The 576,716-nt window shown below is 47.4% G+C and overlaps 3 protein-coding genes across 4 annotated transcripts; 1 reads left to right on the top strand and 2 right to left on the bottom strand.

Annotated features, from left to right (window-relative positions):
- The first annotated feature begins 97,030 nt into the window (after positions 1-97,030).
- On the top strand, positions 97,031-343,133 carry SHISA6 (shisa family member 6). Of its 2 annotated transcripts, XR_008819829.1 has the most exons (8): positions 97,031-97,267; positions 97,353-98,280; positions 112,955-113,115; positions 155,865-155,960; positions 317,425-317,487; positions 329,601-329,753; positions 336,894-340,137; positions 342,473-343,133. XR_008819829.1 is itself a non-coding variant. In XM_056326475.1 (7 exons), the coding sequence occupies exons 2-7, from the start codon at positions 97,604-97,606 to the stop codon at positions 337,442-337,444; spliced, it is 1,701 nt and encodes a 566-aa protein (XP_056182450.1). In that variant the 5' UTR covers positions 97,031-97,267; positions 97,353-97,603; the 3' UTR covers positions 337,445-343,133. The 2 variants fall into 2 exon arrangements, 1 of the variants encoding a protein (XP_056182450.1); XM_056326475.1 differs by having other exon boundaries at positions 336,894-343,133.
- Positions 343,134-366,929: 23,796 nt separating this feature from the next.
- DNAH9 (dynein axonemal heavy chain 9) lies at positions 366,930-553,221 on the bottom strand. The gene is made up of 69 exons (XM_056342836.1): positions 553,038-553,221; positions 549,169-549,365; positions 546,710-546,868; positions 545,834-545,964; positions 544,704-544,915; positions 544,279-544,512; positions 543,082-543,249; positions 540,888-541,004; positions 539,889-540,039; positions 538,765-538,879; positions 536,836-536,904; positions 535,505-535,631; positions 533,934-534,189; positions 532,477-532,718; positions 529,886-530,021; positions 528,631-528,827; positions 528,111-528,535; positions 526,247-526,469; positions 523,812-523,978; positions 522,564-523,434; positions 520,545-520,675; positions 519,333-519,459; positions 516,340-516,492; positions 515,225-515,350; positions 514,307-514,546; positions 513,086-513,246; positions 511,845-512,001; positions 510,912-511,016; positions 507,680-507,837; positions 507,224-507,362; positions 505,234-505,521; positions 504,553-504,763; positions 502,124-502,251; positions 501,520-501,628; positions 500,693-500,840; positions 498,902-499,076; positions 494,514-494,687; positions 493,597-493,804; positions 489,127-489,292; positions 487,653-487,755; positions 485,941-486,180; positions 477,849-478,010; positions 476,817-477,013; positions 474,110-474,272; positions 471,978-472,101; positions 469,805-469,947; positions 468,642-468,803; positions 467,462-467,695; positions 461,528-461,788; positions 456,957-457,382; positions 453,917-454,036; positions 443,674-443,862; positions 442,122-442,357; positions 439,880-440,002; positions 437,661-437,865; positions 432,442-432,606; positions 429,930-430,070; positions 427,458-427,628; positions 425,457-425,579; positions 410,628-410,821; positions 407,044-407,192; positions 403,439-403,566; positions 390,023-390,250; positions 386,166-386,357; positions 385,478-385,669; positions 384,520-384,690; positions 381,829-382,011; positions 373,427-373,816; positions 366,930-367,844 (listed from the first exon to the last, which is right to left on the bottom strand). The coding sequence occupies exons 2-69, from the start codon at positions 549,258-549,260 to the stop codon at positions 367,617-367,619; spliced, it is 12,939 nt and encodes a 4,312-aa protein (XP_056198811.1). The 5' UTR covers positions 549,261-549,365; positions 553,038-553,221; the 3' UTR covers positions 366,930-367,616.
- A 459-nt stretch (positions 553,222-553,680) lies between these two features.
- ELAC2 (elaC ribonuclease Z 2) lies at positions 553,681-567,858 on the bottom strand. Its single transcript, XM_056342852.1, has 24 exons — positions 567,541-567,858; positions 567,412-567,462; positions 567,267-567,337; positions 566,502-566,566; positions 565,787-565,844; positions 565,208-565,276; positions 564,531-564,689; positions 563,968-564,026; positions 563,223-563,281; positions 563,062-563,134; positions 561,911-562,023; positions 561,156-561,254; positions 560,818-560,956; positions 560,654-560,739; positions 559,481-559,590; positions 558,423-558,519; positions 557,854-557,992; positions 557,130-557,168; positions 556,861-556,970; positions 556,309-556,408; positions 556,107-556,227; positions 555,838-555,916; positions 554,947-555,091; positions 553,681-554,242 (listed from the first exon to the last, which is right to left on the bottom strand). The coding sequence occupies exons 1-24, from the start codon at positions 567,837-567,839 to the stop codon at positions 554,000-554,002; spliced, it is 2,583 nt and encodes an 860-aa protein (XP_056198827.1). The 5' UTR covers positions 567,840-567,858; the 3' UTR covers positions 553,681-553,999.
- Positions 567,859-576,716: the final 8,858 nt, after the last annotated feature.

Here is a 576,716-nt window from a genome sequence, read left to right as displayed (position 1 = left end):
GCTGCTGAACCATCCTGGTGCTGGACTGAAACTTGCCCTCAGAGTGAGATGCAACGGATGCTCACATGCCTGCTGGTCCTTCTAGAGACTGTTCCCCTTGGAAGGGATGCTGTGGTTGACTCACATCCCCACAGATACTCACACGCCTGCTGGCCCTTCTAGAGACTGTCCCCTTGGGAGAGATGCTGCTATCGACTCACATCCCCACCAAGTCCATCACACAAAGAAGGGTGTGCAGACCCACCACGCGCTGCGGGACAGCCAGCTGTGGGCAGGGGGTGACTGGAGCAGAGAGGGGGGTGATCGCACTCCTGTTGGCAAAGCCTCCCCAGAGTGAGGGAGTAAAGCCCTGCTTACCCTCAGAAGGGAAAATGAACCTTTAAAATGGGGGTGTGGGGAAGGACCACCCCGCTGGGCAGTCTCCCTTTAACCTGAGTTTGTGGAGCATTGTTAACCGCAGTACGGGAAGATGCAAGTGATTCTCACACCCCCCTCATACACCTGGCACTAAACCTGCCTGCAAAACCTAATTTCGGTCTCAACGAAGGGCTGTAAGGAGCCTTGTGATGAATGTTGAAACACTCCAGCCTATCGTTAGCCACTGCTGCTCTTGCAACAGAGAAATAATTGATAAGCAGAAGGCAAGGCGGGAGGGAAGCAATCTTGCACTCTTTGCTGGCATCTTTAACTCCTTCAGAAGTGCTGGGAAACAGGATCAGTCTTTCCTGCTGCCCACATGGAAGAAGGAACAACATGGAAGAAGGAACAACAGCTGCTAAAATGGGTCCTTTTTCACGTATCTAAACCTTAGCAGCACCCAGGGAACCAGCCCCTGGCGCTGCCCTGCTTTGGTGTGAAGAAGGCTCTCCGTGTTTGGAGCAGCTCCACACTGAAAGGCACTGAGGACAGATAGACCTGGGATCTCACGGTGGCATTTTTTATAAACACCTGTCTCAGCGATGCCACACTGTTTAGGGAGATAAGATAGGAACAAAAAGAGTCAGGACACATTGCAGATGAAAGTGAGCAGAATTAGAAAAGATGGATGAAAATACTTATGCAAATGAAGCTTTCAGCCCTGTCAGGAAACTCACCATGACTCTCATTTATTACTTTATTAAGACAGCAGATGGCAAACTGCTAATGAATGTGAAAGACATAAATTTTTTTTTATAAACAAACAGCAAGATGCTAGAGGAAGCTAGAAGGCAAGAACAGCTGGGTTTGGCCACAAAGCCATGCAGGCTCTCAGGTAAACCCGCTGTGGCAGGCAGGAATAGCAGCAGGGCTGCAAAAGCTCAAACCGGGAGTCACCTGCAGACGTTTGGTGGTGGTAGTTCCAGGAAAAGGCAGCCAGGGTTATGTGGTCAGTGCCCAGACTTGGTCTCCTGGATGTGAAGTAGAGCAGGGCTGGGGAGGTGGCTGAGGTCATGTTCAGTCCTGCTAGGGAGAGTGAGGCAAACCAGACCACGGAGGAAAAAGGGGACTTGAACCAACAAGTTTTCTCAAACCACATGAAGCCCTTTAAAGGTTGTGAACCATAGAAAGAGTTTGATTGCAGCTGAAATCCTTAAGCAACTCTGCACTGCAGCCCATCCAGGCAGAGGCTGAGCAGTGAAGCAGACCCAGGTGGCATGAGAGGTGTCCCCAGAGCCACCTGAGGGCAGTGCCAGAGCCAGTGGGACATGCTCTGCTGGCTCCCATCTCTGGGGTGTCCCCTCCAGTCAGGTCCCCCCTGCAGCACCCCCAGTCCCGGCCAGCTGCAGGGCCAGGATTGCTCCTCAGGGTGGCCGCTCGGTGTAGTTTTGCAGATGCAATCACCTAAAGTAACAGGCTTCTTAAGCAGCACTTCTATAGAAGGAAAGTTCTAAAAACCTCTGAGGATCCTCAAGTCCCAACCTACAATGCAGATTTCTTGTTTGACCAGCTGGTGAGCTGGTTTAATACCAGCTTTTATGACCAGTTTATGCAGAGGGGCATGATGGACGTCATGCAGGCTAAGCAGCACTATAACTCTGCATGGAAATCTGCCATAGAGCTCCTGCCTGGAGAAGATGGTCTGTAAAATCTTCAGAAAAATGAGTCCTCTCCTTTTCAACTGCTGCTAAAATCAGAAGTGCAGACAGGTCATTGAAGCCAAAAGAAACTTCCCTGTTCAGAGGACAGCCCCAGGGGAAGCTGGATGACTTTATAGCTAATGAAATTTGGGCTCTATAATAAGTGTAACAGGTCTCAAAATACTGATCTGAAGGAAAGAAGCATTTCACACATTTCAATACATGCCCTTTCCCTGTAACAGTGCATCTTTAAGCCACCCGTGACAGCTGCAATGCTCAGGAATGCCAGGGGGAGTTTATATGATTTTTCTTTAATTCTTCCTAAGACACCACGTGGTGTCATGAGACAGATGAAGACAGAGGACTTTTTTGTTATAGTACCAGCAACACTGTATTACATGAGATGCAAGTAAGAGAAAGATCAGAATTAGCAAGACTGTGAGCCAAAAGGCACAAGTGCAGAAACTGCAAGATTAAAGGAAGATGGAGATTATGTTGAGATTAACTGAATCCTTTAGTTTAAGAGAAAAACCACTACAGAGAGTTGGCAATTCTAAACCACCCCAAACCTCCTGAGGCATAGCTCCAATCAGGAAAGGAGAGATCTGCAGCACATCAGCAACATTAACCACATCCCATGGGAATGCCACAAAATGCAGATTTGCTGGAGAAATGTGAGTCATCATGGTGAGAAAGGTAACTGAGGAACTCGCCACCACCAGATATTGTTGATTCTAATCCTGTAAAGAGCATAGACCTTAGGGAGTAAAAGGGATTGAAATTATTCTTCCCTTCTAAGATGTTTGGTGTGTCGTTGCTTTTCACTGCAATTTTTTGCCTCTTTTGCTCTGTAGTGCCTGATCACAGCCATGGCAGAGGAAAGCTGTCAGACAGGAGAGAGATCACAGTGGCTGTAAGCACTCAAGCACACACGTATGTGGCAGATGTCAACAATGGATCTGATTGCCAAGGCTTTCTCCCCGGTTCCTGGAGACACACAGGCACATTCAGGGCATGAAAAGAGCCTGCTCACAGGAGGTTGAAAAGGAGCCTGGAGCAGCTCATGCACGTGTTGCTGATGCTCAGGGAGGAACCTTGGCCAGGAGGGACCATGTATGGCAGCTCAGGAACTGCTGTAGCAAAGCTGGGAGAGAATTGCAGGGAGCTAGCTCAAGAACCTGCACATGCTTTCCAGTCCCCCATGCAAATTAGAAAATAAAAAGTAATTTCATAACCAGCCATTGAGTAACTGAGGAATACAGGAAGGCAAGCAGGTTGAGAAAGCAGGCCTTTCATGCACTATAATAAGCTGATCTGACGTCTCGTTGCTTGAGTTGACACTTATTACTGGAAATCTCAGCTTGTTGCTTTTTGTTTTTTTTTACCATCAGCAAGTCCTTTCTCATAATTTTCTCAGATTTCTTCCTGTCAGGTCACTTCAGTATTTCTTTGAAATAAAGACAGCCTTGTAAATAAACGATAGCCAAGATGCTTCCCAGTGAGATAAGACAAGCCCTGTCAGGAGAAGAAATGAGGATTTGGTGCAGAGTCAACAAGAGGCACGTCTTTTGTTGCAGTTGCTAACTAAGTGTAATTAACTTCCTGATGAGGTGCAGGATCTTAAGAACTGATTGGAGTTATAGACTAATAATTATTCATGAGAAATTAAAAGACACTACTTACAGGGAACTGAATGCATTGAAAAAAAATGTAAAAGCTCACTGAAGCAAATACATCCATGATCCAAGGCTATAAATGAACTGCCAGATTGATTGCTTCTGGGCAGGGCACTGGTCGGGAGTGGGGTTGGGGGGAGACCAGCTCCCCTGCTTTGCATTGCTGAGGGGGGCAGCTGGCCTCTGGGACCCGCTGGGCTCTAGAGGGAGAGGGGTGCAGCTCACCCCCTGCCAGAATTGTCCTATGAAACTGCTGCTCAGCAAGGGGGATGTTATAGAGGTTAGGAGGTGGATTCCTGTTTCAGGGAAACCACTGGACTTTGGTAGGGTAATTCCTGCCCCTCCGTGAGGTACCCCATCCATGCCACTATGCACAAAGATGGGGGTGAAGGGGTGGAGGCAACAGCCAACACATCTTTGCTGGGAGCATTAGCCGCATGCTCCAGACACAAAAAAGGGAATTCCCTACATTTGGCCTTAATTACAACATTGCAAATTAAAGGCTTAACAGCAGCAGCATGCCAAAGTCTCCAGGACTCCTGCAGCTCTGAACAGATCCAGGTGCATCTGAACTGTCTGTGCTTGCTCCTTGCGGAAGGGTCTGCCGGATTATTATTTAGCTGTTGCCAGCGAGAGGCGAGCCAACGGCAGCCTTTTGGGCAGGAGGCGAAGCGGAGCACTGCGAGTGCGGTGGTTGGATTCCCTGGCAGCATTGTGGCACATGCTGTGTGTGCGCTGCTCTGCGCCTCTGTCAGTTTGACAAGCCCTCTGGCAGCTCCAGGTGTTCATGTAAAGTGTCAGATGTAAAAAGAAAACATTAATTTGGAAGGTACTGACCTAACAATGCAGTCAGGGCATTGCTGGTACTCATGCCACTCACCCAGGGAAATGAGTCAGCAGAGGAGAAGAAATCACTTATATGCATCAGACCAGAACTTGGTCTCTTAAGGATGAGCTGGTCCAATAGATACCCAGCTGCATCCACTACACATCTCTGACACATCACATCCTTATTTTATAAATGGACACCTGGCAGAGAGAAGGAAGGTGAGTTTGTCTGGCTCTTCCAGTCCTGGATCAATTCACTGGAAATACTGCTAAATAGGAGGGTTTGTTTAAACAGGCTCTTAGTCATGTCAAGCAGAAAGTGTGTCAGTCTAAATCAGTGCAACCCACTTCTGGATATGTGGGCAAGGCTCTGGTCTGTGCTAGATGGCTCCTTTCAGACTTGAACATGCTAATATCACTGCACAAGGAAACACGTAAGAGATGTGATGAAGTAATTGTGTCAGTCAACTGTAAGGATCTTTTGGTCCATTTTTTCCGTGCCAGGGATGTCTGTTTAATGCTCCCTGCTCTGCTTACCAATCAAGAGAAGACAGCTGGGGAGGGAAGGATAATCAAAAGCGACTGTCAGCACTTTTCTCCCTGTTCAGTCTTTTCTTCCTAGAACAGCCACCCTCAGACTCAGCAGGAGCTGGGGCCTTTCATTAGGAGCCATGGGCAATCAAGAAAACCCAGTGGTGCAAGACACACCTGGAAGGATCAACCATATCCCCAGAGACACTCGGTGCTGCGACGTAAAGAGAACCAAGTGTTTTTATCATCCTTCCTTGTTCTCTCCATGACAGCCCTTCACTATGGGGGCTGGCAGCTGGAGCTGTGGCAAGGTGCACATCACCCTCCAGCATCAGTCCCTACACTTCACATCCACCTCTCTCAAGTCAGTGGCAACAGGTCCTCGCAGCTGCCGCCACGCAATGAGTCATGACAGTCCTGCTCCAGTGCATGCATGAACTAGGTGTGATGGCAGGGGCAAGCCCAAACCCAGAGGTGAGAATGATCCTGGAGCCTGTCCTCCCTGAGGTGCCTTACTCCCAGTCCCTGCTGGTTTCCCCAGTGCCAGGCTATTCTGCTTCCCAGCATCATGTAAATCTTCTTGCTCCTCCCACCACCTCCTTCTCCTCTCTTTCCTGCCACATTTATTGTCTCTAAGGTGAACAGAGATAACTGTGCTGGTAAGAAAACACAGTCCCTGTCCTTCCATGGCATCTCCTCTTAGAGGCGTCCCTAACGTTGCAGATTGTGTTGTCTGAAAACCACACTAAGTACTGTCAGAAATCCCCTCTGGTTACTACGGCCAGCTCTTTGCTGTGACACCTCCCGTCCTGCCAACAGTAACTCTGGTGCTGGCAGCGCTCACAGCAGCCTGCAGTGCTGCATGCTGCATTCCCTGCTCATTCCCTCCCAGTGCAGGTGAAAATGTTGAATTCCTGCCCCAGAACCCGTCTGCCCAGCCGAAGTTCAGGGGAGGGAGCCCAGAAGGGGCTGGGTCTACCTGGGAAATAACCCATAGAGTATTATTGTTCTCCGTTTGGAAGGAGGAAGATAAATGGAGATATGGTGACACTGAATGTAATGTAGCAACAGTAAATGTGGTTACTTTTGCCAGATCGTTTGATAACAAAGTGCTAATAAAAACCCAAACAAACAGGAAATTCAATTCCAGTCCCATCATATTCTGCAGAGATGTACTGAACTGGCACTTTTATAAACTGAAAGACAGCTCTGTTACCAGAAAAGTAAGTCTATATAACTAGAATGAAATTCTGGAAATGTGGAATTTATGAAAAACAGAATGAAAAAATAAGGAAGCTAGTGTGCATTTTTTTCTTTCCTGAGCCATTTCAAAGAGCACGGTGGGCAGATCCCCCAGAGCCAGAGGGGCGGTGAGATCGGTTGTGGGCAAGGTATATGACTGCTCTGCTGGTTGGCAGCGTTAAGGTAAAACCTACTTAGAACAATTTATTTATGACCCAGTTTATTTATGGGCCCAGACAGGAGTGTCAGCAAGTTCCTTGTTTGGAGAACACAGGATCAAAGGCTCTAAGGCAGAAGCATACACATTCCTGACATTCTTCCCCGTCTAGCTGCTCCAAACAAGCATTCACCGTCTCCTTGCAGGTCCAGGCTCAGATCCCACAGGCTGAGTGAAGGGCAGGAGATGGCTTGGAGACCAGCATATCTCACCCATCTTTCTGAAGCAGGCAGATGTGACACTGGGGGTTAGCCAAGCCACACGTTCCTCTGCGGCAGCAGCTGGAGCCAGGCAGCACTGGGGTACTTCAGAGGCACCTAAATTCCACACTTGTCCTTTCCCTGCTTCTGAGTGACCTTGTGCTGAGCTGCCCCAACTGGGGACACATGAAGGGACCACAATGTTAGTGGAGGATGCCCAGGCTTCTGAGGGACGATTATCCTCTATGATCCTTGTCATCCATGGTTGCCATTTCTGTACCCAAGCAGTCTTTGTGCCAGACAGCTCCTCTGAGTGGCAGCGCTGCTAGAGTCTGAAAACCCATCACACTTTACTTACCAGCTGGAAAGTGGGCAGTGAAAAGTCCATGGTGTGTGGGGTAATGCAAATACTCTGCAACACTGGCAGCTGTGGGTGCTGCAGGGCCATTCTTGAAAACTAAGGTGCTTGAAATCCACCGCTGAAGATCTAAACCCTTCCTGAGGGGGCCAATCACATCCCACTAGAGAAGGCAGGTAAACAGGTGTGTTGCAAATAAAGCTTCCCTCCCCCTCCCAGCCATCTCCTCTTTTAGCTTGCTGCTTGGTTCTAAACAGGCTCAGATCTGCTCCTCTTCATGCCCACTGAATTCCATTGCTCCACTGAGAAAGGTAGGTAGGTACCTCAGGTGTAGGTGGTATTTGGCACGCACACCCTGCATCATGACTGATACAACAGGACAGAAAACGGTAGACAATGACGTTTAGCCAAGAGACTGTCTCTGCAATGCAAGCGAAGAAAGGGCTTTCAGATTTCTGCAGGACCTCGGGAGGTCGTCAGCACCTGAGTGTGTGAGCCTCATCCCAGAACTGCTTGCACCACACACAGAAAAAAAAAAGGGTGAACTAAACAGCCTAAATTTCCTTCAGCCAGTTTGACCTGCCTCAGTCTTGACCTTGAAGACCAACAGTGAATTAGTGACTGAGGTACAACGAAATTTGAGGAGTCTTAGACACGGTTTCATGTGGTCCTTGTTGGATTCTGTTTCCATTTCCTTCTGCTTCATCTTGACACACTAGCTGAAACAACTGTGCGAACTGCTTGGCACCAGGGAAAGATTTCATGTCCTGCCCAGTCATTAAGGTAAGGCTGGAGATGAAACTTAACAGCTAAATTAAATCCAGTCTTGATGATAGAAACAAACAGCATCTAATGAGTACCTCAGCAGTCCTGTCACACAGTCACATCCCTTGGATTTGCATTGACAAAGGCTGCTGATGTCAGTGGCAGAAACCTGAGAAAAATCATTCAGACATGAGTTCAGTGTATAAACAAAATTGTCTTTCCCCTTCACAGACTAATTCCTTTAGAGCTCATACATATGGGTATAAAGTTCAATTTGAATTAACAGAGCATTATGGGAATAGTGACAAGAGGTCTGGTCCTCTGCAAAGAATACATAAACCAGATCCATCACTCAGTGGATTCTGCCTTGGGGGTCTCCGCATATTCTTTTCATTTTTGTCCAGCATCCCTTCTTTTAGAGAGGAGAGATGTCTTTCCAAAATGCACTATTAATTAACAGATACATCCCAAAGCACTTTCTGTGGGCCCACAAGCTTTAAATCAATGCAGCATCAAGAACTGCACTGTTCATCATGGGTCTTCTAGGCAATATAGGTAAAAGGTGCATAAAGGAGCATCTGTTTTTCTAGCTCTTGTAAATATCTGGGTGGGCTAATGGCATGGCCCGGCAATGTTTTAACTATTCAGCATCACAATTCTTTAACTCACGTAGGAGTCCAGAAGGGCTGAGACCCCAAAGCCTCTAGGTGAGATCTATTCTATTTGAAAACCAAGCCTGCTTTGAAGTCTGCATAGAACAACTTGTAGCCCACAATGCTACGGCTGCAGCCTCGTACATTCAAGTGGTCAGACAGCTCCAAGACAGCTCTGCCACATCTGCTTGAGGCAGTCTCATCTCAGAGTGAACTGCAACAGCTGAAAATCTAGCAAAGTCACCCAAAACAGGCAAGAACAGCACGACCTCTGCAAGGAGAAGTGTGGGAGATCCCTCTTTTTCATGCCCAGGTGAATGCAGCATTCACAATGACTGGCTTTGCTTGGAGGGGAAAGAAAAAGGTTAGTGGATGAAATAAATGAAAGAAACATGAACATTTTGCTACAGGCAAGATGAGACGAAGACCTAATATTTCCAGAAAAAAACAGCAAAACAGATCCCAGTGAAAAGCACAAAAGATGGGTTCAGATACAGAGACGTTCATTCCAGGAGAGGATGGGAACATGAACAAAGTCTGCTTTGCTTTTGTACGTGCCAGAGCTGCGTTCGGATTTGTACCCAATATCTTTTGCCTGTGGACCACCAACCTGTCGCGACGGAGGGAAGACACAGTCACTCAATATGAGTGATCAGCAGACTTCCCTCTGTCGCGACACCAACCCTCTGCCTTCACTTCACTGGAGTCATCCTGCATAAGGTGGGTGGTAGGACTGCTGAAGCTCATCTGGGTGACAGACACCTCTGGGAGTGCCACCCTGTTGCAGTGATAGGTAGGAAAGAAGCAAACAACTTGGACCACATTTTGTCACCAGTTTTTTTTTCACAGTTTGCATTAGTCTATAGAACAAGCATGGTATTTTGAGTGGTACTGCTCCTTTTTCATCTAAACCAGCTACTACCCCTGAAGATAATTCAGGAAGTCAATACTCTGTTCAGAAACCTCATTGAGGTCTGTGCCCTGTACCTCTAATACAGAGCACTCACCTTGCTCAAATAACTACTCCCACGTTCATCCAACAGGTCAAATCTCACTCATTGAGTAATGAACTATAGTAGTGAACAGCACTACTGACCGATGTCCCTCTGCAGCCCTGCCTCGATCTTCTGCAATTGCAGAGCAGTGCTGGGACCTTGGCTGTCTGTCCTGGACCCAGTGGGACAGGCAATCTTGCTGACCAACACACCTGATAGGTGGTACCATCAGCTGTGTTGTCAGTGGGGTCTCACGCTTGCAGAATCTTGTGTGCAAAGGAGCCTTGCTGCATGGTGCCCTCCCTAAGAGAGCTCTCCAAGCTGGGATTTAAGTTCTGCTCCAGCCTCTTTTTCTGTAGGATTGATGCAAGTTCCTTGTTTACCCTCACAGAGATCACCTTCTTGTGCTTCAAGACCCTTTTGGCTTTGATAACTCGCTACTAACAGTGACAGCCTATTCCACTTTGGGGGACTGGATAAAACCACCCTTAAAGCAGGGTATAAATCAATAGGATGGGATAGGGCAAAGGCAGAAACAAAAGTAATTGGACAGTCATAAGGCTGGAAGTGAGACAGGCAGATTTCCCAGAGGAGCTAGCCAAGAGTAATACATGTGTAGGTTTACAAAAGAGCTCCTGTAAATGGAGATAACAGATGCGGTGCTGAATATAGCCTTTGTCAGCGCAGAATAATTGGGATGTTCAATGGCTTCATGAAAATACGTGAACTCCTAATTGCTATAGCACCTGCATTCCTTGGCTAACACAAAGCTCCAAACCTTCAAGGAGATCAAAAAAAGGCTGAAAGTTTCCTGGCTTGCAGGCAGCTGCTTTTTTCAGCTCCCTCAGTAAATTGTGCAGTGACAGCCTGGACCCATCCCAGCAAGTCCACTTGGCAACTACTCACCATTTTGCTGTGGGAAGCAAGCAGGACATCACACTGGGTCCTGCAAAATGAGCAGAAAAGATGATTTTTTTTCTTCTTCCAGCTGGTCAAGGTGGCAGTTCCTGAGGCAGGACTCTCCATGCAGAGAATGAAGTGAAATGACCTCACTCAGCCTGGATTGCCTGCGTCTCCATGGGCTGCTTTGGGCAGCGGGAGTTGAGTGCTCCTTCTGCATTGCCCCTTTGCTGCTGCAGCAGTTCCACGGCTCTTGCAATCACTCTGCATAGGGCAGGTGTAGTTTAGAGAGAGCTCCTAGTACGTGCCAGCCTGTCCCACGTGCCTTGTGTCAGTCAGGCCATGGTCCTTGTGATTCCTAAACCCAGCAGTGCTCTGGAAGTTGTGCTCCAACATATAAGGCTTCACAGTGAGTCCCACTGAGAACTCATGGTTCCAACCAAGTGTCAGTTTGGGGCGAGAAGACCTTATTAACCACATTGTCCATCAGCTGTGCTCAGGCTGGCATGCTGCTGATATGTGTCATTGAGGTCCTTGTGCCCCCTCACACTGCTGCCAACCCTGCTGGCACCACGTGGCCAGGTGTGTGGCACAGATGTCCCCACTGCTCAGCTGTCACTCCCCAGGGCTGAGCGATATGGTGCCTTTCTCAAGAGGATGTCTTGAAACCCCAGTTCCCAAAGTACCAGCTCAATTCTTCCTGTTTTCTCTGACACGACAGGCGAGACCCCTGGGGTACTTTCCGGACTGTAATCCCTGTTTTATCTTTCTGTTTCTCCCTTGGCCTTATTTCCAGCAAAGGCTTAAAGACCCTTATGGCAGAGAACTTTCCAAGGGGAGCTTTCACTTCCCAATATCTGTGGCTCTCTACCTCAGCCATATCTTCTTTTTTTTTTTTTTTTTTTTTTTAATTCCTTTGCGGACTGTCCTCTGCTGACCTTCCCACTCACTGTATTCTCCGGCCATCAGCGAGACTCATTATTTCTGGATGGAAAAATATGAAAGAAGAGAAAAGCTCTTTCAAGTTGCACAGGCTGGGCTATCTTGGCACTAATGGGGGGGGGTGGGGGGGGGGGTGGGGCGCGGTTGGAGGCAGCAACCACCAAAGCCTCCCCGAGCGGTTTGAAAGGGACAGGACTCCTGTGATGCTGGCAATACCATGCAGCTCCACAGGGAAACACAGCTACCTGCAGCAGAGGTTTTAGAGGTGCAAGCTGCAAAAAGAAATGATCCTCCTCTAATGAGTTACCTTAATTTCCTTAAATTTTACTTGCTATAATCCCCTCTAATGAGTTACTTCTCCTCAACAGAATGAGGGCTACAGATAGTACTTCAGCTCTTGGTTTATCCCATAAGTGAAGTAAAATCTATGACCTTAAAGGTACGTACGATGTGGCCCTGCTTCTGAAAAGCAGACTTTCTGGCTTACTAGAGCTACTCCCCTTGTGAGTGTCAATCCCACCAGCTCACTGCAGTGACCCTTAGGAGATCCCAGGAGGAAAAAGACCCTGGAGCTCTGCCTATCTATTCACCCTGCTACACTGGTACTTCTTCAAGGTCATTGATGGGGATGCGGCAGAGGATGTTGCTGCAGATGTGACCGTGAAGCACTGCAGTGGAAGCACCAACCAGCCAGTGTGTGCTTCGAGGCAAGGCGAAGCACACGTGCCTGGGTGACTTCTGCTGCCACAAGCCCCTGAGGTGACACCCGGGAACACGCTGTAGGCAAGGGATTGCCACAGAACTGCTCCTGCACCCTAGGCCAGCTGGGCTACCAGCCTCAAAGACTTAAAACCACAAAAGTGTGCCTCCAGACTGGAGAACTATCAGGGCTAAACCTTACTTTCAGCCTTCAAAGCATACAAATATATTAGATGGATTCTGGATTCAGCACCCCATGCATGTCCATTAAGTCTTTGAGGCTCTTTATAAGCCTTTTCTCTTATAACTGCTTTTAGGATCCAAAGTATCTGGCAAGCATCTTGTGCTCAACCCCCTCTGCACACCCACACATAGACTAGCTTTTCATTTCAAGCTATGCTAATCCATAGCTCTTCCTGCAGTCGTGCAGTGTTCAGTAATATTTTATTTATCATAGGATTTAACTTCAAAATTTAACCTTTTTGGAGCTTGAAAGGTGTCTTCTTGAGAAGGTGATGCTTCTTTATTGCCACACAGACATGGTTGCCTTTAGGCTCTACAGATATATTCGTCCAGATAATAAGCCTTTCCCTCTTCTATCAGCTTCCATTTCTTGGTATTCCGTGTGTCAGGTCATTAAGTTAGAGCTGGTGGATTCTTCTTTTTGTTTTAATTAATTGCAATCTATAGAGGATGTTTCTTAGAGTTACACACTGGCTTTGGATGGGGGTTTATGTCTCTGTTTGGATCAGGTGAACCCAAGGAGATATAAAACCAAATCTATTCTGGGCAAGGCTATTAAACATTTTTTTCTCTCTATTAGATTAAGCTTTTTCTATAGATAGGCTCTTCTGAGATAGCTCCATGGATGCAATGTCCAGACCAGTGCTCAGATGGGCCTTGGGCTATCCCAAATTTATCCTGCAAGTGACTGCCACACCACCCTGACCACTGCAGTCACCCAGCATGGGCAGCGCAGGTCCCACAGCCTAGGGAACACAGGTTTGGGGATAACAGGGAACACAGATGGAATGGAAATGACCCGGCAGGAGTTAGTTTAGGGCCAAGGCACAGGGCACCAGGTGCTCACGCTTGTTGCTCAGAAATGACCCCAGCTTTGAAGCCGCCTGCCTGCCCAGCTGTGCCAAGAATGTCAGAGAAGCCAAATCTGGCTCCTACCTGGTAAATGCAGTGGGATGGGGCAGCATCTGAGAGCAGCCCCATAGCCTCATGGCTTCCTGGAGACCTGCTTGTGAGGGAAGGGAAAAGGTCACTATTTGAAGCAGCCTGAAGCCATGACACCTTCCAATGAGCAGCCAGCCCGTGGTCCTCAAGCCTCTCCCCCTCCTTGGCATCCGTGGGAAATCAGACTTACAGCTCAGATGTTCGTGGATGCTGGGCACGGGGATTGTATTTGTGCTTCTTATCCATGGCTCAAGCCTCAGAGGGGTTAATGCCCCACTTCAGTCCAGGAAGACACTTTTAAAAAGCATACTTTTTAAATTGGTTTCATTTCTCTGATAGTATCAGGTGCCCATGGCACCTGCATAACTTATAAAACTCCTCCCTGCCTGCTGGGGTTTTGCCACCCTCCCTCTCTCAGCTCCTGTGAAAGAAGCCAAGACACCTTGATATACACCTTTGTGTTTTGATCTTGAATGACACTCCAATGTCAAGGAAGAGCACGTGTGCTTCCAGAAACAGCTTTTGTCTGGTCTCACTTCTCCATTGCCCTTTGCAGAGCTTTCTGGGCTGGGGTAGAGTGGTAGGAGGTTCCTCCTGCAGGTACTGCTTTACTTCTCAAACATTTTAAAGCAGAGCAACCTTTCCCCCACCCCCCGCCTTCTTTTTCTTTCCGTCCCTTTGTGAAGGAGAATAGTTTGTACGAATAGCAAAGCTGAGGGCTGCCTTGGCACAGGGAGTCTCCCCATGTCTGTCCAGCATGTGTTCCTGCTCCCTCGCGGTGAGGCAGGGGGAAGGGGGAGCCCGGAGGACCCTTTCTCCCTGTGCTGTTGGCTCTCTGGGCTTCAGTGGGGTAAACCCCAGGAACAACAGCCCATCTGGGGGAACTTGAGCCACTATCCAGACGAAGAAGCTCAGTGAAGCCAGGCAATGGAAGCAGCATGCTTCGTGGCACAGTTTGGAGATGTGCTGACCAGGACTCTCCCAGGCAGTGCTCAGGGATGGCTCGGAGGCTAGCGTGGAGATTTTTGGATTCAGCTACTCCTTTCTGTGGAGTTCAGTGGTATGGCTACAAGTCATGTTACACCAAAGTCAGGGATGGAAACAGTCCTGGGTATGTTTAATTTCCCAAACGGTCACATCGTGGTTATCCATTAGGTTTTGCAGTTCCAAAAGTGCAATGGTCAGTCGTTCAGCAGTCGTGTGTCATCCCTCCCAGATAAGTCATGTATATAGGGGCCTAAGAAATCCACCTATTGTAAGTACACAGGAATGGGATATTTTAACATCAGACCTTTCTCATTCCTAACCCATTCACACTGCCAAACAAGCAGGGTGTTTACAGTGCAATGCAGAGCAAAGCCAAGGGAGAAGTTGTTTCATAGCTGCACACAACATGCTCCATGTATTTTCACTGCTGTTGATATGGTATTTAAAGTCCATAAACTAAATATTTTTAAAATATTGAACTGTAGAGTACTATTTCTCAGTTTTCAGCACTCATTATAAACAAATACTAGACTAGACACACCACACCCCTGCCCCTGACACATACACATTCATCAAAATGCGAATACGTGGATATTCATGTGCCACCCTTGGCTTACGGTGGTTTGGGGATAGTAATTAGAGCTTGCCAGGCATGTTTCAGTACAACTGGGCAGCTCAGGAAAGTTTCCAGCAAAAGGTGGAAGGACAGAAATAATTTGGGTGGTTGGTAGAAGAGGGTCCTACATGGACAAGGACCTCTGAAGGGCTGCACGGGGGAGCAGCAGTGTCAGCGAGTGCAGGAACCTGCCCCAAACTGCGGAGTGAGCAGAGACCAGGGGATTCCCCTTGGTTTCCTTTGGACTTGGCTGCTAGAAATGCTTTTTTTTTTTTTTTTAATGTAGTCAGGCACGTAAATATGCAAATGAGCACCCAGCAGGATTTTTAAAAGCACATAATCCCTGGTAACCTTGTGGGAGGAGGGTGCCTGAATACAGATAAGAATCTGGCTTCAGGTTCCTAGGCATTTACAGATTAAATCCCAATAGATGCCTACCTACTCTATTAGATACCTACATATATTTTTCTTCCCTGGAACCAGTTTAAACACGAGCCTCTGCTAGTCCGCAGAGATGCTGTTTGGGTTTCTCAAGGACTCCTGGCAGGCGGCAGCAGCACTGGGAGGGAAACCTTGAAGTTTCTGTAAAGCAGCTCTCCCTGTGATTGCTGTGAGGAGTGTGTCTGCTGAAGGCATACCAGCTGACTGGTACAGGAACAGCTGAAAGGTCTGGCATTGTAATAATCAAATTATATGCAAAATGCATGCATAGTCATTACTTATTAATTAATCTAAATAATTGACTATTTCAGAAGTACGTCTGATCTGCCTGTTCTGCAGCTGCTTTGTTGGCTGATCTATTGTTCTGTGGACACTTATTAAAAATATTTGTGAAATGCACAAAATATTTAGCATTTGAGCATTGCATAAGTAAATATACTTTTTATCCAAATACTCCAGAAGCAATTAATTAACACCATAGCCTCAAACAAGAGAGCTGTTTGTAAATCATTGTCACTAAACCAACCTGTTCTGGTTGCTGGAACAAAATAGTTAGTAGTCTTATTTGCACTGCCATAGATAAGTTTTCTAGCCCTCTGTATGATCAAAGAAAGAGCTTAATAAATATCTTCCTTGAGAAACAAAACAGAACTTTCCAGGCAGTTTACATTCTAACAAGACTTGGAGTGCATATTTTTAATGCTAACAAAGCAAAAATCTTCATCCTGAGTGAGATTCAGTCTACAACATATGGTTTGTGAGTGTCCCACTCTCCTTAAGAGCAAAGGGCTGGCTCTGTAGGCACGTGTGCGAGGTTTAATCCTGCCAACAGCCCCACCAAGTGCCTTCTGTTGTAGTATGTTTTTCTCTCTGATCTATGAGACGTGTCTTCCATTTGTATTTTGGTAATCTAAATCTCTGAGAGGACTTCAAACAATAACAACAAGTTAATTAGGCTAAGCCATGCACAGCTTAGCTAGGTGAGAAGACCCCAGTGCTTGGTCCGTTTTGCACAGGGTGAGGGGCTGTGCAGCCCAGCCGGGTCCCCCGGCTGTTGTTCACAGCTGAGCCAAGGCCAGACCTGAGCCCTCCACCCCCGCCAGCCTGCCCCAGGCCCCCGGCCCACGCTGGTGCGCTCTGAGAAGATGCCTATACCTGACAGTATACAACAGTGGGAAAGGCACTTTCTGGGCTGGTGGAGTAGGCGTGATTCATTAGGGGGTTCATGAGAATGGAGCAGTGACCGTGGCCTCGATGACTCTGTGCTGATAATGTCGTAGGGAATGTGTGTCACCACGGCTTTGAGCCCTGGGACCAACACCGTGCACCCACTTTGCTCAGGGCTCCAGCACCTCTCACACAGGGGAACAAGGGCTTTCCACCCCTTGGTGTCTCCTGCAGACAAGGAGCACACAACGGCATTTTCCCTCCAGGCAGAGCTGAAATAACAACTCTAATCTAAGAAGTTTTTTTCCTTTTCTTTTTGCTGTCCTATGTCTGGTGGGAGGGACAAGAGATGCCAACGGCTTTCCAGATGACCTAACATCCCGTATAGGATCTGCAGGGTTGCTCACTGCCAAGCAGGTGCACATCACCTCCCTTCCACACAGCATTTTGAGCCAGCCCTTCTTTGTGATGCAAAAAATGCAGGTAACTTCGTGCCTTCCCAGAGATCAGCTCCCTTTCTTCCTTCATCTGTGATTTTGCAGATGCTTTACTGTTGCCCCAGCACTGAAGGAACTTTAGCACCGATGTTTTCCTCCAGAAAGAGTTTTAGCGCAGATTTGGGCAGAAGTGTCCTCTAGGCAATAAGTTCATGGGGCAGCAAAGGTGGAAAGCTGTGCACCAACTCAGCAGACATCTGAGGAACTACAAGCTCCTTCCAGGCTCAGCTTTATCACCTGGACCTTTCCTAAGCCCTGTAATGGAAGGGGAGGGTTGGTACTTGAGCAGGGGAGTGGGGCTTTGAGCAGCGCAGGGGTGTTCCCCTACCTTAACTTAGATCTAGAACTGGTGTCACAAGCTTCCTTCTCCTCTTTTCTTCAGAACCGCCAAAGGACTTTGGGATTTTGGCACTTTCACTTTCAATCCTGATTTCTCCTGACCACATCTGTGCTCTTAGCCAGGCCTCTGTCAGGGTCTTCTCCACTGTGGGGGGTTTGTTTAGAGCGAGGGAACTACAGGGCCCGGTTCACAGGCAGTGTTTTCAGAACGACACTGACTTGGAGGAAGGAGGAAAGTTAAATGGTTATGATTAAGCATATCATATTATAATTTTGTTTTTCTAACTTCATTTTTATCATTCCAGCCACTATGTGATTTTATGATTTTCACCCCTGCTTTGCAGTTGCAGGGAAGTGGTAGTTTGGATATGATTTATGGGAGAGTGGACCTATTAGAGTGTGTTACCTGGTAACACCAGAACCCTTTTTGATTGCAGAAAAAAATCAGGCTATTGTAAATGCAATGATCCCTAGCACAGCCCTTCCAAATATAATGGGCAGGGACATCAAGCAAGGAAACGATCACAGGTCCAACGCAGTCTGTGGTGGGAAGAGGTTACCAATTGTGGTCATCAAAACAACAACAAAAAAAGTGTATCTTCTTCCAAGCAAATAACTCCCTGCAAAGGAAGATAGCGCAATTTCTGAAGAGCTTCAATGTGTATTTTAAAATCCGATTTGGGAATCCAGCCATCTGTCCAAATATTGAAATTCATCAGCCGTTTCAAGTGGGAGTTCATCACGCAAAAAAGCAAAAACATCCGAGGGAGCTCCCATGCCTGCTGTGTTACTGGGCTTGGGCTACAGCCAAACACCATTGACACAGTTTTCTTGCTCTTGCATCTTAAGATTTTTTTTTTGGCTGCAAATCATCTCTGAGTGTGAGCAAAACATCGCTGTCAGTTCGGCATGATCACGTGTCATGTGAAAAATGACAGGTGATAAAGGATTGTCTATGTGTAGATGGAGACAGAAGAAGAAAAGCTCCCAGTTTCCCAGTTGACACGAGGCTCATTGGTCCCTTACGTATCCCTCAATGAAGAGCTGAAGAAGCTCAGAAGTACTGTGAGTCCTGCAAGGCTCACCAAAATACCTGCTCTGCACCACTTTATTGTGCTTTTTTTCATACCTTCACTAGCAAAACCTTTTTTTTTTTTTTTCTTTTTCTTTTTCCTTTTACAAGTATTGCTGTTATTTCAAGGTAAGGAAAATAATTAAACTAGGCTAGGGAGGAAAGTCAGCACAGACGCCTTTGTGAGAGGGCTCAGCAGTGTAGAGAACAAAATGCTTTCAGCGGCTATGCCCTACCATCAGCTTTCAGAAAGCATAGTTCTGCTCCAGAAAGGTCACTTCCCTCTCAGCTGGATCCAAGTTTTCAAAACCAGAGCTATCGTTGGTGCTGATCACCACAGGCTTTGACCCAGAAACTGGGCAATTATTTTTACAGACTGGTCCAAATATGCAGCTTTCAAGGGCTGCAGGAGATAGAATAGCCCAGGCTGGAGGGAGAATGGGTGAAGATGTTCATAGCACCAGTCAGCCCAGTTTAAGGAGAGCTGGCTGAGTCCCTAAGGTGTCAAACTGCAGCTCTAGAAAGGGGCATGCATCCTGCAGCCTTTGATACTGGATGTTAATTAAAAATGTTTGATTTAGAAGAGAGGGTGGAGAAAGTTTTTTGCAGGAATTTCCATGGATCTTTCTGCAATTTTAGCAGCAGATGCAGGGGTCCTGGCACAGGGTGGGCTGGGGCACCCACCCCATCCTGGGCGCTGCAAGCTCTCTGCAGCACTGCAGGGAATGTCAGGTGAATGCTGACACAGCAGCTTGCATGAGGCTCCTTCAGAAGTGCCTCTGTGCTAAGCAGTGCTGCCTTTAGTAAACTGATACTGTGCTGAAATCTATGGAAAGCTACTTAAACAGTATCATTTGGACCACAGTGCATATTGCTTACTGACAGCCCAGATATGCGATGCTCCCCTGCTCCTGGGAGACGTCCCAGTTTGTCACTTCTTCTCGGGGATCGACAGATCTCACTGGAGTTTCTTAAAGGATTATGCTAAAAATAAGTTGCACTTTGTGATAGTGATGGATAGTCAAATGTAGTATCAGGAATCCAGAACCAGCATTTCTAACCTAGCACCGTCCTTAACTGGAAGTACGTGGAGTCTCAGATGAGTTTCAATCATTTTCCCCTTTTAAATACTCAGCTTGGAAATGCAAGGTGTCCATTTGTGCTAGCCGTGCGGGCACCTGTTGCTGATAGCACCAGCTCTTTGAAGCTGTACGGGGCTCAGCAGGCAGCTGAGGAGTCTGGCAAGGAAAGGAAGGGATGAACTAGAAAATGAAGATATTGATGAGTCCAAGGGGATGGCTGTCAAGCAGAAGACAGCTCCAGAAATACCTGGATGGTATGCAGCCATCAGGGCCAGGGAAAGTGAGGTTCAGACAGAAGTCAGCTCCCTGGCTCTCTGTCATGTCTGATTAACGCCTTCATTTCAGTCTTTCTTTTTGTATGAATTAGACCTGGAATCAGCAGGGCGTGGGAGGGTGCCACCAAAAGGGCAATTAATCTGCTCCAAAACGTAGTTTGGATGTTCCCGGGGAAACACCCACAGTCCTTGCGGCTGTATGTGTAATTAAGCCAAGCTTCTGGAACTCGGTTTTACACCTAAAAGAAGAAAGAAAGAAAAAAGGGAAAAAAGAGGGGGGAAAAAAGTTTGGTTTTTTGAGAAATGCCTTTGCCAGCATGTTAAAACATGAGACTACAACACAGTCGGGAGTAAACATGGAGTTGCTGGGCCATGTTAGACCCCAAGTGTCTGTCTTTCTAAATTTGTTAAAGCAAGATATCAGGCTTATTCATCCCTTCTGCCCTGTGGGAGAGACAGACGAGGCCTTCAAGTCACAAGCTGAACCACATGAGCAGAAAAAAAAAAAAAGATGCTGCAGTTAATATAACTGTCCCATAGGTCTGAATCACAGTTACATGGGAGGCCATAAAATGTTTTATAAATATTCATTTCAGGATAGGTGTTTATGTAAATGAATCTTACTCTATGGAGTTTCATTAAACCTTGAAAATAGAGTCCTTGTTACTCATTCTTCATTATTTTCCCATTAAAAGAGATTCCTTAGCCTGATGCATCCCATCTAGTCTCTCCCCAGGAACTACAGCAGAGGAGGAAAGCCCATCACACCCACCTGCACGCCGTGCCTGACAGTGGCTCCCCACTGGTCCCGCCTCTGTTTTTTCCTTTGTTTGCCTTGGTCTGCTGAATAAACACAGGGAGCAGCTGCTGTTTAGAAAATGAAATGAGCCTGGCAGTAACTTTGGTTATCCTGGTGCTGCCCGTTTCCCATCCCTGCACACAAATCTGCTCTCCCTTTTGATGGAGCAAGCATGCTCTGCAGGCTGGGAGCCAGGGGGGCATTTCCCTGATGCAGCGGGGCAGAGGCACACTGAAGCCGGGTAGCAGATGGGGGGTGGGGTGGGAAGGAACTCTGCTGCCAGATCTCTTTGGAAACCTTCTGGGGCCCAGGACAAGCAGCTTCTCCTATTCCTGCTCTGGCAACGTCTCATGAAGAGAGCTGGGTCAGGATGAGCTACATCTCAGGCTTTTGAGAGCTTTGCTTGTCAAGCAGGACCGGCTCTAAACACATCCCAGAAAGCCAGAGGCAGAGAATGCAGCTCCAAGTGCAGCACTGCCACCCACTCCTGCAGAAACATGCTGCTCCCGTGCTGGAGCTTCCCATCGTCTCCTCCTGGAGCTCCTTGGGGAGAAGACCAGTACTAACTCTGACAGGGTCAGGGAAGATGACCTGTGAAGATAGGCTTGGCCTCCAAAATGCCCACACCGGTGCTCTGGATGAAGAAGGACGTCACACAAGGTTGGGACAAACCCTGCAAACCCTCCTGAGCTTTGCATTTGCTGTGAGCTTTTAGATAACCCCAAACACTCCGTTGCCCGCTCCTGGCTGTACTAGCAGGCTGTCAATTGTGCTCGGCAGCACAAATGTTAAACAGGGTGGGGGTAGGGGTGAGGTGCTCACCAGCCCTGAACAGATCCAGTGAGCAAGTATGTTAATTTAAAAAATAATGCAAGCACTGTGCGGTAAAGATTTGTGGAGCTCATTAGTGTTTGAAAACAGCTTCGACATCTGTGCTTTGTTCAGATGAGACTTTACCATTCAGTGCCTGGCAAAGAAAATGCATTAAGGAAAAGGCTTTCAGCTGTTCCCAGAGAGCCTGTGCTTGGGAGCAGGACCAGTCCTGCATTTTTTTACAGACCCTAGAACTTCCTTCTGCAACTTTTACAAATACCTCTAGATATGGTAGCTAACAGCATGTCCTCGTAGTGTGAAACTGCCTGTTATGTTACTGAGTCTCTCTTAGGGTAATTACTTTCAATACAATGTGTCTGATTCAGATTTTATGACAAAAATATAGGTTTTGAGACAGAAATATTGGCTTAATTACTCCAAACTCACATAGGTGTTGCTATTCATGTTTGTACGAGCCTACACTACTCACTCCAGGAAAGCACAGTTTTACTATGGTCTGAGTTACACCAAAGCTCTCCAAGGATTCAAAAAAGCAAAATATTTTTATTTGAGTTGAACCTACAGAAAACAAGCCTCACAATTGGCTTTAAAAAAAAAAAAACAACGCCAAATATACTTTGGCCCACGGAAAAATTTCCTTCCCTCAACACTGTGGGAAATGGATGCCAAACTGCCCAAAGTTATTGCTGGGGACAACGCTAGAGGAGTTTTGTTTGTGATGGATGTTAATGTCGGGATGTCGTGTGTTAGATATGTGCAGAAATGCTGCAGGGATGAGAAAGTTCCCAGCACCAGGACAGAAGGCAGGGAAAACCTGTTACTGGGGGTAGAAGCAAGCGCAGGGTGCAGCTGAGTGATACCCCTGGTTCATCAAAGCTTTATTTTCAGGGTTTCATCAGTGGGAGCTGTCACACTTCCCCACACTATTTCAAGTGAAGCTCATGTTTATGGAATATTTCTGGTGGAGAAGAGGGGGGCTCTCCCCTGTACCTTCATTCGTGTCACTGCGTGAAGGAAAATCTCACAGTGTAAGAGGAAAGCAGGGCAAATGATGTGTGAGAAAATCTATTTCCACACAAGAGAGATTTCCCTGTAAATAAGATCTTGCTAAGCAACGCAGGCCCTGCAGAATATGTCAGCTTGTGCATTGGGAGGTGCTAATAGTTTCTTGTGTAGCAGGGAGAGCTTCTGGCTTCTGCTGATGGGGGGCTGAGTAAGTTTGGCAAAGATTTTCCTTGGCCGTGGGGGCCCTGCAGAGTGGGAATTGACAGACTTCAAGTCACAACACGGTAGAGAGCAGAGAGACTGTCTGTAGCCCGTGCAGCAGGGCTGTGCTGTGGGACTCCCTCACCTGGCATCCATCCATCCACCAAACATGAACAGAACAAACCCTAAGTCCACAGTAAATTCCACTATCCAGGGGGCTGGCTTTGTCCCCAGGGTTTGGAGGCAACTTCTGTTATATTTCAGGTGTCTTTTACTTCCCACATCACTATCTTTGGCCTCTGGCTTTAGAGTTCTGGTGTCCCTAGCACTCACCTCTGCTCTCTGATAACCACAGCTCTCACCATACCCTTGTTGCCTTGCTCTTTTTTGTCCAAGTCTACAAAGAGGCAGCCAGAAGATCCCTGTTTCCACAGAGCATCATCCCATACTCCCACACTGGGTCAGGTTTTGCCAAGAAGCAGCTCTGCCGGCTGTTTCCTGCTGTTCCTTGATGGTGGCACATTTCGTCTGCAGCTTTAACTTGGCTTTTCAGGCCAAACCTGCGCACAAGTCAAAGGCATTAGTAGCACTGGGAGAGCTGGATTTGCCCTTTCTGCTTCCCTGTACTGCTGAATTCTTTAGAGACACTCTTTCTGGTTCAGTAACTGCTTCTAGAAATTATTCATCTCTAAGACAGGTGCCTAAGGCAGGATGAAGGGTTCTTTCCATTGACTAAAGAACCAAATTACTTTAGGATAGGTCACCTTTTTGGACACCTATCTTTAGGAAGAGATGCTGGAAAACAATGCTTGTCCATCCTTCAGCCCAAAGAAGCACTTCAGCATGCCTGCATCGGCAGGGAAGCCTCGCTGGCTTTGCAGGCTGAAGATAAAGGTATCACTGTCCCCTGCCCAAAGAGCTCCAGAGGCAGCAACAGCCAAGCGTGCTGCCAGTGGGACCTGGTACACGCAGCTGCTGCCCCCAGCGAGACCCACGGTGGGGCTGACCCACAGCAAGACCCTGCCTCACCCCCTCTGCTGCCTGACGGACTGGCTGGACGGTCCCACCGCCGGCTGCAGGCAGCCCTTGCTGGAACCCTTTCAGTATCGCCTCCTGCAAGCACGTTCCTGCCAGCCTGTTGCCTTGTGCTGTTGGCTGTCAGTAACGGCAGCCGAAACCAGGCAGCTCCGGGTAGCGCCAGGTGCTCCGGGCACTGCCAGGGTAAAGGGCACCCAGGAAGGGGTCGTATCATCTCACATCATAGATGTCTTCAGCTGAGCAGCTGTCCTGGAGGCCCTTTGCAGGTGGTCGAGGGACAGCCAGCCTCCTGAGGAGCGATTCATTTGCCTCAAAGGAATCACACCCCTGGGGGAGAGGGTGGCTCCCTGCTAACTTTAAGGCCACTTAATAAAAAATACTGAATTTTACTTCTGCTTGCAAACAATATTGATTCTTGGATTGAGTTGTTTTCTGCTGCCAGGTTTTGTGGTGCAGGTTTTATGTCGTTGTTCCAAAAGGGGGAGAATTTGCAGCCTGTGTTGCTCTCTGGTCAGCATTGAGCGTGAGGATGACTATGTGCGAGGTGCAGATGCTGCGGTCTCTGTGAGCAGACTTGCCTGCAGGCTGTGTGACCTTTACCACAGTCTCAAGCATTCGTGTAAAGAAAACAAGCTTTGCTTGAACCAAAACATAAAAAAAGAAAAAAAAGACTGTGACAGAGGGGACTTAACAAAACGCTCCTTTCAGATGTGATCTATCAACTAAATATGCCCACACCATCACCAGTGCTACACGTATTCCTGGATATCATCCAACTGCTGGGACATGTGTAAAAACAGCTCCCTGCTTCATAATGAATCAAGCTCCCAACTTTCCGTTGCAAAACTGATGGAACATCAGGTTTGGTTTTTAATAACCACATCCCTGTCCCAGCAGGTAAAAGATGCTCAGAGCTCAGCTCTGCCATCCGCATCCAAGCAGGTGCGAGATTGACCCGTGGTCCGTGCCCAGGATGGGGTCGGGAGGGAGGAGGCAGGGCTGTGCGAGCCAGGAGCGCTGGTAACTGCAGCCTCTTTGCCAAGGAAAAGAAGTTTTGGAGACAGGAACTGCGGGTGCATTGCTCTTAGGCAGGCCAGGAGCTGTTCAGTGTATGTTAGCCTCTGGTCTGAGTAACAGAAATAATAAAAATGAATAATTGAATGCTTGAATTATCGATAGCAATAATTAATAATTGAATAATTGAATTTTAGGCACTACTGTAGAGGCTCCTGTCAGAGAAACTGCAAGTATTTCGCAAACATTAATGAATTAATGTCAGGATCTTTTGCCAAAGGCAAAAATGAAATAAAATTAAATCCCTCAGGCTACTCCACCCTCATACAAACATTGTGCACCTTTCCCTGAGACAGATCTAGGCAGGAAAACCTCCAGGTTACGGTGGTGCCAACCTCTCAGGCAGACCTTGCTCCTCCTGTACCAGCATGGGACCTCGTGCATGTGTGTGGGCTGCCAGCCAGCGCATGGGCGGCAGCAGGCTGGCTATGGGCAGCAAGGCAGCCCCTGCGAAGCAGAGCCAGGGCTGGGCTGGGACCCTCTCATCCCACCTACCCTCTCCTCAGAGGAAGAGGTGGCACAGATGGCAGGACCCAGGGCAGTTTACCTTTGCAGGGGTGGTGGCATCAGAGGTGGGCTCTGCTGAGGAAGTTACCCTCATGTTGTCCCACTTTGGGACAAACTGGGGGCCACAAGCCGAGTAAAGAATACCAGGCTTAAAAATGATCTTCCGGTCTCTTCCTCTTTCTCCACACCATCCTTAATTTCACTCACCTCTGATTTCTTTTTTTGGTCAAATAATTTCTTTCCAAGACACATGATCCTCACTCACTTCAGGTTGGGAAGAGAAGAAGAATTTGCCACATCAGGATGCTTCTGGCCACTTTTTTCTTTGCTTGTCCATGGGACAACACAGCTGGGGAACCAGTCTGGTGGGAAGGTGTGAAGATCCTCAGACCTGTTCTTTAGCAGGTGTGAGATCATCAGATGCCTGCTCCTGTTTTGGGTGCCTCTTACAAGTTAAGCATAACCTTGAACAAGGTCAAGGCCCATCCTCTTCATCTAAGACTTTGACGCTAACACTTTCCCTTTAAAACAGTAGGTCCAAATATTACCTTTCAGACCCCTGCCCTTCCTCCATCCCTGTCAGCATCCTTTGGGTCAAGCCAGAAGAGAATCTCCTAGGTAGTGCCCTTCTTGTGCTGTTCCAGTTATGATCATTTCCACTTTCTCAGCAGAAACTGCCTCAGCTCCAAAGCATCTCAAAGAGTCTCTCTGCCATCTGTAATTGCTTGCTGTTCCTCTCATTTCTGCAATGGTCATATGTCTCTTTCCAAGTAAGGCTTTGACTGCTTCTTTTGTGATTCCCAAGGATTATAAATGAGGACATTTATTTTACACCACAGACAAGCTTCTGTTTTGAGTAGTAACAATCATAAGGGTAGGCAGTGGCTGTTAAAGCCATTTTATTTTCTTTCTGAATAGCAGAAGGTTCTCATTCACCTCCATTTTTGACATTCTGGAAATATGCTCCTTTTCAGAACTAAATTTGTGTTACCAGAAAATAATCAGAGGGCTAAAGGAGGGATTTCCAGCTACTAGTGAAAATACATTTCACTGCTCCACATCAGAATAAAGGACTTAGAAAATATTACAGACAATTCTTTCTATAGTACACAGATTAGTATTGCCCCTGGTCAGTCGTCACTGTCTCTCCCCAAGCACTGAAGGAGGATTTGCTCCATTACCTTCCCAAAGACCGAGGTGAGGCTGAAGGACCTGTTTCAGGTTCCCTAATTGCTCTTTTTCACCATTCCTGGAGATAGGTAAGATGTTTGCTTTTTCCTAGCTATAAGGAACCTCTGCTAATTGCAATTACCTTTCCAAGATGTGAAAAAGCTTCAGGGTGACAACAACCTGACCCATTAACACCTTTGGATGCATCCTATGTGGCTCAAAGGACTTACACCTGTCTTAAGTGCTCTCTGACCCTATATATCCCTTCACAGTGGGTAACACTTCACTCCCACAGGCTCTGCTAGCAGGTAGGGGAAACATGTGGGGCTATGCTGGGTAAGGGGGCATGTGCCTAATAGCTTGACTGGGATATGACTGTGCTGCCCGATGTTCTCTCAAATGCTACAGGCTTTTTCTAACCATAAGAAAACCCTGTCTGCACCTCACCTTTGTGACCTAACTCAAACACATCCCAGCTTTTTTGGAAGCCACCAAATGTCACCAGAATTCTGGAAGCTGAGTCCCTGCTGTTGTGTCCAAATGGGAGATGTGGCAGTTAAGAAAGGGAAGGCTGTGGGAGCGACTGGGTGAAGGCAACCGTTGCAGCTGGGCTGGATAACACAGCTTCTGCTGATTCTAACCCCTGGTGCACAACTGTGCAGATGCTGATGCCAACTTCAACCAGAGCAAAGACATGGGATGCTTTAAAATTAGTCTGCATCTAGGTCAAAGGCATGAAATGAGCTTGGGTGAGTCTGTTTGATTAGTAAGAAAAATTACTTTAGAAATGTTTCCCACTATTTGCATCTCTCTTTTTTTCCTCCTCTATTTTGGCTCATTACAAAACCTGGAAATAATCTGTTGCCAGAACAACAGACGTTTTGCCAGCTGCTGACTAGGACTGCTGTGCCCTGTCAGCAGCAGGCAGGGGCGTTGGGAGACCTGAAATGCTATTTGGGCTGAAGGCTGCCTCTGGCTTAAACCAGAGCTGTAACCCAGACTGTCTTTCCTTAGCCTGGAGTCTGGTGTTGCTCTGAAACATGCTGTCCTTAATGTGATACACAACTTTGCATCTTTATCCATCGGTCTAGTGCCTCCAGGAATTCTCCGGAACTATCTGGGGAGGGAAAACTGAGAAGGGTGTGTAGGAAGGGACTCCCACCTGGAATAGGGTTATTGCTGGATGTTGCTGGATCTAGTCACCTGGGCTTTGTCTAACTGAGTCTTGAAAACCTCCGGAGATAAATCCCACAGCCTCTTTGGGTGACCTTTTGCAGCTCTGCTTGATGCTACTGAGCAAATGATTTTCCTAATGTCCATGCTGCATCCCCCCAGCTATAATTTGTGTATTGCACCTTTCCATGATGTCCGCCACTGCCAAGAGGTTTGGATTCATTGTCTTTGTAAACAACCCTTCAAGCAGTTGCAGGCTGCTGTTAGACCACCCTCCCAGCTGCAAAGGCTGAAGGCCCCTTCTTCAAAAGCAATTCGCCTAACAGCCTTTGAGTACCCAAGCCCATTCATGGGCTCCAGCCTCAAATCAAAGGCAGTTTCCCCTGAGGTGCCTCAGAGGGAATGTCTCTGTGCATGTGAGCTCTGCATACTTGGGGTGCTGGAGTGGGAAAGCACACCCACTGCCTGCCTGCCACCTGGCCCAGCCTCCAGTGCAGTGGAGAAGAGATATTTTTTTTTTAACCTAACTTCTGCTCAGACTTTTTTTTTTCTGGTGCTATATTGACTTGAAGCAAGGAGTGTCTCTCACCAAATCAATACCGACACTGTGAACTCCCTTCACACGCATGCATACGTACACACATCCCACTTGTCTGATCTTGACGCCCCCTGCATTTCCAGCTCTTTGGTGGGGGAGATCATCCTGCCCATCTCTGCCAGGACAGAAACATGTCCTTTTCAGTCATTGCTCAAAAAAAGGCATAGATAGATGCTTAGAGTCATCCAGGGGATCTGCAGCAAAGCAAATACATGAACCCCAGTCACCATGCTCATGACTGACATCTTAACAGCCCAATAGAACCAAGGTGACCTGGCCTCCCAGCAGGCTGAACTGATCCTTCTGACTCCTATTACGGCTTCATGCCCTGTGCTCACACTGGAAACACTTAATACTCTGGCCTTAATGAGCTCCTGTCATTGGAAACAGCCGTTCCCTCTGCCTTTCATCTTTAGGCTCATTGACCTCATTAACACCTTGTCCACTTCACCTGGCAAGCAGCAAACTGGGGACTGTTCCCAGGGCAAACCTACCTGCTCAGCAGATTTATTCTGAAATGTATCTGACTTCAAAGAGCCTCCTGGTAGCATTCCTTCACCATCTGCAGGAAGGATATTAAATCACACTGTTACAGTCAAAATGTTATTGTGAGCAAAAGGGAACACATCTTATATATGGAGGAAAGAATTTATTGCTAATTTAAGTAATATTTTAGTAGTCCAAATTATTTAATACAGGAAAACCTCCTAAATAAAATGGTTAAACTTGTTATACAAAAAAAAAACTCCCTAGTACCAATGCCTGTTTTCTGGGGCTATGTTCACACTTTGCGTGATCTCCAGGGTCCTCAGAGGAGTCCTGGAGGAGTTTATAACAATTTGCCATCATCTAGAATCTTCCACCAAGAGGAGTACAATGCTCATGGTGAGGATTTCTTCCTCCTTGGCCTTAGGTCTACTTGAGTCTATTTTTACATGTTTTCACATCACAGTTTGCTCTCTTTTCGCTGACTTCCAGCTAAATCCTCAGTAGTTTCCCTAAGTCCCCTGAAGAAAAAGGGGCTGCTCTTCACTGTGCAAGCAAGAGAGGGTTAGTTAGGGCTTTGCCCCAAAGTGGAGCTGACCCAGGGTAGATGATATTCACAGCATTGTTATCACAGACAGAACAACCTCAGACCGGACAAATCCCGACCGGACCTGAGACCCTGTAGTGCCAGGTCATTACTGCACTGCAACAGCTGTGGGGAAACCTCGGCACTGAAGTGATGGCTTTTTGAGCGAAGCATGCCAGGAGGATTTCAAGGTTGTCTCAGGACTGTTGTGCTGTACTGAACACCTTTCATCACCCAAACACAGACATTTCCAAAGTCCTTCTGCTATTAGCAAGGAGAACTACCAGAAGGGTCGGTGAGGGAGTGACAGCACTGGTCTCATGGGAAGCTGATGCCACATAAATCTCAAGATGAATGAAATTCATCTGGAGAAGCTTTAGCAGGCAAAAATTCAGGTTTTCCTAGGACCAAACAGTGACTCAGGTTTGCTCTGTAGGCTTTGGAGAACGCTACAGTTGGACAGTGCTCAGCAACCCTTTTTGACATTTCTCTGAGGACTGTCACAACTCTGGGAGCAGCTCAGAGCAAAATCTGCTTCCTCAGGGCTGGAAAGAGATAGGGCTGAAGCTGCCAGAGACCACACAGGGCAGCCCGTGGCGTTCAGTGATGCCCATACCCTGCTCAGCTGAAGCTGTGGGTGCACCCTGAGAGAGCTGGTCCATCTCCAGGGCAGTGACCAGCTCTTCATGCCTGGGGTGGGCTTATGCTGCGCCCTCCACCCCCCCCACCCGCAGTCCACGCATCTTCTGTGGTGCAGGGGGTTGGTCACACCAGCAAGCACGACCCAGGCCAACTCTGAAGATGCAATTCTTGGACTCTGTTCTCTGCAAAATGTCACCTCTGAGTTTTGTTTTGCCCTTGGCAAACCAGGTTTACACGTGCACAGAGCAGGCCAACCAGCCCCTTGCTGTGTCAGAGAAATTTGGGTATTCTCAGATCAGACCAAATGCAGTCCCCCCGATTCGAGCTCCTGAATCTGATAATGACAGGCAGCCAGTGTGTTCTGCTCCTTCCAAAACGTGTGCTTCTTCCATATTTTCTGTCTTGCTTCTGGATGCAGCCTGACCTGTTAATATCTGAGGAGATGAAATAAAAGCTCTGAAAGGTGCAGGGAGAAGAAGGATTTTCACAAAGCTTTTTCCCACTGTGTAACTCCTGTTCTGCTCACACATTGCTTGTGGGCAGATTATTATGTTCTCACATTTATGAAATCACTCAGTGTAGAGTTTCTGTGAATAATTTCCCAGCTGCAGTTGCTGAGCAGCCTGTTAGAGGAGAACATCCCTTGTTCAAAACCCAAATTGTTCTGGCTGGGTGCTGGTCACATGTCATGTTCTTGTATCTCGAGAGGATCGGTTAAAGCACATTGTCTGCTTCCTGGCTGCACATGCAGTAATGAATGATGGATCACCCCTGGCAGATATCCTTCAAAAATATTTTGCAGAATGTTCCCATCAGGAATCCCTTCCTCCAGTCTGTTGCTGGAAAGCAGGAGGGATCGCACCTGAGGGTGTCTTGGTCTGCATGTGATCCGGCTTCTCCCACAGAGGGGTTGCACCCACCACTTGCCCAAAACTAAATGCCACAGGCACAGTGATGAATTACAGAGGCAGCTGACACGCTGCTGACAATATGCTGCCGTGAGCCCTTTCCTCACAGCAGGCACAGAGGACTGCAGGGGCCAGATCCTGCACCCCAGTGTGGATGCAGCTGTGCAGCTCCCAGGTGAACTGTGCAGGAGCTTCTGCTGGTTTTCACATGAAGACCGTGGTGCCAGGGAGACACCGAAACATGCAACAGGGCCCGAGTTCACAAGTAAGCTCAGCCTCTGCTTACAAGTTATAAGGGGAATTAACAGCTGTTGTATCTGTGGGACTTGAGAACACTGCCAGCTTGCTTTAGTGCCATGTCAAGTGCCGAAAAAAACTGAAAAAAAGAAGGGACTAATCCCTTTGAAAAGAGTTATAAAGCTATTAAACACTTTTAAGCTCTTGTTCTTGAGTGACTAGGTCTCTCATAATCTTCACACCCATAAGAAGTGTTATTGCCACAGCTGAACAAGAGTGCAGGAGTTAATATCATAAACACACACAGGGCACAGCACTGCGTGCTGCTCTGTGGGTGGTAATGAGACAAGGATTTCCTTGAGTCACCAGAGAGGTTTCCTGAAAGAAACTCAAAACCAACAGGAGGAGGGAGGGCAACAGTGATTTATCTGATATTAATCCTGATGAAAACCCGTGTCCCAGCCTCAGCATCAAAGCAGTGACAGATGTAGCACCAAAACCTACTTGGCTTTGGCAACGCTCAGTCAAGGGTAGAAGCTGGTTTTGTAGTTTCTTTAAATTACTTTTTGACTTGGGGGCTCATTCTAGCCATTTCTGCTTTGAAGAGGATGCTCTAGCTAACATAAATGCGTGCTGCTCCCGGAGCATCTCATCCTGCAGCTCATCTTGGTGAGCACAGTGAAGGAGCCTGGGTGAATGCTGGGGCTGCAGCAGCTTCAAATCCCAGTGACTCTCCAGAGAAGTAAGACGACTCGGATCGGTGGTCTGTGTTTTGAGAATGTCCTCAGGTACCCGAACCTCAGTGACTGAGGAAATATTGGTCTTTTCCCAGCCCTGATAAGCCTTTCTCTGTCTTTCTTATAAACCCCTTTTATATATTGAAAGGCCACAACAAGGTCTCCTCAAAGCCTGCTCTTTTCTAGGCTGAACAACCCCAAGTCTCTCAGCCTTTCTTCATAGGAGAGATGTCCCAGGGTGCTGTCATCCCTGGGGCTCCAGCCCTTACCAGCTGCAAGGGCATGGCTTTGACCTCTGCTCAGGACATTTCAAGCCTTTCACTGTGCTAGAAAGGTGCCTCCAGGCAGACTGTTTGCTGTCAGCAGGAGCCCATACATACATGTGTACAGAAACAACACGAGCTGCACCCCCACAGCCCCTCTAGTAAGGGCAGAACCAAACAGAAGACCTTGCCCTGAGGTAACAGCAGGACAGACACTCAGACTGGGGCTCTGAGCCCCTCTGTCCTGCAGGACAAAGCCACTGAAGTCTGGGTGGACAGTAGGCTGTAGGTCTTTGTCCAGAACTCTGACCACTGGTGAGTGAAGGTGTTTTGCATCCCACAAACTTTCAGTGACCCTCAGGAAGCAATTTGGTTTCTCTCTGCTCAGGGCTGTCTACGTGCACAGGGAACTTCCATTGCCACCAGGTACCTTTCTGCTTGCAGCTCACAGGGTCTTCCCTCTGTCTCGCCTTGCTGGACGGCGGTGCCTGCTTCTAGAATTCCCTCCCACGCAGTGTGCTTGGCTTCTACCATTGGAGAACAGATGAAGTCCCCTTTGGAAGCCTTTGGCCTTCTGACATTTGGCTTTTCCAGAATTAGTCTCCAAAGTGCTATGGTATTTTTGCAATCTATCTGTAGACAATTAGTAAACAGGAAAGAAAGGTGAAATTCATCAAATAAATTAGTCATTGTTAAAACAACAACAACAAAACAACAATAAAAAATAAATAAATCCCCCCAACAGCTGGTGCAAGTAATTAAAAGTCTGGATTGCTTCAGCGGGGTGGAGTTTTGGAGGTGTGCTGGCCTGTTTTGACACATCCCCTGTGTGTCTTGGGGGACTCTGCACAGGTTCCAAAGAAGAGGGATAATCTGCCCTGAATTCTTCCAGAACTGCAGTCTGCTACAGAGCTTCATCCATTATCTGGGAGAGCAGAAGTGGAAGCCCTGAATGACATCTCTAATGGGTCCTGTTGTTAGTGTCTCATTTCTGGCTTCAAGAAAGGCAATTGGATTCTGGAGTCTCTTGCAGTGATGGATAAATGACAAGCAATTTCATGAGCTAGAACTGAATTGATGTGCAAGTGAGAAGCTAATTGGATTATATGCTTGTCAGGAGTCTTTTTTCCTGCACTGTCAGGATTGTTCAGGGATACGGACTGCTTTGCATAGAGGCAAGTCAGCTGCAGAGAAACCAGCTTTGTTTTTCCTTTCCCAGTGACAGTATCTCATGCTTCCTCAGGTGTCTACACCCCAGCTTCAGTAAAACAGCTCCAGACCACCACCAGAACAAGGAAAGGCATTCAGTTCCCAGGTCTTCAGAACAACGTTTCTTGAAATCTGCCCTCACCTCCACGGGACACTTTGCCTCCCTCCTGAACCCGGGGGATACTGTTGGGAACAGCAGATCAAGAAGACAGAGGAAAGTCTTTCACAGCAGTACCTGGTGGGAGAAGGAGAAACTACAGGTATGAACTAAGATGAGATATTCAGACAGATTATAACAAAAACTTTAGGGGCAATAAATCCATGAAAATGTTGCGAATGAGTCTGCCCTGCTCCTACCGTTAGAGAATGGTGACTCTTAGCAGTGTCACATCAAATTTACCCCAGCGTAACCAGATGAATTCAGCACCAGCCTGGTTATCACTGACTAACCCTGTGATGTGGAAATGGAATACGCCTGGCACCAGAATAACTGCTTTGTCTGTAACTGACATCATCTCATTTTGTCAGACACTGGGAATTCAGTCCTTGCTGTTTACTGAAAAATGAAAAATAAAATCTCCGCTACATCAAATGGAGCCTCAGCACTTTGTCCCAGGTAGATCTGGGCAGGGGGTCTCTTATCTGCATTTCTACACTCAAACCCTCTGCACTTTTAAAGGAATGTCTGTTGGAGCTGCATCTGAATGGCAGTGTCAGACAGGTCTGTTGATCTATCAGACACTGTCCCCCACCCAAGATGGTCAGTGACAGGTCCCGTTCCTGAAGACATGGAGAGCAGAGACCTGGTGGGAATCATTGCACCAGATGTCCTTTCAGCCTGGCCTGCCAGAGACAAGCTGTTCAGCTCTAAGGCTTTGCTAGGAGAGGAAGATAAGAAAAATCAAATCCGTGTGTTGAAGAGAGAATAGTGACCTCCTTGTTCACCTGGAGCTTGGCCTGGTCTGTCCAAAGGAAGAGCGCATCATGCAAAAGCAGCTGCCAGAGGATGGCAGCAGAACCAGCGGAGTGAAGGAGAAGCTCTGAGTCCACTGATGTCCACAAAGCTGCTCCCTGCGCTGACATTCACTGAGAGAGACTGAACGGCTCTCCAAACCTTCCTGAAACCATGAACCCTGCAGGGCTCGAAAGTTCAGGGTGCTGCAGTGTCAGCCTGGAGAGCAGATGGTCCCCAGTGCGTCCCAGCGCCCAGGAAAGCAGGACAACTCTGCCTGGAGGGTCACACTGACAGCAGTCTGGCAGAGCTGTTTCACCCAGAAGCAGCCTCAGAGCTGCTTTGTGACACAGGTGACATGCTGGGACACAGCAGGACCTGAGTCCTTCTTGGGGACACTATGATCAATGGGGTGTTGCTGCCCAGCAGTAACTCGGGGCCACCTCACAGCTTCTGCTGCATGACTGATGTGCAGGGTTTCCACTCAAGGCACACAAAATGCTCACACTGGAAGGTGGCAGCGGAGGCTTCATTCAGCGAGGGGGAGGCCAGGTGAAACCCTTGGTGAAGGTATCAAAACTCTTTGCCTGCAGGTGGAGCAAATATTTTCTGTCCTCCAAATTTGCAGGTGAACATCAGATGAAAGGGCTCCAGGAAGCTGATGTTTTGCAAACTGATTCAGTCAAACTGAAAACGTTTTGCTGCCATGGGTCGGACGGGTCATAGACACGAGGAGATATTGGTGGACTGAGGGCATTTGGTTACATCTGGCTGTTAAATCTGCTGCATCAGCTCTTTTTTTCTTTGCCCGTATGTTTACAGGGGCATTCAGAGGAAGGACTGGGCTGATGTCAGAAAGGAGGAAGAGTATTCTATCAGTGTGAAGTTCTGTATTGATTGAAGGGTTTAATCTTGACTTTTTAGATGTTTATTTTTGCCTGTTGTAATAAATTTTAATTAAAATCTCTTTGTGGATTTTTCATCAGGTGCGTCTGTCATTTGGGTTTCAGAATGCTTTGTATTTTCTGATATTTAATCAGTTCTGTTCACAGGCATTTTTTCCCTTTAAGATTACCTTCACAATGGGCTGTGCTGTTCAGAAAAATACAAGTTTATTAAACAAACAGGGATCTCAGGAGACCAAAGAAACACTGCATCTGCTGGCTATCATTTTCAAAGTGTACATTACCCAGAGCAGTTCATTGAAAATGCAGTGCGGGGTGAAACTCATCACTACCACTTACGAAGTGCAATGTGCAGCAAGGAAACTGAAGCTGTTGGTGCAGACAGGCTCAGCAGAAATGGGGGGCTGATGCCCACGCATAGCTGGAGCTGTCCTCTGGCTCACAGGTCTGGTTTCCAGCCCTGCCTCTGCTGCGGGATGTGGTAGAGCACTGGCTGAAAACCTCAGCGCCTGCACAGTGTTTGTGCTGGGGACATGTGCAGAAAGGAAGATCGAGAATGGAAATGAACTTTGCAGAAGATACTGGACCTCAGCTGATGGCAGAGCCAGGGAGAGTTGACCGTGCTGTGGTGCTGTGCTTGGATGTCAGCCCACAGGCTGTGAGCCTGGACTGAGCAGCAGGCTCTGTGCAGGGGACACGGTGAGTGCTTTCTCAATTCTCACAACCCTGTTAAAAGACAGAATTTGGCTGTGGTTCTGCTCTTGAGACCAGTTTGACCCATCCCCAATATGATACCACTTCAACAGCACATTGCCATGGTGTAGATCCTGCTCTCCAGCAAGGATCCTGCTTCTTTTCTTTGTCACAAGCAACTGAAATAAATGTTTATTCACCCTGGCTTGGCACAGTCAATGTAGCTGTACAACAGCAGCTTTGAGGGATCTATGGGAAAGGGTTAAACACTGAGCAGATGACACAGCATCTACAGAAAACCAGAAGGGAGCGGGGAGATGGGGAAGCTCAAGCAATGAGGGCAATGCCAGAGGACAAGTCCCTGCACTGGAGCGTTTTTCTTTTTTTTTTTTTTTTTTTTTTTTCTGTTCAGCTACACCCCAAGCACGAAGCAGCCAGGCAGTGAGAGGGAGAAATGGCTTCAGCTTGTGATCCTGGGGGTGCAATGAGCTCAGCAGCAGGCTCGGGGTGGGTGACAGCAAAGCGGGCCCCTCTGGGTGGCAGGGACTGATTCAGCCTGCAGTGCAGATGTGCTTAGCAAATCCCATAGGGTCCATTCCTCAGCTACATCAAAAATTCTCCATTCCCCACAAGAATGAGGTTCCCCCTGTCTGTGGGCTTTCACTGTGACACCTCCAGTTTACTTTCAGACAGTGCTGCATATTCTCCTGGCAGTTTAGGAGCGGGTCTGGAGAATGCTCAGACCTCCCTCCATGGAGCATGTGTGGGGTCGAGCCCTGTGGACTGTGCCTTTCCCCAAGCCTTTCCCCATGCTCAAGCAGCACAGAAATGCTCTGGGGGCTTCTATCACTGGTCCCCTGTTTTTGGAGGTGAAGGGAGGCTCTGAGCTCTGCTAAGGTGACTGATGTTATGCACCTTCAGGTGTATTACAGTGCAAGCCCTGACCTTGTTTGTTTGCATTTTTCCTTTTAGTGCCATTACAGAGTAAAAGCAGATTGTTCGGTTTCATTTTAGCTCACTTCTTACCCGGCAGCTCGACATAACCATTGATTACACGTTTGCATTTTTTTAACAGGATGAAAACCTTTTCTATTCGTAAACCATATGGGTTTTGTTTGGCTTTGTTTAACAAAGCTTAAATCTCAAGCTGCAGACTACCCAGTGCCTTCTCACAGCATACGCAGGCAGCACATGTCCCTTGGTGACAGCTCAAGCAGATCAGATATTATTTGCCAAGAGATTATTCATCCAATATGCCCATTATTCACAGAACAATCTTCCTATTATTCATCAAATTCTACTAGCCTACCAGCTGAATCCCAGCCCTAGCAACTCTTGCTGCTTTCCACTGTCAAAGCAAACTAGCCCATCTCCACATCTCACCCATGGTCCAGGAAAGGACGTGTCTGAACTCCACTAGCATCTCTGGAGACCTACGTGGCAGGTCCCAGAGGACCAGGCCTATTGTAACAGCTCTGCCCCAAGCCGCATCCTCAGCTCTTTGTGATGAAGAAGCTTCTCAGTGATGAAGAAGATGGTGCTGTTGATAGAGTCCAGTTCAAAAGCGCTGCTGCTGCAAGTGCCATAAGATGCCCTGCACTGTAGGCCATCGCACCTGCTGTTCCGGGCCCAGGTTCAGCTTGTGGTCCAACTGCTACAGAAGAATCCTTAGTGTTGGGACCCTGGGGGACATGGGGGCAGAAGTTTTTCACAGCTTGTCTTAGAAGCAGGCAGTCACATTCCAGATGCTTCATGTAATTTCTTTCAGTAAACATTACTGGATATTAAGACTAACCTGATCTCCTGGGTTAAAGCACTTTTCTGTCAGTGGTTATTTTATTAACTTTTTATTTTTTTACGTCTTAATTCTTAGATTTATTTCTTGATTCATTTAGGAGCACAATTGTCATGCAGTTAATGAAATAAGTAATATTTTCTCATTCCAAGAAATCTCATTAAGCTAATTAGCATGCTCCACTGGCAGATGAGTTTGATTATACTCTATTAAATGTGTATGTTATTTATTTCTTTGCTTGCTAGGCCCTGTCTCCTCCCTCCCTATCTGAGGGTGAAGCAAGAATAAAGCAAGGCTCTGTGCCCTCCTTGGAGAGGTGTCACTACTACCTGGTGTAAAGGGCAGGGTGGCCGATGTCCACCTAGGTCAAGGGGAAAGCTTCTCCTGCATCAGTGGGTGAGCATCCGTATTCTTGTGAGAGGCCACGGCTGCAGTCTGTTCCAGAAGCTCCCCCTATTTAATGTCAGAGACTGAAGAGACACAGTTCTGTGTCACCTGCCCAGGAGCTGGCTGTCTCTGTCTCTCCAGCTGCCCGTCCTGGTGCCAGAGGTCCACAGCAGGTTCTGCTTTTGGCAAGGTGCTCATTCTCTAGGATATTTGCAATGTGAGGACATTGGGTCCAATGTCACTGCCGATGGAAAGAACTATTTGTGCCTGTCCTTCCTTGTGGTTCCATGCATAAACCAGCACCAAATTAAGTGGAAGTATGTTGTTAAACTATGCAAAACTCTGTCTAGACACACTTATTTTTGTTTGATTATAATTCAGCTGAGATCAGTTACTGACAGAGTGACATTAAATCAAACAGAAAAAAATACCTGGATGCTGCTTCCTCCATCCGTAAATCGAAGCCAGTAAATCAATTCTGACAACCACTGATGGAGGGCTCAGAAATCCTGAAATTTCATTTTGAGCTTCAGGTGCCCCCAAGGACCAGTTTGCAAAGGGAGATGCAGGACCCAGGCCCATTGGTTTCAAGTAAACTCATACAACATTGTTTTGGGGAGGCTGATAACCTGCCTTCCCCTTTCCCCGTGCCCACCAGCCTGACTGTGGCTCCTGCTCATCAGCCATAGGGTTCCTCTGGTCCTGTACAGCACAGAGCATGGCACGTCCGAGGTGAGGGGGTCTTTTTCCAAACCCACTCCACAGGAGGAGACAGGGATTTGGTACAGAGCAGCTCCTGTCGGACAGCAAGCAGCAGAGAAACGCTGTTTGACAGGATTCTGAACTAATTTGATACAAAGCATTTCAGTCTGAATAAAGAAATAAAATAATCTGATACAGGTCGGATAGGCTACCCACAACCCTAGGGAAAACTGAACGTCTTTTCAGAAAAAAAGAAAACAGGTATTGGAATCACATCTCCCAGTGGAAAAGCATTTGACAGAAAATTCCTAAGTAGGTCCTGGAAAAGGCTTCGTGGACTCCAGCCAAGGAAATGCCAGAGAGAGAGCAAGCTCGTCTATGCACACGTTTGTTAATGGCACTGCCCTGCCTGACTCTGACACGCGCTTCACTGCTGCCCATTCCCACAGAAAGCCTTGCCAACACAATATGTTGGCATATTATATATATATATATATAATACGCAGCTTGCATAAAGGAGTATGGCGGGCTTCGTGCTTCCTTACGAGGAAAAAATGGGATGATGCAAAGAACCTTGAATCACGTGCTACAGAGGAGTGAGGTGTGGGTGCCCCATGGAGCCTCTGGTGGGTACGCTGGGCGGGGTGGGAGGGTGAGGGACCCTTTGCTCTGCATTAGGAAAAATGGATGCTTACCGGCGGGCTTCATAATTACCTTGTTTCTCAGCACAGCCAGTGAACGCGCTGCGCAACGCACTCGTGAGGCCAGATGGAAACCACATGTGATTTGCTCCCAAGCAGAACACGTTCCTCCCTTTGGGTTTCATTAAAAGGTGAGTGATGTTCCTGCAGGCAGTCAGTGAGGAGAGGAATGAGGCCCAAAGGAAGACATTTCCTGCAGGGTTGTTTTTTTGGTGTGTTTGGGTTTTGGGTTTTTTTTAAGCTGAAGCTCAAGATTTTCCATTTATCATGGAACTAAAAAGAGCTCTGGATTCCTGGTGACAACTTTAACAGGGTTGCTGGTGTGGAAGCACTGAGCCCTGGGCAAGATGTCTCAAAGGGAAAAGATTGTCCAGGCAGGTGCAGCAAGGAACCGGTGCTGGAGAGTTCTTCCAGGGGACATACTAATGCTAGCACCTTATTTCTGGTTCTGATTTGCTTGTGTCTTACATTCAGCTCCTGGTTCTTGTCACGCTTGTGCATGCTGGAGAGAAAGGTTTGTCATGACCTTTCATTGAAAAGGGGAGTTCTAGTCACCGGAGCAGTGTCCCGGTGAGCCCTTGAGGACTGGGGTCTGAGACTTCTGGTCAGGAGCTGAATGATAATGTGCGTTGGGACTGCCCAAAGCTGGAGACTTGACTGAAAAAAGGAAACAAAACTAGACACTGTTACAAAAGGTAGCAGTGGAATCCTGTCCTTCCAAGAAAACTGCATCTATTCCTTACTGGTCAGTGAGGAGGGGTGTTTCAAACACATCCTATCCACCTAGGGAGGCAGGACCCCCGCCAGATTCCTTCAAAGGTACCTATCCCTGTCATGGTGATATAGGAAACTAAGTACCTGAATAGGGAGGGATGGGTTATTGGGTCCTCAAGACAAGGTCACAGCAGTTGGGTTAAAACACACAGAAAAGTCAAGGACAGACTTACCACCCCACGCTAAAACATACATAGGGCACTTGCCCTCTTGAACGTGCAGACACAAAAAGTCCTTCCAGGGTGAATGCCTTGCTAGCACTGATCATGGGAATATATGCATTCTTCAGAGAAACATATTAGAAGTCTCTTCTGACCCAATGATTTTTTGCCAACAGAGGTTCTTCTCTATCCTCTATAAATGTTTTATTATATTGGCTACGCAGGGGGTAACATTGAGGAGGGAGCGTGCCCATCTTACGATGTAGGAGATTGAGGCACTGCTTGTTACGATGCTGACCATGGTGAGTCCTTGCAGTGCTGAGGCAGAAGCTGTGTTTACTCTGATACACACTCCATCATCATCTGTCACTAATTAATCTACCATTACTGTAAAATGTTAGTGATCCTTGCCCTGCCAAAATACATTTCTCCCTCAGCTACTCTTTAGCCAGTGTAAGCAGAATCATATTGGCATGGTGATTAAGGATTATGAAGAGGAGACATTATCATCTCTGAATAATTTAATGAATGCACACTTAACATGAATTGTAGCTGTAAAATCAGGCTGGCTGCATGTCGGGAAAGAATTCTTTGTTATCACTTTTATGGCTTCTTTACTGCTTCATGATAGCTCCAGGTAGGGCTATCATAAAGATTTAAAAATATTATCATAATTCACCACCAAAATGTGTCGTTAATGCAGATTTAGTGACACTTCTCCTGTGATGCTTTCTACCTATTCAGATACAGATTTCTGAAAAAAGAATTAATGCACCCAAGACCCCTGCCTCACAGACCTCCCTGCTCCTGGGACAGGGCTGCAACTGGAGCTGCGGGCTGGCCGTGATGCAAAAAATGGCCAACTAGAGCTCTGCAAAGCATTCGTTTTATGGTTTATTCCCAGTCTGGCCAAAGCAAGAGAAAACCAAACAAATTTTTCTACACAAGAGATGAAAAAAATAAAAGAAAAATCTCTGTAGCTCAGCCGATGTTTTTTGTCTCTTCCAGAATGAAACTGCATTTCAGGTTTCCTTTTAAAATCTTGAACCTGAGTCTGTTGTGCAGACTGGATTAGCTCAAGATGCCAGTGTCTTTTTATTGCCAGGGGCATCTGTAGGCAACAAGGTAAAACATGGTCTGGGGAGAGGTGTTAGGATGTATGCCGATGGCCTGGAGCATCCTCTTGTGCTCTGGTGTTTTGTGCAGACTGGTGATACTGGGCAAGCTTCTGCTGCCAGTAACCAGCCTCAAAGAGCACCCTTGCCCCAGGTAGGGCATTTTCTGAGACTCTCACTCCTGTCTTAGTGCCGTGTCCCAGCCTGACCCCTCTCATGCACAAAGCGGGCTGTGAAGCCTGTCAATCAACTCTAGACAACCTCTCTAAGCTTTTCATTGAAGGAGATATCTCCTTTGACCATCAGAATCTGCTGTGGGCAACAAATTCTTGAAATCCAACTCTGGTTACATCCATGCATACCTCAAACTGCTCTCAAATGACATGGCACACTGTGTGTCCTGCTATATGTATCATCCCTCCTAACACCTGAACTCCAACACTCCCTGGTACACCAGACCAGCCTCCTGACATGCCACATGGTGTCACACAGCAGAAAGTGAGACCAGAACTCAGATTCTAAGCAGGAGTGTGTATCTTCATTTAGCCATGTCCATGACAGTTCCCAAAGCTAAATTCATACAGCTAATTCCACTCATCCCTCTTATCAGTCCTGCCCCACTTTAGAGACCACTCATACAGCTGTCTTTCCTGAAAGTTTTCCCAAACTGCTTATGTTTTAGATCTGCATATTTCTAGCTTTATATACACCAACAACTGTTTTCATCCTCCTCATCAAAGCAAAATCCCAAATGCAAGGCTTATCTCCTTCCAAACTTTCTCTCCATGGATGGCCCCAGATGGTGCCTGACAATGAGCAGCAACTTTCCTCCATCCTTATTGCACATGCGAATCCCTGAAGATGACTGGGAAAATCAGGAGCTGCTGCCAGCAGGCACTTCCCAGGCATAACAAAGCGCAGGCAGGTAGGAGGCTTTTCTGTAACCATTGTCACAGAGTCCTCGGCGCCACTCGCTCATGTGCAGCAGGCAGGAAAGCTGACAGCTCAGTGGCTCTGGAAACATTTTTCTTGGTTAGCAATGCAGGCAGTATTTATTGCTGGGCTGTGTCTAGCACAATATGTCAGTGAGAACACATGGGGTTCTTGTTAGCGCAAGGAAGTCACCTGCCACATGGATCGACTTTGTAAGCTGTTTAGAGGGAATGCGCCGTCAGCTTTCTTGCCACTAAAAGGGGTTGAGACCTGGGTGGTCCAGCCCACAGGCACAGCTGCAGCAGTTCAGCCTCTGTACTCAGTTCTGAGGCAACACCAGGGCTCTCATCAGGCAGCAGCCAACCAACTACTGTGTGCCTAGTCCTGGAGGGAAACCATCCCTCTTGCATCCTACTCTGAAATAAAGCTCCAGCACTGCTTTTCTTTGTCTCAGGAAGCATCCCACTGAGGAAGGAGCATGCTGGAAAAGTGTGGGAGAAGCTGCTTCCTCTGCTCTACAGCTTTGGAAATTTCCTGCTGGATCTAAGCAGAAAGTAAGAAACCTCTCCAAAACGTCTGGGGAGTCTTCAGCACAGACAGCAGGGACCTTTTGAGCAGTGGGGCCAAAGATAGCAGCTGGATTCTTGACTTGCAGAAGTGTAAAGCTTCCTGCAGGTCAGGAACAGTACCTGGGGGCTCTGCTTTGGCCCTTCTGTTGTCTCTAGGCAGGATATTTAGCAAATATCTTGCCTTAGAAGACTTAAAGCAAATAAAGATGTAAGAAGGAAAGATTTAAAAGCCTTTGCCTTCTCATGTGCATTTCCTTGGCATGACTGCTCATTCTGCAGTTAAAGACCATCACCAGCTGGGTTTGGGGGTTTGGACTGCAGCTTCTCCACTTTGTCAGTTTGCTGCATGGCTTCCAGCATCCTCACTATACACTGTTCATGTTCACTGTGTGGTCGCCCCACAGAAGATGACAGCGCTACCCTGTCCAGTTGGTCTGCATGGCTGGGGGACCTAGTGACTGCCAGCTCACCTGGATGTGCCACTGCTCACACAGGAAAACGAATGAACTCAAGAGGAAAATTAGCAATTACCCCGTGATGTCTTCCTTATGTCCCTGCTTCATGTGACACACTGCTTGCTAGCTTCACTGGGAGTAAGCGTCTTGTCTTAGTGCTCCAGCCAACTGTTGCAGCAATGCAAACACATGCACAGGCACCAGCACTCTGAAAAATCCCACCAGGACCCCATAGAAAGCGGCAGTGGGCACAATAATGCCAGGTTTGTACAGCCCTGGAAGAGCTGGATTTGCTTCTTCCCTGACATCTCACTTTATTGAAGTCTCTATTCAATAAAGCCTGTAGCAAGTTGCTCTATATTAAGCACGAACAAAGGGACAGGTCTGCAGCGACTGCAGTAAATGCAGTTTTGTCACGATGTGAAACCCTGTGGCTTTCAAACCACGTTGTCGCAGCCTCCATGTCCAACCTCCCACCCCCCTGCAAATAGACAGGCTGGGGAAAAGTCTCATGGGAGGGACCCCCAGGCAACATGATGAGCAGCCTTCACTAGCCCAGATACAGAGCTGGATGAACCCATTTGGACATCAATGTCACTGAGGCTACCTATATGAGGAGTCTTTTCTTGAAAGTCTCGATTAAAGGTCTGAAAACATTCAAAGGCTTGTTGCTTCTAATTCTTCCTTTTATCCGGGCAATTAATCAGGACTGTCCAAATCTGCCAGCCAACTTAGCCAGATCCATGTGTGTCAGGTGCAGTTCAAGGCTTGGGAACCTTCTGCTCCTTATATCAAGCCATAGGATGATAAAGACACTTTGTGGAGTTCCTATGTCATGGACAGAGTGGAAATACGGAAAAACCTATGAGATAGCCATAGTCCCCACCATTAATTGACACTTCTGGGAAATCTGGGAGGACCAAGTTTGGGCCAGCAGATGACCAAGAGCCAAGGTCAGATGGAAACCCGGCTTTGCATTTTGCACACATTTAAGGAACCTGAGACTACGACTTTTATCTGGATTTTTTCCAAGTATTTACTGGAATGAGAAAACCTTTAGAGATTCTTCCATCACTAATAGGTTTTCAAGTGAATTAACATGAACTCAAGGAGCAAAGATACCATATTCATAAAATTTAATAGCCCTTGTAATTAAAAATACAAAAAAATAAAAAAAAAGGAAAAGAAAAGAAAAAAGAGAATAAGAACCCCATATAAGTGAAAACGTTGCTCTAAACTGTTAGTCTCATTCAGACACTGATGATCAGCAGTTCGGCTCCACTGGCCTCAGCACACTTACTGAGTGTGCAGTATCTAAGAGTCAGCTCTGCTTTGCCCTGAGGTGGACCACAAAGCAGCAGCAGGATCTCAGTAATGGCCAGAGAGATGCAGACTAAACCTGGCTGCACCCTCTGCAGCCTGCAGCGCTCTGGGCCACGCTGGCCACCTGCCCTTTTGAAGCACGCTGTGATAAACACAAACAGCAAGATTGCCCAGCCACTTGACCACCGAGACCTTCAAATCCCGCAGGCAACGTGGTGGGAGCTCAGCACAGCTACGCAGCGGCTGCACCTTCCCCTGCTCCCCCCCACCTTACTTTAGTGAGCGGGGATATTTTTTTTTTATCTAATATACATTGTAATTACAGTTTATCATTATCATTTATCAACAACTTTCCTCCATAAATCATCTTTGCAAAATCATCTTTACATCCTCTGAAGCCTGAGAAGTTATGCAACTTCTGTGAGCCTCTGACAGGTAATTATACATTGCTTTCAGATTTATTTCAATAGTAAAGAAACAATCAGAACTGCCTTCCTTGAGGATTTTGTAAAGAAAGGCACAGCTCAGGACAGAGCTAATTCTCACACAGGTCCTGGTTGCTTAGAAATCCCTGTAGCACAGAGCAGCTGTGCTGTTTTCTCCAGTACTGAGCCTCTGATCAAACAGAAACCTCTTGTGATGTTTCCATCCCTCTTTGCAGAAGGGCGATGCTTTGGCAGCCAGCGGTACAACCTCGGTACCAATCCGTGTCTACCCAAAGGTCTCAGATCCAGGGAGATTCATCCCTCTGCCCACACTTCCACACCCATGGTGGATAGGAAGTCTTTGTACGAGGCAGAGGTGTGCGATGTCTCATCTGAAAAGATGTCTGGACCACTGGGCTCTGCCTGGAGGCCAGTTATACTTGGGGTTCCCTAGAGGTCTTCCTCTTCCTGTATCCATATCATTATTATTATCACAATACCATTATATCAATATTTGTATTAAGTATATAATTATATTATATTATTATATTAATAATATCATTATTAACAGTTCAGAGGAAGAGATCCTCACCACGTCTGCAGATGACACCAGCCACGAGGGAGCAGTTGACACGCTCAGCAGCAGGGTCGCTGTTTAGAGGGACCTGGACAGCTCAGAACGGGAATGGGCCAACGAGAACTTCATGGAACAAAGACAAAGGTGACCCCCTGCACTGGTACGGGCTGGGGGCTGACTGGATGGATAGAGGGGCTGCTAACTAGGAGCTGGGAGTGTGGTGCATGGTAGGATAAAAACGAGTCAGAGGTGTGTCCTGGCGGCATTGGAGCTAAAGCACCCTGGGCTCTCTTCGCAGCAGTAGAGGCAGTAAAGCCAAATATATTATTTACCCCCTTTTATTTAGTATTCATTACTTTGTTTTAAAATGTCGTGCCTAGTTTTGGGCTCCCCAGACACTGATCAACCAGAACAACTGCAGCGGAGGCCTCAAGATGGTCAAGGGGCTTGATCCTGTATGATATGAAAAGAAGTGAAGTGAACATCCCTGTTCAACTGGGAGAAGAGAAGACTTCAGGGACCTCCCAGTGCCTGTGGGGATGTTACCAGGAAGATGGGATCCAGGCTTCTTATGGAGATGCATGTCAGGAGAACAAAGTATAATGGTCATAAATTTTAGAAGAGGTGTTTCTGACCAGATAAAGAAAAAATGATTCCCCATGAGGACTGTAAAGCATTGGAACAGGGGACAGCTTCTGTCTTTGTTGGTTTTCAAGACCTGCCCAGGGCAGGCAAACACAACCTGGTCTGAATTGGAGCAGATGATGGACTAGAAACCTCCTGAGGCCCCTTCCCACCTGCGCGATTTTATCCTTTTATGACCATTACGATTTGCAAAAAGCCCCATGTCCACAAAGAGAACCCCTTCTCCCCTCTTCGGAAAGAAGACTGTCTGGGAATTTTTTCCCCATCTCTCCAGGGATTAGTTAGGGAGTGTCAACTGGTGGTTTGGAATAGATGCTGGAGATAGGGCCCTGGCCTCACACTGTCACCCAGGACCAAAGCATCGTCACTCTGTGGCAAGATACAGGCCAGGTGATGTTACATCTCTGAGCTGCATGCAGACCCCCTGCAGGGCAGGGTATTTGTCGTGGTCTCCTGACTGTAACAGATGATGACTCTCATGGATACTCTGCCACATCCCATTTCCATCTACCTGTAGAGTGAAGCCGCGTGTGGTGTGTAACACCCTGAGACTGTCCCCACTCCACGTTGCCACCTTCACTCCCTGGTGCTGCTGACACTCTTGTCACACCTTCCCCTGCCGTCCTTGCCCCCCTAACCCCTCATCCACAAATACACTTGAGAGGTGGCAAATCTTCCCTGCCACGGCTGCGGGAAGAGCTGAAGCCCCGGGCAGGTCAGAGGCAGGCTGGCTGCAGCGTAACAACACCAGCTCTGAGATACCAGCGTATGGCTGTCGGTAGCTACAGCCACACACATCTACCCTTGACAGCCCCGACATACTCAGCTCCCTGCGGCCCCTGCAGCCCTGAAGCGTTTGCCAGCCGTGTGTATGCACCACCCATCTGCTCTGTCTTTACTTCTGGGCCATCCACACATGCCTTTGGAGCTGTGATCTGGGTGCGGGCTCCGCTGCCGCTGCCATTTGATGAAAGCCCAATATCAGCGACAGCAGAGGCAGTGCACACAGGGACCTCCAGGGTTTGTACAGGTTCTTCTGTGGTCTTGCTTTGCTGTCACTAGTAGAGCCAGTCACAACGGTTTTGGTAGCATGAGGTTCCATCACAGACTCATGGTGGGAATATTTGTGGTAACATTCCCATGGCATTTGACAGGGAAAGGGAGAAACGACTTTCTGATGTCACATCAATACTGACAAAACATTCCTTTTTTCATTTATTGGAGGCATTCTGCTTAAATATGGGTGTATACCACCTTACCCTATATCTGAATGCTGTCAAAAGAAAATGTTTGCATCTTGATGCAGGAACAAGTTTCATTTAGAACTGGTGGGAACATTTGACAAAACACATTTCCATAAAAACATACTGCTTAGTTGAAAGCCTGAATATTCGGTGGATACATACTGGCTTTAGCAGAGTTTGGCAGAGGATTTCTGAATGCCAAGGTTCCCTTAGTGAGGAAATTCATAATGAAATCCCCTTTTTTCATGTTGCAAATGAATATTCGAGCAATTTGGATCAGCAAGAAAATGTCCAGAGGTTTGGAGATTTTTTTTTCTCCTTTCATTATGATGTAAACAAAAATTCTGAGGCACAGAACATTGTCACAGAGTGTTGTTACCCACTGGCTATGTTTAATTTGTCGCTATTGAAACAAAGCAATTTGACTGCTTTTCTCAGTGCAACCTTAAAGGCCAGCAGACAGAAGCAGCATTGTCACCAGACCGTTCCTGATGTGCCAGGAGAGCCAGGAGTACAGCTGCTGGGCTAACTCACTGGGCTGGGAGTCCCAGTCATTCCTGGTTTTGCACTGATGTGTTACTGGTCAGTGGGAAGCTGCTTTCATTTTGTGTATTGTGGGTCCCTGCCCATAAAACACCACAGCGCGGAACAGAGGACAGGCACTTAGGAGGGGCAGACTGACTCAGGTCATCTTCAGGGAAGCAGCTTAATGGGAACAGCCACAGCACAGAGACCCACTGGGATGCATCCCACAAAACCTGCAATACAGACCAGACTTTGCAGCACTTTCAGGATACTGGGAAGCATGAGTCACATTCCCCAAACCATGCGGTCAGAAAACCACTCATGCTTCCAAAAATATTAACAGTGCCTTGACACTACCAGGCAAACTCTGCTTGCCTTGCTTCTTGCCAGTGCCAGGGAACTGCTGATTTTCCCAGGACTGCCAAAACTGCCTCCTCCTCCTCTTCTCCACCACACCTCTGAGACTAAAAGGAGGGCGAAATGAAATGGGTGGGGAAAACCGAGAATGTCACTGTTGTTTGAAAGGTTTCTGTGAGATCTTCGCATGTCAGGATGGCATCACCAAACCCTGGACAGAGCTGGAGAAAGGGGGCCCTTAGCCAAGCTCCTGCAATTCTAGGATATTTGTAGCCTTTAATAAAGAATAATAAATTAAATCTCTCTTTCACAAAAAGTCTTCCATCACTATAAGTGCTCTGCACAATTTTGATTAACTTCAGCAGCATAGAAACTACCCGTAAATTACAAAACATGCATCACCGTCCTAATAGTTTTATTACCATTGACCAGATTAGGCTGAATCCCACCTTAAGACACCTACATTTATATGTTTACATGTAGATACCTATATGTTAGCAGGGTGCCAAACTGATTAGACTTAAATCCAGGTTAGGTACCAAACAGTAGGTATCCGGAGGGTGTGTGAGACACCTGGACAGGGCCAGGAGACAGGGCACCTGTGAGAGATCTGTGCTCATCTGGAGTTGGGCTGGAGGCTGCTGGGGGACGTCTGAGAGCTTTACAACAGCACTGCTCAAGGTATTTGTTGATCACAGCAAGAGTGCAACGCTTAGTGCACACGTAGATTCAGGACTTCGATCTCCAACTGAATCACCCAGAGTGCTTTGAAAAGCTGATCTTGTCAGACCAAGCGGTTCCTTTAGCCTCTGGAGGGACTGGTATATTCTGGATCAGCTACAGGATGCACACCCCAAAACGGTGATAACCAAGACTACAAAGGCTCTCTGCACCTGGCCCTAGGCACTGTGGCAGCCCCCAGAGCATTAGAGCAAACATTAGCCCATGGGTAACACCCTGGCATGGCATGAAAGTAACCCAGGGCATGGACAACGTAAGGGACCGCGGGAAGCTAGGAAGAGAAGAAACAGCTCTTGTCTTCAAGTTCTAATTAAATTTCTGATTCAAAATGATCATCTTCAAAGCTGTTCTGTAGTAGTGACTGTAATATACTCAAGTTCAGTATCTTTGTAGGAGGAAAGAAGCCAGCAAAGTCTACTGCAATGTAAACATTGTATCTCAAAAGGGGAGCTACATGAAAATAATGAAATTTGTTTAGAAGAAACAAAAAGGAACAGCTCAAGGGTAAGTAATATCTATTGGTAGCATGAAAATTGTTTGAAGACAGTGTGCGGAAGGCTCAGAGGAAACGTATAGCACTTAACAGGTAGACAAAAATCAGCAAAATAGCCCGTGTTGAGGTTTTCAAAGTCTAGGAAGCAGTAGATCTCTGGCAAGAGCCAAAAAGAGACTTTGAGGAACAACTTGCTAAAGGCATCATAAACTACTAATATATGCCTTTTAAATTCATGAAGAACAGAACACCACTAGAAAATGTAGCACCAATACCGGACCAAGGTATAAAAGGGAAGAGGAGGGCACATTAAGGCTAAATGAAGGTGCTCAGGAATGTGCCCACCCATCTTGATGGCAGATGGAATAGAGGAACTGTGTCAGACTTAGAAGTCGGTAGAAGAGGCTTTTGAACAACTCAGTAAGATGAACAGTAACAGATCAGCAGAGAAGGACGAATTTACCTAAGAAACTGCTGAATTACTAACCATGGAGCAGAGCATCCTGCAAAAAAAATTCCTTGGTACAAGTGAGAAAGTCAGTAATAAGCGCTAATTAATTTCTTTTAAAATTGTATAGCCCAGATGTGAGAAACTGCAGATCAGTACACTTGATCTCCACTGCAGGCAATCAGTAGGGATGATAATGAAGAACAAAATTAGCAGAGGAGTGATAAACATGATACAATGGTGGAGAGATTCAAGGCAGAGAAGTCCGCTGGAGGATTCTGGAGGAATCAATGAATAATCGAATAAGAACTGGGATTTTCAAGAAACTTTTAACAAGCTGCTTCAGTGAAGCAGTGGGATAAGCGGGAAATCCCTTGCATGGCCTAAAAAACTCATTAGAAGAGGAAGCAATGGGCTGGAATAAATGAAAGGAGGTCCCATGGCTCTGTGCAGTGACTTGGACTGTTCAGCATATTCATATCGGATCTGGAGAAGGGACTGTATAATGAAGAGCCGTAGCCTGTGGATACTTCATTATTCATGGGAGTAGAAAAGAAAATTTACTGAAGGCAGTTGTAGAAGGGTCTAATTGTACTGAATGACTGTGCAATAAAGTAGCATGTGTAATTCAAATAACTACAAAGAAAGTCATGCCCTGGTGCAAAAGCAGGCGTCACTTGGCTCGCACAGCGGTGGCCTTTGAACCACCTCTCAGCACTAAGGCAAGACAGCTGGGAGGCAGAGTTTAATGGCTCAGGACTCTACAGGGGGGCAAAAAAGTCCACTGAAGGTGAGGAATTATCTGTAAAGGAAGAGAGAAAGAAACACAAACCACTGTTTGGCCACTAGGTAAATCCAGAGTGCTCCCACATTTCAGTGCGCGCTTCTGACTGCCTGGTCACAAAAAGGCATGGCAGAACTAGGAATGGTTCAGAAAAGGATTAGCAGAATGGATCCATATTAGTAGGTTAGGTCAAACAGACAAAGATTAAAGTCTTAAAAAGAAAAACAGACTAAGACTAAAATCCTAAGAAGAGATGACTGAGGGGGAATGTGATAGAGGTTAATAAATTGAATAGTCAAGTAGCAGGTTCAAAACAATTATGAAAATGTGATTCTTCATATAATGTGCAATTAACTGTGGAACTCCATGCTGCATGATGTCATTGATGCTAACCTATAGCCCATAAATACTTAACCCATGTGAACCTTTAACCCATGTTCGGAGCACAAAATTGTTACCCCAGAGCGGGCATGCCAGCCAGCCCAGCAGCTCACACCTTTCCCTGAGCTGCCTGAGGAGCCACAGTGGCCTCTGGAAAGCAGACACATGTGGTTAGGAGGTTCCAGAGTCCAAAATACTTGTGGGGCACATGGTCCAGCGTGGATGCCCAAGAGATGCCCAGACGCAACACCTGGGAAAAGCTGCCTGGCCTTAGTGCCTATTTCTCCAGCTGGTAAACATCTGGTGAAGGGCTCAGCGTTGGGTTTTGGGTACGTGTAGGTTTCATACAGAGCTCCTAGCTCGGAACGTGCCTTCTTTCTGGGCTGTCCATGCTTGTGTGCGTTTGGGAAGACAGGCGATCTGTTAGAAACAGACCCCAGCATTTCTGGTGGAGTGCAGGGGAGATCTGATTCAGCAGAGATGCTCTTAAATTAGTGGGCATTGGAACCAGTTCAGTGCCCCATCTATCTCATTTATCTGGGAAGGCTCTCTTCCTCTTAATAGGGCATTCGCCCATTTTAGCAAGAAAAGTATCAAATTTATGCAGTGGGTGTTGGTTCTTCTGGATGACCGCCACACTTCAGTAAGAATGTCAGTAAATCACATTTCCATTTCATTGGGCAAGGCAACTTTTTGGATATGATAATCACCTTGTTCCTCCCACACAGTGTGGTCCGAAGGATGCGAAGCGCGCTGAGGAGGCACAGCAGTGTAACCTTGAGGCATTCTGTGCAGCCAACGCACAGCGCTGCTGGCTGAATGCATTGGTACCCACAGCTGGCTGTTTCACCTGCCTGAGAGGAGGCAAAGATCCCATGCAGGGTTTCTGTGGAGCAGCATCTTGCCACGTGACAGCATCAAAAAGCAGGATGAAATTTGGAAACTGCAAGCTATGTCCTGACAGAGTCACTCTAGAAACAAGGTCTAATGAGGCTAATTAAGTCTTGGCTTAGGCAGGCAAAAAAAACCCCTACCACTTGAAACTCTTTAAAACCAAGATGGTAAATAACCTAAGACAGTTTCTTCATTCAGCTTCAAACACAGGGGCCACAAGGCCAGGATAATGAAATGAGGTCTGGAGTGCAATCACCTTTGTATTTCCAGGCTTGTTTTCCCAATGACAGTGCGTTACCAGGAGAAAATTGTTCCTTCCTTGGTGCCTCAATTTTCAAAATAACTGAGGATCCAGAAGCCCTTGGAGTGCTGTGTGTAACAGACAAGTAGCAAAGCAACGAGCAAGTGAATCTCACCTACCGGCTGACAAAGCCACAGCCCGGAGATGTGTGGATCAACCCTGTCCTTTGTCTGAAAAGTAACAAGGGAACAGTGCTGTGGATCTGAACAACTTCAATAACTATGTGTTTGCAGCATTTTATTTCAGAAATCCCACATTAGCTCCCTAGACAGCACCCTGGCATGGAGTAATGAGATGTTTGTGTATGGAAATGGGGGCAAGGGAGCAGAGAGGGCATTTCCCCTCCCTTTAGAGCAGCAGCCGTGCTGGCTGTGCCGCTCTCAATCTGATCTGGCACTTGCACTTCAGGAAGCTGAACACAGAAAGGGTGGATAAAGGGTTGTAAAAGGATGTGACTACCAGAGAAAAAGTGCTAGTGTGATGTAAAGTGCTCAGTCTATCTTCCTTTTAGAAAACAGATTGAAAGCTGTCTTGACAAGGATAAAGTTACCTTATAGAGAGAAAACACTGAGTGCTATTGGGCTTTTTTTGTCTTGAAATGAAAGACTAAACCTGAATCCATTCCTGTAAGCTAATGCCAGGCATATTCTCACTGGAATGCAGGCAGGAAGAGATATCTTGGAATCAGCAAGAGAGGCATGGAATGAACTACAGACAGAATGTGATATTGTCACTGAGATTTTTGCCACTAGGTTTCTGGGAAGACACAGGTTGTCCGACATGATGGGATGAGGCCCATGGATAAGAGCACTGTGCTGTGAGCCAGGTGCTCAGTGCTGGGAGGAGAGAGGATTTTTCGCTCTGGCCAAGGCAGCAATGTCATCTGGCAAACACAGATAGGTGTGTGTTTGGTACTGATATCCCCCACCCCTCTGTCTGCTCTCTGCCACTGTCATGAGCAATGCCTTCTCGTCATTCACAGAGACACTGGACTGGACATTGTTAGTCTTAAGGAAATGTTTCCAGCTGATTCCTCTTCCCGTTTGGGAACTGGCCACTGGTGTCCCTGCATTAGCATCTCCATGCCAGTCTGTAGGAATAGCTACAGGAAGGCTTCCACTAGCCCATCTATTACAGCACAACATTTTACTGTTCACTCTCACTGCAAAGGTATCCCTAAATGCTCATCTTCTTGCTGTCCTCTCCCAGCTCAACAGAGACTGCATTTTATTTTTTTCCCCATGTTTAACCAAGTAACACCATGAGGACCAGTCGTCACTCGTGCTTGTTAGGGGGACGGGAAACCATCCTTCCATCCTGCAGCAAGACCATGTGCATTAATGATTCCCTAGCTAGTTCTGGGCACATTCTGCATAATGAAATCAAGTTGCTGGGATGCTCGGCATACACATGTACACACAGTTTCATCAACTGTCAGGCATAAAAAGGCAACACACCCTCAAAAATACAAAATGTGGAATATTGAAAAGAATACTGAAAAGAAGGAATCTTTCCAGTCCACATTAAGAAATCCCCAGACATTTGGATTGTGCTTCCTTGCTGTTCATGGCAAAGGGATGCATTGCAACCTATCTTCCGCAGCCTCTGGCCCTTGGGATCTCTCTGGGGCCCTAGAGAAATCCTCCTCGTTTCTGGAACCAGCAGTAACCAGTAGGTCTGGGCTGAGCACGGTTGTTTGCCTGGGGTTTCAGGTGCCTTTTGAAAGCTTGCTGTGGGAGAAGAGGGAAAGAGGGGTGAGCTGAGGTGCCAAGAACTCCAGCATGTTGGTACAGGATTTCCACAGACTGTCCTCAGGTACCACGCATGTTGTCTCCCGCAAATATCCCCTTCATGAGAGTTAAATGCCAGAGGTTTGTCCAAACTCTGGGGGTCCAGATGGCTGGCACAGCAGTCAGTGTGCTGCTCAAGGCCCTGAATGAGCCCCCATCTCCCCTCCCAGGGGTCTGCCTGCCGTCCTCAAGGTCGGCTCTGACCTGTGGTGCAGCTACATGAACTCGAACCAAGCTGCTGGGACAACAGCTGTGTGAAAAATCTCTTCCCCACTTTGGGAGCTGCATTTAAGCTCAGTCCCTTTGCCCGTGGCTCTCACCTAGGCTGTGCTTCTGGGTGCTCCACCGATGCCCAACCTGCTCACCTGGCTTCCAGGCTTTACCCCAGACCTGCTTTGCCACGATGCACTGGTCTGGCAATTACTGGGCTGAGCCCAGTTCCTGTCACCAGGTTTGCTCTCTTGCCTGGTGTGGGCACCGTGGGACCGCATCCTCCTTGGCAAGAAGATGGTCACGCCTGCCCAGCTGGCACCCTCCGCATCCCTTCCCGGGGAGCAGCCAGCTCTGTTGCCCCTCACAAGTGCCCACTGCTCACAGGTGGCAGCACGGAGGAAAAGGATGCTGTGTGCTTGCTCTCAGCTGGCGGGGTGGGAGGGATGCAGCTTTTCCACAGCTTTGCCCCAGATTGTAGGTTACCCCAGTTCAGGCAGCTTCAAGGGAGACTGGGAAGAAATGTGCCCCCTCCCATCTGCCCGGGGAAACCTCGCAGCCACCGCAGTGGGTGTTTTTTGCAGATGGACTGTGCCGTCCTTGCCAGCACCAGCCTGGAAGCAGTCCTCTGCACAGATTTCTTGTAGGAAAGCCTCCCGCGTGCCAAATGAGGCAGGGTCCTGGGGAAAAACGGGTACAGCAGTGATCTGAAATACCACAGAGACCCTTGCCAGGCTGCACACCCACAGCAGCGCGCAGCCTGACATAGCCCTGTGTTTTGCTGGTCTGTGAGAGGTGACTTTGCAGCCATCTTTGACTTTTAATACAACTTTCTCTGTGCATAGTAACAAATAACATGAGTGAGGCAAACATTAACTTGGTTACAGTATTTATGACCATTATTTACAGCAGCTCTGCACAGCCACAAGGAGACAGCATGTGTGACAGATGCGTGGTGCTTTCTGCTGTGCTTTGTCAACAGTAAACTTACTTTTGAATTATGTGTTCTTCCTGCAAGAGAGCAAGTGATTCATATTCATTTTAGTCCACGTTAACCTTCGGTGACCTCTGCCCAAAATGCACGTGGGAGGCTGCAGCTGGCATTCATGTCCTTTTCCTGCAGTGAAGCTGTGGTTAATTAGTCCAAAGTTACTTCCCTGCCCTACTTTGGAAGTGACATTTACTCCTCGTGTCTCTTTGGCTGCTGATCTTTAGCTCTAATTAATTTCCTTGCTGCTCACCATGGCTGATGCTCCATGCAGTGGCTGCTGCCTTCCATCGCTGGGGGGGACTTTGCCACCTGCTGAGCCCCTCCTGCACGGCGAAGATGCAGTGACCCTCTCTCCTTCCAATAACAAATGTGTTATTAATTGGCCTGGCTCCTTCTGCCCCTTCCAGAATATGCTTCTTCACCACCTGCAAAGCTTGCAGCAATGGCAAATGTTCGTGTACGATTGATGAATCAATGGGAGTTTCCTCCATGAAACTACTGGCTAGCAGAGCTAGGCAGCGGCCGTCCAGCGCTGGTCACTTGCTTACACTTCCTGATCTGCTAGAGAAATGCCTAAAAAATCATCAGTCACAAATACTTCTAATTGCTGAATATATCAGAGTGAAGTGGTCGTGACCACTTTGCTGCTACACATCTCAGGAGGTAGGAGAACCAAGGGGCTGACAAGAAAAATCCCTCGTAGTACAGGGCAGACCCTGGAGAGGATCCCAGACCTTCAGAAGTTGAATCAAGTGATTAATCCAGGAGCGTGTGCTGCCTGCCTTTAAAGCTCTCTGCAGTGTTTGGTGCTGTTATCATGTCCTGAAGATAAAAAGCAGGGAAATCAAATTTCCAACAAAGGGAAATGAATGTTCCTCCTCTAAGAGAGCCTGAGCTCCCTGCATCAAAGCCATCAGGACTTATTTTGCTGTCTGTGGATGTGGTCTCTGCCATGCGCACTTGGCTTTCTATTTGGTTGTCTTGCAGGTGTGTTAGTTTACATTTTATAGGTGGTTGGAGGTATTTTATGGGGAGGGAGAGGGAATCTCCCACAAATTTTGAGCAGTGGATGAATGAAAGCATGCACTAAATCATCTGTGAAGCAGGAGGGAAGTGTGCAGCAAACACTCTCACAAATCTGTGGGGCTGTCACGCTCCACTACGGTGAACACGTCATGTATTTACTTAAGTAACTGTTATGCCTTTGTTTCTGTAGGCTGCATCTTTAAATCTTGACCGCCTCTCCTAGAAACTCCTGGATTTCCAGCTGCCTGGTGCCTGCAGAGCTGTAAAGCCAGGGAGGAGTGAGCCTGGAAACCTCTGGCTGGAGAAACCCCTGTTTCTTCTCTCCTGCTGGCCGTGGCTGACGGCTCTTGCATGCCTGAGCCTTAATTACCTCCCAGACATCAGAGCCCTACTTAGGGGGCAGTTGTGCAACTGGTTTAGGGAGCATGCACAGGTGACAGGAGTAGGGAGTCCACTCCTCCATCACAGCCTGCCTGGGCTAAGCTTCCCCATGTTTTGGGATGGTCTCTGGAGGTGTCAGGAGCAGCATCATATCCTGAGCTACCAACTGGATATCAAGGATGGACAGCAGTACCTCCCCTAGGAGAAACCCCTTTGAGCAAAGGGATGAAATGAAAGGTGGGAGCTCCTTGCAGCCTCTCCTGTTCCCACTTCTCATGTACTGTCTCCAGCCCCACTGCAAACCAGCTCACTCCAGTGGTGTGAGACCTGTCCACCACAGGTAGCTGCATCACCGTGCTGGGATGCAGGGCTGGAACAGGGGGCCAAGCCACCTGGTAGAGTGAAGCTGAAGTTCCCCAAGTGTGGCAGGCATGTGGGTTTCTCCCTCTGCACATTCCTGCAGCCAGGAGGAGCCGGGCAGGCTCCATTGTGCTGACTCCCGCACCACTGAGCCAGCCTGCAGCCATTCTTTTTATTGCTGATGCTGCTTCCTATGGAAACAATTTAGTGCTAATAAGCTCCATTTATAATAGTAAGAAATGGTTCGGTGGAATAATTGTCACTAAATGCCATTCATGGCTTTGTTGCTTTTCCTGCGTGTTGCTAATTATTCTGCATCTGAAATAGCACCCAGAGAAACCACTGAATACCAGTGAATAGGGTTCTCAGCACTCAAAGAGGCTGAGGCAGGGTATGATTAGAAATATCAAGGCCCTAATCCACTAGACAATGCTTTCCTTACTGTATGTGTTTCAAAAAATCATAGCCTTTGCAAATGCTGGGGAAATGCAGCATCCTCCACTGAACCTCAGGGTCCCAGCAACAATTTTTGAGCAAGCTCCTGTCAAAGGGGCAGTGCTGCACGATGGAAGATGATTGTGTGGACAAACTGACCCTCCAACAAAAGCTAGAGCTGGGCGAGTGGGAATGAGGAGGGAGGGTCTTACAGGAAGGGATGGCTTGGCTCAGGTGCCTTAATCCTGCAAAGGTTCATGGTGAAGAGTCCCAGGTAGGAACAGATCCTCAGTCCTTGGTGCCACATGGTTGCTCTGAACTGATGTTCTTTTCCAAAATCTGCCTGTCAGCACAGTAGTGTGCTCTGCAAGATATACGAGCACTGACTCTCTGAGTCAGAGACAGCAGGCTAAAGTCAGCTCCCTGTTGCTTAGAAAGCGTGGGGTGAGGATCCAGGCATGCTTTCCTAACCCTCCTTCCTGCAGAAAGGCAGCCTTACCTGCTGGGAAATCAGATCCATTACTGCTCCATTAGCAGTGGCTTGACCTCAGAGAATTCACTCGCAACATCAGGTCTGCAGCTAGACTTTAATCACATTCTACCTTGGAATCTGAAATTTCCATGCAGTGGGTGAGAGGTTGCCATCAAATAGGAAGCAGCACACTTTGCCCTACTTAACTTCATCATGCAATGCCATTCTGTGGCACAAAATACTGATTTGGTTTGGCTGACCTACCTACCAGTGAGCCGATCCAAGCAAAGATGGGCAGATACAGTGCAAGTTCAGGCTGGCAGCTTAGATCTGACAGCGAGAAATACACCCACCAGTTGTGGTATTCTTGAAGCTCCTGGCGGTGGTGGGACCAGCTAGCAGTGCAAGACAAAAAAAAAAAAAAAAAAGGAGGGGGGTTTGGGGAACAGAATATTGATGTGTCTTATATCCAGACTCTGTAGCTCTGTTGGTCCTAAAATCTCACGGTAAATGTGTGATTGCCTTATGATTGATACAGCATCATGCCCTGTACCTCAAGCTGAACGCCCCTGTTAGAAGCATGCCACTCGTTTCTGGACTTTTAATTTCCTTTCCATGTAGCAGTCTGGAATGTCTTTCCATTGTCCACCCCAGAACTAAGGGCAAAGAGTCAATCCCTCTCCCCATGTAACAACTGAGCTACAAATAAGAAGTTTGTACCGAAGGAAACCAAGCTGTCGTAACACACCTTTTTACGCAGCAGCCACACCAAGCTCCAGCTAAATATTTTCAACCCACTCTATTGAACTGTTTCCTTCAATTACTCTAAGTGCTTTGGAAAGCTCTGACAAGCCTGTGTGAAGACTTGCAGGGCTTTGCCTGGATAAAGCATCATGAGCTAAGGAGTGCCCGACCATTGACAACCACTGGTAAAGAGCTCCAGAAAGCCCCAGCACCATCACCCAAAACTGAAAACAGCCAGAGCACCTTGCACAACCCAAGCACCCTGAATCCCTCCGTTTCAGCAGCAGCACTCTGTGCTAGCAGAGCAGATTTGGAAAGCCTCCTGGGGGATGCTGCTGCTGGGTCCAGCAACGATAGTCCTGAAATTCCCAGTCCAGCTGCTGCTCTGTGCCTCTCTGAGCCTGACCTGCGTGCAGGTGGGAAGAGGTCCAGATAAACACCGAGTAGCAAAGTCTGCTCACTCCCAGTAAGGGCCATGCAAGGTCCCTACTGTCACTGCCCATGAGCAGGTACAGTTTCTCCCACTGCCTGAAAATCAAGGAAAAAGGTGATTACCCAAGATCTGAACTGTGAGCATGTCATTACTCCAACACTTTACTACTTAAGTACATGCAATATATATATATTTTTTTTAATTTAGCAGTTGGACACAAGCAGAGGTGGTGTGGCCTCTGAGAGTGCTTTGGCTTTCCGCTGGGGACTTGCTTCAAAATAGGATTAGGCAACAGAGATTTATGTAATTACCACAGAGCAGATGCATACCTTATTAGGGGCCATGAGAAGTGAAAAAGAAGATCACTGTGCATTTCCCTATGCTGGCATTTTTAACAGAAGTGTTTGTACAGAGGCAATTATAAATTGCAAGTAAGCTGTGTGAAGTTGCTGTAAACTTTTCAATTATAACCTTTAAAAAGAAGATAAAATTACTTCCTTTTGAATTAAAACTGGTGTTCCACTTTGCTTAATGCATTTATCAATAGGTCACAATCAGTAGCTGTGTCAAATGTTTTACATGAAGGTATCGCTTCATTTTCTCCCCAGGTGAGTTTTTTTGCAAACACACCACTTTTTAATCTTTAGTTTGCTGCATGGGGATGCTGGGCACTGAGTAATGGCACGACAGCAAGGGGCAAAGGGCAGGTACCACAGCACACTTCATTTGCCTGACAGCATGCAGAAAATAAGAGATTTTTAAAGTGACATTTACCATCTGGGTTTCACTCCAGAGCAACTGCAGTTGCTAAGTCTTCTCATTGCATCTGTGGCCACCTAATTATGGAACTTTCCCTCAGGAAACAGAAGCTGCTGCTTTAAAAACAGGGACTTAATGGGGACCTGTCTTCTCCCTGAAGTCAAGACAAGAGCAGTGTGAGCTTGGCAGCGATGTTTTGCCAGGGTTTGAAACAACATCATCTTTACAAACTGCCCACATGGATGTTTTCCCATTCTCCCTGGCTGTGCTCTGCACTCCAGGCTGAAACAAATCCAAGATCTCTAAAAGACTGACAAAACTGGCAGCGCTGTGATCATGGGACTCTGAACCTTAAGTGGTTTCAAGACCTGGTTACTGTTTATCCTTTCAGTAGTGCCCGGTTGAAAAAGCAGCCAAGTCAGCAGTGGAAAATACCTTGCTGCAAGCACAGGGCACGTCCAGCTCCCGCTGGCACTTGGGCATGGCTGGCATAAGCCCTGGTTTGGGTGCAGTGTCCAGGGCACAGGAAGGTGGAGGACAGGCTGAAGCCCAGACGGTCTCAGGCCCCAAAGGTGCATCCAGGACCCCAGCTGGATGTGCCCGGGGCAGCTGTTTGAGAATCTTTGACCTCTTTGAGAAAAAGCTGACCAGATGGGCCACAAAACCTCGGCAAGGTCCCTCTCTCCTTGCGTGAGCTGCTTTCAAGCCGAGGCCCTCACGACCCCAGCCTGGCTAGTCCAAGTTTGACTCAGACTCTCCTTGTCACCATGGACCTGCCTGGTGAGCACCGGAGCGTGGCCGATGCTGGAAACGCTTTCCAAACCTGATCCTGATCCCAACTTGCTAACTCGACTTCCCGGCTTGTCCTTATACCCTGCTCATCCCTATGATCTTTTCTGGCAATCTGGCCTCTTGGCTGAACCCGACTGCGGTAGAGGAATGAAGCTGGGTTAATTAACATTGATAACATACAGCTGTGGGCTGGCTTCAGGGGCGGTGGGTTGGCTGATGTGGATAAGGTGCAGCTGTGGCTGGTTCCTGAGAGTAGTTAAATAGCTCTAAGGGGGATAGGAGAGGAGCAGCTAACTAAGAGAGACCTGGAAGAAGCAGAGGGAGGAGAGAGTGTGCCCTGTATGTAGGAGAGACAAGGAGAAGGATGCAGCAGAGGTGAGAAGCAGAGGGACTGGCCCGAAGGGTATGAAGAAACAGCACAAACAGTAGATGAACTGTTGAAGCCTTGTGGGGGATTGATGGTTGTGCTGGGGCAAGGTGCAGGAACTGCTTACTGAAGTTAACCTGGTATGGGATGGTAAAAGCCTTGTTGCAGCCAGCTAGTTTTGAGGGTGCTGAGACAGGCTGCTCTCATTTTTTGGTTGCTTTTTGCTCAGTACTGTAGGAAAGATCCCTGTGCTGGTGAAACCACTGTTCCTGCCAGCTCTGTGCAGCTCCTGCCTCTCCTTCCCCTGCGGAGCAGCCTGCCCTGCTGCTTCCTGGCCAACGGGGTCTTTAAACCCTGGTCAACACACAGCTTGAGCTGCGGATTTACTGTGATCTGTAAAATTCATCAAGAGATGCTGACCTGTCAAAAGACCAGCACCTGGGCTGAGCTGTTAGGCAGGACTCTACTGAGCAGTGGTAGAAAGAGGTGGGGGGGGAAGAAATTGATTCAGAGTTGGGATTTTCCTGCCCACAACAAGGAAGCCTGGGCGGGGGGAAGCTCTTTTCTGGGCTGTTACACATGAGCAGAATAAACCCGCCCTATAGATCATCCACGCTTTGCCAGTGAAAGCACTGGGTGACCAGCACTGACCGTTGCAGGAGGTCTAGTGCCAGCCTGCAGACTGTGCCACACACCTGGGACCTTCACAGCCCACATCCTACAAGCCAGGGAGTAGGATGCAGCTCAACACACCCCAGCCTGTCCCTTCGTGGTGAAATGTCCCTCACGGGGTGCTCACTTCTGGGGCTGCACAGCTACCATGGACCTCGGGTGCTGGAAATGGGAATGTGTGCCCTGCACACCCCACCCCTGGTCAGAGGGGACAGCCCATCAGTCCCTCGGGCACAGGGGAATTGAGCGGAGTGTAAGGTTTAAGACTCACCTAAGCTGCCAAAACCATTTTCCTTTTGACTTGCGGGCTGTTACCAGTTTGAGCAGAGAAACCAGGTCCTGGCTCAGCTTTGGAGTGCGCTTACCGGGAAGGAAATGGATCACTTCGAAGTTGTAACCATGTATCGCTATGGTAACCTTATAATTGATATTTCTGGGGTATTATACAGTCTGAAAGTCATAAACTTAATGAAAGTATGTTTTTATTGCACTTCAGCTTCATCTCTGATTAAATCAAATTTGCATAATGGAAAGTTATTACATTTCCATGTTTCAAATTTCCCTTCCCCCCCTCAACCTTTTACTTCTTTTGCCAAGTGTGTCTAAGGTTTTATTTGTAGTGAAAGCTGCTGAAGGTCGCCTAAGCCATGCTTTGCTGAAAAATGTTTTTAATAATTTGTATCAGAGCACAGGAAGTGAACCCCTGAGAACTGGCTATATTGTGGTTCTTTGAAATGTCTCTCTTTCTTCCCAGTAATGAAAGAACTGCGGCACCCGTATGTTATTAAGTGGTTGTTGTCAGAAAGAGGTGCTTGGAGCATTGTGAAAGGTAATTTATCAAGGAGAGATGAAGCGTGCTGCTCTTCCCCAGCCTTGCCCTCGTGCCACCTTTGCAAAGCATTTTAAGCAGTGTGTATGTTTTATTTTCAATAAACAAAAGCTCACATCTCTGCTAGCAAGTAAATGATAACATGTTCCTTGCTGGATTGAGTGACGACTGTTCCTAAATGCAGGTTAAGCAGAACGGCCCTGGGAGGTTTGTTTTCCTTGTCTTCTCCAGGACAGTGGAACAAGCTGTTCTCCAGGCAGAGCAGCTGCTGCGCAGCCCCCCCGTGTCAGAGCGCCAAGTTCACTGGGGGGCTTGATTTTGTTTGGTGTCACGTTGGGTCCCCCCCATTATTACAAGACATGAGGTTGATCCGTGTGGGCTACAAGAGTTTGAGGGCACCACTTTGGATCTGGGTTCTCCAAGTGAAGTTGCAGAGTTTGCGTGGGTGAACGCAGGGAGCCCCCAGCTCCATCCCAGCTCTGACTGGGGACCATGACCCACCATCGGTGGCTGATGCAGCCCTATGCGACGGGGAGCAGGTGGCTTCTTGTGTAGCTAGGTCTCCTCCAGTGTGCAGCCCCTTGAAGTGGCTGGCTGGCTCCCAAATCATGCCTCAAGCACTGCTGAACGCCGTCTCTGAGCTGCAAGGAGTACCCCCAAACCAGCACTGCTCCCCAAGGAAGGACTGGTGGTGAAGAACAGCTCCCAGCTCCAGGTAAGGCATTGCTTACTGGTCTGTTAATGACCCCGAACTATGCAGTGCACCAGCCGACAGAGCTCTGGCCTGGGACTTAGGGACAAGACATCCTGCTCCCAGCCAGCACACTCCCATCACTGGCGTGCCCCATCGCATTTTCTGTTATTAGCACAGTGATGCTCTGAAGTCTGCCTTCTGTTCTGCACTGCGTTTCAACAGGACACGAGGAAGTGGGAGAATGGCACTTGGACTTTCCAGGACCTCGTACTCAAGTCATGCTTATTCTTCCCAACCTCCAGCACCCTGTTTCAAGGGGGAGGAAAAAGCACCATGAATAGGTGAGTTTGAAGGGACACATCAAGGTACCAAGTGGCCAACCATCATCTGCTCCTCAGTTCTCACTAGGGTCTTACACACAGGAGAGCCCTGCCCCAAGGTTTATCTGAAGGGTTGTGAACTATTGTCTTGGAGCTTGGCCCACACCATGCAGGGCTCCACCTCATTGCCACCTTCTTGTCCTTCTGGGGCAATTTGGCTTTGCTGCCTGGACTTGCTGTGCAACACAGAGCAGTCAGTCAATGCGTTCACTGCAACATGTCCCCACTGCTGCTGTGGCACAACTGCTCACAATTTTTTTCTTTGGAAACCTTCACCTCTAGAGAACATAACTGAGCGGTTTGCTTTAGGGTGAAATGCAATTAGCAGGTCAAATGCCTGGGAGGTAGCCAGAAACGCAAGTCTGGAGCCATCGAAGCCAATGAATTGCTCTCAGTAGGTGTCCCTTGGTCCTCAGTGATGCCAGAGCAGCTAAGCTGAGGTCTTCTGCTCTGAACATGTGGCCAGGCAAATGATGCCATTCCTGCCACAGTCAAATGCCTCCTGATAGGTCTTTATTTGCTGTCACCAGAGGTGAGGCCCTTTTAACGGCCTCTTGCAGAGAGCTGCTCTCACTGAAGAAGAAAGCTGCAGGAGGTCCCCTGGGTCTCCCAGAACTTGTCACTTTGCTCCTGTTTCATTAACTCAGGGCACACTGGTTTCCATGCATATGCAAATAAAATTGGGCTTTGTGCAGGCGTCTGGGAGCCTGATGTCTTTCAAGCTAAGCCAAGCGCTCATCATACCTGCCTCCGCTCCTGTGCAGGTGCCTTCCCGAGCATGTGTGGCTACTACAGGGTGGCTGGTCCTGCGTGTCCTGGATTGGTGATGTTTGGTGCCTTTCCCGAGGACCACACGGCAGGTTCACAACCTGTTCCTGCAGATCCTTCCTCTGCATAAGGACAAGGAAAAGGCAAGAACAATGCTGCCAATCACCCCCGACAGTTCTTGGGGTGGGGGGGAGGAACTGACGCTGTCTCCTGTGTGGGGACAGAGGTGTCTCACCGTGGCCACCTCCCGCAGGTTTTGCTGCCGGACCTGCCAGCGAACTGGGGGAGCGTGAGGGTTTTCTGGCTGCCTTCTCTGCTCTGGGGCTAACAGCTGCAAACTGTGTTTACTACCCAAATTTCCTACCCCACATACCCTCCCTTGTCCTTGTGCTGCTCTCCCCCTCATTTGTCCTCTGCAAATACTGAAATATGCTTTCACTGGGAGCAGTCTTTATGATTGCTGCCATCTTCCTGCAAAATACCTCCCTATAGGTGGTATTTGTTCATCAGAGAGTTGTGGGATGAGCAGCTCGGGGCAAGGTCTCAGCCCTCGGACATGTTAGTTTTTCAGTCCTTCACTCCAGTGGAAACTACAGACATTTCGGGCTTGACAGTTTAGCTGGAATCCAGCAACGTACTTTTATATTGCTCAGATGTATTTTTGTATTGCTCAGTGAAAAGAAAGCTTCTTTAAGTTTTCTTTATATTTCTTTTCCTCAGAAAACAGACAGTATCCGTTAAAAAAATGCAGCTGAAAATCCAATTTTCTTTTCCTGATGGAATAATTTTGACAGCCCTCATCATGCAGCAATAAAAGTAGCTCTCCAGGGATTATGGGTAGTGGGGCTAGCACCACTAATGAAAATAAACAGGCATTTCCAGCAAGCTTTAGCTAAAGACCTGTCCTGGAGGGAGGGAGAAAGAAAACCTCATCACAGAAACGGGGAGGTAAAAGACTGCTTAATCATTTGGCAGACCAGCCTTGAGGAACAATGACAGAATGTAGAGTATGAAAGCTTGTCAGTCCAGCATGGGGACAAAATGATGCTGTTCACATCAAGGACCTGGTTTGAAACAGATTTCATCCCTCTGGTGTGAGCCAGAGACTTCTGCTAGGAAGTTTTTTTTCCACGGAATAAGAGAGCCTGAGGTGCGGGATGTGGTGTAGCACGTGGCACTGCTGCATCTCCTGGCATGGTGGCATCCATCCTCTGCAGAAAGCCAAGACTCCCCAGGACCTTTGAGGAAGAATCACGCAGCTCTGCCCCAGGCTCCTGGGTATGAAATCCAGGGGACCTGTGAGCAGTTCTCTACCAGATATCCAAGAAGAAATCTTATGTTGTTCCTGTGCATTTAAGGGACATAAAAGCTGTAGCCAGTTACTGGCCATTTTACCTAAAGGCAGCTCCAGACCCTGCCATGTCCACCACATGGCTTGCATAGGCATTAGGAGGTTTGCACCTCGCCAGAGCTGTGCGTGCACAACTGCTTTTTCACTATTCTCCCTTCAGAGGTGGGTCCACAAAGCCTTGGTGTGTGCATCTGTCTGGGCATGTCCCAGGCCTGTCCTTTACAGCCCCGCAGTGGGTCCCCACCATCCCTCCAAGTGCAGCCCTGTGCTCCCCAGTTCGTTGTGAATCGCTCAAACCCCGGAGCCTGTGCCCACGGTGCTGTTAAATCCAGGCCAGCACAGCATTGCTGGCTCCACTTTGCTTCCCATCTTCTTCCTGCTGCATCCCACTGGCTCAGTTTGGTCCCCAGGCTGAGGTCCTCTCCCAAGTTGTGATTTTGGAACCGTGGTCTCAGACTCATTCAACTCCTCCTGCAGCTGCCCCACAGTGTCCCATCTCCTTATTCCCCAGAGCTGGTGTCTGAACCTCTCCTGCCTCCCACTGCACTTGTCCCCTTGCTTATCTGTTTTGATTAAAAATAATGCATCTGGTCTCCTTCCCATCAGGGCTAGAGGAACATGCTTTATTTTTTCCTCTTCTAGGCACCTGTGCATTTGAAGAACAGCGATACTATTGCAGTGAACATAAAAGAAGGTAGAAAACAGCTCTCTTCACCTGTCTGGTAGAAGACGGCTTCATCAATCACAGTCAGGCTTGCAAGGCAGACAGCAGCTGGACCTCAGCAACCCAAGCAGCATCCCCATTTCTGTGCACGCTGGACACGATTTCACCTTTCTCCTGAGTTGACTTCTGCACACGTGCCTCTCCTGTCTAAGAAGAAGGTAAAAAAAGTGAAAAGGGCTTGTACAGTCCTTTGCTGCATAAAGTGGGATAGAGAGGGGCTGTAACACGCTTCCCCAGATGTCACTCCGGCAGCTCCCTGAAAGGTGGGCAGCAGGAGTGGCTACTGGTGGCCACACGTACACTTTGCATTGCATCCGTGAGTGTGCGTGGCAGGAACGTTATGCTGCGTGAATGTAGCGAAAAGGAGTGGAATGGGAATATTCTGGGCACTACCAGAGATGTGCCTGTTTGCCCTCAGGCAGAGACGGTCCAAAAGCACCAACTCCTTGGAGAGAAACCAAGTCAATGCTCTTTTCTCACAGGAAAAATGAAACAAAAATGTTTCAGCTTTCTGAGAAATTTCCAGTCCCTCTTCCAAAGCACAGAAGGGCTGGAATTATTCAAAGAATAAGTCTCCAGTGTTTCTTATCTTAACAAAATGAGGCTTTTTCTCTTCAGCTCGGTCTCAAAAATAGCTAAGTTGCATGCATAAAACACAGCAGAATGGTTCAGCCTGTGCCAGAACCCCGACATGGAAAACTTCAGGCCCAAAGTCTCAAGTCTGGCAGAGGAGCAAGGAGCTGAATGTAAGGTTGTATAATAGAAAGCACTGGCAGCCCTTAAATTTCCAGTCTTACTGGTCCCCCTTGTAATTTTGACATGCCTGCAGTTCAGTGTGTGCTGGAGCGCTTTGCTGGGTGGGGGCCATCCCTGAGTGATGCTTTTGTGATGGATGGAGGACAAATTCAAGCTGCCCATGCCAGACTCTGAACCCTGGATCCCCTGAACAGCTTTGCTGTCAGCATCATGGCATTGCTTTATGATGACCCCATGGGGACAAATCCCCTTTCTCTGTGAGCCAGGGCAGAGTCCCGGTGGGGTGGGGGGGGCAGAAAGCCACAAGGGAAACAGCCTGAGCTCACTGGTGAACAGGGCTGAGTGATGACACTCGGGGCCAGATGCAGGTTCATGTTTTAGCAGAAGGAAGACTCACAAGTGGTTCACCCTGAGCACCGTCTTGGAGAGCTGCCCTGGGCAAGCCCATGGCCTCCTGCTGGCTTTGCACCCCCCCACCCATGGACCACCACAGCTGGTGGTGCTAGGCAACTCCTGTCACCAGCCTGTTTCACCTGCAGGTAACCGGAGACAGGAGGAGATGGCCTCAAGCTACACCAGGAGGAGATTAGATTGGATATTAGGAACAATTTTTTCACTGAAAGGGTGGTCAGGCATTGGAACTGGCTGTGCATGGATGTAGTGGAATCACCATCCCTGGAAGTATTTAAAAAGCACATAGATGTGGTGCTTAGGGACATGGTTTAGTGGTGGACTTGGCAGTGCTGGGTTAACGGTTGGACTTGATGATCTAAAAGGTCTTTTCCAACCTAAATGATTCTGTGATTCTACGATTCTATCCAGTGGAGCAGACAGGCATGGTGTCTCCTGAGGACAATGTTCCTCATCCCACCCTTGCTCCAGCTTAACTAGGAGCTGAGACCCATGAAGCGGCAGTAAGCGAAGAGCCGTAGGGGCCGTGTCAGCAGGGCAGGCTGCTGCTTGCTTACAGTAGAGCGTGACAGCAATTGCTTCAGACATAAAAATGAAAATCGATAAAACTGGAGCACTAAGAAACTGAGGCTCATGCCTGGCAGAGCAGGGAAAATTAGGCACTGGATTAACATCCCACAGGGGAGAGGGCAGCATTACTGGGAAGGCTTTAATAGTCCATGTGGAGCCTGGCAGAGGTCTGGAACCAGGGCAAACCCTTGCCAAGCACTGGTGTCCCTTACGTGGGGAGGTAAGACCAGCACCAGCACCAGTGTCAGCAAGGGGTCAGCCCACACAGCACCCCCAGGGCACTGCCACGCTTGTACCACATTCCCCATGATGAGGCTGGATTCTCTGTCCTGCAGCAGGGAGGACTGGTCTCTGTGGAAGGACCTGGACACCCCCCGCTGCCCCAGAGCATTTGGTCTGCAGCATCCCGTCCATCCCAGGCTTTGCTCCAGCATGGGGCCCCGAGACAGTGCTGGGAGCGGGAACAGGGCTGGCCGCGCTGCCAGCGCTGCTGCACAGACCATTTTTCAGCCCGTCCCACTGAGGAGCTGGCCACCACTCACTAACGGAGTAGAAATTCTGAATCTGAAATGAAAAGCGGAGGGGAAATGATATTTCTTCCTCCATTGTGTGTTGCTAATAGGTGGAGAGATGTCCCATTTATAACTGAGAAGCCAAACAGTAATTGCCTTGCTTTGCCCAGCCCATTTCTAATACTCCTGGGCAGCTGACTGCTATTCCTTACAGACTTTTCTAACAATAATGATAAAAGAGCTAAAAACTATCTGGCACAAAGCACCTGCCACTCCCATCAGTGCCAGTCTTAGGTGGAGGATTGAGAGGAGGATCAAGAGTCTTTGGTGAAATCTTTGTTGCCATCCAGTTCTACCGAGGATGCCCTGGCCACTGTGAATGTGGCAGCTGCACCTGACTTGGAGCAAGTAAGTGCCTGGGACCAGGGGACAGGAGTGTGACACTGCTGACACAGCACCTTGCAAAAGCCACTGGAGCAGCACTTGGCAAACTTCAAGCTCCACAATTTATCAGGAGCATGACATGAAAATATAAGGCCAGAAGGACTGAAATACCGAAACAGAGCAGGCTCGTGCGCCTGAGATGCTGTGGAGTACTGCCTGCGGCTGTGCCAGGAGGGTATGGACCCCCCTGCAGGTGCCATCTCATATCCAACAGCCCTGTGTACAGATCCTTGGACACCCAGGGTATCTCAAACAGTGCCAGGCACCTGTTTGGGTGACAGAATCCAGCCCTAGGTGTCGGCATTTTGGTTTCCCTGCTGTTACTGAAGGGTTTTACAGGCTCACCATCTCCCACAGAGCCTCTTACTAATGTGTCACGGGAAGAAGAGACCAGCCCAGAGCTGCCAAATGTTAAGGCACCCCATGCTGCTTCCCAGAGGAGAAAACTTGCTCCTGTAGCCCACGCAAGGCTAAGTGTCGCTGGGTCTATAGTGCTATAACACTTCTTGTGTCAGTGACCTGAAAATCACCTCTTACACCATACACATAGATTTTAGGATAAAGGATGAAGAAAAGACGTACCTTTTGTGCTCCAAGTCTTAGGAAAGAAGTGAGGCGATTCAGGCACTGATTTACACAGATGAAAGACAGTTGTGCTTATATTTTCTAATATCACAGATCAGTGCCCAGAATTTTCTTTCTCTTCCATCCATCTAGCTGTCAGGATGCTTACACAGCCCAGTGGCTGGAATCCAGTGCTTGCACTGAACTTTCCTTTCTGGTGCTGCTTTCATTGATGACGATGGTGATTTGGACACATACGTCTCTGTGTATCTCATCTTTTCCTAGGACTCTGCTCTGATTCATGTCCTGTGGCTATGGAGGAGCCAGGCATCCGGACTTTTTGTTCTTCCTAAGGAGCAGTTGAATTCCCCCAGCTGTCTTTAGATACACCGATGCCCATGGGTAAGCAAGAGTTCTCTCCTGTCTAAGATAGTAAACAGAAGCTGGTAGAAAGACTCCTGCTGCTTAACTACAAACACATCAGTGATACATGGGAGGGAAGCATTTGGTCTCAGGTAGGTGGAGGTGTATATAGGAACAGTGCTTAATAAGCACGTGCAAGTGATAAGCGTGAAAGATATCTGACCAGTCTGGGGGTGATGGCAAGTTTGGATGACTCACAGTCATCTTGGGGTACCAGGGAAGGGTCACAACCCACAACTGGTCTTCTAGGAGCAGTCAGCTCTCCACATCTGAAGGAACAGAAGCTGGTGCTTTGCTCCCCATGATTGGATCCTCTTTGCTGTGAAATAGCTTAGCTGTGCTCACATGATCACTTAGCACATCTTAAGAAGGAGACCCAGTGTCTGGGCAAAGAGCAACAACATCTTGGACCACTCTGGCTGTGCTCAGCATAGATCGTGACAATCCCTGACCTTGCAGAGTAGGTCACTTTGGCACATGTGTGCTCAAATGTTGATGGTGCCCCTCCAGCACTGAGGGTGGTGCTACCCCTCCCTCCAGAACCTTGAGAAGTGGCCCTGTAACTCCATCTAAAATACCCACTATGTCTCCTCCACTATGAGGATGACAGTTCTTTGGGAAGAACTCTTTGTTATGTAGAAGCCTGGACAAGGGAGAGAAGATGCAGCTGGATCAATGAGCCTTGCTGTAGGACAGCAGCACTGCCTCATGCAGTGACCCTGCTACCTCCGAGCTCCCTGGGATGCAAACACAGGCAGGAACTGTGCGGAAAGAAAGTGAAGTTGGGCCTGTGGGAAGGAAGGTGGCCTTTGCTCCAGGCAGTTCCCTTCACATGTTTGTCAGCATGAGCAGTGGTCGGAAAATATCTGTCACATTTCTGACTGACCAGAATTGAGGCAATGCATGAAATTGGTCTCAGTTTGCTGGAAATGCATTTGGTGAAGTGGAAATGCTCTGCCTGGCTCTATGGGGAGGGATTCAGTCACCCACATGTGATGATAGATGTGGTTGAGACATCTGCACAGGGCAAGCAGATGTGACACAGCATCAGCAGGAAGACCAATGCCCTTCTGAAATGATGCCTGAAGGATCTCTGCTATTGCTGAATACCCACAGGGCCTAAAATGACAGTAGTCATCCCCATCTGGTTAAAGTATGACACAAGCTTCAGAAAAGTGGCACTGAAACTGAAGAAGGGAAAAAAGGAAAAATCCAGGAAAGCTAGAATTTTAAAAAGCAGTCATTTTCTTCATGGATTATTCTTAAATAGATGCTTCTTAATTCCAACATAACACAAACAAGCTTCTGATATCCTTCCATGTACAAGATCTATGTCCTTCTCTGCCCTCCAGCCCAGTGAAGTCCTGCCCACCATCATGCTCGGTGCCTGGTAAAGCCAGGAAAAAGGGGTGAATGTCCAGGTGGACACTGGTGGATCCTGGGCAGCCACTGCTGGCCATCCCAACGAGGAACAGGTTAAATTCCGCGCAGCTGGTGGAATTCACATTAAAACCTTTTTGTTACCAAAGAAGCTCTTTCAAATCCAGACTTCTTTCATGTAATGTTAAATGATCCTTTAAGAGTTAAACAAAAGAGTGACTAGTGCCTTTTAAATAAAGGTGACCTTTATCATGATTCTCTTTCCAAGGTAACTGCTAGTGTATTTTAATGTCATTTTTTTGTCTTTATTGTTTGGAAAGTGAGTATTTGGAGTGTGGGGTTCTAAAATATCTAGTGAGCTGAAATCTGATATTGACCAGAGGATGGATTACCAGTGGGGCTGGGATTCATAGAATCATTTAGGTTGGAAAAGACCTTTGAGATCATCAACTCCAATGTTAACTCAGGACTTCCACTAAACCATGCTGCCAGCACCACATCTATGCGTATTTTAAGCACCTCCAGGGATGGTGATTCCACCACCTCCCTGGGCAGCCTGTTCCAATGCTTCACCGCCCTTTCAGTGAAAATATTTTGCCTTACTTCCCTGAGATCTATCATTTCACAAGAACTCCATCATTTCATGATTCACTGGTCCTTCCCTGTTCGTAAACAGCAGGCTCCCCCACATGGAACCAGGCTCTGCTCTCCCCTCTATTGCTCGGGTGAGCCCACACAGGCCAATTCCATGGGCTTCTGCTTGTTGTAAAAGTGGCTGATCCTTACCGGAGTCCTCCTCTCCTCACTGAGGGTGCTGAGACCTTCTCAGTATCAGCTCTCTGTCAGGAGGTGACAGCTAGACACGCATGTGTCATGCATGACCCAGAGGAGTGGTTAATGAACATGGGTGAGTGATAAGCATGTAATAAGGGGTGGTTTCAATTGGTTTCAGTGCTCAGTATTTGCAGGACTGCATACTCATGGAGCATCTTCTGGTTCTGCAGGGCTGTGGGATTTCACCTCCACAGCCGCTTGCTGCTTAATGTACAGCCACACAGATGAAATGTTACAGTCCGTCTTGGCCAACAACCTCAGTCTTTTTTGCCCAATTGACACAAGTAATTACTGTTTATAAAATATTTATACAATCCAGTTTACTGTTTCATCTATTTCAGATTAGATAACTTTTCTGTTATAAATCATGTGTGGGTTGTGTCTGATTGCAACCTGCACAGGTTGTACAGGTCCATGCACGCAGGCTGTGACTAGCTGGTCACTTCGCTGTGCCCTGCACTGTCATCAGCCCAGGCATGACTCGGGATTTTCTAAGCAAGCTGAGGACATTTGCTGGGTGACAGCCTGTCTCCCTGCAGCTGCCTTAAGAACGGCATCGTGCCAATGGTACATGCATGGCACATCCTGCCCAAATGACACCAGCAGGGAGCCCTCGGTCCCTGGTCTTCAGCTGCAGGGCGCTGGGCCACCCTGTGCTGCTGGTGCTTTGCTTTTGCCTCAGACTGCAGCTCTCTTGTTTAGTAAAAGCTCTGCTTCTGCTTGCATGCCCTGGTTTCAGATGGGCAATGTGAAGGAAGTCAAGCTGTTGAGGCAGTCACCAAGCCCTCCTCACCTCTTCCCAGTTGTGAATGAGTCACGACAAACCACCAGCTCTGCCTTTCTGCTTGGGAAACAGGGCCTGGCAGCAGCTCGGTGGGATGGGAGTCCCACGGGAGAAGTTCAGGTTCAGGGCTGGCTGTTCTGGAGGCCAGCTGCGTTTGCCACCATGGTTCAGAGACACTTCAGGCTCAGGATTTCTTAGGAACCTGAAGCCTTGGCCCTTTGGTCAGTGTGTCCCTGAGCAGCAGGCTGCAGGCACAGCCTTGGAAAGGACATCTTAACACATTGGCTCAGCGACCTCATACACCAAAGGGTCTTTTTGCTCTAGTTGCAGTACCTTGAGAGCAAAGTTTTGAAAGGACTTTCCTACAACATGCAACACAAAGCTTCCTCCACCTGCTGCCGTGTCTCCATGGTCATTTCCCACAGCTGGTTGCCCACTAGTGCAGCAAAATCACAGCATCAGCCATAGGCAAAAGAACAATATGAGGAGACATGGTACACAGCTGCTCATCGGGGGAAATGGGGATTTCAAAGGACAGCGGTCACTTTCCTGGATGGGGAGGTGTTTGCCTGTATGGGTGCAGCAAACAGACAGGGCTGTCCTAAGCAGCTAAGGAAACCCTTGCTGTGGTGGGACTGGTGCCCAATGTCAGCTGTTCCCATCCTGCTATCCTGCTGAGACTGGAGCTGGTCCAAGGTACCTGGTTCATGCTGCCACCAGGAGATGAAAGGCGGAGAGTGTGTGAAGCACTAGATAGGAGGGATGGAGAGGGCCCAAACACTAGCGAGCTGTAGCAGGAAGGGAAGAAGTAATCCCTTGGCTGCTTGACAGGTACCTGCCAATTTTGCAGCGAGCAACGTTTCCAGCCTGCAGGCATGGATAGTATTGTCCTAAATAACTAGGTTTCCATTAGAAAATTCCCATTTCTCTGCCTTTTGGCAAGAACATGAGCCTGGACACCTCTTGCTGAGGAAGAGCTGTTGCCTCCTCCTTAAAGGAGCATTGCCCAGGGATGCAAGCTGTAGGGTAGAGCAGATGCCCTTATAGAAGAAACTATTTGTGTATCTGCAGTGGAAAATCCCCAGCAGTACACTGTGCCTGGGCATGCTCTGGGGTGCAGGAAGATGATGGAATTGGGGTTGAACACCCTCAAAATGGCTAAAGATCCCATTGTGGGGAGGGGGTCCCACTGTCTCTGTCAGCTTTGGATACCAGTAGGACTTGTTAGCAAAAACCTTACAGAGCAGGGAAGTCAAGTCCTTGACACATCAAAGCTATTTGCACGAGGGACTATTTCATCACGAGCAGCTCAGAGGAGAGCATGGGGGGGAGCTGGTCACCCCGAGGTGTGCCAGCACGGCTGGGGCAGCTGGCACCCTGTGGCCGTGGCTGCCTCATGGCTACTGCCAGATGCCTGAGCGGGGACATCCCCGTTCCCCAGCATTTGCGGTGTGCCGGGAATGCGCAGCCCTGCAGAGGCTTTAAGGACATGTCTGAGCGTGCCTCAGTTTCCCCACTGGTTTCTTAGAAGGCGTCTGGAGGACTGTGGCTAGACGAGGCCATCGGTCCCGGTGCCGAGGCTCCTGCCGTGCTGAGGGTTCAGGGGGAGAAGGCGGCTCGGGAGAGCAGCTGAGCGAGCGCAGGGACAGCGGGGCTGAGCTGCAGCTGCTGCTCGGGGCCACCCTCCGCAGTGCCCTGTCCTCAGCGGCCCCGCACCCGCTGGCCGTGCCGTGCCGTGCCGGGCTGTGCTGTGCCGTGCCGGGCTGTGCAGCGCCGTGCCGTTCCGTGCCAGGCCGTGTCGGACTGTCCTGTGCCGGACCGTGCTGTGCCGTGCCATGCCGTGCCGTGCCGGGCTGTGCCGTGCCGGGCTGTGCCGTGCCGTGCCGCTCCGTGCAGGTCCGTGCCGGGCTCGGCGCCGCCCGGGCGGTGTGTCCCTGCCCTCTAGCGGTGCCGCCGCCTCCTGCTCCGGGCGCTGCTCCGGGTCCGCCCCGCCGCCGCCGCCGCCGCCCCGCCATCCCTCCATCCCGCCCCGCCATCCCACCATCCCACCATCCCACCATCCCTCCATCCCGCCCCGCCATCCCACCATCCCACCATCCCTCCATCCCGCCCCGCCATCCCTCCATCCCACCATCCCTCCATCCCGCCCCGCCATCCCACCATCCCACCATCCCTCCACCCCGCCCTGCCATCCCTCCATCCCACCATCCCTCCATCCCACCATCCCTCCACCCCGCCCCGCCATCCCGCCATCCCTCCATCCCGCCCCGCCATCCCGCCATCCCACCATCCCGCCCCGCCATCCCTCTCTCTCGCCCGCTCCTGCCTGCTCCCACCGCGCTCCCGTCCTGCTCGCAGCCTTTCCCAGCCCACTCCCACCCAGCTCCTGCCCCACTCCCATCCTGCTCCGTGCCTGCTCCTGTCCCGCTCCCAGCCCAGACGGCCCCGCTGTCCCCATGGTCCCAGCTGAGGGTAGTGCCAGTGACCCCATGACTGCTGCTTCCAGCCCTCCCGCAGAGCCCCCTCCCAGCAGCCTGAAGGAAGCCCCCCACCCTGACCCCCAGTTACTGCAGGGGTCCAGCTGGGGCTGAGCAAGGCAGTGGGTGCCAGGGCCTGTGGGCAGCGAGGATGTCCCTTCTGGTCCTTGCTCCACCGTGGTGGGTGTCGGGGTATGCTGCCTGCGGACCCTCTGCGGGCCATGCCACAGCCTCTTGCTGTGGCGTCTGGGGCTCTTCAGCACGAGCAGCAAAAGTGAGGCAGAAAGCTGCTGGGTGTCCCGGGGGTGGTTTAATTTCTTCAGCTCCTGGGCTTGACAGAAGAAAGGACTTGCAGAGGAGAAAGGAAGCCCAGTTCCAGGTGTCATACACGGAGCAGAACTGCTTTTTGGCTCCAGCTGCACCAAAATTTGTCCATGTCACCATCTTTCCCCTGATTGAAATAGGAAATTAGACAAATGCACCATTGGGCTAGTCCTGCCACTGAGAGTGACAGCAAAAGCAATAGTACCACGCGCCTGGGAGCGGGGCTGTCACGCATGGACAAGACTGAAAGAGGGGCTCTGGGAAATGATGGCTGAGCCCAGTTTTCAAATGGGACATACCTCGGCAATTCAGACTGTGGTTTTCCTCCTCAAACCTGTCTGCTGAAAGAGATGGGAATGGGTCCGGACAATAAGTTTCATTCAGGAACAAGTGCTTCCTGGGCTGAATATATTATGCATATGGAGAGTGTGCTGCCAGCATCTGCATGTGCCACAAAGCCTAGCTGCGAGGGGCTTGGGAGTGAAAGTAGCGTGAACATAGCGATGCTGTATACGGTCTTCCTGTAAGGAGAGGCACTTTAAGAGATAAATGAATCTGCTGTGTTAAAATATACAGAGAAATCAAAGAGAAACCAGAAGGAGGCAGAAAATAGATCATAGAGATATGGAGGAACAGCTGGAGTAAATTAAGTTAGGTAATTGGAGCAGGATAAGGTAGGTGAGCAGCAAAGCTGGAAGGAGCTATTCTTAGCACAAGCATTTACTCACCAACAAATGTAATCCCCCTTTTTGCTGGTGGGCGGCCTCTGAATGGTTTGCCATTTGGCTGAATCTGCTCATTATTCCAGAGCCTGCGGTGACACTTGTATGGAGTGTGTGGGGCCATGTCTGGGGGGCCCGTGGGAGCGTGCTGGGGAAGCCGTGCATTGCAGGGTGCCCGGGCGTGCCAAGGGGACAGTGCAGCTCTCCTGGCACTGTGCTCAGGGGGAGGCAACAGCCCCGTTGCTGTGGTCTAGACGGCTGGTTTAGCTTTGCTTCAGAGCCCAGAGGGTAGGGGAGTGATCTTTTTTCCCTTTGTGTAGTTTAGCTTCTGTTACATTTTCCAGGAACTGTTGAGGACTCCTGGACTGTGATTCAACATGATCACCCAGGGACAGTATCCTTGTCATAGCTGCTGAGAGCCAGGACAGAGCTGCCGTCCCCCAACAAGGCTGGCTGCCGCTCGGAGGGATGGTGCCCCACGAGTGCCAGGACCCCGTGCAGGCAGAGCTGACAGGGGAGCTGGCCTGGTGGGGAGCTGGAGGGAAAGCTCCAGAGACAAGGCAGACATCATCACCCCTCCTTCCAGGGGCTCTGGGTGCCCCCCGTGGGTGGGGGCTCTGGTCTTCAGGGGTGAGGAGGGTGCAGGTCATGCTGAGGAAGCAGCACGGGCTGTTTCTGCAGGTACATCGAACACCACTGCAGCCGTGGCACATTGGCTTGAGCTCCACGAAGGGCAGAGCTGTCCCATGGCTGCCACCAGCTGCACGTGCATAAAACCAGTGCCATTTCCAGCTGGCACCCACCTCTACATGTGGTGACATCAACTTTTCCAAATGTTTCCCAGTGCTGTGAATGACACCTGGGCTGGACTATGCCAAAGAGCTCTTGGGAATTTACCCTGCCCTGTGGAGCCTTGGCAGGTGAGCAACGGCTACTGTGCATCGCTCTTGTGCCTGTTGTTGCTGTGGCTGCACATGAGGATTTGTTACGTGAGCACAAAGCATCCCCATCAGTTTCTGAAACAAGATCCATCAGCTTCAGTCCTCCAAGAAAAGCCACTGGCTCAGATGTAACAACCATTTAGGCCAGTTAAGTCTCCTCCATTTGATATAAAATATCAATTAATATAAAACATGGGACTGAAATAGCGTGCTCCAGCCTCTTCTTATCCCTGAACTGTAGAAGAAAATCCCAGCAAACAATTTAGAGTAAATACCTTCATTAAACACTTAAGTGAAGCAGGATTACAACACGTCTGTAAACAGGGGAACAAACACGTCGATATAATCTCATAACAGAACAAAGCAAGTGCCGAGGGGACAAACCTATGTGTGTATAAAAGGGAGCTCTCTAATAAAGAGCTGATAAGTAAATAATATCAGGAAGGGCTAATTAATATATAGATATTGAGGCCTTCAGACTGTGCTCTGATGATGTGGGTGGGGAGAGTGTGGGGAGCTGCTGGAGACAGAGCCCCGAGAGGCCACCACACATGGGGATGGGGGACCAGAGAGGCAGTGACCGCCCCCAGCCAGCACAGCAGTGGCTGTCCCCCCACGCAGGGGCTGCTCCCTGGGAGCACTCTCAGAGCGCTCGGCCCGGTGGGGGCATCCTGACCAGTGGCACTGACTTAAACATTCAGTGTCCCAGAGAGGAAGGAGCGTGGGACCGCCTGGCAGCGTGGGGAAGGTCGAAGTAGCCGTGGCTGGGAGCCATGAGCCCTGCAGGAAATCGCTCATGGAGTGGGATCTCAATAGGGAGTAAGTACCACGAGTCAGATACTCCTGAACTACACCACATGAGCTTTGGCTCTGCAACTTAAAAGACCAGAAGTGAGAGCAGTCACCTCTCCCTCCCACCGCCCTTGCTGCTCAGGGTCTCCCCTGCCCGGCATTGCTTGGGCAGCGCCAAGCAGAAGCTTGTGCTAACAGGCCAGGTCCTCCCCCAGGCTGGTGGTAGATGCACAGCTTGATGCAGTTCTTGTGAGATGAAAGTGGTTTGTGCTGTGCTCAAGCAGAGCTGGAGACACTAAACTGTGTGTCTCCAGATCCCTGCTCCAGGATCCAGGTATTACCCAGCTGCTGAGCCTGTGCATGCTGGTGCTGCCGCAGCAATGTTCTTGCATTCCTTGAGCACGCTGCTATTTTTCAGGCTGTCCCAGTGACACTCCCTTCTTCTGGGAGTAGGCAGCACAGCTGCCTGTGGCAGGACTCTGAGCTCTCAGCTTGCCACCTCCAGGAGCTGTCGGCAGGAGCCCCGGGTACTTTGGGCATGGGGATGAGGGTCTTCAAGTGACAGGTCTGGTTTTAGCTTAGCTGAATTTTGCCCGGTCACAAACTGAGGCAACCCCATCAGAGCTGCATCATTATGAATTTAGCCTTGATCAGCACTAGCATCAAAATGTGGGCAACATTTCTGTGGAGCCTTGGATGGAGGCTTCCCCAGCAAAATTTTGACTGCTATAGTTGTGCTGTAAGGCAAGCAAGAGACATCTCCTGATGGGAGAAGAGGAGTCTTTTCCTCAGCATTGTCTCCCCTGGGGTAGGGAGGCTCCTCTTGCACACTGTGTGCTCTTCTTCTCTGCCCAAACCTGCCTCTGATCCAGTAGCGGAGCTTAAACCTGGATCTTTGCTGCTGAATACACTGGGGAAACTGGGCAGTGGTGCATGTGCATGGCTCACAACTGCCCCTCTCCACGCATTCCTTAGCCCACTCCTCCAGCTCCAGCTGGATGGCAGTTGTGACATGTGGAGATGGGGACAAGCTGCTGGCATGCAACTTTGAGCAAATGAGTTTCATAAATCAAATTACTACCTCTCCTGTTCACTGAAGAATCCCTGAAAAATTAATGCATCTCCTCAAAACATAAGTAGAGAAATAAATGCATGCAGACAGACAGTGAACTGGTGTGAGGCTGAGGCTTGTGGATAAAGGACAGAGGAGACAAATATCCTGGGACTTTAAAACCGAACTTTATACATGTATATTTCTTTGTTTGCTTTGCTGGATAAAAAGAGACCATCATTATCCTGAAGTTAGTAAAACTAGAAAAGACCTATTGGTTGTGCATCATGAAAAATATGGCTGGTTACTTTTGGGGGTGGGAAGGGAGATTCATGCTTGCTCTTCCGACAAAAAAAGAAACACATCGCCTGTGCTGATAGCATTTTGTCCCTGGAACTCATCCCACAGTTGATCACTCCATCATGGTTAAGATTTACTCCAATAGCTTTTGTGTTTTATAACATTTACTGACAGTCTTGCTCTGCTTGTTAAAAACACAGGGAGTGGGCAGTGTCTTTCAACACATCCCATCACCCTTTTGTCTGAGTAAAGTTTTACTATTTTTCCAGAAAAAGTATTTGTCAGCAGAGGTCATAGGCTTTATTACTGCAGCTGATAGACTGGAACCCAATGGCCAAGCCTTCAGATGAACCACACTTTTAGCTGATCTGTCCTGTGACACGTGGTTTGTCCAGCCTGGGAGAGAAGAGCACTGAGATCTGAGGGGTGAAGGTGCGCTCGCCTGCACTGCGGCCAGGATTTGTCACAGAACATCATGGCTAATGGCCTGCTCTCCCCATCCCCTTGCCTGGTCTCCTTGAGAAGAACTAACAGCCTAAGGAAATTCTCATCCAAAGAACTCAATTGAGGTGGTGTTAGTGTTGTGGGCACCTAGAAATCATTTGCTTTATGCAAGTCTGGCTTTCAATTAACAGAAGCTGTGAGAGGTGGGCACAGGGATACTGGAGAGCGCAGGAGGAGCACAGAAGCAGAAGGCTTCGCTTTGGGACAGCAAAGTCACTGTACTGGAACCACAGACAGGTGGAAAGGGCTGGGGGACACCTGAGGGACACCAGGGCAAAGACCTCCCGCTCTCTGTGGGATGGAACCCCAACACAGTCTCAGGTAGTTCCTGCCCCTTTCAAAACATGTGCCTGAATGTCCTTTCATGTCACAGAGAAGACTCACCCTGCAGAAAGTCTGCAAGCCCTCTAAACGCGCTCAGCCTGCCTCCTGAGTCTGATATCCCCTGGCAGTAGGGAGGACTGGCACATTAGAGAACCGTGGTCCCCGCAAACAAGCCTGGGATGTGTCTAGATAATGGCCAGCTGTGGTTCTTAGGGAAAGAGAAGAAAAGCAGCAATACACAGTTCCTTGCATGCCTCCAGGCTCCAGGCAGGCTGAACTTCAGAGATCTCCTCAGACAGGAACTGCATTAGTGTGTCTAATAGCCCCGGGGGTATTATTCTGCCATGGATTTGTCTGACAGTCTTTTAAACCCATCTATATTTCTTGTGGCAACGAGTTCCCCATCAACACAATGTTCAATATAAACTCCTATTTGGAGCCTGCCATGCTTAGGTGATTGTTTTTCCTGCTGGCTTTGCATTCAGAGCAAACCTCAGGGCACGTCAGAAAATTTCAGTGCAAATCACCCACTTTTTTCCTAATAGAAAAGTTGGTTGGTCCTGGCTGGCTGAATCACCACGGGGGGGGCAAGCGGGACAAGAATGCCTGTGTGCTGCCACTGGGCGGGTCAGGGGTGGTATTTCTCCCATCACCGACACAGGTCCCATCCAGAACATCAGCTGGAGCCTCGGCAGGTCCAATGCATCCACATCAGTGCGCTCCAAATTACAAGTCATGACATATTGAGTCTTTCCAATTAGAAATGGAAAATACTAGCAGGATGCCCAGAGCCTTGTCCCACAGGCTGGTGAAGGGCTCCACGCTTCAGGGGATTGTTCAGTGGTGGGAAATGTCTGCTACAAAGACCTTTCCTCCAAGCCCCTCAGGAAGCTCCACCAATGTCTGTACCAGGGCTCACCAGTGACCACAGCACCTCACAGCCAGGACCCGCTGCCCTGGCTCAGCCCTGCCTGCTGCTGCCCATTCCCCCCCATCCCCACTCAGTGCCACTTGCATGCTGCCCCTCCTGGACACATCGATGGGTCTTTCATCTTCTTCCTTAGCTGTGGTCACACTCCTGCCATGGGCTGTTGCACTAAAGGTACCCAAAAGTCTTTTCCCCGTTTCTACTAATTTCTGCTATCTTTTTGACTACCCTTTCCCATGATTTTTAACTATCGTCAACCCTGTAAAGACTCAGCAAAGCTCCTCTAACTTACACACGGCTCTTCTGGTTTACACCAGCTTCCACACAGCTGTGTTCTCAGCCCCAGATTTTCCCACCTCTACTCACAGAGGAACGTTTCTGGGAGAAATCTGGAGCGCGCTACCACGTGGGGTGACACTGGTGAGACAGGCAAAGCTCCCATAAAACCCCGACACCCAGCTCCTCCCACTTTGTTTAGGAAACATCAAAATGCCTTGGAAATTTTCTGAAGCTGCTAAGAACTTAGATTTTTCTACCACAGGCAGAAAAGGGTTTCTTTGTTATTGTTTAAAAAACAGGAGGTCGGAGAAGACATCTTGACCCCTTTTCTGAGAAACTGAGTTGTAGAATATAGCTCTGAAACCCTGCAAAGGAGAACAGGATTTTCTTTTGTGATTCCATACTCCGGTTTCACCAGATTCCGACAAGTAGCGGTGTTAAACCTGGAGTCTTGGCCAGGCTCCAGAACAGGTAATTACAATCCTGCCAACCTAAATTTCTCCCCGCCCCATCAATTGAATGTGTTACTCTTTTTTGCTTCCTGCCCTCAGTGAAGTGAGTGTCCTAAGCAGAGTGTGCTCTGTATCACATCTTGCTCTCCTTCCCAGAGCCAGACACAGCTGTTGAGACACAAAATGATCTCCACTGATCCCAGGGCTGTGATGCTGTGCTCCGTGGTCCTCCAACAGAAAGCTGCTACAGAAGTACAAAGGATAATTATAGGATGAAGGCTGCGGAGCTGTAACCCACCCTCATGTTCCCCAAGATAAAATCCAGGCACACCTACCTGGAAACATCATCCCAAACACACAGGACACCTTTATAAGTCAGAAAGCAAGCAGCCAAAAATCCTCAGTATGGATTTTTGTTTCTGTGCTCCATGACACTTACTGGCAGTAATGGGAAGGAAAAAGATGTTGCTGGAGGGGAAAAAGAAAAAAGGAGAGGAGAAGAGCTGAATTTCTGGCAGGTTCTGCCACCACATCCCAGCAATGAAGCAGCCCGTGTAAAGCAGGATTTAGGGTCTCTGTTCAGGTGCCAGCTTGCTGTGCCTGACTCACAGTGAATATTCCCATTCCTGGCACCAGTGGTCCTTGCCAGAGACACAGAGAGAACAGGGACGGGCTGGGGAGTGGATATGCCTGTGCATCTGTCCCAGGGACATATCCATGCCCCAAGTCCACAGACACACAGTCCCCACTAGACCTGAGCAGCTTTTCTTCTCCCTTCATTCTCCAGGGAAAAAAATGTCCCAGGACATCCAGAACACAATTGACCTAATCCCAAAACAAGTGATTTCTGGAGGCTTCTCTTTTTCTGTAGTGACAAAAAGAGATACTCGCTTTCAGCACAAACCTGTAGGTGCCCGAGCTGGCTCCAGCGAGCCAGGTCCTGTGGAAATGGCTGTGCTGGGAGATGTGCCGCTCTCTGCAGCTGCCTCCACCTCACCTGCATCACAAGTGTTCCTCGTTTGTGGGTGCATTCCCGGAGACCACCTGGGAAGACACAAGGCATTGCTTTTCCCTTTGATGTGCTTAAGGAGTCATGGCAGTTTGCTATCAGCCCGTCAAAGGGTCTATGCAGAAGCCCTTGGTGCAAATAGCTCCCCTCACCATCCCTGGCACAGGCTTGCAAAGTGAATAATCCCAGTTTATGAAGCTGCTGCAGTGGACAGGGCATGGGGGCTGATGTTTAAGGTGTGTACACTCTTAATGCCATGTTAATGATTCACAGCTTTGCTTGTGAAAACCAGACCATACCTCTAGCCCAAGCACGGCTGAAAATGTTTCTAACAAAACTTCCACCAGTTTGTGACACCTGCAAAGTAGGAGCCCCAGACTTGGCTTCTGTATTTTGATGCAGTTCAAAGCATTCCAGTGAGGCGAGAACATGCAGAGTGTTCCTTTGGGGGATGCAGAGAGGGGACAGAGAGTTCACCTAAAAGCAAATTCCCCCAGCTCCACTGCCTGGATGCTGCCTGGACAGGCAAAGGGCAGAGCAGAGTTACCTGCGTAACATCTTATAGGTGGTGCAGTGTAGAGAAGAAGCCATTTCTCCCAAATGCTTTTCTTATAGTTGCAGTCTCTGTCCTACTGAGGCTGCTGACACCCTATTAAAATAAACAGCCATGAAGAGACAGGCAAGCTACTGGTTTCCAGGTGGCTTCCAGTCACCCCGCACCCACTCCCCCATATGTCACAGAAGAACCTGAAAGCAGCATCTCCATGCACCCAAGACAGGAGCTAAAACAATCAGAATGAAGGACTGTGGATTCTCTCCTCAAATGAAGCCACTGGAAGAACATGCAGGGACTGTGCAGACTGCCAGGCTCTGCAAAGAGCCACCCTGGGCCAGAGCTGGAGGAGTGCAGCATCTGTGGCATCGGCTGCCTCGCTGAAGCTTTTGCATTTTTAAAGGCTTCCTCCCCCCGCAGGGGGAGTGAATTCCCAGCCCCTGGCCAGCTCTGGAGCCAGGCCTGCATTCCCTCTGCCTGGTGGGGATGCTCAGGGCCCCCGTGCAGGCAAGCTCCACACCCCACAGAGCGATCAGGGATGCAGCCCCTGGAGCAAGGGCTTGAAGCTGCTTCTAGTTCTCAGTCCCCCATGTGCTACCCATCAGTAACTAACCGCCGCGCGGCTCAGGGGGGCAGCGCTCAGGTACTGCCCAGGTGGGACTCTGGGACCACTGGCTCATCACGTGGGGTCACACTCTGGGTGGCCTGTGGTTGTCCAGTGCTGAGAGCAATGTGGGGACCGAGCACAGCCAGCACAACTGCTGCACAGCACAGCAAGGAGATGGAAGAAAGAGCATCTCTCTGCCTTGTCCGGCTGTCCTGTGCCTCATGCTGAGACCAATGCACCCCCAGCCAGCGGCAGCTGAGGGTCCCCCACCTTCTCAGCTACCACCCTGCTCCCTTCATCTCTGGCTACCAGCCTCCACCTGCTCCTACACCCTGGGGATAGCAGAGACCTCCTTGGGCTGGACATTGCTGAGGAAAGCATCATACCCTCCACAGCCTAAAAATACCCTTTCCTGGACAATCTTTTAGGAAGTGCTATTTTGCTGTTGTATTCCATCAGTGCTGCTTTACACTAAGTGCATTGCTGGCTCTCATCAGCTGCAGTAAATTCAAGATTTTCTCAATCCCCACCTGCAATGTCCTACATTTCTGTGCAGAGGCCACCCTTCATGCTCTCCCCTTCACTCCCCATGGGCCAAGAGGTGCTGTTCGATCAAGGGAGCAGCCTTGCTCTTCGCTGTTGTTTATTAAGTGTCTCCTTTGCTCACTGCTTTATTGTGCATGTGAGCCAAGAGCAGGAAGGTCACAGGCTTGTAGATTTGCAGTGAACATGATTTGTGTCAGTGCAGGGGTCACTGGCATTTGAGAGATACCGTCTCCTCTTTCCTCCCTTGTCAAGAGTTGGAGCAGTGTCACTGAATGTGTGCATGCCCTGAATCTCATCCTGCTCCACGTGGGTAAGCGCTGGGGCTCCATGCTCTTCCTAAGGAACCCAGTTCTTCCTTCCATCTGGAAAGTGCCTATAGGTTTCATTTCTTCCCTTTACTGTCACTTGTAGGCAGTCAAAAGCCAACGCCATGTGAGTGGCAGCCCAGAGTCCCACTCTGTCACTGTGACATCTGACTTCATAGCATCTGGTGTAATATAAAGTGGTGTAAATAAAGGAGCTCACTGTCTGCCTTTACAGCCCTGTCAGAACCACAGGGGGATGGAGCAGGGACCAGGCTCCAAATCCATCTGAGCCTCACATCTGGGATAACTCAAAGCTATTGCCTGGGAGAAAAAATGCGCCAGGGACCTTCTGTTCAGAGGCAACTCCCCTTTTGCTACCGGCCTGAGAAATTCGGTCAAGCTCCGCGCTACTTCTGTGCACTCAGCAGCAGGTGTAGGGAGGAGGACAGGCAGCCAGCAGGCACCAGCTCCTCCTGCCCATCTGCAGGTAAGGGAAGCGGGGCGCTCACTTTCCACGTGCATTTAGGCTACAGCCAAGGGATATTTCAGTGTTCAGGAGCTGTTCTGAATTGAAGATTTTCTTTCTGCCTTTTCTGTAATTGTAGAAATGAAAAAAAAAAATGTAAATAGGAATTTTAATAAAAGTATAACAGTAACCAGATCTAATCTCTAACCTTTTGAAATATAAAGAAGCTGCTTTATCTGCTAGGAAGCACAATCTCTCCCCAGCAGTGATGGGGATTTGTGGGAGTTAATTTAACTGAGGCAGTGCTCCCCTCTTGCTTGTTGAATGCAAGTGAAACATATTGAGGTTTATTGCAAAGGAAGAATTAATAAAAATTGAGTGGGAAAGTTTCAAAGTCCAAGCAAGTTTGCTAACTGTTTCCCACGCCCAGGCACACATATACGGCGAGCAGCCGGTGTGTCACACCAGCTGGCTCTCCCTGCTGCCACGGAGAAAGGGAGAAGCAGCCTGCAGACCCCACAGAGCGCTTTGCACTCTGACCACGGGAGCTGTTGGAGTGGTTATTGCTTGGCATCTCAGGGTGATTGCATCTACAGACAACTCTGCAAAAAGAAAAGCTTTCCAGAGCTTGGATTTCTTGGCCCTCTAGCCCTGAATGTGTGGATGTCACCTGGTCTCCCAGCTGCTTCTCCTTTGCGCATTATGGTCTGTTTATTGTGCTGCAAAGGTGGGACGTGCCCATTGATTCATCAGTGCTTCAGAGTATCGGCTTTTGGCAAATAAGATGCAAACAGGGCTTGGCATCCTGGTGATGGCCCTCTGCTGAAGGGCTCCTGGACTTGCATGGCTTCTGTAAACCAAGCTAGAACAAAACCACTGCAGGTAAGGGCAGATCAGGTCCAGGTCAGCTGTAGCTGGGGAGTTAGGCAGGGGAGAGTGTCTTTAATGTAAGAGCCAGTTACAAATGCTAAATAAATGGCAGGGCGAGGGGACAAGGTGTTGTTTGTATCCTGGGAGAGCAGCAGGGGCAGGGCAAGACCAGTAACACTGGCTGCTAACCCAGGGTGACCATCTTGTCTGCACAGTCAGGCCCATGACTGCAGAGTACCAAACAGAGCAGAGCAGAGCTTTTTATCGAACACCCAGATTATTCCTGTGGTGTCAGTGCCAGTATGACCAGTTCCACCAGTCAGCAGCCTCATATCAAAGCTAGGACTCCTCTTGTTTCCATGGGATCCCAGATTACCTCTTGTTACTGTGCTGAATTCCTCTGTGCTGTTGGGCACATTGTTCATGAATCCTTTGCCTTTCCATTTTGGTTATCTATTACTACAGGGTCTACTTTCTTGCCATCAGGTTTCTCTCTCTCAGCCCTTTCTTCTAACAGCTGGCCAGGTGGGTTCAGAGGACTAAACTGTCACCCAGGCTTACACTGTCTGTAATGGTACAGCTCTGAAAGATGCTCACGGAATCAGCATATGGGTGAGTGGTCACAGCTGCACAGTCACTTTCAAGTGGAATACAGCTTGGCAAAAAATGCCCTCGAACCATGTAGGTATTCCTGCAAACACCACCACAGCTTAGTGGTGTTGCAGGTTTTGGTTTTGTGCTCACTTCTACATGCACACATCCTGCAAAGTGTGCAGGGAGTGAAAGGGAATTTCAAATACAGACCTGATACACATGCATTGTACATTCCACCCAGAGCAATACAGCAAATGCAGCTTTCCTTTCACTCCCAGTCCTTTCCAGACACTATTTCTGGTGTAATTAACCCAGTTTTCTGAAGCATTTTGATGTCCACAGGACCAGAAGTCCCGACAGAGTATGCTCCTTCCCGTGCATCTCTGCCCAGCTCCGCTGCGCTGCTGCACAGCTGGGGACGATGCCTGCCCTCTCCTGGACTACGCTCAGCAGCAGCACTTGGACTCCTAGCATGTGCTTTTGGCTGGTTAAACAAGAAAAGTGGCAGCAGCACAAAGGTTTAAGGAAAATTGCTCCCAGTAACCCCAGGGGATGTAGTAAAGGCATGCTGCCTAAGCAGCACTGCACGCCTTCAGTGCACCAGACTGTTCCTCCCACTGCTCCCTGCTCAGTATTTTGGAATTGCTCATGTACATGGCAGAGATTACCTAGCCCTGCCATGCAAGCAGTGCTCCCACCCTCATTCTTTTCTGAATTTTGTAAGCCTGGGGTTCAGCTTTCTTTGGTCTCCCTCTCAGCCTTGGAAAATATTCTAATTTCAGAGTGCTCTGAGTTCTGTTCAAAGGACCTTTGAGTCCTCCCATTTTCCAGTCATTCACCTGGCCCATGAGTAACTGGGAAAAACTGGCCTGTCCCTGGGGATTTTATAAAAGGTGTAAAATTCAGCTGTGAAGAGAAAGAGAGGGACTTACAGAAACAGACAGCAGCATGTGTCATACTGTTTGAAAGCACTGTCGTGCTTTTTATGCAGAAACCTGCCCTACTGACATACCGGCTGCAAAGAGCGGGATCGAACATGGGCAGACTGTTCTGCTGAATAGCCCCTCTGTCTTTTTTCAGGTCACTGTGTGAGCCATGAACTTGCTCTTGTGCTGCTAAAATCTTACGCAAAATATGTAGGCAGTGTCCCTTTTGACCAGCTCTTCCGTGCTCTTTATCACTGCAACATCTCAATGTGCCCCACAATACTTCCTCGCCCGAGCTGCTTCACCCACTGCGAGGAAGAGGAAGGCTTGTTGTCATGTTCCTCTTTGCTTCTAGGTTCATGCTGGCCTGGTTCTCTGAGAGCAGGGTACAAGGGGAAGCTGTTGTGGCCGGGACCCTGGGTGACAGTGCCTCCCCAGAGATGTGATGGCATGGATACCTCTTAGGCTGACCAGCTGGGTAGGAAGATGACCATGGATCATGCTTCCAATCTAGATTAGAGACTGAAAGTCACGGAAATATGAAGATAATGGACTGAAAGTCATAGAAATGACCCTTTACAAAGGACACAGTTACTGTTGGGTCAGGAAAAGCCTCTGTAGATCCTTAGATTTGGAGACATCTCAGCCTCTGTTCCTCATTACGCTTACCCCCTTTAGAGGCTGTGATGAGAAGATGCCGGGTGAAGCCCTTCCAGGGAAGGTACAATATTCCTGCTCGTAAGGAAGCTGGGTCACACCATGCCAGCAGCAGAGTGTGGGGCACAGGGAAACACCCCAGGGCAGAGTATTTATTAATGGTGAGGAACTCAGCAGTGACTAGGATGCTGCGCAGCTGTTTCAAGCAGGCAGCAAAAGAAGATGGTCGATGCAGACACCTAGAGCAGACTCCAGGTCCTTCAGCCTTCCCAGTGCAAGTTGCAGGCTCCAGAGAGGTTCTAGTGGCTTGGGGACAGTTGCTTCTCCTTGACGCCAAACTTCAGCTCCCCACCTGTGAGCTGCACAGCAGGAATTGCCTCCAGCTATAGCACAGGGAAAGAGAGAAGATCCTCCAGCATGAGTCCCACTGCTGCAGCCACACAACTGAGGGAGTCTGGGCCAATATTCCTGCCCCTTCTCATCCTGCGGGCTCTGACTCAGCCACAGGACTCAGCAGGATGGGAACAGCCCCAGCAGCTGCCATCCATGTGATACCTACTGTAACTGCAGCAGACTTTGTTTTTCCCAGGACTTTAGTTTCTCCTTAAAAAGCTCTTGCAAATCCATGCAGCACAGCCTCCCCCTGTCTTTGTGTACTGACTACAAAGCAAGCCTGATAGTCTAGGCATAAAATACAGGAGTCCTATTGTTTTAACAAGCTGCAGACTCCATTTTAGCATCCTTCTAGTCCCCCAGTACCTACAGCCTGGCCTATTTCTGCTGAACAGTTCCCTTTTCTATCCTATCCTATCCTATCCTATCCTATCCTATCCTATCCTATCCTATCCTATCCTATCCTATCCTATCCTATCCTATCCTATCCTTTCCCTGTAGGATCTCACAGTCTGCCCATCACTATAGCTTCTCTGCATCCTCCAGAGGTACGGTAAGCAACATGTCTGTACCCCCTTCAGGAAACACTCGTACAATTAAGCATTTTATTTGGTACGTTCTGCTTTGCCTTCTGTGTTTACGTTAATAAGAACACTGGAGCAGCAGCAGAGGGGCAACGTTCTTCAACCACTGGTAGGTCATTCTGGGTACCCGACCACCCATGTAATTGGGCAAGAGGAAGAGAGATTCATTACTGATCAGAAGTAACAAGAGGTCTGAACTATGACCACTGCAACAGAGCAACTAAAGTGAGCAGAGAATGCAATGGCAATCCACACCTACAGAAGGTGCACGCTGGTTGTGCATGTGACCTTTCCTCCAAGCAGGCAACACTCAACTGCTTCCTTCTGCTTAGCATCAGCTCTGCCTTGCTCAAGTTCAGCTGAACCACCTCTTCATTCCTAAGAGGCTGTTGAATGGTTTAGAAAAGCAAGAGAAATTCCTTCCCTGGAAGAAACCCTGGTTTTATCTGTGAAGTGTTCAGGTAATGTTTAAGACATTAGTGCCTGGGGTCTGATTTTACCTTTTTTGAGTTGATGTGTTTCCTAGGTTTCTACTGAAGTGCAGGAATGCAGAGAAGCTGTTGAAAGGTGACCTGAAAAGGCCCTCCCAGACAGGGTGATATTGTCAGTGGAGGAGGTAGGTAGTTCTCTCCAGGACTGAAATCCAGTTCCACAGTGGGAGGTGGGCACCCAGAGCTGTGGGCTTGAGTCATAACATGACAAAGGTTTCAAAAGTGCAAGGGACAGCAGAAGAAAAGGCTGATAGAGAAATGCTCTTGGTCTGTAGTGTAGCCACAGAGGCAGCTGCAAGTGCTTCATTGTGTTCAGCTTGCATGTCCCAACTGATACTGAATGACCCTCATACTCTTGGCTTCCATCCTCTTTGCTCTTTCAGCATAGGTATCAGAAAACCAAGGATACTGACACGTGCTGCTTAGGTCCTGAGGACAAGCACTTGAACCTAATCACTCAAGCTGATGACTTGCTGTTCTGTGACTGCAGGAGTATGGGTTGAATTTTCTGCAGCCCGGGAGTCTTCAGATTTGCAATAAAAGAAAGGGTTCTTGTTTATGTGATAGTAGCTGGGAGTACCATAACCACAGCTTTCCTGAGATTGCTGTCAGCCCAAGAAGTCTGGGTTGTTCCCAGTCTTAAGAGAGGGTCTGGAGCCTTCCTGCAAGGATAAGACAGGTGTGTGGGACAGGTAGCAATGAACTGTTACAGTCCTGGGTGGTCTGTGAGCAGATGAGGTCTGGGATCCACAATCTTCCCAGCTACAGCAGGCTGCAAACTTACCCTTCTGTGGCATTTCAGTGCCTGGTTTCTACTGCTAAATTAATACATCCACATAAAACTGTCATAACTGAAGAACCACTCTTGGATGAGATGTTTGGAAAAAAAGAAAAATGCCTCTTCATAGTCTGAGCCTATTTCATCCTTGGTAGCCTGGGTGAAGTGGGTATGGGCACAGGGCTGGTGGAGTTACAGAGCCAGGAGGCCATCTCAGCGGAGGAAGCTATCCGAGCGCCTCATCACACTGCTGGGCTTGGAGACATGCCTGTGATCATCACCACCAATGTTAATATCTCTCATTTTGTGTTATCATCTGCATCCAGCCTGTGGGTAGGTAATGACTCTGCAAGGTGTTGGATGCATGCAATCTGGTTCCTTCCATCTGCTTCTCTGCTGACTTGGACAGTTTCTCCTGGCTCAGACTGGTTGGTGATAAAGTGCCTTGAGCTGTAGGACAATCTGAATGGAAGAGTGACTGCTGGATTTGCCAGGTCCTATGAGAAGGTTGGGTCTGTTGGACAGTGATGGAGTGGTTCCTGGCTAAGTGCCGTGAAGAGAAGAAGTCTGCCCTTGTGTTCATGAGACAGGTTGGTGCCATCATGGTAATGGAAATAATAACATGACAGTAATGATATGTAAAAGAAAAACTCACCAGTTTCCCTCCTGTGCCCATACAGCAAGATAAAGGAAACTGACCACCGATCTCCAGTATGGGGGCAAGATACCTGCATCAGTCACATGCTACAATTAACTGGCATATTAACTTCAGGGTGTGAGAAAGACCCAGTCTGTAGCAAAGTCCTAGTTTGCAGTGACAAATGTAGAAAGCCAAAGCAGTTTAAAATATCTTCCCCAAACTGGTGGGCAGGCCTGGAGGAACCGTTGTACAGTAGATACCAGTAAAGGAGAAGCAGCCCATACTGAGGTCTCTGTATTCCCCTCTCTCTGCCTGGATCCCCAGGGGTTGTCACATATTGCAGTGAATAGTTGGAGGGTTTCCCTTGTGCTAGAACTTCAGTTACTATCAAGAAGGCACCACAAAATTTCACAAAGTGCAGACATGCTACCAGGTGAATTTTTTGGGGGTGAACCGAGTTTCTATCAGGTAAGAAGGGACCACAAGATGACCTTAGAGCTGGCTTTCTGCAAGCAGATCTTCTTCCATGCACGGAGGAAGGAGCAAAATGCCTCTGGTACCCCCACACCAGTGTTTGCTGTGAAAGTGTATTTTAGAGTAGTTCAAAGCAGAATGAAAAGGAAAAACAGCAGAAAACAATTATGTGAGCTGTGTGGGCATCAGCACTGTCCCCCTACACAGCACAGAGCATTACTGGTGGAACTCTGTGGGTCTGGCCAGTTAGTTTTGTGCCTGAGCTTCTTCCACCAGGAGAAGGCACTGAGCCTGCGTCCATCCACCTGACCACAGGGACCTCGAGGTTTGCAGAGGTGCCATGGTAAAAGTACTTTCTGAAGCCTTTTCTGTAAGAAGACCTGGATAAATAATGAGGAATCAATCATTTGCTGGAGAAGTTTCTTTGTCTTCTGTTTACAGATGGCCCACATGGACATTTCAAGTAAGTGCATTGATGAACTGCCTGGCCAAAGCTCTTGCTGGTGAGACGCCAGTGACCTCACTGAATTTCTCCCTGGATGCTGGGCTGCCCAGTCTATGGCACCTCCTGCTGCTGACATTGCTGCAGGCAGCAGCATCTTCATCCCCCAAGTTGCACAGGTGGGTGAGCTGCAAAACCTCATGCACCGCTGTCAAGGGCCTGGTGGTCTCCTCCCCCTCACTGAGGCAGAAAACCGAGGCTTAAACGCTGAGAATACCCCAAAGACAGACACATACGTCACGGCTGTAGGACATCATAAGCCTGTGGCTTTCTCTGCCACAGTGGCTGGCTGGATAGGGAAAATGAGAAAAAACAAGAAGTTCCCATGGGTAGAGATAATCACAGTTCCTCAAACACCACAAAACCGTATAAAGCACAGAATTCTCTCAGGTACCAGAGAATAAACAAACACTAAAAGCTGATGAAATGTCCCTTTTCTTAGCTAGTTTCTTGTCCCTTCCTTTGAAGTAGCTGCTGAGGAAACTGCGTAAGAAGCCGGTCACATCTGGCACTGCCCACGCTGCTGTGCGTGAGAGCCCTGCGCCTCTGTGTCTGCTGCCACTGCACTTGCTCCCCTCACATTTCCCTGTCTGGTTTCCATTCACTGCCTGCCTTGTATCTGGGAGTAAGCAGCTTTCTGCTTGTAACAAACCTGGGATACACCCTGCACCTTCCCTACATTCATGAAGCAAACCCAAATCTAGTCAAGCAAGAAAGAATTCAGCTTCATGGATATAATCCTCCGAACTCCTATTATTAGCTTCTTGTAGCTACATTAATTTTAGAAGAAAAATTAGGTCCAAAGTGCTGGGCTCATTTTAATAAAGATTCACAGTCACAATTGAATCCCTTGACGAGGAAGAATCAGCTTTTGAGCACATCAGACTCATTACTAACTCCTCACAAAGTCATCAGAGTCCGACAAGTGGCAGCAGGGAAAAGGGGCTAAAGGTGAATGATTCTGTGTAGGAAATTAAGCAGAAGTTACTGAACTTGCGCTTCCCTTCACCACCAGCAGCCGCGGCATCTCCAGGAGAGAGATGAAAGCAACCAGCAAAGAAGATAAACAAGAAAACAGCTCTGAAACAGGCATGCTGATAAAAACAACCTGGAGAGGATGGGACTTGAGATAAAAGAGAAAGTGCTGGAGATTTTGTAGTGGCTTCGAGGTGGGGATGTAGTTAGGGAGCGGAGCTGCTGTCGGGGTGATCTTCCCAGAGTGTGGCTAGGTGGGGAGCAGAGTAATTTTCTCCCACAAGTGTCCTGGCTGTTGTCCTTCCCTTCTGCAGCCAGCAATGCAGCTGCAAGCCCCAGGAAAGTCCCAGAACCTGACACTGCTCCTTAGTTCCCTTCTTTCCATATTTGCTTTAGCTCCTTCCATCCCATTATTTTGGTGCTGGGTGCAAGGCAATGGAATTATACAGGAAATCCATGGAGACTTTGTCCTTCTTTAGCATGTTTATCGATGATGATAAATAGAGCAGTAGGCGGGAGAGGCATCTGGATGTTTGATCATTACCTTGATCTGATACAGCCATAGCAGTATCACAGGAGCATGAGGAGTCCAAATTTCAGCCAGTGCTGGAGGCTGTGCAGACACGCTAAAAACAGACAGGTCTCAGACTCCAAATATTCTGTGGGGCAGAATACTTAACAGTGCTGTTCTCCAGGGAGCTATTGTTTTGTTAGACATGTTCTGTGCCCTTGTAACATTTAGTGTAAGGACAGAGGAGCATCAACAGTTTATGTCTCGAGAGCTGCAGATCTTGTCCCTGAGGACTGCCTTCAGCAGGTGGCCTTGCCCACATGGAGAGGATGCTGGGTTTTCTCTAGAGTGATAGCTCCTCTCCCAGCGCAGTGCCTCTGCAGAGACCTCAGCTCCTGCGTAAGTGTGCAGAGAACAACCAGATGAGGGGGAGATGCAGATTATTACATCCTGATGCTTCCTACACTTTGCAAAGCACCTACCTTGGAGAAGTAGGGGGAGAATTTCACAGCAGCTGAGGGCTGAAAATGCCTGTCATGGTGATTTTGATGGAGACATGCTGGGGAGCTGGAGGGCTTATGATGTTTGGAGATGGCCTCCCAGCATCAGCTAAATCTGCTTTACACCCTTTGCCATAAGGTTTTGGAGGACACCTATAATGGGATCATAATCCCCAAAGGGAGGACAGATGAGCTGGGCTCACAGTATTCGAGGTTCAGAAGGGTACATGCGTTAAAGCAGCTTAAACTCCCACCCGGCGGTCCCATGCCATGCTGGCCTTTGGCTGCCCTCTTCTGCCTCACTTTTGGGGTTGGGGTCAGGCACTGCTGAGGCCGGGGGACCCTGTGGGGTTGATTTACCGGTGAGACCTGGTACTCCTGGGGCCACTGCAGTGTGTCTTCTTGAGGAATGAAGCAGTTGTCTGATTCCCCCATGTGTCCCCAGCATCAGAGCAGCTTTAGATGGCAGAGCTAAAGCTTTCTTAGCCACCCTCACAGTCCGTGGGGTCTCCCGAGTCATAACACAGCCCCAGCCATGACCTGTGGGCATTCAAAGCTGGGTAGCTTGAGGAAATGATGCACAGGGCAGGTGATTTTTCAGCGGAGGTTTCCCCCTTCTCTCCACTGCTCTCTTCCCCTTACACCACCCTCCCTGCTCTCCTGAAAACTGCTCGCCTACAGCTACAGGGCATCCCTTCAGTTCCCGTCTTCATGTGCTTCTCTTTGCTGTGATTCCTCTCTGTCCTCTGTGTGTCCTTACAGCTGGCAATGTCTTGTATGTCTTCAGGAAATGTTTGTAAAGGCTTTAGTATAGTTTGCAATGGGACATGGGGGAAGCACCAGGACTTTGAGGAAATTCAACATGGGGGCCCAGCGGCTCGCAGCAGTGAAACTGGCAGGAAGCTTGCCAAAACTGCCTTAAAAACGTGGTGCCTGTGCCCGGGTCCCTGGGTATGGCTAGCCCAGGGCACTGCTACCCATCCCTCCTGCACCCCAGAGCTGCCCTGGAGGGGAACCAGTTTGAAGAAGTGGGGGGTGTTTCAGACAGGCTGGGGTGGGGGATGCCGCCTTCCCCACCCCGAGTGCAATAGCTGAGCCCTTGCAGCAGGGAACTGGGATTCAACCGGTCTCAGCGCACCTTCCCCTGCAGGTGCCAACAGCCCCAGGCTGGCGCAGCAATCCCTGTGAAGCCTGGGAGGCATGTCTCTGTGCAGGGGGTGGCAGGGCAGTGGGGACGGCGTGGCCCTGGTGGGCAACACGGCCTGACAGCCCGGGGACCAACATCTGCCCAGCACCAGGCTGTGCTGCAGGCACTGCCCTGGGAGGGGAACCTCCTGGAGAGAGGAGGGAGCTCTGCCCCCCAGCTGCCTGGGGCAGACCTGCTTGGGCATCCAGGCTCCATTAATCCCGGGAGCCCGCATGTGGACCTGACCCAAACAACCTGTGTGCATATATAGGGCCTGCTCATACACATCCATAAGGATCAAACCTCCCACACATGCAGTGACAGGGAACGTATCACTGTGTACATCCAGAGGGTCCCTAACACTCCTCCAAACCTCTGGGGTCTACATAGCCCTCAAATATCCATAGGGACCATATTCCCTGCACACATTGATCCATAAACTCATGCACACACCAAACACATGTTATAGGAACAACACCCAGGACACAGACTACTAGGGACCATACAGATCACAGATCTCCAGCCATCACAGCCCCCGCATGCCCCTGTGGGCACTGCTGTCCCATGCACAGCTGTAGGGGCTGCACAGACAGCTGACCCAGTGGGACCACGTGCCATGTCCATCCCCATAAGGACCGCATCCCCATGGACACCACCTCCTCACCTACCCCTGTAAGGACCACATCCCCACGGACACTGCATCCCCACAGACACCACATCCTCACCTCCTTAAGGACCACATCCCCACGGACACTGCATCCCCACGGACACCACCTCCTCACCTACCCCTGTAAGGACCACATCCCCACGGACACTGCATCCCCATGAACACCACACATCGCCGGACACCGCATCCTCACCCCCCACCCCGGACAGGTACAGGGGCCATACATCACGCACCCCACCAGGGACCACGCCCCCCGCACGCGCCCGTGGGGCCCCTTCCCACGCGCGGCCGGGGCCGGCGTCAGCACCCCGAGCGCTGCGGGCAGCCGGGGCCGGGACGCGCTGTCCCGGGCGGGCCGGGGGGCGGCGGGGGGCGCCGGCCCGGCGCGCTGGCGGAGCAGCGGCCCCGCGTGTGCTGACGCCGGCCCGGAGTGATGTCAGGAGCGGCCCGGCAGCGGTGGGCGGGCCTACCCCGGAGCGCCCGGCGCGGCGCGGCTCGGCTCGGCGCCCGCCCCTCTCCGTGCCCGGCTCCGCGCCGCTCCGCCCCCGCCCCCGCGAGGAGCGCGGGCAGCCCGCCGGCTCCGCGGCCCCGCTGCAGTCCCGCTCCGGCATGGTAAGGCCGTGGGCGGGGGGCGGGCGGGGGCGGGCCGGGGTGCCCGGGGCGCGGCACGCTCTGACCCTCTCCCCGTCTCTCGCAGCCCCTCGCCGGAGCAGCACCGGCCGGCTCGGGACCCCGCCGCCTCGAGCCCCGCGCCGCCGGGCTCCGCCGCTCGCTGCGCGCCGGCATGAAGCGCCCGGCGCCGGGCAGCCGCCGCTGAGGAGCCGCGCGGCAGCAGCGGGACCCCCCGCGCCCCCCCATGGGGCAGCGCCGCGGCCGCTGAGCCCCCCCGCCGCCCGCCCGCCGCCCCCCACCCCGCGCCGCGCCCCGCGGCCCCCGCCTGGCCCCGCCATGGGGCCGCGGCACCTGCTGCTGCCGCTGCTCCTGCTCTCCCTGCAGCTCCTGGCCCTGCTGCTGGCCGCGCAGGCGGCCGGCCCCCCCCGCGCCAAGGGCAACCGGACCCAGGGGGCGGCGGCGCCGCGGCGGACCCCCAAGCCGGGCAAGGAGCTCCTCAACCAGACGCTGGCGGGCCCGGGGGCTGCCGCCCCCACGGCGCTGCCCGGGCGCGGCAAGGGCGCGGGGGGCGGCAGGACGCCCCCCGGCGGCGGGGGCGGCGGCGGGGGCTCGGCCCCGGCGCACGAGACGTGCTGGGGGTACTACGACGTGAGCGGGCAGTGGGACAAGGAGTTCGAGTGCAACAACAGCCTCACGGGCTTCCGCTACTGCTGCGGCACCTGCTTCTACCGCTTCTGCTGCAACAAGCGCGCCGAGAAGCTCAACCAGAGCCTGTGCCGCAACTACAAGAGCCCCGAGTGGGCCCACCCCACCACCGCCAGCGGCGCGCTGCCCGCCGACGGCAGCAACGGCGCCGACGGGGACGCCAACAAGTACGACCCGGACAAGGACAGCACCAACGCCACCGTCTACATCTCGTGCGGGGCCATCGCCTTCGTGCTCATCGCCGGTGTCTTCGCCAAGGTGGCCTACGACAAGGCGCGGCGCCCGCCCCGGGAGATGAACATACACAGGTGCGGTCCTCCCCCTGCTTCCAACATCCCTTCTGTCTAGGGACACCCTCCTCTCCGAAGGTTCCTCTTTTGCACTGCCTCTCCCAGTCTTTCCCCTTTGCATCGTCTGTCCAAGGGTGTCCCCATTGCGTTACCCACCTAAGGGGTCCTCCTTTCAACCACCCATCCAAGCGTTTCCCATTTGCGCAATGTCCAAGCATTTCCCCATTGCATGACCCCTGCAAGAATTCCACGTTTGAACTGGCTGTCCCAAGTGTCCCCTTTTGCACCACTGTCTGACGGTTCCCCACTGCCCAGCCTGTCCAAGGAGTCCCCCTTGAAGTACCTATTTGAGTCCTTATCCTCTGCGCTGGCTGACTATGAGTTTCCCCCCTTGCATCTCCAAGTATTTCACCTTTACGATGGCTGTCTAAGGGCTCCCCTTTTGCGCCACCTGTGCAGCTGATCTTCCATTGTGCTGTCATTTCGAGGGGTCCCCCCTTGAACGCCTCGCCCGAGGGTTTTCTCCATTGCGAGGGCTGTCCGAGATTTCCCTCTTTGCACCACCTTTCCAAGGCTTTTCCCTTCCCACCCTCCAGCCAGGAGTTCCTCCCTTGCACGGGCCCTCCAGGGACAACCCCACCGCTCGGAGCGTCCCTCCCGCCCCGCCACCCGTCTAGGGACCCGCTCAGCCCTCCCACCCTGGGGGCAGCACCGCGGGACCTCTCCCCTTACTCCTCGCAGCACCCCTCCGCGGCGCGGCCCCGTCTTCAGCACCGGCGCGGGGGACAGCTCCGCGCTGCCCGCCCTGCGCGCCCTGCCCGCGCTGCCCGCGCTGCCCGCGCTGCCCGCGCTGCCCTCCCTGCCCGCGCTGCCCGCGTTCCCGCTCCTGCCCGCGCCCCACGCCGGGGCTCCCGGACTCCCCGGTCTGCCCTAGACCCCCCGGCCCGGCCCGGCCCGCCCCGCCCACGCAGAAGTTTAGACTGAAGTGCCAAAGACATTGCTCTGCTGGCTCCTGGCGGGCGCCTTTGCCCTGGGCTCGCCAGAGGTGTTCGGGAGAGAGGCGGTGCCAGGCCGTGCTCTTTTTCTTTCCTTTTCTATTTCTTTTCCCCTCTAAATCCAGATAACTCAGGCTAGAAAGCTGTCCTTCCTAGGTGGCTGCTAGGGATGTAGTTTGGTATCCTTTTCACGGTGGTTTTACACATTGCTTAATAAGAGAGAACACTCTCGACATGTCAGAGAAAATCCCATTTAAAGGCAGAAGCTCAGGCTTCCGTAATGATTCTCCCCTCAGACAAATGCACGTACTCTCTCAGTTCGTATTTATTTTCTGGTGAAAAAGTCCCCCTAGATAGTGTGTGTACCTCTGTGAGGTTCCTATGCTTGAACATAAAAACTGGTGAGGAGCTTCTTTATAAGAACATTTGTGAGCATGAGTGGGGAAAGCCCATATCTCTAGCAGATAATGCTTAATGAAAATTATTTTGATAAATAAATTTTAATCAAAATAATTAAAATAACTGACCACATTTTTAAGGCTGAACTTCAATCGCAGGCAATAGAGTGTGATGGGAGAAATTTTAGCTTTTTACAAAGAAAAAGAGATGAGTGACGCAGTTTTTATTTGTTTGGGAAGATGTTTTTTATTTAGACTCCTGCCTTCGTAAGATGGCACACACAGGGGTGCTGGCTGGTGTGGACTACTGGGTCTTCAATGAGGACAAGTAACGCTGGCTTACACCCGCTGAGGGTCTGGCCCACATATTCAATCACAAACCCACCTGCCCCTTGTCTCTCCTTTTGCAAAAAAATAACTCCAGAGTGTTAAAAACATTGTAATATCTTTTAGGTCACTTGTGTCTGTACAGTAAAGGGTCCTGAAGGCAGCTTAGTCAGAAACTAGGTTCTTTGCGGTCTTTTCTTAACTAAGGGCTAGTTCCCCAACTGTACGGCTCTTTTGGCATCAAGGCAACTTTGTCTGGGCCTTATCTTCACACTAAATTTGAAAATCTGACTTGGATAACTGTATGTCACTTTTGCTCTAGCTCCAGTGGGCTACAGGGTTGGATCCTACACCCTTTGAAATCAGAGGCAGTGTTGGCAGACTTGTCTGTATTATTCTTGATGTTTTCATTCCTATGATGCTTGCGTTCCTTTATTTAGATAAGGTCTGGTAAAATGATTCACCTGTGTGTAGAAGTATGAATGGCAGATTGAGTGCTTGGAAAGCTTGACTTTCAGAACATTTTAAGGAAATGATTGACTTCTATAATGTGGTAGCTGGTAAAAGATTATACCTTTCAGAGCTATGTTACCTGAACTTGATCAAAATTGCACGATGGTTTAAATATTATGAAGTGCACCTCCAGCAGACAGGGTCTGCATCGGTCTGAGGAATAATGCTGCCAGCACTCCAGGCAGAATGTAAATTGGAGGAGTGGAATGGTTTGTCTTTGTCTCTGAGAACTGCTGCTGAGTAACAGGGAGGGAGAAAATCAGAATGTAGTCAGATATTTCTATCTGTTTGTGGTTGTGTCAATTGGAGTTAAGTGTAACATCCAGAATAATGCGCTGTAGTGATGACAAGTGCATTAGATCTCAGCATGTATCCCAGCAAAACCTCTGGGAAGAGCAAAACAGCAGTATAAACAGAAATTATTACACTGGGCTAGAAACAGCCCCTCGTGAACAGCATCCCCCATCCAGGGGAGATTAAGCAAGTCGTCCTTGAACTTCACCATAAGCAAAATCACACTTTACATTTTATTTCATCGTAAATGGTCGGTTAGCAGTACTGTGTATAGATGTTGTTTCTCTGCTAAGTTCTCACCCAGCTTTTACAGAAAACCCTCATTAACTCAGTTAGAACATTTTGATGGAGACAGGGCTCATTTGATGTCTTTTGATAAAAAGGAGGGTTTACAAATTCACAGGAGAATCGTCACTCTCATGTGAAATGAAAGGCTGTCTGTGCACTGAGATATGCATGTGCATTTAAGAGCTGGAAATCTGGTCTTGTTTTCAGATGCTGTTTTCAGGCACTACCACGTACCTTTAAAGAAGAGCCACTGCTGTGATTCTGGGCTGAGCAGTGACAGTAACTGATACTTAAGTTCGTTTCTAAGAGCAGTAAGTGGAAGTGCTTTGAAAAACATTAGCTAAAATATTCATATTTTACGGAAGCACTTGTAATGCTTTAAACTTAGCTGATTTTTTAATGATTATAGGATCTTTCAGCCTGACCATATATGACTGCCTCTTGTCTTGATCTTGCTTTGGAGTTACATAGCCAGAACTAATGCACGCTGGGCTCCAGGTAGAAACTGGGGCTGATTTCTGAGAGCTGTACCCTGCAAGGTTTTATCTGCTATTGCTCACTGACTGCATTTGTGAGGATCGTTTATTTTCATCAGTTTGTCAGGTTTTTTGGTTTGTTTTTTTTTTCCTCGAGCATTTCTTAAATGGGCAGAGTATTTGCTCTACTTTCAGTATGGCAATGAGTTAGGGAATCTTTGACAGTGAACAAGGAGTGTCAGCTGTTTGTTTTCAAAGCTGGGTATGTTTTTCTGTAGCAAGGAGTAGTGACCCAGAATATTCTCTTCCCCTGGCCATGACCCTAAATCCCCGCGCTACAGTAAGTAAATAATTCACTGCAGTTAGTATCACTCTATGACCCCCATTTAGCCCTCAGCAACAGTAACCATTGCACTCTCTGCCGAGTTAGGAATGCACAAATTGGAAACTGCTTATAGTTTGCAGCTAGGGTTTGAAACGTTACCAATTGCTTGCTGCATGGGCAGCCGAAGCCATTACTTGCAAGCCAGAGGGAGACAGTGGTACTGATGGCCCTGGGGCAGTGATGGAAGCCCAGCTGTTCTCATGTAGCTGCTGAGAAGCAGCACTGGGATTTTCCTCGGCAAACTAGCTCCATATCCTGCTAAAAGGCCATCTTCTGTATCTGTCCTTGCACGGAGCATGTCTGGTCAGTGTTTTGGCTTTTGAAAGGGAGAAGGGAAATCAGCACCTTCTGTTCCTAGTGCTTCTCATTGCCCTATTCTGAGGGCATCTTTGTTGCTACAAAGAGGAAAGATTTTTGTGTTACTGTTTTCTTTGGTCTCTGCTTTTGCATCCTCTGCTCTGTGAATAACAACAGAGACTGTTTTTATAAATGAACATCCTTTTCCCATGCAGAGTCCACAGTTAACTTGATCAATTTCTTGCCATTTTTACTCCGTGGCTCTGAATTTCAACAGGACTCAGAGGCAATGGTCGGTTTCTCCACAGATCCGGGAAGGCTGCATGCAGTTTTACATGATGCTAACTTAAAATGCAGGATGTTTTCTCTTCCTGCAGGCTGCATCTCACCACAGCTCTTGGGCCCTACGGTCGCTAGAGAGGTCTCTGGAGGGTAGCTAGTTTCAGCCCTCTTCGCTAAGGCTGGAGCCTGTGAAAACTACCTCTCTAGACTTAGTTTTTAAAAATGTGATCACAGCTGGCTCATTCAGCTCCGCTCTTCGCTGGTACGTGTTGCTTCAGCCAAACAGTCAAACTTCATATCTCCCCCAGAACAGAGAAAGCGCTACGAACACATGCCTGGTCATAGCGACTATACAGAAGATTTTCTTTCTTGGGTGCTGTCACTGCTTTCTTTCTCTTTGCACTGATTTGGGTTTATGCTGTGCTTCTTTTTACTCCACTCAGTCTCATTCATCGCACTCGTGCCTTTCATCTAGTCTTTGCCTTGCTTTGTAGTGTTTATTCCTGAGAGTTTCTGAGCCTCTACGGTGCCCTGTCCCTCTCACAGGCACAGAACACAGGTCCACAAACACGTGTCAGACTCGACTCAGGTAAAACAGAAAAAGGCACAATTGTGTGACCGCAGAGAAGTCACTGATGGGTAGTTCTGCTGTTTCAAACCAATACTGCACCTTAGTGTATTTGAGGTAACTCCTGTGCTGGGAGAAGATCTGAATCCTGTCCTGTTTGCATTGATGAATTGCCTATTCCCAGCTGGCCAGATCAAGGCAGAATTTATATTGGTATGCATGTACCTGTACAAAATATTTTCCCTTTTGCTTCACTTTACATGTACTGGGGAAGCTTCAGTCTGAAGCTCTGGTCACAGTTTGCACAGTTTGGTAACTGTTTTTTCCCCATGCTTTCCTCTCTGACTGTTTTATGAAGAGCCTGGGGCTTTGGGAAGAGCAGAGGCTGCCTGGCTGCAGACTTCCACTGGCTGCTTCTGAGTCTTCTCCTTTCTTTTTGAACTTCTCCCAGCAAGAGAGGCTAGTCTCAGAAACCGCGCTGCCTTACCAAATCATTTCAGTGTCTCTAATTCCCATTTATTTGGTATTTTTCTGCTTTTTGATTAACTTTTTCTATTGGTAACCCTCCATCATAAGGTGTCGAGGGAATCCAGGCTAGCTCTGAACTTCTGTATTTTTTAGCTTTGCAATCTTATATCCTTAACTAGCAGTTGATCTGTGGGTCTTTGGAGAGCAGATGCCTTTTAAAACTTTGTTTCACATAAGAAGATCTGAACCTTATCAGGAAAGTGAGATCATGGTGCTTTTTTGCTTGCCTTTGCCCCTACTCGCAGAGGCAATCTGTATTTCCTTAGATGTGTGCACTGTGTCGCATGGAGGTCTCAAATGTCTCATTACCCAGGCAGATAAGCCTGGGATTCTTTCACAATAAATACTTTGCTGTAGTTCAGCTCCTGCCTGAATCGCCTTTGTTGCAAGGACAGGGCTTGTCAGAGAAAGTACAGTTTTAGTCAATAAGTTTAAAGTCCCTTAATTTTGCTTACAACATAGGATTTGGTGCAAAAATAGGTATCTTGTGGATGAAACTTCTTTATGCTCTCATGAGCTTTTTGAAGTGCTGCATATCCACCAAGAGCTTAGTGCACGCAGATACGCAAGCACAAACAATAACAGACTAAAAAACTTACCAGCTGAGTTCTTAGCACAACTCCTACAGACTTTCATGCCTGTAAAATACCTAGCAAGACCTGCTATTTTTATTTTATCTCCTTCCCCGGATCACCGCCAGCGCTCAGTTCCTTCTCTGTACAGTACCACTGCCTCTGGTTCTCCCCAGCACTCCTGCCTTCTTTTCTGGGTGCATCTCTTTGGCAGCGTGTCCTTTTTGCTCTCTCAAGCAGAGAGGCATGCAGCCAGGTGGGCTCTGGGGCCCGAGCCTGAGAGGGAAGGTGGGTGCTGGAGGAGCAGTCCCGGTGGCACAGCCGGTGGCAGCCCACCGTCTGCCTTGCCACGAGCTCTGAGCCCGCAGCGATGCTGGGGGACGGGACTTCTGGGGGCAGCGGCTTCTTCGTGCCGCTCGCTGTCCCTAGGTAGCTCAATAATGGTTTAGAGGTAGATCCTGACCCTTGGTGCCCTGGCCACTTTCTGCTCAGTGTAACAGCTCTCTGCGAAGAAACATCCGTTGGAAAGATTTATTTTAACTTTTTAATCACAAAATCTTTACGTAACAGTATCTTTCTCTTTGGACCTGCTGTATCACTGTTCAAAGGAACTGGTATCACCTGTTGTGAGTTTAGTGACTATAGTAAATTTCTTGCCCACATCACATCAGTAGTAGGACACTTACTTGATTTGTACTTGTGCAAGATGTGCCGTCTAAGCACTGCTAGTATTTACTGCCCTTGATATATAGCCTAAAGAACCTGTCCCAAAGACAAGAGCTTTACTTCCCAGTTGCTGATTCTGCCGCATGTTATGAAGACAGGAGAGATGATGACTCACTGCAACAGTTGTTTTCTTGTCAATTTAACAGTGCAACACCTATACTACTTCTATTTCAGCTGAAACGTATTTTCCACATACATGCCTCCATACAGTGGGTGTGTGTCTGTGATGTAATTATGTCACCCATGTGTCAGTTTTGAGTTCACCAAGGAAAGTGAATCAGGAAAACTGCCAGCCTCATTCTGCTGTCATGATCTGGGGTAACGATATGGTCCTCAGTACATTCGTAACCAGGCTTTCATTTAAATTTGTCGTTAAAGCTGGACTAAATTCCAGGAGCTTCACGTATAATTCTTGTATTTAGCACAAAGATTTTTCAGAAGACATCTGACTTTTCCTTGTAGTACTTATTTTTAAGAAAGAATATTTCCTCACTTATGCTGGGTGCAGGTGCACAAATGCTTCACTCATGGAAGTTCTTACTCCATGGGTGCATTCACCTGTTCTTGTGTGTACATACATGCATCCACCACATGCCCGCTCAGGTTGCTGTGACAAACCACTTCCAGTGTTCCTCCCCAGAAGCCCTGCTCTGAAGCACCAGATGCTCTTGTTTCTGTCAGCTGCAGAGACCAGTTGTCCCTTTTGCTGACCTGGGACTGGTACATCTCCAGTACACCGCTGAGCCCTTGCACTTTCAGATACAAGAGCTACTTTGGCAGAGTCACTTCCATGTGAAGGAATCTGCCTCCCAGAAGGGTTTGCTGGCAGCAGCATCCCCGTGTTTCCCTCCGCGTACCAGTTTGCAGCGGTGTTTGTGTAACCAATTAAATCCCCATCCTTCTGGTAGTAAGATCAGAGCACCCTCAGAATGTGGCCAGACCCGTGCCCTGAGGGTGATGCCGAGGAGGCAGCAGAGATGGGGAGAGCCGATGACAGGCAGTGTACCCTTGCCTTCTCATCTGCTGTTTCACAGCTAGCACAGGGGAATAACACGGGCAAGCAGTGCACAGCCTGCGGAAACTACAGCGTGGGAGCCCATCTCGTAGGGCAGCACAGACCCAGCTCAGTGGAAGGCAGCATGTAGCTCAGTGTGGCCAGCGTTGGAAACTTCACAAGGCACGCAGCAGGTCTGGGGACAGGCACTGAAGAAACCATGAATAATGCAGGGCTGTGCTCTGCGCGACTTGCTGGTGACTGAAATCTTCTCCCTTGGAGAGACTTGTCCCTTATAGGTGAGCTGGCTACATGGCTGGGGGAACCACCTCTCTCCGACGGCCTCTTTCTTTCCGGGTTAGTAAGAAAGCATAGGGGGATCTTTAACCTCTTTTTTTAAGGACTTGCCTTGAAATCCTGGCTGTGCTGAAGTTGGTTGGAGTTCTGCCACGAACTCTATCACAGCTATGCTTTTAGCAGGCTTTTAACTCAGCCAGACACTGCTCTTCTGACTGTACTCTGCCAGATCCATTTGGTCATTCCTTTTCCATTCTTCCCCAAATTCATAGGGACATTGAACAGGCAATTCTGTTTTCTATCACCCTGTGTGTGAAGTCTGCAAGACAGGGGATTTTCAGAAGGCAACTCAGTGAAGTTTTGCATGTGTACAACCTGTGCTACTGGAAGTAGTCAGCTCTTCCCATCGTTTTTTCATATCCAGCATCCTTAGACTTCTCTACTCCAGTCTTATTTCCCACAGGCCATATCCTGGCCTGCTGGGGCTGTCACCAAAGCTGCCCTTGTCTTCAGTAGAAGGAACACCTGTGCCCACACTTGTTACGAGCAATTAGTGTTGAAAATCTGTGGGTATCAGGAAAGCAGGACACTGCTTTCAAAAAAGACTGTGGTAAGGGATAACACTCCTCCAGCCTGCCATTACCTTGTTGGTAATTAAGACAGCAGGTTAAGTTTCTCAGCTGGGTTGGTAAGTGGGCAGGGTGTGCTGAAGCAAGCTGGTCCTTCACAACCCCTGCAACCTCATGCCTCAGAGCTCACGGCAGAGGCAAACACCGATGTGTCACAAACTCTCTTCTTAAACCAGACATTCCTCCCTGTTTCAGCTGCTCTTTGTCTTCCCAGGATCTGTGTTTTTTCTCTCCAGCCCAAGAGAGGAGGCTCATGTGTGGACTGGAGCTATCCCCATCAAATACAGTCCAGAAAGTCCTTGCCACCCCTGGGGCACTGACATGAATTCTACATTTCCACAGATAGGTCCTGAAAAAAACTGACAAATTACCAGGGATGGCTGGGATGCATTCCTTCAGGTGGATCTTCCTTGGCCAGTGAAGGGGGCACTAGACAGGGAAACTGGGCTCTGGTCCCAGCCCTGCCTCAAGCTCTCTCAGTGATATCAAGCAAATCCTTCCTCCTTCAGCCCACAAAGCACTGAAAAACAACAAATTTCTCCCCATGGGTGCAGGAGACAAGCAAATTACCGCACTGGAATGACTGAGGTCAGGAAGCTAAGGCACTGGAGGTGGCGATGGAGGTGTTTCACAGTGTGAAAGTTACTGTAGGAAAAGCCACTTACAAAAGTGGACCTGGAGCCCTCTCAGCCTGGGTCTGCTGTCAGTGGCATGGCCTAGCCTGAAGAAAGCCCACTGGAGTCATTCCTTTAGTCTGGATCTAGGACTGGGATCAGCTCCCTGGTGGGGGTTCTCTCTGCTGGTTTTTGAGGCCATTTCTTTATCGTGCTTGGGGCTGGACCCTCCAGTGGGACAGCCTGGTTTGGCTACACGAAGTCTACAAAATCACAGAATTACTAAGGCTGGAGGCACCTCTGATCATCAACCAGTCCAGACTCCAGGCAGGGTCAGCTAGAGCAGGTTGCCCAGGACTGTGACCAGTTGGGGTTTAAATGTCACCAACGATGGAGACTCTCTGACCTGCTGATGCAGTGTTTCAGTGTTTGAACACTCTCAGTGTGGAAGAGCTTATTATTGTGCTTAAGTGGCATTTCCTGTATTTTAATTTGTGCCCATCGCCTTTTGTGCTGTCACTGAACACCACTGAGGAGGGCCTGGCTCCAGCAGCTTTACAGCCAGTTATCGATACACATCGATAAGATCCCCCTGAGCTTTTTGTTCTCTAGGCTGAGCAGTCCCAGCTGTCTCAGCCTCTCCCCCATATATGAGATGCTCCAAGCCCTTAAGCACTTTTGTGACCCTTCATCGAACCCAGTCCATGATGTGCACGAGGAGCCCAGCACTGGACACAGAACCCCAGATGTGTCTCACCAGGGCTACGTAGCCAGGAAGGATCATCTCCCTCAATCCTGGAGAATCACTACTGATGATTTACTTCCCCGTTGCACAAAGAAGTTCCCCTCTCCGCTCCCACAGCTCTGTGCTAGGACTGAGATGGATCCCCTCCACATACCTGCTGAACTTCATACTCTGCCTGGTCTTTACTGTGGTTTCTTCCTGTTTCCTCCATTTTATATCACTCCGCTCACTTTCTCCTTGTTCTCTTCTGGTTTTCTGCCACCCCCTGCCATTGCCTCTCTCACAGTTTGCTTTGTCTTCATTCTCTTTTCTCTTTAGCCAAGTCTGTTCATTTCATCTTTCAACACCAGGGCCCCAGCTGATGCCCAGCCTTGCTACCCTACTGCTTACATCCATCCCTTTTGGCCCTTTTGTATTTCCAACAAGACCTGGTTTGTTTGGTTGTTGGTTTTTTGGGTTTTTTTTTTCCCTTTTGAAAGCAGCCACAACTCCCTCTTTGAATCAGGGTCCTTGTGTTCATCCCACGGTGTTTCCTCCCAAAGTACTCACTTACTCCAGAGTGGCACGAGAGCCTTCCCTGCTGCCGTTCCTGAGAGCAGGACCTGACCTGCTCTGCCTTGGGAGGTCCTGCCATGTCAGACATCAGAAGGTTTTTCTCCCATGCTGCTAGTCCAGCACTGGTCTGGAACAACACCCCTGATGTCACCATGTCTATTCTAGGTGTACATGGAAAGAAGCTTTAGTGTTCTTACGTAAATGACATTAATGAAAAAGCTGTCATAAAGCATTATCTCAGGAGACGATTGTACAGTTACACAACTCTGGCTACTCCATCCGCTGCCACAGGTAACACGTTCCAGGGAGTGAGGTTTGTTTTCCTGAGATAAGAGATATGTCGTCACAGAAAGATTTCTGAAGTGTCTCAAAGCCTTGTGCAGGTGATTAGGATGCTGTTGACATCAGTGGGACTCATTGTACCCAGATGGCTGCACATGGAAGACCCAAATATTTCAAGTGCCTCTGTTACCCTGTTATTGAAGCTTTTGCAGTGGACACCTAGACAGCTGTACCCAAGAGTCTTATGCCGACCAAATCCTTCCTCACTTAAGTGACCGACCTTCCACCATCGTGGGACTCAGCCCGCTGTGCTTTATGGAAATAAACTGGATCACACACAACAATGTGATTGAATTGGCAAGGAACTAACCAGTTTGATCCAAGTTTGACTTGCTCCTCCACCTATAATGTTTTGTTCTGCTGGTGCTGAACCATCTTTTTTCTCTCTGTAGACATTAAAGAAGAGGTCAAAGAGTGAGCACTCAGGACACACAGTTTGGTTGGTTTAGGAGATCACACCTTCAGCATTACTGAGGTCACATTATTTCAGTCCTATACACTTAGGAGCTAGGTCTGCTTTTGCTAGTTATGTTCAGTTTAACTTGTGTGTAGTCTGACACGGCAGACATCACTTTCCTGAGTACCACCTGTGATTCCTTCATTTCATCTGAGTAACAGTCTCCTCCCTCCCAGGTGGCTGGCACCCCACTAGAAATCATTTCTTCACTCTGTTGTGACCAACTACCCACCTGCAGCAGCTCTTATTAAGATTCCTTCAAGATGAAAGACAAAGAAGGGGTTAAATTTGTTCTTATCACCTGAGTTGTATGGTTTTGTGTGGTAAGGATCAGTGAGTTCAGGTCCTGGCTGTAACCAAGGAACTACCAAGCACAGTTTTATAAGAAACTGTTCACGAACTGAAATATTGTTCTGGACACATGGTTTTGTCCTTAAGGAGGGTGGCAGGCTTGGAGTTCGGCTCTCAGGTAGATAATGACTGAGAGAATGAGGAACTTCTTACCACCTCCAGTCTTTCCAGAGTATATTCACTGACATTGCCTCACTTATTTTTAGTGAATTGAGGTAAACTGTCCATCCAGGAGGTAGGGAAACTATGTTCTTAGGACTGTACCAAACCCCATTCAAATGGTAATAATAGTAGGAGAAAGGACGACAGTATCAAGAGAAACAAGCTGACCTGCAGGGTAAGGTGGTTCTAGACTCAGAACTGTAGCAGAATTTGGGTTGGAAGGGACCTCTGGAGGTCCCTTGTCCTGCCACCTGCTTGAAGCAAGGCCAGCTTCAATGGTAGAGGAGGTTGTTCAGGGCCTTAGCCAGCTGAATTTGAAGACCTCCAAGGATGGAGATCCCTCAGCCTCTCTGGGTCCCTCTTTCAGTGTTTTGCTATCCCACTGTGACTTTTTTTTTCTTTTATAACCAAGTGGATTTTCCCTCATTGCAAGATGTGCCAATTGCCTCATCTTCTTTGCTTTGCACTCTGTCTCCTTTGCAGCTCCCCGTTAGCGGGATGTAGGTCCTCTCTTAGCCTCTCTTTGTCAGGTTAAACACATTCAGCTTTGGGAGAACTTGTTGGTACTCCTCCACTTCCATCCCGCCAGCACCCGCCAGCCATACTTCCCCATCTCCGCATTTCTTGTACTGCTGCTGTGTACCTCACCGCACACAGCCCCTTCTGAGCACACACTGGTCCCTGACCCGACCCTTCCTGACCAGCTGGCTCTGTTATATTAAGCTAAGTGGTCTACAGTGTTCTAGTGTTATCCATGCTGTCATCTTCCTCTGCACTCTGAGTGATTGCACTCTTGACACTAAGAGTGTCTTTGACAAGTGTTCAAAACGAGCCCAAGCCACCATGGGCTAGTAAATAATGGTCCTAATACAATCTCTGTGATTGAAAAATGACTCTCAGCATTTCTGTACTGCAGATACTATTAAATGGTCATCTGATGTTTAATATATCTTGGAGATATGTACTAAGGGCTCAGTTCTGCCAACCTGCTGTCTTTAGAAAATGTGTTGTCTTCAACAGGATGTACTGAGTGCTAGTGCCAAATAGACAGACCTCATTAGCTTCCCACATCCTCCCCCATCAGCAAGATCTGTAAGGCAGTGGGGAGGTATTTGCCTAGAAAAGCCATCACAGTTACTGGTGGTTGAATGAATCCTCTCCTCAGGAGGGAACCGTGCAGTATCCATAGGGCCTGGACCTCAGGCCCCAGCTGCAGGTTCTTGTCCTGCCACTCATCTTCTCTACAACCTCGGGCAAGAGGCCAAAATTTCAAACATGTCCTGCAAGTTGGTGGCCAGTTTGAGATAACTCAGGCATGATTGTGAAAGATGGCGAGCACCCACAGATCTGTGTCAATCAATGGGAATTCAGCGTTTTTTGGAGAACACCAAATAGCAGTTCCTCTTATTCAGCGAGGACTAACCACAGGAGTAAACAAAAGGACTTGGAATAGGACTAAGTATCTCTCTCTTATTGCTGCCACTTTCACCTCTCCTAGCACAAAAAAAAAAAAAAAAAAAAAAAAAATCTGTACTCACATGTCGCTGCATGTGACAACCCCTTTACTCCATTTGTGTCACTATGTGTGCACATACACATATCATAAGATGTTATTGCTTCTATGCCTGCCCTCTCTATAAACTATAATCAAATGAGGTTAAAAGTATTCTTATTCTGTGCAGGGTTGTTGTGAACTAATGTAATCCTCTTCTGGAGACCCTGAGATCTTCCCAGAGTTTCTTCTGTAGAGCACATTAGTGTTGCAATTCTTTATGCACAAGGATAGCAGTCTGTAGAGGAAATGATTTGGAAAATGCAATGGACTCAGGCCCCAAAGTATTTCTTATGTGAAAGACCAGAAATATGGCATTTAAGGAACACTAGTAGATATGAGCAACACCAGCATCTCTTTCGTCAATACACAGGGAAGGAATTTCTCCTCCTCACATCTTTTTCTTGGTACCCGAGGTGACATTAGGCATATTCCCTCTGCCAAAAGAAAAGAACCTTTCAAACTCTATCATCTTTAGAACGCCACTGTCCTTTATAAACCATGCAAGCCATCCCCTTCCTCCTTTTCCTATGGCTCAAGAGATAGCTTGTGGCTGCACTAAGAAAATCAGGGCATTTCACGCTATAATTGTTCCACTGTGTTCATGATACTCACAGAGGAAAAAAAGTCTTTGAGTATCCACTCGTCCAGGGAGAAAACATTGGATGCAGATTGAACTGTGTGACATTTCTTTTTCTTGGAGAATAGCAGAGAGACCTCAGTACCTTTAAATAAATCCCTAATGGACAAAAAAGTAAAGGCAGGCTAATAGCTGTGTTGACATTAGCCCATGAAAACTGTTCAATCCTTTTCTTCTGGACTGCTGGTTCTCCTTTGAGAAACCCACTCCCACCACTGCTGCTTATTGAGCTTCTTGCAGAAAAAACAAGGATTTAAGGAGCGTGGGGACCAGACCCCTAATGTGATTTTATCTTGAAGAGGTTTGGCTTGGGCAGGGCAGTTTTGGTGTAACCTTTAGAAGATCACAGCACCTGAGTCTCAGGGCTCTGGTGACTCTTTGTGCTATGGAGAACAGTTCATCTGCACTGTCATTGACAGCAGGGAAAGTGATGGAGAAAGAACATAACCCTGGGGTGAAGTGAATTAGTGGAAGCATATGAACAGCTAAACAATAGCCAGGCAAGCCTGTAAATACACGCAGCAGATGCACATAAAGAAGCTAAGCTTTTAAGCCATATATTTCCTTTTTGTTATCGTTGCTTTTTTCTGTTTACGGTAGAAATCCAACTACTGCTGGATGCACACAGTGACTGTGAAAGTGAAAACACTGCACGCCATTCCTACTGTGTGAAAATACGTTTTTTCCCTATTTCTCTCTCCCCAGGGCTCTGGCTGACATCTTAAGGCAGCAGGGACCAATCCCAATAGCACACTGTGAAAGAGAGACTATCTCGGCCATAGATACCTCCCCCAAAGAAAACACCCCAGTCAGGACATCTTCCAAAAACCATTACACCCCCGTGCGCACCTCCAAAAGTAACCCAGGTAAGTGCTGCTTTCCTGTGCTCTTCAGGGGTGGCTGTGCCAGTCCTACGTTACAAGTCAGCAGAACATCACGCTTTACAATAGTGGATTTTGTGAACCTGAAATTATGATAATAGACGTCTTTAACAGGCAACCAGAGCAAAGGAGTGCAAGGATCAGTGGTGAGGTTTTTGCTGAACAGAGAGGCTGTTCTCTCTAGGCGTTTTAAAAATTCAGAATCAGTGAGGTATAAATTCAGCTTATACCGAAATGCTGGTGTTAAGCTTCGAACACTGTGTATTTCCAACAAAACACATACACTATAAAGCATAATCGGGCTCTCTGCACACAGCAGTTGAGAAGAAAGAAATCCACATAACTGGGGCCACCTTATTTATTCAGGTGAACTATAGGCTTGTGCTGAGAGGGGAGTGTGGAAGGTGGCCTAAAGGGCATCCTGGGAGCTTAAAGACACTGGCCGGAGGTCCACCAGAAGCATTGGCCTGGGAACGGGGACACACCTTTTTTTTCTGGTTTCTCCTGGCTGGGTGAATTTGGTTAAACCATTTGGCTCTATTCTGCCTTGATTTCCCCAGTGGCACAAGGATGCCAGCCTTTAGGGAAAGATATTGTTCTGATTTATTTAATGCTTCATATATTGATAATTGTCAAAACAATGTCTTGATGGTTGCAGACCCCCTTTGTTAAGTGGGCTACGGTAGACTTGCCATCACTTGCCATCTCTCAGGTGCCACTGGACATGTGCCTCAAAGACGTGCCCTCATTCAGTCACAAGATATTCAGCTTCATGTAGAAGTTTCTGGGTGGCACTTCCTGACCTGTGTCACCCAGCTCGTAGAGGAGGTTTTGCTAATGGTCCCTACCGGGGAAGCTTCTGAAGGAAGCTGGCAGGAGCTCAGACTGCTCCACAACCTGCAGGGCTTGATGTGCTCTGCTCTTTGTGGAAAGGGCCCATGGCTGAGGGCACTGATGGTTTGGTTTCCATTGCCTTGTTGCCGTGACCTTTAGAAAGGTTTTGCTGCAACGTGCATCACCCTATGGAGACAGGAACAGGTGACCATATTCTCTGGAAGCCTCCCCTGCTGCTGGGAACAAAATAATTTCTCTGAGAAATAAGGATTTCTTTGCTCTTGCTCTCCAATTTTCACTCAAAGGCCAGTGAACCCTGTGTTTATTTATATATATATATATATATATATTTTTTATGCCAGGGAGTTGTACCTCTGAAATAAAATGCTGGGCTGGAGAACAGTACAGGAGGTGAGCTGTCTGGAAGAAGGTGCTTTTGCATATCTAGGGCTTGAGAGTGGCCCTTGACAGGATATGTGATTTTGTCCCAGGATAGAAACACAAGAAATAAGGGTTTATGGCCAGTAAACAGGTATGGACACCATCAGAGAACAACTCTGACATAAACTTTACGATGAGATGATTCCCTTTTTGAAGGCATCCTGTCTCTTCCCCTTGGCTCCTGTTGGTCAGTTAAAGCAGGCAAATCCTGAACAAGGATGTTGAATAAATTCTTTGATTGCAGCAGAAGAAACTAGCTGGATAGTGGAAGCTGAATTAGGTGTCATTTTTAGGCACTGTCAAGTGTGAGAAAAGGCAAATGGGAAGGCTTGCAAGAGGAATTGCTAATTACAGAATTCTCTGGCATCTGTTGGTAGCTGATGACTCCAATGCACGTTTTTAAGACTTACTACTACCTTAGTGGAGGCACACAAGGATGCAAGGACCAGAGCACAGGTATCGTGATGGGGTGCTAGTACAAATGGACAGCACCCAGTAAGGAGTCTGCTTGGTCCTTGCTGACTACTGGGGCATGAGATGAGCTAGGCAAAATGGTTGGGAAGGAGAAGACATGCTGTTGAAGATGGCAGTCTGTTCAGTCGACCTCTGCTTGTCTGTACATTTGCCCATACTGTGTGAAGGAGAAAAGCCATCACAGCTCAGTCAGGGCTGAAACAGGCAAGACACAGGCAACAGGAGGTCACTAAAAGAAGATACTCCCAAACCCAGCTACAAAGGCAGCTTCCACAGCCCTTGGCAGCTGCAGGGGTAATGGATCACCTCGGCCTCGGGGCAGCCAGTTGGACCGAAAGTCACAGCGAGCCCCTGCCAAAGCTGGGGGGGGACAGGGGGACTTGCTCTTGTAGCTTGCCCAAAAGAACTTGTTCCTGGCTCAGCCGTGTCCGTTATTAACGTGTCCCCATATATCAGATGAGACAGAAAGCTGATCACTTACAAAAGGTCATGCTCTCATAAAACAACTATACAGCTGATGTTTTTTTATAGTGTTTCTTTGCAGAATAGGGCAATGCTCCATTGTGACTATACTCTGTTACCCACATAATCTTCACATTATTGCAGTAATCAGGAAATTGTGTAAGTGAATGCTAAAATTTTTTAGGTTGGGAAGGAAGTAAAAGTTGGAAAACATGACTGGGTTATAGCATGTTGAACTAGAGTAAAGCTGGTAAGCCCTGGTATGGAAGTAGAAGAGGAGTCACCATCAATACTTGCTTTAGGTGGAGAAGAAGAAGAAAAGAAGTGAAAAAGGAGTGAAAAAGAGGGGAATGTGGGACAGCTTGGGGAAAAAAATAGAGGCAGTAATATGTAGTAGCAGGATCCAGGCAAAGCACTGCTCACTGGTGCTGCAAATTGGCTTGAGACCACCACAGGTGTGGGGTTTTGCAGCAGGATCTGAAAAGCATCAGGTCTGCTGGCTGTGGTTTGTCTCAGGTCTCTGAAGTATGAGAGGTTAAGCAACCAGAAAGGACTAGAGTTATTACATACCAGCTGAGACTGAGTTTTGTATTTGTTTTACTTGGAACTTCTGTTTTCAAATTTGTAACTAGAAGGGTGCCCTGAAGTCTTGCTAAACAAACCAGCTTCATTTTTCCATTAGGCTTGTTTGGTGTCAGTGAACAAAATGATTGTGGGTGAGAATGACAAATCGAGGTGGCCTGTGTCTGAGGCAGCAGAGTCCAAACAAAGCAGCGTGTGCAGGTGCTGCTGAGGGCATGCCTGCAGCCATCAACTTGCTGGGTGGTGCCTGGTGTTTCCTGATGTGAGGATGAAGAGGAGTCCAACTCCCATGTGCCAGCTGCTACCCTTCCTGCCTCAGTACTCAGGTACTCAGGCAGCCCTCAAATGGTCACAGCAGGAGATGGCAGAACGGGAACGTACGATGTCCTCTGGTAGTCGCCAAGCCATGGGCACCATCTCCGGCTGTCGCAGATGCCTGAAGGAGAGTTCAAGATCAAGGCCAAGTCCGCAGTGTATTTGCCCAGGCACTTCACGGCAGGTGGTTTCAGAACTCCGTGAGCTCTGCAGTGGGACAGAGGGCCCGGGGTTAGCTTTACTCTGTACTTCGCTGTTGAGCTTTGAGATAGAAGAACCCAGGTCTAATTAATGCTTGTTTAAGGGAAAAAGAGCAGTAGATCTCTCCGTCATACACATGGAGACAACTGCCATTCTTCAGACAAGGCAGCTGGTTTTGGGAAGGCTTCGGCCTCCTTTACAGTGGCCACCTTCCCCAGGTGACGGGGGAGCCGGTTATTTATTGGAAGCTGAATACATTTCTCACGCTGGGTTCTGCTGAGCTTGAGTGTCCCAAGTGCCCAAAGAGCATCGCTCCAGAGATGACTGCCACTTTTGCTTTCCTGTGAGAATCTGGCTTATGTCTTTTTGGGATGCCAGGGGACAGTTCACATCCCCCTCCACCCACTCCACCTCGCCCCCACTTCTACTGAGATTTCTGTTCATTACTATTATGCAGTGCTGCTATTCTGGTGGGGGTAGGCTCTTTGCAGATAAGAAAACCTGAAAGCTGTGCCTACAGATTGCTTGGGTCAAAGCACACCTCTCCAGCTGTGCACCACCTAATTGGTATGAGCTACAGCACACTCCGTACACAGGACTGCTCCTCCAGCCCACACAGACCTCTTGTTAGTTCAGTGTTTGCTATTGTGAGTAACAGGTAAAATATGATGAACCTGAGATTACAGGAAATCCATCTCATTAGCTATCTATTGGCATTTTTAGTGCCTCTGTCGCGGTAGCACCTTTAGGGGTGTGGGAAGGAAAACCCTAGCAACATTTCCCCCGTCTTTTCTCCTTGGCCCTGTTACCTATCTTGACATCTGCCATGAAGGTCAGTGCCATTCATTTGTTCAGTGGATGGCCAGCAAATATCGGCAAGGATGAGGATAGATGGGAGAAAGGTCAATAGTTCCTGCGGGCTTGGAAAGCATCGTACACAAACAGCAATATGCTCCCATGGAGGAAGGTGCTGCATTTGGCACAAAAGACAGAGTCTGAGCCACAGGCAATCCTCCTGCAATGTCCACAGTCAACTGACGTGTCAGAAAAGATGAGGCCAGTCCCTGTGACAGTGATACTGATAGACATTAGCATTAGCGGAAAAATTAAGACTAGATTCTCAGCTCAGATGACTACCTCCAATACCATCCTTGGATATCTGAAGGGCTTCTGAAAGTCAGGTGCAAGGGCTTGGTTTGCTTTTCCCAAAATGTGGCCAACAAAGCACCCACAAGATTCAATCCCTGCAGAAATTGTCAGACGGGGGGTTTCTGACTGCCTTGGTGATAGAGGGGTAGCCAGCTCAGGACTAACAGTCATGCAGGGAGCCGTCTTATTACTGTATTCCAAACCCAGACCCAAACACAAGAGACTCCAAGTAAGAATTTGAACCAGATCTTTGGCTGGTGTGAATCAGTGCTGTACTATCATAGTGATGGGGCAAGGGCTTGGTTTATGTAAATCCTTGTGGTACAAATCTGTGATGCTCCAGGACAGCACATGGTCTGAATTGATCCTTTATTCTCTCAGTCTCATTCTGGCTCTTCCACACTGGCTCTTTTTCATGCAATTCACCTTGATACTCTTGCCAGCCTGTGAGAGAGGGGATACTCAGGACCATTAGACTCGTGTGGGAAGCTATGTGGGAGGAGAACCTCTCCAAATATGTTCAGGACAAGGATGTCCTTGCTGCCATTGTGCAATGCTTTCAGCAGTGAAAGGTCCCCAGATGTCACCTACTTGGGCATGAGACAGGTAGGTAAAACCTGTGCCTGGAATTATGCTGCATCTGACTAGCTCCAGGATCAGGAGGCTGTAAGAGCAATGACAAGACTTTTTTTTTTTTACTTTCTGGAGAAAAGGATCTGGCCTAGTTTTATATTCTTTTGGCCTCTTAATTCTCAGAATATCAAATTGCATCACCAACAGACTATGCTGGTCTGAAACCAGCTCCAGATGTGCCAGGGAAGAGCTGACTGCAGGGGGAAATTGAGATGATTTTCCAGTGTGAAAAATCTTCTGCTCTTCACCTGTGTTAGGGACAGGGTACTTGCAGGTGTGAAGAACAGCTTATTGACAGGATTACCACTTTGAATGCAACAAACAACACAGGCTAGCACTCTGATTAACCTGACGTATCTGGGGAAGGCTTTTAATAAGCCATTTGAGTCAGGATGTTCCAGAGACGTACGTATTCAAAGTGCTGTTTTCAGCAGTGCCTTCCACCCAGAGGCATATTCTGAGCTTGTTCTGAACGTGAACAAATGCAGGAGAGGCCTTTAATCTTTATGGAAATTGTAGCTAGCATCTCTAGCCAAACATAGGCGGAGCAGCATGGGGAGTGCTTCCATCCTGATCATCGCACAGGGGAGGGCATCACCGCCTTGGTCCCCCTCTCCCCTGGCTATGGGCTCAGTGCAGGCTCCAGCCCTTCCCTAACGCGCAGGGTGAGCCAGGGCAGCCAGCTGCTCACATCTCCTCCAGGTCACACATCCATTATCCCTGTCCATCCTTCTCCCTTTCCCCTCTCTCCCTTCCCCCAAGTCCCCAGCTGGTCTCTGCTTCAAATTGCTTCCTTTATTCATTCATTGAATTCTCTAACTTCTCCCCAAAATCCCCAGCAACTATTTGAATTAATTTACCGAGGATCAGTGTAGAAATATATGTTGAAGGCGTTCAAATTCCCTGCTGCTTCACAGTTTGTGTTGTCATTTACAGCTGTTCAGGGGAATACAAAGCAGGTGTAAAATGATCCCCCAGTCCCCACAGTAGCATTTTACAGCCCCTGTGCTCTGTTGTGAGAAACTAGTTAAGGTGCAGGTGGGTGAAGAATTAGGGAAACCACTTGGAAAACACCCAGAGAGTTCCAGGAACAGGGTTTTTCTTTTCTCTGTACTGTTGCCATTCACTGACGTTTGAAAAGAAAGAAATGGGACCAGCTTTGAAACCTCTAGGATCTGCAGAAGACAAGGCAATTCAGTGCTACTCCATCTGCTTTTTCCTCCAGGCACACCCCTGTTACAGTAAGCCCCAATGCTTCCCACAGCTTTCCCTCCCAGGAAGAACCCAAAGGGGTTAATACATTTCCTGAGCCACCAGAAAATGACAGATTTTTCTGTCTCGGAACATTTCAAGAGTAAGAGTTACTCAGTGTCCTGGCATCCAAAATACCGTTGCCCAAAGTCCAGCAGTGTGGGGAGAGGTGGATGCTCTGGAATTGCAACTAAGATAGGACACTAGCTGCTATCTTCGTTGATGTCATCTAGGTTTCTCACTTATGTAGGACCTAAGTTAGCATATTCAGTGTTAGATACCATAGGTATTCACTCACCTCTAGTACCAGAGCGTGTGATGCCCTCCTACACTCTGTGGCATTACTGGTCTCCATTTTGCAATGGGGAAAAGGGGCACAGAGGGGCAAGGGCCTTTCTTTGAAAAGTATTGGGGTTACCATCTTCCCTTGAGTTCACAGTAAATACCTACAGCTTTGTAAATACCTGTCCCTGAGTAGTCTGTGCACTTTGCCCAGGTGTGGGAGAGCAGTTTTGCCCTGGGACCCCCACTTTCCCTTCGGGTCAGCAGCCTCCGAGGGGGCGCGTGCTGCAGGGTGTTCTGCAGTCCTCCGAGTGCGCAGGGATGCTCCATCCTGCATCTTCACATGAGCACAGACCTGACCTCCCATCCTGTGCCTGAACAGCAAGCGCGAGCTTTTACACTTGCATTGAAAAGCAAAGACTTTGTCCCAAAGTACAGGCAATCCAGGAAGCACAGGAGAAGGGATGGGATGGAAAGTCAGGGGAATGAACTGCAATGCAATGAGCTTAATCGCCCTGATTCCAAATGGATCTTTTAAACTGTTAAATATTTCTTCGCTTATCCTTTCTTAATCTTACTCGTTTGGACATTCATCCTCCCTCTTCTGTTGCTACCAGAGATCAGGACCTAGTGCTGTGGGGATATTCCCCCACTGAGGGGGGCTGGGGCTGCACCTACTCCTGCCTCTAGTCATTGATTTGTTCTGGTCTCCTGAGTGTTTCACTGAGCTGTAAAGTTTTAGGGTAATGTATGAAAAGGAACCTTTGGGAAAACTGTGGCCTGCTAACAAGACACATGAGACAACAAAATATCCCCACCATGAATATATTTACCCATGAACTTACTAGAGAATAAAAAGCAACAACATTTGCAACCACTTCTTGTGTCTCATATCCAAATATCTCCCATGACTGATGTCAGGGTTTCATGCGTCAAAACAGCTAACGACTGACAAATTTGAAAAAAATTAAAGAAACAAATGTCTAACTAACTGTTGCGGGGGAAAAAATGAGTAGGTGGAGTGTGTGTGTATATACACACATATGAACTCTTGATACTCCCACGAACCACAGAGCCATGACAGAGTAGCAACATCCAGAGCTACGGGATAAATATTAGGTGCCTGCTGAAAGTGTTTTGGTGGAATTTAACATTCGTTCAACAGAGTGCAGTCCCAGAGCCACAAAGCCAGGCATGGCAGCACTTATCATCTACAGCGATATCTAGAAACTGTAGGTTACTATGGTAACAGCATTTTTTTTTAAGAAAGACTAATGCAAGTTGTGAGCAGGAGAGAGGATTAAGCATATAGATTTACTTTGAAACAAAGCCTCACAGCGAAACGCAACCTGCTGAAAACACTACAACAAAACACATGGAGAATGTGGAAATTAATTGAAGGGGGCTTTTCTGGCACAGTGCTCTGGTGGAGGAGAGGCATTAATGTGGAAAAAGTCTGGGAGTCTAATGCAGGTGTGTGGCCAGCCAGGGACCTGCATGCTGCAGGGGACAGAGTGGCTGTGGGCATGTGCTGCAACACGCTGAGTGATGCCCTGGATCGCACCATGTGGCAGCATCAGCTCCTCGTGCCCTGTGCTGCCTGCTCGCTGCACACACAGCGGGAGTGGGAGCGCATGGGCCTCCTTCCCAGAACCAGGCTTTGATATTTGTAACAGTTGCTGGGTTTAAAACCAAATCCCAGGGCTGGTGGGACTGGGGAGGTACCAGGAATGGGACTGATAGGTGAAGGAGAGGCACAGGAATGGTGGCCAGGAGCAGTGAGAAGGAGCTACGGAGGACAGAGGCTCTGTGTGTGTAGGAGGTCCAACCTGATGCATTTGGCTGCTTTACCAGTTCCTGAATCTGTACAGCTGGACCAGGAATAGCAAAGTGATACTGTTCTCAAAACATACAAAAGCAGAGATGGAAACAGTTTTGGAGCACAGCACCTAAGGGGGAGGCCACTTCATGCCCTCATCCCATGGTGCTCACACTGCAAAGTCTGCGTTTTGGGTGACAGAAAAGAAAGTTGTTTATGCCAGGTGGTTCCCCTCAACCTGCGCTCTGTCCTCCCCCTCCAGGTCTGGGAAAGGCAGAGGGCCACTGGGGCAGGTATCTGGCATGGGGGTACTGGAGAATTTGAGGTGCCGTGAGAAGGGGCAGGACTGGGAGATACTCCTTTCCCTGGGGAGCACTGGGTGTCTGGGCTGAAGCTGTTGCTATGCCATGCCATGCCACCTCAGCACTCACCAGCTGCCCAGGATCAGGATCAGGATCAGGATCAGGATCAGGATCGGGATCAGGATCAGGATCAGGATCAGGATCAGGTCTGCTAGGAGCACCTGGGAAACAGGAGCAGAGGGTTGTCAGAGGAGGAGCGGGGGCAACACAAAGCTCAGCCCCAGCCCCAGCAGTGGGAGGGCAGTGGATCCAGTGGGGCTGGAGGATGCGGTAGGCAAGGGGAGTCATGCTCCCGGAGAGGTTTTGATTTGAGCCCTGGCCTATGTCTTGATTTGAATCTGCAGCTTGCCCGTTCTTCCTCTCCAGCTCCAGTTTCACAGGCAGTTGGCTCACCCTAATGGCTCTTGTGCCTTTGACACAGAGTTCTCAGTCCTCTTCTGACATCCTCTGCCATGGCCGTGCCCTCTGCGTTGACCCTGGTTCCATCAGCTGGCTTAACTCATTAACCAGCAAAATCAGCTCAGGAGGAGGTAATATGATGAAACGTAGGGGTGCAATCAGGAGCAGGGCTGGTAGGAATTACCCTGTTTAGGCAGTGCTGAATTTGTAACCACTGAGCTGTGCCCTGTGTCACACAGCCTCGAGCAGGATTTTTAGAGGCTGCCTGTGAGCAAGCATGCAGGACAGCCTGTGCTTAGGTGCTTGGGAAACTTGGTGTCCAACCAGGACTGGCTACCAGCACTTTCAAGGCCACATGCACTTTAAGATGAAGCGGGCTGAGGTCCCAGGCCAGCAGGTCTGGGATTTTCCAGGGCTCAAATTTAACACCATGGTGGCAATTTACAGCCAAACCAATTCTGCCTGCAGTTAAGGTATTTTAGTTTTAAGCTGCTCAGGAGTTTCCTTGGGGAAAACAGCTAAGCCCACCGTCTAACCAGCTGTTCTGTCCTGTACCATTCTGCAGCTCTACCAGGTGCTGTTGAAGGGCAAAATCGTTCCTGTAGCAGGTTTGCTTCTCCCTGTTTGCTTCTCTGTGTCTTGCTAGATCAATTATTGTTTGTAAAATGCATTAGATCTTCAGAAGAAAGGCAGAAACACAATGTTTTCTTCCATTAATCAGAGCAGTTTACAGAAAACATCAATTTAAAATGTTAAAGCCAATTTGCAACTGGTATTGACAACAATTAAATTGGCCTCCAGAAAGTAATGTAACTAGTTGCTTTTGACACCATGAAGAATGAAATCTTTATAAGGACATTCTACATGTTGAGCTTCTCCCATTTCATGATTGCTGATCCTATCACACTCTGTACAAGTGTAAACAGAGGTGAGGAGCTGGAAGCCGTACTCCATTAAGAATGTGCCATAATCAGTAAACTTTCCTTCCCATCTTCTTGGACCCCTGCCCAAATATTGCAACTCAGTCTATGCTCTGCTTTCATCACTATCAGCTTCCTTTCTTTGCTTCCCAGTTGACTTTCCTGACCTTAAAATTAGGCAAAAATATACTGAAACAAAGGTTCACTGGTTTATTCCTAGTATTTATGACCAGGAACAGTAAACGCCACCGGTGACCACTGGCCACAGCCTCCATGAAATGCCATGGGACACAGGCTTTGCAAAGCTAAAAGTCACTCTTGCAATCTTGTCGTGGAAAACTACCAGCTCAGCTTACAGACACTTGAGAATAAAGGTGATACTGGAGAAGTCATGGTTAACTTCTCCTGGATCAGTCCCTGAGCATGTAATGGATAGCTCAGCTGACATCCAGATGTGCAGCTTTCAGAGACCTTGCAAGACCCTGGCTGGGGAAAGTGGGAGCAGTTAGCAGCAGAAGATACTGCTCAAGTCTCTGAAAACCTAGTTGATTAATGTTCTGGTTTAGGCATCTAAATCCTGAAAGGGTTAGCTGGTCACCTTTTATTGTCTTGTCTCAAGCTCTGCTCAGTCAGGGTCGAGGAATACTCTGCAGGTCTGCCTTCCCATTTCTTTCAGCAGTGTTTTTCTGCATGAGCCGGCGCAGCTTCCCCTTCACAACATTCTTATCCGCAGGGTATTCCCCCCTTCTGGGGTATGCCGGGGGTGTTTGCTGGTGGCTTTCAGCAAGAGATTTTTTCTAGATTGAAAGGCAGCAGGAAGGTTTGGCTCATGTTGAAGATCTGAAGACAGCTTTTACTGTTGGCTGCAAACAACCTTCATCATTGGTGCAGTCCCTGTTCCTTCTGGCACGTCAGCCGTGTGTGTGCGCAGCTTGGGAATTCAGTGGGTCTTGCCTCAGTTCCTCTTCTCTGAAGCTTTATTACCCTCACACCATCTTACTTGTTGCAGGTACCTAAAAAGACTCCCATGTGGCTATTTATATGAGCACACCTAAGAAGGAATGATGCCCTCCTCCATAAAAGGACAATTCTAACTGCTCTTTCTGTTTGATTTAAAATATTTGAGGAGGAAGGAAAAGGGAGTACATCTGTCACAATCTCACTTACAATCAGAAAAGTTAATGGAAAGATTCCTTCTGACTCTCCAGGGCTTTGGACAAGGCTCTGTACTGCGACATTAGCAAATAATGAAGTTCACATCTCATCAAATCATTCTCAGGAAAATAATTCTAATATATGTGGATGGCCTTTCGCAGCTCTCTCCCCGAATCTGTCCCTGCTTTGTCAGTTGTGCCAACACCTCTATCTTCTAGTGTTAAATCACCTCTGTGTATAACTGTTGCTCTCTAAACCAACCCTATGCAAGATCTTTGTTGCCTGTCACGGAGCAGTGCCCCAATGCTCGGAATGACCCCTCTGAAAAGGGAGTAAGATAAATATTAATTCTCAAATCTGTAGCTTTCTACCCAATGGCTCCCAACTGCAGTAATGCCACCTCTGTGGCACTTCAGTTCACTTTTCCCCTCCTTGGATCCACAGCTTTTCCTGAGAAGGATTCCTCAGCAAGCTCCGCCGGCTGGGTGCAGTTATGCTGCCAGCACCATGCCTGCCAGAGGGACCTGAAGCCCTGCTCATTCCTGGGGCCGTGTGCCACATCCCTGTATTGTTCCCGTAGGCAGCCTGAACTCAAGATTCAGGTACCTATACATCCCACCTTTCCTGCAGCAAGCAGTGCTATGGCCCTTATAGGAAGGATCTTTGGGGAACCCTGCAAGGAATTAGCCTTTGTGATGGCTGGAGGATGCAAGAAAGGTGTGGAGATGTGTCCCTGCTGTAGGTTAAGTGCAGCGTTAAGTAAACCGAACTGCTGCAGGCTGCCCGAGATGGTGAGTATGGCATCCAGGTTGTACAGCTCAGCAGAAAAAGGTTTTTTATTGAATCCTACTTAAATATTAATATATTCAGTGATCAGGAAGCAGGGCGGGGGAAGGGAAGTTGGAAGGGCCCTTGATGCACAGGCTACAGTCAGGTAGCTCTGATTACCTCCATCTCTGAAGCATCCTACTGCTGCCTTGGGGTTGGTCAATGTGGATGTCAGAGGTTCTCATCTCAAGCTTCCAGGTTTCTGACTGCCCTGATTGCATCACTTCAGTGCCTGGCACTGGCAGAACCGTGCAGCAGAGTTAGCTGGTGTCCTCTTGCTTCTGAGGCTACTTGCTGTGTGTGGGTTGTCCTTCCTGATGAGCATTTAAGAGGTACAAGAATGACCCCAAAGGACTTCAGGTGTGACATGGCTGGAGGAGCTAAGGTGGAAGAGGAGCCTTCCTGTCACACCTACCTTACTGTCCTTTCTTTTTTGTCCTCAATCCCTCTGCTATGGCAGAGGGCAACACTAGGACCTGGACTAATGATTCCACTTACCTCTCCACTTGTCTCCTTTCTCCACTGGCCTAACATGGTTCTGAATGGGCTTGTCCATCAAATGATTCAGGTAGATAAGCATGGGTTCTAATCAGGACTTGCTGTTCTCATGACTCATGGGTGGAAGAGTAGTAATGAGGGGTTGGACAAGTCACCATGAGTTGTTGTGAGGCATTCTGACAAGCGAGAGAGGGATTGTATAGCTTATGGCTGTCACTTGACATCTTTGAGGTCACAGAGGTGGCCCTGTCCTGGAGGACACTGTCAGTAACCAAAGGCAGAGCCTTGTGCCAGCCCTAAAGAGGCAGCACCAGCTCCCATATCCTCCAAGACAGCCTGGGGACCCTGCGAGGCTTTGCCATGGGTAGCTGGCAGGTGCTGAAGCTGGATTGTACCCATCTGAGCTGGGCAATAAGTTCTTGACTGACAAAAGAGGAGAACAGCCCTGTCTACCTGTGGCTGGAGGAGGCAAATGGTTGCCCCCAGACTACATCCTGCAGCTCTGTAGCCCCTGGCATGGCTGGGGGGCTGGTCTGTGTGGAGTCAGCCTGTGAAATGCCCCACTGCAGCTGTCTGGAGATACAGGGCAAGGCAGCAGCAGAACATCGCCTGGAGTCTTCTACAAATGTAGTTGCAGCTTCCCAATCAAAGCACAGTTGCTTCTCCAAGGATCCTGGACTTTTTTTTTATGAGGCAAAGAGTCACACATCTAAAATAGGGACAAACCTTGATTTTGGACAGTATCATGGGATGTTTGTCACAGCCAAGACCTTCAGTTTGGTTTGGTTTGATAGTCTTAGTCTCAAGATTTGAGGCAATTCTATGTTTCCCAGCATTCAAATTCTGAGCCCTTTGGACCATTTGTGTCCAAGACTGTCTCCTTAGTTTAATCTTTGTTTTTGTCTTCTGCAGTCAAGTTACACCTGAATTCTTGCTGCAGTCTCTTTAGAAGGCCTGCATTCTGCAACCCAGCTCCAGTCCCAGGCAGCATGAGCCCTAGGCCTCCCGACTGATGGAGGAATGCGTCAGCTGTTACATGCAGAAATAACTGGGCTTTCCTACTAGCAGTGGTATTATTTCTTTGGTCTGGAGGTGGGAGTTAAACTCTTCCACAATGACGCACTTTCTCAGTGGTATATGACTGAGAATATCACAATGATTTCTGTAGAAACCTGTGCCTCGCTGTGCAGGTTTGCAGAAAGCTTCAGGTCCTGTGGTAGCCTTCTTTCTAACACCTCCGTAACTATTTCACCCATGGATTTTGAGCAGAATTTCCCCCCCTTAAATCCAGGCTAGCATTTTTTATTGATTTGCTTTTGCTCTATCCAAGTTGTCAAACTGAATGTTCCCTCCCCACCTGGCACTCTGTGCCACTTACAGCCTTCTCGCTGCCTGTGCTGAGGAGCACACAGCTTTTTGTGCCTCATTTCCCAGCGGTGTGGCTGCTGCAGACTCCCTGGTACCCCTGCAGGGTCCGGTTGCACAACCTCTACCACGGTTCAGGTTCTGCTTTCTTTTACCCAAGGGTCCGGGCAAAACCATTTCTGTCAGTTACTCCTGACTATACCCCATGGCTTTTCAGCCCTGGCACACTTCTAATAGCTCGTATCTAATAAAGATTCTATTTTTGATATATAGTTTATATAAAATATATAATATATTAAATATATATATTATTTTGATTTATATTCTATTCCTAAAGATTCATGTGGACATGCCTCTGCATCCTCCTTTTGTGCATTCTACATTTCACTGCTTTTCCTCATGTGCTATTTGTGTCAGCTCCTCTGTCTGCCTCGGTTTCTCTAAATTAATTTTGGATGGGTGCAAAATGGAAAAAATCAACATTTTGTGCAATGTCCCCAGAATCTTCAGCCAGAACCTCGTGGGGGTGAGCACCACAACGAGCACCTGACAGATTTAGGGTCAATATGACTGGAAAGCAAGGAACACAGGTGCCTGAGGCAGAGCAAGTGATGAACACCAGCAGCAGTATAGTTGACCTAGAGGAGTGAGCAACTGAGAAAACGATCAGGGCCCTCCTCCTCTCAAGTTATGCAATTTAATAGACAGAAGAGCAAGGGTTCTGCACTGCAGATCTAGTTCCTCCTCTGCAGGAGAACCCAATGGTCTTGAGACATTCGGTCCTTCCATGCTTGGCCGCCTTTAGTGTTCACGAGTTCAATGTGCAGAGTTGCTTTCCTGCCCTTGGCAGATCCTGTGGCAGCTTGGGGAGTGCCGGTTTCTTCACAGAAGTACAAATGTTGCTTTTTGAACTCCTCACCTTTCTGCTGTCATGCCGTGCCCCCATGGCCACATGTGTCCAGGCTCACAGGTGTGCATGCTCCTTCAGGAGCTGACAGCCCCAACTGACCGGTCGCTCAGGTAGGGATTTAGCTCTGCTCAGGCAGACGTGGTCCCAGCGTTGTATTAAGTTGCAGGGTGACACCTGTGAACATCAGTTTAACATAATTGTCAGAATGATACTTGGTGGAGCTAATGAAATATTTACCTTTGAGCAGCTGTAAGATCATTAATGTTTCACTGTCTTGCTGCCAGCCAGCCCTTTCCTGATTTACATTCTTGAATTGTTTATGAGGCTAATTGCACTGCCCTTCATAAATCAGGGACTCAGGCTTTTCTGGGGCACTTTCAATTAGCGATAACTCCTTTGCCCTGCTGGTGAGTGTATCCATGGCAAGAAACCAGGAGACGGAGGCTGGCACAAGCACTAACCTCCCAGATTCCTCCCGTCCCACCTGCCCCGGCATGTACTGGGGTCTTTAAGGACACCCTGCTGCATGAAGGGGTCCCAGAGCGCTGTGGCACTGGCATGATGCTATGGCCTTTTGCACTTCCCATGCAGCTTGGAGGCACTGCCTGCATTCAAAGGGTGACTCCTTTCATCCTGGCATTGACATCCTGGCACCTTTAGCATTGGCACGTAAGTGCCCAACTGAGGGATGTTGGCTTAGATCAGGGGTAGGCAGGAGACATGGGGCAAAGTCCAGATATTACCATGGCTTTGGAGAAGGTGAATCCTCTCCAAAACAAGGACAAATTGGGAAGGGAGGTTGGATCTTCCTCTCAAGGGAATGTCCATGTGCTTTCCAGCAACTCATTAAAGACCACAGCTAACTTCAGTCAGGGCTGGCATGCAGTCTTCTCCTTTCCCAGGAGGAAGCATGTGCAATGAAATATCTGGCTTTGATAGGTTTTGGGATTCTTTTTGCTTTTGATCTTGGTTTTCTGTTGGTGATTTATGCCAATTCCTTTATTATAGCTAAAGAAATAGATTTACATAAAAATTTTCCTTCCTACTATCAGAGTTGCAGAGGCTTAAATCCAGAATTGCCCTCAGTTTTGGGGATGGGAATTTCCCCTGTGCTAAATGAAAGGAGATTTTGCAACAGAAAAATGTTATCTTTTTTTCTTGTGCAATGTCATGTCTTGATATAAAGGAGGGAAATTTTTTAGCAGAGATTGCCAGGAAATTGTGACAATGTGCATCCTCAAAATATGAAGGTACTTAAAACCACTGACATTTTAACCTTTGCACCATTAACCTCTGTAGCAGGGGAGGACAGGAGATTCCCACATGCAGTGTAGGGGCTGTTTTTGATGATCTCCCTAAAACTGCAGAATCAGTGAAGTTTTGTATAAAATAAATGGAATGGTAAAAAATAATCTGGACTAGACAACATTCACTCCAGGGACTTTAAAGGAGAGCTGCTGAGTTACCCTGAAGTTCAGTCTGACTATTTAATCAGCCTTTGTGCAGGGTGAGTGGTCGGTGGCAATGCTTGTCTTTAGAAAGGCTTTAGAGATGATGCTGGGAGTGTGAAAGACGGGCTGGTAGAGCAGGTGCAGAGAGGGATTACAATAAAATGAAATAGAAGAGTCAAGATGGCTTTTGTGAAAGGAGAGCACGCATTATGAGTCTGCTAGCTCTCCATGAAGGAATCGACTGACATGTGGATGGAAGTGATTCTGTCAAGGCAATGTAGTCATTTCTTTTTGGAAATTGTCAGTGAGGTCTTTCATCAACAGTGCTTGAGAATACCATGGGATAAGCGGGGAGGTCTTCTCAAGAATTAATAACAGATTAAATGACAGAAAGCAATGGATGAGAACAAACACTCAGATTTTGCGCTGGGTACATGATTAGAGTCCTAGAAGATCTGCTTTGGGACACGTGCTACTCAGTGTATCTTTGAATAATCTAGAGAAGATGTAGAGTGAGGTAACAAAAAGGTTGTATGTGATGTGGAATTATTCTGAAATCTCAAATCTGAGGCTGACACAGGAACTTAACAGTATGAAGATTATAATCTAGTGAAAAGATTTCCAACATCAGCAAGAGGGAAGCCAGCAAGCTGTCCATTGGGCAGGGAGCTAGCTGGGGATGCTGAACACCTAGCTGGGGTTTTAAGTCTCAGTAGTGCCTGCTACATCTTTGTATTTAGTTGTTTAAAATATGAAGTTTTTGAGAAAATCTATTCTGTGCTTGCAATGTTTTAGACTACCCAAATCCCTATCTGATCTCACCCTTCCAAGAATCCAGGACTGTTTCTATCAACCAGGTTTCCTCTAAGACCTCTGGGTACCAAAGCTGATGGTCAGATCTATTCAGAGACTAAGGGCATCTCCTTAAAAGCCATGTGCTCCTGGAAGACTGAGCAACAAGGAGTGCTGCCTGAATCGGGTCTGTGCTACACAAAGTCCTCCTAGGAGATGTGTGTTTTAGCACCACCAGTGCATAGAACACCCAAAAGGGCAGTCTTGGTTGGACTGTTTGCACTTCAAACATGCCTTGGACTGCAGCCCGGTCCCTCTGGGGCATCCCCAATGTTCCTTCGAGGCAGCCAGCTCTGCAGATGCTCAGGGAAGTGGCTCCTGCTTATAAGGCACATTGCTCTCCTTGACCTATTTGCTCATTACCTCCACAAATGTGATTTTGATTAAGGAATTTTCCTAAGTAATTACTATGGCATTAGCAATTCAGCCAAACAGAAAATAGTCCAAAAAGCAACGTGGCATGTTATCTGCCTTGAAGGCCAGCTCGCTGACTGCCAGCGGACTATCAGGGAGGGAGAGCGAACACCAGCACCACAAGGCAGAGGGACAAGGCTTTGTCCTGCCCTGGGGGCACAGGGTCCTCCAGGTCATGTACCAGGGCTGTGTGTGTCTTCTGCTACTCATCATCGTCTTACCCTGGAGTCAGGGAGGAGTTCTGACACCAGCTGCAGATTCACGGGTTAAAACCACTCTTGCTTGTTAAAATTAAGATGCCTGCTGAGCTCTTGTTTTGAGCAGTGGGAGAGAAAGTTAATACACCTCTTATGAAGAACAGGCTAAAATCAAGAGGGTGGTTCAACGGTGGTAGTCGTGCATCCCAGCCTGGTTCTCCGGGGACAGACTCACGCTGGTCACATCCCTGCTGATACACCTGGCTCAGGGGCAGGGTGCATCGCACAGACCGAGCTGCTGGACGGAGCCTGACTCGGAGACCTGCTACAGTAGCCCCCACTTTACCAGCCGACCTTGGCATCCTTCCACATGGCATTGCGATGATTTTACTGAGCTAGCGCATACTTTCTTGTTAAGAGTTTGCGGTCAAGGAAATGTGACAGAGTTCTTCCTGACTGAAGGCAACCAAGATCATGTGCAAATCTGGCCCAGGACTAGAAAAAGAAAGGCTGAGTGACTCAGCCCAACAAAATCGTTGTCCCCAAGCAAAACTGCTTGAAAAAGGGGCCAAAGCAGAGCTCACTTTCACTCAAGAAAGGCAGAAAAATAATGGTGTCACCTTTAAGATCAAAGTGACTGGCTGAATTCCCCCCTGTGAGAGTAACTACCTAGTAAACAAAGCCAGCACTCACTTTCTGCAAGCATCTGCCTTAGCCTTCAGCAGCTTTCTAATGCAGTTCTGGGGGAGTGCTGCCAAACAAAAAGGGACTCATTCCAAGGCTTCGGCAGTGAACGTATAAATATCCCTCCTGTTAATTTTGGGTGCCATAATCCATCAGTGGCTGTCTTGTGCAATTTAGCTCCATGACATCTCCTGACAGCATGGGCAGTAAAGTATTCCCATGCTAATGTAAAACAGGCAGGTGCTGGGGCATTTTTTCAGCTGCCCATTAAGCTGAACAGAAGGATGCAGGGGTGGTGGGATGCTCTGGGTGTGTGGAGCACAGCTGTGTAGGAGACAGATGTTACCTGGTGCAGTCACCACTGTGGCTGGTGGTGTGTGGTCAGAGGTGCAGGCACTGAAAGGCACAGCACATGAAGAGCTACAGGGCATGCACAGCTCTGGACAGCATGTCCTGATGGCTGGGCACAGTGGTCCAGAAAAGTGTTGGTCATAAAAATGGAGCCTGACTTACACTGTACAGCTGTGCCACATGTTCTCCTCCAGTAAATCCCGCCGAAGGTTCATTTAACACTGCCCTAAGTGGTTTTTAATTGTGATGCCACTCTCATGGAGTTTGGTATCACGTGGGGCAGACTGGCATATCCTGCAGCACCGCAAAGGGAGGAGATCCCCAACGGCCAGAGAGAAAGGGACTCCTCTGTACGGAGAGAGAGCTTGCAGCGGAGAGCTCGCTTGCTTGAACCAAAGGCAAAGCTGTGCCGTTGCTCACAGCAGCTCATGATCTTCGGCTTATGACAGCGTAGGTATAGAACAACAACTCCCCTGGACCTGCAGGGATCTCAGAGAAGAAATCTAGTGCTGAAATCCCATGTTTCAACTTGACTTAATGGATGTGAGCCCTTCTGTGTCCATACTCTAGGGCTGCACTTTGGAAGGACAAGAGAGAGGCAAAGATATAATAGCTGTGCCGTGTTACTCCTCCAAAAAGAGATTTTAGGTGTCTGGAGGAAGAGCACCTATGGTACCTCAAGGTAAGCCAGGAGCTGTAGGACCTGTCCTCCAACAATTTGCAGACAGTAATACCTGTTCTTGGCATTGGCAGTATAAGGCTCAGCACACCGGCCCTTCACAGCCAGGACATCTCCCAGACACTTTGCCTCCCTTAAACACCCCTGGAGTGCTAGACTCCTCCAGTTGTCTACACATACTGATTTACTAGTATTTTGTTATTTTAGTAGAAGACGCTCATCTGTCAGGTCTCTCCAGCCTCTTCATTCAGTACCAGCATACATGAAAACACCTCCAGGAAGCTTTCCCAGTTCTTTCTCTTCTTCTCATTAACCTTTTAACTTACTCTTCTTTTCCTCTTATTCACTAAAATTTTATTTAGAACATTACCCTTGTCTTTTAGGCTTGGTTGTAGACCTTTGTTCCCTTTGTTTCTGTTCAGCCATTTCCAGCCCAGTCTGGACTTCTCTACTTACAACCCCAAACCCTCTTGGAACAAATAAAGTCAAGCACAAAGTGCACACGAGACATAGATGTGACATTCAGCCTGTTAGACTTGAGATCTTAAGTGTGTTACCAGCTCTCCACTGGGACACATGCTGCACATTCACATTAGCAATTAAAATACGCAACAGGCCTGGCAGCAAGTTGCTTTGTGAAAACCACCTCCCACTCTTGTGGAGCTGGGGATTCCTTAGGGATGTCTACTTCGGGATCCTGGTGGGGATCCCACTGCTAGAAAGCACCTCAGCTACTGCAGCACACACAGTGTGTGCCGATGCAAGGTTCTGCCATGATCACCCATTGCTCGGTAGCACGAGGTGTCACAGTAAAGGATGGAGCCATCTTCAGGGGCCAGCTGCAGAGCAGTCCAGGTCTAGGAATTCAGGGAAGCATGAAATTACAATCAGTTCATAATCAATAAAAGACTCTCTGATCATCATGCAGGACCAGCATCCCTGTTGTTCCAAAGCCATTTTTAAAGCAGGATTTTCCTTCCCTCCAGAGCAACCCTCCCTTGCTTTGAAGTGATACTTTTAGTGTGTTTCTGAGTCTTTAATGGTGGAGAGAATCAACATCCACAATTCATGGGGAAAGTGATTTAGAAGGAGTTATGAAGCATTTTCCCAAAGTCAGCTAGCCATCATGGAGTCAAGCCAGAAGTACTAGACAGGTCTTCTGAGCCCTGTTGTCCATCTCTGCCTTCTAGGAAGTTCTAGGTGTTCAGAAGCAGCACGCTTACTCTGCTTAGATCCAGGGCTTGCATTATGTCTGGGTTATTGCAGGTGGGTGAATGAGCAAACAAGATACTGAAAACACTGCTCAGGTCAACTCCCTTCAAAGAAGAGTTAGTCTTCTCATCTCTATGAAACTGCAATAGCTTTGGTAGAAGTAGTGAGGGGTGCCATGGAAGGGCCGTCACTGGATTCAGAGTTTAGGCAATAATAGCAGGAGGCATTGATGCCCAGGGAGCTCCACCATTACATGAGCACTGGGTTTATTAGAAATGTGTACTAGCAGTTTACAGCTGAGCTGGAGACAAGGACAAGGTCAAGGACAACTGCTTATTAGGGAAAAGGGGGATATGAGGATGCAAAAAGACAATTCCCAGAAGGTCCCCAAAGGTAATCTACTATGGATGTCACAGGAAAGTAAGTGGGTGATAAGATCCCAAATACTTTTGAGTGTCTGAGCATGATGTCCTCTCTCAAATTGATTTAAGAAAGGATCTAGACACTTCAGCACTTCTATAAACTTCAACAGGCACCTATCTACATCTTTAGGCACATGAAGTACCTACAGGAGTTTTTCCCAGTCTTTCCTAATGTCAGCAGGATTTGCCTCCTAAGTACTGACTTTTCTTTCTTAATTGGGGCTCAGTTTGAGATGTGAGTTTTTGAAGTAGTTGTTCCCAACCTCTTTGCTTCCAAATGAATGCAGAAACCAGAAATGACTATATTTGTGTGAAATAGAACAACTTGCATCCTTAGACTGTCAATTCCATATACCCATTTATTTACTTACAATTATAAACAGAGCACTTCATAAATATTTATAAGGATGCTCCCAAAGCCCAGCTGAGAAAATAAGTATTATCACCATTTACCAGTTGTCAAACTGAAGCACAGGCGGATATATGACTTGTCCAAAGAGACCAAGCAGTCTAACATCACAACCAAGTCCAGGCTGTCAGCTTTCCTTGCATCACTGCTGCAACTCCTTCCATCATACTCCTACATTTGGCAGTGCCTCCACCCACCATGCTCACATACATAAAAAGTTAAACATTTTCTTCATACCACTGACTTTAAACTTCCTCCTTGTAGGAGAAGTCTGAAGTATCCTGGATTTGATGGCAAACCAGGATGGGGAGCATTTCAGTTATGTTTGTTATAGCCAGCTGAGGAGAGTTAAATAAGCAAAGTCTTCCTAACCAGGTCTTGGAGCAACTGACAGCCATCACATCCCCATGGTGCTTGGGCCATTAGACAAGGGTTGAGAGCTGCCTCTCCCACCTCAAGAGACAGTCACATCCAAGAATCTCCTCTCTGACAGACAAATTCAGAGGTCTAGGTCTGAGCAGGTCACAAGGGCTCCTGTTGAAGGGAAACCTTTGAGACAGTTTCATCTGAGCTACCTTGGAATGAAGATGTTAATTTCTTTTCCACTGGATGCAGAAAGGAGCAGCCAGGTGAAGGCTTAGATATCTTGAGGGAAAACTGAGGGCAAATGAATGCCTTCTGTACCAGGTGAACCTTGTTTATCTGACAGTAAATATAATGGGAGATTTAATTCTTCAGCTGACAGTGCCTCTGTGTCCCCTCCTGTGCCAGGCACACCGAGCCATTGCGTAGCTCAGCCTGCAGCCAGCTCCAGGTTGGATGGCATAACTGCTTTTGCACCACTCTTTCAGGAGTTAAACCATGCCCTGAAACTATCCCAGCCTCTTGCCCTCCAAACTATTCCTATTTAACCCAACCAGAATCTTGTTTCCAGCTCAGAAGAACAAAAGGCTTCTCTCGCGAGGTCTCCCCACTTGGTACCTTCCCCCAGTTCACCACTGGTGCTTGGCAGAGCAGGTGCTGCTGTGGCATGTGGCAACAGGGAAAATCCCTGAGCCCAAACAGCCCTGGCACAGGCAGGGAGTCGGGCAATGGAGTGGGGCTTCCTTCCCCAGCGGGATGTGCAAGGAGGGCTTTCCACCCAGGCACATCTGGAGTTTCTCGTAGCAAATTTGATTCACCAGAGGCACCCTCAGCAGCTGGCGTCTGTCAAGATATGGCGTTCATTTGGAAATGATAAATCGTTCCTGCTCTCCTTGAGGGCTAGATCTTCAGCATACAGATGTCTGGTCAGAGGGCTCACTTGCCTCACGTATAGTCCCTTCAGAGCTGGATTAGATCACTCATCACGGAAGGTGACATTAGACTGCAGAGGCAAGACCTGAGCAGGGTGTTACAGTTTGCCTTCTCTTAATGCTTGAGCTACAGGGTGAGCATCACTTCAGGAATGTAATGGAAACTGTGACTCCCTTCATGATGACATTTTGGGATCCTTTGGAAATTGTCAGGTGTCCTTCTGGACTTCCAGAGAGAGTTGAGTTGAATTTTGAGCAGCTTGAATGATAGCACAGAAGATCCAGAGGCAGACAGTGTGACTCAGTGTCCCCATTATCACAGGTGTGAGGCACCTGTGGGCTTCCCTGTGCCAGCTTCATATTGGTCTGAAAGAAATCAACACTGCAAACAGAGCTGACTGCTTGCGAAACTGAGAGAAACGTGTGCCAGGACGAATTGCTAGAAGAAACTGCCAGCATCCTGTTAAAAAGTCTGTTGTTTCCTAAAGACAGAAGGAAAAAGGATCACTGTGTCTGAGGTGGAATAGTTTGGCTCCAAACACCTGTCCCACATGCAAAGCGGTGCAGGCTGCCATGGGCTTTGAAAAAGCTCGGTAAGTTACACATGGACGTTGAATTGCTTGACTCCTGGAGAAATACCTGCTTTCATCTTGCTCCTACCAGCATAAAAAAAGAAATCTCTGACAGCCTGATCTTCTGACCAACCCAAACCACTCCCACAGGCACAAAGCTCAGGATAAGGATGGGAAAAGTTTGTGTTTGGGTGTGTGACACTTTCCGTAACCTGTCATCTTTGCCCAATTCTGTTGATGCACCTTTCACATCTGTGAGCTGTAAGATTTCCATTTCCCATGCCCTGTTCTCTTCAGCACCTGCCTGGGGCAGTCTGTACCCTGGTATGAGTGGATAGAGGTGATCCTGTTAAGGGGTTTTAGTTAAATTACACTGATCTCTTCCTCTTCCTTGCTGTCATCTCTTCTTCACCTTTTTTCTTTCTCAGGTCTCTCCGATGTCTCTCCATGCTCTCCATTCTGTCTTTCCTGCTGCTTCATAGCTATGTGCTAGGAAAGGGAGGAGAGAATCATCCAGATCTGCTGTTTGATCTGATGAGATCAAGTCTGAAAAGTCAGTCTTACTGACATTTTGTACGGTCCAGGTTTGAACGTGAGGAAAGGGGGAAGGGAGGAGTTGGGAGAGAACAGGAGAGGAGCCCTGAGGCTCAGCACAGGCCACCACACTGCCAACCCCCGTTGGACTGAGCCCAGGAACAATGGCACTGGGGCAAACCAGCACGGGTAATTCGCCTCCCCAGCTCCATCCAGCTTTCCTTGTTGGGTCCGTGTTGTTCCGTGTTCATTGCATGTCTTGAAATTAACTGATTCCTGGAAGCAGAGTGCCCGAGAAGTGCAAGAAGCTTTGTCCCTGGGAAGGGAACGTTGTTTTCATTAGTGTATCTGAACAGCACACTTTGTTACTGGCTGATTTTCATTAAAGGACTAAAGCTCCCGAAGGACTCATTTGCTTCCTCCTGCAGCAGCAGGGGTGGAGAGCATGGGGGGGGGGGGGGGGGGGGGGGGGGGGGGCGGCTCATCGCTGCGCAGCGTGTTGCAGGGGCTGCAGCGGTGCAGGGAAGGAAGCAGCCCACAGTCCTCAGCTACTTCTTTGCTTTTAAGACACAGTTGTGATCATGATGCCATATCTACAGCTCTAATTATTTCATTTTGAGAGGCTAATCAATGGCTTGCACCAACAGCCTATCAGTATCACAGGGTCTGATCCCACAAAGCTTTGTGATGTGTGTAAGCCAGGCTCTGTCCCTGCTATCTTGTCACTTACAGCTGAGCAGCGTTTGCATATTAAGGCCTGGATTGCCCACTTCCATGCCTTTCCTCTCCTTCAAGTAACATACAGAAATCAAGAGACACAAATTTAAACAGTTCAGCAACACCAAAAACTCCCACTGGGAAGTGTGGGGGATAGAGGATCTCCTGCAGCGTCCTATTTGTGATGCCCATTAGCAATATATTGCCTTGGATTTAGAGCAGTGCAGCCCTTTAGAGCCAGCACAAGAGGCAGTCGTCCTCTGTGAAGAGTCTATAACTCTGTGACAGAATCTGTAGACTGTGGAAGAGTCTATGACAGAGCTACAGATCAATTTAGGTTTCCCTGTCTGTACTCCCAAAGCACGAGGGGACCGTTGGCACCTCCAGCCTACTCAGATCTGCTCTCCCAGCTCGTGTTTGGCTCTGGCAATGGCCAGCTTCTTCACAGGAAGATGTAAAGCCAACCAGTCACAGATGGATGATAATCTGTCCTCTTAGGAAGATTATCTCCCTGTCCCATAGTTAAATTTTATAAAACACTAGTTCTTCTATACTTCTAAAATCTTTGGTTAATGTCCAGTATTACCAGGATCCTCTGGGACACCAAGGGCAGTTTTCCTTATCATTTTAGGCTTGTTGCACTCCCCAAATCCCAGCTGTGGAGCACTGTGACATGTCTATGCTGGCTTCTGCCTTTCAGGTTGGACCAGAAGATGACAATCCCTGTAAGGCTGCAGACAGTTTGGTTCTATTTTTCAGTGTGTATTTTTCCTTGAGTTTCTTTTTCAACACACTGATGCATTTAATGTTGACTTTCTCCCAACAAAAAAAGACAAGATTTCCTGCTCTTAATCAAGCTGTAACTTCAACAAGCTCTCACCTAAAAATAGTATAAAAATAATAGAAGTCCAGAGTGAAGTGTTTGATTGGCCTGATAGATTCTCTTATTTTTTGTCTAATGATCAGACAATTTATTCTTGTGCAATTCCAGCCCCAGTTTCCAGCCAGCTTTGCCTGAGATCTCCCAAGCTAGAAGCCTGTGCTGAATTAAAGTCTTCTTGATGTCTTCTGGTTCGTTTTAACTTGTGGGTCAGGCACAGAGAGGTAAATCTCACACATTTAGCAGCTGAATGTTACTTAAATCCATAATAGATGCAGAAACATTAGTCTCCGGATACCTTGTGTTTTATTTTGTTCATGCTGCCAGTTCTCTGAGCATGGAGAGGATGTTGATCTGGGATGATGTGGTGTGGGTGCTGTTGCACAGTACCCTGCACTCAGGTTTATCTTTGTCCCTGGTCCTAGTTATGGAGGAAGGCTGCCAGACAGGGCTGTGGTACCTTCTGAGAAGGCTGCCTGGCTGTATACCATGTCTCTCCTGCTTTGGGAGTCCTAGTTCCAGATGCAGACAACTACAAAATAGGAGGAATTGCATTTGGTGTGTGGGCTGCAGGAGCACAGAAAAGTCACAGTACTGCACTGGGTAGAAAAAAAAAAAAAAAAGCCCTAAGAACCAGTGACAGTACACAACTTACCATAAGCCACCTAAGAAATCTTTGTTTTCCTCCTAAAACATGCCATAACACTAGTGAAAAAATTTCCCAAACCAAACTGGAATCTATATTGCTTTCCCTTCCAAAGCTTGTTCCTGTTTCACTTCATACTATCACTCACCTTTTTAAAAGCTATTTAGCAAAAAAGGCCAGCATGCCGATGTACTGCTTAATCACAAGAGACCATTGCTGGTCATTATCATCACCACTGTCAGGGTTGTGTCAGAATTGTCATGTTGTTGAGGTCAACAGCCATAAAACTGTAAAATGAACAAAACAAACAAAAACTGGGAAGCAGCAAAACAAATGTATAGCTCAGACTAGACAGTTTAACGTAGCATTAGCAACCTACCAAATCTAGCTTTTTAAATTAGTGCATGATTTCTTTCATTTCTGAATCCACTCAGTGCTTTTTCTTCTCAGGCTTCCCACTTTGCCACATTCTCTCCACTTCACACCTCCCTCCCTGGATAGCAAGTTCATTACATTAAAATCTTGTGCACACATCTAAAACCCTTTCAAATACTGGAAAGGGCCAAACTGGTACATGCTGCAGGGTAAAATCAGAGAAGCCATTGAACTAGGCTTTGAGTACAGAGTGAAAAATAGCATAGGATGCATTCTGCTAGCAGGGAATTGGTGCCTGACACTGTCCTTCTGGGACCTGAGACCCAGCGGTGTCAGAAGACTTTGCAAAGCTGTGTCTTACTTATTTCTGGTTTCTCATTGTGACACTCACATGCAAACCCAGCTCTTCGAGAGCATTTCATTTTGCTCTTGAGCTCAGGAAGGACTCACTCACACCATCCTCCAAGCTGGCAGCACCAGGCTCTGCAGCAGCCAAACCTCCCAGTCCAAAGTGCTCAGCGTCTCGAGCAGCACCAGCACCAGCAGCTCGGTGCGTCAGGAGGCAGGAGCATCCCAGGCACATCCGCCTGTGCAGGCTGTCTGGGAGCCACCAGCTGGCTGCAAACAGAGATAGTGGGTGAGTTGTGAAGCATCTCATATGCGTGGCTGTTTTCATAGCAGCTTCTAACCCTCTCTCATACAAATCTGGGAGCGTTTACTGCAGGCTCTCGTGGACTATGTGGCTGTGCTTAATGAGGCTGTGCTCAGCAGGTGGGGTAGCTTTGACCCCTCTGCTGGCTGAGATGATATGTGTGTGGGAGCGTACAGCCCTGGACTTGTCTACTTCTCAGCTCAGAGGTAGGATAGCAGGTCCTCTTACTGTGTCCAGCTGGTTGGAATAAGAGCAGCAGTACAGCTGCAGCAGCATGATACTCCTGAAGGCTTGTGGGAGTCGAGAGAGATAGTTTATTGATAAATCACAGGTGGTTTTGGGAGACAGTCTTCTGTTTTACAATAGGATGGGCGCTGAGTCACCCCCATCAGCTTCTCAATCAGACAAACGATATCGCTGACAGTCAGGGACAGTCTGACAAGACTGATATTTGTGAGACATTGCTCAGGCAGGAACGCGTTTGCTGCACACCACAGAAGTGCTAATGTTCTGCTCAGGGGTCCTCACTCAGCAGGGAAGTCCTTTTTCTCTGTCACTGCCCTAAGGTGCTCATTAGCATAGGGACTTTTCTTAAGCAGCTACTGCTAATCACTAAACAGACAGGGACTGGGTGCTCCACCATGGCAGGTCTCAAAGTATTAGATGTAGTCTCATGAGCTTCCTTGTCATTGTCCCTGGAGCTGGTGCCTCCTCTGGCACCAGAGCTGGGAGCAAAAGCAGCTTCTGCACTGCTTCCCCTGACCCCTTGCTGCCCAACTCCCAAGTGAGGATGCGTGTTTCCTAAGTAGAACAAGACTTGTGTATCGGGTCTGAAAAAAATCTTTCCTCATATCTGACAGGCTGCTAAGTACTAGTGCTTTAACCAGCTTGTTTAAAGCAAAATAGTTTGACAGCATTTTCTTCCATTTCCATTTATTTTAGGACTTGCCTGAATGCTGCCATTAGGGTAAGAATATACAGCCCAGGAGATCTCCTCCAGGAAGATCCCTGTACATGCACCCCTTCCTGCACCCCTGATGTGCCTTCACGGGAGGGTCCTGCCTGCCTGGGAGCAGAGGCACCTTCTGTGTCACCTTCCTGACACTGACCTGCCTTTAAAGTCACTCACTTGGCCTGTTCCTGGGCCAGCGCAGAGCCCCAGGAGGCTGCAGCCACCCTTGCCCTGGGAAACCCTCCCTCACTGATGGGGGTTATTACTTTGGGTGTCTTTGGCTTCCTGGACACCTTGGATCCCAGATCGCCTCTCCCCACCGTTTCAGAACCCAGCTCCTTATAGGAGGGGCTGGCACATGATGCCTGAACATCAGCGCTATTCAAGTACCTTAAAATGCAGGCTGTGCCTGGGGAGGTCCGCACTTGGTGCCTTTTACAGCCTGGTGGTCACTCAGCACTGAATGCCTTCAGCCGTGTGACTGTAAGCAGTTTATAGGAGTCGAACCAAACAGCTTCTTGTGATCAGGCATACTTACTTGCCCCGGTTCTTCCTCTCCCCTCTTTTCTTCACTTTGCTATTTCATTCCTTAGCCACCCTTTCATGTAATTCCATGACTTTTCTCTGAATAAGAGTTATTCTTATGGCATGAACTAGAGATTGGCATGGCTGTGGTGACCAGGCACAGGTGGAACTGTGCAATTTTGCAGATTTTCTGTAGAAGTTAGGCTTAAGAGCCCCTACTTCTGGATCCCTCTGCATTTAGCATCTTGGGTAACTCGGTTCTCCCACTGAGAACTGGGAAATGTGGTCTAGGGCCTCCCAGGCTCTGGGACAAGCTGGCCCTGGCAGAGATCAGAGCAAGCACCTTTGTGTTCAGCTCCTTGGCAGATCCTTCTCTTGCGGCCTGATCTCCCTGTTAGGGAAGCACACAGCTCCCAAGGGGATTAAAGAGCATCAGAATCGAGATCTGCTGCACAAGGCCAAGGGTGATGCACAGACCTAATTTCACTGCAATGGTATCTAAGACAGATCTGAACAGCTCTAGCAATACGCATCTGACCCTTGCAAAGGCATTCAGATATCAAAGAATGTTTATCTCTAACCTTAAAGTTCCTACTGGAGACAATCACTCCTCAGAATTCTCCCTCCAGCTGAGAAGAAGCGGCCTCTACCTTCCCTTCTGCTAATACCCTTGAAGCATGTGTGTGGTGTGATCAGCCCTCCCTTTGCCCTTAATCACTTTCTCCCAGCCTATATAATTAAATTCCATCAGGTATTGCATCTAATTTTTGAGGAGCTCCCAAAGAACAAAAGCCAGTTCAGTCACAGGCGAACAGAACAAATTAATTAGAAGGGGAATATTAGGCCCTCTCTAAATTAGATCAGCAAATCTCTTGCAGAAGAAGCATAGCTTGACTGGCTATGATGCTGTTCGCTTCCTGAGCAGCTGCTCAGTTCCAGAGACTGCATACAGCGTTCAGAGACACAGCGTCGCTAGAAAGTGGATTAGGCTTGGAGCAAGCCATGCTAAAAGGCACTCCAGGGCACAATTTCAAAGCACAACACAGGGAATCGGTGGCCTTGTGTCTGTCATTAATGATGGTACAAGTTGTGCCATCGGATGCTTCACTGTACTTTGGGAATGTCTCCTTGTCATATTCCTGCATATCTAACCCAAATAAAAGTGGATGCTACTCAAGTGGAGAGCTTGAGCATAGTGCTATTTACCAACATTCCTCCTAGCTATGGAGATCTTTATGAGTAAGTGTTGGATTTATCATATTAAACCAGATAAAATACCCAGAAGCCACTCTTCATAAGCATTTAAACAAGTAAACAGGCAGCACCAGTGCAACTTACAGCTACCTCTAGGAATGTGCAGCCTTGGGGAGCTGTGCGCATAGCCTCCCGGGACGCAGTGCCAGGAGCACGCAGATCGTGCTGGGAGCTATGGAACGGCACTCCACGCAGAGCTGTCCGTGCCCTCTGCCCATGATCCAGCGTGGAGGGCACCAGCATGGGCTCCATTCTCAAGCAACACACTGTTACTTGTATATATGTAGATATATATGCTTATAATACACCGTTACATGTGCTGCAGGACCAAACAGAGGTAACGGAAGCCCGACAGAGATAATGAGGAGCTTGCAGGGGGAGGTGGGGGTGGATACAGACTGCTGAAACAATTCTTCTTAATTCAGTACAAAGAAGAGGTTTTAAAAATGAAACCAGTCTCATCTATCCCTCCCTCGCTTGTGGCAGAAGTGTCTGGTTGTTAATGCACCTGCAACTCTACCAGGTGCTCGCTTCTCCCCAGTTTCCCGGCTGGAAGGCACCTGCTGAGCTTATGAGGTTTCTACATGTCTGCACAGGGCAGCCCTGGATGCACTGTGGGATGCTCAGGACCTGTCCAGATGGCCCCCTCCTGTGCAGCTGGACGCAGCCGTGGTCCTGCAGCTTCAGTGCAACACTGCTGATGACAGGAGCACAGCAGGAGGGGTGACAGCCAGCAGCGGCAAGATTAATAAACAGACAACTACTAATGATTCTGTATTGGATCCTGTGGCTCATTCTCCTTCTGCTCTAAAGAAAGCAGCAATGGAACAGTTTAATGACAGAGCCATATTAGACCAGGAGTCTATAGGAACTTGCTGTCCTCATCGCACGTAATGTACCGTACCATTTGCCATTCTCCTTTTACCCAGGATGTTTTTCTCTATAGCTTTAAAAGTATGATTGCATTTAGAAAAGATCCAGGACAAATAGTTGATCTCTCTATAGCCATACCCTGAATGGACAGGAGCAGACTAAGGGCCGTTCTTGCGTTAGTGAGGACTGCTTAATAACAGTGAGAAAATCAGTTCTGGGGCTGCACATAAAAAGATAGGATAGGGCTTGGAAAGCAGAACATCTTTGAGGGGTAGTCTACATGCACATTTACACCTGAGGCAGACGTATCCCCTAGCACTCGGGAGCAGGAACATTCACAGCCTGCTGTGAATTCACGGGCTCAGCACATAGGCAGGGACTGCCTGAAGCCATTTTCCTTTTCTTGTACACCTGGGAAAAGCGGAGTGCTCCATCACTCATGCCACGTGGCCAACCATTTTGTCTCCCCTCATAAATTCTCCTTGTTTCAATTTCCGATAAGGTTCCTTAGTAAGTTGTATGCTATTGCATCTTTCAAATGAAGCTTTTCTCCTGCCTTAAGCAGAAGCAGCCCCAAACTGTAATATCAAAATCTCATTCTTCAATGTCAAATCTGTGGTCTGCCCTTTCTGTTCTTAGTGATAGGACCAGGTCCTGCAGAAGATGATTAGGACATACATACAGTTATTTCCTCTCCTTTTAGCCCTGGTCTCCGAAAGATGTCCTGAGATCATGTACTTTAAGGATTCAAAGTTAGCTGGGAGAGCAGCAGGTACATTCCCTTTTACTGCCTTACTCAGAAGGAAAACTTAGTCATCATCATCCTTTTCCCCTGAAAGTCATTGCACAACTTGCAGGCTGCAGTGTTAATGCACATGTGAGCCAAGTATTTCTAAAAATTCTGTTTGTGGAGAAATAACTTCATAAGCCAAATGCATTTGGGGACCGTATCTGAAGTTTTGTAGCTTCTTCATTCAAGAAGATAATTGTAAATGCAGATATTTTAAACATTTCTGAAATTACTGTCTTCATATGAAATTAAAACTGCTGTTTTCAAGTCAGTTAAGCTTGCAAGCATAAACCAGTTTCTCTTAGTTATCTCAAGAGATGTTATTACTTCGAAATGAAGGGCTGAAGTTGCAGGAACCCATGCAACACAAAATCCCAACACAAGGCTAAAAGGTCTTGCAGTTTGATTCAAAGATTGTGCCGTTCTCTTGTCCTCTGGAGACTTCCCATTTCCAGTGTAATTTTGTAACAACATATTCATCTCCTTTGCAGAAGTGGGTTTCTCTAGTGTATAGGTTCTTGACATCATTTTCTGAGCACCTGTTGTAACAGAGCAGCAACTCTGCTTCCTTCTGCTTCCACTTGCTAAATCAGATTACAGAGAATTGGAAAGGCACTCGACATTTCCCTCAGGTTACTTTTCCATGTAGGTAATTGCTGCTGTTCCAGTAGGAAGGCTGTGAAAGTGTGGTTCAAGAAAGGGGGCTGTAGGAAATACAGCAAACAGGAGAAGCCTTGGCTGCAGAACAGTGGCTGGAAGTGGAGGTGCCCACTGTAATCTGCAAGTTAAAATAAAAGCTAAATGTCCAGCTGTGTCTTGTCCGTACCCTGGCCACTGAAACCCTCTGGAGAATAAAAGTGAAAGGCAAATTATATAAATAATTATGTAACTTATAGAATAATAACGCAGGAGCAGTGGGCCCAGGTCAGAATCGGACCCTGAATCAGGAGGACACCTATGTGCAAGGTCTTCTTCGAGCCCTTGCTTATTCACCAAGGCAGGTGTTGCCATCAGTCCTCCATTATTTCAAATTTCTACATGAGCTGCCAGTGCACATGGGTTGTCCTCAGGAAGCAGGGATTCATCCCTTTCTCTTAACACAGCAAAATGTCCAAGCCACAAGTACCTCCAGCATCCAGGTCACCTGAGATACCTGGAGTTACCTGAGGTCACCTGGGGTTAACTGCAGCAGCTCTGCCACCTCTGCTGGTCACCTCAATTAAAAGCAGAGAAGCAGAGCACAAGATACATTCTTTGAAGCTATGACTTCTTAATAACACCAATTTATTGTGAGAAGCTTAAAGGTATGATAACTTCAGCGCTTGGTGCTGCACCGACAGGCTAAAATCCAATGTAGCTTTGACCAGGAACTGGGCAAGAGACAGCCAGTTTCCTACAGAGAGGAGGAGGAGGAGTACTAAACTTGTCACAGACAGCGAAGCTTTTAGCTCTGACAGCAATTAAGAAATGCAGCTTGTGCATAAGAAAATGGGCACGCTTTGCCCCTGTGCTGCATTGCCTACGACACTCAGCAACGAGGGGCAGTGGGAGCAAACAGCAAAGTACAAGCAAGTGGTGAAGCCCGGTGCTGTGCTACCAGCAGGACGTTCTGTGGGGCTGAGGTTCATGGAACCAGCCTTCACCTGCCCCACGCTGCTGGGGAGAGCTCATGTGCCATGGAATTTAACACTGTTACAGGGAAAGCAGCCAAGATATTTATGAGATACTTAATTAAGATGGTTTCTCTAAATGTGTCAACCAAAAGACTTTATGTGCATCTAAGCAGGCATTTTCTCTGGCTGGAAACTTTTGAATTTCTTCCATACTGATCTGGGTATTAGTACTGGGAGAAGGGAGAAGATTTATGACCACACTTCATGGATACAGCGTTACACTCAAAATCCTACATAGCCAAAGGGAGCTCACTTCCTATGCGGAGCTGAAAGTGTATTGTTAGTTATTTAACATTTGAACACTAATCAAAACGCAAGAAACAGTTACAACAGAACTAGTGCTCATAATTCAAATGAATACAGGCCCATTTATTCTGCCCTTAAAATGGATACATAAAACTTATCTACAGGGACCTGGCTTTGTCAGGCTGTTGCCGCAGGCTGGTCCCAGCGCAGGGCCAGCCCGGGGTGGGTGACAGACACCGTGTTGCTCTCACAGCTCAAACGAGCCCAAGGCAGCTGGGGGCCGGCCAGCCCAGCCCTGGGACCCCCGCGCTGCCGGGGCAGCACAAACCCCAGGGACTTTCACTGGTAACAGCAAGTCATAGCTACTGGGCTGCAACCACCACAGCACGCAGACAGCGAAGGGCAAATGCCTGGCAGTCAGCAGAGCCACAGCATTTGCACCAGCCGCCACCAGGTCCATGATGCTAAAGAAAGGCCTTGGAGACAGTGGCTGGTGTGATGATGCATCTCCCACCGTCTGTTCCTTCACCCCACTGCAACTGTCCCTGGAGAGTTCTGCCAGGGAAGCGCTGTTTTTCCTCTTTTTTTTTTTTTTTCTTTTTTAATTTTCCTTTTTCTTTTTTACTGTTGTTAAGGAGGTGGAAACAGGGGGGATTGGCAAAGTCTAGCCATCTCCCAACAGACTAACAGAGATTCGTGCGCTGAAGCCTGGAGATACTCAGTCCTCCCTCAGGTGGGACTGGGGTTACGTACAAAGGAATACTTCTGGATAGCACCAAATTCCCCTGGTTCACAGACCTGCCAGCGTGGAGGGATCTGGGGACACAGCACTCAGTTGTTGGTGCAATGTGGATAAAGGATGGACTGTAAGTCCCACCTGGAACAGATCAGAAAAGCCATAGCCTTGCGTTGAGGTGCTTGCCAGAAGGGAATAAGCATGGCCTGGAGGGCTTCTTGGCAGGGAGAGAAATTAAAGCTGCTGCTTCTGAGAGCTGGGTGAGCAGGCTAAGCACTAAGCTAGATAAAGCTGTATACACATTACTGTGAAAACCTACAGCGTTTAATCATGACTCATATTCTCTGTATGGAGTAGTTTAAATCAACCTGCGGTAATTGTTTCCTCGCTACAGAATTCAGCAGGATGATAAAACAGTCCTCAGTCTCTCTCATGTTTCCCTGGGAGCATGAATGTGTGAGTACTAGGAGAAGTGAACTGAATCGTGGCCTGGTAAAAAAAAAAAACGAAAAAACAGAAAAACCCAGAAGGAAACTTTTTCTCCTTCCCCTGAGTCATACAAAAACTTGAGCTCCTTCTCACTGGCTGTACAATTATAGGGTGTGCTTAAGGATGCAGAAGAAAGATGAAGGGCTGACTTGCCATTAATGTTTGACAGCCTGAGCTGCAAGGATCCCCTTGACACACGGCTGCCCTAGAGCACCTCTTTGGAAGCCGGTCGTGCCTCCTGCTCTGCTCAGGTCTGACCTGGCACCAGCCCTGCGTGGGGCTGGAGCTGTAACCTCACCGCTGCGAGTGCCGCGGTGCAGCAGCACGGCTCTTCCTCATCCTGGTGGGAACAACCGATGTGCAGTCACGCCAGGCTTTTCAGTATCTGAGACGCCTCTGAAGAGGAGCCCCAAGCCTGTTTGGTTTCTTAAAGGTTTAGTCGTGGCTTTCTCGTACTCACTGGGTAAGGACTGTGACTGGGTGAGATTTTTATAGAGACTGTCTTGATTTGCTTGTGCTTTCACTGTATTTTACGTGATGGCATTGCTGTAAATTGCACACGTGATGAAAAGGGGTCCTTATGTCCTCAAGGGAAAAGAATCAGAGTCTCTCTTCCTTCCTTCTTTTCTTCCATGCAGAGAAGGACAGCTTCAGCAGAGGGAATGGGGGGTACAGTTATCCAGGAAGCCTGTTTGTGTGAGCCCCTCGTCCCTGATTGCATAAAGGGCAACATCTGTGGGGTCTCTACCCTCTGCTGTACTGCTGAGGAAGGGAGTGTCCTTTCTTGGCTTTGGGGGGCTTAAATGTTTGCTCTTTGTGGGGCTTCAGAGCATGCTTGAGGACATGTGTATGTAACCTGGCACAGCCGTGTGTTGATGAGAAGCAGACCGTGAGGGCAGAGCTGGTTCCTGCACAGGTACTTCAGTAGGTTTTCTGCTCACCAGCATGTGCATTTAGAGCCCTGGAGAGGTGCTGTATTTTATTTTCCTATCAATTTAATCCTCTTTCTTTGACAGTGTTTTTATTTATACATCTCAATAGAATATGATATCATCACTGTTTTTGTCATCCCTGTTGCATGTTGCCAGCGAGACCCTCTAGCACTGCAGTCATGTATCTTACTTTCACATAATCTTTTTTTTTTTTTTTTTTTATAAGTTAACAGAACCTAAAAATGATGTTTCATGAAGCCTCTTTCAGGTTGTTACACCTTGCAGGGGAGCTGCAATATCAAAGACAACTGCTGTAGTTAACAGAGTAAATGATTAACAACAGGAGGTGTTCTCTTGGTCACTGCCGAGGAAAGCCAGCACAGCTTTTAGCTTCACTTTCTACATCTTTTCCAATGCCAGAAAGATACATGAGCACGACCTGGACCCATGCAGCTCCCTGCACTGATTTGGCTTGGTCTGCTGTGCAGTAAGTGGGCATATTTTTGGCAGGGTTGCTAGTTTGGACTGATCCAAACCCCATGCCAGGGAACGGTTCCCCATTCTTGTGATGTTGTGGGAAATCTTCCAGTATGCATCATTTTCCATAAAGCCCCATTCCTGGCCAATAATTTTACTTGAGAGCTCCAGCATTCAGTTGTGAGTAGTAAGCTTTTACCCCTCCTGGTTGTAAAGAAGGCTGGAAGCTGTGATGCAAATGTGCTCTGAAAGCTGATAGTGCAGAAGTCACAACGAAATAAATCAAAAGGAAAAATACAGGTCTCGCAAGTTTCAGTTGGAATGATCCTCTTCTCTTTTGACCCCAAAGTCCCCCCTTGGCTTGGGAGTGATCCCATGTTTTCTGATGTATGGGCAGTCCGTTACACAAGAGCCATGTCCTTGCTGGATGGAGCCCAGGGCAGCTGGTTGAGCAGCCCCAGAGACGGGACCACCTGGCTCATAGTGGGTGAGACTTGGCTCTGTCTGCTCAGGTTCACTTTCAGAAACATCACAAAAGCCTTGGGGACCTTGGGGATCACAGAAACCCTGACCTAGAAAACCATTCCTGCTGTGCCATGGACAGGGAGCCAGGTGAGAAAATGGACAAGACCATCCCCTGTTTAGCACAGTCTGTGGCCAGATGGTCCCGTGGGGGCTGGTTTGAGGAGGGTCTCTGTGGTCAGCAGTCATGTGCGATGGAGAGGAAGAGGGATGAAGCAGGAAAGATCTGACAAAGGCTTAGCATGAGGAAAAGGAGGTAAAGAAAGAAGAGGCAGTTATTTTGAAAGAGGATGAAATTATGGATAGGTTGTCATGTTATTAGGACAGACTGAGTGGAACTCAGCTCTCAGACCACCCGTGTAATTTAAAGCAAGGAATATCTGTAGGGCATAGAAAACCCTATTATTCCCTGCATTGATTTGGACTACATCTTGTCCATATCTGGCTGCCCAATGCTGACAGCTCACCTTAAGTACCACTGAACTCTTTCCAGCTGTTGGTTGTTGGGTTTTTTTGTATGTCTGTTTACATGTTCAGGATAGACAGTGATTCCAGAACTACAGAATTAAACCAGAAAACACATGGTGGTGGTCATTGCTGTGCCTTTATTCAGACAAGTGTCAGAAGACTTCTGTTTGTTTGGGGTTTTTTTTTTTAGAAAAAGAAAATGGTATTGTTTCAGTGACATCCCTTGGGTGCCCCTTCTTGTGATTGTAATTTCTGTTAATCTGCAGCCCATGCTGTGGTACGATACTGAGGAGCCCAGCTGCCTGCACATGGTGTAGCCCCCAGCCATGTCCCATACCTGCCAATTTCTGCAATTAGACTTTTCTCAAATTGAGATGGCTTGTGTGCTTGCTGGCTGCCCTGCGCAGCTCTGGACGCAGGAATTCCTCGTTTCGGGTCTGGAGCCGTGCCTCCCCTAGCACTAGTTTGTATTTGATTGACAGGATAGACGGAGCGATGCAGAGCAGTCTGCCATGTGCTCAGCAAACACTTTACAGTCATTTTGGCAGCTCATGCCCTGTGTCTTGGTCTGTTGATATGTGTAAAATGGCTCCAAAAGAATCACTCCAGCAGAAATGAGCAGCATCAGAGGCAAGCAGGTTGTAGGGGTTCTCTTCCTTCCCAAAATGTTTGTGGGGTTTTTTTTCCCACAGAGATCTGTCTGAGAATAATGCTTGCGCTTACGAGTTTGGATGTGGGGACTCCTCTCTGGGTGTAGGTTTTTTTCCAACAAATTTTGTGACAAGGATAAGGTCAGAATCCCACAGTGTATCATGCAAAAGGCTGTCCACAACAGTCCCTGTCTGCCCTTCTCAGGGTGATGTAATCTGCACTCAGTAATAATGTTTCCAAGAGGTGGATAACAGCGTTTTAGTTCAGCTCTAATAATTCTGTTAAATCAGAGCTGGGGTTGTAATTGCTGTTTGTGACTGAGTTTGTTCCATATGTGTGTTATGCAGGATGCCATTGTAATGAAATGTTCCCTCTTTGAGCTGTATGCCCTGAAGAATATGCCTTTATTCCGTGGCAGGCAAAATGCTCATCTGCTCTTTGCCTTTGCTGTGCCTTATAACTGAAGGAGAGGGGGGGGGGGAAAGTCATGTTTCGCCTTGTTTCAATTTCTTCTGGAAATTTTAAGTTGTGTAAGTGTTAATCTTCATTTGCTTTAGTAACACACAGCCTTGCTGGAGTCCTGTTCATTTCTTTTAATGAAAAAGCCTGAGAGCTTGTGTGCATCTGAGGGCTTACATGCATTAGAGCACACGGATATGAGTGTGAGCGAGAGCAGGGAGTGAGGGATCAGCAGAAGCCTCTTCCAGGGAGTCAGACACAGTGCTCTGAAGCAGCATTTTAAATTTTACCCTAACCACGAGAAACAGACCTTAGAGATGCAAAATCTCTAGAGGAACACTGTATTAAAAGATTGCATGTTCCGTGCCATGAGATCAGGTATGTGGGTGGTTGCTTTGCTTTGGAAGTAGTGCGTGTTGTGAGACTCCATCGTAATCAAATCTGGCTTCTGCACGGCGTGTTTCATTCACAGACCGCCAGTGCTGTGCAGGCTCCCGTTGCAGACAGGGACACAGCTCCCGTTTTTATGGGGACACAGGGGCACGTGGAGGGGACGGAGCCACGCTGCTGGCTTGCTCGGTGGCTGCTCAAAGGATGACACTGGTTGTGATCTCATGCAGCTACCAGCAAGACCCAGAGAGAATTAACATGTCCTAGCTGGGTAGGACACCTGGATACGGAAAACTAGCAGACGGCAGCTAATTTGACCCAAAGCGGGAGCTGTAAAAGAGGGAAAGTACATGCTGGGAGCCCGAGGACATGAGTGCTGGGCTGGGCTGCCTTGCCTTGCTCGCAACGCTGGCCTGCTGCTCTTGCTCCATTTGACTTCTTTGAGGTCTTGGGTGCTGCCTCTGGGTCCTGGATTTCAGGTCCCTGGTGGCTGCAGCCCATGGAATGTCTCGTGTGTGCTCCCAGGGAAGCACAGCGCCAAAAGGCACCTTTGCTCCGAGGGAGAGCGATGTGTGTAATGCCTGCAGGCAGCAGGTACAAGGGAGCCACCAAACTGCCCCACCTTGTTCACAGGGCAGATTTAGCTCGGAGATGTCCATCTTACGGTGTGCTTGTGCTGCAGCCCCATGGCTCTATGCTGGCCGCACTGGGCAGCCCCAGGAGCTCGCAGCCCACTGGCTGGTGCAACCGAGGTGGTCTCAGGGCAACCCTGCGGGGTGGCAAAGAGATGCCCCTCTGCCTGGGATGGCAGGGTTTGTTAGCTGGGGGTTGATGGGCAGTAAAAATCCCCGAAGTCAAACGAAATGAAAATCAGTCTGTTTTTCTTTCTTTCTTTTTTTTTTTATTATTATTTTTAATTACACTGTTTTTTCAAGGAATTAGGCCATTTTTAGCTTCCTCGCCGTAGGGCAGAGGGAAACACCCAGCTTCAGCCTGCTAAAAGCCAACACCTTGGGTCAGTGCCAGGGGCTCCTTAGCCCATGAGACAGGCATGGACATCAGCAGCTCGGCTCAGCGGGGGCTGAAGCCCCTTTCGGCAGAGCCAGTCCCTCCCCACCAGCGGTGGAAGGACCCCTGGCAGCTGGGTGAAGGACGCCGCTGAAGGGCAGCAGGAGAAGAGCCCCATGGCACAGGGAGGTTTTGTGGTCCGGCATGGCCCTGCCTGCGCTCCCATCGCTCGGCAGCCTTGTCTGCTCACTCTTGCCTTTATTTAGATCTGCTGTGGCTACTGGGCAGATGCATCTTGGTAAGGTGCAAGGGAGCATTCATTTCTCGGGTGAAACATCTCAGTCAAGCAGTGCTTACGGCAGCCCCCAAGGCGCTTCTAAAAGTAAAAGCTGCGTACCCTCATTTTTACACTGTGAAGCCAAAAGAAATGATCACAAGTGAGCAGGAATAAAAAAAAACCCAAAAACATATAAAACAAATGTAACATCCTATAATGTATCCATAAAAAGGGAAAACTCGGGCTACTTGAAGTCTACAAATTCAAGTTTCTCATGGGAAAACATAACTCCTGTTCAAATGCTAATACATTGTTATCACAGGGATGTTTTAATTTAACTGCTGCCTACTCTAAGAAGGGGCAGAGCAAGGTTCAGAGAGCAAATGGCTGATGAATGATCTTCAATCTGCCAGTAAATGTTTACTTTTTTTTATATATATATATACTTCCCCTTCTTGATCTCTGTCTTAAACAGAATCTCCAAGGGGACATATAAAAGAGCTGATTTCAGCTAGAGGTGATAGCACTTATTTGTGTGTTTCTTTTATTCTTGTTTAAAACGGTAAATTTATGGCACTGATAGAGCATCAAGTCACCAGAGTAGCTAGCCCTGAGAGCATAGAAATTGATGGCACATGAGCAAAAATTGGCTTACTGGAAAGAAAATAATGCAGCACATTTCAGAAAAGTGATAGAGAAAAAGAAAGCAAATTGGGTATTGTAGCCACAAACCATCTCTGCAGGCTTCTCAGGACAAGAACAAACATCTCATGAAGCACAAATCTCTTCCAGGGACTCAGAGGCAAAGGTCTGCCACCCTTTTCCAGGAACACCACAGCCAGAGCTTGCAGGAGCTAGGTAGGAAGAAGAGAGAATGAGCCCATGATCTTTGCTGTGGAAGCAGAAAATCCTTCTTTCTTTCTTTTCTTTTCTTTTTTTTTTTTTTTTCCTGGAAACTCTTGGCCAATGTATGGGTTTTTTTAAGGTTTTTACTACCACTTTGCGTTACTATAACTGTAAAAAGAAAACTGTCTAACACTCCCAAACCTGTAGAAACACCTTATAAGTGTTTTGAGAAGTGTACAGGGAACATTTGACTGACCTTGACCGGAAAAAATGTGAGAGGAAAGGGAGTGGGATGCTTTTTCTGTTCGATAGGAATAAATATTTCTCAGAAGTCTCAGCATCTTCTGCCTGCTGTACATAAGCCTCCTCTGAGAACCCTCAAGATGCTCATGTGATGGCAAAAGTTGTGCTGGGCTGTCCTGGCTGGGCAGAATCTGGTGTCCTCCCTGAATGGGGAGTGGGCTTCAGAGCCGCTGGGATCCATTGCAGGGCAGAACAGCTGCACATTTTGGGACAATTCACACCCTGCGGCGGTGCTCACCCTCAGCCCACTCATATGCAGGGTGACAGCAGTAATGGCCTGCAAAACCACTAGTAGCTGCTGGGATACTGGGGCAGGAATGACTGACTAAAATGGAAAGAACAAAACTTTGCAGACTGATGAGATTTTAAAGTCTCTGTTCTTAGTAGTTTTCACAGTGTTGCCAGAGAGCCTGGAAATGGATGAGGACAAACGGCATTTGGTCTCAGTGTTTGAAAAATAGTAAAGGGCTGTAACATCTGTCAGGAGCAATGTGAGCCAGCCAGAATATAGCCCCAGGCTGCATTTCCACCTGGATCCCTGATGCCCATTTGTCGTGCCCCACCCCCCCACCCCCCCCAGTTTCCTGATTCAGCTGTCCTGCCCGGGTGCCCTGCACTGGACCATCTGCCGTGCTGGACTTGCAGCCACCACAGCTCAGGAGAACAGTGATGCATCACGGGCTCGTGCAGAAAGGCATGGAGAAGATGGAGACTTAACAGGGAGGGAGCTGCACTCCCAGCCCCTGAGGCTGGCTGCCTTCCCTCCCCCCACACCTATCTTATCTTTGCCTCTTTCAAAAATAAAAGGAACAGAAAAAATTAACAACATGAAAAAGGGAGGAGAAGATAAAGAGTATCTGAAAAATTATCTATGTCCTCATTTCAGAGCTTTGCATGGAAACAGGGAGGCAGAAGGCCTTTTTCTTTATTAATATATTAAAATATTAAAAAGCTGGGTGTCTCCTGAACCTGCTCTGTTGTCACGGACTGAGAAAAATCCTAGGAAGCGTTCTGCAAAAGACAAGTTGCACTTGAGAAACTATCCAGGGATGCCATTCAGGACCAGAGCAAATCAAGGCTAAAAGGCAAAGTTTGCGATCATACCGTTAACGGGGACCTGGTCCAGCCTGGACAAGAGTGGTACTCGCACCTTTGCTTTTGTGCTGAGATAAAACCTCTACCAACAGGACGTGGTGGTGTCAGGGGCCTGGCTGGAATCGGGAGGAATCAAAGCCACATCTCTTCTGCTTTCCTTTAGCTCCTTAGTCTTGTAGGTCTGAGCAGGACCAATTCCTCCGGCGCACTGCTCCCGGCAGCGATGATCAAGTTTCCCGGAGACTGAGGTGCCTGGTTTGGCATGTTGGTTGGTTCGCCTATCAGAATCTGTTTGTTCCTTGGCAGTTACCAAAATATGCAATTGTTCTTCTTCCTATCTTTGCCAATAAGGCAATAAGACTTTGACGCTCTTCTATCTGTTCTGCTCTGTTATAGCCTCTGCTTGCCATTAGTAATGTAACCATGTGGTGGGACCTTGGTGCTCATATATGAGGGTGACAGCTGGACTGTATAGCTTATATGTGTGTATATACATACACACTTACACACTGAGTAAAGGTTTCTTTGTTTTATTTTCCTCGGCAGGTCACTACGGAAAGGATGTTTATCGAAGTGGAGGGCCAGATCTCCATAATTTCATCTCCTCCGGGTTTGTCACATTAGGAAGAGGACACACGAAGGGTACAGTGGAAACAATTTTTTGCTAAATAAAAAGATTGTTTTAAATAAACAAGCTATAACTCAGAAGCTGGGTTCTAAGTGCTATGAGATAACAGTATTGGACTGCAGTCAGTAGATTTAGTCTAGCGAATATCGCTGCAGGTAAAATACTGTGCTCCTGGCAGAAGCTTTTAAATCCTAGCAAGGGAGACAGTGGGAGAGTGTCGAGTCAGACAGCCAGGCTCCAGACTCCACTCTGACTTTACAGGTCAACAATTTATACTGCTTTGTGTTTTCTTGGGTGCATGGTTGCAAACCACCATTGTGCTGCTGTACTTACAAAGGGAAGGGGAGGGAGTGCGATGCTGTCTCAGGGCAGGCAGCTGACACTTCACGAGCGCGTTTCTGGATTTCTTTTGTTTGACTACTGGGCTTTTTTTTGGAGGGGGGAGGTATTATGAATATTTTATAAAATTATTTCTTTTTAGGTCCTAAAACGTATATTTTATGTGTTCATATAATCTGTGATATAATGTACAAACATGAAAACACAAAAATATACATATACTGCTCTGTGTATGTTCTGTGTATATGTACTGTATATAAAATATATGTTGAGAGACAGTTGTAGCTATATTAGATAAGTAACCATATATCCCAGGAGTTGTGGTGACACAAAAGCTGTGAGATCTGACTCAAAGTAGCTGGTCACCAGAACCCCAGATGAATGTTCATTTTATGACGTTGTTGCGTATTTGGTGAGTTTTTATAGTGTACAGTGAGCCTATGTTTGGAGCATCTTTCTGTTCACACCCGCACCCTGACCGAGTCACACTGGTGCACTGGCAGTGGGTTGCGACACTGGGAGTGCAAGCATGTGCCATGCCAGTACTCGTCTGGTTTTGTGTCCTGCTGACTTCTGAGACTGTTGTACATTTATATAGACACAATGTATATGGAGATACCTATATAGACACAATGTACTGTATGTGGAGATGTGTCCATGTGCTCGCCTGGTTGAATGCACCTGTGTTGTTTCTGTGGATGACCATGACTCTCAAATTATTAAAAGACCTTTATTTTTTTCCTACATTTCCTGCACTTTTTCAAAATCTCCACGAGTGTCATCCAAAGCAGTGTTGGTCCTGTAGAACTGTCAGAGAAGAAACAAATATATGTATATTGTCTGTGTATGTCTGTGTGTGCTTAAATAAAGTTTACTGAGGCTGAGGCAGCACCCGTGGGACTTGTAATACAATAACCTGCAATTCCAGCCTGGCCCGGCGCTGGTGGGAGGAAAGCAGAGAAAACCACCATGAACCTTCAGGCGGGCTGGGAACTGAAGTGGTTCAAGGAAAAACTCGTGGATGGCATGTCACACAAGGTCACCCTTTCTCCTCTCCATCCAAAAGGCGTTTGACAGTCATATCACATCAGGCCTGACAGTATATTTAGGGTGAGATAGGAAGCGTACCCCCGTAGAGGTGCGGTGTGTCCTGATAGCCTTCATCAAGCACATGGATAACCCCGGGCAGGGCCATAAATCCTGCCTCTGTTGTAGACATTTGAACTATTTTCAAGTAGTTTTCTGTACGATATACTTTCCCGGTTCCTTCCAAACTAATATAAAACCTGCTTTCCTTCTGTAACTGAAAATTCTCGGTGGCTCTGATCTTCTGTAGACGGGCCAGTGGTTTTTCCCCACCTTTCCCGCTGGCTTTGCTGGAAGCCCCACAGAGCACATCTCCTATCCCTGGGAAGGTGGGAGAATGGGCGGTGGGAATCCAGACTGTTTGCGTGCCACCTCTACCAACAGCCTCCAGATAGGGTGGTGCTTTCCAAAGTGAATAAAAAGCTTTTATTATCAGAAGAAATGAAACTATATGTTGGCTGTTTATGGACATAAAAGTGTGGATTGGCCTGGCTTTTGAATTGACTTTTCAGCTACCTGTAAATTCGCACTTTATTTTAATAGTACTTTAATGTTAATTTCTAACTTCTCAGTCGTGACTCTCATGACTGGTGCAAGGGAATAACATCTCCATGCATTCTGCAGGCAAACTGTCTTGTTTGCGTGTGCAAATGCAAATGTGTAGATTTGTCTTTGTCTGCGATATGATTTGATTGCCTACTTGTGCTGTGAAAGCAGGGCCTGTGGATATAACAAATGACTGACTTAGGGGCTCTGTCATAAGGATTGTGCCCTACATCATTTGTTGATGATTATTGGAAACGTTACATGATAGATTTCCTGTGTTTACTGTGCACTGGCCACACAGCTGTATACGTAGGTGGGAGAGATGGCAGCAAGGGCTGCAGCCCTGAGCTTCAGCTGAGCAGCTTCATGCTCAGATTTTGTCCTATTTCAGTTCCAGTGCATGTGTTAAAATCTCCGCCTCAACTACCATTAGCCAAATAACCTCGCCCTGCCTTGTTGTTACACCGCCATGGAAAACAGTTCTGCTTTCAGACTGAACAAAGCCAATGAAGTTTATTTCTTTGCACTGGAAGACACATTTTTGGTGTTTTCTCAACTGTCTTCTGTGCTGTGGCAGAACTCCAAGCGCTGAGTAATGTTTAAGAGCTAATCTATTTGGGGCAGAAGACAAAGATGTGAGACATGCCAAACTACCATGGATACGAAATCAGCATATTCACATGTCTGACATCCACAAGCTCCTGCAAGATTGTGATTTATGATTCTCATATGACACTCCATTGGGCAATGCATCACTGCCTGGCATTTAAGTCTATAAAATCACTACAGAGTACGTTCTTCAAACCATGGTAAAAGACTTCACTGTCAGTCTGTCATGATGATCTTAGGAATGAATCCAAAGTCTTTAGGTCGTAGAAAGTCTCCATGGTGAGAAACATGGCAGGGCTAATCTCATCTAATATTAGGCAGGTAGAAGTTAGACATTTTATTCTGAGGTAGCAGCCTGCAATTCCATGTAGAGACACCTGGGAGACACCAGCACATCTAAAGGAGCGTTCACTGGTGTCACGAGACACTTCTTTCCCCCTCTAGCAAGAGAGAAGCCCTGGTCTTAGGTCTTTTAGCCACCAGGAAGGCAGATGAGTCCTGCCTGCCCTGGCTTGTGTAGGAGTAGCTACTATTGCTCCAGTTGCTGTGGTAGTTGCTATGAGAGTGCAGTGCTCCAGTGAAACAAGTAGGAGCGTTGGAGACAGGAGCTATCACATCCCTCTGTGCATCCCTCTTTTTAACCTGACTTAAAAAGCTGCTTCTTCAACCTGTTCTCTCTCCGAGCATCTTGCTACTCTCAGATGTTCCAGGTGGAGACTACCCTGACATGGGCTGTACTCGCTGTCCTGCCAGGGCTCTGTGGAGCTCTGCTCAGCCACACAGGCGGGTGTAGGAACTTACACAGCTGCAAGACAACATGGAGCAAGCACCCACATGGATATTCAACCACAGCGGGTGAACAAGTCTAAAAGAGCAGTAAATTAACTCCACATTGACTACTGCAGATCATGATTGTTGAGTTTTCAGGTAACAATGATTTTTATTTTGGTGTGGTTTCTTTTACTACCAGCCTCAGAGCTTGCAAACAGTTTCTGAATGGAGCTGGGCTCCTTGTATTTCACCAGTCTGTGACAAGAGTAGAAATTCTTTAGAGCAGATGATAAGCTTGCTTCGTCAATAAACAACTTCTTTGTTTTCCTGGTAACTCTGCAACAGTATTAAAAACAGTGAGGTTTTTGCTGGGAAAGCATAATTTCCCAGAAGAATGGAGTGCCAGGGGTCAGGGAACAGTGAGGCAGGAGGAACGTGGGATTTTAGATCCTGTACTGCGGGGTCATCTTAAAGGGAAAACCAGGACTTTTCCTACCATCTGCTAGATTCTTGTAAGTCTAGGCCAGATCCTTGAGAAGGTGCAGAGGCAGGGCAACAACTTGAAAAGCATGTCTGGAAAACTCAGGGAGAGTCAAGTGTCCCCACAGCCTGCCCAGTAACACCTTCAGAAATGGAACCTCTCACTTGTGGTTCAAGGCTGCAAATCTTCGCTGTTCCTGGGTTCACTGGGAGACGTGCTCTGTCAGAGCACATGCAGGAGTCTCTTCAAGCATCCTGCTAAAATTGACACCTAGGATGTTCTCCAGCAGCACCAGTAGGCAGGGGAGGAAAAATGAACCATGCGTCTAAGTCAGTGTGATGTGGCTGTTCAAGCCCAACTACGTTGCTGCTGGTATCTCTGGGGGGCTGCACCAGCGTCCTGCGGTGTGGGCAATGTAAAAAATGATGTTGGTGCAGAGAAGCCAGCCTGGGGAGTAAGCAATAAAAGCTACCCGCAGTCCCATTTTATCTTGTGCTATTGGGTATGGATATGGCAAGATTTACAGCCTACATGTGGGATTTGTCTGTCTGGGCCTCTGTTCTCACTGTCCTGCAGCATGGTTGTATCTCATGCATCTGCAAAGTGGGTCAGGAGACTATTTCGATGGTACAATGCTTCATGTAAGGCACAGCTGTCCAGTCTGAGCTAGTTTTGTGCCTGGTGTGTGTGGGAACATAGTATGTGTCCTTCAGCCTGACCTCACACCCAACTAGACATCACACGCCCCAGATACAGCCTCACCCATTGCTGACTGATAAATATTCCTCCCCCTGTTACCCAAACTGATGCACAGCATCCAAATACAAGCAGAGGGGAAAGCGAGAGGTCAGCTGGTGCTGACTCTTGCTTTTTCACAGATATTTGGCAAAATCTCCCTCAAATCAGCTTTTTTGGTGCGTATTCAAAAGAAGCAAATTGTTTTTGATCTAGTCCCACCTTAGTAAATGATCACCTTCCCCGCCCAGACCATGTGCATGAGTTGTTCTGAGGACAGACAGACCATGCATCCCATGGTGCCAGAGCAGTGGGAGACGGCAACCACATGGGTTTGAGGTTTGGAAGCTGCAGGGGTTTGTAAGAGTGAGAGGAGACAAAGTAATGTCAGGATGGGAGGGAAAGCTGACAAGCTTCAGGTGGCAGCTAAGTCTTATGGCCCCTCCTCACCTGCTTGTCATCTCACCACTGGGCTGGCACCTTGTGCTGCTGGTTCACGGACAGACCCTCACCCACCAGTAGCACCCCGCAGCCTCCTGGAGACTCAGCCCACTCCGGGGAGTGCACGGTGCTCCCACAGGCGGGAGCTGGGGGCTGGGGTCAGCAGGGTCACTCAGGCTTATTGCAGGACAAGTTTCAAGAGTAAAGCAACAGCTTGCTTTATCTGACAGTTTCACATTTGTGTTTGTTTACAAGAGAACCTCCTACAAAGGCAAACATGGAAGAGGACAAACGCAGCTTTAGATTGTACTTAGCAACCAAGATCTTCCTGAGCTGCTTCAGTGTCTCAGCAGCTGAGGTGGGCGGCAGCTCCATGTTCTCCTCTTCTTCTCCCCTGGGAGTTCCAGAGCTTTCCCAGCACCACGTCTCTCCTGCTCCCACGGCAAGGTGATGCGTTCCTTCTGCACAGAGAGAGGAAGTGCAGAGTAAATTACTCATGACTAAGTCTATGTTTGCTAAAGACATCATTGCCAAGTTCGTGTTTGTGTGACTCTTGCCGATGATGATTGGGCTGTGGGACATCCTGTGTCAATACGAGGATCAGGTTTCCTTCCTGAAATGTCTTGATCTGCCCATCCATTGTGTTCCCTCATTTGCACATTCTTCCCACCTGCACTGGTTTTTCTGCAAGCTGAAGGATGTCTGTGACAAGCTCTGTATTTCATAAATGACATATCTGTATGCAAACTAATCTCTGTGCAGACACCTCAGTGGATTTATAATATTCAGCATGCTGCAGGCTTTGCATACAGACTAAACGTGATACGACATGATAAAATGGGACCAGGTGTTCATACTGGATGACACCACCTCCTCCTCTTGTACACACATTGTACCCATTCCGCTTTTACACACACAGATGTTCCTTTTGGAGACCCCAAACTGAGCCTCTTTTACAAGCATCATCTCAGGAACCAGCAGTTTTACTGGTCTTTTGGCATGTAAATATGATTCAGAGATGAATAGGAGGAAAGAGATTCATTAATGTTATCATCATTAGCAGTTTGAGGATTCTGATTCCTCTCTCCAACACTGCCCTGGTTCCCTGCTGCCGTGGATGGTTCCCTGTTGCTTGGTTGGCAGCCTTGTGTCCCAGTTCCTTTCCCAAAGTGCTGCTTCATACCCTTAATTTGTTATTTTGGGGTCTTGGATTACATCTGTTGCAACCAGCATTGGGCCAATGCAGCTACAAAACATGCAATGAATCAGCTCCAAGATGGAATTTACTACCTCCCCCCCTCATTAGTAATCTGAACTTGCAGTAGACTCATTAATACAGGGAAAGAGAGAAGTTTAAGGGTCATTTTTTTTCCTACCTGCATCTATAACACTCCACGAATAGATTACGAAGAAACCGAGGGTTAGGTATGTTGAGTCCTTTTGCTCATTAAACACTTGTTAAACATTTTGCATCAATGGAGAGATGTCAAGCCAGAGCCTGCTGCATCCCAATGAATCATTTTATGTTCATCCTGGATAATATCTAATGATCTTGATGGTGTCTTGCAGCGTGTGTGATAAAGATCACTTGCATTCTGATTCCAGATTAATTTCAACTATTGCATATTACGACACTTAATTGTATTGACTTGAAAATAGGATCATTGGGATGTGGAAACTGCTTCACAGCTTTGCAGATAGATTCCATTACACAATAGGGCATTTCAATCCGCTCTGAATTATTTAATCAACTTCAGACGCGACCGTCCATTTCTCAGCAGAGTCTGGACAGCTCTTTTTTTTTATAGCCCTCTGAATAGCTGGGTGGGAGGAGAGCTGGGTGGGAGGTCATGGGAACCATACTGATGCCTGCAGCGGTTGTGCAGCATGCCGGTGTTGTAGGCAAGGAATGGGGTGAACGTGACCAAAACCATATCAACCCCTGGGCTCACCTTCTGCAAAGTATGTTAAAATAACTAAGGTGATGGGTTCGTACCTTTCTGTCTTCAGACAAACTGGCCACAAACCTGGCTTAAAGCACAACCTGGAGAGGCTGTTTTGGAACGTGGCTTTCCGAGCTAGTGTGCCCTGTGCCATGAGCAATGAGCAGGAGGAGGATTGGCAGCTAATCTCAGACCGAGCCTTCCTCAAGCTTATTAAAGAAACAGCAGAAAAATTACCCCAAGCAGGGCATGAAGCACATCTATCGTTGCTAAACCTGGAGATTGAGCTTCTCGTGGCAAGAAGCCCACGGCTGCTCCGTAGTCAGCCAGCCAGTGGTGCCTGCTGCTTGTGGAGAGGAAGCGAGCTGGCCCCATGGGCAGCCTGGCTGGTGCGTGGGCAGAGATCCTCGTGGTCGCTTGGGATCTTATTGTCCCTGGTCAATGGCATTTGTAACTCAACCTGATCCAACATGCTTCCTGGCAGACACAGGCAGCACTGACGTGGGAAGAGAAGATGCCAGTCAGGTTGGGTTGCCTCTTCTACCCACTGAGGGATGGGTAAACCCCAAATCTCACGTCCAAGCCAGGGAAAGGCCACCCTGTGCCCTTCTGCACGCACACAGGCAGGCAGGGTTTAGCCATGTGTTTTGGCAGCTAGCACTGAAACTTGCGGTATTGGAGCTAAACTTGCACCTGACACTTTCCAAAAGGCCATGAGGCACCTCTGGCTTTCGACTTCAGCATGTGGCCCCCTTTACAGACCCAGGCATGCACAGGAGTTTGGGATTAGCCTTCACCACTGCCACTGCTGAGGACCTTATGTTTCCATGCCGATGTAAATCACGGAAGTTAGCACTCAGCTTGTTCTCCATCTGTGGTCACTGAATTATTTTGCTGCCCACTTCCTTGTCCTACAAACTCCATTGCATCCAGCACTCTGCTGAGTTCCTGTGGATGGTTTTCAGTAATCTATATTCTAGAATGGATTCCTTTTCTTTCTGCTGTGTGTTAACAGTATATCAAAATAAATTACAATAGCTGAGAGGAGAAGAAAAAAGCCCTGCCTATTATCGGATGCCCTTTCACAGAAAGTCTGTCAACTCTCCATGATGCTTTGGCAGGTGCCTTTGAAAACTGAGCTGAAGGCTGGTGAAAAGCTGGCAGTTGCAGCCCAGCTATCTATGAAACAGAAAGCTTCAGGTGCATGCCACAAAGTTCCCTTTGAAGAGTGTCTTTTTCTATATTTGTTATCAAGAACTGATGTATAAAAAGCCTTATGATTTCCTTCTAGTGTCACTGAGCATCTCAGACTGGTTACCTTCCCAAAGAGGGATTTAAACTGACATTAAGAATCACCCTTAGAGTTGGCATACTGTTTCTTCAGCAGGTCAACACTCAGTCCTAATGATCTTTGCAGACTGTAAATAAGAAATTCATATATTATGAAAAATTGGAGATTCCTGGGTGCAGGTAGGGGACTTTGCAGAGGGATCTGTAATTCTTTAAGCACCAGTGATCTCACCAGAATGACTGAATCCCGTGGTCAGAGTTTGACAGATGAAGAGCTTGGGCATGCCCAAAAATCTACTGCTATAGCAAAACCACTGTGTTATATAGGGTTTATCTTCTACGCTTCCTTGGGAGAAACATGGGCTCATCATCAGAGAAGTGTCTTTGGAGACACAGGTCCCACATTTGCTTTCCAGATTTATTTTCTAGATACGGTACTTACTCGTATGGAAATTATTTGGTCTTAGGAGCTTCAGTTTGTGCTTTAATAGACCGTGTAAATCTGTGGACAGTTGCAGAGGGTTTATACAACAGATGCCACATTGCAAACAGTCCTTGAGAGACAGACTTGAACTTACTGATTGCCTTTTTCTACTCTTTTGAAACAGATTCACCTTCATCTCTTGACAGCATGTGGGCCCCTGGCTGTGACCAGTTTATGTTGTGCTAGTGGCTAAAGGCCACAGGTTGAAGATGGGAACCATGATTCCTAGATGGGGACAAACCAGAGGGAGACATGCCCCAGATGTCTCATTCCTTCTTGTCCTGGCTTTATAGGTGCGCAACAATCTCTCTTGAGGCTGGAACCTTAACTTTCACAGTGTACAACACCACTTTGCTGTCCCAGATCTGCTGTTACACAGCTATGGTTCTGTAGTCATGTAGTTGCTGTTCTGTTCCTCAGCTGGAGGAATTCTTCCTCATATTATCAAAAGTCCGTTTTGTTTAATTCTGTCGTGACTTTGCCGCAGGTCTGGTGTCCGTGCTCCAAGAGGCATACAGCAAAGCAGCCAAATGAGGGCTTTCCTACCGCAGTTGTTTTGCAGTCAAAAGGATAATAAAATCTTCTTCGCCTAAGCACAAAATCTCTGACTTTTAGTGTCTTGGGCCCTTAATCTAGCTTTGGCTGAAATAACAGAAGCTGAACTGTAATCTGCTGGTGTGTAAGACCTGCTGCTGTTCGTGTTGCTCTGTTGGTTCAGAGGCAGCAGGTGTAGATGGTTTTGCCCTTTCCTGCAGCTGCCGTTGCATTCAGGCAGGGCAGGTTTCCTCTTCCAGGACAGGGCAGATCCCACAGGCCAAGAACCTCTTTCCGTTTAGACTGTCTCGTAGTGACTAATGCTGGTGACATTTGTCAGTGAGCCATTAATCTTCCATCCATGGGCTGCAAGGACACTTTAGAGGGCTGTAGTGAAGCTAGACAGTTCCTACCCTCTCTGGCTTAAAGTCAGGCTTGTACTTTCAGCTAGGCACCAAAATCCTCAGTGGAGAGAGCCTGCACCTGTCATCCAGCCTGATGCCACAGGCTGAGGTCACCAGCAGGACTAGGACGACTGTTGCCCTGCCAGGATGCAATGTGGACTGCTGGCAGCCTTGGGCTTGTGGGAGACAGGGTCCTTACAAGGGTAAGACCTCTGCTTCCACAGGCTGGCACAGCAGATGCTGGAGGAAGTGCTGAGAAGTTTGCACAGTTACACCCAGGTCTTAGAAAGCAGAAACTTCTTTTTTGCTCCAGAGAAGGAGCAGTTTCCCTCTGGCATGTATGTGAAAGGTCTTGCTTTAGCTGGAAGAAAATTCTGGCTGTTGAGTTTGTCTTTGTGTGCTCAGGGAGAGACGGAGCTCAGCAATTCCCCACCTGCTCGAATGGCATTGCTGGGACTGAGTTCGGGTCATGAAATCAGGCTGTGGCACACCTTTGTCACAGGTGAGGGAAGTCCGTGCAGTGCAAAATTTGCTCATGCTTTCCATGAACAAAAAGCACAGGGCTCCCAAGGAGCAGGGAGGAGATAAGGGGAGCAACTGCACTACCTTGTCCTTTGTCACTGCCTTGAGGCTGAGATGAATTCACAGTCCCCTGAGGCTGGAATTGCTCCTGCTGCCACAGCAGTGGGTGGGCGGTCGAGTCAAGGTGCCACCGTCCTCTCAGGGCTTGAGGAGAAGGAATGGGTAGCCCTCATCTGTCATTTTGCTGCAGATGGAGGTGACTTGCTACCTAGAGGTTCTCAGGATGCTGTAGAGCCAGGAGGTTCCAAGAAACCCTAACAGAAGAGCAGATCACATTGGGAAGCGAGAGAGTGCTATGGACTGAAAAGGATGATCACGGTATTTTCTCCTTGCTTGAGCTTCCCAAAGCAAACCTTGCACTCTTCTGCTACCTCTCTTTTAGGGCATCAGCAAGTGCCCTAAAGGTTATAATCTGTTGGGAAGAAGCGCTCATGGTCCCACACTGGGTGGGAGAGGCGGGATTGCACTGAATCCCCCAGCAGCTGTCCCAGAAAGCACCGCTTTTAGAGGGCTGAGCCCCTTCCCACTGCTCGGCTCCTGACTGTTCCTGAGACAGCTGTTTCCCTTCTGACAGCACCTCCAGTTCTCCTCAGAACTGGAGCAAACCCATTCTGTCATCCACAGCCCTCAGGTAGTGGCTTTAAAACTTCTCAGGGTCCTGAAATCCCTCATACAGGGGCCATCGCATCCTGAAAACAGATGCCCACAATCACTTATTGCAGCAGTGTGCCCTTATTTCCTTATATAAAGGCAGTCGTGATGATTTCTACAAAGGTTTTCCTGCATGAGGCATCATTTCCATGCTGCTGGTACTCTCGTGCATTTGGGCTGCTGCTGGTACTCTCATGGAGTAAAGCTGCCACAACCCAGGTCTGTGGCAGTTTCTGGGACTGGTGGTTAGACTGAAGACATGATTTTTTTCTCTGACAGGTGAAAAGCAAGGTTCACCTCTTTTTCACTGACACTCCTAATTTAGTGGCTGCAGAACAGAGAGCAGTGCTTCAGCTGGAGGCAAATGATGGGACAATGCCCATAGCCAGAAGACACACGGAGCAAGAAGCCTTCACCCAGTAGCAGATCTCTTCATGACCTGTTTTCTGACTCTTGGATAGTCCTAGCATCCAATGAATCAACAGAGAAACTGGGGGTTTTGCCAGTAATTCGTATAGCTGACATACAGTTCCTGGATGACAGCCTAGTTCCTCAACTAAAGAGCTGATTCCAAGCCCACTTTCTGCCAATGACTGGTATTTTTTAATTGATTTCAATGGCCTGCTGCAGAAAATAAGCTTATGTATGCTAGTGCAGACCATAGCATGCTGCTGTTGCACACCTGCCCCTTAAGAAAAGGGCGGGTTTGTTCCCAGTGTGCATTTCCCCTTCTGAACAAGAAAGGAATTAAAGAGATGTTACAGCCCTTAAAAAAATAAAATAAAATAAATTGATGTTCCTGGAATAAATATGCCTATAATATGAACAAAAAGGAGTTTGCTGGTCAGGCTGAAAATTGATCCCTGACTCTAGGAGTCAAACTGGATTTTGCTGTGGGAGTTTGTTCAAATGTTGTGATCAATGCGTGAGACAGATTGAGCTCACCCGCTTGTCTTCCTGACTATGACACGAGAAATGTTAGTGCAGGCAGCAAGATGCAGATCTGCTGAGTGAAAAGCCTCATCCTGCACCATCATATTTCTGAGTAGATCGCCTCTGTGTGAGGCCATATCTGTGCACACAACTCAGATTTCTCTTTGGAAACACAGCCCTTCACATCTTTATTAAGGTACTGTACTCATCTGTTCTTGTTATGTCATCACCCTGCCTCAATTGTTTAAAGTATAGCACAAGTTTTATTCCAAAGTATACGTTGCTGTTATTAATTTAAGATATACTCAGATACCAAGAGTGTACCAGTCTATAAAAGGCATGTCCTCATATTCATTTTAAACCAGGAAACTAAAAATAGAGCCAGTACAAATATAGGTGATGAGAATAACCTGAGGTTCATATTAGGAGATATAATATGAATAAAGACTTTAGAAGTGCCTGGCAAAGTGTCTATGCTTGGAGGGAGCTGCAGATAAAAGTCTGCAGAGTAGATTTGGGTCAGAGAAGGTAGTTTGGCAACTACTACTGATACCGTCTGTATGGCAACTGAAAGGCATTGAATTAAAAATGCTGAGTTCAGAACGGACAGCAAGAAATACTTTTTGACTCAGTGTGAGCTTTAGCCTGTGGTCTCACTGTCACAAGGTGCTATTGAGATCAAGCGTGTGCAGGACACAGAACACAGATCATGATACTTCTGCGGTTAGTGAGATAGGCAAAGCTACTGCAGGCGTTAAAAGATGGAAATAAGAATGTTCAGGTCTGAGGCTTAACTGCTCAAACTATTGGGACTGGAGAAAACCTCCTCGAGTTCATGCTGTCCCGTAAGTGTCCAGGGCAGGGGTTCATCTTGTAACACAGTTAATGCTGTGTACCCACAGAGTACCAGAAATACCTTCCATTCGTTCCAGTTTGGTATGACCCGAATGGAAAATAGGACACTCCAACTAAGGGGAGCAAGAACTGATCAGCCCCTGCATGGAAAGAGGTTGGCTCACAGCTGAAAAGTCAACTCGCTGTGGCATGCCTGTAGATGGCATGAGGTGGGGGGGCCACAGCTGACCCTCACTGCTTCGTAGTGGTCTTGGGACGCAGGCAAGGGGACACAGCTTTGGTGCTGTGCTTGGTGACACCTCAACCTTTTTTTTTCTTAGGGTTCCTCAGCCTGCTCGGACCTCAGGCTCCTGGCTCAGGACCACCCAGCCTGTGGGGTGTCCAGCTTTGTCCTGTTCCCCAGACGAAGCCTCCTGAGCTCTTCTGGCTGCTGCATGGAAACAGAGCACAAGCAAAACACAGATCTCATGTGGTGGTTGAGCTGACCCCAGTTTAAGCCCTTGGTGGGTCGTTGATAGTCCCAGGGGGTGGCAGGGAGGTGTTTTGCCTCCTGCAGGCTCCAAATCACCAAGAGCGAGCTTCATCAGCTGTAGCTCTGTCTAGGCAAGTGCAGGGCTGGCACAAGTCAGCAAACGATTGAATCTAAGCAGTGCAGAGGAAAGATGAGTGGGAAAAGATAAATGTGTGACCTACCCTCCAGTGCCACCACACCAGAGTGCAGCCCAAAAGGACACATGGCATTGAAGCCCACAAAACCACAGCACTTTGTTCGCATCACCCACTGTTTATCTCTGTCTCGCACATTCAAGCTCAGTGAAGGCTCTGACCCCTGCCTACTGGAAATGAAATATCTTACTGGGGGCGCAGTACCCACAGCGTGCCAAGCTGCTCTCTTCCCATCCCTGCCCTCCAAAAGCAAAGCAGAGAGAGAGACAGGTCCTGTCAGCAGCTTGGCAGTTTCCAGCCCCATTCTGTGCCCTGTGGCACTTCCTGACACAGGCTCTGCCACGTAAGCACACACACAGCCCAGCGACTCCCTATCTCGCTGATGCTGAAGCATCCTCCCCTGGCTCATCAGGGCAACACCTGATGCCAGTATGGTCAGCTCTGACCTGTATGTTGGTGAGTGAAAGGAAGAGGCTGTGCAAAATGCTCCACATTCTGGTGGCTTTTCCCACCTCTGGTGAGGTCTCTGGGCTCCCCTGCAGCGTCTTTCATGTGCAGAGCTGGCAGATGTATGGTGACACTTTGTCACCCATGCACAGAATTGCATGTTCGAGTGCACTGCGTGAAGACCTGACTTTCCCTGACCTGATCCTGAGATTCAGGTCTTATTTTTCAGGATCCCTGAAGCGCCTTGCGGTCCTTTGAAATTCTTCAAGTAAGCAGCAGCGAGGCAGAGCCCGACAGCACGTGAGGGATGCAGGCAGCCACAGCCGGCACGTGGCAGGAGGCCGCTGGGACAGCGTGTCCACAGCCTCCGTCACGCATCTCCCTCCAACCTGCCACAGAAGAGAGCTCTTCCTCCCGTTGTCAAGGGGATTGTACATTGTCATGATCATGCTCATTACAGAGCTTTCACCCCCTTAGATGTGAATAAGGATTTGTACAAGACAAGTGAAAACAAAAGACATAGCTGCTGTTAGATTTTCTAAAAAAGCCTTTCAGAGCTGCTGTCTTCTTTCTCATATGCAGATAAGGTGGAAGTACCTTGAAATATTTAGGTGGAACCACACAAGAGACACAGAACTGGGGAAGGCAATCACAACACAGTATATTTTTACCATTTTCAAAGCCTTTTCCTGTACCAATATTTCCCAAGGCAGTCATCAAATAAATTGGGATGACTATCTTAATTTTGAAGTTGAGGAAGGAGAGACAGGAACAGGACTGGAACGTGGATCAAACATGATGCATAGTTTGGTGGAGATAAACAGAAGATTGAGTGTGAGAAGGAGATACAGTCACTACATCTACCTTGGACTGCGGCATTAGTTGTGGCTGCTGTACACAGCTGAGGTGACATTCAGAGCATACCAGAAAGGGGGTTCAGGTCTGTGGTATCCTCAGGATGACCCAGGCAGCATGGATGGGACAGAAACGGGACCTGTTCAGTCTGTCCTTGCACCAAAACAACAGGGTCTGGATTATCCTCATGTCTTGATGGTGTCAGGGTTCTGCCTTGGTCACTTGCTTATGCAGAAATAAATATATTTTCTTCAGAAGGATGCTGAGGTACCCAGGTTGAGGTGCTGTTCAGGCTTTAGGACAGTCTAATCCAGAAAGCCTTCTGTTCCAGGTCTCTGGGATCTGGGAGCAGTGCTGGCGAAAATGAGATTTGGCGATAACGGCCTTTTCTTCCATGGATTCTACAGCAAACCCTGAGCAGCATTTGAGAAGAAATGAGAAGGCATAAGCAGGGTTAACTTGTCCTGTTCAGGTTCCCTTTTGCCATCCTGCAGTGTGAGGACTGGCTGTTAGTTGAGAGATAATACCCAGCAAAAGCCCCATGTCTGTACAAATGCCAATTCAGACATTCCTATCAGCAGAAATTTAGGGGTGTCAATATCTTCTTCAGAGTTTGCAATGAACCTTGTGATGGAGCTGTGATTTGTGGTCCCTTTTGGTGCATCAGCTGATGGGAATAGGACCAGGTTGCATTGCTGCCTAGGAGAAAGGCACACATTTGTGGTTACGTGTTTGCTCATACCAGTTTGCCAGGCCTATATGAGTTACAGCAGATATTCCTCTTTTCTTTCTGAAACAGGCAGCACAGACAAAACAGAGTCAATATGGCATCTCCGTCTGACTTTGCTACTCTCTCTGCTTTGGTACTACCTAGGAAGAAAGAGGCCCTGCTATGGAGGGCATCCCAAATCACTCATTCAGAGCAGGCCAGAGGAGCCTCATCTTAACCATGCCTGATCTCTCCAGTGGCTACCCAGGGTGACTGACTCAAAAAGAGACATCTCTAGTACATCTGTCTGGGGGATCCCCACCTTCTGGTAAACGCGTAGTCCTTACACAGAGCAGATACCCTGATCCTCAGGATGGATATAGGCCATCCACTAGGAAACAGAACGAAGGCACCAAAAAATGATGCCTTTGAGCTATTATCTAGTCCTCTCTACACAGGAAATCACCCACAGAAGGTGCAGGAGCCACTGAGCAGCTTCTTTTTGTCTGCTGTGTTCAAGGATGATTAATTCATACTGGAGCAGGCAAAAAACTGTGCTGCAAAGGGGGTTTTCGGGGAAGCAGTTGTCCTGCTAGGCAAGGTGAGACTAAAGTTTAGCTTGTTTAGCCTGGAAAAGGAAGACTGGGAGACATGGGATCATCCTGCATCACCAGCTGTGGCTTAATAGCTGGGAGGGAAAATCACGTGTAACCTGAAGGACAATACCAGGGTGAAGATTGTAGAGAGATTTAGCGCAAGATTTTTAAAGGTCAGAGCTGTGCAGTTCTCCAACAGTCACCCAGTTAGTGTGTTGGTGTGCACTGGGACAAGAACACAAACTCTGTAGCTTGGAGCTTCGTCGATTCTCTGAGGAACACTGCCCCAGCATTCATAGTCCAAGGCTTCGAGGATGGTTCCCTTTTTCTCACTTGGGAGCACTCTGAGAGGTTTGGAGCCCAGCAGGGGCAATGTTTCTGTAATAACCCCGTGCCAACAAGCCAAAGTGCCTGGTGGGGAGCAGGATAAAGGACAATTTCCCAGAGAAGGGTGGATTATTTGGATCTTTATATCTCTTTTCTGAAAGGACAAATAATATCCCTCAAGAAAGAGCTGCTGTACCTCTGTGTACATCAGCTTCCAGCTGCTCAGACTTTCACAAGAGTGGTATCTATTCACAACCTTGCTCTGCAGGAACTGAATGCATCAGAAATAAATCACATCAGGCTACGACATTCCTCTCTTGTATGCCCACTGGTTTTCTTGCAAAGATAGGTCACATGCCTCAAACATCAAGCCTCCAGACCTCTCCAACAAGAGGAGGAAATGCAGTTCCATGGACAGGAGGGGCAGCCCTGCAGCTGGTACCTAGGACCGCTCCTGCCCCGTTACACTGCAGTCCACCCTCCTCCTCAGGTGACCCCATGCTTTACAAGGCTTACAGTAGCTGTGGAGGCTTACACATTGCTCCTGGAGACGGGATTTATGTCATCTTACTTATACCATCTAAAAATGGGGCTTTTAGTCTAAACTGGTCATGTAGGCTCACTGGGATGAGAGGTGGGCATGTTTGCAGCAGTTCAGCTCATCCTAGGACAGGTGAGTTTGTGTACATAAGAGCCTAGATGACCAGCTAGAATTTGTGTACAAGATTTGCAGCTAAAACCAGGGGGATTGGGTGTAGCTTAAAATGACATGCCCTAAAACTACAGCTAGGAGAGGCATTTGCCCCTGCCTGTTCATTCCCTCCCCCTCAGTTCATCTTCCTTTGCTCCAGGATGAGCACTGGTGTGACCATGCAATGAGCCAGGTTAGAGAATTCAGGCTGGATGAAACCAAACCCGGACTGCTTTGAACCCGAATCAGTTCACTATGTATCCTCATGGATGCTGTGCTGGTTTGAAGACAGGCGTGGCAGGGAGCAAGCTGCAAAGGGCAGGGGAGGAGTGATGTGACTGTTTCAGCAGCATTGCTCCTTAAAACGAGCAGGAAACTCCAGCATGAGCTGAAGCCCACTCTGCAGAGTCACAACACAGTGCATCACAGTTAAAAAGCATGGCATTATAGAAAAAAAATTTGAAGCTGCCATCACATTTTAAGATTTGTGTTATGAAGTACAAGAGCTCCTGCTAGCACAAGCTGTATTTATCTTGCTTGTATTGATCCTTGCTCTGCCACTGTAATTTCTTGTCTTTAAGGATTCTCAGGTGTTTCAATGTAAGTCTTCACTGACTTAAAAGATAAGACAGCAAAATCACCGGTTGCTATGCATAAGCAGGAGAATTCATGTTGGGGAGCCAGAAGGCTGCAGCCACCCAGAGAACGGGCTTAGGAGGGTGCTGGTGCTAGAGCACTCTGGAGCTGAGATTTCTTTATCTGCATATGTCAGCATGAGACACTCTCACAAAAGGGTCTCCCTCGAAATACACCCTCATTCTCTGGCACAGAGGGCCGGACTAGAACGCTGCAGCCCAGCAGCTTCTCCTGTGAACGGAGTTCACACAGCCACGCTCCCAACAGACCCCGCAGCAGCAGAGGCTTCGGGGCTGCCTCAGTAGCATCTTTTTTTCTCTAGGATGCTTTTTCCTTAAGGAAGATGGCAGTGTGAATGTGGCTGGAGGCAGGTTTGTCTGAACCATAAAGATTTTAACACGCCTGTACTTCTCCGCCCCCCCCACACCTTAAGCCAGCTACTGATATCATGCCAGGGCTGCATGCAGACTTACAAACCATATGCTGCTAAATTAGTCTCACCACCTAGTGAGAGAAAAGTTCAGAAGAAACCCAGACTTCTGCTTTGCATATTTATTACATAGAGCTGAGCCCTTTGATGGATTCTTCTGATGTCCAGAAACTGTGAATGTTCGAGATGTCAACACCAAAACAAGGTTGGAGAAAACAACAGAAAATTGTCCCATCATCACCACGAGAGCAATGATTTTTCCCTGGCAAAGGCTGACGTGACAACAAAGCATAACTATTACTTTCTGAATGGGCTGAGGCCAACACAGACATTTATGCTGTCACGAACAGCCCTGGCCAGGTAGAAATAAGGTCAAACAGGCTCCAGCTCTGTAGGTGATGGGGAGACCCATCCTCCAGGCTCCTGCCAACAGTGTGCTGCTTTGAACCATGGAAGCGAGAGCAAGGGCAAATATGAGGATGAACTGGACAAGACTATGAGCTGCAGGGTTTGGCTTAGTTGGAAATACTTTTTTTTTTTTTTTTTTTTTTTTTTTGGTCACCAGGGAAACAGAAGCAGAAATGACAAATGCTTTCAATTTGTCAACATTTTCTGCAGATATTTTTGGTCTTCTGATGAAAAACAAAGCATACATATTTCTCAGTCCAAAACTATCTGATTCCTTTCCCAAACTGAAAGCTGTCAGAGGGCTGAAGGCACAGGTGGGGTTCCTCAGATGTCACTTGTCACTTTGGACCACCATCTCCTCTCGCTCCTTTCCTGGCCTCCATCCCAGGAGGTGTCACCATTCTTGGGCAGAGCCACCAGTGTGTGTCACAGCAGGCTTTGCCTGCCTGAGGTGGCATGTGGCAGCAGCAGGGCACGGACCCAGAAAGGGAACGTGAAACACCTGAGCTGCAACTCCAACCTTCACTGAAGGCAAACTTACCCAGTGCATCTTATAAAAGTGCCTTATTCCTGGCTAGGAAACAGCTGCCTTTGTGTGGGAAAAGGGTTTAGTAAACAAATACATTTTTTTAATATTTTTTTAGGAAGAAAAAGACAGATTTTCCTTCCTGTAAAACTCTCTCAGTACAATCTTTTGATTTGTGAAGTTAATCTGAGAGACATTGTAGGAAGTGAACTGAGGAGCTACGACCTGCTAGGACTTTGCTCAGCTAAGAGCCATGTCTCTGCAGATTATGTTGAGCTGGACCGATAAATCCTGCTGAGAGTTCTATGCAAGTGTCTCACGGAGAGCAAAGCTCTTTGATTATTCTGTTGCTACTTGTCAAATGCAAAGGACCATGTAAAAAAAAATCATTTTTAGCCTTCAGAATTACTATACTTTTCCTCTGCTTTTGATGTCTGAGGAGAAAATAGCCCTCTGAAGAAACTTGATTTTTTCAGAGCTATTAACAAGTCTTTCAGGGTCCCAGGGTGACATAACAGGTCTGGTCTGACTCATTCCATTTAAGAGTGTCTCCTTCCAGCCAGAAATAGCTCTGTATGCAGCCATAAAAAACATGAATCAATTAATGTCTTTTATTAACTAGACATACAGATAAATCCCCTCAGTCAGGGGCACACAAATTACCAGCTCCTGTTTCTTCTCCCTCCTCCTTCTCTTTGTATCTGGCAGCTTCTTTATTAGACCTTTTTGGATGTTGACTCCAGGTTCTCATGGCTACTTTTGCAGCTGAGTCTCAGGTGTTCCGGGTTCAAGAAGGATATGTCGAGAAGATACTGGACCATGCTCGAGGAGATCATTAGCTTGCTGGGAGAACAAGGAATGTAAAAATTATCTTGGACAGGGAGCACCAAGTTAAATAGGCGCGTAGGCTGGACTGGGAGAATGAGGCAGAGGTAATGGCTTCACATGGAGTACGTGGGTGTGTAGTACATGGGGAATTCAATGAAAATGCATGTACGTTAGTGGTATTTATATTAAAGCAGGTGGTGCACTGCTCCTGGCTTAACTGTGACTACAGCTCCCTCCCTTGCCACGATCCGATCCGCTGGGTCCCAGCACGCATTTCCCTAGAACTGGAGGAAGAAGAGTTTCGCTCTCTTCATCACCCTGGCGGGCGCACCGTATCCCCACAACAGGTGGGCGAGCTGCGGCTCCACGTCCCCCGCTGCCCCCCATCCCGCTCCACTGCCACCAGTGACCACCAGCTCTGGGGCCCCTTCCCACCAGCATCAGGCCTGTGCTCAGGGCCGGTTGAAGCTGGTGAGCTCAGGCGTGAGGATGTGTGGGAATGCCCTGCTCCAGCTCTACTGTATCATTTTGGTTTAATATCTAATACTTAAAGGCCTGAAAATACCATGGTTCAGATCCCTCTTTCCATTGCAGCCCCTTCTGCAGTAGGCAAGCACAGGCAGCAAGCGTTAGCAAGGGCGTTTTAGCATCTGTTCTTTTCGCTAGGCTGGGCACCAACGACTGGCCAGACTCACAGGCGTAGTCCAAAAACCTGCTGGCTGCTATTTTTAAAGGGGGAAAAAAAAACCCAACCAAAAAACAAAAAAAACACCCAACCTTCTCTAAATAATCTCTACATGAAAATAGGTACATGAGTCAGAATGCACACTGAGAAGCAGGAAAGGCTTTAAATAATAGGATTCATTCAGCTACAGCATCTAATCACCCCTGAAAGTGACAGATTAGTTAAAACAAAAGAGTTATTATCTAGGAAAGTAAAAAGGAAACCTGAATTTGTTCATTCCCTCACACAGTGCGTACAGGGAGCCTGCATTTCATTAGGCACCAACCTGAAGGGCTTCAATAGCCCCCCCAGTGGAAACAGAAGTACAATTTATGAATGCCTGCGAAAAAGTCTCCCTGCACCATTGCTTCGTTTTAACCTGCTTTCCAGGAGGGTGGCTCGAGAGGGAGCAGCAGAGGCAGGTCTAGCCAGGCTTGTGTCTGGGAGCATGTAGAAAAAAATAATGCAACCCACAAAGAGTGGCTCAGTGTAAGGCTTTTGAATCAAACGCAAACAGACTCCACCGCACTGTGTGTACAGTGCATTGAAATGGAAGTTCTAGGCAGGAGAAAATGTTTAAAAAGTTTTATTTTACTACTTACAAAAAAAAAATCCAAACCTGCTGTGCAATAAAAAGAAATAATAGTCAAGGAAATTGATTTTAATTAAAAACAAAACCTCAAACTTGGTTATTACTAAGAATTTGCTCTGCTTTAAAAGCTTAAATTTTTGCTCCAATCTTTTCCTTCAAACTTGAGATTTAGTCTGGTACGTTTTCATATGATGAATTTGAATTACTTGAACTTTCAGACTTCATTTATTATCTGCCCATGCTAAAGATGTTACTGTAGCCTCTGATCTATGCTGACACTCAGTGGAAAAATCAGCTTTTTTTTTTTTTTTTTTTCTCAAGCGTGTGAACTTTGAGAACAGCATGATGCTGCATATCTGAGAGGTAGGAGGAAGAAAGGAGGAGAAAGCAAGCTGATACTACTAACGATTTACATGCAATGCCAGCATCTAACTGCCCTGCACTTCAGTGTCTGGAAGTTTCATACAGCTGTGCAAAAGCTAGTTGGAGTGCCCCTTTATAGGCAGGGAGGCAGGCATGGAGAAATAAGGACATTTACACATGGTTATACAGCTCAGTGGGAAGGCTGGGACTGGGAACCTGTTTGACTTTGATGTGCTGAGGCTGGATGAATCAAACAACACAGGCATTGCGGAGCAGAGGCAAACACCAACTGACATACCAACCTGCCAGCACAACGCACGTGCAGCATCCTTGAGACCCTGGAGTTCTTCATTCAGTTTGCCAAATCAAGAGTTCCAGCAAGCTGCATCCTTTTTATTCATGAGCCCTAACGTAAGACTGTATTCAAAGAAAGATATTCCTTTTGTTGTTGTTATTGTTGCTGCTGTTATTATTCTCATCATCATTTTTGTCATCATCATCATTATTTTCATTATCATCAAAAAGATAAGGAGACTGTCTCTTCTGGTTTGGGCAGGTGGCGAGACGTTAGTTGAGAAAGTGGCATTTGGTTTGATAAGATTCTGTTCCTTGGGGAAAGAAACAATTAATAGTCATAGTTGTATTTATTCAGTAGATCTGGATAACATCCACTTAATGTGTCAACAGAGTTAGCTAATAAATATTCCACACCTCCGCCAACTCTGTTGGAAAGCCATGGGGAACAGCAAGGTACAGGGAGCAGTCACATGCAGTCCCAGTCTTTGAGAAAGGGATGAACAGTTGTCCTGGCCATGGTCATCTGGTAAACCTGATTTAATCCTCAGCGCAGGCTTCGTTACTGCAACCAGGAACTATAAGCACCATGTGCATGAAACCAGAATTTACAGTAAAAATGGTAGAAATTTCGTGTTTGTAAAGAGAGTATGGAACATCCTTAGAGGACAAAGAAAGGGCTTCAGAAAACAAACTGCACCCATCAGATACGTGTTCTGCTGGTAAGATGCTGGCCCTGTGGCACAAAGAGGTGCAGATGCAGGCTTTTCCCTCCCTTGAGATGAAAAGCAGCCATAAAACCCCAGCAGCGCTTTGCAGCTCTGCCCATATGAAACCATGTGGGATCAGAATCAGACCCACTCTATCTTGATTTCAGTGGAAGGTTTCTGAATATTCCAGTCTTGTGAAATCCTTCACACAATTAATTCAAATCGTCTTGGAGATGAGAGCTGACTGGGCAAGAGCAAAAACTGGGCAAAAGACTGCAATCAACAGATAATGATACACTGCAGCGTTTCAGCGAACAGAAGCTGCAAAAGAGTGCTAAAAAAGGCCAGTATTTGCTCCCGTCTGTTCTCACCCTCCTATTAACCACCCCGCAGAGAGCAGGCCATGTGTTAATTACATCCACACCAAACGCTGGGTGCAAAAATTCGACTTTGGCCTCATGCCTGGGGTAAAGACTCAACTAGTCTCTTTTCTCATCACACTTTGAAGGAGCCTGTCAAATCTTCCTTTAATTTCCTGGAGGAGCTTTCTCCTGTGGCTGGATAAGGTCCTTTGCCAGGGAAAGAGAGAGGCAGGTCCTACCAGAGGTGCTGCTGTGGGCAGAGCTTAGCCTTGCCCCAGTTGTCCTCGCAACTGTGGGGCTCTGAGCATAACTCCAACGTTTGATTCAGATGCTAAAGCTGCTAAACTGTCTCTGCCTTCATGCCACCTAGTGAGGCACGACCTGGGCAGCTGGCTGCCCCTGGTGACACCAGAGTCAAATGTGGATTTAGTAGTGCTGGTACAAAGGCAGCTGCAACTTTGACACTTTGCAAAGTGCCTTCAACTTAGTAAGTGCATCAATTCCCAGGAGACCTTGCAGGGTTCAGGACACTGCTAGTTTTTGTGGTCTCCATGCACAGGCAGAGAACTAGCTTGTTGCATGGGCAGGAGCTGGAAGAACAGATTGCAATATCTGCTCACTATCAGCAGGGCTTCTGCAGATGCCACCAACAAAGCCATGCTCACTCCTGTGCAGCAGGGGGAAATCTAGTGGAAATTGCACTCAAGACAAGTCTACAAAGCCTTCATCTGATCCCAAGAGAGATAATCTAGGACGTTTTCAGTGGCAGTATTGGAAATGGAGACCAGGAGAAGGCCACATGAGAAGACATCCTACAAGTCTTGCCCAAAGAAGGTGGTAGAAACCCCCTGTTAGGCAATGCTGATAGGAATCTGAGACCCCTCTTCATCTTATATATTTTTGCAGCAGGTCTCAAGAGCTCGAGCTGCACTTTAAAAAGCTTATGGGAAAAACAGAGCCTCCAGAATGTCTGGAGAAGTAATCAGTGCCATTGAAGGGCAAAGGAAAGGTCAATAGGGCTCAGGCCATCTGTCTTCCATCTGTTTGAGCCCTGTTCAAAAGCACTTCCATTTTGTGGAGAAGGCATGTAGCTCTTTAGTGACCACAGAACAGGCCTTATGGCTCACAGGGTAAAAAAAGGTTGAATATCACTGATATAATTACAGAGCTGAAAGAACAGCAGCAGCTTACAAATTCTAGTTAGCCTCTCATTAGTATGGTTGAGTGATGACTGTATATATGAGCAGGGCTTATTTAACAATAAATGTCATATTTACATAACATATAGGATACAGGCAAATGTAACTGGGAAATATATTCAATTAAGAAAGAAAAATTTGGGTTGAAACCCAGGAAAATAACGGATTGCTGGTGCATGCCGTAGGCAAAAGCAGTGTGGAAGCATTTAGAAAAATTTCTGTTATTTCGATCCTTGTGGTATGGCTGGTAGTCAGGGTGTTTAAATCCCCTAGATGCCGCTGGAATTACTAACCTTTAAGCAAAATTGATACCAGCTATAATATTGAGGCTGCTTTATTTTAGTGGAGGCAAAAGGAATGGAGTAGTACTGATGTAGCTTTGGGATTTGTTTTAAAGAATAAATATTGTGTGAGTGCAAAATCCCTTGTCCCAGGAGAACAAAGATGCTCCATCCTGGGTACTGCCATGGACCGTTATCCCAACACTCCAATCAATGTCTTCAATCCATTGCCTCAGATCAACAAACCTTCTGTATATATAAATCATGTGAGGTTATCCATTAAGCAAACCAGTTAGAAAGGCTCCCAACAAAATTACCAAAGATCGAGCAGCTATTCTAGCTAATAAAGCCTATTGGAGTGGCTATGCAGTTAAAACATGTTCCAACAGCAGCTTCACCTCATTATGGAGTTGATTTATTACCGGTTTCATCAGACCAAAGGGGCTAAATAAGCACAGTCCGGATGGGATTGCCAGAGTAACTCGGTGACTAGCTGTAAAAGTGATGAGTCTGGGCTGAGGACCTGCAGCAGTAACCACACATGACGCACCAGCTCCAGCTGGAATTATATATCTGGTCCTCCTCCACGGGGCTTTGGCTAATTGGCACAAATGAGAGCCAAAGATGACATTAACAATTCCATGAGACGGAAAACAAAGACATTCCACTTTATAGATTTCTCAGCTCAATGTCACTTTGCTACATCACTTAGCTACCTACAACCTGTACGGATGAAAATCAAACCTGACTCACGCAGGAGCTGTAGTGCTCTGCATTAGGCTTACAGCAGACCATACATTACTGGACAGTAGCCATGTGTTTAGTGAAACCCGTGAGCAAACTCAGTAGTTACATGTGGTTGGGTGTGCAGGCAGCAGCAGGACCGTATGGCCAGGCAATGCTGTGGAGATGGAAGGGCAGCTGTGCACAGAGCAGTGTCCTTTGGGTGAGATGGGTATCCAAAGGTCTTCCACCCCTTTCTGCAAGCAGTACCACCAGGCAAGAAAACCTGCTCCCAGGAACCCTGTATCGAAAGATGAAAGAACAAAAGAAAACCCTTACCCACACCCACCTGCCTGTCGAGCCACGTGAGCCCAGCAGCAGTGACCAGCAGCTTAGCTTGCCAGAGACAGCTTTGAAAAGCGTAGGTGTGAGATTCCACGTATGTACCTCTTTGGCACACCCTGCGTGAAACCCCCTGATGGCACACACTGCAGCGGTGGCCTTGGTTTTGGACTGATAGGTGCAACACAACTTCGGGTACACACAGAAGAGAATCACAGTGCTGTTAAAGTAATGTCTCAGTAATGTTAAAGCATGTCCCTGGAGCTGGTCGTGGCCTCACAGTGGTGTAGGAGAGTCCTCTCCCTTATCTCAGCTTCAGAAATGTCAAATACCTGGGCTTAACAGCAATAAATAGAGTTGGTTTAAAGCACTCGCATTTTTAAGACGTTTGGGAGCTGAAAGTGCAAAGAGCATATGGCTGCATTTTCAGAGCACTATAAAAAATTTCACTGGGTGCTTTTCAGTTACTTAGGACCTGCCAAAATCTGTCTGTAATTACATTTGATGTCTCAATCAACATTATTTCTGCTAATATCATCATTCAAAATGAGCAATAAGATGACAGCCAGGGTAGTCTGAAAGCCAAGGTGCTTGGAGAGCACTGCTGGGTCAGGGTAAGCAAACCTGGACCGTGCTCTCCCTTCTACATGGAGATAATGCTGAAACTGGGCTGTATAATTAGGCATCCCCTTTGATGCCAGTTGCCACCTTCACTGATAATTTAAGCAAAGGCAAGAGGTGGTAAAGGAACAGCAGCCTAAGGACCTTTTTTTTTTTTTTTCCTGTTCTTTCATGATACCACCAGCGTGGCCACTCATAATTACTACTAAGTTTTCTCAAAAAGAAAAGAATTGCCAAATTGAAATCTTACTCCGGGCAAATGCAATTACTGACTAATAAGTCCTAGAGAAGTTCAGAGCACATCAATAGGGGAGGCATTTCTTCCTCTGAGGACTTTCCTGGTGGATTGTACTTTCATGGCTGGTATCACACAAAAAGCAGGACACAGTTTATTTTCACACTTCCTTTCCATCCTCTGAAGAGGGGGAAAACTTCACACCACTTTTGCTGTGCAATGAGACATTCACCCCCAGAAGGCAAAGTCAAAGTCAAAATCCTCTTTGAGATCTTCTTCCTGCTCCCCTAATATCATGCGTGGTGGAGACAGTTTGCTGCAGAAGGCCAGCCAGACTTGTGCTTGGGCTGGCTGAGGGTAAGAAGGGGCAGTGAAGAGCAGCAGGTAGTGCTTGGAAGCAGTTATTGTATGTTTTAAATGCAAAGGAGAGGTACCAGCAAGCTATAGCAGTGCTGGGGATCCAGGAGAATTATAGGCTGACAGCAGTTTGGGAACTCAGATGTAAGTGGTTCCTAAAAACAAAACCTGAATCTAAAAGATGTGTAGATGGGGTGACTGAGGGCATGTTTTAGTGGTGGACTTGGCAGTGTTAGGCTTGTGGTTGGACTCGATGATCTTAAGGGTCTTTTCCAGACGAAATGATTCTATGATTATCAGCTTTTAAAAGCAGCCAGCATCAGACTCATCCAATCTATGTGGTGAAACCAAGCAAAGGTGCACAGTGGCTTGAGCATGTAAATTTTTTCACCCCAAAATCACTGCATTAAAAGAACATCAAGGTCATCATTCCAAGTGAGGGTGACAGAACCAAGATAACTCTAAGTTGGGCTCATTTTTATGTACATATTCTGATTGAGGTTTTACATGATTGCACACGGAGCTCTGGTCTCGTCCTGGGCACCAGGCAGATGTTATTTTTGATTGGGTACCTGCTCAATATTTCATTAAGATCTCCATGCGCTTGCTGTGCCAGGTATGCTTCCCTGCATGCTGGCCAAGGTCTGCTCTGAACACAGTTTGGATAAGACTAAATGAGACACTTTGCCACCCTGAGTGCCCTACTGCACTTCAAAACAAATAGGTAAAGTTATTAAAATTCATAGGCAGTTTTCTTTCCTTGCTCTGTCTTACTTGGAAAAGGATAAACCTTTTTTTTTTTTTCCTTAAAATTGAAAAAGAAAAAAAAATTCAACCATGAGAGATACATCAAGCATAGAAGGGTTCAGCTCATTAATTCAATTTTTCAAGTCATTATCACCTAGAAACAGGTTTTCACAATAAAAGATGCTAGACAAACTTATATTTAAGCCTTGGTATTTAAACTGACCGTAATGATCACTGAAATCTTCTCGTCAAGAATTCCCACCCAGCACATGGGGAAGCATGGAGCTGTATGCAATGTTTTCTCACAAGTGTTTTGTGCCATGGGCTGAATTCTGCACTGCAGTACTGCTCAAGCCATTACACTATTTTCTGTAAATGTCACTGGGATTCTGTTTTTCCAGTTCTAGCTAAGATATATGTAAACACTTACTAGTTCCATGGATTCCTTGCAAATAGCAGGAATTTGTGAAGCACCTTGCAGGTGTAACTTGGCAGTATCGGTGAATTTTGTAAACTTTCTCTAGGTCTGGATGGTTCATTCCCTTGGGGTTATAATTGTCCAAAACCAGTTAAAACCATGACTTGAAAAACACACGTTGAAAACTGAAACAAAAGCCTGAATGTGAACACCCAGCCAAATATGGGCTGTAAGGAGAACCTGAAAATTATCGGTGACTGGCTGAGACCCGAGACCAGAGCAGGTTTTACAGGAGACAGGGCTGTGAAGCCCCAAACAAAGCTTGGCTAATTTATCAGAAGTGGTAAATACAGCGTGTTTGTGTCAGCGTTCCGGCTGCAGGTGAAGCAGGCATCTCCCTGGTGGGTGCATGCTTGCATGGTGAAGGATTGCTTGGGGAAGGAAAGGAGGATTGATGGGGTGGTTTTATTGGGAGATCCATGGCTTGGCTACATCTGACAGCAGCATTTTTTTTTTGTGGTCACTGTTGTCTGTGGTTTGAGTAGTATACCTGGCTATGGCTGTCTTTATCCCCCATTTGCGATCTTATTTGACAATTTTCTTTAGGTTGACAGGGACAAGCTAATTAAACCTGATTTTTTTTTTCTAACCTATGTATCAAAATGCCATCCTTGGAGCCGGTTCTACTCCCTGAGGGTTTGCATACTTGAGATACTGTTCAAGTAGTCTGAATCACGATCTCATCAGAGACAATAAGATGCTGAAGATGGTTTTTAAGTGCTTGGTATAAGCTCCTGTCAGGGAATCTGTCCACTGACATAACTAACACATTCTCCATTTCCAGAGGCATCATTCAATTTAGTCCCAAAGTTACCCTTGGTCCATACTAATCTGAGGTCAACTCAACTTAGCATTGAGGGAAAACATATTTATGACAAAATTATAGGAATGCAAAGGAGGTTGACAGTAATGAACAATCTCACTTAGAAAACATCTATTATCCACACATGCACGTGTGCGCGCACACACACACACACATACACAAAACAAATACAATTTTCTGAATAAAAAAACGAAGCCAGAAAACATGGGGAAGAAAACCCACTGAAAAAGGAACAAGTTCAGACTAAAAAAAATCCTATTTTTCATTGAAAATATAATTTGCATAAAAAAATGTGTGGCTTTCATCTAAGCCTCGATTTTCTGTTACAGGAAAAAATGCCTATCTGTAGTGTTCCCTGTATCATAAACAATTTGATTTTCCCAGGCTACCAGTGAATCCCATCTTACAGAGCCCCACCATAACCTGCTAGTTTACCCCAATTCCCCTCTTCTTGTGCAGCCAGGGAGGGAAGGGGCTATCGGAAATACCAGCATAGCTTCATTAGGTTTAACTGTTAATGGTCTTCAAAGAAATGCTGTGACTGGTGCATTGACCTAGAGTCAGTGGGGTTTACCTGAGACAGGGACAGACAAGGGAAAGGGTCCGAGGAAAATCTCAACTGTGCACCCATGTGCGCATCTCCTCCGCAGTAAGTACTGGGTGATGGGCTACTTAACGGAGGAGTCAGAACTTTTAAATGAAGACTCACGCCTGCTTTGTGGAGGACAAATGTGCTATTGCCAGCAAGGGGTACAGTCCAGTTGATTTGAAGTCCCATTCCCCGCATGAAAGAGCCATCACCTGAACCTAGGCGAGTTTCTCTGAGTAAAAATGATTGAAAATCTGGCCCCTAAAAACACATGCTTTAAAGAAATTTACAGGTCAGGACTATGTTAGCTTTGTCCTTGGTGTCTAGTAAGTTTTGTACAGGGAAAGCTGCTAGTGATAAATACCCCACAGCCAAGCTGAGAGGATTCCATCCAAGTGCAACATCTTTAATGCTGCTTCACCAGGCACATTCCTCCAGTGACAGTGGCACTTGGCAGTGAAGCGCCTTCAGGCTCTTGGTGAGGAGACTATTCTACCTCCAGCCACTCCCATTTTGTCCAGTAAAGTGCTAGTGCTAAAGCAAGATTTTGGAAGGTCTGGTCTGAAGAAGCAAATGCCATGTGCCCACCCTCACACACTGCACTGCATGCACCTGACTGATTTCTCTTGCAAGGAGAGCGAGGAGTGCAAAGCCATCTCGAGAGTGCCATGAGTCACTAGGTAGAGTCTTCTGGATCACTCTGATGGTCTCCAGTCTTACAAGATAATCTCTTTTCAGCTAAAAATCCCAAACAAAGTTAACAGCAGTAAAGCTATGGCTGGCTGTGAGTTGTACAGGAAGATATTCCTACCTGGCACTTCTTTGTTGCCAGTAGTTCGCCACAGTTCAGCAGCTCACAGCCTCTTCAGAAGGGGCAGTATCTCAGGATACTTCCCATCACCGTTCCCTGTGTTGGTGACACCACAGGATGCCGACGCAGGAGCAGAAAGGTGATTGCCACCACTACGGGTTGCATGGGAGGCATTTTAGAAAGCTGCTCTCAATTCCAAACTTACCAGCTGTGCCAGGTTTAGTGCCTGTATCAGTAGTGGGGCTCAGTGTCAACTGATACATAGTATATACCTATGCTGATAGGTATAAATTGCAGCTGAGGGCTCACAGATGGGTAGCAGAGTATTATCTGCCACCTACCTAAAGCTTGGAAGACATTATTCATCAGAAACCAGACAGCAGGATTACTCAGTACTTATCTAAGGAAGACTTGTAATTTGTAATTATTGTTACTGTTGACTAATGGTACTTCAGTAGGACCTACAGAACCCGGGTAAGATCAGGACTGTCTTGCACTGGTGCTGTATGGCTGCAGGAAAAGAAAGAGTTGCTCCCCAGAGTGCTGACAATTTCAATGAAGTCTTGAGAGTATAAATTGCCAAAAAGTTAGGCATGCAGTCCAAGTTCAGACACGTCTCTTAGGATGGAGCGAAGTGCCCATTTCTCTTCACTACAACCACAGCACCAGCAATAACTGCTTTAGGTGGGGCTCCTCCGTGTCAGAGAGGTAACCTGGGCAGAGAAATTCTCCCCACATGACCTGTTTCAGTGACTCCTCTATTCCAGACACTGGTACCTGTCCCCATCTCCAGGTTCCTATCTTCCCATCCAGAACCGTAACGCTAAACCATCCAACTGCCTACTGAGGTGTCCAGAGCCAAACCGTGCCGAGAAGGAACCACTGCAGCCACCAGCTCCTCCCCGGGGCTCCTCTCGCACAGATTTGGGCATGTTCCCCTTCTGAACTCAGCCCTCTGATCAGGTCTGCTAAAGACCGTCAGATAATTATAACTAGTACCATGGATATAATTATTGCTATTATCATATTACTAGTATTACTTCTTGTTCCATCATATCATTTTCATCTTATTATTATGCTATTTATGTTTTGGCCATTATTCAGATAATAAAGCCAGATTCTCTGCCTTGCTTCAGAGCTTCATTGTACTGGATGTGGTAGTGTCCCCTGTGAAAAGTCAGTCCTCACCCTGAAGCACTTAAAAATCTAATTAGAGAAGACATACCAGCATTATCTTCGTCTATCAGAAGCTTCACTAGCAAACCCCCACTCTTTAGGATATTCAAGGTCACTTTACTAGACTTCCTGAAGAATTGGTAGGACTCCCAATATTCTTGATGCCTGTGCCAACACCGGCTCCTACACAGGTCTAGAAGCCACCTCATTTCAGCATCACTTCCCTAATTCCTGCCGAGCCACACACACAGACCCATGCAGACATTTACCCTGACTCACTTATTCCTTTACACTCTACACATTGTCTCCCTGACAGATATATTCTTTCACATACAAACAATTTTTAAAAATCCCAAGCTGTAAATGAATGGCTTAAACTACTGCTGAAGAAGGAAGGCTGTTACTGGCATTACAGTTTCTGGGAACTGCTTGGGTACCGCAGTGTGGGAGCGGTACGATCACAGGGATGCAGAGGCTGGCTGCTCTCACCGGGGAGCAGCCCCGCTGGCCACTGGCACCCCTCCTCTGGCCATGGGGTGCAGCTCCCCGCTGGCTCACCCTCAGTAAGCAGAGGAGCAGCAGCCAGGGTGTCCAAGCCCCTGCCTCCAACCATTCCCAGATGCTTTCACCTTCAGCACATGCTCATCCAGAAGGGCTTTAAAATTTGTTGGTAATTGGCTATTTTGCCCAGGCACAGCCTAGGCTCGCTGTCTGATTTCTCTGAATGTTCATGTAATAACTTAATGTGGGTAAAACACCAGGATTAAAGCCTTCATTTGTTTTGCTGTTTCCCATCTTTTCCAAAAGGTGAATGCTTAAAATGATGTATGAGCCGTGAGCTGTAGTGCTCAATTATGGCTCTGGCGAAGCTTTCCCCGTGACTGGAAAACAGTGGACATTCAAATCAATAAGAATCCTCTGAACAGCCCTGTCCCCAGTTTCATTAGGAGGTTGTCACAAAGTTATTTCAAAACCTTGCTCAAGTAAATTGGCTGCAAGCAGCAACTGCTCAGTCTGCCGCTGCCTGACACTCAGCTCGGAGGAGCGAAGTTCCAGAAAGGATTTGTTTCACCTCAATATTAAATTCTGACATGCAATAAGGCTGCTAAAACACTGACTAGGAGAGGTCTGTAATTACCTCCTGCAAGTATCACATGTAAATACCTACCGCGTGGCTTTGCAATGCAATCCCTGATGGAGAGCTGCGAAACTGGTGCCTTTCCGATGTGCTGTCACTCACAGCTTACCGTGGGGGACAAAAGGTTCTGATCTGGTAATGCTAACGTTCCAGCACATCATTCTTGTGTGAGATCCTCTTAATACTAGGCCTAATTTTTTCCTGCTGAAGTCATCAATACAGTTACTACTGGTTTTACTGAGAGCAGAATTAGGCTGAATTATTAAAGACACCATCTGATTCTCAATCTGAACCTTTTTGGAGGAGATCCAGCATACGGAGTGGCCATTTGCATTCTAATAAAACACAGAAGGAATTATTGTTCCCTGAAATCCATACATATTCTCGAAATCTGCCACTTCCTATTAGAATGATGCAGAAGCCCTGGGAGAATGACGACTCTTTTAATCCTAAAGGTTATGTAAAAAATAATAAATGGAAAATAATAGCTCTGACAGAACTGAAACAGTAATTTTTAAGTTTTAAAAAACACCCAGACACTTCAGGCTTTTTGAAGGAACTTGAAACGTTTTGTGAAATACATTTGGTACGTGAACACTGAAATACACTTTTTAAATTGCAAGCCAAGTAACCTTTTCAAAATATTCCACAAGCATTAAAAAAAAAAAAAAAAAGTAAGTCCATTGTGTCTGAAACACAGTCCTTCAAAATAAAAATTTGAAAAATTTTGTTGGCCTGTAGCAAAAAAGGCGAAGAGCAATACGGTGAGAGCAGCTGCCAGCTGCCAGCTCTGTCTCCAGGTTAGCCATTTACAGATGTCTTTGGAAAACCCTGGGAGGGCTTCGACCATGCCCCTAACGTCTGGTTTCCTTTCAGAACATGATGAGGATTAGTGGCTCCTAGGACGGATGTAGGTGGGCGATCATAACCAGCTCCCAAGAGATGTTTCTTCATAAACTCACAGCTCTCCCTTTGCTGTGGGAGGTCATTTCCTTTCCAAGCAGTTGCTGGGGCAACAGTGAATATCCTTCATCTGGGTTTTCTTAGATATTACATCCTGCGCATTTCTAAGCTTCTTCTTCTGAAGGGGGCATTTCATGTAATCTTATCAACAGCTCTTCAAAATTCACTTTCCTGTATTTCAAGGAGAAAAAAAAAAAAAACCCAACAAAACAGTTTGGGGGGCTTGATAAGAAGGCAGGAGGCAGGCTGCCACTTGTTTTCGCTTTGCAGTCAGAGGAAGAAGGTTCATTCCTCCTACCACAGGACCATTATTTCAACAATTCGAATTTGAACTGATGAAAATTGAAATGGCTTTTCTATGTGAAAGCTTCAATGTTGCTCATATAGGGAAATCACATGTCTGAATTGCAGAGATGATATGGAGAAGTCTGTAGCTTGCTCTGGGGAATGTGGGGATTTTTCACATGACATGCAAATGTTGCAGATCAGCTGGGTCAGAATTCACGCAGATTTTCTCTGACTTTCTCCATTGAGCATCCTTTCCAGAGGAGCAGATTATTTAATTTTGTCCTTCCTTTAGATGCAGGTCTGGCATGGGCTACTGCCCTGCTGTTATGCCTGTATTGTCTGTCTTATGTGGAAGCAAACAGATTCTTGGAAAGAAGCACAAAGAGGAGACTGTGGAGCTTGTTGGTGGGTGATGCTGTTCAACCATCTCCTCAGTGTGTCTACAAGTGCCTCTTCGCCAAGGCTTGGAAAGAGGGAGCAGCCAAGATGATGATAGGTGCCTGTTCTACAGCTTCTCAAAAACCTTAGCCTTAGTGAAGTTTGAGTATTGACTTGGGGGTGGCACACATGCAGATGTGATGAATCAAGTTACCAAGAATGAAATCTTCCTCCAAAATTAGGGGGAAGTTTGCCGTTAACTCCTGCTGTACTCTAAGTCTCCCAGGTAGCCTGCTAGATTCTGCTGGAGAGGTTTTAGAGAATGTAGACCACGTGATGAAGTGGTCTTAGAAGTCAGGACATGCCCAAGAAATACTTGCTGCTTGACATTTTCACCTTATTCCTCCATTCACTTTAGCACCTGAGGGAAGAAGGTCATCTCACTTAACCTCAGCCATCCAGGAATCATCTAGTCTCCTCACTAGTTACTAGGAGAAAGCCACTTAAAATGCCTGAAACACACAGAATGACTCTGAGAGATTCCTCTTTCCTCCAAATAAGGGAGTCCAGGCAACTAGTTGAGTGCAGACATCCAACTTTTAATATTTTTTTTTTTATTTAAATTAAATTTTTAATTTAATGTTTGAATTAGAGGGAAGAAAGAATCCCAGTACAGCAACCAGAAAAGGCTGCACATGTTGTGATTAGCCTCGAATTTCACCCCTAGCTAGTCAGGATTCTTGCTCCTGTTTACAGGAGTCTCAGGGCATAAATGTGGCAGCAGCCGTGCAATAATTGTCTCTTCATATCCCAGAGTCACCGACCTGCTGCAAAAGTTGAAGGAGGGATGGTAAATTTGCCTGAGCTGCAGCATCTCCTAGCTGCAGGATGGGAAGTCTGTATGACTGCAGCCCCAGAACCCAATCTTGAGGGCAACAAATTGTTCCAGAAATAAACCTGGTGCCCATGGAGGTGCCTTGCTGCCATAGTACTGCCTATTGCCATGAGCTTTGACAGCACTTGACAGAGGTGCCCTGTGAAACTGGCCCAGAGAGCGATGCTGATGCAACAGAATACTCGCTGTTCTTGTTTTGAAGTCATCGTTCTGTATAATTGCTCCAGAGACCTGCCCTAAGCTTACGACAAAGAACTGTCATTTGATCCATCTTTACCCCTCCACATGGCCTTACAGGACAAGTTACAAAGGACAGCTCTGTGTGACCTGTGCTCATCCCTGGCCTGCCTTTTCCCAACAAAGCACCTGCTGATCCCACTCGGATTTGAATGTCCTTAAATGCTCTATCCTCAGACCTCGGTTATCAGCAGATACACAGAGTATGACCAGATACAGCTGCTCAGAGCTGGAGGCAGCAACCAGTTGCTGTTTCTTCCACTGTCCCTACTTTCTATAGGCAAATGTTTGCTGTAGCACCCCAGAAAAACTCTGCTTGTGCCAGCCTTAGCAGGGACTGAGGGAAGAGCCCTGTGCCGGTGGCACCACAGACCTGTGCGTTGCCCATTTGGCCAGTTAGGTGAAGGAACGGGTCGGTCTGGTCAGAAAAGCCTGATGGGATTTTGCATGGAAGCTAATACATGATCAGCAATCAAAATAGCAGATGGACTTGTACGGCAGCAGAACCTAGCTAACACAGTGGTATTTGCCAGGATAACTGGAGGGAAGGAGGGATGTCCAGTAGCCCTTCTCCTTGCAGCTTCCGTGTATCTGCTGTGCTTGCTGATGGGAACACACAGCACCACAAGCATCCCTCATCCAGACCTAGGAAGCGAGCTGATGAACTCAGCTCCTACTGATCTCACAGGAGAGAGCACCTCAAATGTTTTGTTGGTCAAGATACAGCTCTGTCCTTTACACCATACGTTCTCACAGAAACGGCACTTTGTGACAGGTTTTGCTCCAGGAGAGTAGGTGCAACCAGGTGACACATGGGTCCCAAGCCCAGCAGTGAGCAGAAGCTCTTTCACAAGGTCCACAAGAGGACCCAGCTGAGATCCCCTTGGATCCGCTTTGCCCACCAGTACAGCCAGGAGCAGCCAGTTTCTGCACTGCACAGGCTACCAGGGAGCGCTCAGTAACACAGCGACAGCACCGCATCTGTCCACACCTTCCCTTTCAGTTTCTTGTTTTTCACTTAGGGTGAATGCCTCAGTAGAAGTGCCCCAGATCCAACAGAGTCATGTGGCTCAGGCTTTATTTGCTGTTATTGCTGCTTTCAAGTGGAAAATTGATATAATAGCAGTCCTTTCTCAACACACAGCAGTCTGCACATTTGTACAATGTTCTTTGAGGATGATCAGCATCCACTGGCATAGAAAAGTGACAGATGCTGTCTGCAAATAATGAGCTGAAGCAGTTTCCTTTGGAAGGGAACTTAAGCAAAGTCCCTTTGAGTTTGAAAAGCCACTGAGGTTCCCATGTGGCCTCAGAAGATGCTCGTAAGCCTCTGCTGGAAAAGGTACATTCTATTAGCTCAAACGACATAATTATTTTTTAACTGTTTCTCTTACACAGACTTCTCTGAGGAGAGGAAATGACCGATTTTGTATTTACTGAGCATTTTTTACTGGGAACAAGCACGAAAAAGAATGTTTATGGCTTCTTCTGTTCACTCCTCTAGTGTTCCATATGGCTTCTGCACAAGACAGTGATAAGGTATAACTGTATGATACATAATCATGGGATAAAGCATATCACATGCCTTTGTGATCCTCATCTTTGTTCTCTGCGTCTCACACAAAAATCATTTTAACCATCTAGGCTTGTAAGGAGTCTCACACTTGTGAGATTGAAAGAAGACCTCTGAGACATTTCCTCCTGAGCCTTTGATCCTCTCTCCTTCCTTTGTGCTTTTATCTAATGCAGACACAGTCGTGTGCCAATGGCAGCTTTTGCAGATGTAGCAATATCAGGTGTTCAAAGTCATCCCATTACCTCATAGTGCTACAAGAAGTAAGTCCAACCTATTGAAAATTAAGGACTCCAAGCTTCCTAGCCAGATATTTCCAAACCTGTTAATGGACTAGAGACACAGATTTCCATTAATGATGCAAATCTTGTTTCAATGTAGTATATACAACATACATAGTAATATGTGCATTTCAGAGTTTTGTAATTCGTGATTATTATGATTATTGCCATAGTCCTGGATCCTGATAAGAAAATAAAGCCTATTTCTCTGGCAGCCTTAGCTCTTGAGGTCTTAGAAAGAGAGATGCAATATTTGTAACTTTACACGCTTATGTAGATAACTGAATTGACAAAAGGGTACTAAATGCATGGGGCTTCCTTACAGTAAAAGTAGCTCTTGATTTACTATCGCTCTTATTAAAGGCTTTAGAAAGTCTATAAGAATTGATTTTCTTCCAGCATGACCTGTTCTCTTGAGCCTCTTTACTAGTGAAAGTCCAAGCAAACCCAAAACAGGATTCTGTACTTTACCACACACTACCTGGTATGAATAATGGAAGGTGTATTGCACAGCACATTAAACTGACACACAAATGTATCCAAATAATGAGACATCATCCTTTAAGGCATCAGGAAGTAGAGCTAAGCACCACCTCAATCCTGATTCTGGTTTTTATTTTTAAAAGCATGATTTCTAAATCTTTATGTGACATTTGTCCAGGTTGGACAGGGCTTGGAGCAAGCTGGTCTAGTGGAAGGTGTCCCTGGTGGTACTAGATGGTCTTTAAGGTCTCTTCCAACCCAAACCATTGTATGATTCTGTGATTCTTGGATTTCTCCCAGCATTCATTTTACATCTTTACTGTCCACCTCTGTGTACTCTTCTTTCTACACCTTGACAGATGAAAGCATATTTGGACAAATTTAGAAATGTGCAATGTTGTGATAAATGAGTCAATGTTAATAATTACTGATGGATTCTACAAATGAAACATATAACAAAGGAAACCAAAAGAAGGGGGTCCTGTATTGTCTTACAATAATAATGCCCTGTAGACCACAGCTTAGGGTTACTGCATAATGTGTCTGTAGCGTTGAGACTAGCTGCTGATTAACAACAAATCAAACATGAGCTCTGCTCATAGAACATTTGATTCACATGAGCTGCAGTTCTGTTGCCTTTAAAATCTTCCAGCTCTGGACCTGAATGCTGAACATCCTTTTTGTCCAGGTTTGTGGTTGTGGGGTTTTTGTGGTTTCAGTTGGTTTGTTGGTTTGGTTTTTTGCTGTTGGTGGTTGTTGGGTTTTTTTTGTTTGTGTTGCTCAGTGAACTGTAATCTGTGGGAATGAAAACCCTGGCATTGAAAGGATAATCATTTAGTGAGAGAAAAGGACAATAAGGTTGAGAGCATGGAAAGTAAAAGATCCCCATCCCTAAGCTGATATACCAGGTAGGATTTCTCTTGCTGCCTTAGCTGTCTGGTAGTTAGTTGTTTGACTTGGGTAGGCAGCCTGTATGGTTACTGGGGAAAAAATAGCACCTCCAAGAAGAAAATTTATCCTATCCTGGGTCTAGAACAGTTAGGGTGAAAACAAAGCCTCACACAATGGAGACAGAGCTATGAGTACCAAGGACTTTGCAAATGAATCTGTAGATGCCAAAAGCTGAAAAGGGTGAAAACAAGTGACCATGCGGTGACAGGGTGAGGATTCATCTGACATCACACAGGAACGCTGACACCTCCTTAAACACAAACCCATCTTTCTCTGCAGTCTCTGCATCTGTTATTATCCTACTTCAAACTTTCACCACAAATGAAAAAGACATCTCCTAGCCACAGCTGACCCCAAGCACTGTGAGGACCCAGAACAGTGTTCTATGAAAGGGTATTATGTGCCCACGGAATTAAAACCTGCTTTCTACAGCAGCTGCATGGAGTCCTCAGGACCTGGACATGCAGGTCACATGTTTCCCCCAGAAGAAATTATATGAAACCATATGAGAATAGGAGGAGCCTGATTCAGTCAGAAAGCTGTTTAACCCTTACTTGAGCAAAAAGAGAGGAGTGGAAGCTCTGGTGAGGCTCTGGAGGCCAGCAGGACATGGATAACAAGCTACAGGCCATTCTTGCCGGTAGGGAATGAGATCAAAGTGACAAGGATGGACCCTGAAGGAAGATTGAAGGTCAAGGGCATAGCTGGAGGAGCCTGTGAAGCTCTAAAAAAGGGCTCTGAGGGCTTCACAGTGCAGGGAGCAAAGGCTTAGCCACAGCCTTAGGCATGGACAGAGAGACACTCTGCAGTGTCTTGGTTTATTTTTATCTCTGTTCTGGTGTTTCTAAAGGAAGGCAGGAGCAGTGCTGCTGTCACAGGAACTATGATTTGCTTTCTACTTCCCTTCTCTGTACAGTTTCCCAGATGAAAGATCAAAAGGGGACTTTAGGAAGAGGATTCCCATGGGAAAAGCTGGTGGGCAGCCTCCAGAAGTTGTCTCTCCCTGTGCTGCTTTCCATCTGAAGGGCTTCAGCAGAGGCTGAAGGCCATTTGGTGCTTTTGGCAACTGGTAGGCCAAGGACCTCCATGCCGGTGGGTCTCGGAATGGATGTGTCCTGCTGCTGCCCTCCCCTGATCGCCGTGCCGCTGGGACTTGTGGATGGGTTCCTGGAGGATGATGTCCAGGGGCAATCTGGGGTCCACCATCGCCTTCTGCCAGGACCTTTGGCTTCCTGATTCAGGCAGGCAGATGGGGCAGAGGTTTGAGAGCATTGCTGAGGGCATCTAGATTAGGGCGATGACTGAAGGGAAATGGGGGCTGGGAGGGAGCGTGCGGCGTGCAAACCCGAAGGAGTTTGGGCTGAGACAGGGAACAGCATGAAGAGGCCGACAAAACAGTGGAAGGTAAATTGCCTGGCATCCCCCATTCTCCTTAAAGCCTCCCTGCCCACATCAGCATTGCTCCGTGCCTACAAGCTGCAGGCAGCCCCGTGCTGCTGCTTCCCCTGCCTGCAGCAGTCTGTCTGGGGTGGGCAGAGGCCTCCGCTTTCTCTGGCGCAGAAGCCACCTCATTCTGCCTAATTGCACAGACAAGAATTAATGTGAAATGTTGTCTTACCTTGCACGCCATATGCTTTGTGAATCGTGGAGCAGAGCCCAAATGAAGCAGAGGCTCTGCACATTTGGGCCCTTCGGCCAGGGCAGCTCTGGAGTCCTGACGCTTCCTGCAGCACTGACACTGCTTCTCTGCCTCTGTGCAGCAGGTTGCAGACACACAGCAATACGTCTGCTGGACAGGGTCCACCATCTAGAAACCACAGGCACCGTGAGCAACATCAGACTAGCACAGGTGATGCTGGGACAAGCACAGTTTCTCCTTAGGAATAAAACCCACCCGGTCCAGGCTCCTCTGTTTCCTCCTCATTATCTTGTGTCTGACTGCAGCAAAGCCCTTGTGAGACTGCTGCCAGAACAGCTGGTTGCCAGCGATGTACGGAGTGATCGATATGTTTGGCTTTTCATGTTCATCCATTGTGTGAATCTGCTTTCATGCTTTCATTATGTGAATGAGATTTAAAGGAAGCTCTGAACTTTGTTCTCATGTCATTTACTGTCTTTGGCCTGAATCCAGAGTCCGTGCAATTCCTGCTGCTCACCTGGCACTCAAGAAAGCAGGGTTAATTACAACCCCTCTTCATCTCCCCCCTAAAAAAGCACCAGGTTTAGAATCCAAAAAATTCTGCCCAGCACAGCCGGGCACTCTCCTCCACAGACAGACAAGGCTGTGGAATGAAAGCCAGAGGAAAAACAGAGCTCCCAGTTTGTTTACTACCTCTTGGCACACATCCATACCCAGCTTTTTATATACCACTTCCCAGACTTTGCAGCCTCCTGAAAAAGATGCAGTTCTGCCCTAGCTATCAGCACACCAGTGCTTACCAGTAGTATTTTCTGCTGCTCCAGCAACAGCACTCAGGACCCTGCTGTGCTGAGATTTGTGTGTGCATGTATGCAGCTCATGCCTGTGAAGAACATTTGTCATCTGTAAATACAAGAATGTGAGCATGTGCGTGTGATGGTGGGGGATAAGGGATTTCAGTCCAAGCTGCACTGTAAAAAGCTCTTTACGGGTTTCTGAGCTGTCATGGGGAGGAAAGCTGATGTCAGAGGAGTATTTCTGAACAGGGAAATTTGTGGAGGTTTCTGGATAGTGGAATAAGAGAAAAACTAATCCAGAGATACTGATGGACAGGACCACGTCTCCTAGATATAACCCAAGGCTCCCAGCAAGTGGTATTTTGGAAAAGACCTTCATTGCCTGGATTAAGGGAGCAGCCAATTAAAAATATTTTTTTCTGTAACCCTTTTGTACCTGTGACAGTAGGGAAAATGTCACCATGCTTTTTTTAAATAAGCATGTAATTTTAAAGTAAATAACAATAAAAAGAAGAAAAAAAAACCCCACTCATTAATTTAAAACCAATTTCACCAAGGACCTGATTCCAGCCCTTTCCTAGGGCTGGCAGTCCTGGACACTGGTTTCCAGGCTTGCCACCACGTCCCTTTCAAAGTGTTAGCCCCCAGGGTTTCTCCTGTGTAACAGAAACCTCTTTTTCCTTTGGAAGCATGATGGGACCACTCATCCACCCCTGCTCTCCACGTTTTTCTCCTTTGATCCTCAGAGGTCTGCAGAAAGCCGTGCTGCCTGTGCAGGGTGCGAGAAGGGTAAGTGCCATCAGTAGGTGACAATCCCAAAACTGCAAGTGGTTCCTGCTTCTGTGCCATGTTCCCCAGACAGGCATGACAAGTGGGAGTGGTAGCTGTTTTTCTACTACTTGCTTAATTATTTCAAGTGAAGATGGCAAAAACATGGCATTTTATGGTGGACTTTTTAATTAGGTTGTGATTGAGGTTAACGACTTAACATTCAAAGCAGTTACCATAATAAGTGGAGTAAAGAGTCAGGGGCTGGAAGGAAACAAAGCCAATTAAAATAATCAGCTTGACTTTGATGGGAACTGGCCTGGATCCTGCAGCACTCATTGAGGCTCAATGCTGTAAGCACCAGCCACAGCCTGGCCGTGGGTGTGTGTTGCATTAGCAGGAACAGTGGCAGAGACACCGCGCAGGAAGGCACGTTCACGTGGCGGCTTGTTTCTTGCAATGTTTTCATTTCCTTGCCTTTCTTTCTTTACCAGGAACAGGGGAAAAAATATCCTTGAAGTCCTTTTTAAAGACTTTCAGGCAGCCTCCAAGTGAGGTATCTGCTCTATTGTTAGAGCAGCCTCAAGGACAAACTTAAAGGTCAAGTACAGTCAAAGCCTGTCCACCCTGTTGCCCTCCAGAGCACCTCTGGGATGGCTCAGAGGTGACCCAGAAGGCAATTGCACATGGACTGGCCCGGGTACCCTGTAGTTGGCACAGCTGCCTCCATCCATCCTGCCTGGCCTTGAAATGATAAAATGTGGCAGGTATCAACAAACGCCACATCTCGGGGTGGTTCTGAAAGATGCCCCCATGGTGGTTACGGTAAGACCTGGTCTATTTGAGTCACCATGAAGATAAGCCGCGAGGTCTTTGGTTTTAGAGGACTCCTGGTAGAGGATGGATGGCAGGCTTTTAGCTGGCCCCCAACAGCCTCCTGCACAATAGCTGCTATAACATCCATTAAGGGTTTCTTAATGTTCCTCACCCTGACAGCCATTATAAGAGCAATGTATGGCATTCTTAAGAAATAGTTTTAAAACATTAACATATTTATAAGTAATGCCCTAATTTGAAGGGAAACTGAGTTCTCTTAGATGTAAGTACTTACTAATTACAATGCAACAGGAAAATTCATTAGGGGATAGAATCAAACTTTCAATTAATGTCATTTTTATCCAGGAACATTAGATGAGCTTTTTTCTTTTTTTGCCTTTAACAAGGATCTGGAAACATTTGCTAATTTCCAACTATTATAGTTACTTCTATGAAATAATGTGATCTCTCATTTGCATATAAGAAAACATTTTCTGTATTCACTCTGACTCTGAGCTGCCCTGTTTGTATCAGTAAATTGAGCTGAAGGCTGCCTGTGCATTTAAAGAGGAGTCTTTTCTTATGCAGAACAGCAACACATTTTACCAGTCCCATGGTGAACATCTAGCATTATTTCTGGGGTTTATTTAACCTAGTCTCTAATATTGGGCTCTGCATGAGTCTTAGCAGTGAGGCTGAGCAAAAAGCCAAGTGGTGTCTCTTGCCGACTGTTACACAAACGTTTTCTTCAGTCATTTTTCAAATGCTCTCTGTGCTTCTTGTTCCAAATATTTTACTTTCAATTTCATTTTCAGTCTCAAAGCAAAACCTGCTTGAAATAACAGGGAGTCTTCAGGTGCCAGGCCTGAATTCTGTATCATTTCAAGTTGAACAAATCAGCCACCTCCAGACTCATTTGGTACTGGGTTTAGTTTTCTTCCTGGTCCGTGAACATTTTGTTCAGGTTTGGAGTTTGGTTTGCTCTGTTGCATATAAACCTAAGAGGGCCGTTCCACGGCATCCCTAATCTGTAAGTCCCTGGAAACCTGATCTTTAACAGAGTAATATTCCAAGTATTATTCCATGTCTAGCTAAGCTCTGAATGGACATTTTTGGTTATATATGTGTTTTTCTGATGAATCCTAAACCACCACACTTAAAGTAAAAAAAAAAAAAAAAAGTTTGCTTGCAAAAACTTCCTTGAACCCTACTTGAGAGGATCTCATGCAAATCTCCCAGATTTGCATGTTCATTGTTGTTGCAAACATCAGATAAATCAGCTGTATACCCCCCCCACCCCCCAGAAATAGTAGTAATAATTTTATTAGTGATCTTGGCAAGGGAACACAAAAAGGGAGAGCAAGCCAGATAGCAACCTGGCTTCTGCAAGGAGTCAAGAAATCTCTGCAGTGAGGTTTACCAGCAGTGGGAAATTAGCTGTCCTAACTCAGAAGTTGTGGTGCCCACCAGAGTTATATTCTCCTTCCAGTCCTGCTTCGTTCAATGCCTCTGCAGAGCCCGTAGCTGCACTCCTCTGCCTGTCACTGCAAACAGATCCCCCAGACAGATCACCTTGATCTCATGTCTTGGATGTCAGCTCCTGGCTCCTCTGATGTGCCTCTCCAGGAGCTATCTCCGTGTGCTTTGGCAGATGTAGTAGGGAAGGTGCCCATTTCCTGGGAGCTCTCCCTAGATGTGTGGAGTTGATATTTAAACATTGTGGAAAAAAAATTAAAAAATGAACATAGGATTATTCTCTGCTCATGATTCTCCTAGAGAATGGATGACCTGTCCTGAAGTTGTCCTAAATTCTTTTGAAGAGCTGGGAAAACTGCTTTGTGCAAACCTGTTTTAATGGAGAAAAATGGCACTGGTCAGGCAAAACATCCTGGTAGACTGGGGCAGGAGGGAGCGAAGCATTAAGAAAAATAGGTCAAAACGTTTCATTTTCCAGATTTGAATGCAAATATTTCAATTTTTCCATTTGAAATGTGTTTCCATTTGAAACGCTTCAATCCCAAGTTAATTTCAAATTTTAAAACAGAGAAATCCATAAATGTTTCATTTACCCTAGACATTTTTGTGGGGTGTTTTGTTTGTTCTTGATTTTAAACACAGTTTCAGATCATAGCAAAATAACTTCATTGTTATGTTTTTTCCTGAACTTTCTCCAGTGGCAAAATATTCCACAGCTCAAAACCCCCTCTTCATTAGCACCATTATATTGGTGAGGAGGGGTGGCCCAGGCCACGGAATAAATGAGAACTGAAAGAAAAGGATCCAACACCCCTGCAGGTAAGGCTAGGGCTATCAACCAGGGACCAGGGCTTCTCTGAGAGACCTCTGGTTTTTATGGAACCTCTTGATATCTAAGCCTGGAGTTCAGCTGTCAGACTCATCGCTGTTTCACACTGATGTCATTCGAATGAGCTCAAAAAGGCAGCAACCAGAGTTGCTGTGACCTTGACAAAGTGTTCTTTGACCCGGCAGTTAGAGAAAATGAAATGTCAGGGAGGAAATGTCCTGTTGGTTTTTGGGGGGTGGTTTGAGAGGGATGGACAGGGTCTCATGGGCACATCACTGCAGGTCCACATCCATCTCGCCCAGCGCTGAGGTCCCCTGGGACATGGTGGGACTGTTGCATCACCAGAGGGTCTCAGGCCCTCATTACATGGTTGATTTCTGCAGGATTAGGGCCACAGGCTCACTGTGTGACCTGGGAAGCTGTGTTCTCTTTCCATGCCTTTCTCTTGCCCTTCAACTTGGATCCAGTTACTTCTCTTTCTCCTGCTGCTCCTGGTGCAAGCCTGTTTCAGGATTTTGTTCCTTTCATGGCTGAAAACTTCCTTCAATTTTCCAGTCTGAATTTATTCATGGCTAGTGTATACTTTTTGTTCTTGTGCCAAGTTTGTCTGTTAGATCTTCTCCCTCCCCAGCATTTTCCCTGCCCACATTTATTTATAGAAAGCAATCTTCTTTTTTCTCTTCTTCTTTTTTTTTTTTTTTTTTTTTTCACAGAACCTTTTAAGTTCCTACTTACTTTTCCAAAACCCAACTTTTGAATGGTTGTCCAACCTTCTAGCTGTCTTTTAGAGGTGTGGACCTCATCTCTTTTTGGGCTTCTGAGGTTCATTTGTACAACCCTGGGTCAAGATGATGTATGTCACAAGCTTATTTTTCTTGGTGAGACTTAAAAGTGCCTTTCAGCTGTCTCTGAGCCCTGTATTTTTCTTGTCAGTTTAATATGCTTAGTAATAACACCTACCACTTTTATATGTCACATTGTGCACTCCTTAGTCAACTACACATTGACTGGCAAAGCAACAGAAAGAAATTGGATTTAACCAGAAATGAAAAAGGTTTCTTTCCTAAATAACCTTTGCCTCCTCCAGGTACTTTTGCAGGTCACAGGATTAGAGTGCCTTGGTGACTCACAGCTCTCCTGCCTGGGAATTATTAGTCTGTGGAACTCAAAGCAATTACTGAAGCCTTAAACCAACCTTTTCTGGGTGCAGGAACCTTGGTGACACTATTAGCATCCTGCCAGTGAGTGCAAGTCTGCTGGAATCACTGCTGGGGAATGTGCAGTAGGGCTGGTAAAAGTGCCGTTTGCTTTAAGTGTGAAAAGTATAAATAGATATTTTAAATAACTCAGTAATACATATCTTCACTGATATTTTGGAAACAAGAATGGCTAATATATTGTAATTATAAACAGTTCCTGGGAAAAGTGTATTTTTGGACGAAAAGTGAGAAAAAACCTGTTTTGAGAATTGAAAAATGTTTCAAGTTTCCAAAACATGAAACCTACCAAGAGATTATTTCAAAAGGAATTAAATTGTTCAAGGGAAATGTTTGTTGTTTTTGAAAAGATGATTTCCCTTCAAAAACTGGTTTTGGCCAATCCTGTTCAGATGGTTGTGTCTGAAAGAAAAACCAAAGGAAACTCAGAATGAGGAGCTATGGCTGATCCCAAGCACGGCACGATCTATACGAGTGTTTCTGTTTGAAGCAAGCTGTGCATATGTTCCCATTGTGGTTTAATGTTAAAACTGCATCAGGTGGGTACAGAAATGGAGCCACGCATCTGGTGCATCCCTGGCTGTGTGCTTTATGCTCTCAGCTTGGCACTCCTGAAATGCTGACCATGTTCTCCTGGATCTGGGAAGTGCAAAGGTATTGCAGGTTTAGGGATTTTGCTAGAAATGTAGTGCTGGGGAGAGTCTGGGAGCCAAACAGAACCTGAACTGCAGACATGGGAGGTGACACTGGGGCAAGGGAGTGGGGTGGAGAAGAGTTCAGTGTCTCCCTTAGTGTCACCCAGGGAGTTGCAGGAAGGGCTCAGCACACATCCCAGCTCTCTCCTCCCCTTTAAGTCAGCCAACACAGGCTCGTATTGATGGCGGTTGCGCTCTTCAGCATGCCTGCTTGAGTATGAAATGTGCAAGAGGGGGAACACGCTGCACACGAAGCACAAAAGGAGGGAAGGTGCTCCATCTAAGTCCCTTAAAATATCTTTTTGCAGCAAAGTTTGCAAATCCAGTGAAGAGGTTTCCCATGACACTATGATGGGCTATCCATGCAGGATGCAAACTGGCACACAGATAAGCAGCCCCAATTACTACCTACCTTGTAAATGTCATATTTTGTCAAACAGGAGGTAAAATGTATCATCCTAGCTAAGCTAGAGGAATACTGTGAGGTGTTAGCACAGAGATTTTAATGCTCAACTAATTAAAAAAAGTCATCTCACGCTCCCGGGGGATTTGATTACCTTTTTTATGAAGGCTGGAGGTATCACACCATTTTCAGATGATGTAATTAACCTGACCTATTTGGTGGCTCCATATTAACGTTTCTTTCTGATGGATTTACAATAAAGCTTCATTATTAAAGACTTTAGAACAAGATTTATTATGATCTTGTTTCTTTCCATTAATGATTTCGTTCTTCTCATTTGGAAGTGAGTCAGGACCCCTGGGCGCTTTTCTTCTACCTCCCAGTAATCTGCCCATTGCTCTGGAGAAGACTTATGGGTTTGACCTCTCTGTTTCCCAGTTTACTGTGTTGCAAAGTCGGTGCAGAGATAAACCACTTAAGAGTTTCACCAGGCTTACGTAATTCATCTAAGAGCACAAAGAACCAGAGATGAGGCAGGCTAGCAAAAGGCCGCGAGTTGGTACATATTGTTATTCATGGTCATCTTTCTTCTTGCAGTTCCAATACCAAATCTGCTGTGTTTCGTGGAATAACTCCTACTGACTGCAGTCGGCCTTAGTTCATTTGAAAAATTTCAAAAGCACCACATACGGTTGGGCACCCAGCCGCCATTGAGGGCAGTGAGAGGTTATTCATTAATCCCCATTTGTATCTTAAAGAAAAACCTATAAAATCCCCAACTGAGCATTTCCTTCAGCAGTAAGGGTTGGGGTTTTTTTGGTCCACAATAGGTTTAGAGAGAATTCTCTATTAGAATCAGAGCATAACATTCAAACTTTTTTTTTTCTCCTAGAACAAACTGTTACAGAGGAAACTGCAGACAGATTTCTATACCTGTCTTAACTTCAAAGGTTAGAAACCAGCCCAAATCCCACTGCATACTTTGTTTCATTGATTGCCAAGGGCAGAACATTCTTAATGTATTGGTGTTAAATAAACAGATGTAAAACTAAGCAGAGATTTTAATTTATCTTGAGATAATGACAAAGTTTATTGACCCAAGATACTGATGGAGTTACTAGCACACATCAATAGCTGTGGCCAGGCCTTTTGTAGGACAATGAGAAACATACTCAGTATTTTGAAGCCTCAGTTGGAGCTGATCTTTCCTAAAGACCTGCTAACAGCAAATGTGCTTTGTTTGGTCCACTAAGAGCCTGCCTTTAGATACAGGATTACCCACTGCTTTCCACCAGCACAGAGCCCAGCCATCAGGACAAAGCAATGAATATTTCAGGTGGTGCCAAGCACCAAACTGCATCCTCTCCGTAGCCTGAGCACATGTAGGAAGGATGCTAAACAAGGCTAACAGTGCAACATGCAACACAAATCTAATGAGCAGAAAGTGTTCTCTGCAGTGGCTGGCTAGGTTGTTCCTGGCATCAGAATACCTCTCCTACTGTAGACAAAGCTATTTTTCCAGTGCAGAGCTGTCCCTCTGTGTTATGGTTGTGGAACAGGAACTCCCTCTGTCACTGGACACAGAAGATTTACTTAAGAGATGAGGTGGCCCTGAAACACCAGCCCTGCAGTAATTAATTGGCTACCACTGTAAAGCACAGTAGCAACATTTTGAGAGACATTATCTGCTGTCCTGCTTGAATTAAGAATTCATAAGGGCACAAATCATTCCACAGGCTTTGTTTAGCTTCAAGTTATATTGTATACAAATTATCTAAGAAGAGAAGCTGATTTATGATATAGAAAGAGAGAGCCCAGAAGACAATACATCCCTTCTCTAACCTCTTCTACCTTCCAGTCTGCCTGCCTGCCTGCCTGCAGGACAGTGCAGTGCAGAGCAAACCAAATACTCAGCCTCCTGCCCCAGGCCCCTTTTCTGTTTCTCTGTGTCTCACTGGCATTATGATAAATGCATACTTCTGTAAAAAGCTTTCAGTTTTGAGGCCAGAGGAAAGCAACTGTCATTCCCAGCATAATCTCTATGGTGTTCAGTACTGGCATCGTGGCAGGACGCTGCTTTACCATGTCCTAATCACCTTTCATTTGCACCAGGTATTAACTGGATTTTTGAGTAGCAAGATAGATGCGATTAGCTTCTCTTCATCCTGCAATCCATTAGATAACTAGATCTATCCTTCCCCCCATCCCGCATCCTTTTAAAAGTTCAGATCCTATCTCAGCTTTCCAAGCATGGTGATAGTAGTGGCATGAGCTGGAGCAGTGGATGGAACAGATTTGGCATGAGATTAAGACATAGATTTGCCAGCGGCACTACATTCTTGATTTAAGAATTTTCAAGGCTGGACATGTCTTCCCAGCCTCGTGAGACTGACTGCATCTCCCACACAGGTCAAGCACAGCTCAATACAGATGTCAGCTGCACCTTTCCAAATCCCCCAAGGCTCCTTCTGTTGTCCCCAGGGAGAGGCAACATGAATAGTTGTGTCTACGGGCTTGCACAGACAAGTCATCAAAATGCAGCCTAAGGACCTTTTTGATGCATGTCCTTGGCTTTCAAAGGAAGGATCCATAAAGGTTGTGTCACTTGGAGCTGCTTGGCTACAAAACCTTTTGTTGGCTACTGTAAATGGCTATCACTTGTACCCACATATTTGTCCCTGGGGCAGACTGCAGACCATCTGCAGTTGGCAGCATGGCTCTGAGGCTGGCTGGTAATCCCAAAGCGTAATAATTGATGAGGGTTCTTACAAAATCTGATTTTGTGGCCGCTCTTGCCCAGTGATGGTACAGTTTCCACCAAGTGCCAGTGAAGCTGTCGGGGCTCTGCCTTTCCTAGACCAGCCCTGAACAACCATCCAGTGGCCGAGCCGGTGTCCTGTGCAGCCTGCGAGGAAGCAGTGACAGCCGGGAGCACAGGAATAAAGCCAGGGCGAGAGGAAGGTGTGCCTGGCAGAGCTGCTGCAGCTGCCTCTGCCCTGGGTTTAGCCTGGGCGCTCAGCCCGGCAGAGCAGTAACTGTTTTAAACAGAGGGATGTGCCACAGCACCCTGAGGGTGAGGTAGAGTGTGGGTGCTGGAAAGGAGCTCACAGCCCCTGGCCAAGTGGCAGAGCCATTCTGGAATGATACAGTGGAAAACCTAAAACTCTGCTGCAGACAGAAGCTGCACAGATAACTGAAACATGAACACCCAAGAAAGAGGGAAGGGTGGGAGCTTAGCGCTTGGCACTTCGAGAAGGGACAATTAGTACTGATGTAGATGAGTTCAACAAGAATGTAAATAAGGAGCCTTCACTGCTAAAAGAAAACAAACCAGGGTAAAATAATTGTGGTAGTAGGAGATCAGCGACCTCCTACTCACATGGCCCCCACCCCAAAGAGGGTGGATCCCCTGCGCAGGGATCATGCTGATACAGATTAAAACCAGCCCAGTGGGCAGGTATTACTTGGCATGTTTAGAGTGGACAATAAGGGAGGGCTCATCCTTAGCTAGCAGATGTTTTAAGATAACAGAAACTAAACAACAAAGACTGCTAATGTATGCAAAGATAAACAGGAACTTCAGGTAACTGCCCAAGATGGTGACAAGTTCATCTTGAAGAGGCACCAGAGGGAGGAGATTCTGAATGTTCGGAAACCTTCTGTATCTGCATGACTTTGTATAATAAATACCACATTGCTTGTTGAAACGGTGTGCAAGTTAGGAGGAGCAATGCCCCTTGCACTAAACAATAAACATACCTGCTTGGTAGCTCCCCTCAAGTTGTAGAGCTCAATTTCGCACATCAGGAAGGATCTCGGAGGCTTTTGACAGCCAGCAGGAACAGAAAGTTCTAACCTGTCCCACAGCAGCCTCCAGCTTTGCAGGGATGACCAGCAACGTAGCTGGTACAGGGATAAGTGCTGCTGGGTCGGGGTCAGATCCTGCCCGGGGCTGAGGGTGGGAGTGCAGTGCCAGGCTGGGGCTGGCCCTGGCCAGGGCGCTGGGCTGGGAACGCCTGGGCACCTCCAGGTGAATAACATCGTTGTGTCCAAGTTGTGCTTTGTTTATTTTCCCCCCAGGAAGTACTTCCCATAAGTGTCTCTTCATTGGTTTGTTTGTTTACTAAAGAAGCTTCAGGAACAAAATGTTTTGACTGATGAGCTTTTTGCAAGTTTCCATTAGTTTTAGTTTTAGGCTGACACCCCTCTGTGTTTTTACTGCCCAAAATCAGAACATTTTTGAGGGAGCAAATTTTTTTTTCTCTCTCTCTCTCTTTTTTATTGCAAACTGGAATTAAAGCAAATTTCAGAGTGGTGGAATAACCTTTTAAATAGAAATCACAGAAACCTCCCATTCCTGCAATAGCTGTCACCCTTCACTTAGCACAGGCAGCAGGGGAAATAAATCCGTCTACAAGCAATCAAGCCCACAGTTTAACAGATTCCTCAGCCTTCTGCGGTGTTTAAATCCAGGTTAAACAGATGTGTCAGGATTCACACTGGGAGGGTCAGCACCTCCTAGCAGGGGGGTGGACTAGGTGACCCCCTGAGAGCCACTCCATTTTTCTGTGAGTCATCAGCAGTGACATAACCTGTTGCAGCAGAGAGCGCGGAGTTCCCATGGCTGGTCACAGCCACAGCGCCTTCCCCATGGTCTTGGTGCCGTGACCCAGTCTGGCTTGGTTCATCTGGTGAAGATCAGCAGGATCACAGAGCACAATGTGCTCTGGCTGCAGAATGATCTATGCAGCATCAACTCAAGTTAAATTAAGCTCACAAAATCAGCTTTACAGAGCAGAGCTGCAGGGACTGGAATTAGACCAGACCAAAAGTGTCAAGGGAAGAGGCAGGCTGAACCAGAGCTCGTTTGCAGAACTTAAAATGAAATCACAACATACCTCTTTCCTGAGCTGCCACAAGGATCTGATCTGGAGCCTCTGACCCACTAAGTACAAATGCAATTTATCACCATTCTAGGTACCTGGAGGGACCAGAATTGGTCATATCAGTATGCGGGAAGAAATCAAAGCAATAAATCTGCTAACAAATGAGAATTGCGAGAATAATTGATTCTGAAAGAGGAACACAGCAAACAAAGCTCAACAAATTTATTTCTGCAGAACATTCTTACTCCCAAAAAAGACCATCTGGAGGTTCATGAAACAAAACAAGAAAAAAAAGAGGTGGGGGCAAAGGTGACCCTCAACCAAGACCCCAATTTCATGTCTGTAGAGGAGCTAGCAAAAGGTATGGGAGATTTGGGACAGAATCTGGACCTAAATGTAGGGAGGGCTGGTTTCTGAGAGATTAAGATGAAAAAAAAGAGCAGAAGGAGGAAAAGAAGGAGGTGGAAGGAGCACCCAAAACCTCCAACAACTCTGAGGTGGAGGAGTACCAAGCTGCAATACAGCCAGCAAGAGAAATTCAAGGAAGGTGGGAGAATGATAGGGGAAGAGGGAAAGCAGCAGATGGTGCCAGAAAACAGAAAGGATGTGTTAGGTGACCTTTATTCCAAAGTCTATGCTAATGTGGTCATTGTCTATAGAAATACTGTGACAAAAGGGGACAACAAGTCAATGGCTATGTAAAGATCTCAAAACATCAAAGACTTAAAAAGTTTTTGCCCCTGGGAAACAGAGGCTTTGCACAGCCTGCCTACTCTCAGACCTTGCAGGACTCTGCCAACCCTCAGAATCTGCGGTGACCATAGAATCACACATCATTCTTCAGGATTTTTTGGAATTAATATAATTAAAAATAAGAAAACTGCATCATCTCCAATCTGATGGGGAAAGGGCAGCTGATGTTCTTTATATGGGGTAGCTGAATTAACTACAGAAAAGAAAAATCAAAAGTGATCTTTGCCACTCAGAGGCAGCAACTGAAAGACCACAAGGGAAACCAAAGTCAGAGATTAGCTTTCTAATTTAAAATTAAAACAATTGATCAATTTTCCTTGCTAGAATTAATAGCAAAACAAATAAGCCTGCAATATTAAACTGAAATTCATTGTCTAGATCTAGCCAAATCCAAATGTATGGAGCCTCTCAGGACTCTTCTGGATATGTATTATGGTTGAATGAATTGCACCTTTTAGTACATAAAATACAGATATTGGGCAATTGAAAAGTAAAAGCCATTCTAAAAATAACCTGTTGGTTTGGTTTGGTTTTAATTATGTGGATTAGGAGTTTCCAGAGATGGTCAAATAATATGCAGCAAACAGCAGATCAGGAAATGGGCAGCCGTATCTGTAGAGGAGGTAAGATTTCAGTCTGGTTTTTATGCTGCAACTAAACCTAAAGAAAACTGCATCTTCTCTGATCTAGGTGGGGAAAGCAGCTGCCTTTAGTGTATGCCTTTAGCATGGTCAGCCACTCATTAGTTTCTGTTTTAGCCGTGGTGGCAGAAATGTGGCAATTGCATTTCTTTTCCCCAGTTCCTATGAGAATATGTGCTTATCAGTAAATGCAGGCATGTTACCACGAAAGCAGAGCTCACATCAGCCTAGGCTTCCCAGCCCAACCTGAGAACTGCTGCATCCAATACAGTGAATGGAGATGTGGTCAAAAATTTTGCTCAGCTTTTGCAAAGAGAGAGGAAGGAGGAACAGTGGCACAGGCACCTTCATAACTTGCTAGAAATTGTGATTAATTTGCACGTGAAATCCCTGCTCTAGGTAAGGGTGACTGCGGCTCCAACAGCAGTATTGCGCTTGGCTCCCGAATCCCTCCCAGGACACCTTATGGTTGTGGTCAAGGGTCACCTTTCCAAGTATGATGAGATGGGCTACCTAGACTTTCAGTACTTGATAACTTGTGCTGTTCTTTCACCTCCTGAAAAGCAATAGGCTCTTTAAAATGGAATCATGTAGAATTCCTGTTTCCTGCTTTATAGTTTTGTTCCTGAGGGTGAAATAGTCTAACTTGGTGCTACAGGTTGTTTGTTACTATGGCTCCTGGTCTTGGGATCCTGCCTGTGTTTGTCTCTCTTGCAGGCTGAAGCGCTTGGGAACAGCCCTTTGCAGACCCCTCTGCCTCTGCATGTTGCTCGGCAAGGTAATATAGCTGACACCATTGCTGTTCTCATGAAACATATATAACTTACAAGGAATCCCACCAAGTATGGAGCTCAGCGGCGATACAGCGCCAAAATGCCTTTTGAAGTGAACAGCAGAAGGGAACCTCAGGGTAAGGTTTGGGTTCAGTAAAATAAAGGGAGGCAAAGTGTATCTGCAGAGCATTTGAATGAAGCTAGATAACAAGGAATTAATGACCCAGAACTCAGGCTTATTACCATGTCCCGCCTTTGTTATTGCTGTGTGCAATTTCCTTGTTGTATTTAATCTTTACTTGGATACTGACGCATCCTTCAAGTCTGCATGTTTAAACAGGGTGTGCATTGTGGTTCTTCCCTGGGCTGCCAGGACTGCAGGTGCCGCCTCTGAATCGGCATTTGCCTGGATGTGGTTGCAGAATAGGACTTGTGCACAGTGGGAGCGGTGTGCTGAGGTGGGGGTCCTGCTCACTGGCAAGCAATCAGCTACTCGCTTTCAGTTGGAAGTCTGTTGCTTTGTGTTTAACAATGTGTTTCGTTTCAAATTCAAGATTTTTCTTTAAATGACAATTGAAAGATGTTTCATAATGAGATAGCTCTGAATGAAAATATAAATGATTTCCCTTGAAAGACATCAAAATGAAACATTTCATCTGGAGTGGAGGGAATTGCTTGTTTGATTTTCTTTTCCTTAGTTCAGCAAAACTAAGACAAGTTAATAAAAAATTTCTGATTCTGACATTTAAAAAAAATAATAAATCAAGGACTCACAAAATGCTGTAAATATCTAGGACCCTGCCAGCTCCACTGCATTTAACAAAGATACTTCCTAGGGCTTTTTAAGTCCCAAACACTCCCTTCTGCTTCTCCACTCCATCACGCCAGCTCCTTTGCTGCCCCTCAGAGCTCCTTCTTGGTGACTTGTTAGAGTCACAGGAGTGAGCTTTTCAGATCTGCTGTGCTGCGGGGAGAACCGAGTATGCCAGTTGCATGGGCGCACATGCAGGACAAGAGTGCCCTCTCATTTTGGGCTGTATTCACGCAGTAGTTCAGCAGAGAATTATAAGACAGAGCAGATATGGGAGACATGGTCAGTGCTTCCCCTGACTGACTATTCATTTCCCTGGCAGAGGGAAGGGGATTGTTCCTGTAGCACTACAAACAAGGAATATCTCCTTAACAGTGATGTTTTTACACTTGTGCAATCCTCAAAGTCCCTAAGACTGGAAACAAATCCAGGGAGTGATTCCTGAAAAGCTATTTCTCCTTCTTTATATTGTTTGATCATCTGTGAGAGAGAGGAAATTAAGTGTAAGAACAGTTCTAAAACATTGGTGAAGAATCAAGCACGTTAAGGGAATTCTCCTCATGTGGTATCTCATCTTGCCCCTGTTATGAAGTGGTAGGCAGCTGCCAGTGCCATCAGGCTGGGAACAGGAACCAATATGATGCTACCAAGATCCTTAATCCATCTGTCCAGGTGCTTGCTTGACAGACTGGTGAAGCATCCTTCCCTGCTCCCATCCCACCCCTCCTCACCACAGAGACAGACTTGACTGTTGTGATGTTGCTGGAACAAGAATGTCAGTGTATTGCTCTGCTCTAGTTGTGGTGACCAAGTGCACGGTTACCCAACAAGTACCACTGGCCGAAATAATCATATCAATTGCATACATTTTTGTCTTTTTTCTTATTTCCTGATTCTCCCTTTTTGCACCCCTGTAATTCTGTACTTCCACCTCAGTCTCCTCCCAAATGAAAAGCCTTGCCCCAGTTACTATTTCCCCTTTTGTACCAGTTTTGCTATATATGAACTGAAATCCGGTATGTCTGATACTGGTGTGCTGGTATTCTGGGCCTTATAAACTGCTGCTAATACAGTTATGCAGATGCTGTTGGCCTTGCATAGCTGTTGGGCTCAAAAGCTCCCCAAGACTCCCCTCAGGTTACCTGTGAAGTCTGACCATTTCCCATATCATTCCCCATTATCCATGAAATCCAACCATCCTTCAGAGGGCTGTTTGCAAATTTTGTCACATCTCACACAGTAATCCAACATGTCCAGCCATTTCTTGTGTGATGTCCAGCTGTTTTCCAAGTCCTGTTCAGTTCGTGTAACTGCAGCCTCAGTCAGTAGCCCAGGCTTCTGCCTGCAGCTCTAACAGCTTCTCCTTGAAATGGTGCAGTGAGACACAGCTATCAGGGCAACCACACAGGAGGCAAAGGCTTTCTGGCAGATCCTCATGAGTAGAATATGAGGAAAAACTCTCTGGTTGCAGCAGAAAGCAGCTGAGCATCTTCCTGTGCTGGGAATCATGATTAGACTACACTATTTAACAGCTACTGGTAGAGCAGGGGAAATCTCCTTCTAAATAGGACACCCTGCAATACCCTGTGAGATGTGCTGTAATCTGGGACATTTGGGATCCCTGGATCTTTGGGCAAAGTAATAGGATGCATCACTTTGGGATGGAGGACTAATTGCTTTTATATGTCACAGTAGCCTAAGCGAGGATATCTTGCACGGAAGCCTCTGAGAGAGGACACCCAGGAGCAATGGTTGCTGTTTAGTTCAAAGTCTGCACCTAGTGTCTCAGGAAAATAAATAAAATACTGAATCAAATGCTTCAAAACTCCCTGTGCTCCTTCCAGAAACCTCAGCAACATCACGCTGTCAGGCTGTCCTCAAGCAGCCAGGGCTGGGTGAGCTGCACTGGGAATTGACTCCTCCTGACCCTCTTCAACTTCAGCCGGACTTGTGCTTGGTCAGCATTTCTGAGCCCTGCCTGCCAGAAGGCCAGAGGGACCACACTAGCCATTCAGTCTGAAGTTTTGCATTCAAACCAGAGAAATCTCTCCCCACAGTATCTGCAACAATGCTGTAGCTTTGCTCGAGTGAGGACAGCTGTTTTGTAAGAATATCTGGGTTTGATTTAAAGGCTTCATCTGATGGAGACTCAACAACGTCCAGATTATTTATGAGTCTCCTTCACTTGTGTATATTTGCAACATACTTGTAGAAACACGTCTGATTCCAGGTTCCAACTGCTGCCTTTTTCTTCTTGACAAAGGCATGTCCCCACTACCAGCCTCTCCTCCCTCTACAGTTGTCTGCAGACTGTATTTGACTCACAGCAATTCTTCTGTTTTGATCCATTCAGTAGTTCAGCTCACTTTTCACACTAGAAGTGTGTCCTCCAGACCATGGTATGCTCTCAGAGCAAGCGGCACCACTGTGTTCACTGCCTCATCTCATACAGTACCCTCCACATCAAGAGACCAGTGTGCATCAGGGTGTGCTGCTCAGGACCCTTTGCCAAGGAAGGACTAGAGCAGGATGGTTACTGAGCAGCACATTACTCGTTTTCTTCCAACTCATTTTGCATCTGGATCTTCTCGGTGATTCAAGAAGCTTTTCCGTCACTCTCACATGACTTCTGCCATCAAAGAAACTCACAGAATACTCAGAGAATTTGTATGATTTCTGAAACCTAAGTTTAATTTATGAGGGGAATAAACTGGTATGGGATACAGAATGTCAAGAGAATGGATTTCTTTACCTAAAACTATCTTGTTTCACTCTAACTCACCTAAATGGAAAGGAAGGAGGTACTATATAACACCTTCTAAATACCTAGGAATTCTGGAAGAGTTGAGTTTGTATTTGGTTGACCAAATGCCCTCTCGCCAGCATGAGTTTATGAAGGGAGACTCTATGTTCAGTCAGCACTTTCTTCTGGAAACACAGATCTTCCTTCCTTATTCCTGTAGAGACCTCCCTGCTTGTATCTCACACCATGTGCTCAGGTATCTACCTCCTGCCTACTGAAGCCCCAGTTCAACCTGTGTGCACAGAGAGAAGCAGGCAGCTTGAGGAGAGCTCGGCAGGCTGTGGGAAGCCACACAAAGTGTGCCATGGCTGGTTACGTGTGCCATGGGTCACTGCTTCCACGAGCCAGCGAGTCCATATTTCCTCAGTGCAGAGATGGGGGAGTTATTGACTTCCTCACAATTTTTTTTCTCTTGTGCTCTGGGACTGCTGTAAGCAAAATGCTGCTCCAAAGTGTAGGGAGTGGAAGTTAAATAAATAAACCACCAACTGCCTGGAACTGTAGGTTGCAAGTGTTTACACGGAATAACTAAAAAACCCTACAGGCGTTATAGCATGACATAGACAGCGTGACAGTGCGCTGAACTTCGCTAAACTCTTACATTCCCCAAACTTCAGGCAACATCTTTTGGAACAACTTGTGTTGATAGACTTTAGGCTACTGTGTGCTAAGGCCTGTCCTGTGGGTGTACCCTGGTACGTATCACCAACGACTGCCCTAGGAATTGCCACACACCCCTACACACATCTGTGGGGTTTGAAACCGCAGAGCAGTATTGGACTCACACACTGTCACGGGCGAAAGGAGCTTGCTATTTGTACATGGAACTCAGAATTCATTCCTTCAATCAATGTTTTAATAGTTTAATTGTCCAAAGTCTCTAACTAGTAGAGAAAAATCTAATTAATAAAACAGTTAAAACTTATACAGAAGGTCCCTTGTTTGTACCTCTGTCCTCTAGTATTGTGCTCACCCTTCCCATGTCCTAAAATCAACAGTTCCTGCTTTCCCTGAGAAAGGGATTAGGAGAGGCTACAATAAGTCATTAGCATTCCATAGTCATTAGCATCCTTCTCTGGGAGGAGTTCAGCATGGATGGTGACAGCTTCTCCCTCCTTGTTTTGGACCCGCTTCTGGCTATTTTTACATATTTTTCTTATGGCAACCTCGTTCCTCCTCACCAACCCCAGGCCTGGCAGCTGCCCATGACCCTCCCCAGGCTCAGATAATGCCAAGGGCTACCTGGCTCCCAGGGGCCATTATGGTGGGCTGGCTCCTGAGCATGGCTAACCCAGGGGAAGGTCAACCAAGTCATGGCCACTGCACTGTCACAACAGCCAGGACAACCCGAAACGAGCTCAGCCAGGGGCACTTAGTCCCTGAGGTGATCAGCTCTGGTGCAGGAGTGTAGAAGAATGAAGCTGGGTTAATTATCATTGATAATATACAGATGTGGGTTGGTTCCAGGGGCGGCAGGTTGGCCGATGTAGATAAGGTGCAGCTGTGGCTGGTTTGGTTAAGAGGTTGGGCAGCCAAGGAAAATAGAGGAGGAAGAAACAGAGAAGAGAGAGAACACACACCCTGGAAGAGGAGAGACTAGGAGAAGGCAGCAGAGGGACTGCTATGAAGAGTATGTTGGTATGTGATGGTAAAAGACCTTGCTGCAGCTGGCTAGTTTGGAGAGTGCTGCAACGCAGAATAGGCGGTGGAACTCTCTGGTGTGGGGCACAAGGGCATTCCCGAACCAGGAGGACCTCATGGGGAGCTGAGGGAGCCGCCGGGAGCCCACAACCACCACCACAGCATCTGCCTGGACCTGGTGGGGCTGGGAGCAACAGCAGCTGAGTCCCCCACACCTATAAAAGAAGCCCTTAGGGAGCATAACCAACCAGGGCAGGCAAATCAGGCTTGGTGCAGTGGTTTGGAGCCCTGCCAGCCTGACCAGGGAGCAATGGAACCCACCTGGCAGGAGCTGCGGCCTCTCCAAGATCTGCACCCACCATGATGGGTGCAGGTTCCCAGGCAGAGCCTGGTGGGACCACACAGCCCCCTGGGCCAGGCCAGCTCCCACTGCCACAGCAGTGCTGGGCGGCGGTGGTGAGCTGCCCCACGCAGGGACAGAGCTCCAGGGGATCTGCTACATCACTTGGACACACACTGGTCTACAGGGCTGATGGGATCCGCCCGAGGGCACTGAGGGAGCTGGTGGAAGCACTCTTTGAGCTGCTTTCAGCCATCTATCAGCAGCCCTGGCTAACCGGGCAGGGCCTCCTGACTGGAGGTCAGCCTTGTGATGCCATCTACCAGAAGGGTGAGAAGGAGGATCCTAGGAGCTACAGGCCCATCAGCCTGACCTCGATGCTGGGGAAGGTTGTGGAGCAGATCACCCTGACCACCATCACACCACATGTGCAGGGCAACCGGGGGATCAGGCCCAGTCAGTATGTGTTGGTGAAAGGCAGGTCCTGCCTGAGGAACCTGATCTCCTATGACAAGGTGACCCACTGAGTGGATTAGGGAAAGGCTCTGGGTGGTGCCCACCTGGACCTTAGCAAAACCTTTGATACCATCTCCCACAGCATCTCTTGGAGATACCAGCTGCCCATGGCTGGGATGGGTTTTCTCTGCTCTGGGTTAAAAGCCAGCTGGAGAGCTGAGCCCAACAAGCGGTGGGGAATGGAGTTACAACCAGCTGGTGGCTGGTCACAAGTGGTGTTCCCCAGGGCTCAGTACTGGGGCCAGTCCTGTTTAGTATTTTTATCAGTGACTTGTACAAGGTGATCAAGAGCACCCTCAGGCAGTTTGCAGATGAGACCAAGCTGGAGGGGAGTGTTGATGTGCCAGAGGGCAGGAGGCTCTGCAGGGGGGTCTGGGCAGCCTGGACTGATGGGCCAAGGCCAATTGTAGGTGGTTCAACACGGCTCCATGCCAGGTCCTGCCCGTGGGTCACAGCAGCCCCAGCAGCGCTGCAGGCTGGGGCAGGGGGCTGGGAAGCTGCCCGGAGGGAAAGGGCCTGGGGGGGCTGGCTGACGGCCGGCTGGGCATGAGCCCCCAGTGAGCCCAGGTGGCCAAGGTGGCCAACAGCATCCTGGCTTGTGTCTGAGACAGCGTGGCCAGCAGGACCAGGGCAGTGACCATCCCCCTGTGCTCAGCACTGGTGCAGCTGCACCTCGAACCCCGGGTTCAGCTCTGGGCCCCTCGCTCCAAGAGGGACGCAGAGGGGCTGGAGCGTATCCAGAGAAGAGCAATGGAGCTGGTGAAGGATATTGAGAATGTGTCTTATGAGGAGCAGCTGAGACAACTGGGGGTGTTTAGCCTGGAGAGGAGGTGGCTCAGGAGGGACCTTCTCGCTCTCTACCACTACCTGAAAGGAGGCTGATGAGGTGGGTGTTGGTCTCTTCTCCCAGGTAACAAGTGGCAGGACAAGAGGAGATGACTTCAAGTTGCATCAGGGGAGGTTTAGATTGGAAATTAGGAAAAATTTCTTCACTGAAAGGGTGGTCAGGTATTGGAACAGGCTGCCCAGGGAGGTGGTTGAGTCACCATCCTTGGAGGTATGTAAAAGACAAGTAGACATAAGACTTGGGGACATGGTTTTGTGGCAGATCTAGCAGCGCTAGGTTAACAGCTGGGCTAACCTAAATGATGCTATGATAAATTCAGACCAGTCCTGAGGCTCTTTTAAGATCAAAAGAAAGCCTGGGGACTTTCAGTGGTAATAGGAAAAATTATATTTACTGGTCTGCTAGTTAGGAAAGACTGACAGAAAGAACTCTACCATGTAAGAGAACTCCTTTGCTTAATATTACTTGTAGATGGGCTCCAAACCTGTGTATCTGGGTTTCTACAAAACTTTGTCTAACGGAGCATGCTCTAGCAAACACTGCTGGGACTGAACACACTTGGCATCACTTTTTTGGGCAGCATAGAAGGCCACTGCAGGTCAGTAGGATAAAATGAGCTCAGAAAACTGGGGGTATATGTATTGGTAAGGTGTAGGAGTTGCAGTCTGAGAAGGGACTGTGATGGAAAAGAGTGCTAAGAGACACAGACAAAACAATAGAGAAGTTAGCCATTTCACACAACAGGTGAACTCTGTCCATCCCTAGCACTTGCTTCTCTCCTTACAGGCACCAGAACTTCATTTGCTACTCACACCCCCTAGTGCTTTCTGCTTCATTACATTTGCTGAGGCCACACCCCAAAGCACTGAATTGGGCGTCTACATGAGAGGAAAAAAAAAACCCAACAAAAAACCCACCCCCCTATCCCACCCACCCCCAAACAAACCCAAAATCCAACCAAACTGGACCTTTCCAGGCCAGGTTTATTTGTAGTAGACTAGAGACTTCCCTGAGGTATATCCTCTTAAGGAGAGTTTTGCCTGTATCAATGGATTCCTGTGAGAAAAGATTTCATAGTAGTGAACTAGCAATATACCAGGAATAAAGTCTTGCAAAAATATCTGAATATTGCTCTATTGTTTGTTAACCATTTGGCTGGGTTGTTCTGCATGCATCTTGCACTGCGGTATCGTGCTGAAACACAAAGCAACTAGACGGAGGCAGGGAAAGCTCCTCTGACGGGGACTACAATAGATGAAGGAGATTTAAGTAGGACTTATATGCCCAAAGTACAATTTACAGATGAGCTGGTGCCTGCCTGTGGAGAACAACTGTAAAGTCTAGGTGACCTCCTGATGTCACAGAGAACAATCCATCTAACAAGGTTAAAGGACTGGATTTAGATTAATTCAAGAGCTTGTCCAATAAGATAAAGCAGAATGGTGAAGGTAAATATTTGCAGCTTTATTTGCTGTGAGATTAATGTAATTGGTTTGGATTCCTTCACATCCTCCAGCCTCTTCATAAACACAGCACACTGTTAAATGCTGCAATAATGAAGGCATTTTGTCTTCATCATACTGGAGGGCAAGAAGCAGGGGAGAGCTATTCTTGCAAAATATTAGCCCAGTTTTGCAGACCCCAGAGGATCTATTAATTTAGGTTAGAGTCTGCATCTAAGCAAGGGCTGAGCTTGGTAAGCATGTGAAGCTTTCCACAGCCCCACCTCCATCTCCTTCTGGGCTTTTTTTTTTCCCCCTTTCTTTCTTTTCTTTCTTGGTTTTTTTTTGGGTTTTTTTTTTTTTTTTCATATAGCCAGTGCAGAACCTGGGCACAGAGTAACCCAGAGCATGGGGACTTGGTCTGGATTGCCTCCCCAAAGGCTACAAAATAGGGCTTTAGACTGCTAGGAAAACTCCACAAGTCTGTTATCTCACATCACTGCTGTGAGATACTGGGCTCAGAAATCCTGAATCTCAGCTGTCAGATGATAAATGGAGTAACTGATCTTAAGGAAGTAGGAGATAAGAGAGAAGGGGGAGTTTGACCCTAGTCCAGCCCCAGTAACCAAAGCAAGTGTCTCTCTGTTACATGTAATGGGAAAGGACAACAGGGTTTCTCCGGCAGAAATGCAAGATAAATTCAGCATCACCCCAGGATAATTATTATTTGTTAATAGCTATCTGCCTTCTGTCAGCCACAGCATCACTGGGACTAGAGGCACCTCTGGAGACCACCCAGTCCCACCCCACTGCTTAGTGCAGGTTCACATTGCTTAGCACAGATTCCCCAGGACTGTCCAGCTGGGTCTGGGATATAACAAGAAGAAAAGCCTTTCTTGTGTTTAAGTGGAATTTAAATGGTATTTCAGTTTTAAATCCATTTTTCCTTGTTCTTTCACTGTACACTGATGAGAAGAGTCTGGTTCCATTTCCATCACTACTGAGTCACTGCAACCACAGGGATCTGTGCCCTTCTTCTCTCTGGCCAGAGCAGCCCCCTGACAGTTTCCTCTAATGCAGGTGGAAACTGAAACAGATTTCAGCTCCCTTATTCAGAAAGTTTGGCTTTCCACCCATTTCCTGTCCTCCCAACACTGACCGTCAGAAACACAGATGGACAATGACAAATCGAACAGAAAGCAGCTCTCTTTCACTGTGCAAGCTGCTGGCAGAAGTTTGGCGTTTGGGTAAATGGAGTCCAGCCTCAAAGGATAACTGGCTTCTCAGCACACAGCCAAATTACCCTCTGTGTGGGTATTGATAGGCATGAGTCCCAAACTGGTCATTATTGGAAGCATCTCAGTGATCAGAAAAGTAAGTCTGTACCAATATATGCAAAATCAATGCAAACCTGCATGTCTCCAACGCAGTACAGGCCAGCTGCTGGAACCTGCTCTTGTTTCTGCAGCCCGTCATGACAGCCCCTAATTACTTGCTGTTTGTTTTTTAGGACCATTCAGTGGCTGTTTCGGGTGCTCAGAAACTGTTAAGTACTTTTGGGACTATTTTAAATATCCACTTGTCTGTCTCTCTGCTCTGTGATTTGCTTTCCAAACTGGAGATGTTTATTAGTGGGGTGCTTCACTAGAATTCATACACATTTTATGATTATTGTTATCAAAATGACACTGTCCACATTGGCTTGTATAACAATAATGATACATGACTCGAGCTATTAAGCAAGTCCCAGCCAGAGATATTGATTAGGTGGTTTTGGCTTAGCTATTTAAGAGTAGCAAAAATTGTTTATTGCAAATATCTTATGCAGTGACAGCGATAATGCATATCATACAGCAAACTATCATGTGGAAAAGGGGAGTTAACTGATTTTCCTTTATCCTGAGTGTGTGAAAGCCAAGCGCAGGGGATGTGGGGAGTTTCTGGCTGGAGGGTAGGTTGCCACATAACAGGGGCTTCAAAGGGGGTGGAAGAGCATTGTAAGCCAAAGCTGGAGTACGTGCTGGTGTAAAAAAGGAGTACCCACTAACCGATGACCCTATCAACCATTTCCACATTACAATTTCTGGAATATTATCAGACTTTCCCATACAACAGTTGGGTGGATTTTGTCATTCTGGATTCCAATATGGTTAGGAGACCGGAGCACCCAGAAAGACTCCTGTTTCGGTAGTGCCTGGATGAGATGATTTAGTGACCAAAACAAAACACCGGTCGTATAACATTGTCTAAACAGCACTTTGTCCACCTGCCTGTGCTACCATCCCCGATGGTACCAGCAGGGTAAATGAGGACTGATGAGGGAGGCACTGCTGTTGTAGGGCTGCTGTCTGTCTTTCAGCAGTGTCTTCAGTCCTCCAAAGCCCAGCATGGGCCCTGCTCATACAGGCTTCCTTTAGCTCTGAAAGCCTCCACTTCAAAGCAGGACACAAGCATCACGTTACTATTTCTACAAGCTTACTGTAGGTGACTTCTGATTGTAATATGGATCACATATATGTGAGCATAAGGTAATTTCAGGTCTGTGTTTTCTATATAGGAATTGTCATCAAGTTTAGATCTGTTGCTGTCAGCACAAACCACCCACCCAGAGACCTGAGTTTTCCTGAGGTATTACAGAAAACATTTCCCTTTTTGTATACTCACCATATGCCCTGCTTTGTAGTAGCACAGGATTGGTTCCTCCTGGTCAGAAATCTACTATAGACTTATCCAGTCCCATCCAGACCCGTATCTCCTCTTTGACAGAAGTGGCTTAGAAAAAAAGTGTAAGACTCATGAAAGCACAGAATTATCTTTCCTTTGCCTCCACACTCCTCCTACCACTCCCAGTAAGAAGGCATTTAGGAATTTCTACACCTGAGATTGTACCTGGACTGTCATGTTGTTATTTGCCTGGATTACCTGCTTTTGAATTTCCTGCCTTTTTTGCCCTATCCCCCCAGCCTTCCTGTTGCAGTGAGTTCCACAGTTTAATGAGGCACTGCATGAAAAAATGCTTCCGTTTTCTTTAAACTTGCTGAAATGATAATTTCCTTGGGTGACCTCTCACCCTGCATTTTGACAACGTGTGAATAATCTGTCTTCACTTCCTTCTTTATCATTCACAATTTTAGAGATACTGCATTCCTGGTTCCCCAGGGTGAGCCCATGCAGAGAACTTCTTGCAATGTAGCTTCCCAATCAAACCCATAAATCAGCATTGGCATAACACTGGAGCTGAAAAACACCTGTTATCTGCTAATGCCAACAGTGAGTTAGAAAAATAGAACTATTTATAGAAAAAGAGGACCTGTGCCTTAAAATAATGGGGGACTGAAACACAGGTGAAACATTCGGTAGCAACCCAGCCTAGTGCCATGCTAGGTAGCCCGGTAGCTCCAGCTCTGAGTTTGTGAAGTGCTCTGTATTTGAAGCTAATATATCCTGGTAATTGGACGAGCTAGGACTGATCACCAGCTTCCCATCTTCGCATCTTCGCTGATTTAACACAAGCCCTTCTTATTATAATAGCCCATAATCAGGACTGGTGCTGCTGACCTGGGGAGCTGGTCAGCACTGAGCTAATTACATGCAACAACCCCTTTCTGACACCTCTTGGGATTAAGTGCCAGGACCTGCTCTCAGGATGCAAGTTAGCATTTCTAATGGATGTATCTGCACAGAAGGGGCTCTGGGCAGCTATCAGGGATAAACAGGGTCTCTAATTAGGAGTCTAAATAATTCTGCCCTGCCCACACTGATGACCACTTGTCTGCCAATGGAAGTCTTTAAAGGATGCTGCAGACCCTAGGACCTATCAGCCCTGCTGGTGTGAAGAAGTGGTAGCCTTGGCTAAGGTGACAGTTCCAGATCCTCCTGCAATCAAAAGGTGGGAGAGTGCTGGATCAGTCCCTCCCAGCTGTGGAGGAGTCTGGAAAGAAGACTGCAGGTATTAGGAAGGTGGGAGGCGAGGTTTAACATCACACTTCACGGGACACTTCCTGAGATGCTTCTGAAATTTCAGAAGTCAACAGTGTTGTCTGCCCCCACTGTATCCTGGATGTGGCCAGCACAGGATTCATCAGGTTCACCCTGGGCTGACAAGCAGCCTGGACACTAATGCTGTAGATAAATGAGCGTTCAGTAGGGAGGAGGTTTGAGGAACAGTGTAAAGCCTTCATTTGTTTCTGTCTCATCCTCAGGAGCCTTTCCATTATGTCAGTAGGGAATATTGCCTGGAGAATTCAGGTGAACAATTAGCAGTGCCCAGCTGCTGTCTCTGCAAACACGTTTCTGGTCAGTTTGGGGAAAACCTATTTTCACTCCTGTTCACGATTTCCTCCTTCCTCTGTGTCTAGCATAACGGTACCTTAGCAAATTTTTTGGCAGAGCAGCATCCCAGCAGGGGCCACTAGCTCTAGGGAACAGGGTCTGCATTTGCAAAATGAAACGTTTGCAAATTTCCAAAAGCTCAGGCAAAGGAAAATGTTTCAGCCGCAGGGAGAAGGAGACACTAGATATGCATCCTAGTACCCACAGCACTCATATGCAGTCATTTTTCCATGGGAGTCTTCCTGCCTCAGCGGACTGAGTCATTCCAACTCCAGAACAGAAAACAATGAAGAGAGCTGGGTGACCACAGTGTTAGGGTATTCCAGGGGACTCAGCCCAAGAGGTATTGGAGACGTGGGTGAGGAAAAGAGGAAGCACACATGGCTACAAAGCAGCAGGCACAGCTGTCTGTACATATGGCACTCGTGATACAAGCACATGGAGCCCTAAATGGCGTGTCCCCTGAGCTTTCTCTTAGGAAGCTTCGTGCAGCATAGCCTTGCAAGAAATCCCAGGGTTCACCCACAAGGGTAGCAGCTGCCCAAAAACTCTGATGACAGCCAGAGGGAAAGGCAAGGAGGGTGTCTGCATTTACTCACCTGGCCTTGAGTCCTCAAATCTAAAAGAAGACTTCTGTATTCATGTTAGGAAATGGTTCCTCTTCAAAGCAAGGAAAAGCAGTTAGCACAGGCTGCATTTTCTAGGGAAACCTTGGTCATCTGAAGGTCACCAGTGACAGTAAAAGGGAGCTGGGTTGTCTCTGGGAGGAAAGTGAAAGCAGCCCTGGCTGCAGTTTCTAGCCTGCAGTAGAGATGACCAGAGCACCCGGTTTAAGCATGCAACCAGCACATGGACTGCAGGCACTGCTGCTGGCTGCAGCAGCCACTGGAGGTCACAGTCAAAGCTGGTGCCAGGCAGCATGTCCTGGAGGCCCTCTCAGAGGGAGAAAGCTGAGGGAATATATTTTGGAGCTTGTACCAAAGAGCACCATCAGACCTGAAGTGCTGATATCAACCAAACCATCAGGAAATCCCAAGGGAAGAGAGGGGACATCCCAACTCTTTGTCCTCTCCGGTCCCTTCTAACAGTTTGCGGTATTGCCATATACTGGATATGGACACAAGGTCCATCCAGTGTGTCTTTCTGGCCATGCCAACAGGTATTGCCAGCAGCATCACACTCTCCCACTGTCTGAACTGAGGGACAGCCTTTCCTGATGCTTTCCTTCTCTGGTTTTTCTCTTCCTGAGCCAAACCAGTTTTTAAATTGCTCCATGCCCTGGGGGCTGCTACTGGAAAGCAAGAGGGTCCCGAAATTCTTGCTTTCTTTTGGAAACCCTGCCTTCACAGTGACTGTTTGTCACTCCTAGGGGCTTTGCCTACTCCAAACACAGTTATGATAGCACAGCCCTGGACTGAATGTGCTTTCTCCTGCCTTGCACAATACTCACACTCCTTCCTTTCCTGAAGCTGAAATGCTGGGGATTTAATAAGAGATTCAGGAATTGTAATACGAGTAATTTACAAAACATTTAATTCACTCTTTGAGTTATCGTAGCTGAAGTCGCTTGAATTGCAAAGTGATAACACTTTCCTTTCTAAACGGAAACCATCATACGATCTACTTAGTAATGTCTTTATCATTCTTTAATTGCTGCTTTTGTTTTTAAACAAAAAAATAAGCATGAAAAGAAGCCAAGAAAAGTATATATTTACATAAAAGTAATTCAGATACATGAATGAAAGGAAATGAACCAATTTAACAGGCAGGAAAGGTTAAAGATGATTACATGCCTTATAATCTATGCAATCTCTTTGCAACACTGCTCATTCTAGACCATGGTTACTGTAACATAAATAGTCCTGTATTTTAGACCATTCCTTTTAAATCACTAAAAAAAAAAAGTATTTTTAATACATTAGGTGGAGAATGATGCTGCTTAAGGAAATGGGTTGGTGCAAGGGACTAGCACACACCTGGCTTTTTTGCACGCTGTGTAGAAATGTCCTCCAGATGTTTGTGGGACCTGGAGAGCAGCAGGCTGAAATTTCAGCCCTTGTCAACAAGGCACTGCGTTCCTCCTCAGATTGTTGTGACCTTGGCAAAACACAAGCCACTGTGAAACTGGAATGCCTCATTAAACAAGCACAGATCAGAAGAAACCCCATGCGGGTCCCCTCGAAATGTTCTCAGTTGGCTGAGCCCAGAGGAGATGTGTGTGTGGGGGGGGATTACTACAGGCACTGTAGCACTGAGGGGACCCGCCTGGGACTGAGCTGGGCCCTGGCCATACACAGCACAAAGATGTACCCAGTCCTGCAGTACAGATAGTCCAAACATGCAGCCAGTGGGGAGAAACACACAGAGAACTGGCGAAACCTAGCTAAGCTCTCCAGTGGCAGAAATAAAACCTCATTCTTTCACCCTGGCATCTTGCAGGTTTTCTGCATTGCAGTTCCTTCTTCCCTCTCATCTTTGCCTCCTTATCAAAGCTTTCCCAGGTTTCCCTCCTCAGTTTTATTTCTGTCTCCCGCTCAAAGCTTCAGTGCTTTCCCATGCTCATAGTGGTCTTTTGGGGTTCAAGAGCAGGAGGCTTTTCCATCTTTCTTCTTCAAATCTCCATTTAAGAAATTAGTCCTCAGAAGCCCTGATGCCAACCTGATCATCTACTGTCCTGCAGAGCTCCAAGTCAGAGGGCATCTCTTAGACATGAAAGATCAGAGTCCATGTAAATGAGCCAGCACAAAGCTGGCACAGTGGCTGTGATGTGACTGTCTGCTTGAGTCCTTGATGCGCTCTGGAAGCATGCTCTTTTAATCTCGTGGCTGTCTTCAAAGCAATACCATGCAGAGCCTGCCCCTTAGCAGAGCTTGCAGTCCCTGCCCTGTCCTGTTTGCCCTGGCACCCCAAGGAATGAAGATACAAACGTTCAAGTTTTCTTCCCCTCTTCATGGAAGATTAACAAATTCATGCCCATTCCTTTTAGGGGAAGTCATAACTGTTGCAAGGCAGTTCAAAGAGCTCATCACCACTTATTTATGCATGCTGCTTAATTCTGTGATATTTCCTCAGTTCTGTGAATGCCTTGGGCATTCTTCTTACTACTTCACCTGAAACCAGGACAAATGGAACTGGTTCTCAGAAATTCAGGCTTTCCCTTTCAGTGGAAGGCAGTTCACACGTTTCAGATATGAAATTTCAAAGTGCACATGTTTCAGTAGTACATTGAAAAATATGAATGAAACGCAACACATTGGAGCTTCAAAATAGCCTGGGGTGAGATTTTTCTGATGAGGAGGAGGGGTAGTGAACAAAAAAAAAAGATAATTTTATGCACAACCTGAGATGGAGCTGAGTGCCCTTTTATGTCAAAAACTGATCATCCTATTTTTGAAACAGTGCCTCTTTTTTGTCTACGTGAAGCAGTCCCAGCGAGGGAGGACTGTAGCTGAACTATTCTCTTTTACATTTTTCTCACAAATCTGTGCTATGCATGTGCAGGTGCAAGGGTAGTCAGTAGGGGAAAAAACCGAGAATTTGGTTCCAAAAGCATGTCAGTGCTACTAAGGAGAAATTCCTTTAGGCCCCAGGAAGCAAGAGTCATTCTTTCTCTGTTGAGGTCATACACTGGGAAGAGACAAATGTCATAGCCCATGCTAGAAGGCTTCAAGGTCATTTGTGCTGTGCTAGCAACAGTGATAGCCAGACCTGTATTTTCAGTCAGTTCTGGGACTGCACAAACTCCACTGTAATTCCTGGGAAATCGCCTTTTTGACTCATCTCTGAGGCTGAGCTGTGCAGACTGGCCCCCTGTGTTTTTCCCAGACTCTCCCTGCTTGCCATTTGTCCTGCTGCCCGAGCATTTTTCCACATGGCTTTACAAAGCCCCAAAGTTCAGTTGATCATAAGGAGGAAACATCTGTCTTTCTAAAAAGCATTCATCCTGACTTTGTGTGCGACAGAAAGAAATTATTAATGGACAGCCTTCCCTCCAGCGTGCATAATAACAGGGTGCACAGAGCTGGGTAATCCACGAGCAGAGAGGTCTCCCATGGCACCTGCCAGCAGCAAGGGTAGGAGGTACCAAAAAGGGCAGTGATGAGACACACAGAGAAAATTGTAAAAGTAGAAGGCAAAGGGATACAATTTTGTATTTGCCTCCAGGTACAAGCCCCTTCATTGAAAGATGTATTCAGCACCCTGCCAGGATCCAGAGTGATCGGTTCACCTGACTCTAGGGGCTACATAACAGATACATAGAACCAGGAAGTGCCACATATGTACCTTAGAGCTCCAGGGAAGAGAAGGGCTGGGAAAACAGAGAGCTGAGCTACGACCAGGGCTTCCATTGCAGGGCAGACCTGCACCTGGTGTGCAGCAAGGCTGACAAGTGAGAATGATTTCTGTATGGCCTGCTGGCTCCCTCCCTCCCATGGCCAGGGACTCATAAAACCCAGACATTCCTGTATCAGGGCAACCTCGCTCCTGACCACAGGACATAACCCAGCCTGGAGCTACACATGAACTGCTGAAAAGCTGGAAACACAGGCTCACCATTCCAGTGGAGAGGAATGCAAGACACTAACAGGCTATCCAGCACCATCAGCTGGACAGCAAGGCAGCAAATAATTGTTTAGTCAAAAATATTAATAACTGATGCCACAAAGCTCAGGCAGTGCATTAAGCTACAGGTGACCGGGACTGCAGAAGACCATTTAACGAGGGAAAAAACAGACAGCAGTAGCACAGAACGCAGCAAGTGGTTAAATTACAGAGCAAGCTGAAGAGTTGGCATGATTGATTAATCTCTATCACAGCATCAAGAAACTATGAAACAAACATACACTCTGGTGGGCTTTATCTCCCAAGTGACCAGCAAAAGTGTCAGGTTTGGTTGCTGTTTATCAGGAAGGTGGTTTGTATGCAGCCAGTGTAGTGGCACAGTTAGCAATCCACGCAGAACACTTTCTGACGGATATGGACAATGCTGCAGACCAGCCACAGAGATGTGGTCTCAGGCCCAGGGGATGGAGCTCTTCCATGGCTTCGTGCTGCTCCGGCAGTGCCAGAGCCACTGCATCTTAGCACGATGGCTGCAGATCTGAATTTCTATGGCACCTGAGGTTTCCATGGGAAGCAAAGGGGAAACTGCGGTTCCCCCAAGGCAGCTCTTTATTAGAATCCTGGTACCTGCTGTCATTGGTGACACATTCAACAGCTTGGTAGAAAGAGACATTTTAATACTTAGAGGAACAGCAAATCTCATAGCGAGCAAGTGAAATTCCCACATGGAGCCTGCTTTTTGTACTGCACTGCCTTTCCCTGCTCCAGCTGTGCCAGCAGTGTTTCCAGGACCTCTTCTCAAGCTGCTTTCCTTCTGCTGCCCATAAGCATGCATGTTCTTTGGCTGCTGGAGAGCTCACCAATGGAGAACGTGGGCTCAGCCTAAATCCTAGCTGCCTACAAGTCCCTAAAGTCCTTGAGCCAGGCAGTGTCAGGGTCCTCCTAAGCAGAATACGCCATGGATCTCCATGCTCTCTGGGTGCATGGAAGGATGCTATGGGCAGATGAAAAAGATGAATGTGTCCAGGCTCAGCTCAGAGCTCCAAGGCTGTTCATGGAGCAGAGGGGGGAGTGCCTCCCAGCACAATGAAGTCCAAAGCATGTGCTGGAGGTTTCTTGAGTGGTCCAGTGGGTCACACTGGAACTTTTCCTGTAGACCTGCTCCAGCCTTAAGGCCACTTGTGCATGACAGTGCCACGGCAGTATCACAGCTCTCGACACTTATCCCACTGACCTAGTGAGAAAAGCTGTCCTGGGAACAAAACTCAGATTGATGTAGAGCAAAGGTTTAGCGGAATTTTCTGGTTCTGCATGCTAAGCATAGAACAACGGCAGAACAAAGGGTCTGAGACCCCCGAGGCTCTGAGGAAGGCATCGCTGTCCTGTACAGCCTACCCTCTAATTGTGAAGTATTCTGCTTAGCCCCTGTGGACTGTCATTGTTTGCAGCCAGTCCCAGCAGGTGACAATGGATGCTGCTCTACCAAGTTGACAGGTGGAACTGCAATGATCCAGGATAGCTCCAGGGATTGTGCAAAGGACAGTGAGTCCTACAGTCCACCCCGCCGTAAAGCAGAGAGCTGGGAGGCACAGTATCAGACACTGCAAGTACTGGCTTCTGCTTTGAGGGGAGTTTTCCTGTAAGGACCTCACCAGGTAATTTGCCCCAGCAGAACTGTTTCTGTTGGCAAGCTAATGCTGAATTACAGTGGAATCTCACTGTAAATACTTGTGTCATCCAAAGTGATTGCCGGGTGAGACCGATCACAATAATGTAAATGGTGTTCAGTAAGAAGCTGCTGACAGGAAGGCGCAAACCAGTGCAATATTGCGCTGTTGTAAGTGCTGTGTCTGCTCTTCCTGATGAGTCAGAACAGAGAAAGAAAGCACAGCAACCCCCTGCTTCTTGCAAGCCATGAGGAAGCTAACACAGCCTATGCTTGTATCCTTAGCACATGGTCAAGGTGGGACACTCCATCCCTTCCAGTCCCAGCTTTGAGTTTGCTAGTAAGCACAGAGTTATTCTTTTTTTTCTTATCACCTTATTTTATTTTTTTCCTGTGGAGGCAAGGTATCTGTACTTTCACTTATTTCTGTGTTCTGAGCCTTGTTCCACTTCTCCAGACCTTTACCTATTTGGCTTTGGCTCCAAGTACCAGGGGTAAAACGTATATTTGTGGAATAAGTAATTTTAGAATTTGATCTTGCTAATTATTACCTTCATTATGGCTCAGTCCCAAGAGAGCGCTTGAGGTTTTGAAAGCTTTCTAATCAAATTGTTCTAAAGCTCATTTTGAGGTTCATTAAAACATGCAAGGATCTTTCATCTTTATATATCTTTTGAAATTGCTAATGCTCTTAAATAAAATAGGAGTCTCGTGAAAAATGCAGCATGGCACCAAATATACCAGGAAGGACTTCGAAGAAAGGAGTGAAGAGGGTTGCAATTTAAAAGCTTTTATGGAGAAAGTTTTCCAGGTTAGTAAAAATAATGAAGTGGGAAAAGTTTTGTGGGTTCAGCAGAGAGAAAAATTAGCTTCTGGACTAAGGTGAAGAGTGAACCTGCTGGAATTGATCTCAAAAGGCTGGCATAAAACCCTAAGGACAGTTCTAGAAAATGATGGCTGTTTGACACTGGGTCACCAGCACTGTATCCAGCTCAAGGAGGATCAGTAGTCCATGCAATAAGTCTGTGAAGAAAAACATACCAGAAAGGAAGAAGGTCAGCTAATTTTCAAGTCACCTTCATCCATAAAATGCTGCTTTACCTGCTATGGGTGGGATGTTGGGAACCAACTTTGTTACTTTCCAAGTACATTCTGCACATCACCAGTTATTTAATAGCTTGGATGTCTGTAGCCATAAGGGAATCATGACCATATTTTTCCTTTTAATTTACAAGATTGTTTGCACACTGGGATGCCAGATGGCCTGAACTTTAAGTTAGAAGATAATGAAGTCAAATACCAGCCTCCCATCCTGAGAGGAGGAAACAAAATCCCTCTGAATAGACAGCTTCTTGCTGAGTGCTCACAAACATTTCCATGAAGGGTTTAAAGCCTCTGCAGGGGCAGCAATCACACCAGCAGGTTAAAACATCACTCCAGTCCTTCCTTAACGATGACCTCAGGCTATATAAGAGAGTAACAGCTGCAGACCCTTTATGCCTGCTATGGGACGTGAAGTCCATTGGATAAGTAATTACGGATTCCCAAATCTTGCTTCCAATCAGTACTTCTCTCTGCCCCTGCACAGTCCTCTTCTCCCGCGAGGTGCACAGCCTTCTGTGACCAAGCTGACCCTGCTCTCCGTGACCTTGCTGCAAGGCTGGAGTAGTTGGAGCAAAAGGTCCCAAAGACTTCTCCCTGCAATTGTGAATTTCACCGTGACAAGCATCTGTTCAAAATAAGACATTGCAATCACTACATCAAGCTAGTTGTGGACAACAGAGGAAGCAAAGAACATCACTTACAGGGCAGATAAGCCTCTTCAGGGAAGTCTTTATTTCTACCTGCTCAGGAGAAGCCTAGATGGACAGGTCAGATATCTGTGCCATCATCATTTAGAGAGAGGAGAAAAGAGTTCTCCCACTGTCACTGCAAACCACAGGTTTTCACACCCCCGAAATGCTGTTGATGTGATTGGTTCTAAAAACGTTACTGGCTTCAAAAAGAGAATGTCACTGTCCTGCTGAGGCAGTTCGGTGCCATTTCCCACAGGAGGGTGCCTCTCCACCCGGGAAGTGAAGCCTAACAGAGCTGGGTGGTCCAAGCCGGACCGTGATACGGCAACCTAGAGAGCTCTGCCAGTGAGGAAATGAGGTTTGGTCTCCTGAAACTAAATCACTGGATTGCTCCCAAGAAAACTCTTTATTGCTAGACTTCATGTTGCAAATCTTTTCAGTGCCTTTGGTGGAGCCTAGTTAAGTGATTAGCACTGCAATACAGAGAGTAGCTGTCTTCACACTTGTCCTGTGCTTCTCTCCTTTTCTTTCTATATTACTGCAGTTGTGGTTTGGTTTTCAGCAGTATTCAGTGCTCTCTATGGGGAAACGATTGGCACTAATTGATAAAACGCTTTCATTTACTTGGTGACAGAATTATTAGAGGCTGATAATTGATGGAATGATATCACACAGCTTTTTTCCAATGATCACATTAATTATATATCCCTCCTGCTTTCTTGTCTACAGCACTGTTGCTTCCATTCATGCTCATTTAACTAGATTGTGCATTTCATTAGAAAACAATAAAGTATGATTATATATAGGAAGAATCATAGCCATAGATAGTGGCTTGAGCTTCACAGTTTAAGATTAGGAAGGCAATCATTTTTAGAATGTATTTTGGAGGAGTATTTGCTTCATTTGTTCAGTGAGATGCTGGTCCAGAGTCCGTTGAACTCAGGAAGCCATCCTGTCAGTTCAGTGTGATGTGGATCTGCATGTTAAAGAGGTCATCACAGTGAAAGGGGTATTAGCAGGTGTTTCATAGCTTTCCAGCTCTTTTTAATAAAGGTTAAGTAAGAGTTCAGTCTTGGGAAGACACTGTGGAATGTGAAGGAATTATTTTAGGGGACATGACTCTTGAAAAGGGGGTTGTGTGAAAGTTGTGAGGGCGCCGTGGTCTCTCATTAGAGATCTTAGATAGCTCTTTTCTGTAAACCAGATTTCGGTGCCTGAGCTGAGGTTGCAGAAGGAGAAAATTACTGCCATGTTGTTAATGATGAGTTTTCCTCGGAACTCATTTCATTCATGAATGTAACACATCACAGCTAGGATGAGGTCCACCCCTGCTGTGTTGATTTCTTTCCCATTACAAGGTCGACGTTACCACTGAACAGGTCAGAGTGAATAGAAGACGCATTCTTAGTTTTGCAACATGCACTCAGAGATATAAATCTCTGTGCATGGGTGAGATGGGCTTCATAGCGCCTCTGCTGCTGCTACTCTGTCTCTAGTCCTTGTGAGAGCAGGCCTGGATAGCCTTGATCCCAGCCCTGCTCTGAACTTGTCTGGATCTGTGTCATTTCTGCTCTGTGTATCCCCCCCTCTCAGTCCTAAAAGCAGGACAGAGGCTTTGGGTTGCCTTGTTTTACGTAGTCTAATAGGCTGTGCCTGTGTGAGAGAAGGGGCTGTGCTGCAGGTGCCTTGGTGGGGGATGGATAGCAGAGGTACCTTTCACCTAGAAATGTTAAAGACCCGAAGGTTGCTGATGTCAGCTATTAGGGTTACGTCTTGCTCCCTGTAGCCCTGCACGACTGTGGTAACCCTTTCTGATTTGTGCATGAGAAAGCCATATGTGCAATTTATTTTTGCTACCTGGGGAACTGAGCCCACTAGACCCCACAGGTACAGGTAAACACGGCAGCCGTGTCCTGCAGAGAACACCTTTCCAAACTGCAGAAAGAAACCAAAAGGCATTTGTCATGGTATGGCAGTGGAGGCAGAGGGTGGTCCTGCTCTGAGCTGCTGCGTGTCTTGCAGCTGCCACTCACTCCGTGGATTTCTGTCCCACTGGTCCCTTAGGAGGACACATCCCATCACTCATTTTGTTGAACACGAAAAATGAGACATCTTCCTGTGGAGAAGGGCTGTCTTGAGGGATTTTGATACCTTTGGCTACATCCAGCTGCCTAGAACCCCAGGAAAGCTTTTAACTGGCACGTGGAGACTGCGCACAAAGCCGAGGGGAGAGCAGCGCTGGGTTCAAAGTCACTGGAGATGGAGGCTGCAGTAAGAAACCCAGGGCTGGTGTTTCTCTGTCAGTACTTCCTGCTATTTTCTGTACAATATTTTTAGCCAGTCCATTCATTTAAGAAAGAGAACAGACAACATGGTATATGAAGTTCTGATCATTGCAAAGACTACAGTGCTCCTGCAATGCCACTCTGAACCTTCCTTTTGACTTCTTCTGGGCATGTGAATGTATATTCACTTTCATGACTCATGGAGGTCCCATCTTAGGAGGGCAATAACTCCAACCTAGCAGAATTCAAGCAAATGCTTTGTAAATTGGGTCATTTGTGCAAAGAAGACAGGTGTGTCCTTCTCCACAAGGCAAACACACTTGTATGGGATTTATGGAGTCGCCATATGGTTACAGTTCTGTAACAAACTGCACATCTCTGCTGTGAATGTCTCTTAAAGCTTTTTTATGCTGGGTCTTAAGGACAGTGGTCTTGACTCCCAGTAGTTTTGGTGGGAGCAGAACTCATTCCCACACAAATAAAAGCAGAGCTCCCACCCAGCACACACCACACAGAGAGAAGAAAACGCAGCTGCAGGCTGCAGTGAAGGAAAGCACTGAAAATCCTGCAGACCCTGCCTGTCCTGCTCCCTGCCCTCTGCTTTCTGTGCCTTCTAGAGATGTAATTGAGGGGTTCACTACATCTGATGTGCTTTTAGTCTCAGTTCTTAGAAAGCAATGATTACAGCTTGTATCTATGATCTTGTGTTTTGGTTAAAAAGAACTCTAAAGTTCATTTCTCTATTTCCTGGTTAGGAAAAATTGAGCCATAAAAGTTTTTAAAGTCTTCGTACATGATCACAAGAAAACCAGTTCAGGATAAAACGAAGATGAATGGAACATCAGTGGTCTTACGTTACAACCCAAGGGACTTAGAATTTTTCACACTCAGATGATGCTAGAAAATAAGCCATGAATTGGGCCTGAGCCTGGCCTTTTTCCACTGGCTCCCATCCAAGTACAAATAGGAAAGAAACCCTCAAACTGTCTCTAAGCAATTGGACAGACAACGACTGTAGTTGGTTGTGGTCCTACCAATCTACAGGGGTAAGAAAAACAGCTGTGTCATTTCAGTTCAATGGTCAAACAGGAAAGAAGTGTAAAATTGCTAACAGACAAAATGACTTGCCTTAGCTTCAGAGACTTTTGTTTTCATTTTCTGTACACCAAAGCAACCAAATTTAGCAAATGTTAAAAATCAAAATACTTAATTCTGCAGATGTCAAGGGAAAAATGCTCTTATTGTTCTGAAGTGAAAAAACCCCACACCTTTTTTTATTATCCCAGATAGAATGAACTTAATAAATTCACTGTGAAGATGGATGCAGTCAGCCTGAACTCACCTCATTGGCAAACTTTCTTCCTTTTTTTTCTCTCTACTCACCTCAGTTCTAAACCCCTCTCTGTCCTGCCTACCTTCTTAAAATCCCCAGATCCTCCTGACTCCAGCACTGAGCTCTACTGTACACACTTGCATCACCCACAGCAAACTCTCAAAGACCCTGTCATCTCAGCCCCTAACTCCTCTGGGATCATGCAGCTGCTTTTATGTCCTTGGGATGACTGATTAAGCTGTTTCCACAGGTACTGCGCATTATAGGTCATAATCCTGTTCCTGCTGATCAGGGGGATAAAAGCCTTCCAACTCAGAAAAAGCTGTCAGTGGATGCACCTTTAAATCTCAAGTTTCTTGGAGGGTCAGAAACAACTGTCTTTAGACTGGGAGGTAGGGGCAGGCTCATTTAGCAGTATGCAAGCTGTGGATGCTCCCTCCCAAGCTAAACAAAGAACTGGGCTGGCTTGTACTGTACTATAGGGACTGCTTCGTTGCAGCCCTCTCACCGTCACATTCCCAAGGTCTTCCAAATCTTTGTAGCACGATGTGGAAGAGCCCCATCTATCTAATTCTCCAAATGCTAGGCAATTTGCTGAGTTTGATAGGCATGTTCACAAACTATTGTAGCATTCCTAATTCATTTAGTGCTCGCTGCTGTGCCAAGACTAACGCTTCATTAGAGACAAGGAACAAAACATGCTTCCTTATATACAGTCACTGCAAGCCTCCCTGATTTTGCATGCCATCCTTCTAACTCAATTTAGCATAGGTAAAAAATTTGTACAAAGCAGAAGTTAAACCCAAATCCTACTATACAAATCTTCCCTTCTATCTGCAGGGTCTGTTTCCCTTTGAAAAATGCTCTTTCATACACTCCTGTTGTGACCTTTACTAGTTTTAATCACCTTTGGTTCCCTGAAGCTGGTTCACTCAGCTTCAGTTACAAATATTCAGCTAATATTTTGCCTCTAACTGTGGTTACAAACCAAAAAAAACCCTGTTCAGCAGGAGTGGCAGGGTATTTTTCTAGTGCTATGCCTTTAAATTATATATCCATAATCTCTTAGAACTGCACCGTTCAAACGAGGTCATGATGGCATGCATCAAGGTGAGATTCTGGGAGTGGCAAAAGTTCCCACATGTGGATTGGTGATGAGGAGCAGGGGAATGATAAAAGAAGTAAGATTGAGGAAGGTGAAAAATACAGTGTGTGGTACTGCACATGCATCCCAAGTAGGACAGAACTGCAGGTGTGATGCGGCATTGGAACCAGGGATGGGTGCAAGGCTGTGCAGAAGCTAAACTACCTTGGCAGGAGTGGGGCTCACCCTGCTCATGACTGCATTGAAGAGCCTCTTCACTTCCATTCATCTAAACTCTGCATTTTACCCCTTATGGACCATGCTGTATTTAACATACAACTAAGTTTGCTCCTCTCTAAATGTTGATTTGCAGTTCCCCCTGCACTCTGCCCTCCTTGATCTGCAAGTTTTTTAGGACTGGAGTGACTGTGAGCACACACAGCCCAAGCATAAAGAATTATCTAGGGGTACCTATTCACAAAACCGAAGGAATTAAATACATTGAGTCAAACTGCTTCTATCGACAGCATTTTGCTGCTGCTCTGGCTTGTGAGCCAAACATACGGCCTTCCTTGCAATGGGAAAAGGGATTCCCCTGACAGTTATCGCTGACATATGAGACAGGACAAACCCTTGATTTGGTCTCCCCTGGCAGCAGGAGGCATCTGTGGTGCTGGGAGCACTGGGACAGGGCAGGAAAACCATAAAGGGTATTGTAGAGAGGAAGGGGAAAACTGTTAATTTGGATTGAAAACAATCCTTTGTGTCAGTCAGAACTGAAGGAAGGGAGGCTCTAGTGTCAGGCAGTACTGGAGAGATACTGCTAAAAATGCAGAAAATGAGATAAAAGGCAGCACCTGGAAGAAACTTCCCTCTGAGGGATGAGGTGGGTTTGTGTCTCTTGGCCTCAAAGATGGACACTGATTGACATTCAAAAACACCAGTCTGAAAAAACAGCACCAAAATGCCCTGCATGTGTGAGCGAGGGAGTGGTGGCCAGGGGGACAATGCCTGAGCAGGGAGTGAAGTGCATGGAAAAAACCAGTGTCTTCACAGTGAAGTCTTCCTTTGGACCATTGTTACTGACGCATTGGAGAAATATCTGGGTGTAAGCCCCTGCCAAGGAAGCAAACAGGACAGGGAGAAAGAAAAACAAAGCGAACTGTGCTCCTCACAAGGTTATAAACAGTCCCAGACAAGCCCCTGCTGATGGAGGTCTGTGCTTGAGTGGCCTCCTGCAACTCTGCCTCAAACAGAGGGAAAACAGATTTATTCAGGGAAGGTCCGAGCGGCAGAGTTCACGTCAGGATTAACTCTGACCACGGCCAGGGCTCTGTTCTATAAAGTATGTTCAAGAAGCTGGTGGGCCTTTGGAACAAAGCTGTTTCATGTTTCCACAGAACAGGTCACTTGACGTTCCTTGAAGACTTGGTTTTAGTCCACATTTCAGAAAATAAGCCTACCTTTTCATCTCCTTGTATGTTTCTGACTGTCAATGGCACAAAGTCCAAGATCTTGTCAAAAGCTATAGAAATGCTCAACAGAAATGGGCCTGGAATGCGTAATATAAAACTCAGTTGTCTGGGATGCATTTGGCTTCCTCACCTGGAAGCAAACCTTGTCCTGGACTGCGAGTAAACAAGGAATTGTCAGGTTGATGGAATTAGTAATGGCTTTATTCAAATTATTTATATAGCATATTCAAGACATGGTGCCTCAGAAGAGGTTTCTAGAGATAGAAGCAAATACCTGGTGTCCCACAGCCAGTGTGTGCAAAGCCAAAGCTTCATGGAGAAAGCAGCAAGTCACAGAGCCAAGGCACAACAGAGTGGAGATTTGTATCAAGAAAATACGTTAGCACTGTGCTGAGAAGCCCCTATAAATAACTTTCCTCCCAGGAATGGCACACATCAGTCACGCTGACTCCAGGTTTACAGATTGTGTACTGCTCTCTCTTTACGTACCAGATTAAACAGCCTGAAGCTGGCTAGTTACACTAAGCATCAGGGAAGCAGATTCTCATATTATTTATTGCTGTGTTGCGCTAGGTGCTGGTACCTGTGGAGGTGCCACAGGGCCTTGAGACAGGGGTGACAGGAACAGGCTTCCTCAGGGCTGTGCATGGGGCAAAGGCACCATCCTGCGCGCAGTCGACACGCCAAGCACAAGATAGGAGACGGCAGGCGGATTTAGAGTCATCTGTGTGAATTATGTAGAACTATTTTGCCGCAGGTTCTAACCATGCCTCCTGCACAGGTTCTGACATGGACTTCATTGGACTGAGGGGAGCCTAAAGTGTACATCTACAGACACACTGTCCCCAAGGGGCTTAGAGGTAAAGGACTGAAAGTCCCAAAGTCTGTAGAAGGAGCCACCCTGTGTTCTGACCTGTGTGTGTTCACTGCCTGATTCACATTTCATCTTCATTGCTTTGGACTGCAAAAAGCTTTAATTACAGCCTGTCCTCCTGTGGTTGGAACGATTTACGTGTTGTCACAATGTCATTACCACTGCCCCAGTAGCAAATGGAATGATACTGGCTGCACATAATCCTGGGTGGGCTAAATTGCAGTTGCCCAAAGAGCTGCCCTGAGTGACACAGGAAAAATCACATCACTTCTGTCCCTTCTTTCCTAACACATGTAATAGCAAGCTTGATTCGGGACTTTGTATTAGACTACTTTGAGGGATGGTGATAAAAACTCTGTGCTAGGTAGTCCAGCCTGCAGAACTGGTGCAGGGAGAAAGCTAGAGCAAGAGAAATGCAAGGAGCAGAAAAGAAATGATTGCATATTTCTGTTATCGCTTACCCTAGCATTAAAACATCAAAAAGTTGTCCTCCAAAACTCATGAAATTTTAATTTTTTTTTTTTTTTTGTACTGTGTAAATCTGCTGAATTTGTGCATACTGCATGTTAATTTTTTCTCTCCAGCCAGCAGGACTGAAAACTTTTATTTGTTAATAAAGCTGGGTTACTCATTGAGTAGATAGAGTGTAGAAGATGAAGTATTAAAAAGCAGCAGGAAATAATGCTGCATTTCACTGGGTAGAATCATTGGGTTCAATACCATTTATTTTTTTTATTGAACTACTGGGCTTTTTGACTGCAACAGGCAGTGCCACACTCCCTGTATCTGGCAATAGCAAACTGACATTACTTAAAAGCAGAGAAAACATTTTAACTAGGTAGTCTCAGAACTGGCCATTATACTTCTTTTTATTGAAACTTATATTTCATCACTCACGAGAGACATGAAAAATCAATTTCACAAGACATATTTTTTAAAGCAACATATAATTGCTTGCAAATAGGGACTTAGATCAGAAGTGCCTCCTTCAATTATACAGCAACACTATTGCAGATTTAGAACATGATGTATACTACTTTCTTGACAAATCAATAAAAAAATAAACAAACAGCAGCAGATTGGTCCCATGGTGATGCCAAGTCCACTCCCAGAATGAATTTTATAGGCCTTATAAAAACAGGGTTTATATTATGGCAACTTAATTAGAGCAGCGCTTCCAGTGCTGCTGTGTGTTTATGTAAATGGTTGGTTCTGTAGACAGGACAGCCGGGCTGGAATCCCTGCTCTTGCTGGTGAGTACAACCGCTATGGAGAGCTGCTTTTCTGCAAGTTTGGCTACTTTAAGAGAAGATGAGATAGGAAAGTGAAGTTGTGAGTGAAAATTAGGTGACAAATGCCGAGATGTTGATGTTTTTTTCCTTCTGAAAACAGAAGAAAAATTGTATTTGAAAATATACACTCTACCTGATAACAGAAATTTGGGACAGATCTTGCAGCATTTCCATTTCACTTTCAGTCTTTGAAGATATTTATTTCTCATTTAATATGACTATAAGTGAAATTTTGAAACAAATGCCATTTAGAATGAAGAAAAAAACCCAGCCCCACAGATCTTTCTCAAAATATGAAGAGACATTAAAAGAATGTATTATTATTTACCTTTAAACATGTGTTTTGGTTTTGTCAAAATTATCTTCTCTCATGAACAGTTACTGTTTCAAGGAACCATCATTTGCTACCTCTAGCAAATGATGGGAGAGGAATTTGGAGATTGCTGCACAGTATCACTAAAGTGTTAAAAATTAACAAGATGCAATAGGCGTATATGGAATGCTTTAGCTGTAAGTTGAACCAAAACTTTATAGATCCTTGCAAAAGTACTAAACTCTACTGGAAATTAATTACCACTTCCTAAAAAAAATTAAAAAAAAAATAATTTAGTTCTAGCCTTACAACTACACATACATAATATTTTTTAATAATAGAAAATAGTGGTGTGTGGCATCAGAGGAAAAGATGTGTCTGTGCCACATTAACAGACAAGCACTTGTTGTGGTGCTGTGGGCATAATGTGGTTCAGACCAGCCCGGCGCCTAGGAAGGGAGAAGACCCTCTTTTGGCCCGCTGAGAGAATCCAGCTAGTTGGAATTTTTGTCCAGAATAAATATTTTAACTGAAGGCAGCAAGCTAGGATTAATCATTGATTTTGTAGAGAGGAAGAAATGGGGAGAGGATTCTGGAAAACAGGAAATTTCCATGAGCATCAGGGATTTCTCTTCCCCTGCAGGCTCAGGCACTTGCAGAGCAATTCACACCTGCTGCTCCTGGCTTGCAGAGGTCAGAATGGAATTCTGCTTCCCAGGAGATAAAGAGGTGGATGAGAATGGTCCAAGGTGGATCAAAGATGTGACTGGATTGACAGTCTGGTGGTAAAGAGACTCCTGATGTTTCCTCTGATTGAGGAATCTGGAGGTGAACAGTGGTCAGGTTTACTTAGTTCAGCCCATTTTGTCATGTAATTCAGGTCCTCTGTGTTTGGAAATATGCATTGGTGGGGTTCCAGCCCAGTTCCTTTGCTTGCCGTGATGCTGAAGGCCAGGACACATACCCAGAGAGCCAGAGATTCGGGGTGGGAGCTGGTGGCTCTCTGACAAATCCGTGGAATTTTGCCTGCGGACAAACTGTGCTGCCCTGGGGAGTCAGGCAGGCCAGCCTGCTCAGACCACACGGGGAGGGGGGTGCCAGGAACAGGCAAGGGCCAGGGCCAGGGCAAGCCCAGCAGTGTGCAGCACTGCTGTAAACTGATAGAGCATCACTGGGACCATGCACTTCCCCAAGACGCTCCTACACCCCTACAGCTGTGCTATGGCAGGTATCCAGCAGAGCCTGCATCCTTTCTTGGAGTCTGTCTTCGCTTGGCACACCTGAAGCTTAGCTGCTCTGAGGCGGCAGCAGGGATTTTCTTCTGCTAAGAACTGTTCCCCTGTAGGGAAGCAGCCTGGACATGCCCATAGCTTCTTTCCTTTTATCAGCTGCTTCCCCTACCACTTGAGACAGAGCTGTTTGCCAACAGACTCCTTCAGTCTATCAACGTCAAGTGATGCTGCAAAGAGCCTCTGACCACACAGCAGCATTACTCCTGCACATGCAGTGTCTGCTGGCTCCTGTGGGCACTGAGAAGGACCAGCACTCCTTTGCCCAGCCTATCTCAACTCTTCTTCCAGCAACACCCCTCCATTCACTGGGAGTCATCCAGCAGTGATAAGAACCTTCCTGAAACAGAGGTTTGCGCTGAAGTGGTCGAGTCACCCCCCTGTAACCACCATCTCTTCCCTGCAGCACAGGCTGCTGTGCAGGCCGGTTGTGTAACAGCCAAGGTGCAGATTTAAATGTATAAATACCTAGACAGGCAGAGTGGCAATCTCACAATATTTTATTAACCCGAATTATTTGCTTTCATAAACAAGTAGGTTTTGAAGATCTCTCCAGGACTGCAAATGATTTTGGCAATTATCTCAGAGAGATAATTACAGATTTCAAAGGAGGATGCTCTAACAGGGATAAGGGAGGATGCAAGGTGACCTACTGCAGTAATCCACCATGAAGATTAGGGAGGAAGACATCAAAAGGAGCTGGGTTTATTGATGCAATTTCTATTAACAGGATTAGTGGTGATAGCAGACAAAAACTGCCCCAGACTAGAGACATTTCTCTTTGAGATCTGAAATCAACGGTCATATTTAACATCCTGGGACTGACAGTTCCTGCATACACCACCACCTGGGTGAGAGGCTGGTATCACTCCTGGGTCCTTTCCCCACCGGAGGCTGCGGAGGAGAGCTCATGCCAAAGATAAGATACTGTGAGTTCTGTTTCAGGCCACTATTCTTGTTAAAACACCCAGGTCTTGGAGATAAAGGTGTGAGCCTTGGCACTGTCACAGCCTTCTTTCTAGCACTAGGGAGTCTTCCTGGTCCACTCCTCTTGTCTGCCCCATTAAGAGGGTGCAAAGGCTTAAAAATTTTCAACCAGCAAAAATTTTCAGAAATTGAAAAAAATTATTATTGAAAAATATTTGGATTTCATTGTTCTCTTTTTCTTCCCCCTCACATTTCCTGAAGTAAACTCAGCTTCTGCATAAAAAAAAAAAAACCCGAACCTCATTCAGTTTATTTTTCCTGTAGTACAGTGTTTTGGCTTGGACACCACCTTGGCCAATCGGACCCAGATAATTCTGTCAAGTTTAAAATTAACATAAAATTTTCCTCCCAACTTTCTTTTTTCAAGGAAGTGTTCATTTGATGTAACACAAAAAGACAGAGAAGTTCACTTCTTAAAAACGTCACCAAAATCACCAATCAGTGGCAGCTCCTGATTTGATGACTGGAGGTTGCTTAGACAGTGGTCTGAAAGCTTCTGCTTGGAGAGGACTTGCTGGAGCCTGGCCAGCCTCCAAGAAGAGCATGGGTGAGAGCAGCACATCTTCAGAGCTACACCATCTCCTGCCCTAAAGGATCTGCTAACAGATGCCAATATTGAAGCCAGCTGCAGGATTAATTTCTCCTCGAGCAGCAAACCCATGCCACAATACAAAGAGAAATGCTGTGAATCTCACACCCACCTCATTCACCTGCAACCCGGCTCAGATTAGAAGAGGAGTGGTTAAAAATAGTCCCCTCGCAAAAGCCGTGTGAGACCACCTGGCATCAGTGCAGAGCAGGTTCACACCTCTTGCTGTCATCTTCTCACCCCAGTTGCTTTGCTGGCCTCCCACACCGCTCACCAGACCCAGTGCAGAGCTGGCTCCCCCGTGCTGATTGAAACATGCTGAATAATTGATGGTCTATTTTGCTGACTGAACTGAAAAACGGGTTTTTTGGGTCAATCCAAAATGAAACTCTTCTTTTTTTTTTTTTTTTCCTTCCCCCCGCCCCCCCCAGCCCAAGATCTAAAAAACAAACCCACAGACAAGCACATTTAAGAGTGAATTAAAGATTTTGTTTTGAAGTTTAGTTAAAGTTTTTTTCTGTGTCCTCTTGGGTCAAAACAGACAGAAAAGGAACAAGGGGAGAATAACAAGAGATAGGAAATAAACAGGTTATGTCCCTGAAACCTGCAGTTCCATGCTTGGCTACCCACAGACTGGGCTTATGCTATGTGACCTTATCAGCTATGCAGTGTCCTAGAAAACTGTGAAGGAAAACTGAGCTGCAATGACATCCTGCATGTTGGCTTAAAGATCCTTGCAAAGCCTTGTGAGAGTGACCTTACCGCTGTGGTGAACATGGTCTCATTAGCCAGGAGATGAAAGAAGACACATTAAAAAAACCCAAACAAACAAACGAAAAAACAACAACAAAAAAACCCACACAAAACCCCAGCAAAACTGCAAGGGTCCACCAGAAAGGGACAGACAGCAGGAGCTGTGGGATATCTCCAGGGCTTCTGAAGGCACAGCAGACCAAACTGTGCTGAGGAAGACCTCTGTTCACCCTCCTGATTTGCTGTTCAATACAGACTGTTTCCAAAGATAAGGGAAAAGACATGTGGTGAAGGTGACACCCTGTGTCACACCTGCAGGAATAGAGAGGAAGAAGCAGCAGTGAGCACTGTGATGGCTCTGTGTCAAAGGTCCTTTATGTCTCCATATAGGATGTCATGCATCAGCAAGTAGCTATATGTGTGGTTCGAGCAAAAATTCAGAACTCTCATCTCTCTGGTCCAGCCTGGTAGCAGGTTTGTGTGCTGTGCGCAGGTCCCAGCTTGCTGGGGCTGCTCTGCTGCACCTTGAACTACTCCGGAATTTGGGGAGCAAGAGGAGTAATGTGGATGCCTGCTGAAAAGCTGAAAATGAAAGACTTTTATTTTCTGGGCAAAAAGTAAACATCCCTTTTTGTCAGAAAATTGAAAATGAAAATAAGAAACTATTTTAAAGAGGAAAATATGTCATCCTTATTCATGATCCCACCTTTGTTCTTCACTTACACCCAATTTTACCGGGGCCAAAGGAGTGAGTGCCAGCCTCATGTGCCTTTCTGCAGGATGCTGAGATTAGAGTCTGCTGTTCTGCCTCTTTAGTCACCATGACCAACTAATCCGTGATGATTGCGACCATTTAACGTGCTATTACCCGACCATTCACTGCTTTGTTGAGTTCCCTTTGTGTCCCATGGATCAAAGGCAGTGCAAGAGGATGCTTGTAGGTGATGCAGGACTTCTTTTTCCCTCCAGGCTACCATTGCCAGGCAGCATTAATTAGGAGGGAGGTCATGGTGGTCCATCTCTATTGTCTGACTGGGCAAAAGACCCATGCACATGCAGTTTCCCTCAAGCATTTTTCAAGAGGTGAAAGCTTGTCACAAGCTTCTGAGAAGAATGCTTGAAAATGATGTGCTTGTCTGTCCCTGAAAGAACACAAACTCCAAGTTCGGATAAAACGTGAACTTAGAATTAAAGGCAATAAAATCAAGTAAAATAAAGCACAATACTTCTACAGCCCATACAACAAGAGAATTTGCAAAACAGAGTATTACATTATTGAGATTCCTGCAGAGTTTAGTGCTGCACAAATCTATCATGAAAGGCTTGCTTGATTTTAGACCTAAAGCTTCCTCCCGCAGAAGAACCAGGATTATTGACCCCTGAATCATGCTATAATGGCATAAATATTGACAATCATTGAGGTAAACATCAAGGTTTATTGACCAAGGTGTAGTAGCTATCTAGGTTTACAGAACTAGAAGGAATAGCAAATCATGTTTCATGAGACAGGCTGTCAATACAGACTTTTATCAGTTACCCTGGCTCGAAATGCCTGCCCTGGGATTTCATGCATAGAGAGAGCTCAGCCCCTCTCCTAGGACAGTACCCTCCCAGGTGGAGCTGCTCTGGCCCCCACCAAGTCTACCCCCCCTCACTAACTCATGACAACAGTTGCAGATGGTGTGGTTTTATTAGGATAGCCAAGATAAAAGACTTGCCCAGGAAATTATTCTGTGGACAATTTCCATGCAAACCACCCCAGGGTAACAGAGAACAGAAAAGTCTCAGGACTGAAACAGGCAGAGTCATGCACACTCAAACTCCTGCACATGTGCACACTATGTTCAAAACGGCAATTAGGAAAACCTGAGTGACATTTATTAACCCAGCAGACCACATTTCATTACATATGTCTGTTTTTCAGATACGGTGTCCAGTCATATACCTATTTATACGCTACTTGGTGAAGCTTATGTAAGCTCCACTTCACACTTTGTTTGCGCGTACACATGGGAAATATTTCTGGGTCATAATCTGTTATCTTTCAGAGCACAAGCCAACTACCAATAACTGACGCAGTTCAAAGAGAACATTTTCCCCAGGCACTTTATTTGATAATTATCCACCATGGGGTTCCTCATCTGTTACTGGCCCCTGTTAGGACAGGAAGCCAGGCTGGAGGGAGGCTTCTTGTAATCAGGTCTAGTGATTTCAGTTATTGTGGGTCCTACATGACTACCTTTCCTGAAGACTTTCCTCTTCTGTGGAGACTGTAAACAGATGTTCTTGCTTGTCTCCATGACTCTTTCCAGGCAGTCCTGACTCAGGCTTTTCCTCCTCTAACAGCGGGGCTCAGCTGAGACCGTGCCTCAGTGCCTCCTGCATCCCTCATCCATGCAGATGCATTTCCCACCTACCAAAATATCAGCCTTTGGAGACTTTCTTGTTTCACTGGCAATTTTTCCTTTCTACGGAGGTGGAGCTGAACTCAAATGTGAGGAGATACAGCAACAAGATCTCTTATTTTGCACAGCAGTTTTCCCTCTGTCACCCAATGTTGGAGCTACCTGAAAACACGCATAACTATATGAGATTCATAGCGGTGGAAGCTCTCACAATGTCAGATATTTCATTTCCACCCACAGACTCTGATGATGGTCTAGTCACTATGGAAACCCTCCCAGCCTCCTTCCTTCACCTTCTATCCAAGATTGTCACTATTTATTTGCCACTGGTGGCAGACAACCTATGCAGAGACCTTCAAGAAGCTGGCCTAGGAGCTCTGGGGCTGCTAGAGGAAGAAAATAGAGGACACTTACATGCCTGGCTTCCTGAGGCAGCTCCATCACCTTGCTGATACTCGTAGCACACATCTATCTTCATTCCAAGGGAAAAAAAATCTCCTGGATTAATGTGTTTTCAGAGAGGGCGATGAATATTCAACAACCTCCAAAAAGGAAAGAGGGAAACACCATGAAATTTCAGGCTGAAGATTAAGCAATAATTCCTATTAATTAAAATCAGACTTCAAGGATTTGAACAGAGATCATAGTCAGTAATAGTTAGATGGAACTGAATGAATATTTAGCATCTCTTATGCCTGGGACAGAAATTCTCACTGAGCTGTGTAATATTCTGACTCTACACTGTCCAGAGTAGTAGTATGAATCTGAAATATAAGAATATAGGAAGTCACAGAAACAGTTTCATTATTGCTAAAACATACCTTGGCAGATAAACTGCTGTGTTGCAGCAAAATAGGCCCCCAAACTACCTGATTATTAGAATGCTTTGCATTTAGTTTTGTTCATTGTCTGCATTCTTAATTTGCTGTTGAGATGCCAAAGACACTAATTTTGCAAACGACTGGGATTTTCACAAAATTCACTGGTCATAGTCTAGGGAGACAGTATGACAGCATAAAAGCTCTCTCTTAAAAGTAGGGTTTGGCTCAGGAAAGTGCTGGATAGTATTTAAACACGTGTTCAAGTACCAGGCTAAAAAAGGAGACCATAAAGAAGAAAATAGGAAATCCTCAGTAGCATTAAGTGAAATGGGCTTGAGCCACAGTGATCATACCTACTAACTCTGAACAGCAGCACATATTGGGCTCAAAGGCAATCTCAGCTTCAGGACTGCTGGTGCTGAATTTACATTTACTTCCATCAGGATAGTCACGGTTAACTCCAGCTCGGCCATGTGGCACGCGTGGTACCATTAGTACAGGGACAACAGGACTGCACCACAGCTCCCGTGCAAAGTGCAAGGTACCTGGCTCATGGTGTTCGACTCTGGCCCACCCTGGGGTTTGAAAATCTAACACCACCACTGTTTTGATACATTTTATTTATATTATATAATATATTATATAGCATATATATTATATATAATAAACCCAGATTAATTACCATTCTAGGGATAATGCAGGGTCCTCTCTTGCAGTGAAAGGTTCTGATTTCCTCCTTGGTGAATTAATCTTTTTATTCTCAGGTTTGGACTTTGTGGAATGACTGTAAATCTCTTCAGGGGATTTCATTAAACACACAAGGCTCCTCCTTGAAAAATTGCTCTTCCTGTGGTGAGCAATACTCAAATGTTGCAGCTCTGCTTAACCAGTTTGTGCCCCCCCCTTGGGGCCACACATTTCCAGTGACAGAAAGTCCTATGTTTAAGTGTTCTCATCCAGAGGAATCAGGTAACCTACCCAGCAATAACTGCAGTGAAGGTCCCTGCTGTCACAGCTTGCTAAAAGATGCATGTCCATCCCCTGAACTTGTCTGCTACAGCTCCCACTCACAGACTGCAAAGGCAAAGCATCTTGAAAGCTGTTGTGAGCTGGTTAAGATCAAAGAAATTTGGTTGCATAAATCATAATATTTCTGGAATACTAAACCAGAATAAAAGGAAGCCAGCATTGCAAATGGAGGGAAATGTAAATGCGGAACATTGAACAATCTCCCCTACTGGTCCTATCTCCAGCTCACTGACCTGAACCACTGAACAGGCTAGCGAGGACTGTTCTCAATTTTGACACAAATGAAAGGCAGTGAGGGTGCTGCGCTACGGCTTGGCTGAGATGGTTTCCAGCTTACTGGGTTGCAGACTGCTGTTTAGCCCCTGCTAGGACTGAACTATGCATTAACACACTGGATACTCTTGTGGAGGTGACCCTGTTGCACTGAGCCCATGGGGCTGACTTGTTGCTTAACATGTTGGCTGTTATCCAAAATCCCCAAAACTGTTTATTGCAGCAGATAAAAGAAATACACACAGCCCCTGTTTTAAGGCAGAGCTCGAAGCAAGCCCCAGCCAGAGTGATTAGTGCTGTGGTATTATGTAAATTGAAGGACCACACATGTGTAACGCTACCCACAGCCGCAAGCACATCTCTGGGGTCTGGTAACCTGCATAAGCTGCTCAAGATAAGCTCTGCTTTCTCCTGCCAGCCAGACAATAGTATTTACTCAGGCTGGAGATTGACTGACTAGAAGGTGGATTTACAGAAAGGGACGTGGGAGTCCTTGTGGGCAACAAGTTGAATGTGAGCCAGCATCCTGCCCTTGCAGTAAAGCAAGCCAATGGCAGCCTGGACTGGATTAGGCAGAGTACTGCCAGCAAGTGGAGGGAGGAGATCCTCCCCCTCTGCTCAGCATGGGTGATAAACATCTGTAGTGGTGGGTCCAGTGATGGACTCTCCAGTAAAAGACAGGGATACCCTGAAGCAAGTCCAGAGCAAGGCAACAAATATGATTTACGGACTGGAGTGTCTATGGCATGGCGAGAGGCTGAAAGATCTGAGGATGTTCAGCCTGGAGAAAAAAAGTTTCACAGGCATCTCATCAATGTTTATCCAAGCCCAATGGGAGGGTGTAAAGAAGACATAGCCAGGCTCTTCTCCATGATATCCAGTGACAGGACAAAAGGAAATGGGCACAAACTGAAATACAGGAAATTCCATTTCAAAAAAAGAAAATACTTTTTTTTTTCCTGTGTGATCAAACGGTGCAACAGCTTTCTCAGAGAGGTTGTAGTCTCCACCCTTGGAGATATTGACAACCCAGCTGGCTGTGGTCCTGGGCAACCTGCTTCTGCTGACCCTGCTTTGAGAAGGGACTTGGGAGTGGAAGGTCTCCACAGGTGCCTCCAGCCTCAGCAGTTCTGTGATTCTGTGATGCTGCTAACATTCTTATTTAGACTGCTGTTTTGTGGGACGGTGGCGGACATTAAAGGTTCTCATCTTATCTAAAGCTTTGTGCTTCAAGTAGGATAAATCTAACCCCGTGGTAGGACAAGTGCCCTGGCCCAATAGAAAGTAGCTTCCCATTAAATCCTCAGTGCTGGACTTCATAGGTCTTTGGAAAGGGTATGAATTCACCAGCGTGGTCTGTGTTCTGCATCCATTTCTGACCATAGCAGATAATAATAACGTCATTTCTGCAAGACTTCAAAACAAATAATTAACTCAAAAGCTCTCTTAGATTGGTATTTCAAGTAGATAATAGAGAAGTCATGGAGCTGAGCAAGAGGTTACAAGCAAAAAACCCTGTATTATTAATCCCAGATGCAGGACCAGTAATTTAGCTGTCAAATCACTTCATATTACTATTTTGAATACCTCTTGGAAGCTAAAAATGCCCCAAGCAAAGCCAAGTCATTAACTTGTATATAATAAACCCCTACACATTTTTCAAAGATCTGTGCTCTGATTAAGAAATGAGGCTGCTTTATGTTAAGTCTGTCCATAAAGGGACTAAAAGAATTATCCTGAGCATGCAGACACTGGTGCGTAGGTATCAGCTGAAACCATGGAGCAAAGATTTCAGTTATAAACTAACCCCCCTGCAACCAGCTTGTCTAATCATTTTTATAAAGTAAGTTTACTCCTTTGTAGAGGAATGAAGGCAGTGGGTTGATTAACATTGATCATATGCAGCTGTGGCCCTGCTGCGAAGGCAGTGGGCTGATTGACATGGATGATGTGCAGCTGTAGCTCATTTCACTAAGTAGTTAAATAGCCCTGAGGAGTGTGGGAGAGGGCTTGGTGGTGGAGGAGGAGTGTGGTTTGGCTTCTTGAGGAAGGAGAAACAGCATGGATAGTAGCATCTGACCAATGGTAAAAGCCTTGTTGCAGCCTACCAGTTTGTGTTGGACTCTGACTACAATAACTGGTGCCCAATGTAGCTGAGACAAGTGGGAGAACCTGTGACCTACAACAGACAGCATGAGAGGTGAGCTGTTGACAACTAATTGATGTGGGTGTATTGCAATATTTGTTGTCCATCTTAATTAAAATTGCAAATCTTCTTATTCCCTGCAGAATCAGGCTTTATCTGCACATTTCTATGAAAGCCAGTCAGACTAGACTGTGTCCTTCCCTGAATTGGTCCAAAAATACTTGGGTGGCAGGACATAATGAAAAGCTTCAGAATGGAGAACATGGTGGAGAGGTGGTTGGTGCCAGCCAGGGCTCTGTTGTATCTAGGAGGTACAGCCACACTTTAACAAGAGCTGGTAAGCAAAACCAAAAAATATTAAACCCTTCCAGCAATGCAGCCTGACCAGCAGCCTTCATCCTAGGCTCTTGAGTAGCTGTGCTTGAACCTACAGGACTGAACCTCCATCTTCTTTGTAGAAGGTGAATGCCCTTGCTGTGAGGCTTGAAAAATAGTTTCTGCTCAAGTCTCAGCTCTCTCCTTCCATCTGATTTTTTACTAGAAATTCCATCTAGGTGCCAAGACATGTTTCCCAATTAAGAATGTGTTGACACTGGTACGTTCCCACGAGCAGCATTAGTTTGAAGACATCTATGTTTTTTGAGGAAAAGCTGCTTCTGGGAAGGCTTACTTCCCTACTGTGATCCTGCACTGTTCTGTGAGCCATCTGGGTGATGTTTCCTCCCACATGCTAGGTCAGCACTAGTCCTTTCCTCCACTTACCTCTACCTCCAGCACATGGTCCCTGCACCCATCGCTGGTCAGAAGGTGCTTTGTGCCTCTGTGGGGTGATGCAAGTGATCATGCTCCCTTTTCAGAGCATGTAGCAAGACATAAGATGTTGTGTAGCCAGTCTCTTTTGGATCAGGGCTTCTATTTAATTTGTCTTCCACAGTCTTACTACTAACTATCTGTGTAGAAAGATTCATTAATAGGGCAAGAGATTATTTGCCTACATTAGGGAAATGAGAACAGAATTACTATCTGTCCATTACATTTGCATAGGCTGCAAGATCATTTTGCATCCAATTGAAATTCCTACTGACATGTATGGGTCTGCAGAAATGCAAATTCCTTCCCTTTGCTTTTCCACAGAGATGAATTTTTTGAAGTCAAATCTTCCTAGAGCAAATATTAATGCTGTTAGAATTAGACACCCCAGCAGAACTATCTGAAGGGGGTAAGAGCAGCTGGGAAGTGGGGATCACCTTTTATCTTTGGTAGAAGGACAGAAAACAGTTTAAAACTGTCAAACCTAAAAGACAACTGGAAAGCAAAACAGCTCTGGTAGTGTCCAAGCTGCCTATTGACAGGTTGCAACCTGCTTGTGGCTTGAGGGATCTTGCCAGCAAGACCTTCACAAATTCATTGAACCCATGAACCCCTTGCACAAGACCATGCTCAGTCATTGAAGCAAAATCCCGTTTCAATTCCACCAGCAGGACAGAAGAAAAAAGTGAGAGCCAAGAAGGAGCCAGCCTGGCTCCAGAGGGACAGACTGAATGATTCAAACATGTTTAAGGTAATAACTTCAGTTAGCACCTAAAAGAGATGAGAGGGGAAAATCACACTTGTCCTGAATGTATATTGCACAGGGAGGGTTGCTGCATGTGAAACTCATCCACAGTGTGCTGTAGTGTTGTTGAGTCAAACAGACATGTCTCACATGTTCAGGCTGATTTAAATCTAATTTAATCAGGCTGATCTGGAGAACCATCTGAGAGCCATCTTTAGGACTTTGTAAGCTGCAGCATGGTTCAGTCTCTTGATGTCGTGAAGACCTCAAGATTGTGCAGGCTTTCCTGTCCTGTGACTGCAGGCAAATCTTAGCATGCTTTTTTTCAAAATTTGGGCACCCAATCTAAGAGCTTAGGCTCCCCTTGTTCAGTGGGTACTTCATGGAGACAGAGGCATGCCCAGATAGCCATTCACCCTGCCTGACTCTGCCAATGCATACACAACGCTCTCAGGGAATTTGATAGTCATAATTTTTAAGCCAAGGCTGTGATTTTGAGGATATATGTCCTGCTATTTAAATGTCAAGCAACAGTTTTCAGATCGCTGGTTTCTGAGTCGTGTTCTTTCCTTCTTCAGGGATGCATAGGCAGGTTACACCAGGACTGGAAAAAGTACTAACAGATGCTCTGTCCAAACGTGCAAGGTGATTATAATTTGGGAAAGAAAGGAGGCAAAACTCTTGCAACTCACAGGACCTATGAGTCTCCCTCAGGGAGCTTCAGAAGACGCCAGACTGTTGGGTTTGCATTTGAAGTTAGGCAGTCCCTTCTGGTGCAATTAATGTAGCCGAAAGACAGTCAATGAACCACTAACAATGAGACTCAGAGGAAATTCCATTGTGTTTTGAGCTCAGGAAGAAACATGTCCTTGCTCAAGAAGCAACAAGGAAAAATTCACTGTTCTGCCAGCTGGATACCATGACCTTCTGTAGTGGGAGACGAGGGCAATATTATTGGTGCAGTGGACACCTTCCCTGTCTTTTGAGTGTGAAAGCAATACAGTAGGCTGCTGCAAGCTGTAAAATTATTTTGCATATGTCTGACAAGCTTTTTTCCATGAGCTAGGAAGGCTGTTGGCATCTTCCAGAATCAAGGCCAAAATATGAGTTACCAAAGGACAATTCTCCACCCCAAAAGAAGTCCTTTAAAAGAAAGGAATTTGACCAGGTACCCAAGCCTTGACGGGCTGGTGGGGTTGAGCAGGGCTTTTTTTGGCAGGGGCATGTGTATGATGTGGTCTAGCCTGAGGTGATAAGCATTAGGAGGGGGCTCCATCTCCTAATCTGCCACAGGTGGTGCGGGATGTTCATTCCATCTCAGTTTGCTGGCTGTAGCATGGAGTGGTAAAAATAGTTCTTAGTGCCATGGACAGAGGGCTTGCAATACTGTGCTGACTGGCCCTTGACATGTATAAAAGATGCATTTTCATTTCAGTAGCATCATTTAAACCAATGATTCTATGTGTTCCTCCCTACTAAACCCACACTGACTGTACCGCTGGCTTATCTGCCTCAAGAAATTGTTTTTGATTGACACTGATTCATGTTTGACAGAATTGTCACCTACACTATTGTTCATCAAGTTATTTTCTCTATATATTAGTGATGTACTTGATCTTATTTCTCACATCAATTAGCAAGGCTTCAAAGTTATATGTAGTGGACTGTTACTTCCTAAAGTCTTGTCCTTCATAACTGGTTCTTACCTCTCTGTTCCCACCTGAGCTGATGGCCAGTGAAGCCAGCCTTCAGCCTTTCCTTTCCACTGCTTTGGGGTTCACTTCCCCCTTTGCAACAGCAATAGGTTCTCTAATCTTGCTCCAGCAAGACTGCAGACCAAGCGTAAGAATTAAGAAATATTTTTAGCTAAATCTTGGGATTGATTTCACTTTACGGTTTCCTTCCATTGTCCTGTTTTCAGTATGGCAGAGAATCGCCCAGGACCATGCACTGGTGACCTCTTAAACTTGGGTAACTTGCCACTGATTCACAAAAAAAAAAGCAGTTTGAGGATATCCTTTCAAGGTTATCTTAAGACAAGCTTCTCTTGTAAGACTTAAGTCTTTTGGCATCCTCCTGACTTGAACTAGAAATCTGGCACATGAGTGTCTCCTTTCATATCTCTTCTTAATTCTCTGATTACTCACCCTATCTGCCGGTAGCCTTACTGTGTACCAGCAATCATCGAGGGGACTCAGAGCAACTTTGTCATGATCAAAAAAAAGTAGGACATATGGAAATGACTAATGTTAGTTTCTTGTTATAATGGAAAGGTTTGTGGATTATCTGGAAAAGTTTATTTTTTAACAACAAAATAGTGGTTTATCCTACCAGACAATAATGTGTATACTGCTGGGATTCTGCTGTTAGTACGGTTTATATACTGAGATAGCTAAGAATAAGGAAAAAAAACCCAACAGATATATTCTCTTACATAAACTTCAAAAGCTGTCCAAACTAACTTTAAGTTGATGGAAAACTTTGTATGTTTGGAAAGTGTCACCACATTTCCCAAGAGAAAGTCCAGTCCTTTTCAGATCAAACAGATAAAAGATGTGCTGCCACTTAGCTCGGGGAGTAGCGCAAGAAAGTGCCTGCAGACATTTGTTTGAATGGTTGAATTAAATTCCTTTCGTTGTACTTATGACAACATTTTCCCTTAGATTTCCAGGTGTTCTTGTCACCTGCCTTTTATTAGGTGAAGTTACAGGAAACTAGTTTTAAGACTTTGTTTTTGAGTATTGGCACAGAAAACTAGACACTGAAAGGTCCAGTGTTTGACATGGCACAAGCATGCCTTGCTGGACTTGAGGTACCACAATACCTATGAAAATTGGGTTCATGTGCAGCTTTGAAGTGATGCATCAGAAGTGTGCAAACAACCACAGTGAAATAGCACAGCTCTTCCTCTGAATTTAAACCAATCAACCATGAAGTAAGTGAAAACTGTGAATATTAGAGTAGAATAATTTCTTGATTTGAGAAAATTGGCCTTTGTTCCACAAAAAAATCAGAGGTACAGCCAGCACTGATATACTGAATATAAAGCCAGGACACTCATTTCAGGTAAGCTCAGATGAGATGACAGATCTAATAAATTGTTTCCTTAATAGCTAAGCCCAGGCAGACAGAAAAAAACCAGCTTGTCTCAGGAAAGCAATATGACCAATAAAGTCTGGATGTCCTCCATCCCTGGAGGCTTTCAAGGCAAGGCTAAAACAAAACCAAAGTTCACCTGATGGAGCTACAGCTGTGTGGTAATTGACAGTGCCTGGAACCTGACAGATCACAGCTGAACTTGAGGAATTAGCTTCATGTGTCAAAGTTCCCAGTCTGGTCTTAGTCAGGAGCCAAGGTGCCTTCTTCAGTCAGCAGATAAAACTGGGATCTTTCCAAGTACAATTTCTCTTATCTAGGATCAGAATTGCCACCTGGAGCGGGCTGTAGAAGGAACATAGACTCCTGGGTTTTAGAGAGCCAATATTTGGTGATATGTATCCCTTCTGAGTCTCATCCTTAGCTGTACAGTATTTATTGAAGGAATGTGCTGAGAGAAGAATTTTGCCCCAATTTTACTCTACCTTCTCATATTGGGAGCTCAGCAGACTCCTTTGTGATGTCCCAGCTGCTTGTGATAGGAGGTTAATCTTTTAATGAGATTTTAGAAGACTTTATTGCTAGTTTTATGTAAGGAGTCCAGAATCCCAGTGTCAGGAGCTTAATAAATAAGGTTTGTTGGTCTGGGGAATTCCACGGATCTGGAGCAAAAATTACAAGAGAATTTACTCATACATTAGGCTGTCTAATAGTCATGAGCTTATTCTTCTGTACAGTCAGTGAAGAGAAAGGAGCTCTTCTATTTGGCAATTCACATCTCAAATGGAGCCTATTTTTTGTTGCTTCAGCAATTCTTAGTGTATTAAGCCTTGAGTTCCATCTTTATAGCAGCAGTATTTGAAGCAAAACAATTGTATATATTTTTTCCATTATACCATTATTATATGGGACAAATGAATTCCATATAACAATAAGTCATGTTTATTAAATATTATCAATCAGCTGTAAGCCCCATAGTAATTTAATGCTCCATGTGGAATGAATCTTTAGGCTTGGATATATGATTACCTGAAAGTACATATTACCTGCTAACTGTAGCTAATTGGTGACTCATGCAGATCTCAAGAATGCTAATTCTTTGTGAAGTATCCTCAGTTTTCTGATTGTTTTTCGTTGAGTCTTACATTTTCAAAGTGAAGTGGCATGAAAAGCCTATTCCTTCTCTAGCTTCAGAGATTTGAAAGTTGCTAGCAATGCACAGTTCTTTCTCACAGAAGAGATTGCACGGGTTTATTGGAAGGCCGTTTCTAGAGCTGTTAAGTGAGAGGGGCTGCAAGGAAAATTTGAAGGTTCATTTCCATTTTTCTCAATAAATTATGCATCGAAATCAGTCATTGTATTAAACCTCCTGACTCTTTGGTGTCAGGTGGAGCTGGATACAAGCCAAGGATGGTTTCATTAGGAAGACAGAACTAAATGGCAGTGACACTTCTCAACCCATCTCAACTGGCTAAACAGAAAGCAGCTGCTGAATTGTTTGTTTGAACTGCAGTGTGGTAGCCTGCTATGGCACTCCTATGCTTTCTAGGAATTACTGTTTGGAAAAGGGAACTGCCCTAGCATCAAAGCTGGCTTTCTGGGCACCTGCAAATGAGAAGCTAGTAGGGATGTGCTAGTGCAAGATGCAACTGTTACAGCAGTCTGCCCTCAGTGTATGCTGTACCTCTCTGTTCAGTGATTTCAGCTTTTCACATGGAGCACTGCCACCCACCCTTCTGTCCTGCCATGATTTTACAGTATAATTCTGGCCTGAGCTGAAACATGTGATTATTCCCAATGAATTGTTCGTTGTGATTCCAACCTTCTTTGCTGATTTTCTGCCTATGTTTCTGGCTTCTGTTGATCCTTTAATATTATTTCTCCTCCTTTCTCATGTTTGGATTGCCTCTCCATGCAGCTCATCTGTGAATTTAGTTAATGTGTGATTGCAGTGGTATGGGAAATAATAGACAGTGTGTGACATAACTTATTCTGTCCCGCTTACACACAGTTTTATCCATTACTGTCCTTCCTTGCAGCCTTTGATCCATTATTCAGAACTTGCAACATCGCTCGTGAATTTTTCTGTGGCAGTTTTGAGTTGTTACCTTAAATGCCCTCTCTGGCTAGCTCCAGGCAGCTCTCCGTGCAGCACCCTGGCTCTCCAAGCACGGTGGGTCTGGCTCCCACCCTGCTGCCTGGGACCCTCACATCCTTGCTCGTCCACAGGGTAAGACACCCAAAACTCAGGCTCTGCAGCACTTGGCATTGCGGGGCCTAGGCTGAGGTTTGGATCTAGCCCCTAAATTGCCTTTTAAAGCAAGAAACTTAACTGCTGGTAGTTTGGAATGTTTCTCTTCCAAATACACATCTGGAGATTTTCACAGCTTGGAGGTGCATCTCTGTAATTTCTGAGCACCAAGCTGAGAAGACCAGAGTCACCGTTTAAATATTCTTTAGCAGAAGCACAGTGAACACCCCCAGCAAATTCCCATTTTGTGGCTTCCCTGTGTCTTTTCTTTTTCTCTCCCCTCCACCCTTCTTTTTGCTTTCCAGGAGATTATAGCAGAGGTTGACAAAGTGCTAATCTTGCTGAGGATTACGCACAAGGAATCTCTATTGATTTCCTCTTTTCTTTTACAGAAATAATAAAAGCCTGCATTGCAGGGTTTTGGGAGCTGCTGGGGATGATAAGGCACTTTTTTCTACCATAACTTTAAGGTTTTTGCTTGTGTAAAACATTGATTTATCAGAGAATCTACAAATAATATACTTAGTGGATAACATGTTACATTTATATAACTGAAAATCTTCATTAGTATCTATAATAGCTGAGACATAATAATGCAGGCAAAGAAATGCTGTTATTTTTATATAGTGCTGTAAGTTTATACAGTGCTATACAAACTGCTTATACTCCCTCAGCTACTGTACAGTGTGGTGTGTCTGTCCTATTGGCCAAGTGTTTGATTTCTAGCAAGTGTGTGTAATTCTGTAGTCATTTCATTTTTTCCATTGCATTTTCATGAGATCTGTGCTCATTCACAAAGAAAATCTACTTCACCACCAGTCATCACTATGACTTGACAGGAGAGGTTGTAGGGTTATATCTGGAAAAAGAGATTCTCACACTGCATAGGTAAGAGGCATGAACTCACAATATTCAAAATCTTAACGAACAGTATGAAAAAACACTGTGAAGGCTATGGCTTCAGACAGTTTCTTTATTAGTATACCCAGAGTTTCATATACTGATGCTGCACGTGTACCCCCAGCCTGTGTCTCACAGTCCAAACTTGAAACCTTTGTTCAGAAATGGCAAATGGGGAGATGTCCTTGGCAAAGTGATGGAGAGTGTCTGGAGGGCGGGTGGCTGTACTGCTTTTGGCTGGGATAGAGTTAATTTTATTCACAGTAGATGCTGTGGGGCTGTTTTGGATTTGTCCTGGAAACAGTATTGATCACGAAGGGATGGTTTAGTTACTGCTGAGCAGTGCTCACACAGAGCCAAGGGCTTTTCTGCTTCTCACCCACTCCACCAGTGAGCAGCCTGGGGGGGGACGACGACAAGGAGTTGAGGGGACACAGCTGGGACAGCTGACCCCACTGACCCAAGGGACATCCCACACACATGGGATCATGCTCAGCACTAAAATTAGAGAGGAGGTTGGTGGGGGGGCTGCTGCTCAGGGACTGGCTGGGCATCGGCTGGTTGGTGGTAAGCAATTGTTTTAATTTGCACCAATTGTCTGTCTTGGTGGTTATTTATAGCTCTCATTTTTCTTATTACATTCCCCCCCTAATTTCAGTTGTTAAACTGTTTTTATCTTGACCCATGAGTTTTCCCACTTACCCTTCTGATTCTTTTCCCCCCATCCCGTTGTGGGGCTACGAGTGAGCAGCTGTGTGTACTTAGCTGCTGCCTGGGGTTAAACCATGACAGCAGGTAGAGAGAACATGAGGGGACTTTGGTTACCCAGCATAGCCCGACTGTGCAGGCTGGAAGGGGTCTTCTGGCAGTGGTGCCCACTGGAAACAAAAAAGCATTCAGGAAAATGTGGAAGGGTGTTTCTGCAATCAGCAGAAAGCTGTGGTTGAAGTTTGTCATGGCAGGACATCTCCTCAGGCTCACTGGGAGAGGCAGCACATTGCAGTCTCTGCAAGGAGCCTGCAGGCACCTGTGAGCTTGGCTTTGTCAAAATCCAGGACAAATGGGGAGGAAAGGATGTTCTGCTGTTGGTAGGTGCAGTGTATGTGGGTACATATAATAAATCCCAGCAGACAGTGCTAAGGTTTGGGAGGCATCTCATAATGCTATGTACAAGCAAAACAAATACTCAGTGCCCCAGAGAGGGCCATGGCCAGGAGAGAGGGTACTTTCACCTCTCAAATGCCTATAGAAGAGGCCACTACTTGGAAAAATGGGATGGTATGTCCCTTCATTCTCTTGTCAGAATGTTTTGCAGCAGGCAAATCCTCCTTTCAGTCCCAGCCCCTCGAGGCGCAGACAGGACCTGGTGCCTGCTGTCAGAGGCTCCTCAAGAGTAAAGAGCAAAGGTAGAAACTATTACTGCTAACCCGCCTCCTCAGACAGCCTTGGGTCATTATGTGCTGCTTGTTATTTATTTAGATTTATCCAGAATAAACATGAGTGTTCCCACCTGTACTCCAAAGACCTGTGAAGGTCTTTAACACCAGCCAGATCACCAGCCTTCTCCACCTTTCTTGCCACCTAGCTTCCCCCAACAAAATCAGGACAAGAGACAGTGAAATAGTCTTAATTTGTATCTTCCTGCCCTTCCTTCTCAGATAGCACAGGTACTGGAGCTTCAGAAAACCTTAGAGTGTAACAGTTTCAGGTCATTTCCCTTCTGGTAGGCATATACTCAAAATAAGGGCTTGTTCTAGAATGAAGGGGAGCTTACTTGCCTGCCTGTTGCAGAGGGATGCCTTCCACTGCCTTCCCCAGTGTATACAGTGCAGGAAGGGGATGACTTGCACATCGTACATGGGAAAGGATGACAGCACTGCCAGGTCGCTAGAGAGGCTCACAGCGTTTGATATAGTGGACATGCTTCAGACCAGTGTGGGAGATGGACAACCACCTCTGTTCTTCTGTGGGACAGTTCTGGCACCAAGGTGCTGAGAACCGCAGAAGCTTGGTTTTGAAAGGCTGATGGATTTTTAAGGTCCTTCTGTAAAGGCAGCATCCGTAAAAAGTCATGGTAGTATGGAGTGGAGTGACCAGTCTGTCACTCCCATATGGCTGGGAGGAGAGTTGAAACGAACTCAGTAACTGTAGGCTGCTTTCAAGGACTATAACTGGAAAGATGATTCCTCCTGCCCCCAAAATCACCTGGTCTGGTTCTGAACACCATAGGACATTGAGGAATGTAAAACTGGGTGCCTGATGCCTCCCTCCTTAGTGTACCAGCTGTTAGATCTGCAGCTGCAAGGTTTACAATTTCATAAGGTTTTTATTCCTCCGCTTCTCATTTTAATTAAAAGATTCCCAGTCACCTCTGTGGAAGAAAACATCTTGTCATTTGGAAGCTGAGGAAGTCCTGAACACTTACAGCTCTTGGGATGCTTACCATCATTGGGCAACCATTTCCCCAGCAATTTTGGCAGCTGTTCCATCGGATGTTTCTTTAGAGCAGACTCCAAATCATATCATCCAAATGAAATATTTGGGATGCCTGTATCGTGTCTTTTGCTCCAATAATGGATTATTTCTTTAGGATGGCCATAGAGAAATAACGGTGAAAGCTCACACTACTAATCCTGCTTTAGCTCTATCATTCTCTTTTAACTTCCCATTAATTAGGTTTCTTTCCTATCAGCAGCTCCAGAGGCTGAGTCCAACCAGCTGAAAGTCACATTTGCTGCATGAACAGTGTAGGTTTGGAATTCAGCATTAGTTTTCAAGGGAACTTTCCCAACTATTTCAGCAGGATAATAGTCAGCAGATTATTGTGAGAGATTTGCTGTTTACTGCTAGAATTGCTCACCAATTTCAAGACTAATAAGTAGTTGTGATAGCTATCAATACAGTTATGAGGCAATCACAATATTAACTCCAGGAGAAATTGTCTATCCAAAGAGCTTCTGAAGCAGTTAACTTTGCGTTTGTGAAATATATAAGAAAATGATTGCTATTGGGGCATTATTGGAACTATTTATTACTACAGCTAAATTTATGTACCCCTTTAAACTGAGCTCATTCCCAAAAATTTATAATGTACTTAAATAGGTCCCATTTACCTGAAACTCTTGAATTCAAACTAATTTGAGGTGCAATCAGTATATAAAAACTGCTCCTCATGGAGATTCAGCCGAAAGACATAATTTGTCTCTTAATTTCCACACACAGTTTTGTGTTACGAGTCCCAAAAACACAGCTATCCACTGCATTTAGATCTTCAGCAACTTGTCATGACTCCTTTACAGCTCTTCCACTGTATGGAATGAATGTCTAGACTGACCTCATGTCACCTACCCAGAGGTCACAGAATTGCATTAAGAAATGAGCGAAGAAATTAATTTCCCATATCTGAAAAGAAATACTGCCTTAAACTCGGAGTTTTGGCCACCTGCACAAGCCAAGGATCTTTCCAACAGACAGGATTCAGGACTTCAGCCGCATTCTGACTTCTGCTATGATCATGAGATGGGCACCTGCAGAAGGTGACATATCACATCCCAAGGCTTTCCTCTGGAGATGTTTGTCTTTCTCCTTGTATGGTGGGAGGAACGCACAAAACTAGCTTAAGACAGCTGACTTAATTGACTGAAGACAGTGGGGTGAGCCCCACACTGTGTTCAACAGCTGTGTCAACACACACACTTTTCTCACAAGAGTACTGCTTAGTACACGTCCTGGTTTTGGACCTTCCTATGGGAAAGGCAGTTTCTGGTGTTGTAGATCATGCCTCACTGTGAGCTAAACTCAAAGCTTCAGGTCTATTCCATGTTTTCTCAATGCATAAAGATATGGAAGTATACCAAAAGATAATGCATATTAAGGAAGGACCTGAAATTAAGTTTCATCTTCAAATTATGGTACCTATTAGTCTACCTTAGGAAAAGGTATTTGTTGGAACAAATGATTTCACATTCAGGTGTATATATGCAATAAAAGAGTGTAATTGCATAGAGGCATTCATAATGTGATAGGCAATGGGCATACCCTACTCACCTATCCTATTATTAAAGTTTCAGTTATACAGTTCATGCAGAGATTCCTTGAGTGCTTACTGCCAGTGGAATCAACAAGAGCATTCTAGTTAAGACTTGTCAACACAAGTACAAGAATTGCACATTCTAGCCATAAATAAGAGAAAATCAGGCTTCTGGCTGTATTTGTTTACCTGGGACCTAGTCTGTATTCTGACATTGTGCTGAATTTCCAGAGCACTTTGAAGATAAAAGCAGTTTGAGGGCAAATCTTACAAAAGGATGGCAGGGAGGGGAAAGAAGAAACACCTTATCACCCCTTTCAGGTCCTATTTTGTCAGTCTTTCCATAGACAAATCAAAAAGAAAACCAAGATGTTAGCACATGTCTTGGTTGTATTATCTTAAGATGGATTTATATCAAATACACAAATTGATTTTTAAAGTCAACTATGCAGATGATTGCATAATGTTACTGACATTTAAAGAGACTCAGAATTTTGTTTGTTAAAAATGCTAGGGAAACCTTTCTCCCATTTAATATTGCTTTAACAGTCTGATTTACTTTTCTAATGTATTGTATCAACAAACATCAATACATCAGCATTTTTCCTCCAAGTCAAAGCTTGGAAGGAAAAAATTTTCCAGATAATTGATAGACCCTTTAAAAGTCATTATGAAGAAGAGGACAAAATGGAATCATGATGTAACAGTGCAAGGCTAAAAGCAATCTGGACCCATTCCGAAGATGTAGCCAGAAGCACTAGAGAACTTGCTCCTGTCTGATGCTTCTTTACCAAACCCTTATTTCCTATCACTTGGGTGACGCTCATAGTACCCAAAATCTGAATTGGTCTTTGGAGACAAGTTTCATCCTTCATTGACTGCACAGGGAACCAGTGTAGCTGATACATAAGTTATGTGGAGAGACTCCAGGGCTTTATCTCCTGGACCAACCATTTCATCAACTTGACTAGCCATAGTGGAGGAATAGGAGACTGACAAAAGCATCTCAACTCACAGTGAAGTTCTGGTGTCTCAGCAAACAGCTTAGCAGCATGTATGCACAGAACTACCCTTCCGCTCACATCTCAGGGAACTTCTAGACTTGTGGTGCAGTGCTGCCTGACTTTTACTTGCTGCATGGTACTCGCAGCTCTGAGCAGGTCCAGCTGTTGGGGAAAAAGGCAGAAAAAGGGGAAAATTCTTGGATCTAACCGAAAAACTGAAGAAATGGGGGAGAATGGCAAGGTCCCTAAATAGCATGGAAAACGGAGCTGCTACAGCTGCCCAGCCCTTAGAGATGACTTGCAATGTGATCTCTCACCAACTTACCAGATCTGGTGTCAGTGCACTGCATGTTATTCAAAGAAATAACTAGTTCTGATAGATTTACTCTCATTGCAACATGTTTAATTGTATCTTAGCAAAGGGATAACCACTGTCATCCTGCTTCTCTGGAAAGAAGAAAGGTAGTAGCTCTGTCTTCTGTGATAGTAGCAATGGATGGTGTGCTCCTCAGAGCCCTGTGTGCAACAGAAGTTTCCTAGCCTGGAACTGCTAGAGATCAGTACAGATATTTCTGCTGACATCCTGCGTGGCCAGGTCACACTCTTCACCCAGTGATCCATGTGCCTGTCTTACCTCTGCTAGCTGAGCTAGAACATTTGGTTTAATGAGACAGTCAGATCTTTATGAAAGGCCTGAAGGGACAAAAAGACTGCAACGTTCCTTTGGGAAGCCATTCCATTTGTCATTAGCCATATCTTTTACTTAATATCTTGTGACTAATTTCATCCCTTGCCTGAAGAATATTCAAATGTATATTCATTTTCCATGAGCCCCAGATGAATTTAGATCTCCAAGGTGATGCATGTGGAAACTCGGATTTACTTCCAGAGAAGGCTGGGTGAGGATCTTATTGATCTGGTGAGACAGGGGTGAGCTTTCTCTTTCCACTCCAGGCTGCAGGTTCTGTCACAGCTGGGTTGTGTGAAATGGAGTTCTCACTCAGGGTTTTTAGTTCAGGGTAAGAAGTATCCCAAAGGAGGAAGAAAGGTCAGTCCTTTCTGTGCTTAGATAGCTAGACTCCCTTTAGAAAGGGGAAAGTTGAGAAATAAGGGACTGATTTGAAGAACTCCTAGATGGTGACTGCAGAAATCTGAGCTAGACTTGACAAGGCAGGGGGGAACGTCTGGCCTTGCCCAGATTTTTACTTTTATTTTAGATTCATAAAGAAACCTGTGTTCCAGTGATGTTTATTAGTTGCCCTGTAAGACAAGGAGTATTTGGTGTCATCAAGAAATTCTTCCTCTTTGGAAGTATTGACTTGGCTCCTAAAGTGAAAATTGCATGGAAGATATGTAAGATACTTTCTTCCAGAAATGACCAGGGGTTAAATTATATGTGCACTTTAAATCAAAGCATGTGGTATGACTCACCCCTGGCCAGCTTCATTGTTCTCCTTATTATAGGATCTCCTACGAAGGTCACATTTAGCTACTAAAAATAAATCCCTAGCCCAAAAAAACATTTGCTCCTCAACAAACAATTTGAGAAAATATAGGCTACTCCTGTATTAAAAGTACAGATCCAGGTCACTGAGCTGACCTACTTAGGGGATATTTTAGGGCTTCCCAAAAGATTTCACGTCCTCCAAATGTCAATCTTATTTCAGTTCACGCATCAGCATAAGTCTTCTTACTTCACAGGAGACTGTTATTTAGATGTAGATTTTATCAAAGTTTAACCGGCTTAACATTTCTTATGAGAAACTCACAGAAAGTTGAAATGAACTTGTCTACAGTGTTTAGCAGCAACAGGACTTGAGTAAAACCTTATTTTGGTGCCAATTGATACAACTTATTCACATCTCAGTCCCTTTGACTATATGATGTGTAATTCTACTAAAACCAGAGAAAACCTGATACATGAGCAGAGCCAGGCCTCTTTGTTTCAATACTTCTGTTAGTGCTGTGTTGAGAGCAGTCTCTTTCTGAACTCAGACATAGGAGACGACCCAAGGAACAACCTGATTTTCAACCTCATGTTCCATCTCACAGAATGATGAGATGTTTTCTCTATAGCATGAGTATCCTTAACCTTTCTCTTGTTGGTATGATATTGAGTAAAGTCAATTGTGGAACAGGCATCCTGGCATTGATGCTGTAAAGTCAGGCCAGCGTGAGCACCGATCTTCATTTATGTTGGTGTGCCTGGGCTATCTACGTTGGGTCATCACCTATACCTGATGAGGTGTTACCTTCTCTCAAAAAATGGCTTTCACGGACCGTGGGCTTGGCCATTGCCATTCACTACATTACAGACATTCAGGCAATAAAATTTTACGAGCTTTCAGCTGGCCTTTTTTTCAAAGGCTGGTGCAGGATGACTTCCCCAAACATATTTACCAAGCTGGGCTCTGCATGGCATGCTGCAAGGAGAGGACAAGGATGATAGTGCTGACAAGGGTGTTACTGCTAACAAGTCAGAAGTGTAGAAAGTGACAAGAGAAACCTGAGTGGCAGGAGAGGCCAGGAGCAAAGCACGGAATAACACATGAGAACCAAGGCTTGGGTCTCCCTCTTCAGCATTTTTTACTGACTACCTTGGGGAAGTCTCTAACTTGTGCATTGGTTTCTCTGCACTCTGTCTTGAAGTGTTGAACTTTCTCTCTGCCTTGTGCAGAAACCCTGGCTTTTCACTTTGGGCAGACAAGGTAGCAGGTACCAGTCTGAGGTACAGGTCTGAGCCCAGTTCTCAAGGAAATTGCTTCCAGCCGAGCGATCCTTGGCAAAATAACCTAGAAGACCTTGGTAAAAATAGTCCAAGTAACTCCTAACAAGGCGCTTTTAAAGACCCTATCAAACCCCACAGGACATATTTAGTTACTACCAAAATTTGATACTGTATGTCCCCTTGCCAGACTTCCCCAACAGTAGGAAGGACAGAACTATCCCTCCTCCCAAGAAGGCTCTGAGGAAACATCAGTTAGAGTACGTGAGCTTAGAGTCTCTCTTGATGTGAGCTGATAAGTGCACAGGTGCAGATAGATACAGTTAGCTGGAGCAGAGAATCCATTAGGATTTTTTTAGCAGTGGCCTGCGTGGGGAACAGTGCGGAGCCTAAAAAAAAACCCCTGAGCAGGTGAGCTGGAGCCCACCCTGCAGGGCTCTGCCCACCCCTTCTCTACCTGCAGGATGATCGGTGGCTGCACAGGCTCTGCCTTCTGCTGATCATACCCAGAGGCCACAACCCGCCTCCTGTTTGCCTCACAAATACATAGCTTGGGATTTCTAAGGCTTCATTTTTCCCTGTTTATAACACCTCAGCCCTTTTCTGTGTTCTGTACCCCATGAAGAGCAAAGACCATTACACTGAAAACTCACATAAATTTCTGACCCCATGCTTCTAAAGGACTGCTATTGTGCTGTTAAGTCTCTGAAATACATCTTTTGGAAGAAACCAAGATTTTGGGGACAATATGCATGAATGAGTAGATTCAGGTGGCAGTTTGAAGTGTGAGAGACACATCACTAATGGATAGGCTGCTTATTGGAGCCTGCTGTAGAGGTATTTCCTAGTGGGAGTGAAGGATCCACAGCCATGGTATCACAAGGGATTCTAATTAACTAGTGACATTACTAGAGCAAGGCCATTAAACCCAACCTCCTTGTGCATTTCAGTCTAATCACATCTTCAGATAGAATAATACTTTAATAAGCCTTAAGCTGGAATTGATATTTTTTTTCATACACCAGGAACCGAAATGAAGGCAAAAAAATGGTTGGAAATTATTTAGCAGTTTCTGAGAATTAAGGAAAGTCCTTTATTGTTAATCAAAGTGGATTAGTATTTTTTGTAGTATTGAGGAGCTATAATATATTTTACCCAGTTTATTAACTAAGCTGAGCTGAGGATCAGTTTCTTAGAATGCCTGTCATTGAAGATGACTGCTGTTCGCTGTTGCGATTGTTTATCTGCTTACATCCAAGCAGCCCTCTGATGGATAAGTTGCCTTCCAGTGCTTTCAATTTGTATAACAGCATGGTGCATCAAGATGCCATTAACACCGAACAAAAGAAATCTATTAATAGGGAGGTCTGGATGGTCAATAACTCCTCAGCATGTATGCATGATAAAAAGTCGAGATGCCTATACTCTCCATGGTTTGCTATGCTTTGGGTCTCTAGAGATTACTTTTTGTAGATCAGCTATCTGTATGTGGCCTGCCACAATAGCAGCAGCTGCCTTGCGGCCATCCATCAGTCCCAAACACGGCATCTCAGCAGTTCAGTATTGACAAGCACCCTGCAGCCCTCTGTCCAGCCTCTAGCAGGCTTGGTGATCTGTCTGTTCAGGGGATGAAAGTATCTCCTAGAAGCTGTCCAGGTCTTACCTAGTATAGGTAATGCTGTGACCATAATCCATTCATAAATCCTGGTTCCTCTTTGATTCTACCTAAATGCTTTTATTGAGACACTTTGTGCTCTCACGTTTTGCTGCCATTGGCCCAAACTCATTCACTGTTTCTGTGATATGTGCCCCTACACCTCCCCAAACAGCAGCGTTTTCCTTTAACCTTCCTCACTTCCAATTCACCATCAGCTCTGCCTGCTGACGTTGCCAGGGAGTCTCGTTAGGTAAAAGTGACTTCCCTGGCCATCCTCCACAGAGCAATCCTCCCAGGCACCAGGGTGAGAGTGATCTTCCCTGAATTCCTTCCAGCCTGTTGATGTTGATCTTGGCATGGAGAGTCCAGCGTTGAAGAGAGATGGGGCCCTTTTTCAACATGCTCCACAAGGAGAGCTGCTGGAGTTACCCCATTCCTCCTCAGTCACCTGAAGTTTTGCTCTGAAAGCCAACTATTTTTCCACTTCACTCACGACTGCTTTCCCCATAAGAGACACCTACTGTACCAAGGGCACTGTGTCACTACCAAGCAGTTTAATATAGACCTGCACAAAGCAGACTTGCTTCACCAGCACCAGAAAATCTCATTGCCTTTCTGAGGCTCCCCAAAGCAAACCTCCCCACCTGAGGAAAAGCTCTGCTATGGAATCCCACATCTGCAACACTCCATTCTGCTGTGTGGCTCTATTGGCATTTTCCATCCCTGAACTCCTCCAGCTGTCTCTGTTGATAGCATAACCTGTTAGGAAGTCTGTCTGATTGATAGCTGTTGGGGGTGCAGGTTTCCTGGAGGAACAGGGGTCAAACAGTATTTTTTACTTGGGGACGCTTGCTTCAACAGGCTGTACACCCATAGGTATTTTCTGCATGACTCACGCCAAAGGAGCTGCTGCTGGTGAGACTGTAATTGTAACCACTTAGAAATGACAAAGCTCCATGCCTGCAATCACACTATTCTGATAATTAACCTTCATTAGTGATTAACTTGTTGAAGGGATTGCAGACCTGCAATGTCAACTTTCACAGTCACTTTGACAAAGGAAGCGCTGAGCAGCCTGGTGGGTTTACTACATGGCCCGAGAGTCCCCGTCTCAGACATAGGGACGGAGTGGTGGGCCTGCAAAGCCCACATCTCATCCTAAAGCCAGGTCTTCCTGCAGCATATATTTTGGCAGGGGTTTTCTTCTCATTTACCTGGATGACGGGAGGAAGCTGGATGACTTTTTCTAGTTGCACTTGTTACTCAATATGGACTCCTTAGGAAGTTTTGGACATTGGCTTTGCTGGTGAAGAAAGGAAACATGATGATTTAACAACATGAAAAGTCACAACTAGTGACATGTCTGCAGGTGACACCGAGCTGAAAGGTGTGGTTGATTTGTTTGGGGGATGGCATGCCATCCACAGGGACTTTGACAGGCTAGAGGAGTTTGTTCATGTGAACCTCATGAACTTCAAGAAGGCCAAGTGCCAGGTCCTACCCCTGGATCAGGGCAGTCCCCAGTACCAGTACAGACTGGGGGATGAAGCAATTAAGAGCAGGCCTATAGAGAAGGACTTGGCGATACCAGTGGATGAGAAATTAGATTTGAGCCAGCAATGTGAGCTTGCAGCCCAGAAAGCCAACCACATCCCAGGCTGCAACAAAAGAAACATAGCCGTCTGGCTGTGGGAGGTGACAGCCCCTCTGCTCTTGTGAGACCTCACCTGTGCCTAAATGTTTGTAAAATAAGGATTTTAGGAACCAAACAATAGTACAGTGCCTAGCTTGTATAACTTCTATAACTAGCTTGTACTTGGAGCAGCATGTCCACTGCCACACCATGCACTAATTATTAATTTCTGTGTTTACACAAGTTTGGATATATCTATATTTAAGCTTAACTATACATCCTGTTTTCTTATTTTCTTAATTGGAAAATTCATGATATAAACTTTGAGTAAAAGTGGTCTTTATGTTAGCCCTATATGCTTGCACCTTTGCTCAAGGGCTAATAAAAACATCTGCAGGCTGTTTTGCTATTCAGACTGCTAAAAGATGTATCTGAGATATGGGGTATAGTGCCTTGTTTTTCATCAGTTTCTTAGTCACCTGGCCTATTAAATTTATTCCTGGTTTCTTAACTCTTTCCACTGTAATCTCATGTCAAAATAAATACAGTATTTCAGGTGGCTTCTTATGAGACTCATAGCTGTGTTAAGAGTACCAATAACAGATGATGGCTCTATATGCGTGGCTGAAAATGTTATTGGCCTGTTTTGATTCTCCTTCACATTTCAAAATTTATTGCAAACTTAATCAACTGTTTTGAAAAATACTAAAGCAGTGTAAATAGAGATTGACAGAAAAATACCTTGGAATAAATAGAGTGGCTGCAATAAAGAACAGAATTTTAGATTGTGGGAGAATGACAATCTCACAAGTAGGCAATTTCAATAAATGGGCTGCCACAAGCGAATAAATGTATTTTTAATTATTTGTGTGGACCATGAATGGAAAGAATCACTGGAATCTGGGTGCAAAAATACGGCAGTGTATAGGGAAAATGTAGATGGCTTAAGTAGAGTGGTATCCAACTTCAGAAGGAGGTAGCTGCTTCTGTCTCCTGGGGGAAACATCCTGTAAATAAAGGCAAACATGTACAGCAAAACGCTCTCTGTTGGTGGTGCTGCCTGTGCCGTTCAGCGTGGCTGTTTCATCTGGTTCCATCGGTGCTTAGTTGTCCTCCCAGGAGCAGTGGGAAGCCCCAGCAGCACTGAGGGGTGGTGAACTGTGGAGATCTTGCACAAAACTGGATCCCTCCTAAGATCTCTCAGGTATTTGTTCAGTGCAGCCTGCAAAATTACAAAACTAATTCATATCTTCTCGATGTTAATTAGAATCCTGTCATCCATTAACCATTTAGATAACAGTAGTGCAAATACCTGATTCACCTTTCATGTGAGGTTCTGCGTCCCTCCTCAGTCCCGCCTTTGGGCACAACCACTTGACAATGGGCACAAACCACAGGATCAGTTACACTGACCATCCCAGCATGTTTTCTCTCTCTTGTACTGCTGCTTATTCACCTGCTTTACCAAACTGTGATACATCAGCAGAAATTATGATGTCACGTATGGTATGTCCTGACAGCCAGCCAGGATAAAGGATATTATGGAGGATTTGTGCAAGTAGATACATGAAAGTCCAGGAGCCTGAATTTAACTGGAGATGCTGAGCAGGGAATCTGAGGGAGGAAAAGACATTTCTGTCTGCTTCACTGCAGCTTGTGTCAATTACACTGAGCAGCTACCAGGGACCAATACTGTTTTGTTTACATAGCATATTATTGTTGCTAAAGTGAAAGTTTCTCTGGATTTCTGATTTGCAAGACATTAGTTCAGTCAGAAACCAAATTTTCTTCTGTCTCATATCTGAAGGAAACCACTCTCGCTTTGTATTTTTCAATGTGGAGACAGACCAGCCTTGCCGAAGGCTGTATCAAACTCACAAGTGTTTTCTCTGAAAGGCACAAGAAGTCACAGGATGCCTGGGATGAGTGTCTGGGGAAGGGGGGAGCTCGGCCACATAGGACTGGTGCCCAGCCTCCACAGGGAAGAGGGCTTGGTGCCTCCCTCCCTCGCAGCCTGCATCCCAGCATCTCCTTCCAGGGAGTCAGTTGTCATGAAGCTCTTTTTCTCTCCAGGGAAGCTGTTTCTTCACAGCTATAGCAAGGTCCCTGCTTACTGCCTCCTCTTACTCAGAGTATATCTTGTGCGCAGCGGGGAACAACTTCAAAAGAATCCTTTTATTTTTAGCCTCCTGTTAGTTTCCCAGACAGCCCTTCCACTGTCTTCCACAGAGCAAAATGAATGGTTCAGCACTGAGGTGCCTGCTGCAGGGGCAACTTTCTGACCTGAGCTGACTCATATTTTCAAGCTCGCAGAAAACAGGCTGAAGTTTATGCCTGATCTAAAAGCAGATGTTTCCAGGCTGTTGAGCAACCAGCTGCATTCTGCTCCCAGTTCCATGAGGGGTGAAATGTGGAGTGACCCTTTGGGAGCACCAAAGCACCCAGGGCTTGCAGAATCTGCACTAGGGATCCTCAAAGTTATTGCTCTTGTTCTGAACTAATTTCATGGAGAAGGAGATTGTGACTGTTTGTTACTGTATGAACTCAGTCCTTCAACTTTGTTTTGTATTAGGGCAGTAACAATAGGAAGAGAGAGGGAAGACCCAAGCTGCAGGAGGAAGCACCTCGAGGGTGCTTCTCTGGGACACCTAGCAGAAGATGCAAACCTTCCGCTGTGCCCCTGGGAGAAATGGCAGCAGGGGGCACAGAGGGAGGCAGAAGGATTTTTCCCCTACTAGACATGGTGACTCCTGTACTGACCAAACTGGTATGGCCATGTCAACCTGACCCCTACATGACAGAACCATGCCGTGTGAAATGCCCTCCACATCTGTCCCAGAGCTGCCTTTGTTTCAGGCAGGTGGAATAAAATCTACCCAGTGATGACACTGCATGTAGCACAATTTGGCATCTCCAGTTGCACCCTGAGTGTGGTCACCCCCTCCCCCTAGGCTCATCTTTGGGAGCAATGCACTTGGGGATCAGATCTAGCAGGGCTGTGGTGAGCAGGAGATCATCACTGTTGTGCTCTCAATCCTGTAGCACAGGACCAGGCAGCTGTTAGTCTTTATGCCACTGACTGGAAAATGCCACCAAGGTGGTGTTGAAGCGGGAGCGGTGTTTAGACAGCGTTGCCTTCTGAATCCTCCGTAATGGAACATGCGATGCGGTGTTGAAAGAATGGTATGGTGGTTTAAAGCATAGGCCCTGGTAAACAAGTTTGGTTTACAATGTGAGAGCTCAGTCACTGCTCTTGAAACAAAGGAAATGGGGGAAAAAAATCAATGCTGGCTCAGAAATGCTCTCTGCCTGGCATCTGGGGGACCCAGCCCAGCCCTTCTCACCTGAAAAATTACTAAAGCCAGAGTCTGAGGACAGCCTGAGTATCCTCAATGGATATCTACAGAGAAGACATAGCCCCTCTTCTTCCTCACTTTGTGCTTCCCCTGGCCTGGCCCACTGCATTGCTATGGGAGGGAATGATGACTCAGCAGTAGGTAGTGACACGGATTGTCCCTTCAATACTTACTTGTCAGCAGATGCCTCCCAGAAGCCGTCCTATGAGCTGCAGCTGGCAATAAGCAGTCTTCCAGATATTCCTTGCAGCTCGGCAAGAAACGTGCCAATACACTGAAATTTTCTAATTCATTCTGGAGTCCAACAGCCCAGGAATTTACCTGTATAGGGGGGGTAATTGCTTTCAGACAAACATAGTCCCTCCAGCTGTACTCGTTCAAAACAGCAAGCAAGTGAAATCTCGCATGGGTTTATCTGTATTATGAAGAAGATTAAGTTCCTGGTTATAGAATTGGAAGTGCAGTTGTAGAAGAGGAAAGTAATAAGAAAAGATGCAATCTTAGAGCCCCCCGACTACTCAAACTGCTTTCCCTACTCCCTCTGGGTTTCTGCAAATCAAATCAGAGTTGTAGGAGGTGAGGCGAGCTCTGAAAGCTGGTCTCTTCCCTGCCCAGTTATATTCATAGTTTCCTTGCTGCTGTTGAATGTAAATGAAATTTCAAAGTGCATGGGAAGAGCTGCCTGTCTCCTCCCCGTCTCTCTTCTCTTTGAGAGAATCTGGCTGGGCTTCAGCTTGTGAATTCTTGGTGTCTGAGACTGCAGATGAAGCATCCCTAAGCTTCTCTGAGATGATGGTCCTTTGATGTTTAAAAGGTTTTGAGGAATGTTGACGCCTCATTTCTGTTCACCTTTTTTCCCTCAGGAAGGTGGTTGGCTTGTAGCCATATCTGCTTACCTTGTGAAATCCTCTGGATTCAGAACCATGTGCCAGTTACATATCACAAATATGCCAATGGGCTTTGTTTTTTCCCTGAGACCACACACTGCACATTTATCAAAGCAGATGTCAAATCTGAGGAGGGCTGGAGCTGACCTGTGCTGTCAGCTGCTGGGGCGCAGCTATGAAAGTCCTTTGGGCTGTTAGAGCCAGCCTTGTTTAGGTGGTGTGTAGCTCTGTGGGATGCCTCGGAGGTTCTTTAGAACTTCTATTTCATATGTTCATTGGAAAATGAATTGCTAAGATTCATTTTGTAGGACTCTGATGCATGCTGCTCCCTGAATGCTCTCCCCAGGGTGTTTCCCAGGGCATGGAAAGCACAGTACCTGGGTAAGTGTCTGTACCAAACCTTGCTGTCACCCCTCGTTGGCATTTCCAGAGAGACCCTTCATATATATGATCCAAAAATTATTCTATATCTAGAGGATTTCCCAAGCTCTGCAGAACAATTGCATAATGATGAAAGAGCTTTTAAACCCCTCAAAAGGTATTTTTCCTCTTTCTGTGGCCATAAAATGAAATGTTTTATTCACATCCATACTCCTGTGGGTATAGTTTCTGCCACAAATGAAACTCTAACACCAGCATTGGATTAGAGCATTTTGTCATTAAACTGCTTAGAACTGTTTTCAGTCTTTTGCTTTAACTTGGATGAGTTCATCATTAGTTTCCACAGTGAGGTTTCCATTTTCCTTTCTCCCTGTTTAATACCAAAGTGCTTCAAAGCAGCTTTCCTAGTCAGATACTGTAGCAGGGATGAGACATGCTGTTCCCCAAACATGGTTGCCTCTCATTTCTTAACCAAAGAAAGTCAGACTGAATAGTTCCAGAGAGAAATATTGTGGTGTTTGTTACTAAGCATGCATATCTCAGTTATTATATATATATAATATATATATAAAAGTATTAATATGTCAATAATGTATTTAATTCTAACAGGATTTATAGTTCTTTTGTTGTGCTATTTATGAATTACAATAATTCTGAGCACTCCCTTGCGTTAAAACGTTTGCCTTGCTCAGCAGCTTACGTGATGCAAAGTGTGCTGCCTACCAGGCTGTCCAGCACGGCGGCACGTACCTGGCTGCACTCTCATGGCGGGCAGACTGGTCTCACCTTCTGCTTTCTTGCAAGTCACCACTGAAATCTTATCAGGGGGCTGTGACAGTTGGAATATCCTTCCTCCCCATCATTATTTCACACATGTGTCTATAATAACCAGCAGCAAAGTCAGTCAGAAGTGAGCCCTGGTTATTGCTTGGTTGACCTTTTCAAGTGGCTGTGCTGGAGGCTCTTAGTCAAACATTCTTATTGCTGGGTGCTCTTCTGCAAGCGCTGATGCTCAGCCTGTCACCGGCAATCTATTACTGCCCCCAGCACATGCTCTCCTCTGCTGTTTCTCCTCTTGGGTCTCTATTCAACACAGCACATCACAGGGGGAGGCAGAGGTTCGTCAGGACCAGTTTCAAGCTGGTGCTTAAAGTGTCTCACTTTAGGAGCACATTGTATGTAAGTGCATAGGCTCCCTCTTTAGTCAGTGAAGAGAAATCGGCACTTTCAGGAGAGCAACGGATTTCTTCTGCAAATGGCCATCAGCCTTGGCCAAAGCAAAAACTGGGAGTACAAAGGGGCACTGTCTGTCAGGGTCTGTCAGGGTAACCACTGCTGGACACCTCAACCAGAAATCTCTTTTCACACAGCTGCGTGTCTAAGCACAACTCACTGCTCTTGTGGAGAGACACAGGTGCCAGCCCAGGACTCAGGCAGGATTATCTCCTTTGGCACACGTGGTTTAGGGAACCCTCAGCATCTCTCCCTGTGCCTCAGCCCCTGCACATGGAACTGGCAGTGGCACTGCAGGGGAGTGGGGTACGATATAAACACATCAGAGGCTCTGCAGGCTCGTTCCAGTGTGACGACACAAGGGTGCTATGATGTTATGGCTGTCTGTGCTCATCCCACTGATTAGGGCACAAGGTGGGCATGATACCACAGCAGAGCATCCCAGAGCAGTAGAGCTGGAGGAAGCCAGCTGGAATGCAGAGGTCTGTTGGGAAGAGGTGGTTGCTCAGCATCTTGCCCATTTCACCAAGCCATAGCCACAGGTGAAGCAGCTGGGGAGAAAGGGAAGGTATTTTTATTCATAATTTACAGGGCTACAGGGAGGACTAGCTGGTTTGTTTTTCAAATTATTAAAAAAGATAATTTTCCAAAATGTTCTGTGGAGAAATGCTGATGCTTGCTTGAGGACTAAGACTGCCCAAATGCCTAATGGGATTCTTCGGCTGAAATGGGAAATACGCTCTTTGTGATGATGATGTAAAGGGGATCAGTGCCTGCCTGGTACCCAGCGGTTTGGGAGCACCCTGAGAGGAGCAGCTGGTCTACATAGCTGATACAGGACAGTCAGTGCGAGCCTGACACTTAAAACCAGCACACAATCTGGGGTGAAGGTGACCTTCACACCCAGCCTGTTAAATGTAGTTGGTCTTAAGGGGAATCGTCACTCTATGGAGGAGAACTGGTATTTTTATGACAACCAGTGCTTTCAGATGTATACTGCCTTTGAAATTACTTCTTTCTTGTTTTGGATTTACTGACTTAATAGTGCAATTTCTTTCCCCCCCATCTGTGTGACAGCGGGTCATGACTTTTTTCCATCATTAGTTTTTCTGTAACTTTGGTAAAGACAGATGCCCCTGCTTTGCCCCAGTCATTCCATCACATAGGTGGCAGGTCCTGTGGGCAACCCAGGTCTGGATGTTGCTGGTCTGGCAGTACCCGCAGCCCAGGAGAGGTGCCCCGCTAGTGCTGCGGAGTGGATTCTCATCAACTGAGTGGGCAGTTTGGTCTGAAACAGAGGGAAAGGAATGAGAAAGTGTATAAATGTGCCATTGACATTGCATCTGGTTAGAAATTAGCACCAGGCCAGATTTGTGCTTTCATCCGTACAGGAGCCTAAGCCACGAAAACCTCTTCTGGAGGGAGATGCTGAGAGTTTGTTCCCTTGTGGGCTTGGTGGCTTTGGCACAAGTTAGGTCTCCTGTGTCCATTATCTGTGAGGTACCATGGGACAGCAGAGGTGGAAAACAGGCAACATTCGAGATTAGCATTGTGTCAACAGTTGTCCTCTATTCTACAACCTTAATCTCCAGTCAAGAAGAAATACCTAACCATACTGGCAAATTTTAGGCCTTTGTGTCCATCAGAAAAACAGCTCATAGGTCTGTTACAGGGTTAACCACACCGCGGGCTGTGAGGCACCTAGGTGCTGCATTAAGGGATGCCCAACAACTGTATGAGCAGGGTAGATACAGCCCATGGCAGAAGCCAAATGTTATGTTGATTGCAGGCATAAATCATAAAAGTCCCTTGAAGATTTATAATGAAAGTGAGCAGAAAATTTTACCTGGTAGTACAATTTTCAATCAGTAGCCAAAGCTGTGTGCTGTAGCCTTGTTTCCAGTTATGCTTTTAGCATATATTTATTAATGTTAATTAGCACAAGTTGTTCAAATGTATCTGCTAGAAGGCAACATCAGCGTATCTTACACTGATGCATCTCCCAAGGAGGACTCAGTGCAATACCTGAGAATAGTCATGCTGGTTCTGTAATGAGATCTTTATTATTCTAATAATTATCATGGATATGAATAATATTTTACACTTACAAAGAAAGCTTATTCTTAAAGTATCCCCATAGGCCTTCCAATCTTCTTCATTTCTAGAGTACACCCTGAAAACACCAATGACTCAGTCCATGCAGGCTGCATACCACATGCAAAGGCAATGGACCTCAGGACACTTTGCAGCTGACCAGTGCCCCTCAGAAGGTCTTCCTAGGAAAAGAACCTTTTACTGCCATTCTAGCGGTTTTTTCAAGAGTGCAGGGATTACTATGAATATCACAAAATCGTATTTATATATCTGTTTCACAAAGAATTCTCCACCCTTGGAGGTGTTTAAGATCTGGCCAGACAAAGCCACCACACACCTGATCTCCACCAGGGCTGTTTTTCCCTGCTACAATTTGGGTAATAACAAGAAAACTCGGTCCAAGTTCAAACTACATTTTGAAGACCTTCCCCCAAATGCATACAGCCTGTCACAGGGAAGCCTTTGCTAACTGGATCAGCAGTAACAGAGCGAGCACGGAGCAGCACGTTGGAAGTGGCACCACAAGCTCTCGCAGGCAGCTCTGGTACTGTGCCTTGGGCAAAGCACACTTGTCCCTTTGCATATTCTCCAGCATTTCGTTGTCTTGTTTTAAATAATTGGATTTCTACCACCCTTCAGAAATATAGTATTACACAGTATTAGAGACTGCCTTAGAAAACTTTCGCTATTGTGCAGCCCCCATTTCCCACCATCAGTCTCACCTTTTAACTTTAGACTGTGCCTCATCAGACTACACTAAACAGTTTTGCTCCTTGCCCAGCTATTTAATCACTGTTTGGCCAAGCCATGCATAATTTAGTGGCTTTAATCTTTCCTATTTAGCTCGTCCTTCAATTATTTTGTGGCTGTTCTGAACACTCTCTGCTTTCTCTATGACCTTGTGGTACTGACATACCCAGATCTCCTGCTGTGCTCCCCTGGATATACAGGACTCCTGCTGTCTCTGATGCCTACAAATCTATAGGGTGATTCTTCTGTGAGGCCCATATGCAGATTTGTGTCAATTCCGTTACGCCCTTCTACTCCAAGATTTGCCTACCCATAATCACGACACCTCTTTCCCTTCATAACATCAATTCTCTTCCAGAGCACAGGAAAGGACTGAGTGCTGCTTGGGAAGTGCCAGGTACCTAATGTCTGTACCATGGAGAGAGGCAACAGAATAGGACCATCTCATCTAGTGCATGAAGAATTGGAAGGGCATGTTCATATGGGAGCCAAAAGGAATAAACTCTCTAAGACAGGGTATAACATGTCCCCAGCCAGAGTGGAGGGCTTCTTATGCTTCAGCCTGCTCATGCTTTACTGCAAATTTCTGCTTTTCCTCCCAAGGTCTGAACCCCAGTCGCTGGGGTGGCTCCTATCTCTGCCCATTTTGCTTGGTGGAAGCATTCATGCACTTCCCCAACAAATACCAGGCACTGGCGGCTCCAACGCCTGGGAAGCATGTCAGCCAGCCCATTCAGCCAGGCCCCAGCTCCACCCCATGCTGAAAGGACTGAAACAGCTCCACAGTAAATACAAACATCTAATGGAATGTAATTACCATCTGCTGCTTTCCAAGGCAACACATCTGAATTACCAATTGGGAAATAATTACAGCCCACAAGTCTCCATCACAAGGGCCTCAGCTTCCCTCTTGAATCTGCATCACTTCCCGATTCTTCACAAACTGCAGCCCTGCTGCAGGTGCTGACACATCTCTCACCTTTATTTGGTTGCTGGAATGCACCAAACATCAGGGAAGTATTTGTTGAAGGAGTAAATAGTGAGATCCGTTCTCTGAGGGCTTGTCTTGTATCAGTCAGAGGCATTTCATGAGCATTTGATGTTACTTACCCCTTAAGCGAGGATTTGAAGCTGTGAGAGAAGGCTGGGCAGTACAAGCCCAACTTCTATTCACTGTTTTCAGGAATTTTAGTACCTATTTAAAAAACTAAAGCAATGAAAGGAAAGTAGTTACTTGCAACAGGATCCTCCAGGGCACAAGTTCCACAATGCCAAATCCTCTGCACAAAACGCCTATGTACATCTGCCCACGTGAGGTTCGAGGCTGAAAAGCCTGGGTGTAAATTAGGCAAATATGTATGAAAAATCGACTCTCTTGCTTTGCTTTGCCTTACCTTTCTTTCAGCTGGTGGCAAATGGTGCAAACGGTGCTGCCTCCCTGGCAGCCTGCACAGTGCTGCTGGGCGCACTGGGGCATTCAGCTAATGCTCCAGCTACGCAGAGCCACAGTCATCCGAGGCACCTCTTGCGGGGCGTTCAGCTCATCCCACAGCAGCACGACAGAGCTGATTTCGTTGTGTCAGAGCCTCCCTAATAGCTGGCTGTATATCAAAAGGGAGGTGGAGAGAGCAGCTTCTGATCTGTGCACTGATAATAGAATGATTATTGAAGCCTGACTCAGATTTTCACTCTGTTTGCAGGCTAAAGACTTCATTAGCCCACAGTTGAGGGTGCAAATATCTGACAGTTACATGTAGGGTAAAGCATTTAACTCTCCTGAGCACACTGCTTTTCTTGTACGTGTCCCTGCATTAGCAGGCCCAGATTGCCAGGGAGGCTGGAACACCCTTCGTAGAGAATGGCTGCAGAAAGGAGAAACTTCACACTACAAATTCCATTTCTATTTGACCTGCAAGTTACACTCTTCCAGGTCCAAAAGGTTACTTTTTGGGAAGCACTGTTTGGAAAGAATTGTCCTCCATAAAACTGAGCAATAGAAGAACACCTTTGTCTGATGACTGAAGAAAGAACCAAATCATTTGCCATATGGTGTGTAAGTGGACTTCAGTTTAATTGCCAGACAAGTCCAATCACTTTCCCGTAATGAGACTAATCCAATTAGATGAAGTCCTTAGAAGCCAGAATTGCCATGGTATTTGACAATGCCTCTTACCAGAAGTTGGGGTTTTCAGCTTTTTTTCTGTAGCTTGCACTGTGTGGTAAAGCTAAGGGTAAGGTAGCTTTTTTGCCGCCACATCCTTGTTTTGTGTTGCCTTCAATTTATAGTCCTTGGTCTGTACAGACTGCAAAGAAAAAGGTTGTACCATGACCCAAAAGCCAGATGTTTGTGCTGAAATTGTCCCTAATGGGAAAAGGCCACTCTTCAATCAGTCAATGAGTTTGCAGGATGTGTTATCGATGTGGGTGAATTATTATATGGAGAACTGAGCACTGAGTCATGCACCAGTTGAAATGATGGGTTGAAACAGGCACTGGAAAAAAGTTTAGAAAGTCTGGGGCAGAATGGTAAAAGACGTTCTGCAGGAGAAGTGTTTACAATGAGATGAAAACTTGCAGGATTGGGCCTGGAAATGGGTAAACATTTGAGGACTATTAGCGGAGGAATTTTGTCATGACGGGGCGATATTAATTTCCCAGGTAATAATTTAAAACAAGAACAACTCACAGTAGTAAAACTCTGGTATCTTGGACATGATAACTCATGGGTTTCTTTACCAAACAGTCACTCCATAAGCAAGAGGCAATACCTGCACTGCGGAGTTGTCAGGCATTACATACAACAGGTGGAACAAAATGACCATGGGTGGAATGGTCATAAAAGGTTTCAACCGAAATTAAAAAATAGGACAAAGGGTGGATCTGTGGGTAAAGTTCTTCAGTTCAAAACCAAAACCTCTTATAATCTCAGGGAAGTGTTTAGCAAGGCCTGAAGAGCTCTAGGACGTCAGTTCAGAAAGAGCATACCAAATTCCAGCACAAAACTATTAGGAGTCTGTATCCAGGCAAGGTTTTCAGGGAAGAGGGCTCCACAATTAACTGGATTAAGAAATGGCATATTAGGAGTAAGCAGAGCCTGGAAGGAAGGAAGGAAAGAAACTTGTTTTGTACACAGTGCAACCAGGAAAGCATGTTTGCTTATGGATATGTGTCCTGTGCCCTGCACGCCATCTACCAAAAAAACCACCACAGAAAAAAATGAAAACAACAGAAACCTCAGCCAAAACCTTAAAGAAATTCTCCCATACCACTTATCACCACTGCCTGGCAAGACCCTGCACTAGCTGTGGGCAGCCTGAAGGTCCATGCATGCTCTTTGTGCTGGCTGACAAGAAGGCAGCTGCCAAACTAAATATATAATGGCTGAGAGATGCTTCCCTTTCCCTCAGTGGAGACACTAATTTGAATGTCTCTCATCTACTCAGCTGTCAATTATTAAAAAAAATTACAGAATCTTAATTATCGTAGGTGCTTCTACCATCCCTTCAGGTGAGGATGAAACTGGCCATTGGGTTTGAAAGTTATTGCAGGAGACAAAGGGGGAGAATGAAAATCTTTTTTTTCTTTGGGAAACCAAGCTAAAAGAGATTGATCAGCAAAATAGTACATCTTAGAGGTCAACAAGCATAGTGATGAAGGCAGAACTGCCAAGTGTCAAAGTGAGTTACGTGTTAAACCAAAGGAAAAAAAAAACCCTCTTTGGTTATGTAAATGAAACGAAGGTGAGAAAAGAATTAGTGAGGCTACTGCAAAATGAGGAGGATGTTAAATTAAAGCCATCCTCAATAAGACTCCAAAATAAAAGGAGGACTTGGCTTCCATTTTTAATGATGTGGGTGTCGACTAGGATATCAGAAACAGGATGGACAGTCGGAGCACCAGGATGGAGACAGAGCAAGTGTAGCCAAGCAGAGGCTGGTTACAGGAGCTAACGCACAACCCCAAGAGGCACCAGATATTTCACTGCAGGTTCTGAAACAAGCAGCAGCACTGCAGGATTGTGAATCTCTCCCACCAGGCCAGTGGCTGCAGGCTTGGAAAATGGCCATTTACTGTTAGGTCTCCTACCCCACCCACAGCTCTGAAGTGGATCTCCTTAAGTGTTTTCCTTAAAACTGGCCAAATCAGACAAGCAGCTTTCAAACCAACTAAATTTGGTTTAGAGCAGCAGCTGGGAAAGATAGGTCCGTTCAGTCAGACCTGTTCAATCCAGTAACCTGAAAGAAATGGCAAACCCTACACAGTCCCTCTAAGGGACCCTACTCTTAGGGTCGTGTCTTGGTGCCACATCTGAGGTCTCTGTGAGCCTGTTTCCAGCAGTCACTGCTACCCAGTCTGCCAGAAACGCCTCTCAGCTGTGCCTCAGTGGTCAGCATCTGGGAGGTTTGGTCTCCCCTCCTGATCCCAAGCCCCACAGCCCAGGAGGGAGCACACCCCACTCAGATGTACCCTTGCTGGGGACAAAACAGATGCCATCTGCCGTGGGCATAGGATCCTGATATGGGAGGGCAAACAACATGGTTTGGAGCCTGAAAGATAAACTCAGTTTGATGCAGGCTTTGGAATAGATTTTGAAGGCAGAAGTAATTAAAGGCATGGATCTAAGTGCAAAATGGGCTAGAATGAAGCATGGCTTTATCCAAAGGAGATTGTGGCAAGCTAATCCGATATCTTTCTCTGATAAGGTAATGGAGTTTTTAGACAAAAGAAACATGCTAGATACCATCTTTGCGGACTCTAAGAAAGCATTTGATATGGTGTCACATGAGGAACTGATTAGTGATGCTAGAGAAAAATGAGGATTAAAGAAGAATTATAAGGGAAAGGAGGAACTGCATAAAGACAGCAAAGGACTTGTGTTAAAGGGAAGAGTCAGGATAGAAGGAGGTTAACTGAGCTCCTAAATGGCTAGGCTTAAGGCCATTTCTGTTTAATATTTCTACTGAAATTCTCAATAAAAATATATAAAGTGCTAGTAACAAATGTTTGGGGAGCCTTTTGGCTGAAGCACCAGCAGGTTTTGGAAAGAGAAGGTTGCATGGAGGTATGCAAAACTCAGAAATATTCATTGCATAATCAAGAGTATCAGAAACACTTTCTTCACTTTTTCTTATGTTCTGTAGAAGAAACTTCTTGGTCCAAATTTCTGCAATTCTGGGGACTGGTCAAAACCAAACCACTTTGAGTTTATTCGATCCTTAGGCCATTGTCCTTTCTGCCCTTCAGTTACAGAGACAGACAAGCAGATTTCCAAGAAGGAAAAATTATAATTCTGCTGAAAATCTATTTTCATTTACCAAACTACTAAGCTTTGTGTCAGATTGCTCTTTTGCCCTGGCCCACAGTGTGCTAAATTTGGGGTGGCAGCCACAGCAGGAATTACCTGAAGTGCTTCTTTTCTCTTTGAACACAGAAGTAGAGCAAGTGTTTGCTCTTTGCAGAAAAACTTGCTTTTCCTCCTTCCCCCTCCCCCTTTCATTTTGCCTCATGGAAAAAACCCACAGATTTATTTGAAGTAGTTAGTCCTAAATATCCCTTGAAATCTGTACAATTGTGTGTCCTGTATCTTCCTCCCTCCTACAAGACTTTATGGGGGAGCTGGGGGGGGCGGGGGGGGAGGGAAGTCACTATCTGGAATTTTGCATGTGATGGAGCTTCCAGGATTTTCTCACATGTTGCATGGTTAAGGTTTTCATTCTGACCTGGGCCACATCAGAATCGTTTCAGCAATGGGTCCTCAACATGCTGCTCAGCTGTTAAGCTGGGTGTGAATCCAGCTGCATCCTGAGCACATCTTAGGGTGCCATCTGGTTTCACGTGTGCCCCTTTGTGCTCTGTTTTCTGTACAGAAAGACTCAGTCTATGATCTGAAAAGGTGTCTTCAGTGAGCTCCACAGTCCCCATGCCTGAAAGTGAGTTCTGCAGGGTTCCTCTGCAGATTGGATAGTGTCACCTGCAGCAGTAAACCAGCTGGGAGAGTGTGCAAAGCCCATTTCCATTCCCCTGAGCGTATGAGCCACGAAGTACAAGTTGTCTGTATAGAAAGCTTCTGGCCACATACAAATATCTCTATCTAAGATACACACACACACGCGCCACCCCCCCACCCCCCCCCCAGGGTCTCTTCAGGTTCACCAGAAAGAAACTGGCATTTCTAAAGTACAATTCAACACACACGTCTGAAACGCTTCCCATTACTTCCTCCTACCTGTAAAGGGACTCTGAGTGGACCAGCTCAGAGGGAGATTTCTGTATCAGAGGTGTCAAAAAGCAGTCTTGGAAGTCAAGGTTCATTTCACCCAACTTCCAAGTGTCATGATGCTGAAAGAGCCTCTTGTCTGAAAAAGGTCAGTTCCCTTATTCCTCATTATTCATTATCTTTTCATATCTACTTAACATCAGCTGTTTGAAAAGCTATTATTCCAACATGTTTAGTGGTGAAATGGATGAAGTGCTGTTCTCCCCACCATGCTGTGACCTCTGTGATGGTCGTGAATAAAACTAATGACAATAAATTATAAAGGTGTTGCTGGATATTGCCGGAGGAGTGATAAAATGTGATGGCAGTTAATAGAGCATGTTTAAAAGACACAAGGCAACTGTTGTCGACTGAGACACCCAAATGCATTAGTAAACAGAGAGAAGTGGCATTCTGGTGCTCAGGGCTATATTACTCAAAAGCTCCCTGTGGCTTTTAGCTCTAACCTCTCTGGTGCTCCACCTCATGGGGCATCTGTTGCACAGCGATGTGCTGCTTCTCACCCCGGAGCCTACTAAAGCACAGCTGGACATGGAGCTGCCAGTTACACCCAAATTCACCTGCACCTCTGAACTGTATCAAGCATGTTTGCCACATACTAATGCAGGTGTCTCGAGCTCTATTGTTCTGAGAGGTTGTAATTAATTATCTGTATCAAAAAATAAGTGAGTCTTCCTACAGCGGACAGCCTGGCAGGCTAAGCATAGCCCTCAACCCACCCGGAGAAGTTCACATGCGTGTGTTCAGCTTTGCCGTTGACTCACTTGTCAATTACGTGAATGCTATCCTTTCCCAAGTCTTGTTACTGGGTGGCTTAGCTCATCTCTCTGTTGGCTGCTTTCCTTCTCAGATGTCAAACCACTAGCAATAAGCCAGCTGAATCACTGGCCCAAGTGACCGTGCCAGGTCAGTCCAAAGGTCCATCAAGTCCATGGCCATCAGCTAGCAGCTGAGGCTAAGGAAAGGTGAGAACCAAGCACATCCAGGATGGATGGGGTACCCAGATCCCCAGCTCCTCCAGCTGCACCTGACCATGGGGAGACTTCTGCTCACCTTCCCCCAGTGTCAGCTCAGCCAGGCCCTGCACCAGAGGAGCAGCTATCTCCAGGCCCTTGCACCTTCTCCACACAGGTACCTGCATTATACAAACCCCCTGAACTCCAGCTGCTGTTGTGACCTCTTTCCCTCAGTAAATCACAAGACCATGGTTTTCCCAGCTCTAACACATCGCCTGGAACGAACAAATGCAGAAGTTCCTTTCTACCATATTCCAGCACCTCTTAGCTCTTTCAGTGGCACAGGTGATTTGACACAGACCTAGTGCTCCTGCAGGTCACATATGCCAATGAGGGGGTAAGCCCCTGCCCATCACTGTAACTACCCCACAAACCTAAAGTTTCCTCTATTACCCACCTGCTGCCTGTGAACTCCTGTTGCCCTGTTCCCATTCCATGAAATACTGACAGCCTCCCTGCCTGACCAGGGCAATGCCAGCTCTCAAGTCCCTGCAGAACTTTGCTTTACCCTTGTTCCTCTAATGGGAGAATATTCTTATTAGTACCCTGCTTTTATAACCGTTGCCCACTTTCCACCTACACAACCGAGTCCCCTGTGCCTACACCAGCACAGCTGAGCCCTTCTCTTCCCTGATAGATAGGGTGTTCACACCCCCTACTTAGCCCCAGTTCTGCAGCCCCCACTTTTTTATACCTGTTGATTTTCTATTCATGCCTCTCTCCCCTGCATAGCACCCCTTTGCCCCAAGCCTTCCTAAAACCAAGAAACCCTCTCTGTGCCTGAGTTAAGCTGAAACCTCACCACAAGCAGCTTAGTTCATCTGCAGCAGCTAAGTCCACGGCTGGTCCACTGCAAATATCAGCCTCCTCATTCCCTCCACTGCCTCCCTAAAACATCTCTCTGTATTCTTATGGGATCCCTTGTTCATAAGCCTGTGCTTCTGCTTTCCTGGGCTCCTGTCCTTTCTCTGTGGTGGGGATGTGTCTGCTGCTTCATTCGTGTGTCTGTGCCATTTTCTCAAAGTCCAAAGCCATTGGGGACTAGCTCAGTCACTGAACCAGCCAGCTCAGCTTTCCTCACAGCCCAGGGCTTCCTAGGAATTGCTGCATCTTGAAGAATATCTGTGCGTCCTCTCACCATCCTGGCAGTAATAAATAGTGATGTATCACCTCACTCTTTGCTGTAAGACCTTCCACTCGATCTGGGATGTGAAGCATTTGTGCACGAAGCAGGCTGACAAATAATGAGTGATCAGCTGGTCAACTTATTCACCACTGACCTGGCTGAAGGAGCAGAGGCACCCTCGGCACGTCAGCAGATGACCCAGAACCGGGAGGAGCAGCTGATACCCCAGAGGCTGCACTGTCAGTCAGAGACCCGGGCAGGGTGGAGAGGGACCTCATGAGGTCCAAAGGCAAGTGTGAGGTCCTCCACCTGGACGTTCAAAATCCACCTGGATGTGACTCTGTGCAACCTGCTCTAGGATAGCAGGGGGCTGGACTAGAAGATCTGCAGAGGCCCCTTCCAACCCTGATCATTCCGTGATTCTGTGGTCTCTGTCCAGGATTAATATGGCAAAGGCATGAACTAATATCATGTTGTTCTATAGGTGCAAGATTGTAACAAACCATTTCTACATAGAAAAGCAGAATTATTTTCTCAGATATGCTGTAGTTTAGTGAAGGAGTAGCTATGCAGTGTAAACCAAGTGCAATTCTAGTGCTCACATGCCAGGCTGCAGAGATGGAGAGCATGGAGAAGGTAAGATGAGACCAAAGCCTCCACGTGCTCACTTATCACAGGCTTGTGCCAGGCGCTTTTCATCCTGACTCTTCAAAATCATGAACAGCCATCTCCTTTGAGAACTCAGAGCTCAGGCAAGTCGCCTGACTTCCAGTTGGCTGAAGCGAATCCTGCACCAAGTAAATATCCAGACTTACAAGGAATGGGGGAAGTGCAAAGTTAGTTTTTCCTTGCACATCTTTGCTCAGCACATTTTAAAATGTCAGGTTTCTGTGAAATAAGTTCATTTCAGCCCATTCTTAGAAGAATGGATGATAGACATTAATGCGTAAGTTTTCTGCTGGCCACAAAGGACCTGGGACTTCCACAGCACACAGACCTCCGTGCTTTATAGCACTGAGCACGACCGCTAGGGAGGAAACAGTGTTTTTCCCTAGACCTTTTGGTCTGGGTGGGTGCAGTCAGGTGGAGGGCAGCTGTGTCAGGGCCTGATCTGAACAGGGGAGAGCTGTGCTGTGTGATAGGAGAGTGTGTGTGAGCTGAGGAGGTGGGTGGACGAGTTACAGCCTCATAAAACTGCCTAGTAAATCTCTGCCCAGCGTAAGTGATTTCAGATACATTCCTCCCAGTCTCCTGGGTACATGGTCTGGGAATACAAAGGAAATGAGGCAATGATTAAAGTTACACTGAAAACATCTACCTAGGAAGGTATGAGCATTGGCCAGAGACAAGAAAGGTTTTTCCCAGAAGATAATGCAGAGCCAAAGGGCTGCACTTGCAGCTCAGAACCTAAATATAAGGTCTATGCATCCCACCCGTGCAACCCTGCGGTGTCTCACAGGAACAGTGCCAGGATGACTGGCATGCTGCCTGTACATCACCTGTACAAATGGAACAGTTCTGAGCTCTTCCAGGCTCTGGGGGTGCTCCCCACGTTAGGCAGGGCTCTTGTAGGTAGGTGTGGTGGAGCAGTGTCTCCGTACCATGGGAACCCAGGTTAGGCCTGATTTGGGCTCCAGCAGTGTGGTAGTGTTACTGGGTCATTGGCTTTATGCTGCACAGATGTGCTGTTGCCTCGCTAACCTGTTTGCCAGCAGAAGGGCCTTGTGTACCTCCACAAGTCAGCTCACTCCTCCAACACTTACAGGAGCAGAGCAGCATGGATGGCCTCCTTGGTGCCAAGTTCAGGTCGCTCTTGTCCTGATGGCTAACAGAGTGCACAAACTTCTCATTGATCATTGCCACATATAGTGGCCTTTCTGCATCTAGCTGGTATGAGGTATTGCCCCAGTGCTGTGAGGACACTTCTGTCACTGGCTTCCAGTCTTGGCAGAGGAAGCATGGGAAGGCGTTTGGCTACTCTAGACACAAAAAAAAACCACCCCCCCCCCCAAAAAAAAAAGAAGAAGGAGAAATAGCAGGGGGGGTTAGGAGCTTCTGAGTGTCTTTTGGCTTTTTTATAATAGTCTTCCTGCAGTACCAACAGAAGGAAGAAACTCAGCCCTGCCATCGTCTTAAGTGAGTGAAGCAGACTCCTGACAGATTGTTGCTCCAGAGTTTGGTTTGTCAGAGCATGTACAAACTCCTTGTCTGCAGAGATGAGATAATCACAGCCTGTGTCTCCAGAGGCTGCTGGGGGATTTGAGTAGTTCTGAGTGTGTCCAACAAACATCAAGGACAGCAGATCTGGGATGCTGGAAAAAAGGCCCATAAGCATGTCCTGTTCACTACTGATCCCACCTGAGGCTGAAGTGCAAAGTGCACGAGCCTTCCTGACCTCTTAGAAAACTGAGATTATCCTGAGACTTCAGAGGTCCTTCATGCCCACTTCTTTAGGTCCTGTCAAACTTGCTAGATGTGTGAGGAGCTCAGGTACCTCTGGTTTGTCTCTGACTTGAAGCCATACTCCCTCAGTCCCCTTATTGCCTCCATTAGCACAGGGCTGCAGAGCTCAACTCACAACTGGTCTCCTTTGAGCAAGGGTTGCTCCAGCTGATTCCCCTCTGTGATCTGGTCTAATCTTTGGTCTCAGATGGCTTAGGCTGGGCTTCCTTAAGGAACAACCTGCCTTGAAATCTACCCCAAATTTGGGAAGGTTAAGGCATTTCCACCAGTATGAACTTACTGTTCTTACCTCTTCCACCCTCTTGCCAAAATGTCCTTAGGAAGAACAACATTGCTGGAGTGCCGTGGCTGAGCAACTGGAAGGCATCAGCAGTCAGGAAACACAGTATAAATCACAGCCAGAGACTAAGATGGCTGTGGTTGTTGTGTGTGAGAAACAGATCCTGGAAGAGGGCATCTCAGAAGAGTGCCCTGCTTGCTCTGTGGGTGTCAGAGCAACTGCAGATAAGAAAGGCCACATCCCACTCCTGAACAAGAACAGGAAAAGAAGAAGAAAGGGTAAATAAAGCACAGCAGCACTCATCTCCCATTCCAAACAGCAGCAGCCCAGAGGCTGTGATTGCTAATTAAACAATATCTCCCATGCAATGCAGGCAATGAGGGTGACATTTACCTCTTGTAGGCTATAAATATCCAGCCATAAGCAAACATTTCTAATCAGTGATTATGGGTGAGATTATTTTCCCTGACGTTATAAGTGATTGTTTGTTTATGCAGAGTTAATGGGCAAGATCATGCTGGAGGTGCTGGCCAAGGATTCAGACCTAGTGCCTGCACCAGTGCTTTGGCACTGTGCTGAACTGGGTCACCAGGCTTGGGAGGACATCCCAGACCCTCCAGCACAAGCTATATCTGAGCCCTGTGGACTTTGTTTTCGAGATCACTGAGGCAAAGAGAGAGTGGCAATGGTTCCATCTCAGGGAGCAGCAGCTCAGCTCAGGGAGGGCAGCTGTGCACAGCTCCTTATTTCAAAGGTGCCTCCTGAGCCAGACCTGGAGGCTCTGCCTTGGCGGTGAAGTGAGCGGTGCGTGGGGCACTGCCTGCCCACCTTGCTGGGTGCAGCCCACCTCTCAGAAAGCAGCTAGGATACACTTGGGAGGAACGGAGCTTGGGAGAACTGCTGACAGACTGGATAGAGAAGACCTTTGCCCAGCCCACATTCAACCCCTCCAGAGTCTGAGCCATGGCAAGGTGGCAAGCTGCTCTTCCCTTTCAGGCTTCTGTGCAGGGACTGGCTATGGTGTGTGAAACCAGCAGGGACAGCGAGCATGTTCGGATCAGCCCTTAGCCATTGTCACAGCCATCTGGGGAGGCAGAGACGTTTTTCACCGCACCAACCTTTTCCACTCCAGTGGACTCCCCCAGGCTCTCCACACCACCCACTGCCTTCAGCAGCTGTAGAGCAGCACAGAGCAGGGAAATCCGAAGGGTCCGCCTAGGTGAACTGCTGCATAGTGACAAGCAGTGCCAACAGCCCTGCAAGGGATGCGGGGAGATATGGAGATGTGCATGCTGTAATGATTTGTGACAGCTCCCATCTCACTTCAGGGATTGAAACACACCAGTGTATGGGGAACATGTGGAAACAAATATAGCAAAACAAGCTCGGAGAGCTGGGACCAAGTGGAGCTAGGGGAACTCCTATGCCAACATCATCTTTGCTGATGTGTCTATATTTTATTCAGTATGTTTTTTCCTCCTAAAGAAATGGAAGCTGGAGGGACTGAGACACTGACCTTTTCAGAGACATGGCAATATAACAGCTGGGCTTATCCCTCCTGGCAAGAGCACTTCTCAGGCTCTCCCTCTGTAGCCTACATCTTGACCCAGCAAAGCACCTGCTGGACTCAGGACTCAAACATTTTCTGGGCTGTTCACATGCTTATTGCTAAACTACTCATCATCTGTCTCACCTGTTTAGACTAGAAGGTTTCCTTAGCACAGTAGACCTTGGCGGGTTGCTCTTTGAACCAACGTTGTGCAAAGGTAGTAATTAATCCCTGTTTCACTGCACAAAGTAATGAGTGACATGTCCCACAGACCACCACTCTCCTGGAAAAGAAATGGCTGGGTTCTAGATGTTTATCTTCTCAGTGGCACTGGTGCTGATGGAAACCATCATTGTCAAAGCAGGTCAAGCTCCAGTGCTCAGGTATCACATGGTACCTCCGAGTAGAGTTTCAGAGACCAACCCACAGCTGCCTCTGGGCTACGAGCACCTGGGAGGACTTGTTCTTTAACCTTCCTCACAGGGACCTTGCTAGTTGTATGGGCTGTGAGGCATTCCTGTTGCAGCATGGATTACCTACTGATCGTGAGTTGACAACTCAACTATCATGTCCTTAAGTCTGATTTATTTCTCAGATTTGTCTGTTAGTTCCTGACAAGTCCTGCAGGACAGTAAACAGATGAGGTGAAGAACTTTAATTTCAGCATTAATTATCCCAAGTAAAACAGTGGTTACTGAGTTGGAATCTCAAACATAGGATGCAGGCTGCTTTCCTTTGTATTATTCCTTGCAAATAGCTTGGGTTAGCTCTGCTGAGAGAGGTTTGCCCTTGGAGGGAAGTTACAACTCAGTGCACTGGTGGTCCACTCCCCACACCTGGAAAAAGGTGTCTCCTCACGCCTCTAGATTTCCAGTGGCTTGTTTGTGCACTGAGCTGGTCAAAATATTTGTAATACTATTTTCTTTGGAAGCTGAATTCACAGCAAAATGAAATTTACCATAAAAAAGTTTATGCTGCCCAGGCAAGATGCTGAATCTTTCTGAAAACAGAGTGCCTCCAGGATCAAAGCATTTCTGGTTCCTTGCTGAATCACATAGCTATGGACTCCTGTGACATGCACTCTTGCCCAGTAAGAGGGAGAAAGCAGCTCTCCCTGTTGGAGAGGAGTCCAACAAGAAAGTCCTCATAAAACCCCACAAATACAGCTGCAGCTGCCATAACACGCTACGGTACCATTCAGAACTGAACTTTGCAGGACCTTCTGAGATTTCCAGGAAAGCTGGAGATTTATGCAGAGAAGAAACTATGAGGCCAAGTAGGGACTTCGATAGTAGCAGAATCAACCAAGAAAGCAAACCAGTGAGCTCCCTGTCATCGCATGTTTGCAGGTGGATGTCCTGGCTGTAGGTGAATGTGGAGGAAGCTGTCCCACCTAGAGTGGTGTTTCTGCACACAGTATGATCTACATGCTTGCTTCTTTTGCCAAGTCATTAGTGTCCGATGTTCTTCTCTTAGAGTAATTTCTTCTCACTTCTTCCTTGGAGGTCACAGTGGGGCTCCAACCCCATTTAGAGGGCAGCAGGACATCCATGGAGTACCCAAAAGACCAAAGTCCTCTTAAAAATACCTGCTATAACACAGCAGTCTGTAGTGTGTAAGTGCTGCCTCGTACTGATTTCAGATCAGCCTTTCCCTCTTCTCTCTGGCCAACTTTTACTCCTATGATAAGGCCGCTTGCCTTATGGTGACTTTATACCAGCCAGAAACAAATACCTTTGAATACCAGCAGCTCACTGGACACTGGAAACCAGTTGTCCTCCACCTTCCCAATCTCATCTGGGCACCAGCTACAGAAACTTAGCATATATATTGCTGCAAAGTAATATTACTGCTTTATTTCCAAAGCCAATGTCTCCACCACAAGAGTTATTTTCCTCGATCAGTCAGTGACTAGAAATGCTGTTAAAGAGGTAATGAGAAGATAAATTGTGCAAGGCAGCTGACAGCAAGAGCATGAAATTATGTCTCTGAGGCTTGTTGTCCTCAGGGAAAGAGGCCCTGATCACTGGTGCTGATTGCAAACCTAACTGGGTTGGTAGGAGTGCTGGGATTGCCCTCACAATATCATCCTTGCATTTTTCACCAGGGCAGTATTGAGGCTGCAGGGAAATTTAAGAGGGACTGATCGATCTCCTCCTTAAAAGTACAGTTCAAGAGGTCCAAGTAAATAAGAGAGCAAGGAGGAAGAGAGCGCACTGTACTCAGGGCTGAGCTACAGCTCAGTTTGATACACAGAAGCAGGATCTGGCTGGGGTTTGCCACACTGACTGCATGCCTCAGAAATCAGTCTCCATCTGCTGATGCCTGTAAGAAAAAATAAGCAGGGCTGGGTCACAGAGTCCTGGGATACAGCTGGTGGCATCCTTTAGTGTTTAGAACACAGCATATCAAGGAAAATTAAAATTGTACAAAAACCATGACAAAATTGAGATTGTAATGAGATAACTACGACCTATTCCTTGAGTACAAGGGCACACGCTCCGTGAAGAGCTGCCTTGTTCTCACCAGTGGTTGAGCCCAGCCTGGACCTCCTGGTCCAAGCTGGGCAGACTCCTTTGCATATGCATGCCTTGATTGCTTTCAGAATCCTGGAGGCAGACTTTGGCCATGCCCAGCAGAGCAGTTCAGTTACCTTGTCCCCAGTATTGACAGAACACGTTACCCATCACCCACACTGCTGCTGGAAACACTATTATCTGCTGCCATCTAAGCAGGACCAGACTTGTAATTTTGCTGCAAATAACAGAGCTGTAAGAGCCTTTCGCCCCTCTCTCCTGGAGGTATCTTGGCTAGAAACGCAGTTCTTTATATCTCAGCTTTGACCACTTTCAACTTTAAATTGCTCAAAGGCAGAGAGACCTTTCTAGGCACATTCAGTGAAAAAATAGTGTGGAAGGGCAGCAACAAGACATCAGGTGATTTGAGGATCTGAACAGGACATGGCTGGAGAGGCATCAAGGGCCAAAGACATGCAGCAGCTGGTGATAAGAGCTATGTCTCAGAGATGGCAGATAATAAGGTCTTGCAGGACAGGTGCATCAAAGACAGCAGCCTTGTACATATTGTGTGGGAAAGGACATGAATATCATGGACAACATAGTGTACAAACAGGAAAATACGTGACTAGAACATGAAGGGTGTCTGTGGGACTGCCTAGCTTTAGATACAGTGCTGCACTCATAAAAGGGATCTGGTACCAAGGAGACCGGGGCAACTTTGGTCACACAACTCTCGGAAACCCGAAGTACAGAGCAAGTGAAGACTTTGTTGGACAATAGCGGTTTGCAATAATACTTCCTGATGGGGACCAAGTGGTGTCACTGGTCTCTGCTGTCAACCTGAACGCTGCAGACTCCTGTCTGGTTCCCCTGCTAATGATTCATCTAGCAAGAGGCACGCACAGGAGAGCAGCAGAGAGAGTTCATGGAGAGATTGCATTAGGAGCTTTGAAATATTGATGCCTCTGTGCTCTGCATAAACTGTCCCTCCTCCACCCTCCAGATAGGGAAGAGTGGCTCTGGGGGGTTGTTTGTGAGCAGAACCCGCCTCAGCGCTGGCAGTCAGGAGATACAACTCTGTAGACTGCAGCATGCAAAGCACAGAAAGGGCTTTTAATTCAGGAGTGACTAGAGAGAGACGGGCAGAAGCAGGACAAGGTTGGGGCTGACAGATGGGAATTGCTACGGGACTCTGAAATGCAGAGCTCACCAGGGACCTGCTTCTCCAACCCCAGCCTGCTGAAAGCAACAGGACAAAGGGGGAAGCAGAGACCACCCAACTCAGGTAGGGGCAGTGAGTCCCACGCTCAGCCACACACCACAGCCTCCAGTGGCACTGCACTGCTTTGCACAGCAGTTAGGAACAAGGGCTGGGTTTTCCCAGGGCTGTCTTGTCACTGTGATGAGGGGACATGCTCGTGTGCTGTGCAGGCCGGTGGGTGAGCTGCACAGCTTTGCATATGCAGCAAGGAGCTCACATTAATGACAAGAGAAAACAGATGACAGATACCTGAAGATGCTCCTCTGTGCAAGCAGGGATGTGGGTCTGTGCTGTGACAGTTATATGAGGTCAATGGAGTGTTATCTACATGGGAAGATGCTCATGCATGGAAAATCCATCTTCCATGGTGAAATCCCCCCTGTGCCTGCTGGGAGTTTGGCTTGATACAAAAGGGTTGTTCTGAGCCCCATGAAATGCCATGTAAAGTTAGAAGAGCCAGACATGGGACTGCTTTGTTACTGCCTGACATGCTCTGAAACAGTCCTTAGTGTCTTCATCCACGCCCCTGGGATAGTGCCGCCTTTGTCTCGATCCAACAAGCAGCCTCACCAACCAGCTATTTTGCCTTCCAAACATTCATCGAGCTGCAGTTCAGAAAGGCAAGGAGAGTGAGTGCTGTTAGAAACTGCCTGTCATTTCAGGATCCTTTCACAGGAGGAGGTTTATATCTTCGGAGGCTTCAGACCAAAGCAGGTGTTCAGTAGGGCTGCTGCTTTACAATTCCTTTCAGGAGTGTTGGGATCTTTCTCCTGCATCTGAGACTCTGGATCAGGCTCAGAGACCCTGGACTGGATCCTCAGCATTTGCTGCAATGGGGCCTCATGGCTTTGGACCACGTCCCAAGGAGAGCAGGCTTTGCTGCAGAAAGGACTTTCTGCTCTCCAGGAAGCCACCCCTTGAGACCTTCCCTGCAAACCCGAGCTGCTGCCAGAGGGTGAGCACTCAACAGAAGCTCTTGGGCAGGCAGCTCCCTGGCATGGTTGCTGCAGGAAAAGAGTGAGCAGGGAAGTATTCAGCACTCCCTGTCAGTTTGGGTTTGGGGTTTTGGTTTTTTTTGGAAGCTGCTGGCACTCACTTGGGTTAGCTCTTCCATAGCAATTTTCCCTTCAGGGCTGCTCTCCAGAAGAGACCCTGGGCCCTGCCCCATCAGTGCTCCCCCTCTGCACTCTCTGGCCATCCCCCAAGGTGGCATTGCTGAACGAAGTTCCCCGTGCATGGCCGCGTGCCAAATGCTGCCGCTATGCTGCAGCAAAATGGCTATGCTTCCTTGGCACTGCCCTCTGCTTGTAACAAGCGGGGGAATAATCTTTCAGGAGGGTGAGGAGGAAACATGTTGCCAGAAAGTTGTTTGCAGCTCCCTTGGGAAGAGAGGATTCTCTGCCTGCACCCATTTTATGTTGACGGGGGTGCTGATGGGAGAGCTTGCAGGCTGCCTCCCCTCCTCCTCTCTGCTCTCCCAGCAGTGCTGACACTGCAGAGGTGCAGCCACAGTCATCATGTTGTGACACTGCACAGGGGACACGATCTCACTGCACTTGCTTGGACCCCAGAAGCCTGAGCTCATGGCAGAGCCCTCCTGGGCTGATGGCTGCATCTCCACTGAGCCTCCCAGAGTGCTCCCAGGGCTGGAATTCATTCAGGATTCCACAAAGAGATGCCATCTGCTCCAAACTGTCACATCTACCCTCACCATAGATACTGCCAGAGCCTTTCTGCTCCCTAGAACCCATTTTTCTACCTGCTGGCATCTCTGCAATAGCAGATGGGACATGGCAGCTGCAGAGTCCTCAGGTCCATCAGCACAGAGCGAGCAACAACTCTTTGGAGGACATCACGGTACAGCAGCAGGGTTACCTCGTCCCTGGCCCCAAGGGCAGGCAATGTTTCTGCCTCCAGCAGAGAGACAGCTGATGGCACTGGATGGTGGCCATGCCTAGGAAGGCCACAGGGTGCACATGGAACATCCACCAGGCTGATACATCTCCAACACGCAGGTGGCAGAGCTGGAGCAGGAAGGCAGCGTGTGACAATGTCAAACTCCACACCTGGAGTGCCAGGAGTGCCAGGAGCCAGGGGGTGGCTGGGCTCTAAGTAGTGTGGGGAAGGGGAGATCTGGGGTTGCAGAGAGAGTGATGTACCCTCACCAGGTCATTTCCCCTCCGTTGCTGAGGCTGGCTCAGGAATTTCCCCCCGGGTATAGTGTCCCCATGCTCCATAGCCATGGACTAATCAGGCCACACTAGCACAGAGAGGGCAGGGGTCTCTGCCAGACCAGATGGAGGGAAACTGAAGCTCTGGGCAAAAAGACCCTCAAGCAGGGAGCCACAGCTCACGTAACCCACTGGATTGCCAGGAGCTGGAAGACCTTTGGGAGTCAGTCTAACGTTGATATGGGCTCTGCTTTGCTGATTTCCCACTGCAGGGTGGGAGCAGCCGTGACAGCTTGCTGGGCAGAACTGGGGCAGAGCTTGCTTTCAGCCATCGTCCTGTTTCCTGTTTCCTGTCTCATTACTGCAGATATTTGTCGAGGGGTCCGTCAGTAGATAACTCTTTCTTCCCTGATGAGGCGACAAAAGCCAATTTTGAAGACCTCAAACATTTCAGAGAATGGTTGTTCTCTGCCCAGCCTCAGGGAGTATCTATGAATAAGAATAGTTTCATCTGGCAGGCTTAAGGTGGGACACTGTAAATGCTTAGGCAGCTACCCATCGCAGTGCGAGTCAGGGAGTAGCAAAAGCCAAAGCTTTCTGGCTGTGCAGCCCTTCACCCTGGCTACACTGTTCTGGCAGAGGTCTGGGATGGATGGCTGAGAGCTTACAGTGTGCGATTTATACTTTTTTATATCCTGGTCTGGCTTAATGCTGTGTTCAAGGGTTGCATGTTACTTAAGACTTGTGTCACTTACAGCAACCTCGAAGACAGGCGCTGTTGCTGCAGTGCTTTCCCAGGCAGCTTGGAGACTTGCTGGCTCTGGTGAGCTGAGCACTGTGGAGCCTTGTTTAAGGAGCAGTACCTTCTCTCACTTTTTCCACAAGCCCTTCTCCTACCTCCCCGGCATGCTGAGTCCCAGTCTGCAAACCCCCTTCCCCAGAGAATATTGACCTCTACTTCCAAGTTTCCCCTTGAAAGCTGCTGTCATACTCCCTTTATCAGAAAAATTGTCCATGCTGTTGTTAGTTCTGCACTCTGCCTTCCACTGAGGACCCCCTGCCTGAAGCCACAGCTGAGCCCCTCCAACACCCAATAAGCAGTGTAACCCAGCCTTCCTATCCTCCTCCTAGGTACATCACCTCCCTCTACTCCATCCTGCAGCTCAGCTCCTTAACGCTCAGCCCAACCAGCCTTGCCCAAGCCAGCAAGCCTGACCTCTGCAAGAAACGAGGATTTTGCCCTAAGCATTGATGCAGCTCTGTACCATAATCTACTGTCTCTCTTTTTCTTAGTGCACAGGGGTGGGGAGATGATGGAGAGGAGAGGACAAGCCATGACAGCTACTGCCATGGGCCACATCACATGTCAGCCCATACGGTGCTCATTAGCCTGCAGCCTTGCTTCTCTGCTTTTCTCCCTACTGCCTGCAATCCATGTTATACTGGAGAAAGGAGCTCTTTGGCAAAGTGGGAGAGAGATGAGAGCAGGAGGAGAGGAGAAAGAAGAGGGAAAGACTAAATGAAATCTTCTAGACTGTCTTATGCACCCAGCTTATGTTCCTGCACGAGAAATTCTTGTCTCAAGCATTGGTCATACTACGACTTGCAAATGCTGCTCTTAGTCCATATCATGCTCCTGTCTCTCAAGAGCCTGGGGAGCTGCTGTCTGCATAGACATCCCAGCAGTTGTATCCTGCAGCAAATTGTACTCACCGTTACTATAATCCCACTCATCCATTTTTAGCATTGTCATGAATTGTTGAATGGCTGCAGTGTTCCACCCCAGAGCAGCTGTGTTTCAGTGGTGGGTGTTAAAGATTTAAAGCAATATTTTTTTCAAGTGTGCTAAAATTCTTTGCAAGATGCCATGTTCATTCACTGTCAGTCAGCTCCCACCATGCTGAACCACTGGCCACGGCCCCTTGCCGAGCTGCGCTGTGCTCTTGGGAAGCAGTGCGGCATTGTAGCCCCAGCACTGCACAGCTACAGCATGGGAGGGAGCATCTCAATGAAATTATGGTGCTTTCATCACCCGCTTTTAGAACTGCCAGACCCAGCCTTTGCATTCTGGTCAGGAGCTAATGAATCACGATTCATTGCTTCACTTGCAGAATGCAAAATATCCAGGAGAGAAGAAACAGGAAAAATCCCAAGTCTCACTCAACAGTCTGTTCTGAGCCTGCCTCCAGTGAGCAGCACTGAGAGGTGCCAGTGTTTTCCCTGTAACAGAGCTGTGAGCCAGGGGATGCTGCCTGTGACACTCCTCTGTCCCAGGATCATCAGGCTCAAAGGGATCACTGAGGTGTCACCAAGATCGTTACAGGCTGCTCTCACAAGTGACTTAACTTCCTACCATCTCCCACTTTAAAAACATCACTTTTCTCATCTCTTTTCCTCTTACCTGGTGGGTTTCAGAACCTCACTGGGTGGCTTGTTCAGCACCACCTTCTAATTTCCAGCCCAGATATACTCATGATCAAAACAGATCTGTTTGATCTTCTATCTGCTTCTCATTGCTCCTTAGCACAAGAGACATCCATTAGCATTTAAAAGGGGAGAATGTAAGTTTTTTGTTCTTTTTACACAAACCCATGTAAAATCCAGAAGCTGTGAAGCCAAAAGTTAGGCAAGTTAAAAAAACCCAAAATATTATATTGATAACCAAAAACAGGGTCTGTTGACATTAACGAATAGTAATAACTTATTAAATTAATAAATCCATAATTGCCACCAAAAATTGGAAGACCTAGTAAAATCTTAGGTCCAAAATTCAGCAGCAGTCCCCACCTCCCTACAAGTAGAATCCCAGGATTGCATGTGGAAAGCAAAAGGCCCCGTTGCTGTGGGTGTGGGCTGTTCCACGTGGCAGGCAGCTGGTGCCTACTGCGGGCAGGGCTCGGGACCTGAGGGACAGCAGACAGGACTTGGGACCTGAGGGACATCAGACAGGACTTGGGACCTGAGGGACATCAGACGCTGCCATCCGCGTTGCTCTTCACCATTCTCCCGAGTGCCTGGGACTGATAGCACAGCTCTCTCCCTGGAAAGTCTTTCCCTGCTGTGCATGGGTTTCAAGTGCAGAGGAGGGCTGCTGTGAAATGAAAACTGACTTTCTGATAATCGTGTGTTGCTTTGCCAAGAGCAAGTTTGCAAAGGGATGTTCCCCTAGTCCTCATCTTCTCCCGTAGCCCTCCCTCCTGCCATCAGTGCTCGGCGGGGAGCAAGCCTCTCCGAAGGGAATCGTCGGCAGCTGTCAGGCTGCTGGCAAAGCTGAGAGCAGCAGAAAGAGCAGAGTGTAATGAAAATAGTGAACCGTATTAGTTGCATGTGTGCAGGTGGGGACTGGCAAGAGAGATTCCCAAATCACAGTGAGTCACTGCCATAGCCTTTCAGAGCAAATAAGCCTGATCAAAATATTAAACTGCAAGAAAACTCAGTGACATTTTAAGCAAGAACTAGAAGCTGCTAGGTCTGTGGATGCAAAGGGCGGGCTGTGATCCCAGGTACTCTTAGAAAATCATCTTCTTCCAGCCTGTGCAACACAGGCAGCAGTGCAGCCAGGTTGCAGAGTGTGCAGGTCCCCGGGGTTCACTTGCACCTTGGCAGAGCAATTCAAGGGCATCCAGGACGACTCTGTGGAAATGACACGTCCCAGTACCACCCGTCCACAGCACAACCCCTTTGCTCTGGCCACTGACTCCAGGCAGAAGCTTTCCTGTGACCCTGCTGCCATGTGAAGCACTGAGGCTCTCCTCGCCCTTGCCAGCTCAGCCCACAGGCAGTGTTTGTGCCAAGTCCTTCTTGGGGAACATGGCAAATCCGGGGGTTTGGCACAGCCTGAGTGTTTTGGAGGTTTAGCACTGCACTGGGGGACTCTGATTCCTGGATGTCAGGGCTGCAGACATCCCTCCCAACATCCCTCCCGGGAAAGATTTGGGAGGAGGAGGAGAGAGAGAGGAGATCAGACTTTCAATGAACTTTCCCTGATGGAAAAGGCAAAGCAATTACATTAGCCCTTTTGAATTGTGCTCCTGCTTACCGGGGCGCAAGGCTTTCTCTTTCAAACGCAAACACCGGTTGGTGCCTTTCCCTAGGGGATTTCAGGACCGGTGAAGGTGGTGAGGACAGAGCTGTCCTCAGACTCCTGTCCACTTTTCTGCAGGCTGCCAGAGCCCCCTCTTGGCTTTTGGGGTACAGCAGAGGAGACAACATCTGTGTTCAGTGTGCTCCAGCACTGGAGCCCACCACAGGCTCCCCAGGGCTTGTAACCCCATGGCTGAGCTAAGGAGAGGGATACCTGGTTTGCTTTGCAAAGCACTCTGAGTTTTATGGATGACAAATAACCACAGAGGAGTAATGCAGAAATGTGTGAATGTCCCAGGAAAGTGGCAGCCCAGGCCAGGTCTGGCCATGGTAAATGCATTGGATGTCGGATGGCCCATGTAAGACACCTCATCTGGGAGAGGGAGCTGCAGGGCTCCTGGCAGTGACAGCAGCGGTGGCCTTGCAGGGTCCTGGCAGAGCAGGGCCAGCAGCACCACGGGGAGCCCAGTCTGCAAGGCTGTGGGTTTGCACAGAAGCTGCTCTCGGCCGTCGTAGCTCAGCTGAAACCCTGCACCAAACCTGAGCAAGAATACCATTGAGCAGATGGGGAGTGGCTCTTAGAGCCCAGATACTCTCCCCTGTAACAGATGTTGGCTCAAATCTGGGGCAGCTCCTTCCCTTCAAGGATGCTGATTTTACATTTTGGACCAAATGCTTACTGTTGTATAATCCTTGGAATTTTTTGATTTTTTTTTTCCCCATGCCACACCTAATGCATGGTACTGCCAAGTGTGTTTTCCCCAGACACATGCCCTAAGCCAGGCAGATGGGCAGACACATGGCTAGAGTGCATCCATCGCATGGTAGAGAGGCGCTTGCCATCTAACGGACGCTGCTTTGCTGTGCACCTGCAGCTGGGTTAGGACTGCTTTGTACCGCAAACCAGCCATCAGCTGTGTTGAGACCCTGGCCCAGGAGCCATGAAACATGCTCACAGCTGACATGGTTGTATTTATAACTGCTGATCACATCGAGTGCACCTGGTACTGAGGAGAGGCTTTTGGCCAGATGATTTCCACTCACAGCCACCTATGCCGCCTCACTTTTCTAAGCCTGTGGGTTTCTAGTGCTTAATGCCACAAGGGCAGCTTCAGCCTTGTCTTTCATCCCCATGGCTCATTGTCATCACAGTCCTATGGTCAACCAAAATGTAGGACTGATCCAGCTATGAAAAAAAAAGTTTTGGTTGCTTAATGCCCTAATTTAGTTCCCCACACCGTGGCTCAGCTTGAAGGAGTGGGGAGACAGGACTGTAGAAGGAAAAAGAGCCAGAAGTGCCACCATAGCATGGCACCAGCTCAGTCCCTCCAGGCATGGAGAATCCACATTGCCCAGCACCCCCCAGCTGCTATGTATCACTGACTTTCACATAATAAATGGTAGACATTATTTGCTACAGCACAGAGTCTCAGCCCTTTATGTGTATTGCTCCAGGGCACTGCATTTCTCAGTGCAATTGGCTTTCCCACATTTAAAGCAGCAGCTGGAGGTGATCTGGGTAACAGAGACCAAGATAAATACATATGGTGCTAAACAAAAGTTGCGTTCAAGGGAGGAGAGCCCATGTATGCAATTGTGAAATGGTCACATGAAATGAGGCTGTCCTTGTATTCGGTAGAATTTCCCCAGCCTGATTTTGGATAAATGTATCTCTCTCCAAAGGGAAATGCTCCAGAAAAGAGCCTGGGAAAGGGAACTGCAAGGAAGAAAGTTGTTTCCAGTTTAGCTGTTCAATTAAGAGGACTTGGCTGGCAGGCACTTGACACCTTACTAGCTTCGTGTACAGAACACTCTTTGACAGCATCAAATAGGTGTCATAAAACACAAGGTGAGAGGAAGTCAGGTGTCTCCTGAAGATGCCAAGTTAAGTGACAGTGGCCACCAGCACAGCGATTTTCAGATATTTTGCACAAGGAAAGCAGCTGGAATTACCAGCTCATACAGCGTGAGCTTTCCAATCTCTGAGATAGTGGTGGACCATGTGAACTAGGGGATGGGAGAAGGGTCTATGAGGGACTTGACAGTAGGTCTGATGGACCTGTGGTTCCGTTATGTTGTGTGTCTTTACATTGGTGAGATCTACCTCCTTAAACAGATTGTGCCCATAGTCTGGGCAGCAGTGATGAGGACAGTGCCATCCTGGCTGTACTGGAGCACCACCACAAGTGTTGTATGGCATATTGAATGTGATCAGTGCCAAAGAGATGTCCTCCTCCTCTTACTGCTTATGTTGAGCACCTCATGTTTACCACCAGGAATAGCTTCACACACTCAAGGCTTTCATGACCTGCAGTCATCTAGTCTTTGACAAAGACCTGGAGTAACAACCAAATGTTTGTCTCTAAGTTTTTGGAATTGTTTCAGAATGGTTGTAGATTCTGTGTAGGGTTTTAGATAACATCACCTCCTGCTCAGGTTGTTCCTCCCTGGCTCCCAGGAGCTAGGTCTCTTCTTTTAGAATTGCCTCCCCAGTAAGTTTTGCAGCTTGTCTTTTGGTGCCGAGGGAGTCACCTTCCTCAAGGGACATGCTTTGCATCTGGACTATGTACACTGCAGTGTGTCAGCACCATATGGACAGCAGTTTACCATGGCACTGAAGGGGGAAAGCAGATGGAGAGTGAAACAGGGAAAAGGGAGAAGAAAATAGTCCTTCTCTGCATTGGGAAAACGTCCTGTACACTATTATTTGAAACTATGCTAAGGCACATGGAAAATAAGGATGTGATCGGTGACAGCCAGCATGGTTTCACTAAGGGCAAATTGTGCCTCACAAATTTTGTGGCCTTCCACGATGGGGTTACAGTATCAGAGGATAAGGGAAGAGTGACTGATGTGATCTACTTGGACTTGTGCAAAGCACTTGACTCTGTCCTACACGACATCCTTGTCTCTAAACAGGAGAGACATGGATGTGATGGATGGACTGCTTGGTGGATAAGGAAAAGATGCTCAGAGGGCTGCAGCACCTCTCCTATGAAGGCAGGCTGAGGGAGCTGGGCTTGTTCAGCCTGGAGAAGAGAAGGCTCCAGGGAGACCTTAGTGCAGCCTTCTAGAACCTAAAGGGGCTGACAACAAAGCTGGAGAGGGGCTTTTTAAAAGGGGTAGTAGTGACAAGGCAGTAGGACAAGGAGGAATGGCTTTAAGCTGAAAAAGATTAGATTTAGATTAGATGTCAGGAAGAAATTCTTTGCTGTGAGGTCAATGAGGCGCTGGCACAGGCTGCCCAGGGAAGTGTGGATGCCCCATCCCTGGAAATGTTCAAGGCCAGGCTGGACAGGACTAGGAGCAACTTGGTCTGGTGGGAGGTATCCCTGCCCATGGTGGGAGAGGTGGAACTGGATGATCTTTAAGGTCCCTTCCAACCCAAACCATTCTGTGATTCTATGACTCTATTGTATCCTGCAAGAACCGCTTAGCTATTCAGGGAACTTCTCCTTTTTCTTCTCCCAGTTTCCAGGTAAAGGATTTACCCCAAGCTGTGGAGGCCTTTTAGAATGAACAGGGAGGAAGAAGGATGTTCACATAGCTACGGCTTGCCCTGGTGTTTTGTAGAGGAATGAAGGCAGTGGGTTGATTAACATCAATCATATGCAGCTGTGGCCCTGCTGCAAAGGCAGTGGGCTGATTGACATGGACGATGTGCAGCTGTAGCTCATTTCACTAAGTAGTTAAATAGCCCTGAGGAGTGTGGGAGAGGTGGTTGGGTAAGGGAGGAGCAGTGTGGTTTGGCTTCTTGAGGAAGGAGCAACAGCACAGACTGTAGAATCTGACTGATAATAAAAGCCTTGTTGCAGCCTTGCAGGTCTTGCTTGTGCTGTGATGATTGGTGCCCTGTGTGAGGCACAATGAGTTGGTCTCCAGCTGCAAAGGTGTTCTGATTTGGATCTCACACGAGAAGCAGCCTGGCCTCATAGTGTTTGTTGCTGTGGGCCTTGAAAGGAGTCCAGATCAGCATGAGGAAACAATCATATTTGTTTTGTAAATATCACTCCAGATGTCTGTCTGTGAGATTACTCCAGACAAATGTGCTTTCACTTGAAGTTGAACTCTTGACTTACTACATGCTCCTCTTTAGGTGAGTGCTACAGAGGGATGCTTGCACAGGGTGGAGGCAGCATGGTCAGTGTTTTGCACTGGGGTGGGCCTGGCATGCTTTGCTTGACTTAATCTGTAGTTTAGCTTTCTTCATATTCTGTTTCATGTCTTTGCTGTCCTCCCTCTCCAGGGACAGCCCTCATGATAAGCAGCGTAATTGTTAGTGATCCCTTGTCTCAGGGATATTTGACCCAAAAGCTATGGATGGGACTGCTTGCTGCATTCAGAAGGATGCAGTTGGACCCCTTTGCTCTATCTGAAGTGTTTTGCTTCATTTGAAATGCTTTGGTCTATCTAGGTCTGGATTTTCCTCCAGCTACAGGGTGGTCCTTAGCAATTATTGAACTAGAGGGTTTTGCAGGTTTCAGAGAACAGAGTTGTAATGCTTGAGAAACTGTCTAGCTTGGACAAACATTCTTTCTTATTGAAATGTGGTTGTGATCCTTACTCTGAAGACACAGGTCATGTGCTTATGGAAGTTTTGTTCCTGTAGCAGCTTTACATCTGCACCAGAATTACTAAAGGAAACCAGTCACTTAGCACATCACCCCAGTAGCTTCAATCTGATCTAAACATCTTTTACCTCTGGAAGGGGAAGCTGCATCCTCATCGCCATGTCCATCTGCTCACCTTGTCTCCCGTCCTTGTATGCAAAAGGAGAGCAGGAACCTAATCTAGCAAAAAACCTAACCTGGATGAGAAAAACAAAAAAAAGCAGGGAAAAATTTCTGCAAGGTCATTTATACACTAACACACTCACAAAAGAGGCAGGAGAATCATGTGGCTGAGGAGGCAGAAGGACCACCCTCTTCAGTAACATCACCCACTTACATCCAATTAATATGACCACGGAACTGCTTTGCTTGGCCTTGATTAGCTTGGTGCAGAAATAAAATTTAAAAAAAATAAAAAAGCTGTTCCAGCAAGCATAGCTGAGTATCAAATTTGCTAACAGAAGTATTCCCATGGAAGGCAGTGAGTGAGTAAATAAATAGAAATTGCTTTACCTACAGGAGAGTAGTTCATACTGCTATAAATATTATACCCTGCCATATTGCCAGGTTTCAATACCAAAAGGTAGTAAATATTGCATAAGTTATCAGGGGAGTTTCAGTATTGCAAGCCACATGTGTTAAACCACAAATGAGATCTGAAAACAAACATGAGGTTGGATTAAAAAACCCACGGGTTCAAAATAAATAAATGATGTCTTTTTTTTTTTGCCTTTTGCCTTCAGGGCCTTCAAGGTGCAAAGTGCTGCTGTTGCCTCTTCTATACAAAAAGGGAGGCAGTGATCTTTCATTAAAAGGCAGATGAAATTCCTACCTAATCAAATGGTTCAAGAACCTGGGGCTTTAAAGATTGATGATAAAATGCTGTACTTCTGCTAAAACTGGAACAACTGGACACAGAAACACTTATTTCAGAGGATGCTCATTTTCTGTGGAAAGGGCTACCAGGATGCCACAACTAGCAGTGCTAATTTTAGAGATATAACTTCAGTGGTTATCACAGGATTTCCCAAACATTATATGTGCCAAGGAATTTGGCATACTGAAATCAAGGCAAGTTTCCTGGACGAGTTGGACTTTTAAATCTTCCTAAGGGCAATACTGGACATCAGAGAGATGGCACCCACTTGTGTAGACCTCCACCCTGCTTTCCAAAAAAAGAAAACAAGTTGTTCTAAGCATATCCAGATTTTCTAATTTTAAATAACTTTTTTTCTTGAAGAGTAATCAGATTTTCCCAACATCTAAGTTGCTCTGTTACAAACACACAAAAAGAAATTATTTTTTTTAAAAAAATAGTTTATCATTTCAACTGTTTTTGAGTTGGTCAAGCAGAAAATTTCTAATCATGACATATGGGAAAGGGCTTTTAAAATAAATATTTATTTTTGATAAATTAAAATAAGCAGGCATGAAATATCCAAGGATCTGTGTTTCATGTGAGGGACATAGTAATGCTGGTGTTCAGAGCTAATACATCTGTCCTCAGCTCCTTCAAAGAGCATGTGTCAACTCCCACATCAAGTCTGATAGAATGGAAACACTGCAACAGAAAAGGTAGTTACTAGTAAAAAAGCTAGATTTGGATACTGTCACACACCTGTTTCTACAGAAGTGCTATTTTGAAAGCCACTGTTTAATGTGACTTCAGTTAGACTTAAGCAGATGCTTAAAGTTAACCATCTGCTTAATTGCTGCTAGGATTAGGGATGGGTTTAAATAGAGCTTTTACTTCTTCCTCAACGTAGTGCCACTTTTTTTTGCTTTAATAAAGCATTTATGCCCATGGTTCACTTTAAGGGCTTGAAGAGTGCTAGTGACTTCACTTATATGCTTAAAGTTAAGAATATGATCAGCGGTAGATCGTATCTGGATCTTAATTGTGTATGAAGTACTGGCCCAAAGCCATGTTTAGCAGTTAACAAGCATGCAAACAAGTCTGGTGTCTAGGAATAGAAAATGCCAGAAATCAGCAAAAGGATGAAATAAACTTCAAACAATCAGGACACGCACGTTCTTGTTCCTGGCCCCTGGCTGGGAGCTGTGTGATATAAAATCCCTGCTTCTCTGTCCACACGCCCTGAGGCTGGCCATGTCTTGCTGGCAGATTAAGACCAAGTGAATTTCTGTAACTGGAGAGTGATTTAAAACCAATTTATAGCTTAAGAATCTGATTATCTTGATCACCCTGTTGGTTATAATGTGGCACATTTATCACTCCTAAGCCAGAACAGAGGCTGGAAAAGCCCTGCTGGCCTCTGGACTGCTCCGTGGAAGCTGACAGCCCACCCTCCTCGCTGTGGCCTCCGGGCATCCTCCTGGTTTGCCCTGGGTGACAGGGGTGACACTGATTCTGAGCGATTTGATTCCATGGAAATCCAAATCACACTTTTTTTTCCTGTGAATTATGCTTGTAGAGTAACAAGCAAGGAGGTTTCTGCACTTACCTTTCTGCTAATTCTTGTGGTTTTTTCAGTATAAAGAGAGCGTAAGGACAGCAGTGTAGAAGGTCTTTGGCTTCTGATCTCAAGGTGGAAGCCCAGTCCGCCCCCACTGGAGAACCCTTCTTGCAGTGATTTCATCCTCACTTTTTGTTTCTCTTTATGAAAGAGGGAAAACCAGGGGGAGGACTTCGTGTTCCCTTTCCTTCTTCCTGCCAATACCATGGGGTTAAAAACGACCATGTGTTTCTTCCAAAGGTATTAGCATAATTATCTCTCCACTCTGAATGTGCAATAGCTGGCTGTGTTCCACAAAAAAATTGCATTTAACTAATCCTGCTTTAGAAACCCATACTATTTATATCTTCTAAAATCAACTTCATCTTCAGAAATGCCCTTTAAAGGACACATTTTGTTCTATTCTGACCATATGTTTTCACAGTGATCTGTGTATTTTAAATGTGTTTCCAAAGGTTAGCATCCAGGACTGCTCCCCCAGATGCTGTTTGTGCATTGCTGTCTAACGTTAGTCATGCAGCCTGCTCAGCTGTTTGATTTTTTGAGCAAACCAGTCCATATTTATCTAATTACTTTGTGTTTGGGAAGTCAGTGTGAAGTTCTTAAACACAGAGGGGATCCCAGGCACTGACTGTCAACACCAGCTAAGTTTGTTCTGTGGGGTTTGCCACCAGCCATGCAGAGCTTTCTCTCCCAGAAAGTCCTTGCTCTTTCTCTTCATCTGGGTTTCATCTATTCATTTTACCCCTGGTTTCTCCTGATTTATGCTGGAACGTGTGAGAACAGGCAGCGCTAAGTAAATTAAAGCCAAAGAAAATCAGAGCAAATAAAAGACGGAATGCTATGGACAGATTTTAAGGTGTAGATCAAAAGTGAGTTCAAACATTCCCATTTGGGGGGGTCACTGTAGTTACTGCTCTTTAAAAGCAGAGGCATTGGCATTGATAAACTCCCGTGCAGGGTATGTCCCTTTTCCGGAGCCTTCTGCTGGTGAGCCTAGCAAGGCTCTGTTAACGTTGGAAAAAGCTGCCCTTTTTGATAGGCCTCATACTCTGTTGCCCACACAGTGGAAAAAAATTCTTCATCAAGAAAACAGCCTTTCCAAAGATGCCTCAAAAGGCATCAGTTTCCTTGGAGAGAGAGATTTGGAGCTCTGTGTAACCTTTATCTTCACTGCAGCGTTGCTGTTTTTTTAAAGTAACATTTTAGCCAAGATTGGGAAATCATCTTGTGGTTTTGTTTTTCTGTAAGTGTACTTTTGAGCTATAGTTGCTCAAAAACAAAAGTTGTGTTTTCCTCATACCAAGCTCTTCCAGACGGTTTGGTTTTGCAGTTTGGCACTTTGATGCTTTTGAAAGAGTCAGTGAGTATCTACATAAATGCACTGAGACGGAGACATGTGCTTGTGCGCAGGGAGTTCATGGGTGGGCACGGCTTACAGGGTGCTTGTTCCAGCACTGGTGTAAGGGCTGTGTGGGAGGAAGGGAATCCACCGTGAATGAGTGTGTGAGTTTGCACGTGCTTTCGACAGAGGAGACATTTCTGTGAGTGAAGCTGAAGCTCTGTTGTACAAGATAGTCCTCCTCATGCTGCCCATTTTTGCTCAGCTATTTGGAGGAGAAGGATTATTTTCCACATGTCTTTTGGTGCAGGTCAGTCAGCTATGCTGGTTTCCCAGAGATGTAACCTCCAGAACTTCAGTGCCCATTGCAGCTGTTCCCACCTGTGGCTGTACGTTCACCTCCTCCTTGAATTCTTACAGTTCCTTTAAGCCTCCATGTCCTATAGCCTTAAAAAAACCCAAATAAACAATACCCATTGCTGTGAAGCAGTTATGGCTGCAATGCACACATCTGCCTGTTGCAAAGTCACAAAGATGAAGAAGCGAAATGACTCCTGTCCCCACTAATGCCCTGCTTTTGTGCCAGGTGGTACCTAGATGTTCGCATCAGCATCTACATGCAGATAGCACACGTACTCCTATGTTATATGCCAGTAGATATACCTGCACACTCACATTAAAAAAAACCTTGCTGATAAAACCCAGTTTCTGCAGCAAGGCCAACAGTAAAATCCAAGCTTTCCATTGGGAACTTGCTGAGTCAGAAGCAAGTACATGACAAAAGTCATGTACTTCATACAGAGTGATGGTTTCTGCTATTCCCTTCTTTCTAATAGACCAAACTCTTCCTGTAGCTACATACAAGTACTTACAGTTTAGAAAGACTTCCTTTTTGACTGTAAAAACAAGAGGTCAACAAGTAGCAAATGACTGACTTGAAGTTCCCTGTGAAATGTTAACTCATACAGTTTTAAGTTACTTCTAAATAAAATATGCCTTGAGCACAGTTTGAACAGAGCAGCTCTGGGCGTGAGTCACTGCTGTCCCACGAGGGAGGGACGTGTGTGGCACCTGAGATGTGAGGAACACCAGGCATGAGTGACAGCCCCAGGAGATGGGCAGGGTAGGCATTGACCAGCATCCAGGTCACCCAGACTCCTCTGTCACCTCTGCCAGGGGGTTCCTGCAGCCAAGAGCACCGTGCAGGTCCTGCTGACCAGCCTGTGGTGGCTCCAGGTGTCAGAAGCAGCAGCCTCCTGCCTGCCCCTGCTGTGCCAGCAAGCCCCGCAGCAACCGTGCCAGCAGTGACAGCTTCAGCCTCCCTCGGTGCTGCTGCCCAGGAGGGTGCAGAGTGGGGCGGGCCGGGGGGGAGCTGCTGTCAGGGGATGCTGGGGCACCCCTGGGAGGCTCTGCTGGTGCAGGTGAAACCCCAGGGCACACCTCGTGGGAAAGGCCTGGAAGAGGCTGGGTCAGTCAGTCAATCAAAGCCTTTTGAAGTTGCTTCAGTTTCTTGTTCCTTAAGTTTCAAACACCTGCAACATGATGTGCAAAAGTGTTGAGCTCTAGTGAGCTGCCCCAGGCAGGCAGGGTATGCTCATGCCGCTGCACCCGGCAGGGTTGTGATGGACAGTAACAAGCCTGGGGTTGAGCTGGGCTGGGGGAGCATTTCCAGCCCTCCTTGTGTTACTGCATGGCTGCAGAGAAGTGATTCCACCTGCTTTCTTCATCTTCCCCACATGTGAACCAGGAACAGTTGCACCTGCTTTACCTTCCCCACAAAAGAGGTATGATTAATTAGCATCTGATTTATGCTTGCAAAAACCTATTAAAAGTCCCCTGTGTGATCTGAAAAATCTGACCTGAGTGTTCCACAGCTGTTCCTTAAAAGTACTAAAACCTTGCAGATGCAAGTACAATTGCTCTCTGGCTCAGCCTAAATCTGGGGCTGATGGACCCCACCCCACCTGCGATGGGAGGCTGGAAGCTGTTTGTGAGGCTTAGATGAGTGCTAGAGGAAAGCCTGCATGGAAAATAACAGTTCCATAATCAGTGCAGGATTTGGATGGTGTGGGATACTAAAGAACAGGGCCATTCACCGCTTAATGAGGATTAAAATAACTCTTGAGTAGCTGCCTTATTCCCCGAGCATCCTGTTCAATGAATGAGTCACAGGATTACAGTTGAAAAATAGGCTAGAATGGTAGAACAAAAACCTGACATAAGGAATATCAAATTAAGGGTTTGGGGACAGCCTTTAATCTGGCATTTGCAACCCTTTTAATGACTGACATGCTGACTTTACTAGTAGCTTAATTTTGGGTTTTGTCTTGCGTGCCCCTTGCTACAGTCCCTTTTTTGGGGGTCAGTTCATTTAGGTATCGTTAGCCAGGTGCAGGAACACTCTGCAAGCAGGATATGCACAGCCTAAAAGTATAAAGTAATTAGTTATTGGCTAACGTACATGAAAGACAGCTGGGATTTAATGATCTATTAGGCTAAGTATTCATATGCTCATCACCTGTGATAAGGCACTGCAGAGTCCTGGCTGGCTGGGTAAGCCTTCCTGAGCAGAGGACTGTGGCTTGGCCTCCCCAGTTGCCTGGGAGGACCCCCAGTGCTGGAAGCTGCCATCTGTCACCATCTCAGTCCATCCTAAACTAAAGGTAAAAGCTTTTGCAGAGCAAAGGAATGATGCCTGCTCCCCTTGCCCGGGCACCTTGCTCAGCTTTGCTGGACCAGCACAGCAGCAGTTAAAGGACATTTGCTCAAGGGTTCCCCTCTGGACTGCAAATTATAAGTAGAAAATGCCAGAGGGGTGCAGGCGGATGATAAATGAGTAGTTATATGCTGAAAGTGTTTACGTTCTCATGGCTAGGTTTTTGGTCTGCTTTCCTCCTTGCCTTTGTGGTCTGCATTTCTTTCAGTTCCTACAGCCTGAAGTCTTTTGTGGTCTTTAAGTAGTCTGGAAGATTAGCTGTTGAAAGGGATTTTCTCGGCGTTAGTGTGGATGCCGAACAGTTATCTTGTCATCAAAAAAATAAACCGCTTGTTGCATCCTTCTCTGAAAACCTTAGCTGGGGAGTAATGGTTGAAGGTAGGCAAACGCTGAGGTTGCTGAAAAGACCAGAGGGGCAGAAGGTGAGGAATTGCATTTCACAGGCTGACTGCTCCTGTTCAGTCTTTTTCTTTTGTCCTGTTGACTATAGGTTTCAGAGCAGTTTCTAATGTTTTAAGAAATGCTGTAAAACTAATGCAAAATATTGCATGACTGTCAGAACTGTCATATATCTGTAATATAGTTGGCATATATTAAAAATATCCTTGCTTTGCAGTTTTTATAAGGAATTTTATTAGGGAAGACAGGCTGGAAAATACAGCATTTTCTTTCCATATTCTGACAGTTGATATTTTTTCCATTATAGAACACAATAAATCTAGGTTTTATTAACAATAAAAAAGATACAAAATCCCTGAGACTGAAAAAATACACCCTAGAGAAGACTAAAACCAAGTACCAAAGGAAAGGTTAAGTCCTTACACAAAAAGATTGTTTCTTAAGAGGATCTCCTGGGCAAGATGTGCAATGGGAACTCTTTGGGGACCATTTAGTTTTCTTCATCAGTTACCTGGGGTTTTGTACCTCGAGACAGCTGCCTGAGCCCTGACTCCAGGCACAGCAGAAACCACCTCATCCTGCAGGACACGCCTGGTCTGACCAGGGTGTCAGGACCCGAATCCCCCTGGCTGTCTGCATGCCTTCCCCCCAGTTGCAAAGGGGCTAGGAGCACTGGTTTCCCTTCTGCCAGCAAAATGTCTCGTTCTTTCTGCTGGTTGTTGTATCTGATCTCTCCCCCAGCTGTGCTCAGAAATTTCGTATTGTGGTCTGGCAATTCAGCGCACTGTGAATCCTTTATTTCCCTAATGGAGTTTCCTCCTAAATAGCTTTGAACTCAGATCTTTGTCTCTACAATAGATATGCTTCTGCCTAACTGGCACTTCACAATTAACAGCATTATCTTGTTAAACCTGAAGAGGTGCAGGATGGCTCAGCCATCATTTTAAAGCTTTTTATTGCTTAGAACGTGTTTACAATAGGCTACAGAAGTGGGAAATGGTGCTGCATTCAGATGCCTGATTAGCTCAGCCACATGAAAATACCAATAACTCAGGGTTTGACTATTTTGGATGACATTTTTTAAGCAGTAGCCTCAAAGCACCTGAGTTTTTTCGAGGGGAAAAAAGGGAAGGGGAAAGAGAAAGTACTTGGGATGAAATGGAAAGCTGATCAGAACCAGAAGACAGTAGTTCCTATTCATGTAGACACAGGTGCCTTCAGTGAAGACAAAATTCCACCCAGGAGTGAGGTTGTGTAAGTTGACTGGACCGGAGTAGTCTGTGTTTTCAGGAGAGAGCAGCCTCTGTTGTTTCCCTTCTGGAACAATTAACGTGTCCAAGCTACATCTGCTACTGCTTTAAACACTTGCATTTCACACACACGTGTCTCTGTCTCTGTGTAACCTTTTATCTGACAGCTCCTGCAGTGTGTGAGCAGCATTAGTTGAGAAGAAGACAAACAGTTTGGATGTTTTCTGTGATTCGATTTGTAAATCAGCTTTGCTGTAGGCAGGCTGGAAGTCCTTGCTGTCCTTAGCTACCTTGTATGACTGCACCCTACACCTGGCTGAAACCCAGAGGGACTAGCACAGGAACTACACGGTACTATACAGCCCATGTGGAAGGATGGAGGCCTCCTTGGGGAAATAGCTGACTTTCTAAGGCTTTCAGGGGAGAAGTACCAGCAGGACAAGGGCAGATGTACTCAGCACTTACTGCTCTCTACAGCTACCTGAGAGAAAGTCAAGAGATGGCCTCAAGTTGTGCCAGGGGAGGTTTAGATCAGATATTAGGAAAAATGTCTTCACTGAAAGGGTGACCAGGCATTGGAACAGGCTGCCCAGGGAGGTGGTGGAATCACCATCCCTGAAGGTATTAAAACCGTGTAGATGTGGTGCTTAGAGGCATGGTTTACTGGTGGTCTTGGCAATGCCAGGTAAACGGTTGTACTTGATGATGGTAAAGGTCTTTTCCAACCTAAATGATTCTACAGTTCTAAGTGGCTGTATAGCAATATAGTCATGCTCAATGAACTTATCAGCTGCAAATGTCAAGGAGAGGTCATCAAAAAAATACAACAGGTTCATTACTACCTAGTTTACAACTTGGAAAAAAGAGATGTCATAACTTATAAATGAGGTAGTAAGTGGTCGATAAAATAACCAATAAATTATGTGATGGACACCAAGCTGAACATGAGCAAGCAATGAACCCTTGTTGCAAAGAAGGCCACCAGCATCCTGGTCTGCTGTTGGAGGAGCGTTGCCAGCAGGTCAAGGAAGTGCTCAGTACTGGTGAGAAACATCTGTAAGTGCTGGGACCAGGTATGGACTCTGCAATACAGGAGACACATGGACAAGTTAGAGTGGGTCCAGCCAAAAGCCAGGAAGATGTTTAAGGTACTGGAGCATCTGTTGTGATGGGAGAGGCTGAGAGCTGGATCTTTTCAGCCTGGAGAATAGAAGGCTGAGGGGGATCTTATCAATGTATGTAAATAGTATTTATGTGTAAGTAAAGAAGGTAGTGAGGCTCTTCTCAGTGGTGCCCAGTGACAGGGCAAGAGGCAATGAGCACAAAGGGTAATCCAGAAAATTCCACTTAAACATAAGAAAAAACTTCCTTAATGTGCAGGTGGTTGAACACTGGAAGAGGATTTGCAGAGAAAATTTGGAGTCTCCATCCTTGGAGGTACTCAAACCCCTAATGAGCACGGTCCTGGGCAAGCCGCTGTAGCTAACCCTGCTTTGAGCAGGGCGTTGGACTAGATGATCTCCAGAAGTGCCTCCAGCCTCAGTGATTCTGTGCTTTTTATGAACTTGATAACAGAAAACCAGCCATAGGAGAGAAACAGTAGTTCTCAGGGACAGACATCCCTGATGTACACCGTACAAACCAGCTGCCTTTGCAACCAAAACCCCTAAAGATTCTGCAGAGACTGCTCCAGATCTGTGTGTCTGGCAGTTGCAGTGGCCCCACTAGAATGACTAAATACCAGTAATATTCGAAGTACATTTCTGTTTGACAATGTCATGGACAAAATCTGAATAAGTCTATACAGACTGCCCCAGACCTTAGTCCCACAGCTTTTCAGAAGCACAGAATAATTAGGTTATCTAAAAGAATAATTGAGTTGTTGCTTGATAAGCCTGATGATCTAGACATGTAAACATGTGGAAGAGTTTTCTAGTAATAAATTGGTTTCTTAGTCACACCAAAAAAAAATATGAAAGATCTAAAAGGAGTCAAAGCCAGATGACTCAGTTAAGACCTAAATGGTATTGCTGATTTTGGTAAAGGAGACCAGAAATACTGCAGCTCTTTCTTTCAGACATGTATCAGACTTATCATCATATACAATCTTTTAAAATCATGTTACTGAAAAGGTCTGTTTAAACTCCAGAAAGAGTCAAAACCTAATGCAGAAATTAGTGAGTGGGGTTTTGTGTCATGCTTGCTGGGAACTAGGTGCAAAGTGTCCCATCTGATCCCATATCTCTGAAAATCCCTCCAGACAGCTACAGGGATTTCAGAAATACCCAATTTTTAATGTCCCACCCATCTTTTGCTCTAGTTTTCATATTAAAGTGAAATTAGACTATATGGAGGAACAGAAATGGAAGTAAAGTCATGGAAGCAGTTACTGCAGGATTTTGGCTCACTAAAACTAGCCAGCAGTGGAGGATCCAAAGGGAAATTCTAACGTAGGTGACCTGTATGCCACTTATTCAAGGGCACTTCAGGCATTTATCTGAACCTGGTCTCTTTTCAGGGTTTGCTCATCACATACTGGCAGCCAGGCTAATATGCCTTATATTTTCAGCTGTCTGTGTATATAATGTTTATTTTCCAGATGGAGAAGTAACTAAGCTAAGGTGTCTAGCCTGTTGTCATCCAAATAAACAACCTCTGACTTTAATCCTGTCTGTGCATAGACACTCAGCATGCTGTGCAGGGAGATGAGTTTCCAGCGAGATAAAGTAGCAGCCAACATGAACTTCTCAGAAACAAATCACGTCAAACAAATCTTATTTTTATTTTCCACTGTGTTTTGTGGCCAGGAGGAAACAACTTATATTAAGGATCATGACGTTAGCAAGATTTTCAGTAGTTTCTGGGAAAGTAATGTGAGACTAATTTGAGAAGCATGTTCTGAATGAACCTCTATGGGGTAGGTGCCACAACAGCTGACTAACCACAAAAGGTAACTAAATATCCGTAGGAGGCTGAATTGATGTGGTTCTGCATTTAGCCTTTTTGTTACTGGTGGAAAAGGAATTTGCTTATTAAATTTGCAGATGATATGAAGATTGGATGACCATAAGTCTATTAGAGGATGGGATTGGAATTTAAAATGTTCTTGACAAATTGGATAAATAGGCTGAAAATAAATTGATTAAGTGGAGAAAAATGCTATGCATTGGACTGAAACAGGAATACTAAAAAGCTTTGTATATGTTGGAGAACGATTTGACAGGTAGCAGTTCTTTGGAAAAGCAATAAGGAATCATGAAGTATCACAAACTTTGTGAAACAGGCAAAAATAATACCATGCAAGTTTGTGTGAACAAGAGTAGATGACTGGGAAAAACCCAGCCACTCCACCCTGTACTGGTAAGGTCTCTCCTCAGAAACATGTCCCAGACTGTGCCCCAGACTTGAGAAGGATGTAGGTCAACTGGAGAGAACCCAGGAGGCTAGAATGACAATAATCAAAAGCAAAGCAAGTTTTATAGGGAAACATAAAGGAAATGGCATTGTTTAGCCTGAAGAATGAAATTAAGAGAACACATAGCAACAGCTTTGTCATAAAGAGCTACTGCAGAAATAAAGGGGATTTTCTCCATGTCCCTGGTAGAGAAGAAAGAAACAATTGCCCTAAAAATGCAGTAAGAAAGACCTAATGAAACAGATCTTCTGGGGAGAAAGTGAAATATCAGTGATAGGTTTCTAAGAATAGCAGACTAGATGTCAAGACTAGCCCATCCTGCACTGGGAGAGCATGAGGTGCAAGAAGATTTCTTGAAATCTCTTCTCACCCTACATTTCCATAATGGGTTGTAAAGATCCAGACAGAGTTCATTCCTTCTTGAAGGCTCGTCTGGAAGCTAGAGATGATAGAAGCCTATCAGCAGTCACTTCTTTAATGGTTTTATTACAGTGAGAAAGAGAGAAGGTTGTTTTCCCACCCAAATGGTAGTTACTAACCTCAGGGCTAGATCCTTCCTCCTACTTTGCAGCGCAGCGCATTTAATGCTGAATGCATCAGGTCTTACAGGATTCCCACTTCTCAGGGGAAAAAGATCTAGAGGCCATGTGCAGCTATTTAACTCTACTCCCTGCATTTATGAGGCCACTTATTTGATCTTTCCCTGTACTCGCACAGGACATTGTTGTTGTGGTGTGGTCACAGTGGGAGAGACTGGTTTTTGTACAGCTGGGGTTAAGATGCTGAAAACTTCTGTGCTGGATGGAGGGGGAGCAGTGGAGTAGGGGCTGCACGTTCCAGCAGCTCCCAGGAACACACTGCTGATGTTGGTACACCAGCTGTGGTTTGGTCCTGTCTGGACATGCTTCTTACCTTCGCAGCTAACTCTAATTTGCAGGCTCAGCAGAAGGGGAGCAGCTTCCCATTATCATGTTCTTCGTGCATCTGGAATTTTAAGTGAACTACATAACAGAATCTTCTGCTTTCTTAAGCATTTTCTTCTCCTTTCTTTAATCATGCTGAGATTTCCTGTGAATACTGTGAGCTGTAATTATCATCTGCAGATCGTGGGTATGCTAAGCTGTTTCTTAAAGGAGTTTTTTTTCTGTGAATTTCAGATGACCAAGAACAAAATTATAATCACCTGATACTAAACAGTGCCACCCAGACACCTACACATGGTAAGAGAAAACAAAGAGCAAAATTACACATGTTGTAACTTTCCTCTGCCAGCCAGTAACATTTACTGGTATCAAAGTATGTTTAATGTTAATAGAAATGTTCCTATGGCAATGATGCATGAATGATGGTTTCCATTAACATTAAACATGGGACCATATTTTTAAATGGTGTGCACAATGAAATATGGCCTAGTCTTTTACAATTTTACCTGTCATCCTTGTGTTTCCTCACGTCTGATTGCTCCTTTCCCCCTTTTACATCAGCAAAGTGCTGTTAGATTTAACTGGCCAAAACGGTAAAAATGATAACCAAAGAAAAGCCCATCTCATCAGCCAAGCCACTCAGCTGATAGTGCTGCTTGTGCATATTTCTGAGATAGGTTAGGACAATGAACATGGGGCAAGCACTCCTGAGCTGACATGGTTTTGGCATAACAATATGTGGCCAGAGTCTGGATTTGCAACTAAATCCAAGCTGCCCAGCCCACACGTGCATGGGTCTGCTTGTCTGAAGCCCCTGATTCACTGCACAATGTCTCTCTGGTTTCTAACATGCAGGATAGGTAAAGACCACGAAGCGATTCAGGACTCCATCTGCCCACTTTCATAAACAGAAGCACCTCTTTCTCAACCAGTTCCAGGGGTTGCTCTCACACCCTTCCAAATCCCCTTTATTTTACTACGGAAACGTGATGTTTCTCTGACCCAGGGAAGTTATGAAACCCAGAGCACCTTTCATGTCCCTAAACCCAGCACGGGGTGGACCAGCACTAACTTATTCCCGTAACCTCAGAAGTGACACCTCGGGAGATGCCTGGGGCAGCCTGTCACCACCACATAACCTGTCTGCCCATCCCTCCAAAGGGTGAGAGCAGCCCTTCCAGAGTTCCTCCAGAGCTTCCCTCAGTCTGGTCTTTGCACCCAGACAGCGTCCTAAGTGTCAATACCCCTTCTGTGCTCTTGCTGAGCTCTGAAAAAACATGATTTTCATGATTTTCATTTGTCTTACCTCTGCACGTGGTTCAGCATGTTTATTGGCATCTCTCTATCCAGTCCTCCTGACCTAACAAACTTGGGGATGCCCCATGTCAATCTTTAGCCAGTTTCAAGAGTTCAGACACTATTTGAAGATACTCCTTTTCCTTTTCCTTTGTCTCCACCATCTTATCCCAGCCTGTAGATGTTTCTTCACTTCCTCCATGGCCAGAAACCCTGCCCCTCTCTGCTCAGCCCTGCCCCCCCAGCCCTCCTCTGCCCTAGCTCCTACCTCCTTTTGGTTTCCTTGGCCTCAGACTGGCAGCAGAGGGTGGCAGCATCTCCCTCCCTGCATCCTGGCAATCACAGACCCCAGTCAGATCACCTGCCACCCAAATCAGTGGTTCCCCCATCTCTGTCCAACCTCTGAGTGAACCCTCAGGTCTCCGCTTTCTTCTCCCATCTGCTGGTCCCTTGTCTTGGTCCTTGTCCTTGTTCTTCCCTCCACCCTTTTACCCTTTGAATGTGATATATTCTTCCAGCATTTGCAGCTGGAACCTTCCTTCTGCTGGGGAGCCAGTAAGTGATGGGCAAATATCATCTTAATATACACGTCTTGCAGCTCTGAATCTCTGTCGTCTTTGTTATTCTTTTTGTTCTGGCTTTTGTTTTTAATTCTGCAACTTCATCCTGATAACTATTCTGGAATTGATTATTGTGCATTTGTGCTCTTGTACGGAGATTTTCGTGCTGCTTGGCTGCAGAAAAGGGTGGGAGAACAAATGCCCTTGAAAAGGTCACCTGAAACCTTTGGTGTTTCTGCTTCCTGGAGGGTGGGTCAGGCAGCTCCATGGCCTGCAAGTTATTTTAAGTTTTAAGACTACGTTATTAGGGTGGGTTGGTTTTTTTTCTGTCTCCCAAAAAACACAGGAGAAATAACGTCAGCTTTAAACCTGGCAGTAACGCGGGAGTATTTACTGAACCTGAATTGACAGCCTCAAATGATCTTTAGACAACTTATTTTGTTTCCTTTTTTACCTTCCTGAGAAAAAGAGAAGAAAAAGATGGAGTAAGAGGGTTTGTAATTGCATCGTCTTCTCTCCGGTGTTACTACTTGTTCAAATGTAGCACGTGCTGGGCTCTGAGAGCTGCCCCAGCAGAGCCAGGTGGGTCCCGTTTACCCTTGTCGCTGCCCAGACGTTTTAACGTAGCTCCGTCATCGGGTCCCTATTGCACTGAGTAACTCAAGGTAACAACATGTGCTAAAACAGTTAAACTTCCTTCTGGCCCTCACAGATGCTTTTCATTTTAATGTACTTGAGAGACCAAAATCAAAGCAGATATACTCACAGTCTGGATTAGAAACTTTCACTTTTTTTCTCCACTCGTTTCTTGCATTTACTTTATCTCAGTAGCTGTACAAAGTGACTTGAATGATCTGACTACAAATAACCGCACGATTCCGAGTTATATTTTGTTCCTAAGTTATCCATAGGGTCATGGACGCTTTTGTTCATGATATTCATTTGTGTTGTTGCTGGTGAGCCATTGCTTGGTGAGTCTAAAAGATATTTGGACCTTTAAAATAAGGCACCAAAAGAGCTTGCTGTATGCATAATACTGCTGAAATTCTGAGATAGTTCAGCAACACCACGGATTTAGTTTAATTCCCTTCCTTGGTAGGACATGGGCTGCATTTTCTGTGTGATCATGCAAATTTGTAAGTGGATGGGGGTTGCCTTTCTGAACACCACATTCATGAACTCTGTCCCTTAACCTATCTCTAGCACCCACCATGCAGTGACGCCACCTGAAAGGAGCAGAAGAGGGAAGGAAGCGAGTGTGAGGCTCAAGACATGCCCTGTGTTGCATGTGGCCTGAGTTCAGCTCACTCTTAACTGAAGTAAAACAAGCAAGAAAAGGTTTTCAGGCTACCAGCACAGAGCAAGCAGGGCAGTGGCTGTAGGTGGCATGCCACCAAACAAACGCTTCAGCCCAAACAGCCAGAGAATCCCTTCCCTGCCGGGAGGAGCTCCCTACAGTATCCCTGAGATCTGCCCCATCCAGCAGGGATGCACTTGGCATGGTATATGTGAAGGGAAGTGTGAGCTGTTGAAAACTGGAATAGCTGTCGGGATGAGAGCTCAGCTGCTCTGGACTTGTGATCTCTCTCCTATCTCCTACTGTCATAGGAACTTCACCAGTTTCTTACCTTCTCCTATAATTCCCATTACAATGAGTCTCCAAACTCGTATAACCCAGTGCTGGGCAGCAGAGGCTTTCCACAACCTGCCTGTGGCAGACGTGGGGCTCAGGGCTCCGCAGGAGACCTCCTCGTGGCGGAGGGATGGAAGCCAAGTTCCCCATGCCCCCCTTTCCCCTTCCTGTACTGGCTAGTCCTTTGCAAAATGTAAGCAAATGGCACCAAACCATTCATTTCCCCAAAGGTTTTGGGAATCCTAACCGGACCGTAGTGTGCGGGAGTGATTGGGGTTCACAGTGGGGCAGCCATTCCACCGGGCAGCGTTCTGGGGGCACCTCGCTGCACCCCTGGCAGCAGCGCTGTCTTTGTTCAGCTGAGAAAGGCAGAGGACGGTGAACGGCTGTTCCCATGGACTGACGCTGCCCGTGTCCTGCTCCCTGCGGATGCCACTGCCGTGGCCCCTCCAGCAGCACACACGATGTCCATCGGCACCGCATGCTGGCCCACCCTCGTGTTGCTGGGGCAGTTTTTTACCTGCAAAGAAACAAATGAAAGGGGATAAGGACAACCTATTGCTCACAAGGAATCGGGAAATAAAAAAAGCAAGCAGATTTGCCCTTAGCTCTCCGAGCGGTTCAGCTCCAACATCAGGTTCCCAGGGTTAAAGCCCCCCAGACCCTCTGCTTTAACCTGCCCTGGGGGGTTGTCACTCTTGGTGCGCAGCCTCTGGATGCAAAGGCGTTTGTGCCCATCGCAGTGCTTGTGTGGCTGTGAGATCACCGGTGTGATTACACTGAACTCTTCTGTTGCAGAAAGGAATAACTATTAATTAATGGTGGGATTATACATAATCTGTTCTGTCAGGCTGCTATGATTTAATTAGCATAGTGCTGTTCACAGCGCAGTTAATAGAAAGAGAGAAGAAAGTCTCCCTTTCCTCCCTGCCTGGCTGGTGCAGAGGATTTGCAGAGGGGCGAAATGTATGTCTGTCCTGTTCTGGGAAAATGCGATGTGCTGGGGAAGGCAATTCCAATGGAGATCAAGGGGAATGACCACAGGCAGTGAGGCTGTCAGCCTGTGTTCTGCAATACCAGGATTTTATTTCTGATGTTGTTGAAGGCTCTGAATTAGCCAGCAAGACTTTGAGTATCCCACATCTTAAAGTCGGTCGATTTTCTTCTGGTGTTGATACACGAAACGTCCCATTACGGAGCTATCTACAGTCCCTTAGAGACCTCAGCCTAAATTCTGCTTTCAGTGACAGACTTCAGACCTCGTTTCCACTGAAATCAGAAGATTGGTGTGGGTTTCCCTAGCTCTAGACTTTAGTCCTACATCAGCTGCAGATTTTAGCTGCAAATGAAGAACTCTACAGCATTTTTTGGAAATGTGGGTCTGTATTTAAAAGGTGAATGTAAGCGCTCGGTTGCTACTTTCTAAGCACAAACAAGTTTTAAATATGAAATGCAAGCAAATCTTTAGACACATTAATTTATCTTGTGTAGCTATTCAGTCTTTATACAAAATAAACACATAAAATTTTTGTCTTATAAAAGCATTAAAATGGGGGGAAAAAAGAAACTAGGGGCACAAAACAGAACTGAGGCAGTGTAGCATTAGCTACAGGGATATATGTTGACTGCCTGGGCTCAGTTTCTGTAAAGTTTATTATTTTTATGGCTACTGAAGTTTAATCTCATTATATTTAATGTGTATTTAATTATGCTAACCAAAAGAGTTTTGTATAAACATTTTTTAATCTATATAAATAACAAGAACATTGCTAAATAATATAGTTGGTTAGCAGGAGGTTCATATCATAACTTTTATGTCAGTTCATTGCATTTGATAGTCATCTCACAAAATGTGGCAAACCACCATAAGCAACAAATGGCTTCACATCAAGTTTTTAATTTGGCCAAGTGTTTTTCCATAGGTGATGTCTGTGCTTGCTCTGATGGAGGCAAATTTCATTTCGTAGCTGTACCCATATGAACTTTAAACAAATTCCTAGATACATATGTATGCATGTGTGTCTCTCTTATATTCCTTCCTTCTTTCTTTTGTTGCTTTTTCTCTTCTTTTTATTCATCCATCCTTTCTCTTTCTTTTCATTCTTCCTTCCTTCTTTGCTCTCTTTTCTTTCTTGTATTTCCTTCTTTTCTTCCTTCTTTCTCTTTTCTTCACTTCAAAAATCCAGGGCATCTTCCTTCCTACACAGTAATAGGGCTTTGGGGGATATATTGCTGAAATAATTCTTGCATCAATTTTCTAACATCAGACCAGAAGCTTCAATTTGGGACAATCCCAGAAGATATGAAAATGACTCCCTGTACTGTCACATCTCCTCCAGCAATTTGTTGAGAGTTTTGTGTCTATTGTGTTTAAGACACTGTTTACAAAATCATAACAATTAAGGACTGTTTAAATTAGATTTATCCCCAGTAGAAATATATGTGAGGAAATTAGAAGATAATCAGATCTCTAGAATATAACCTACAGAACAAATAGATACATTATATACACTGCTCTTCCTGCAAAGCAGCAGGGCTTTAATGAACGGGGGAAGAGAGATGAACCAGGTAAACCCGACAGGACTGGGCAGCCTCATGCCAGCGTTCTGACTGTGCAGTTTGGGATTGGGATGGGGATACCAGCTAGCGATTCAGCTGCTTTGCCCACCCACTTTGCAAAGCGAAGTGCGCAGATTATTGTGCTGCAATACAGCTCCAGTTACACAATTACGAAGCAGATTGGAGAAAAGTCGTTAGTGACTCGGGGTCGCCACTTACCTGTCTTGACCTGAGACTTTGCTAAGGGTGCCCTACAGTGCAGAGCCAGCATGCAGGGAGGTGCTGCTTTGGGGGGGCCACGCTTAAGCTACAGTGACGTGACCACCCTCTGATGACATGTGTGCTGACCTGCCTTTATTCGGTGATGCAGAGGGCAGGCAACAGCCCTGTGGCTGAGAACAGATAAAGGACTTGAGTGGCAGCTTTCCTGAAAGTGCTCAGCACTGAGGAAGCTGCTCTTTGCTTCTTAGACCAAATACATTGTGAGTTTGGACCAAGGAATCTCTCTTTCCATGGTCTCAGTACGGCAGGGCTAAAACAGCCTCTCAGCATGAGGTGCAGCCCATCTGCTGAGCATGAGGGCCTTCACTTGCAGACAGATACTGTTCTGCCACCCGTGACATGGCCCATGTTCCAGCCAGCAGGTGACTACCATACCATAAATAAAATGCTGAACCTCATGGGGTAAAACTCAGCTGTGTAACTGTGCCTCCACCCTCATCTGTGAAGGGAGCCTGAGGAGCTTCTCTCTGTGGCAATACAGTTGTTGAGCAGGGGGCCAACACGAGCCAAATAACTCTGACACTGGCCTCAGGTTCCTCTTACAGAAGTAGAAGATCTCAAACCGTAAGCAAGGAGAAGCAGCATCTTTATTCCTACTGAATGTGAGACGGGTGAGAAAGACCAAAAGTTCTGGAGGCAAAATCACAGCATCATGAACATCAGAACATGTAAAACGGCTCAGACAAAGTGGGGTTTGCCATTTACATTACTGGAAGTGCCATGGGTGCGGAGCTCCCTGTGTTCCCCCAGCAGGCTGGGGGGGTCCATGCACTGCCCTCAGCCTGCTGGAAGCTTGTGCCTCACCCTAGCCCCAAAGGGCTCTTAGGAGACCATCCCACGTGGCCTGTTCAGGATGGATGGTTTGTTTATCTCAGCAGCTTTTTGGCTTTACCTTTACCTTTTTTTGTCTGCTGCCAGGACCAAACATGCAGATGCATCTTCCTTTTTGAACCAGCTTCCCCTCCATGCAATGGCAAGCTCTGAGCATGAGGCACTTGCAGTGGTGGGATGAATTGACAGCTGATGGTTTTCAATTGCGCGGTCTCAAATTGAGCAAGAATTAGTCCTAGTCCCAGTTCTGCACAGTTGTACATGCTGGCTGCTCTGGTGCCAGAGCTGCCTGTTGTTTTCTGCATCCCCACGAAAAGGCAGCAAACTCAAGAAGTGAACATGTCTTTTGCTGTGATTGCTAAGTGCAATTCTACTTTCTGTAGTTTTTCCTTTGATTTTAATTGGCAACATTATTCCTTCCAGCCTGTGCTGTAGCGTGTAGCTATGCTACATTCAGTTAAGTACTTTGTGTACTCAGAAGCATCTTCATGTTAATAGCCCCAAGGTGATATGATTCAGGTACATTATTATGTTGTGTGTATATATTGTAGCATTTAAGGGCATCAGCTTGCAATGTGCTGGTGTACCTCATCCTCTTCACATCTTACCCCTTCTGATTGCTGGCCAGTTCTCAGCCAAGAGCCCTGGAAGACCTAATCTTCATAATCCTGCTATGCAGCATTTTTTTATCACTGACTGAATTTAAAATCCCACCTCTGCAGCTCATATAAATGAGGGCAGCTATTCACTGGAGAGCTGCTGATTTACACCATGGAGGATCTGACCTGAAAACGTATAAACTTCTTTGAGATTCTTCATGAGAGATGCAAAAGACTATTAATAACAGTGTTTGTAACATCAAAAAAGTGTGAAAACACAGATAGTTCTCCCCACAAACATTGAAGGTATATGTAATAAATCTTAATTTGAGCCTGTGAACATCAGTTCTTTGCCTGCTGTAACAGTATGTCACTTCCAGGATGGCTCAAGAGGTGCAAAGTCTTGGTACAGGCAGCTGCCAAATGTCATCAGCTACTACCAGGTTTTTCTGAGGAGTGTGGTCCTGTGTAAGAGCTTGTATCGGAACTGGAGAAGACTTTGTGTCTGAGCCTTCAAATGGCTGAGCAGAAGGCAGTGCTGGTGGAGCAGTGTGTGCTTTGACAGAGGACTGAAGCTATGCTGAGCTGAAGCTGAGCAGCAGAAGGCTTGGTTGTATCAGCTTCTCCTAGGTGACATTGTTTGCTTTCTCTGGGTGAATGTTTTAAAAGGCATCTGTTGAAATGTCTTGCAGAATTCACACAACATATGTGCAGACTCATATGCAAATATGGAGCACATCCCTTTTGCCACTTGAGCTTTGTTTAAAACTTTGCCATAAATTCACTTTTTTTTTGTCTTGGGTATCATCTGCTCCTGTCCTTGTATGTGAAAGGTTCTGCGCCTCGTGTAAACACCCTTTGAAACAGAAACTCTCTTCCAAGAACAGGGGCAGAGCAAGACACTTCGAGAAGACTGGAGGTCTAATCTCCACAGGTCTCTAGCTTTAGAAATCCTGAAACTGCCTCTGAGCCCTGTGCTTGCAGAAAGTTTGCAAAGCACAGCCAGCGAAACGAGGCTCGCTCGTGACTTAGAGGGACTTTTGTTCCCTTATAGATTACAAAACAGTGGAGTGGGTGCATAAAGCGACGGAGCAAACCTGTGTTCGCGCTCAGAGGCCAGCTGTAATGGCAGTCCTCAGTGCACAGGGGAACTGCAGCCCCCCAGCACCCATGCAGGTGACATGCCACCTGCAGGCCATATCTCCTTTTCAGGGCACAGGACTTGGCAGGATGCGTGTTCCTCTGGCAGCGTGTTGGTGCAGGCAGTGCTCCCGGTTCCTCAGCGCAGAGCTCTGCTCCAGGGTGGCCCCTTCCCAAGGGTTTGTGCAAGAGGCTGCTCTGAATGGAGCAGGGGAGCCTTCCTGAGCCTGGCTCAGGGGTCCCCTGGTTCTCATGGAAATACAACAGGGCTTGGACTGGTCCAACAATTCTGGCTTATGAAGCAAAAGAAATGCACGGATCTTGTTTGGTAGGCATCCAAGGAGAGAGATTAGAGCTGCAAAGGAAGAGTGTTTCTCCACAGAGGTGCCTGCTCCCTTCCTGAGCTTATCGTGCCACCTTTGTGCAGCCTAGTGAGTTTTTGGCAGTGCTGTGCCATGCTACCAGCCCTGCCAGTGGCAGGAGCAACACGGCACTCTGGTCAGAGCACTGTGAAACCGCTGATGCTCAGAAGATGAGGAAATGCTGCAGAGTTGAGCCCTCTCCTGCTGAGTTGGAGACACACTGACAGAATTTAAGGTGTTGCATTAGCTGTAAAAGGTATGGTTGCTTTGAAGCTGTAGCAAAGACAATTCAGAAACCAAGAGAAACAACACTGCTGGATGATGTTCCCACCTCTGTTGCATGTGCCATGTACTGGGTGAGCTTCCTTTCCCCCATGGTCCTCTGCAAATAACTTGGCAAATTGTGCCCAGAATGCATGATGTATCAGAGAAGCATAAAATGGTGTGTGGCTGCAGGATGATAGTGAGCAAAATGTGGACGAATACTGACTTTCAAAGGTAAACCCAGTAACTATGGGAGATTACCCACCAGTGGTCATCTCCCATTGCTCAGAATGTAGAGCTGGACTGGAATGAGTGGGAATTCTGGGGAACCAGAATTCTAACCTTAGCTGTATTGCAGGGAATGGGGAGACTTATTATTTGCATCCTGTTAATTATGTCCTTCATTTCCCATAGGAGCCAACAAACACCACAAAACCAAAACAAAACAAATTTAAAAAAAAAAAAAAAAGGAAGAAAAAAAATAAAGAATAAGAGAGACCAGAGAAAAACATGACCCAAATATATTGCAGGAGTGAAGAACTACTGAGAAACTTCTGCTGAACTGGTCATAGAATATAAATTGCACAAGATATTTCTCCTTACTAGAGTCTCAGTTCTCTGATCTTGCCCTCAAACTGCATTATGCAAAAAACCACCTGAAATTATCTTTGGTCATTTCAGTTTATCCCTTATTTGGCTGAATGATGGGTAGTGGATTTCAAGGTGACTTGTCATTTGCCAAAATCATTACTGTCTGCTCCTGACTGACTGGATGGAAAAAGCAGTAAGAAGATGTACTGATTCTGCACAAGCCCATCAGATAAATGCGTGGCACTTAATTTCACACACCTCATGCAAGCAGTCAATTAATGCTCCTGCTTTGGCACTGAACACAAGTTCCATACATATGACTGGGCTTATTTCAGCATGTCCAAACCTTCACGCAAAATGGAGATTAGATACAGGTTCTGGCTGAGAAATTTGCAAAGAGATGTTACCCCAGGGTCCTTGCCACACAAGCACAAATAGGAGTGGGGACATAGTTTCAATGCTGATATAGTCTCTGTTTACTGGATAATATCTAATCAATTGTTTCCAGCACTCTGATGAATGTGATGCACTTCCTAATCCTGCAGTCAGTCTATTAGACATGGATTGAAGTCATCAGCAAGAAAATAATGTTCTCAGAGAGATGACACATTAGCTATATGCTCACTTGGGGCTATGGTTTTTTTTGCCAGACAATAACCTTATTCCAGGGGTGCAGAGACATACATAAGCAATAGGAAAGAAGAGTTTATTAGCCAAGATGGTTATTGCATTGTTAAGAGGAAATTTTCACCATTGCTAAATTCTGCAAGAAAGTGCCTTATAATTTCTCAGAACTGGGAACAAAATGATGCTTTGGCAGAGAGCTGGGCTGTTGTGGGGCGGCTGACATTGGCTGTCAGCTATTGAGCCCCGAGGACAGCACACAGGTGCTTGCTGGAACATGCAAAGCCCCTGTTCCTGACAGAGCAGTTTCCTTCCCCCTGACTTTGCTGCACTGGCAGCAGTGGGGGGTTGCACAGGTTGGGGTATCCCATGCTGGTGCCAGACTGGTGCTCAAGGAGAGGGGAAAGTGCTCCTCCACTCATGGTCATACCCTGGACTTAGGTGGGAAAGAGTGCACTGTTGGGATTTGTTCTGTAGGGAGTTTTGTTGTGAGGAAGCTCATGAAAAGCAATGCAACATGTGCTGAGGGTACGAATGATTTCGTTTTCAGACCATACTTGAAGTGGGCACCTCCTTGGCCTTTTGACTCAGCTAATGCAATCCCATCACTGCTGCAAGCTCTCACAGAGCTCACTGTAGTCTGTTCTAGCTTTGCTTCTAATAACTGATGCTTCTGCTCCTTTTAATACTCCTGTATCTGCCTTTTTTAATATCTGAACATCTGGGAGTTATAAATGCAATTCAACCAGTCCCTGTCCCTTGGCTGAGCTGATGAAAGTCTGTTTTCCATCCAGCTTGGAGCAAAGGACCAAGATTTCAAAGCTCTGCAGATCATCTGGACCTGAATTTTAACATCCAGGCTCAACGTTAATCTTCACTGACAGCACCCCCAGCATTGCCAACCTGTCAGTGGGTGTTCTGACACTGGCTGGGGACTCCCCCAGTGACCAACAAAAGGAAAATAAGTAGAAGGGCATCCTCTGCCCCTCAGGGATGGCACCTCCTTTCCTGACTCATGAACCTCTCCAAACCTTGCCTTGTCTTCTGACCGTCCCCAGATATGCCCCCACAGCTCCCCTTCACACTTTTCTGTGTGCAGGGGAAGGACAAACATCTCTAGAGCCCACCAAAACCCCTGAGGCCATGGGCTGGCTTTGCCAGGAGCCTCCAGGTTGAGAGCATTAAACAGAAATCTGGCATGATGCGAGAGCAATGTGATTATCAGCCCTGGTTAAAAAAACCCCGTATGTTATGGGGGTGGGGAAAGCACATCTTGCTGGGGTAAGGGGAGGTGATGCTGCCCAAGTCATGCAGGCTGCCGTGGGGTGGTCCCAGAGCTGTGGCACAGCCCCCCTGGTAAGTGAGGGCACTAACAGCCCACCAGCCCCACCGTCCCGCTGTGAGGAGAGCTGGCTGGTCCAGGCACTTTCGAGGCAGCAGTTTGCTTTTCTCCATCATCGCTGTGGACAAGGAAACAATGCCACAGGATCCATTTCTCACTGATCTGCTGGTGCCAGTTTGAATTATGTCCTCAGCCTGTCGCTGAGGCTGACGCGGACGCAGCTCTCCTCCCAGCTGGAGCTCAGGGGAGGGCTTGCCTCTCAGCTGAGCTTGGTGCACACTGTAAGACATGCCTTTCTCTGTTCTGTTTGTTGGGTTTTTTTTTCAGACAAGCCACGAATGAACAACATCCTTACTTCTGCTACTGAACCCTATGACCTGTCCTTCTCCCGGTCCTTCCAGAACCTCTCTCACCTCCCACCATCGTATGAATCTGCTGTCAAGACAAACCCAAGTAAATATTCTTCTCTGAAGAGACTAAGTAGGTGTCAGCTCATTTCATTTCCCTTGTATCTCATTTGCTCATAAGCCCCAGTGGGCACAATGTTAAAGCAATAACCGTCTTATTTTTCTGTCATTTTACTGCCCAAGTTGGTGTGTCCAGTAATGATTCTTTTGGCTGTTGCTTCCCATTGAGGAAGACTATAGAGAAAGAGTCACTTCATTACTGTGAGAGCACATGTGGCTATTTGCTTACTGACCTCCCTGCCGTGCTGCCTCCCACTGCTCTGCCTTGTATCTGCTCCTGAGTCACCTGAGAATCCTTTTTCTTTCTGCTGGAGTCCACATGAGCCAAGCTGGCTGCCTCAGATCAGCTGAGCTCACCTCAGAGCACCCAGGGCAGATACCTTCACCATCTCCTGTGGTAGCTGGAACCAGGTGACAAACCCAGGTGAACAGAAAGCTGCTGAAATGGTTGGGAGCATCTGTTTTGGTAGAAGCACGTCTGCCTGCCTTGAGCAGTGCTGTGACCCGCCGTTCTGTGGGGTCTGGGTCTGGGTCTGGTCCTGACCTGTGCTGTACACTGGTCCATGGTGCATCTCTGGTCCTTCAGCATGTTGCTCGCTACCCTGTTCACACTAGTTAGTATCTGTCCTTTCTTGATATTTTTGTGTTGCATTGTTCTGCCAGCTTTCCTGTGATGCTTCAGCCCATCACCTTTGCTGGTGGCAAACTCGCCAGCTTTGTAGGATTATGAAATAAGTGATATTTGTGTGGGCAAATGCTCTCTCCAGACTGACACTAGGTTTGTAGTATGTATGCTTCCATGAGCATTTTCTGGATGCAGCCATGTATTCACACTGCGTAATTTAGAGAAATAACGTAGGTGTTTATACTTGCAATAGCTTCATTGAAGGGAGGTGAGGATGAGGAGCAGATCCTACTTCCCTAGTCTGTATAAAACCTGCATTCCCAATTTAGCCAGCTAAGTGAGACATACAAAATTAAGTGGCAGGGAAGCCCTTGGACTATCAATAAGACATCTCTGTAGATTTTTCAGAAGACAAAATGGAATGGAAATGTAGCACATAAAAACCTCAGCCCACTCTTTGGCATTTCAATGTGGGACTTATGTACATATATAACATTAAGGCAAATACATTTATTGTGCTTAAAAGTAAGCATGTACTTAACTGTGTCGGAGAACTGAGATGAGGTATTTTGTGCTAGGAGCCTGACTTCTTCCCACCTCAGTGTGCCATGTACACAACTCTGCTTCTGCCATGAGCTTTGTTCCCTGGTAATATTTGGACCTCACACTCCCAGCCATAAGCTTTCTCCCCTTGCTGCGTCCCAGTGATGAACTGTTCATGTTCTTGAGCAGCTCTAATGATACTATCTGATATTGGAAAACCTTTGAAATCATGGCATTGTAATATTACTGCTTTAAAATGTCCCCATTTTGAGGTGATGATTGATTTTCATTTCTCAATTGAAATGAAAATTTCTCAGAACAAGAAATGTACCCTCTGGGTCACCCCAAAACCTGCTGTTCCATTTGAAACTGATTTGCAGTGCCTGGGGTTACCTGGGGCACATATGTCCTATGCCAGGTTTGGGAGGCCTCTGTTCTGGCTTCACTGAGAACAGGTTAGAGAAGTGCCCACCAGGGATACCAGCAATGGCTGTTTTGTTGGGCGGGGGATGGTCAGAGCCTCTTCCAGTCCGTGGTACATTCATTGCTTTACTTACTGTGTGCAGATGCTCAGTGAAATCTCCTTGAGCTCCAAGTTAAAGATATTGATGTATCTCGCTGAAACAGGGAAAAAACCCACAAATGGCTAACTGAAATTCCCACCCCTTCCACCACAGCCAACATCTGGAAATGTATGTCAGATTTGAATGCTGTCCTTTACCTACTTCTGCAATGCTTAACCGACTCACACCGAGTATAAATTCATTCACACAGAGGCGATGCTATCTGTGCACCGAGCAGTACCTTACTAAGTGATGTCTTAGCAGTCTGACCCATTGGGTGCAGAAAATTTTGCTCAGCAGCTGGAGAAAGGACAGTCCCCTGCCTGTCCAGCCTGTCCCTCAGTAGATCACAGCAGAAGGGATTATGTACTGAACTCTGCCACTGCATTTCCTAGGTATGTGTCTAAAATAAAAAAAAAAATAAGCTTCTGTTAAGGTACCAAGATTAAACGTTCTCAAGAATGTGCTGGGCATAGTCAGTGTCCCTCTCTTGAGCTTTCCCTGACAGTTAACATCCCTGTCCCCGTGCAGAGGATACCTGACAGCCAACACGAATCTAAGAACATTCAAGTCAGTCTTTGGCCATCGGCTGGAGTGGGGTTCCTTCACCCACTTCTTTCCAGCAGCATCAACCCTGAAGGAAATTCCTGCACACTCTTGCAAAGCACCTGACAAATGTCAAACCAACTGCCTCACACTCTGTGTCTGACTAACTAAATAAGCAGTTTCAGCTCCAAAAGTGCTAAGCACTCCACGCTCCCACTGGGCTTGCATATACTCAGCACCTCTAGAATCACAGAATCACTTATAGATGGTCTTCTCCAGAGCCAAAGGAAAACAGGCACCCAGCTCCTAGACCTTCCCTTGTCAAATGCCAGCAACATCATTGTCCTATTCCATATGAAGGAGCTAAAGGCAACACACAATCCAGAAGAAGTAATACCTAAACACTGGGGTTTGCAAATGGATTATTGGGGGTTTATTTTTCATGCTTAAGATTACTTGTTTCCCTGCCGTGATTAAAAAAATGAATGCTGTGAAGAGCTCGTTAACAAACATATTTACTTCTTAGTAAAACAAAAGTCATTAGATACTTTTTTAAACTGTTCCAGCTATTTGTCTGGGTTTCTTCAGGCTTGGCAGACAGCTAAAGGTCACTTTATTTTCCTGCCGTTAGCAGGGACCGATAGTGAAAGACAGTTTCTGCCCCAAAACATCTAAATTGAATAATCAAGGGATAGCCAGGAAGAAATAATATTTGGTACCTCCTTGCCAGAGATACGGAGGCAGAGCTCAGCAAGGGTATGGCCAGACTCACCTCACCCTTCTTTAGCCACCCAGCTGTCAGGCAGCTGTTCTGTCTGTAGGTGCAGGCATCCCTATAGCCAGCGAAGGGTGGGCGTCTCCATATGGACCCTCTGAAGGTGCCAGTTCCTCACTGACACCAGGGTTGCTCTGGTAAGCTACCTAGCTCTTTGCTGGATAGAAAGCCTAATTTTTGATGCCTAGAGCTTAATGAAGTATGTCTCACTTTGGGATACTCAGCTAAGTGATGGGTGCAACAAGGATGAGATGAGCTCTACCTGCTGCCAGCACCTGCGAGTCCCTGGGGGGTGCCCAGCTTGGAGAGGGGAGCTCCTCACCGCTGGGTTTGCAGGGCAGGCACTCACCTCTGCAGGCATTTGACTGAGAAAACAGCTCCACAGCTGCTTCTCCTTCCAGAGCAAGGGCTTGAAGATGAGCCAGACCTTTCTGGAGCAGCAGGAAACAGGTTGCTGGCTGCACAGAAGCCAGCCCAGAAGCCGGTCCCATGAGAGCAGTGAGCTTCCACCTTCCCTGGCTGTTTGCCTCCCCAGCTCTAACTTCACGGCACAGCCACCAGGAAACCCACCCAGGGCTGCTGCCTGTGCAGGGGCAGGAGGGTCTCTGAGGGGTCCGAGGGTCAGGGTACCACCGCCATGGGAAGCCCCGTGCCAGGCTGGCATGTGGGAAAAGCTGTGGTGGGTGGGTGGGTGTGGGAACGCACGGCGGAGCAACAGCAGCTGTATTAATTCTGTCCTGCCCAGCACTCCAGGGAATCGCTGTTTCCAGCTAAGTTAGAAAGGTCAGTCAGTCAGGAAGCTAATATTTTCAGGCATATTAAACCACTTGGTATTGGCTAAAGAATCATCACAAATGACTAGGCAGCTTTAAAATGTTAAAGCCAATTAAAACAGAAGAGACAAGCCCAAAGAAGAAATACACTGGAACTGCAGAGAAAGAAAAGCAAAGAAATTACCCTTAAGAAAAGCAAAGGAATTACTATGATGGCTTTACACACATACACGTATACATATTTTAACCATGTTAACATATAACCAAGGGAAGAAAAAGTATCCTTGGCTTTTCCACATTCTCTTCCCAGAGTGCCACAAAGGCACCTTGTTTCTCTAATGACAGTGCCAGGGAAGCTGTGCTCTGCCTTTCTGCTCTGGCATCTTAGACATGTTGAGGTGGGATGTGTGGGTAGGAGCACCCATTTGGGGGTCTCCCTCCAAATGGGAGGGGGTGGGGTGGAAAAGCCATCTGAGGGCAAATCAGTTTATCCCAAAGCCAGGTCAGACAAACACTCCCAAAGTCTGGTGAGACCAGTCCTGGTCAATATTCTAGAAACTGCCAAAGGAAGAAAGAAGGGGCAGAAAAAACCCCCACAACTAAAAAGCCCAGAAATCGTGCAGAAAATGTGATTTCTAGTAATCCCACTTCCAAATGTTTGAAAAAAACAAGTGAAGCCCCAGAAGTATGAGACTGATTTAAAAAAAGAGAAATTTCTGTCAATCAATACATCAGTGATTTCCTTCTGTCTGCTCATCATTCCTGGCCTTTGTGAATCCACTTAGGATGCATTTCTGAATTTTTAAGCACATCCATCAGGGAGAAGCATATTTGTAGTTTTATTGTGGCTAAAATTACAAATGTCAGTTATCGCACGAGCATCAATGAGAAGATGAGGGGTAGCAGTATCAGAGCCTCACTACCCCAGTGAACTGGGTGGTGCAATGCGGATGGGATGAATCAGACCGGATGGTTTCAAGTCCTGGAGACATTTTGATTCGAGCAAACTATGCAACCTGGTGTCCACAGTTTCCCCCACCGCGCAGTGGGTGAAGCACCTGGTGCCTCCAGTCTCAAAAGCCTGGAGCTGTATTTGTTGCACTGCTTTCCCTGGGTGCAGAATTGCTTTGTTTACAGAGCTGTGCTGAGCTTCTCCCCTGGCATGAAGGCACACGTGCGATACAGCACGCTCGGCCTCTCTTCAAGCTACGTTCTCCATGACTGGCTCAGCGACACCGACGAGCCGCCACCACCTTTCAGAGGCAACAGCCTGTTAAATGTCTGTCTGGTGCCTGCTTAAACCAGCTTGTTGTTCACGGGAAAACGCTGTTTTGGCTTTGATTCCTTTGAGATGGAGATGTGAAGTTTGTCTACACCTGCAATGTTCTCAGGATAGCCGTGCCAGCATCGATGTGTGTCTCTCAGCACCACGGGAGGAGACAGCCTGTACGAGCCTAGAAGCACCTTTGAAATGAAATCAGTTCCCTGGATGGTTTAGCCACTGCCAGCAAGCGGCCATGCAGACTGCTACACTGTTTACAGGGTTGGAAAAGGGAAGGAAAGGATCTTTTTAAATGCTCCTAATTGGCAAAACTTTTTAAAGTGTATACCATGCTGCATTTTTTATCTAAATTAGCAAGGAAAAAATTCCAACCACTTTTAATCAGCCGATTCTGCTGGCTCACTAGCAGGCTCTGACCACCGTAAACCTTGCATAAGCTGGTTTAGCTGTAGCTGGCAATTACCACAGCCAGGTGTGAGCATCCAAGCACATCTCCATTTGGGACATTCTCTGCTTTAATTACATCTATTTAGAGTCACTTGGGCAAATCCAGTGCAACTTCTCTCATCCAGAACAGAGGCCAAGTGCCAGAGTACTAATTGCTTAGCCACTATTCTGCACCCAGCTTCAAGCATCATTATCAAGCCTGTGCACACTAAGTGTGTGCAAGTCTGTCTATGGCCACATTATAGAACAAAAATGTCTAGAATTGCTGTAGCCATACGGAATTTCCCCAGTCCTTCTCAGGCTTCCTAGAAGGTGATTTTAAAGACACAGGAGTTTGAGGCCAGGGGAGCTGCTGTCTGACATCTGTAATGAGATACTCTTCCAAGAAGTTTTTGATTGCAAAAAAAAGACTCATTCCTACAATACATACTCTGGAGAGCAAATCCCATCAGCAGCAAGCACGCCAGTCCAGGAGAGCTCTGGGTAACCAGGGTGAGGGACTGGTGTTCCACACTTTACACCTCTGCAGCCACAGGCACATCAAGACAGTTCACAAACTGCATTGGGCTTGAAGCCCAAGGACTGCTCGTGCTCCTTCCAGGTAGGTAACCTCAGTACCCCAGTTTAAGGCACATGAATATCAAATGGGTTTACCAGAAAGCTTTTGTGTTTCTGTTGCTGGGTTTTTTTGAAAAAAATCTGAAATAATTGAGAAGTTGTTTCTTCAAATTACATGTTGGTTGAACCAGGTGATTCCAGCTGCTGTAGGATTAAAGTGTTGTATCAGGATACAGCTGCAGTAGCCAACAACCTCTCTGAGCCTGAAGCATTTTTCTGAAAGCCAAGAGGAGCGCATGCATGCGTGTTTGTGCTGAGTTTCTGAGCAACAAAGAGATCAATTAAGACACAGAAGCAGCAAACTTACCAAGAAACATTCCATGGGACAAAGTCTATTATATCAACCAAGGCGTCTGAAGAAAAAGAAACTTTAGGCAGATGATTCAGTATCTCAGAAAGAGCATCCCATGCCTACCAAACCTGGTTTGTGATCACATTTACAAATATTCAAAAATAGTAATAAAAAATGTGATGAGGTAACTCATGATTTCATAGCACATCCACATCTGAGGCCAGAAACGAGGAATGAGTTTCCTCACATGGGGAACTTGTCTGCCTCAGCTCACCTTCCCTGTGCTTTCTTTATAAGTGTATCGTGAAGGTCAGATTTGATAATTGCTCCATAACTCACCGTTCGTGTTAATCATGCGATGCCACCGTCTGGACTTGGCAGCACACGGGGCCTGTTGTGTCATGGTGCAAGAAGGTGTGATGCATTGCACGGGCACTTACACCCCCCTGCATGCGATTATACCTCTCCCTGTCTGCCATCAGCCCACGGGGACACAACCCACACAGGGCTGGCGTCTCCCCAACAGGCAGCACCCTGACGTGGGTGTCCATGCCCAGGTCCCACCGCTGGCAGGTGGTCCCTTGGGTCTCACCAGGAGGCTGCTCCAAGGCTGTGTCTGTACACAGCCCCTTCTCACCCCGTGGGACAACGCTCTGACATTTCTAACCGTTCCCTTTCCTTTCCCACAGCTGACAAAGAGGCTGATGAATACTACATGAGGAGGAGACACCTGCCTGACCTGGCAGCCCGGGGCACGCTCCCTATCAACGTCATCAAGATGTCTCAACAGACCAACCACAGGGACAGACCTCGCCGCCCCATCAGGGCCATGTCCCAGGACAGAGTGCTGTCTCCTGAGAGGATCATGCCCGAGGAGTTTAGCATGTCCTATGAACGGATCCTCTCAGACGAGCAGCTTTTGTCCGCAGAGCGCCTCCACTCCCAAGACCCCCTGCTCTCCCCGGAGCGGTCAGGGTACCCCGAGCAGTCTATGTCACGGGCATTGTCACACACAGACGTCTTTGTATCAACACCCGTCTTGGATCGCTACAGGATGACAAAAATGCACTCCCATCCTAGTGCCTCAAATAACTTGTACAATACTTTAGGTATGAACCCAACCTCTGCCAAGCGCCAAGCATTTGCCTCCCGACGGCACAACACGGTAGAACAACTGCATTATATCCCAGGACACCACCACCACTACCGCACAGCGAGCAAAACAGAGGTGACTGTTTGATATGACCTCGTGCATTGTAGATACTCATTAAGGACTGGGGTGGCCACAGCACCCCATACTGCAGTGGCCTTATAGGCCAAGATAACCTCTAATAACTCAGTGTCTGAAAAGACTTCTCTGACAGTCCCATCCACCTTGTTTTTAAAGCCACCCCTTCATCGGTGACATAAGAAGAACCTGAGCAAGCAAACAGATGATAGGGAGGGATAATAGAGGAAATTTCCTGACGTGCATCAGTTTCTGTCAAAGAAAGCCATAGTAATAGATGGCTCCTTCCAAGGGCTCACCTGCATCATCTCATTGTTTTTACGAACTTAGGACTTTTCAGTTGCTACAAGTAGAAGCAGTCTCATGCAGCCCATGACAGGGAGGACAACATGCAGCACCTCATCCTTGGGGGAAGGGGCCCCGTTCTCGGTCCTCATGCCAGCCTTCATCTTTGGCCTTTCTGTAGCAAGTAGGTAAGCTTCTGGCTGCTGGGGACCACCTCTGGACCGCTCAGTATCAGCCAGCACCATACATCTGTTCTTTGTAACCCTTGCAGTGAACTCAAGGGCAGACCTTCCTAGGGGACTGACAGATCTAGGGACAAGAATAGCCTGGCTGAGAAATAAGGTTTTAGTTTATATTAAATATACTCATAATATAAAAACATACTAGTGCCTACAAATCGCCTGCTCTCTCAGTGTAGGAAGTAGTGGGGTTGATGTGTTCAATAAGCACAAATATGCTGAAATGCTTGTTAGACCCTTTTCTCCACTCATTCTAGTATATCGATGTCTCCAACGTGTAAATAGGAAGGAGGATTGGGGCTTCTCTTCCTCCAGCTTCTCGCCACTGCTGAACCTAAAGCACCAGAATTCGTTCAGCTTCCACTGCTGACCTGTGCGGGGGGAGGTCCTGGCTCCACCGAGACCCCTGCAAGGCGAGGTTACCCCACATTTTACCAAGCCTGGATTTGCTCCCCAGAAGTTTTTTTTTTGCTGACAGCATTCTCCACTGGCCCAGTTCACAGAATCGCAGACCAGTTCCCCAGTTTCTGAACATATCTTCTCCCCTCAGTTACGACCTAGAACTCCATACGTAGCAAATCTTTTTGTAGCCCTTAGCAGAAGCACAAAGCTGAGGGTGTCTCTCTCTACCAAAAAGCAGGTCAGTAATTTTCCATGATTTTTCTCTCCATGTAATAGCCCCCCAAGAAAACCTTCCAAATTCAAATTCCACTGAGTACCAATCCTAACCATGAAGACAGTTACATTTCATGCATATAAATTATATATCAGCATAATTATAATAAATGGGCATGTTGTATATCTGATATAATGCTAATTAGATACTGTATATTTGTAAAATCTTTAAAAGGTAGACTCGTGGGTCCAGAATTTGTGAGGGTTTTATCTTCGGCTTTCTAGCCAGATTGGGCTTGGCTTTGGTTTTTGTTGGCTTTGGTTTTGTTTCAGTTTTATTTTTCCCCCCCTTGTATTTGTGTTCCTACCAAATTCTGTAGAACTCAGACTGGGACATACTTCTGTGGCCAGGAAAGGGTCTCAGAGGTTTCTGAAGGCCAGCCAGACCTGGTGCTGTAACTGTCAGTGCTGGACACCATCCGTGGTGTGCACTCCAAGCCCCACCACATGCACACCCCCATGCTGCCAAGCAAACAGCATGTGTGATCTCCTCTGGGTGAAACGACAACCGACTTCAGGCTGTAAACACATTCCCATGCAGTACTGCTCTCTTCACTCCTACATTCCCACGCTGAATCTTTTCCTAGTGAAGAGCCATCTCTTCACTAAACTTCATTTAAATTATCTCTGTCCTTCTCCCTCTCCTTAAATACCTCCCACCTCCTGGCCTTAATGATGTTCCCAGGTCAACACGTCAGTCCTGTAGCATACGATTGCAGGTTGTTGTGAGCCTGAGACTTGTGTGGAGGCTTACAATGCAGCACCGGGTTTTGCTGGTGCAGGGTAGGCAGGAGGAGCATGCCATCTTCCCCTGGTGGGATTTAGAGGTAGACCTCGGTGGGATAGCCATGCAGCCTTTCCCCTTCCCAGACTGTCCTGGGGCTGCTGGTCCTAGTTCATGAGCTTGCTTCTGCCCTGCCTGATGGAGGCTGTGTTGGGAAAGGACTCCATCTGTGAGAAGCACCAGGGCTTTGTTTGATGGAAACTGAGCTGGGAAGGAATAAATAAGAGTCTCCACGGTTCAGATGATCACTACCACGCAGCCTTGGGCAAAACCATTCTAGGCAACAACCTGAATCGTCTATGGATCAAGGTGGCAGTTCATGGCGCGGGAGGGACAAGAGACGAAAGGCTCACACCTCATCTCCTGACCCCTTCCCTTGATGGACACTTCTCTCCCCTGACTACCTCCAAGCTCCTCAGCTCAGTCAATGGATATTCCTTCACAGAAGGCATGCCCTGTGAAGATATTGCCCTTGCTGACCTTCCCACAGACCGAAGTTTGTGACTCTTGTGAAGAGAAGAGGAACGCACATGGCTGATGGGGAGGCAGTCCCTGCTGAGGTTCTGAGGCTCTTCCATTCTCTCTTGGCCCAAGCAAAGCCAGGATTTCCCCTCTGCAAGCAGGGAGATGTGAACACTGTGGGAGAGGAGGGTCCACCCTAGAGTCTCCAGGAGTTGAGGTGGCAGAGCTGGAGGAGCAGAGGTGACCAAGTGAGGCCACGGGTAGGTGAACACTGCTCTCTTTCCATTTCCATAGCTGTATGTCTCAAGCTCTAGTCTTCACCTAAATGTTCCATTCGCGAACTAAGAAGCTGCTGGTCAAGATACAAATATGGAATTTTTTCACTCAAGTAACCTGTGCAGATGCTGTGCTGTGCTCCAGGCCATTTGACCTCAGAGCCTTCTCTTATTCTGACTGACACGTATCACAGGCCCTCTGCTAACTTGTCCTACCTGGGCAATAATCCTCCAAAGAAATCTTAGCCCCATTTCCTCGTCTTTCACACCCACTCAACAGTTTCAAGTGGATGTGTCCAACAAGAACCATCCAAACGCCTTTCTAGGTCAAATCTCTTCAGGACTGCCACCACCACAGAAAATTTTCAGCAAATTTCTTTGGAAACACCGTGCCCTGAGTGACCACGTTTTGCTCCTGGGCACCATGTGCTCCCATGGCTTGCTTTGTGTGCTGCAACAGGCTGGTAGCCATTTCAGCACACAGAGGTGTTCTTACGTCATTTTCTCCCTTATTCTTCATTCTGAGAGTTTGTCGCTGAAAGGACACTTGGTCCAGGACTAGGTGTCGTGATCCACAGCCTGGTCCCCAGCACTTGGTTCCCCGTGGTCAACATGTGATGATGATGGTAACACTTTCCTGTTCCGCAGAGGCATTATGAGGGTTCATCCCATAACGTCTATGAAGTGCTTTGAGACCCTCTCACCACAGACACTGTAGAACAGCAAAGCATTTTCATTAATATTGTTTGTCACCATTGTCCTGCCACATCACGTCTGATGTGTTGCAACCCGGTGTCTGTCCAGAATGAGAGTGCTGGGGTGGGGGGATGCAGCTGCCCAGATTTCCCTTGCTCTCCTTCTGGCCAGGGTCCCGAGCAGGCAGCAGCTCTAAGGGACGCTGTCACCTGCTCTTTGACCTTTCTGCTTTCTTCTCCTCTTGGCTGAGTCACCGTAGCGTTCTGCATTCAGGAGAAAAGCAGGAAGCAGTCAAATTCCTCTGTATAGTAAAATTTAATCTGCCTTGATTAATCTAATATACTCTGAAGAATTGATCTGTCTATCTCCAACCCACAGGTGGGAACACACATCTGTGGAGCACCCAGTTCCCAGAGTGCATGTGCAGGGACTGGGGGAGGGGGAAGAGAAAAGTTTATATTATTTCCTACAAACTGATAATTATTTGCATTCCCCAAGCAGAAACACATAACAGTGAGCTGCACTGGATTTTATAAAACTCTCTCATTGATACAGAGACATGTATGTATATGTATATACACACGAACACATACATATACATACATAGTGCAAAATGCAGTCATTAAGTTCCGACTGACCCAGTACCAATTTAAGCTTCCAAACGATATTAAATCACTCTTTGAAATGTGGAAACCTGTTTTTAATGAACCACAGAGAGCACCACATGGAATGGAAATTTTGTCATAAAAGTCTTCTCATGCCGGTGAATTGTGTTTTAAGGAAAAACGAAATATTTTTCAATGTTTTAATGTTCCTTTTATAAATAATGATCTGTTACTGGGGGATGGGGGTGGGTGGGAAGAAACGGACAGTTACCAGTGAGTAAGCCCTCCTTTCCTGACCTAGGTTTCATTTCTGTTTGCTGTTCTGCCAGCCTGGCTGGCTGCAGAGCTGCTCCCATGAACCTGGGCTTCCCGCATGCGTGTTTCTGTTCTTGTGTCTATCAGAAGCATTCCCACCAGGAATCTGCGAGAGCCTGGCATCAAGGTTTTGTAAGAGATGGGTAGTTCCTGGTGGCTGGGAAGATGTCTTCATCTTCTTCCACCACAACTTCATGAAAGAGGGTAACTTTAGTTGTATTTGAAGTGAGTGTTCTAATTTGTGATCAATTTGCCATCTTCAGTTCATGTGATAGAGAAATAGCTTGTCTCAGTTTTGTTTCAGATTCAGTGCTGATCTGGAAGGAGGGACTCTGCTGAAATCTATTTGACATGCAGGTTTCGCGGTCAAGTATATTTCAGACGAGAGAGAAGTCAGTGGGGGAAATAAGTGAGAAAGGGGCTTAAATCTTTTCATAAAAAGTGTTGTTAGCAATAAGCCTGCATTGGGGCTGCTGGTTAGAGAGCAGCCACCTCTGTGCTGTACGTCTGTAAGTGGGTGGTAGGTGTCGTTCCCAGCCCCTCGGGTGGTTCATGGCTCTCACGGAGGTGCCAGCACTGAGCCCAAAGCCCAGCTGGGAAAACCAACCCATGCTTCACCCGCTGGCAGCCCAGGGGCAAGGGGACAGCTGGACGATCCCGTTGGAGCACATCATCATAAATCTGAAAGAGATCTCTCCTCTCAGTAGCGAGCAAAGCGGCGTCCCGTGTCTCTGCCGTGACCGCACGATGCCCGGGATGCTCCATCCCCACCGCCTCCGCTGCAGGAAGACGTGTGTCCATCACCCTGCCCGTGTGCTTCCTAACGGCTCCCGACCTTCTGTCTGCAAACACGTTAGACGTTTTTGTAGCAAGAATTTCTTGGCTCTGAGAAAGACACTTTTACTGTAATATTTTTAGTTTGGGGGACAATATTTCCTAAGAGGGTTTAAGTGGATATTTTTGTGCTTTAGCCCAGTTTATGGATTCCATGTTTATTATACAGTAGTACTGAAGAGGAAGTACATTTGTATCTGTAACTTTGCACAGACTCTTGGTTAACCATTAAATAAGCTTCAAGATGAGCAGTATTTGACTGTTTTTCTCTGTATTATTCTTGTTGTTATACTTACCTGTAAAAGCACATTCTGTATGTACTGTAAACAAAACTATTATCAGTTTAGTAAAATTTAGAGTCTTAAGGATTTTTCCACTTTTGTCAGTAACAAATATTTATGGATTAAAAAATAAAGGCAATTTCAACATATAAATTGTTTCTTTTTTGATATCTATTGGGGGAAAAAAAGGCCATTTTCTTGGCAGCCTTCCCAATCTTTGTAACCAGCGTTGGAAAGGTAGATATCTATATTTCTGTGTGTAGTTAAATAGCGCCTATTAAAATGAATGCTACAAGGTCTGGAAGAGTCATTATTTTTACACATTTATTAACTGCATTCCACCATCATGCCAGAATATAGCAGGGGGAGAAAAGTGAGACGTTACTATTTGCTGTAAAATTTTGTCATGCCAGCCTGTAAGATTTTATTTTAAAGTTGCCCTTCTTTAATTTTGCATTTGTAAACTATGATTCATTCTCCATCTAGAAAGCCTTGTATTGCAAAGTCGGAACTTGTGAAATGTCCCATAGGGCTGGAGGCTTCAACAGAGGCTTTGCTTTTGATGTTGGCAATACCGCACACATGGGAGTTTCCCTGTCATTCTTCCAAGATGTGAGAAGTGCCAAGAAGCCAGAGCGTGTTCCTCACTCACCAGCCCCGACTGCTACCACAGAGGGTGAAACTGCATTTTCGTGTCTACCAGCTCTGAGCCTGGGGCTGTTACTACTATGTCTAGTTGGGAAACGTGGAAGGTTTTTCTCTTGTTTTTTGTGGAGGAAGTGTCAAATCCTATATTTCCATTTTCATATTAATTTGCTTTCAGCATTATGTAAATTTGCTTACATTAAAAATGTGATAGCTGGTAATAGGGAAGGATTGCGGGAATTAAAAACTGTGGAGGCATCGGCACCCTTTCACAGCACTGGGAGCAGATGAAGGGGGGCAGGCACTGTGGGTGCTGCTTCCCTCGCACCGTGGGGCTGCTGGCAGCCCGCCCCTGCACTGCAGGGCTTGGGGAGAAGCTCTCCTCACCCACCTGTGCCATGTCTCTGCCCTGCCCCTTCTCTGCCACCTTGCTGCTCTGGCCCTGAGCTCAAGGACTGCTGCTGAGATAACATCCCAGGGCTAATGCCCCAGGGATCCTTCCCCAGTCATGCCTTGGTGTGGTGCAGGGGTGATCACATCACCATCACCCACCCACCAAGCCCCAGGCTCTGCAGCCTTCCCTCAGGCACAGCTTGCTGTTGCTTTGCTGCTCAGCTTAAACGCACTTTGAGTAACACCCCACCACCACCAAGAGAAGGCAATCCCCTTCCAGGGCAGGTCCAGTGGGAAGATGAAGCCCTTTCATAGCCCTTTGGCCAGGTTAGTGCCTGGGGTCTGCTGGCTCCATAAGAGCGGAGCTCAGTGTCAGGAAGGCATGATCAGTACATCTAAAGAAACACAAGAACCCAGCAGAGTTAATGAAAATGCTTTTTTAAGGGAGAATTTTCATTTTGCCAGGCAGTTCTATTCATAATTACCCAATCCTTTGTAGCACTAATAAGTGGAGAGGGAACGATGGGGAATTAGCTAATTTCTCCGTTTCCCATAAAAGGTATCAGAGAGAATAGCAGGATTTATGGTGCTGTGAGCCAATGATGACCGAGATAAAGCTGGAGCCAATTCTTACCTCACAGGACAATATATCCCACTATTTCCAATTCCTGCAATAATTTATTTTGGTACTTTGGTGAAGAGCTTATGCTCTGTTATCCAGCCTTCGTTCAGGCTGTCTTCACTGGCACCACTAAGTCATCTCTGCAGGATCTCGGTGGTGGCCCAGAGAGGTGTCTCTAGTGGCCTGGGCAGGCTGGCACCACCCAGATCAGGTCCCTGCAGCGCAGGGTATGGCCTCACATGTGTGACTGGAGGGACACTTTGGTGGATGTCATGGGAGAGAGCAAGTGCCTGGCCCATCCAGCCAGTGCCATGTCCTGGGTGATGCAGCAGGGATGTCCCCAGGCTGCACGGCAGGAGGCAGTGGTCCTTGCCCTCTGCTGGCACCAACCTAGCCAGGGCATGGCACAGTTCCATGGTGTCTGGGGGAAGGTGTGGTGATGAAGGCTCCACTTCACCTCTCTGGGGAATAGTGCATGGTGCAGAGCCGATCTGGCAGACCTGTCTGGTGGGACAGGGGCAGGCTGAGCAGCTCCCCATGACCCAGCAGATAACCTCACTGAGGACCCAGAGGTAGCAGAGCACAGAAAGGGCAAGACAGCTGGGGGCAGGGGCCTGTCAAACAAAAGACCTTTATCTGGAAGGACTTGGTGATGGGTATGATGGTAAGGGTGTAGGCTTACCTGAGGAACAAGAGGGCTGGATTTTGCCAGCCATTTCTTTTCCTTGATGGAGACAGCTTCAACACAGGTGACTCCTACAGCACGGTCCTGGTATCAGGTCCTCACCCCAGTGTCAGCACAGAGCAGAGCCAGAGCTTCAGGGAGGCAAAGTATTCAATTAGCAAAGCAGCAATCCTTCTGTCTGGGAAGGCTAAGATCTTCACATGTGAAAAAAGATAGGACCGTGTCTACTCCCTGCAAGGCAAAATCCAGAAACACTGCCAGGAGACCCCAGAGATGCTGTGGAAGTGTGAAGGAGGACAGAAGTCCAAGTGGGAGGGGTGGCTGCTCCATCAATCACATCTTCCAAGCAGCTCTCCGCAACTCCTGGGCTCCAGCACCACATATGGGAATGTTTCCCAAACCAAAGGATCAGCACTGCTCTCAGTTGCCTCGGAAAGATGTTGGGAAATAAAGAATTAAAGGACTGCAGGATAATTAACACCTGTCAACATGGGTTTAAGAAAAGCAGATCTTGTCAAACAAACTTGAATTAATTCTCTAATGTTCTTACAGTTTGGGCTGGCAAGGTTGATGTGTAGATGCAATGTTTAACTTTTCCTACAGTACTGGATCATGTGCTGCTTGACAATCTGATTAAGATTTTTGTCACTGCATATCCCTGAGAACGCTCATGTTACAGGGGTGCAGCAGAGAGGAGCTGGCAGTGGGTTTCAGTGGGTTTTACCCTCTGAAGGGCTGTGGCAAGTGGCATTTGGCAGAACTTAGTACAAGACCACAGAGGTTTCAACATTGAGCTCAGCAATCTGGAAATAATGCTGAAATTGTTGCTGCTAAAAGTTTCCGGAACCACAGAGGGTTTGCAATGCAAAAAAGCAACAAAAGAAGGCACTTCTGAGTGAAGGGAGGGCTGAGTCCTCTGAACAGCGAGTGCTACAATGGCACAGATGAATTCAGTCCTGCAGGACCTGGAGTGGGACGTCTGGGATGGAGGAAGATGCCTTAGTGCAGCAGCAGCCCAGCTCAATACTGAGTTGGGGAAATGCCTTTCAGCGAAGTTTTTACAAAGCTCAGCATTTTAGTTCATAGCGAGAGGCTGAGAGGTGACTTGGTCACTAGGTATAAGCGTTTTAAGGGGGTGAAAAGTGTAGGGTATTAAAGAGTTCTTTAATCCGGCATCAGAAGAACCAGCTGGTGAAAGCTGAAGCCAGATAGACTATTTCTGGAGCAAACCATCCAGGAGAGACTAGAGGGGCAATGTTTCTTGCTGTAATAAGTGCTATGTGGCTGCTAATGCTAAGTCTTATTGCCACAGTAATTCTTTGAACAGGACACCACCTTTCTCTCAGCTATTTTAATAGACAAAACCTACAACTCAGTGAGTTCTTCTATGAGTTGCAGCTCACTTCAAACCTGGAAGTGTTTTCTGCCCACGAAGGAGGGATCTGTTTCCACAAGGTGTTTCCTCCCAGGCAGTAACATGCTTAAAGGCATTTAATAATTAATGGCACTTTGCAAGAGCCTTCAGGAGCATTACCATTCCCTGCAGAGCAGAGAGGACATCAGAAGGAGCAACCTTCGGAAGTGACTCACCCCAGTCAGGAGTAGACTGGGAATAAGGATGCAGTTCCCCCATCTCCCTCCTTGTCGAAATGCCAGGTAGTAGCTCTTTTCTGCCTCCAGGTTTGGGAAGCACTTTTTATTTTGATTCAAACTTTGGGCTGCCAGCAAAGCTCAGCATCTGCCAAAAGGGCAGTGTGCTTCAGCTCTGCATGGCCACACAGGGCTGCTGTGGGAGAGGGAGGTCCCGTGGAGCGGGCAGAGGACAAATCTCACAGGTGATTTGCAGCACATGGCCATTCCACTATCCAAAAAGGGCCGGAAAGTGGGGATTTTGCTCCTTTTGCTGTCTCTTCTTGCCTGACAGAATTACGTCAGGTCAGTAATGGTCTTTCAGAAGACTTGGTGCCAAACTGCTGCCTCAGAGCTCCTTAGGAGCTGGACCCGCTCAGGGATTTTGTAGGTTATATGTCAGGCTGAGGTGCCTGCAATGATCAAAACTCTGCTTGGCTACAACAAAGCTCAGGAGCTACCTCGTTACCTTCAGGCTGGGGACTGTGCTCCTTTTGTGGTCGTTTGCTTCAATGCAGCAGACCCTGGCGAGGAGCAGGGGCTTCACAGGATGGCTCCTGGAGAGCAAAGTCATCCCATGCTTGAATGAGGGGCTGGCAGCAGCTCTGCATAATCAGGCATGTAGCTTGGTTATCTACAGGACTGAAAATTCAGGAATCGATCCAGGAAAAGATAATCATGTTATTGATGCAGCAGCCCGAGATGGAGATAGCCATCCCCTCTCCCTGATGACAAGCCTGTGCTGGGTAGAAGCCTGTATACCTTACATGGTCCTTGTTTCTGCCACAGCCTGGAGTGGTTGGGTGGGCCACCGCTGTTTCATCATAGCCCAGCTCTGTAGCCCCCGTGTCCGGCCTTGTAGCTAGCTCAGCAGTACATATCTACTTTGCAATGCCTTCACTGCTGCGCAGGAGACATAGTGAGCATTTTCTTGGCTGGAAGAGCTCAGATCTGAACTGGCCCCATCCACAATATTGGAGGTGAATGTCCAGTCAGGGATGCTGGCAACCACCTGCCTCCTGGTGATGGTATGACCATGTTCCTCAGGAAAACGGACTTTAATGAATCAAATCACTAGGGGAAAGCGTGCAAAGAACTAAGAGGAGCTGCTTGCAGCTCTCCTCTAAATTACCTTTTATGCCCACATTTTGCTCCTCACATATGACTTGAGACTGATTTACACCAACAGGGAGATGATGGCGGAGCACGCAAGCAGGGAACATGCACCATGATACTTGGCAAATGCTTTAGCGGTTGAGAGGGAGGAGGCACCATTTCTGTGTGCAGGGCCATTGCCGGTCAGAAACACAGGGCAGGCGTAGGGAGGAATGGGCTGGAGCAGTCCAGTGTCTGTGCAGAAACACAGCAAACAGCTACGATGCCATGATAATAACCATCACAGCAAGATGCTACCTGAGAGAAAGCAATAATCCTTTTTCTTTTCTGCATCAAAAAGTACATAAAGTTAGTTGTGAAGAGAAGGCACACTTCTTTTCTCTGCCATCAAACCCCTGTCAGCATGAAAGCAAGCTTCATTCAAAGATTTTGAAGATTTCACTGTTGGCTAGAACCCCTTCTGACTGCAGTGCCTGAACTGCCCCTCTCACCCCAGTGACGACCCTCTTTCTTTAAAACAGTGTGTGCTTGTGCCTTCTGAGCAGGAGTCTCTGGCCTGATGCTCTTGCTTTCTTTGAAGTCCCAGGAAAGAAAACCATTTCAACACCACCACCTTATGCCTCAGCTAACAGTGCCCAGGTCCTGTGCCACATGCTTTCATGGCCAGCATGAACGGTGCTCCCTGGTGGAACAAATGCCATCCATTATTGTCCCCTCCTTGCTCGCTGGTCAGCCTGGTATTCACAGCAGATGACAAATTCCTAGTGCTGGCCCTGAGAGAGGATGCCTTTTTCACTGTCCACATCCCACACCCTTCACTGGAAAAGGAATGACTCATTTCCAGAAGTCGTTTCTGTGGCATTCATCACCATCATAGACGAGGCTGTATAAAGCTGAGTTTATCTCCAGGCACCCAGATGAAGGGCTGGTGTTATCCTCATTGTACAGACAAAGAGCTAAGGCTTGGGAAGGCCAGAGTAGATGTGCTAGTGAATTCTGAGGGCTGGGTGTATAAAAGGAACAGAATTTTAGATTTACTATCATACAGCACTTTTGGGGTTTGAAGGAAAAGCCTCAGCTGCAGCTATAAATTTGGAGCATTACTGCGAATCAGGTGCCATCGTAACCAGAAAATGAGGCACAGTCAGCACCGTCTCTTGTGCACGATTATCCCGGCAGCACATGGAGACACAGACACTGAACTTCCAGGCAGCATTCTGCCCACGACCCCATCCAACACCAGCCGGTAGCTCTTCCCTGCTCCATGCCCAAAACTGCTTCTGAATTTGAAGTAGGGCTCTACAGGCAGCAGCGTCCCATCAGCACCATCCCTGGATCGTCCCTAGGTAAGGTCTGGTGCAGTGCATGAGACGAGGCCACAAGAAAAGTTCTCTGCAGCCGTGTAATGGACCCGCAGGCTGCACAGTTCCTTCGGTGTCAGTGTTTCCTAACTGCTCGAGAGCTGTATGTAGCCACGGGGAATCACTTCAGTTTCATTCTTTTTAATAATCACTCTGTAACATACAATCCCAGCTTGATCTTCCAATTCTCCCTTATATTCCTCATGCCAGCTCCCAGCTTAGATACCAACCAGCTCCCCACAGCTTTGCCCAGTTCACCCCCGTTCCTCTCCTGTCCCGCTCTGACCACACTTTTCCCTGGTTCCCTACAAGCCAAGCTGCAGACGCTGTGCATGCATAGCAGACCTCTCCCCCCTCCTCTGCTGTGTAGGCTCAGCAGTGGCTGCATGAAACGCAGGCTAGTGAGGAAAACTCTGCTCATTTCTGGCTCCCTCACTCCACCCAGCCCGGCAGGAGAAAGAGGTGGAAGCAGATGGCGCTGGGCTGACCCATGTGTCAGGAGGCAGCAAGGGCAGGCTGGGCCACGGAAGCCATGTTTATTATATTAATGCTTATAAAGTCACCTGAAAGTGGGTGAATTTTCGTAAGAATAGAAAATCCATGACACGGGGGCTGTTACCTGGCCGAACCTCCTGTCACATCCCCGTTAGTTCCTACCCCCAAAGTTCACACTTCTGAACTTTTTCAAATAGCTTTTGGATGAATCTTGTCCAGTTTTCAATTTGATGTAGCGTCTTTCCTGAAAAACATCACCCTAAGTAAAGTTTGGGAAAACAATAACCAGCTGGAAAGAGTCTCTCGACGCAGACCTGAGCAGCCAGGACCACGCATTTCCCACCAGCCCTGAGAACACAAGCACATTTACACACGAGTACTGTGCAGACAAAGCAAGCACCAAAAGAAACTGAGGTAGCTTTAAATTCTGGGATAAGTCTGCTATGAAACATAATCTAATTAGTAACAAAAAACCCTAACCACTTACCCAGAAGCCATCCTTCTATCAAGAAGCCATCACGCTGTTCCAATTACTGCGCCATCAATCATGGTGTCTTCCGCAAGGAGCATGCGTGTTATAGCAGCCACCTTTGTATGTGACAGCACTGCTCCATCTCATTTGAAGCCCATTATAAATATTAAGGTTAATTTAGGATTCTTTGGATCCCTGACTGTAATTTTCTAATAGGAAAAATGTCAGGCAGGAGGGCTGGTACTGACCTGTTGTGTTGTGCTCAGGTGTGAAGGCAAATACATCCCTGGCTTCACACTCCATGAAGTATGACCAGGCACTTCAGGAACAGGGAAATGCAGTAGCCCTAAACCAAAAACCGAGCTTGAACTGTGCCCTCGTGTGTGTAGCATGTCCTGGTTTGAGCTGGGGTAGAGTTAATTTTCCTTGTAGCTGGTACAGCACTGTGTTTTGGATTTAGTGTGAGAATAAAGTTGGTAACACAGTGACGCTTTAGTTGTGGTTAAGTTGTGCTTCCTCTAAATCAAGGACTTTTCGGCTTCCCATGCTCTGCCAGTGCGGAGGTGCACAAGGAGCCAGGAGGGAGCAGAGCCAGGACAGCTGACCCGAACCAGCCGAAGGGATACTCCATATCACAGCACATCATGCCCAGTGTATAAACTGGGGGGAGTTGTCCAGGAGCTGCCGATCACTGCTGGCGAACTGGGCATCGGTCAGCGGCGGGTGAGCAACTGTATTGTGCATCACCTGGGTTTTTTCCCTTGGGTTTTTTTCCTCTCTCTCCCTCTCCTTTTCATTTCTCCTCTTCGTTTCATTCTCCCATATTAAAACACTGACTGGCCTGTTCCTATATGCCCAGTGGCCTCGCCACAGTGTTTAACAGGAATAGCCACCAAACACATTGCTGCATGGCACAGGCTGTTAGCTGGTTAGCCAAATTATCTGTATGCAACTAGTGAGTCCAGAGTAATTGCTATGAGCAATAGCAGGAGAGCGTGTTAGTGCTCATTAGAGACAAATTGAGCTGCCTGCTGTGAGCAAAATAAAGAGGCATTTACCCTGGCTTTCTTAGTGGCTGTTTACACAGAAACACCCCCTGTTTATGGGACTGAAGAGCTACTTCTACCTGAGCCTCCGAGATGGGCAAATGAGGAGTGCTGGGAACGCTGAACGGACAGTCTGGTCTGTCTGTTCTGCTCCGGTTCGAGGGAGCCTGGCCTGGGGACATGCATAGCTGCTTTAAATATAATCAGCACACCGTGATGGAAAAGCTTCACCACCAGAGGAATCTGGCAGCCAGCTTGGACTTTGGTTTAATCTCCTCCGCTAACTCAGCTCCCTCAGGCTGTTGACATGCTGAAATCAGTTTACTGCAGCTAGGTCACCCATCAGCTTGCTCTGTCCTTCCAGGCTGGGCTGTTTTCCACTAAGCACAGCCAACTCGTGCCACCTTTGTTTGCAAGCGAGTTGGTAGGAAAACAGCACATCTTTGCTACTGCTGGAGAGGGAGAGGAACCAAAGCAACTTAGGACCTGGCTGGTGGTTTCCTCTCTCTGCTCCTAGGACACCCTGTTGCTGCAGCCATTGCAAGGCAGAGGCTGGACACAGCTGAGGGGTCTTGATTTGCTGTTTTCTGCCCTGCGTGCTAGCAGTGATCCTGCCCCTGCGGCAGTACGTGCAGTCCATCCCACCCCAGCACCACTCCCCACAGACCCCAGGATTATTTTCAATACTCATGTGACTTTGCTGCTGGAGATTTAAACCCAACCCACTGGAGCATCCTCCTCCCACACACTCGCTCGCAGCAGCAGAGAACAGCTTTTAACCCAAGCAAGACAGTAGAAGACATTTGCCTGTCAATCATGAGGCCATGCATACTGACACAGAGGAAGGGGGCCAAGAGCTCCAGATGTTTGCTGGCAGAGGGGCGCTGGCTGTAGATTTGGCTGCAGAGCCAGATTGCTCGCTGGTTGGAAAGCTTGTTCAGGAGCCCTGCAGGGTGCTGGTCATATATGGCCTGGATCTCTCCCCAAAGAGCTCACTGCAGGGCCTCAGCTCACTCAGCACCACCATTAGTCACCAGAAAAGTGTGTGTGCCCAGAGATGCCCCTCTCACCATAAGGCACAGCTTTGTGCTGGCTCCAGACCAGTAACAGGCTCGTTTTGCCTTCCCACTGGGACAACCCAAGCTGTGAGTAACCTTCATCCACATCCCTGCTCCTGAGCGCTTCCGTGACTTTGCCAGGAACAAATTCACTCAGAATATGACAGTCTGCTCATATTCACTCATTGCATGGGAAACACTCACACTTAAGCACCGTTCCAGGATTGTGGAGATCTGGGTGTTTCCTGGAGCCTGCCACGTGCTGGCTGGGAGAAGGCACCGCTGGAGCAGCAATCACCCATCCTCCAGGCATGCCAGGCTATGTTGGACCTGCTGCCTCCCTTAAGGGCCCAGCTGTGAGCACTGGGGGTGCTAATTCATTATTTTAACCCACCCTTGTTATGGTTAGAAGGTATTTTTCCTAGGTAGCCTGGTAGCAAGTAATTGGATAGATCAAGGAGCTCAAGAAACGGATTTAGTCAAATGTTGGATTTTGTGATTAATCTGCCTTCCAGATCACATCTTTTTCCCAAGGTAAATTCAAATTAGCACCTGTTGCAGAGCCTATTAGTCAGTGTCTGGGCTCTGGTGCTTTGGAATTCAAAGGCTTTCTGTGTAACACGGGACAATTTCTCATTGTCTCAGAAGCCAGCAGCCACCTTCTCGGCTTGTAATTAACCACCACTACAGAGCCACAACACGTAGCCACCACTTCCAAGTGTGTCCCCCCAGCCTGAACAGCCTGCCATGCTCTCTAGGACATGGGGGCTCCATCTTCCCCTCAGCCATGTGTGTGGTCCAGGTAACTGGATCCCAGAGTAGGGATTGCCCTCAGCAGGGCTGTGTTGAACAGAGTAGCCCTAAACCAAACGATAAAGGATTTCAGCATGGAGACGCAGGGGATCCATGGGTAGTTGTGATGGTTGTGCGTATGGTCACATCACTCTGTGGAAGCTCAGGCTGTTAATTAACTTGTGCCAACACAGGCAGGACATGTTTCTAACCCCAGGCACATCTGGGCACATCTGCATCAGGCATAGCTGAGGTACTCTGCAACTGAAGTGGACAGAGCCTGTTTTTTTGTCCTGGTTGATTTGTCTGAAGTTGTGAACCAAATTTCCAGGATTAATCCAAAGCCCAGCTGCTGTGATGTCCTTTAGAGAAGGAAGTTCATCATCCCACATGGAAAGCCCTGGAGGGACATCCCTAGCAGGTTGCAGAACACGACCTCCTCCATGTTCATGTGCACAGGGAGGTGGGACACAGTGCTGAGAATTCCCTGGGAGATGTCGTACCACCTCAAGGGCATGCAGAGTACAGCAGCCCTGTCCTGCCAGCCTCTTCAACAACACTGCAGCCAACTAGTAACTCACACCTCAGGAGGGTACACAGGGAGCTGAGCTTTTCTCCCAAAGGAAAGAAAAAAAGTCTCCAGGTCTGTGATCATGGGAGCTCCAGCATCCATGAGGGTGCATTTGGAGGAGTTCTTTGAGGGAGATGTGTTCACAGCACATCACCAGTCCTGCCTGTACAGAAAACTGAAAAAAATTCTAGATACATTTCCTTTACTTTCTCTAAATATATCGACAGAGCACTTGGTCTTCCCTGATTGCTGCCCAGAAAACCCACTAAAAGACTTGCTGACCCGTTTTGGAAAAATAGGAGTTAGTGGCATGTTCATCCCCATGTGCACCAAGCCTGCATGACAGCAGCAGGGCAGAAGCGCTGCAGGATCAGCTGTGAGTATCGAAGGGCACTGTGATAACCGAGGTAGGACAGAGCTATGGGAACACACCTGCTTTCTTTCCTCCAGCCTGCACCCCTCCTGCTCTGCTCTCCATGCAGAGTCAGATGCAGATCCCAGGTCAGGGAGCATCCAGTCAATGCAGCTGGAAAAAAAAGCCCAGGAAAGGTCGCACATGCTGTCCCTTGTCCTTTCCTCCTAACTCCTGCCACTGCTGCACACCAGACACGTTTGGTTTGCCGTGAGAAGACCCTTCCATGTTCATGCACTGTGAGGAGGTGGTGACTGGGCATTGCGGGGGCGGACTGAGGCAAAGGCTGGGGGGAGGCTGGCATCATTTCCTACAGAAACCAGGACACTTCAGGGCAGCCTGGCGATGGTGAGTGCTCTGCCCCTCGCTCAGCTCCACCAAGAATGGCAGCCACGGCCTCGGGTGAGCTGTCAGATGCTGTGCTCTGCGAAACAGAGGGCAACAGCAGACCGGAGCGCACCCAGAGCAGCTGTTTTTAAAGCTGATGAGCGCAGCCAAGATCCAATTTACATCATACAAATTTTTCCCTTTTGTTTGTTTTTTTTTTTTTAGTTATACTCCCTGGTGTTATTGTGGACAGGTCTGGCGTGGCTTTGCAGCTGATGCAGCTGTGACCAAAGCTGATCCCAAAAGCACCAATACTGACCTGGATTGATGGGTCAGAGTAGCACAGCATCTCAATGTGACTCAGCAGCAAGAAAGCTAACACTGTTCTTAGATGTACCAACAGAGGAAAGGGACCAGGGCAGGGAGGTGACTAACTCCTGGGGATGACTGAGGCCAGCAGCACAGACTAGAGGCATGACAAAAAGCAAACAAGTGCAAAAAAGAGCCATAATAATGATTTGAGGGTAGGAGAGGACACTTTGAAGTGAAGGATTTAAAAGCTCGATCTGTTCGGCTAATTAAGGAGATGCTTGAAAGGCAATGTGCTCCCAACATGTAAGTAACTTAATGTGGAAAACCACTAAGTTCCGAAAGGCTCTTCGATAAACTGGGAAAGACAATAATAGGACCAGTGCCTGGGAGCTGAAGCCAGGCATTCAGAACAGAAATTCAGAATAGGAATTCAGAATAGAAAAAGGATGCAGATCTTTACCAGGAAGGACGATACAGGAACAAGCACCTACAGAACTACTGAGCTCCCCCTCTCTTAATTATTTCAAGATATCCCTTGTGGATAAGGCAAGTCCTTGGTCTGGTGTGGTTTCACCTGTCACACTGCTCTCTGAAACAGCCCTAGCTACAGCCTGCAACAGCAACTGGCCCCCGCAGCATTGCCAGAGCATCCTCAGTTTCCTGATGGGCTCTGCAGAGAGAGATGTTTGTGCTTCAATTCTAGCTAACTGCTCCAAGAGCCCATTCACACACAGGCACGTTCTCCTCACTGTTCTTTGCAAGGAGAGGTTAAAATATGAGATAATCTTCTGTGGAATCTAAAAGAACTGGGTAACCAAGTGTTTGTGCAGCAATGACCTGGCAAAGCACCAAAATCCCCTTTAGGGCTGTACACATGGTCTTCACCTGCTTCTGGGACACTCTGCCTCCCCCAGACTCTCTTGGGGAACGGGACCTTCCATCTGGATCTGCCAGCCAACACACACCTTGCTTCTTTTCCGAACAAATGGGTGTTTGGAAGATATCTCTGTGGGCTGCCCTTTTCTTAGTGTCTCGGTGATCCATTGCCCTGAAGTCCGTGTTGTTCTGTTACATTTAACCAATCAAACAATTTTCCAGGAAGACCAAAAGCATTTGCTTGCTGGCCTGTTTGAAGATGGATATGGGCAATGAACTGCCTCAGGCTGTTCTCTTCTGTGAGGGGAGAACTGGATGCATCTTGATTTCCCAGTACAACCCTTTTGGCTGCCATGATGTCTTAGAAATCATATATTATTAAAATAATTATGAATAATTGCGATGTATATTTTGTGTATAACACAACCGAGTGCTAGAAGGGTTTAACACAGATCTGAGGATGGGGCCACAAGGAACGTTTGGAGGAGCCATCACTAATTGTCATATTGTGGTCAGCTCATCATAAGCCCAGGGATGAATGATGGAGCAATAGGTGGGTTACAAGTGGTGGCCAGGGTGGGGAGGAAGTTCTTTTGATGTGTCTCACTTCACAGCAGTCCCAGCCTATTCCTTAGACACAGATCTAACCTTAAACCAGGCAATCCACTGTGTGTACATGGAGACTGAGGGGGAAGAGATGGCCCCTAACAAAGCACTTCTTCACTCCCATCCCTTTTCAATGTTAATAGAGCTTTTTTTATTGTTATCTGCATTAACTCATACCAATTATTCTATTCTTCTGCCTACTGGCACTGCTCCCATATACAGAGGTCACCTGAAGTTGAGTATAACCCAGATGGCAATCAAATGTCTCATTAATCTGCTGAGATGCCTCTTGTTCCTTTTCCCACACACTATCATCTGTGCAATGAGCCTGACACTTTGCTCCAGAAGTTCTGTCACATACCCCAGGTCCCTGGTTCTCCTATCCCACCAACCTGGCTTGGGCTGACACCAGGTGCTGTCATTGACTCAGCCCAGAAGTCCCTAAACCAAAAAATCTGGGAACAAATGACTCCCAAAAGCCAACAGATAAGAAAGCCAGCCTGGCTGGTACAAAGAAGGGGCAGGATCAAAGACCTGTGGTCAAGCAAACAGCTTGCTGAACATGACGTGGTGCTGGCTCCACTGTGATCCCCAAGTGGAGCCAGGATTGGTTCTTCTAATTAGCCTTGGAAGCACCTTCCCTGAGAAGCCAATTCACACTTTGGGCTAAAGCACGGGAGACAGAGGACTGAGTGAATTGCACACAGTCAAAATGGGGATGGTTTCATCTCTGGAAATTGTCCTGTGATGACCTATCTCCAGGGATGGGGAGCAGAAGCGAAGAAAATCACCCTACCGTGAGAGCACACCAGGACCATGATCCCTGGGGGAGTCCTTCCTCCTAATATCAGCCAAGTAGCCATCCCCACCCCCTCACTCTGCATGTCCTGAACTAAAATTTTATTAGCAAATTATGCATTATTAAATGAAATGCCTCCTGTGGAACAGCTCTATTACGCCTATGCAGTTACCTTTGTCAGCCCAACCTGTAATTGCATCATTTGTTCATCTGACAAGACCCGTATCCTATAAAGTCTCAAAGTCTGGCAATAATTCTCTCTCTGTCATTTAATTCTGCTTTAGAGCGGCTCCATATGGCCTTTCATTTGTGCTGTCTTGCTAAGCACCTCATCTAGTTTGGTCATCCCAGGTGGCGTTTTCATGCTGTTCACGTACTTCGGGGGCTTTGGAAATGTCCCGGCATTCAAGGGCAGCTCAGGTGTGGACAGCACTGGGTGAGGAACATTCTCCATTCTGCTTTGGGAGAGCCACGGGCAAGTCAGCCAAGTGCATCAAGCCCAGTAGATATTAGCACCCTTGTCTAGCTACAGGTGGTGGGATTCATTCCCCTACTTTAGCAAACAGAGGCAAGGGTCTCCCAACATGCAAAATCTGCATCTAAAGCACAAGGCTCTGGTGCTTACCTATCCAAAGCAGAGCATGTCGTGGATCCTTGTAGGTTTCCTCCAGAAGAAACAGGAACAGGCAAAGGGACATAGTTTGTGTCTGTCTTGATCACCCCTGGACGCAGGGCCAGGATGCCCTTCCACACCTGATCCTAGAAATTAGATGCAATGTCATAGTTCAGGTAAAGCCCAGGGACAAATCCCCCTGGAGGTGTTCATGCCTGCAGTCTGGAGACCAAGCCCACACCACAAACGGCGCACAAAGCGGAAGCTACAGAAGTCAACCTGCCCACAACAGGCTTCATCTGCCCAACTGCCCTTTCCGCACGTCTGCTAGAAGTTTTCCCTTCTCTTAGATGTGGGACCTGACCCACTGGGAAGGAATCTGACTGACTACAGTTTTGCCTGCTACAGGCTTTCTCCCAGTGTCTTCAGCTCCCCCGAGCAATTTCCCACATCTCACAGTTCTGGTTTGTGAAGAATTCCTTCTCCTTTCCAGTTGATCTGCATTTAGCTTTATTTGCAGTTGCTAACACCATCCACCTTTTAGGCTTTTAGTCAGAACTGCCTCTCTGCTTGTGTCTTTTTGCTTCCAAATATCTTTCTTTCAAGAATTTCTAGGTTTTTTTCATTTTTTCCTCCACCTCTACAATTTTCTATCCATAATTATCATTAATTTGGAGAACTCAGTCCTTTTGAAGAACAGATAATTAATTTCCAGGGCTAACATCTTTCTCCACTGTAATCAGATCCACATCCTTGTTCCCTCGTGCCCGGAGTGGTGCCTATTGTGCTGGGAAATGAGGCCTGGATCTCAGGAGGCTTTCAGCCTTCTGCTCGTGGCCTCCAGCAGGTCTCCCAGGCAGCATGTGCTGTGGCAGCACCTCTCCTCTCCCCATGCTCTATGCAAGCAGCAGTGAGAAATGCTCCCTGGATGGGAGGATCTCGCCGGGCAGAGCAGAGGGGCTTGAGTGGCAGGAAGGGTGCTGGAGTCTCCCCATTTTGGTAACAAATGGAAATCTGCCAAGGATAAGTTCCTTTTGTGGTGAACAGCTGACAGATCTCAAGCTCTCAGCCTGGTCCAAGCATGAGCTAAACCTTCTAATGGATTCAAAGCAGCCTCACATCACTTATCAGGAACCCATGTAATGTCACAGAGTTGTTAAAGGGAGGTGCAGGGGGAATGCCCTCAGTTTCCCCCCCCAAGATGTGCCAGGCAAAACCAGAACCCTGAGCCTCAGGGGTCTCCCACATCTCCAAAAGCTGTGCTCAGCTGTGCATGGGGAGCATCTTCCCCTTTAGCACCTCACCATGCCACTTGCAGCACCAGCCCCATCATGGGTACACACATAGGTGGGAGGACAGCTGTGTCAAACAGCCAGCTCAGCCACCTGGTGCTGGGTGATGGTCTCGGTGGGACGGTGGTGGCACACTGGAGGACTGGAAGAGCAAGATGCTCTAATGCACAGAGCCTGGTCAGCATGGGTGCCACGCAGCGTGGCCTGGGACGGGACACAAGGAGTTTTTGACATGCTAGTGTTGCCACTGCAGCCCGTGCGTCCCCCAGCACTGCAGCTCAGAACCCAGCTCAGGGGCACCCTGACACATGGGACACTGCAGATGAGACAGGGGTCATGGGCATCTAGTGCGACCCCTGACTCACAACATCTTTGTTAGTGCCTGCATGTGGGGACATCGCTCAGGGCTCCCTCTCTCCTCTGGTGCTCGGGATGCGGTGGTGAGATGCTTGTAGCGCTGTGAAGCAGACATGGTCTGTCCCTGGTTTCCCAGCAGAGTGGTGGTGACAGAGCTGTATGAGCTGGCTGCAGAGAGCCAGCCTGCCCAAGCCTCACAAGAAAATTATCAGCTCTCCGTCAGCAGATCCAGCCATTATTTTAAGGTGCATGAGCCACTCCTTGCCTGAAAGCACACCTCCACCATCCTGCCCCCAGGCAGCTCCCAAGCCACTGTCCCAGGGCAGCCCTGGGCTCCATGGGCACCTGGGACCTGCAGGGAGTGAGACACAGCTGGGGCAGGTCTCCCCTGCACCCTTGAGCCCAGGAGGGTTAATCACCAGCTGAGAAAGGGTTTTGGGGAAAGCTCCCCCCCTCCCCTGCTTCTGCCAGTCCAAACCTCAGCTGCTTTGGGGGGATTAGTGTAAGCAGCAACCCGAACCGCTGGCAGCCAGTCTGCTCCTGTCCCCGGGGACAGCGGGGACCTGCAGTGCAGCAAGCAGCATCCTCATCGGTGATACACACCCAGGCAGCCCCGAGCCCCTGGGTCTGTGTCCACACTGACATTTTCTCAGCTTGCACCTCTGCTGCCTTTAAGCCTCACGCCCGTGCTGGCAGTGAAGCAGCGCCGCAGCCGCGCTCAGCTCCGCAGGGCCTGATCCATCCCAAAGCACACAGCTCTGCAGGCTCACCTGCCTCCACGCTGACCCTGCCAAAGGGGCTGTTAACACGCTCACCTCCCAGGTGCAAAAAGGCACACTGGTGAAACTGAGGCACGCAAAGTGGTCATAACAATATTAAGCACTCCCTCCTCCCGGGTTGTAACAGCAGGTGTGACATTCTCCATGGCAGCGTGATCTCCTCCTCTGCCTGGAGCAAGAATGCACCATCCCCATCCCAGCAGGGCAGGATGCAGATGACCGGTCCTCCCACAGCCCTAGGAGGGGAAAAGCCCACCATTCCCCCATGGCCCCTCGTTACTCAAAGCCCCATCATTCCCTTATGACCCTTTTCCCCCACAGACCAGCGTTCCCCCACGGACCATTGTCTTCCACTGCACTTGCCAGTGCATATGGGATCTCAAGGCTCAGAAGACCCAGTTCTGACAGTCTTTCATCACGCTGTCTTTTTGTTTGAGATTGGCAAGAGGTTTGCCATCCACCCAGGCTCCTTGAACACAAGCCTAGACCAGGTGCTGCCTGTAGCTGGGTCTGCCCTTGGAGGTGTACTGGGCAGGCAAGAAGGGGCCTGTCGGGATGCATCATGTCCCACTCCACCTTCTCATATGCTGTCCTGCCCACGCTGCCTCCCTGGAGGGGCTGGTGGCACAGCTGGCGAGGCACCGTGGGATGTGACACTCAGATGTGGCACAGATGGGGACTCCTGCCCAGGAGGCTGGTGTGAGACTGGGAACATTTGGGTCTGCACAAGGAGGGACAGTTCCTGTGTACATTCTGCTCAAGTCACCCAGCTTCCCAGGTTAATACCCCAATTAGAAGACTGATTACCTCATCTTGTACCAGCTTCCTTGGGTGAAGGCATCTCCACGTGTTTACCACCAGCACCTTCTCTCAGCCGCAGTCTGAGCAGACCTCCCATCACTCAAGGACATCCATCACCTCCACCTGTTATTGAATTACTTTCTGAAGAGAGGTAAACCACTCTGTGTTCAGCAGGACACCTCAGATAGCAATCTATTTCTCATTATCTAATAATTTTCCTCCTATCTGCTGCTTCTTCCCAATAATAACATCATCGTAATTAATTGAGACACTCATTAAGTAGACAGCACACAGTCAAAGCATAGGCAATATCCTAACATTCCAGTTCCATAAAAAGCACCCGGTGACGGCAGATGGGAAGCAGGGCAGGATTTCCAAAGATCGTTTTGCTCAGAGTCTCTATTCTGAGAAACCAAATAGACACATCTAGCCAACGGATCTGCCAGGCTGCAGCCAGCAAAACTCTTATTTCACTTCAACAATTACACATTTGCGGTGTAATTTTCTAAGGCCCTTTGAACCCTGCCTATCTCTTATAATAATTTCCCCATTTACACAGTCCCACATGGACCAGGTGTTTTGATGACTCTCAAGCATAATCCTGCGGTAAAATCTCTGTTAAGCCGAGTGAATGATGCATCATAGGGCTCGGGTTTGTCTTCAGCAGAAATCCTGGGAGCCTCACATAGTCCATAACATCCCACTGCTTGTCCAGCTCTCTGTGGTAAGTCCAAGTGCCCTGTCTGGCAAAGCATCATCCACTGCTTTCTGACACCAGCAAGGCTGAGTTACGCAGGCAGCTGGAGTTAGGTACACTGACATTCGGTGCTGGGGGAGGCAGAGGAGAACCGCAGCCCACAAAAAGCAATGTGCATCTCTTGTCCATAGTAAACTGATTGGCCAGGGGTTTAATGCACGTTTGCTAAGGTCCAGATTTGACCATGGGGGTGTGTTCTGGATGCCAACAATGGTAGGTGCAAAATCCATGTAAACTTAGGACCATTGAGTGGGAAAAAAGAGCATGGAATCAGTAACAGTGGATTTGGCTCTTTCCAGGGCTGCTGGTGTTTTAAACTCTAATGTTTTGACCCATTGCCCTTGCCTGTGTCTTGTGCTGGAAGGGAAGGAGGATGCTTCAGTGTTAGTTGCTCTGAGACCCTGCAGCCCCAGCCCTCCCCAGTACTCCTCCAAGACCAGTTCTCTGGGCTAAAAAGAAATTCCTGCAGTTTCTGCAGCCCTGAGCAGTGAGTCAGGAAGATCCTGGATTTTATTCCCATTCTGTATTTGGATTATCCCAAGACCTTTCCAACTTTTCTCTGAGAAATGGGAGCAAGAGCTTTGCCAATGCTGTTATGCCAGATGGAGCAGTGCCATGCTGAAGAGTTTGCACCTGGGGTCAGTTGCTTGGGTTGTTCTCACCTGAGAGACATCCCCACGTGCATTTTGCTCTCCTGACTGCCTAACAGCCTGGTGGTGAGCCCCAGGCACCTGGAGATCAGCAATCAAATCCTTACTCCAACCCAATGCGAAGTCTCAAGACAGATTCTCACGTGAATACCTGAAACGCCAGGATCTCAGGGCTGGGGGGCTGACCTGAACAAAACTTTCATCACAGACATGAGGCACTTTTCTTTGGTGTGGTTTTCATCAGACCTCACACAATACTACAAATATTCTGACTTTTCCAAGACAGCATTCTCAGCAGCAAGACTACAGTACCTGCAATAGCCCTTCCCAGAAACTGGGGGTGTTGCGGACACTGGGGCTGTCACCACTGACAGCTCCCCCCATCCCAGCTCCTGCCGTACTCCTGGAAACATTGAACCAAGATACTGAATGCAGGCTTGGGGTTTGCCTCCTGGCTTTTACCACTAATCAAAATGCATGCGTTAAGAGTGTCCTAAAAGTGAACTTTAAAGTTTGCACACAAGTAAGTGAGTTTTGAGACCTTTAGACAATGTATTTATAGCCTCAAACAAAAATCCTTCTGCACTAACAGGCACACTAGTATTCAAATTAGAAGGACTGCTTATAACTCCGTAACATCATCTACAGTCTAAAAGCTTTTTAAATGAGGTTCACAACCATTAACAAGGTAAATATATTTGTAGATTTGTTGGGGCAATTACAGTCATTTAAAAACCAATGCATAATAACGGACATGAATTAAATAAGCCATTGCTAATTAAATGTATTAATGCCACTTTATAAAATGAATGCATCTAGCTAATGCATTACAGCTAGTTTTGTTCTGTAAATAATTGAGCAGTGATACATGCAGAATTTGCATCACTGGGCATTGCCAGTGCCCAATAGCAGTTACAATAAATTTGCCCCAGTGGAACCAATCTACTGACTACCAACCAGGTTCTCCTTTTGTCTGTCTGGTCTACATTTTCCTTTGCTCTGTGAGAAACAGTTGCAGAAGAATGGAGCTAGTTAACCCCCAAATATGGGACACAATTACAAAGCATTTGTGAAGACTTTAGTTTGAAGTGTGCTCTTCTGCCAATTATAATTTGCAGCAGGTACAACACTCCCAGGCTATGGAAAAGCCATTTCTCTGTCCTGGGAGAGTTCATTCAATTTTACCTAATGCTAAAGTGTTCAATAGCACAATTTTCCTCCTTTTGCTTTCATCCTTTTGGAAATATCACCAGTCTGGAGTTAACTAATTGACCACAGACCTGAGGAGCCAGACCCAAAGCAGCCCCACAGGGTGCTGTGCAGTGTCAGCAGCTGCAGAGATGCACAGAAAGGATGAGAACTAGTCTGGGCTCTTCTGGGCATCCCGGACCTGGCCTTGCACGTGAAAGCACAGGATGCAGGATCTGGCTGAATTCCTGAGCAGAAGAGAAGGACACACAGACTTGACCTTAAGTGTAAGAAAGCTCCCCACCCCAGCCGGACCTGGTGACTCCTGGGGTTCAAGTGCAGTTGGCTAAAAGACTCAGGGCGCTTGGGCAGATCCTGACCTCACCATGAAATCACTAAGATGGGTCAGACAAATCACTCACGACTTGAACCCATTTCTTTCTGCTGGCTATAGAGTAGGCCCAGACACTAACTCAAATGGTGACACTTACCTTTCCAGGGCCTAAAGTCAGGGCACACGGAGGTTGTGCTGAAAGCTCAGCTGGTGAGCAAGCCCAGCACTCAGGGGATGATAGTCTGGGCTGATTTTGCATTCAGAGCTTCCTGCTGATGTAAAAGGGGCAAAGCTGGGACAATGCAAACAAAAAGGACACATTTTTTATCTTATTTTTCCTTGGCAAAAAACTGATATGTGATTTGCCCAAACACATACGGTTCTAGCAGTAACTCCTTTGCAGCTGGAAAATGCCCACCCTGTACAGCCGCACACGTATGTCTCCTGTCACAGGCTTTAGCTGTGCTCCAGGCTCCGACCTGCTGCAAGTCATACAAAGACACACAGCTTCCTTCAGCCAGAAAAGTGGATCACCCCACTCTCTGAAATCACCAGGTCCTGCCTTGAGGGGCTGAACGGCTTCTTCCCAGGAGAAGGTGCCATCCCCCCAGCATAATCAGTGGCAGATGACTTGGAGGATGAAGCACCTGGGTCCTCAACCCCACCATGGGCGGCTAGCTGCATTGGCTCCTGCTGGTACTCAGCACTTTGACAAAGTGCTGGAGGACCTTTTTCCTGAGATGGTTAGGAGGGTCTCACCCTTGTTTTTTTGGTGGGTGCTCAGGGAGGACACAAGCAGCAGCAGACACAGTCTGGTCAGTGGGGGATGGTGAAATGTGAGAGAGATCACCTTGGTCTAAAAGAAAAGTCAACCTAAAGAAAAGTGGCTACTTTTTGCATAAAGAACCCTGACATCTCACTTTCCCCAGTTTCCAGCTAAATCTCAGGTCCTCCACGCAGCAATTCCCTGGTTGGAGGGTGGTGTTTGAACACCGAGGAGCTGGTGACCACAGGGCTCCTCTGCCTTCAGGAGCAAAACTCTGCTTGCAAGAGGCATTTCTTTGGCCCAGAAACACTTACCTGCTTTTTTAAATCTTTGTGTTTACTCAGTTCACTGCCAGTGTTGGGTTTTGCAGAGGAGGAAGGGTTGGGGTTGCAGCATGGCTGGGGAGGTGAGTGGCAAAGCTGGGATGAAGGAGAGGGGTTAGGGCTGAGGGGTCTGTAGGGCAGGAAAGCAGCCTCAGGGCTGGTCCTACAGACTTGTCTCAGGAGTCTTGTTCCAGTGATGGAAAAGTCACTTCCCAGGGTTTCCAGCTTTCCTTAAAAATGAGCAACCACATGGGTCCCTGCTGCCAAACTGCCTTGAACTGTCCTACTGCCCTATTGCCCTGCTGCCAGCCCTGCCTGCCCTCTTCCACATCAACCTCAGTTCTGCCTTGGATGTCATTCAAATGCTGCAGCTCTGCCAGCCCCAGAGCCTCAGCATCAGGCTGTGCTGGGGATGGGGATGGGGCTCTTCACCACTCAGTCCCTTCCACTCAAACAAGGGCAAAGAGTGGGAAGGAAAGAGAGCACTGGAAGTGCCAAGTGGGCAGCTATCTCCAAAAGCTCACAAACAGAAAATGTTCATCTCTGACTAATGCAGCACCCCTAAAGAATAGCCTGGCCAGCTGTATTTAATTGCCTGGTTTAGTCAGATATGGCTGGAAAATCTCACGCCTGTCAGTTTTCTCCCCCTAAAGCAGCAAATTATTCACCATCCTCTTGTAGCATTTTGCAGCCAACTCTTTCCTGTGATGATTTTCAAAGGATGAAGAATGAACACCCTGATGACATTTCTAGTATCTATAAATATCTCCCCACTACCCTGCCTGCCGAACTGGTGAATTATGCAGGAAGATATATATATAATAAAACAATTGGATCCATTTTGTTGTCAACATCCCATTCTTCTTCAGCTGGCAAGGGAATAGCCCAGGCTGTTGCTCTGGAGGTGTTTAAAAAACAGGTAGATGTGGCGCTTAGGGACATTGTTTAGTGATGGACTTGGCAATGCTGAATTAACGGTGGGACTTGATGATCCCAAAGGTCTTTTCCAACTGAAATGATTCTCTGATTCTATGGAATGAGAGCCAGACCTGACCCCTCTTTGACAACTAGTGCAGGACAAGGCAGGAGGACCAAGTCCCTCACTAAGTATCAGGGCAGTTTGAGGTGACTCACGCAGAGCTGCAGGTCTCTCCAGGCTGTGGACTCCCACCCTATGAACCCCACAGCTGCCTGGAAACAGGATCCTGGAAGTTCCAGTGCCACCATATAGGCAGTGGAAACAGAACTGGCTGATGATCCTCCCCTTCCCCCTCAGCCCTGGCAAGCAGGGACCTCTCACAGTGAGGTGATGTTTGTCGAGGTGCTCATTGACTTTGGGGATTCATCTGAGTAACAGGGTTTGTAGTGTTCCCAAAGGAGGGTCACCATCCCTGCTGGAGACCTGAGTCTGGCCCTGAGATTGTAACCTGGCATTGGGTTAGGGTGGGAAAGTTTGGAGGTGCTCATCCGTGCTAATTCCACCGAGACCAAATCCTGCGCACATCTGCCATCTTCCCCTTCCATCCTACGCCGCCTGCCTGTGACACACAGGCTGATACCTGCAGGGAGTGCAGAGATGGCACTGAACCCCACAGGTGAAAACCCCACGGCTGCTTGCATGGGGAGGGGCAGAAGGATGCTGCATGCTTGATGCGGAAGAGAAACAGCAAATACCAGCGCAAGGCTGGGTCCTGCGCTGCGCGGCGAAGCGCTGCAGGCTGCACAGAGCGCATGGCACAGCCCCACTTCCCCAGGCAGCCAACCCAACCTCTCACGATTCCCAGCTCCCCAGTGCTCCGCTTCTGCTGCTCAGAGCGATGCTCTGCCTGGCTTCTTAAGCTAATGTGCACCCCAGTCATCCCCCTCTCTGCTTTCTGCTCTAAAAACCCAGCAGTTCTTACCCACCCCATTCGTAATTACAAATGCAGCTATCCAGATGTCCACGTTTGTCCCACGTGACCCTGCATGTACTCTCCATACGAGGAGCAAACATATAATACAGGCCTGCAGGCAATTTTTAAAGACTAATTCAGGAGTAATTATTTTTATTAGTAAATTTCTATCATTATGAACTATTCTTTAAATCCTTGTGGTGCATTTTTACTGCCGATCATATTAAGCACATTGGATATTAACACTGTTTTCAATGTTTCTAAAATTTATGGGAATACCATCAATAAAGAGTTTACATCAACAACAACTAATGATCTCACAACTTTTGACATCACACGTATGACAAAGAAACACTCATGTATAGAAAGGAACAAGGCCTGAAGAATCTCACGGGTCACTGGACTATCTAAGGATTTTGGAGAAAGCTACTGACTTTAAAAATACTTTGGATCACCAAAGAAATAAACATTACATTCAGCATGAGCTTAGCACTCTCTGGGTGTGGAAGATCTGGCTCTGAGTTGGGACCTCCCAGTGCTCCAGGGCAGCAGTATAGGAATTAGAGGATATTGATTTACAGCAGCCAAGAATCTGGACCACATGCCCCCCCTGCACCTCTCTCACCTCCTTGCAGGCTCTCTTCAGGCTGGGTGCCCAGTGCTCAGAGGGATGGAGCCTGGGTTCAATCTCAGGATATTATTTTTGAAATTGTCTGAGAAAAACATCATCAGGGATTTGCAAATGAGGTGCTCCGCTGGTGAGCCTAGATCTGCAGCAGCAATGCCACACCAGCGAGCACCCACTTGGAAGGATTTTCTCTAGTTTTAAGGTTAAAAGTCCACACATAAGTTGGCCCTCTTTGGCGTGTTTTGTATACAGGACACGGGTACATACTGCGGGTATCTTGTTTGTCAGCAGGAATAGCTTTGATGAAAATGACAGGCATGGCCGGCGTTAGTTCCTTGAGCCTGGCATCTGTGATTATCCCAGCCTACAAAGGAGAGAAGACCAAGTCTTAGCTGGATTTCCAAGATATCCATCAGGTGTACCCCAATACGCATGATCCTCTCTAATGTTTATACAAGCTGGTCTTTCTGGGGAAGTGCAAACACCTTTTCTGAGGCCAAGGGAGTGGGTGAGTCTATTTGAGGTAAGGAGAGTCCGGATCACACACCTGCCCTGTTTTATCAGAAGCCTCCCTCAGGCGTAGCTTATCCCAAGGGTACAGATGCCTGCCCTCCCCAGATGCTCAAACCCTCACACACCTGACTGGACTCTGCAGGGGAGCGATGTTCCTGGCTGTCCCACCACATCATCCTCATTTAGCTCTTACTCAGGGTTTCGCCAGACCAGAAGCACCTTGTGGGGAGCACTGCTTGTGCTAGGACCAGTCGTGGACACCTGAACATGGTTCAGGATGGAGAACAACGCTCGCTTAAGAAGACTCTAAAAGGCACCAAGTAAGTGTCCCACCACACCACCAAAATTTGGGCATGGCCTGGGATACACTTGGGTGGGCAATGAACGCACACAGTGCTTTGTGTGGCCCCAAAAGGCACCACAGCCTTGTTTCCACTCCCACAGGTGCTCCCCCCAGCAAAGGGGATCCACGACTGTTCCTGAGGGAATATTATCATTAAACAACAAGTCCATATGATCCTCTCCAAAGCAATGCTCTCACTCAGCAGGCTGCCCGACCCAGGAGAAGGATAGTATGCTGTCAGGGCATGAAATCAGTGGCTTGGTTCTCTAATCTGGGTCTCTCTGGCAGCTTCCCTTTCTCTTTCTGGCAATAAAATCCCCTACACATCAATCAATTTCCAGGAAAACCTGTAAAATTTCTTAATGGAGGCTAGAGAGACCAAATGGAAACAAATACAGAAATGGAAATAAAACTTCTCAGTGCTAAAGAAACTGCCTCTCACTGCAGCTTAGCTTCACATATTATTATTTCAAATACTCTTAGATCAGAGTTGAGGGATGAGATTCAACCTCTCTGGTAGTTTATTTGGTTTTGCAAATCAGAGAAGAAAAATAATTCCTCTTGCAACACACCTTGGTTTAATTGTACTAATGCCATCTGTTATACTAAGCTATAATAAATCCAAGTCTGATTTAGGATTTTATATTTCCAACATGCTGAACAAACATTACATAATTCTTATAATACCTTGCAAAGATGCTATTTATCAAATATTATTATGTGCTATTTTAAATCCACATCTTTCATTTCTGAGGCTCAATTTTGATCAGATCTTTTACTGCTGACGATTATTCAAATCAAATTTCCAAGATATATGCTACCTATTTCTGGGCTAACAAGAGTTGAAATCTTCCTGAGATATCTCTATGGAACATATAATTTTGTTATGTCTGGGCTGATTTTCATTTGCATTTTTTATCGTTCTCATCATCAGAAATTAATTGTGCTCTGAAAGCGATTTTCCCTAACTACTGGCACAGCACACCTGGTAAAACGCCACTGTTCTGTGCCTCAAGGCTCAGGCCTCAGATCTTAAAGAATTCTTCACTTCTGCTTGTCCTGGCTTCTCAACAGGCAATTTGAAGAGCAGATGTATTGTGCTGCCACATATGGATGGGCCCAAAGACACAGAAAAGCTGTCACAAGCCAGGGATGCTCATAGATGGGCGCAAGCATCTGGCCATGTCCCCTCCCACCCCACTGCGTGTTGGGGTGTTAGCAGCACAGCCGCACCCGCACCACAGCTGATCTAGGGTCAGTTGGCTTGAAGACCTTCAGCATGGCTTGGCTGTCTTTCAGGTAGGGTTGCCTCTGCCTGCAGAGAAGGGGAGCTGGTGATCTAACCAACTGCGCAGGCAGCAGGGAACATCACTCCAAGGTGGTCCAAAAATTGCTGGGGTGAGTGGCTTCAGCTGGGTGTGGGGAATGAGCAAAAGAGGCATCCATGGAGCACGCAGTGAAGACTACCTAACGAAGTGCTGTTCAGTAGAGCCAACCGAAAAAGGAATTTTTATCAGAGGAGTTTAAGAGTTGAGATGCAGCTGGAAAAGGTTTTGCCAAGTTATTAATTTTTCAGAACAACCATAAATAAGAGACTGCCTGTTCACAGCACAATTTGCAAGTGTCCCCTCCATGGCTGCATCGTAAGTTTATCACTGGAGACCTCAGCTTGAGCCACATCCTACTCTCGCTGTCAGAGCTCACAAATACATGGACATTACTGACAGCTGACATCTGCAGGAAAAGGCTTCACATGATGCCCCAGCTCACCCCCTCTGGGAAAAATTTCAACCTCTGATGCATGAGACCTGAGGTACCTGGTGCCTCTGCAGAAGAACGTGGCAAGCTGTGGTTTGGGACTGTAGCACCAGAACTGGGCTGTGTCAGGGCTGGGTGACACACTGATGTTGTTTTCATCTGCATCCACTGCTGGGAGCATCTCAGATGAAAACAAGTGCTGTGCAACTGTTCCCAAAGTTTTTGAAAGCCAAACAAACGCGACTGTTCCTTGCCACACAGATGCAGCCTTCAAAGCCTCTCCACTGGTTTAAGACTGGTGCTTCACACGGGACTAGCTTTAAAAAGCACACAGAACCCACAGCTGGTGCAGCTCAAAGGCGGCACGGTGCCCTCAGTGTTAAGCCCCTGCTCAGCACGCTGTGCGTCTCAGCCAAGGACAAGGTGATGTGCTGTCTGCACCTGGCAGAGCCTCGTGGGGCAAAACCCACCTCTCCCCTTGTCCTGTCACGGTCCACTGCCCTTGGTAAGGAGCAGGGCCCACACTTGGCATCAGTTTTGGCTCTCCATTGCTGGAAGCAAGAAAGCCAGGAATCAATCAGCAATCTCCCATGGCTTAAGAGAAAATATCTCATAGTGGCACCAGTCAAACTGTCTCTCACTGAGTCCCACTGACTGTAACAGTGCAACAGCAACAGATCATTTGGACTCAAAATAACCTGCTTGGCTTCATTTCATCTAATAGCTGCCTGCTGTTTTGTAATGAATGTTTTATAAATTTAAGACACCCAAGGGCAAACATAAATGTTTAAATAAATAGAAAAATGGGAGCAGCAGAACATAAAGGGACCTTTTCCTTTTTTGGAGGCACAATCTAAATGTGAAATATTCTTTTAAAAGTGGATGTGATCCCCAGAGTAGTTCTAAATATGACCTGCCACTCAGGAGAGGATTAATTTGGAAGGAGTGTACAACCCAAAAGAACTGTGCACCTGTTTTAAAAATGCTGCATCCATTAATATATACTGGTGCTCACTGGATTACAGGTAAAATGAATAGTTCCACTAGGTGGAAATGATATTTCAGTGTGAGCAGCAACATACGAAAATATTCTTTTCCTTTCTGAAATAAATTGAAGCATGATACCCAAAGATTATGAATGGTTCTATAAATGTAATTGCTCGGTATCTTTCAATCACACGGAAAATGTAACCAGAAAAAGCCATTTACTAAAGTCTGGATGGTCTCTGAAGACAAACCTCTTTGCTGAATGCAATCACCTGTACAAGTTATTGGAGAGAGGCGAAGGGGATAAGCCTTGTTCTCAAAAGTTCTCAAAAGATTTCTGACTTTGCACCACCAAAATTTCTCACTCTTCACTTCTACTGCCACCTGGGGATGGATGGGCAAAACCTAGGCAGAAGTCAGCCGTCTGACTATTATATTGTCCAGTAATGGTGGTAACGATAGTAAAGGAAAGCATAGCAGCGGTCATTGGAACTTGTTTTTAGTGGGGTATTCGATGTGGAAGACCTGGAATTTTTGTAAAATTCAAGGGGTTTGTAAGATAGCCACACCGAAGGCTTAGAACAAGGCAGAGAACTGTAGGACCAGGGCTGGGGAGATGGGCTGGGCTCTCCTCTGCTGCTGTGACTTCTGCTATGAGCAGAGCCAAAACCATGGAGGCAGGAGACCTGACCTTATACCCATGTGAGATCTTTACTGCAATCTTCTGACAGAGCTTTTTCCAATGTCCCTGGCTGTCTGTGGCTGTCCAGACCCAATGCACACATTGACCAATTTCCAGAGAGAAAAACAGCCTGGAGCTTTGACCTTCCCAAGGACTTGGGATAAAATGCACTGGATGCCATCAGTCGGTAAGTTCAAAGCTTTGCCCAGTTTCCTATCCTTCATGGAAAACTAGTGCAGAGAGGGAGCTGAAAAATAAGCGGAGGGTATTCCAGCTGAATTGCAAGGTCAGGCTGGGATGGGATATGGCAAGCATGGCCTCTCTCCTCAGCACCCTACCACCGAGCCCCACAACACATAAGGGAGGATCCTCAAGGTTAAGGCTCTAAAGAACTGCCTCTGAAACAGAAGCCTCTTCTTGCAAGACAGTAAAGTTGACACAGATAAGTAAGTTCTGGGTGACCCACTTTGACCAGCCTTCACTGTCGCAGGTTACTGGCAGCAGGAGCATCGAGGTGGCTGCCCAGAGGAGCTGCATGAATCACTGTCACCTAATCTTCAGGGGCAGCACAGCCCAGGAGCCATGGTACCACGGGCCCGGCACCTCGGAGGACCAAGCCCAGTGGGGATTTGTCAGCCTAATGGCTCCCGCTCTGCAGACTGCCTTGCTAACAGCTGACAACCGTCAGAAGGAATGACAGGGACAATTGTGCTCCTCCAGGATGCTGCTCTGAGAGGTGCATTGCGAGAAGGGCACCGACAGCTACATGGGCAGGAAACAGCAAGCATGCTGCTCCCCTTCGGCTGCCCGGCTGGTGGGTATGGTTCTACCTGGGCTGCTCTGAGGCTGGCTGTGCTATAACTGAAAGGTACTGGGCCACATCCAGCAGAGGAAAGAATAAGAGCAAGAGCCACCCACACTGTTCTGTTTGTCCAGAACCAGCCTACCCTGCCTGACCCCCTGCTGAGACATCAGCCTGAGTCCACATGGACCACAGAGACTTCATGCATGCTGTATTTAGCACCCTAAGGGGATGGCTAAAGGATGTGATTAATTTCTGGTCACAAACCCTATCTATGCAGATGACATCCTGTAGCACCCGACAGTGGTCTGGATTTGGCACATCCCATCCATTCAGCTCTGGGAACATAAAGGCGTAGGAAATCAGAGTCCTCTCCTCTCTCCCCACTGCTGCTAAAGAGGCAACAGAGCAGTGATGCTGCAAAAGTCTGCCCCGCCGCTTTTGGAGGCAGCACTGAGAACACAACCGTATGAAGGTGCAAGGGCAACACAGCCCTGAGAGGACCCCACATTTTCTAAAGCCTGTAGTAACACCGCAAGTACTGACCACAGTTTAGTCAACATACACTGAAGCTGCGATTCACTTTGTAAAAACAAGATGTACCACTGCAAGTTGGCCACCCTGAGCTCCCCTCACAGCCATGGAACAGACAGTTCCAAGGAGCGATTCATCCAGCCACCTCGATACCCACCCCAGCCTGCAGCCATGGTTCACATCTTCCCCACTCCTGCAAGGCACCCCAAATGACTAGTTTAGATGAGCACCTGTCCGGGCTGCAAAGTTCCCCAGAGCACAGTACTGACCCACAAAAGCCTAACATCTGCGGCTTCTCTCTCAACACGAGAGCCTTGGTGAGCTCACCTGTGCATCCCAGCGCGCACCCTCCATGAACAAACCGTGGACATATGCCCCTTCCCGAGGAGGACTGGCAAAATCTTCTCTGTTCTTTTTTGTCACATCGCACTGCAAGGTCATCTTGTCCAAAGGCCACCCATTTTTTCGGGCTGCGGACTGCATGATGGCTGTCAGGATGGACTGGGGATTGAAGAAGCCACCAAGCCACAATGTGGCAGGTAAAGAGAAGTCTCCTGTCCACGCCTCCAGCTCCTTGATGCGAGTGAGGAGGTCAGCAAACCACGTGCCCAGGCTGGCTGTGGAAGGGTAAGCCCTCTTTATCCAGGACTCCGGCACCATGTCCAAGAAGAGGGCATTCTGCAGATTCTCCATGTCACTTGTCATGGTCAGTTCTCCCTGAGTGAGAAAGGGTGTAATTAGCACTGGAAACTCTAACCTGAACAAAGCCAGACTGGAAGCAGAAGCTGAGCTAGGAAGTGTGGAAGAGCACAGCATCCTACACAGTCACTGGTGTTCACGTACTGGGGATTTCTTCATGTTTTGGGTTTTCATGAACACCTTCTATTGCATATTCCTGCATCCTCATCTTCCCTACTGTAAAAATACTACTTGGAGGAAAAGTTGCAAAACAGTGACAGTGAGCATGGGTTTCCCTCGGCTGTCCCAGCGTTGCTTCTGTTTTCTCTCATGGACTGACCATCTTTACAGGGCAGGTTTTCGGAGGTGCAAAGCTGTTTTTACTCAGGCTGCCAGGGCAGGATACTGGAGTCTGTGATGACTTACTCTAAAACTGTCCAAATGTTTATTATGTCCAGTCCTATCCCCCTCCTCTCCTCCACTTTCCCTCACACCTCTCCTCCTCTATTACTTTGCAGAACAAGTCTTTCTTTCTAACTTCACATGTTGCCTGCAAATGTAATCACAGTTTCTTTCACAGCAGGGAAACACACAACAAATTAAGATATGATTCAGCCAAGTGAGATAGAGAGAGAGGTTTGACTTTTCCTTTATCCAGCAATTAATTTTTTTAAAGCTTTCAGAAACCTGTATCAGTTTCACCCAGGCAGGAGAAGAGCTGGAACATCACTGCATGGCCAAACAGGGGCTCTGCACAGCAGTAACATGCACCCCTCCTGAACTTCTGGTGTTCTGCAGAGAGTCCCCAGTGTCTGCTAGTTTAAACTTAAGAAAATTCCTGCTGCATTCAACTGAAATTACATTAAATCTAAGGGAGAGATGCCTGGATGCTGAAAGGACAGCTAAGAGACGCCAGTAGGAGGTGCAGCAGTTTGTGCAGCAGGTTGCACAGAGGGCACACAGACGGGCTCACACACGCTTGCTTAGCATCGGTGGCGACGTGCCACAGGGCACTGCCCCCAGCACCATCCGCATCAGCTGTCCCTGACACAGCAGAGGCCTCAGCTCAGACCAAGCTGGTGATGGAGCCTGCAGCTCAGCGTGTCTGGGACTGCAGGCAGTGCCTGGAGCCGCTCACTGAGCCTGGGGCTGGGAGGCTCTCTCCTTGCCTGTAGGTGTGCGCCGGTGGAGGACCTGCAGGATCTGCAGGAGCAGGCCAGCAAACTGTTTAGCATCAGAGATAATGAGAAAGAGACCAACTGGATCTTCCCTGAGACCATGCAGCTAAAAGAGGAGCCTCGACTCCAAACAGCATCAAAGGCAGGCAGGCAGAGTCTGCGCCTATCTGCCTGGGAAAGGGAGACTCCCAGAAGGTGAATGTGAAGAAGAAGGTGAAGGCTGGAAGCTTGTGACTTCCAGCAACAGGAGCAAACCTTGTGTCCTCCCTGCAGATGCAAAGCCACAGAACAGGTTCAGTGCCCAGGTAGGGAATGAGAGGTTGGGAGCTCTGTCTGTCAAAGCATTCATGCTGATGGAGCCTGAGCCATGCAGCAGCACAGGAGAGATCAGTCAGTGACAGTAGTAGGTGACTCCCTGCTGCAGAGGACAAGACCTCCACCTATCAATCTGTCTTGCTGTCTGGGGACATCTACTGCACGCTGAGAGCTTCAATCCAGGATACTGCAGAAAGACTGCTGAGGTTTCTCTGGCCCTCAGACTACTACCCCACTACGCTTTGCCACAGGGTCACCAACGATACCCAAAGCCATTCTAAGGGACCTGGACAAGCTGCAGAATTGAGCTGAGAGGAACCTCATGAAGTCCCACAGAAGGAAATGCCAAGAGTTGCACCTGAGAAGGAATAACTCCATGCACCAGTACACCCTGGGGACCAACTCCCTGGAAAACAGTTGCAGGAAAGGACCCGGGAGTCCTGGTGGGCAAGCAGCTGACATGAATCAGCAACGTGCCCCTGTGGCAAAGGCGGCCACCAGTGTCCTGGGCTGCATTAGGAGGAGCATTGCCAGCAGGTTAATGGCAGCACTCTGCTCGGCACTGGTCAGGCCACCTCTGGCACGCTGGGGCCAGTGCTGGGATTGTTCAGCCTCAAGAAGAAATGGCTCGGAGGGGTCCTTTCAATATCTGCACAGAAGACGGAGCCAGATGTTTCTCAGGGATGTCCAGTGACAGGACAAAAGGCAATGGGAACAACCTGACATACAGGACATTCCATTGAAATACAAGAACAAAATTTTTTACTGTGAGGGTGGCTGAACACTGGAACAGGTTATCCAGAGAAGCTGTGCAGTCTCCATCTGTGAAAGTTTTAAAAACCCACCAGGGCGTGGTCCTAGGCAACCTGGTCTACCTGACCCTGCTTTGAGCATGGGGCTGGACTATACAATCTCCAGAGCAATTAACCTGTGATTCTGGGATGCTCAAGCCAAGTAGCCTGCAAAGACAAAAGCTGGCAAATGCACGCTCAGCTTCTACCGGTGCATAATGTCCTTCAGAATTTAAATATTTGCATGCCCCATGCTGAGCTAGAGGGCTACAGCACACCATAGCAGTTTGGAGACTTACAGCTATTGTTAATCACTGGTTTCAATTATAAATACTCACTTTTGTCCCCTTATCGCTTTGCCAAAATTTATCCAACTTACAATTTCTCTTTGCCTCAGGCTGAGTGTTTTTGGAAAGATTAACTGAAATCAGTTGAGCCATTGCTGAGAATGAGGGTGAGGGAATTGGGTCAGTCTATTCACATTAAAAAATTCCAACTGTCCTTTCGCAGGACTTCAGTGCCTCCAGCCATGAGGTCAGCAGAGGTGCCTTTTACTGGAGCCACAAAAATCTATGAAGCTTTAGCAAAAGTTGAAATCTGCTTAAAGCAACCCCAACACGTATTTAGCAACGGCTGTCAGAGTCCAGCAGCTACAAATCTTTGCAGTTTATTCCTGTGCCAACCATGTCCTGCAGAGCTCTGATCTGCAGATCACCCTGACAGGCTACAAGCCCACAGCCAGACACCCAGCCAGACCAGGCAGAGCCATGGCAAGCGCTTCTGATGATGGTCCACGCTGCATCGGGCACTAACGAGGGGAAGCGGGCTCAGTGCTGAGTGATCAAGGCTTAGGGCAAGCAAGCCTGCTGGCACCCTTGGGGTAGCAAGCGTTTTCTCCAAGGAAGCGCGCTGCAAAGAGACTGGAGACTCCTGAGCTTGGGAGACAGCTTGTCATCAGAACAGAAACCCTCTGAGCTAACCGCGCTGTTGCAAATGCAACACTCGGAGCTGCTGGATGACAGCTCAAAGGGCTTGGATGCGTATCTGCCCCATACACTGTGTCTTATCAAAGGAAAGAAAGGGTTTCAGCTGAATCTGGGCACTGGAAACGTCCACTTTAGTCCTTTTGGCTTTTTAGCACTTGACTTATAACCCTTATCTTTTCTTTTTTCCCTTTTACTTTTTAAATTCCTGTGAAAGTTTCTGAACTTCCACAATAAAATGCATTCTGTCCAGCAATAAGTGAGGGCAGTACTTCGAGGGGATGTGCCTCCCCAGCACCCAGCACCAATTCAAATCAAAGCTAAGGGCACTTTTGTACTGCCCCGTGCCTGGAAGCCACTGCAGCCCTGGGGTGCCCATTCAGAGTTACCCCACCACCACCAGAAATCTGTGGTTTCCCATCCAGAAGTCCCCTGGGCAATGGTCATTTCTCAATAGGATGGACTGGTACAAGGCATTATTAAACCTTTGCTCCAGAGATGACTTTTTAAAAGTAGTAAGCTTTTAAAGGCAGCAAGCATCTGAACCTGTTGGGTTTCCCCATGGAGAATAGATTTCTGATGGACAGAGAAAATCATGTGTACAAAGGTTTTAAGATGGTCTTGGTATTAACAGTTCTGAAGCTAAAAGCAACAAATAAGGTTGAACGAAAAAGTAGAGGCAGGACTATTTGCAATTAGTCCTAAATCATGAGGAACAATCATAACCACCTTTCAAAATACACGTCGCCTTCTATCATTTCTTGTGAGCAGGGACCAGGTAAGTCTCTGCCAGTAAATCATCTCATTATTTCTACTCAATGATTTTACGTTTGTAGGGAATCTCAAAATGATGGGTTACCCAGTGAAAGGTCTTCAAAGTCCTGGGTAATTCCAAGCACAAGGGTCAAACAGAAATGAAAGATGTCTCATTTTGGTATTTGCCATTAGGTGTCAAAGAAATAGAAAGGCAGTGCATGCCCCATCCATCCTCCCTTAGGCACCTGAGCTGTTTCCCTTTATCTACAACACACTAAGACCACTTACTGATGCACAGTTAAAGTTTACCCAACAAAAAAGCATGGGAGGTCTGATCAGAGGGGCTGGTAATGAGCTTCACAAGGCTGTCAAAATTACTTGACCGCACCAGGGGCAGCTGCCACGGCTTTGTTATTTAATAACTTCTGTTGGCAGGCAGACTCTGAAGTACCATTGCAGTTCCTTCATGTCACATGGGTCATCATCTCCCATCTCAGGAGAGCTTGGACACTGAAAGGACCAGTCTCTGGTTAAAACCATGACCAGACCATGCAGGAAGAAAAAAAATTTCAAGGGGCAAAGTACTGGCCACAGTGGGACACTGGCAGCCACAGGGGCTTCTAACAGCAACAGCCAGAAGTGGTTTGCACTCCTGGAAAGGTTTCAAAGAGGATAAAAATATTGCAAAATGTGTGCAAGTAGTCAAATTGATTTAAAGACATTACCCTTATGACCATATATCATGTCTAGTTTTACTTTCAGGAAACAAATGAATTAGCAAATGTAATTCTCAGGAAGGCTTAAGAAAAGCAATTTTTAAAGCCTGCGCACTCAAGCATACTCATTGGAATCTCCTGTGAGGGTTCAAAGCATCTATAGCAGCTATCTCATACAGTTGTGCAAATACAATTATGCATAAATTTGCATTTCAGATGCTGAATACTAAAGCGCATCAGGAATGATTCAAGTTACTTTTTTTTTTTTTTAATTTTTCCCCCCCAAAATGCTGGGAGCAATTTTCATTAAAGACATCCTTGAAGGAAATCCTAATCAGCCTGCAGACATTCCCTCAAGATGAGCAGACTATTGTCACAAATTGTTTTCTTAGTTAAGGTTATTTTCACTCGATACAGCAAAATACCCGGCTAGCCTTACAAAATTTGGTGTCCTAATTGTGGAGGTTTATCCTTCACTGAAGTTGCAAAATAGAAAATCTTCTTGCAAAAATGACACTGGGTACAACATTAACATGCAAGAGTTTCAGCCCAGCCTCTGGTCTCACCGAAGTCATCCAGAACAAAGGGCTTTGAAATGAAACATGCCAGTTATTTCTGATGGCTACCAGTCTATTGCAATTTCTCTTCCCTTAATGGGATGTCTCCTATTTTCGGACCAAACAATCACTTTCCGCTACACAGACACAATGAATCATTCAAAAATTCAAATTAGGCATGACATTTCCAAATCGCCTTCTTTTAGCAGATAGTCAGTTAAAAACAGTAAGACTTGCTTCCTCTGTGTTTTATTTATTCTCTTCTGAGGTCTGTGGTTCCTCTTATGTAAACTGCCCTCCTCTGAGTGCTGTCAGTACAGATTCCCAGTCCCAGAGATTATCATGCATCAACAGTTCCCATAGGAGATGCTCTCAGAAGGAACAATTAAAGAATGATTTCTCTCCCAAACGGAGTATGAGAACTAGCTGTCAAGTCAGGACAGTAGCACTGCCCTCAGAAAGAGCCAACAGGAGGGCCAAGCATCCCTGGGTCATTATGTGGTACCCAAGGCATGGGCAGCAGCACAGGTCATGCACGACCTCTAACTCAGCTCTGCAGGGACCCACGTGCAACCTTTGCTTGCAGGTACACAAGAATTGCCCACAGGTGATATCTCAGACCCGTCAAATTTGTCTGTGAAGCACACACCAGATGAAGAGATGCTAACACAAAATGGTACTGCTACTCATCTGCTTTTAGTAGTTCTTAAGTCCTGGCCCCGTGGTGCCACTGAATCACACCACAGGTATTGAGGCTGTCGGGACCAACCTCCACAGTCATTAGAGGTGCCTTTTCTGCAGATACCATCTCACTTCCCTGCCATGATTTGTGGCAGGGTTTGGGGGAGAAATTTGCACCCTCTGTTATTGCCTGACTTCTGTGGTTTGTCTGTGGTTTATTTAAGCCCATGCATCCGCTCATTCTCCCTACCAATATTAAATTAGCTTATTCTTCTCCATATTAAATTTAATTGCTACACATTGTCACAGTTACAATTATATCTTGTTTGGTGCTCCAGCACTGAAATACTAAATCACTTCTGTTTACCTGTCTCAGGAAACAGAATTTTCAGTTCCGCTGCCTTATGCTAGAAAACAAAGGATATCAGTTTATAATTGACTACATAAATATCAGCCTATTTTCAAATGGACTGTACATACTGGGCCACCACGAAGTGTATATGATATGTCTCTCTCTCCAATCAAGACGATAAGCATCAGCAGCGTACGCAACGCAGAAGTTCCTGAGCTAGCAGGGACCCGGGCTGCTGGGTTCACAGTGTACAGCACAACACGGCTGGGATTTAGAAGCAGCCTAGTCCTTCCCCTCTGGAGCTACAGCTCCCTAAGGTCCCAGAGCCAGCCCTGTCACCTCTGCGTGCATGCTGCAGACATGTCCTTTGAAGATCTCTCTTCAAAACTGCCCTCATGGAAGGGTTGGGGTTATCATTCAGGGCCTCCTTGCTCATCTGTGAGCTCTTCTGCTAAGAGCATCATGCAAAGCGGTTGCAGTTCCTTCAAGTGTGATGGTTCCCATGTTATGCAAAATATTTTTGTGGGCTGAGTGCTTTGGTGAAATGAGATGACAGCCTGTCTTTCAGGAAATGATGGAACAGGGAATGTCCAGTGACTGATGTCTCCAATTGCTGCCTCCCACCATGAAATCATCCAGGGAGCAACTTTGTGGCAATGACACAGGGAAGGCATCAGGGTAACACTGAAGCCACCAGCTTTGCTTTGCAAACTCAGACAGCATTCCCCTGCTGCACTTAGGCTTTTCCAAGGAACATACAGCACTTGGCTACGGTGAAAATTCTTCTGGGATGACAAGGTGAAGGCAAGGTGTTGCTGCAGGGCACCAGGCTTAGCTAGGCAGGTCCTCACAGTGCAGTCTGACCTCTGCTGGGTTATCCCCTACTGGGCAGTCAGTAGCCTTTTATATTTTGTCCCACCAACTGCCTGGGAGAGGATTCAGCAGATGACTTCCCCTGCCAGTGAATGCAGCCTCAAAGCAGAGCCCCCTTGCACCTCCTGCTGAACCCAGAAATCTGCATCCTACCTGGCGTGCCCTGCCAGCCCCAGAGCCCTCACTGCTCTCCACACACCCAGAGGGACACAGACGTCACCTTCCTGGAGCAGAGCGTAGCTTCTTACCAGGGTGGAGAAGCAGCTGTGGCTGGAGCGATCCTGGACAGTATCTCCATAGGGAAGGGCTGCTCCTGACCCTCCTCTATTAGCAAATGACTCATACCCAGCAAGGGGAGTTGTCTCTCTTCCAAAACTCTTGAGTTTTTAGGCTTTTTCTTTTAAAGCTCTGGACATTTTGTGTCCTTACACATAACTGTTCTCTCCTTTGATTTCTGCTCAGCTTGTGCTTTTAATAGTCTGTTACAAGTTGCCCCCATACTGAGACATTTTGTGAAGAGGTGTGATTTATTTGGCTTACCTTTAAATGGGCCACCTCTCAATTTCTGCGTGACTTATTGATGCTGTGCTACAATATCTGGTGGACAGAAGTGCCTGGTCTCTGCTCCTGAAAAGCAGTCATTGCTATGTGTATCTTTAACCTCTCCCAGCGACCCTGCGCTCACGGCCTGCGGACAATGTGCCATTTGAAATCCATCTGTGAACCCTTCCCCTTGGAGTCAAGTTAGTTTTGCAGCCAGCAGCTCTGAATACAGAGCGTGACCCTTTCTGTTCCCCGAGCACCTTTTCCACTCATCAATGTTTCACTGCCAGCACCGAGAGCTCCTACCTTCAGCCCCAGATCCAGTTCCTTGAGCGAGCGCTTGATCTCACTGGTGAGGATGTTCATGCGCTCACATTCCTGGAAGGCAACCGCAACATATGGTGTCCTCTCCTCCACCTTTGCCATCAGTTCTACAAGGTTAAACTCATCCGTCAACTTCTCTAACATCTCTTCAAGAAGGGCTTTCACCTGTGGGCCAAAGGGAAAAGCCAGAGGGATGTCAGCAAACAACCGGCTGAGCCTGCTGGGCTGCAGCTGCCTGGTCATGGTGTGGAAGCTCCATCTGCCACTTTGTGTCCCTACAATGATCAGTGCCAGCTGCACGGGGCACGGCACCTTTCAGAGAGCTTGCCCCATCTCATCACAATTCAAATGCTTACCGAAGTTAATGTCAGATGAGAAGCTTTCAAAATGATGGTTTAAAAATGTCACTGTGACATGTAGCTGTCTCCTCTCGGCTCTCAAGCCTGTACTCTTCTCCTAAGGTCTGATGCAATGCAAGAAGACGGATGGGGCCATCGCCTCAGCTCAGCCCCAGGACAGCTGAGCTGATGAGCTGTTTTTCTGTGCTATATTGCTAGAGAGAGGTGGCTATGTAAAATGTAATTTTAAGCTGAATTTAGCATTCTGAACTAATGGAGCCATGGAAGAAACGTGTAATGAAACAAAACTGTTTTCCAGTCACCAGCACAGTTTGATTTAGAAACGGTGCTTTATATCTGTAAACACTAAACAGGGAAATCTCCAACGCAACTGCAAGTTTCTAGTGTCTAAAAAATAACACAGACAAAAACCTTTCTGGCTGACAATGAGGCATGAAGCCCCTAATCTTTGTGGGCTCAACTGTATCTCTCAGGTTTACTTGGACTGTTAGGCATCTTGGTAGGGCAGTCTCTCACACAGTGCTTCTCCTTCCTTCCCTGCTGGGACCTAAGCAAGGCTTCTGCTTCCTGGGGATTTCTCAGGCACACATAACATGCGATTCAAGTTCTTTGATTTGATGTGCAAAACCCGGGGTGCAGGTGCCAGTGCCAGCTTCCAGCCAGCGGCAGAGCCAGCCCAGGGGAACTGTATTGCTATGCCCACCAAATTTCATATTTTGGACTCTGTACTCCAATTTCCTCCCACTGCTGCTCTTCCAAACCCTCTACACTCGTGTCAGACGTCACGGAGAGGTGATGATGTGTAGGCCGTTACTGCAAACAGCTAGGTGGCTAAAGCTAAAGCTCAGCTGGAAAAGCTCTTCAGCTGCGCCTCAGGTGCAGTATAGAAATATCCTCTAATTTGAAACTTCCCTGCAAGTCCCTTTGGCTCTGATGGTTTCACAACAATTACAGCTCGTTTTCTGTAATGTGGCCTCAGAAACCTGAGGGAGCAACTGGACTTGTCAGAGCCTCAGGAAAATGACAGGCTCTCAGTTTCCCTACAAGCTCCTAAAACCGCCTCAGCCAAACTAAGGGCTGGAAATCCTCAAACGGAGGAGCTAAGAGCCAGCTCTTAACTCTCTCATTCAAGGAACAGGTGAAAAGGACACAGCCAGTGCTAGTTACAGCTCAGATAATGAGATCCCCCCTCCAGAAGAAAATTAGCTACGGGAGCATCCCCCCAGGCACACACGGCCACACTCGTGTTGCTTTCAGGCAGCTTTCATTCTCAGAGGGAACGCAAAAGCCATGGGGACTTCTGTGCTCCTGTGACAGTCTTCTTGCCTGTCACCAGGAGTTTTCAGGGTAGCCATGCCCTGTGATACCATTGCTGGATCACTCACTGACAATTTTTCTTCTCGGGCCAAGGAGTTTCATCATATTTCAATAACAAAAAGACTGGGAGGAGAGCAGTAGTAATCACATTTGCTATCTTTGAGCATCTCCCTTTGCCTTTGCTACCTTGGGATTACTCCCCTCACCCCAAATTTCAGTGTGAACTGTAAATGGAACATGCTGAGCACTTCTAAGAGCACCTCAGCTGAAGGCAGTATGATCTCCAGCTCCACACCAAGCCAAAGGAAGCACATGTGAAATCACAGACTTCATATAAGCTTTCCGACGGCCGTTCATTACTTTGCAAAGCTTGAAACACAGAGCTGGGACCTTAAGATCGCAGAAATAAAAATACGAGTAAGCCTTGGCTGGTTTCAGATCCTGTTATGAATGCTTGGGCCAGATTTTAATGAGCTGTGTCTTTCGAGAGGAAGGACTGGGCTCAGCCCGGTACAGGGGCACAGTGATGGAGTTCTGCGGGAAATAAGGAATGACAAGGCTGCTGGGAGCCTGGGAGCTGGGTGGGACCTGGTGGCAGCAGCAAGAGGTGGGCTGAGCTCTGGGTGGCACACTGTACCTGGCAGGCAGAGCGCTCGGGGCTCATTGCTATGCCAGTCACGGCGTGGTGCACAGGGACCGGTGGCTTGGAGACAGCGGAGGCCACAGAAGGTTTATTTGCAACATCTTCAGAGGATGATAATTGAAGGCACTGCAGTTCAGGGGGTAATTAAAAGCCACTGTCCTATTACTGACAATACTCCAATTACATCTCACCATGGTGATGTTCTGCATAATACAAGGCTCGTGGGTTTAGACACTCGATTTGTAACAGCAAATGCAGAACACTTTGTAATAAGCAGTTGTGAGACAAACCTGACAGACTCTTACAAATGAGACAGGTACCAAATTCGGCAGCTCCTTCCTCTACCACTCTCACCGTTTCTTCCCTGGTCACCACTCCTCCTTCACCCATGCTGGTGTCCCGGGGCTGCATCTCCAACACGATGCGAAAGAGCCTCTCTGAGGTCTGGGTAAGGAAGCCGATCTCAGCGTTGGGATGGAGACCATACAGATAAGGAGACTCTGGAGGCAAGGCATCGTCTATGTACTGTACATAGGAGAAATTCAGGTTCCAGTTAGATACAAAGTCCAGGTCACTTTGCCTGCAGTGTTCACAGCACTGGAATTATCGCCCATCTGAGTAAGAAAGCCCAGGCTGACACAGCTCTGCTTGTGGCTGAAACACCGGTGATCTGATGGGAGAAAGGAGCGTAACAATTGTTTACAGAACTGCTCCTACTCCTGCTGTGAAAATTTAGTAATTGCTGAAGTTTGGCTTGGCTACATATCTCGGGCTTGGACCTTTTCTAGCAATTATCTGCTGCGCATTTCAGCATCAATATCCTGAAATCTCTTGTGGGAATTTAGCTTCCAGTAGTTAAGTTTTGTGAGTAAAACCAGCCTAATATGCCTATCTCTGCTACCGCATCTGTGTACAAAGAACAGATGAGACCAGTAAGAGGATCAACAAGACCCTTCACTGTCTCTCATTGAAACTGATGATAAAATGGAGCTTGAAAGGGCCATTTTAGCAAACGCTATGTGGATGTAATTTTCCAGGAGCCCCACTCAAGCCTCAAGAACCAATACAGTTGTTCTATTCATGCATGAACAAAATGAGCCCATGATGAAGCAGCAAATTACCATTAGACTTGGTTCATCCAAGGGAATGCTGAAACGTCTACAGAAACAGAACATAATGGGAAATAACAGGAGGTGTGTTGAAGCACTGAGCACTGCAGTCCTATTCACTGCCCCTGAAGACAGATTATAGGGTAGTTATGGAAGTCATCAAATTTATGTGTATAAATAATGCCAGAAAATGAAGCGCTTACCTGATGATAGCCATTATAGTCCATGTTCCCTGGGAGGGGGAATCCTGGAGCAAGGAGGAGTTCTCCCTCCAGCATTTCTGGCTTAATATATTCTTCCAAATAGGTTTTGCAAAGCCGCCTGTCCCAGTCATCTGTAATGTGACCTCCATACATAATCTCACCGAAGAGGTAGCGTAAATCATCGTATGGGACCTGAAGAATGAACCAGGAGGGCATGAAGGAGTTCAGACAGCCAGAGCTCCACCAGCCGTGTCACCGAGCTGCAGGCTACAGCACTCAGCACTGATCTGCACAGCAAGTGCTTCCACTTCACCATTTCAGTTTTCTAAGTAAACAGACATTAGGTAGTAGTCAAATCCTGCCCAAGGAAAACTGGATCACAGCATAGATTTCATGCAAATTCCCACTGAAATGCAAATTTATTCTGAGCTCTGTTAAACCAAAGACCACTATGTATTTTCAATGAATAAAGACCACAGACGCTATTTGCTATGATTTGTAAGCGGCTACAGATGTGAGCAGCACTGAAGCTCCCCATCTCATCACAAAGGTATACGAAACCGTGAAGTTACAGAACCGAAGATAGTCAGCAAATGGCATTTAAGGAGACTCCCCGGGAGTTTTGGCACAAGCCAGCCCATCGCTGGTGGTTACAAGCCACCAGACAGCCCACCATTGACCCACGTACCTTTGAGCTGGCCTCCAGGTAGTTATACAGCACGTTCACGGAGATAGTGAGGTCTCCAGTGTTAAAGGGGTAGGAACGGTTCCAGCCCTGGGGGCCAAACTTGCGCCTTTCTGCCACCACGGCATGGAAATAGCAGAGGGCAAAGAGGATGCTCTTGAACTCGTTCTCCCGGGTGCACATCTCCAGGGTATCCTGCAACACAGGCAGAGGGGCAGGGCTGTGTAAGTCCACGCTGCCCTCAGCCTTGGTGACTCTCAGTGCCTCCCAGATACGCTGGCCTTTGGACAGGAGTGAATTGATTTTCCCAATCAGTTCATTTCTGCATAGTATACACATTCATTAATTTTCTAAGTTAGTGGCTTTGCATTCCGAATTTACTGGCAAATTCTGATGCACATTTTCCAAATTAGTATTTTCTTTTCCAACTCAAAGTGGCTGTCAGCATGCATTCCTGTGCAAAGGCAAGAAGGGAAGGACACATGCGCGCAACCAACACCCCATCACCTGCATGTGCCCCACATCCCACGCCAGCGGGATGGAAAGAGGCAGCACCAGGGTGAGCGTGCCAGTAGTGGGACTGGGACTGCAGCCCTCAGCAAGGCTCCTGCTGAGAAGGGCTGGACCTGGAAGAGCTAAAGTCCATCCATCCCCTTGAGTACAAAAGGTTTCCTTGGGGCAGCATTTCTTCGAGCAGGGGGTTATCGCAGGGAGGCTGTGCTGCTGCTCTGACCCTCTGACAAAGCCAGCCCAGCCGCACACTGCAGCAGCGTATTCACTGACGGCACCACCTTGTGCGGCATGCCAAGGCAGGGATGTGAGAAATGGCTAAAAATCCAAGCAGGGGAGATCTAACACTTGCAAAAAAAAAAAATAAATCTGATGCAGCCCTTTAAAGCCAGCACAGCAATAGGTGCTTCCTTTCCCAACTTCCAGGTGATGCTTAAAGTTTGAATATCTACAAATAAACAGGCAGGATCATGATGTCAGAGGTGGGGGGCAGGAGCCTGAGTCATTTAATCAATGAAATTAATTAAGGGAACTGGTCTCCAAAGAGCTCTGAACAGGTCTGGGAGAGATGTCTCAGCAGGCAGGCACCAAGGGCAAGGCCGGGCAGCCATGCCTCTTCCCAGCAGCACGGGCATCAATGTTATGGGAGAACAGAGCAGCAGAAGGGATGAAGCTGTGTGCATGCCATGAGGCTGAAACTCAGCTGTTACAGGGGAACCCGAATCCCCCTTGTGTGGCTGAAGCCAGGTGGAGGCTTGCACAGCTCTGGCTCTCGCTCTCCATTGGCAAGAACCTTGTGGCTGGATAGTGGGTCCCCTGCCCCATGGCAGGAGACTGGTGGGATCTCCCACAGCCAACAGCACAGATCTCCCCAGACCTGGCAGATGAACATGTTGGGAAGGGCTTTCCCACACCTTCACCCACATCTCTGCAAACCCTCCCCAGGAATATCATATCCAAGGTTTGGACCTGCACAGCTGAGCAAGCAGCTGAGTAAGGAGGGAGTAGCTCTATCAGTCCCTGCATCCTGCCACCCTAGGGACAGCCCCTTTAAGTCCACTCTGCTGTATGACAATGACTACAAAGGGCACCGTGTGACTTCCCTTCATTATCTTTATCTTAAAAAAATACAGTGTTAAACCTCTAATCAGCTGGGGAGCTAACAGAGCTCAGGGGCTGTGATGAAAAAGGGGAATCCATTACTTTGAAGTGAGCAAGATGTTGACTAATTGCCTAAGATGATCAGGAACATCCCACACCATGTTTTCTCCTTGATTAGACAGCACTCTAAGCTCTCTTCATTACCAACAACCTGATGCCAAACACCTTTCTCATTTTAGCAAATGTCCCTGGACTTCAAGGGGAGCTTGCCTGAATGAACACTAAGAATCCAGCTGGGTCTCATTCAGCCTCTCTATTTAGTTGTGCATTTTTCTTCAGCTACAAAGCAGAACAATATTCCCCACACAGAATAATGGGCCTTCTTTGTAGCTTTCAGCTGAAAGCTAAATTTGAACATCCATTCTGTACAAAGCTGGGAAACGAGGTGCAAAGGGGCCCCACCTACTCACTTCAGGATTTCTGATAAGACATGTTGTATAATACTCCAGCCGTTTAGAAAATGCTAATTACTATCTGACTGAGATGAGCAGAGGCAGGATGAAAACGTTACTTGGGGTGAAGGTTCTCCCCTCCCTTGCTTTCCAGGATGTTTTGTGGAGTTCAAGATGATGAATGACAGTAGATAAAAATGGAATAACCTTCCCTGACTCCTCGCATCAATCCTTGTGTGGTACCTCCCCGCCTCACCTGCTCAGCAGTGTTAGCTCCCGCACTTGAGGTTCTCTCCATACCAGTGTCTAGGTGCAACATTCATTGTGAGCTGCCCTGATTTCTCTGCCCCATGGACCGTTGCTGAGGTCCACAGTAGGCTGGCCTTGCTCTTGCCCTGGTCCCAAATGACAAGAGGCTGTATGGAAAGAAAGGAAAGCAATCCCGCAAGGTTTGCCCTGCGTGTTCCTGGCACAGTCATGGGCAGAACAGAGGCGCCACGGTAGCTTCGATGCTAGTGATCTACAAAGGCAGTCCGAGGGGTGCAAGCACCTTCTGGCTGCTCTAGGTTTAACAGCCAGGGTCTTGCCGTGAGAGCTTGGCATGCCGAGGTAACAGCGATGTGCGATTGAAGCCGTTCAGGGCAGCAGAACACAATGGCCTGTGTCTCTAGGAAAGGCACCACCGTAAAGGCAGTGGTTAGCCCTTCGCCTTTGTGCCACGCGGGAAGCAGGGTCAGCAGAAGCACGGCCAGGCTCCGGCATGCCTCGGCAGGCAGGCTGCTCCCCGGGGCTGCTGGCACGTGTGCTGCCCTGGGCAGCCCTCCGCCCGGCGGTGCCCACAGCTGCCGAGCAAGGTTGCAAAGCAGGCTCATTTAACCGCCACGTTACAACTCTAACGTTGATCCATACCCTCCGTGGCACCAAGGAAAGAATATTTCCCATCATTTCCACATGCTTTGCTTTTGTGGCCCCTGCACAAGAGACTCGGCTGCAGTTCTAGCAGCAAGAAGCAGGGAGAGCGCCTGCTGTAACAGGATTGCGCACGTGTGCTCACCATGCAATGAAAGTGATGAGTGACCTGCCATCGGCTATGCTTCTTGTGGGCTAGCATTGCTCCAGACGGCCAGATTTACCCTCGCCTGGCAAAGCAGGTCCTCCCTGCAGGGAGATTTCAGCTCTAATGTGGAACAGCGAGGTACTGAGCTGAACGGCCTCAGGGCGCACAGCACCAAGTCCCCCTACGCTGCTCCGAAGAGGGACGTGGGATTGGACCTTATCGGCGGTTCTGAACCTCTAATCCTGGTTAAACAGAAGGGCAAGAAAGCAAGGTTTAACCTGCTCACCTCTCTGTGCCTTTGGGTGTTGGAGGCACTATGTCACTCGCCAGCCCAAAAAGAAGTGACAGAGAAATCAAGTTGAAAGGTGACAAAAGTCCCCCAAATGCTGCATTCAGATTTGATTCTGTAACAAAATAGCCTAAGGACCATGCATTGGTGAGAAAAAAAATGATTAAACTGGGCAGAAGTCTGGTATCCTGCAACCTTCTGCAAGACAGAGGCTGTTCAGGATTACCTGAGTCGTCTCTTTGAAAAATCAGTGCTTGGAAAGAGACCTGTGCCCAGCTCCTGGAGAAGAGAGGAGGGCGTTTTTGGACCCAGAGACTACCCGATGCAAAGGGACTCGCACGCCTGCTGCCTGGGAGGGGGATGGCCACACACCTCACACCCTACGGGGGGCTCCAGCTGCTCCATGCCAACCTGTCACCATCCACCAGCACGAGCCCTGCTGTGCTCCTACCTGGTTGAAGTTGTCGAGGGCTTTGTGCAGGTTTGCATGCATCCCAGTAGGGGCCTCGTTGGTGATTTTGATGGAGTTTTCCAGGATGCCCTGGGGAATGATGTGGGTGTCAGGGGAGGGTGCCGGCTCCGCGCTAATGAAGACACGGAAATCGTGGTGGCTGCCCTCACTGTGCTGCTCCAGCTTCTTCTCCAGAGAACTCAGCCACTTGGCCACCAGGTGGATGTTCTGGCAGGGACAAAGGAAACAAGGCTTCATCAGTCCCCCCAGATTGACACTCATGCTGAGCAGGCACCCAATCCATCACACCAATGAACAGCAACCACCAAGGCTACACTCCGGAATTTGGTACTTGTCCTGGTAGTGCCTGTGTGCAATTCACAGCCCCAAATATCCTGTTACATCAAGTACAGTCTTAAATTCAAAATAATCAGTATAAATCACCAGCAATGAAGCAAGCCGCTATTGGGTTGTTTGGGTTCTTAATGGTGATACTCTCCTTCTTGTTACAGTAATATATGGCTGATGAAGTAGAGCTCTTCCCCCAGATCTACCAAGCTCAAATGAAAACATTTGTTCATTTTTAACAGAATAACAGTGAGGACCCTCAATATCGGTTACTGGGAAAAAAAGTCAAGCAGGTGGTTTTACAAAGACCTTTAACATAAAATATTTATTTATTCATGCAACTGATTAGACATATCTGTCAGAAAATCAAGCAGTATTATGTGGAGATGGCGAAATAAATGAAGACAAGCCTCAGATTTTTCAGCTAGAGCCCTATACAGTGTTGGAGCTTCCAGGCAATAAACCAGCTTTTTTTTGTATCAGGAATGGGGCAGGTCACACACAGCAGGGCTCTATGGACTAAACCCACTGTCATTTTAAAGTTAGTGTGTTATCCCAGCTGACTGTGTTCACAGGCACTCTGCAAGGTGATTTATCCCATGCAAAGACAGGACAAGGAATTTGCTAAACTTAAATTAAAAGCAGCCGCCAGAAAGATAAACTGCTTGGAGGTGGAAAGGAAATTACATAAAGGAGCCATATTAGAGGCTTAGAATAAATATATATCACCTATAAAAGGGACCAGAAAGGAGCTCTCGTGCTTAAATAGCACAGTAATGGAGACTATTAGGAGTAAAATGACATTCTTCAGAAAGTGGAAATTGTGTCCAAATGAGAAAAACAGAGAACAGCACAAAATCCAGTCATGATAAGGCCACAAAATGTTTTAAGAAGCAATATTCTGAAAATCATAAACACTAATAATAAGCCTTTTCCAGAAACCAGAAACCTACCAGCAAGCCTATAAAACTAAAAGATGATCAAGGTGTACAGAGAGTGCCCAGGAAAGGCAAGGCCACCACAGAGCAGCTCATATTTGCAGGAAAGTTCATTGCAGAGCTTGGAGAGAGCCCCACTGTGACACGGTGCTATCACACAAACGCTGATGCTGGAGACACCTCTGTAAATCATCCATCCATCCGTCCTGCTCCAGGCAGGGTCAGCCAGAGCAGGCTGTATCCCGTTGGGGTTTTGGTTACCTCCAAGGCTGAAGCCTCCACAACCTGTCTGGGCAACCTGTGACAGTGTTCAACCACCTTCACAGTAAAAAAATAAAATAAAATAATAATGTTTAAGGGAAATCTCTATTTCCATCTGTGACCATTGCCTCTTGCTCTTTCACTGAGCACCACTATGAAGAGTCTGGCTCCATCTTCTGTACTTCCCCTGCTATGGGGTATTTAAACACACTGATAAAGCCCCCTGAGCCATTGCTTTTTGAGGTTAAATAATCACATCTCTCAGCCTCTCATACGACAGATGCTCCAATTCCTTAATCATTGGAAAGACTCTTAAACTAAAGCAGCAGATGAAGAGGTTTTTGGAAAAATTGGTAAACTAATAATAACGATTTACTAGGACCAGATGGTAACCGCCCCAGAGCAACTCAGATACGGAATCCCCCTGCTACCCCTAGGCATGCACCAGGCAAACTGGCAGGGGCTCCGACACACCACGAATTAACACACAAAGAGTATGAGTTCGAGAAAACCAGGAATCTAAAACGTTCGACCCATTTTAGAGAGCGAATAGGGAAAGATCTAAATCTGAGCTTGTTACCATAGTCTCCTTTTGCAGCTGCCAGGAAGGTGAGCTCCAGCAGGCAGCTCCAGGCACCACCACGGATGGTGGTAGAGTTGCTCCCATGGAGCCAGTATATCTCCATGCTCAGATTTGCATCAGTACCAGCTATTTATCTTTTTGTCTTTCAGTTACTGTTGTTATTGCAGCTAAGAGGGAAGGTCTCTCAGGCTACCAGCAGGTTAAGACACAGGAAACGGGGGGGTGGGAAGGTACTGACGGAGTTGGAGCTGCTCACCATATTCAGAAATGACCTGAATGAGCAAATGATTAGTGAGCTGACAGAATTAGTCATAAGACAAAGTAATTTCAAGTATTGAAAATAAAACCGGGTGGTAAAGAACTGCAGAATTATGCCATCAATCTGAGTGACTGGCAGTGATATGGCAGAAGAAATTCACTGTTGATAGATGCGAAGTAATGCACACAGAAAAACAACCCTAGCTATAGATATAAACAATGACGGGTTCAGAATTAGCTATTACCACTCAGGGAAGAGATCTCAGAGTCCTTGCAGTTATTTCCTGCAAATAATAGTTCAGTGCTTAACAACGTGAGAGCAATCAAAGGCCAGCAAAGGAACAGAGACTAAAACTGCAGACATTATTATGCCAATCCACAGACACACGGTGGGCCTTCATCTTGAAAACAGCACCTAGTTCTCACCTCCTTATTCCCAAAAGGATATAGCTGCCACATAAGGAGACACTAAATTGGCGTGGACTTGCTAGTTTGGAGAAAGAGGAGGTGAGGGTGGAGGGGGTGAGTGAAGAACAAGAATGGAGGGATGAACAGAGCAGGCTGCAAGCTTAGAGTGAGTGGACACACATTTTTGTGCAACATAACTACAACTGTGATAGTTTTGTCTTGGGGTTTTGTCAAAGTTGAGAGAATCACAGAATGAAGCTGAGCTTAGATCCACGGAGAGAAACACCACTGCACACTTGGGCTGTTTATACACCCTTTCCCTCAGGCAGCGTGTCGGTCCGCCCCGGTGAGGGGTGCTGTGCACTGATGCCACGTAGGAGCCTCAGTGGAGCTCCCTCGCAAGAACACAGGAATCCTCTTCTGACTTTCCTGTTGGAGGTTTCAGGTGCCTCTTGTGAGCTGCTTGCAGAGAGATCCCAGGCAGGACTGCAGAAGAGGAGGCACAGTTGCAGAAAAGGCAAAGCTGAGGTCCTGTCGGCACGGGCTGGGACAGAGCGGTGCTGCTAGCACGGACTGTTAGCAGCACTTGCAGTTGCTGCAGGGGTGGGTCAGCACTCAGAGCTGGACCAAGAGGCAGGAAGGACCAGATGGTGATACATCTCTCCAGAGGATCTGGGGTGCCTCAGGAGAGGAGAGATTAAAAATTCAGTCACATCAAACAGCCCCCTTTGCACATCAGCAACTGTCCTTGCATGCTACCACATCCTTGCCTTGTCCTGGGTGAAGAAATCAGTGTCACCTCTCAGTTTTGTGGAGGGATCCTGCTAAGGATCAGTATGTTTACAGTTGGTATCTCAACTCTATTTTTTTTGCTCTATTTATGTATGTAATTACTGTGGCGAAGGCTGACTTCTAGATTCCCAATAGCGACAGCAACATATGTAGATCTGAGTCTTGGCTCTGCAAGCAGTGTGACCCAGCTTCTACAAGCAGCTGGACTGGCAGGCATGCTTGCCTCCTTCAGAGTAACTCCCCTCCCAAGCATCACAAAGCAAAAGCTCTAGTCTGTTCTTGGTTGCACAAGCGCAGCTTCAGTACAAGTTGCCTTCACAATGGCTTTAAGCCTCTGGATTCGTACCAGTTTTCAGGGTGCTGGATATGGGTATGCCTGAGTACAAATGTCTACAGCTGAACTAGCCATCCCACCAGAGAGTCATGGAGAAGGTAGATCATCTTATCCTAAGCCAGATGTGTGCAGGACATCCAATGGATCACTGGTGAAAGTGCCCAGCTCTGCCCCTGGCCTGGACAAGGTGACTGGGTCAGGCAGAGCTGTTTCTATTGAAGGCACTTGAAGTTCAAGGAGGTGAGTGGTGCTTTCAGAAGCCTTTTAGGAATACTGCAGATACATTACTCTCACTGGCTTCAGAAGCATCAGAAAATAAAATAGCAAGTGTGCAACTGTGTTTTCAAGACAAAAGACATCTTTTAAAAATATGTACTTAACTATTTCCATTGTCATACCCTCTATGGGGCTGGGTACAAAGTGTACCGAGAGCTCAGGAAAAGCTCCTGTGCTCCTGCCTCCTTGCACCAGACCTCCATGGTTTAGATGTAAATACCACATTGTCTGCTGCTTGCTAGCTTCAATCTTGCCCTCTTCTGCACAAGATTTTATGGGGCTGTCTTGATGCCCTAAGTCAAATTGCTAGATGACTCCTGCCAGAGGTCAAGCCTCCATCTCCGAGACAGCAGCTGCTTCAGAAACATCAGTCAAGAGAATGATTGTTCGGGGAAGCCACGGACACCTTGCACCCTCCGGTCCTGTTGCCCCAAATCTGATTCATATAGCTGGGAACAACATTTCTTACTTAGAACTGCATAAATTCAGTCTCCTCCCCTGAAAGACTTAGGGTTGTGCTCATGTCACATAGATGAAATGGAGACAAGGAGGAGATGCCGGAGCAAAGGAATCATGTTTTGGGGAAGCATTCCTTCGTTGCAGACAATGACCGTGTGAAGAGCAGTAGACAAGATGCAATTATACCTGACTGCTGATGCACCAGTACTGGCCTGATGCATTTAGGATTTCAAGAGATGAGGCAATCCTCAGGGTCCAGGCAACCAACTCACTCTAAAAACAGAAGTCCAATAATATAAGTCCAAAAATAAAACAAGTAGGAGGGGACCAAAACCCGTAACTAAAGTGTTTCAAACAGCCACACAGATGTAGTAATATAGGGAAAGAGCCCAACAAAATAGCAAAAGAAAAATTGTGCATTAACTATTAGTTTAATCACAGACTATATAGCTGACCTGAAGTATTTTCATCTTCAGTTGGATAGTTTCTTCCTACATCTGCTCTGGTTGTGTTAGATGGCTGAAAAATAATTGCTTTTGCTTGTGTTGACACGGCACCAATGATCATTATTTGCCAGTATCACTGCCTTCTAACAGCTGACTTAGGGAATATTTCTAATCTAACGATAATTGATTGCATTTATATACTATCCTTTTGTGATAGAAGGGATGGAGAAGAGGTGTACCTGCAGTAAAACATGGGTTGGTACTAAGAATTCATGACTTGATCAAATGAGTATGTCTGCAAATCCCAGACCAAGGCAGAGGAGGGGATTCAAAGGTTTGCAAGAAACTTTTGCATATTAATCCTCAGCAGTCAGATAGCACAACTTGACACCACGTGGCTAATGACAACATATACAGTCATAATAACTGAATATGTAAATTATCAGTAACAACAAAGACAACGCTGTATTAACACTACATGTTGACCAAAGACCCACCTTCTCTTGCTTGTTTTGAAACCTGCCTCCCACCAACTTCATGGGCTACCTCTAGACCTTATTCGGGAGAAAGAGGGGGTAGTCCAGCCTGTTCACCTTCCTTTGGCTCAGGGTTTCATGCACTCCCAATACTATCTCCCTAAACCCCACACTGCGGTTAACACTGCACTGATGAGTTTTACATCATCCTCATTCCAAAAGACCCCCTGAAGACACGTTTACCCAGGACACAGCAAGGTAATTCATTGCTTTATTACATTTTTTCTTAACCAGATTTTGGAGTCTGTGAAAGAGCTGTTGTGCAAGGGCAAAAAGCAACTCCCTAGTACCTCTGTTTTTTCACAGCTCATGTCTAGGTCTGTGCTGCAGGCAGAAAGAGGCAATGGTCTCAGATTCACTACCTTGCTTTAAAAATGGAGGGTGGGGACCAAACCCTGCTAAAAAAACAAACTGCTGAAAGGAAGGCAAAAAAAGAAATTTGAAACGTTTTCCCATGCACTCTGACTGTTACCACAGTACCTTGCCCTGTGTTATTTCCCCACTTTGTGTTACCGAGTACGAGTGACTGAGGTCAGGTACCAGAGGATAAGGGTCTGCTGCATGAGCTGGGCTAGGGTGCATGTGCAAGAAGATGGGAGCACCAGAGGCTTTTCTTTGGGCATTCACTTCCAAGCACCTTTGTGTGTTTGTACTTCACAAGGCAGAACATATATCACAGGATGCAAGTGTTGCTATAGCAACCATCAGAAATAGCACTATATATATAAACGAGCACACACTCCACAATGCACTCCCTTTGCTGATAGCAACTGGAGACCCTTCACATTTCTGAAAGTGGCTCTCTCCTTCACGCCTTATCACAAATCGCCTCCCGGAGCAATGAGAATTAGTTGTTTTTACAAAGTCTCATTCTCTTGTAAGATGCTCTCAGAAAACAGTCACTGCTTTTACAGTAAACCTGAAAGCTAGGCTTCGCAGCCCAGAGACAGCCTGGCCCTTCGATACTCACTGCATCATGTTGGGGTATAAAAAAGGGACAGGGAGAGGGAAGGGGAGAGAGTCTCTTCCCTTGGCCATGCTTACCATCAGTGGTAATATGACGTTTCATCACATGGAAGACGCCACACATACTCAGGATCAGCGTCACCCTTCCACAGAGCCCTATGATCATGGACTTGAGCAGGTCATGAGCAGGACTCAGAGGCCGGAATGGATAAGCACAGACCCTACCACCAGCACCTGCTCCTGTCCATGAGACCAAGCTGTTTCTGAGCAACAAGCTTGCTGTTCCTCACCGTGGAGAGAGGCAACCTCAGAGCTCTAGAAGCACCAGAGGTGGTTTACCCTGTCTGTGGTGCATGCTTTCCCTGAGCTTAGAAGTTGCAGCAGCCAACGTGCCGAGGGTGCCCGCTGGGCAGGCAGCGGGGCTGCACCACGTTCTCACTGACCTGAAGTGCTTGGATTTCTGCAGGAGCACCCTGAGGCTTTTCTAGACCCCACTCCATGTTCACCCTTGACAGGGAAGGGCACATCTGATTCTTGCAGCCGGCACTACCTGAGCCCTCCCTGAAGCCCTCCACCCCCAGCAAGCCTCTCCACGTGCTGTCAGGGGGAGGGTTACAGCACGTCAGAGCAAGGGCAACCTGTTATCCTTCAGCCTCACCTCCAAACATGCTGCTTGTTCCCCTGGACTTGCTGGGCCCTGAGAATTTCCCCATCATCTTACTTGGGCTAGGCCAAGTGAAGTAGCTCTGTTATCTGCAGTGTCACTTCTCTGCCCACCACCCTAGCCACTGATCGGTTCAGAACATGATGGCACCACTCTGCCTTTTGCTGCACTAGCAACTGCACATCTATTCCTATCCTGTTCGTGGGCGTCTCTCCTCCACAACCTGCAGTGCGATTTCACCAACAGACACAGAAGCAGCGCTGGTCCAGCGACACCAGTACTGACAACGCTGAGTCACGTCAGCACGAGCATCAGAGGGAGCTTTACACCTTGGTTAGAGCTCAGGATCTCAGCTGGGCCACCGCTGGCCCTGTACTAAAGCTGTGCTGCGGCAATATCACCGCTTTCAGGGTCTGTACGCACACACGCCTGCTGCGGTCCCTCCTCCCAGTGAGAGACCAGCCCTCTTCTGCTGCAAGCTGGGCCAGCACGGGCTGTTCTGTGACCTGGTGCACAGGAGGCAGATACAAACAGAGAAAGGCAACAGAAGACAAAAATCAAAGAGGGCTGGTCTGAAATCTTTGCAACACTCCCAGGATATCAGCAAGCACCTGACTGGTTTTAAGACATTTTTTTGGAATGAAGTACAATACATTTTGCATGTTCTTTTGGCACAGACATGCCTTAGTGTTGATGATAGTAAATGAAATGTGCCCAGGACTACTTATTCCTTGGCTGACTTGTTCACAATTGCCCCTTTCTACACTATTGACCTGTTTTACTGGTATACGACATGTTTATTGGGAATGATCCTTGGCCTATACACTCCTGAATGGCCAAGGAGAGCACCAGACCTCTTCAACCAAGCACCAGGAGCAGACTGTGCAGACAACAGGACAGGACAGGCAGCTGAGCTCCAGCCCCACAACGTCCCCTAGCACCGCTTCATTGACAGGTACAGATGTTGCTGCAGGATGGTGGCAGAGAGGAAGGACGACTTCAGGTACAGAGACAAATACAAGAAAAGAGTAAATGGGGACTGAATGCGTGAAAAGAGAGTGATGAGGGTATCACAAGAGGCTGGTAGGACCCAGGCAAAGCAGAAGCTCAGCTGGACTTAGCAGTCAGTGGTCAGACAGGAGAGGGTGTTCAGGGGAGAGGTGATGGCAGGACATTGTCTCTGAAGAGGTGCCTTGAGACCACTGCTGCAACCGCAGCTGCTAGCTTGAGTGTCTCTCTGGCTTTTTCTTTCTTTTGGTCAAATGTGACAAGAGAAAAACAGGCATCATATGGAGCCAGTTGTATGTGTACAGAATCTGACATGCACATTTGCGTCTGTTCTCATCTCTTCTCCAACCAACCCAGTACTTCATCCTTTGCTGGAACCCCACAGTACCGAGCTGAGATCTGGACCTCAGCCCACATGCAGCCATTGGTAGGGGGAACTGCTGGGACTTGCCAGGCCAGAGAGCAAATAAGCATGAGCTACAGAAAATCTGGGCTGACCTGAACTCCCCAAAGTTTTGAAGACAATGTTGGGGCTTATTTTATAAGATTTCACTTCATTAGATATAAAGATGTAAAGGTGATGAGCAGGTGAAATGCACAAAGGACAATTGCTTGATTAATCTCAAGAAATGGAGGAAAATAAACTTTATTTTCAGGACTCCATCACATTTGTGTTTTAACCCAAAACTATACCCTGAGACAGGTTTCCAGAGCAGTTGTACAACAGAACTGGGACTGCAGATGTTACAAAGGTATTGAAAGCCCAACAGAAACTTAATTCCATCCCAGATCAGTATTTGGATTACTTACTGGTCTGTACGTGGATCAGCAATTGGAAAAACTTGGGAATGGCTGTTGTGATATGAGGCAGGAAGGAAAACAGCTGTCTGAAATACAACACCTTTCTCCATCAGAGTATTGGTCCAAAAATCATGGAGAACTGGAGGCAGAGTGGGCATTCCTTCTTTTATATATATTTCCAGGAATAAAAAGATACTGTGGCTGGAAGGAAAATTAGTCTTTTCTTTACTGAAGCAGAAGCTTAGCGCCAAATACTTGCATGTGCCTTGAATGGACAATATAGCTCTTTTGCTTGTAGCTAGGTCTCACGAAATGCACAGAAAAAGGCTCCATTGTATTTACGATGCAACAAGAAGGGCTCTGCCAATGTCTGAATCTCTTACAGTTTTGCTCTAGGAGCTCACTGCTATCCAATTTAGTACATTGGATAGAAGCTGACCCAGTGAAGCAACAACCTATGAAAATGGAAAGATGCTCAAGAATTAAATTAACTTAATTGCAAAGAGAGGGAAGTGACATTTTGGCTAATGGATGAAGACTACAATTAAATTGGGAATATCTAATGTTTGAACTTTTCCCTGCATCAGTTCACTCAGACATGCACCTGTAAATATGTAAAAAAAATTCACTCTTTCTTTGCTATTAGGCTGATAAACATCATGTGTTGATTGTGATGGCCGCAGGTCCAAATCCTTCCTGGCACCAAAAAGGGTCGTGAGAAAATGTGATTTTGTGAAAACATAAAAATCTAAATATATGTCAAACTTTCTTAGCCTTTCAAGCTGTTGTTTCACTGTTGTCCTGCCTCCACAGCAGACCCCTTCCCATCAGCTGTCACTAGCGCTTCAAACTACATCTGAGAGTTGACGTTGGAAGCTCAGTGCCAAGTAGTTAGACGGTGTACCCACCTAAACTGAAAGTATCAGACCCAAATTCTGTGCCTTTATCATGGCCAGAAAAATCTGGTTTAAACCCCTCCAAACCTATGAACCATTTCTAAAGAGACTGAGAAGCTGAACCTGATATCAAATTGATTATTGTTGAGCACAAAGATCATCCTCAGTTCTTCAATGCCAAGTATTTAGATAAAAGCAGCTGCTGGGCTTGTGCCGGGGTTTGTCTGTGCAGCTCAGGTAACAAGTTCTCCTTCAGACAACTGCACATTTGCCATAGGGGGCCCCTATTTTGCTATTGGACCATCTGTATTTGCAGAGAACAATTTTATCTGTGGACTTCATTCTCTCATCATCTGTGTCATCAAATAGTGTCAGCATGGGCACCGTGATGGCCAGGGGTAGGAGCTCAGCAAAGCTGAAGCTACAAGGCGGGAACAATGCTGATGCTAGAGGAGCAGGAAGCTGCACTGCTCAGGCTCTGCCAGTGTGGGAGCGATTTTCTTTCCATGGGAATGAACGATTGGGTTGCTTTCTGCTGTTCTTTCTTATAAAATCAGTCATTCATGAAAATCTCCATTCTGAGAGAGAGCTAAAAAAACGTTCAAGTTCCCAGGGGACATGGATGCTATTTTCTTTATTTTGCCTCCTACGATGCTACGATGTCAGAAGGCAACACTGGCTGGTCAATACAGTTGGGAAGAAATTGGTCCCAGGACAGCAGCCCTCCCCAACACAACAGTGATTCTGCTCCTGTAATCCAATAAGGACTTCCCAACCATTTCAATATCCCTTAACAACCCATTCCAAAAAACCTAATTCCTCAACTCATTATTGCTCAAAGTACTTGACTATCATTATTTCTGGTTCCAATCAAGGACCAGTAGTGAACTACATACGTAAAAGCCATCTAGGTGATCATATCTAATGTTTGTCTTGGAGGACATCTGCATGAGTTGATATCAGACAGCAAATTCAATGCATGGAAAGGGAGCTCTGCTCCACTGGAGCTGAGGAGTTGTTCAGTGGATAGCTAAATCCAGACATGAACCTAACAACTGCTTTTTGTCTGCTGAAAAGCAAATGGGAAGCCCGAGTAAAACTGTCCTATGGGTGGCATGCAGCATCCAAACAGTGAGTTTGATTAACCTGGGTAAAACTATCCGGAATGCCTTTTCAGATCTGCTCTGTCCTCCATTATTAATGCAATTATCCACAAATCCTGGGACATTTTTGTAAATTGAGTTGTCTGTGTCAGTACAGATCCTGTGCGAATGATCTAAAACCACTCCTGAAACTGTTTGCAAGGTATTTGTCATCAAAAGCCTTGCAGGAAAGATCTTGCCAAATAAACTGCCATATGGCGAATATTTGCTGTGATGCACCTATGACTGAAATGACAAGGGAACCTTCTGTGGGACTCTTACCCACTGACTCCTGCTGTGATGAGTTTGGTACCGATTTTACTAGTCAGAATTTCAGCCTTGTGAAAATGCTTTGTCCAATCTTGTAATAGCTTATCCAAAGAGCCATTGCATTTCAGGTGGATGCGCCATAAGAGTTTTGTTTGACCAGGGAAATCTTGTCTGCCAATGCTGGGGACACTTGTCTGGTCCCTCAGGCTGCTCTCCCACTCCTTCTCCTGCTACATGAAGCTCCAGTCCTTGGAAGGAGACAGGAATGCAACGTGAGATACAAGGCAGGTTCTGGAGCTGAGCAGCTTGGCCAGTCTGGGTGACAATTAAGTTCCATCACCTGTCCCACCACATGCCTATCCCAGAGAGAAAGGGTACTGCCTGCCTCCAACACCTGCTGCGTGCTTCCAGCTCCATCCCGAGCCACCAAGTGCCACCAAGGCATGACTCCAGCTCCTAGCGGGACCCTGATGCCTGGATGGCTCAGAAGGTCTATGACTATAAAAAACAAAGGAAGAAGGAGCTCTCATCTCTGTGTTGCATCAGTCTTGCCTGTATTGCCTTATTCCAAACCAAGCGCAACACAGAACTAGAATATTTACATGTGTAAAGTTTTACCAGTTTTATGACAACACTGGAGAAAATCCCAGATGACTGACTGACCCTGAGGAGACACAACAGTGGCACCAGGCAGCCTGTCCTAATGGCCACTCATGTGACCGCTGAGTTTGCCCCATGGTTTGCATCAAAACCTGCCAGCAGCCAGCTGAATCGAGCTTCTCGCTAAGCTCGCAGGGGAACCTGCCTGCTCTGTGCCACCAGCGATGGTCACCCTTGGCAGGTGTTGCTGGAAAACCAGTTAGCACAACCACCAAAATTGTTCTTTCATATAAGTATAATTTCTGCAGCTCTTCTGATTTAACCTTCAGTGTCTGCTGAGACCTCATGCTGATTGCTCTGACTGCCGGAGAAGATGTGAATGGTTGAAATAAAAATACTTCAGGCCCCCAGTACTCATCTGCTAGCACTGAAGCAACAGATACTGAAGCTGACATTGCCAATAGATCCTTTACAGGATCTAACCATCAATGTAGAAAAGAACCCTTTCGTTTTGCATTACCAAGTAGAATATGTCTCAAAAAGCTGCATATTTTCTTCATGTCTCAAAGGCAGATGCTGGTACTGCAGCCATCTGTATTAAAAGCTCTTGAAAAGCTCACCATTGTCTGTCTACCTTAGAGGGAGCTTGCAAAAAAAAGCAAAAATTAAGATCAAAATGTCAATGACATTTAATTTAAATTCAAAATCCAGCCTGAAGGCTCAGATCAGGACTCAAAGCTTTGTCTTAACCTAATTTTATCCAAACAATTCAGTAATAATAAACATTTATAAAATACACATCAAAGAAATCAGAGGGGTTTCCGAGACCTGTAATGAGAGCTGGCATCACTGACTGCATATTAGCAAACCCAAGCACTCAGTGAATAAGTGGCTCCAGAGAGCACTTGACAAAGACAGAGCTCCCTTCACGTCCTAAAAGCTTCTGAAACATTTTGCTGAGCTGTGATAAGAGCTTTAAACATTTACCTGGTTTGGGATGCATAAAGCAACCGGCAGCACTGCAGATAGCTTCTGCCTTTGCTACGGTGCACATTCTCATTGCTCATTTAAACAATTGGGAAGTTTTGAGCGGTAGTAAGGGAGCTAGTCTAACAGCTCTTAAGAACAAAGTTCCTTATTTATTCATGAAGCAAATAAAAGGATGGGAAAGTGTAGGATGACCTTCCCTCAGCAGACTCCCTACACCTACACACCCTACAGGAGGCTCAAGGAGTGAGAACACCAAAACGACAACGCCCAATAAAAGCAAGAGATAGCAGCAAAATCCCGTTAGCAGGTGGCTGCTTTGGACACGCAGGTGGCACCTTGTGCCGTCTCCCGCCAGGCAGGGACAAGAGGCTGCCCTTGCTGGGACGGCCAGCACCAGGTAACCTGGGAGGGCACCGGGACCGTGCCCAGAGACACCGTACCTGAAGGATGACCCAGTGACCCTCCTTCGCAGCCAGATCCAGAGCTTGTTCAGCAACTACCTCTTGCCCTTGTCCAAGGGAAACATTGTGGAAGTTCCTGTTGTTAAATGTATAACCAAGTTTCTTCCCTAAAAGAAAAGAAGACAAAAAGAAAAAAAAAGATGTTCAGCACTTTTACCTGGAACAGCCCGCAGCACAGCTGAGCTCACACAGCAGCCGCCAGGCAGAGTTCAGTCTTATCAAAAACCCTTGCAGAAGAGCTATCACACTTCTTATAACAGTTATCTTGTCTCTCACACACTTCTTGCCAAAGCACTGAACACAGCAGTGGCTTCTTCCAAACTACTTTTAATTACAGAGCAGCATCAACACAAAGGTACATTATTACAAAGTGCCTCTTGTTTAAAGAACATTATTCCCCTGCAACCTTGTGTATAAACATATTTTACGGTGATAGAAAATTAAAATCATTTCCTGCTGATTAAATAGGCTTTGAACAAGACATTGTTCGGTGGGGAAATGCACCCTGTGCTGCGTGCTGGAGCCAGCAGTAGGGCCAGGAACCCGTTCAGCAGCTGAAATAAGATCTGTGAGAGCCTCCTGTGGCCTCCCAGGTGCCTTGGGTCTAGGGATCAGCCAGCCCTCCAAATCTCATGTGGATCGTCACAGCCTTCGGCAGGTGTGGAATTGCCTCTGGGTGCACCACCATGCCTGTGGGAAGGCCACGGTGATGGGCTGTGGCAGAGCCGGTGGGATGGGGTGCTCCCAGGGCTGCTGCAGAGCATCTCCTACAGCCCCTCCTGCATCCCCCTCTGCACAGGGCAGGGTGCGAACCCCAAACCCCACGGCGTTCACTATCCCACTCTGGAGGAAGGATGGCAGCCGTTTAGTGCTGCTTCATTTAGCCTGTGATACTCCTTCGGACTCCCCCGATTTCTCTGTAGCATTCCAGTGCCTCAGACCCTTTAGGTGATCACAGCTAAAGATCTCCTGCTTCATTTTCTGAACCTGTCACCCAAAGACGGAGGATGTCAGTTGCTCCTCATCTCACAGGAGAAGCAGGTGCCTGGAGCGAGCGATCTCTGCTGTGTGCTGCCCAGAAGATGAGCCCCAGTTTGTGCTGCCGGAGTGGAGCAGCCCAACAGCCACGCTGGCTCCATGCATCACAGGGGGATGTCAATACACTTATCCCCACGTGCTGATCCCTTGGGATTGCCTACATTTATCTCTGCATGCAGATTTGCCTTCACATGGACCATGCACCCTTAATTCCTGATTTCTGCTAAAAGCAGGGAAGTTTTATAGTAAAATGAGGAAAAGATTTGTCTTGCAAGACTTGGATTCAGCTCTTGGTGCAAAATTGGAAACAGATGGCTATAAGTAAAACAAACATCCAAACTTCCAGTTGCTCAGGTTCTCTGCTTAGCTTTACTACAGCAACCCCCTGGGACACAGCTCTCCCCAAATTTTAGAGATTCCAGTTTTCTTTCTCACCATCTCTGGTGGCTGCCGATTTTGAGAGCTGCTGATCTCCTCTGCCTTCAAGACCCACCCTCTCAAGAAGGGATGGGGCAAATTTACAGAAGGCAGGGTGCTGCCCCAAACCAGGTGATTAATAATAAAATCTGTATCGGTTGTTATTTCCACCTCACAGGTAGCAACAGGACTGCAGAGGGATACATGGCGAGTCTGTGCTGGCTGCCTCACCAAAGGCAATGCCAGCCTTTCTCCTCCCTTGCTGGCTTGGGGAGGTGAGGGAACACTCAGTCATGGTGTCCCAGGAAGGGGGGAAGCTTTCCAAGCCCAGCAGTGCTTGCTGCAAGGTTCTCCCCATCTTGCCAAGGAAAAGTCCCATGAGGAAGCAGCATCTGGAAGAAGCCATCTTCCATTCACAAGAATTACCTAGCCAGACTTACACTTTAATAAAACCTTATGAAAGGCAGAGAAAATTCTGAATACTGACTCCAATCCAAACCCCAGTGTGGCAGGCTTTAAGGCCAGTGCAGCTGCACTGAAGCAATAGTTTTATTTCATTAGATTTTTTTTTTTTTTCATTTTTACTTGCTGTAACTTTTCTGGTTGACTAACCCCAGGTGCTCAGCTACACTCGTCTTTACAATTCCAATTAAACCATTCATGGCTGGATTTTAGTGCTTCATTTCCCATACAATAAAATAACACAGGGAGAGACAGGATCACCGCCGCAGCTCCGAAGGGAAGCCAGGCACACAACAGGACCTTCCTCAGGGGCGGCCCCTTCCATTCACCACGAGAGCTGGTACCAGGGCAGCAGGAGCACCAAACACAACGCAAAGCCTAGGAATTCCCTGTGACTAAGAACTGCGAGCTGGCCTGTGGCCGGGCTGCACTGGGCTTTAACATCTCTGGAAGCTGCTTGGGGAAATGTGGGTAAAGACTGACTCAAACATTATTTTGGGATGAGCCAGAAGTTGCATCATAAGGAGGAAAAAAAATCCACCGGTCAGCATTCTTCCACCGTTCGCCTGGATGATGGCTTAATTCAGTGTTACTGGTTTCTCTACTGGGGTTGCCAGCTTTGCTGGTGTTTAGTCTGGAGATCTTCCTGCTAAAATCCAGCCCGCAGCTCTGCTAGGGTAGTCTGATACGTAACTCACACAGTTTAAATGTGCTATACTCCACACTGCCAGGAACATTGGTGCTTGACCACAAGTCATGGTCTTGGAGATATGTGGAACACATTGCTGGAGAAGGACAAGAGGCATCTGATGATCGGAACAGCAATCTGGAGCAGCCCCAGAGCAGCACCTAAAGGCATCTGACCCCTCTGCTCCAGAAGAATGGAGCCCTTCTGTTCTAACAGTCTCGAAAGAAGTGACTGCAGTAACTTCTGTTCAACAGTCAGAAGTGACCCCATTTCCAGAGCTATTTTTTTTGAGTAATTCCCATGTTTAGCCAGAAAATGGTAACCCTTCCCTGGTGGAGCCGAGACGCGGAGCAAACTCTTAGGACACAGGCACTGACTGCTGCGGGTGGTGCACAAGGGGAGTCACTGCCTTCTCAGACAGGGTCTCTTTGAAGCCCCTTCAGCTTTGGAGCCAACCGACAGCACTACGGCCACACCAACACCAGCTCAGGAAGGCTGGGATTAAAACCAGGAAACTCTGCCCCTAACCAGCAAGCGGTTTCAGGGAACTGTTGCTTATTTTTAGCTATCATAGAATCACAGAATACCAGCTTGGAAGGGACCTTAAGGATCATCTGGTCCAACCTTTGCTGGCAAAAAGCAGGCTATCTGACAGCATATTAGATACCTGCAATGTAAATTATAGGTTGTGTACAAGACCAACTCAGAAATCATTGCAGGTTGAACTGGGAATCCAGGCAATGCAGGAAAGAGACAAGTTTAATTTAAACTTTAGATTAAAATCTGTAAACCTTTAAGAAAAAGAAGAAAAAAATAACAAAAAAACAATCACATCCTCTCACAATTATCTATTTTTAACAGATTACTCCATTATCTACAAAGAGATGAGGAAAAAACTGAACAAGAATGTCATGCCAAGATAATTATGCAGAAGATAAAAAGCAATGCCATGGTTTGCCTAGAGACATGATTTATTTACCTTGTTTCTCCACATCCTTCAGTGGGTCGACTCCTGGGGATAGGATAAAAAACATTGGGGTTGCAGGTCCTGATTCCTCAAAGGTTGTTGCAAAATCCAGGGATCTCCCTACCACATATTTACTGCCAAGTTTTTCTTCCACAAAATCTCTGCCAGAAAGAAAGATAATCTTTTGCCAGTCTAGTATTGTTCAGAAAAGACAGATTCCCCTGCAAGTAATCAATTAATTAGTTTTGATTTTGCTGCTACAAACAAGTTAGAAACTAAATTAAAAAAAAAATGCATGAAATAATTTTAGAGAGGACCTGCAGGCTGGGCTTCTAGACTGCTTGGCACTTTTTACAGGGGTAAAATGACATGTGGTACACCAATATCTGACAAACGAAAGGAATCAAGAAGGGAAGGCAGTGGGACCCACCAGCCCAGTGCAGTGTTCAGAAGTTCGATACAAGTACTGGCTTGATGCTGACAAAGGCATCTCAGGAGAGAAGTAAGTTAATGTATAGAAAACTGTCATGTCCTTTGTAATCCATACAGCTTTTGAGAGGAAACAGCGTTCATTTAGATTTGTCACAAAGAGTCTACATGATTTACAAAATTACTTTGTTCTGGAGAGATAAAAGGGAAGAGCTCCAAGAATATCTAGTGCATGTAGCTCAGCCTCTGCATGAGAGTCACAAGGAAAAATACAACTGAGTGAACAGGAAAAAATTCATCTCCACAATGGCTGCCTGAACAGAATACAGCACAGGGAGAACAACCAGGCTGAATTTCCCCAGGGTGAGCTTCCAAAATCACTGAGTTAGAAAAAAAAAAAAAAGAGGATACAGTGAACATTGAATCAAAAGTAGGAATGTCGTATTGAAACCCCAGGAATGAGCAGTTACTCCTCTAGCATAGATACATGTCTCAGGCCTTTTGAAAATCTCCATACCACAGAGAAGAAAAACATCAGCCAGTTTTCACCTGGTAGATGACACCAGAATCAGGCTGCCGAATTCCCTCTAAGAGAGCTGACAGTCTCCTTGAAGGACTAGTGAAAGGCAGCTGGAATAGAAATGCCTAAGGGATTGCAAAAGAAAAAGCTTCTCCTTTGTTTGGTACTTCTTTCAAGTAGGTACTTCTGTTCTGGGTCAGGATTTGCTAATGCACTGCTGGAAGGCTTCAGTCCACAAAATGTTGAAAAGTTCATCAGATATGAGGCCACAACGTTGTTTTTTTACATGAAGGCTCAAGCTCTCTGAAATGATGCCTTGGAGATTCAGAAACACAACCAATGTGACTTGGAGAATTTGAAATGGACCACACGTGCAGGAAAGGGAGACCTGCCCTCCGAGACAGGACTGCAAGAGTGCCTACTCCTGGGGTCTTCCAAACAAGGTGTTCATAGGGGTGGTTCACAGTGTAAATGGTAGGATTTGAGAAATGGTGACAGAACAAAAAGCAAAAATACCCTGCAGGACAAATGACTGGCTTACTGCTTTTCTAGGTTATATGAAGCCACAGGTGCCTAAGGTCCTTTATCTGAAAAGTCATAACTAAGAGACCCTAGTCCTTCCACATGGTTTCAAAGATCTATCCCTCAAGCCAGAAGTACCAGTGCTCTTGGAAAGACTTCACCATGACCAAGTTATACCTTGCTAGTAGTAGCTGGACTGATCTGACCTCATCGTGGATGTGGAAGCATGGGAGCTACCAAGTAGGGGTGTTGAGCTGACATCCTCATGGTCAGAGCAAGCAGCTCCCCAGTGCTCTACAAGCCCCCCAACTTTTTGAAGGGTCACAAACAGACACAGCACAACTTTGACTGTGCTTAGGAAAATGAGACACCAGGTGACCATTAGCCTTTTGTGTGGTGGCTGTCGGGAATGCTCTCTGTATTAGGGCTCAATCCAAAGACTACTTTTCCTTCCCACATCAGAGCACCGGGCTTCACTGACAGACGTGAGAAGGACACATGAACAGACTCGCACGTTTGCCAGAGAGGTGGAGCTCTCAGGAGCAGCAGATTCCTTCGCTAAGGGAACAGTGCCCATCTTAGCCAAGCTGCTGGCCGAAGAAGGCTCCGAGGAGTGTGATCCTACCAAGGAGGAACCAGGAAGTCAAACACATTTTGGCTGCCATCGTTACCACCAATAGTTTCACATTTGCTTTGGGGATATGAGATTTCCCTAAACAAAAGCTCTTCTTGAGCCTTTCAGGCTTAGTGTCTGACTATCGTGTATTTCAAGAAGAATTTTAGTCACAAACATCTACAAACAAGGTCTTTGGGAAGGCGCTGTGAATTGTTGCTCTTTGCACATGTTTACATTCTAGCCTACTTCTAGATGAGAAACAAAACAAATTGAAATATTCTTCTGCAACTGGAAAAGCTCGAAATGTCCAGACCCTAAAAATATCCAGCCAAGCTTTTGAACTTGGATTACTTTACCTTTTCATAAAAAAAGCAATATGAAAGGTGTTGAAACTTAATGTTCTAGTTATTTTTTATGTATATGAGTCCCACCTTTTTATTGAAATAAATGAATTTAACTTAAATTAAATATGCATTAAAAGTTCAGAAAACAAAAGCTTATTTTACTCAAACTAATCAACAACAGGAAAAGCAATCTTCAGTTGAGAGACCACATGGACAACCCAGCCCTAAAAGAATTAGAAATGAAAAAGGTGATGGTTTAGAATGGTATGATCATGATAAATTATAGTATTTGTTTTTATAAAACATAGTAACACTGACCACAGGCAGACTTCACTCAGTCTTGTCTGCATTTTTCTGTGAATTTTAAAGTGCAACCAGAAAACTAGTTCATACATCGAGTAATACAATCTGCTACATGCACCCATATATGTGCACATGCCAGATGGCAGAGCAATATAAACTATTTGAGAGGCAGTAGCATGAGAGACATTGCAGAAATGTCAAATCATGGGCTACTAGGACCGAGAAGGGAAAAACAAGTCCTAATGGAGTGAAAGACCTTTAGGTTCTCCTGGAACAAGCATATTGCTTTTGCATACCTTCATGAGGTTTAGACTCGCCTAGTTACCTTCACTACATAATTTACAACTACAACTTTCAGGACTAACATCACATACATTTTTCATTTTACAGGAAAAAAATAAAAGGAAAACCTCTGTAAGACTTTGTTTTACTTCTACACTTTATTCTTGTGCCTAAGGAACAGCTCTAAAGGATCTACTAACCAAAATCAGCCTTAATCAACTCTAGAAGCTGTATTGATGATTGAAAGGCTCTAGCAGACACGTAACACCTGTACGGTGATGCTCATTTCTGACTTGGCATCTCTGCTTCCCACCATCCAGTGCTGGATCTACTGCTCCATCACTGTTGGTGGTGTGGGGGTTAGATCTCCCTAAGCGGGAAATTCCAGTTAAATGTGTTGACTATCTTGTAGAGTTCAGAGGCAACTCATTCAGCAGATTCCTTTATAGGAAATAATTTTGCAGAACTCACATTCTACAATAAAGCTAACCATATTCCTGAATTACTCCTGTTCCCTAGAGGACACAGACCCAAAGCTGCCTGCTAATGAGCATCACAGCGGTAGTGGCAGCATCCCCACCTGACAGCGTAGGTCATGCGGTCGGGGCGAATGGCTCTCATTATGCACAGGCGCTGCAGAGCTGACTTGTTCTTCCATTCCTGAGGGAACTTCTCCTTTTCGGGACACTCCGATTCAACAAATTTCTTCCACCGTTTTGCAGACCCCTCAATATCCCGATCCAGGTTTCGGAATTCCTCCATGGATGAGAGCGCCTGCAAAAAAATGAAGGAAGGTCTTCAAAGGAGCAACCCTACACATCTCCGAACAGTATTCCTAACAGTACTGACTGTTTGTGTTTTGCTCCACCAGAAGGGTCGTAGCTGGAGCCTGGGAAGCACAGCCAGAGCCCCACCAGGACCAGCCTTTGCTCATTCACCTTTTCCCAACCCTGTTGCCAGCACATTGCCACAGGAACAGCAATCAAACTGGCCCATGTGCAAGGCCACAGGAACCTATGACTGAGGGTAGTTTCATGCTTGCAAAAGATCTCCTGAACTGAAATGCATCTCAAGGTCATCCACGGAACGTCAGCTCTAAAATCATGCTGTATTCAACAGAGCCTTCCCTGATACTGGCACCCATGTCACAGCAATGCCCTTCCCCAGCCCGTGAAGGCACGCATGGCATCCAGGCTTTCTTCCTGCAGCACGGGTGCCGAGACATGGGATTCTGGAAGTGGCAATGCAGGACAGGATGAAAGAAGTTGGCATTGCCCCCAGTGCAGTTCTCCATAACCCAAAGCAGGAAGAAATCTGCTCTCCTCTTTTGAAACCAGAACTGAAAAAACTCAGGTTACAAGGACTTGCTGCTGTCAGTTATCCTAGAAATACCTGATTTGGTTGGGAGCTGGGAATTTTGAGCCCATGTCTGATAGCAGAGCACATTGCTGGCATTCCCGTGAGCTGCAGCTCTGCAAACAATGTCCTTACCACTTCATGAGACACAAAGAGAACTGTGCAGCAAAAAATCACAACTGATGGAAAAATGTGCTTTTGTATCTAGGATACTCAGTATCCAAAGATAAACGGAGAGTTAGGTAAGCCATGCTCACCAAAACACTTTTTTTAACGGATTTCACAGTTAGAATGTTAATTATCTTCATCTTTACACACATGCAGTTGTTTTTCTCTCCCTATTCCCCCATGTGTATATCTCTCTATCTGCATAGTCTGGTGCACACACTCTGAAACCACAACTCGAGACTTCACCACGCAGTCATGGTGACCATGGAGCCACAAATCTCAATAAACGCAGTGCAAACTGCAAATGGGTGGGTGCTTTCTTCGTACAAGCATGCATACCATACTGTGCTACTGTAAAAATCAAATTGCCCAGGTTTGTACTCGCCAAATGCACACGTAGATTAACTTCTTGGTGCTACAAGTCTGCAGCAGAAATAGGTAGCTGAAGAATGCCCCAAAGAACAATGGAGCAAAGCAATAAATACATGATAACTACAACGAAAAACGTAGCTAGATTTTGTAGCTAGAAAGTGGCAACTATAAATGTTATGCAGAGAAGTAAAGAATCCAAATTATCTTTCATACAAGTGGCAAAACATATCGCACAGCTTGTAAGGTTCTTCTGGATTTCAAGAAAAATTCTCGCTGAAACAAACATCTTCAGAGCATTTTGCATAATCTGAAGCTGTAAGCAGTTGAACAGAAGTGGAAAAGATAAGTGAAGTATAAAAGACAGTGAATGAGTTATTTTCTATAGAAACAGAAGGGCACACTCAGAGAGAAGCAGAAGCTTCTTGATGGGCAGAGGTGTTCTGCACGATTAAGGCTCCAGCTCACATGCCATATAGCTTCACTGTGGAAAGAAACTGAGAAAGCTTCTTAAAAAATGCTGGTGTCACACCTTGTTCAGATCAAGTGAAAAAATACGGCTTGCCACAGGGTTTTGAAAGTCATGCAAATGCCCTGACAGAAGTGCTGAGAGATTGCCTTGGACGCGATGCTGTTGCAAATGAGGCAGAAGACACTGGAGGCCACTCTGGTCTAAAAACCACGGGAAAGGTTTCCCAATGAGAAAGCAAGAGTAATGAAAAAATTTGCTTTTTCTAGTAAACTGAATTTAGTTAGAAGCCGTACTTCAACACAGACAGCTAACAAAGGGAAGGGAGGTGTCAAAAAAAGGGGGTTTATAACAAATAAGCTCACATATTTAGCAGTGGGAATGCCTGTAGCTGGCAGAGAGAAAGAGGTTGTGAAGCTGGTCCCAGTGGGTGCCGCTGACCCAGGATGTTTGCGGAATATGCACTCGCAGCATCGCAGAAGCAGTGGCTGGAAGGAACCTCTGGAGGCGTCTAGTCCAGCCTCGTGCTCGGGCTACAACTGCAGCTGGCACTGGAGCAGGGCAGCCATGGCTTTGCCCACCAACATGCTGCCCTCTGAGATGAAGCCCCTCAGCCTCTCTGGGTGCCCTGTTGTAGAGCTGTACTGCCCTCCTGGTAAAGAAGATATTTTAAAAAACTCAAACAAACAACTGCGTTCAAACTGAACCTCTCTACCTGCAACTGTCACAGGGGATCCCTTTGTACATTCACTGTCGATAACATGGAGAGTTTGGCTCTGTCATCTCATAGCTGGACAAATTCCTCTACCTTTCCTCACAAGGCGTATGCTCTAGGGCCAAAATTAGAGCTACAGGCAGAGAAGTACTCGCAGATACTGCTATAAATACTTCTGCAATGAATCAAGCCTTACCCACGGTCACAATTTCATCAATACCGCCCCAAAAGGCGCAGGGAAGAGCAGAGTGCCTGCAACACCACTGCGCAGCTCCGGCACGGACCAACTCAATACGGCACCGACCGTGCCCATGCCAAACTCCCAGGGATCCTGAGGATTTCAGGAATAAGACTGTGAGCAAAGTGGTGATCCAACAGACGTTGCCATGTGTGAATCAGCACTAACATGGAGAAATGTCAGCGGCAGAAGTACTTGCTCCAAACCCAGTGCCATAGCCCATTTTTTTATGGCAAACCAGAAACCAGAGCACAGAACATGAGAAGCCAGTTCACAGGAGCAGTGCCAGCTATTCTGATCTGCCAAACCTCATCCTTGCAGCAATCAATATATTTGATGCACCTCTCATAGCTGAACACGATACAATGGCAAACGCTGGATTCAGCGGATTCATCAGTGCAAGTGCTTATATAAAACATCCTAATGCTGTTGACTTTTGAAGTTACTTACTTAAAATACCACTTCAGAACTTTGGCTGCTGTTGCTTCGAGAAGTCTCTTGGCTGATGTTAACAAGGGAGACTCTGAAAAATTGCTTTCTTCTTACTAAATGACAGACATGTAATCAGAGATGATGGTCTCTCTCTCCCTGAACAACATGTTGCAGAATCAAGAAAGCTCTAATTGCAAGTATGAAGTCTGCATTATATAAATTAACACTAAAATTTTCATTAGTCAACAATTTTAATTGCATTTATTAGGGGCGATGATATTAATAATGCTGCTATTTAAAAGCTGGTGCAGTGAAAGCTATCTCAATCAGTAATCTTTCTGTGAATATTAATTGCTTTTCAATACCTCCGCTGTGAAATTTTCCAAGCAGCATAGACCAACAATAACATATCACTGTCTCCAAGCAGCAGGAGTAAAAGCAGGAACGGTGCACCGGGACAGCAGATGGGTACTACACATCAACCTGGGCACCACGGCTGGTGTTGTCAACGTAATGAAGAATACATTTGTCAATTGGAGTTGTCATGGAAATTGAGAGAAACAAAAAACATTGATCAAAATTAAGTATGATCAAAAGGGCTGGAGGACTCCAGTCCCCATCTTTGCGACCCCCACTATAATAATCTCTGATGGCTGAAACAGGAGAATCTTGAGTTTGTATCTCAAACAGAGACTTTGCCAGCCAAACAGGACCCTTCACACCACGTCAAGGCAAGGATAATTGTTTTCTCAGAGAAAACAATTTTTCATTCACTCAATCACAGACATCTTGCTTTATCACTTTGGTTTCCTTTGACAGCTTCTCATCTAAGTCAGAACCAGCTCTAAACCGGAGCTGGTATGTCAGCAGATTGTGAATTTCACACATTCACAAATGCAAAGTACTCCCTTTCCCCCCACAGCTGTAGGAAATACAACATGTATCAGCCATTGGCTTTGAGGAAGAAATCCTAGTTGCCGTCACAGAGCAAGTGCTGGTGTGCTTACAAGGCGTCCTTAACACACAGCCCTTCAGAGAGTCGGGGGGGGCAGGGGGGTCTTTGCAGAGGCAGTGCCTCGGGGGCACAGGGAGCAGCCCCAGGCAGGTGGGCGCTACGAGGTGACACACAGTTTCCCCTCATTGCTTGCTGCCTCCAGCATGGGCTGAGCCTTTAGTGAAAAGAAAAACTTCAAAGGTCTGATGTCACTGCTACTGCATGTACATGGGCTGTAGGCTTCGAAGCAGCTCATGCGTGAATTTTTGCAGCAGGGTTAAAGCAAAGCAGCTGTATGAATGCCTGATGCTTGGGAACTTCGTGCATCTTCCAAACACCCTCTTATAAAGGTCTTACACCATCCACATGCACTATGAGTTCTGCTTATACGGGTTTCTGCAAATATTCGTAATTTCTTTCCTTCATTTTCTGCAGGTGGCCCAAATGTCATTAGGAAAACCAGCATCCCCACAGCTGGAGCAGGACAGCTCCTGGAAGAATGGTGAAGTCAGACCTGCATCTGGCTTGAGTTGATAGATTGGATCATTCAGGAAGCAGACATACAGGCAGATGAATTACTCCATTTGAATACTACTGTTAACTAGAAGAATTAATGTTGAAAATGATGGATTATTTGCCATCTTTCCCATACTAGGTTTGGGTTTGTATTATTCATTCACTGAAGGTGTTTTTTTCTGTTTAGCTGCACTACCTGAATTATTCAACTCACGAGAAAAACCTCTACCAAAGGTAAAACTACAGATGTGATGGGTTTGCCAAACTTCAGTCACCTCTCAATACAAAAAAATGTTATTTTAATCCTCCTTATATCTTTCAAAAAAGCTGACTGACAAGCTGACTGCCCTGTATGGCCCTGTCTGTTCAAACTCCTCCTTGCTCTCTCCTGTCTAAATTAGACCGGGGTTAAAAAGCGTGTAGTGCCATGACAAGTCACTATACCAAAACATCCTGTTTATCTGTAGCATCCTTCCTAGAGCATCACAAAATGCAAACACCTTATGATTGGGCTTGTGGTCTGAGGAGACCAATTGGTCTTGGAAAACTACCAGTGAAGCCTGTATCATAAATCAGAAAGCCATGGCTTCAGCACTCGGGTCTTTCCTACCAGCACGTTCTTACAGACAGCTCCACTGGGTAGGAAAGGTCAGCAACAGAAATGATATTTAGTCATAATCTTTGTATTCTAATTGCTTATAACCACCCACCAAATTTTCATAATTTTGCCTGAGATGTTTCACAGCTAGACTCATATTGACGTTTTACCTGTATTTTCTGCAAAGGTTGTTCAAGTGGTTTGGAGAAGGGGCCTTGCAAAGCCAGGCTGCTCTGCCAAGCCACACTCTCCACCTTTCCTCTTCACTCTGATGCTCTCCAGCAAACGGGGGGTACGCAGCCAGAACCAGAAGGTGGCCTTGGGTCCCTGATCACAGCTGAAAGTTGGTACTGGTGTATTTCTGAAACGTTACCTCAATTTGCCTGTTATAAATCACAGATGGGCCATCACCATGGACCAACGCACAGCAGAACTTAAAGAGAAAATACATCTCATGGGCTGGAAGTGCTCACTGAAGCATCCGTTCCAGGATGTCACTGCTGGAAGGCTCTCAAAGTCCATGGTTCTGTATCCTGATATACATACATATACACACACCTATGTACTCGTCCCTTAATCAGGGGTCCCGCAGCGATGGTCTCATCCAAGGTTTCATGGTGGCACCACAGCAGAATGGCCCCGAGAACAGGCAAGCAGACTAGAAGAGAAAATAAGCTGCAGAGCTTCTCATCTGAGAGCTGGTGTGCTCAGGCCTCTGCCATAACCCTGCACATGGTCACGACCTGCTCGAACAACCTCCATGACAGACGCCACAAGCAACCTGTGCCTGCCCTTCACCACCCTCCACCACTACTACCTTCCAAATGTCTGGTGTGAACCTTTCTTGCAGTACTTTGAGATGCACCTTGCTTTACTCTTTACTGGTACAGACAACCAATTTCTTTCCCCTTCAGAAGACACTTTTTGAAGGTCATACCCTCCTGTCTCCTCAGTCTTCAGGCCCTCAGACATAACACTTTCCCTTCTCCCTCACCTCAGTCTCTTCTCACAGTGATGTTTTCAGGTATCTGATACTTCTCACTGCTCTTCTCTATCCTCTCTCCAGAAGGTCTTCATCCTTCTTTAAACACAATACTCAGAGATCAAACCAGACTCCAGCAGAGCCTTGGCCAACTCAGAGTGAAGTGAGAAGTGCATCCCTAAGGCGCTCTCAGACTACGTTCATTGCGCCAGGATGCCCCTCTCCAGATACTGGTGATACTGTGGTCCACTGGTGCACTGTGATCACACAGTGGGGATGATACACAGACTGTGAGTGCCTCCATCAAAGGCCAACTCACATGCCTCAGGTGAAGTCTTGGTGTAACCATCAGAGTTCCAGAGATCATTCCCAGCTGAAAGTCAGCCAAGCACCTGGCCTGCAGTCCTCACAGCTGTTCTCGTGAACCAACACCGCTATGCAAAGGCAACGTTTGTGAGCTCTACCACATTACAGAAATAAGGAGCTCCAGCAGGCCCTTTATGGCAAAGGAAGAACTAATAAAGAGGAGGCAGATGCAAACCATTTGCCTTCATTACCTTTCCAAAGGCATCCTACAGACCCAGGTACAGTACACCCTGTCCAAAATAGCATGGCTGCTTGCAAGCCCTTAGCTGCTAGCAGAGCTCAGCCTCCAGACCTCTCTGCGGTCACTCCTGGGTCCACAGTCCACCAGCATCTTTACAGGAGTGCAGTGCAACTGACTTTTTTTTCTGGTTTTGTAGGCAAAGCAACAGGACTTCAGAAGATACAAAATATCTAAAAAAGATAATTTGATATCTAAAAGGTATCTCTGATGAAACATTTACTTCCCTTAGCTTCCATTTAGAAGGTGAAATAAATTTTACATTTAAAATGACTGGCTGACAGCAGGCTTTATGCCATGGGTGGTTTGAGAGTGAAGGACAGAGGCTGACACTGCTGTAAAGACATATGGAAAACCTCAATTTCCACTCTGCAATCAAACCAACAAAGCACACCTTTAAATACCTGATTGATCAAAATCTCTGCTGTATTTCAGATAACCATCAGATCGTTAGCCAGCAGGTTAACAAAGGAAAAATAAAAAAAAAAAAAAGAAAAAAAAAAAATGTTCTCAAGTAGAATTTCTGCAAGACATTGGAAATATTTCTGTAAAATTTGAGTGCTGGTGAGTTCAGATGAATGTCCTTAGGTAACTTCTAGGTGAGAGCAGATAAATGCACATTGAAGTATCATAATCAATGTCTTCTATCAAAGATGCACTAATAGGCTGTACATCTGAAGAACTGAGTTAATGGAAAGTGTTTAATTAAGGCTATGATTTTCTGACATAATAACAATTCCGAACGTACATGGGAAGCGGTGAGCTGCAAGCCTTCCATATCTGACCGGTCTGATCAAAGGATTTTGCTTATGCGCAAAAAACACAATATAGGCAGCAGATTGTGTCACAATGAATCTTTGACAAGAATGAAAAATTTCAGTGCCTAAAAAGTACAAAAAGTGAAAGTTGGAAGAGACATTTCTGTTCTTTTGTCAAAAAAATCCAGTTTTCTTAAATGTGAAATATATGATTCGGTATTTTATCTCATAAGCCACACACGCAATCTTATCATCTGCATTCTGCAAAATTATAAATATGGAGTTAATATACTACTTTGTCTACTGCTGTTCTCCTCCTCGAAAGCTGAATTCAGTATTTAGAGCTCATTATTCAACATCACATTTATTAAACAATGCCCTTTCAGTAGCGTTTTCATATCTACATAATGAAAATTCTTCCTCTTCAGAAAAAGATGAGGGAAATGATTGGGATGAAGAAGTAATCCAAGCTGGCCAGGTGTATTCTTGCTGTATATTAACTAGCTTCACTTATCCTGGGCAACACATCTGCATTCAGCAATGAAGAGGCACTGCAGAAAATATCACAAAGAAAATCAGACTTGGGAAACGCGTATCTGTGCAAAAGAGATCCAGAGCTGCCTGCATCCACCCTGTGGGAACAGGCTGCTGCGGTGACAGCCAGATGCACACACGGTTCATCGGGGACCACGGCTCTGCAGGAGGCGTAAGGCCACGAGGCAGCTTGGACACAGCTCCCCGACAAGGAGGGAGCTGGAGCACCAATGTCACAGCAGAGATCACTGGGGTCACAGGGAAATCTGTGCCAACCTTCAGCCAGTCCCAGTGGCCTGAAGCCACTCTCATCTTCTGAAAAGGGCTGGTTTTGGCCAAGGCAACCATGAAAACAAAGACCATAAGGGTATAACCACTAGCTTTATTAGTAGTGGTGAAGCTCAAGAAGAGTCCAGCTTGACTCTGGGAACATTCATGTGTAGGCAAACACAGACTGTGGTGCTGAGCCCCTAAGAAGCACAGGCATGGTCTTTTGGCACTGGGCTCTGAACAGAAGGTGTGTAACTATGCCTCGTGTGAGGTTTTGCCTAAGAGAATAAGCCCCGCTGACGGGCAGATTGTATTAGCTCAGGACCAAAAACCATGCTCAGGCATCTATAAAGCTGTTCCAGAGCCAGGTTGTCTCAGACTACGGGGAGATGGAATTTCTATTTGCTTATCTCAGACCCAGCACACTCGTACAGTGAGAAGTCACACACTTTTTTCTTGCCTGCTGATCTGGCTCACAAATCTGTGGCTGCAGGAGAGGTCCAGGCACAAGCTCACCATGAGCCACAGAGGTTACTACTATTTTGCTGGCTTATATTTGACTTTGATGAACTCACCTGCCCTCAGGAAATGCCTGGAGATAGCCCAGGTGGTAGGACAGTCCAGAGACTGCCCACAGTAAACAATATATGAGGTCTCTCTGGTTTGGGAGGTGAGGGGAGTTTCACTGTATGGATTCAGGTGCTGCCAGGGCCAGAAAACAACTGCTGGCCCATTTTACTTTCTATATCCATGCTCAGAGCAGAACCATGATGGGAGCTGTCTGCCTCAGCCCTGCAGATAACTGAAGAACAGCTCAACAAGCAGACTGCGTCGCACGGGGTTTGAAGGAATCACAGTGCGTCAATTCAGAGAACACTCACCTCCCATCTAGGTATCAACATTTCCATCTTACGACACAGAAGACCTTCCAGTGAAGGAAAGAAAAAAAAAAAAAATGGGGCAAAACCCCTGAAGAGGACAATCTGTACACTGATTTTATGTGAAGTTCAATCATGCAACAAGAACCAAAATGGTTATTTGCATGTGGCTGTGACGTCCTGTGCAGCTCGAGCAGCAGCAGCATCACACCTGCGTGGCCCAAGGTGTGCCCGCAAGGGCAGGAAGACCACAAGGCACCCGGCAGCCAAGGCAGGAGAAACGGACAACCTTGCATGCACACTAAAAACTTTTTCAGAAGTACCAGCAGAAATAAAAACTTCCAAGCTAAGTACTGGGAATGCAGAGGGTGAGGAAAGTATACGATACTGCAATAAAGGAAATTGGAAAAAAGACAGAAAACCTCATTAAGAATAAAAGAATACTGTTGGCCTCGAGAGAGAGATCACTATTAAGTACCTGCTAGAGACAGGCCTTAGAACTGAAACGACCCACTCTGTTGAATGCCAGAGCCGGGGACTCCGCAAAGGCACTGCTTTCATTAAATGACACAATTTTCTTCCCTTCCTGCTCTTAACTAACTCTTCAATGACCCAGAGGCAGTATTTGCACTAAGGCTAATGGCTGTGTCCTTTGCTAACATCTCCCCTTGCTCCAGAGCTAACTCATGTGCCTCCGCGGGGGCTCCGCAGAGGCTGCCTTCTCCCACACACAGGCTGATTGATGAACAGAATCAAGTTAAAGCTCAGAGCAGTTTTTCCTCGACCTGTACTTAGTTTGAATTCAATTCCTGTTTCAGGCTTAAAGAAGTACTAAAAAGCCTGGAACTTACCTATTTTTTTTTCCAAGTCTATCAGCAGACCTAATAAAAGATATTTCACTTCCCTACAAACCATGCCCTTCTGGACCGGTACGTGGGTTTCTTCGTTCAGTGGTAAATACTGAGCTTCCCTGGCACACACATGGCAGCAAAAAGCTCTGTGAAACCTTTTCCCAAACTTAAAAGAAACTGGAAGACTAAATCATTAACACGTGTCAGATCCTCCAGCATGGTGAGCTGAGAACAGCTGTACAACTGCAAAGGACTATTAGCCTATATATATAATTAATCAAACAACAACAATAAATAATAAGCCAAGCCACACAAGGCTATTTGCATGCCCAGAATCCTTAACATTTAATGAAGTTTCCTTTGAAGTTATCGTGTCCAAAATGGGAGGCACAGAACGGGCCACAAATATCAATACTGATTTCTTCTAGCACTACTGTCTTGGCCTGAAACCCCTGGCAGGAGGAGCACTTTGTGCAGGAGCATTTTCAATGTTTCTGTGAAAAATTAGCAGAATGCTAAATTCCACTTCGAATTTGAAATATGAACCTGAAATGTACTTTGCTCAAGCTTTGTTGAAGAAACAATTTATTACAGCACTTAATCTTCCTGATGAAAGAAAAGGAGATTTTAGCCTGCTAATAAGCTGTGTAGAAGCCATGACTAATTAACCTAATTATAGCAGTCTGTGACAAAATGTGATTGTACTAAAACCATGCCTCAAGTAACTTGAGTTGCCAAAAACTCCAAGGCTAATAAACCAACACTCGTTAATAGACAATAAACACTAATAAAGTTGACATGAGCTGTATTATTTATAGCAAAATCTATATTACAATCATCACAAAAGACAATCTGAAGAGTATTCAGTATCTGATAATATAGAATCCACTATCTGAAATTCCTGAAATACATCAAATTAGCACAGATTATTGACTGGTGACTGCAGCTCTCAGACGTGCAGCTCGTGGGGACAGCAGATGCACCTGAGGCTGGAAACACCCGACGTGTGCAGCACACTCGGACGTATTTACACCCTGCTAACCCACAGCTTGGCAAAAGTGGAGATGCAGAGCAGCGTTTCTTGGCATCACGTAATTTCCATCTCAACCACAACCCCCAAGAGACTCAGTGGGGAAGAAGCTGCTGAGTGGGAAGGGCTCAGCTCAAAGAGAATCGGTTATTGTCAGGCCACTTCAGGTGACACTGCACTCTCAGTTCCTGCCTACCTTGGGACAGGTCTCCAGCTACACCATGCACACGCCAACTACGTGATAAGTACCTGACACTGCAGCAGTTGGGGATGGACCAGGGCTGAGAGCGCGCAGGCTGCTGCGGGGATGAAGCTGGGGCACGTGGCTGATGCTGCTGGAAGGGGTGAAGCCTTTGTTCAGCGATGCCCCTGACCGCGTTTGAGCTCTGATGTTTGAGTTCCTTACTGCAGGTCTCGGGGCAGGTTCGGAGAGCATCTGCTACGTACCCTGACACTACGCACAGAAATACCTGTTCTCCTGCACATGTCAAACAGTGATGCAAGATTAAAGTCTGAGGAACGAATGACTGGGAGTTGGTGTTCCTTCTGGTGTTTGTGAGCATGAGCCAGCAACTGTACCGACTTCATCACAGCAGTGAGGCAGCTGCAGCGATCATGGTGCAGCATGCAGGGAACATGAAAGGCCGTTTCGCCCACATTGGATGGAAACAGCCAGAACAGAAGGGATGCTTTCACAAAGAAAGCTCTGCAAACTCAGATGGTATCTACCTGGAAAATGCACCATCTGCAGGCAGGACTAGCAAAGGCATCCTTGGGCATTACAAGAGTAATGTGTTTCCTAAGATGCATAAAAGGATCTCCAAAATGAGAATCAGAGCCCAAAACCTCTGAAACCTATGGTGGAAGGAAGTTCACCTTCCAGAGGAAACTTAGAAGACTGAAGTAGAAAGAAGTTCTGCAGTGTAGGATGCTCCCAAGCAGTGAAGAACACCAATCAAAAAGGACTCCAGAGGAACTGAACTGCACCGTTCACCCTGTATATCCCCATGCTGAACGCTGGCAGGGACAGAGCAGAGTTGGGAAAGCCTGAGATTTCAAGCAATAACATGTATGTACATCTACCATCTATACAGACTGCACAGCCCAACAACAAAATATGCTGTTGCAAAGCCCATATTTCGTGGGTTGATGGCCGAGTTCCCCTGATTGTGTGTGTTGACCCTATGCATCCATTTAATTTGTCTTCAAAGGAGAAACAAAAATAAAGCTGCTGCTGTCTGAACAGCAAAACACCACCGCCAAACAGCAGATGATTAAAGAAAGGTTGTAGAAATTTTTTTTTCATACATCCATTATTATGGATGTACACCTTTCAGAGGATGAACAAGGCTGGTTTAGTGAGTCCTTTGAAGCTTGGTTTACGGCTGAAAATGTGATTGTGACATTTTCAACACGAGCGAGAGCATGTGTGCGCAGAACGAGGCAGAGGCCCTGTCCTCGCTGCCAGTGAAGAGATGGAGATGGCAACTCCTGCTCAGGGCAGACAGGTCTGTCATGAATTGTTCCATGCTACTGAAGTCACTATGGGTGGCCTGGGTGAGAAACATCAGCTTCATCTGAGTTCTGAACTGCAGTCTGCAACTCAGAGCTCTGTCTCCGTGTTACCTTAAAAGACAGCATTTGCCCTGTGCCTAGGGTGTGCTTGCCTAGAAGGCATGTGGCACCACAAGCTGGACCTCCTGCAAACCTCTGGGAAGTCCCACAAAACAACACAAACCAGAAAAGAGTATCAGAGATGTCTTGAGCCTGGATTAAGATATTTCGTCTGGTTACCCTCCAGGAACCAGATACATTCCCTGTGCAGCACAGTGGAAGGGAGAGAAAGGGAAAACCCAATGTCCCAGATGAAAATTTGAGAAATACCCCAATGAAACCAGGATATCTTCACTCCCTACTATACAGCAGCAGAGAAATGTCCCACACAGGCAGAATGCTAGAAATAAAACCGATTCTTAAATCACAGCAGGTGCCTGAGATTGATCAGAAGCTACAATAAAACAAAAGATACAATCTCAGTTCCAGCAAGGTGTGATTGAGCATGCCTAACTTGAAGAACATTTTGACCCCTTCCAAAAAAACAAATCAGACACTGCTGATTCAGGTCCAAATCTAGCACAATTCACTTTTGTTGACAAATGGGAGCAAAGATGGGATAACTCACATCTCTTCCTCACCTTTCAGTCTAAATACATGTTAGCTGTTAGACCTTCTCATGGCCATGACAGTATTTTTCTGCAGAACTACTGGCAGCTGTCACTCCCCTGTCCCCAGCACATCTCTGCACATGGGTCTATCTACCTTAAATTCCTACCACCTCCCAAATACAGCAAAGATCTCCATGTCCTTTACAATCTACAAACCACAAAACCCAGAGGATATTCTTATTCCTGTCTCACAGAGAAGCCTAAAGCTCAGAGGGAACATTCACCTTCTTGGGGACACACAGATTATTAGGGGTACAGTCAAGAAGAGCCCACAAAGTCGGTCTTGTATAGAATCAGACTCATTAGGCTGGAAAAGACCTTTAAGGTCATCAAGTTCAACCATTAATCCAGGACTGCCATGTCCACCACTAAACCATGTCCCTAAGGACCACATCTATCCATTTTTTTAATACCTCCAGGGATGATGACTACACCACCTCCCTGGGCAGCTTGTTCCAGTGCCTGACCACCTTTTTAGTGAAGACATTTTTTCCTAATACCCAGTCTAAACCTGCCCTGGTGCAGCTGGAGGCTGTTTCCTCTTGTCCTGTCACTTGTTACCTGGGCGAAGAGACCCCCCACACACACACACCCCCTGCCTACAGCCCCTGTCAGGCAGCTGTAGAGAGTGACCAGGTCCCCCCTGAGCCATCACCTCTCCAGGCTGAACACCCCCAGCTCCCACAGCCGCCCCCCATCAGATGGTGCCCCAGCCCCTTCCCCAGCCCCCTGCCCATCCCTGGACACGCTCCAGCCCCTCTGCGTCCCTCTTGGAGCGAGGGGCCCAGAGCTGAACCCGGGGTTCGAGGTGCAGCTGCACCAGTGCCCAGTACAGGGGGACAGTCACTGCCCTGGTCCTGCTGGCCACGCTGTCTCAGACACAAGCCAGGATGCTATTGGCCACCTTGGCCACCTGGGCTCACTGGGGGCTCATGCCCAGCCGGCCGTCAGCCAGCCCCCCCAGGCCCTTTCCCTCCGGGCAGCTTCCCAGCCCCCTGCCCCAGCCTGCAGCGCTGCTGGGGCTGCTGTGACCCGCGGGCAGGACCTGGCATGGAGCAGTGTTGAACCACCTACAATTGGCCTTGGCCCATCAGTCCAGGCTGCCCAGACCCCCCTGCAGAGCCTCCTGCCCTCCGGCACATCAACACTCCCCTCCAGCTTGGTCTCATCTGCAAGCTGCCTGAGGGTGCACTCGATCCCCTTGTCCAGGTCATCAATAAAGATATTAAATATAACTGGCCCCAACATTCTTGTCCTACTTTGTACCTACAGAACTCTACACTTCTGGGGCATTTTTGTGCTACTTCTCATGTATGGTCCGAACTTTGTTCACCAAATGCTATAACGACCAACCTGAAGGCTGCTGAAAGGTGTTTAGAGATAAGGGATGCTGAGGGCACACAGTTCAAGTGAAACAGATACCTTGATTCCTCCCCAAGAGTGATTAGACAGGAACTCCACAGGGCTTGTGACTCCAGTCTGTGCTGGGTACCTCAGTAGGAAATCCAGTTCTACTGCGTTGATTTCTTTATTCATCAGAAGTATCTGCGATTCCAAACAAGCAAGATATCCTTGAGTAGCCAGGTTACAGAGCAGCAATATACTCTAGCAGATTAATTATTCAACTCATGTAGCTGCCAAATGTGTGGCTAAAAAGTAGTTAGTGCCACATGTTGGAGGGGGGTGATGAAACATACCATGAAAGTGCTTTGGGTCTCCCTAAAAAAAAAGACCAGGAACAAGTATGGAGATTGGCAACACAAGAGGACCAAAATTTGGGAAAACTCTGTAGCAAGGGCTGTGATCCAAGTTCATAGAGAGCACAGTGAGAAGTCCCTGCCAGCAGAGACTCAGGCTGCAGGGTGTGCTGCAGGTCCCGGTGCTTGGTGTCTGCAGCCAGAGAACAGAGAACTGTCTTGAGAGGAACCAGAGCATGCATCCCTAGGGCATGCTGCCAAGGTCTTATGCCTCTCTCACTGTCTTGTTCAATTTAGAAATTAAGTTAAAACATACTGACAGCATTTTGAAAAACTAACAAAACAAAACCAAACAAACAAAAAACCCCGTTCTGGTACATGCATCAAGAGAATAAGCAGGTCCCTGAGGTCTCAAACACTGGAGAGCACCTGGGCCATTCAGCTCCTACCAATGTTTTTACCACCAACGGCGGCTTTTGGGAATACCTGGAGTAAGGCCACCAAAACAATGTTCGAGGTAATTCTGGAAAGCCATGCATGCTCATGAGCCCAGCTGGAGCCACTGCTCCAAGTGCACTGCCAGACTTCTGAAATCTCAGAGATAAACTCCAAAACCATGAACACCAATTGTGGGTGGAAAAAGAACGGTGCTGGAGTGGTGGATGTGTCATTTACTTGTCACAGATCCTAGACTGTATCTCACGATTGCCTCCTAGCAATGGCATCTGAAGTGTGCCTGGCATCTCTGCCACCAACGGTGGCAACGAGGCACCCAGTTCAAGAGCCAACTGCTTCTTTACATGGCATTACACTGTGCCTCGTCACTCAGCTGCCTCCACACACCAAAACTGCAGATGCTGGTTTTCCAGACAGCTTAAAGTGAACCATTAAGTATTTTTAGTGCTTAGTGTAGTTACGAGCACAACGTGTGCTACTTAAATACTTTATTCAGAGATCTATATTAGAAAATGCAGGTAACCTTTGGGTCAGAATTAAAGCCGATGTTGAAAAATATGAGCTGACTTTTTACACGCATTTTACTAACAGAATATATTGTTAGAGTGCATATTTTACATATGTAGATATATGTGTGCATATATATATATACTTACTTTCCCTTTTAGACATACTGTTTTTGTTACGTAGAATTAAAAAAATCATGGCAGTCACTGGATCAAGGTTAACTAGACCTGCACAGTGTTTCAACCGTTCAAACTTGGTTCGTATCTGTATTCTACATGTCAGGGCATTTTCATGGTCATTCACTGCACAAACTTATTAACAACTTCGCAACATCATGCCAAGCACTGTTTGTTGATTGAACTGGATTTCAGCACAGGGATATACAAAGGTCTCCTTCCTCAGATCATAGACTGAAAATTATACTAACACACTAGACAAAACCCAGCAGTTACGTAGCAAGCATTTCTTTTCGGTAAAAGCAATAAGCCTTCAAGACCAGCTTGCTTTATCCTTTTTCTTCGGTTCTGCAAGCAGGTATTACTCTCTCAACCAACCATTTGTCAGCATAATGCAAATCAAACACAGCATCTGTGACTGTTATCAGCAAGAGAGGCAGAGAGGAAAATCAGTTCCCCAGCCTTTGTATTTGCTGCTCTGATGCTGAAGGCCACAGCTGTGACAGTTCGAGCTTTCCCTGCGTGCCAATATCTTTGCCTGTAACATAAATCATTGCATGCAAATGGCATGGAATGGTGGTGTTTACCTGGAAGGTAACTTGAGCGGTGTAGGTCAATTTATCACACTCGAACAGCCCCCGGGCTGTGTACTGGAAGACGGAGAAGGTAATGCTGTCGATGAGGTTCAGCACACGCACCGCCAGGCTCTCGGCCGGGGCTGCCCTCTCAACAGCTTTCTGGAACACGATTCTGAACGCCTAGGTGGGGAGACACAGGACACTGGTGTTTCTAGATGCTCTTTGCATGCTCCTGGGTATCACCTGAATTGTTGCAATTAAATGAAGCCAATTCAGATACTGTGTCTCTAAGGTCACAGACAAAGCATGTCCAAAGCATCCTCAAAGAATCCTCAGAGCATCCCCACCTGCCCAGCAGTGTGGCCCACCAGCTCCAGGAGACAGGGGAACACATCTGGAGACCAGACCCTGTACCTTTTCTTTAGCTGCTTTTTCAGGAGCATGCAGGCAGGCAGTGATGACATTCCCTGTGACACTGCGCTCTCCCGGGCTTGACAAAGTAGCGCAGAGACTGCATTAAGACACAGTGCATATAAGAAACATGTCTCTGGCCAAATGTGTTCTCATGTGGGGATTACACAGTCCACTTTCTCTGCAAATGTTAAACCAAAAGATAGTGGCATTCCCAGAGGAAAGCATACTTCCCATTTGCCATATATTTCAACTTAGAAAAAAGCAACTCCCACAAATACAAGGAATAGTCCCATAAGTATTTCACTGTCTGGATTCAGCAAAGGACAAGCTGAGAAGGGCAGGTAGGACGTCATCTTAATCAGTCAGTAAAGTCTCCTTGGGGATAGGTGAATGTATCAAGAATGATGCTCATATATAAGGGTACTAAGGATTCTTGTAACATTTCTGGTCTAAATGAGAGAAGACAAAGCACTTCCAAAGCTGTCCAGAGAAAACCCATTAGCAAATTATCAAATGCAACTGCAAAAAGAAAAAGAAAAAAAATTGCCTAAGTCTTGATTAGCAATGCAAAGGCTCTGTATACTGGGACCCAGCTAATAGGAAATAACCAGGCCAACACAAATTAATAGCACTAACTGGATGAGGCACGACTGTGTTGGCAGCATTATTTTTAGGGTTCTGCAAAGGAAAAGCAATGCCTCAACAAATTAAAGTAACACTGATACCTACTGCATTATTAAATAATTGCAGAATGCATTTTCCCTCTTAACATTTCTTTAAATTGTGTTAAAACACGCTGCGTAGTAGCATATAAATCTTGTTTGCTCTAATTTATAATGGGCTTCTAGCTGTGTGGTAAGTATTTTAAAATCATCTCTGTGCATCTTTACACAATGTTTTATGATCTGTCATCAGAATGTATTAGATAAAAACATTTCACCCAATAATTTTCTGTGTATTTATACACATTACTAATGTTAACTGGAAAACATAAAACAAAAAACAGAAGATGAAGATTAAAGGTGAAACCTCAGAAACTCCTGTATCTATTATGTATGTGTAAGGAATGAATCTTTCAGAGGGCACCCTTGCACAAAAGATATTCCGTGTGTTTTCTGGGCAAAATTACTTCAACATACGAGTCGCAGATACCAAAAAGAAAAACTTATTTGTGGATGAGGCTCAATATGTTGTATTCTCTTCTCAATTACTTTTTCCAGGTCACTTGTCAAGTTAAGAAATTGTTTGGAAGAAGTTCTAGACTAGGATGCCATCTCATTTAACCCTCCCCCCCCCCAAAAAAAAAAAAAAAAAAAAATCTTTCTCCTGTGATAAAAAAAGGTCTATCCATTTATTAAAACCAGAACTCTGATAAATACCTGAAAGGCCCGTGGGTTTCTACGGGCCAGACCTGCTGGGAGCGCCCTGCCAAGGCATGGTCTGCGCTCCCAGACTTACTGCAGCAGGTAGGTCCTTAGAAACCACACAGGGACCAAGATTTCCCCCGTGCCTTGGGCAGCACCTGCATGTCAGACTGTGTCTTTACATGAGACTTCGACTGCTTAGGAAGAAGCCAAGCAAAAGAAAGCAAAGCTAACGTAAGCCCATCTAACCCGATCCCACCCAACCACCTGCGGTGGGCTGGCTGGCAAATCCAGAGCCAAGCAGGGACCCCGGCCCACACTCAGCTCAACGCAGGGACATTTCCATCTGGCCACCCCTCATGGGGTCATCGTGGCAGGTGCTGCTGAAACACTGCTCCTTCCACCGCAGCAGTGAAGACCATGCCCGACTCAGCATTTGCAGTGAGTTTTGGACAAAAATCTTCCCCAATGAGTGCTAAACACCGTTAAAACACAAGTTAAGAGTAATGTATCTTAAGCAGATGCACAAAGGAATATATTATGGGAAACTTTTCCGTAAAACCAAATCAGCAGAATGGTTTAGGTTAGATGGTCTTTTTGTCTGGGAGCTCAAACATCCCCAAGAGGCTCAGGATGATGGCTCTGAACCTCAGTTAGGGAGAGAAGCAGCGGCACCACCTTCCACAGCCCCTGGGGACAGCACCTTCAGAGAGAACTGGTACATGGGGTGGATGGCGTGGAGGTCGTTCATGGTGAAGTACAGCAGAGAGGCCCGTGCGGCGGCAGGTCGGTAGTGCTCTCTGGCCTCGTTGAGCTTGGTTTCTGTCACCTTGGACTCCTGGACCTGGGAGGAAAACACAGAACAAAATTACCGTGAAAGCATTTTGATGAATTGGGTCTGCAGCCCAGAGGAGGGTTGACATCTGCCACAAAGACCAAGCAGCGGACAACCCGCATGCGACCGCTGCAGGGAGCAGCCCCCACCCTCTGACCCACGGTGCAGCCGGGCTTGAGCCACCCACCCCCAGCATTCCCCTTCCTACAGCACATTCTCCGTTGAACTGCATTTACCACCCTGCTGCCCAGTTCTCTCTTTTCCTGAGCCCCCTCCAGGCTTCTCACTAGGATCCCTGCTCTTTAGTCACTGGAATTGGGTTTCTCATCAATGAGTTTCTCCTGCTAATTGCCCCCCTCCTGTGCAGGTCATTAATAACACAGGGCTGCACAGACTTGGTGCTGCTTTGAGGCAGCTTCCCCCAAGGCTGAGAACTGCTAATTTATAACGGCTATTTGCTGCCTTTCCTCACCAGCGTTTAACACATCCCTACCTTGCTGGCCCAGTGTCTGCATAGGTGCTGTGATGGACATGGTGAAAATCCTTTTGGCAGATACTTCACCCCATTATTGTCTCAGTTCTGTTCATTCTTTCATTCCCCTTCAGCAGCATAAAAGGACACCCTCGAGCCTCCCAGGGAGTAGTTTAGGCTCTGGCTATGTACAGTCGTAACTTGCAACTCAGCCACCTGCTGCCGAGGCAGTGCTGAGCCAGCTAGCTCAGTAAGCCACGCAGCAGGGATGTGGCGGAAAAGGGCTCAGCACATGTTGTACAAGCCACCAGGGCAGGGCACAGCCTGCACCAAAACACACACCACTGGGTCTCCCTCTGTGTGATCTGAGCTGGTGTGAGCACGTCCGGCTGGGGCGCATCGGACCTTCCCAACGAAGCACAGACTGAGCTTGTGTGCTGTTGTGTACAACCAACACATTGGGATCTGTGGGATAAGCCTGTTTGTACATCCCGATGAGCAGTGATGGACTCCAATATCAGGGTGCTCCAAAGAGCAGCTTCAACATCTGCTGCAAAAACAAGCATCCGCATGGGCCACGCATCGCCTGTCTCCATTAAATGAGTCCCCCTTATGGCAGCAAACACGTCTCTCCACTGACTATAAAGGGAGCCCAGAGTCTAGGTTAGACCTAGACAACTAACTTTTAGCTACCCCAGCCCCCATACAATTAATAAATCTAGTAAAATCAAAGCCAGAAGTGGGAAAGTCAGCTGCTTTCCATAAATAAAGCAGGGAGAATTTCCATAGGAAGGAAAATGTTGGCTGAACACTTTCCTTTAGGGAGACAGATCAAGAACAGAGTAAAGGTTGACTGGAGAAGACCACCTCTAATGGGGCCCTGAGGCAGCTTTCCATGTGGTACCAAACTCATAACAACCAGGTACAAACTCCAAAATTCATCTCTGTTGCCACAAAGCTGGCAGTGACCAGTTTTACTACCACAACTTGTTTAGAAATTGGAGCACTTCAAGGTGAAGATGCAAAGCTTGTGAGGTCAAAATATCCCTTCAACATCTCCTTTGAGGGTTCAAGCAAGCCCTCCTCAAAGACATGCATGCATCTGCTGTACCATGAACAGCTAGCAGAAATATCTTCCATTTTTAATACGGGGAACACTTCATTCCTTGCTGGGGCTACAGCACTGGGAAGTGAAAGACAGCTCCATCCTGGCCCCAGCACATGGGTAACTTACCCAGGCAACGTGGGCCAGTGGGCTGGAGGTTGCCAAGTGTGGGCTGTGAAGATGGGAGGACCTGGGAGGGAAGCCGTTGAGGATGGCCATACAGGAATCCTATCACAATCCTGGTACCACAAACACTTCTCAGGTTCCCTCAGTGGCAGGGGAAAACCACTGTGGATTTAACTAACCCCAGCCAGGCAGCAAGGTGATCTGGGTGGGTGGCGATGCTGACACTGCACAGTTAATACAAACGCTGATTTATACTCTCAGAAATGGAAGGGTATGAAATATGCAAGTTCTTGCAGATTTACTCAAGATCGCAAACTCAACAGATTCCAGTCCCTTGTCAGTACTAAAATCCAACTTAATTGAGGAAGTGTGATGTATTCAGGATTATGCTGGAGCAGTTTAAAGCTGCCTTGATACACTGTGTAAATTTTATTGTCTTTACATCAGGCACTGACGTTTTCTCTTTGTCTTAAATAGGCCATTTAACATACAAAAGCACCAAAGAGCTAAATGGCCTGAAGCTGCCCAGAATGGAGAGCACTTCAATTTATACCACTTGCTACTCTCTACTTAGCAAAAGGGGCAGAGATGGGCAGAGTAAAGTTACATGCCACCCAGAAATGTTTAAAGATAACATCGCACACATGCTTTTTTCTAGGCTATCACTGTCTTTGTACCTTCTCTTCAATTTCTGCAGCTGTCTGTTTAGTGATCTCCAAGTTCTCCACCAACGCTGTGTCTCCCAGGAAGTTCCCAGATGCTGATGACAGCCGACAGAGCAAGTTGTCCTCTAACGTTTTCAAGGTGATTTTGAATCCATTCTGTTGCTTTGTGAGATCTGACTGCAAATAACAAATTCAGAAAGCTTTAGCCACAAAACACGCAGTAGAGTAAGGATTAACCACCTTCACATGGGAACAGGCTTCTAACTGACAGTTGCTACAGTCCAATATTGCTTACTCCTGCTCTCTGTGACTCCTGGGCATGGGCAGAGCTCTGGGGATGACTCCATATCCAACAAGCCATCAACTCAGAGAAACCCTGAAGAGCACAGCAAGTAGCAGGAGAACCGAGCCCTTTCACTAGAAATGTATTAAAATTCTTGGAATTAATTAGGAGGAAAAGGCCTTCATGCCCCATCTCAAACATATATCCTGCATCTCTTTGTTAGAAGTATTTATTTACTGGGCTCAAGTCAGCCTGGATAGTCCTTGCTGCTTCTCACCCCTCCTGGTGAACCTCTGCATTTGATTCTACACACCAACACCAGTCACAGCAATGAGGACCACGGGCTTACAACCTGATGGCAAAAACCTCAGCAAGGTCACTTGGGTCCAGAGATGAGCACGGTGCGTGTCTGAGCTGAGGGCAAAGTCACAGCCTCACTTCATTGCTGCTCCCATTTGTATTCTGGCCTCTAGATCTCACTGGGACCAGTGGCTTCCAGTGCTAGAAGCTGTACCTGCAAGGACAAAGTCCCCCTGCCAAAGGATCTGCAGACTCAGCGCAAAGACAGCCAAGCAGATACGGACCAGTAACAACCATCCCGCCTCAAGGACAGACCTTCTGAATTATACCTATAAATACACACGCTTCCAATTTCTGTGAAATGCCCCCTCCATTCTCCCCAAACATTTGTTCCATTTCCCTCTGTTCCACAGAAATACCAGTCATTAATGCTGTTCGTGGTGGAAAAAACAACTCATCTGGCTCCTTTCTGAAACAATCCTCCAGAATAGGCTTTCTCCCATCAAAAGTGATTGCCCTATTCTAAGTGTTTGCTCAAGGAAATGGCATCTTTCCTGGATTTCAGGTGTATCATGTTATTCCAGTATGTGGTCCTACTGTGAACACCTATTTTTAGCATTATCACAGAAAACATCCTGTGGGAAAGCTGTGCATCTGATTTGGATGCTGCTAAGATATAAGCCTGTGGACTATTCTCTACGTAAATTATGTCAATCATGAACGCTCTGGTAGTAGAACACTACTGTGTGAAACACAGTTTAAAATCCTCAGACTGCATTTCAATGACACAACCAAGAAATTCAAGTAATTTGCAAAAGAGCGTGTTACAGCCCTGCAAAAATAGCCAGCCCCAAGGATTAGCAGACACTGTGCACATGGAATTGAGACAAGGCTACGGCGACTGGCACACAGCAGATTCAGTGTCATAAGCCAAATGATTTAATGCTCCAAAGACAGTTGCTGGAAAACATACCCACACGTTCCAACTACCTACTGGGTCTGGAAGAGCCCCAGAAATGAGAAATATGACCCGACCTCTTTCAATCCCACAACACACAAGGGAGCCAGTTTGTTCTGTTGTCAGAGGTTTTTAAGTAGATGAACTCTTTCATTAATAAGTCATCTTTCAATATTTGGCCTGAAATTTCATATACTTGCTGCACACACACTCATTCCATGTTAACATCAACCCAAGCGTTCAGCAGAATGTGCACCGAAGCATGCCTTTTATTGGTATTTCAGTTATAAACGGCTGTTTTTAAAGGCCTGTTCTGTAGGCATTACACACAGGAGTTTGCCCATGGTGGTAAATATTTTACAAGTCTTGAAACAGAAAACTAACATGGCTAATTTTGTGCGTTCCTGTCATTCAAGCATAGCATGCCTTGAAAAATGACATTTTGCAAGCTATTATTCCAGACCGTGGACTGTAAGCCCTAGAGTTATTAATGAGGATGTGTGGTTTTAGCTCCAACAGCTTGTAATCACCACACAATTTCTGAAGCGCACCCTTAGAAGTGCGCACAATGCTGTATTCCCAAACAGTCTGCATCTGTTGCAGCTTTATCATGCTATTGTTTTCAGCAGTAGCAAGGTCATCATTTCTTATTTCTGCAGTGGAGCTCATTATCTGTTATTTCACAGCTGATATATAACAGCACTACTTCTGGGAAACAGGTTACTCTGAGAGCCTTCAAAATTTCATTCCATGAAAAAAAACCAAAAATAACTTCACCAGAGCTACAGGCCACTTTTGCAGGAGTCACTACCAAGCCCTTCCTAGCTCAGCCACAGTAGCCACCTTCCTCTCCTTGTCCTTTCTGCTGGTTTTATTATTTTAACAGCACAAACCAGTTGAAAAAAAACAACACTGTGTTTTCAGCCCACTCCTGCAGTAAATCATCTTTCCTGAAGATGCACTTCAGCCCTGCCCATCACAGGCTAAACGTGCAGGGACCTTCACACACACCTTACCTACTGCATCAGCAAGGCAGGACCCCAAGTCATGGCTTAACTGCCTATAGCTTGGGACACGGCTGCCAAAATGTTCTTTCTAAGGCTGTTCTCAGCACTGAACAGATAATGAATTTGAGGCAAATGCCATTTGAGACATATCAGTGCAACCAGCAAAGTGTAGTGAAGGTGGGAGGTACTCAAAACCAGCCCTGGTAAGACGATGTGGACCACAGGCAGGACCACCAGCACTCGGACCACTGCCATCCTTGCAAAGGGAAACTGCAAATGAGACTAATTAAAGGCCAGAGGGTTTGTACTGACCTGAGAGGAAGGTCTCAGGACTTGGCTTTGCTTGCCTTGGTGTAAACTGGTTTCAGCTTCTCCTCGCCGTGATTGTCTCACAGCCAGGTCACCCCTGCCTTAACCTGTTTTAGCCTGGCTTAAACGTAGAGTCAGAGCAAGTAGCTATTCTGGACAGATTGATCTGTCCCTAGCACCAAAATACAGTAGAGTGCAAATGTGGTCTTAGACCCTGAACACCTTTGTAATAGCAGTGCAAACCTGTGAATCAGATAAAGAAAGTTTCAAAGATAAGAAGGAACAGAAAGTCTAAGTAACTAGAAATCAATGAAGGAAAAGATTATGGAAACAGACTGTGTTGAGAAAACGAAAAATATTAGTGTTATCATAATTGGATTAATAATAGCTGTTTGGTTAATTTTCATTAGGTTATTAACAATAAATTCTGGGCTTCTCATATAAGATGTGCTCCATCTTTGCTCCTAACAAGATTTTGAGCTCAGTAACTATTGTGGAGTACTGTAGGAGTCACCTCCACCTGCCCTCAAGCCAGAGCCCTACACCTTCCCCAGACACCAAACACCTGACCCTTTTGTCCCAGGGAAGAGAGGCTGGATTAAAACACCCTTAGGGAAGTGGCCTCTCCTTTGGGGAATCCAAAGACTCAAATCTGTTTTCAAGGAGCTCCCTCCAGCTATCGAACAGCCTAGTGGCTTTTTTCACATCAGTAAGTAGAGCGGGGGCAGAAGGTACTGAGCCCGTGGCCAATGCTCGTCCGCAGGGGTCGGTGCACCAGCAGGCACTGCCAGCCCTCCTCACCGTGTCTGGAGATACAAGTCTTTGCTCTTATGCCAGCAGGGAAGAGACTTTGACTGACCGTTCCACATCCAGCAGAACATCTTGAATACCAGGCTGGTTTTCTCCTCCCTGACACCTGCTGGGGCAGCAGGACTGTAGCAGGAGGGAAGTAGATAAGAGGGCGAAGACAGTTAGTGAGCCCTGGTGTTATCTTGCTGCAGTGCTACAGAGAAAAAGGTCTTAAATAGTCTTAAAGGAAAGGAAAATTACATCCCACGCCAATTTGTACCTGCTTAGTGCTTTCTGAAGTGAGACTACAGCCCCACAGCAGGGGCATAGCTGGCACCTGGGAGGCATTTCCCTGGTCCCAGGCTCAGCCTCCTTCTTCCAGAACATGCACGCCCTGAAGACACTGGGACTTCAAAAGATGCAATCCCTAATTCACATCATTTTCACTGTTTTCTAATACCCAGTTGTTTTGAAGCATGGGAGGGAAGCACTGCTGATTCTGAGTTATGAAATTTTAAGAGCATAATTGTGGATTTGTTGACTGCACATGATATTGAATTTGTCTTTCTTATTGTGACAGCAACCACTAACAGCGATGCTGCCAAGGCTATGAGGAACAGTCCTCACCATCACGGCAGTTAATGACATCGCTGTGCTAATTGCGGCCCCCCCAGCAGCCTCCAGCGCAGATCAGCAAAGGCAAGCAGCGGCTGCAGCGCTTGCAGCCCCGTGCTGAGCGTGTGCGAGGGGTGCCTGACGAAGAGCCTTTGGGTCTTTCACTGTCCCAGCGAGATAACTGTGGCTTACACATTAAATCAGTTCATTATGTATTTTTGATGCCATCTTTTGGCTCGTTAGCACATGAGCCTGGTTAAAACTAAATGCATCATTAAGGCTGCACAGCTAACGTACTTTAGAACCTCATTAAATGAAAAGATTATGACAAAACTGGCCTGGCATGTGCAGTAAATTTATTCCCACTCTCAGTAAATATTTAGTATTATCCATATTTGTTACATTGTTAAATGTGCCATTAGAACAAAGGACCCTCTTTTAAAAATTATCTTGAAACTGAAACCACAGTTATTAAAAGAGAGAGAGAACATTTTGGCCTGTTACAATCAAGTGGGAGGAAGAACTAGAACAGAAAAACGTCATTACCAGCCTCACAATATTTACAGTGGGAATCCTATACCATAAATGCCTAAAATTAAGCGATATTAATCCTACCTCCAAAGTTAAATCTGTGACATCCAGAAAAAAACTGATATAATGAGAATCTCAGTTTCCATTTCCAAGAGAGGTAGGAAAGGAGAGAGATTCTTGCCCAAATTTTTGAAGAAAAAACTTGGAATTGCAGTTTAAGTGTTCCAAAAATATCAAGAAAACAAAAGGCTGAAGAAAAAAAATCCTTAATGTTTGTCATTCGAGGGAAATCTCCTGATTGCACGATTAGCTCAGCGATCTCTGCAACCTTGCAGGTGAAATGCTATTTGTTTGGAATTACAATAGTAGGGTTTTTATTATTATTATTGTTTTTATTATTATCTATGCTCGTTCCCAGTGCAAACTCCCAGCTACTGACCTTAAGCTCTTCCAAGTCCGGCCTCTCCATGTTGACCACCGCCGCCAGCAGCTGCTCCTCCAGGCCATCCCGTGTGACGGTGAAGTTGATGAGGGTGCACTGCGCCTGCAGCTCAGGCTGGAAATGGGGGTTTGCCAGCTTGGTGTGGAGGATGAGACGGAAAGCAGGGTTGAAGTCACACTCCTTGTCCCCGATCTTAATGTACCTGAAATCAGAGCAAAAGGGGCATGAGTGCATCTCTTCCACAAGGTTTCACCCAGAGACAAATGGTTCTATCAGTCAATGGCACCTGCCAGCGTGGGACTTTGCACTCTTCACACAGAAATCACTATTAAAGCACAAAGTATTTAAAATCAGACAGGCCTGAGTCACTCCTGATTTAGAAGAAAAACCCCAGACCGTTGGCTCTGAATTTTGGATCCTGTTGGAGGAGGCTCACAGCTTCCAGCAGCAGGACAGCCAGTTCAACCGTGAACCCTCCTTGGTTTTTACAGAGGCTTTATTCTACCTAAATCTGGAGTTACATGGAGGAAAAGCCTCTCAGCGTGGAGATTTTAATTAGCCACAGCTAGAATCGTCGACTCTGTTGGCTCAGATCAGGCCAGCTCTGTGGTCACACTGAGCTCAAGCAGTGAAGCCAGATGAGAGCAGCGGCTGGCTGCCGTTCCTGGGAGGTAACATCACTCAGGGATGCCCAGCCTCCTCCTGTTCTGCAGTTCTGGCACCAAGTCTAAAATTTAAACAGAGACCGCAGGAATCAACATGCTCTGAATCCAGGTTTAACAAAGCCCATGGGAGCCAGAGGAAAGGAGAAACTGGAAACGCTTTCAGGGATGCAGTTGGAGGGTTACAGGAGCAGCACTGTTATCGCCAGAGTTTGAATGCACTTTGCAGTCAAACAGCTGCTCACAAGGTGTCCTCTCAGCCACCTCGACTGCTTTTCCAGCTGTGCAACCGAGGCAGAGAGAAATCACACAGCACACGCAGCTCACAGCAGCGCCCAGAAGCACTGCCGAGAGCCCTGACTTCAAAAAACCTCGCTCTGGGACCACCAGCATCTATCTGTGGGGTCTGGGAAAACATGAAACCCACGGACTTTTGGTTTGATTTATGACTTATTTACCCTTTCTTAGGAAACATGGGATCTTACAGAGAGTTTTAAGAGCAGAGACATATTGTCCCAAAAGGCAGTGACTCAGTTTTTCACTCAAGGGTCCCACCATCTCTGCTGTACCCTCATCTTCACCTTGAAAAAGTCAGTCCCCTTCACTGGGACCATCACTGCCTCTGAAATGATCCTTCCCCTCCGTCCTGCAGCTGAGCCCACAGCCATTCACCCTTTGCACACTGTTTTCCCCTGCAAACTTGCCAGACAGCTTGCCTTTCCCTGCAGTTTGCATCACCCTAGGATATTTTAGGCAAGTAAAGAAATGATCCTTGAGGAGCTGAAGGAATGTGAAAGGCTGAGCTTAACAGGCTTTCTATTATTTACTGCCCAAAGCCAAGAGCAGGGCTGCACGGCAAGGCATGGCCACGGGCTCAGAGGTCAGCCCACGTGGGCTCCTCTTGGCAGCGGAGCTCCTTAAAAGCCCAAGTGACATCCATCCTTCTGAAGGCAGACGACTTCAGTCTGCAAAAGCAAGCGAAACATGAAAAGAGTCCCTGAATCAAGTTTGGCGCTGAGCATGAGGTTTTGATTATTGCCGTTATTCAAGCACATGCTAAAAATGTGCTTATTTTACATTGCACACAGAAAGGAGGAAGAAGTGAACTCCCTGGCTGCCCTCCTCTCGGCTGGAGGGTGACCAGAAGCTGCCACGGAGAACCTGACCTCATTAAGAAACACTTATATATTCTTAATGCTTAAACCTGTAGCTGTATGCCGTGTTTGCTAAAATTCAAAGTAGCTATTTTGGTAGTAATTCAGTGGCAGGACAGCCAGTTACAGACACCAAGGTCACTATACAAAAGGAGAATTACGGGTCTCTCTTTTACATGAGGTTTGAATGACACTGTCCAACAAAACGAAAAATCTGGGTTTATTTCAAAGCCATCCTATGACTGAATCACCTGTGATTGCCTGATTTAAAATGCCCTCGCTTCTGAGGGCAGGATGTCAGCACTGCTGTATACGAACACCCACTGCCTGAGATCAGGAACAGAAGCACAACACCCAAACAACCCTTTCACACCTGCCGTTAAACTTCCCCGAAGCTCACCTTCCTTTCTTGATGGTTTCACGTCCCAATAATGGCCCCAAAACTGGATCCACAGATTCCTCCAGGTTTTCAATCAAAACCAGTTCTCCTGCAGCCAGGGCTCGTTCCATCGTGTCCAGGTACCTGTAGGAAACAGCACTGGTACCCAGTACAGCAAGGCTGGGTGTGACAGGGACGGAGGGGTGCTCCACACTGCGACGGCAGCTACATGCACATGCCAGCAGGGAGGGAAAGAGGAGTAAGATGGTGCCAACACATGATGCACAAAGTGGCATGGGCAGAGCTTTGGCTGGCTAGCAAAGAGAAATTAAGTCTTGGACTCTGGAGGTCAGACAAAAACAACGCTGTCATCTTTGCCAAGAAACCAGCATGGGCATCAGTGAACAAAGATGGGACAGCTTAGAGTTATTTGTAGTAAATACTTTGTTTCCCCCAAAATCTGCTGGTGGAGTTAATCTTGTGTAAAAGCAAGGACAAAGAGCAGGTTTCAGCTCTGGCTTGCCCAGGGTTTAGGGTCGTGTGAAGGACAGCTGCTTTCCTCAAGAGGGAACTGGACCCCTTTGCCCAGTGCCTAACTGTGAAACAGGGATGCTCTGCATTTGAAGGGCAAGGTCAAGTGCTTGTGCTCTCTCCTTCAGGGCTGCTCTACACTTCACACAACTTATCTCTCTGCAAAGAGGTGAGAAGGGCCCTGGGCAGGTGGTGAGGATGCTCCAGGCACTGTTAACCCCATCACTGTTGCATTGCATCACTCCAGCTAACCCCGCTTGCTAAAATTTAGGTTTCTCATCTAAGCTAGAGAGTTTGGGACCCCAAGAGGTGGTAGATATACCTCAGACAGGAGTTCAGAGTAACATTTAGGCCCAACTTAAAGGGGCTGACACAATGCAAACCCCATCCCTGATCTGCAGCCCCTGTTTTTCTTGAGTCCAGGGATTTTTTTATACAAAGAAACAGTCAGAGAGAATGACAGGAGCTGACCCCAAAGCGGCTCAAATGATCCTTTCCTGAAGGAGAGAGGGGTGTGGGTTTAAACCTCATAAAGCAGCATCATTTCCCAGATGATGAAACACTCCCTTATTTGCTGAACGATGCTTTTAAACAAAGTCCTGAGGTGTCACAGCAGCACGCTGAGCTCCCCTCAGAGCCTGCCAGCCTGATGTGGGGCCAGGGAGGGAGGGGGGAAAGGAGATGCTGTGTTTGCACAGCAAGCTGTAATGGCAGCATGTGAATGCTACAGGGTCTGCTCCTCTTGTTCCATCCCAGAGGTCTGTATTTAGGTGCCTCCTCTTGGATCCTTACTTTTCCACAGATTGCTTTGAATAACTGCAAGGCATGGTGACCATGTTGGTCAGGAAGCAGGATTTTGCTCTAATGAAAAACGAGCTGTATTTTCATCCCACATGAGATCAAATCTATTAACTTCTTGTTACCCTCTATGAGGAAAGCAGAGGAGCCACCAGCAAAACAATGTGGGCAACCCCAAGACATCTCCAAATCTACATGAATTTGCAAGCATCAACCCTGGACCACTCTCACCTGTTGCCAGTGTTTTGCTCTGGATTAAAAATTAAAAAAATAAATAAATAACTCAGCACTCATATCCGAACAGGGATTTAGCTCTGGTGCTCCATCCCAGCTATGACTCCTCTCTGTTGGGTAGAAATGGGTGCAAAGTGAGATAGCAGAAGAGCAGACTGTGTGCTGACCAGAGAGATGAGAGCCAGGAGTGGCAAAGCCTTCCCACAAAAGATTTGGCCAGATCGATGCCGAGGTGCTGCAATGAGAGCCTCCATGCTGGTGCCCGCATGGCAGCGGAGTTCGCCCACCTGGTCTGCAGGGTATAGTGACCCTCATGGCAGCTTCACCTTCCACACCCAGGCCCCTTCTCTTCTTCCAAGGCGTGGGAAGCCCTACTCGCCCTCCTGGGTGAAACCAAGTCAGGACATGACACAGAAGACGAGCTTGATGGAGGATGCTCAGCCTCCAGCACACAGCTCTCTCCTTTCTCAGTTTCAGAGGAGTTTCTATGGTAACGGAGCCAAGCACTAAACAGACCCTCTATTTAATGAGAAGTCCCTATCATTTTGCTAATGAATAAGCAGCTGATGCACAAATACATTTGAGGGTTTTCCTCAATATAATTGGCTCAGATGGCTGCAGTTAAATGTACGCTGTTCACCAAATACCACAGGCAGACAACCCTTAAAAGGTATTATTACGTGATAAGGTTGATGTTTACCCCTTCTGCCCAATCCGGATCACTCTGAGGTCTTCACCATGCTTTGTTTTGATCCATTTGATACCCTGCAGCTGGGGGTCCACCATGAGGGGCCAGCGCTCACAGTTGGTGAGGATGGTGGCATTTTCAGTGGACATCCGATCAGCTGGCAGGCCCTCGTTCTGCCAAGCCGCGACATCAGCATCATCTGTCAGCATGGTCAGAGGATCGAGGGATGAAGTTATGGGGATTGGCACCTGGGAAGAAAGGAGAAATCCTTCCTAATGTGTCGATAAAAAGCAGCGAGTGTGACTTGCAACGTATTCCAGAGATGAGCAAGGAAAATACTTGAAGAAAGGAAAGTTAGCTTAATTAAAAACTGCTAAGTCTTATTTATCAGTGGCTTCCCATTCTACACGATAGTTTTGATCTGGTTTTAAGTGTTTCCCAATCCTGTTGTGAATGAACACAAATTACGCAAGCAACCCAAAAATTCTTGCCTGCAATGCACTAAGCACCCCGAAGGGCCACAGCCCAGCCGAGCAGGCTCAGATCACACGCTGCCCTGTACAAGCTCACTGAGACAACAGCTTGGAAGAATGTAATTAACACCCTCGTAAGCCTGCTGGTGTGTTGCAAAACAGCATTAGCCGTTCCAGAAACACTTCTCTGACATGGGAGGCCATTTCTGGGTGTGACAACCAGAAAGTTAACTGTGCCAGATACCTGAGCAGAATGGGCTTTCGATTCTCCATTAGAAATACAGACACTTCCTTGAAATGTCTAACAACAGTCAGGTCATTTTCGGAACAATATTCCCTTCTTTAAATAAATTTTTGGCTAAGCATTAAGAAATGCAGAATGAAATTTTTCCTCTCTCATCCTAAGAAACTTGCTGGTTTTCTCAGCTTTTTGACCTGGGCATCACTGCTCCGTTGTGAGTGTATTTAAAAGCTTCTTGGTGTTTCACCAGGATTTGTAACATATCCAGTTACTGTACTGATGTGCACAAGCTCAATCCTGCAGGAGACTGAGCACTTGCATTTACTGATGCATGAGAGGACCTGTTAAAAATCAGTGAAATATTAAACAAGTTTGAAGCATGATGGTCTCCATCTGGTCCAAACAGCAAGACATGGGTAAAACCAGCTGAGAGGCCTGGCCAGCATGAACAGAGCTTGTGTTCAGCATGAGGAACCATCTGGAGTTTTTCCAAGCCTACTACAGGGCTGGCAGTGAGCTCTGCCGGCTCCAAACAATTCCTTCTCCATGGTCTCTCTCTCCTTCTTAAGCCATCCCTGTGCCTGGTTATAACAGCACAGCATCGGCACCAGGCTCCACGTTTGGGTTGCTGCATCGAGGGTTTTCCTCTGTAGATGGAAGAAGCAGGTCCCTAGCACGGAGCACGGACATCACAACGCCTTCCCCAGAGAGGAGTAACTCGAGTAGGACTATGTCCTTCTCCTCAATCCATCTCAGTGGGAACACAGGGATACCCCTCATTTGTGGGCATCAGAATTTACAGCCACGTTATTTTCAGTAACAGCAGCTTTTCAGAGAAATCGGGGCTTACTTTTAGCTGGTGCAAGTACGGCTTCCACATTCCATCCAGGAGGTCTTGACGGTATTTCTTTGTGAAGTAGCCCAGGTAGGAGATGAAGGCAGTGATCAGCAAGACATCTCCACACAAGGTGCTCTGCTGCTGCTTGAAGTCTTTCACAGCTTCAGCCCATCTCACGTTCTCAGAGGCGAGCCCGCCAACCTACAATTTCCCAAGTCAAATCAATAATTAGGGTGGTTCTTTAAATGATACCTCAGGACCTGGCGGTACCCATGTTCTTGACATCAATTGCCATTTGCTAAAGTTTAAAGCCTGGGGATGGGAAACATTCAAAGGCTGCTCTGCTACGCCCACTGCCCCATTCAGTGAAAGACTGGCCCTGCAGTCAAATCTCAGCTGTCTGCTCCACAACTCCTCTAAAATCATGAAGGCAGGATCCATCACTTCCCCAGCAGGAATTCACATAAAGATATCTGCATAAGGATGTCTGAGGCAGCCCATCAGCTGTTAATTGCTTTAATGCCACAGATCACAGCTCCTTACAGCCTCTCTCACACAGAGCACTCCTCTCCAACAGCCACAACCTTCAGCTGTTCCACACAATTTATTACCCCAGGTAGATGGGGTTTTGATCACAACTCCCTTGGGTCTACATTTTTCTTTTGCTTAAGGCTCTGTGCAGAAAACACTTCCTAAAGACATCTTTCATGAGCTGCCAATGCACAAACAGTCCAACTAGAGGCTTACCAGCTTTGAAGAGGGTACAGCATCTCCTTGTGAAAGAAGGTATCTCTACGTGCACAGACAACTTCTCTGAACATTGGTACTTTTCAGGGTACCACTGGTCCCTCGCTCCCTCCTGTGATTATAAAAGATACCCAGACACTTCCCACCCACCCCACCCCCCACCCGCGGCTTTTTCTTTTTTTAAAGAAAAAAGCTTCAGCTTGCTTTAACTGAGAAACACCCCTTGGAAATATCAATGGAATGCATTCTTCAAGGTTCACAAGCCAGAAAAACCCAAAACAGTTTTAAATTGGACTCATGGATTTGAGATCGAGAATGCCAAACTTCACAGTCAAATTCATAATCTCTCCTGTTGTCAAGGTGCTCTGGAAACATCTACCTAACGTACAGATCCCCCCGGCTCCCAGACCCCTGGTACCAGGGCCAGCCAGCCCTTTCTAGCTTTCTTCTTCAGTATACAGTCCACAAGACCTTGGGGTTATTTCTCGTATTCCTCATTTTCCTTAAAAATTCCTCTATATCCTTCACTTTCACAAACCTCTTCAAAGAAGGGGTGCTGCAAACGTGACTAACACGACACTGTGTCTTTCTTCCAGGCCACTGTTAAATGTTAGATAGGACCAGCTCTAACACCAACCCCTGTGAGAAGCCTTATGAACACCTTAAATAACTCGTTCCCCTAAACTGTGTTACTTTGCCACCTTAAACAGATATGCAGAACGCAGGTACCACCTTCAGATCCTCACTGAATTCCACCATCATGCATTCCAGCTTGGCCAAGTCCTATTTCTAGCAGACTTTTGCTGCCTTCTGAGGGTTAGGAATCACCTTCTCATTTCCAGCACAAATTTACTTCTGGCCGGTTTGTGCCATGGGTTCTCACACAAACAGCTCTCCTTTCTCCCCCGTGTGCCTCCAGATGCTTTTGGAAACAGCCAGTACGTCACAGGGAACGGGCTCTGCTTGGCTAAGCCCAGGAGCTGATATCCTTCCCTCAACCACACAGCCCCAGCACCAGGACCAGCCTTGCAGGCCAGACCCGAGCTGGCCCCTGGCCCCTGGGCTGCTGGCAGCAGCCTCGACAGGTGACTTGGGAGGCCAGGACAAACAAGCACCTGGTGACAGTTCCTGACATCATCCCCCAGCCTCCCACAACTGGAGGTTTAAGGACCTTCTGAAACAGAGCTTGTGTCTTTGTGCTTAAGAGCCACTGATGATTTTTTCCTTCCTGGGACTAAGCTGTCGTGGATAGCAAACCCACCCTTGGGCACCTGCAGGCCTTCTGTAAAAAAATTACAGCCTCTGATGCACTGCCTGAACTTTTCAATTGCTAAAACCTGTTTGCACAGTGGAAAACCAGCAAACAATCGTGCTCACGTCACCTTCTCCATACCACTCATGATTTCAAGCCCTTAATACCTCATCTGCTGTCTCCTTTGGAGGTTGAAGAGCTTTAGCCTACTCAATAATTCCTCACACAGAAGAAGCCTTTTGATTGTCCTTGCAATCTTTATCCTTACCGCATGATGTAATCTTTATTATCCGCTTTCTTTTTGTTGTTACTTTCTTTGCACCATTTCCCATTCCACTATTTCCTTTGAGGTACGGCAGAGGGGGCGGAGGTACAGCTGCACATTCGAGATTTATTTAGCATGTATTTATATAGTAAGATTGTGATTTTTCTATGGTTTTCTTCTCTCTTCTTTTCCTAACAAACCCTAACATTCAATTCCAGCTTGGGTTTGTTGAGGTTTTTCTTTGCCTCTGGGAGCACAGAGCTCACATACTCACAGAACTCAACCCCATCAGTTCATTCCTGAATGATAATAACTAGCTCAGCATCACTTACAGGGCATGTAAAGTAAAAACTAATTTTGCCAGTACGCATTGCTTTACATTTATCTACTTGGCATTTCATACCTGCACCACCCAGGAATTTACAGTTCCTTACAGACAGTCTCTATCTGTTCTTTAATTGTATTGCTGGGAAACTCTGACACACCATCTAATCCAGACCATTCTGATGAACGCAAGAACTAATAGACACCTGCAAAAACAGCTCTGATGACCTTTCTGCCTTGATAAATCTGCCCCTTTGAACCAGTGAAAACTGCCTCCTGGGCAGCCTGGCTCCTTCCAGGAGCAGAAACAGAGGCTGCAGGTTTTCTTTGCCCTGGTCAACCTCAGATCTGTCCCCAAACCACTCCAGCTGAGTGACTCCTTCATGAACATCAACCACCACCCTACTGACAAAGCTGCAGAGGTCTCCCTAGTGCCTTTTGCTGATCTCGGCCTGTGCTGATTTTCCCTTCGCCTCACTAGAAAGCCTGCTTTTGGTATGACTGGGACCACATCTGCCTTTCTTAAGGCCACACAACACGTAGGACAAAGCCTGAATATATAGATTCAAACAATCCTCACCGGTTGCTGGTGATGTGCTCCTGCTTTAGAGACAATCTGCTATAAATCCATAGTACCTGCTTCTTGCATTACTGAATTTCATCCTGTTCCTGTGGTTCCCCTATCCAGACCATCCAGTTATTTCAATTACAGTCATGCTCCTCTTTATCTGTGGGAATCCCCATTTTTATGTTCTCAGTCTTATAGGTCTGCCTTATGTATACCCACATACATTCAAGCGGAGCCATCTGACAGCTGGGAAATATCAAGGATCAGGCACAGCATGTGGAATACCTGCCCTGTTCCTCCTCTGTTCCGGGCATTTGCTGGAGTGCAGCTGAAGCTGGACAGACCCACGTCCCAGCCCCCATATCTGTTCTTATGCAATCCTACTTGTTGAAAAAAAAGCAAAACACTGCTTTTAAGTTACCAGTTACTTGTAAGGATCGTAATCATAAATGATCCTTAATCTCAACTCCAGTAACAGTGCACAGATGTCCAATTCCTCCACCTTTCCTTTGTAGTCTTTACAGATGAAGTACCTTGAAATCTTCCCTCCAGCCTCCTTGGGGTCAATTCTCACTGCTCTCGTAGCCTCTAAGACCAAGTCATCTTTATTGCTCTGATTTTTCTAATACTTGTAGAATGTCTACATACTCCTAATTAATTTCTTGAGGTTATTTTTTTTTTATCCATTTAGATCTTAGAGGTCTTTATTTCTCCTTTGCTTGGGTCACACGTTACCGCCAGTTTTAGTACCTTAAAGAAATCCCAGGTCCCACCTCAGATCCCAGAAGTCATTGGAATTCTTTTTATTTAGCAAGTAGCAAACTAAAAGCCATCTCATTTGATTACCTTTACCGCTTTGATAATGAGGGATGGTGAACAATCATTCCCTATTCACCTTCTGCATACCATTCATGATTTTATAGGCTTCTGTCACACCCACCCCTCCTACACGGTCTCTCTTCCAAAATGAAGAGTTCTAATCTATTGCCTCTCTTCACATATGGAAGCCGTTAAATACTTTGTTGTAGCATTTCTAGGTCACCTACAGCATTCTGAGATGGGGTAACCTGACTGTGTTCAGCACGTGAGACATAGGCACCAACAGATCTGATACAATGACTGTTTAACTTCCGTTTCCTGATTTTTTCCTAACAATTACTAATATTCAATTCGCCTTTCTTCCTCCAGTCAAGTACCACGCTGCTGTTTCTGAAAACTCTCTGTAACAACTCCAAGAGCTCTTCTGTGCATGGTAATAGTGCAATTAGGACCTATCAACGTAAACGCATGATTACAGTTAGTTTTCCCTGTATGCATTATTTTGCATTTGTCATCACTAAATTTCATCTGCCACATTAGCACATATCCACTCCCAAATACCACCCATCAGCCAGCCTCCTTTTTCTGGTGCACAAATCCCTAGATATTCCCTTGTCCCTGTCTCTTGTATCCTGGAGCATCTTTCTTAAGTCATCCAAAGGCACTGTAAAAGTTTGGCTTCCCTTCATCCCCTCAGTTCATTTTTTCCACCCAAGCAATGCTATCTGTGCTCAGTTAGGTGTATTCATCATACAACCTCAAATGTGTTAATTTCAAAGTCTGGGAACTTATTTCTACCCACAGCCACATGGGTGACAGATCTTGGATGTCAAATAAATTGCACATCAGTAAGGGCTGTCAAGATCTATTCCTAGATCAAAGCCAGAGATGACACAGGAGATGGTGTGCATTGCACAGAAGTAAGTTAGGATGCAAGTAGTTCCTTGCATACACTGTAAAAGTGATCCAATTTTGACAGCAGTACTAGCAAGCTGTGTGCTTTCTAACCAGGCCTTTAAAAACAGCTAGTGGAGCTGGCACTGACATGACTTGCTTCTGTCTGTGTTAGCAGCTGCCTGTGCTCGCTGCTCCCTCAGCTCTGATGCCTGGTGGGAGCTTCAAGGAACCCAACGGAGTCTCAGTCACGTTGTTCCCAGGCCACGGGGTGGGCAGGAGGTGTAACCAACATGGCCTGGGATGCAGCGTCCTTGCTCCTCCAGCATTTCTCTCCGTCTTATGGAAGGTATGATAAGATTTCACCTCTAAATAGGAACTCCTCTAAGCGAATGGATTGTCTGCTAAACCACAATACAAATGCTGCAGCTCATACCCCAGCCGCAGGCAGAGCACGCCAACTGCACAGGGACAGAGTGCTTCTCTCCTCCTCTCCCTAAAAGTTGCATTGAACTCTAATAATTTCCACCAGTAGAAGTAACCTTGGCCTTGCCCAGACTTTTAAATCATCCCTGATCCTAATGATTTCCACTGTTTTCCATATGACCCACAGCAAACAGAGACCCCTGGTAACGGAGCATCGGCACATGCTGTGGCATCAGCAGCATGAGAAGCCAGAGTTATTTTTCTCTCCTCATAACTAGGCTGGCAAGAGCCATGCTCTCCCCCATTAAAACTCCAAAGAGGAGACTAAGGGGTGTCCATTCAGGGACTTCAGTTCCAGGCGGGAGTTTGAGCAAACAGCCTGTGCTCGCCTCCCACATGATATAAGAGAGAGTTTCTGGATTTAGCGCGGACTCCTTTGCCCATCAGTGGCTTACACTGCCTCAGGTCCTGAGGCTTAACTGACCCCAGGAGCCTGCAGCTGTCTGTGCAACACGTTTCTGGCTGCATTGCAGAAAGTTCCACGCTAGTAGGAAGTTGGAGCCCTCAGCGTGGCAGCAAGAGGTGAAACCCTTCCAGCAAACCCGCCACAGCTCCAAGCCTCTGGCTGGGAAGCAAAGGGGACAGCCCCCCCGCTCCAGTCCCCAGACAACAACCACACAGGGTCCCTGCAGGAAGCACTCTCCAGGTGGCTCATGCAATACTAAAGGGACTGCTATGTTTTTCCACCTTTTCCAGTGGTTTTCTGGCACAGAAACTGGGCAGGGTTAAGAGGGCTGGGAGTGAGAAAGCAGCAGAAAGATGATTAAGAGCCTATGTGCAGCATTAGGAGAGCTCCAAGCAACACTTAAATATTTTTCCAAATCTTTGCATTTGGAGACGTGGCCACAGCAGACACTGAATGGGACAGATATCTGGGTTTCTCCCCTTGTTTGCTGTTGCACTCTTTTTTTAGACTGCACACATTGTTCAGTGCAATATCGCTCTCAAGCATGTTTTGTGTGTTTGTGTGTACATGTGTATATCCATCTCTCAGCAAGCCATAGGAAAAAAACAGAATGCAAACAGTCCCACTCTATCCTTCTTTGCTTTATAAAAGCCCAGGGTTGACACTGGCTTCCCCAGGCTCTCAGCCTTTTATCTCTTATCAACGCCTGTGACTATCAGGCTGAAAAATTTACCCAGCCCCAGTGCGGCAGATGATGTTTACCAGCTAGGGATCAATAAAAAACACGCTGCTTTTTTTCTAGAGGAATCCAGGGCATTGCCCAGCACTCATCTTCCTCACCACTGCAAAGACTGTGCCAGTCATATGGTACTTCAGTTTTATGTGGTCCTAGATGCAGGAATAGAGATTTGCTTCCTCCTGGCCCTGCTTTTTCTCTAATGATGAAAGGAAAGGTGTTTCAGCCTGGGGAGAGTGTGTCCTAGCAGCAGCCGGTGGGCAGAAGACAACAACATTAGCAGACAGACTATGGAGGAAATAACGTTTAGCCTGTCTCATCTATGCACATAGACAGAGGCAGCCTGGGGAAGCTCTCCACGCTTTCAAACACAAAGCAAAACTGCTTTCCAGCCGCCCTGGACATCACCTGCATGAGCACGGGAGGACATGACTAATCATGGAGCAGCAATATACACCGTACTTGAGCGGACATCCAAATTCAGTCTAAATGAAAATGGCTTATCTACTTCAGCAAAAGGCTGACAGAAGTAACAGCTGTATTCACTCAGGTATAGGCTTTCTACTTTAAAGTCCTTTATCTGCCCAGAAAATCAAACCACCCCCCTCCACCCAGGCTGCACGATAACACATCCTCCTTTTTCCTTTTACCATTTTCAGTTTGATTCAACGAGAGGCTTGAAAGCCGGTCACCAAAACATTCTCAAGCATATGTAAGAGACAGAAATAACTGGAGTGGCCAGTGTCACCCGCTGGTGGCTGGGCAGAGCCGCGCACGGTGCCCCTCGTTCACACACCAAGTGAGAGCAGAGTGGGAAAAGCAGCTTGCCCATAACCCCATCGTCACTATTTTAACGGTCTCAGGATTTCAAAGTTTGTTGCTGTGGTTGTCCCAAAGCCTGGACAGGAAAAGTTTCTTTCCAAAGCTGTCACTAGTGCATCCAAAACATTTCAAGAGGCAAGAAACAGGGAGGCTTTGAAGCCAACGCAGCTAAACTGCTACACAAAGTGAATCACCGAGACTGCGCCTAACAACAAAAACCACCCCGAGATATCGGACAGCGAAGGGGACAGCCCAGCGCCAGCAAAGCACCTGAACAAGTCCTGCTTTTAAGCAGGTCCTGACCCTGAGCCCAGGAGCAGTCCCAGTTAACGAGCAAGGTAAAGAACATGCTTAAAAACCAACGTACTCCCGCTGCTTCGCTGAGACCGTACCGCCCGTGACACGAGCTCGGTGCTATTGAACCGCAAGCTAACGCATGCAGCAGTGCAAAAACCGCAACTGTGACCAAAGAAAGTTTTTTTCAAACTTGATTCCTGTGTCTTGTCTTGATTTCAGAATCAAAATATTTTCTTTCAGAGGAAATTAGTAATCTTAAAAAATCAGGTAGGAACAAATATCACAAGGGACAATTTATTTTACTAAAGTATTTGCTACTTTTGTTTTACAAAAACAGTTTTGGTAATGCAGCTGAGCCAAGACCCTCCCAAATTCTACAATTTTTCCTTATCAGAATATCAGTTTTACCTGAATGAAAAGTCACCTTTTAACCCAAGAATTCACCTGCTAAGCAGACACCTTGAAGAAATCACGTTCTGTTTGTTACAATGGTACTAATCGAAGCAAAATTAAGCTCTATTCAGCGTAAAGCATGCACTTACACACACATATTTATATGAAAAGAATTGAAGCCATCATTTCTATGTTTCTTTTTCATGAAATATTTTCTTCTTGTATTTTGTCTTTACTGACTCCTACAAGAGCCACAACCTACCTTCACATCCCATGTTACACAAGATTTTGTTAGGCCATGGAAAGACACAGGGAAATACTCATCCTGCAAAAATCTCCCCAGAAACATAAACGGCTCTTTCAAATGAAAACACTATTTTCCTGTCTTAATTAAAGGTTTTGGAAGTATTCAGTGAGATTTAACCTGAAGAACATGAAAGCATAAAACTCCTTTGGTGGTTGCATAGGAGATCTAAATCAGTATAAGAAGGGACTTATCTGCTGCTTGTCTCCGACCCTTATATCTGAGCATATCATGGTCCTGACTGCATTTGCCTGCAGAGCAGCCACCTGTCCTGCAGCCGTGCTGCACTCCTGTTTTCCAAAGGAGGCACGCAGAGATTAAATATGAAAAATGAAAGGTTTTTTTCAGAGTTTCCCACTACCTAAGCATGCAGCAGGTGAACTGTGCAGTTCTTGGGAGCACTCCGATATCCCACTAAACACAGCCTTCTTCACGTGCCCATGCAAACGCACGTGAAATCTAAACAGCCCTGAAAACCCAGGCTAAAGCAATTTGGTGAAAGTCACCTAAGAAGGTTTGAGAGTAGGGAATGGAGAACAAGGGAGAACTGAGCACAACTCGCCATATCCCAAGCAAAAAGCATAACCGTCTGGCTCTCTCTCTCTCCTCTAACTACGCTGGGATAGGTACAGGTAGATACTTTACATACAAACTACAGCCCAACACAGTCATGAGCCTGTAAAACAAGTAGAGAAATCTGCAGCCAACACCACTTCTAGAAATACCTTTGTATTCTGCCAACAGCCCCACCAGCAGAAGCAGCTTCAACAAGACAGACTGAGACCAGCCTCCACCCCCGAATAGCTGCAGACCGGGCAGGACACGCTCCTGGAGCCACAGGTACAATCTCTTGGGAAAGAGCATGGTTTGAACACGTCCCGGCTGCCCCTGGGAGGACAGGTAGCACAGCAGCCTTTCCTCCAGTGCTGCTACCAGGCCAGGCTGTGTGGCCGGAAGAAAGGGACTGGGCGTCCCAGTGAGTTGTGCCAGGTCTCAGGCAGGAGCCACGTGCTGAGCTGTGCCCACATCCTGCACCCAAACCGGAGCTGGACGGGCACCTTCCACACCAAGGGCTCGGCAGAAGCAGGTGGGAGTGCGCTGCCGACGCCTGTATCGGAGAAGCCCGTACCGCTACCTGCGCCTTCCCTGTGGGCACAGCGAGCCAGATGTTTCAAAAGCATAAAAAAACCGGGGTTACCCACCGAGACAACTGTCAGCGCTGCCTTCGCGTGTGGGGGGAGCCTGAGGTGGCAGAACCAGGTGCTAGAGCCAGCGCCAGCTGGGGCACAGCTCAGGCACTGGACCGTTCCCCTGCCTGGGGGAAGCAGCAGTTTGCTCCAGCTAACAGCCAGCACAGGGGCCAAACTGCAAAGCGTTGAGGGCAACTGCAGCATGGGATGCGAGCAGGGGTCCAGCGAAGAGGCCAGCATCTCTGTCCCTTAGGGGTGCAGCAGTGACAGGGGCACTGCCCCCGCAGAGGACTAGGAGGCTGCACATTTTGAAGAGACAACAGATTGCTGTGCCTGCCGAAGGACTGATAACACTGGCATACTCTGCTTTTTTCGAGCTTTTCACTATTAACTTTTTGTCATTTCAAAGCCTACAAAGCTGCTAGCATATTCCTGTCTTTGTTTTTACAAATATGATTTTTCAGTCATATAGTTTTGGCCCATCATCACACATTTAAGTAACAGAAAGGAGATGAGACCTGTGAAGACAGTAGAGCCAGTCTCTTTAAATACAAGCAGTGCCTATCCTGATGTATGCAAACAGCCAGTGCAAAATCATTTTTATTACTGAAACTTGCTGCAGTGCAGGAAATGTATTCAAAAAAAAAATAAAAAATGAGAGGATGTAACGTACTGCATGCACATGGTTCACATCTCAGCAGCACCTGATACCTCCCATTCATGCCACCCAGGCTGCATCTGCTGACACTCACCAGTCGATTTGCAAGAGCGATGGTACACGCTGTAGCTTCAGCTTCTTGCTGACATTTGAGTTTGTCTGAAGTGGCCTTCTCAAACTTGGCTGTGAGCTTTCCCAGGTTCTCGTTGAGGCGCTGCACATGAAAAAAAGAGAAAATACCAGCACACTTTTAAGGAAAACCCTTATTGAGGGACGATTCACGCTGCAGGCAGGGCTGGCCAAGCTCCACCACAACCCATACTGCCCAGGCTGCCAGCCAGGGCGCAGCCCCTACACCATGTTGCAGCGTCAGGAGCCAGTGTGGAGGCGCAAAGTGCTGCGCTATTTTATATGCTTGTAACTCACACCCTCAGCACAGGGCAGAGGCAAAGAACACACAAAATTTATTTGGGGCTCTGCCCTGGTGTGAATTTAAACTGGGAAAGGGGGTCCATATGGCCAAGTACCAGTTCTATGGCTGAGCAATGAGGAGGGCAGCTAAGAAAACAGAATTTTATATTTCTTGATGCTGCAGCCTCTTTGGTCTCTGTCCAGTCCTTGAGACTCTGCTGATTCACCAAGTTGTGCTCAAATCCCCAAGGAGCTCCTCAAGCAGCTGGAGGTACGCTTGAACCGTCTCCAAGCCATACCTCCCACACCCTGCTTCCAGAAGGGAACGTAACAAACAAGTCAATGAAAGGGTTTTGCTCCTGAAGCCACCCGAGTGTGCGCCACGGGACACCCCTGCAGAGGAGCCCAACGAGCACTCGGTGGGACCATCTGACATGCAAAGTGCTTCTGGGCTGACAAGGGGCAGAAAGAGGCCAAACCACCTGGAGAGGAAAAAAAAAAAAAAAAAAAAAAGAGCGAGCCCTTTGCTTGGGCTGAGCTCTTCACGCTCTGGTCTAAAACAAATCAACAGCTCCCACAGGCACTTGGAGCATTTCACTTCTGATAAGAGAAGTAATAATTGATTTTATCTGTACCCAATGCAAACTGCTTAAGGCTAAACTGCTTGTAAATCATTTTAACACTGAGCTACACACTAGAAACAAACCTGAAAATGAAAAAGGATTGTATTAGGGATATCTGCAGCTCTCCTGGATACTGTAAAATACAAAGAAGTCTCTCCTTGACCTGCCTTGGAATTAATAACACAAAAAGTTTCTATCCCTGTGTGTATATGAATGTACGTGCATACATACGCTCATCAAATCCCACCACAGAAGCACGATTCTGATGAACAGGTATCTTTGATCTGTGAAGCACAGATCACACCTGCAGCACCACACCAGACACTCTACAGTAACACACAAATATCTGTGTGCAACTGTGACTGTACATCTTGCTTCTACATCTACCCTCCCCAGATTCATAGCACCCTTATTTCCCAGGCAGACAAAGCAGAGGGAAAGGTACTTAGTTTTGACAGTCAGAATAGTCTCATTTATTAATAAAATGGGTTTATGATAGCTCAGTGCCCAGTGGTGAGCAAGTATGAGTCAGCATCACATCACTGAAGCTATCCAAGGTATCCCAGCTTGATAAGCAAGGATATACCTCCACATCCACCCCCACGCTGAGCAATGTATCATTATCCATCTGCAGAGGAGAAAACTCTTCTAAAACAATCAGTTTTGTAAGTGCATGCCAGTGGAGTACCAGTAATCTCCCCAAAGATTGCCATTTTCTTTAACAAAATCCCACTTCTTAAAAAAAAAAAAAAAAAAAAAGAAGAAGAAGACAAAAGAAAAGCTCAGGCATTAAAAGCTTTGGAAACAAGCAGCATAAAGGGACGATAAAGGTTCCCCAGCACTGTATTTCACATCTTAGATGGGAGAATTAGAGGCTAAAGACCTCTAAATCCATCCCTGCTTCAGGTGCTGTCCCTGCCCTCCTTTCATCTGCAGCAGCAAGGGGCTACCAGAGAGCTCTGGAGATCTTTATTTTTCACATTTTTAGTTACAAAGTGTAGTAAGCACTTTAAGAATAATAATCCCTAGGAGGCATCAAGGGAGTTATGTATTTCTGACACGAAGATGTGCTGCTAGAAGAGACGAGCAGGTGGAGGAGCTCGGCTGGAGGGGCTGTGCTGCCTCTCTCAGTGCTCAGTCCAGGCCAGTCCGGCTGCCCACACACCTCGGGTATTAACGGTGATTTTGCACAAACCGTGGTGTTAGTACAAAAGCACAGCCACAGAGGGTCCTTCACTCACAGAGAGGGATCCCAGATCCAAAGCACCTTAAGAAAAGGCAGAGTCTGGAGCACAAGCAGTGGCTGCCTGCAGCAGGAGGGAGCTGGAGAACAGCGAGTTCTGGGATGCTGAGGAACAGGCTGGTGGGGACCACTGCGCTGGTGTCCCCACTTTGCTACTAGCGAGTGTTGACCAGGGAGGGAGGTGGGGGGAAAAGCAGTGTCTTTAACATAGAGATCATTTTCTGAAGGAAAAGGAGAAAAGCTAGAAGCTACTCTCTGTAGAAATGCGTTCCAATTATACAGTAATTTCTTCTATTCAGTAATTTTCTTAATTTCTTTTTTTTTAAGTAGCAAAAATCTAAATAAGGATAATGCACAAGACATGCTGACAGGGAGCTGTGCCGTGACAAATTATTAGGCTCCTACTAAAGCAGTCATCATCCTGCAAAACATGCCCATCACCAGAGCCTGAGCACAGGGAGCCAGCCCAGCCCAGCTCCATGCTACCAGCACTCTGAATCAGCCTCCCGTTCCTCTTCCCTGCCCCTGTGCAACATACCAGGAACATACTGGTTTGAGACAACGAGTTTTCTGAGGAACCATGAGTAGAAGCAAATTGCATTTGAAAAAACAGATAGGAATAATAAGAACTGGTAATTGGCTTTCATCTTAAGGTGTAAGCAAGGCTGGAGAAGAACAGATGAAATGTAGAAAGCAGCAATAACAGGGAGAGAAAATACTATAATCTACCAGATCTTTGGATTCCCACCCCACCCTGAAAAATACATGAGTGCAGAGAAGGAGCTTTGGAGAAAGTGGAGGATTTGTCCCCAGGCAGGGGCTAGCGCGATGGGTCCCACCAAAGGGCCAGCACTTACAGCGATTTTGGCCTTGATGCTGGCCAGCTTGTCCTGGGCAGCCGCCAGCTCCGCGTTGGCCTTGCTCAGAGCCTGCCGCTTTGGCTCCACCTCGCAGTACACCTCGTGGAAGCGCACGATGTTCACCACCCAGGAGCAGAGGCCGGCTGCGGCGTAGGACTTGGTGGTCACAAATTCGGGTTTAAACTTGGGATCTTGCAAATAGGGCTGAAGGGCTTTGAGGCAGTTCTCATGGATGTTCTCCTTGTCGAACTTGATCAGGGAGTCCAGGAAGCCGTCCACCCTCGCCATGGCAGCTTTTGCTGCTTTCCAGCTCCTGTCCTTGGGAATCTTCCCTCCCGGGGCCATCAGTACCATCACGGCTGCGGTGACATTGCTGACAGCTGAAGGCGGTGACCCAAAGGACCTCAGCTCCGTCAGATTTTTCTGAAAAGGAGAAAACAAGGTTGTTAGACAAAAATGAATGGGCTTTCTTTTCACTTTGCCACTAATAGAGTCAGGCTCCCAAGCTATCAATCTGATAAATTGGCCCAAACATCGCTGCCTTTAAATCACTGCTATGCATGTTTACAGCACATGTGCTCAGCTCCCTGCATCCAGCTCCTCACATCCCACCCAGGACCAGCACAGCACAGCGCTCCTGCCCAGACTCCCACCCTTTCCCTGCTGCACTGCTGCAGCTCGCAGGAGCAGGAGGTTTTCTGCCCTCTCAGAAGATCAGAATAAGGACAAAGGAAACCTTTCCAAATAATAACCTCTATAAATAGCCCCCAGCCCCTCTAGAACAGCCTTGCAGAGCTTCCCTTCATGCTCAACTAATCCCTGTGCCAGACACCCATGCGTTAAGGTCTTGCGGAATGATTTGTGTGCCCCCATGTTTCCACAAGGCCATTGTCCAGCCCAGACTGGGGCACTTGAACCAAGCCCCTTCAGCAGGAGCGCGGTCCCTGGGGTGAACGGGCAGTCCCCCCAAGAGAATCAGCTAATCCCTGGGGCCACCCTTGTCCAAGGTGGAGTTCCCACCTCCTCCACTACCAACACAGGTAGTTTTAGCAAATCCCTAATATTAAAGTGGGATGGATCTTAACCTATCAGCAAAAGACAGCTGAATTGTGGAGAAGGCACACATTTCCTAAAACACTTGCAACTGTGACAACAGTGCGATGCCGAGGGTTTGATCCGCTGTCACCTAAAACCCTCTCTCTATGCACGTGCAACTTAGCTTTTGCATAGGAAAAACCAGCACAGGTAAATCAGCTGTTCTCAAATGACATGCTGTTGTCAAAACAAGGATAAATTCTGTTTCAACACCAGTTTAACAAAAAACTGTGAACCTCTGTCAGTTCCTGGTTCTATCAGTTTTGATCGGTTCTTAATCTACATTCTCTGATATTCTGCTTCTATCAGTTTCTGTCTATAGAAGCAAGGTGGAATAGCCTGGTACTGTTGAGCATCCACTTTTTAGATAAAGGTATCTGCTACAAATCTATTCCTAAATGTTTTTTTGTTAACAAAATTTTTTTGTTAATAAGCGAGCTGATAGAGGCAAGCCCTTGGGAGATGTGTGTGCACTTCCAGTGTAAAATGTCTCTAACATGCTCAATGACACGGAGCCAACCATGAGCACTGACAAGCACCCCAACATGTCCTCCTCCTCCAAGAAGAACCCCAAGTAGATACATACGAAATAGATAAATACCAAACACCAAAAGAACAGTGGCTGCTCTGATGACAGGAATGAAGGAAGACCAGCCTCTGCAGTTTAACGGGGCTGAGGCATCCCTTACCAAACACAAGACTGCTCTGCAGCCAGCAGCAAGGAAGGAGAGGATGGGAAACTGGCCGTCTGGAAGCTCATGGGGCTGTGCAAGCGCAGGGCAGCACGGCAGTGCCCCCGGGAGCAGCGTGCCCCAATGCGTGGGTCACCCACTGCACAGCCCTGGGGACCTCAGGTGGGCTACAGCTGCTGCCCACACCACAGGCTGACACCTTGCTAGCTGCCACCCCCACCTTGCTGTGCCCAATAGCTCCATCCCTCTGGGAGCAACAGGACTGCCTATGGCTGCCTGATGTTCCTCCACTTCACTCACACTCCTCTGTGCCGCTCCGCTCCTCTCCCCCTGCTGCAAAGCTCATGTGGGATCTCTGGCCTGCCAGGAGAGGCTGACCCCTTGGGTCATTGCCTTGTTAATACTGGAAATGAAACAAAACCTCCCTGACCCTTTCACTTGTGTGGATCTCAGATCACCTGCACACAGTGCCGTGGACGGTGCGGGTGCCAGCCAGGTTCCCGCACAGCAATGGCAGAGGTACATGGCATTAGAGCAGCTGTCCCATCCAAGCGAGTCTGGCTTTCCGCAGAACTCATCCCACCAAAGGCAACTGGCTGCCTGCTGACCAGTATCCCTCATCCTTCACCTGGGATTAATGCAAAGGCACCTTCTCTTGCTTCCCTCACCACTCAGCCTACCTGCCAAAGATACAAGTCTGAATGGACATGGCTGTTGTTCCTCTAAACTAGCGGGTGATGCTGGCACAGAAATGTCCCCATATCCACATACTCACTGAGCTCTTTGGCTGCTGGCTATATATATTTATTACTGCATTCTACTCAACAGCTTTTCTCACTGTTTTCCCTATTAATGTTGCATATAACAGTCCTGCCCAAATAAGATGACTTAGATAATTGGGGAGAAACTGTATATACGCACATAAATATTGCTGATTACTCATGTCAGCAAGCAGGTCAAGCTCTCTGATGCATTTCTGATCAGCAGGTAGAGGAGACCATGCCTCTCAGGGCTCTGCTGTTGCTGCTTTACAGGTCCCTAGAGAAAATCCCAGCTTCTCCCTAATCTTTGCCTAATGAGATATTCTACAGCTCCAACACGAAACCAAAACTAATGAAAAGACAAACATTTTCCCTTTGTACAATCCTTTCGCTTCCAGGAACAAAAGCCAAAGCAACGCATCTCTGCAGCAAAGCCACATCTTTCGTGAAAGCTAATCAAACAGCAAACCCATTCCGGATGACTCAGAGTTGCTTTCCTGTCCCCCAGCAGGTCTGATATTGACCCGTGGTCCGAGGCATGATTGAGCCGTGCCTTGCTGTGATCATGGGAATAACTCTGACTTCCCAGCTGCATCTGGTGCATGGCCGCTGCCCTGCCCTCTGTGCAGGGGGGGTCTGCCGCTCCAGGATGCTGCAGGAACTGTAGGTCAAAATAAATTGCAGGTACGTGTCTCTCGGGCACATCTCCAAGTGTTGGACTCTCCCAGAATGCCCTTGAAGGAAAAGCCTTCCAAGGTACCACAAAGCCCTCCCTAAACTCAACGAGGCATGAAGAACGCCTTTGACAAAGAAAGGACAAGGCAAACCCAGCTCCAATACAGCTGGAGAAGGCCAAACCCTCAGGTCACCATGTTCTGTCCCTACAATACAGGGACCTCATGAGGGAAAGATGTCCGGAGGAGCCCAAGAAGTCACTCTCCCCACTGCACTTGTGGATCTCTGCTCCTCCTTCCCCACCCTATCTCCCTCCTTGGCCAAGCAAGGCATTTGCTGTGGGCAGCAGGAAGCCACTACCCCATGGTGCCACAGACCGAGGGGGACAGAGCCTTCCCATCACAGACCCCTTCCCAAAGCAGGGGACAGGTCAAGTGGGAACTCAGAGGATGCCCGTGCTCCCTGCAAGCTGCAGCCACGAACTGCCAGCCCCGCACCCACCAACATGGCCCGTGTGGTCACAGGAGCTCTGCCCGCACAGCATTCCCCGTGCCACGTGGCTGGGGAGCACGGCTCCGAGCAGCTGGGTGGAAGGTCTGCCTTGTTGGTATTTTGGAGTTTTCCAGCTCCCACAGTGCTGACTGTGCACTTGCACAGAAATACCCCAAGCGAACGGCATCGATAACGGCTCACTGAAACAAAGGGGTGCTCGTGCTTCACACTGCCCGTCCTGCAACACCTCCTGCACCTCTACTACGACCAGCTCAGGGCACCGTGCTCCTTGCCACAGGACCTTCAAGACAGCTGACAGCCACTCACCCTGAAAGCACCAGCAGCCTCTCCTGTCTCCTTTCGTACCACTTTGTTCCCCACAGCTCAGGGGTAACAGCCTCAGAAAACACTGGAGCAAGATGTGGCCTGTGCCCCTGCCCTGGAGCCCACCCCCCCATCCTGCATGCCCTCCTCCATGATAGCAGGCAGGTCTGAGCCACAGACAGTGCCCAGACAGAGCTGGCGATCCCCCCGAGACACTCTTCCCTGGGTCCTGAAAGAGGGTGACAGTAAGGTGACCTCCCCTTTCTCCTGGGGCAGGACAAGAAGCAGTGGAGCCAGCCAACAGCAGAGACACCCTCCTCAGTTCCTCCTGCTCTCCATGTCGATGAGTAAAGGGTAATGTGGTGCAGCCTCATGGCTACTCTGAGTTACACCAGGGATCAAGTAGGTACCAGCTGGGAAGAAGCTGGAGGAGGGTCAATATAATGCCCAAAACCCGGGGCCATCAGATGACACTGCCCCCTCCATGCAGAGGGGAGATACCAGACTCCCATGGGAACCATCACTCTACCTTGTTGAGGGTGTTCAGAGCAGCCTGGGCAGCTGCCAGGGCAGGCTCCGCTTTGGCCAGGTCCTCCTCGCAGTCCTTCTGCTTCTGCTCGACCTCCTGGGTGATAAGTGCCACTTTCTGCTCCTCCTCATTGGCAACTGCCTTTTCCCTGCTCACTTTCTCCGTCTCCACTCCCACCACCTGGATCAGCTTATCAGCACTGTCATTCTTCTGCTTCAGCTCCACCTCTTGGGCTGCCAGCTTGGCCTTCAGCTCATCCACCTGGCAGGAAGAAACACACGCAGGAGCATGAACACCCCCCAGCCTGCTCCCTGCCCTGCCCAGCAGCGCGGGCTCACGCTGGAGCTGGGCTGAGCAGTACCCAAACACATGGAACTCCTGTCTCTAAAGCAAGCAACTCCCTGGCAGCCCAGAAAAGCAGTATTTCTAGCTGTTAGAGGGATAGCACTGCTCTCCTCTGCTCATGGTGGCTTAGGTCACAGCTGGAGAGCCCACACGCATGGTGCACACACTGGAGCAGCCTGCTAGCAGTAAGGAACCCGGTCGGGGAGAACCCAGCCCCAGCAGGATGAACCGCTCAGGAGGGTGTCCCACCCCTCCCTGCCCACTGCCTCTGCTTGGAAACCGGACAGATGTGCCAGGGCATCACCAGCGTTGCTTTGAGCAGGATCCAACGGGAAGTAGGTGGAAGCTTTCACCTTAGGTATTCTTGGGATTATTTTTTGCACAGCCCAGGAACTTCACCACAGACCAGGGATTTGCAGGAAGCTTCTCTCCTTATAAAGCCAAATACATCCATGAACATGAGATCTGATGATACATCACATCCCTGGTAAAGGTGGCATGCATGTGCTGTGCGCGCGTGTGTTTTGCAGTGGCGATGACGTGCTACAATTCAGCTGCTCCTGCTTTTCCTTCTCCACCTTGCCGCCAGCAGAACAGAGCACACAGTATTTTGCCACGTGCAGGCTTCCAGGGGGCCTGTGCCCCAGGACCCAGCGCTGCCAAAGCCACCCGCTTGCCCTCGCCACGCACCACCTCCATCCCCTGCCCCACGGCAGAGGCAGCAACCCCATCAGTTTCCTCACAGCCATCAGGTCCTACAGACTTAGGGTGGCAAGGGCATTTTTTTTACACCAGAAAGATTACAGCTGGGATCTGCTGACAGGTACAGCCCTTGCCAGAGTTCCGAGGCTCAAGGGGCTTTAAAATGCGATGTCAAATGAGCTCAAGAAGGGATCCCCTGTTCAGGCAGCAGTCAAGAGGCATGGCAGTGGTGGCAGCTCCTCACACCCGGCAAGGCAGGAGCCCTCTCCAGCAGCAGGCTGAGGCCTCTGCGTGGTGGGGGAACTCGCACCAGCTCTCACTTGAAGACAGAAAGTCTCTTTCTAAAAGCACCCATTTCAATGAATTTACACAGGCTTTGTGCAGACCACGAGATTTTCACTGTCCTGACATCAGGCTCAAAGGATTGCTTGAGCTCTTGAGGTACGTCTTTACCTGTATAAAAATATGTCGTGGAAGTCAGACACTTGCTTTTGTTGACAATTCCATTTTTATACCAGAAGAAAGAGCACAATTTGCAATCTTATAAACTGAAGTTATTGACGTCAGCTTCAGGTGGAGAGCAGTTTCTTAGGAGACTTTGTGAACTTCATCCACCGTCATCTCCTGCTGCCTGCCACTACAATCCCGTTTTCACCAGGACAAAGACATGACTGTAAATCCAAATGACTCTGGGCCTGCAGGAGCACATAATCCCTTCAGACTGAAAACTAGCGGCAGCTTCTTGTTCAGCTCCACGTCTTCAGGGATTGCGGGAAATGGAAGTGAGAGGCTTCGCTGATGGCAGATACGGCTTGTGACCTTCTGTCCAAAAAATCAGTAATCATGTGCTGGATACATACATAAATGGCAGCTTTAGGGGTTTACATGACCACAACAAAACAAGCAAGGGATTAAAACCCGCTAGCACTCAGCAGTGCTACAAAATGAGCAGGTGTAAACTCAGCTCCCAGCGCAGCCGGCGAGCACAAACGCCCTGACCGACCCTGCTTTCAGCCTAGCGCGTGCAGTAAGGGAAGGGCAGGTGACTTGCTATAACGTTGTCAAGATTTAAACAAAGCAAGAAATTCTGTATGGTTTTATCTGAAAGGAATATTTGGAAGCCTGCAAGTTACAGCGGAGGCCCCTGCCCACCTGGGCTTGGGTTAGGTGTTAAATTCCCAGCGGAAAGGATGCAGGTTGGAGCTGTGATGTGTGTCCTGAGGGTCTGCTGGACCCTCTGCCAATAGATCACACCACATCTAGGGTGGATACGGTGACCTCCAGCCTCTCTTACCCACAAGCAGGATTTTGGAACGTGAAAGGAAAGGATTGTGTTTCCCCAATGAGGCTGAAGCTCACTCACAGTTGAGCAGGGACGATTTAATAATGTTTGTGCAGTGGAAAGGGAGAAACAGGAGCCATGCCTAAATAACCAGACCCAGCGTCCTTAGTGATATCCTGGGGGTGGCACAGGGAATGTGTGTTTATGAACTTTACTCTTCCAGTTTCACCCCGTCAGCGCAGCAAACAAGTTTCTCTTAATGCTGTACTCCCATCCACAGCAAAAGCAGTCTGTCACATCCATTTCTCATCCCTTCCCACACATCCTAATGCCCAGACATAAAAATGCCTGATGAGAAACTACAGAGCAGGGAGGCCTCCCACCACTGCCCTTGGGAAGGCACAGGCACAGCAGACACCTTAAACGTGCTCCCACTGGTGGAGCCGTCCCTGGCAGAGCAATGATACAAAGGCAGGCATGAAAAGTTCTCCTCTTTCCACAAATGTCACAATACCAGAAGGTACCCAAACTTCCCCTCTCTCACACCAAAAAGAGATTTCCAACCAAAAAGGATGCCAGTTAGTACACAGAGCTATCTTCTGTTTCTTTGGCATGGCCAGTACAAAGGCTGAGGTGGCCTGCAGAATGACAGCATCCCAAGGAGAGAGAACACTATTAACCTGCCCATGGGCACCACCAGGACAGCAACAAGGTCAAGGTGTGAGCAGATGGATCCTAGTACGTGTGAGCAGCATGTGCCCTAGCTCACACAGTATCATTACGGGCTGGAAAAGGGTCAGTACTTGGTCCCAAACAGTGCTAAGAAATGTGAAAAACCAGTGAGCAGCTTTCCGAGTCCAGGACAATCCGATGAGCAACTAGTAACGTGAGGTAGAAAGGGAAAGAGCAAAGCAAAGGAGAGATTCAAGGTTAATGTACTGTGACTCCAAAAGGGAAGGAAGAAGTGCTTGCTTCCCACCAGGACGCATAAGAAGAATTATTAAAGAACAGAAAACCTGGAGGGCAGACTCCCAGAAGACTCATTTTATCTGATTGTCCCTGCCTTGTTTCAAGAACACAAAATACATCACAAAGGTCGGCGATTAATTGATAGAGCAAGCAAGGCTTGAATCTGGAATCCAATGATGCAACATTAACTAAAGTCATCCTAAAAATTACTCAGCAATGGGCTCTGAAACAGAGTGCTGACCTCTTCATAGCGAACATCACTCTGAAAAACAAATGACTCATCCCACACATCTTCCCAAGTCTATTATGTCCTAATAACTGGAAGCTGGCTTCTGCTTTTCTGAGTACTGAGGACAGCCACTGTCCTCAGGGAAAGACGGTGAGGCATGTGAGCTAATGGGAGACATTTATTTAGAATAAAAGTTGGTCAATGGGTATCAAGGTGTCCAGATCATGAAGAAAAAAAAAAAAAAAAAAAAGAAAAAATCCCAACCAAGAAAAAATCCCAAACCAACCAAAACTGAAGAGCAGGTTGCGGGGAGAAGAGTAAAAGGAAGGGGGAGAGATTAATTTGAAAATGAAACAGCTAAGACAAAAAGTACTCTGCAACTACTTGCACAACAGCCCCCTCATGCTAAGGCAACACTGCAAAGTTTATAGAAATACATAAAACTCATAATTAACTTGTCATGGCATCCAAGCAGCAGGAATCTCGAGAATGCTGATGGTGGGAGCACTAGTCCTCAGACCTAGGGCATAACCAGGTCATGCTCAGGTATCAAAATCATCATCCTCTGCTTTGAAAATAAAAAAATTCCACAGCATATCACTTCCAAGCACCATGAACACAATCTGGAGGTGACACACCCACGTGAGACACAGGACTTGTCGCTTCCTCAGCACCAAGACCAATCATTTGTATGGTGAATGTGAAGTTCAGACTTTTAAACCCATATTCAAGATTGAACATTCTGGTACAATTTCCAGTACTGCTAAATAGCCACACTCTGGTTTCAAATCAAAAGCAGTTTTGACTAATGCGTACATCTGATAGTTTAGGTGTTTAATTTTAGGCCCCCAGCGCTAATTTTAGATTCAAATTTGACATATTTGTCCTCACTGCTCTGCATCTTAAACAATTTCTCAAACAGGCGCTTCTCACCCCAGCCTTACTCCACCCAGGGTATGAACTTTGCGTTCTTTTCTCCTTCTTGCAACAGCAAAACCTGCGCAACCCTGTGGGGTACCATGGAAACCCACGGGCTTCCCATCTGTTCCCCACTCCACCACCACTGCTCAGCACCTGTCCTGCAGCTCATCAGCAAAACTTTGCCAACAGAACACCCACATGAAGATACTCCCCAAGAACACAGAAGGGTCCCCATGTTTAACCAATGCTACAGGGACTCGTTTCCTCTCAAAAAGTTACTTTCATATTGGTTGCTCCCAATAAAAGACAGACCTAACCTAACTTGTCCACCACCGGGGCATCAGCAAAAACAGCAGCACCCCACAGCTGCGAAATTATTTACGTCCATAGGCATCCCTGGTTGCGACAGGTGCTCCCTGCTACTGGCTGTTCCACCTCAGCTACATCCTTACAAAGAAGATGCTAAAACCTGCAAAGGGGACATGAAACGCACCCACTCCCCTCCTGCAAAGACCTGTCCTGCACCATGAGGGAAGCAACTGTTTGAAGTGAGATGCAGACTATCAGAGTTGAGAGGCACTAATAAAGCCCATACATCACCCTCCAGAAAGGCATGTATCCTATTGAGCGTGACAGACGTGATTTATGCCACCAGGGCTACCCAGAGCATGTATATGGAAGGGGTTGAACCTGCTAGTCCTTCACCCACATCAGCCCCCTGCATTTCTTTGGAGCAGCTTCAGGAGACACCTGTTTGAAACAGTAGAGGCTCATAAGTGAACATTTGTAAGAGTAAACAGAATGTGAAATAGAGAGAAAAACGGGAGTTTAGCAACAGATGTAAACAGCAAAGCTTGGAAATGCAGCTTGTGTCACCGCAGAGAGGTTGTGAAGTACTCAGAACACCTAGGCATTACCACAAGACAGCCAGTGTTGTTCACTAGCAGAGGGACTTGGGGACAGCTAATCTACCTTTCAGACATACGTTAGTTTTCCTTAAAGATGGATAGCATAATGCAAGAAAAAACGAGCATCAGCCCTGTTTTAAAAGGATACTCTGTTTAGTTTGAAAGAGAGGATTCTTGCTGAAGTTATTGTAGATTTTCTGGATGCAGCTCCAAAAATCACTGATCTCACTGTACCTTGTAAGCTGTTTTGTCACTGCAGCTGCAACGTAACCATTGAAAGAAAATGCACACAGCCAGCCGGATCCCTGTCTCATCTTACTGACTGTGATCTTTCACGGTTACCACTCAAAGAGCAGAGACTGGACACACACCTCTTCCCTTTTCTTTTCCAGTACCAAACATGACTTCTGCTCCTCCAGGAACCCAGCGTCCAAGTCTGACTACAGCCAGGATCTAGCACAAATTTTACACACTGTAGTTTCAGCCTGTAAAGTTCTCCTTTGAACCAGGATGCAGAGATGTCTCTAACAGAGGAACAAGGAAAACCCTCAGCTTTGCACCCCAAAGGGTTTGCGTACCTGTGCAGACGTGCTGTTGAGCTTCTGCAGGCCATTCTCTAGCCGCTCCATTTTTGCTTTTAAATCGTTGCCCTTTTTAAATAGCAAATTCTGATAGAGTTTGATTTGTTCAAGGAACGACTTTGGAGTGGTGTAGTTATATCGTCGCTCATTGCTCAGATACAATCGGGATATCTCGTTGACACTTGTGTGGACATAGGCCATGAATTTGCTTATTGAATCTTTCACTGAATCCTAAAGGCAAGATTAGAAGACAAGGAGAAACCATTTTAAACAGAACTATATATAATGCAGACCTGTGCCATACATGGGAACGTATTAACTTTTTATTCTGCTGCAGCAAAATCCAGGATGTAATAACTAAGTTGATCCCTTTTCATTTGTTATCTCTAAAATAACTTTGTCTGCTCGTGTACTTTATACCTCTTTTTATATCTTTTTATCTCATACTTTATCTTATTCCAAGCAATTTTTCTAACATTCAGCCCTAAAAAATAACAGCCTTTTAAGTATAAATTTGGGCTTTTCTTCGGTACAAATGAGGAAAGTGTACACTCATAAAAAGAAAACATTGTAGGCTTTATTCTTCCAAAATCCTGCCCAGAAAAGATAAACAAACAGAAATTAATCTCTTTTAGTCTAGGAGCAGGTTGTCATCAATGAGAACTTGACATATTTTTGCCCTTGAGAATTACAGACGCTCAGACATGCATGTGGAGAGGAAAGTGTATGTTCCCTGCAATAATCATAATATTACTTTCTGCACCAATTTGTAAGCTGCCGCTCTCATTCACAAAGCTGTCACCTCACTGGCACCACTCTCAGCGTATACATGCACGAGCGTGGTGCCCGTGGCCACACTTCTGCTGCGGTCCATGCCCCTGGCTGCAAGATCTGGCCCATATTTCAAGCACTGTTCAATTATTTTAATGCAGGATCGTGTTATCAGCAATTCCTCTCCAAACAGCCACCGAGGTGCCCTGGATCAGCGTTGGAGAGCAAGAAAGGTGAGCAAACCCTCTCTGCAGCACTGCCCTCATTGCGTGCGGCGTTGCTCGCGCTGCACGGATGGACGAGGTCACACCTGGCTGTCACCAGCACGGGGTGGCCGGTGCCTGTCCCCCAGGGAGCTCCAGCCCCGCACAGCTCGGACACCCACAGGTGCCAGCAAGGGGCTCACCTCCACGGTCTCCGTCTCTCGCAGAAAGCGGAGGCTGACGGACTCGAGGGCCTCCTGCGGCCACTCCTGGAACCAGTCAATGGCCGTGCAGCTGACGATGGCGGGGAACCTCCTGCTGCGGATGCGCAGCTTGCTCCCCACGGGTGAAAAACACAGCGCGACCTGTGGAGCCGTGGGAAGGAGGAGGTGAGAAGGCACAGCAGGGAGCAGGCACCAGGCTCCAGCCAGGCAGCCCAGACTCTACCGGCCCCTTCCAGTGGAAGATCTCACACCACCAGCTAAGGGTACAGCCACCTCTGCCCTTGCACCCCAGCAGCCCTGACCTGAAAAAGGCACCATCCAGCAGTAAATACTCTTTTTTTCTCTGCAATAAAAACAAGCAGTGGCGTTAAGCATTGCTATGGTCAAAAGCAGAAGCCTGGCACACTTTCAAAGCTGCAGCCAGGGTTTAACGTAACCACACTTCCCTGCTTTAGCAGTGACACAAAGCTGCGCCTGGCAGGGAACCGGTGTCTAGATTCAAGTGGTGTAATCAGGAATTAAAATGAATGGATCTAAATTCTGCTGGCAGGACCACAGGCCTGCCTGGATTTTTTTTTTTCCCTGAAAGCCAGCACAGAAAAGGGTTGAGGTGGCTCAAACTCAAATCTGCTTTTATCAGAATGAGGAATTTTTTAAAAGAGAGAAATCTCAAAACAGAGCAGAATGGAAAGAAAAGCATTTGCAAACATGTTCTCCCAGCTCATTGCATTTTTGCACAGCAGGTCCTTTGCCTTTAGTTCTTCTGACTATGGATTACCCACAATATGAAGATCCCCTGTGCAACTTTTCCAAGTAGCCAGACCTACTCCTGATGCACCCCAGTTAAACCCCTATGCATGACTTTGAAAACAGGAAGACTGGTCCTGCTCAGCTTTTGAAAAAGAACATTTCCAGCTCCCATAGCACTTTCTAAAGCCCAAGAAGTGATGACAACGGACAGCATTTCCTCTGCTTTAGTACTGCTCGCTGAGAGAATCACAGCTCCCCCCATGAACAGGCAGAAAAGCCTCTCAGGCTGCATCTGACCACCCTGCGAGGGAGCCCAAAGCAGCTCCGGGCTGTGCCCCTGCACCCAGGTCCGTGGTGAGGACCCGACCGTCCCACCTCCTGCTCTGTCTCACCTTCAGCTGTCGTCGAACACGCTCTATAAAAAACTTCCAGCAAGTCTCCCTGGAGTCCACCAGCCCCCGGCCTTTGACTTCATTCCTCACGCTGTTGATTATGTTCTCAACTTCATCATCAGGGAAGAGGTCAGGGATTTCACCTAAGAAAAAAGGGCAGGCTTTGGTTTACTGCTCTGGGTTTTGGTGCAGTCTTAGAGCAAAGTGAAGCAGCTGCTTCCCTCTTCAGGGGCTCAGGGCAGCCCCTTCCTTGAGAAAAATCATTGTGCCAAGTGCCCGCAGGCTCCAGCAGCAGAAAGGCGGCACAAAAGGTCATTCTGCTAAAAACCCCACACTTGTGAGAGCAAACTCCCTTATAAAAGCACAAAGTAAACACAGAACTGAATCAAAGTACAGAAACAGCATTCTTTTCTGATCTACAGTGCTAATTAGATTACCCACCAAAAATGAAATACCGAATATGCTGTACACAGTAATGAAATCATTTTAGTTTTGCAAACAAATTATTTACAGTTACAACTCCTGCAGATGTTCAATGCCATTTCCAGCAATGGTCAAATAACTCCCAGATCACCAAAACGTTTTAAAAGTTAGAAATATTTCAGAAACTATTAAAAGTTAATAGTTATGCAACTGATGGCCAAAAATGTCCCTGACCAAATCTATATTTTTTAGTGGTTCCTTATTTTATCACCTGTTCACTTCCTTTCTGGCTTCTGATTTGATTGAAATCATCATTATTGAGTGAGATACTGTTAATATGAGCACTAATCACTTAGGAAAATATACTAATCAGATAGTCCTCGTTTATAAGGAAGACTAAAATATATATTTTTGTTCTAGCTTCTTAGGTGATGATAAGAAGTGAAACAAGTAAGAAAAACAAGCAGGCAGGTAGCCGAGAGCAGCCAGACCCATCAGGGTGGGTACCAGGTCGTGCCATGTGAAGTCACCGTCCCTGCACGGTCCCCTCCTCAGTCCGGCTGCAATTCTACACTGCCTCCCTGGACCCAGGGTGAGGACCCTGACCTGCTCCCACTTCCCCACGGAGCGAGCACAGGAAAACAGAACACCTTATAAGATGACATAGACATCCCGCAGCCAGGCTGCTCAGCCTGCCTCTTGCCGAAGGACACTGCAGAGCTTCACCTTGAGTCATGAGATGTTTGTGTTGTCTACACCATGCATAAGAGGTGGTGGGAGCTACTCGCCATCCTCCACAACAACCCCTGTCCTTACTCCTGCTTACAGATTCATCGCAAGCAGGGATTGTTTGCTGCTGAAGCCATCTGGACAATTTATAGCCACATATGTCAACTCTGGAGTTACTCACAAACTATCGCTCCACCGTGCTGTCAGCTCGCCACCCCTCACAATCCACAGAGGTCACCTGAACCAGCTGGTGTCTTCCCACTTCCGACTCATAAATAAGGCCACAAGTGGCACCATTAGCAGCAGTGATTTAGCAGGGAGTCTGGGGAATCCCCCCGCCCTGAGTTACCCAGTGCAGTCACGCTGGCACAGCTGCACACCCCCACGTGCACTGCAGCGCGCCCAGCATGGGGACTGCTCACCCACACGTACTGGTGCTGGGCTCCGCAGGGAAACAGGGACTGGCAGGTACACTGACCATTCTGCAGTTGTTTTTGTTAAGTAAGAACTCAAAATCTTAAATGTATCTGAAAAGACAAAGAGGAACAGGACTGCAATGGGATAAGCAGCTAGTTAATACACACAGACATGGTTGTCTGGTGGCTTTGCAGATACCCAGTCAAATATTCTAGCCAAGAATAATCTTATTTTATTAGACAACTAGAGTGTGGCTGCACTGGATCCATAGGTCAAACTCCTCATCTGTCAGTACGTTCCTTCGGCTCTGTCCTCAGCTGCAATATCACAACAGGCACGTCACTGAACAACCGTGTGCAGTATAACATGAGGTATGCAAGAACTAGGTACAAGACATCAGAAAAAGAAAATCTACCAGATGATGGAGCGCATCCTCACCATGGAGACCTCAGCACTGCTTTTGCTCTAGAGCTTAACCCACGTATCTCCTAGCTTACTTCATATATCGCCCTTCTGTATATTTGAGAACTTCAGATGCAACCACTTGGAGCAAAACTACATTGCAAAGGGGGAAGAGCAGAAATCAAAGCAATGAGAGATGTACCTGATGCTAAAAAGTCATTCACCAGCACCAAGAACTGTTCATCCACCACTTGCGCGTCGGTCATCAGGAACACGGTGCCTACATTCTTCATGCCGGCTTTCAGGTACTGATTTGCCAGGTCTGCCTGGGGGTTGAAAAGCAAGTGGATTTAGGGGCTGCACCTACATTCTGCAAAGCACGGGCTAGGTATCACCCCTACAAGCGGGATATTTTAGAATCTTCCATTAACTGAGAACAAAGCAATTGCAATTAATTAGCATGAAACTGTACTTTGGCCAACCTCCATCTTCACAGCTGAACCTTCCAGGTCGTATGTGGGAGTCTATTGCTATCATCATCATCCCTCACTAAGTAAGACTTATTAACACTATGCCCAGGTCTGCATCACACACAAACGAGAAGAAAGCCCTGGCCAGCACTACTAGCCACAGGGGAATGTCTGTGGCTGAAACACTTCGAGGTCAATGGATGTGGCTGAAGCCATCGATGCAATCGCTGGTTATGGAGACTGCAAGGGGCATTCATCAAGGCTCACTCAGCTCTGGGCTGTGGGTACAGCAAGTCACATACACAAGGACAGATGCTAAAGCACCACAGGCACCGGGAGAGACAGCAGTGACTAGAGATGTTGGTCCTCGGTATCCCCATGCTGTAGATTTCTCTGGTTTCACAAGTATACATTAATATATTTTTTTTTCCTGAGGTGTTGCAACACATTTTTTTGTTTGTGAGAACGGCAGCAGGATGCCATCTGCAGACACCGATTTTTTCAGTTGTGTATTTCTTCCTCCTCTTCCAGACTCTGAGCAGGGACTCACCCTACAATCTCCTACTTGGTGCAGTAATGCTAAGAGCCTGTGCACACAAAAAAGCTGTTTCATTTCACAGGGAACAGGAAACCATCTTTTTGAAATTCAAGTTGTTCATGAGATGGGCAAAATAACATTATCCTGTTCAAACTCCATCCTTTCCTTCCTGCCCCTCCAGGCAGGATAACAGACATGTGGGGGACCCTGAAGGAATGCGTTGGCCAATGTATCAGAAACTCTCTTAGAAATTCAGCAAACACACATGCTTCTTCCAAAAGAACCATTACTGATTTTCATCGCTAGAAATTTGGATTAGATCAATTATAATAGCAGGAGGGGCCAAGGGCAGACAGGGTAATCTATCACCATCTCATTCTTCCATATCTGAGAAAAAAAATGATTCCGTATTTAATAAATTCTTTGAAAATGAATACAGAGTGAAGACAACATCACATTATCTTCCAGCTCCCCAGGCAGAGCTTCAAAAACAAGTTTATTAATTCTGGTGGTATGAAGCCATATCCCTAGATGGGAGCACAAGCCTCCTCGATGTACAGGCAGGTAGGAGCTAGAAAACACCATGAGCAGGGCTGAAGACCAGAGTGGAGAGCTGAAAATACCCAAAAGATGGTGGGACACGATGAAAACAACTTGTACACAAGCACAGGTTGTCAGGATGGGGAAGGAACCCAGGGCTTATTGACCACCACCTCTCCCAGGCAGAACGGAGTAAAGTGATTTTTTACAACACGTCTAACGAGAATCATTTTCCCAGCAGCTAAAATACTTTTAAACCATTGCAGTGGTATTTTAAAATGATAATTCATAACTCCTAAGCTCACTGGCCTGTGTATAAATATAAGCACAGGCACATGTCGCCTATAGCAAACCATCCACCCCCGGCAGTCCCTCCTCCCTTACACAAAGCAGCAGAGGAAGAGCTGGATACAGTTTGGGAACTCTCCTCCCACTTTTCCCTGCTCCTTTCCCACCTCCAAATCACTCCACAACAAGCATCTCACAGATGAGCTAGCTACCACATCTTGGTTTAATTAGAAATAGTTAGGGTTCATTAGCCCAGCCCAGCCTGAAACGAAGCCTGGGGCTGGGGTGCCGCCGGGGCGGGCAGGGACAGCAGGGCTGCCTGTGCCCCCCTGCAGACACGCTGCAGCAAGGTGTTTGGAGAAGCATCACTCCCCTCCACAGCCCCATGTCCTGTCTGGAGCTTTTTAGCATCACTCAATATGCAACAAGAAAAAGTTTTCAGGGCAAGTACTACGATTTGTTTCCTTCCCTTCCACCTCAGCCCTAAAAGGCACCTACCTTCAGGTCAGGGATGCCATAGCCTTTCCGCAAAGTGATCTGGAAAACCTCCAGAGAGCTGATGAAGGCTGCCAGCCTGGTCAGGCTCTGCTTGCCACTCCCACCCACACCAACCAGGAGAGCGTTTCCTCTGGGGGACTCCAGGATACGGTTGATGCGGCAACTAAAGTGAAGCATACGAAATCTCTTATTAACGAGAGTATTTTTCTTTTTCTCTGCCTGGTGCTTTTCAATACATATTTTATTCACTAAGAAATTGTATTCTGAATGGGATGAAAAATGTCAATCTAAGAGACACATCAGCAATCAATCCCCATCTCTGCTGATACCTATACAAAGGACGTAGCTGATGGAAAAAATATTTTGGTAGCAATTCAGGCTGTGTCCAATTTTTTTCTCATCTGCCGAGTCCTGCTGGACAGAACTATTTTAAGGTGAATGTCCGAACATCTTTGCGGGGAGGACAAGGGTCAAAGCACGCTACATTGCCATGCCAAAACCCAGAACAAAATTCAAGGCTCTGATACAACTCGCCAGTAAAAGTTTTCTCTTCACAAACCATTTGGGATTCATGTTCAGGTGAAGAGTCCTGCTGTGCTTTAAAGCATATTCATATATGTCTAGAATGGCATAAAATCCATCTGGAAAACACAGTCCATGCTTCTTATTTATCCAAACCACCACTACCTGAGAGTTAAGATTTTTTTTCACTCTCAAAATAAACTTGCTGTTATTTTCCAGATCTGTTCACTTGTCCTGTGTGAGCCACACTGTGAATTCTGCCTGCTTCCAGTTTATTCTCTTTAAGCAAATGCTGACATCTCCACATGTTAAAACCCCAAGCGAGGCGGTTTAGAGGATCCTACCTGTGAAACCCTCACTGTCCGGTGTCTCAGATGCGCCCCCTCTTCACATCATTGCCTTTATTCACTCAACTGAGTATTTTCTTAGAGTATTCCGATTAATTTTTAAATAAGACTGCAAGGAATACTGTACTGTTTCATTACAACTCAAGTATTTTATGATCTATGCGCAGACTCCCCACTGATTGTGAAATTATACCCAGAAAAGCAAGCCAGTTTGTGTGGAGATCTTTAGAGTTCCTCAGAGAGTTAGGCTCTCCCTGAAGATGCCACTGTGGTCGCTGCCCCGATGTGCTCTCCAGGGCTGTGCTTTCTGAATGTGCACACTGAGCCCTGGGGTGGGAGGTGACTGGCAGGTATCTCCCATTTCCTAACATAAATTAAGTCCCTGACTTTTCCTTTTTTTCTTTTTTTTTTTCCCCCCCTGCAACTGAAAATTTTCAGCAAATTTGAGCTGACATTCATAAGCTGTTCGAGATGGAATAAGTTCTGCGCTGCAGCAAAATGCAATTTCCAAGTGCAATGAATGAAATTCACCCAGCTCCAGTGAAAATCATACTGAACACTCAAACCTCACTTTCCTGATTATCCACAATATAAGCTGGAGGGATAGTGCCAGGTTTTGTTGCAAATCCCAATTTATATAAAGTGCAAAAGGAGCGCAAGATTACTGTTATCGTCACCTTTCCGCAAGCAATGCAAGCAGAAACACCTATGGACATCAGGTGGCACATGGCTCGCTAGCACAAAGGAGTAAATGCCCACACCATAAGGGAAAACATTCCCCAGCACACTACACTGCAAAAGTAAAAATTTGTTGAGCTCTTAGAACAGAAACAGTTAAACGGCTAGTTAAAAGGAGTAGCACTTTATATTTTTATTTTTTTAAAATTTGCATGAAAGTAACTGCATTAAGTTGCCAGGTCCAGCAAGAACTGAAATCAGGCACATGGCTGTGCAGCAGGACAGCGACTTCCTTCTAGCTTAGTCACAAATCTGCAACGCCTGATACAATGTTTTCATACAAAATCAGTTAAAACTGTGATTTACAGGGCAGGTCCATCTTCTGAAGGGATCTAAAGCCAGATCTGCATTTCAGCACCCAGAAATGAGTCTGTCTCTGCTGGGATTCCCAACAGGCTTTTAAATCGTATTTGAAAGCTGGAGGTACGCCTTGCTATCTATACCAGGCATGTAAATAGCTTCATAATCATCAACTGGAGGCTTGCTATTTTCATATAGTCCCACACATCCAATTTCCAGAGGGAATCCATCCAGATTCTCCAGGCACCAAAACGCGAGCAGGATTTCCAAAAGATCAAAGCAGGTTGAATGCCTCAATCCATTTGAACTGGTAGCCTGAAGGCACATAATTTTGCTTTACATACATTTGAAAATCCCACTAAGAACCTGTGTAAACACAGCTCTAAACCAGTTGTGAAAGTGTTTTGGGAAATCCCAGTATAACCAGTTCTGTAGCTGGCGGTCAAGTGAAGACAATAAAGCGCTTGAACGCTGTCACATACAATAAATGTTCATGCCATCTACAGAACATCAAGGGACAAAGATATCATAACAGCGACCGGACTTTAAAATAACCCCCAGCACGCAGCCTCTCCATCTGACAGCCCCAGGCAACCTCACGGCTCCAGAGCTGCTCTCCGAACACCAGCTGGAGCAGCAGCGCAGCGCTGCTGCCGGACACACCGCATGGGCAGGTGAAGCCTCTGCACACCTGCAGCTCCAGCAGCTGTCACACACTTACACCCTCCAGAAAACTCCACAGAAGCAATCTGCACAGACAAATGCTATGACGAGACCACAAAGCCAGAAAATCCCCTTACACGTGGCACATGGCATCCTCAAAGAGTACCAGGTTCATGGCAGCGTTGACCTCATTGTAGTTGTCCAAGGCTTCCACAAGGACCTGGTTCAACTCCTCCCAGGATGAAACTGGCCTGTAACTGGGTTCACCAACGCCTTTAGCAAAATGGCAATAAACATTCATTCTCTTGGTCTGCTCTAAAGTTTCCTCAATGTCCTGTCAATGTCAAAGAGGACAAAAAAGAATAATAAAATATATATTTATATACACACATGTAGAACAAGCATAGGAAAAAACCACTGCAGGTCTCTGCCATCTTTTCAAGTAAGGTATGGCATTCCAGCAAATGCCTTTTATGCCCATATAGTTGCACCCACATGTTGGAAAAAGGGTGAAAGGGAAAGAGGGGAAAAGGAGAAAGCCCCAAATCTGACTTCTTTTGCTCTGACAACTTTTTGTCAAGTCACAAAAACTCAACTCGTTACCATAAGAGAATGTGGCCACAAGAAAAGCCCCGCGGCAAGAGCCGTAGCATTAGCCTGTTGCATGGACAGTGATAAACCTGGAGGAAAGTCTGCTGTCTGCACCGCTTATCGCTTCAGCGAGGCTTGTGTGATTCACGTGGCAGCACAGCTGGGTGATGCCGGCCCGAAGGGAAGCAGGTCTGGAGCTTTCACTCGAAAGAAACTTTGGAAAAAGGGAAAGCACTAGGGATTTGTGCCTGCATGTCACTGTGCTCCCATCAAGACCAGGGATCTGATCCTTCTCCTGCTTTTGCCACAAGACTTAAAGCACTTAAAGGAATTTAATTAATCCACAGATGCCAAATCGCCTCTCCCCATTGCCCTTCTGGAGTGCATCATTCACCCCTGTCACAGCAGCAGCAGCCCAGGATGCAGATGACAGATTTTGCTCCTGGGCTCCCATTAAGAGCACTGCCCTCCAGGCAAGCGAGAGATGGGCAGACACTGGGTCAAACTTTGATAATGATGTACATGCTTACAGGAGAAAAGTTCATTGGGAAAGCAGAGTTAGGAACCTCAACACTTACATCATAGAATTTCTTCACCATCTCCAGCTGGATTTTATCAAAGGTACCGTAATCGTTTTCTTCAACCATCTTATCCCGGTACACCCGGTTTGACTCATGCAGGTAGAGTTTCACTAGGTCTTGGGGTTGCTTCAGACATTCAGGGGTAGAGAACAGAAGGCCCTATGGAGAGCAGAGACAGTCAGTGAACCCCATCATGACCCCAAGGAACCAACTTCACCCCAGCATCCAGGCTGCCACGCTTAGGAAAGAGCCAAATCGCAATATGCAGAGTCATTACAGCAACCTGCAACTGCCCCTCTGAACAAGCCCCTACTGAACAGTCCCTGGAGGACATGCCCTCCGTCACCCCCTGTCTCCCAAAGCAGTTTGTATTTGTTATACTTGTTTCGATACCCTAAACAGCATCCCCAGTGCAGCCTGGCTGGGCTGCTGGTCCTGACCTCAGCAGCAAAGAGCACACAGTGTGGCTTTTTTACATCCCAACACCATGCCACGGGTGCTTTGTCAAGAAAAAAAAAAAAAAAAAAAAAAAAAAGAGTTTGGAAATTTTAGTGGTGGTGATTTTTTTTTTAAAAAAAATAAATAAATTTTAATTAGGCGCATTCTGCCTGCAGGAAATACTAGTTGCTGTCTGTTTATCACAGTATGTTTATCATGAACTCTATTAAAATGCATAAAAGAATTATATTACAAAGAGATGTCGCCTATAACTAAGCCTATTAACAGCACACAGGGTTTTCAATGGTATGAATTAAATAGCTTTTATTCCTAACATCTAATTATTTATACGTAAAATATAAAATGTATTAAAAGCAATGTAAAGCAGTCCCTCTCAGCTCTATGGATCATTGCTCAAACTGTTTGGGTTTCACATTTGTCATTACAGCTGCCAAATTGTTATTGCATTTATTTCAGAAAAAAAAATAGCAAGAAGAGCTGACAACTTGAAGAGAGAAAGGTGAAACCCATCAGGTCCTAAATTGATTTAAAATACCTAAGATTTTAAAAAACTAAATCAGTCACTCTAAAGACACCCTGAGCCGCAAAAGTTGTGTTCTTGATGCAAGCATGTGTAAGGCTACCTCAGAGGGAGGAAAACCCACACTTCAGGAATCTGTAATCAGTTTATTAGCTTAACACCTGCACATCTCCCTTTTCCTCACTCTGCAAACCTGACCTGCACACTCCTCTCAGCAGAGCTATCACGCTCCTCTGTGAGCACACCAGCTGTGTCCCCAGCAAGCGATGGGGATGCTCTGCCTGTGAGGCTGCTCTTCCAGCCACTGCGTCTATGGCTGGGATGCACAGAGGAATCACGGCCATGGGTCACTGCACCTCTGATGGATGTGGTGCCAACACTAAAAAAGAAAACAGATAGCACCTTGCCCTTTGTCACATCAATGCAAGTTTTATCCATTTGGCTCTTGAGTCCTCAGGTTGTATTTCAGCCAAATCTTTCAGCTTCTCCCCCTCACCAGAAAGGTCAGAACTCTGCCACACCAAGGCTTCTCTACACAATGATGTCAAATGTCATGACGTCGATAAGATAGTGACATGCCAGCAAAGGCTTTGGCTGAGAGGCACAGCCGTGCCCATTGGGGTGCCAGGGCATCGCCACCGGGCTGCAGGGAACCACCACACTCTGGCTGAGATTCATCAGATCAAGATTTATTACCAGGTAATCCTGAGTGACAGGCTCCTCAGCAGCTTAATAATCACCCCAGGAGATGATGATATTTGGCACGGAAATGGGGAATATGCTAATTGTCCCAGCAAGACTTGTCTGCTGTGTTGTCGCCACGCATCAACGTGCCAGCGGAGACAGGCTGTCACAGGTCTGACAAGGCAGGACCTGAGCTCAGCCAGGCAATTTTCCCATGATCTCCATGAAACAAAGGACCGAGGAGCACCCATGACCCCATCCGCCTGCCAGGGTGCCTGTCCCCTCCCAGCAGGATCTCACGTGCTCTGCACCCACCACAGCTGTGCTGGGGAAGCCTGGGAGGTATTTCTGCCACCCATCAGAACCCTGCAGACAGTGACAAGTACCCATCAGCTCACACTTCACGACGTCAGCAGGCTGGGTGGCCAGCAGCCCTGGCCAGGGGGGCAGTTCCCACCACGGCTCCATGAAGGAGCCTTAGCTCACAGCATTACACACAGCAGGTTATTGCAACCCTCTGACCAGGAACTGTCTCCAAGAGCCACATCGCACACACCAGTTCGCCAGAGTTTTATCCCCACCTCCCCAAGCATTGGTTCCTCACAAAGCCTTGGAAGATTTCCACGAGACACCAGCTTTTATGCAATACCATTTTCTTCATCTGCAAGTTTCAGGTGCTTGAGATTTCATTTGGAGCCACTCACAAGTAAAAGGATCGCTCATCCTTCTATAGCGAGATGCGCAGCACTGGTACTGCCCGCAGTATCTTTGAGTCCTACATCGCACAGCCACATGATTTTTAGTAATAGAGTAGGTCTTCAAAGAAAATATTCAAAGTCAAATGGTCAGGTAGTCCAGTGGAGAGAGATATTTAATTGTTTCTTTGTACCCTAATATGCCTTTAGGGGAACACATGGAAGAAATGCATACTCCATCTCTACATGGAAATATATTGCATATAAATAGACAAAACAGGAACTAAAAAGGTCTCTGCACATACAGGACAATCATGGATAGTCAAAGGCTTTGCATGCTGCTACCTAGAACACAATAAAACCTACATGTAGAGAGAAGCTGAATATTTGGATTTAAAAAAATAAATAAAAAGCACTAGACACATTCAAGCCATTTTGGCAAAACCTGCAAAACCGTAACACCCATCCAGCAACCAAGGTCTGAAGCAACATAATGTGAATTCTGGACACCAGGCTTGCTAAGCTGATAATTATTTCCACTTCTGAAGCGTTGCACCCCGCCAGGCTCCCTGCCAGCAGGCTGGCTCCCTGCTGGTGCTGAGGGCAGCACCGGGGTGCACAGCCCAGCCTGCCCTACACACCAGCCCCAGGGAAGGTGCACGGCGAGTGCGAAGAGCAAGTTAACGTGCTCCCGCAACGGGGTGATCAGGTGACAGAACAGAAAGTCTCCTGGGCATAAAAAGGTAAGAAAAATAAATTGCTTTCTTTGCAGTCTAAATAACATTTAAAATAATAACTTGTGCAGTGCAGCAACCCCTTCCCGGGTGTCCTGCACTGTTGGACTACGCACTTGGCTCTCCTCCTTCCTGGCGTTACTCTTGGGGCTCCTGGAGCAGCCTCAGCACTTTGAGGACAGCGGTGACATGGAAACAGTGACAAACACAGCATTTCTATCAGCAGTGCGTGGGCCAGGAACCCGGAGTGCTATTTAAAAGTATTGCACCTATTTTAAAACATGCTCATCAGAGGGGATTGATGAGGGGCTCCAGCCACCCCACCGGCCCTGCAGAATGCTGCGCCTGCTGCGTGTGATGGAGCAGCCCATAACCAGCCGCTGGCATCTGGACCTCCATTAGGAAAATAAATAGCAGGGATGGTAAGACAGCAGAAGGGGGAAGGTCTAAAACCAGGCCGGCTCAAGTAACCAGATCCCGACCAAGCCCAAGGCTAAGTCATGCCAAACAACCGCACAGATCTTCATGTGACATGTTGCTTGGCAATCTTGTTAGAAAGGGGAATAAAAAGCAAAATACAACCCTGCTGAGTCTATGATTATTATTTTACAGAGATGACAGATATAATTTAGAGCATAATACCATGGTAACCCTTTCAGATGGAAAGACAGACAGCAACAGGGCTTTCTCTGGTGTGAGCCAGCAGGGAATATATTTTTAAAAAGCATAATCCACAACTCTGTCACTGCAGAGACCTGTCTTCTTTAATCAAGGGTAAATTGCCTGAGGCGTACCAATCAATTTAACTCTGCAGTGCATGGTGGGACCTAGAGGCATGAAAAGGTGCCATAGGAATGCAAGGAGAAGTAGTGTCAGACTTTAACCATAGATGGGACCTGCTACAACAGGAAAGTAACAGCACCTTCCGATGAGCCTGAAGGACTATAAAGGACTGAAGGGTGACCTTGCCCCTGCAACAGTACCATCACTAACAGCAAGTGATATAGTCCAAAGACAAGGAGCCAGGGCTGCCATTCCTGCAGATCTTGCCTAGACTTACTCCAGCCCCTTCTTACCTGGACTGTGGTTTCCATCCTTCTTTCACCCTAACCATTTCCAGTGAGATGTGACAGCAAATTTAAGCTGGTTTATTACAGCTAGATTTTACACTGTACTTACTGAGCCTTCTGTAAGCATTCAAAAGCAGCCCATTAGCCCAGGGGGTTGAAGATAATCACCAATTTTTGAGGGTCCTGGTTGTTCTTTTTCAAAATCAGGAAGGAGCATCGCTCAATCCAGACCCTAGTGGGTTTCCAGGTCAGCAGGGATCTGAATGTGCTTGCGCACTTATCAGAGAAACTGTGTCCAGTGCTGGCTTCCTTCTCACCTTGGCTCCCTTTCTTCATCCACAGCCCTCGTGGCAGTCCCTCCCTCCCTGGAGACTCGTGTGCCCCTCTGGGGAGCCAGCCCCTGCACATACTGCCCTGGAGACACCAGCTAGTTCCTACATAAGGGCCTGAACCAAAGCTGAGGGTGAGGACATAACTAGTCAGGCACAAAGAAGTCCCACTGAAGATGCTCAGATCCCCAGAGGTGATCATACCAATTAGTCTGGACAAACATGAACAGTGCTTGACAAAGCCAGCCTGCTGCTGCGTGCCCCGGTCTCCTGTCGCTGGGTATATAGGCTGCAATTTTTCCCTTTGGTTTCACCAACACCTATTTTTGTCTAGACAAACCTCCCTGGTGTTTTGTCATCATTCGGAGTGAAAACCTGCTGGAGTCACCTTCAGCTGAACCCTTGCACCAAGCAACACAGCCACCAGCCTGATCAGCTCGGGTCGGGTGGCGATGGGTATTGGGTGCAGAAGGAAAAACAAGAAGGCAATAAGCATCCCTGTCTGTCTGCTGAAAGGAATTACTGCTGACTTGTTTTGGGGCAGTCTTCCTTGTTTTGTGCAACATTCATGTACATACCAGCTCAAAATTAACTCATTCTTCATTAGCTGCAGTAATTAAGACACAGGTTCTTGGAGTGTTTTGTAATGAGACAATTAGCACAGGGATCCTTGTCATAAAAGCTGTCAGGCAGTTTTGACAAAGGAAATCAAGCTGGGATTGTAAAGTCCTACTTAAACGTTTAGGTACAGCATTAATATCTAATATTGTATGATAATGACAGCGCCGCTGGGCAGATTGCAGAGGGAGCCATCGTTAGCGACCTGTGTAGAGCCAGCAGCATCACAGTACAGCGGCAGCAAGCCCAGGGCTCGTCTCCTCTACCGCTGCAGGTTGCATACGGTTTGTGCCTTTAACAATTATCACTGGCTGCTTGTATAATTACAGAATAGCTGGTAAAACAGCAAACCCCAAGTGCCTTTTATATATGCAGCTATTACGCACTTGGTGTTTGATTGTTTGTCTGGGATTAAAAGGAGTTTGGAAAAGGCACTATGCGCTGACTTACAAGCCTTACCTCCACCTTTCCTCCACCTTCCCACAGGCTAAGGAAACTCAGATGGCCCTCACTGGGGGGGGAGGGGGGGGTCCTCCTATTTATTTTTTCCCCCTCTTTTTTTTTTTTCCAAATAGCACCACATCACGGGTCATGGGTCGGAGGTGTAGACCGCAAGGTGGGTGCAGAACTGGCTGGTCAGCCAGGCTCAAAGGTCTAACTTGAGGCCAACTACCAGCAGTGCTCCTCAGGGGTTGGTACCAGGTCAACGCTGTTTAATTTCTTCCTCCATGACATTGGCAGCGCACTCTCAGCAGCTCTGCAGGTGACACTGACCAAGCAGAGAGGTTACGGCACCAAAGGGAGAGACCTTGAAAGGCTGGAGAGAAACGCTGTGTGAGGTTCTATCCACTTTTGGGTCCCCCAGGACAAGACAGATGTTAATGTACGGGAGCGAGTTCAATGGAGACCACCAGGATCATAAAACAGTGGAGCCCAGGACATGCAAGGGAAGGCTGAGAGAAACGGGTTTGTTCAGCCCAGGGGAGGAAGGAATCTCACTGCTGTCTGCAGCTACCTAATGGGGAGTTATAGAGGAGAGCGAGCAATTTAGGGGTTTTATTTGGGATGTGCATAGCAAAGGGGCAAGAGGCAACAAACACAAATTGCAGCAAGGGAAATTCTTGGTGAAATAAAAATATATAAACTTCACCACAGAGCGGATTTAGCAATGCCAAAAGGCCAGAGAGTCTATGGGAACTCCAGCCTTGGAAACACTCACAACTTGTCTGATCAGCCTGACCTAACTTTGAAGTTGGCACTGCTTGAACAGGGGGTTAGACAAAAGACCTCAAGCTAAATTATGAATTTATGAAGATATAATGGATGCAACACATGGAAATGCATTCCCAGGCTCTGGAGCTTCTTTCACACTCAATTTCAGGGAGGAAAAAAAAATAATAAAAATAAAGTGCTCCAGCAGAGCTAAACAGGAAACCAGGAGCTCTGAAAACCCTGAGAATATTTAAGGTAAGGAAATAATCAGGAACAAGCAGGAAAAGGTAAAAAAGGATTTCAAGAAAAACTGAACCACAATTTAAAAAACACGAGACCCAGGAGACACACTCCCCTACTCCTGCAAGCCATGTGATAAACGAAAAGCCATCTGAGCTCCTGTCACTGCTCCTACCCTCTGGGCCAGCACCAAGATCTGGCAGGACATTTTCTAATATCCCACAACCTTAGCACCTTTCAAGAAGGCTACAGTTAAAATTAAAGCTTCCAGTTGAAATGCTCCTTTTCTCTCTCTCTCTCTCTCTCTCTGCCTTTCAAAGCACAGATTAACTAGAAGTCAGGATTTAACATGACCCACATCTAACGTCAAAGGCTGCCGATGTTTAGCTGAGCACAAGTGACAGGTCTGATTCCTTCTCGACACAATGGAGTTATTAACTTTTTCAAAGTCCTGTTCTTGGATTTCCCATTGCCTGTCATTACTTCAACCCTTGTCTGATGAACCAGAACACAAGGCACTGAACTTTCAAGCACCTACCGTGTAAAACAGACATTTTAATAAGGAAGGTAACAAATTACAAACTGGGGTTTTACACCAGGTTATGGTGTTTCTAACCTCTTGACTAAGAACTTTCTCAAACTTTATTAATCAGCCTTAAATTCTAAACGGCTCTTTGAGCAGCAATACCTACTGCTTCAAAGCATGAAATTTCCAGGGGAAAAAAGAAAAAAAAAAAAGCAACAACTCTCCCCACTGTTGAAGAAAGCATTTCTAAATCCCCTTGGTATAGAACTGGCTCCAGTGGTAATTCAGTTTCAGCAATTAAGTCAAAGCTGGTTTTGATTTATTTATCAACTCTTCATTATTTATGAACTCTTCCAACGCCACCCTCCAAGCCCATGCTGAGTACTTGACCATTGAGGAGCTAAGAAGACACAGCACTATAGGCCAACCAGCTGAGTTGAGCCAGTTACTGCTCTCCTATTTTCAGGGCCAGTAGCCCACTAAGCCGCTACCTACCACACTTCAGTGCAATAAAATTATTTCCCTGTGTGGTGGAACAGCGCCGCTAATCTACACGTTTATACGCGTGGGGCTGAGACTCACCAAGACAAGCCCAGCTCCATGACACTCACCAACAGTTGCTTAAGTGCTGAAGTCAGGAGCCCAGAGCTCCCTTCTGTTGGTTCCTTCCACAGCCAAAGGGCATTTCAACCCACCCAAAACCTGCACCTCCTTCTGGAACTGCTCATCCCACCCCGTTGACCACAGGAGGCTGCAAAGTAAATGAGCTTCTATGTTACTCTAAGTCCCGGGTGATGGCTCTGGAATCCATCCAAAATCAATCAAATTAGGGGATGGTCCAAGGTCATCCCCTTTCCTTGGGGGACACACATACTGTGTCACTGCTAGGTGGGAGATTGCGCTTTGCTCAGCAAGGCTAGCTGGGCCAGAGGAACACAGGTCCACAGTGTCCCACAGCATCAGGACAAGCTCCAAGTGTCACAGGACAGCAACTGCACTTACTTGGAAGATATTGGAGAAGTCTCTCAGGTTGAAAATGTAGTGGAACTTGATAGCCGTTGGCAGGAAAGTAGCAGCTACTTTCTGATGCAGTCCCAGGGCAAGGGCAATCAGCTGCTGAGCAGATTTTTGCACAGCCCCTGAAAAATTCCCACTCGTCAGGTGCTGCGTTAAAATGGTGCTGTAGATCCTGGACAAGGCATCGCGACCAGGGATGCAGAGAGCGAAGACACAGAAGTGACGCTGAGGAAGAGAAAGGCATGGAAAGGTCAGAGAGATGGGCAAGCACCTCTCAAGCTAAATGCCCTTGGGGATGATGCAATTGGACACGGTGCCAGATAATCTCATCTAGGCTCCCCTTCCCATGAAAGGCTGGACCAGATGATCTTCCAACCCTTCCAAAGGACATAGAGGTCCCTTCCAACCTGGGATCTCTATGACTCTGTGACTTTCTGTCCACCTAAACAAGGCAGTTTCCCTCTTCTAATTTCCCAGCAGAGGACAGTTGGCATCATTCTGCTTATTAAATGGATTTTCAACTGCATTTCACAGCTGCTACATTGCAAGTTCAGTCCATTGAAGAGCTGAAGGGCTCTGAAGGTCCCACTGACCTCTGATGAAGCCCAGTCACTGCCTCCATTAGAAACAGCCCCTGGAAGGTGCCATCTCCCAGAAGACCCTTTACTGGTTTGGAACTTGCAAAGACAGAGGGGATGCCTGTATACAGCCAGAGGACACTTCATTTGAACACCCCATCTTGCTAAAGAGGAGCCAGGGCCTGGGCTGACTCTGGTCATGAGGTTTCTCTACAAAGGTGTGAAATTTGCTTCCCACTATCCTGGCTCCCCAGCAGGCAGTAGGTCCCTCCCTACGAGCAGGATCTGTCCCTGGGGCAGCCACCCCACCGAGTTATGGCTGTTCTTGCACGAGCATCCCTTTCTCAGGGTATTTCTCCACTACTGTTCACATGCCAAGCTTTATCCTACAGCACGGCAATGCTGCCGAGAAGGGCACCATCCCTCTGGATGCCATTTGTCCCTGCCTGATGCCAGCAGGACCTGCTCAGTGGTTTTGGTCTGCAGGCAGGGAACAACCAGGCTGCCTCTGACCAGGCTCTGCCACCACAGCCTCGTGGCTTGGAGAAAGGGTACGTAACATCAGAGCTGATAATAACCAGCTCTACAGCCTGGGCAGATCCTCACAGCTCCCAAAAAGAAAGCACTGATGTTTAAGATCTCTTCCCAAGTCTATACTTCTGTTACCATCAGCAATTTTGTTTTTTTGGCAGGGGGTTCTTTGGTTTTCTTTGTTTGGGTTTCCCCTCCCCACCTCTTTTTAATGAGGATATATTGCCCACTCCATCAGAAAATTTTAGAAACCAAAAGGCTTTAATGAACTATGTTCCAGAGGTAAATATTAACTAAATGAAGGCAAAAATCAGTCTGTATGAACGAGGAGGCTGTCCTGAAAGTAGGTGTAAAGCTGGCTGGTGACTTGCCACTTCTGTGGCTGAGCAGCGGAACATGGGAAAAAACAAACAAGGGAAGCAAGTCTGCTGCTTCACTATTAGGAATTAGTCACTCGACAGATTCATGCCATTTTGACTGATAAAACGACAGCAGCAAGATCTGCCAGTGCTTTGCCTCTACCTCATGCTTAAATAATCCACCCCAAAATGAAGCCCGTGACGTGCCTGCCATGGCGCAGGGCTTTACCTGCAGGCGAGGGTTGATGGTGAAACTCCCCGCAGTCGGGTTCATGCACGACACGTACTGCACGTTCATGATCTCCTTCAGTGACAGCTTGGTCCTATCGTACCTTTGGGCAAAAGAAAAGTGGCACGATGACCACAGCCCGAGCAACTGCCGCTGCCTCTCCCACGGTGCATGTCCATGGGCTGCCAACCTCCACGTGTTTTCAGGGGGGTACATCCTGCGTCTCGCCAAGGCAGGGCCCAGGCTCGCCTGTGCATCTGTAGCACAGCCTGGCACACACAAGTCCTGCTCCTGGTGGAAAGCTTTCAGCTTCAACTACCTGCAACTAATATTATTTCCACCAGCTAGTAACAACCAGTGAGCAAAGCCCTCAGGTCATAGATGTCACTTGCATGGAAATGGTAAAAAAAAAATAAAAAAAATCACAGGAGCGGCTGTGATTTGAGCTAGCCTGGGTCAGGGGCAAGCAGGCAGCTGCTGCCGGGGGCAGCTGCCCACCCGCTGCCTGTAGGGAAGGAGGGGGACTCTGCCGATGGAGCCAGGGTGCAGCCCCAGGACCCTGCGGGGGGGCTGCTGGGGCCAGGGCAGCCCCTGGGTAGCAGCAAGCTTTGCCCACCTCACTCCTCACCATCCCTGGAGTGAGCTGCAGCCCCGCTGGGCTGCGAGAGAGGCACCGAGTGTGCAACGAGAGCGCAGGCAGAAAGCCTGGACATGACTGGGAGGGGACACCCGTGCACCGTGTCCCCCATGCCTCCGGCAGAGCCCTTTTTCTGCCAGACTTCCCCAACACCCACAGAGCAAAATTTCTTCCTCCACTCCACTGTCTCCATACTTGGGAAACCCTCGGCCAAGCTGAGGCATGCATGCAGCCGAGGAGACAGGCAATTGCAATGAGTGCCTGCTCCGTATTCCCCATGGTGAGAGCTGCACGCGCTCCTGTCCCACACGGCACGGCTGGCTGCAGTCTAAAATGCACCGATCTCCTCCCAGAACACTGTCGTTTTTTCCTTCAAATTATTTCTGCCTAGAAAATGCTTGTTTGTTGCTGTCTGACTGAAATCAACATTAGATCCTCCCAGCAAGGCCAGTTCGTCTCACAGCTTACGTCCTCACAGCTGTGGCCAAATCCATGGCCTTCCTCTACTCAGCATCACAGGGCATCGAGGCTGAGCATCATGCCCCTCTTGCAGGCTCTGCACTGGGGCTTGTCATAAACTGCAGCACGAGCAGAGCAAAGCTCCTGCCAACTATGCCACCAGCAGGTGAGTTTGCTTGCTGGGGACAGGGGAAACCCCAAAGCCGCACAACGCTGGGGTCACCCAGAGCCTCCCAGCCAGCCGCAGCCCAGCAGGATACAATGGCAAACACAGGGTGGGAAGAGGGACCCAACACTTTGACATCTCCTCAAACCCCATCCCCACCACTGGAGCTGAACGAAAAGGTCTTGGACAACGATGCCCGAGCAGCCTCCTACCAATGGCCGTAGTCGAGGTGCTGCCTGATGAGCGTATGGGGCTGCACCGTCCCGTAAGCATCCACTTCAGGCATGTTCAGATCATCGATGAAGTACACAAGCCTCTTGGTACCTGGAGGGCCATAATTCCTGCCAGCCTTTTTATCCAGAGGTTTCTCAAGCATGCCTGTATGGAGGCAGAGGTGGAAAGCTAAGCCACCAGGGGAGTGACTGCTGCAAAACAAAAAATGATTTCTCAACCCAGCTGGATGCAGTGCCTCGTGCAGCTACAGCAGCCCCAGGAGGAGCCGAGCTACGTGCAGGACAGGCAGGGCTCACCGAGCAGCACAGGGGGAAGCCTCTGTCCCCTTCAGCTGCCACCTGGGCTCTGCGTTGCTTTTGGGGGAAGAAGAGCGGGTCTTGGCACTGGATGCTGCTCACCAGCAGGATGGTGGCTGTCCCTAAGGTGAGGCTATAGAGGAGCTGGGAGCCCTGCACGGGGCTGGCACGGACCCTCGGGCAGCTTTTTAGTGTCACTTGACCCAAATCAGAAAGCTCTCAATTCCTCCATTCAAACAAAATACAGCAAACAAAAACTCTGCTATAAAACAGGTTTACTTCAGAGCAAACCAAAGCATTTCATGCAAGATAAAGCCTTTTGAATCTCTTCTGCATATTTTTTTTTAAATGAAATTGTGCTTGCTGCGGTTGTTCTGATCTGTACAACAGAGCAGTGAATATCCCCTGCTGCCTGCCCCAGCGATACCATGACCACACCATTAACAGCAACGGCTGGGCACTGGGAAGGAGCAAGGAAGATGCTGTGGGCACAGAACCCCATGAGCAAAGCTGGTTTTGTCAATCTAAGAACATTTTTTTCCCCTCTTAGACAAAAGAAATAGGTGATTTTGGGGGCAAATTCCTGGACACTTTCAGAACAATCAATATTTCTTATTTAAATGCACCAAATACAAGTTCCCGATCTCCTCCCCAGCATTACTCAGACCTCCAAACAAAGTGACAGAACTCAATTCCAAAAGGAGCTGCCAAATAGCCACCTAGCTTTAAGCAGGGTCACGCACAAGCAAGGGAAAGCATGGAGAGAAGTTTCTTATTTCAAAGCTTTGAAAGATTTTAATTTGTTTTAGCAGAAGGCCGAGGATATGCATTGCTGTAGATTATAAAATGTGAGAATTATTTATAATGCTTGGCTGATATTTGATAAAAATCATCCCACATTGCTGCACATAATATTTTATAGGCCATTGATTCCTTTGATTGCAGCCCAGGCAACCTCTACTGACTCAGTAAGTGGAAAAGCAAACAGCAGCATCCACTGTCTCAGGGGGTCACTGCTCTCCTGAAGATGGAGGCAGAATTCGTTTCATTTGCAGAGTTTTGGGTTGTCAACAGACCCATAAGGTGCTGCAGAGCACCACGGTAAGTAGCAGATCTTTGTAATTAGGGAAGACTGGTAAATGTAAATGGGACTGGGAATTTTCATAAAAACCTCCTTGTGAAAATGTACACTTAAGCCATTCATTATCACGTGCAAAAGTTATTAAGGAAGATTTTTATTCTGCTTTTTTCAGACCACAAATCTTTTAAAACATCATTTTTTTTTACTGCTTCGGTGCATTCCAGACAGCTTGTCTTTCCCACTACTCAAAATTCAACTGATTCCTTGTCATAGACAGTTGCTGCACAAAGGAATGAACTGTGCTGAGAAAAATGATGAATCTTTCCTCAGTGGAGTCTCTCTCCCCCTTCAATAAAACCACAATATTTGAAATATCTGGCAGCAAGTTAAATTAAGTGTTTCAAATAAGCATTTAATTTAAATTTAATTAGTCCTTAATTAACATATAAAATCAGCCCTTTTTGAGGTTAAACAAGTATGCAGGAGATTCATCACACTGAAATGCAATTACTGGGGATCAAGTGACATGTTTGTGAAAGTTGCATTTTAATTCAAAGCTATATCTCACAATACGTCCGTGTCTGCCTCTCAGATCCTGACATGCTCAAATTAGCACCTGAAAGAAACAGTCACTGCCAAAGAGACTTTGCAAGTGCAACTCCTCTTGCTTGCTGGCTGTTGATCAAGGGGCAGGGGCGGGGGGAACCAAATAAATAATATTTATTGCCGTTTTCTCAAGGCAGATCTGGAGCAGAAAGGTGCTGAGTGACAGCAGCAAGGAGGAGCAGAGGTCCAGGAGGGTACAAAGCAGAGAGCGCAGCAGACGGGAGGTCCAGGGCAATGGGCTGACAGAGCGACAAATGCCACAGAGAATGGTATTTGGTCACAATCCACCAAAGAAAACCCCCAAACTGGCCCCAGGCTTGAGGGGAGAGAATGCCTGGCTCCTTTTAACCCCTATGCACATGGCCATTCTGTAAGCCACAGGGACTGCAAGGATGGTTTGAGCCATGTACCTGTTTCCCCTAAAGGGTGCACACTCTGCACCAACAGGCACCCTGCCTAAGAAATTACTGGCTTTCAGGTTAGGCTCTTTTTTAAGTACAAAAAAGAAAAAAAAAAAACCAAACCCAAACCTGCTTAGTACCCATGCTTTACAAATTTAAAGAGGTGCCTGCTGGGGAAAAAAAGCAGCCAACTGACAAACTACACAAAAAGGGACAAATTAACTCCAAAAAAATGAGCAGTAGGGAACTGGGCCAAGCCATATAAGTCATGCTTCCCAATGCAAATCTCACAGCTACATCTTCATCCACACACGAGATGGCTTGGCTCCTTTCTGCGGAGGAAGAAAGTGGCTGCCTCAGTCCATAGCTCACAGCCAGAGTAAATAAGGACGGGCTGCCACGTCTGCCTGTAGAAATCTCAACACCTGCACCCACTGGCCTGTCCAGATGGAGATGAACAAGCACATGTTCCCCCACCCAGGCAGCTGGGCGGACAGACAGCTTAGCCCGTCTACTGGCTCAAGGGTGTTTTGCAGATACCCCACACCAGGAGAAAAGGAAAAGGGGCACCTGGGAGGGGCAAAGGGAGGTTACAGCCATCACACCACCCAGGGTGGCAGGACTGGCCAAAAGGAGAGAGAATTTACCCATCTCTTTCCTTGAAGGACAAGTAACCCAAATAATTTGCATCCACACCGTAGGCAGAGGCATAGGCACCACCCGCGGGGCTGATGGGCACGGGCAGGAGAGCCTGAGAGGGAGGGAGGGCACCACCAGGACAAGAAACCCTTCCAACCTGCCCCAGAAAGCTGAACTGGCCCCAGGCTGCACAGCTCAAGCTAAGCCTGTGCTGTCACCCCTCCGCAAGTGGATCAGTCCGAGGGCAGCATTAAGCTCCAACAACTTTCTTATAATGTTTGTGGTGTTGGGAGCCTGGCAGAGCACAGACAAAGCCGCAGGCACTCACTGCCATTGGCATCCATCAGGGCTGTGAGCATGGCCACCCCCCCCCAGCACCACTTGGCCAGGAACAGCCCAGGGGGTGAAGGATAGACCCTTGGTCTCGCTGATGCTTCACAGATGGTGGTCTGCTATAGGGCTGGGGGAGTAAAGGGATTTCAGGACACTTTCATCAAACCAAGCTACATAAAGGAAGCGTTTTGTTTTATGGTGACTCACAGCTGTCATGCAACTCAAAACAAACCAGACTGCTTCATTCCTTCTTAATAAACACATGTATAAAATTATTTTCTCTCTCTTTAGGTTAACTCAAAGTGAAAACACCATTCCAAAATAAGCCACTTCTCAAGAATTCCCTCCTTTCTCTTTGTCTCTGAAGAGACTACAGAGCAAAAGTGGCCTTCTCTTGGTCTCAAACTTCATTCTTCCATAACGTGCCAAATTCCTCATCAGCAACATTCTTATGGACTTCCCTAGGGCCAGCAATTCCCTGGGGCTCTGAGACCCCCAGGGTCAGCAAGCCCTGCGCTCCCTGGGGAGGTGGGGATGCGGGACCTGCGCCATGGGAACACACTGGGGTGCAGCAGGACAGAGAGGACAGCACCAGGTACCAGCAGCCCTGGCTTACACCCTGCACATATTCATTAGCACCATCGTAGCTGCTAATTGGGATGCAATTCCCATCATTGCACCCTGAGGACAGTTTGGATGCTAGCCGAGAAACTCATCCTATTCAACATGGGCTTAAATTCAAGCATATTAAAGACACACCTCAAGTCAAGTAGGAGCCATGGGCTGTACCAAACAGCAGTGGATTTTAAGCGTGTGCTTTGGCACAGCCCTGAATCAGAGTTGTGGTGCTCAGCATTCAAATCCTCACACTGGAAAATGCCACCTTCCTCAAAGGAGGGTCTGCTGACCTGAGAGTCTCACAGTGGGACTTAAGAGCATGTGGGTGTCAGCACAGCACAAACAACATGGGCAGCTCTCCCACGGCTCTTCCCCTGAGCACCACAGTGCGCACCCTGCTCCAAACCCCACCAGGTGCCCCAGGAGTGGGGTAACCTGCTGGGCAGAAGTCCTGGGACTCAGCTGTTTTCTTACCTTGCAGCATGGCAGAGGTGGTGTAGTAGTTAAACGGGACCTTCTTCACCACATACGCATCCGTGTCCAGTGAGGAGAGCTGGTCCCCCACCAGCACAGACTTACCCGTGCCAGCATTGCCCACCAGCATCACCGGGCGCCGGCGCTCCAGGAGCCTGTCCATGAAGTAACGCAGACGGACCGTCTCAGTGGTAGGCACCAGGCAAGCCTGAGAGGGGCATAATGAGCAGATAAGCATCCCCCATCCCTGCCACAACCCCACAGCCACGTTCTGGGGAGAAGGAAAACTGGGAGAGCCAGGAACAAGTGCGGTGACCCCAGTTTCTAGATTGCACTAGGAAGGGAACGATGCACTGTTGCCAGCCATTGAAATCCAACTGCTGTACAGATGAAACCTTGACAGCTGGATGCTGGGAGCAGCAACTGGATCTCCCCACAACATGCATTTTGCTAAAACGGTAACAATTTTTACAAGTCATCTGCTCGCTGTGGCATTTCTAAACGGAAAGAAAAGAATAGCTGGCAAACGCAATTCACTGCCTGCAGAAACTCTTATTTTTTTGTCCAAATCATAAAAACATCTCTATTTTCAGCCAAGCAGAATGACAACATGGTGTCTCAGGGACTTTGCCACTACATTGTCTCACATCCCGCACCCTGGCCACACCAGCTCCTGGGTCCCTGGAGTGGCTCTGAGCCCACCCCTCATGCCCATCACTCATATTTGGGAGATGGAGGATGTGTCTTTGCAGTCAAAGCACAGTAAAGAAGGATGGGTAATGTAGTTATACCTCATAAAGGATGCCATCCTTCTTATGAAGTGCTCGACCTTTAATGAGTCTTCATTGAAATGCCTGTGTACAGCCACTAAAATGCAAGTGCTCCTCCCAGACAAAAAGCATGCAAGGTTCATGTACCTGTAATGGTATTTCTGTATCAAATTCAAACTGGGGAATAAGTTTAGACCAAGGCTCAAACTTCTTCGTTTCCGGATCAATGTAAACATCAAAGACTGTGCCCTGAGAGGGAAACTTGATAGTCTTGAATTCTGTCACCCACCACTTGCTGAACTCCACCCTGTAGTCCACAAGCTGCAAGACAAAAAGTGGAGAAAATATGCTAATCTGGAAAAATTCATTAGTGATGGAGAACGTTATCTATCTCAGTCCACCAGAGTGGGATTAGTCCTTAAAGTATATTCCACAGCATAACAATCTTATCCTTTTTCCTATTATTAAGCCTAATTTTTCATTTTCTTCATTCCTTCTCATCACTCCTATTTATTCACCCAAATAATTCATCCTCTGTGTTGATCACTCTTGGTATGTCTGAGATTAGATAGATGGATCAATTTGAAAAAGAGAAATACGTGCCTATGACTAAACAGACCACTTGATTGATTCTTTGTGCCTACTTCTCCCAACAGACAAGGACACAACATCCGTCTACATTTGTGGTCATGGTTAGTCAAAGCATGCATACTAAAGCCTTTCCCCATAAATCACACCACTCTATTAATACTTAGTTGTTGTCATCTGGCCTCTTTTCAAGCCACAATGTTTTGAGGAAGCAGGACTGCAGACAACAGTGTACTAAAGCATCAGAGAGGGACCGTGCCCCTTTGGCTCTGCTGTGTTTCCATGCTGCCATATCACCCTGGAAGCACCCACTTCCTTCTCTTTCCCCATTATATCCCTCCATGCATGGAGAACATGGAGCATCTGAACTTTTTAAGAGCCAGGGTAACAGTTTTGCTTTAGATGCTGGGTCAGAACTGGCAAAACTCCTCCCCTGCCCTGGGTCTCCTGTATGGCATTGGGCCAGTCACTGTGCCGGAGCATCTTCCCATGCAGACAGCAGGGACTACAGCCTTCTGCCCTGGAGAGAAGTTGGTGGGGGAAGGAGGAGGAAAGTGTTGTTAAAAAGATGCCTGTGAAATACTGCGTGCATAATTGAGACAGTTTTAACAGCACAGATTCTTCCTGGGGCACCTACAGGTCTCTCCTCCCCATAGTGGCAGTGCTTTCCCATTCCAGAAGCCGAGGTGGGACCGCCAGCACACTGCCCACAGGCTGCCCAGCCTCCACCAGGAAACCGGCGTGTGCAGCTGAACTGAACTGAGCATCCTCTGGAAAAATCTCCTGAGCCACCATCCATCAAAAGACCAGAGGCTTTGAAAAAACACATTATTAGTATCCACAATTTTGCAGTCTCATGCTATTCAGAGAGTCAGAATAACTGTAATTCTCCATTCTCCTGTTGCTTTAACTCCCAGCAGCAGCAGCAGAGTAGCCTGCAGAAGAAGGACACGCATCACTGCTAAAAGCTTTCTCACAAGGGTGCCCTTGCCCTGCAGAGGCAAACCGCCTGCAGCCACACTGTGACAGGCTGCCCACCCACCCAAACCGAGCACTTAAGTGGAGCTGCTCCAGCCCCAGCTCTATTGCCAGAACAGTGTCGAACTCAAACTGCTTCTTTAATAAAAACTCCATATGGATTTCCGCTAATTTCAGAGCCTGGAAATGGCAAATCTATCATCTGTTTTTGTACAGGGGCCCAGCTACCCACCAACAAGCATCAAGTAGCGGGAAGCCTTCCAGACCGTTTCTCCTGACATTTCAGCAGCAAAAGGTCAGCACGAAGGGCACCTTCAATGGAGAGCAATAAACAGATTTTATATTGGATCGTTTTTCATCAGGCTTCCCCTCACTCGGACTGCTGTATCCTCGTGCTCGTCTCTGACATTTACAGAGCATCACAAGCAGTAATGTACAGTCCAGCCTCAAAGTCAAACCTCCCGGAGGGATGCTGAGCCCACACACCAGCCCAGCGCGAGTGTGTGCCACGGCTCCTGCTCCCCAGGGAGCTGGGCAGGCAGCGGAGCCTGCAGGGCCAGGGGCTGACTGCTACGGTGCAGGCAACATGACGTCCATCTGCCACACGACCGCACTCCAGCCACCTTGCTCAAGGATAGACAGACAGTGGCTTGTACTGCTGAAGAAAGGACCAGCAGTGCTTCCCAGGCTTTGTTTTGTTGGGTTTTCTTTTAAATTACCTTGCACTGACAACACGGAGGCTGCGTATTTCCCGGCTGGCACATAGGAAATGGAGGGTTAAGTCCTCCACAAGAACCAAGAAACCTGGTCTTGCACACGTCATTCAGTGGCAAAGAGAAGTGATAGCACCAAGTGAGCACCAAGCTGAGCTTGACATGTGGTGTTTATTGCTTCCTGAAACATCTGCTCCTTGGCATAAAGCAAATGTCTAGCAAACGCTGTTGGTCTGGCAGTGAGACACATGCAAAAAACATGAAGAGACCCCAGCGAGCACTTGAGAAGCCTCCCAGAACAGCAGTGCTTCTCCCTGAGCTGGGGAAGGATCTCTGGTACCAGGTCCATGGAGAGACCTCTCACTAGACCCAAGCCCACTAGAGACCAGATATGGATCCCTGAGCCCCTGGCAGCAATGTCCTGTCACTGGGCAGACCCACACATCAAGATAACATGCTTTTGACTTGGGGATGAGGCATCCCCCTGACCAGGAGATGCAACCACCCAACAGGTTCCTAGCAGGAACTGGGCATAACCAGAGCAAGCAGCTGCAGAATGTGCCGAATGCTCTTCCACCTGCAGGCTTTGCAGCTACTCACATTGCTCCCTGTGCCACTTGCTGAAAACCTGGTATTTAAAATCTAGGTCTTCAGGTGCCACCTGCTCTTAGACACCTCGACAAGTGCCTCAGGTTTCTCCTGCCTGTCTCTGAACCAGTCACATTAAAAATCTCCATCAGTCTGGGAGCTGCAATGCCAGCAGAGGGTGGAAAGCCATCCTGCAAGCACGGGCTTGAAACTGTGGAATGGAGCCAAGGGTGGCCCCGATGTCGGCAGCAGGGCTCTGACACACAGCCCGCTGTCTTCTTGTCCGTTACTACTGTTAACAGCTGGAAGTTGTAATAGAGCAACAGCTTTTCCATTTACTTGGAAACGAAGAGACAGCCCCGCTGTGCCAAGCTGAACCACGTGGCCAGAAAACTGGGCAGAACGGGGCATGGGGCTGAAAGAAAATGCTCAGTTCTCTCCTGTGCACAAGATGCTGGGGAGAGACAGAGCATGAGGAGGTCAGAGGCAGCAGTAGAACCCTACTTCCCCCAGGCAAGTCTGGAAAAGATCCTTCCCAAGATCCCTGTTGCTCACAAGCTACAGCTCCCACCAAAGCTGCTGTGTTCCAGCCCAGCTGGGACTGTCTGTGTTTCCCCATAGGAGCAGGACCTGAAAGGGGGCTGAATGTGCAGTATCAAGTGCTGACCTCGAGAAAACTGTCTTATAATAATATCACCATGCAACAGATCACAGCCACCTTGCCTAACGCAAGCTGACGGATTCAGAGGCTGAATGCAATCACTCCATAGGAGGGATGTACTGTGGGAAGCAGCACAGAGAGTAGCGCCCCGTCTTCCTTTGACTCTCGGACATGAGCGTACTTTGAACATCAGAGACTCTAGTAGTGAAACACAGGCTGATTAATCCTCCTGGCTCAAGAAGACCTTGGTCTCCAGATTGTGCACTCCAGCACTGCAGTCTTGGCTGTGGACATCCACCCACCAACAGCTTGACTGAGCCCAGCAGCTCATGCCAGAAACTGCCCAAAAGCTGGCTGCCCAGCAGGGAGCTCAAGCCGAGTGCCTACAACCATCCACCTCAACCTCGCCAGCATGCTCCCAGCAAAGAGTGTTTCAAAGAGCTGAGCCACTGTCTGCTTCCACTTCTGTGGAGGCACATAACCCCCAAGGTCCACCCTGCCCTGCTGACCAGCCCTCCTCCTCACGTACTGCTGCCACAGACTGAGGACAGATAATTCTTGGCCGCCACTTTAATAAAAGCCAGTGGTGACACAGCTGGGTTTATGTTACATCGTGCAATGTCTACCTGCGCTGTCAGATGGCTGAAAGATCGCTCCACTGATAAATCCATCTGATAAATCACTCTTAATTTGATCACATTAGGCACATCCACAGGCCTCTCTAAATTAACCTCATGTTTCTCCCCAGTGAAATGTATCTGCACAAGCAAACACCCTTCCACCTTCATCACTTGACCCCTCAGCTGTTCTCCTCGACTGTTACACCCTGGAGAATGAGGTCTTTCACCAAAGAAATTGTTGTGTTCAGGCTTGCAGTTTATTATCACCTATAAGAGAGCCCCAGGAAAACAGCATTACTGACATAGTACTACGTTTTGGAAATTAAAAAGAAAAAAAAAAAAAAAAGCCCTGTGTAAAAGATGCTGAAGCAGCACCTTACCTCTTACCTGGTCTTGAAACATTGATCCACCAAAGGCCCAGACAGCAGCAAAGACAAAGTAAAGTTCATAAAGCTCCTTGGGACAGTCAGGAGGTGTGTTTTCCTTGGTCAGGAGGCATTCGAGGAGGTAGCACAACATCTGAACCATACTCTGCTCAGGAATGTGAATAATCTTCTTAAATCTAAGGGATGGAAATTGAAAGCATGGGAAATATAACTGGGTCCAGCACCACAGGATAAACAATTGGGTCCAGGTCACGATCCAGGAAGGTAAGCCTAGAAATGCTTTTTCGGAGCATTAGCATCCCACTTGTCAGCAGTGCATGTCTTATTCCCAGGTACAGCAATGAAGAGAACACCCATTCTCTCCCTCGGACCTGCCGGCACCAGCACATATACACATAATAACAGTAATCAGAAGTTTCAAGCATTTGAAAACTTTGATCCTCTTGAAAGAAGTAAAATGGAAGACTTGCTACAGGCAATGATTTCCTGCGAGCACGACGAGTTCAAAAGCGGTCAAATAGAGGAGTAATAAAATAAAACCTTTCATCTTGCCATTTTACATTCATTTAAGCTACACTTACAGAATTCCGAACTAATATTGTAGGAGCACTGAAGTCCTCCATAAAGTAATTATGGCTATTTGAAAGGTTGGTTCTACAATTTCTGAATTAAGTAAGCTACCAAAATTCACGGCTCAAGGCTGACTGCAGCTAATCCTGTGGATTTCACAGTCTGACACAATGTTCAGCAAATAGAGTGGGAAATGCCTGACGGACTTTGCTGCCAACAGCTGTAACCTGCTTGGTCACCCAGGGAGCAGCTCCCTACTAAGATGCCTGACTCCCACTTCCAAAGGCCTCTGCCTTCACTAATGCAGCCCCTTCTGACACATCCCCATTGTGCTCAAGAACTCCCGTGCTCAATTGTACGTTGATTTCTTTTATTTTAATGGAAGTGCAACTATGGGAAGCAAGCAGAGGATGAGAGAAGCTCCCTCACCCAAGTGGCCCGTCCTCCCCACAGTATGAGTAAGAGACCTGTCACCCAGGATGATAAGCAAGAACCACACAACTTCTCTGTGAGCGCTGCTTTGGATTTAACTCAAGCCAAGGAGTACCAGGGCCCTTCCAAATACCCATGTTCTTCATGTTCACTGGATTGGTGTCCAACCATGAAACACGGCCAGGCTGGATGCCCATATAGATTGACTCTAGTTTTGTTCAAATGGATCAGGAAAGAAATTCAAGACAGAGCTACCTGTAAAGCAATCCCACCCTCTCCCACAAACACCAGCTTCCTTCTCATCACCAAGGGGCAGAGAAAGAAGTGGGGAGAGGATAAAAGAGGATCTGCTCTAGTCACCTTCCACACTGCGTACTGAAAAAAGTCCTTCAGCAGTGGTCTGAAATCTGCTCTACCGAAAAATAACTTGCGGAGTGAACTCAGGTCTAGCCTGATACATCAGGAGACCAAAAAGTCTTTCTCTTGAGGATCTCCTGGATTTACTTTCCAAGAGACACAGAACTGACAGAAATAGTACCGGAACAATCAAATCAAAATCCGATGAAAAACAGATCTGACCAACAAAGGATGGGCAGGAGCATCAGCTCCCTTACCTCACCCCACTGTTGCTCTGAGCTTAAGCCAATGATGCTCAGGGCTCTCGGGGCAAGGAGGAGACCAGGCACCCACACCACGTGCGGCACAGCCCCAGCTCAGCCCCGCTGGTCTGAAAGCAGCAGGTGTCCCCCTGCCCTCCCCAGCAGAGATACAATCACTCTTCAGGTGGTACCTTGTTCTGAGGGTGTCCAGGCAGATCGGCAGGTACTTATCGAACAAAATGGTCAGGTTGGCTCTTTCAGACTGGATCTCCCGCCTGTCAATCCAGCTGCTCACCGGGGGATTCCAGCCCAGATCCGATGGGTTGATGTACAGGATCCCTGTAGGGTTTGAGAGAACGTACAGTAAGGACACAGCACAGGCTATTCCTTTCCTCCAGCAGAATTTCTCAGCTACTTTCACACAACTAAAACCCTGTCAAATACAGCTGGGTGCCCCATCACCCATCCCCCTCCTCCTGCCTCACTGCAGGGTAGAAATATTAACAGTGAAGAGACTTAACTCAGGACACCAGGACATTTTTCATGACCCTGCCCCAAATTCAGAACACTGTCTTGCCTAAGTCATGTTACTGCTCCGGGCCCTGTTTCCCCATGTGTAAAACTAGGGGACACCTTCATTCCTTTCTCCTATATTTCATGCACTTCTTCAGAAGATGAGGAGCTCTTTGGGATAGAGACTGTCCCTCTCCATCAAGTCCATGCAGGGCTTCAAACAGGACCGCTCTCTCAGCAGCGCTGAAGCCACGACCACACATCAACAGCCAGACAGCTCTGGGTGTATCTCCAAGATGATGACAGCTTCCCACATGGGTTTTGGGTCAGGATCCTCAGTTTTCCCACGTGTTTCAGGAACCTACCCTGTCCACCAAAGGCATCTGTGATCCCCGGTTAGGAACTTTCAAGAGGGACCAAGCTGGCCAACAAAAGACTGGTTAATGGCACTAGATCCTACTTGGTCGACGCAAAATCCCAGTGTGAAGCTCAGGCCAGGACTCACCCGCTCTGGACACTGTTGCTGGGGTGGCGGTGCGCAGGTGGCTGATCTCAAAAACCAGCCGCATTGTTGGGTTCAGAGGGATTCTCTCATTACTTGCCAAGGTCAGCACCTGCATGTGGCAGACAGACAGACTGACTAACGCCTTCCCCGGGAATAGAGATAGAAAGCATTCAGCACTTCACACTAAAGAGTCCGGTTGCTGTCAGCCCAGTTTTCTTCAAGGCAAAGAAGCTGATTTCCAACAGGTAGCAGAACAACCCTTCTCTCTTCCACGACCCAGAATCAACAGCACTCCCTCAGGGTGGGGAGAAAAGGTATAGGATTGTGACTCCACTCTATTTTTTAAAGGGCCTGCAGCTATGATCAGGACATTTGCGGTTGGTTACTCATGAGCTCGACTCTCCAGGAAAGGGAATTTCCAATGAAAACATGCTTTGAGTTATTTTCCTCATGCAGCATTTTCTTTAGGCAATACGGTTTGGCATATCTGAAGAAACACAATGACATTATTCTAGGAGGATTCATTTCAGCATCTGCATTTCTCCTAGGCTGAATCACACCACACAGTCAAGGAATACCTGCTTATTTTACTTATGTTCATTACCTTATTATCATCCATCACCGTATTAAGAGATTCAATCCACATTGGATCAATATCTCCATCTAGTACCATCCACTTGGGACCATCATGTGTGATGTTGGCCAGCTCTCGCATGATTGACGAAAACAGTCCTGGGAGGATGACAGGACCATGTTGATGAACACAGAAGTTGCCACCTGCTCTAATAGTTTTCTCTACAACTTACTAAGAACTAATTAATGCTTTCCTCTTAAGCATTCAAAACGCTATGCATCCGTACATAAATATTACTATATCATGATATGGGTCTAGTCTGCTTTGAAGAAAAAAAATCATCAGGTACTACCACTGAAAATGGCCGCAGACCTACACGAGCTTCATTCCTACCGAGAATCGTAAGGGATAAGTGAAGAACAGATACTCAGAGGTGAAAGAAGGCACGGATTACACAATGCAGAGAAAACCATCTGAATATACCTTGGAAATTTTCATAAATATTTTTTTTGTGGCTCGAAGTATATCAGGAAAATCAAGATGCATTAAACGCTGGGTCACGGCTTTAGTGAGATTGAGGGGAGAACAAGCACAGAATGACATTGAATGACAGAACAAAATGTCAGTAAAATCAAGGAGATAGAGAGGATACAGTGTCTCAAGGGGAGTAAATAATGAATGTTAAGAAGAGCAAGAAGGCTGGGAATAGAGCAGCAGTACTGCAGAGCAAATGAAAACTCCACAAAACCATCGCTCTCCTCTACATGTGAAAATACCTAGGGAGACGCTGGTCTTCATGAAAAAACATCAGGCAAACATTAAAAAAAAAAAAGCCTCTCTTCTGGTGAATTGTGACAAGTGCACTTTTTTTTTTTTGTTCCCCAGGACAAGCTGTTTCTTTGTGATCAAGGTCAGGAACAGCTAGTGGCATTATATGACTGAAGACAAAGCTTAGGCACAACAAATGCAGAACAGCTCACCTGAAAGAGGGATTCAATCCTGATACCGGGTCAGGAAAAGAAAAAAAAAAAAAAAAAAATGAAAAACAAACCACTACACACTTCACTGGCTCTGCCTTGACTCAGTTCCTCACATGTTGGACACATGCCTTGGAAACCGCTCCAACATCATTAGTATCAGAAATAGCAACTGTCTCAGGGCATCATATACACCGTGACAGCAGCAAAGTGCCTCTCTCTTAACCTTGTGCATCTACACCAGAGCAGTCTTGGGATTTAAATTTTGGTTTTACAAAGAACACTTTTAGGATCCCCTTGTGGCACCCTTTTACCAGCAAACACGTACAACCTTTTCAATTCTTGATAATGGAAGGAGTAACAGGATGGGAACAGAAGAGGCAAAGGGGCTGGTCCATAAGGGAACACCTCACCTCTTGTTGGGTTGTGATGAAGATTGCCTGGCTGGACTTTGACAACAAGAAACAAAGTTTTCAGGAATGCTTAATGCAAAAATTATCTGCCTTGAAACCCCTGGAAACATCACAGGCTAGAAACTGCAGGAGAGCCACCTGTAAAACGTCCCTCCTGCTGTTCAGTGCCACCCACACTGCTCGATCTGCAGTCACTGCTGCAGCCAGCTGCAAAGTTCAGGCTGTATCCCACACTTCCCGCTGTCACTTTGATTTAGGGTCCCTAATTACAATTAAAAAGAAGTTAACCCTGGCACTGCAGCAAAGCAAAGGGTCACGAGAAGCCTATGGCAGGGGCCAGGGGAGGTGGGTGGCAACTCATCTCCTGGTGAACTTTTGGCCAAGGATGATTTATGGAAGCGTCTTCCCTTACCTCCCACACACCTCCCAAACCAACCACACACGTAAATCAAAGCTGGCTTTACATATTAGTCACAACTGAACATTTTTCACTCCAGATTGCTGTAATCTTTCAGCAAGTTTTAAATGCTCATCTTATTTTTCCTCAGGAGCAATCAGGATCAACAGACTGGCAAATGCTGGTGTACTACAGAGATCGGGCAGCAACATTAAGTGGAAAAACACCACTTCTAGGCTGCTGTGTGTGTGCTACCAGCTATGGAAACCTGGGGATGCCACATTATGGGGGCTCCAGCACACCCCCCATAGGGCAGGAGGGAACGGTCTTCCATCACCAGTTCAACCAACCCAGAAAAACTGCCTGCCCCCTTTCAGAACTGGTAAGTACTTGTACTAATGAATATGATAATTATTCTTATGGCAATAGGATAAAGCAGGTTTATGCTAAACATCCCATTTGATGATCAAAAAGCTACAGCATCCTATGTAGCCTTTCAAAGCCAGCCTCTCACATGGCTGTGAGCAGCAGACAAGCGCCTGGGCTTTCAGACCCGCATACAAAGAAGCAGCCATCCTGCTGCCACTCAGGAGATTCATTAAAAACATCCTTCTTTATAGATAAAGAAGGATGTTTTTATATCTATAGATTCAAGCATGAAGAGACATTTACCATCTTTCCATTCTCTTGTTGCTGGGTTAATGATGCCAAAAAGCTCATCATTGGTGACTGCCTTGGGGTTGAGGTCTGTCCAGACAGGACGTCGCTTCATTATCTGGTAAGTCCTGTTCAAGGATCTCATCACCTGAGACTTGCCTGTGCCTGCGTTACCCACCACGAAGACAGAGTGCCGGACCGTCAGCAGCTCCTCCAGCTGCACTACCTGAGAAAAAAACACACCCAGATTTTAGACAAACATTCCAAACTGAAGTTCAGATCTACAAAATCACTCCCATTGGGTGTCATCTATAAAGATGCAACCCAGAGACACAAATGGACGTGACTGTGAGTTAGGTCTAGCCACTCTGACCATGATGGGTGAAATCCTCAGCCTGCAGACAAACCTCCAGCACCATTTACTTCTGACAGCCATCAGTGACGAGGCTTTGTTCTCTAAGGGCCACACTTTCATGAGCCTTCAGGACTTAGCCCCTTTGTAACCTCAGGGACCGAGGCAGTGCTGGCTTTAGGGGCAGGTGCAGCTGCACCAGACCCAGCACAGCTGACTGTCCTTCATCAGGGTCTGCCTACGAGGGGAATATTGTGCAGAGTCCTCTTTGTAGAAGCAAGGATGGTTGAGAAAACCCAAAGGATTTGATGGTGGTGCAGATACAGCAGATCTCATGATCTTACTTTGAGCACAAAGTTGTCCTCAGCCTGCAGCCGGAGGTCTAGCACAGCCTGCCTCACAAATGACTCAAAATTCAGGTCATGCTTCCGAGGCACATCCAGTGCAGGGAAAAGATCTCCAATCAGCCCCATAAACACCGGCACATCATCAGTCACAATCTTGGGGATGTTAAAGTCACGAAGCGAGCGCATCAGAACCTGGTCTTCAGGTCGCTCTGGGTCATCTCGCTTGAGGGAGCCAGCAACAACTAGCACTGACTTGATTGCACGCAAGCCCCAGTCATAGTGATCCTACACGGGGAAGGAAAGGAGAAAAAAAAAAAAAAAAGAAACACAAAAAGAGGAGGGATGAATTTATGCTTAGATAGTACGTCACCATGTATGAACTAGCAGCTCCAAACTGCCAGAAAGGTCAGCAATGGAAATACATCCAAACCTGTTACTGGCATTGTGGCCAAGACCTCCATCAGGCTGAGTTACCCGATTTCCATTTCAGTAGGTGAAATGCCCATCAGGGACAATACTAAAGAGTCACACAATTCAGCTGTTCATAACACCATGTGGGCTCAGAGTTGGCAGTAAGACAGCCGTAGGACTTGCACCCCAGAGACCTGAGCAATTTTTTTTCACCTAAATCATGAAGCAGCTAAAGCAAGGCCAGCCAGACCCCTGGGTCTGCAGGAGTTACCAAGGTGAAGGATGTTAGTCTGTTACGATGCCCCACATAGCCACCTCTTCATCCTGCCCATCACAAGATTACCAGGCATGTCTGGCCCCAGAGGCAGTCCGCCAAGCAGAGGCCAGTAAGGACACTGCTGATGAACAATCACAAAGGGGCATGAGAGGAACTCTCAAGCCAACAAGACACTCTTTATATTCCTGCTCTGTTAAGACCCCTCAGAGCACAGCTCAACAGCTAACCGCTTTGTGTGCGAGGCCACAGCTTCCACCAAGACCTCCAAGACACAGCACAGAGTTTCTGTGACAAGGCACATCCTGCCCAGCCTCACGCTGGCACAGCCAGCATCAGGGTTTTCACCTGGAGTCCTGATTGAACTCTTCTCTGGACTCAGCTTTGATCTATGTAAATGTTGACAAGGAAAAAACCGATTAATTAAAGCTTTGCACTGGAAGTGACCCTACTTAGCCAACACCTGACACGGCAGGGAACTCTTAGGCTGAGCTCAGAGAAGGGCAGACATTAAACCCCTTGCAGGCAGGGGAATCAATAGGAACCAAGAGACTAGAAAGCAAAGAGTCACTGAATACTACCCCAAACATGCTGTCATTTAAGCCCGTTGAAAAACCTCTCCCATTAACACAGCCAGTCAAGTGCTTTTGTCCCTGCAGGTCCTCCAGTAAAGCCGTTTGACAATTTCATCACTGATGATCACAAACCTTGTCTTCTCTCAGCAGCTAGCACAAACGCGGTCATTAAAGAAAAGCTTTGAAGCTTTAGCCACAGAGGTGAGTGGCAGCGTGCCACATTCCTGCTGATGTTGGAGATCAACAGGTGTCACTTGCACCCTCCAGCCACAGGAGCGGGCATCTCCCAGTGGGTCACTGCACCCTCCAGCCACAGAAGCGGGCATCTCCCAGTGGGTCACTGCACCCTCCAGCCACAGAAGCGGGCATCTCCCAGTGGGTCACTGCACCCTCCAGCCACAGAAGCGGGCATCTCCCAGTGGGTCACTGCACCCTCCAGCCACAGAAGCAGGCATCTCCCAGTGGGTCGCTGCACCCTCCAGCCACAGAAGCAGGCATCTCCCAGTGGGTCACTGCACCCTCCAGCCACAGGAGCGGGCATCTCCCAGTGGGTCACTGCACCCTCCAGCCACAGGAGCGGGCATCTCCCAGTGGGTCGCTGCACCCTCCAGCCACAGGAGCGGGCATCTCCCAGTGGGTCACTGCACCCTCCAGCCACAGGAACAGGCATCTCCCACCCAGCCTGACGCTGGGTTGCTGCACCCTGCAGCCACAGAAGCGGGCTCACCTGCTGGGACAGGAGCTCTCTGCAGAGCCGGTACAGAGCAATGAACTTCCTGGCTAACGCTCGGGCCTCGATGAACCCCTCGGCCACCAACATGATCTCACAGATCAGCTCAAAGTCTGGCACAACCATCGCACATGGCCTGAAAAGACAGGCAGGAAAGGATTGCAGAACAAATATTTCTTGACTACAGGTCCTAGAGGCAGTGGGTTTGCAGCTTTGTCTTCCAGGTCTCCTCCAGTGAGCCAGGTCACATGCTGCCTTTCCCATTGCCAGGGACATTGCTCCTTCGCCCTGCCAGTGCCTTCCCAGACCCAGGCTTGTTGCACAACACTGAAACTATCTGCTAATCCCCAGTGCAAGGGAATTCCCCCAGGAAATGAAGTCAAGCCTGGATGTTCCAAAAGGCAACTTCTGCCAGACTTGCGACACAGGTCACGAGCCATGACCTGGACTCACCTGAAGAGAGCTTTTAGATTCTCAGGTAGCTCGGTTCGCCCTGCATAACCAGGGTTCATGGTAATGAAAATGCCTACTGAGGGAACTAAATTAATGTCTTCTCCAAGAAAATTGAAGGATTTCTTCTTTTCTCGTATTGCATCCTGCACACTTTTCACCTAGGAAGAAAGACAGTGTTACAGCATTGGTGTTCAGCTACGAAAAACACACCAGCCAGCAGTGCTGCCCTCCTTGCGCTTGGCCCCATGATGACTGGGGCTTATTGCTGTTTTGTTTTTTTTTTTACTGACCACACTAAGCTCTCTACACTGTTTGGAGTAAATCTGTGTGGCAATAAATATCAGTCTCCCATCACAAGCAAACTCTGACAAGGCTGAAAAGAGAGCTGAAAAGACAGGACAGGCAAAGTGCAGAGGAGTGGCAAGAATTCACTCCATCTCCCCGTAAGACAATGATGGACACGGGTGACGAAGAGCAGCTCAGAAAGAAACACTTCCAAAGCTGTTTGCATCTCACCTTAGCTTCTGACATCACCTGTGGGACACCTTTCAACACACCTCACAGCAAGAACACCACCAAAGCCTAAATCACCTCTTTCCCAGCCTAGCAGGAGACCAGACACCTGGGATAGGATGCAGGGTTCCCCAGGCATCCACAACACAACCAGCACCCAAATGCAGCCCCAAGAGCCCCACACAGTACTGGCCCCTGACTCCCTCCACTCACCCTCATATCTCCCCACACACTGCTGCTCTTCGTGACAGCCCCAGCCCTGTTCCTTGAGCAGGCCCAGAAAAGGAGCAGCATTTCCCAGTGAACTTGCCCTCAGCTCAATTGCAAGCTGATCACTTGATATTGCTTTTAAAGATTTTGAGACATCAGATGCTTAGTTTAACACCAAAATGACAAAACCACAAAAACTTACAGCAGAAGGTCTAAAACCTCCCCTGACAGCTTCACTCACTAATATTGCATTGTCTTTTATATTTGCCTGATTGCAGCTTTGTTGTTCTCATTTCACACCTTCCAAGGAGAGCAAGTTTATTAAAGCTAGAGCCTCTTCTTGCAAACAGCACTTGAGTGAGGGAGAAATCTCTCTATATTCACTACTCTAACCTTACTGCTGTTTGCCATCTTAAAGTTAAGCAATTAATCGAATTTTGCTCTGGAAGGAACCATATCGACATTAGCTGCATGACTAAGACAGCCAATTAAACATCACCATGGTTACACTCCTAATAGCAGCCAGGAGACATGATGATGGAATGACAGCCGTGCTGCTTTCTTCAGATGCCGCGCTCCAGCCAGGAGCGAGGGAATCATTAGCAGTTGAGTCATCTCTGGGCTTCTTTTGTTCAGCTTCCCTTTTTATTTTAAGATCCTCAAAAACTTTTTTCAATGACAACTTTAAACTAGAACCTGATGGAAGAGAAATTGAGAGGGAACGATACATAAACCCCTGTACCTGCCTGGGGCTTCTTTGGGATATAACGTAAGGTACCAATTATGAGTGAAAGAGAGATGAGAAGAGTGAGGAGTTCATGGAGGGGTTCAGAACAACATCTTTGCCTGAAACATTTACAAAAGTGTAGAAACTTAGGGGCTCTAGATCTTTCTTTCTGCAATACCAAATCCAAAAGGGGTTCTAGAAAGAATGCAGCATCTCAGTCAGACTATAGGATCTTAAAACCTGCACTCAGCTGACACTTGGGTCCAGAAGAACTTAGATACTTCAGCACCTCAATTTTCAGCACTGAAGTCCCCCAAGGCTCAAAAACTTTCAGTTCTGCCCATGTCAGAGCTGTCTCCATCTGGACAATGCAGTTGTGTACCCTCCCTCTGCTCGAACTCCCCCAGGAGCTGGATGTATCTGGCATTTTCAGAGGATACCGATGAGATTTAGCATCTGGACAACACCCCGACACAGCTCTCCTTCAAAGCAAGGGCCAGAAGCAGTAGCAGGGACTGCCTCCATCCTGCTGCCCTGTGGTTATGCCCGGGCTGCCCCAGATTTCAGCCCCTGCCAGGAGGGATTCACACCCGCTGCACTTGCCCTGGCTGCCCCTCACCACCCACCAGGCAGGGTACAGAGCGGAGCGTTCTCCTCCTGCGATCCCTCCTTCTCTGTAAAACCCGGCCAGATTTCCCCATGAGCCAGTAAGAAGCAGCGAAGGAGGCGGCAAAGTGCCAGATTATGTATAAGCACAAGAGAAAAGGACTCTCTAGCACGGTGGGGAGGGCAGGGTCCCTTCCAGCCCCTCCCCAAGGACTGTGGCTGAGATTCACACAGGACTCGCCAATAAAATGCACCGAACGGTTAAACTACGGAGGAGACGAGCAATCTTTCTACAGGGAAAAGACCTACACAGAGCTGGACACAGCCCAAAGAGCTCTCTCCTAGCTTTAATCCCACGCTGCCAGGATACCCTAGGCAGGCACACAAGCAAGGGCTGCAGATCTGCCACAGGTTCCAGTTACAAAGTGTCACCCAGCTGACACCAAACACCGCACTGCGCCTGCAGGGCTGCATGCATTCCTCCGGGGAATGATGCCACACAGCCAGGAACACCCACCAAAGCCAGTTCACAGAGCTCTCATTACAGACCCCAGAATTAAATCTACAGCCGTATGAAAAGGGAAAGGAGGAAAGAACACTGCAGTGTCTCGGTGACAGGTTAAGCATTAAGAAAATTCATCTTGAATGTATTCCTATTTGTTGAATAGGACACACAACCTGTGCCTGACTGGAGGCAATAAGTAACCCCCAAAAGTCCAGCGGGCCATGAACCTGCCCCAAACACCCCCCTTCCCCTCCCTGACGGTGACTCCCTCCATGGCAGGCTGAGTCACCATCCATCAAGGCAGCTCCTCCCTAAAATGATACCCTGCAATTATCTCACGGTGTATTAATGACATCAGTGTCATCCCCAGGAGGAACAGGTACAAACCCATGGTGTTTACTGATCCGGGAAGAGATGCTATAAATAATTGCCTCAATACAAATGCTGTAACTGGGGGAAGAAAAGAAGTGACAGAAATGTTTGCAGCACATCACTGCTACATTTTGTCAGCACTGTGGTATTCATGTGATTAATCTAGGGATATAATCCCTCACCTGCCTACACATGGAACTGAAAGCAGCACCATGCACTTTCCATATTTACCCTTACTCCAAAGCCTGCAGCACGGCTCTGCCTTGTTTGTATTTATTCACAAGCGTTTCTCCACTTACCTGTACGGCGACCACAGAAAGGACCTCAACTGAGATCCTGTTAAATTCATCAAAACAGCCCCAGGCTCCCGTCTGGGAAAGGCCTTTGTAAATATTCCCACAAGACTGGAAAAAAAAAGAATTACAAGGGTGAAATCACAAATGGAATCAACTCCAGCAAAAAATGGATTTTATTTCCCAGCCCGTTTATTTATAGGAATTTACAGTCTATTGTGGGTATTTAGAAAAGTGCATGGAAACAGCAGGCACAACTCAATTATAATATTTATAGCTCTGCACAGTTTGCCACTTGATCTGCTAATTGCACTTTCTCGATATATCTGTGCACTACTTTCATTTAAAGGTCACCTGTGCTGAATTACTGATGGCTCCGCTTCCTGGGAGAGCCCATAAGCTGAATAAAATATGATCCCAGGCTACCAAAAGCACTGCACTGTGCCAGACTGGCAGAGCAAGGCTCAGCTTAACGATTCAGTGCTCTGCCACAGCTGAAACTTCAGCCTGTTCTGGCTTTATTCTGGGAGAGGATCCTGAGAAAACCAGGACGGGTCTCTTCTCGTGCCAGGGCCTGCCAGCCGGCAAGCATGCCAAACAAAACCTGCCAGGGTCGAAGTATCAGCCTCTGTCTCAACTGAACAGGCCAAAAGTTTTGAAGCATTCCACACGGAATTAACTCCAGAAGGGAAGAGAAAGGCGTAAGGAGGCAGAGAGCACAGTTTGGGTCTCCGCCTCCTGAAGAGCCTTGCACAAGTCTTAGAGAAGAAAAGGGCGGAGGAGAAAAAGGTGTTTGGCAGGAAGGAACTTAGCAGGGATTTGAGGAGAGGTGATGGACCAGAGGATCTCAGCTGGATTGCTCTCATCCTTCAGGTTTCATCAGGCCCTGAGTGTTTCCATCCCCACGTGATGGCACTGCAGCTGAGGGGGGAGTAGTACCTTGTAGTCCATCTGCTCGGAACAGTTAAACACATACACCATGATGCCCAGGGCTCGTCCCAAATCTTTCGTAGTCTCAGTCTTGCCAGTGCCTGCGGGGCCCGCTGGTGCTCCACTCATGGTCAGGTGCAGTGATTGGGTCAGGGTGATGTAACATCTTCCCCAGTGCAAGACGAAGGAAGAAAAAGGAAAAAGTGAGACCTGGTCCGACAGGTCACTTGGGCTGCAGAGAAATGGCACTAGGGCAAGGCACTGGGGAGAACCTTTCTTCTGGAAAGATGTACATGAGCAGGGTGCATGCCAAAGCTGAAGGTCCTCTTGGGTGTTAATTACCACCTCTGCCCAGCTGTGCTTTTTCTAAGAGACACCCATCTTCCACCAAGGTCTGCCCAACCTCCTCACATCCAGGTTGTGCTTTCTTTGGATCCTCATACCACTCATTGATATTGGGCATGTCCCAGACAGTATGAGAAAAGGCTGGCTTTTCTGAAAGACCCCCCCTCTTGCTTCCCACTGCTTTTCAGCCCAAAGGATCCCATTCTCTATCACTAACTGAAACCTGCTCAGGTGGACTGTGACTGATGCCACTCAGCGCTGCAGCAAGCCCCAAAGCTTCTCTGTCATGTTGATGATGCCCAGGGAGGTGCCCACATATGCAAGGAGTATAGCCACCCACAAGCCACAGAGCTGTAGTCAATATGGCCAACAAAACCTGATAAAGAACAGGGACTTGGCTCAGCTGACTAGAGCCACCCAAGATTCTCCTGGCTACTGAAATGTCACATAGCATGGAAAGATGTGACAAGAGATCCACAGGAGACTTGCATGCTTCTGAATTGGCAGCTGGAAGCCAGCAGGGACAACACAGCATCTCAAGTCACCCCAGGTGTCTCCATTGAGACCACTGAACCAAGTGGTAGATGTCTACTTCAGGACAGGATTTTTCTAGACTCACCAGCTCTATAGGGTGCAGACAGCTTGTGCGCAGGCAGACACCAGCAAGCGAGCACCTTAACCTGTGAGCTGAATCCCACCCTGGGATCCGAGGCACAGGTACCCCAGAGGGTAACACCATCAAATCACAAACCAGGTGACAGATAGAGCTCAGCCACCAGATTGCTGGGACACAGAGCAAGAACAAGAGGGATACAGGTGTCCAAACTAAATCCATCTTTGCTTGGCAGCTCTTTCTCTAACTGTGTGGCAAAGCCCAGCTATGATGGTGTTTCCCAGGGACCTACCTGTCGGTCAGTGGAGTGATCACAAGCCGAGGGGTATTGCCAAGGTATTCGTAGGAGTACAGGAACTGAGCATCACAGATGTTGGCAAAGCAGTGACGTTCCTCATCCGACCATCTGTGCCGGAGCTGTGACAGCCAAGTGAACGCCTGGGCACTGTCCACCTGCAACACACCCACAAGCACCATCACGGGAAGGCCAGGGATGGTGACTGCAATGAAGTCTGCATCAGGGACAGACTGGTCCTCACTCCAAAGGCAGGTGGCTGTAGGAAGGGAACCTCCCTGCAATGTGGCGAGAAACGTCACCTCCCCACCTCCCATCAGTAGAGGGCAAGAACCAAATTAGTAACCACCACGGTGGGAGAGAAAAAAGTGAGGACCAAAGTGCAGCACAAAAAGACTCCTGAAGAGGAGCTTTAAGAAGCTGTGAAGAGGCTTTTATAATCCAAACAGCGGAGGAGAAGGAGCAGAGGCTGACTAGACAGGGAAGGGGTCACACACAGCAGCAGGCAAACAGGCTGGGGACAGGGGGACAAGGATGGCCATGGCCAGCATGCTCTGCATGCCCAGTGGCAGGCCCAGCAGGTGGACTGCTTCACCACAACCCAGGCAAGGCACCACCTAACCCAGCGGGGCGTTGAAGCCAGAAACCCTGCGAGCAGCCTGGCTGCCTCCGAGGGGACACAGATGAGGGCGAAGCACAACCAAGCACACTCAGGGCACCTTCCCACCCATCCCTAGGGCTGGACACTTGACAGGGCATCAAGGACAGGGGTCTGGTGTGGAAGAGGTGTACAGAAGGGAGTCCAAAGGGGGTCCCTGTGGCCCCACACCAGACCAAGGAGGCTTTAAAAGGAAAGCCCAAATGCATTTTCTTATTTTCTGAAGATGTAACTGAGACTGCATCCAGCAGCCTCCCAGCACAACGTCATCACCCACGAGCACATGCCTTGGCAACAAGACCCAGGGCCACCCCCTGACTTCTGATGTGAACGCAGCAAGTACAAGTAGCCCCGCGGTGTTGCAGGACCATGATCCAGAATGGCAACGCAGCCTTACGGCAGCTTTCTGCCTCCTTACTGCAAAGTGTGCAGAAGTGAATTCAGCCGCGTGTCTCCCACCGAGACAGGCAGTGATCTGCATGGCCTGTGGTTGGTCTACCACTCCTGTAACCCCTTCTCCAACACCCAACACAGGGCCATGCTGAGCTGCAAACACAAACCTTCTGTGCTATCATCTTTGCCACCACATCCCGAGCGTGCACGTCGATGGTACATATGGTCATGATTTTCTGCCTGTCGCCCTTGGAGAGCTGCCCAATCAGCATGGTAACAAGGGTGTTCAGCTGGGTCACTTGCTTCTTGTGATATTCCTTCATCGCATTCTCGTAGCCTTCCTCCACCCTGGCGAAGGCAATCCCAACCTCAGTTGTCCACCAGATCTGGGTGCAGCAAAGAGCCACCTGGGGAAAGAGGCTGGCTCAGTATCAGGGAAAGCACCAGAGCTTCCTTACGTTCAAGAGTGTCTGATCCACAGGGAGATCAAGGATGAAGTATCCATGACATGAAATTAAGTATTTTTTCATACAGCAGTCACAGCAGTCAGGACAACATGGATCTGCCCCGTGACATTCATTTAAAACACCATATCAGTGCTAGACATACTTAGCAGCTGCTTATTAGTAAATCAGCACCTTTCACATGCCTGACACAGCAGAGGGGGAAGAGCTGGAGACCACGAAGCTGTCAGAGATGCTTCTGAGGGGCTCTTTTTTCCTCCTTCAGCTTCACCCCTGCTATCCCACTATACCTCTCGTTCTGGGTGTACAGATGTCCCGTGACACCCAGGGTGCAACAGGCACTGCCAAAGCCCCCGCGCTCTGTAACCCAGCCAAGACCAAATCCTCCCTGGAGCCCTAACCAAAGCAATGAGCTCAGCCTGAAGACTCCATCAGGAGATCACCAAAATAAAAGACAATTCATCCTTCCTCCCTCCTGGACAGCACAGCAGAGGCCAGAAACATCCTCATCCAGAGCTCGAGGCCACCAGAGAAGGGAAGGGCAGGACTGAAGGGGAAGCCACGCATGCGCTGCCTTTCCACCTGCCAGCCGGAATGGAGATGGGAAGCAGCAGCAGATACCTGGGCAGGGTAGTCAAAGAGCCACTGTTCCCTCGGTTTCTCCTCATAAGCCATGACGGCTTCTGTCATCTCGTCTCTCACAGTAGCCCTCATGCTGTCTAGTACGCGGTTCAGCCAGATCTCAACCTGGAGAGCAGATGAAATCACAGTAACACATTTGCTCTTCTTAAGTGCCTTTGGTAATTAGTGAAGATAGGGAATGGGACAAGCATCTGAGCTCCCAAGTTAAACGAGCCTCTCAGCCTCCTCTGTACTGGGTGGATTTAGCCAATTCTGGCACTGCAGGATGAGCATCTATTTCCAGACACCACGAATACAAGGCAGATCATTCTTGAACTCCAGCTACAGGAGAAAACAAAATGAACTCCACCGATGCGTAATTTAGTTTGGTGCATTCCACCTCCAGGCCATGACAGAATCACTCATGGGACTTGGGCACAATCTGTCAGCAGCAGGAGAAAGCTGCTGCTGAACTTGGGAACACAATTCCTGCTGAATTTAGTATTTCACGGGCAAAGCCCTCACCAAGAATATAGTTTAAATGAAGCAAGCTCCGTCACTGGGGAGCTCAGTAGCTGCTGTTGGGTACCTTCGCTTCTTACAATAGCCCACGGAGAAAGGTGCAACTACAGGGACAGACAAGCTGAGCGGTAGTTTGATTCTTAGATTTTGTACTTTAACTCATCCTAGGAAAGAAAGAAGATTTGGAAAACAGGAAGAAAAGCCTTCTGTTTTAAAAGATATGCACGCAGAGGCGCTATGGAATAGCTTAGTCTATTTTCAATCTGCATCCCCTCTCTTACTGAGGTTATTTGTAACAAGCTGCAAGACTAACCTTCAAAAACTCTGAAAATTTCAAATAAACCTAGTTAGAGAAAGGCCATGGCCCTTTTTCTCCCTGTGGACTGTGGCACCTATGCCCCACCTTAGTGACAGTCCTGCTGTCTAGAGTGAGGCCAAGAACTGTGGTGTAAGGAGGAATTAAATTACACACCGCCGCTTCCAGCTTTTCTCATACATAAAGGAAGAGTAGCGAAGGTCTACGATGTCTTGGCAAAAGATGCCCATGCAAGGGGCAGGGGAGCAGACTCCACTGGACAGTTCTTCCCTCTCACCTGCCCACTGCAGTCACAGGGTTCACTGAAGCTGACGTATTCCTCCTCTTTACTGTACATTCCCAGGCCAACCTTGGTTGCCTTTTGCTCAGAGTCCAGCTGGAATTTCATCTTGGCCAAGTTGTCAAAGAGTTTGGAAAGATGGCGCTGCACCTGCAAAAGGAATTGTACAAATAAAGCAACTGAGACAGGAGAAGCAGAATAGAGACCACCATACATGTCACAGGCACAATCATGTTCACAGAGCACAATCTTGGACATCTCTGTAGCACCACATCTTCCTACAGGGCCAGGACACCACCAACACAAGCCTCTTGCATTTTCTCCTAATAATTCTACATGATTTAGAAAACAGACATGCCTTAATAAATCATATTTCCCCATTGGGAAATCTCCCATGCAGGGCAAAAGCACAGAAAGCACTCAAACATTGCATGACCTCCTAGCCCTGATTTCCCTGCTTGTAGCTATGAGAGGTCTCTAGCCATGGCTCCATCTCATCCTATTCTCAGCAGATTGTGGAGCCTCCTTCACTATGAACATTTCTGGTTTTTCACTACTAAAACTCAATTTTATGTCAATGAAAAGTCCTGAATTTTCCTCCATGGAGGAGGAAGACCTTTATTTCTGCCTAAGACCCATGATAAACAGCTCACAACCCAGACCTACAAAATCCCCATCTTGACCAAAAGCACTCTTCCAGAAGGAAAAGAATAATTCAGTCCTGTGCTGTTCACACCCAGCTGAGTTTGAAAAGCTAACAGGGAGATGCTAGTGTCACTGCTGCAGGGTTTAAACATCAGCGCCTGCCTGCTGGGAGCTGAGCAGGTCACCAACGCTTCTTCTAGATCACTATATAACACACAACTAAATCACCGTGTGTGTCACGCCTGGGCTTCTCCCAGGGCTGATGTTCCCGCTGCAAGGGTCAGCTCACAAAGCTGTCCCAGACAGGAGCTGCCTCTCTCAATGACAGCCAGAGACAGGGGAAGGAGAACAGCCCGTGACACCTGGTGCTCTGATGCTTTCAGAGAAAGGTGGGTGGACTTGTCCATTTAATTCTTACTCACTGACTCCCAAAGGATTACAGCGCTCCTCCTTACAAGCTGTCTGGCAGGTGGACATACCTCAGTAGTCTTACGCACATTCAAGCAGGGCCAAATCCTGGAAGGTGCTAAGTATGTCTGAGAAGCAATGGGCACCCAGCTCCCCGCCACATAAGATTTGAAATGAGATATGCTTATGTAAACCAGAGAAGCTTTTTGTTACATCTAGAAGTTTCTGCTCACAAATCCCCAGTGTCCAGCCAGTCTGCAGGACTTTGGGTGTACTCCAGCACGTCTGCAATCCTGCCACCAGAGCACCAGATACATCTGAATCTGCACAAGTTCAATATCCAGTTCAAGAGGATAATATCATTGTGCGTTTAATCCTCCTTTAGGAATTATCAGACTTTGAAACTACAGTGGAAAGGCTGAGAGTGTATCCATGTATGATCCTACTTGACATTTACTTTGATTTTACTGCAAATAGTTTTGAATAACAGAAAATGCCAGGAATTGTGCCTTACTTCATGCAGCATTTCAAAGCAGTATCTTTTCTTTGCTTGCTGTGGGTTTTTTTCTCTCCATTTTAAATATCAATCAACTACGTATTAATGATACTCTGCGGGCTGAAATCACCCAGCAGCAGAAACAGGTACAAGCAGCGTTAAAGGTTAGTGGCAAACAGCAGCATCTCCAAACGGTGCACAAGCCTGCTCCATTCATGTGCGCACATGAATGCTGAAAATAATGAAAAGCTTGAAGAAGGTGAGATTACTCACTGCTGAAAGGAGGAGTTCATTCCTTATCCAGTCTCTGTTTGCTGTGAACATTTTGATTGGTTTTATACACCAACCCCCAGATAAATGATGCATCCCAATCAAGGCCAGCCAGGTCACAGCGTTGCCAGGCACAGTGGGCAGGGTTTCCCAACAACTCCTGTAGCACTAATCATCAACCCTAATGGTGCTGTGCTCTGTGTGGAAAAACAGCTGCAGGACCAAATCCTGTGAGCTCTGTGTGCTGGGGGATGGGAGATGTCTGTGCTCCTCTGGGGAACGGGGAGAAGAGCACAGCAAAGCCATTCCCTAGAACAGGAAGGTTACTACAAGGTACTCCACAGGATAATCCAGCAATCCACCCACGTCAACCAGAGGAATGGTACATCTGGAACGATTTCCCCACACTTGGCATTCAGGCACCATCCCCAGAAACCCCAGCCCAGAGAAGCGGAGCCTCCTCAGCCAGATGGCACCGAAGGCCAGTGCACAGGTCAGATGGCCAGCCTGGCCCCCAAGCTGCGTGGTGGGTGGGTGGCCCAAGACTTGCTGTGACCATAGCCACTGCCTGCCCACCAGTGTCTCATCCCTTTCAGATTGTGTCCTTCTCTCCTGCTATAATCAGGGCATCCCAAAGGCCGTTGCACAGGGAAAGGAAGAAGGGGCTGACTAGCAAATGTTTCTTCTGCCTAAAAAGGGGGACCTCTCCAAGCCATCAGTTGCCAGCACTTCCACCCTTGAGTGACCAGTCTGTGGCTCTTTCAATGGCAGATGCAGTTTGGTGGCAAGCCAGGCTGGGGATCCAAGGTCAGCAATAAGTTTTGGCCAAGGTCATCAAGAAAGATGGTTTCCTCCAACCGCACTGTAGCCCAGCAGAAACTAAACCACTGTTTTCATGGCATCGAAAGCATAGCTCTACTCTGTGCAACGCTTTCAGAACTACCTGCAAGCATCACCAGGGTTAGATCAGACAATGTGCAGTGCACATGCTGCCTTTCAAAGATGACAGATGAAGACCAGCTGTGAAAGAATTATTGTTAATCCAAGAGGGTGGGAGAAAAAGCACTCAAGAAAGGATACGATAGAAGAGTCCCAAGACAGCATCTTCCACTGTGACATTACTGACAGCTGGAAAATGCAAAGGTGATACAGTACAGCAGGGCTTGCTTACCAGATGTGGATTGGTGCCATTGGAAAGAATATCCAATAAATCTGCAGAAGAAATGAAGTAAAATCTGGGAAAGGCCAGCCTCTTCATGTCTAAATATTCAGCCAAAGCCTTCTCACACAGGGACAGCCTGGGGAGGAAAAGCAGATAAGCAGAGCCCAGGACAGATGGGCAAATACCCTTTCACGTTTCATGCTACAGTTTGGGTTATCAGGCAGATTCTTGATTCCCTACCATGGGGAAATGCCAGGCACAAGCTGAGCCTGTAGGCTGGTCCCCTGCAGCATTTTCCAAACAGATCAACAAAGCACATAGTACTCACAGATCTCTCTGCTCTCAAGGGTCAAACAGCCTAAGAGTCAGAGAAGCCTCATAAAAAAGCAGAAACACCAGTGAAAGAAGAGGCTAGAAAGGGTTTACAGTCTGACCTACCCTTTTAGACAAGCTCTTAACTGCCACAGGTAATTTCACACTGGGATGGAAGTTTCCATTACTGCTTTTATTCTAATGAACCACATTTTAAAGTCTGATTCAAACCTACTCAGCTTTTTGTGATTGCAAAGCCTGAAAGGAAACTTGTTTGCTCCGATCTAAAATGAGTCGTTCCGTGTTTACACACTAAGCTGCTGCTGAGCTTACAAAGTTCATAAATAACATGCAGCTAGTCCTCTACGAGTACCACTGGCCTTATGTGAATAAAAAATAAAATTTTTAAATGGATAGTTATTACTGACAACACCTATTAACTCTGAAGTGTGTTCCAGGTAGAATAGCTCATACATTAAGCGAGAAGTAGATCCATCTCAGGACACCAAGGTCTTTCTCAGGGAATCTCGTTATACCATGTGGCAAGGGTATACACACAGAGATAATTTTGTAAATTAAAGAACATGGGCTCAGCTCTGCTACAGATCTCCCTGCCTGAACTGCTAAACAGATAGGTAAGATGTTGTGTTTGGGGTGGGAGTAAGGCCACGTGTTATTAAAACCAGCTGAACGCCTGGCTTTGTGTGTGTGCAAATGAATATTCAGGATGGGAGTTGGCACACACACAAAGCCAGACTCCGCTCTGGGGGCTTCAGGGTGACGGATCACAAGTAAAAAGACTCAAGAAAGATCAGAATGCAAAGAATGCACAGCCTAGGAAGAAAGCCTTGGAACACAGGTTAAACAAAACATACGAGAGTTGATCCCAGTCTAGTAAGTTCTACCTACCTACTTTGAATGTCCTCCAGTTGTTGGGAGAGACCCGGTTTATTGGTGGCCTCAACTACATTTGGGGTTTTCTGAGTTTCGTAGGCCAGTTCTTTAAAATCCACATCGATCCCTTCAAAGCGCTTAGAGTCCTAAAAAGCAAAACAAAGGACACGTCCACACCCACTGATTTTTGTGCCAAGAGCCCAGGTTCTGGGTGCTGTCCTTGGCCTGAGGGGAGACTCTTTGCAGAGAGCCTCCTGCCCAGAGCACAGAGGGACCTCCCCACCCTCCCAGAATGGCTCTTCCACACACGTGCCTGAAACAAGTCTCCAACGACGCACTTGCTTTCTTGTCACTGTAGCCCAAAGGGGTTGTGGATAAAGTGATCCATGCAGAAGCCAATGCCTAGGACCATTTTCATGGGATTTAATTCCCCTTTGAATATCTCCTTGTCGATCTTCCCCTCCTGTGTCCAGATGAAATACCAAGTTTCCCTGGCCACAGCAGCAGGAGATGCTCCAATATGGGGGAAAGGCTACTGAGCTCATTCTCCCCCTCTGACTACAGCAGAGGAATCGCAGTGCCTGTCCTCGAGATGGGCATGATGACATGTGCAGAGGAAAGTCCTTCCTCACCTGAGTACAGCCGTGGAAACCCCACACCAGCAGCAGAGGACCACACTGACTGTTATGCTCTGCACCTAACAGGGAAACCCTGAATTTTTGGAGCTAAATAGTATAGAATAAGCAAAGTAACGTTCAAGATGCCCCTGCTCCTCCCTTCTTCCCAGGCCTCCTGGGTGAGCCAGGGCACCAAATAAAAGTGCTCCATGCTTTCCTGGTAACACATCCACAGTAACTTGTGTTCAGCCCTGGTAGCCAGGCTCTGGCTGGAGGGTTCAGCCCTCCCTGCACACTGGCCAGCAGCCAGTGCCAGACGCACGCCCCATGCCCTGCAGCACATCCTCTCCCAGCCCTGGGTACCTCCTGAGCAGGGTCAGCCCCCAGAGGCTTTGATTCATCCTTTGAGACAGGATGAATCCTTTCTTCTAGGGAAGGGAAGAGGCTGCTGATTTGTGCCACCTGCCAGACGGGTATTGAGATGCAGACAGCTGCCCAGTAGGGTGCTGATTTAAATCATGATGCAATTTCATGCACGCCATTAGATAGCTGTCGGACATTAACAGCTTGCTGGCGCATGGTACAGCCTTCAGGGCACTGGTTATCGGCACCTGCATGAACTGCCCAGTAAGCAAGGTGTGCCCAGCACTCTCCAAAGCAGAGGGAGGAATAGTCCAAGCAGACCAGAACGAAGGGATGGAGACAGGGTGGCATACTGTGTGGGTGTCACGGGCTGTGCACCCCCTGCCTTGGGTGTCAGTGCCCCGGCAGTGCCGCTGCACGTGGATGGGGACAGCAGTGGCACAGTCAACTACAGTTGAGGTTCCTCAGCACAGCTGCGAGTGGTCCAGCAGGGAAGATTTTTCTAACAGTCAAGGGAATCTGGCATAAGACTGGAAGCTGGACACGAAGACACCCCCGAGGAGGTCACCAGTGACAACTCTGCGCCATTTGCCAAAGCAGGAGTGGGGGAACAGTTGCCCCCTCCCTGCCCTGGCACAGAAGGTAGGGAAGGGGATGCTGCCAAAGCTGCCTGGTCCAGCTCTGGTTTGACAATTTGCAATGTCCGAGTCATTATCCCAGTCCTCTCCCCTCTGAGGACAAAGGGAACATGCCTGCAGCACTGAGAGAAGCCAGCAGCCTTGCTCTCAGTCTCCCGGAGCTCTGTATTTGCTGTGCAGTGGTGGAGGGGAGAAAATCAGCTTCTCGGCATGGCTCAGGCACAATCTACAGTACAAAAACATCCTGGGGCAGCACTAGGGAAACTATTATAGCACTACGGGAGCCTCCAAAGAAGCACGGCAGTAGGAGGAAAGCCCTGCTTTGGGGAACATGGCATTACAGACAACCCTGTTTCGTATAATGAAGGCTCTTCAACACTTCCCAAACAGGAAGAATAGGACACGGGGTTTCATACCTCGGGAAGCTGTGCCCGTATGTCTTCTGAGCCTATGAATATGCTCTCCAAGTGAGACCATGTATGCTGCACTTCGAACCAGAGAGAAATGACAGAGTCCGCAGCAGACAGCTTCCTCTGCCATGCAGACACTTCCTCCAAGAAGAAAGCAATATACTTGGATGTCATTAAATTCTGCAGCTGCACCTGGTTGTCTTCTAAAGTTTCAATGAGTTCCTCATCTGACTTCAGCAATAGGATGTTTGTCCGGGGGTGAGGCTCGTATTGAAACTCCATGGTGCTCCAAGTCATTTTTAGCTCCTTCAGGACTTTCTCCATACTCATTTCTCGCACTGCCTTGTCCACAATGCCACGAACCTCATCCTCAAAGTTATGTAGGTTGAGCTTCAGAAGGTCAGCCAGCGTGGTGTCAGAGTCCATCACAAACTTCACACCCGTCATCTGCATCAGTTGATTCCAGTGTCTTTCTCTAATGGCAGGATTTTGAAGTTCTGCCACAGCTTTCAGGGCTGTCAGCATGTTCTTCACCTTGCTGTCCAGCCCGGTGAAAGCATCCCATGACCTCATTTCCTTATCCAAATTCCGAATCTCCCTTGCAAAGTTTTTACACTCTAGATCCATGTTTTCCACATTGATATCCACCCATTTGGTGGTCTGCCAGTCATCAAGGCTAGTGTTCACGAGAGAGATCATATCCCAGAGCTCTTTGAGAAGACACAGCTCCTTTCTGCACTGCTTCAGTTGTTTATAATCTGGCACCATGACTTCAAACAGACCAGCCGATTCATAAATCGAGGTCATGGCTGACTCCATTTGTTTAATCTCACTGTGCTTTGCATCCAGCAGTTGATAAGGTTTTTCTGTGTCAAACCTAGAAAGAAACATTTATTTTTCATAAGCAATACTGTAACAACTTCTAAAGAAAACATAAAACGAACAGTGCTTCTAAGAGACAAAGCAGAGCTGAAATGCCTATAGTACACATTGATGGTACAGCCACGTGGCACTACCGACGCCACCTTAAAGCGACATTGTGCGCTCAGCATCTAGATTCAATTTCTTGCTAACACTGGACAGCGTTCCCAGGGACAAAACACCCCGGGTGTAACAGACACAGCACTGTGAGAAGGTAGGAAACATACGCAAGGGCTCAAGCATACGTCCTCAGGACACTCAGAGATGATCCCACAATTTTTTATTTTTTTATTTTTTCCACAGGGCTTCTCTGATGCTATAATTTGCCCCTACCTGAATGGTGCTTCTTTCCGAAATCGCTCTCTGAATCTGTGCTGCTCAACATCAAACGCTGCACAGCTCCTGCGCACAACTGTCATTTCGTTCGCCTGCAGAGGAGCCACATGCTGCTTCACAGCTATCGCCAGCTTCTTTATATTGTTCCATTTTTCTGGCAGCTCCTGCAAGCAAAATTTAAATGCTGGTAGGCAGTATTTGCTATTCAATATAAGATGTGTCCGATCTGTTTATGGATAATCACAGAACAGGAAAAGCAACAGATTCCATGTCTAAAACTGTAAGGAAGTTTTCTTGTGATGCAAAGGCTAAGCACACAATTTGGAGTAAAATTTACCAGTTAGTCACAATTTTGAAAACTAATGGAGACTGAGACCTTATAACTGACAGCTCTGATTGTAACCACATATCCTGTAACTTCAGAAGAAGGGTTCCAGACTAGACCCTGGGCTCTCAGGGTGGTTCCATGCTCAAGAGAGAACAAGGATCCCACCACCAAGCCCAGCGGGACCCAGCACCTGCTGGGAGAGGCTGAAGGCAGGAGGATGGGCTGCGGCTGCGAGCTCATTGGATCACCCAGCTTCCCAGAGCTATTTAAGAAACACAGCCTGGGAAATTTCCTGGCAGCTCTTAGAGCAGAAGATGTTATACCAGAAGGACTTCTAGCCAGCTCTCTGGGGCAAATACCTCCAGATTGTGTATGTAATATTAGTAGTAAATAAGACTAGTTTCTTTCCCAGGGCTGCACCCAAGCTGCAAGTGCACAGCACTGCTGACAATGCACCCCCCGTACCCGGGATTTTCTTCAGAAAGGGATTTTATTTCTCCTCACTAGGCTTCTCAGGCCATATCTTCAGCCCACACACCGACACCAGCCAAGGGCTCTGCTGTCCTCGAGTCCCAGTGCTCTGCCCTTGGGAAGCCCACTTCCCCACGTACTGCGCAAGCTCACAGGAAAGTCTTTGGGTTTCTTTTTGTCCCACTTCACATATTTGAAGAGACTAATACAGACCCACCAACACTACAGAAAGAAGGGAAATAACCTGGAAGCAGCTCTGAGGCAGCGGAGCGGGGTCAGTCCCTCCTGAGGGGTCTCTTTCTGGCACTTGATATCCCAGTCTCAATAGAAGTCACTACCCATGACCACAGCAGGGCACACCTGAAGCTGCTTCCTTGTCCTTCTCATACAAGCTACCAGCTCCTGCCCACCCATCCCCACAGCCACGGAGGAGGCAGCACCTAGGGGAGCTGATTTCTGGGTTTCCCGCTGTATACAGGAATGAATGAATCATTCAACTATGTGTTGCTGTCGCTTGCCAGAAAGAACGAAACTGTTTTGTTACTTCCTGCATCTGAATGGCTCGCACAAATCTCTCATTTCTTCTATGGGAAAAACAAATCAGTTGTTCAAATATACTTGTGCAACAGGCACCAGAGAAGCAGCTCTCAGGCAGAGGAACCAGCAGAGCCAGGCTCCCCACAGCACCATGGGTTATGTTGGCTGCTGCAACAGCTTCAGTCCAGAGCATCCACATAACGCAGCTCTCCTGTTTTCAGGGAGTCTATAGGAACCTAAGGATCACAACTGCACAAGCAGAAGACCAGACAACTGCCAAACCCCACTCAGCTCCCATCCAAGCCTGCAGCAGAAAACTGCAGCCTTTGCTGCACACGGCAGGAACATCTTTCCAAAAGCTCCTGCTTTTAACCATTGTGTCCTGCACAGATGCCTCTGCCTGCAGCACCCATGGCTATAGGGTGACCATCAGCACGTAGCCACATGCTTCTCCACTGTAACATCTTGCCTGTTGCCAGTGCTTGTCTCCCATTTCCCAAGGCCGGCTGGGCACCTCACAGTCTTTTCTAACCTCCATCTCATGGTCCCCTTTCCAGAAAGGAAAGATATTCCCAAAAGAAAACTGATTCATCAGACCCAGATGTGGAAAGGTGCCAAAGTACTTTCGTAACCACTCTCAGTGATGTCCTCTGGGTCAAGCAAACTCAGTGTTACAGACCCAGTGGAGGACTGAAATCCTGTGAGAAGGCAACTCCTCTGCCAACATTATCCTTCCCATCTCCACGGTTGCCAAGAACTAGCTTATTTAAAAATAATTATAATTCAACCTAATTAACAGATGTATTTGAAAATGCATTAATTTTTTTCAAGAGTAATCGCTGGGAGTTGGAGCAGGCAATTCTATGTTTTTCATACATAACAAAAGGCTTAATCGCTGCTTTAAAAGAAAAATCTCAATATAACTCCAAAATTTAGAGCTATTAAGGCACATCCCGCAATAGCAAAATACTATCCACTGAGGCCCTCTAATGACAGGGAACAGGGTCTTAAATGTTCCTGCAACACTCTGAGCTCACAGTCTCTTTGACATCTGCTACTCAACAAACTGGCGTGTCCACCACAAATTTTCACCCACCTCCATTTGCTTATAGACCTCCTCCGGCAGCTGCTGCTCATACGTCTTCAGCAGTTCGATGGTTTGCTTCAGGGGCTCAAACATGGCATCAGTGGCACTGAGCCTTTCCTTAACGGCCAGGAGATGGCCCATGATCTCCACCAAGCCATCATAATCACCTTTTTCAACCTTTTTGCTCAGACCTTTATCAGCAGTTTTGATGAACTCGTCAAGGTCAGCCAAGCTGTGCAACGCAAAAGCAGGAAAGCACAAAATGAGAGCAGTTCCTATTGCAATAATTACCAGCCTTATGCCAGGCAGCTGGATGGCACGGACCAGGAAAAAGCCTGGCTAACTCTGTCCAGTGCATGGCAATGTGCTGAGCCCATCAGAACCACGGTTCACGCTCAGAAGGATCCACTGATGTGGCAGATTCCCACAAGGAACAGACAAATAGGTTGGGACTTCTCAGGTTGGAGCAAAGATACGTGAGAGGGAGTATAATGGAGACCTCTGAGCTCAGGAGTGGTCTGGAGAGAGTGAGTTTGCAATGACAGTTTTCATCTCATCTCTTCCAATGCAAGAATTCAAGATCCCCAAATGGACCCGGCAGGTTGCAAAGCTACACCAAACAGATTCTTCTTCACACACTGCCTCATTTCACAGGTAACTCCCTGCTGCAGGAGGATGCAGACAAAAATTCACAGCAGTTCAGAAAAGCAACCAAACATTTGTGGGAGAAAAAAAGAAATCCATTCAGGTATTTAAATACAAAGGCACAAACCCTGTCTCTCAAAGTCCTTGAGCTATAAACAGTTAGAGACAAGAGGAGTATTTGTTGACAAGAGGAGTTTCTCTGCCTGCTTACCCTGTTCTTAATCTCCCCAGCAACTGGGCACTGTCAGCAGAGGCATAATGAGCTCCTGGGTCTCTGCTCCTTTCCAGCACAGCCATTCTCCTCTTCTTGAAACGCTTACTTTTAAGTGCCCACTTAAATTCTGTGGACGCTGCTGGACCAAAATGCATCCTTAAATACTTCACCTAATAAAGACTAAACTGCTGAGTCAGGGACTCAATAAGAACTCCTAAATGCCCATGCCAAGCTACACAAAAACCACTTTGCACATAAATTATCTAACAGAATTATGGTGTTGAAAAGAACATGAGATGATATCAACCACCACAAGCAGCAGCCTTTCACTGCTACAAATATCTGAAAGCATCCAAGACCTATGACATCCTTCAGTTGCAACTACTCAAATATATCACCTGATGCATCGTCCTGCACAGACCTGGCGACTGAGCAGCTACGCAGAGCGGGGAACACATGCTAATTCAAAACTTACATCCAAAACTCCTCCTTTTTTATAACCTTGAAACTACCTCCCCACGACTGCTCATAGCAGGCAACCTGAATTACTTTTTTCACAGAGTGCATTCAAAAGAGAAATGCATTTAGAAATACAGCAAGTACCTCATGGCATTAACGCAGCTTTACTGATGGCTTATATCAAATTCAACAAAGTAAGCACAGAGCCCTAGCAGAGATTAGATTAGTTGGATGAGGATGAATGGACAAACAGACGTCCTATCTACCACCATGCAGCAAGTGCCAGGAGCGCTGGCTCGTGGGATGCCAATGGTCCCAAGTCCATATAACTGCTTCCACATCACACACTCAGTCGTTCCAGTTCCCAGCAGAGACCAGGGGGTGGAAGATATAGGGGATGTGACAGAGGTGGCATCAGAAAGTACAGGTCCCCTTCTCCTGCTCCTGTATTAGCCTGGTGGTTATCAGTGTGAAACGATGAAGCCCACCCAAGACAAGCAAAACCCCCTTTGGTCAGCACAGGGCCTGCGGAGAGGAGGCAGGAACAGCTTTTACCTGTGCGTGACGTGGTCCACGAGATGCTGCTTGAACACCAAGCTCCACCGTTTAATCACGTTCAGCAAGGATGCCTTGAAAGGCCGAGCATCGACCTTCATCCAGCTGTGGAAGATCCTGACGGGCTCGATGCGATTCACCTCCTCGTAGATCTTCTCATAGGAGTCTATCTGCTCTTTGAACTGCTGCAGCGTGGGAGGCGTCTCAGGGACCCCATCCTCTGCATGGGCCTCAATTTCTGCAGCAGTGAGGATGTGCCCGTAGAGGAGAAACTGGCGACAGAACTCCTTTCTGTCATCCCCATAGAGGTAGGAATAGTGGTCAAAGGCACTGCGGTAATCGCAGCATGCTGCCATCACAGCCTGCACACGTCCCATCAGTTCATGGCGCATGTCAGCCAAGTCAGCCATGTCCTCCATGTCAGCCTAGCAGAGAAGAGGAGAGGAGAGCGCAGTGATGCAGGAGCAGCGCGGTACCTCCTCACTGCCACACAGCACCAGGGAGCACCACAGCCACAGACCTGGTAGTGGAGGAAGCCGCTGTGCTCGGCCAGCCTGGGCACCAGCGACGAGATAGAGTAGATGTCATTTATAAGACTTTCCACTATGTCATAGAAGCCATCGTTCGTGCCAGGGTCCAAGGAGGGATGAAAAATCAAATCTGGGATCACCAAATCCAGCTGCACCTCAAACAGGGGAGCGAGCCCTGCCTTGGGATCTGGTAGGGAAGAAAAGAGATGCCAGGATCATTCTCAAGGGGAGAAAAGTGATCTTGAGCCACCACTAACATCCTTCCACAAGATGCACACATGCCCCACAGGGACACCAGGCAGGTGTGATCACAGACACCCCCTCTCTGGGTCCAGGTCTGCACGTGACATGGAGGAGATGTTGGCAACTAGCTGATGTTCTGGTACTCACAGGAGATACTGGAGAGCAGATGAGACACAAGTGATTTAAGGACTGGAAAAAGTGCAAACGAAAACTTTAAAGAGACCAGGCTCTTTAGCTAATCAAAAGGCAGCCTGAGACCTGAACGGTTACAGCACATAGGTACTTGCCCAGGGGAAAAACAACAGGAACCAAGAGGCTCTTTAGTGGAGAAAGGCATGAAAAAATCCCAGCAACTGGAAACTGAAACCAAATGCAAATGTGAAGTTATGTGCATGTTTCTAACAAGCTGTTGAAGAACTGGATGCAATTCTCCATCTGAGCGTGTCTCCACACCCAGAAGGGAAGTGTTCCTGGAGATGTGCTTCAGCTGGACACAAGCTGCTCTCAGCAGACTGAGTGAACCTCCACGGTTGACCTTAGGCAGGAGGTCCGATTTAGTGATTCCTGAATCCACCTCACCTCTTCACAGGACAAATGCTCGGGGCTTGAGGGCTTTTTTCATGCCTTTCATCAGCAGAACTGGCTCTTGACACTCTCCACAAATGAAAGATTGTGTGACCTTGATGCTTTGTGCATGGGAAGGCAGGAGATGGCTGATGCCCAAGCAAAGACTTGGGATGACACCTCAATTTTCTCTATCCATTAATCTACGCAAATGGTGTATCTATCTTTACCCCCAAGTAATGCTTTGCTCCAGCGACTGGGGGATGGAGTCACCCACCCACCCACCTGGAGGCTGCCCCAGCACTTGTAAACTTTGTAAGAGGCAGAGCAGAAAGCCAGGAAGAAAGCAACTCCAGGTATAAGGGAAAGCGCAAACCAGAACCCTCCCTTTGGTGAGACTGAAGCTATCACAACCAGAGGAGAGGAACCACAAGTCACCTGTGTTTTCCAGGAGGTACTTGAGCGAGCACTCAATGGCAGTGAAGAATCCATCCAGGACTATCTCATCCACGTAATCCACATAGGCTTTCCAGATATCAGACCCAGCGTCTGCAAGTAAGAGACTCTGGTTTTCCTGGAAGAAAAAGAAGATGCCTTCAAATACAGCAGGGCTGAGTCTGCCTTACAAGAGCACTGCCCACAGCTAAGGACTGGGGCCAGTGAGCACATGGGTACCAGCCTCATGGAAGGATGGGAAACCAGACAGGCAGGTGTTGCTCCTAATGACATGGCCACGGTTTGCTCCTTCTGTTGAGGGCTGCTTTGTCACCTAAAAGAACTCAAAATAATTTCAAGGTAAAAATGGAGTGCAACAGAGGCTTAGCAGCTCTGCAACATGTTCTCCTCCCTCTTCTCTAATGCCACAGGGCTTGAGGCTGCTTTGCACACCTGGGGCAGGGAGCACCCAGGGGTCTCCAAGGCTCAGCCCAACTCATGAAGACCCAGCCCTAGTGGCCTATATAATATTACCTTGAGTCGATGAGGCTGTCGGGGTGGATTGCTTACACCTCTGCCCTACAAATGGTCATCTCAAGACCAGAGAACTTCTAAAATCAAGAATGGTTTTTCAATAAACCATGTAAAACAGATAATGATTGGAATCAGAAGACAAAGGGTTGGCTAACAACTTCTTAGCTCATTGTGTTCCCTTCTTCCAGGTAAGCTCCCAGACAGAAAATTCAGAGTTTTCTGGGTCACGGCAGGGACTCGCCCTTCCTGGGTTTCCTCTCTCCATCCTCACATGGCCATGATGCGTACCTGCTCCCAGCACCTCCCAGGCTCCACTGTGCTCCTGTCCCCTGCCTTGTTACGCCCTCTGAGCGTTCCTTCTCCTAAGCCTGCCAGGGGCTCCCAACACAGGCACAGTCTCAAAAACCAGAAGGTCCAGCTTGCAGTGAGCAGAAATCAACACACACTTGCTGGGTGGTCAACATTGGCAGCATTTCACATGTGGGGGCACAGGAGAGGTGCCGTTCCCACCACCGCCTGGTAGCTTGGCACACACAAGGCAGAGTGGCATTGCCAGTTGGGCTTGAGCCAACCCAAACCTGCTGCTCCCCAAGTCGACACATCATAGCTGGGTGCTTAAACTCTCAGCAGAGCCAGCCGGGGCTCCGGCCCTTTGCAGACTCACCCCAGTTCATGTTCCTGATGTGAGAGACAGGGGAACACCATAGGAATGAACTCTGCAGAACGCCAGTCTGAGAGCACCACCCTCTCTTCATCATTCCCTGTCCTTGTAGCTGATAATGTCCCCTGGTTACTGGTGCCTTCCTGAGCCTTTACTTCAGAGGGCTCACCCTGGTGAAGGACAGGCAACAAAAGCCAGCCTCCCGCTGCCCTGCCTTCGCCCTTGGTGCACGTACCCAAACCCTCGCTGTGCTCCCCTAGGTGGTCTCAGCTCACCCGCCCCCAGAAACCCCTGAGGGAAGCCTGACAGACCAGCTCTTGGCCCTTCTGCTGCTTCTCCTCCAGGTTTGACCAGCAGGACAGAGGCATGGGGACACCCCATTCCAGGCCATGGTGCCTTTCCCTCCCCAGGACCTTCATGCTGCTTTGCAGCTGGTCCTGCTCCCGTGAGCAGCATTGGTGGTGCCACCGCACCAGCCCTCCTGCCATGACCACAAACCCCTGTTCTCCTTGGCCAATCCAGCAAGTGCCCTGATCTTTTGGGTGGTAGCTGGAGGCAGCCGAGCCCGTTCCAGCTGCAGCAGCAGAACAACGTGGGTTCAGTGTGCAGAAAAGGGGGTTAGCGGTCCAGGAGTGGCTGCAGGCAGCGAGGTAAGGTGAGCAACAAGACCGCAGTGTCCCACAGAGGGTCAGCCAGTTCTCTCCAGAGTCCAAAGCCAGACGGTGACCCTCAGGTCAGAGCTAAAATCCATCTCCCTCAAGGCCAAGGTGCTGTCCCTGACATGCATAACACCTCACTCCTGGAAGGTGAGGAGCAGAGCTTAGGATTTTCTCCTGGTCTGCAAATAGGACTCCCAGCTCTGGCAAAGATGCTGGAACGCACCAAGGTTTCGGACAGCAGCTTTTCTCCTGTCACCCAGCCCCTCCCTGACCTGTCAGCATCACCTCCTGCTCCCACAGAGGGACAAGTTTGAACATATTTCAGAGGGGGATTTTTCCTCCCAGCAGTATCCCAAAGCCTGATCCACGACTCCCCTCTAGTGGCTCCACAACAGCCACTGTTCTCAGCCTCCATCGCCGGGCTGCAGCTGCTGCTCCTCCTGCCCCGCACTGGGTGCCCAGCCGTGCCCAGCCAAGCAGCCCCGCACCGAACTGGGTGCCCAGCCAAGCAGCCCCGCACCGAACTGGGTGCCCAGCCAAGCAGCCCCGCACCGAACTGGGTGCCCAGCCAAGCAGCCCCGCACTACGCAGCTTCACCAGCTCGCTCATCAAGCTATTGTTAATTAACACCGGGTAAGGTTTTCAAAATGAGTTAAGGGGGTTAATTTTAAGGTGAAACAGCTCTGGACGCTTTCACCAGAGTGCAGACACACACAGAGCCCCAGAGAAAGTCCCCTCACCCTCAGCAGCGAGTGGATCCTCTGCCCCGACTCTCTGACAAGGCTGCAGCGCCTTTCCAGACGGTCCTGACAGTCCTCCAGGCTCAGCAGTGATTCCCTTTTGCAATCTTTCCTCTCGAACATGGGCGACACCCACGATCGCACAATGGTCTGGATCTCCTCAACATTGGTTTTGGCTTTCTGTATCCTCTGCTCGAGGTCATAGACACCATCCATCACCACAGAGATGTGATCCCAGGCACCTGGTAAAAAAAAAAAATTAGATTGGCTACTTGTTCTCAGAGTTGCTGGGCCGAGCTCTTGTGCACCTTCCTTAAGACCAGCCTCTGACCTTTTCCCCATGGTCGCATGTATTTCTCACCCATCATTAATGCAGAAGACTTACCACCTCCACCAAGAGAGCCACTTCTAGCTCCCTCCTACCCCAGCAAGCCCTGGTACGGACAGCCACAGCCTCTGCTTCCTGCCAGGGTTACCATCACCACAAGGATGTCCGACGGTTCCGCTACCCAGGTTTGACTTCCCACTGACTGCTACTGAGCATCCCTACCACCATGACTAGAGCAGAGACCCAAAGCCCTAACACACGGCCCGTACCAGCCCCAGGTGTCAGCAATGGCTGCATTTAGAAGCAGAGAACTTAGGGTTCACCTGCAGGAAAATCCCTTCATCTTTATTGTGCCATTGAGAAAGGGTTTTTCAGCATGAGGACTTCTGCTTTGTATGTTCCTAAGGGGGGACACTTCCTCCTGTTCATACCACAAACCTGATGACAGAAATATATATTCCACCTGTGAGCAATCTGCTTCCACAGAGAGGAAACAAATTGCCTTCCTCTGCTCCGCTGTGCCATTAAAACTGATCAAGCAAGAAGACTGGTTAAATCATCCCAAAGTCACGGTGCACAAACCCCACCTCTAGCTGCAGTATTTCATCCTTCTGGGGAAGATAACAAGGTGGTCCTGGCTCTCACTGGGACAAGTCTGTCCCAGTGCCAGATGGCTGGACCAAGGGTTCCCACTCCCTGCACAACTGGGTGAGAAAGCAGCGCCTCAGGGACACAGCCACGCAGCCACGCAACAAGGGCACCCAGGCTGGCACAGGGGGGGCAGCACAATCAGCGAGCAGATGCTCCAACCCCAGCCCTGCTGGCTCTCGCAAACCCAAACCTTGCCATCGCCTTGCAGCGCTGCTCACAGGGCAGCCGCTCCTCCCCAGCAGCCCAGGCTGAGCCCGAAGGGAGCAGGATCCCGTCCACAGCCCCAGCAGACCAAGGGAATGTGGAAAGGAGCAGGCAAGTTGGGGGCTGCCCTTCACCTCCCCAGCACTAGCTCTGCCGGAGAGTCCCCTGCCCTGCTGGGAGCTGCAGTGGGGAACCGAATTGTGGTGGGGCACATGCAGGAATCTGATGAGACCCAAACGCGTGCGCTCGTTCCCCCAGCACAGAGCCAGCTCACCCTCCATCTTCCAGTTCAGCGTTTCTTCTGCCTCTTTCAGCTTCAGGTCGATATGGTGCAGCTGTCCCTGGATTAAAGGGTATTCGATCTCCAGGACTGTCCTCAGGACCTTGTTGTACCTGTTTGCCATCAGCTCCAAGTTGGCCACCATCTGCCGGTATGATTCCTTGGAGGAATAGATTTCTGCTGCCGTCGGTGGGATGGCTCCTATCTGGCTGCTAGACAGGTAGCTCACCTCCCTCAGCACCGAAACCAGCTGGAGAAACAAGGCAGAGCACTGAGCACGGAACAACACTCCCCATTTACCTGGCAGACACTCCCCAACCAATTCTGAGCATCTTCGGGGTTTCCTGCTGTTCTGTTCACAAAGCAGCATGCTCTGAAAGGGGCCCGGACCCTCCTAGGCCATACACCATCTGCCTCCCATTGATCTTTGCCTGTGGTTTTCTTCCCGACCAAAGGCAGACAGCTCTGTTAACCATTCAGCCAGCAAACTCCCTGCAGTCTACAAAAACCACGAGGATCCCTGGTCCTCCCAAGCCAACCTCATCAATATGGTCTTTCAGCAATACCGTGCCTGCAAGCAGGGCTTAGCAGTTATGTAAGTGAAAGTCAAGATAGCTCCAGTTCTGTTGGTTTGCTGGGCTGACTGGCACTAAATAAATAAATAAATAAATGAAAAAGAAACATCACCACAAACCTCCTGTGGCCTGGCCAGCTTTCACCAAAGACCTCTGCTGGAGGGTTCTCCCAGCCCAAACAAAAGCAGTCAGTGCGTGCTTGAGTTGCATTTAGACCAGATTGAGGGGGATTATTAAATTATAAACTCAGGTATAAAGGTGTCCCTGTAACAAAGGGAGCAGCAAGGTCTTCCAGTACAATATATGACTTCTAAGACTAAAAATCTTTGGTCAGTTTAGTGGTTAGTGAGAGGTAAAACATTCCTGGAACCGCACATGTTGGCAGGGTGACAGAAATTCAGCACACCATACAGGCAGGGGCGAGCTTGAGGTGCAGCTCCCTAGAAATCACCTTTCCCTTAGGCTGGCAGATTGTATCAACCCTTCCTGTGAAGACGCAGGGAAGAAATCTCTCTCTGATCCCATCCCACTCATGCCCTCTAGTCCCTGCCTCTCTTTTCAGCAGGAAAACTGGAAAGCTGCAGGAATGAACAGAAACAGGTGAAGCCACAAGCACAGGGACTGTATCTGTCACTGCCCTGGGTGACAGGCAGGGGTTCCTGACACCTCTGTAGATGATGCTCCAACACTTCCCACAGCAGCATCAAATCCAGTCTGGAGATGCTGACTCAGCTGCTCACCCTGGCTACTCAGGGTCTTTCTGCCACTGGCCTTAACTAGAATTTTCTCTGCTTAAACCATAGTCCTGATATTTTACGAAGAGATAGAGCACACAAAGAGGATGGTAAGTTCATGTTAACCAACACAGAAGAGGTTCCACAGACCTCAGCAGAACAGATCCAGCACCAACCCCACCAGCCCTCCCACACACAGTGAGACTGGAGAAATGCCCACAGGCAGGCAGGCAAGCTAACGGGTGGCAGTTTTTACCTGGGGATCAAAATTGACTGTGATCAGTTTGGTTTCTGGATCCCGACAGATAAGTGGTTGAATAAGGTTGTACTGTGATTTTTCTGAGACTGTCTGGGACCAGTCTGCATAAAGCTTTTCCTGGTACCTGCCAGAAAAAAAGAAGAGAAAAAAAAAAAAGAAAAAAATGAAAAAAAAAACCACCTACCATGTAGCTACCAAACCAGCAGACCAAGGAATATAACTAAATGAAAGCCAAGCCCATTTCTGAGAACTGAAGAACATGAAGGAATATTTAAAACCCATCCACACCATCTACATGAACAACATAGCTTCAAAGACAAGCACCTGAAAATGAGCAACAGCATCTTCAGGAGGGCAAAGATATCTCAAGTACCATCTTTAGCAGAGGACGCAAACTTTCAAAAGGATTTAGCCTACAGTAATAGATAAGCAGCTACTGGGCATTTCCAAAGTGTCCAGCAGGACAGGTGACTAAACCCGTACAAATGCTGGGATGGATGCAGTTGCCTGCACTTCTCAGAGCCATTGCAGAGGGACCATCACCTTCAGGGAAATTCAGCTCTTCAAGAACTCAGTGACACCACTGAGGATGGAAATACAGAGGGCTGAAGAGGGGTCCTGGTATCTCACGTGTCATGGACAGTCCAACCACCCAAGCAACACACTCTTCTGAAAATCACCTTGTCACCTGAGCACTTTGGGAAATGTCACCCAGAAAACACGACCTCTGTTGAAGTCACCCAGGACCCTCTTGTCTGTCTACTCCCTTCTGAAAGGCTGCACCGTAATTATTCAGCTTTTCTGTTGGTGACCAGATACGGAGCTCCCTCCAGCTGCCCTGCAGCCAGCAGACCCTGCAGAGACATCTTCCTGGCAGGGTGGCTCTTCCCAAGGGAAAGCCCAGAGCAACCAGCTTGGATTTAAAATCAAACATTAAGATACTAAGTCAGGGACAAAGAATCCCACTCCAAACTGGAATATGCACATCACAGCCACTGTAAACACACTCTGTGAGTGGGCACAAGTGGATTGAGACTTCTGGCCAGCCCAGGTTTCCTACCACATCAGCTTTGACACCCAACAGAAGCTTGTTGCAATGCTTCTGCCAGGCTGCACAGCCCCCGTTCCTCCCATGCAAACTTCTCATTTCGAGACATCCCAGAAAGCCTGTGGTATACACAGCACTCCTCCTCCTTCTCTCTTGTCAGAAAATTTCCTCTGGCTCAGAAAGCGACATTCCCAGGCCCTGGGCTGGCAAATGTGCTGGAAGGTGGCTTAGAGGTGAAAGTTTTCCGTATCGTTACAGCCTTGCCTGAGCCACCTCTTACCTGTCGAGCAGCCGGATCATTTCTTCATACTTCTCCATCACCCTCCGTCCTTCAGCAGAGTCCAGGCAGCTGGTAGCACAACAGACAAACTCAGCATTACGCTCAGCTCTGCGAGACTGTCATCTGTACTTACCCCCTTCCCAAGACTACCCACCAGTTTGCAGGCAGACTCTGACTGGCGACCTCTGACTTCATCCCCACCACCCCACCAAAAATCCTTTCGCTGTGCAGAGGCTCCCCCAGCCCCGCTGCGCTCCCGCAGGTGCCTGCAAGAGGGGAACATCCTCCTGGCAGGGAGAAGGGCTCAGGGCTGCTGGAGGGACACTGGTCTCCTACACACCTAAAGCTCCCAGTTTCACGCCCCACACTTGTACCCAGCGTGGCAACCGCCGCTTACCAGCCAGCACTTCCTACGATCAAAGCAGTTTGGAAGGAACCGGCCTGTGGCCGCCAGGAGATGCAGCTCTTCCCAGTGCCAGATTTGTGCCCCTCAAGCCGTAGGGGCAGGGAAGAGCAAAGGCAGGCTGGAGCGTGGGGAGCCCAGGCTGTACAGCTGCCTCTGAACCCAGGGAGGCAGCTGGCCAGAATAATTCCTATAAGGCCACCTTCTCCCCACTGTTTCACCTACAATATCAAAGCTTTCCTGAAAGTGGTTGTTGATTTCGGAGGATATTTTGGCAAAATCTGAATTAACTTAAACAAAACTTAGCAAAGGGACTGGCTGAGCAGTCACCACTGGGCAAGTGCCGATCAAACCTTCTGGAAGAAAACAAGTCCTCTAAACAAACCCCAGCAAAACCATCTTTGTTTTTCCCTTTTTAATCCTTTTCCCCTTTCAAGTTGTACATAGGAAACAACATTACATCACCCCTGCTGCAGGGCATAGGCTATTAACTGCTCCAAACAGAGGAAAGAAAAATCAATGCAAAATGCAGATCTAGGTCCTTCTTCATAGTTCACAAAATTTGCCATTCAGATTCAAACCAGACATGATAAATTGGGCTCTGTGCTGGGAATGGTCCAAAAGCTTGTTTCATTGCACTGAAGTCATCACTGCTGCAGAATAACTGTGCTCTTAAAGACATTTAATGGCAATACACAGTGAGGGTAGGCTACGAATATTGCAGTGATGGAGATGGCTTATTTTGGTCAAGAACATTAAAAAAGTAGATCCACTTACTCAGAACTCTGTTCTAGCACAAGTAAAGCTATTCCTGTGAGCTACAAGGTGCAGTTCCTGCAGCACCTTCAGTTGTCCTAAGACAAACACTACTCTGCTTACAGGGCTCTTAAGTGCTGTCTCATACAGTGCCATGAGATGGGGTAGATGCGAGCATGGAGCCACACTTCTCCAAGACCACCCACAGTAACAAGCATTCGGGTGATAAGCATTCCAGCACTAGTTTCTTTCCTTGATCTTGGGAGATTGCTCCTTTGTTTGATGCTGAGAAGACTGCCTTATGTCAGTGTCCAGCACAGTTCTCATCTGTTCACCAACCTGGAAACTCCGTCGATCCACCTTAGATGAGTGCAGTCCAGCACTGCCCTGCCATTCACAGCTTGGTGGTGCCACAACCAGGGCTGCTCCCAGGGAGCCCTGGAGAACACGCTGAGTGGGATTGCAGTGGAAAAGGTCCCGATACCTCTTTCAGTTGCAGCCCAGAACTATGTCTGAAAGCTGAACAGCCCATGTACTATCCCACTGTGCCTCTTAACCACTTCAAAACCAATCCAGTTAATGAGTTTCTTCAAAAAAAATGATCGCAGGGAAGCTGATTAGCACCAGTGCAATCACTTCACACCTCTTTGGCTAAGAATTATTTCAGCTATAACCATTAGATAATGTTCAACACAGAAAGAAAAATCAGATTGATTAGAGAAAAGATATCAAGATGGTCATAAAGCAACTTAGCTGGAACAGACACGCACAGATGTGGGATGCGCCTGAAGTGATCAAATGGCACCTGGATTCGTGCTCGCAGCTCCCGAGCCCAGCCCAGCGCCCCAGCTACTGGTGGCATGTTCTTGTGCACAGAGGGGCATCCTGGGGAGGGCACATTGAAACAGCATTTGACTGAACACTGCACTGTAACCCCAGAGATACACCCACAGCAACTCATCTGCACAAAACTGCTCCGATTTCCCAGCTTCCTTCCTTAAATCCAACACCTACTACACTGAGGTAAGTCTGTGAACAGGGCAAGTCTCTTAGTGCCTCTGGAGCTTGAGTAAGGACCTGAGGTCAAAGGAGAAGCTCAGCATGTTAGTGCTGATACAGAACTATCCTTTGCCTGGGATGCATTCCCTGCTCCCCACAAACACTGATGTAGGGATTTCTGCCCATCTTATCTAACACCCACAGAACAACACCCCCTAAATTCACAGTAGATGGACTCATCCTCCATGAACCTCTCCATCCCCTTTGTTAACCTGCACCTGTTCCAGCAGCACTGTCTCTTCAGAACAAGGCAGGTCCAGGACTGTACTGGTTCTAGTACGGTCTTTCCGAGGCAAATAAATGGGTTGCAGTTCAAAAACACACACTCTAATCCTCATGATCTGATAGGAGCCTAACCATTGCCTCCCGTGCCAATGCTTGTGGGGGGCAATAAACCTGGAAAAGGCTGATTAAACTCTTGGTTTAAAAGTCCCACTTGCATACTTTGCATTCACAGCATAACAAGGGACACACAGTAAATTCATATCGGGGAGCACATGAGCGGGTTTGCAGATCCCATGGGGCGTTAGAGGCAGCGCACGAGGGTGGAGGGAAACCCCTTGTCACAGCCCTGCTGAGGGAAAAACTCAGCATGTGTCTTCACTCCCAGTCACATATCACATATACACGTTTAAAGGATATTTTTCCAAAAAAAAAAGATTATTTGCTTTAATACTAAGGACAGAGCTTTCCCAGGCAGTTCCATTTCCACCAAGAGCTAGAGAGGCTGAAAATGTTTCTGATTTGGGAAGCTTTGATTTCCTTAGAAAAAGCAAATTGTTGTCCCCTCAAAGTTAACCTAAATCCAACTTCCTGCAAAGTCAATTTTACCCACCGAGCTCCAGCTCCGCCTGGCTGTGCCTGCAGTAGATCAGCCTAGCGCGGTCCAGGGCACTGTTGAACATGCTGATGAGGACACAGTATTTGTCAGCAGCATCCACAGCAATCACTGGTCGCTCCAAAAGGCTCCCAAACATGTCCAGCAACTGTGGAGGCAAAGAAGCAGGGAAAGAAAGGGGAAAAAAATTCACAACCCCGACTCTGCAGAGAAACCCACTGAGATCTTCCTCACTAGCCCAGATGTCTACATCAACGGGAACTTTGGAAATGTGAAATCTTTCTTCTTTACCCCGCTTTTCCCCGTAGTCCCTCCCTTTGTTACACAGATGCTCAGATTTTCTCTGTGGGTGAACCATATTCCAACTATCATTCTTCAAATGCTTCAGAATTTGCTCTTTTTAAAAAAAACCTTAGAAAGATAAATACTATCATTTTCTACAATCTTTTCCACAAACACTTATGTTCAGATTTTTCAGAGAATCCCATTTACCTTTTCTGCAAGACAGATTAAGTTGTAAACAATACAGCCTTGTTTCCAGAGAACCTCTGTTTCCAAAATTGAAACACATCCACATATTAACAATAATCACCTAGGTTTTTAATATGGGTTCTCTCCTAGAAAAAGCATAATTTCCTCCGACTCACAGACAGAGACAGAAGGAAAAATTCCTGGCACCCAACAGCTTGATTTGAAAAATTTAACTGTTCTTTCTAAAACTGAACAAAGGTTCATTCTGTTTGTGCCTTAATGAGAAGGGCAGAAATACTCCCAAAGCTTTCAGCAAAACGCTGCTGCCAGCTCCAGGGCTCGGCAGTTTGGGAGGGACCCACAGGCTGTGCATCGCCAGCCAGGACCAGCCCCAAAGCTACACGTGGCCTTGTGGCATCAGCCCCGTGTGCCTGTGGCTACAGCACTGCCCGGCCTCTGCGCAACCACCGGGGCAAGCCCCAGGCGCCCCAATTTCCCTTCTGCGAAGGGATGCGACGCACAAACCTTGAAAGCATGCTCCATGTCCGAGGCATCGTCAAAAGCCTGGATGAAAACAGTGCCCAGCCGCCGGTCGATGTCTTCTACTTTCTGCTGGAAACCAAAGGCGTCTTGCTCAAACTCCTGCAGGAAGGCAAAGCAGTGAGGTGTGAACCTGAGGTGGCAACAAACAGGTACCTGCGACCTCCTGACCCAAAGATCTTTCCTCTTTTGTTCACCATGAATTAAACCACCCCTCTGGCCAGTCTCCAGCCACTGCAGCATGGCAAAGCCCCACAGAGCCTGAAGATGTTGCTGCACTGTCCCACGGCTGAGATCACAGCCCTCCAGGATGGATCCTTTGGACCCGAGGGCTGTCCACAGTCAGTGAACACTAACTTCAGCCTGGAGGCAAGACAGGCTGATTCTCTTCCTCCCACGACTTGGCCTGAAGACTACACCATCATCCAAAAAAACCCACAGATGCACCTGCTGAGCTCCAAATCCAACCTGCTTTCAAGCCAAATCAAGCCTGTGGGAGTATTTAACCCGAGCGGCCGCAGCCTCACTCTAGCTGAGCCTGCTCTGAGCAGGGGAGATGTGCTGGGTGACCTCCAGAGGTCCTTTCCAACCTCAGCAGCGCTGTGTTTGTGTCACTTCCATTGTCTTCTAGCACCGCTTTTCTTGCTCCAGTTGTAATAAATCCTTTGAAGGTCAAGCGTAAAATCTACGTTTGTTTTCCTACAGGTAAAAGAGCCCAAATCAAAGACTGAAGCTGACAAACTGGGAGACTTCAGTCCTTCTGTCCTCGCTCGGACAAAGCCACTGAAAATTAGGCCACGTGTCTCTTTTCTGACAGAACAAGGCATAAGGCAACAGCTTTTGCTGTCACCACTGCTGAGCTCCAGCAGAAACAGATGCCATATTTCAGCTTAAAAAGAGGCTGTAGATAGTAACAGAGGGTGCAAAACCAAAGCATTGCAAGAACAAGCATGACTCAGAGTCACACCAAAGGCCACGGGGTCACTGAAGCCCAGCCAGCTCCTGCAGAGACACCGCTCTTTCCGTGCCCTCCCTCCTGAAGGAGGGGTGACACAGAACAAGATCCTCCCAGGCAGCACTGGGGACACGCTATCCTCCACAGAGACGTACTGGGAACCGCAGGAAGCAAAGCACAAGCCACCCATCACCACACCAGGCAGGTCCCAGCACCCGAAAGCACCGTGTCCCACTGCCAGCCCAGCCATCCTTCACCCCAGCACAGCCCCTTCCGAAGGGAGCAAGGCAGGAGCCCACCGGAGGGAGGACTCTGCTGCAGGGTTACCTTCCACTTGGATGTCTGCCATGGATGGTTACCCCACAAGCAGCACGAGACTCGAGCTCCTCACCACAGAGCTTCCCTATGGCCACTCCAGTTTTAGCGCTCCATGCCCTAGGTGTGTGGACAGGCTTCACCACGTCCCGCTCAGCAGACACAGCAAACCAACCCCAGGGCAAACGGGACGAGCCGCAGAAGAAATCAAAGACCCTCCAAAATCAGACGCACTGATGGGACACAGACCCCTTCAGAAATGCCACTCCTGCCCCTCCTCCGTAGCTCGCCCAGGCTGCGCTGCTCAGTGCCAAAGCCAAGAACAGGAGTTTCTGAAGACTGTAAGGAGGCAACACGTTTGCTTTGCCCTGCTTGTACAACACACGGTGCAGTGAGCATCTGTGAGCCCAATGGCCATTGAGCCATGACCCAGAGGGTTGGAGATATTCTTTGAATAAAAGCCTCTGAGAGCACCAGATGCCACACATTCATCTAGCCAAGAGCAAACATCCCCAGAGATCACCTGATCCGGCCCTCATCATGCAAGCTAGACACCAGCAGGGAAGCAGAGACGTGGACGTTGGATGATACACACCAGCAAGCACCACATACAGGGAAAGCCCATGTAAAAGGCATGGAAATCCAGGTTTCGCAGCTGCACTGGTCTAAGGTCCTGAACTAGCAAGCTATGCTAGAGAGAGACCTGCAAGAACTCCCAAATCGCTGCAGGAAAGGCCAGCAGCTCCCTGTTCCCTACAGTGACAGATCAGATCACAGCAAAAGGAGGAGCGAGCTGCGAAGAAGCTACCAGGACTGCACACGAGCCAGGACTCACTCCATCGCAGAGGAAGCTGCTGCTTTGGAAACACGCCCATGTTGCTGGTGTTCCTGCAAGCTGGTCCCACCTACCATGTTGGTCAGGTCCAGACAGTCATAGGTTCGCTCTGCAAACACCTTGTACGCCTCCTGGAATTCCTCATACATGTCCAGCACCTGCTGGCCCAGGGCCTTCCCTTTAATCCCGCTGAACTCAATCTTTTCCAGCTTCATCAGTTCCAAGGCAGTTGCCAGGAGATCCTTCAAAGTCAACGGAGGCACACAGAGGTTATGACATTGACAAAAGAAGATAACAGTTGTCACCAGGCAGAGCCACGTTTGCAGCCATGCCAAAGGGCCTTCCCAAGCACACCACTGGTGCTCAAGCTGAGTGGAACAAATGGAAAGGGGGGAGCCAGATCCTACCTGTCCTGGGCATCAACGGCTGCTCATAACACAGCCCTCCCTAGGGGGACTTGCTGCTGCCCCTGGAAATGCTACGCCAACTGTAAAATTGCTTTTAAGGGCATTTAGAGGACAGATCCAAACCAACATATGGGACCCTAACAGGTCAGCCAGCATAGCTAAGGATCCCAGTTTTAGAGGTATTAACCAAGAAGAGACCTCTGATGTTTACTGGTACCTGGACTGACCAAAGCTCCTGCTCAGTCAAGCCTCCATGTGTCCAAGCGGGCATTACTGACCCTGACCAGCTGGCCTTCTCTGATAAGATGGGGATGGGGTCCTTCCCTTCCCACCCTCTGCAGCCTGGCAGGGCCTAACCTTGCGGTGCCACCTTTCAGGAAAACGCCCCATGCACCCCACTACAGCAGCAGCACTGGGCAGCCCTGCCACCAGCCCACCCATCTCTTCTGGTGGGGCTAAGCAAGAGCAGGTTGAATGTCCATGTCTCAGGGGACCAGGAGAAACATGTTGATTTCAAGCACAGGAATGTACTGGTGGCCATCCTGCTCACCCTGAGCTCAGGGGACAAGCCAAAAAGCAGAGTTAAGTCGGTACGAACCTTCCAAAGAGGTGGCACTTAGCCAGTGCCAGACCCACCTACCAACCTGAGCAGAAGGACACATCTGTGTATCTCAGACATGCACCAAGCAGGACATGGTAGAACAAGGTCCTAGCCTTGCTGTAACAGAAGACCTAACAGTAAAGTGAGCAGCTCCATCCCCTGCCATTGGGTGAAGCTACATGAAGGGAAGATGCCAGCAAGCAAAAGCATGGCCACAGAGCTCTCCTGAAGGCTTGCAATATTTTTCAAGACTAGAGTCTCACCTCCACTATCTCCAGTCTCTTCAGAAAGCTGTCCAGCCTCGCAAACACCATCGTGGCGTGGAAGCCCCACTCCCTTACTTCTTGGCCTGGTTCATAGTACGTGTGTAGTTTTTCCCTTCTCTCCTCAAAAGCCTCTTTGAAAGAATTCAGGATGCCAAGCACGATTTGCACCTTGCCCAGGCTCTCTTCCATCTCTCCTTTCAGAAGGTCTTCTGGAGACAAGTACACCAGGGCCTGGGAGAGAAAGTCATACCTGAGAGGTCACTTCTGCTGTCACAGAAAACAGTGACTTCTTACACTGAATGCGTTTGAACCTATCTCTCAAGTTACGAACCACTTAGCCAGGGAAGAAGAGGGGTAAGGAAGAAAGAAGGGAGTTCCGTAAAAAACTCCCCTTGGCAAATGCAGGCATCATGGCCACGCACCTGCTGAACGAGAAGGTTGCAGATTTCCTGGAGTAGCACTACTATCCGCGCAGGCATGTTGTAGTGCTTGGAGGTGACCCAGATCAAACACACCACGTGGAGCAGCGGGACCAGGAAAGGCTTCACCTCGCTGAACTCAACCCTCTCTATGTCCTCCAAGTGGCACTTGAGGGGCATCAGGTGCAGGTGGATGTCCTGAGCCTCGGTCAGAGCTGCGTTAAGAGATGGGAAAAGCAGTAAGGTCCGCCAGGCTGTGGTGCATTAGGTTACGAGCTGGCAGCTGGCCTCACCTCACCAGATGGAAAGGTACCTGGGGAAACAAACCACCCTGACAAGCACCAAGCACACTCACCCACGTGTGTGCAGAGGATTGCTCACCCTTGAACACTGCTCACCTGGCAGCAATCAGAAAAGGAAGTAAACTTACATGATGGCAAGGGACAGGGAGCTGGGACAGAGCTTTGTGCATCCACAACTGCAACGGAAAATCGTCCTGCTATAACACGGGATGCAGAGCTCTGCCTCGTTTTGTGCACTGCAGGAATCCTGCCTTCCTCTCGGGTGACACAGGTGACAACACCTGCCTGCTTTCATCAGGAGCCTTGAAATCCTCACACTCAAAGGTCCCCATCCTAAAGTGCAAACTGCTGTTCCCTTAGCAAGGGTCAGGTTCAGGCTGCAGTGCCCAAAGCCTGGGAAATAGCAGTCCAACAAAGTAGCCTCAGTTAGCTACAAGATCTGTTCTGTTATCCTGAACTCCCATTCCTGCAGCCTGATACCAGAGGAGCTGGTGAGAAAGTTAAGGCGAGTCCTGCTGGATTAATGCAAACACTTTATTACAGCAAATTCCCAGATCCACTCAACCTGACCTTTGGGAAGGGTCTGGCTCAACAGATCAGTGATCAAGCTTGTCCCAACCTGGAAATGGAAGTATCAGATTGAGCACAAGCAGCCAGTTTCGCTCCATGAACCAGAGAGGGAGCCAGGAACAAGGCTACAGTCCCCACAGTCACAGGGAACTCCAAGCGATCAGTGCCATTTACAGCCACACTAGGTTTGAAACCAGTAACACCAGACTATGAACAAAGGCCAGAAGTCAGGATTCTAGTGAAGCTGCCCCAGCATCTCACCTGCCTCAACATCCATGAGCATAGCTTTGAAGGCTGGAACGTAGCTGCTCTCGACTCTCTCCAGCACTTCCATCATGGTCCTGACCTTCCTCGTTCTCAGCTGATTGTAAATGCATTCCAGGTCATCACACCTACAGCAACCGAGACACATTACAAGCCCATGCTGGGGCAGTATCAGTTGTCCCTCACGCCATCCATTTCCTCTGGGAGTGATGCAAGATCTCCTCCAGCTACACAGACCGTCAACAGCAAAAGCAAATGGGTGGAAGGTCCCACAGGAGGCATGGACAAACCCTACAGGACAGACAGATGGTGATGGGGTTTGGCACAGCAGCAGCTCCACTCCTGGTGGGATGCTGCTGAAAGAAGCCATCGGGTGTTTCTGCAGGCATTAGTGACAGCTCTCCAGCCCACAAGGCTTTGCCCTGGGTCAGCCCAAACCAACATGGCACAAAGGTTTTCAAAGGGTCAGACGAAATTCCATTCCCTGGCTCTTGAGCACCTGAAACCCCTCTGGCATCGACAGATGAGCAGCAGCCAGCCGAGGTGCACAGTCTCCAGGAGGCCCTACAGCTGGCCATTAGCTCTTACTCCTGTGGCTGGTTCCTTGTTAACAGTGACTGAAAGAGCACTTCCAAAAGGATTATTCCCTCTTTGGGCGTAGTCCCTGTGCTGGGGCTGCCCAGTGACTCCCAGGCACTTTGCAGACCACGATTGTTTTATGTGCAGGAGCAATTTTCCTTAGAAAAGTCTGTACACGAACCTGCAGCAGTCTGCTCTTCTCAGCTCCTGGGAGTAGCAGCTCCGTCTGCCACCAGCACTCTCCCCCCACCCAAAACCAGCACCAGTGACCACCAAGCCCCGGCCAGGCTGTACCTGTTCTTCCAGAACTCCAGTTCCACCTTTGGGTTAGGGTTGCTGCCCTGCAGGAGAGGCTCTGAAGACTCTTTCATCAGCGCTCCCTGGATCTGGTAGCTCCAGTCTATGATGGCCGACTCAGTGGCATATACAAGAGATTTATCTATCAGCTCCAGGCTGCAGAAAACAGACCACACTGTTAACTTTGCTTTCCGCTTGTTGATGTGCATTGCTCAGTTGGATCTACTTCAAATGACCCTGTGGACAGTTGGATTTTGCAGGTTACAGTCTAGTTCACATTTCAAAACCACAAAATAATCAAAATCCTTAAGATTTTGCCATTGGTTTACTACTAGAATTACACTCTGGAGGAAATGGATGAAGCTCTGCAGCAGTGCAGGCAACAACAGATAGTTCATAAAACAAACAGTGTCAATGAAGAGCCAGTTGCCACCTCTCTGCACAGCCCATCACTGTCACATCAGATCCATTCAGGTTCGGTGTCTCACCTGGACAGCCACACCTCCAGCAAGATCATCTCTCTCCATACTGCTCCTCTTGAATATACTCCATCTCCCCACAGTCCATAACTTGCTTAGTTCAGAGACAAACTACACAAAGTGGGCTGGCATGTTGAGGACAAGCCACCCCACTGCCTTGGAAGCAGTAACTCCTTACAGAAGGCCAACCACACCATGTCCTGTCTGAGGAGTGATGAATTCCAGCACACTCACTAACACACCCCCCGAGGTCCCATTGTTACAGATTTGCTAATAAGTTAGAATTAATTGACTTTATTTGATTTTATAAGATCATTTTTAATAGACGTATAGAGGGATAAGAAATGTATTTTAATGAAACTTGTAGTTGCACAGTAAAAGCTGCTACGAAATCCTTTGTACAGTCCTGTACCAAGGCCAGAAGAGTGGGCTAGAATCATTGTTTAAAACCTAGGTAACAAATTTGGGGGTTTACAGATTTCTTTGTGTTTGACTAGTCTTCTGTACGTAGAAAGCGTATATTCTGACATTACAATAGAATTAATGGGAACTGGGGGGAGAGTCGACTGGAACAACTTGTAGTTACCTGCCAAGAAACCGTGAACTTTAGTAAAAGGCAATACTGGCAGGAGGAGATCGCGACCACCGACTCATATACCACCTACCCAAATCGTACCCCAGACAAATTTCTAGACTTTTCCAACCTTTACTGCGCAGAATCGGATATGGGAGGGGGGTATGTTAATGATTTTTGGGAAATATTATGATCATGCATGAATATTTAATGAATATGTATGAATAAGTTCTATATATGGTGTGTGATTCTGAAGCTTGGTGGGCGTTGATCGTGAGGAGACTCACTCACACACCCGGCTGTCAATAAAGAAGTGTCTGCTTATCTACATCACATTGGTGTCAATAAGTTCTTCATTCCGAGATTTCAGTGACACCATGGCTGCAAGCTTCCAGCAAACACATGATGATGACACGAGGTGCAAACATATCTGCCTTCATCAGCCTTCCAGACATGGCTATTTCAGACTGGGCTCACAGCACTGCAACAATCAAACCCCTTCCACTCCCAGCTCTGGGCACCAACCTGGCTCCTTGGAAGGACCAGGGTAGAAGAAGCTCCCCCCACTGCAATGTGAGACCTACTAGCAAGCAAAGGATGGGGATTCCTCAGCTGCTGGACACCTTGCAGGGTAAAGAACTGCTGTGTATCGGGCTCAGCCTCTCACAGCTGCCCAGTGGTCTGGACAAGGTGATCAAGAGCACCCTCAGGCAGTTTGCAGATGAGACCAAGCTGGAGGGGAGTGTTGATGTGCCAGAGGGCAGGAGGCTCTGCAGGGGGGTCTGGGCAGCCTGGACTGATGGGCCAAGGCCAATTGTAGGTGGTTCAACACAGCTCCGTGCCAGGTCCTGCCCGTGGGTCACAGCAGCCCCAGCAGCGCTGCAGGCTGGGGCAGGGGGCTGGGAAGCTGCCCGGAGGGAAAGGGCCTGGGGGGGCTGGCTGACGGCCGGCTGGGCATGAGCCCCCAGTGAGCCCAGGTGGCCAAGGTGGCCAACAGCATCCTGGCTTGTGTCTGAGACAGCGTGGCCAGCAGGACCAGGGCAGTGACCATCCCCCTGTGCTCAGCACTGGTGCAGCTGCACCTCGAACCCCGGGTTCAGCTCTGGGCCCCTCGCTCCAAGAGGGACGCGCAGAGGGGCTGGAGCGTGTCCAGGGATGGGCAGGGGGCTGGGGAAGGGGCTGGGGCACCAGTCTGATGGGGGGTGGCTGGGGGAACTGGGGGGGTTCAGCCTGGAGAGGCAAGTGGCTCATGGGGGACCTGATCACTCTCTACAGCTGCCTGACAGGGGCTGTAGGCACGCAGGGGTCGGCCTCACACCTGGGGGAAGGAAGGTCCCCAGAAGACACATAATATGCACCAGCAGCAGGAGAAAACCTAGTGGAGAGCCAGGGGTGGTACTCACAATTTCTCATTTTCCAGATCAATGTCCTCGATTCCCTCCGAGCCAGCTGGAAGAGGCAGCAAGGTCTTGCCTTTTACTTGGCCAACAACCATGAAAACAGTACTTTTTAGGTTGTGGACATGATGCAAAATGTCTTGTGACACCACTTGTGGCCAGCCCTGATGGTTCTTCTTGTTCGTCAGGATGGGCACAATCACCTGTAGAAGGGGTCATGAAAGACCAGTGGAGAAAACAGTGCTGCAGGAGACAGGCAGGCCACCAGGCTCCAAGGTCCTTGCTTGGCCAAGCCTGGAGATCCATATCCATTGCTGCCTCAAGAAGTTCCCTATGTGAAATGAGGGCAGATGACTACAAACGGTCTCTCTACAGGCCCACTTTGCACACTAGCATGCCCTCTCCCCCGAATCCAAGCAGCTGAGAAGGTTGGAAGCCAGCAGACAAAGCTAGCAGCCCTGTCCTTGGACTCTCCCAGCCTCCCAAACCTTCAGCTGGACACAGCTCTGTGGACTCTGGTTTTGTGCCCTCACAAGACGTCCTGGTGCTTGCTCCCCATTCCACTGCCAGGGCAGGGAGGCAGGCAGGGGCTCCAGGCAGCCCCCCAGGACCAGCAGGGCTGAGCTGAGCCCGCAGGCTGGCCCCGACAGCAAACCCCGGTGTGCTGAAAGGGAACATCTGGGATCTACTGCTGGTGAGGGTCACCCAGGTCCCCACCCCAGCTGCACTGCAGGTCTTTGAGCACAGTCACTTCCACAGGTGGTTACCCAAAGCTGCAGCCCACTAAACGTGATTTTTGTCTTTATTAGTGAGAGTCCCCAGGGTTTGTACTGTCCCAGGGCTGGGCTGGCCGGCCCCCAGCTGCCTTGGGCTCGTTTGAGCTGTGAGAGCAACACGGTGTCTGTCACCCACCCCAGGCTGGCCCTGCGCTGGGACCAGCCTGCGGCAACAGCCTGACAAAGCCAGGCTGCCCCTGGTGACAAACAACAGCCCTCAGCGTTACCAGGCTGGGGGAGGCCAAAAGTATCAACACAGCTACAAAGGGAGGGAAGGCGGAACAGGGACAAAGCAGCCCAGCACCCACGGTGCCATCCCGGGGTGCTGGCGATTCTTTGTCCCCACAACGGTCACTGTGGACCCAAGGAAGACCCACCCCAGCACCCTGCGAGCCAGGGACCCTGGGAAGGGGGAGCACAGCCCCAGGGGACACAGGCAGATACTGTCAAGTTCACCTGCAGTAGTTTTAACCACATTATTAGCCAGATTTTTCTCTATTACTTAAATGACATGGACTGTTAATGCTCATAATGCTGTAACCAGTCAAATAGCAGCTATTCATTCTCTTTTTGATTGTTAAATGATAATTGGACTTAGGGTGAAGCCCCAGCACTGAGGCGTGTTCCCTTCAGCCATCACAGGAGTTAAGTGCACAAGCAGACAAGGTCACCTGGCCGTGACCTCACTGAAAAAAAACACACAGTTGTGGCATGTCTGTTCCTGGTGTCCTAAATGATCCACAGAAAGTTTGATGCAAACTGTTTCTTTCACTGGACAAATTCTTCTAAGATTGTCCTAAAAACTGCCGATTAAAGACTGCACGAATCGCTTGTGCAGCACAACACACGGCCCCAGCCTCAAGAAATTCAAGACCGTTTCCACTTTCCTGCAGGCCCAGCCCCATCACCCTTCCTGGGAGGAAAGTGGGACCCAGCCCAGGCACAACCTGCTCTCTATGGAGGTACTGCAGCTCTGCGAGGGTGGGGGGAGAGAAAAGCCTGCAAGCGCAGTCAGGATGCACAACTCCAACTGCTGAAGGCAGGCAGAAAACAAGATCTAACAAGATCTGCTCCAGTGTCCCTACCCCAAAATCTCCCTGAAGCAGGTGGTGCTCAGAGCGCCCATCATACACAGCTGCTGCCACTTCCAGACAGAGCTGGGATGCAAACGCCACTAGACCGGCAAGCTCGCTGGGAGCAGGAGGCTCAAGCAAACACCCCAGAACAAAAGTTCCCCATGTACCTAACACGTTATCCCACAAACCCAAGATAACCAGTCTAGGAGTCTGCTCTGGGGAGCCCAGCCTATTCACCATCATCTTAATACACCAACACCATCACCAGAGCTGCTCAAATCAAGCAGCTCCTCCACTTCCCTCAGTGCTGAGGTTGCCCCAGGCTGGGGGGCATCAGGAATAAATGCAGACAGTGCTGTCTGCTTTGGGCTGCTAACGAGGGGACGAGTGAACCACTCAAAGGTCCCTTTGGAAAGCACCAGCCCACCCGAGGCAGCCAGGCACTGAATTACAGGAGGCTCCTGAACATTGGGACACACTGTGAGGGTGACCGAGGTGCCTCAAGGAGGTTGTGGCAGCTCCATCCTTAGAGATACTCGAAGCCACCTTGCCGTGGTGGTGGGCTGCTAGCTTTGGGTGGCCCTGCTTGGGCAGGGGGCTGGACCAGACGACCTGGGGGCATCCCCTCCGCCCCCCCCAATAGATTCTGTAACGCGGGTCAGTCCCGCAGGGGCAGCACCGCTGATGTGCACCGGGATGTAGGAGCAGTTACCGAACCCCGAAAAGCCCCACGGGCAGGAGGCACCATGAAGCGTGGAGCCGGGGTACGAGCGCGCCGCCGAGGCCGCGGTTCCCCTGCGCCAGCCCGGCCCTTACCTCCTCCACCAGGGCGGCGAAGTGCCCCAGGGCATCGGCGGGCAGGTCCCCGCAGAGCAGCTCCCCGGGGCCGGCGCCGGGGCCCCGGAGGAAGAAGAGGGCCCTGGGGCGGGGGGCGGCGGGCGGCGGGGGCGGCCCCAGCACCAGGTCCCCGCCCGGGCCGCGCCAGGCCAGCAGCGCCGGCCCCTCCGCACCGCGCAGGAAAGGCCGCAGCGCCCGCGCCGCCGCCCCGCGCTGCCGGGGCACCCCCAGCGCCCGCGCCACGCACCGCACCAGCCGCTCCGCGGCGGCATCGGCGTCCGGACCGGCGTCGGGACCGGCATCGGGACCGGCATCGGCGTCGGGACCGGGCTGCGCCGCCGCCGCCGCCTCCTCCATCCCGCCGGTGTTTGCGGGGAGGAGCCGCCGTTGCCCGGGGGACGCGGCCCGGGCAGGAGGGGGGGCCCCGCGGCACCGGCCCCCGGCTCGCCTGTGAGACGCTGCGTCCCCGGACGGGGGATTTCACGCCGGCATCCCACCGGGACAGCTCAGGCCCCCCCGGCTGGCTCGGCGGGGCACGTCCCTGCCGGACCCCGCATCGCGCCGCTCCCCACCGCCACCGTACTCACACGGACCGCCTGGGGCGGCAGCTTCCGCGCCGCGCTCCCAGCACTGCCACACTCGCGTAGTACTAACGCCTTTACGTGGGAAACTGTTCGTTATTTCTAAATAAAAGACCCTTCCTCCCCTCTGAGAGAAGCACGGGGATCCTGTGCAGTCCCAGGCTGCTCAACTCACCCTGCAGCAACCGTGACCCCTCAGCAACACCCCGTACCCTACTGACACCTGTGCCATCCCACTTACACCTGCACCACATCAAGTAGTCAGTCTTTCCCCAGCCCCCTGCTATCCTTACAAGCCCAGCAGCCCTTTTCTGTAGTACCCAGCTGTGTCAATTACCCAGTTTCTGCTTTAGACAAGCATATTAAAGCACAGCTAATTGACAAAAGATGCTTTCCTGCCAGTTTCTGTCTTCAATTTTCCATCACCCTGAAATGAAGTCTTAAATCTTTAATATGTGCTGGCATCATTTGCTGAGCAGCACCTGGGGGCCCGGTGCCTTTGAGGTCCCATCTAAAAATTAACTCCTTAATTGAAAAAGTGCAAAACTACCCCTCCTGCAGCACCAAAAACACTCCTCTTAACCACAGACCTTCCACATATTCACCTGCTGTGCCAGCTTTCCTGTCCTCCACAGCCAGAACTGGAATTTGGTTGAGGAAACTCCTGGTTGTCTGTTCTGGAGTCATTTGAAAGCCACCCCCAGCTGCAACCAGCCTTGACAAGCAGAGCTCCTGTCCATAGGGTAACAGAGGCAGATAGGATTTTGCTGGCATGAAACACAGCCAGAACAGGGATAAGGCTCCATCATCAGGGCGAGATCCTGGTCTCCAGACCAATGCTGTAATGCAGAAACAACCAGCTGAGCTCATTCTCTGGAGAATTCAGGTATTTGTTTTCCCTCACTATATCCCCCCTTTAGCCATCTAAACCAAACACTGCCTCCTCCTGGGCTACCTTGAGTGGTTTATTCACATTCTAAATAAACATTTTGGAAAACTGATCTTACGGGGCGGGAAAAAAAACCAAACCAGCCAAGAAAAACAAAACAGGAACACAGTAGCATTCACAATGCTAATTTAGCCTAAAAATTAATCGGGTCCCGTTTTATAGAGGAATTTCCTCCTATGATCTGGGTTCTGCTATCTAGTTACATTCCTCATAATCCCGTCCACCTTATTCTGGTGGATCCACAGCCCCTCAAAGGCTTTTCAGACCTGATCTCCTGGCAAAGGTCACAACCGCTGCTGTTACATTATCAAGGGTTTATAGCATAAAACCAGAAATTAATACCAGAGAGAACATCATTTTGGCTAAAATAAAAATGACACATGGACTGGTGAGACCCAGGAACAGGAACTGTATGGGCAGATACCGCTGCCACAAGGACTCGTGCTGCTAACATCCTCTCTTGGTAGCTTCAGCCCATGGAGATCCACCGATGACCAAGCAAACCCAGATGCTGAGGCCAGCCCCATTTTCCACAGCGCCCTTGGCACTGCGCACTCCTGAGGTCTGCAGAGAGCAAGGCACCTCCTACAGAGAGGTGCATTCTCAACCTCGTTTCTTTCAGTTTACTGTTTTAAGCTTCTTGTTCGGTAGTTCCTGATGGTTCTTGGCTTGTTTCCGTTTCTGGCATAGTGCTTCCTTGTTCTCACCACCAGCCAGTTTGTCCAGGACTATAGCAGCCTCCTTTAGCAGCCGCATCTCCCGTTTTTCCTTCCGCTCCTCCATTTCCACTATGTCATCTGCAAACAAAGCCTTCAGAGGTGGGATCAGCTTCGGGATGGTTGGAAAGTCACCAAAACGTACCTGAAATACATCAAGAACAGGAGCATCCACGTGAGAATTGCTTTTTGTTCTCCTTCCTTCCCCTCTTTTGCCCATGCAGCTGGCAGGGCACTGCCTCTTCCTCTGCACAGCACAGAGGAGCCTGAATCTTACAGTTTTCGGATGCATTGACATTAGCGGGCAGGTCATTATTTTGAGCCCTACAGCAGTCAGCCCGCAGATCCCATAAGCCAAGCCATTTACATATTTTCTTCACAAGAAATGATGCAGACTCTGTACAAGTTCTGATTGATTATGAGCTATTCTCACTGCTACAACTGCGTTCAATCCAATAGCAGCAGCTTTTGGCTCCTGGATGTCTTCTGCAGAAAGCCATTAAAGAAGCACACTAACTGAGAAAGGAGTGGGAATGGAAGCAAGATTAAGTTTTCAACTGGGAGTAGCAGGTACAGAACAGAGGTGACATGAGGAAAGTACCCAGCAAGTTAAGAGTGGACTTCTGTTCCAAAGAGCCATCGGCACCTGTGTCGCTCTGTGCCGTTTCCCCACACTGCTGTGATGCCTGCTGCCAGTAGTGAGAGGAGCTGTTGTAGAGGGGACTTACTCTTCAGAAGGAGATGGTGTATCAATACGTTACTTACAAGTGCAGAACTTAATTCATGAGCAGCCACCCCAAAGTAACACTGAACCTTTCCCCACAGTCTGGCTTAAAGCTCTCTACTCACCCTCATGTGATCAAATGCAATTCCAACCTTCTCACTGAAGTCTTCACTGAACAGTGGGATCTTGGCATATCTCTGACTGAAGTGATTGAGCATGATGAACTCTGCGTTCATCTTCATCCCAGTCTGGATCGCCTGGGAGGTTGTGCTGCAAAAGGAACAGGTCACACCAGGCTGACTAGAACTGCCCCTCCAACACAGCACGGCAGGCTGCTCTGCACCAAAGATCATACCACACCAACAGCCAGCACTAGATACTACCCAACACTTGCCAAGCAGAGGGTGGCCCTGCTCTCTGCAGGTGCATCCAGATGCCTCTGCCTTTGGCAGACTGCACTGGTGGCAAGTCTCTGAGCACAGGAAGGCAGCTGTAATTACTTGGAGCTCTGCATTTAAGAGCTCCTTAGAACTGGGGACAGGGGCTTATTCAAACACTTGTCCTAGGGGTACCAGCAAACCCAGCTTTCTTACACTGTAATTCAATGTAATTCTGAGAAGCTGTTCTCAGGTCTCCCCACTTTTGCTGGGGGAAGCATTCTCTATCACTGGGTATAGTGGTCAGTTTGAATTGCACAGCTGCAGGGGTAAAATAATTCTTGAGTTTAGTCCTAAAATGTAATCAAGCAGAGGGCCCTTCCTTTGGGCTCATCTATTTGTAGAATTGCTATCATCTACTTCAAAGCTTTCCCCATTTCTCTATGGGGATGTTCAGAGGACCCGAGAGAGTTACAGAGCTGGTGCAATGAGCAACATGCCCTTTTTAGTGCTGAAAATCTCTACGCACACCAGAACCATCTACAGGACTTGGGCCCTTCACCACCACCTCCAAGGACAAAACTCAGAACTCAGCATCTGTGCCTTCCTAACAGTGACAGACAACGGAACACACCCCACCTGTGTGTCTTCTCTATAGCTTCTTTTTCCATGCCGTCTTCTAATGTTGCTTCATGGATCAGCAGGGTAGCGTTTTTACCTGTGTAATCATATATTCAATCTTCAGTTTAATACAGACTAGTTCAGCTGCCTACGTGAACTCTCATTTCCTCCCCTAACCCTCGTGTTGCAGGCCAAGTGCCAAGGGACTGGGGATGCCTGCTTCAGATGCTAACAGTCTGAGACCTTTTGCCAAGAGATATTTCAAGCAGAGGGTTTTTGTTACCTACCCATTTGTACTAAGGCCATGCAGGGCATTGTGTCACCAGAATAGACTACTTTCCAGCCAGATTTGTGGATCATTGAACATGCAAAAGCATTTTTACAGTGCTGGACTTCACAAGTCTGAAACTGAACAAGGATACGGGTGTTAGACCTCAGGTCCCCTCTTGCCCCTCACAAGCAACTGACCCTACCAGATCATCAGCTTACCTCAGCCAAGTCATAGCTCTCTAACAAAGAGCTAACAAACCATTTGGCTTTAGGTTTGATGTTCTCGCAGCCTTTCACAAGAGACCGGGAAGCAATCATCCTGTGAGGGAGGGGAGAAGAGAGAACTAAGGCTGCTTGAAGATAAGAGCAGGTTTTACTTTGTACCTGTCCTATTTCTGCCATTTCTCCTCAGTTTAGCACCTTATGAACACGTTACTTTCATACACTCATCTGTTTTAACCCTTGCTTTCACTATGCAGTGCCCCAGGAACTCATCCAACTTCCTTCCCTTCCCACTGTCAAATACTCTCTTCCAGGAATCTTTTTTCACTTCCCAAGGAAAAGGAAAGCCTGCATGTAAGCCTCTCAAGTAGCACAACTGAGTAACAAATCCTATCTTCCCCCTTTGTAAACAGCACATCCTAGTTCAACACATGGTGCAAGGAGTCAAGAGCACCTTCAGCAAAGGGGTGTGGGGAATGGATGGCAGTAGTTTGCCTTGAATAAGGATCCAGCAAGGACATTTCTTAATACACCACACAGAACACTCACTTGATGTCTCCGAGAATCTTTTCACAGTGGTTGTGATACTCGTGTAGCCATGGCATGATCTGTTCAGGTGCTACCAGAAACAGGGGGCTGAAAGCCTGACCAAGGGCTGCCTGGAAAAGCAAAGGCAGGGGCTAAAAAATTAGTACAGGGTGTATACCACATCAGAGAGAAGAAACACCTAGGGAAATGATGGTGCTTCACCACTCAGAAGTTCCCCACCCCTCACTCCAATGCAAGTTCAGGAGCAGTGAAACAACAACACTACTTACAAAAGCTCTCCGCCTCTCCATCAGGATGTTCACTAACCCCTACAAAGGGAATAAACACAACAGCGATCAGTAGTCAGAAATACCTGGAGCGTAGCTGGCAACAATGCTACTGCAGATCAGCAAGCTGCTGTTTTTCAAAAAAACTGTATAGTCACAAATATATGATTACTGCTTTCCCAGTAACTGCAGCTGGCTGAGCTGCAGTAACACTGTCAAAGTAGCTCTGACACTACACTGTCACACACCCCAAGCTGGTGGCCAGCAGCTCACAACACAAGCCCCTCAGCCCTTCCCAGTGCTGCTGTGTCTGCTCCCAAAAGAAGGGTGGAGAGCAGAAAGTCCCTACCCAACACCTCAGACCCAGTGTGGTTTTCAGACACAAGACATCAGACCAGCAAACAGCCGGCCCTGGTCAAGCCCAGTCTAGAACAGACCAATTGGTCCTTCCGTGACTATTATTTGCAAAGCACTGAAGGAAACAGAGTTGGACACTGAAAAATTACAACTCTGGATGATCCCAGCAAGTCTGCAGGGACCCCAACAAGAAGGGAGAGAGGATTAGAAACACAGACAGATTCAGTAGTGCCTGGGGATTGCAAAGGGGAAGCGCAGCCCCAACAGCAGCGCAGCCGACATTCAGCCGCAGCTACATCTGCATACATACAAACAAGCAGCAGAGCATGCCTTCACAGAACCCCTTCTCCTTCTAACACAGCCAACCTACCGAATGATGATCGGTATGCATGTGAGACACGAACACAGCTACTATGTTACACAGCACTTGGTCAACTTGCTCTCCATAATGACGACAGAGCTGTCCAAACGTTCCTTCTCCACAGTCCAAGAGCAGAGATCGGGTAGGGCTGGCAAGACAAGTCACAAAGAAGTTTAGCAGCCACTGTATGAGCTCTGACCAGGGCCCATTCGGGGAGGGGGATCTTTTGGGTTGGAAGTCAGAGAGCTCTCAGTGCTCTACACCTCTAAATGCTACTCCAGTCCTACCAGCCAAGGGTTTAGAAAGGCTGTTCTGTCTGCATAGCTCATTCTGGTCCTGCGTTGAACACACCCTTGGAGCAGATGGTAAAATGAATGAACATTAAATGTTGGGCTATACAGATGGCTCTCAAGTCTTCTCCACCTACATAAGACAGGTGCCTGAAACTGAAGTCCTGCAGGTGCCACAATAGAGGCACTCTCCCTGCATCATCAATGCACTGGTCAAAACAGCCCTTGGGTAACACCCTCCTGAGACACTGAGCCTCTCCAAGCAGAATGCATGGCACTGGGATTTACCTGGTATTCACTAGCGTGGAACTGACATTTCGAATTTTCATTGGAATGGCAGATCCTGTTCCCAAGAACACAATTTCAGGATAAGCACCCACATTTCCTGGAGAAAACAGACAAGAATTTGTAAGTGAATGTTACCCACATACTGCCCAGTCAGATGGCATTTAGTTCAACAGCCTAGTAACTCCAGAGTCTAAGTGTCCAGCACATTCATTACTGCCTCCCTCAGCCCCTGGCTTTCCTACAGCAGCAATGTTTACAAGGGAAGACAGAACAAGCACCAGGAGGGGCTGGTGGGGAACACGAAGCTGATTGATGAGAAGCTCAATAAAACTGGGCAATGTGCGCTTGTAGCCCAGATAGCCAACCATGTCCTGGGCTGCACCAAAAGAAGTACGGCCAGTGGGTCGAGAGAGGTGATTCTCCCCCTCTACTCTGCTCTTGTGAGACCCCCACCTGCAGTACTGCATACAGCTCTGGGGCCCCCAGCAAACAGACATGGACATGTTGGAATGAGTCCGGGGCAGCCATGAAGATGCTCAGAGGGCTGCAGCACCTCTCCTATGAAGACAGGTTGAGGGAGCTGGGCTTGTTCAGCCCGGAGAAGAGAAGGTTCCAGGGAGACCTTATAGCAGCTTCCCAGTACCTAAAGGGGCTGACAACGAAGCTAGAGAGGAACTTTTTACAAGGGCGTATAGTGAAAGAACAAGGGGTAATTGTTTTAAGCTGGATGAGGGTAGATTTAGATTAGATGTCAGGAAGAAATTCTTTGCTGTGAGGGTGACGAGGCACTGGCACAGGCTGCCCAGAGAAGCTGTGGATGCCCCATTCCTGGCAGTGTTCAAGGCCAGGTTGGATGAGGCTTGGAGCAACCTGGTCTAGGGGAAGGTGTCCCTGCCCATGGCAGGAGGGGTGGAACTAGATGATTCTATGACTTAGAAGCACCTCTTAGGCAGCAGGAAAACTGCATGTTCACAGCTTTGTCTGGGCTCTGAAGCAGCAGGTCCCCAAGACCTCCTGCTTCCCATTACACTGATCCAAGACAAGTTGTTGATCCTTACCTGGTACAGCAGACAGGCTCTCTTTGCACTCCTTTACACGAGTCTGGAAGTCAGGGAGATCCAAGGCTTCACTAACAAATGCTTCGTGATCACAGACAGTCACAGCATCTCTGAAACAAGAAATGTATCAGGATGAGGCAGGACAGGAACTCAAAAGACAGCATTTTCCAGAGCAAAATGCCACATTACTGTGCCAAAACAGCCTAACCACAAGGGGTCAAATGCTCCTTCCAAATTCGTTTTGCGGGGTGGGGGAAGATAGATCCATGAGCGTGGCGTGTGCCAAAAAGGCCTGACTGGGGTGGGCCATGCCACAGAAACAATCACAAACAGTGACTGCACTGAACTGAAGAAGCTCCTGCACTAGTACTATGCTGCCCTGCGCTGTCCGGACCCAAAGAGCTGCCAGACACTAGAGGGCACCGCAAGGCAGCTCAGAGACTCCTGGAAAGTAACGGCCACCGAAAAGGGCTCCAGGCACCACTCAAAAGCATAAGAGACCTGTGCTCTGGTCCTACATCACAGCATATGCAGTACTGCAAGCCTTCAGACACCTTCAGCAGAGAAACCTGAGCTCTTCTTGGCATCTGGGTCCTCCTAATCAGCCCAACAGACAGAAATTTGAGCCATGGCAGCTGGTATCCCCTTGTACCACGTGGTCCCCTGTCCTTAAGATCCTCACCGAGCAGCTTCATCTGCTTGTCCACATGGCAAGCGACAGTAAACACTGCAACTGTTTAACCACCTGGGGCTTTTGGCTCCGATACTGTTTGAAGACCCAGAAAGCCTAATAAGACTCTCACTGGGCTCCCCAAAAAGTCTCTCCTTGCCACCCCACCTGCTCTGCCACAGCCATGGCTGGGTGCACAGCATCATATGAGGTCAAACCAAAGGACAGAGGAGCACATGAGGCTGCAAAAGCAAGGGACAGAAACAATAACCCAAACCACTGGCCAGGTGGTGTTTTCACTGCTTCATTCATCCGTGCCCTACACCTTGACTGAGACTTTAAAGTACAGGGACACACCCCTCAAGACACAGTTGATAGCACAGCTGCCAGTAAGAATCTGCAAAGGATGCTGACACACCACCCTGCCTCAGCACAGACTCACAACTGAACAGCTGCTTCAAGCCAACACCCAAAACCCTGGTAAGTCAGAGATTCCCACTGACCTCTGCCACTCCTGTTGTGGTCTCAAGTGGTATTTCAAGAGGCACTCTCCTCGCACAATGGGCACGCTACACACAGCCTCTTCTTCCTACAGGGAGAAGAGTGACATTTAACACCTTCTTTGCTCAGGGGCACGAGGTACACAGGCAAGCAGGGCCTGGCCTACCTTGCTCTGGTAGGTGGTGAGCAGAGGGAAGATCTCTGGGTGGATGAGGTTCAGCTGAGTTTGGATCTTGTAGCTGCGTGGGTTGTGCACCGCAGAGCAGTTTTCATTGAGCACCAAGTGCTGAGTTCCAGGCCCAAATCTGTAAGACAATAAAATGCACAACAGCTTCAGCGCCATGTTAGAGTTGGGCATATGCATGCACCTGAGCCACTAGCTAAATTCTCATCCGAGCCAGCAGTCCTGCTGTCAGCTAACAGCTATTTCTACTCCGGGAAAAACATGAAAACATGCTGCTGCCCAGCAGTGATAGGAAACCAAGTAATCAGAAGATCACATACCTTTCCAGCCATTGCTGGTAGCGGCTGTCTCGAAGCACTGACTCTGGAGTCATGTGAATAATCAAGGCCACCTGGTTCTCAGGGAGTCCCTCCTGGTACCTGGGGCACATTCAAATAAAGAAATACCTGTGCTTCAGTCCTCCATCACCTTGGCATCCCCTCCCCTCTCCCACCTTGGTGCTACTAGAGTTGCCGCCCTTGAAACAGGCAAAGTACGGATCATCTTAAGAGCACAGCCCAGGACCCATAGGCTCCTCATCACGGTAGGCGTAAGGTTCAAGACTCAAGCCCACTATTTGCTGACACCTCCACTCTTCCCCCCAGGGCAGTTCCTCTCCTCCAAGAGCAACATCATCTGCAGAACCTTTCACGAGGCCAACAGGCTTCTGCGTAAGCCCTGCAGAGACGTTACATGCAGCCCAGGCTTCCACCACACATGGAAGCAGCAATGTCTGCACTGCTCTGCTCTGCAGCAAGACACCAGTGCACACTTCCTTCTCAAGAGGCCCCTGAGGGAAGGGAAGACATGCCTGGGACAGTTATAGAATCCCACATGTCCTGCACAGACCTGCCCTTCTTAAAACGTTCAAAATGCACCACTAAGCCTTTCCTGCATCTCTAGCTCCTTAACAGTGCCAAACAGCTCAGACATCAATCACAAGAACCAACACATCTAGAACAGAACAAGAATTTCTTTGGCAAAGCTCAGCACAAATGTCTTCCCCCAAACACCCCAGGTCACTCAGCCCCACTACCTTCGGAAGGTCTCGTTTTCACAGACTGCATCCACAAAGCCCTCGTGAGGACACTCCAGCACAATGAACACTGGGCCAGGATCAGTAGGGGTGCACAGTTCTTCAGGAAAGAGCTGCGGGCAGATACGCAAAGACCACACCACAATCAAGCTATACACATGCAGCTCCTTCGTGCGTCATTGTGTCCAACTCTTTTGGCAGCTGCTCCATCAGCCATCTCCCTGCAGGCAGCTCCAAACCAGCTCTTGCAATGCTCAGCAAACCCAGCCAGCACAGTTGTTCTTCCCCTTCTGCTCCCATTACACAAGTGCATTTTGCTATGTAACAACAAATCCCAACTCCAGTCTCAGAGCAAACCTCAGCCTAACGTAAGGAAGGGAATTTCAGCAGCCCCTAGGTTCCCACAGCAGACTTAGATGGTGGCAAAAGCATGCTTAAGAAAAAAAGCCTTTGTGCAATTCTTATAACACAAGCATATGTCAGTCCTATCTCCCAGGTTATGATCTTCACTTACAGATCACCTGGGACATGGCCAGAGCCAGCTCTGCCTCTCAATCTCTCAAACACTGGTCTGAAGTAAGATCATGCACACAGGAACCATTGAACTTCTCTTGGTCTAAGAGGTGCAGGCAGAGTAAGGAGGGAATGATAGCTACACAGGCATTCAAATTCCAGACTTAAAACGTGCAGGGATTAACTCTACTAGTTCACTCCTATACTTGTATCAGCTTTGGGAAGGGGAGATGAAAAAGCTCTGACGAACAGCAGACATACAGCCATAGTCACAAATGAGAATTTCAGAGCAGACTTCCCTAAATATCCCTGCAACAGCCCTAGACATGCCCTGCACCAGAGCCACATTCAGCAACAACGTGGGGCAGGAACAGGGGCCAGTCACTAACCAAAAGTAGCCACTCAAAGCTCAAAAACAGCACTCCCCATGCCAACCTCTTAGCAGGGATGAGAGGGAATAGGCAGACCACCATCATCCAACCTTGCCTCAGGAATGGGTATAAAAAAAAAAATCTAACAAAACACATCCCAATACCTACTGGGAGGCAAAACATTCTGCACAAAATGATTGTCACCCTGGGAGCCCGCTGAAGGAGGGACAATGGCAAAGCCAGAGCAGAAAGCAGAAAACATCTTACCTCTCTGCCTTCAAAAGTGATTCTCTCCCCATTTTTGAGGGCTGTAATTATGGGAAGAATGGCTGGAGTTCCGCTGAAAACAAGGGCATTGAAATATTTAGCTTGCCAACATCAACATGCCTGGTGTTGTCCCGTTCCCCAGGCTGGGATCTTGTACTCACACTGGCAGGCCCATCTCTTGGGCTTTAGCTGCTAGGAATTTTCCCTTCTTTGGGTGAATCTGAAAGGAGTTAAACAGAATTATCAGCCAAATAAAGAGGGCCAGGAAACAAGAACCACATACTTCCAGTTTAAATGTTCCCCAACAAGCCAAGGGAATTTCTTTTCAGTTCCACAGCCACTAGCCTAATTTACCCCTAAAAAGCTTTTACTAGACTTTCTGGTTTCCAAGATCATGCTGCTGCTTCTTGCTTCCTTCTTTAGCCAAGTAGGCAGGACACGCTTCCCTACTGTAACCACTAAACAAAAACTGAACCCGTATACTCTTAACTAGCTGTCCCATGAACACTTCTAAAAAAGATGTTTCCGGTTCTTACACATTCCTACTCATGCTGCAGTTACTCTGACCTTTGAAATACAGAAACACAAAATACCTTCAAAGTCCTGCTTGAAAATGCTATCTCCAGTTAAATCTACTTAGCAAGACAAAACATCCTAACATGTGGAAGCACTTCTTTACCAAGAGGCCACTCAAACACTGGATTGGAGTCCTTAGAGAGGTGGTTTATGCCTGAAGCCTGTCAGTGTTTCAGAGGCATTTGGACAATCCCCTTAACAATACACTTCAACTTCTACTCAGCCTTGAAGCAGTCAGGCAGTTGGACTAGATGATCATCACAGGCCCTTTCCAACTCTATTCTATAGCCTATTTCACATTGGTTTAGAGATCTTCGTGTCCGAGCTTACTTTACAAAGGAAAGCCATCACCAGGTCAAGATGCCTGCTTGCATGCTTCTCTTTGTCACCTGTAAAAGAAAGCAAAACAACTCAGAATCATCACTATCATTTTTCTTTAAGCCAAAATGTGTCAATGTTTGCTAAAGCATTAAGAGGAACAGTGTCACCCAGCCCATTTGGAACCCAGCAGCAAAATGTTACAAGCACCTAAGCCCCGAGAGCCCACGGTTTCAGCTACAAGAAACAAAATAAAGTTCAAGACTGTAATTTAATTACGAGTGGATGCTGTGGTTGATTATTTTTCAAAGGCTGAAGCACCTACTCCAGTCAGGGCCAAACTACTGCAAGGAGTAATCACACCCCAAGTAGGAATCACATTCAATTTCTAGGCCTTATTAGTTCTGCATCAACTTCCAAAATACCAGAACTCATTCTGCTCTATGTAATTCTTCACCTGAGCAGAATTCTCTACAGATCTCACTTCCAGAGGGCAAACTGCTCACAGGACAAGTGGACATCCTTAATTTGGCATTATTTCACTAAAGTTGAAAAGGTCATTCTGTTTTCTTCACCTGTTTTCTTTGGGCTTCCTTTTTCCTTGCCTTCCTCCAAGCTTCCTTCCTGTGCAGCTCTTGGAGATCCAGGCCCTGTGTCCCCTTTAGGGCTATTTCCACCTTGGGTTGATGCTCCAGGACTCTGAGGCAATGTACTTACAGTAGCTAGTGGTTTTCCTGTCCCAAATCAAATAAAACTAGACAAAGATCACTCAGTCAAAAGGGACAGCTAAGAAAAGCATAAGTAGCATTCCCTCTTCAGTGACACTCATGTTTAAATGGCACCAGAATACAGAGCTCTTCCCCCAAGTCTGACTTGCACATGCTAGTCAAACATTTCAGAAGCTATCCATCGTCTAAGTCCTTCATATTCTCTCAAAACTGCTAAATTCTGTCAAGTCTGTGCCTGTACTCCAGATATCACAGTTTCCAGCAGCAAGAAAACTCAGATGGCTAAGCAAGCCGAATCCAGTGAAGTTTCACATGTCACTCTATACACCCACACCTAAAGGAACAAACCAAGACCCTGACTCAGCAGGTCTTCTTTCTTTGAAAGAGAACCTTCTTCTGAGAAAAACATGCAAATTAACAAACCTCTCCTTACTCAGGCCTGCAAACAGAAACCACTCCTTTAACAATAAGCATAGTTACTGAATAAGTGCTTCTCCTGTCTAACCGCCACATCACATGCTCACCTGTAAGAGGTATTTGGTAGACTGTCATCGTCTCATCCTTATACTCAGGCTCTGTGTGCAATTGCACAGCTGAAAAGAGTACCAAAACTGGCATTAACAAATTAATAAGGAGATTCATACTCTACAATACTTTAAATCAGGAAAATACCTTTTCCTCTTTCTTAAAAAGACCCTACTGCATGTCACCCTTCCCTTTCTCTGCCCAACTGCAAAAATCAATGAATAATTCAAGTTCTTAAGAAACCATTATCCACAAAAAGGATGATGATACCACTGTAAGAGTTCACTAGCAGACTCTCAAGCAAACCGCCTGTACAGTGCTTTAAAACCAAATGCTGTCTGCTGGTTAGACAGACTGGCAGCAACCTACCAGAAACAGAGCTGTAAACGCTGGTGTTTTCCAAGACTGCTCTTGTGATGTTTTTGAACAGTGTATCACATCCAAACAAATGTTTAAAACTTTCTTTGAGCAGACCTAAACCAGAGGCATTTATTCTGAAGTTATTACTGTTCAATGCAACCTTGGCTGCAGCTGAAACAAAAAGTTCATATTCCGCCACACACCACTGACCTACGTACCTAAATCCATCCTTTTTAGGGGCCCAGGAAAGAGTCGAATGGCTTTCAAGTAGTTTTGCTGGAAAAGAAACAGTGTATCAGGAGGCCCTGCCCAAGCAGGGCAGTTACAGTTACTTTCACTATAGTCAAACGCTCAATGCCCAGTCAGGCAAAAACTGGGCAGCACATACACATAGCCAGCCAGAAAGCACCGGGCAGGTGCCCCGCCTCCAGCGGGCACTGCTCATTTAGAAAGAGAACATAACCACTCGCCCCATCCCTTCTATAAATATAATTAGTCAGCAGAAACCACAAGGAAGTAAAACAATGCTGATTGGAAATTTTCAGCCTACACATGCCATTAGGCTGGCAGGGATCACGTTAAGCAGGAGATCAGAGACCAAGTTTCTATTAAAAGAAAATGGGAAGGGAGCAGACAGGAGAACAAAGGATGCCCTTTTTCCAAAACATGATTTACCAGAATATTAGCTTAAAAGACAGCTTTAAGGAGCTGAAGTCCAATGCCGTCCTGCATATAACCAAAGAGATTTGCTTTTTAAAGCCAGCCCTTCTGGCAGAACCTCCGAGCTGGCACTACCTTCAAGCTGGCACTAACTCAGACTAGCATTTTACACCTGCACGATGTTCACTCCTTTGACACCAGCTCTCCCAATTCCAAGGTAAGATTTAGCATTTGAAAGGTTTGCTCTCCCTTCTGCAAGCTTCCTCTACTTACCAGCTTTGGTGGCCCTAGGAAAACACATCTTTGAAGCCCCACTGCCTTTAAGGTGAGAATCATACCTAAAAGCAAGCAGAGAAACAGCTCTACCACTGGCCCACGGATCACACAAGACCCCTCTCAGCACTCAGGACTGCTGGGCCTCTCCATGAAGGCCAGAAATGAACTCTGATCCAAATTCAATTTTGTCTCAGCTTTCCAGCTGCTTCAAAAAGTCAGATATCTCTGCAGATAAAAAAGGTATCTAGAGATCTTGACCAGTCACAATTTGGAGCAAGTTACCTGAACAAATTGTTAATCTCCTCCTTTCTTGGAAGTTTCCAGAATTTTAATGGACAAGATCCTAAGTGACCTGTTCTATTCCCACCCTGCTTTGAGGACAGGGGTGGGCCAGAAACCTTTGTAGGTCCCTTTGAATTCAAATTAGTCCAACTCACGAACAGCTCCCTGCTGACAATGCAACACTGATAATGCCTTCTGCTGTAGATTTAAGATAAAAAGCCACGCATGCTGGTGAGGCGGCATCTCTGCCACCCCATATTCACGCACACCATAGCGGAGACCACACCACAGCGGGAAGCACCGCAGAAACCCACACACAATCAGGAGCGCTCTGACACTACCTCTCCTCTCTCCACTGCTACAGTAGAGCCCCCCCCCGCACCACCCATCAGGCAGCCGGCACGGCGACCACCCCTGGCCTTGCCAGCTGCTGCCTTGGGCTGGGCTGCGCCGGGGGCCCCCAGGCAGGGCCCCGCTCACCTGGCAGCCCACCGACGTTAGCCCAGGCCACTCGGCTGAGGAAGATGCTGTCCAGATGGGAGATCTTCAGCCTGAGAGACGAGACGAGGGTGAGCAGGGAGCGATGCGGCCCCGGGACGCCCCCCACCCCGACTCCCCAACTTACTTGTGCTCCTGCATGGCCCGCTGCGTGCCCTCGCCGCAGTTGAAGAGATACCTGAGGGGAAGAGGCGTCAGGGCAGGCCGTGCCGGGCCCCCAGCCCAGACGGGGGCGTCTCCGCGGCCCCGCACTCACCGGTTGAAGTCAGAGAAGACGTAAACGGCGGCGCCGGCGTCGCGGCTCCCGGCCGCCACCACCTGCACGTAGACGGAGTTGGGCCCCGCCAGGCCCGTGCCCGCACTGCGCCGCCGCTCGCGGGCCCACACGTGCCTCGGAACGTCCTTGGGCCGCCGCGCCGGCCGCGCCGCTGAGGAGGCCCCGGGCTCCGCCACGGCCCCGGGCTCCGCCATGGCCCCGGCCCGGGCCAGGGCCCCGGCACCGGCCGCCACCAGCCGCCCCCGCGCCAGGCCGAGCACACGCGCCAGAGCCCACATCCGCGCGCGTCCCCGAGACGCGCCTTACGTCATCAATAAGCGCAGCGGCTTCAGAGGCCGTCCTCGCCACGTGATGAAGGAGAACCAATAAGAAGCCAGAAATTGCCCCCGGCCACCCGCCAATCAGGAGCCTCTCACGGGCTGGGCCGGGCCACCGTCCCCTATCACGTGACAGGGATTAACCAATCGGAACTGACGCAGTTCTTCTTCGGTCACGGAGCGCTGCATAGCTACTAGCAAGGCTGTAGCCAGCAACGCAGCCATGGCAACGTGGCAGCCAGCAAAGTGGGCCATAGCAACGCTGGCGCCTAGCAACGCGGTACCCAGCAACTTGGGCCCTAGCAATGCAGCACCCAGCAACGTGGTACCCAACAATGTGGGACCTTGCAACGCAGCACCCTAGTAACAGGGTAGCCAGAAACGAGAGCCCTAGACATGCAGTACCCAGCAACGCAGCACCCAGAAACTTGGGCCCTAGCAACACAGCACCCTAGTAATGCAGTACCAGCAACACAGCACCCAACAATGCAGCACCCAGAAACTTTGGCCCAAGCAGCACTGTCGCCCAGAACGTAGGCCCTAGCTACACTGGTACCCAGCACTGCGGTATCCTAGCAACACGGTACCCAGCAATGCAGTACCCAGCAACACAGGCTCTAGCAATGCAGGCTCTAGCAACGCTGGCGCCTAGCAACAAGATACCCAGCAATGCAGTACCATAGCAACGTGGTACCCAGCAAAGCAGTATCCAGCAACTCAGTACCATAGCAATGTGGTACCATAGCCACGCACTATCCAGCAACCGGGTACCATAGCAACATGGTACCCAGCAACACTTTTCCTAGCAACGAGGCATCCAGCAATGCAGCACCCAGGAATGCAGGCCCTATCAACACGTGGTACCAGGCAACTTGGGCCCTAGCAACGCAGCACCCTAATAACATGGTACCCAGCAATGCAGCACCCAGAAAATTTGGCCCTAGCAACACTGGCACCCAGCAACATGGTACCCAGCAACGTAGGCCCTAGCAACACTGGCGCCCAGCAATGCGGTACCCTAGCAACGCAGTACCCAGCAACACAGGCTCTAGCAACGCTGGCATCTAGCAATGTAGTACCCAGCAACGCAGTACCCAGCAACTCAGTACAATAGCAACGTGGTACCCAGCAACGCAGTACCCAGAAACTTTGGCCCAAGTAACACTGGCACCCAGCAATGTGGTACCCAGCAACGTATGCTCTAGCAACACTGGCGCCTAGCAACGCAGCACCCTAGTAACGCGGTACCCAGCAACATGGTACCCAGCAACTCCGTACCATAGCAATGTGGCACCCAGCAACGCATTACCCAGTAACTCGGTACCATAGCAATGCAGTACCCAGCAACGCATTACCCAGCAACTCCATACCATAGCAACATGGTACCCAGCAACGCATTACCCAGCAACTCGGTACCATAGCAATGTGGTACCCAACAATACTTTTCCTAGCAACAAGGCACCCAGTAATGCAGCACCCAGCAATGCGGGCCCTATCAACATGTGGTACCCAGCAACTTGGGCCCTAGCAATGCAGCACCCAGAAACTTTGGCCCAAGCAACACTGGAACCCAGAAACATGGTACCCTAGCAACGTAGGCCCTAGCAACACTGGCACCTAACAACGTGGTATCCATCAACACAGTACCCAGCAACTCAGTACCATAGCAACGTGGTACCCAGCAACGCAGTACCCAGCAACTTGGTACCATAGCAATGTTGTACCCAGCAATGCAGTAGCCAGCAACTCGGTACCATAGTAATGTGGTACCCAGCAACACTTTTCCTAGCAACAAGGCACCCAGTAATGCAGTACCCAGCAATGCGGGCCCTATCAACACGTAGTACCCAGCAACTTGGGCCCAGGCAATGCAGAACCCTAGTAATGCGGCACCCAGCAACGCAGCACCCAGAAACTTTGGCCCAAGTAACACTGGCACCCAGCAACGCGGTACCCAGCAACGTAGGCCGTAACAACACCGTCGCCTAGCAATGCAGTACCCTAGCAACGTGGTACCCAGCAACGCGGTACCCAGCAACACAGGCTCTAGCAACGCTGGTGCCTAGCAACTTGGTACCCAGCAATGCAGTACCCAGCAACTTAGTACCACAGCAACATGGTTCCTAGCAAGGCTGTTACCTAGCAACTTGGGTACTTAGCAGTGTGGGTACGTATCATTACGTTCCTAGCAATGCAGGCGCCTAGCAATGCTGTTACCCAGCAGTGTGGGAATCCAGCAGCTGCAGCCCCCAGCACAGCGAGCTGCCCCACCACTGGCTGCCAGGACACAGGCAGGGGCTGGGGCAGGTGGGCAGGTAGTGGGTGAGGGGCCAGGTGGCTTCACAGCACCTGGGAGGAGGAGGAGGAGCCCAGCGAGGAGCCGGAGCTGTTAGGAGCAGAAGCAGCCGGTGAAGCTGCAGGCGGTGCCAGCCAAGCAGATGGAAAGCAGAGCTGCGCACTCCCTCTCCCTGGTGGTTGTTAGCACCAGGCTGGATAAAGCCCCAATGACCCTCATTTGACATTGGAGCTGACACAGCTTTGCACAGGAGGTTGGACCTCCCAAGGTCCCTCCAAAACAAATGACCCTGTGATTCTCAAGCCTCCTCCTCACCATTTCCCCCTGCTCACAAGCTCCTCTTCCATATGAGCCTTGTTCAGGGCCTGTTTACAAATATTAGATGATCCAGGCCACAGCTCTGTTTATTTTTGAGCTCTCTAAACCCACTCTGAGGTCTCTCGGGCTTTCTGTTTGCTTCAAAAAGAACTACTAAATTTTACTGTAGCCAGAGTACCTCAACATAAACAATCCTGATCATCAATATCCCTTTTCTTCTTTACTTCCAAAGGCAAACCTTATCTTTCTCTGTGCTTTGCTTTACAAACACTGCCTCCCTTTATTCTTCGTGCCAATGCTCTTCCCTTTCTTTACCAGTGTCCATGCAAGCACTTGGGGGACCTATCCAAACCTCCAGATCCTGCCACAGCTGTTTACATCTGTTCTGCCAGTCTTTCTTCAAATCTATAATTCACCATTTCTTCTTCTGACTCCGATCTCTTCACACAATAACTCAAATTAGCATGGTATTTTTTCCTGGTTTTCCCCACTTCTGGATGAAATAAAAGATTTGTTCCTTTGAATGGCAAAGCCTTTCTTCATGTACATTTTACATGTTACAGCCCTGCAGCCTAAAGCTCACTCACAGCCCTTGGCTCTGTTCCCTGTAGCCACATAGGAAGGGAAACATCAATTTAGATCTTAAATTGCTTTCCACTAAAAGTTGACATTTCCTAAAGATGAGCACTCTATCTGTGCATTCCTGCTCCCCTGCTGCACTGTTTCCTCCCTGTATCAATGATTTTCTGCTTAGATGAATTATCAGGAAGTATGAAAATACCTTTTTCTATGTGTGCTTAATGCAACTGGCATGGGATTTCCAGCCAATGTTTCTTTAGTTGGTGAAATAACTAAGATGGTGTGTGGTATTTTTCATCAAATGATTCCTGGCAATTTTGTCCAACCTTGTTGGCTTGGTTTTGTGTGCATAGGCCAGCATTTAGAGCTGTGACTTCACTAAAATGCTGTAAAGTGACAAAACTGCCTATAATAACAGTCTTACGAAGATTTCACAGGAAATAAATAAAAAACTCTGAATCTGATCTGAGGTTCATGCTAATGGAAGCGCACGACTGTCCTTTGCTGTTTCAGCTGGAATGTTGCCTGGGCAGCTTACATACTGGGGAGAAATTTCAAAGACTCATTCATGGCTCAGGAGGAAATGTCTTTTATTTTACAGTTTTGGTCCTTGCTTTGGGTGAGAGTGGCCCTAGCCAACAGATTTGTTGGCAGAAAAGCAGTGACATCCCAGAGTTTAGTCCCTATAGTACTTACAAAGTGAATGACGTGCGCATGTTGCCAACTTAATTCTTGCTGCCATTCAGATTTCCCTGGAAAACTATCTTTTAACTTATAGATAGGGTGCTTGATTAAACTGGGAAAGATCTTGGTTTCAAATTTTCAGTGTGGCTTTGCAAAAGTTTGAAATAGCTCGCTCTCTCAGAATTTCTGAATGCTAAAGCCATCCTCTGCTTCTCCAAGCCACCTGGAGTGGTACAATTGTGGTCTGCTGGCACACAGTTTGGGTGCACAGAGGCAGCAAGCTTTGCCTGGGTTGTGATGAGGACCAGGAATCACCCAGAGACATGAGCGCTGCAGACAACATCTCTGTATTTCTCAAAGCCACTCACGTAGCACTACAGGGACTGACTGAAAATGGCTCATGCCCTTGGCATGCCAGAGGTCCTGCTCTGAACGGGGGCTGGGGTCCACGCAGGGCAGCGCCTGTGTGCAGTGCAGGTGTCAGGAGCACACCCAACAGCACGCCGCTGTCTGACACCTTTGCAACATCCATCAGAGGTGCCCAACAATGGGCCAAGGGCTCCCTCATCTAACTGAGGCTGTGGAGATCAAAGCCTGCCTCCCAACCGGGGGAAGCCCAAGGGAGTCAGCAGTCTCCTGCCTGTGTGTTCTTCCAGCGCTCCTCGTGCCCCTGTGCTCAGTATGAGGCGTGTGGCCTGTCCCTGTGTCACCCTTCGCTCCCCCCTCCTGCACACAGTGCCCACGCTGATACAGGCAGCCTGCAAGTGACCACCAGTGATCCGGGAAGCTGCGGTCAGTCTGAACCCCTGCCGGGGAGGGGGGTGAAGCAGAGTACTGCTGCAGGAGCAAGTGTGTCTCCTGGAACAGGTCTCCCAACCCTTTGATAATAAACATTAAATTACAGTCTAATTTCTCCCAAATGCCTCATCTTTCCAGCCTGTGAAGATCACATACGGTAATCAGCCCCAGCTTGGAGAGTCATTATAAAATCAGCGCTGCCTCGGGGCTGTGAGGAAATGCACCCCATCTGGCCCATTGATACTTAAATAACACACAGTAATGCAGAGTTTGGTTAACTAATTCAGCTGAAGCGATAACATCAGCCATGCCGCAAGATAGATTTAAAATTAATATCCCAACAGATACCATGAACAGACAAGGGAGAATATTTATCTCTTGAGACTTTCCCAAGATGATACTGATGCTTCCATTTGTTTGCTGACAGAGACTGTATATTGTACTGATTACCCATTACCCCCTATAGTCTGGAGTTTTATTAGAAGAGCAGGTTTACATGTAGATTAAAGACAGCACGGGACAATATGGAGAGTTTAGGTGGGTCAGTGGCCCTTGTGAAATTTGTTGCTTGTAAAGATAACCAGTCTGGCCAAGGTAGGAAGCAAAATTAGTGGAAAATAGAAGACCTTGAGGGCAAAGCAATAACCACAATATACGGGTCTCAGGCAAAGGGATTCTCCCAGAGGCACCAGGGAGCAGGAGAGGGCACTCTGAGGGACAGGTCTGTGCTGCATCACAAAGCTGTTACACGTCTTGCGTATACAGAGACAGAGCAGAGAGAGCAGCAGGCATCATCCAGGTGTTACCAAAGTGAAGGTCAAGAAGCAACTTGATTATTTGCATGTGCACCTTCAGAGAGAGAAAACGCCAAGTACTAATGGGCCTTCTAACACGGTGTGAGTAGCATTAGCCGTGACCCAGTAGAGAGTAGAAGCATCTGGCTGCTTCTGTCCTAATGATTACGAATAAAACCTGGAGCATGAAGTATGCAGGGAAACAAGGCATTGTATGGAGGTCTGTGGGCACTAGCTGTGTTCTCTGACTGAGCTGACACAGGGATACGCGGAGCCTGAGCTCAGTTTAGCTCTTCCCTACCCTCTCTGGGGGAGAACAGCACTGCACTGCAGGATCCCAGCTTGCTGATGCTGTGGTGCTGCTCTGTAGGGCTCTTTATCCCACAGCAAACTTTGCCTGGGCTGTAACCAGAGCACTACAGAAGTATTTGCAAAAATGAAGTACACCCACAGAGAAAAGACCTAGACCAAGACACATACTCTTGCTGCAGCTTACAAACCATGGAGTTAATCTGTGTGGCAGCAGGAGCCTGCCATGTGTTTGCTTTCCATGGGGAAGCCCACCCTGGTTACCCTGGTACCATGAGACCCCAACAAGGCTGGAGCTTCCCCACAGAAATGCTCTCCTCTGCCTATGTCCTGAGAAACAGCCAACACACCATGAAGAGAATAGACTTTCCATATGACAGCAAACAAAAGAGGAATGACGTTAGAGCCGCAGTGTCACAAGCACCATCCTTGGAGCAAGCGCCTGCCCACACAGTTTTCTATAGCTTCCAGAAGGGGCTGATATTATCCAATTACCCCTAAATCTTCTCCTCTAACATACCTTGACAGGGAATTACATGTGAGCAAAAGTTTCTGAGTGAACCTTGTTCCCTGTAAGACTTAGACTCCCTTCCGAGTAACAAGCGTAAAAATCCCCAAATCACCAGGTGCATTGCAGTGAGCCTGCAAAATGGGCTGCACAGGGCCATGGGAAAGCAGGCTCTCACAGAGGGTCCCTCTTGCTTTGCGTCACAACATGCAGGATCAAAACCTCAAAGTATTTTCCTTAAATCCTGGTGCAGTACTACGGTGGTGGATTTTACCAGCAAACCTGTTGGTTTTGAGTGATACAGTAACTGCAGTTATCAATGAAATGATATCAATGACAATCAATGATCGAGAACAGACAACTGAGGAATCCAGGAGGAGAAATCAATCTGACAGTGCTGATTTTGCCATAAACATGGTACTTGAATGGAGGTAATTGATAGGATTACCCCAGGAGTGAACCTTCAGGTGGTTTATCCCTCAGATTAGTGGCATTTTGCTGAAAAAGCCTTGTTTCTCACCAACAAATAATAACAATACATGACAGAGGAGTGAGGAAATTCTCGAAAGGTGGCACAGGACATCACAGACACTGCCTTAGCCAGTGAAACTTTCAAAAAGACAGAAAATAAAAAGGGAAAAATACAAGCAGCTAAGCAGGAAAGAGAAACAAATTCCTTAGGCCACAGAAATACTTCGATAATTTGATTTCAGGGAATGAATGGCAAGGTGTAACCCTGGGAGCTTCATTAAAGAAGAGTTTACATTTCTTATCTGTAATCTCACAGACCCCCTGGTCCTGTTTGTGCCAGAAGACCAGATGTATGGATATGTCTGCCCCCTGCAGAGGCTAATCTCCCTCCCACTCACCCCTGTTGGGGAGATATTACTTTCTGCTCTTTCAGTGAAAGGAAGGCAAGTGCTCTGCACCCAGCTGCAGGGGCTCTTGATTATTTTCAATTCTGGCTGCCAAAGTATAAAGTTCATCAATTCCTGTTGTTTTGAGAAGGAATGGGGTCCTTCCCTGCAATTTACTCTCTGTCCTCTGTCCATGGCACATGAAAACCCAGCTGGCATCATCCAGCTGAATTCGTCACTGGCTTTAAGTGAGTTAGATGAGGAGGAATACAAACCGCTTACCCCTGCTACAGCAGGAGACAGAGCCCTTGGAAACGTGTTAACTGAGGCTTCACCCACCTGCCATGAAGCGCAGACTCTGTGGCACAGACCTGGGGGATGGGGACAGCATGCAGCATTTGAAAAACAGCGCTGTCAATTCTGTGTGTTGCTTATCACAGTCGTGTCCGTTAAACCAAGGCAGAGCACTGGAAAATGCCCTGTGCTCTCTGCTTTTTCAGGTCAAAACTTCATTTAACTGGGACCGAAGTGAACGCTGTAGACTGCAGAGTGGAAAGCCTTTAGAGGGGCAGATAGTAGAAACTGGGTTGAGACCAGGAAATTGGCTGTAGAATCGATGCTAAGGAAATCCAAAGACCTGGAAATACGACAACACGTAGGCAGGACATGCAGGCAGCTTCAGCCTCACCAGACCTTCCTCCCCCTCCAGCCCCTTGCTGTCCAGTCCATCACCCTTGGGCTCCCTGTTCCTGGGTCCAGCCTTCCTTTTGTTAGCTTTTCCCTTGACAGTGTCAGGATGTGGCAAATTGCAAGCATACAGAAAACAGCCCGTGTCTCTGATTTAGGGGGATTTGTTGCTGTGGTCTGCTTTTCTCTTCTCAAGACATGTCTGTACTTATTACTGCATGACCCAGGAGGTTGGTATTGTCCCACTGGAGGACTGATCTGGGTCCGATCACACTGTGCAGAGCCAGCACTGTGCCTATGTGACTAACTTCCAGCCCCAGGACCAAGCCTTGCCAAACTGAAGCCAGGCTGAGGGATGCTTCGGGCCAAGATTCCAATAGTGGGTAAGGTTCAGTCTGCTTCTGAGGCAAAAGGAGAGCTGGAGGTAGTGTGAAGAAACCTCTCGCTCGCCTGGGCAGGGAGACTGCCTGATCTGCCCAAGGACAGCCAGAAGGCTTCACAGCACAGCAAGGTGTCACAGACCAGACCGATGCCCAGCCACAGCACTGTCACCATCACCAGTGTGCCTCTGGGAAGCAGGCTGCATGCAGTTTTGGGAGACTGACCGAAGACCTGACGTATGTGCCCTTAGCTTAAATGCCAAGAGCCACAAAAGCCCCACCCGTGCTCCCAGAGCTTTCTGAAAGGGCCAGGTTGCAAGGGCCAGGACAAACTCAGCACGGGGACCTTCCCACGCGCTGCCCCATCACCTGCCAAGGACCAGCCCTGTGAGCGGTGGCCCACACCTCCTCCTACAGCCGTACCCCGGCCAGCTTCTCCTCCCTGCCTGGGCTGTGCCTGGCTCGGGGACACCAGCCGGGCCGCCCGGAGCCACCGGCGCCGCCGCGGGGACGCACCGTGTCCCGGCGTGGGGCCGTGCCGAGGGCACCCGGCGCCCCTCGCCGCATCCGGGGGAGAAGCCCCGCGACCGGGGGAGCCCTCGGCGGCTCCGCGGGCTGCTCGTCCCCC

This window comes from Falco biarmicus, chromosome 1 (genome assembly GCF_023638135.1).
Source record: "Falco biarmicus isolate bFalBia1 chromosome 1, bFalBia1.pri, whole genome shotgun sequence".
In the NCBI taxonomy this organism is placed as follows: domain Eukaryota; kingdom Metazoa; phylum Chordata; class Aves; order Falconiformes; family Falconidae; genus Falco; species Falco biarmicus.
The sequence above is the reverse complement of the archived record's forward strand: the minus strand, read 5'-3'. Positions and strand labels throughout refer to the sequence as shown.

Coding starts and splice junctions, on each gene's coding strand:
- SHISA6 (XM_056326475.1), top strand. CDS start 97,604: ATGGGGCCGCGGCACCTGCTGCTGCCGCTGCTCCTGCTCTCCCTGCAG. Junction 98,281..112,954: donor CGGGAGATGAACATACACAG/GTGCGGTCCTCC, acceptor CTCTCTCCCCAG/GGCTCTGGCTGACATCTTAA. Junction 317,488..329,600: donor CACCCAGACACCTACACATG/GTAAGAGAAAAC, acceptor TTTTTTTTTCAG/ACAAGCCACGAATGAACAAC.
- DNAH9 (XM_056342836.1), bottom strand. CDS start 549,260: ATGGTTGTTGGCCAAGTAAAAGGCAAGACCTTGCTGCCTCTTCCAGCT. Junction 501,629..502,123: donor CGGTGATGGATGATAATAAG/GTAATGAACATA, acceptor TGCCACATGCAG/GTGCTGACCTTGGCAAGTAA. Junction 403,567..407,043: donor GAAGGATGTGGAGAAACAAG/GTAAATAAATCA, acceptor CTTTTCTTTTAG/GGAAGAAACTTGGTTATACA.
- ELAC2 (XM_056342852.1), bottom strand. CDS start 567,839: ATGTGGGCTCTGGCGCGTGTGCTCGGCCTGGCGCGGGGGCGGCTGGTG. Junction 566,567..567,266: donor TAACGTCGGTGGGCTGCCAG/GTGAGCGGGGCC, acceptor GCTTGCTTTTAG/GTATGATTCTCACCTTAAAG. Junction 564,690..565,207: donor CTACCAAATACCTCTTACAG/GTGAGCATGTGA, acceptor GATTTGGGACAG/GAAAACCACTAGCTACTGTA.